At 40.0% G+C, this 576,716-nt stretch overlaps 1 protein-coding gene across 1 annotated transcript; it reads right to left on the reverse strand.

Annotated features, from left to right (window-relative positions):
• Positions 1 to 8,575: 8,575 nt before the first annotated feature.
• DPP10 (dipeptidyl peptidase like 10) lies at positions 8,576 to 295,658 on the reverse strand. Its single transcript, XM_067299348.1, has 26 exons — positions 295,519 to 295,658; positions 240,939 to 241,053; positions 233,643 to 233,738; positions 162,062 to 162,156; positions 151,166 to 151,240; positions 85,045 to 85,097; positions 84,864 to 84,945; positions 62,919 to 63,039; positions 59,043 to 59,197; positions 55,681 to 55,778; positions 47,414 to 47,537; positions 45,278 to 45,316; positions 43,856 to 43,963; positions 39,406 to 39,497; positions 37,784 to 37,831; positions 36,917 to 37,038; positions 33,023 to 33,070; positions 30,811 to 30,909; positions 30,633 to 30,702; positions 20,163 to 20,357; positions 18,683 to 18,737; positions 14,277 to 14,376; positions 13,647 to 13,705; positions 13,486 to 13,558; positions 12,051 to 12,124; positions 8,576 to 10,529 (listed from the first exon to the last, which is right to left on the reverse strand). The coding sequence occupies exons 1-26, from the start codon at positions 295,600 to 295,602 to the stop codon at positions 10,392 to 10,394; spliced, it is 2,418 nt and encodes an 805-aa protein (XP_067155449.1). The 5' UTR covers positions 295,603 to 295,658; the 3' UTR covers positions 8,576 to 10,391.
• Positions 295,659 to 576,716: the final 281,058 nt, after the last annotated feature.

Genomic DNA, 576,716 nt, shown 5'->3' on the forward strand with positions numbered 1-576,716 from the left:
GAGATCACAAGCTTCAGCGAGGACTCTAAGAAAGTGCCCTTAAATCTGTCTTTCAAATTGCTTGCTGGCTGTATTTTATCAGGGGTTTGGTATATCAGTGTCTCTGAGGTGGGCTCGCTCGCCTCCCTCGGATGCCACACTCACACCGCGGCAGTCGCAGTGAAGCCAGGACAGATACGCTGAAAAATGCCAATTGAGAGACGAAGTTAGCTTTTCAGATGGATTAAACTTTAAAAGATTTTGTTTTGTCAAAAAGCGGATGCTTATCACTTGATTTATTTTTTACATCCTCGAGTTGACTGCATTATTCATCCAGAAGCACAGTCCTAAATCGAGATGCCAGAAGAGGTTTGCTCTTCATTTTCCATCTGTCACGGACCGAAGGGGCTAGATAGGGAAGATACCCTTAATCCATCCGCTCTTCCGAGGGAAAGCGCACGGAGGGCGGCGCGGCCGCTCCGGCACCCAGCAGCGGGCGCACACGGGCGCTTGCCGGCCGGGTCTGAGGACCCTTTACGCAGCTAGAAAAGCTCTCGCAGGGCACGTCTGACGCACTTGCAGGTTACTGGTCTAACTGGTGGTGGGGGGTGGGATTCTGCAGTCCTTCCCAAGGGGATTGGCACCAAAAAAAAAATTATAAAATAAATAAGCGCGCGCTTAGGGATGCGTATGACGTCCCGCAGCAGACGCGCAAGGGGAGCAGGCGCTCACGGCGCTACGGCCGGACTCGCCGGGCACCGCGGAGGGCGCTTCGCTATCAGCACGTGCCCAGCAGCACGCGCGGCCCCGCGACGCCGCAGCACCTGCTGTTTGCAGGCAAACATATGTATCTTTGTGCAGTACAACCCCAGCTTTATAGAGACAGCAGGAACAAGCAGTTATTCTGTGCAGAATGAGACATTCACAACTCCAACACCATGACGTCGTGCAGAGAAATACCGGCCTGGGATGATGGCAGAAGCCACGAGAAGTGGAGATGCAGGATGTGGCACGGAGGAGCACAAGCATGGGGTGATACGGGATGGGCACAGGCTGGCACTGGAGACCCCACAGCTACTAACCGGGTACTTAACCATGGTCAGTTAAAGAAATGCAGACGTGGAGCTGGACCAAACTGGCTTTAGGGGTAATGAAGAGGACAAAGAAATACTATCAAACACACCCTGAGGACATCTCGCACTGTAAATTCAGATGTAACACAGAGCTGCTACCAGTGAACAAAAAGAACAGCCTCAAAGCGCATTTGCGAACACATAAAAATGACCCAAGTGGACCCAGAGCGAGGAAGGAGAAAACACCAACATCATATTCCCCTGGCGAAGGACCCCAGAGGCCGACGGCTCGCCGCGACGCCCACCCAGCGGCCGGAGGCTACCGACCTGCAGACCCTGAGGAGCAGCGCAAGGGTGACGTAACGCCACAAAAAGGGCAGGAGCTAAGAAGTCTATGTATTATGGCTCTGGTTGTATCATTACTATCACTGAAACTTTTTTCTGTGCAGAAGTATTCTTTTTTTTCTTTAATAATCAGATCTAGACCAATAATGACTCTTGAATTGCACTGTTAAGATTTCAGTTACGCTAAGTTCTTGTCTTTAGATATAAGGTGTTTATCCTCCTTGCCCATAAACAAGGTTTTGAGCATAACAGCAGTAAGGTTTCTTTGGGAGGAGGGAGGGTCTAGCTCTAATGCTATTTAGGCAGACTTTGAATGTGATAGGAAATCAATCCTTAATAGAAAAGTTATCATTTATAAGCCTGAAATGCTTCTAAAGTACACCATATTTATGGGACTTATCCACCGGAACATTTTATGCTCAGAGCACTGTATGCCATTTAAGCACGGGAACCATTTTTCCAAAATGTGCGTTTAGCTCCGAGACAATTCTGCTATCACAAGGATCGCGTGTAAAAGATGCGATTTGCCCAAGAAAAGCGCAGCGTGAGAACCAAGCACTGTCCTTCCCGTCTCCATTACAGACTCCCCTCTCCCACTCGGCAGCGCCCAGCAGGGAACGGGACACCCCGGGCGCTGCTGCGGGAACCGGCGCGGGGCGGCCAAATACCGCACTTGTGCCTGGAGCGAGATTGGGAAACGCAGCCTCGAGTCACCCTGTGGCCTCTTGTTATAAGGAAATGTCAGTTTTTCATATCCCACGGTATGGCAGAGGTGAGGGGATGTGGTTGCTCTTCTGGCTGGAGTTACATACGTATAATTCAGTAAGGTCTGGTCTTATTGAAGGATTATTAAAACAGACAGTAAGCCATCAGGCGGGTTTTTTTAAACTCATGTTAGACAGCAGGATCCAGAATAGCTGCTACCTCTCTCCATTTCCCACTTTTCTTCCATCCTAGGCACTTTCTGGTGTGCATAACAACATTAACAGTTAACTGTAAAATAGCACAGGCTGGGAAGTACTTTCTATGAGCTCCAGGTTTTAGGTCTTTGCATTTAAACAGAAATTTTGTTGCCGAATTCCCCCAGCTCAAAGATTTCTTTTTTTTTTCTTTACTGGGGGAAGCCATCTGTTCAGCAATGGCTCAGGTCAACTGCAGTTCTTTTTTACCACCCCTCAAATGGGGTTTTTGAGGTTTTGAGCATTTCAGGCACTCCACACGAAGGTTCCTCATGGAGGGCTCCCAGCTGCCCAGCCTGTTTCCCGCGTTTAAGGACTGCGCTCCTCTCCTCACCAGAGCCTTTCTTTGAGACTTTCCCAAAGAACGGGGGCTTAGATTTGTGATAGATCAGCTTGACAGTGAGATTGCTGGTCTCTCTCTATTCCTGTTTTAAAACAAGTGTTGGGAGGGGCGGGGGGAGAAAAAAAAACACTTCTTTTTTGCAGGAATGTCCTCATTTTACCTACATTTTTAGCCATGTAAAAACTTATTTAAATCAGGCTTGAAGATTTTTTGTTTCTTGGGGGTTTTGTTTTTTTCAAATTGCACTCTATTTGGAATAAAAGGAAGACTCAAAGTTTCCTTTGTAGGAAGCTTGGAAGCTTCCTTCTTCTGATCAGCTCTGTTTGCTCCTATCCTGGGTGGCTGGTCCACTACTCTTTTACTTTATATAGATTTCTTAGATATTGCGGTCCGGGGTGCATTTGTACAGTTCTGCAAGCACACCTATTGCGTTTTATATTGTTAGCATTTAACTTCTCTCTCTCTCACACACACAGAGCTCTAGTTAAACAAATCTAAAATTAGTTTCAGGCATGTGTAAAATTGTGTCATGGCTTAGAGACTAATAGAAGACACAATTATTGAAAATATGAATTAGTATTAAGGATGAGAAAAATAAGCGATCCATGCTCAGGGAAAGAGTCCTCTAGCGTTGGCCGGTTCACAGCACAGGCCAGCGCCCATCCCACCTGGTCTCCACCAGCTTCTATCACTGCTCAGCAAGGGAAGCACCCGAGGGTTTGCCTTCTCCCACCACCAAGCGCTACATAGCTAAGCGCCCACCTACTTCCCAACTACTTCAGGGTCACAAACACCCCCCAAGGCCCATTTCAGCCTCCTCTGCCCTGTCCTTTCTCCTTCTGAAGAGTAGGATTTCACCGCAGCCTGTTGGTCACTCTCCAGGACAGCCCTGAAGGCGTCGTGAGAGAAGAGCTGGGAACCAACTTTCTCCAACCCGAAATATCGCCCCAAGCCTTCCCTTGGAAGGTGTCCCTTTCTCCAAGGAGCAGGAGCAGAGACACAGGCTCTCCTCCCAAACCCGTGGCGCCCTCCCTCCTTCCCCGCTGGCTGCGGTCCCGGTGACCTGGCCAAGGAGGCCTCTCGGCGCCTGCTCTCCCACCTGGCTGTGCCCTCTTTAACTCTTTCTAACTCTTTTCTAACCCTAGCAGCACAGGAAATAAACCCCCAAATTAAGAGCAGACTCCAATATTGTCTTCTTGCCAGATGTTTCGTTGTGCAGCTAGAAAGCACTGGATGCATTTGGCACCCAGCCTCACAATTTTGATCTCTACTATAATTAATGAATATTCACTAGTACCCTGAAGGAATTAAGCATTCTCATGCTGTTCTCATTACTTGGCATTGAGACAGGGAAGGGTCTCTTCCTAATGCTGTTTACGAGCCCCGTTTCAGTTTCTTCGCTCATAGTAAATAGTGTCTCGCTCTGTTTTCCCGCTGTGGGGAGGCCTCTTGGCTTCAGTGGTTTTGGGCGAAGAACATGCAAGGATAGTCACACAGCCTTTCTCTATGGAGTGATCCTTCCTGGCAAAATCCAGCCGGAGTGCTGCTTCCAGCCCCAGCTCAGAAACAAGTTCTTGAACCCAATAATGCCAAATAAATCATAGCTACAAAATCTGGTACACTCTTTCACAATGCTCCTTTTAAGCCTGAAAGTCCCTCTTTAAATTGATTTTCCACATTGCTTTTTACTTTTGTTTGGCTTAAGTCTCCTGATTACACTGCCGAACGATCTCACTTGTTTCCTCAGTCGTGGTCCTCAGCTTTAACTTACACTTTGCATATGATGTTCTGTAAAACCTCCCTCATTTATATTGCCAGTATTCAGTGTCACTGTACTTCCAGAAGTAGATAAGCCTCTCTGGCCAAGCACACTACAATTTCCACTCCACTCCAATAAAAAAAAAAAAAAAAAATTCAACCCATTAGCCTGAAAAATGCAGCATTTAGTGTAAGTAAAAAGAACAGTGTAAGGACAGTGTAAATAGCTTTAAATGTAATGCTCTCCACTGTTTTTCAAAACAAAAGCTTTCTTTGACATAACTGCTTATGTCAAATGTGAAAGTATATTCACCAATTCCTATTTTATAATGACTATCTGAAATGTAGGATAAAAATAAGACTTAAATACTGGACTAAAAGTCTGTAAGAAACCATATATAGCTTCATCTTTCTTTTATGAAAATAACTGGATGCTGTAGCTTTCCTGCTTTAGTTGAAAGTTTATTGAATCAAGCGTTGGCTACATCTGTCTCTAAGGTTACTGTTATTTTTTGTGGTACCCACTTTTATTTTAGAGTGGAAGCTCCGAATAGAGCAACACATTGCAGTAACACGTCTCTTTTTCACCTCTCTACACTCTTCTCTCTTACCTCTCTCCTAATGGCGGTAGAAACCTTCTCAGGAATGGATCCCATGGGGTTTTCATTTGTCAAATGTATATGCCAGGATAAGGCGCATACAGGATAAGGCTCTTTGCTAAGAACTTAGAGTAAGATTACTTTAATAAAGTAACTCTTTTGAGACACAGATAGAGACAAAATACTTTGTCCATGCATATATTTCATTTCCTTTTCTTCACACTTGTGTTAGGCCATTTAAAGGTGGGGCCTGAGCTGTAATTTCTGCCAGGTGGCCTCTCAGCTGGGATGCGTTGAGTTAATCACCAAGTCCCTTGGTTAAGCTTCCTGCCCTCACCTTTGCCTAACTGGAGAAAAGCAAGAAGACTATAACACTTCAAATTTTTTTCCTCTTATTCCTTATCTAATAGTTTCTTATCTTTGCCCATCAGATTGCATTCTTGTTCCTTTTTTCCATCAAAGAGGACATCAAGAGCAGTGCCAGGTCCAAAAGGGACTCAGCAGAGCAAATTTGCTAACGGTATTCCTCAATACAGAGGACTGCCAGGGCCCTGCCTTGTGCGTAGGACAGGGCTCTCTGCGTGCTCAGGTACCTACTCCAGAGATCAGCTGCGGATCAACGTCCAAATTCTCCCAGAAGCAACACTGACAGCTGTACTTTGAGTTCACTTAAGACATAAAATATATTTTAGGAGAAAATATCTTTCTAATCACTTTCCTTAGGAGAATATTTTCCTACCAATTATAATCCCTCTGCTGGTTTTATCAACCAGAAGCAGTCTTTTTTGTATATAAAAATATAAAAATACAGAGCTGCTAGCACTTGATGGGATATTTTAATTAAAAAGAATTGTACTTATTGTTTGTGTCCTCATGGGGTATAATCATTATTAAATCAATTTTGTTGTTGTTGTTGTTGAGTGAGGCTTATGTAAAAGTCAGATATTGTATTTCTAAACTGATTATAGAGGCAAGAAGTCTAGTCCCAAGTTAAATGGAAACTTTGGACCAGACACTCAAGCAGTTTAAATTTCCTCAATTCCATTGAAACAGCTCCGCAACTTGATCTAACAGCACTGTAATTTCAAGGCATCACTTTCCTTCTGTAATATAGGCATTTACTGTAGTTACCACTGCAGTATTTTGGGCTCGTTTGGTAGAAACCACGTGGTGCTAACCCCTGGTGAACGAGCCGACGACGCTCGCCACCCACCTGCCTCCTGAGCAGCCTCTGAACTTGCACGTACGAAACACAAGACAGACAAGTTTAACAAAATCCTTTCTTTCCTTTTTAGAGCTCCAGGCGCCTTGGAAGCTGCGTCTCTCCTGAGCCGCATCCCCTGAGCTCCCAATTCCCAGAAGCACTCTTGAAACCACTCAAAGGAGGCGGCGGAGTGCTCTTAACGGTACTGAGAGAGGTTTTGCAGGAGATGCACCAGTAATCAATACCGGTGAGGGTCTTCCTTCCCCAGAGGCGACCGACTTAACAGCAGGAGCTACTTGAAGCAAACACAAAATGCCAGCGCCGCTGCACCTTGCCTATGTGCTTCTGGGCTGCAAAAAGCAGCCGGCGCTCGGTCTCGTTGGGCCAGTCTTCTCCGTGTTTCGGTTTCCTCAGTAACATCTAATAATGCAACGAAGGACACCGGGTTACACCTTGTATCCGCTGCATTTTGTTAAATGGGCCCACACTCGCCACTCCCAAGTTTCCAAGGGGAATCTTTGGCTACCGATCAAACACAAGGTCTTCTCTCTCGAAAGGCACCATTTCTCAGCTAAATGAATCTGCCTGCATACTCAAACCAAGTGCCAGAGCTGAGAGAACAGAGGTTATCATCTTCATTTTCAGCCAGGAGTAGATCTCCATATGCTGAAAACATAGGAACAACGAGCAGTCGGCTTACAGGAAATCACAGCAAGGGGTGGCAGGTGTTGATCAAACTAGGTCGTAAATAATTCTGTCCTTACTGCAAAAAAGATTTAAAAAGGGATTTAAAAACAATCACCCTTTTTTTGTACTCAACAATCTGAAAAAATTACTCTGAATTGATGTGCAGTTACTCCTAATTTTGTAATATAATTGAAATTACAATCTGACCAAGAGGTTTCATAGGTTTTGCAAGTCCTAATATCAGAAACAGGAGAGAGGAAATCAAGAAGCTATCATGCAGTAAATGGATATTCTGATTCCCTAGGTCTCCCTAAATTAGTAGGTCTAGTCTAAAAAGTGTTATATTTTAAAGACAGTTGAATCAAATAGCAATTTTTCAGACCTAAGCTATCACTATGGTGTTTAACAAAGGATAAGCTACAGAAAAATCTGTGCTTTTCATGCCATTTCTATGCAATGTGTACTAATTCTTGATCGGCACTATAGATCACATAAACTAATTAATAACTGATAGCCATTAGTTATGCATGTAGAAGCTGACAGATAACAGTACTCAGTTGTGCTGGAAGTGGAAGAAATATGTGAACTGCTTAGCAAGGGTGGGATGGCTCTGGACCTCCCCCCGCCCCAAATTGTTTAGTCTAGCTAGAATTGGAGGCTGCATCTATAATTCCTTCTGCAATATCTGAATTTAGCTGACACACAACAACTTCATTAAAACCAATTAATCTAGGTCTGATGCTCACCCTCATATACATGTTTGCATGTAAAAATACATGTATTTGTAGCAGTGTGAGAAATATTAAATATATTAAAAGCATAGCAAATTTCCACACAGAATAACCCACGTTTCAAACAACACACGCTTTTTAAACGTACCAGTCATTGCGAAAGTATTCTTACAGAAGCCATGTCCTCATGTCACCTTCACATTCAGGTACACTGATCAAAACTGGAGGTGAGATGCTGGGGTAGAAAGCGCAAGCTGGAGGGCCTGGGGGAGAGAGGAGCCGGGGACGGGCTCCGACACGAGGGGGATCCTGCAAAACACGCGCACCTGAAATAAAATGCACCTACGATCCTACTGGTGAGACGTGAGCCTTGTCGGCTTGCCTCCGCAGGGGACTAAAGGCGACATACGTGAAACGTAGCAACGGGGAGCACCCGTGAGCCGTCGCGCGGAGAAGGGGCAGCCCGTCCTGCGCAGGACCGACCTCTCCACGCGGCCTCCGCACCGGCTGGGGCTTCCTCAGACCAGGAAAAACAGCTCACGGAGTCCAGCCGGATTAGGATCTCGCTTACTGTGTTCGGTTAGGAAAACCATCGGCATTATCAGGTGAACACTTATTAAGTACTGGGGGTAATTTATAAAATCGCAATCTAGAAGTCCCAGCCAACAGAAGACCCAAAATATTGCTCCCTCAGTAAAAAGCAGGGGTTGCAGAGCCTTGTTTGAATTCTCCTCTTGCTTTTTTTTTTTTGTATGATCTCTTCCTAGTGCATACAGGCAGCCTCCAGGTTTCATACATATATACTATACTTGCACTATACATATGTACTACACATATGTACGATAAATACCACAAAGCAAAGTCACACTTTGTGGTGACAGTGGGACCCAGACAAGGTGTCATTGCACATTAAAACTGTATTAAACTAATTGAAAAATAGTTAAACATTGCTAATAAAACAAGATAAATACTAAACAGTAAAAGACAGAGACTTTTCAGTGTTCCATAAAACCACATCTTTCAGACAAATTAATTATTTGCATCATAAAAAATGCTAACGGTTAAAGAAAATATTCCAGAGGAAAATAATGAATAAAAAGCTTCAGGTGATTTTCAATTACCTTAAAAACAATTTCCATTCTTCATAAAATAGGCAGAACTTTGCATCTTATATAGTATAAGTTACCTTCCAAAAATTACTTTCTTTTTAATCTTGCAAGAAATGAGACCTTAATTGGGTAGGAAAGTATTTGGAATATATCCAGAAAGAAAAAAATTACAGCTATTCTCCTGTATGTTGCACAGCATCTGTCAAGAGCGTTCACATACCTTCAGGAAGATCCCCAGAATTAAGTGAACATTGTACTTGATTTCAGTGATCAGAGTTAATATTCTGAAGACCGAAACTGGCTGCCCTGTTTATTTCATAGTTCCAATTTCTATTGCTGTAATTCGCCTTGGCAAATAAATGGATGTATGGGGGCTCTCCTTCTGAATAAATAATCAAATTTCGCTTGTCAGGAGCTTCCTTTGCCTTGAATGAGAAGCATTTCATTTCTTTGCAATGCCGCTGAATCTAAATCCTGTTGTAGGAGACTTAACGAGCAGCCATGGAATACCAAATAAAAACTAATGGAGATGTGGCCACCTTGACGAACATCAGAACAAAATCTGAGACCAGATGGAAGGAAAGGAAGATGCTCTATACAAAATATTTCTTCATTTGAAGAGTAAAGTATTACTCAATGGCATTATACATTGTTAATAAATTTTCTTTATCTGAAACTATAATTTAATATTTATGTATCTAATTTACATGTGACAAAGTAGCATATTCTAAAATTAGAGTGTAACCAGCAAACTATTAACTACTATAAACAATACCAAAGCACAACCCAAACGTATTTTAAGGAAACAATAGATACATTTTGGATTGGGGAAAGATTTCAATTGCAGATATTGTTTTAAATACAGCTGTTAATTATGTCTTGAAAAACCTGTTCAAGCTCAGAAAGGTTTTCTGCTTAGGGAGTCTCGTGTATATACATTAAGACCAAGAGTACACTACCAAAAAATCCCCTATTGGTTACTAGTAGGTACAGTAATAATAGTAAATGCTAAAACTGAAAAAAAAATCATTTTCAATATTGATGTTATATGATGCACTGGACAATATTTCCCCTTTGAGCAGAAACTACAGAAAGTATCGTGCCCTTTATTAACTCCATGGTTTCTTATGTGTAATAGACAGCGAAAGAATTGCACTTATTGTAACATTACAGTAAAGTGTTAGATTGCAGCTCACCTTTTAAAGTATTAGTGGCCATAATACTTATGATAGGTTGTGCATTATGATGAATAAAGATGTTCATTTAAATTAAAAAACGAGCAACCACTTACAGAACCAACAGTGAGGCTTAACATAACAAACATGCACTAACCCTACACTTATGCAAAACTAAGTTCTTCCAGGAAACTGTAACCAACTGTTGACCTTCCACAAAGGTAAAGGTTTTGTCCCTTGGTAATATGTTTGGACGTTGTATTCGAATTCCAGTTTATTAGCTCATTGTCTCTAAATGTGCTGTTCCGCTGTGATATCCTTTAGCTGCCCTTGAGCTTCTGCAGACTCTGCAATCTTACAGTCACTTTTATTTAAGGTTTTATTGAGCCGCAAAGTAAATCCCCTTCAGTACTACACAAACAGGCTTCCTTATTCATCCTCTTCAGGTTCCTGTGGTAGAATTGGTGTCTCCTCCTTTAAACAAGCACTAAAAAACCCAAGGATTGTGCTGTAAAGGTGATATTTGCTTTTCTCAGAAGCAATGTTATGACCTTCATCTGGGTAGATCTAGCAGAGGCAAAAGGAAAAAAAGTAAACAGTTTTTTAAAGGCTTTTCAAAAATTTAGGGCTCTAATTTTCTTTTTCTGATCTTCAAAATGTTTTAGAAGACAACAGGATGATAACATTAGTTTTATGGCAACAAGGAGAGCTAACAGAACTCAAAGTAAAATTCATTCCCTCGGAATTCAAAACTTAAATAAAATAACCACTGCAGTGGGATCTGTAAAAGCAAAAAAAAAAATACATTCTCAGTCATTGTGCTTACAAATTTATTTAGCTGGGATTTTCAATGGTGTCTAGGCATCCAAATTCCATTAACTTCAATGTGGTTTAAATACCTCATGCTTTTAGGTACATTTCAATATCCCAGCTTCTAAGTGTTACGCAAAAAATCTTTTTATTAATATTTTTAACTACCTTCCTATCTTATCTAAAGCCCATCACCTCCCTTTCCCAGGGTGGATGAGGACGTTTTTATCTGTTAACTCAAAATTCATTGGGACTTTCACCCAAGTGAGGCTGAATGGGAATTTGCAGACTGACTGAATAAATCCGGATCACAGAGTTTAGGAGATGAGACTTGCTGTGGTTTGAGGCAAACGGATTCAGCCCCTTTCTCAAACTACGGCAATCACAAGATTGTATGAAAATTGTATAACGAGGTTGTTTCTGAGGGACCTCTCATTCCTACTTCCTCTCTTCACAGGCCAAAAGATCATCTCAGCTGAAATCACAAGGACAGCCAGAACAGCTCCTCCGCCATTCGGATTTCACGCATAATTCATAATTGAGACCTACTTCCCTGTTACCACCTCCTCCCTCATGTGATCTTACACATTTCAGCGGAAACTACAGGTTCACCTATATAGGTCAGTAAGAACAAGGTTCGTAATGTGTAACATCAGAGATATTTGGAGAAGTGAGCAGAAAACACATCGTCTAAGATATTCAAGAAACTTTAATGCAACCAGAACCCTCAACCAGCAAAATCCAGTCACTCTCCAGCTGGCCATGTTCAAGGACACCTTGTCCTCCTCTGCCCCAGCCTGGACCTCACAGCACGCTCACCCTCAGGGCGGCTTCAGACAGAGGGAACAGCGTTCCAGCATTTTAGCTATCGTTTAATGGGCTTGAAATGTTGAAAATAAGGGGAAACTAGTCTCATGTGATCCATCACCTTTCTAGATAAAAACAGACTACAATATTGATATTTCCATGTTACATGTGGACAAGCGCATGTACAAGTGGAGTGCATGTGGACAAGAAGGCATTTTATATAGTGTGGTAGGATAAACAGATGAAAAAAAGGAGACGTGAGAGAGGGGATGGAGCCCAGCAGAACAGTGACAAGATCTAGTTCTTAAAGTCCACACTAACAGGAAGTAAAATAGGATTAAACAGCATTCTAACTGCAAACCAGGGTAATGTGAGTGCACGGTGCTAGGGAGGATCCTTTTCAGGGAAGCAATAACAATATGAGATTAAATGTTGAACTACGTTTATAGAAAATACCGCAGCTGCACATACCTGCATAGTGTAATTAACTCCAGCTTTTATTAGGTGTTTAATTAGTTCTGCCGAATGCTGGAAGTGGACTTTCACTGCAAGACAATGACATTTGATATTATCACAAAAAGCCAAGTTAATATGAAATGTTTATCTGTTAAACAACTTTGACTCAGGATGTTTCTTTGTAAATACCAGATTTGCAGTTGACTAACATTTTTTCTGGTCAGAAAGGCACAGCCCAAACAAAAATGGTGACGTAGTATGAAAGAGCAGATTTTTTTGGAAAAGTGAGATGAGAGATGAAAGCACCAAGCTATGCTTTCTAGTCACTCAGTAAGGATTCCTCTTGCTACCCTTGATTTTCACAGACTGCAATAGTTTAGAGGTGTGTAAAACCGTTGCGTTTGAACATCATGACAGTTTATAATTGTGTTAAAGGAAAGCCCAGCAGATCTTCTCTTGCTTGCACAAGGTTTTTACAGCCCATGCTTCTTCAGGTAACGAACTTTGTGTAATATATCAGCAACTTAATTTTTCCCGTGGTAAAAACAGGCAACTTTATTGCTACGTTCTAGGCTTGTACAGCTAAGGCTGAAAGTGGGCTGGGCCACGTCACTAGATGTGACATTAAGCAAGGACAACAGGCAATAAGAGTCATAGTCTTGAACACATTATATTGCTCAGACACCTATCAGCATCCCAATTCCCTCGAGAGCGGAGTTCGGAGGGGTAGAAATTGCTGCTGCCTTTTACAATCAGCAAAGCCAGCGGCCCTCACGCCGGCTCGGCCGCCTAACGCAGCTGCTCTCAGCCGCTCCGGGAAGAACGGTGCACCGGACGGGACCTGCACCCCTTGGACCGCGCTTGCGATCCAAAGCACGGCTTTGACAAGGGTGGCAGGTTGGTGGGTAATTGCAATTTAAGTGCCAGACCTTATTCTATTTTTCTATTTGTCTGTGTTACACCAGCGTTAAAACTACCGGCTCTGTGAAAGGGCTCCCCATAGTTCAGCTTCCAATGCTTCGGCAGTAACTTGTAATTAATTAGCTGGGAAGTTTAACTTCCTGTTAGGTACTGTACTTCACCAACTGTACTGGTAATTTTTTCTTCAATTGCAGAAGCTCTATAAATTTAAAATACCATTAAAAATGTATGTTGTTCTATTAATAATTGATATAATACCTTTCATGAGCAAGACAGTGGTCCGCAAGATTTAAAGAAATTAGAACATACAGCACCTAAAAGGTACAAATAGCCAGCAAAGAAAGGCGCCATCAGCTTAGAGCCAGAATTGACAACTGAAACAGACAATCCAATCTCTTTGGATAGAAAACCCTACCAGAGGGATAACAAAACTAAAAATGGTCTGGCTAGGTGTGCGCCTCATCTGTCTTTGAGCAGCCGTCTATTAAAACCTCTGACGACAAATGTAATTGCATCCGTAAATACTTACTATCAGCTGTCCCGTGAACTATTAGCAAATTTGCTTCTTTTAAACCATGAAGATTGTGTAATACGCTGGATGCCTAGTAAGCAAACACACACAAAGGTGTAACTGAATTGTATTTTAAAAGCAAAACTATAACTTTAAATTACTTGTTTACACTAACTTACCTGATAGGTATTTTCCTCTTTTGAAGGAATACCCAGGTATCTTTCTGAAAAGGCCGATGCTGTGTAAGTAAAAACAAAAAATTCAGAATTCATCAAAATTAATTCTATTTAAAAGATGCTCAGGTCTGACCTACAGTCAGTAGAAGCTATTTAATCTGATCTCCTGTGTACCATAGTCCATAGTATACGCCCAGTATGTCACATACAGAGCCAAATACCCTGTGACTGAATGAGGACATGGTTGAGATCACAAGGAACTTTACCATTAACCTTAAAAGATTCACACATATCTCTGCTTACCATATCTATGAAAAATCTTGACTCAGGCTGATACACTAAAAGAGTCTAAGGGAATGAGACGCCTGATTGAATTTCAGTGCGAAATGGGAAACACAACCCTTCTGACAAAAATCGTGGTGTTAATAACAATGTATTTGTTACATGTTTTGGTGAACTGTCCCAATGCTAGCTGCCCTCACCCTTTCATTTAAAGGGGAAAATGAGATAGCGAGGTGAAAACTAGTCGATATCGCTACTTTGCCTGCCCTTAGTTAAAATGAATAGTAGCTCCATGAATAAAAGATATTTTGAAATAAGCTGTCACGCAGATGAAGGATAGGGAGAACTCACCATACAGCTTCATGTCTGTAATTGGTGCCACCACAGCTCCACATTTGAAAAGCCGTTCACTGGATTTCAGGATCATTGATGTAATGTAGCCACCGTATCCCTATCAGTAGAAACGATATCATGAGATTTTTGTTTGTTCATTTCTTTCTAATAATAATGAAGTTAAACGGCATTGTGCTAATCCGATGGTGGTATTTTATAGCATGCATATAATTTATAGTATGTATTTATATACAATTGCAACAGTTGCTTTTAAAGGAAATGTAAACATACAGTTAAGAGTGAATAAAGATATTATTTGGCCCGGCTGTGATCTTTAAAGTATGCCATTTAATAACAATGAGTGTATCTCAATTTAAGGTCCATAGTTCCATCATGGCACACTAGCCTGTAGCTAGGAAAAGATTTGAAAGTTATAGGAAAAAAAGAAAGGAACGCAAGGCTCTTGGGAATAGAGCCTAGATGGGAAGACTTGTATTCACTTTCTGATATATTTAACATCGATATTTGCTAATTACTGGGACGCACTGAGCACATTGCTGACCGGAGAGAGAGAGAGACAGAGTATGGGAATGGGGGAAAACTGTGAACTGATTGCAGTGTCCTCCCTCTGACACTTGGACCTTTGCAGATTGAATCCTACTGCTATTAATGAGTTTTTTTGCTGCAGCATTGTCCAACATCCCAGGGAGAGGTACAGATCCTTCAGCATTTTGCAGAAAAAAACCCTATGTGTAGCCACGTTCCTCAATATTATGCTAATCTCTAGATGCAATTTCTGACCACCAGGCTGCTGTTACAGCCCAGGAGAACAGAGAGCAGGAAGGAGCTGGGAGACACAGGGTGTAGAGGGTGAGCTCCCTCCTTACCCCACCGCTCCTGGCTGTCCTTATGGCTCATTTCTTCATCGTCTCCCTGGCCATGTCTACAAAACACCTCTGATTTGGGAAGGAGCAGCATGAAAGCAAGTGCTTTAATTTGAGACCACAGGTTCCCTTTGAATGACATTGACAATCCATATGTGTACACCTATTTTTGTTCCAGACCCACAGAAAATGAAATTCTGAGTTGTGGAGTCTGGGATCAATGATTTTCTCATATATTATGGGCTCTTCAAATTTCTCTATTTGCCGTCTTTGTTCTTTCTTCATCGGTGCTGGAAAATTGATTTTTGCAGGTATTTTGGGGTTTTGTGTTGTTTTGTGTTTGGCACAAACACATTTCAGCAAGAAGAAATTATCCCATGACAAGGAAAAGAAAAATGTAAAAAAAAATACAACCCATCCCCCAAAAAAATAACTATTGTGACAAATGCTCACACAGGCTTCTTGTGGACTTTTTTGTATCCTGCCTGCTCCCGTTCTTCATGTCTAAATATTTAATTGACAGTTGCCCTCTCTGGAAGAGCTGAAACACCTGAAAAACCTTTAACCTTACATAAGAAGCAAACAGGAACGTTCTTTGGAGCCAGTCTATAGTAAAATGGGCACACAAAAGGAAAAACAGAATTGGATTTGCCAAGGAGGGTGAGGAACTAAGTTGTCCCTTTCCCATGGAAATTCCAGCACAGGAGGCCAAGAAGAGCACAGAATTGTCCATGTGCAGAAGCAGATTCAGCCTAAGAAAGAATTTCTGAGTGGGCACCAAAAACTTGTATAATTCAGAGTTTAAGAGAAGAGCAACTTTCCTCTGCTTCTGGGTTCTCTATTTTTTCTTTTATTTAATATTCTGTTTGTGTCTTTCCCAGTAGCTCCACAATACAATTTTAATCCTAGAATAGATATTGCCAGGTTATTTATTATTTATTATTTATTATTTATGCCTTGTATTCATTAAGAGCTTGGTTTAGCTCTCCTGGGAATTTCTTTCCTTGTGCTTGTGCCCTTGCTTCCAGCCAAGCTTTCCAGGACAAAAACATTACACAGTGAGCCGACATTTTTAGAAGCATCTCACAGTGATGGTGGAATCAACAGTTTATATATTTCCTAATGCAAGGATCTGGGTGCCTTGCTCATAGGTCTGATTTCTGTTGTTTCATCCTAATTGCAATATTTTAAAGAAGCCATTGGCTGTGAAGTCCTCCTTTTAACTTATTTTCAAGCTCTTTTTCTACTTCCAACACAGGGGAATGCACACTAACCATAATTTGCTGTGTAACCATTCAGGAAGGCCCTTGGATCGTACATCACTTGGGCACGTACTGCTCGCAGAGATAAGCAAGACAGCACTGGCAGATTGCCTGGCACCAAGAAGTAGGTATTTTCCACGCTGTGCCCTCTAGACATTCTTGTCACTCTTGTTAGTAGTTTACATTACTGATTTTGGCAAGATTTTTATTTCTGAGTTGTTCTAAAATGCCTCCTAGAATTCACATAATCTGAAGAGCTCCATGACAGCGTGCATGAGTTCAGCTGTATGGGATCAGCATTAGGTAATAAAAAAGTCATCTTATTTTCAAGCAAATATATGTTCTGTTTCCATTAATCAGCACAATTTCATGTATAGAGAGGAAAAAAAAAGACTTTTTCTATCACACTGCTGTACATAGTAAACAGGAAATGGGTCTATAAGATTTTTAATTGACTAAAATAAGCACAGAGGCGGGAAATGCAATTACCCTAGGAAGTTTTTAAGTGGATTTTTTTCCTAATTCTAAAACCGACGTTTAAGATTTATGAATATTTGTTTGTCACTGGAAGCTGGATCTCAGGAAAGCAACGTTGAGAGGTTAACTAGTTTGGAAACAGTAAACTGAATTCAAAACAGCATTGAAGGTTACTGAGTTTCCCAGTTTTTGCTCTTTGCCACACTTCCGATTTTCATTCCTCAATCTTGCTTTCAGAAAATAAGTGTGGGAAGACCACTATCAGTAATGCTTTGTGGAAGACAAAGTTTTTGCAGGTAGCCTTCAGCAGTCATGTAAAAAGCCCTGTTAAAATGTACACCCCATGGTACTTGTGTCATCACGTCACCATTAGGAAACAAGATGCTGTCTAATCTCCTATACAAACTTGTGGAAATTTTCAAGTAGCAACGAAATGAATCTCTGAAGTCAGAAACAGATGAGTAATTTGGGGGTGTTTACAGATGGCATTGCAGAAATAACATCTTCAGTCGTTGGAGGAAAGAGGATATGGAGGAATGTATATGCTTATATGCATGGGTACTCTCCTGTGTTTTGGTAAGCAGCACTAGAACTGAATAGAAATGTGTGCTGTTATGTGGCGGATGCAATCAGCCCCATCCATCCATGCTCAGCTGAAGGCAATCCCTGTCTGGAGGCTGCCCCAAAAACCAAATACCGCTCTTGATGCTGCTGATATTCTTGCAATGACAGGTTTTTGTTTTTAGCTCAAGAAACATGGCCAGAGCTCACGTCTTTTGAGAGGAAGGTCATGCACACGTGGAAAGCTAAAAGTAGTCAGTGCTTCATTTCCACTACATTTTACAAACATTAACCAATCCTCAAAATGCTACCGCTCAGGAGGTGAATATCATTATCCTCATTGGCATTCAGGCAGACTGGCACATGAAGGTTAAGTGCCTTGCCTGAGGCCGTGCGGCAAGTTAGTAGCAGAGCCACGATGGGAAGCGAGGGGCTTCCTGGTGGCAGGCACGCTGCTCCTATCACTGGTGATCGCGGGGTTTGTCTAGGTACCCCGGTGCGGCTTGCTGCTGCTTTGTGTTGAAAGGCACAAAACGTTATTATCTGCAAGGTAACACTTAAAAAAAAAAAAAAAAAAAGGAGGAGAAGGAGGAGGATGCAAATGCTAGTTTGTAAAAGAAGCATTAATTATCCGCTGTTTCTAATTGCTGGTTTTTAATGGAAATCAGTAAAATGTGTTTTAGCTCTTTACAAAAGGTTAAACCTTTGCCTGGTTCTCTAACGCTAGAGGCAATGACATACCATGCAGTTAAGCAGCTGATAAAATAGCAAAGGAGAGATTTCTAGCAGATGGCACATGGAGGAAGTGGTTCCTGGTACTATAGGCTCATAACTCAGCACACTTGAATGGTCAATAAAGCATTTGGATATAAAACTTGCATTAGAAGGATGTTATCTATTTAACTACAGCCCAAAAGTGAAAGTGTAAGAAGCAAGCTTTTACAGAAACTAAGTCCATATTCAAAATTTCTAATGAAAACAGATCTTTCTCAGCAGACACACTTTCTCCCACAGATTCTGAAATGCAAATACTGCAGTATTAAAAAACTGATCTATCTCAAATAGCCATTTAGAGAAAAAAAATAGAAAAAATACAGAATATATAGTAAATTATGGCAAGTTTTCCCCCTCTTTTAGTAGTTGAAATTGTCTTAGAAAACTAGATAAATATATTTGCTTATGAATTTACAGTATTCTCTTGAAGAATCATGATGATACATCCTGCTATTTCTCACATTACCTTTCCAAATATACTCAGTCTCTTAGGATCAATGAACGGTTGTTTCAGTAAGGATCTGCAAGAAAAAAAAAAATGAAGTTTTCTTTTTATTTTGGTGAATCTAATATGTAAAGAAAATTATTCATACAGTAAGGAACTGTCATAATTGTGAGTGAGGTAAAAGAACAAATAGCGGCAATAAAGTATTATTTCACCCGGAAATGCAACTTGTCTAAATTGCTCATTTACACTCATTCCTCAGCTAACGGAGAGAAAAGAGACACCACGTTGGACACTCTCGGGCTGGGGAGCACCAGCTTCCCCAGCGCCTGGATCTTCCCCTGCCGAGAGAGGGAGCTGAAGCGACCGCCTTTGGCCAGCACCCTGGCTTTCAGACAGCTAGACAAATGCAACTTCTTGAGTCTAGATAATTATCTGAATGATTAATTTTCTCATCAAGGCAATTAATCAGCAGTGGTGAATTTTATATGGGAAAGATTTAATAACCCGAGGGCAAAATCCAACTGCTTTTGAACAGCCAAAACCAATTGCAGCCCCTCCTCTCAGCCAAGGGCTCTTCCCATGCAGCGCATCCAAGAAAGAGGCCAGATGTAATTTAGTCTATAACCTCTTAGTGTTTGAACACAGAGCCCAAATCGCATAACGCAGCCCATGGCTGCTTCTGATGGCCTTGCCCCAAGGGTCACTTGGAAGGGAGTGATAAAAATTGCAGCCCGTTCCTAACCGGCCTCAGTCCTAGGAGCCCTCTCGCCCACCTCTGCCATGTCAGAGACAGACCTACTCATGCCATCGTTGAGGTATCAACACCCTCCCCCCCAAAAAGAGAAAAATCTGGCTTACAGCTAGCCCTGGCCTTTCCTGGAGGAGCCCCTAGAAAAAGTCCATCCAGACCTTAACATCAGCCCATGTGAGAGCGGCCCCTTGGTAAAGAGTGCTGTCAAAGCCGCGTGTGATAAATCTACAGTGGGTGATGACTCTCTTCTGCAGCCGCTGGATTTATAGCAGTATGAGAATGATAATGCAAGTGAGAAATAAATAGGCACTTGTCCAAATTTTGCTCTCATTTACACCATTACGAGTCCATTTGCTCAGTACAATTACTCCAGAACTGTGGTGGAAGTGAGAGCAGCACCCTATCAAATAGGCCTAAAATATTGTAACACAAATGCAGTAAAATATTAAAATATTAAGGAATCTAGACCAGTATGAGCAAGCTTAGATGGCATATTTAGATTGCATATTTAGACTGAAGGACTGCTTTATCGAAGAGAAGCACCAACACACAAAGAAAGCACCTCTTCGATCTTTAATTCAGTATTTGCAATGCAAGATGATTGTTTCAAAATTTGCAGCTGCGTTAAAAATAAACATTAATGGCATTCCCTACGCAAAGAAAACATTCTGGGCAGTGTCAGTTGGAAAGGTTTATTCACCAAGGTGGAGGTGGAGCAATAGAGAAGAAAAGTTTGCACATACGTACTCTACAGCTGCTATTTGGTCCTTCACTTCCACTGATCCCAAGCACCGGTGGACTTCCTGCAGGATCTTAAGGCCTTGAAATCCACTCCCTCTGCCATCGAATCGAGCTACGATGACATTATCAGAGTTGACAAGCACTGAGTCCCAGTCAATGTGAAACTTATCTGTAACCAACTGGCTGCCTGGAGCTTCATCACTGCAAATACCAACACACCAGACACAAACGAAGACTATTGACAACATGAAGCGCTTTGCCGTTCTCCGCTATTTCATTTAATCTAGCTGGCAGGTTCAGTCGGTTATGCCACCCTGCTGAATTATTGGCATTTTCATCGATACCGTCACGTTAGCCAGTGAGGGTATCCCTACGGTAGCAGCAGACAAATTAATTTCTTTAACTTTATTAGCACTCTGTTGCAGTGTTGCCAGTGAGTAGCTGGACTAGTTGAACAGACTTTACAGAAAGAAACAGAAAACTGAAGCACACAGTGCTTATAGGCTAACGAAGCGAACAAAAGCCCCAGCGTTATCTCTGATGGCTAGCTCAGTTCTAAGAAATCTCACGCAGAATTTGTTAAGTTGCACTAAACAGACAAAAGGGAAAATTTGTTCAGTACCTGTGGGAACAAGAGAGAGTTCAGGGAGAAAGATAAGGGGGCACAAGGGAAAAGCAGCACGTGGCAGCCAGAGCACACCACCCTTTGGCACCATGAGTAACGAACTAGCTGGTGAAGGCCGGACAGCTTGTTCCAGCTGCACGTGGAGGAGGGAGCGATACAGGGGTATCACGGTCTGCCCCTGACCACAAAGGGTTGCATCCCCAAAAATAATTGCTGCTCACTGACTAACTATTGACCTGTAGTACCCCCAGCCTCGTTATCCCTGCTTACCATATTAAAAATCATGCCCTTTGCTGCATACGACATGTAAATAAGGGGGGCCTACCCCCAACAACCGCGCAAATGGCAATCTGGCCGATGAAGTACGTCTGCCGCGCTTCCACATCCCACCTTCAGCAACTACAAAACAGAGGATAGCTCACCAAAGTTTTTGGAAGGGAAGAAAACTGAACCCCTGACCTGTTCACCGGAGACTGCTGACGAGCGAGCCCCCTTCTCCCTCCCCCAAACAGGGACGCCTCATTGGTAAGACTTGCGCCTCCGACAAACGTCGGACGTTACCCGGGGAAATATATTATTATTGAAAGTGCTTAATTGTTAGGTTGAACTCATAGAAAGAAAATCTGTAGCAGCAAGAACCTGTTGTATCTGTCGCTTTAATAAAATCTTATTCTTTTTACTTTGCGAAACTGTCTCAGGGAAAGTCCTCAAACAGGGGGGCTCTGGCAGGCAAACGTAAATTATAAAGGTAAGGAAGGGCCTTCCGTCCCTCCCTTTCACGCGACAGTACCCTGACTGCGATTTATATAACGTTCTTAAGAAGGACGTCATCTCAGAAAACAAAAATAACTGCATTATTGTATCCTTGAATGGATTTTTTCAAATAGGCTACAAAGAAGACTAAAGTACACACTGGAGAAAATTATATTTTCTCCATCCGAATTCATAGCAGGAGATGGATGCAGACAGGAGTGATAAGTTTAGTTTATGACAAAAAAGAAGTTGTTTATAGCAGAAAAGGCAGAAAAGAATGGGAGAATGCAGTTTCTAGAGGAACAATAAGCATTTTCCATTGAAGGCATATATACTTTTTTTCTTCCAAAGAAAACAAAATGTCAGTTTTAAAAGGGGAGCTTGTCATTATTTTTCCCCCAAGATAAACACAGAATAAGAGAGCAGGCTACCGTGAAGTTGTACAAAATGCAAAACACTTCTATGCAGACCGCATCTGCCAGTTGAATGCAAATTAAAATGTAAAAGTGTCTGTGCTGGCTGTATGGAAATTAGATTGGACAGTGTCTGCAGGAATATCCTGTCTAAGGTGAAAGAAAGATGAAGCCAGAAATTATTATTTTGCTGAAGAAGTCTTAGTTTGAGAGAGTTACATAAACCTGTGGGAGGAAAGAGAGATAATATCATCTCCTGCAATAACTACTGCCTTTTACATACAGTAAGGTGCTGATTCAGTGTCTTTTTTTAGCTGTGGATAACAGGTCACCTTCAAGGTAATTGTGCTATTAATTAGCAAGCATGTGATGAATACATATGTTCTCGATTCAGTAGGACCTACCATACATACATAGCTGATATATCATACACTGAAATCAGGATTACTTAGTTTTAGATTCAGTGGAAATATGTTATGCTTGATTCATCATTATCTTGTGCATCAAGTTTACACTTGGCTTTATAAAAAGAAAGCCAGGGTATTTTTGTGTCTGCTTAAGCGATTCAGTTGTGATTACACTAACTGTGGAACAATGCAGAGCAATGAATTTGGAATTACTTTTTGTCAAGCGAGCTCTGTGGAAAATACCAGTCTCAGAAGTATATTATTGTTATTTTTACAACAGGAGCAGGAGCAGAACGACTCTTACTATTTGTGCTTATTGCACAGAACACGGTTTTCAGAAGCCCTCCACACTGACACAGCTACTTTCACAGAACTTTTACCACTGTTTTCAGTAACCGCAGCCTCTGTCCAGTTATATATTTAAGTTCTTCCAACTTTCACAACTAGATAATCTGTCAGAAATACCCTGGCTGTGTCTGGCTAGGTATCTTTCCAGGAGTTTACTGTTCCCCATACAAGTGAAAAAAATCACCAGTCAGCCTGCCTCCTTCCCACCCAACATAAGAACAAAACATATACAGTGTCCTCATCTGTTTTATATACGTTACATATCTAGGCACTGGGGAAAACATCTAGAAGCTTTCCTCTGCACCAGTAGGCATTTTAAACCAAAAAAAGGGGGTTTAAATGAAACAAAACCCCAGCAAGATTCTTGGTCTGTGGGAACTGGCAACAGCGTTCCTCCCGAGCTCCTCTCCAGAGGGCACAGCTGGGCTGGTTTTAGGCTCAGACTTTAAACTCCATACATCTTCCGCTCCTTCATGATGGGTTGTTTGATGTATTGCTTTTGGAAACAATTTTCCAGTGGCTAATTTATTTCAAAAATGTCCATATAAGTAGCCTCTGACAGGCATATAGAGCCATTTCCGTTGAGGCGCATGTCAAGATTCCCACTGGCATCAAAAGGTCTCTTTACTCTTCAGCCGGTAGTATAAAATGATACTGATTAGCTGAGGTGTGATTCCCTTCTCCATAGGGAGACAGCATAACTTCTATGCCCCCATTAGGCCCCACTTTTACTCTTCAGTGGGGCTTCTGCAAGGTATTAATCCTTCAGGCAAGTTTGACCACTGCCCTGAGGGCTCCATAAGAAAGCAGACTTGTTACTATAGTGCGATACTAGATGCACAGCCCAAAGTATGGTGTTCTGGGATTCCAGCTTTCTCACAGGTCTGAAGTATTTGGATCCAAGGGTTTCTGCTTTACACTCATTGCTATTTATAGGTTACTAATAATTAACTTCTGTTCAGTGTTACCTTGCTCAAAGAATTATTTCTTGACTCCGCTAATAAGCCTGGAAGAAAAACACTTATGCTGGGGTGTAATATAAATGCAGAAATCTTCTTCCCACCTGACTATGGATAGACATTAGGGAACAACAGACCAGCCAAAGCATTACAGCAAAACCATAGCCAGCCCCGAAATGGCAATGCAAAGCTACATGCTCTTTGGCATCCTCCAGGGGCTCCTTAAGAAGCAGCATCCCGGCATTCTCCATAGTCAAATAACAAGAGCAGAATGATTTAAATGAAGATGATGCCTAATAATTCCTGATTCATTTTTGTCTTCTCGTATGTGACAGCATCTGCACCTGCCCATTTTAATTTTTGTTCCTGACTTTCAAAGCTCAGACCTACCAAGCGTGTGCCTTTAGCAGTGCCTACACTTGGGTTATGAGTCCGCTGTGGCAGCGCAACTGCTGACAACTCAGGCATGCTGCTGAAGTTTGCCATCGAGGTACCATTTAAACAGACAGAAGCCATCAATAATACACCAACATCATTGACCTTAGTGGGTAATTTGTATGCTTCTTGCAGTGCAGTCACATACACCTCAGACTGTCTGGAAAAAAGGGGCAGCTCATCATAAGTTCATATTTTGCTGAAAAGAGAAGAATCTGTTTTTCTGGATTCTGTAACCAGAAGCTTTAGTTAAAGTCTCTGTTCATGACTCTAGTCGCAGCCTATGGGGGATAATATAGTTTTATCAGAGAGGCAATTGCTGTTGTACTGTGAGCACTACGCCACTGCCATGGTGCTATCATGACTGCAGCAAAATTTGCTCCAGGTTGTGCTCCACTTAAAAACTAAATGGGGAGATTTTAAAGAGGAATTTTAGAAGTTATAGGGCTGACCAAGCAGAGGGGAAACAATTTTAAAAGATACGTGGAAAATAACTGCTATCATCACTGCTTAATGTTCTGTACATTTCTATTTCTGTGAAAAAGTGAATCTCATACAGCATATGGATAGCAAATATGTGAGAAAGACTACATCTCAAAGGATAAAATCTATCTACCATATACAAAAAAATATCACTGATAAAAGTCCTCTTTTGCTTATGGTGAAACCGAATAGAAAGAAAAAAGACCATTTTGCAAAACTGGCATAATGGAAAAACTTACTTTGTTTCTCAGATTTCATGAGCATCTCTTGGTTAGCTTTCAAACACACCCACCCTTACTGGTGCAAAATCAGGGAACGTGAGTAGCCTCAAACACTGATGACACAGAACCCCAAACATTTTCCCCCTATTCATATATCCTGTTTAGACACACACACCTAAAACCAGATCATGTGTTTATAACTCCTCCCTGCAGATATAGCCAAACCAATTAAAACGCACTATCAGAAGTGGTTCCATTACCAGGGCAGAATCATGTGGTAGATAGGACTGAAGTAGAGATCATAATACAAGAAATAAAATTGTTATTCTTAAAACATCCTTCCAAACCCCTCAAGGCTGAAGACTTCGAAAATACAGTTTTGAGAACAAGAGATGCAACACTGTTCTGTGTCATCAGAAAAGGAGGAGAGGTTTTGAATCTTTTCTTGGCTTTTTCTAACAAGCCTTAGATGAACTATTTATTCACGTAGGGTCTTCTGCTATACCTCCCTATGTAAGATGTGTATTGCTGTGGGAGAAAGGGGGAGAGAGGAGGCTAAAATGGGATGGATTCTCCAAGCTTTTTGGAGACCAAACTCATGAGAAAGGGAGTGAATAGTTCCATCATTCCCCATGCACCAGGACTGCTGCCCAAAATGCAACAGCTGCAGTAAGCTTCCAGTTCGTCCCTCGTCTCGCCTGAGCTAAATGAATTCACCCTATATGGAAAACATTAGGAAGTCCAAAGAATGTGGAAACAATGTAAAAGAGTAAAAAATAAGAGAATCCCCATTGAATACTTTGATGTAACAGCAACACAAAAAGAGCTGTAAAATACTGTCATACTAGGTAGAGGAGGGAGGAATGAAGGCATTAGATGGATAACTTGCAAAATAATTAATGACCCATCTACATAACTTAGGCAGCCCAACAAAATTAAACTTTGCAGTTCTTTTATAGGGGAAGAGCTAACACAGCCAAATGCAAAGGTCTTCAGGGATGTGCTCCTTGCCAGCATATTGCATTAGAAGTAGTGCAATCCACCACGTATTTTTAAACTTCACTATGCAGCAAAGCATTGTCCCTTCACTTGCAACAGCTGCCAATTAAAATGAGTAAAGTCCTTTACAACAAATAAAAAAGATGGCTATGAATATGTAAAGTATTATCATATCACAGATCTCTGATATTTCCCAATACTTGCATTACGCCTCTCTCCATTTCTGCTATTCTATTAATGAGTTATTCCTGAGGCTGTGAAAAAACTTCACTTCCAACCCTACTGTCTTCATCTTGCTATCAGTCCTGAGAATATATTAACTGGAGGCATAAACAGGTTTGATTGCTTGTGTAAGGCCTAAATCTTTCTTCATTTCAATTATAGGTGAAGTGATTCCTGTTAATTACAAAAATCTAAGAAAACAAGTAAACAAACAGACGGACAGAAAGCTCTTGGGGTCATTTGCTGATTACTTCGGACTAATACCTGTTGGGTTGTTCCTTACAGGATCAGAACAACCTCTCTATTGATTCCGTTCTACTACATCCACTTACATATTGGACAGTTTTAAATGGTGTTAAATAATAAATGCTGACATTTAAGATACATTATCTACAAATTTTGAAGGAATGAGGTTAATTATGTTCAAGAAAAAATAAAGAATGATTATCACCTCTCATTTTATTACTCAGATTAAATGCCAGAGTCTTTACTTAATCATTTCCTGTGTGTTACTAAGGAGTGTATCTTCCAACTTTTTTAATGAGTAAGGTGAAACATAATGAGAAAATCAAGGATCTGAAATTTAAACTTTGATCCTAATTATATAGAAAAGAGATGATAATCACTCTTTCAGGCAATTACTGTACACTTCTCTAATCTATAGCTACACTGTATGTATTATATCTGAAGGAAACCGAGTGTGAAATGTATTAGTAGTTTAGTAGAACAAATGGAAGAAAGGAAAGTGTTATAATCTATTAGCATTTTATGGGCTATGCATCACAATTCTGGAAAGAAAAATAGTGCTAGACAACATGGCTGGTTCCTATGTGAGACCTGTGTATCTGTTAGATAGCCCAGGTGTACGGATGAACATAAATTTTGACATAGTGATACAGTGATCTTGTATTTAAGTGTTGCAGCATGCTTTACAACTGCTAACGGATGAGTCTTCACAAAATCCTTATGACGAAGATTACAGCTCGCATTTAAGGATATTTAGGGTCTGGTCCTGAAGCTGAGTTGGAGGAAGCTTGTGTCTACACGGAGCTGTACTGAGTTCATGCCAGGGTTTTGTGCCAGGACCAGAAGCTACCAGCACAGACTCTGCTTTAGGATTTGGAAACCTGGCTGTGTTAGGAGTTCAAATTTACGTGTAGGCATCCTTACATGAATATAGCAACTTTATTATAGCCACATGTCTTTGATATGGCCATTAGCTTTCAGCAATTTGATTTACCTGGAATTGCGTGACCATGAGAATAATACAAAATTTTCTCCCATTTACCTATTTCCAGCTTGTGTTATTGGGATTGTAACCCCATATATCCAGAGGGCATATAGGCACAACACAAAAGGACTTGCTGTTACTGAAAATTTACAGGAAAGTTATGAATCTCAACCATCAAAAGCGCTTTAGTCTGAATCAGTGAAACTGGCCATCTGGGCAAAATCCTGCAAACAGAAGCCAGATCACACAGGCAAAGGAAATCCTGGCAGCATCCATGACACGGGAAAGATAAACCTTCACCAGAGACCGGGAACTATTTGGAAGCAATCACGGTAGCGAACAACTGGTCACAGGCTGTTAGATCTCACATGCCATATTTACCCTCCAGCTCAGGAGAGAAAGCATCAGAAGTCTATATGCACTTAACTAGGCATTTATATTGGACTCCAGAGATGTAACGTATTAGGTGACTTTCATGTTTAAACTCCCGTTCTCTTTTTCTCATCTTCTTTCCTTCCCAATCACTCCCTTTCTTCTTAAGCCCTTGCCAAAGGGCAGTCCTACTGAACTGGAATGTAAAAGCCACTTCATATCTGCTAACACTTCACTATTCCAAATACGTATTTTCTCTTTTTATATATATCTGTGTGTGTGTATATGTATATATTTATATATATAAAAGTGTATATAGTCTGCATCAAAAAGTTATATAGAATTTGTGCTCTAAAAAGTTGATGCACAGTTAAGCCAACGTGATTACCAGGAACATTGGTAAGTGTTCTTTTTCAAAATTTCAAAAGCTGGAATATAATGATAATTACAGCTGAGAACATAAGGAGAAGAATAGGTACAACTGAGCAATATGAAAGGCAACCCTTGTTATCAGCCACTAATATAATTCCTGTGTAACTCTTCCAGCAGTAGGAACAAGGTGTTTCTCAGTCAGTCCCAAAAGTATCACTCTGGGACTTAGGAAAGTCAAATATCTGGGAAATGATACCACATACACAACTTATCAGCGTTTCCTGTAAAAGCTACATGTTCTTCTTGGAGCTGAATACTATTTTTCTTCTGCAAATAGTACTTCTGATAATGAAAAAACCCTAAGATGTCAATTTGGAGTTGTGGGGTCAACAAACTACCTGCATGCACACAGATTTCCAATCATACTTTCCTCAAGAACTAGAAAAAATTTAAGTCATATTACAACTTACAGGCTCAAATAATCATCCCACCAGGAAACCTCTTACAACTTCAGTGACAGTTTTCAGTCATATGTTTCATTTTGGGACATCTTTAATTCAAAAAAAGGATTACTGGTGACCTTAGCTTAAAGTTTGTAAAAACCTGTTGAAGAAATATAACTTCTTTCTCTTCTAACCTTGAGAATTCAGTATTGCAAAGATAAGGATTTGACAAAAAAGAAGCACAGTCTCTGTATTACAAATATAGATACCACAATTTGTATTTGTTAACAAAAGTATTTTTCATCCCACAGGCATGTTACAGAAAAAAAATTTATAAAACATATCCATACATAGTGACTTGGTCAAATTATTGGTTCATTAGGCGTTCCTAACTTTGGCAAGTTCAAAATTGAGACCCTGCCTCAATACCATTCTTGTTTATTTGAACTCTTGATAACTAAAACCATTTCATATCAGTATTTCCTTAGCTTTTCTTTGTCTTTGTCTTTTTTGGCCTTGGCCTGCTTCAGGTTTCTGCTTCCTTTCTTCGCTAGGTTTTACCCGAGTATATAATTTCATGTTCTACCAGGAGGATATATGGCAGAGTATGTATTTACTAGGATACTTAAAAGGAAAGTGTTACACTGCTAACACCTTAGCGTTTCCTTACCCTCAGAAAAAAGAACAAGCGCAAGCGTTCGCAACTCCCTGCAATGCTGCTGGTGTCAATTAGCAGAGTCTGTTTGTCTTTGGCATGCTTAAAAGAGCTGCTTAAAATATAAATGCGCTTCAAGAGTCAGGCTAGCAAATACTGCAAAGATAAAATAATACATGTGTCCTCTTTCTCCACAAGAAAAGAAGAATGTGTCCGTGAGCCGTTTAAAGCAGAGAGCCTCCACAGCTGCAGTTAAATACAAGTGAGTAGCCTGAGTTTTAAACGCAGGTGAACTGGGCTTTGAAATAAGCAGTTTTATGCCTCTTTGTCCCATTACCTAAGAAATGATCTGAGTTCAGTACTTCAGGATCACTCAGCAGCTCAAGCCTGTAAATTTAATCTCTCATATAGCAATAAGGACCTCTGCTGTCATTTGAAGGAGGTCTACTCCAGGTGCTACACCTCATCCAAGGTTATATTTTCAGGAATTTAGCAGTGCAGTCCTGCAGCTGTGTTTGCGAAATCCACATCGATTCCTTCCACGTGGTACTAGAAGAAGATCTAGCCAGGGCCGTAAGAGTTTGGGAACACAGAAAACACATTCTTGGTGATATTAGGCAGAACTGTGAATCCATCTACGGGATTCAGAGGGGACAACAGGAAAGCAGCATCCTAGGGAACACCAGGATAAATTCCCGAGTTGTTTGTCCCTGCTGTGGCCATTAGGAACCACCGACTTATTGGAGAGGAACAGACAACATTAGGGCCAGAAAGACTGTAGGGAGAGGCCAGCCCTTCCACTCGGGGCAGCCTCGCCAGGCTCAGGCAGAGAGCAGCCAGTGCCACCTACGAGGTGGCCACCAGCCACATTCGCAGGTGGGCTGCCGGTGCGCTCCTGACTCTGCTCCACCTTCTCTGCAGAGAAAAGTTAAAGGGAAACAACCTCTGGAAGAAACACACTTTATTTCTTTTTACTGGAATAGCATAGATTGTCTGGGAGTGCCTCCTTCCTCCCGCAGAGGTTTCCTGCAAACATCAACAGACTGTGGATCATGCCGGTAATGCTTTCAGCCACCGATGCTCAAAAAACATTTTCTTCTTGACAGTGCTCCCAAAAGCAGTTTTGCTGTGTGTGTCTTAACTGAGCCCCTCTTAGAAGCGCTACCCATTTCTATCCGCAATAAAAAAGAAAAACAGAAGCACACTTTGTGAATCAGGTTCTCTGTGGGCAGAGATCCGCACGGGGCCACAAAAGACGGCAGCATTACTTTGCAGCTACACCATGAGAAGGGCTGGTGCCTCGTGTACATAAAAGTAGAGCGAACTAGAGCTAGGTTTGACAAGCTCAGAAACCCAGGCGTGTCTACCAGAGAGCACCTAAACCAAAATCTTCCTGAGAACAACCCTTTTGATGTATCAACTCAAATCTATGAGGTAATTTTCCTGCACAGGGATTAGCTACTTTTTTTAATTACAGACTTAAATGTTTTCTACGAGGTAGTTTTTATTATTTTAAGTGATTCTACATGGATACTTACATTATTAACAGAAGGGCATACTGGTTTCGATCCGTGAAATCTTTTGGCAGTGACAACTGTAAAGGGAGTTCTTTTAAGAAAAGAGCAAAACATTAAAGGCTGGTAGTTACACAGATGAAAAATAGTAACATTTCAAGAAAGCTTTCGGTTTGTTAAAATAACATTTTGCTAAATTTACCGTAATCCTCAATGTGAAGCATTTTAATTTCTGTCCTGGAATTCTTTTTCTTTAAAACAGCTTCTTTCAACACAGCATTATCTTCTAATATATAAAACTCTGTAGAAAATAGCAAGAAAAAGCAAGTTGAAAGGTTTGGAGAATCATTGCATCAAAGAGAAAACAAGATTCCAAAAAATTTTTTAAAAAGAGACAAATGTGCAGTGATAAATCTGGTAAATGGATTCCTTCTTTACACACATTTTTATAACGCAACTGTTTTGCAATTCAAAAACTGAGCAATCAGCTTAATTCAAAACATACCTCTATTCCATCTTCTGGCTTCAACATGCTTTGTTTTTGCTAAAACACTCGCAGTGAAATTGCTGATGAACAATACAAATACTAGTATCCTTGACAAGCACTAAGAGCAGCTGGTACAGGGAAAGGCTGGTATGCTGGACAACAGCCTGAGCCTCAAGTGGGCACGCTTTCTCAGGCTGCAGGCATGAATACAAAATACAGCCTGACAGGGAGAATTGATTAGAGACACCTGGAAGAGTAAAACAGGCATTCTTCCACCAGCAGATCTGAAGAGCATGTTTTTTTTTCACCCTTTTAGTCATATACTCTCTGTCGGGATTTAGCCAGCACAGCTCTACTTGACCACTACAAGTCCTTTGCCTTCCACATTTCAACAAGGAGCAAGACTTTGCAATTTGGTTTAAAGCCTCAGACAGATTTGAGGCAGTCCTTTTGCATACGAAAAGAAGATTAATTAGTTCTTTTTCCTTTTTCTTTTTTTACCTAAATTACCAATCTTGCTTCCAAAATGTAAATTTTTTATTAAACAATATACCCTCCACTTAGGGCCAAAAGGGATAATCTAAGAAGAACGTTTGTTCTGGGCAGTCAACCAAAACGGTATAATTATAGTCTGAGGATGAAATAATTGAAGTAATCCTTAATCATTGTTCTATTAATTGAAGAGGATCATCTAATCTTGCACTGAAACATTATAGATAAATTCTCTCTCTCATTATTTGGTTTCTTGTTGTTGCAGCAAACAACCTCCCTCTATCCTGACTTTCTTTGTTTTGCTTTACGATGCTCTACATAAACTCCTTTTTAAAAGGATTCATTATGAATGGTATTTTAGATACAAATAATTAAGAACCAAAGTCTACCTTCACAGAACTGAGTAGCTCTACAGAAGTCAATGGATTTACTTTGAGCAATATGTAGCCCTTATTAAGTTGGATAAAATTCCTTCTGCTCAGTATGCTATGGTATTGAGTTTTGCAAATGCTATAAACAGTGAGAAAAAGAAAAAAGAAAAAGGAATTAACACTTGATAGCATGATATTATTACCAGTAGGCTACTGTAACATGCAAGACCAGATCTTCTGTTGTGGTTGAGCAGCGGCTGGCTCAGGACAAGACGAATGCAGATAAGCATAGCTCAGAACTTTGGGATTCTGCAAATAATTCTGGGGACAATCTACTGAACTACATCAGGACAGCCAAGGGTTGATCTAGTGTTTTAGAACAGAAAGATGTCCCCTCTCTTCTAATCCATGACTTCATGCTCTGCTGCTCAAGGATAGTATATGACACAGCACCTCACGCAGCCAGGAAATAGCAACGGATTTGGTGCCCATATAGAGAAAATAATGAGCAAAACTTGAAAGAGTAGAGGTATCAAATACCCTCTTAAAAAGGCTTTATTCATGGATTTGCCATCATTGAAAATGTCAGCGGAGTTGCTCTGATTTGAAAAATGTAAGAGCAGGACTTAGTTCATTGTATGTAGGTCAAATTTGATGATCAGTCCTCCAAGGACTGTACCTTACTTCAGGATAATTGGATTATAACTTTAAAAACATTTCTAAAAATACAGCAGGTGTAACGTAATGGCAGCATAATTTACATAGCAAGTGCAAGGGATGAAGAACAACCTGCCATCTAATTAACTCGAGTGTAAACAGAAGAGAGAAGATATGCATTTAGCATAAAACATATCTGAAAAGCCTCGGAAAGTTTCAGTCATTTGATTAACTTCTTTCCTTATCATTTACGGATAGGGATGTTGCTAAAAGGTAATTAAGAGAACTTTATATACATAAGCCATCTATTTGTTTTCATTTGCTTGTAACTGTCTTTCCCCTCCTCCATGCTCTCCAAAACAATCAAGGACCATGATAAAAAGTACCTATTAATAAGAAATACTCACTTCCAGTATTACTTGTACTGTGCACACTAACAACCGGAACCCCTGGCCCTGTTTGAGAAGAGAAAAAAATACAGGAAGTGTAGGGTTGTAAATACTCGATATTTCAACAAATAACAAAGAATGAAAACACCAGTAACTAAGTAAGGTCAGATCCTGCAAGCCCCGCATACATGCTTCATTTCAAACACTGAAGTAATTCCACTGATGTCTTTTGGGAAGGACACAGGTAAGATTACAGCACCAACAAAGTGTGAAACCCATACGGCATTTTGCCTGTTCAGCAGGCTATCTAGCCCCCTGTACCCAGAAGAAGGTTTGTTTTTATCTCCTTTTTTTAGCTACAAGTGAAGAATAAAAAACTTACAGAGGCCCTTAAAGGGCTGTCTAAACTATAGCAGTTTAACATTCCGAAACACTAACTTTAGGTTGACTGGAAAATGAATTACTAACAATATTCACTTATATTTTCTAAGGCAAAGCTTCAGAGGTGTCACAAAATTATCACGTATTTCACTCAATTACCTACTTAAGAAGCTCCTCTGGTACCTCAGCTGTGTAAGAGCAGCAGTATTGTGGTTAAATCTAGGTGTAACGTAACCTAATCTTACTTCACAGTAATGTTAGATCCTGTGTGTTCTACTGTACCACTAAGCAACTGAAAGGACCAGAAATAATTCTCCATCTTAAAAGGTTTTGTGCAAATACGCAAGAGGACATATGACAATGGGGTCACTTCACACACTCAGCATGTTCAGTAGTAGAGTTACATTACTGTTCTGCTCTGAGGACTCCCACTAGTACCAATTTGCAAGAGAAAATGCTTTTTTTCCCCCCAAATATGGAATTTGTGCACAGGAAACTTAGATTTTTTTTCTTGGTAAAACAGTTTGAATTACAGGCGAGCAGCCTGTATTGGGCTGGAAAGGCAGATGGAGGGAAGCTGAGGTCCCTGAGACCCCCAGGGCAGAGGAGGGCATGGACCCTCCTGTGAAATTCCAGCTCAGACTCCTTACACAGCCACTCGGGACAAAAAGATTCCTTCCGAGAGCAGTTCAGAGATGTAACTTAATTTAGGGGTTTTGAGTCATCCTGAGGAGGTTGCCTAGTTGTCTCTCTTCATTAATTACGGCACAAGCCTAGGGAAGCTTAAATACCTGAAGTAAATAGCATAAACGTCATTCACAGCCTCTGCTGAAGATTTTCATCAACGTCATTCTCTGCCTCAAGAGAGAATATTGACAGAAATCTTACAGGCAGATTGCCATCAAATCAAAGCTTTCTGCCTTAGCTCTTTAAGAACAGAATTTCTTCAGTGTCTCTTTCTGCCTTTTTTATCACCTCTTTTTGCTTTTTGTGCATTTCCTTTTTTCCTTTGAATTCCCATTTAGGAAAGACAGTTTTTCAGAATGTGACATTTTGCTGGGGGAAGCATTGGCATTTTCCAGGCCAGGTCTATTTACAGTCCTACAAGATGGAGTGATGAAGGCAGATTTAAAAAGGGAGATTAAAGTAGACTAAAAAGCCAGTCAAAAAGGAGGAAGACAGGCTTGTGTTAAAGGCATCGTCTTAGAACTCAGCAGAACTGAGTACGCACCTTGGACCTGCCATTGACCTGTAACTCACTAACACAAATCCACATCTTATTTCCTCCTGTATAAAACGGGGAAAACAATTACTCCCTTTCTGAAGGATCTTGTTTGAATGGAGAGGAAAAAGAAAAAGCCACAGGCAGTGTGGAAAGTAAGTAAAAGGGAAGCTTGCCAAGACGGAGAGGTTGTCAAACCTGTCCTCCTCCTACCAAGCTAGAAATTAACTCCTTGCTCAGAAGAGTCTCTGGAGACCTTCTGGAGATGGATACAACTGGTATAATGAGACAGATCTCCTGTCTGAGGGTAACTAAGGAGAAAAAGTTATCCTAATAAAGGTGCTCATGAGTAAACAGGCAGTGGAAAAACTGAACCTTGCATAGATCGGACTAGTCCAGCATCCTCCAAGGATTTTCTGGGACAACTGGTTTTCGTTACAACCCAGTCAGGCTCATTTACTGTTGGAAAACAAGTGCGCATGTACATACATGTGGCATCATCTGTCTCCTCAAGGCAGTTTACCTTGTACTCATGCAAGCACCTCCAAGCAGAAGAGGTTTAATGATGCTCTGTGGTGATGTCTCTGTCAACTTAAAGATACTGTGACAGATCCTCACCAACATGGGCATTTTGCAGTGCTGCAGCAGTACAGTGGGGCCACACTGCTGCCGTAATCGTCAACTCCAGCTGACACAAGAGAAGAGCTATGAATAACCCCAAGTTGACAACCCTATATTAATGTTAGAGGTATGAAAAAGTTTATGATGGTGTTTTATCATCTCCATCCACCACCGCCAACTTAGGCTAATCTGGCTGCAATTTAGTAAAGTGTAAATTTAATCCTGGGAGACTGCTCTACAGACTAATCAGCCTCAAACAGAGAACTGGCATCTCCAAAATCACTGCAAGTCAGGAATTTCTGAACGACTTCATGTGCAAGCTCTTATTGACATCCACATTTTTGTATCAGAGGTACAAATTAAAAAATACAAATTGAATATACTTTGCTAAAAAAGTAAGAGCTATACTTGGGGGCCCTGGCACAGTGCTGATTCAGTACAAAAAGCTCCTCCTGACTTACCAGCACTCCTTCTTGCAGCAGTCTGAGATTTCCCCCGCAGAGACCATGTCAGGCACAAGGGAGAACTGCTTAAATCACGAGGAGCTCATTACTGGTGCAGCCTTTGCTCAGATAAGGGCCTCAGGATTAGCTCCATAACTTGTGCTGCAGGTTTAACCATGTGTAAACCATGCAGTTGCTATATTTATTTTTTCTAATCGCCTAGGTATTATACGTGCACTTCCACAAAAAAGCCCTTATTTTAGCCAATACATATTCATAGTTTATTTGTTTGAATAGATTCAACTCTCAAGCAGGCAGATGTTTTCTTTGTGTGTAAAAAATGTACAGTTGCAAAAAAAAAAAAAGGAAAAATGTATGCAAACAGAATGTGCTATTCACATGTATTTCAAATGACTTGTGTTCTATTATTTTCAATCTGACGCTGGTTGGGAAAAAATACTGGGAGAATGTTGTCTCTAAAATATTGCAAGTTTCAAGGTCAGTAGGTCTAGCCATACACTTTATCATTGATTGTCTCATGCTTTTCTGAACCTGTTTTTATCATCTTATTTATTTATCAGTGTTTATTTCCTGGATGTATATTATAAAATTCTCAAGGCAGGCTGGGAATTTTCTGTTTTTACACACCAGCCTGCTTAGTGGGCACTGAGCCCAACTGCTGCCAGTTGGCTAAATGCTGTTTATGACAATTCTACTGATAAACAGGATCTGTCTATGTGGATTAAACCATACATGATTTTTGAGATATATATATGCATGTGTATGTATGCATACACATATTTGTCTAGACACACAAACAGACACAGTGTTATGGAAAGCAGGCCCTCATTTCTTTAACTAGATATGATTGCCCAAGATCAGTCCCAACACAAAATACATTGAAGTTGATTATTCCACTCACTATTGCTGTGAACCACAGTACCATCACTATAAAATTCCACATTTATTTTGCAAAGGATTTTTATCCAGGGTGAATTTAAAAGTCAATGTTCTTTACTAGGACTCAATGGCCAGGATTGGAGCAGCTTTCTGCTTTTACTTGTTTATTTAGCTTTTATGCAGAACATCTTTACTTACAGTCTTGCAATAAGCTCTGTAGAGAACTTCTGAGTAATCCACTACTGAGCTAAATGTTAGGCTCTAGCCTAATGCACTTCTTGGGAATACATTAATTCAGGAAGCACACATTCTACTAATACAATACAAGCTGTACATCTGACTTACCTTTACAGTGCAGTAAAAAATGCCTATTCATGGGGCTAAACTTTGCACTGAAGTATGTGCACTGGTCTTTCAAGAAGCTGCATGAGAGACACTGGCGATTCAATGATCCCACTGTTGATACACTGGGGGAAAAGTTCATCAGAAATATCAGGTTTCCATTGGAATAAAATACAACATGTCAGGAATTAGCTCATCAGAGAGTGGCAGAATTTGTTCCAGTGCCTAATCTTGCCAAAATATCACTGTCCTATTTTGTGTCTGATGCAAGCTTTTTTTTTTGGATGACTCAATGCACTACTGTCCTGTAAACTGGGCAATATGGATAGATGCCAAACCTGCCTAAAGCAGGACCAGGGTTCCAATAGCTAACAGTGCCCTAGAGTAACAAATATTAGTAGGGCACCATGAGAAGAAAAACTTCGCTAATCTCAGATTTTAACTTCAGATTTAAGCACTAAGGGTTTTGTAAGGAGGAGGCACTTTTCCCATGCATCTTAAATCTATGAATAGGCTCCAGAAATGAGTTGCATCTAAATATTTTCACTGGTCTTAAAAATACAGGCTTACTACAGGCTTGCATTTAGATTTGTTTTTTATACTCTTATAAAAGGCTAGTAAAGACATAAGTGGTAAAAACACTTTGTTTTGAAATGTTTTCCATTCATTTTTTAAAAATGTCAAATATCATCAACATTTTTAGTTTCAGAAAACTGCAATTCTTTCTTTCTTACAGTTACAGTGCACTCATTTTTATACAATATAAATGATTACCAGCACCCAAAGCAGCAATTAAGCTCATAGAATATCATCTTAGCATTTATAGCTTGGGATGAAGATGCTGTTAACACAGCCGTATGTACCTCTTACCTATGTAGCTGTCTTCCTCTTGGGGATTCTTCAGTGCTTAAAAAATAACTGCACCCAAAAGACAAAGAAAGTTAAACTCAGTTTGGAAAACTGCCTGACCAAGGTGGCATTTACAGCAGTGAAAAATGTCATAAATTACATTTACTGAATTAAGAATTCCCAAGTATACACAAAGATCAAATACGTATACTTAAACCTAAAGTTCAAGGCTAAAATTTAGACCTAGTGTACAGAGTAGCTACTTCAGAGGCTACATGATTTCATATTAAAACAGCGATAAACACAGTGCTTCATGGTTTCTGTTTAGCTCTTGCAATGCCTAGGAGCTCTCGACAGTGACCAGGACTCCGTCAAGCGTCGTACTGACAAATACACAACAGAAAGCTTCTCTGTCATTTCCAGAATTCGCAATATAAATCCAAGGGGTGGAACAAGGTCACAAGGAAATCATGTTGTGAAGTGCAACAGGCCTTGTGAAACATGAAAGCCTTTCTGAGCTGCAGACTGACTTTTTCTTCTATCTAGTGATAGAAACTAGCACACTAGTCAGTGTTGAACTGGCAAGATATGTGGGTGGAAAGTGGCTTAGCAGAGCTACTGCAAGAATATCACAGCAAGTCCCTGGTGGGTCCCAGATGAGATCCTCACAAAGTTTCTGCAGGAGAGGCGTAAGGAGGGTGAGGAAGTCCTCTCAGGCGGCTGAGACAAGTCTCAGTCTACAAGCTCTCTGCAGGCTGAGGAATATCCAGACGTTTTTTCATCTGCTCCTTCAAGAAGTATCAGGACAGTCTCTTCAGATACATTTCAAAACCCATGGAAGAACTGGCCAGAAAGGGCATCCCGTCGGCTCTGCTGCCAGTAACACTGGGGACAACAGGCACTGTTCCAGGCTCATAAAGGTCCTTGCTGAAATATCATTTACTTCAAAGCAAATCAGAATTCAGCACATTTATTTTTTGCTTTGTGCAGACATACGTGAAGACTAACCAAAATCCACTGATGTTAGTTGGAGCCTTCAGATAGATGTTTTGTGTCGGTTCTTTACTGCTCCAGGAGTCACCAGGTACGTGGCGCATCTCCTTCCCATTTTGGAAGCATTGCAGCTCTGGGCTGGGCTTTAAGAAGCTTTCTCTCTCGCTGAGTGATCCGGACGAAACTCAAGGGTTCTGAGATGCCTCTATATATCATCATTTGAACTTATATGTTTGAATCAGATCCCCAAACAAGGTCCAGAGAGCTCCTGCAGTTACCAAGCAAACTTGAAAGCTGAAGCCTTTGGGGTTTTATCAAGTCTAATAATTTAACAGGACTTCTTTTCTGGAATCCAGGAAAAGGCCAACGAAATGTTGTTGCTGCTGCATTTTGTGATTTCTTTTATTTAAAAAACAATTCAGTCAACTGTACACTCCTTTTGCCTCCACATAAAAATGCATGCAGTAATACACTGGCAGATAAATTGTCTTACAAATGCATTTTATGTGTTCTGAGTATAGAATTTATGGTAATGTTCAAAAATGAAAGAAATATTGTTCCTTAATTTTAGATACACTATTTCTGGTTAAATGGATTCCACATTAGTAATTCAGATATTTTTCTAAACAGACGAAGAGAATACTGCTTACATCTTTTGGGTATTTTCATCATACGCCAGGATTTTGATAACTTCCCAGTTTCCCGAGGTTAGGTGTCTCACACTGTTTTGTTCACTTTTAGCCTGGGGAGAAATGGAAAATATTTAACTTTCATCTTAGTTCTTACATTTTTCTTTGCCTAACAGGATCGTCTGCGCATGTCATTACTGATTGCAGCTTTTTAATCTTTAATGTACAACGTAATGTCTTTAAATCACAAAACCCACGTTTTGAAAGGCCTGAACTTCCAGTGTCCTTTCCCTCTCAAATACAAACTTTTCAAAGATATTAAATCATCTGTTTCCACCACAATTTTTCTTTCAATCGCTGATATGCAAACAAACAGAAGTCCTATGTTTCAAGCTAAGGATCTTGTCATCACATACATTTTGTTTCCCATAGTGCTTTTTTTTCCTTTCCTTACAGCAGTGGCATGGCAGGGAAACCTGACTGGGAGCCCTGCAATCAAAACGCTGCACCGGAACGTGTTCGCTGAGCTTTCACATCTCGTGTGTTTGCACCAAGCCAAGATTCCCGCGAGGAGGCTGCGTGGACAGAGGCCACGAGAGCACCCGCAGCAAAGGCAGGCAAATCTCTGCAAGGAATGCGCCACGCAAACTCTGCCGCAGAAGTTTAGGGGATCTAAACCCTGGTTAAGCCTCTGCTCCAAAACGCACTCTGGAGGGACCTCTCTCCCTCCAGGGGCTATAAGGAGAGTCTAGGACTCCCATTTTTGGCAACTGAACTGAACAAGTGGGGAAGTGTGAGCACCCCTTGCTCCCTCTCATAAATGTTTTCCATCCCAGTGAGAGTCTAGGAAAATAACTGCTTACAAGGGGAAGTACAAATCCTCTCCTGAGCAAGGTGCTGGTACTTTTCTCAGCCAGTGCACCAGGAACTGAATCAGGAAAGTGCAGGACTTAATGTGTATCTAACTTGAGGCAACATCAGACTCTGGCTGCAAGCTGCAGCAGTTTTCTTATCAGAAACAGACAGGTTAAAAATAATGAAACCCAAATACTGGGAAGCTCATTTGCGAGTGCTTGCTAATGCAAAACGTAAAATTTTTGCTTAGGCTGCTGAAGATTAAAACTCCAACCCTCACTGTAACATAGCATGAACAGACTTGAACGGTTTGCTGTATTAGGGCTACAACGCTTGGCTGGGCTGTCAAAATTCCTGGGTTTTCAAATTCAAGACAAACCTTTGCGAAGAAAAGAGGTGACACTTCAGCTTATATTCCAGCTTTTGCCACACTGCTGATTAGGTGGGTGAAACCGAACAGTTATAAAGGAAGGTCAGGTGGAAGATCTGATGGTGCCCTTCTGGCCTTTAAGCCCTGTGAATCAGGAACATCCGTCCACATCTAACTACAATGGGGATGGAGCTGTGGGCCTACAAAAAGGGTTGTAAATGCACGTGACTCTTTTTTTTAATCTATTTCTGAACCGTGCCCTCGTACCCTGTACACTCTGAGCTCCACATCAACAGCAGCAATGACCAGAAAGCAGAAAGTGGTAATGGGGATCTAACAGACGTGTCTGGTAATGGCAAGATCCATGAGGAAAGAGTGATCCAGTAGCCCTGTAACAGGTCTTGCAAGCACCAGCTGAAATCAGGACACTGTGCTAGACGCTGTAGGGACGTTTACTAAACTCAGTTCCCTTGTTCAGGAAGGTTCTGATATTCAGTGACATCTCAAGGAATGATTAAAATACAAATTAGTAATTTATTAGAAGTGACTATTTCCTCTCTGGAGATAGTGAAGAGCTGTGACTATTGAAAGGGATATTTAAATATTGAGATCACAGAGTCTAACAAGACGCAGCAATAAAAAGCCCAGCCAAGCGTTAATAAACATGGTTATTTTTCAAGGTTACAGCCATAATACATAATTTATGAACTTGCAGGAAGTTCTTGCCTTGATCCATTAAAGTTACTTTATAATTCTTATTTTGTGGTTGGAAAAAAGAGACTTTTTGGAGTTGCAAAACCCTAAGTAAGAATTTTCTAGACACATAGCACATGATTCAATCCCATTTTGAGATTAATTTCTTTTAAATATTTCAAAAGTTACTAAAAGCATTTGAAAACAGCAAGACACACATCTAGCTCTTAAATTCAGACACTAAATAATCTATGATAGACTTTTATCTTTTTACACAGTAAACTTCCCCCCCCAATTTAATTAGATGCTTCTGCTAACCTGCTTTGATTATATCATTGACACATGATTTTCTAAAACACAGTCCAAGAAATGCAGTCCAAGAAAGACTATCATTTGTCACTACTTGTGCTGAAGATTGACAAGTAAAGCCCAGTGATTAACTGAATCTGAAGTGAGCCATTAAAATTTACTTCCATGACACTCTGCATCCACGTAGGGTCAATATAACACTTTTAACTTTCCTGCGTTTGGAGGCACATTTTGGTTAATGAGCAGATACGTATACTGTGCACAGTAGCACGGAGAAGTACAGCCGATTTCAGCTTCCGACTTTAACGGCGCTCCATCGCGAGCGGCCGATGAGCCGGGCGCTGGCGCCTAGCCGACGGCTTTCGGCTCTGCAGGGGCTCTCCCAAGGTGTGACAACCAGCGGATGGGCCACAAGACTTTATGAGCAATGGTTAATATAATTTTTATGCCTCCATGTTTGCTTGAGAAATAATGGACAATCAGATTAATGCAGTGTGTAAAACACACCATATAAACACACCTCCTGCCCTTTATTGCTCTGTATCAGCCCCATTACCACACACCATGTCACTTATTGATGAAAAATGGTTGATACACAGGATATCACATTTCCTTTACTCCTCAGGAACAGCTATATACTTAAAGCCAAACCGGCCATTGATGGTGCCATTCAGACTTGTTTATTTGTGCCGATGGTGGTCCAAATAGCTAGAAGTCTTTTTGATTTTTGGACCTGTACATTACCCAAAGCTCTAATTCTGCCAAAGAAGGGCAGATTACTAAACTCTTAATCATAAACTTAACCTTAAAAATTATTCTGGTGGGATTAAAACACGTACTTATAATGAGGTATACATTTAACTGCCTTATTGAAGGAGTGGGTTTAATCTTTTGTTAAATATTTTCCTGAATTAGAATCCAAGTTTCCTGGACTCTTTAACACTGAAAAATGACAGAGCCTGCAGGTTTAAGGTAAATTTTATCATATATGTAACATCTTTGCTACAGGCCACTGTAGGTCAATTTTTATATCTACATTTTTATTATTTCATGTATTTTAATGATATTAATTCAGATTGGGGAAGAAGCCAAAGTAAAACTTTATAGACTAAATGGTTTTGTTTTGCTGTGGATTTCTGTGTGGTTATTATATTAATACACCTTTATCAGAGTCTCTTCTGAGTTACTGTTTTTTTAGAAAACAAAATTTAATATGTCTTTGTTCCCTTTTTTCTTCTCTGATCCTTTCTTGATATATTTACTTTAGTCACAGAGTGTCTTGTTCTTGCTTCTTCAGGTTAAAATTTCATTAAGGTTCTTTTGCTCTTGTGCTGTCTGCAGTACACTGGGAACATATTTCAGACTTAATAATGTTCATACCAGAACACTGTCATAAAGTGGGATAATAGAGTTGCTTGGTGCCAAGGCTGCTATTTTGATGTTTTGGGTACCTTGATAATCCCTCCTATGTCATATGGTTCTGCTAAAGTACCTGGATTAATGCTCTGCTGATTTAAATAGATGCCTTGAAAGTGTTCAGTTCTAGGGCATAATTTCCTTTATTAGTTCATCACAACTTCATACTGGTGACCTTCAAAGTCATAGTGCAAATTTATCTTCTTTCAGATTCTTCCTGCGAAAAAGCAATGACCCTGGGAAGCAGAAGCCACTGGAAAATGTTGCGAAGGGTAATATGAGAGCCCTAGTTTTCACAAAATCTTAATTTTGGAGTATTGCCTCCCCTTATTGTTGTGTGGAAGCCCAGAATTCTGAATATTCTGAACTGACATTTAAAATTCTGTATACACATATACAGTATATGTAAAGGACATAAAATGAGCATTCCAGTAGGTCTCTTGAATTTCCATGGCTATAAAACACTTGTTCTTTCATACAGACTGTTATTATTGATAGAAGGGTTTAACAAGAAAACATCTCTGTTTGGCTATAGAGGCACAAAGAAAACAAGAAATCTTTCAGAGTACTTCGGACGTATCTTTCATTAACAGATCTTATGTGCCACCATAGCACGGGTCTATGGTGAGAGAGACCTCTGCCTACACTGCAAGAGGTTAGAAATACATCCCTCTGCAGAGAGTGACAGTCTGGACAGGACGAATAAGCACCTCCGCGACACGAATGCAGAGACTATTTATGTGTAAGCCTTTGCTTGGGTCAGGTATCCTCAGCAAGAGTCCTAGATGACTCCTGGGATATTACAAATACCCTGAACCAAAAACTTACCTGAACAATAAACATGGCTATGTGGTGAAATTCGCCCCGGCCTCCCTGTTTCACTGGGACAGTCATGAAGAACTTACTGCCGTCCTTGGAGAAAACGGGCTCTTCATTCTACAAACAGAAGACTCTGTTAGTCTGCCACATCTTCCGATAAACTTTTAACAGAACATCAGCCTGGGGTTTTGGTCTGCTTGGTTTTGGCACTTCCCATCCTCATAAGACAAACAGAAAAGTCCGTAGACTTTAAATATATTTTGCTAAGATTAATAAAAATGTGGTTCATGTCAGTATCCACCATGGCTGAACCTTGTCCCAAAGCAAGGGCACAGCCTTTGCAAAAGCAACCCTTCCCTGGAAGGGCTGGTGGCCTCACCCCTGACACAGCTGGGACCTTCCGGGTTACACTCTTTTACCAGCATACAATTAATGAGAGAAATAAGTCCTACTACTGATGAGGACAAAAAAATGTTTCCACGGCCTTGACTCAGCAAAACATTATTAAGTACATGCTTAAGACTCATTAATTTTGATAATGTTGTATGCACAACAAGTAACAAGCACATTTAAGCGCTTTTCTGAACCATGGTCTTACCATAAATTGTAGCCTGATGTGATACCATCTCTCCAAGTCCAACCTTGCACAGAAATATTATAGGAAAACTGCTTGCTATAAAAGCACAGATTTTTAAAAATGATTTCTCATTTGCTCATTGCAAAATGAAGCCTGAAATGTATTTTAAATAGAACGTGTTTCATCCATTTACTGGATAGCTCTTCTGAACCTATGAAAATGGAACTATTTGCTAATATATTAGTTCAACATATCGTTCTGGGTATGAACTTAGTAATATTATTGCTTTGCATTCCAGTTATAGCCTATGTGACCTCTGATCTTTGTACTCCTTTGGGTTTAATTCAATGAGGTTATTTTTTAATCAGAAAAAATCAGCAGAGTATATAGGACATGCTTGGAATGGGATTTGTCTGACCTGTCTTTAACCATCTAAGAGTAAGGCAGTTAATCAGCAAGTCATCTAAGGTGCTTGCTTTACTTAACACAGAGAGATTGGAAATGAAAGAGAACATTGCCTCTGAAACCCAGACAAGAGTCTCACATCCCTGGGCTGGATCATCCTCTGCAAATGTGCATCTCCTTCCACCAGCTATACAGACAGTCAGATAAGAGAATGCCTTGTGCGTGAAGTTAAGCGACAGGATTCTCCCTACTAGAGAAATGAACTGCCATCTGAATGTTTTCACAGTCACTTTTATAACCCTCAGATGTTAAATGAATTTAGGATCCTAAAAAGTAGTCAGTTTTAAAAGTAACAGATTTTTAATAGCTTATAAAATACCATATAATTAAATAAAAACGATAACGAAGCAGCTATGCATTACATACTGGAAATAGCATTTATACCATACCTGTTTAGGAAGCCACACATCTGACTGCATCTCGTATTTCTAAAAGAGAAAAATTTAATTTTATGGAATAGCTATAGACCAAAAGTATTTCTCACATTCAGCAAAAGGTCTTTTGCTATTTTGTGTTTTTTCCTACTGTGTTATACTCTTCACATAGCTTCACTGACATTTACATTGAAATAAATGATAATTTAATTACAAAGTCAGCTGCTTTATTCTGAGTTTTTGGTAGAAAACCACAGGGGATCTAAGAATGCCTTTTTCAGTCCTTTCTGATTAGCTTTTACCTCCAGGCATCATCTGACAACTGGGCATTTTAGGTCCTTCATCAACACTGGGCAAACAGCCAGCATCTCCCAGTGCAAGACCTTTTCAAATCACAATCCCTTGTTTTAATGGGTAGTAATGTGGCATTAGTGAAGAGAAAAAAATGCAAACATATTGTTTTGTATTGGCCACAACTATATTCCACATCATGCCAAAAAACATGCACATTATTGAAAAAAAAATGTAGAGCATATGCCGACTGTTGTAAATTGTCGCAGTTGCACTGAAGTCATGAAAATTTATTAGCTATAGAAGCACTTGTACAAATATTATCTAAAAACTGAAGAATCAGTATCTACTAGAATAGTGTTCTTAAACAGTACATTTTAGAATTGAAAACACATGCAAAAAGGATAAAAAAATTAGGTATTCAGTTGAAATCCAATAGCATGATATAACATTAATTTCTCACAGTCTGGCCTTTTCTCACCAGTTCCTGAATTCAGAGCACCACCTCATGCCAGTGGATGCGGCGCAGGAACCTCCCGGGGCTACACACAGGGACCGGAGGTGTGCTTAGGACGGCAGCACTGCATCACTACCTTTTCTCACGTACCTACAAGGTCCTTCCCTGCCCTTTATTTCTGCTGGAGTGGAATTTCATAGTCCCCCTCTCTCACATGATGTCCTGGATTACAGCTCCCTGGACACCTATATTTTACCTTTGGGTGAGTCCAACTGACCTTGGAGCACATAAGGGTCTCCTTTCAGAAGTGACTGCTCACAGTGATTCCTGACTGACTGCTTTTAAAAAAAAAAGGCATAAGGCTTGCAGGAACTAGGTACGAAGTGACTGAACCAACACATTTCCATGTTTACAATCTTAATCCATAGTTTGGGGCTTATTCTCTATTTCTGAGTCAGGAAAACCGAGTGGCACTATCTGCAGCGTATCTTCTCTACTTAGGTATACCTCAATCATATAAGCAGACAAGATCAGAAAGGGTCCCAACTCTTTAACATGATTGACTTCCATAGCAGACACTGATGGGAGCCTTTTGACTCAAATACCAAACTTAGACCTGAATTAATCTCTTATCACTATTTCAACTTCCAAATTATACCTTCTATTGTGGAGCATTTGTTGGTACTGATATGAATATGTATAGATAACATTTACATTTTTAGCTAGTTCTGGGAAGACACCATGACTCAGAATGGGAAGGTGGCTAACTGTATTCAAGATGCAAGACTGACTGTGGAAATGGAGAGATGTAACACAGGAGTGTCAAAGTCGAAGTCTGGGACAAAAGATGGGATGTGGCAGGATTCAACTGGAAAAATGTATTTAAGCTTGGCTTATTCCGAAAACTTGAAATATCCTTATTGCCTGTACATTTTAATTTTTTAAAAAATAGTATTTTCTTATGTTGTCGAATCTGCTCAGGTTACCAGAATTTTACATCTTTGCCTAAAATGTAAGCTGTGAAAGACAGAAAGATCTGAAATTTAACTCTGTAGGGGGAGGGAACGGAGACTAGACAGCTGAAAATATCCAAGGGAACACAAGCTTGTCCCTGGCCTAGCTCTATCCAAAGTACATGATGCTCAGCAACTGCAGTTTCCACTGAAGTTAATGAGTGAACAAAGCTTGGTAATTCTGAAAAAGTCACTCAACGTTACTAATTGCATGAAATCACTTCATGAGATTTGGAACTTTCTCACTTCGATTTCCTCCCTGTTGACTAATTACATTTAGCTTGCAACTATGACATCTGCAAACTGATTTCCTAAAATCTTCTTATGAATAAGAAAATAAGATGCCGAAAGAAACCTTGAAAACAGTGCTTAGGATGCAGTCCGACTTACCCTGCTGCAAGCCCCAGTCGTGGCTTCACAAACCGTGAGAATGGAGATATTCTGAGGTCTGTTCAGCCATCTCACCACAGCCTTGGTGTTGCTTATCCATTTCACCATGGTGATGTAATATTCCCTGAGGTAAACATTTGCAAACACAGTGGTCAGATCATTCCTATTTCATATCAGACCATTTAAAAAATATATACTGTTGATCAAATGCTGAAGAAAAAAGTATGGATGCATTTGCATATTGTACATTGTACTGCATGAAAATATCGGTACTGAGGGATGGGGAAAATAACCCCAAACGCCCAGCATCTGTGTCCCGGATGCCGCTACTAGGAAGGCTGAATCCTAGTGTGCTGTTTTGCTGGGAAATAAGTACTCCATCAGCAACTCTTCCGCAGCCGTTTGTAAAGCAAACTTCTCCAACTGCAAAACATGCATGCTACATGAGTCACATTCAGTATTGGTGCGTGTGAGCTTCCACGGAGCACCAGACAAATCGTCCGTCCCCAACGTCGCTGCCAAGCAAGGGGGCCTCCTTCCGCACGGCCTCCGGCGGCGTGGAGCATCTGCCCCCTCCTCCCGAAACGCTGCCAGACTGTCCAGCGGCGGCAGCGCAGAGGGAGACCTGTTGCGGCTTGTCATCCCGGCTCGGCTATTTGCTTCACGCCTCTGCCCCTGGCAGCTGGCAGCAGCTTTCACAGTCCAGCTGAGCTGCATGCAACGGCGGGCAAACCTGTCTGGCAACTCAGCCCCACTTTAAAACAAGGGTCGTAGCTTGCGTTTAATTAGGCTTTTAATGTAATACCGATGGAGATCTCATCACTCTTTGACAACACATATTTAATTATACATTCAAAAGACATCTTACTAGATCAAAGAGGCTAAGCAGTGCCAACTGCAAAGTTGTGTACAGCTCTGATGCTGCACACGAAGAGACAAGGAGAAAGCAGTTCACAGCGGCCTCAGTCACGGCGGCCTCAGTCTGGGGCCACATCTGAAGCACCCGGTAGAATAACCCAGTATGCACCACCTTCACTTTAGCTCTGACAGTTGACTTTTAGTGAGATAAATACTTTCTAAATGTGGATACTAGAACAGAAACTAGAAATAGTGACTTTAGAGGTATATTCTAGGTCTACTATGTACATTTTTTGCTTAACAAGCTTTTTAACATATCAAGAAGCAAAAACACGTGCCAAAATAACACAAGATCCAACACAAGACCTGGTGACATAGCCAACAAAGCAAGGATCCAAATTGTGCAACATCAGATTTCAGGTAATGGGTCCCCTGTACTAGGATTCAAGAAACAAGGGCTGGAGAACAACTCCCTTTGCAGTCGTGCCTCAGCCCAAAAGCGCTGCTGCTGCTGTGCAGAAGCCCAAAGGTAGCCAAAAGGAAATGTTCAAAACATGTTCATCAGAGCTGCCCCCTCTGCCAGTACTTAGGCACCCACAGCAGCCACAGACCCCAGAGCCTGCATTACCCCAAATTCTGAGCCTTCGATAGAAGTCTTGATAGAACCAAACGCTGTAAAATATAGACTGAGCTTTTCCATTCAAAAAGGTCTGTAATGAGGAATGGAAGTGGGAGATTTAATCATTCAGACTCCAGGTGATATAATAATTAATAGTCCAAATCAAGCCATAACATTATCTTCCATCACTGACATAAACTGCCAGATCACTGAAGTGAAAAAGAAAGATCATTTAAAAATTCCTTTTTCTCCCCTTCCATCAACTATGCAAAAAATTTGTTCAAATTCCACTGCATTATGACTTACCAGGAGTGTAGTACAGTATACCTATGTAGTAACACGTATCCTTCTGAAATTAATTTAAAGTAAGATTATTTTGTAATTCACAATTTTGTAGTTAACCAGCTTTTTTATATATACATGCAGTGTATATACACACCCACAGTGTAGTAGTGTTGTTGTAGGTCAACAGACACAACCTAGTCAAAGTTTGTAGGAAAAAATAATAGGTTTTCTTAGACTGACTGATACAGCTGGATAAAAATAGACAAGCCTTCAGGGCAAAAACTGCTAAATCTGACGAAGGTGCTTTCAGTTTGTGCCTCCAAACTTATTTGTTTTTTTTTTGCAACTAATCTACTGTTCTAATAAAGAGAATTAACTCTTTTTCTCTCTCCCTCCAGACCCAAGTACACAAATGTACTGGAATTACTGAAGTCTCTGCATCTGTACAAACACTAAGTTTTCTCACAACATCACTGTAAAGAGGAAAGAGTATGATTGCTTTCTGGATGAAGGGCTAAAGCAAGATACTGAATAAAAATTTACACTCATTTTAGACCCCCAGTTTGAGACCCATTTACTTGGTACTCTGCGGCACTTGACATGTTCAGAGCACAACTTCCATCTTCACTCAGGAACACTTCTTCAGTCAGACTGTGGATTAACATACATCACAGCCAAAGAATAAGGAACACACAATTACTGATCACCTGTGAAATGGTTAGTTTAAACTCACTGTATTACATATGGGCTCTGCGGGAGACACGGAATCCACTTTTAGCATTCAGTTGACTTAATTATGAGATGACCTTTCTCTCTTGCTGTGGCCAGTGTCATTCAAGTTATGTCTCCCAACCCCACTCCCAACGTCCTTCTTCCTAGTCTTTGTGTAGCTGGCTCCACGTTTCTCCTTACTGATCTCGTTTCTCACATGAGGGCCACTATAAAACGTCTCAAGGGAACCATAAAACCTGCTCATCGATACCCGTCTTCTCTATCCCCACCACCTCTCCCAGGGTTCCCACCAAGCCACTGACTCCCAAGAAAACCTTACTGCACTCACTGCCTCATAGGCCTGTCTCTTTGTTTTCAGCCAGTCCCAGCTTCCTTTCTCCATCCTACCATGGTCAGATCAAGTTTTTCATCTCAGTCTTTTAAGGACCTCTTACATCTCATTTGCTCTAGGTTTTGTTCTTTCTGAATTCAAAAGTTAGGTTTCTTCTTCACTCTGTATAAGTGTATATGGAAAATACTGAAAACACAGAAAAGACATTCTCCTTCCACAGAACCCTGCAACCAGTCAATACTGAGGGAGCTTGCAAGTGACTCACTTTATTCTAAGTTGGATTAAACCAGGCAATGCATAAAAACAAGAGTTTCACAGCTTCTTCACAAGACAGAGACATACTTCTAATTCCACATTTGATTTTTAAATGGGTTGCTTGGCTTCAGATTGGCCTATGGCAATTTAATAAAGTGATCAGTACAGTGCAGGTGCTGCTTTCCCATAGGCCTGTGAACCAGGAACATGAAATGTGTGCAGCCAGCTCCATAGGTGGGGAGGTGCTGCACACTGAGGTATCACATCTTGGGGCGAGTGAGAAAAGTGTCTCCTGATGTAGCTGCTGAGAACCAAATATATCTCTCCTGAGTTTACAGCAATGAATTTTTTTTCAAAGACTTGGTGAAACCGGGACTCATTTATATGATGCTGGTAAAAGGCATATGTTTGTGATCAAAGGTGTTTATTACCCTTTGCCAAACTTAAAAGCCCCAAATTTTTATATGTACCTTTCTTATAGAAAATTTTCCTTTATTTTGATTATCTCAATTGATACACAGTTCTGTGGAGGTGTTTTAACAGTTTGCTAACTGCTGATTCATCATCATTTAAGAACATTCCGCATACCTTTTTTCACATGTGAGTTTTGGGATGCTTGTGAATGGAAAGATATATGCATACCTCACCGGACATTATTTTAAGTGCTTAACAAGGTCAAGAGAGACAAAAAGCTGAACAATGAAAAGAGAATTGCATTGCATTGCACTGGAAGCACAGTTACATTCATAATCTAAATTTTTCTTAGATTTGAAATAGATTAGCAAGAGGGTTGAAGAACAGTTTTAAATTTTAAAATAAGAAACTGCTTGAGAAAAAAAAAAAGAGTCAAATTTTGCAACTTTATACCACTTCCTATAATGGAGACATTTTACTCTAATTTAAAACTAATGAGCTGATTGTGAAACAAATATGCTTATCAGAATAGCTGGAAGACATTTAACATTTAAAGCAATGGAACAAAGAACCTTACTTTTGTTGATAGTATTAATAGATTTGGATTTGGACGAATAAATACAACAGGGGTTATCTTAAGAAGCCCAAACTACTATGTTCCACTAGTGCGCTGGCAGGTTGCCATTCGTGAAGGTAAACACCAGAAACTTGCCCCTTGCACAATGCTCTGGAATATTTATCACATCCTTAAATTATTTATATCATTGCATATTAAAAAGTGTAACACAATTTACAGCTACTAAAAGGAAGTTTCATTAACAGAGAGATAACATGCAGAACTTAATAGAAATAAAGACATGACCTGCAAGGTAACTAAGATAACCACAGTTTGTTGGTATGTTTGCATACTGACCTTATCCTATACCATGTGCATACGCACTGTTGGATGCCCTGCACACTTGCTCTGTGACTCGGAAGCAGAGGCACTGTGGTGGGGAGGATTGCAGGGAGCCCACGAGCGCAGGCTCCAGCACGAAGGGGGACGATTGCCCACAGGAGATCAGAGCAGGATGGCTGTGTCCAACTGAGCCTGGAAAAGCTCCCTGGGCACAGATTTCTCCAACCCTCTGGAGAGCGTGTTCCAGCAGTTCACTTTCCTCCCAGTGAAAATTGCTTTCCTCCCGTCCCACCTGAACTTCTCAGGTTGCAACTTGTGGCCATCGTGCCTTGTGACAGCCCCTGCCACCACCACGGAAAAGCCCTCATCTCACAGACTGCAGGCCCTGGCCACAACCACCTCAGCAGCCCCCTGACGGACTTTCATTGTCCCCCTTGAACAGGGGTCCCCACACCCTGGGGGACCTTAGGGTGCCACGGAGGGGGGCAGAGCAACCTCCCTCACCCTGCTGGCCATGCTCCTCCTGTGCAGCCCAGCATGCCGTCCCCTTGGCCGTGATGAGAGCGCACTGGTGTGTTGTGTCCTACCACAACCACACTATGCGGGAAAGTTTCAGCAAAATAAAGTTGGTGATGACATTTTTACCCTGCACTGCTTTGGCTGAATATATTACAACCATTCACTATAAGGTGTGATAGTGAATTAATCCTTCACATGAACCTTGAGAGGTAAGTACTGTTACTGCAAATTTACAGAAGATGAGAGTAACAGAAGCTTGAAAGAATAGACTAGACATAGCACATCTAAGAAAAGCCGGAAACAAAACCCTGTTTCCTTAATACCAAATCTTTTGCTTTAGGGTCCCCCCAATCTTTCCCACCTCCAGTTAGAATCAAATAAGTTTGCTATTCCAAAGAAAGCTCAGATAAACTAATGAGAAAGACTAATGAGAAAGAAACTGTAGTACAAAATCATGTTTGTCACTGAAGAAAAAAATGATCTAATTGTGCACATGGAATAGAAATATAGAGGAGAAAAACAGTAATTTCATAAAATATAACTAAATGCTTAAAGGAAGACTGTCAGTCTTCTTGCAGCATTAACAGCGCACAGTAGCTGGTAAGTTTATCCAAGGAATAAAACCTTCAGGGGTAAATCTGCAAATGTTATTGCTCTCTCTGCATCAGAATAACCTGAGCAGAACTGGGGGAATGTTTCCAAGCACCCTTATGGAGCCCCGCAAGCAGTAAGTGGAGGTGGAGCATTGCATTGACTCAAGTCCTGTGTCAAGTTCCCAGACGCCCTAAGGGTCAGAGGAGCAGTTTTCGATCCTCAGAGGTCCTGCACTGCACCCGATTTGGGCAGAGGCGAGAATCTGAATGTTTGTTTATAGGGTTATAAATAAAGCTTGGCAGAAGTCCCGTTCCCTACCCAGCTGCATGGTTTCTCTGCCTAAGAGTGGATCTCTCCCATAATACCAGTTGGCTATGACTTGTGCAACATGTATTTCCAAAACGTTTCTACCCTGAAATAGCCATAAAACTATACTGGAGAGTGGCCCATTCCAGTTAATTCTGAAAGACTCCCATTAGCTATTGACCAGGAAGTCCATAATGAATTAATTACAACAGAACTGAACAAAACCTGATTGCTAAAAGTAGCTACTACTACTTTTTTTAAAAAAGCTAATGCTTAAAAAAACCCCTCACAATCATTACAGGCACCTCCAAAGATTTCCACTCTAGAAAGGCCTGGTCAAAGATCATTCCTCCTACCTGTCTATATTTTACATGCAATTACATAGACTGGTGACCAGTGTGATGATGTTGTGATAATTCTGCAAATCCAGAGTCAGAACACAAAATTCACAGTATACTTGGCTCACATCTATTCAAGTTTTCTAAATTTTATAGCAAGGACATTATATCTTAATATGTAAAATTAAAATGAAACCAGATTTTTTCCAGGGTTAAACAGTTTTTACTCTGGCTTCTACGACACAGCAGGAAAACAGAATTTTTAAGATATGTAACTGCAAAACAAAGAGAGCAGAGAAAGGGAATATTATTTCAATTAAACTGTAGAGTATCTTTATCAAGGACTCAAAAATCAAGGGATAGCACCCCTCTAGGCTCACACAAGAAATTCCATGAATTCAGCCACTGCTAGCCTTCAGGTTCAGGATGGAAAAAAGATTTTAAGATATCAATATTCATTCATTTGATGCTACTCTTATCTGCAACCTGTTAGGGAGTAAGAATGAATCTGAAAAATCTAGAGTGAAATCATCACATTTCCAAGATGATTTTTTTTTCCTTGGGAAATGACATGTTGCTTTTTCATTTCACTTTTTCATATCTTCTGATATTTAAAGGACAATTTCAATGCCGTTTGTTTAAGAGAGTGAAGATGCTAATCTTGGTGGCAGGGAATCTCTTTTGGAGCTTATACTAGCAGTTCAATTAATGAAGGGTTAGCAAACAGCAGATTTTATTATGTTTTTCAATAGAGGCCCATCAACAGAAAGAAAATATTTCAAAAAGCACAATTCATTTAAAATCATTCCTTTCACCAACACAATCAGTACATATTGCTGCTGACATCAATAATTACAAGGCATGATTCACTACTAAATTATGCCTGCAGTAAATTAGTGTACCTCAATTTGTGTAGAAGGGAGGTAGGCCAGCTAAAAATTGGGAGCAATAGTTGTGAATCAGTGCCCACTGGTAACATCATGACTGTTTTGAGTACAATTACTGTAAAATCTTTTGAGTTTTGTAGGAACTGCAAAACTAAAAACCTATGCTCTGATTTTTTTTCAGCTAGAGGTAGCTTAATGGTTGCCAATCTTATTTACTTCTTTTTTTTCCCCCATCTAAAAATGCCAGGAAAAAAGAGATGAAGTGGAACTTCCCTGGCCCTTAGAAGGAAGCCAGATTTGGACTGTAGCAACTGTTTGATAATGTGAATTTATATTACATAACAATTTAGGACCAGAATTGAAGATCATTAGTGTGAACTGAAACCACAAAGGGAATTTAACCAAGAAGACTTTAATTATACAGACTGGAATATGCGTAAGAGAATGGAATGGAAATTTTCTCATCCTTAAAAAGAAGTTTCAAGCCCTTCACAGGAGGACAGGCAAGAGGGAGCTCAGCTCAGCTTTAGTAAGAGAGTCATTGCTTGCGGCCAGACATCCTTACGTTAGCCCCGAAGCCAAAGGGACTGTGAAATCAGCTCCTCAGCTGCGAGGCACAGGGTTTCTCATGAAAATCTCACTATCAAGCACAGATGTATCCCAGCACTTGTTACTGTCGTTGACCTGGTGGGATCACATTTCACCCTCTGCGACCTCAGTGCATTTTGTCAGCTGCGGGCAGAAACTAAACTTTCCATAATTTTTTTGATTCAAAAAGTTCGTAATATTCCTGTCTAAACTACAGGATTGAAATGTTTTCTATATTTGTAATACTCCTATGTTCTGTAATTTTATTACAGAAAGTGAAAGCAACAAGCGGGCACATAGCAAATAAATGCAAGAAGTGAATGCCATAGCAACTTCAAAATAAGGGCAGTGCTCAGACTCCTTTACCATAGCTGATGATCTTTTGTTCAATGTATTTCAGGTAAATTTGAGCTTCATAGGACATCAGAAATAAGCAAATTCCAGATCTCTGAGATTTCTGCTAAGAACATCAAACCCACAGAGCTGTATTTTATTTTTCATACGTATGTTCAGCCACAGGGACAGAGATCAAGTGCATTCTAATCAAATATAAGTGTTTTGCTGACGTATAAATGCAAAGATTAGCCTCAAAGACTATCAAGTTAATTAAACATGAGTTTCACAAAACAATGAAATTATATACCTTGATTTAAAGCTGTCAGGTGGCATCAGTTCCAGTGTATGTGCTGGTCCATACAGATTAACTACAAACAGCTTTACTGTTGGGTTTGTTTGACCTGCCTTTGAAAAAAAGGAAAACAGGAGCTTTAGAGACACTGAAACAGTGACAGCTAAATAGGTTCACTCATTAACATAATTCAGTATGCTTATAATAACGAAAAAGCTCTTACAGAAATTTTAAAAATGAATTTCATGGACATACAAATTACACCTCTAAAAATACGAAGCATTAGTGGAATGATTCTCTCACGTAGCCCTTTACGGATGACAGATTTCCCTGTGCAGAGCAAGGGACCGACGCTAGCAGGGGTTTGGTCCTGTCCAGTAAAGCCAGCCGCAAAACCAGGCAGGCCAGCTCCAAGAGAAACAAAACGCCTCTTGTTGCTAGAAGGGGAGGAAAATAGGTGTTTGATATAAATAGACTGGAAAAAGTCTGATAAATCCCAAGGATCTCTAGGAAGCTAGGACTCCTGCTTTCCTGGTAACAGGGCTCAAGCCGGGAGGGGGTTTTTGAGATGAAAGAGCAAGGGCTGGCAGTAGAAAGCTAAGGCTCTGCAGGGTGGGCAAGGAGACGCTACAAGCCCCATATTGCTGTCCCAGCCGTATCATACCCAAGCTTGTTTCCAGTGTAAATCACAGCAACGCTCTCTATATAGAGAGTCTTTGGGATATGGGGGATAAGGAGTGTGTCTTTAAAAGGGGGTTGACTTTTTCTTAGCACTGGACAATTGGAAGGAGAAGATATAATCACCGGTCCTACGGATTTAGTTATTACAAACTACAAAGTCATACATCCGACTCTGCAGGGATATTTAGAAATGGAAAATGGCTTGGTTAACAAACTCTCACAAATTGCCTTTAGAAACTGGACTTACCTCAAAATATTGATAGTGTAAATGCTGCATCCACCCATTTCTGAGTGGTGTGGGGAAAAAGACAGCATTATTTGCCTTTTTTCACTAGTGCTAAGCAAAACTTTGAAAATGGATTTGACTAAACCCCTGGAATTTATTTTTGTTTATAAACATTGTTGAACTTGCCCTTGCTCTTCCAAACGCATCCTCTGGATGAAAACAGCTGATACAAATGTAAAAAGGAGGAAGAAAACCACTGAAAGACCAGGCTGTAGGACACGAATGCAATCTCCTCATATCCTTTGAACCTTATGCTGCAGAGCGGTAACCAGGTACGCTCCCCACGATGCCTGTCGTGAGTGATTACCATCCTGCAGAGAGAAACGCTAAAGCACGTCTTCAGAGCCGGCATGGCCAGATCCATCCTAACAGCTCCACCAGAAGCCCTGGACGCCGAGCGCAGCCCCCAGCCCCGCGACCCCCAGCCCTGGTGCAGAAGGGGCACAGGTTTGCTGTGGCACGTGCCACACCATCTTTCCTACTAGAAGTCATAGACAAACTAATTCTTAATGGCATGAAAATACATATGGTGCTTTACATTTCCATGGCATGGCGCAAAAGTTAGGGGCAGTTTTGAGATGTGGTACTGGGTACTCAGAATGGGGCCAGAGCTGGAGTCTACTGTCAACTGTAGCTCTGCTCCCTTGGGCAAGACCTGACAACTACCCAAGGTAGTTCACAAACACATCTGGCTTTCAGTTTTTTTAATCATAGTTGCAATTTTCTCCCATGGTTTCATTCTATAATAAAGACCAAAACTTTTTTCATCTCTGTTGCCATACCACAAGCTTCATTACCAATTAATGATGTTTAACGGGTAGCTAAATTGGCATTAAACGGAGACATTAAATAAAGATAATGTTTTTTCATTAATGAGATTACTGAAATAGTATTGCGCATCAGTTTTGTGCTGAATTGCTAATGAATAGAATTTCTCATTTCTTGTTTACAAAGTTTATTTTTTAAAATATTCCTTATTTTTTCTTTGCTCTGCCACTAAAGGCCTTATGCCAATGAAAGTATGTAAACTACCTCTGAAAATGCTATTACTTCATTATTTCATAGTATTATTTCATAGCACATTTTACATTTATTATTGTTTCATAGGACCTATGATGGTCTCACTTTGCTCCCATTAAGAATAAAGGCTCATCTCCCGAAAGTGGCAGTAACAACAGGGTAATAATAATATTTCCTAAAGCCCCTAATGAACTTCTCTTGAAACATCAAAGGAGTACCAGGTTTAAGAACCCGCATATACTGCCAGAAAGGAAGTTAGGCACTTTTGAAATTTATATCCAAAATATCTCATTTATATAGCCTGAAACACCATTCAAGGTTTTAACCGTGAACTCAGGTTCAGTTATAAACACCGAACTTCGGTGCAGCTATATATATATTCATATTTAGCTTTGTGGCATTTCAGTACGTACGACATCTTTTGCCTCAAAGAGCCCTCTTGTCATATTTCTGCATACGTGCGTGTTACGTAGTGTTATACCCCTCCGTACTGAAAGGACGCCTTTGAGGCACGTCTGCGAGCGAGAGAGCCCGGCTAGCTGCTCACTACCAGAAATGTGGCACGGTTGCTTTGAAGCTAATGAGGTTCCACTGGTAGAGGACAAAAGAACTTACTATGTATTTTGTATAGTGCTCCACTCCTCACCTAGTTTGTATTTCGAGGTTACACAATGCATGCAAGGTCTGGATAAACTGGTAAGTTGGAAGATAATACCAGCTGTGCAGCTCAACACATAAATGATACTTTGGGAAAAAGCTAATCGGAAACTCCCCAGAAAATGATAAACGATTTCAGACATTATCCCTGTCTGGGCTGTTCTGTCGCTTTCCAACACAAATCTAAAAACCCTTATCTAAATGCTCTGAAGCTCAGGGGTGGTTTGATTTTTTTTCATTTTCATGACCAGGAAAAGATTTTACCGTGACTTTTTTTTATTGGAGCCATGTCTTTCACGTTTATTAATAACAGCATAATTTATTGAGCTGTGATTGCATTCCACCCATCTCTATAACTGCAAGGGAACACGCCCTGCAGTCTGCACACAGCGCGCACCTCCAGCGCAGCGGCGACCTCATCTCTTTTTTCCGTGCACTCCTCCAAACATTTTACTCTTCTTGCAGAAGTAGTGGATTTTATCACATCATATACCAGTGATGAAACTACTGTGAACCAGCTGCTTGCTGCTCCCTAACTAGGTAGTTTCTTTCCAGAAAAAGGTTTTAAAGTCTACCAAAAAAAAACCCAGAATAAAACATAATTCATATTTACTAAAAAGCAACATGAACAAAATCAGCCCCTGTTACTCTCTAGAAATTCTTCTCCCAAATGGTTGACTACTATCACTGAACAACGAAGGGGAGCTGGGGACTGCGCTCACACTCATCTTACCTTAGGGTAGGGATACTGCTTTCCTTTTGGGTACAGACCTCCGGTAAACCGAGGAATAACCATGTTTGGTACCAGAGAGTCATTTATTGTCAGGAATGCCAGCCTCTCTCCGTCTGGAGACCACCAGTGGGCAATGTGAGAATGAAGAAGTTCCTCTGCAAAATTAGATATATTTAGGGTCCATAAAAATACTATCACATAGTTTCCAATTTATTCAATTGGCACCGATTTGGTCTTTCTGTGCCTACTTGAAATGCGTCTGTTGTAATTTTACCGTAATTTCAAATTATCCTGGGTTGAATGTTTGAATAACAAGGCATGTCGAAAGACCAAACTTTAAAGCATCTTACTCGGACAATACTTTCACTGACGTCAATAAATCATCTAAATGCAAAGGATGATTGTAACTGCCATATGTTTAGTTCTATTGCAGGCCATTAAAAGAGTTTAATTAATTTTTAAATGATTTGCACCATTTTAATGGAAAAGAGATTTTTTTAGGATTACCAGGCCATTTTTTTCATATGAAATTTTTGTGTACCGGATTTCTCTGAGCTGTGGCAGTTGGCGATACGCAGATACTGACACTGTGATTATTTATGTAAAAGAGAAATTCCAATGATGATTACAAGAGGGTTTTCTTATGGTGTGAATGTAGAAGAGAACAATATAAATCATAATGCCCTGCACAGATTTCTAATAGAAATTGCAGGCAAGTATTTCTGTCAAGAGGCAAAAGAAAAAATGAAAGTATGGAATGAAATTAGTTGAAATATTCATTGTGAATAAATGGTCTGAACAGAGCTGCAAGAAATATTCCAAGGAAAAATGTAATCATTTTTGGAGTGAAATATTTTGGCTTTCTTTTCTCAGTCTGATGTTCAGCTTTAATTCTTAGAAAGGTTAATGTTTCTGCAATTTAACTTTTCTAGAATCAAAACAAAACATTTTATTTTGATCCAAGCTTTGTTTCATTTTCAAATGAAAGTCATTATCCAAGATGTCACACCGATGATTGTTTTCTCACATTCATTGTAGTTCATAATGGAAAGAAACAAAACAGAAACAACCACAGAAGCAGCCTCCAAACTGTGGGAACTGCAAAAAAAGTAGTTCCTGACCAATTCTAAATACCACCTGATGGGGTCTTTTGCCTTCCACTTGTGAAAGGATTTGAATTTTTCTGTTATGTTTTATATATTTACTTATTTGGTGAACATTTTGTATTCATATTTGAAGAATTTGTCTGGAAGCTAACTGAGAATGATATACTAACTGGAGCTGAGGCCTGATCTTGCATACCTAATGTAAGAGCCTACCTACAAATACTACTTAAATTGTCAATGGAGAGAGATATGGGTCTCTCCAGAATGCAAATCAGATCTTGAAAGGTTTGAAGTGGCTGAAGGGGTTGAAGTGTGTAAGGTTAGGTGTAATGAAGCTGGGGCTTATATTCAAAGTCATATATTCTGAGTCATGCTTCTGCCCACTGACTAGGTAACTAAAACCTTTTACACAGGAGAACAGCAGAGAACAAATGGTGAATACCAGATAGCAAAAAGCACACAAAGAAAAGCTATGTCCAAGTTCTTGTGTAATAAGTCTTGCTAATAAAAGAACTCACGCAAATGGGAAAAGACAACAAATGAGGTCAAAACGAGGAACAGTTCTGAATTCCCCTATATGTCTGCTAACTTAATTTGGATAACATGCAACCTGCTCCTCTTCTGATGCTATTAAAAATGTTTCAGTTTTATCTACTGAATGTAGAGGACTGCTCTGAATTAAACAATGGTTAACCAGGAAAAAGCAGTATAGACACAGACTGTGGTCTTAAAATTGTGTACAGACAGAATTCCCTTTTACCCTGACCATAAATAAATAAATAAATAAATTAATTAATTAATTAAATGGAACGGAGCCCACGGATTGCCTTCCTGAGCAATAACCTCATCCCTGGGATGCCAGGAGAGTTCTCTGAAAGACAGGAAATGCAACAGCTCTTTGGGCCAGGGATTAAAGGGCTTGAAAAAAAATGGGCAAAATCAGTTAAAGGCAGCTTTAAGACCCACATTACCAGGAATGCAGAGACAGGGAACAGGGAGAACAAACCGGGACAATAACTGGTGCAGAGGCAGAAGATGTTTGGATGAATGTCTCTGGCTTCCTTCTCAAAAAAGTAGAGGGTTATGGCCTTGTTGGAAATCAGCCAGGTATGAGACCTACATAGCCATATGTCCACACGCAAAAATCACCCGTGTGCATATGAATACAGCTCTGGGTTTTGCAGTTAATTAAACAAGTTCCGTGAAGTTACTTACATTAATTTGCAGTCATGTTAGATTTGAAGTGCATATAAAATACTATTCCATTGAGGAGATTCCTTTTGTCCTTAAGTTTTGAAATGTGCCAATACATTAAAACACTTCAAAGTATTAACAGAAACCACCAAAACCTTGGAATTAGGTATTTATCAAATACAGGCATTTATATGGCTATGAAATATAAACTATCATTCTAATTTCAGAGATCGTTTGGGGTGAGATCTTCTAAGGTGCCAAAGTGAGCTATCTTGAAAGCAATGAGGTCTGGCTGGAACATTTCTACGGGCCCCACAGAAGTTTCTTGCCATGTCGTGTAACATTCCTAAAGGCACTCTGCCCTGGAAAACTCTGCAAACAAGAAGTTAGATACTTGAGGCAGCTGAATATTTTACATTGGGCTATTTGTCTATACAACTAAAAAGTCCAAGAATAGGAAGGATAACTGATATGTTGCGTATTAACGTAAAGATTTTGTACTGAATTGGATAATCTGCTCCCATTTTGTTGATTGTTATTATGTTAAATTATTATTAATTTTATTATTACGTTAAAAGTATTTCAGGTGCAGGGAGCAACATCCTGCGCAGAAGAAGGCTTCTGAAGCCAGAGTATGACACAGAGGGAGCTGTGCTCCACTGCGTTTCGGCATTGCTTGCCAGCTACAGCAAGTTTTAAAGGAGTCTAGCCTAGATGCATTTAATCAAAGGCAGCAGCCACCACTGAGGAAAGCGTATGACACTTTCAGATCTCGAGAAACACTCAGCTGGATTCAAGCGTGTCCTTAAAGCTGAGCACAATCTTACTGCCTGCCTTGAGGGGCTGGAGTCCCTTGCGAGTCACACTAATGCACAGCAGACCAAACACCAGGGAGGGTGGAGGAGAGACATGGCTATAAAAGAGTCGGGCTTCAGGTGATCTTTGATCACCTTTTGATACGCAGCCAGCAGTAAAGAAAGAAAACGTAGCCAATTCTTCTATGCTATGATTCTTCAGCGCCATCATCTATTAGGGTGTTTTAACTGTGAAGAGTTTTATATCTGCACTGTTTTTCACACAAGCAATAAACTGAATTCTTCCTCTCCTTACACGTGCTGTAAATACCGAATAGTTGCAAAGGTATGAGTGCAGTTATTCTAGATAAGCAAAACATACAGGGCATTTAGCTCTATTTTAACAGTCCTATTTGACAGCTCTATTTGAAACGCTGGCCCCACTGATGTGAGTAGCAAAATTCTGCTGAATTCAATGCATCAAGATTTCACTACTGCAAAATTCTTTACATATTGCCTAGTGCTCATAATACAGTTGATTCAGTCTGGTTGAAAATATATTCCTCTTTCTCAGAAAATATCGTTATATGAAAACCAGCAGTCAATATAAACTATGAATAGATCCTAATGAAAGATTGCAAGGCAATCTTGCAAGAAAATGAGAGGACAAAAAGCAAAAACTACCTTAGATAGCATTTTTTGAAATGAACAGATTTCTACTGTTGGGTCTGTACAAGAACCTCTCATCTGTTTTAATGAACAGATATATTTGTCCGGCTTACCTTCATATAACCAGTCTGCAATTCCATTAAAAATAATTCCTTCTTTTCCGGAAGATGTCAGGCGCAATGAGCTACTCTTTACATCAGGCTGATAGTAGATGTTATTTTCAAAAATATAAATCTGGATAAAGTGAGAGGGGTAGAGAGAAAAAAGAACATTCTGGTAGATATAAATGCATGCTCAGCAACAAATACACAATTTCCTCAGGTTCAGAACAGTCTATAGAATAATTCATCATGAGTTTCCACTGACATTGTCTTCATATTTTCTTTTATTATCATTTTGGACAAACTAAGCAAACTTTTACTATTTGCTCCAGGCCAAATTCTGCCTTTGAAGTTGCTTCCCAATTGAAATGTGTCTGTTCACTTTAGGAAACATTATCGATTCCTCGGATTCATATAGGAGCCAAGTTTCGTAACAGTTAAATAGATTACAAAATTTTCCATTAACCCTATTTTATCCAATAAAGTAATCTGCTTTTCTAGCTGTGAAATCAGACACAACTGTGCAAGTACATGCTAAACTGATCATAAACAGAAGTTACAGTTTTACATCACGGTGTGAGAACCTACTGAAAAAGTAAAAATAAGCAGCCGACTGCCGTTCACTTCTCTCAGTTTTCTGACGCTATTTCCGACTGCGACACCCAAGTGCTCTACCTCAAGCGTGCTATAAAAACGCCCTCTACTCTACTACAGAGCAGGATCCCCGAAGGGGCTACGCGGCCGCCTTTCTCCTGCCTCCCGGCGGCGGGACCCGTGCGCTGGGGACGCCTCGGCACGCGGCTCTGCGACGGCGCTGGCTCTGCCGCTCGGGGTTAACAGGAAACGCGCAGCGGAGATACTAACCGACTAAACACAGACAGGCGCAAAAGGCAGCCCCACAGCTACTATCGTTTCCTGTAATAACGCCCTTCTTGATCGTTTCTGTGTCGGTCCTGCGTTCCCCAGTTTCATGAGGTGTCGCAGCTGGTGACCAGACTCTTATTTCAGCTACAGGCATCGCAGAGTTGGAGCCTTTTTCTAATTTAACAATAAACCAGAACAATGTCTATATATGCGCTTGCACAGCCGAACAGTGCAATCAACCTAACATCAATACTGCACACCAAAACTGATTCACACTGAGGAAAGCACAGGTAACAGCACTAGCGAAGCAAGGCACAGTTGAAATTTCTGTACCGTGATCTCATCAGTGTACACGGGGATACACACTCGCCGGGGCTGCTAACACAAAGTGAACGTATTTCCACCAAAGAGCATTTTAAAGCCGGGTCATTTATCATTCTCTCATACTTCTATGACAAATGACTTATGGGAAAATACTTACCAGAGAACTAAGTATTATTATCACTATTACTGCTGTTCTCTCCTCTACTAAATTACCATTTGAAATAGATTTCCCTATGAGTCCCCAAACTAATGGCATTTCTAGATATTTAACAGTAGCCACTTCATGATTTCTACTGCATAAAGCAATAAAGCTGAGATTTTTCATCCCATGAGCAATGCAAGGATTTTAACTGTTGCTGTGAATGAAGGGTGACGTGGGACAAAGTTATTTTTGATCGGAAATTCAAAATCCTACGGTGAGTTCAAAACCAAAGTAAAACTAATTGATCCAGGTTCAGTAATCCAAAAAGTACTGCCATTACATTTACATATTAATAAATAATACTTGATACAGTTGATAATTTATGTGAAACTGCCATATGACCCAGCATTAATGCTACGAGAAAAGAGGGATCAGAGAACACTGAAGACATCAATCTTTTGAAAAAAACACTGACAGACACTTTTGGTCAATATATGTTTCCACATTTAAAAAGTACTTTTTCTCTAAGATAGAATGAGCAAATACAAGTAATAAGGCATGGTTGTTTGCTTAACCAAGCAAAATAAAATAATTTTGTCAAGTACTTGCTATTTAAGTGAACTAAAAATATTTATATCAGACTATATTAGAGACGGTTTAAGTAGTGGAAAACACTACACTGACCATTGCTTACTAAGGAGCTGCTTCTTACAGCTGACACTCTCTCATATAAACAAATGTTTTCAGGGGGTTACAAAAAAGCCTGCTTGATGAAATGATTCTATTTTATTTAAGCTTCTTCAAGTAACAACCTCAATCTAACTCATTTTTGAAGACAAGAGGTATCATTCTTGCTTCTCTCCCTCCTTTTTAGGCAGTTTGTATTTTTCGGGGTGAAGATACCCACAGTGTCTAGTCTCTGCAATGAAAAACCGCCATTTAAAGCCATCATTGCCAGTCAAAATGCAGGATTAGGAACTACTTGTTTTATGGCTGAACCATGAAAAGATCTTTAATCCTGTTATTGCTAGTTAGCAGGCATTGCTAATTCCATTTGACACATTTCAGATAAGTAAATATCTCAGAAGAAACAGCCACGGTTGTTCTGCTGAGTGCCACCTTCCTCGGCTTCATTCACATCCGTTTTATAAAGCGTCTCTGCCGCCAGCCTCACTCACTGCTCAACCACCCTCTGAACATCCCCACAACCCTCTTACTCTACTCTGCCATCAGAAGTTTCACATTTCCTGCAGCCTTGAAAGCTACCCCAACGAACCATTTTTGTCTCGAACGCACGGACTGGAACATTTTCAAGTTCTTGAAAACCTTTCCACCCAGCGGCTCTCTCCCGCTCACGGCTTGCTGGAATTCTACGTTAAAAATGATGAATTTACATTCCCTCACAAAGCATTTTGTGAAATACAGCCATTCACGTTTCTCCACGTAACTAAACAGAATGTAAATCCACATCAGTGATTTCAGGTCGGCACGCTGGCAAGCATCAGTCTGCACCGCCTGCAGCATTTCAGAAGATCAATATCCCCATGCTCGAGGCTGTAAAAACATCTTAGAAAGATTCACCATCACAGTTAGTCATTTAATCGCATCTGTAACTTTGAATATTTGTTATATTTCAAGAGGTGCCATTTTCCGCATGCTATTTGTATTGACGGAAATGGCTATACGCATATTGCCTGCACGCGTATTTCCTGCAAAAGTGCTATCTAACTGCTGAAGTCGAGGACCGCATTCCCATCCGTTCTTGATCACGTGAAAGTGTTCATCTGCGATTATTCAGCTCCTTCACCTCTTGGAAATAAGGCCTTGAAGTTGAATTGGTGACTTCTGCCAGGGCACTGAAACAGAGAGCGGAGCTGTACCAGGCAGGATGCTATCACCATGAAGGTAGGCGTGCTGCCCTGGGACGCTCTTTGCCTTGCTCCCTGCAAATCCAAGCTGCAGATTCAGTTAAACACAAGAACTTCAGCTGACTTTGCATAGCCACAAACACCCATCTCCCATCCCTACCAGAGCAATGCATATGTTGCATTAGGGGATGTTTTCAAATTTTCCTTTCACGAAACAGACTAGATGAACATTTTTATTTTTTAGGCTGCTGCTGCTGCTTACTTCAGCATCACAATACTTACAAGCTGAATTCTTGAACTGTTTTTTTACAGTTTGGTCTTTAAAACTGAGAGAAAGAGAGAGCGAGTGACTGGGAGAGGACCCAGCCTCTTACCTTCCCTAGCACAAACACCTGAACTCTTGAATGCTGCAAGCCAGACAGCAAAAACAAAACTGGGATAAGGTTTATTAATCAAAACAAAAAATAATCCTTAGGCCACAACCTTGCAAACACATGTGCCTAAAATCCTGACTCACATAAGCAAAATTAAACATGTGTTTAAAGGTTTTCAGGGTGGGGCTTTCACATACTCCATTGCTTTGTATATCGTGTTTTGGGCAATGCCATACAAACTACAATTTTCCCTTGCTGATCTATCTCCAGTCAGATATCTGGAACGGGTAAAAGCACTTTCCTTAGTATACACTTGTGTCTAATTATTACATCAGGAGTGCTAAAATGTTGACTATAACTACTGCATCTTCCAAAATTGCTAAAGGAAGGGCTGCTAACTGTGCATCAGACAGGTATTCTCATGAATACATCAGTGGCTTTGTGCCCAAAATGCTTTCACAGCTCTTAGGCATGACGATAAGAAAATAAATTGAAAAAGGCACAAAGTGGAACCAGGCTATGCTATCTTACATGAAAATTATTATTACACTTTTTTAACCTCTTCTCTTCACCACCTACTTTCCAAGTATTTTTAAAGTATTTTAAATTCTTTTTAAGCTAAGAACCTTAGTTAATAATGCCGTAAATGGGGATAAATATCAAAACCTATGCCCTTGAAAATCATGTGACTTTTTCTTTTCTTACAGATTTGGCACAGCTACTCACATCAAGCTTAAAAACAAATAAAAAAAAAAGTGTTTCATCATTTATTTTTTAACTATTTTCCAATTAATGAAAAACATCAGTAAGAATATTTTGGATTAGTGAGAGATTAATTCTTGATAATGATCACATTTATTGCAACTGACTGATGAATTAGAGACTCTGCTGATTCTCCTGTTCCATCTATGGCACTAATCCCCCTTCCTCTTCTTCCACATCTGTCAGCCTCTAAACTATTTTTTGACGAATCTTTGTCTAGATTAATTTCTTCCAAAACACTTCTTCATTGCTTGCAACATGCTTCACAACTACACGATTTTCGTTCAGGCTGAGACACTGAGCCCAGCACCCAGGCCGAGCAGTTGGTTCCAGACGGCAGACAGCTGTGAATAGAGACACCTCCCCATGCCACAGCTGGAACAGCTAACCCCATGCCAAGAGCTGCAGTAGTCCCCTGTGCGTCTTTAATCATTTCAACCGCTATAGGTGGAGAAAAGCCATTAAATGACAGGAAAAAAAAAAAAGAAACATTCCCCTTTTTCCCCTTAGGCGCTCCATGTGAAGTCTTCTGCTTGGTGTGTCCAACACGCAGCCACCCCTCTGAGTGCAGCATGGTGTGAAGACCACAGGAGTAGCTTTTCACTCGCCGTGAGGAGCAGTTTGCTCGAAGCCGTGTGGAGGACCCGCGTGATTGCTTACCCTGCTCAGAAGCAGCGAGCGTGCGTGGCTCTGCTCTCTGCAAAGGGGGTGCAGCTTCTCTGCCAAAAGTTGCCACTGGCTGGTGAGCCCTGGCAGGCGGGACAAATCTACTCTTGGATATTTGCATGCATCCTAGAAACACATCCATACAGCAAGGCTCAGACTTGTAGTTGAAAGCAAAAGCCCAATTTTCCTCAGGTGGAAGGGAAACCAGAGCTGCAGTTCCCAGGAACCAGACATCAGTCTTGCTTGCAGAGTAAAGCTGCAAAACTGAGAGAGGCAAAATTCCCCTCAAAACTGACAATCCAGTTTTAGTCCTTTCTCTAATAAACACAAGGATAAACTTATTGTATATGAATATGATAAAGGAACTTGCCATGCAACAAGTTCTAAAAATAAATTATACAAACTTTAACCACACAGGTATATAAACATTAACCACATAGCTATAACAGATTGCCATTTTTGTTCCCCAGTACCCAAAGGGGGACCCATCCTGGGTCTGGAAGCAGCATAACTCATTCAGGACACGCTTTGCCCAAGCAGTATTGACTGAAGATGACAGTATATCCCCATGGCGCTGCTCTGTACCTCATCCATGTACTTCTTCATGCTTCTTTATGTGGGGTGCTCGGCATGATCTAAAAGTCATGAGAAGGCACAAAGATCCTACAGTCCGTAAGTTTGCACATCCCTGATATATTATTTCCACATTGCCTGAAGTGTAACAATAGCAGAAGTCACTAACAAATGAAACAGAAGAAAATTAGGTCTTCACATTTATGAAGGTTGTCTTTAGTTGTCTTCATACTTATCATAGTGGGAACTTGAACACCTATGCCATAATGGTTAATATATCAGGGACTTATTTCCCTGATTTAAAAAGTGAATCTTTCTAATCCCCCAGAGTTTGAGTATGACCAATTTGTTTGACTTCCTGATTGATACTGACACCACAAATACAGTGTGCCATCCAAAACAACAGCAATATGCAATGTAAGCTGCAAGCATCAATGGGGTTGGCAGCCACAGTTTACTCTTACATAAGTTTTAACAGATCCTGAAATTAACTTTTCAAGATGAAAAGATAACACCAAAAATCCAGTATCTTTTCTTGAAGGACATAAACAAGACTTTGTGCCTAAAAAATGTTGAATTTCTCATACACTCCTGCATAGGAAGTCTGTGAGAGGATCTTGGTCAGCTGGATTGGTCAAAGCGGTGAATCTGCCCAAACTGGAATGTGCTTGGGCTCACTTAAGGATACCTGAGAAACTCTTTTTCAACCACAGCTTTTCATGGAGTACCAACAGCCATATTCTGATATTTATTGCTACTTCAGGCTTTGGGTTACAGTATCTTCTCTGAATCTCTGTGCTACGAGTTGTATTAATAAGAAGATAAATACAATTGCACTAACATATTCTTAGTCCTAATGACTGTTCAGCACTGTCACCATGAGGATCTCTGAAGATAGCCACTCCCCAGGAACCAATCTAAAACACATTTTGGTGTAGACTTCAGCAAAGTCTGAAGTAAGGTCTGAGAACATGACATCAGGACTGGGCCTACATTTCCAAAACATTTGCTTGTATCTTTTGTACCTGAAGACATGTGAACTCTGCAGGTAATAAAGCTGGTGCATCTGTCTGGCAAGACAGAGTGGCATGGCACAGCGACCCAGGGAAGGGAGCAGACAGAACAAGAATGGTGGAGAGCAAACACAGAATTTGTGGCCAATGGCATGACCAATGGATTTGTAGTTACGTGGCTTCATTAGGACAAACACTCACTTCAAGGAAGGTGGCATGGCAACCAAAATCTAAAGCTACTGAGTAGATATAGCTGGAGAAGAAAAAACCAGACAGTATCTGTATCAATATATATTTGGTAAAAAAAAAATATATATATATATATACTGTAAAATCAGCACTGGTCTCTTCCTGTTCAGGTGAGTGCCCTAACCACAGACTGAGGAAACGTCCATATTCTTCCACAGTCTCTTCAACGAACAAATACATAACTGGTCGAACCTGAAACAATTTCAGTGCTCCAGATTAACACATGTACTGGGGTACATGCCACTCTTTCCTATTATTCACATAGCAAATAGTATGACAAGACTAAGGAGTTTCTGATTATGACCAGAAGAAGAAATCGAGGCATCTGGGAAACGTCGCTGCTTGCAGAACAGGCAGTTGCTGATGACAGCTCTAAAGACTTGGACCTAAAGCATCTTTCTGCAGCCCGTCTGCAGCTTCACTCCTGTGTGACCTTGCCAAGGATGTACAGTTCATCACTGTTTGGATGACCACAGGTGCCTTCAGACTCCAATGCATTACTTAACAGCCCTCTCAACTTCACTTTTTGCTCTTTACAGAGGGGTAATTATTTTTACTGATGCAGAATCGAACGTGGCCCTGTGCATTCCCACAGACTGTCCTGCTAACCAGCTGACTCCCCCATTACCACTGCTGATAGCTACATCGAGGCACATGATCCATGCGGCTTCATCGTTTCCGAAGCATAAGGTAGAATTCCAGCCCTTCTTCTTGTGAGTCTGCCAGCTCATTAGCTGGATAATTAATTCTTCAAAAGCTTCAAGATGTTTTTCCATCTGGGCTTGCCTCTTACCAACATTTGTTCTGTTTCCTGTCTTACCATACATTAACCGGGGCCAAATCCAACTGCCCTGAGTTAGATCAGTCAGCAAAATCTCCAGATGAAATACGTTATCTTGCTAACAACTGTTAATACAAAAGCTATTCACTAGACAGAAAAAAAAGTGAAATAAAAAAAATCACATTCAGCAAATTTTGTAATTTGGTCTTGCTCTTCAGAGATCAAACCATGACTCTGCCAATTCCCAGCACAACACGAATTCACTGTTGGCACAGCGTTGGCTACTTTGCAGCTCAAACTCATCCTGGGAAGGGAGAGAAGAACCCACAGCAGCTGTATTCCTCCCATTCCTGAGCTCATGTTGGAAGAGGTGGAGAAAAGGCAGAGCTGTGCTTCCCTTTTCCATGCGCAGCGAGACAAAGCACACAGCAACGGGTGAATGAGAAGACCTGTTTTACTATCTATGCCACAGCTGAAGGAGTTGGCTGTGTAAGCATGGTTTAAATAGCTTTAATACAGCTAGCTGAACTAGCAGTTAACTAGCAGCTAAAACAAGGATTCAAAGCTACTGCTGCAGGCTGGCCTCACACATTACTGCTACAGGGAAAAAAGAGCTTGGAGCTAAACAGCTCAATCCTTGTTTGGCAGTGCTTAAACTGCAGGACTATAAATACATATGTATGTATATATACACAGATATAAAATACAATATGTATGTATATATGCATGTATGTGTGTGTACATATACACACACACCCCTATGTATATATGATGTATATCCAAAGAATCAATGTTTCTCAAACTGTGCCTGGAGCTGACAAAAACATGCTGCTCCATACGCAAAGTTTGGAGCAAACAAGTGACCTTAAATAAACAAGTAAATAATAATAAGTGTTATCTTAAATGAAATCATTCATTTTAAAATAATTTAAAGTGATTTTTAGAATAAAAAGTGGCTTAAATTTCTATATAACTGATCAGGATGGAAAATGCGCATAGGGAATTGCTTTTGGCAAGAGACTGATTGATCATTGTTGGAGGTTTCTGAACTAGATTGGCCCATTTCTAATTGCCGTTCTGGCCATAATTATGGAAAATGCAGACATATATGCATTTCTTTTGACTTGTAAACAATATTTGAACTATCTGTTGATGCAATTACAGGAAGGAATTAAAATCACACCCTTGTATCCGCATGGAAACCATTTGGCTGTGTTTTTTCAACACTTGCTGTCAAGGTAGCAAGTTTGGTTTACATTTAAGTAGTTAACATATTCGCTGCCATTTTCTGGTTCATAGATCTGAAAAATTATACAAATTGCTCTACTTGAGAACCTTACAATTAGTTTTCAGCAATTAAAAAAATATTGCAAAGCAGCCAAAGTAACCAGACATTACCATTGCAACTAAAGACCTAGCCTGGCATCTTCTGTACCACACTGTGCAATACCCTCCAGAGCCCTGATAGACACATTTCTCCTAATAAAGCCTCTGATTAGGTTATTCGTAGTCACAGTGTATTGCCTGTTCTCCTCTTCATGTCCAGATTGAACAGACAAATGTTTTCTTACTATGATTTCACTTACTATACCCAAGGGACTTAATAGACTTAAATTGGGATCACCAGATGATTTTTATACCCACTGCACTGCAGATGATGAGTACTTCTTTCTGCCCTTTTCCCTTGGCAAAATCTCATTTAGCTGAAGCAGGCTTCCACTGAAGAACAAGGTATACTTAAGATTACGTGTTTTGTGTTTTGATGCAACAGTTCTGTAACTGCTCTTCTCTTTTTCCCCTCATGTGAAAAAAAAAAAAGCTCATGTGGGGAGGAAAATACTTTCTAAAGTCATGCAGAACTGGCCATACAGCGCCATATAGGAACAGTTGTTTCTTTTACCCAGTGAGCAGCTCCGTACTGGCTATCCAAACTTCCTGGTCCACAACAGAGCTTTTCTATGGCCCAGACACACAGGGCACAGGCTGCTGCGAGCCAGGGAAAGGGGACCTGCAAGGAGCAGACCTCCAGCAGGAGGCCAGGCTCCTTCAGGTCCGTGTCTCACTGCAGGAAGGAGCTGCTTGTCCTATGATCTGTGATGGACTGGTGTTACGATGCCATTTTACTTGCTTCCTCCTACAGGTAGAGACTCGAATAACGTTAACCTTCAGCGTAACTCGGCTGCGTGTAGTGTTGGCACAGGGGTCACTGGAGCTGCTGCTGGGCTGCGAGCGTGTTAAGGATGATGGGTAGGTGACCAGGCTGCGTGGGACAATACTGGGTGCTTCCAAGCTTGGAGTCAATTTACCCTGCCGTACATGCGAAAGTGAGAACCGTTATATACAAAACCACATTGAGGAACCTGATTTCCAGGTCAAGCTTTGCCCATGTTGAAATTTGTTTCATTAGTAGCAAGACAAAAGGTCAGTAGCTACCTTTTTTGCCAGTAACAAGCTGTACCAGAAGCTCCATGGAAACAGACTGGGACACTCGCACAGTGAGATGCAAGTGAAAAGCAAGGTGGCAAACTATTACCCAAAACACTGCTAATGCATTTCACTGGCGTGACTGATTATTCTGTTAATGCATTTCTTAGAGATCCTGCCGAGATCCCCAGAACCAAAGAGAATTACTGTATTTTGGGTAATATAAAATGCAAGGAAGTGGCATATAAAGATTTATAAGTGTGAATTTTGAATGGCGAGGGTATTTATTAATGACTTTGTCAGTTACGATTATGCAGGCTTTTTCCAAAATCCTTTTTATACATCTTACATATTTTCTGTCCAGATCACGTATGTTACAGGAGGATAATTTCACAGAAGGTTTTACGGAATTGTATTGCAAAGCAGCTTTACGTTATATCCCTTTCCCCCACATTATATCTGTTAAGTCCCTTTAGACTGTGAGCTTAGGGACTGCAGGCCACAACATCTGACACACTTTGCAATGCAGCTGCTTTGCAAGTCTCCAGTAGTGCAGAAGGGCTCTGATCTTCCCCGTGCAGAATTTTTTTTGCTGGCAAACCTATACTAGTAAAAAATTTTCAGGGCAGTTCAGCTTTGACTTGCTCCAGCTCTTACCCCACAGCTCCATGTTTACCATGAACCACTAAATTATGTGGGTATTAGGCACAGCAGGTGCAATCCTAAGGAAGCCTAAGCAAAGCGTTACTGTAGGCAATAATCTACCCTCGTATGATCTTTTATGTTTGAAAATCATCAGGTACATTGCAAAGGAGGCAGAAAACACTTAACAGTTAATAACAAAATGATAATAATTGTAAGCAATAATAACTATATTCACTCTTAAAGGTACCAATTTTCTAAAGATTGTGATTGACCTAGACAGGAATTTTCTCAGGGGAGGCTTTCAAACCTTTTGATTATGTTGTAATTAAGGCAGAGGGGAAGTAGCTGTTGATCAGTTTGAAACATGCAGCCCTCAAAACACACACATCCCAATGCTATACTCCATCTTTTTTTTTTGTCACTTACAATATGTTAATTTTATTTTTGAGGTAATCAAGTTGATGGACATAGTATGAACAACAGAACAAAACACTGAAGCACAACTTCTCCGCTCACTAGATTAATGCCACTGCATCATGGTAATAGGTTAGCACAATCATTTCTGAACAACTGCAAATAATCTACAAGACTATTATATTTAATTGCTATTTAGATCATTTCTAAATCCACTGTAAACAATAGAGAGGATACATTCATAATGCAGCTACAAGATTAGTTTCTAGTGCTGTAGAATAAACCAGGGCATGAACTGACAGAGTATCAGTGCTCCGTGGTAACTCTGATGTTTATGTTCTTGCTCTCCAATAAAAGTGAGGAATTATTGTCCTCTTTTTTTTAGATACACATTAATTATTTTGCCTTTCCAGGGATACTGGAGTATGACATTCACTAAATTCACACCCTGCCTAATCCCATGGCAACTTACTCATGAGTGCATACACTCTGCAATATATAATATAAACAAAATCACATATAACATCTGATTTTGGACTTATGCAAAAAACTACTTTATAAATCTCTTTGATTGCACCCAAGATTACAGTAACGCTGCCAGAAGCTTGCCCCCAAACTGACATTTTGGCTCTATTCCTCCTTCCCCATGGAGCTGTCTGAAGAGCTATGCTTAAACTGTGCTGGCTGCAAGACTGCTAAATGCCTTTGAGGGCTTCAACTGCTCAGCCCTTTGGTCTTTGCTCGTGTAAGTGATGTGCTATAACACGCTTATCTATAGGCAGTGTATGCTCACGAACTCAGGCTCCTTGTTCCTCGCATCTACTGATAGCTTGTCACTAATGAACCAGCATGGAAGAGCGTGGACAGAAATGTCACTCTTGCATGCCTGGGTTGCTCCTATAGACTCATAATAAAATTATAACCTACCCTTACCGTAAAGTCTTTTTAAATGATCTCTGGTATTTCGAAGGCTCATCTCACAGTGATATCAAGCCTTCAATTTTGCCCAGACTGATCAATCCATAACAGAACCTAAAATCTACCTACCAATTCCACTGCCACGTACCACTTTATGCAGACACACCATTCAATACAAGAATGGCAGTTCTTCTAAAAAACCTCATTATCTGAAGAGACTGATGGGAGAGAAAATTCTGACTAATTCGTATAATGACATTCCTGTTCGTGACAGTTCATAGACTGAGAAGAAACACTTAAAAATAACTGTGTTTGGTTTTTTTCCACACAAAATTCTTCTGTGTCTGCAAATCCACTGGCACTTGCCATGAACTGTGAACTGAACGTATGTGTAGTGTTCTGTAATATTATCTATATGACCAAATATTACCTATTATTTGCCACTGCTCAAGCCTTGCTCATTTATATAACATAAGTTTGTATGAGCATGTGAATACTACTAGTGAACTATTTATTCGATCCCTGCCACCCAAATAACAAATACTTTGATTTGCACAGGCTTCTGGTTCCCTCCTTAATGTCGCTTGCATCAACTTAGATCAGACCTTCCAACTTCAGTTTGTTTCTGCAAAAATAAGAGTTTTAAGTGCTGGCTGATTCCTGGGTCCTTCAGCCTTCTTTCCTCCTCACCAATCAATGCTACGTGTTCTCTTAAAAATCAACAGTGCACGTAACTAACAGTTTTCTTGCTTATTCTCCAGGGCTGTCCTGGCTTTGAGCTGTCAGTGAACATACACTTTCTCCAGCTACACATCCATGAGCAGTCCTCTGCATCTCACCCGCTGTCTCACACCAAGCATAAGTCACGTTTACGCAGCGCGGCAGGAGTTTCATCTGCTCTCATCCTGCAGCGCAAACACAGCGGGGAAGGCACGAGCCCATTACAGGGGATAAAAGCGTGCAAGGACATTTGTGGGTTGGTGGTGACGGAGTTAAATGGTTCCTTTGCAAGGAAGGTCTGGCTAAAACAGAGAGAAAGAACCAACAAGAGTTTTGGACATGTCCAAAGCTTGCAGTCATAATCTGCTTTTTTCTCCTCACAGCTGCCTTCCTGCTAGAGCCTCAACAGGGAGTCACGATATCATTATCCATGGCTTGTAAACTGCAAATTTTTAACAAGGACCATCTACTCCATCTTGACCCATATGCAATGGGTAAAATCCTGGCTGACTGAAGTGAAGAGCCCACAGACCTGAACTGGGCCACGATTTCATGTCCTGCTGACAGCAACCACAAAGGCACGTGTCACGGGGGGAAAGGTGGCTTAACCCCACTGAAGGGGGAAGTCACTGTCACTTTCCCCAGCCACAAGCCAGATTAGAAAATAAATGTCATCGTACAGCAAACAGAACCTCTGTATAGCAAGAACCTGAGGAACCTTGCCATGCAGCACTAATTCAAGGGTTTGTTTTTTTTTCCTGCAAAGTTTGTCATTTTACCCTTTTCACTTGCTCCTCCTGAACTCCGTAGGCTTCAGCACCATCACAGAGACTCAGTGATAGAACAGGAAAATATCTGCAAGTCTTTTACAGAAATTCTACAAAAGGTTAATGAACAAAATTTGTTTACTGTTGGCTAAAATAATCTCTGGTTTAGAGCTTGAACCGCAGAGGCATTAGTAATGTCAGTTTTTCACATTCCTGTGTTTTGAGATTTTGGCACCTTACCATATTGAATTTTTCCTTTCCTTTTGACAAGGTAGAAAGGAGGAAATAGAGAATAGAGCAGCACAGAATATCTCAGACAAAATCACATATAATCTCACAGATAAAACAGACATTTGAATAAGTCCTAAAGATACTCACCTGCTGTATCACTTGGGTTTATTTTAATCTAGGAACTGAAGTGAGACACTTTAAAATGAAATTTCAAGAGGAACACAGGCAAATGTTGCACCCCACCCTGAGGTGCATTATGCCTTTTCTTTTGATATCGAGTATCAGGTGGCTAAATGACTATGTGATCTGCGGATATGGTTAAGCCTGCAATGTTTTGGGGCAAGATTTCAGAGTAAAAATATGTATAAATATGTATAGATTCTGTTACTTAATCTTTCCCAACTTTGATTTAGCAAAAGGCTAAATCAGATTGTGATTTCTCTTCTCATTGATTATTTGCTTTTCACGGGTGGCTGTTTCTAAAGAATCATAGACTTACAGAGTATAATCTTGTTTCTGCATTACAGAAAGCAGTGCAATTTTCACACAAGAAGCACAGCAGTCCCATGAGCCATTGGACTTGCAGTTAATATTAGCTAACAGAAGGAAATGTGAATATTCAGATATGCTTTGTTGAACACATGTTGAACAACAGGATAGTCTAGATGAGAGGGGCGTATTTCTATTTTCATCGCTCCCTGTGGGCTGCTACAAGGAGAAGTCCTGTCTGCTCCCTTCAAACCTTTGCCTATGCTTGTTTGTATGTGTCTTCACATGAGCGTGTGTATATACATACACATATATCCATATGAAAAAAGTAACCTTTCTAGCACAATGATACATCACATTTCCAACAGAGCTATTGATACAAAAGTGCACTACATGCGTGCATGGTTTACATACCAATTCAAATATTAGCCGTGTGCTAGACTAGCGATAATAGAAGAAGAATTAGGGAAAACGGAGAGGAAACATCTTTTATGTCCCATCTCAATTTACTCACAATAAAGCTGCTGGGCCTTTTACTGTTCCACACAAAAAACAGTAGTGAAGGAATAATGCTTTGCTCCTATAAAACACATAATTTCTCATTATTTCTTGACATCTTCTTCCAGATGCAGCAAAGTAGCTACTCTCACTAAGGGCTAGCAATAGCTAACCTTTAATACTCAACATTTTTAAGCTACCTACAGGCAATAAAGATCATGTATTGTATTTTACAGTTGATGCAAGGACACATTTATTGCATTTCACTAAGCTGAACAAAGCGTCATTAATTGATGAAGCAACTTATTCTATGCTCAGCTCAGGCTTCCTCTCACTTATAAATGTTCCTGCTCTCTAATGGTTACCCTACCGTTCACAAACATTTATTAAATACTTCCAACTTTGATATGTAAGAATGTATTTTTCCTGTTTTCCAATGCTGCCTGCATTTTCTACAGTAAGACTCCCCATTCCCCTTTTCCAAGAAAGAGAAAACTCAAATAGAGTATCATTTTTGAAATTACAGAACATACATTTAAAACTTATCTTCTCCTCCAACTTCATGTATTTTTAAGTGAAGCGGGCACCTAAATATTAATAATTGAAAATGGATATTAATTCAGTAGAATACCTTCAGAGAAACTAAACATTTAATTTTTCGTTTGAAGAAGAGTTTGAATGATTTAGACGGAAAGGAAAAAAACATTTACATTATACAACGCTTGTTTGAGAAATCCAAGAGGATTCGTTGTAGCAGCTTCGGAGGAATCTAGTTTTACTCCAGACCTTTAGGTAGTTCTAATTCCTATGTGAAGAAAAACATTATATTGCCTGTGCTCACCAGTGACCCAGACAAAAAACAGTTCTGGTACCAAAAAATAAAAATAAAAAAAAGGAGCAGAAAGTTTTTGCTAGTATGCTAGTAAGTGGTTTCCATATCAGGATCTGACCATTTAGCACATTTCATCTTACATGAAAAAAATTATCACAATGTCCAGTCTTGCAAAATAATGCACAATCTAACTTCAACTGCTGCTCAGCTCAGAAGTTGCTGTTAAGACAGTTTTTTTTTGTGTGCCTGTTCTCTGTAGATATTCTCACTTTTCTGCTTAGATCCTCAGACTCTGACCCTGTGAGTTTCTCAGCTGAAATACAGAAATGTGGATGAAAACATTTGGAAGAGAGAATAAAAAGGTTCAGTGGCCTCCTTCATTTCTCATTGCCTTCAGACAGACTTGACTTCAGCATTTGCTAGAATTATGGTCAAATTCCTTAAAGGTTTAACTAGGCAATGCTGAACTGTACAGGTTTCCCTTACTTCGTGGAAACATCTTATGGAAGATAAAGGATCTCCAAAGTCTACTTTGAAGTACAGAAGTTGTGTAAGGAGCCCCCATTTATTTTAACTAAGCAATCATATCTGAGGTTAGCGTCACACTAAAATGTTCTTGTTTATTTCTGGTTTTCAGAATAAATTCAAGCAGACGTTTTCCTCCCAGTTTTACAGCTATTTGCCTCATTAGCATCATGATTAAAAGGAAAGATGAAATAAAGCCTTGACATTTCCATATGTGATTTTAAGTTACTCATCTAAAAATACAGCAAGTCAAAGGAGCAGAAGACTTTGAAAAATAAAAACAGCACATTAGATATATTTACTTAGGACTTACTTCATTAGCATTAATTAAACTCCTACTTGGCTGATGAACCCGGAGAGATCTTTTTTTCTTCATTTGCAAATAGAAGTGTTTTTGCCAGGAGGGGGTGCCAAGTACCCACAGTGTTAATTATGCAAAAATAAGACACATGGTGAATAACTTTCCAGAAAGTTAAGTTACCAATTTTTATAGGAGTTGTACTTTGAAACTTGATAGAGAAAACAGCAAATGAAGCTTTCAGCAACTAATGGCTGTTAAAGCATCTGTTCAGCAAGGTATGTGTCTAACATAGTTCTGCTAATTTCTCATTTACTAAAATTAGTCCTGAGCTTTTCTGGGTATTCGGCAAATAAAATACCATCAAAGAACTTGCTTGCTGCAGTATTTCTATTATGCAAACCAGTATGTGAAAGCCACACAAAAAAGCTAAAAGTTTGAAGAGAAGGCAGCTGTGAAGAAATACATCACATTAATACAACAATTTAACAAGGTCTGAAAGATATTTGCATTTTTGTGGGGCAGTAGGTGTTACTAAGCGAGGAAGGAAAAATGAACCTCCAAACAAGACAACCAGGATGAAGATGACTAAAAATAAAGCAGAGGGGCAGAGGTTCTTAAAGTGGTACACTTATTTATGGAAATAAAGGTAGGTTTTGCTCTGTTTTGTTTCCAGGTTTCTGTTTGTTTGCTTGGTTTTTTTTAGGTATTTTTAATATAAGCTGAAGTCCATTTTTGTTGGACTTTTGATTCTTTTTATAAAAGCTTCAGCTTTTAAGCTCCATTAGTTGTGAGTACCCTATTTCTTTTTTTTCTTTTTTTTTAACAAGAGGGCAATTTTATTTTTTCAAATATTTAAAATACTTTCTAAAAATTGATGAAAGCAATTGGAATCCATAATTCAGCTACAGTCAACAATTGTTCTTTGTGTATACAGGATAATAGCTAATTCTACATAACGTTGACCTCAATTACTTTTAAGCATACTAAAAGCTCATCTAACAGTCATACCATTTGATAACACTGTATTTTGTTGATGGCATCAAATTTTGACAAAGCAAGCTATCAAACTTCTACAAAATGATCTTTTTAGTATTCTGGATAGCTAAGCCATTTTCTTTATTTCTGCTATATTAAAATATGCAGTTATTTATGCACAGACATTCATGCATAAGTCAATCGATCATTATTTATGCGGATCCTTCCAAATATATAACTCAAACTACCTTCAAAGCCACTTAATATATCACAAGAATAATGAGCTCAATGTAGTAAATAACATAAAATACCTACTACAAATACAAAGGCAAAGTGACTTACGTGGATATACGTTCACAGAATAAAGCGAGAATAAAGGACATCATACAAAATAAACCACACATAGAACCCAGGCACGACAAACTTAGATTTAAACTACTTGGAACTTTTGAGAAAAAGCAATGTCAAACTGAACAGCTCCCAAACATGCTTCAATGGGAGCTACTTGAAATCATCTATCGGATGACCGATTGGAAGAGCTACCCCTGCTGCAGGAGGAGGAACGCTCCATCTTTCATAGACAACCGGACATATGCTGGAGACCAGAGGCCAGTTTTTATATTCGGGCTTCTACTGTGATCCGCCTCCACAGATCACTACAGCCGGAGAAGTCGGCTCCCTTCTCTCTGCTGCCCCGGGTCAACACAAGCCAAGTCCAGCGTGGAAGGGTGGGAACCTCCACAGCATGGAGCAATCTCTGGTGACAAAGATTGCCTTTAGAGTTCCCAGGAACTGTAAGGATTTATGGGAGTTGAAGGACGTGCCTCTAAAAGTTTAAGTTCTGTCGGCACAAACTGTTGGAGAAGATATGGCCGTAGAAGAGAGGGTTTGGGATGAGATTTGGGTATTGCAACACCAGAACCCTTTAAAACTAACATTCACCTCCTTGATAAAGCCTTCCTACCAGGTGCGGCATAGCTCTTTCTCAGACCCATGCAAAGAGGTCCCTAATCAAGGAAACAAGAAGAGGAAAAACGCCCATGAAATCAACTCGGGTATCGAGTCATGCTGGTTTATTTTCCCTGGAAATACTTACTGCTGTGGTAACAGATTTTATAAAAGTTACATAAACAGATAATCAATTGGTCTCTTTCAAAATCTTGATCAAATGTCAAACTGAACAAATATGACAAATATTTAACAAACAACAGCTCCCTAACAGACACAGAGCCAGGGGAAGGGCGTTTTGGATGTGGCACAGTTCTAACACAGTTAAAAGACAGCATTTGAAAGAATGCGACCTTGGAAACAGTTCCCCAAAATAACAGCTATGTGACATTAAAATACATTAATTCATTAGATAAAAGTTTGTTCTCCCAAATGGCAAACATTTGCAATTTCACCACCGAAATGTCATGACTCAAACAGCAGATGTTTCTCTGAGCTTTTCTCCTAGTCTTTACAAAATCCTCCGCTCTAGGTAAATAGCAAGAAACTGAAATAACTCACAACCACTGTGGTAGCTTCAACACAACGGCGTTATGACCCGGTCACCTGACAGCTGATATATACCTAATTCCGCTCCCCTGCGCTAACACTTGTGGTCTGCTGTCCCACCAGGCGACCCCAGCAGCAGACAGCTTGGCCTGATGGGCAATTTTCACAAGGGTGTAAGGTATTATTGTACGCTGACTGCACTGCAGCCATAGTCCTTCCTCTGCGCAATCAGCAGTTCCTGGCTTCATCGAAACAGCCCTGCTCAAATATTTCACTTTTTTTTTCTCTTCATCTTCTTACATTACCTCTCTGTTTGAAACCTGGACACTTCCCCCTCACCGAGGAACTCAAATTAAGATTCCTGTGTAGGCCCTATATTGTTACTTAGGTCTTCTGCAGAACTAAGGATTGGAAACATCTTAATTTACCCTATAGCTGATCCTAGTCCATGTGTTATACACACATCGTTTTGATTTAATCTAGGACTTTCTGAACGGTTATAGAGTGAAGGTAGGCTCTTTGGGGCAGTCAGACATACCTATGCCTTTTGCTTCACATTTCATGGGCTAATTTTGCTGACCTGTCATGGCTGGGTTATTGCTACTCTGCACCTGGAAGGGGGCTATTCATCTTCATTTCAGAGATCTACATATACTTTGTGTATGGGATGGCTGTAGGGTGTGTAGGTCATGAGCCCTTCTAGATGAAATTTCGGTGTGTATGTACAGTTCTTAATTTGTTTTCCACCATTTGATATCATATGTTTTTCAGTTGTAATGAATGGCTCTAGGAGGTTACTCGAGTTAATACATCACAGTCATTTTATTTAGAGTATGCATTCCACTGCTTGTGTTATTTATTATGAATTATTATTTCCATTATTATATGAAAAAGAGAGGGACTTTGGTAAACTCATCATAGCTTATCTGGCAACATGGAGCTGTAAGAGCACAACTCTGAACCCAGACATGCACTACAGATAGCTAACCACTGATGGATTGCCATGCTTTACATCTTCCACTTAATGACTTCATCCTCCTTATCCAGGCTGACTGCCGACTGCTTCCGATACTGCCTTTAATTCAAAATTTACTGATAAAGTGTCTGTTCTAATGACAAATTTTATAACTGAGAACCGTTATGGCAACGAGTCCCCAGTTACACCTGCTCTCTGCCTAGCCTCTTCTGCTGGAATTATCTATACCATCCTGCGTCGGCTAAAGAGGCAGCTGTTCCTTTGGACAGCAGCAACAGCCATTATCCACTACAGTCGTTATTCATTCATGCTCCTTCTACTTTCCTTGGCCGCTGCTGAAGCGGGAAGGTGACGTGGCAATGCATTTTTGTCACTTTAGAAACCTCCTTTTACCATAAAAAACATTATTCTTACTGACTCTCTAAGATTCTTAGGGAAGCAACCCTTAAGTATATTCTCATTGCAGGTTTACATCTATGTGATAACACCTGGTACCATTCAGAGTGCACAAAAGATTTTGTGTTTTAATGGAAGTTATTATTTCCTAATTCTGCAGACCATATGGCACCATAAAGCCCACAGTGGAGAAGATATTTTTAAAGCATGACATTAACTGTGCTGGGGACATTAACAAAGATGAGTAATGTTATCCTCACTGAAATATAAATTATGCTAACATTTTCAAATTTGGATGAGTAAGGTTGCACCTAAAAACAGTGCTTACTTTTTCACTGGGCTGAGACTCACATAGGAGTCAGCTTGTGCCTGTGTTTGAAAGTATTCATACCTATTTCCAGAATGACAATCCAGGTAAAACAGATAAAGAGTTGTTCTGATTTGTTATTTTTCTAAACCTTGTAATAGCTAGGTTTGTCTCCATCCTTAAGATACATCTCAGGAAAACAAAAAGTTATTTTCTCAGTAATCACTGCATGTACTTTTTGGCTGCACTTTAAATTACTAATCAGAGGTACAGCATAGACAATCTTCCTATAAACTGCAATTTAATTTAAAATATGTTTAGTTCTGCTCAGTTTTGCAGATGCATCACCTTTCTGTTACAGCCTACATAGGTGGCAGCATTTCATAATACTGCCTGGTAAACAACTTATATATTTGTTATCATCAATCCTGTCACTATGTTCTCGTTATAGATAAATTAATGTGGTTAATAATTAAAGTATACCATGCATGTTCCAATTACTTTTTTCTTCCTGTTTCTACTTGCTTAATGCAATACATTCCAGCCAGGAGCATTTTTTATATACCCACCATCTTGACGAATGATTTAAGCAGCAGGGTATCTTCATCCAACTTATAACCTCTCCGTGTGAACAAGTCACATCCGCAAAGATGAGATCAGGTCTGCAGGTCTTAATGAGCTTATTAGAACATTGTAACTAAGACTATCTGGATTCCTTACTTAGAGACTTGAAGCAAATTTTTGTTAAGTCTTTTTCTTGCATTCATCTACCACCAGCACAGGTCTGTTTAAAATCAGTGCTGTTCCTAGAATCAAGATTTTCTTCTTCTCATATTGAGGTTGGTCATAAAGAATGACACATGTTCATAAAAAATTGTAAAGCTTTTGGTAAAATGAAACAGATGAAACACAGCATTGTTGTTTTTATTTTGAATTTAATGCAGCATGTCTGACCTTGGCAGTAATTTTTGTACTGAAATGAAAACAACACATTTCATTGAGTGTGAATTCATCACATCCACTTTTAGATGTTAAGCTTCTTGCATGTGCTCAAGGTTTTCACTGATCCTGCAAATAAAAACTTCTCTTCACATTCAACTTTCCTTCTCTCATAGTAGCTTCCATAAAGATGGTTATTTTGAGAATCACTTGAGTGCATATTTAGATGAACATGTGATTCTTTCCATAATTGTGCAATTAAAGACTTTGCTTATTGGAATCAGACTTATAAAACATGTTTATGTGCTTTTTCTTAAGGAAAACCCCCTAAAGCCTATAACAGGACTGTACCTTTACATACCTCCCAACAGAAATATACAACAAAACTTCTCTTAAGGCTTTAGATTTGTATTTTTACTTCAGTCTGTCCGGAGTAAATACATTATTAAACTACTTGTACCACAGCATTTTTAATGACTGTGCTTACCAGTTGCTGTCCTTGGATGCCCCATGCTGCATACTGTAAAACTGAATCCTCTACTTCTGGAGGGTTTAACTCCCAAACTTCCCTTGAAAAAATGTAAAGATTTTTAATTGAACACACTGGCATCACCTTATTTATAGAACCACTGACAATCGTAATGTATTGAAAAAACAATGTGACCTACCTTGTGTGTATGTTATAAATCACATATGAAGCTGTATAAGAATAATGAAAAACCTGTGACAAAAAAAGAAAGCATGAGAATTATAAATACTGGCATCAAAGAATATCATTATTATAGTCACAGTCTTCTAATACATATGAACACTGGTATCCTTATTACTGAAATATTTCCTGTATTAATTATAAACAATAGGCTTGAATCAGGGTTTGAATGCTGTATGAAGGACATGCACAGTCCTCTATTAATCTAACCAGTCACTGAACCTGAGCAATACCTTCGCAGGAAAAGTCTCAACCAGACAAATCTGTGTTCTGGTTTAACGAAAGGATTTTTAAAAGAAAAGAAAAACACATGCATTAGGCAAACAAATTATGTTCTCTTGTATTTCTACATCAAGGTACGGTCAAAATCAAAATACAGGTTAACACAGTTATTTTTGCAATCACTTGCAATGTAGATAGATGCAGGGTCAAACGACAGTGCTCTGACCACCCTGCTATGTATAGCCCAACCGACCACGTTGCTTCAAAATCAGAATACAAAAGCCTGCTGGTTGCTGGGGCTCTGTTTGGTGTGGTTTTCCTGAAATGTGGTTTCAGTCTGATTTTGCCTGGACTTCTTGGAAATTCAAGGAAAGTTGGTTAATCTGAGATTTTTCAGAGGAAATAATCTGGGTAAAACAAAGCCATTTGTCAGTAAACCTTCCTAATTCGTGAGAAAGTTTCCAGCAACCTCTGATCTCAGAGAGCTCAGGAGAGAAAAGCAAATCTGATGTGGAGTCTTATGCTGCTGTCGTTACTGGTTGAAAATTTCTGTTGAAGTCAACTGAAATCAAAAGAACTGTCATTAAAGCACAAAATACCAAGGCCTGACATATGAGGAGCCAAAAGATCAGTGCTGTAGAAGAGTATGAGACAGCATATAATGTGATGTACCAACAACCTGAAGGACTAAAATCTTTTAAATCTAAGCATCTATTGTATGTATTTTCCCTGAAGTCAAATAGTTCGCTATATATGTATATATACACATACATATATACAAACATATATATATAGCTAATAACAGACATTTTGCTAACTTCCAGACTTGGGTGATTTATTTTAACCTAGTTCATTTCTTTAACACTACAGCTCACATTATGAAAATAGAATAATTTCATAGTATTAATTAATTTTATTATGATGTATTGAAATTACTTCATGTTCTTAGAACATAAAATGTAATTGTGACCAGGTATGACTGCACTAAGAAAAATTCTTCTTTTTAATGTAAACTACTGTCAGAAAGAAACATTAGGTGACATTTACCAGACTTTCAGTGGCTTTACATGTACGGAGTTACAGTATCTCTGCTTGGCACACGGAAGATGCATTTTTGGACAGCATCAGGCTGGTTCCAGTTAGATGAAAACAGATATTTCTGCAAAGCTGAAACCCTGATGTGGAGTATTTGTTGCAAACTCTTTAGTTTATATTATCTGTACCATGAATCTTTCAGTATCTTCTCCAAAGAGAAGAGACCAAAGAGCTCACACAGCTGTGACCTCGCTTACAAACATGAATTCAACCATCTGAATTTGCAACCATCGCACACCTGAGAGGGGCTTCAGAGGCTGTTATTTTGACTGGAGGTTATTCAGTAACAGTGATCTGAAACATCCCTCCGCTGACTCTGTTTCCATTAAAACACACACCAAGAAATTTAGCTGACACCACAAGTCCACAAAAGCCTGTGAGATTAGTAACTACTTTATGCTACAGCCGAATTTCCCTCCTATAAAATCTCCCTTGCAGACAAGAATCAGTTCCATTCTCTAAGCCTATGGTGATTAACATTGAAAGTGTTGCTTCACCGAAAAGAATCACACATATACTGATAATTATGTCCCAAATTGTTTTTTTTTTATTACAGCTTATGATAAAGTTTTTGATCATGCAAGGTATCAGCCTCTTCTGAGAAGTGCTAAGCGTGACAGAAATAGAGCCGAACTGTAATAATGTTGTGATTATCGTAGAAGGTACAAAGACACTAAGAAGAATATTCTAAGAACATTGATAACTACTTATTTTCTCTAAATAGCTATGATATACCTATCTACTATAAATATCTCTATACTATATAAATATATACTTATATACATAGTAGAGTATTTGTTTAGATACCACAATGTTTAATTTCAGTAGGGTTTGTGGGAAAAATTAATCCTGTAACAAAACAATGACCCTCAAGATAGAATTATTCAAGTATGCACTGGTAAGACAACGAGACAAACTGTTGGCTTCGAAGTTCCTGCTTTCTTTTATATATCTTATTTTGCTAGAGGTAAGAGAGGGCAGATCAAAGGGCCATAAGCAGTTAAACCATGGTGGTTTCTGCAGAGGGCACCCATTGCCCGAGGAACGTGGTGGTGCCGGCAGCTGTGAAAGGGGACCGTCCTTGTACAGCCAGGGCCAACGCAGAGCCTGCACGAACTGGTCTGCCACCCTTCCAGAAACACCAAAAAGTGTATCGCACAGCATTACCGGAGGGCTGATGGGTATTTTGAATAGAAGCATTTAAAAAGTAAATTGCTAGACAGAGTACCTTTTAACAAGAAATGCTAAAGTAATAAGTCATTTTGATAGCTTTAACAGAAAACATACTGTAACAACAGGAAGGGCACTTTATATCCCACTTAAAATTCTCCTCTTTTCTTGTAATAAAATTTCTATCTAAATGTTTATGTAAACATATTAACATCTTTCTGTTAAAAGTATTACTACCTTTGCGAGAGCTCCACAACCAGAGGACACCACCATTACAGGAGGTTGCTTTCAGACAGAATGCTGACATTTTTCTCAAAGTTATTCATGTTAGTTTTATTTTTTAAAAGGAGCACTATGAATCGATAACAAGTAAGAGGTTTCCTAATTCATCCTGCTTACAATAGCCACATACTGAAACACAACCATTATCTAAAAAAAAAAAAAAAATGTGAGGGTGTAGGGTATCTTACTTCAACCCCCTTATATAATAAGCGCAGCCTTCCTAGGACGCTCTAGCAGTTTTGTATAAAGGCTTACCTGCAGCTGAATCACTCTTTTGGGGATGTCCACCCTTCTGGTGAACCTTCAGCTTGCACAGAGCCAGGTCAGTGGCTGGGACCACAAGTGTATCCCTAATGCACTGCACCTGGCAGAACCCAGGCAGGAGCCCAGCTGAGGGCACCAAGCCTGACACTAACCGTAAGGAATATCAGTGACCCCCCAAATACCCCCCAAAATACCAGGAGCAAACCTTACCCCCTGCCACCCGGGATGCCCTCTCGGGAGAGACATATGCAGGCTCTGCCCTACAATTATCTTTTTGTGGAACTTGCACCAATCAGAACAAATCTGGCAATTTATGCTGGGGGTTTGCAAAGACACTGAGGGCTCGGACGGTCACAGATCCAGACGTGTTGTCCCCTCTCACTGCCTACCTACAGCAAAAGCTGTTTTTCTTCTTCAAGACTCAAATCTTAAGGGCCATCATTTCTTTTCTGAAATATTTTCAAACATTTCTTATATCCCATGCCTTCTAACTACGGCTGTATTCAAAGACTAAGCTAAGGTCAATCTTTTAAGCATGGGCAGTAAATTACTTTAGCTGTCAAAAAAGTGACATATACTGAAGTAGTGTGAAACTCAGGAAAAGGGAGGGAGGTTGCAGTGGAAAAAGACTAGTTTTCTAGGTATAAAGAAGAGAATCAATTAAAGAATAAAGAAACAGGAAAGGTCTCTAGGACGTAGAACAGACCTGGTGAGCAAAGCCCTCACTCTTTTTCTTTTTTAAAATATTACATACATTAGAGTCATTTCTGCACTGTCATATCCATGGAGGAAAATGAAGAAAGGAACATGCCCTGGTATTGTTCAATTATATAATACATTTTAAGGTGGGACACTGAAAGGATCACAGAATCACAGAATCACTGAGGTTGGAAGGGACCTCTGGAGATCATCTAGTCCAACCCCCCTGCTCAAGCAGGGTCACCTAGAGCACATTGCACAGGATTGAATCCAGGCGCGTTTTGAATATCTCCAGAGAAGGAGACTCCACCACCTCTCTGGGCAACCTGTTCCAGTGCTCTGTCACCCTCACAGTGAAAAAGTTTTTCCTCATGTTCAGATGGAAGTGTCTGTGTTTCAGTTTGTGCCCATTGCCTCGCGTCCTGTCGCTCGGCACCACTGAAAAGAGTCTGGTCCCATCCTCTCGACACCCTCCCTTCAGATACTTGTACACATTGATAAGATCTCCTCTCAGCCTTCTCTTCTCCAAGCTAAACAGGCCCAGCTCTCTCAGTCTTTCCTCATAAGAGAGATGCTCCAGTCCCCTAATCATCTTTGTGGCCCTTCGCTGGACTCGCTCCAGTAGCGCCACATCCCTCTTGTACTGGGGAGCCCAGAACTGGACGCAGTACTCCAGATGTGGCCTCACCAGGGCTGAGTAGAGGGGGAGAATCACCTCCCTCGACCTGCTGGCAACACTCTTTCTGATGCAGCCCAGGATACCATTGGCCTTCTTGGCCACAAGGGCACATTGCTGCCTCATGCTTAACTTGGTGTCCACCAGCACTCCCAGGTCCTTCTCAGCAGAGCTGCTTTCCAGCAGGTCAACCCCCAACCTGTACTGCTGCATGGGGTTATTCCTCCCCAGGTGCAGGACCCTGCACTTCCCTTTGTTGAATTTCATGAGGTTCCTCTCTGCCCACCTCTCCAGCCTGTCCAAGTCTCTTTGAATGGCAGCACAGCCCTCTGGGGTATCGGCCACTCCTCCCAGCTTTGTATCGTCAGCAAACTTGCTGAGGGTGCACTCTGTCCCTTCATCCAGGTCATTGATGAAGAAGTTGAACAAGACTGGACCCAGGACTGACCCCTGGGGGACACCGCTAGCTACAGGCCTCCAACTAGACTCTGTGCCACTGATCACAACTCTCTGAGCTCTGCCATTCAGCCAGTTCTCAATCCACCTCACTGTCCACTCATCTAACCCACACTTCCTGAGCTTGTCTATGAGGATGCTATCCTTACCTCCATGATTGGCACGGATGCTTGCTAGGGTTCAGGCCTTTCTGACAACTAAATAGCTTGCATGTTTCTGCTGTGCTAAGTTGGAAATTGTTCCACACACTGTTAATTTAAGAACTGTGAAAATGGCTTTTTAGATAAGATAGACGGCACACCTCCTCCTCAATATAACTTATTTAATTTTTCTTTTGTCACATAATGTAGGTAGCAACTATTCCGTATCACACATTTCTTCTGCATTCAGAGTCTTTCATCAATTTATAAACTGAAGACAGGCTTTCATGTAATGCTGCTCAACACTGAAAAAAGTTATCTGCATTTGTGTATGAAAAAAATCAAATTACAGAACTATTTTACAAAGGACACGAAAGAAAAAGGTGAAAAAAGTAGCTTCAAGACAAATTGCTCCAGTCAAAACACATTGAAATAACAATCTATTATTCAGTAACAGCCAACAATAAAATGCCCACACTTATCAATCATGATCTGAACTTTTAGATGACATATTGTTCTGGGTTTTATATATCCTTTATCTTCTGTCTTTCAAGGAACGTCTTTGTCTTTCTAAGGTTTCTAAAAATGAAATATTGTCATGGAACTCAATGCATAGCCCAGCAAGATGTAGGAAAACAAAGTGCAATATATGCTTAGCCAAATATACTCCACTAATTCTGCAATACACTCCACGAAATACTCAGTTTGCTGTCCTTCGGTGATTTGGAAAACACCCCTCGGCAGAATACTGTTTGTGCTAAAAAGCTGCCAAGAAAACCTCACTAGCAGTATTTCCACAAGATGATGAGGGCCCTCAACTCCAGGGACACTGAGAAGAGCTGAGGACGTTACAGCCCCAGGGCACGACCAACACCAAACGTTCAGGGATGTTAAACACCTTGATGCATCCTAAATCCATTCCCTGCATTATAAACCAACTATATTCTTTCATGTGTTATTTATTTTGAGTGATAATGATAGCTCCTTGCTCGCTTGGCTTTTTGCAGGGTTGTAAGCAGTGTTCTATATTTTCATTTTCAGTCACGCAGACAACCATACAAAGTGTGTAGTCACACTCTGAACGAGTCTCTGCACTTCTCAGTGCTGCTATACTCTAAATTCTCCTTTAAGATTCAAACGAGACTTCTCATGGGGCACGACAGCGCTCAGTCTGAGCAAGAGTGATAAAAATTGCATGTAAAACAGAAATATTAGCATGTGCATCACGTTCTGCATTAACAGTTTCAGTTATCCCAAAGTTTACCAGCCAAATGGGATATATTTATGATACTCAATATTCCTACTGTAGACATGTATTTATTTTTGTACTTAGTAAATAGTAAGAGGACTACTTACCCTTGGAAAGCCATTCCCTTCCCATTAACTAAAAAAATGCAGCGGAGTGTCATTAAATAATTAAAACTGCACACTATTCCAACATGTCCATCCCATTTATCTCAAAACACACACATTGACCTGGGAAGAGAGAGGCAGCTTCTCAGATTGGAAGGTCTGAAACCATACTGATCTTTATGATATCTCAAGTGAGATATTAGATCTTTTATGGGTGAATTTACATTTTTGATCGCATTGAACACAAATTCTAGGGTTTTAAGAGAAAACCAGTCTGAATAAAAATTGATTATATAATTATTCTAAGAATTAAAAAAGAATGACTAGGTTTAGTGGCAGGAAGTTTTAACTGTTGCAGTATATGCATGCCACACAAATAGTATTATTCATAAAAACAGACAGAACAAGAAGCAGCTTTTACTGCTTCATAGGCACAACAGTCAGTTATTAGGCAGTTCAAAGCTAAGAGAACCTGACCTAAAAAAGGGTTTTGTGTGCCTGAAAGCTTTTCTATTTTTTCCAGCAACACCATTTGGTCTAATAAAAGATATTGCCTCTTCCCACAGTTCTTCTCTCATTTATCTTCTCAGGCCATCATGCCTATAACAACAATGCTACTGAGAGCCAAACAGTCCTGAGCCCAGCTGAAAAAAACAACAACCTAAAACTCAAAACATTTTTTCCTAATTAGTCGTCTATGTTACAGTATTTTACAAAATCAGTGTGAACCAAGAAATCAAGGGAGAGGACCCACTGAAGCAGGGGAAAAACAGCAATATATCTTGTAAGGGCACTCACTTCTTCATTCATCCATGGCCTTTCTCGCTTTTAAGATCTTCCATAATGTATTAGTGAAAAGCTTGTGCATGTTTTCAAATTGCCTTGGTTTTTGCCGGACATTGAAAATATCGGCTATTGTACACAGCTTACAGAATAGCAACACGCATGGGATTCTCCCTTCATCCTCTTTTCTATGATTAAATTAAGCATTTCTGGAATTATGGAAAAATCTACTTATGCTCAAAATCAGGCCAAAGACTTTTCCATGGTGAAGAGATTATAAGGCCAAGATAAAAGTTAATCAATCAATCATCATTCACGGAAGGAACTACTCCCATAGAGCCACGCATGGAACCTCATCCACAATTCCAAGCTCAAACCTGTAATAAACCTTCACTAAAATCTCAAAAATTCACTTTTAAAAGAGAAACGCAAAAAAAACGTTGTTTCCTCTTTTGCCTTTGGGACAAAAGCCTCTTGGAAGAAAAAAGGGAGCCTGCAGAACATGCCACAAACTACCACCACCAAGCGAGGAGCAGAAGCCGAGCAGAGAGAAGATGAGCAGAGCATCATGACACATCAGACATAGAGGATTTTTATAGAGTGAGCCAGAAGGAATCGCTGAAACGCGGGCACTCGAGCAACACGCTGGTGACACAGTCGCACCGAGCGCACGTGGCGCAGCAGACTCAGCAGGCACAGCGAGTCCGTGGTGGCAGCTCTGGGTAAGCCTGTACCACGGATGCCCATGAGCCATCTAGCGCCACACGATTTAACCCCCGTTAACGGGACGTGCAACGAAGAGCCCCGCTGAACGTGGCTCTGCGCGAGCCAGCGGTGCCCTGGCACCAGCGACACCCCACCAGTTGAGGCTGCGATTAGTATTGCACCCGGTGCAGCGCCATACAAACTCGGACCGAAACGAGGCTGGATGCCTCTAAAACATATTCTCTTGCATGGCATAGACCTGACTTTTATTAGCTGATTTTCAACTAGCACAAAACAAGTCTGGCAAAAGTAATAACTGTCTTATGTATTATTTGCAGTAAGTCAATTCACTACAAGTATACAAATACACAAATACATATATATATACACAAATAAATACACAAATATATATTCACTACATATTCAAATTCACTCTGTATAAAAATTCATAGTCTATACAAATTATCCCAAACTACACAGAATCTATATATCTTATCTACATAAATTACGTGAGTTATTATCTAAATTATTTCTCCTTTACCTAGTCATATTTACTCTCGGTTTTGCTCTACATATGCTGGTGGATTTTAGATTTGCAGCAATGAAAATAAGAACAGACTTTGAGCAGAGTATTAATGTTATACAGAAACTCTGTATTTTGACACACGTGGGATGAACTGGAGACCACCAAATCATATGCAGTAGGACTTCATCCACTGCGATAGCCTCCCAAAAGCAAACGAGTCACAGAGGGACGACAGCTAGTTTTTGCTTTCTCCAGCCCAGATTCCAAGCAGTAACTTCCACCTATTCTTGCACTTGCAAAAAATGGATCAACAAACTCTTATTCCTCATCTCCGTTTTTATGAGCTGAAGGACGTGCGACTCTGCTGGGACTGCAGTGCAAACAGAGTGGCATCAGTAGCTGATGTGCTGAGGCAGAACTTTCACAAAACAATCAAAATGATATATTCTTTTTCTTTCCTTTATATTTCAAGATATGTGACTTCTCTGCTAGCAATACTTGTGATGTAGTTAATAAGCTGAAATTAGTAGCAGCATGACTACTGCCAAAGGCAAAGTACAGCTGATGGATGAATCCTCCATCCCTTTTGCAGTTTATCTACTAAATAAATTAATAACGTTATCAGTATCAGCACTAAAGTTGAAATCCACCTTCCTTTAAAACTGCATTTTCATTCCTTTAAATTTGTGCCACATTAGCTCGTCCAGTCTGACTCCACGCATAGGAACTGCTTTTAAAGCAGTCTAAACAATTAAATTTGGCAGAACCAAGTTTGGAGTCTAATATAATTCGTTGTTTGGGTGTGTAACAAGGGAAAAGAGAGCACTGCAGTATCAACTTCAGAGCTGCAGACACATGAAACCAATATAGGTTAACTCTTAAATTGCAAATGGAAAGCTCTAAGAAAACAGACACGGTATCAGTAAGGGACTAACTCTGCATATTATGAAAATAATATTGGTTAAAGATTGTAATTCTGTTGATTTTAGGGGATGCAAACAAATATAGTGAAACTCAGATTGTGCATTGAATATCCTAAGGCTCAGCTCCCTCCGTGCTGGACTCCAGAAAGAGTCCATGCTTCTGGTAGACAGAGGCACGGAATTTCCTTCCTTCATGAATTGTGGGTTCACACCACAATCTAGTAAATCCTTTAAGCATACCTTAATTTTAAACTGCAGTTATTGATACATTAATGCGTAGTTTATGCAGCTAAAAAGGACTGCTGTCATCATCACACCTGACCTCCTACACTTGTACCACAGTTTACAGGACTCCAAGTAGTGTGAGACACAACTAGAGATTCCCCATGGATTCTTCAATGGGTTTTAGAGCAAATCCTGGTAAACAAAGAACCAAAAACTCTGTATAATGAGATAAAAAATTTCTACACATCTTTGAATCCTATTGTTCCAACTCAAATTTTGGGGAAAAAAAAAATAGAGGTAAATTTTGCCAATACTGATGCCTACATCTCTGTATATTGTTACATAATTCCGACCTTGTTTCTTAAAGCTCTGTATCTAATTGCAAAGACTTAATCTAAACTCTCTTGATGCATTTACAGCACTGAAGTTAAAGACAAGGTTATAACTTTGCAAAGCATCGGATTTATTTGTTTCAATCAACATCAATTACTTGTCATGATTGATAACAACCATTGCATATCATTGATCATAATTTATGGTTAGTATTAACACTTTTGGATATGAAATATTGCCAGCCATAACAACGACATGCTGCCAAGCTAAAATAAATATAAAGGCGAGACATTTCTAGACATGTAATTTATCTATAAGAAAAAAGGCTGTCAAGGAAACCTAAACAAAAAAGCACCTCTAGAAAATCTGCTGGAGCTTCAACTGTTCCACATGTAATTTTTCAATAAGATTAATTATCTCAAGAAAAAGACATCTACTGTAGAATGTTAATTAATTCACAATCAATTAAACTCAGTTCATCTAACCAACAGTAATGTGTTACAAACCATAGTTGAGAATAACTGCAGAAACTTCTTTTTCTTGTGCTACTTCAAGAACTGAGATAGACCACCCTATATTTGGATATGCAACTCAATCATTTTTGAATATATAATCATTTCAGATGAGTGAATTATTCAAAAAAGAATGTACTGCATTACTACTTCTGAAACTCTCATATATCACTGGCATTTGAAATTCTATTAGTTACACTATCGTGTAAAATATGTTTCTTGAGTATTGTATGAGATGACTTACTACCAATATTATATGGATTTTTTTTCTGGCTCATTCACCTTCAACATTAAAAACCAGGTATAACTTCACTGAAATCATTGCTACCTGACTTTGGAACTGGTAAGCCTCAAGCCTCATAATGTTACCTGATCATTTTTTATACTGATACACATGTACACACACGTCATTCTCCTGTGTATATTCACTGTGATTACAACTTTGACTTTATGAATATTTCAGCATTTATAGAAACTTTTCTTTTCCTGAATTGCTTTGCAGTGAGCCTCACAATGTGCATGCACATTTTGATCTGGAGGAGGAGAAGGGGAAACAGAAGACACCAGTTCTGATGCCATAATCAGAACTTTCTCTCCATAGAAATACGAGGCTGTTGAGGTTGCTCGCTTCTGGTCAGCACAGCTGAAGATTTTTTAGCTTAGAAAAGCCCATCTCTAAATATTTCCGTACTGTCTGATGCTTTAAACATCTGAACTCTTCACAAGGTCCTTCCAGTACAACTTAACTGAGTCCCACAGATGAGAGGGATCCCTTATGATTTAGCTTGAATACCTCCACACATACTGAAAACTGTTAACTGAGACCAAAACACATTTTACATCACACACTTGAAAGCAGAGCTGCATCAAGGCTCCTTAGAGTGTTTTGTGACAGCTCAATTTAGTTTGCTCTTTGGGACACTGCAGAAGAAGAATGGAGCCAAAATTTGGTTCTCTTCTCGGTTTTTCTCAGGCAATGTTCCTCATATACTGTATTTATTCAAATGGCTTGCTAAGGAGGAAATTGGCAAATGCAGAAAAAAATACCACCTTGTTTTGAAGAGAAACACATTTACATGTGGTGATATTTACAGAAATGGGTATTAGCGGATTCAAGTGAAACAACATGGGCAAAGAAATGGGTAAAGAAATTTGTGAGAGAACATTTTCTGGGCTAAAATCCCATTCCATATAAAATGGAGTACAAAACTGAGCTGGAAATGCCCTGAAATTATGATGATGCAAAAGAAAAATCAAAGCATATACTGGGACAATTTCTGAAAAAAGGCTACAGCTTCAATCTTTTTTTCTTCTCCAGGCAATCTGATTCCTCCAGGCAGCAGCAAGAAGCAGACATCAGATGCTCCTCAGCTGCAGGCTTGCAAACGACACAGGGAGATGAAAGGACCCTACGGAGCTGGAGAAGGGAGAAGCCATGGGATAGACACACACGCCTGCAGGGATGAAGAAGTGCAATGGGCAAACAGAAAGGAAAACAGGGCTGAGGGAAGCAGACAGGTAACCCAGCAAAGAAAGCAAGATGGAAGAAGGAAGACAAACAGGCAGGGCTAAATATACCAGGAAGGAGAAGAAGAGAAATAGAAAAAAAAAACAGAACAAGTACAGAACAAAACAAAATTGAGTCACTTAAGAGGCTGAAAGGGGCAGGAGAAAAAAATAATGGATCAATGAGCAGCTCACCTGAGAATGAGAATCAAAAGCGAATGAAGAGGCAGCAGGGAGAGTGAGCAGCGTGCAGACTTGAGATGTGTGGGGATGGCGGCTCAAAAACAGGCTCTGGGGACTGATGAAGGAAACTTCTGTAAAGCAGACTGCTTTTTAGAACCTTCCCCTTTTGGAGGATAAAAGATGCAAGTGAAAAAGGGGAACATTCTTCTCAGGAGTCTGACTGTCTGACAGTTCAGGCCTTGAATACGTGAACTTCAGCAACATGGCACTGAGGAATTGCTACCTTTTTTTCGCATCATCCCTAGTTGCTGAGCATTGCTATTCCATGGGCCAAGGCAGGAATGCCCAGGGTGTTTCATGTGTGGTAAGTCTTTTTCTTTTGTTCTCTGACTCGGTTATACCAGACAAATACAGGAGGAATTTCCTAGTAAATCATTAGCACGTCTATGACGCTTCTTAATGATGCTGTACCTCTATCATGCTCTAAAAAATCTTCTGGACTTCCACTTCCCAGCCTTTCAAGAAACCTGCTATTCCCTTACTGTCATGAACTACAGTAAAAACATTGAATCAAGTAACTAGACAACATTCTTTATTACCAAAGGTGATCTACACTTCTGGTATTTATAGGCAAATTATTCCACAAGGAAGCTTAATGAAGAGTTTTCTCTACCTTACATCTCTCCTGGGACCAAGAGAGCCTCCCACAGCAATACCAAAAGACACCTTTAGTCTCTGGATGTTAGACTCTTCAGGGAAAACTTCTGTATGCTAGTAGGATTTTTTTTTTTTTTTTGCAACAGTATTTAATTTCTCATTTAGTCTTCCATAGAGTTTTTGTAAGAAAATGGCTACTTATCCGCCTTGAGTTTCAAGTATTCATCTGCGTCCCAAGAGTTTGAGCTGTGAGCAGGTTTACCAAACTACTTTTGAAAACCATCAGGTTAAATGCTCTTGTACGACAAGCAAACTCTTATGAACCACCCATGCAGCACACCTAGGACCCACAGGCACTCCAAAGCATTCTCTAGCATCCTTGCTTATACTCTTCAAATGGTTTGAGCACTGAAAGCTAGATTTCCTTCCTTCTTACACCAGCTCTGCACTGGAGCGTGAACTCCAGCATCTTCGATAAACCACACCTATGTCAAAACAGCAGAAAAACAGAATTTTGTCCATAGGAATAAGTTTCACAAGTATCATTAAGGCTAAATTTCACGTCTAGCTTTAAACTTCCTTTTTGGTCATGCCCTGTTCATCTCCCTATCTCTATGATTTCTTTGGTGCTACTCATCCTGCTAACTGGCTTATATTGTTCCCCTTCTGTTCCACTTTCTTGCCACAAAACTGAGCAAAATATCATCTCTCTGTGCAGTTTCCAACAATTGAGCTCACAGCTAGTCATCTACTCCAGCACTTCCTATTAACAATCCACGATGCTTCTTGTAGTCTACTAGGCCTACCTTCACTAATTTTCTCGTATTGTACCATATTTCTGTATTAGTCTCTGTTGTGGCTGTTTTATGATATTATAGTTCCTTTGATGGGGGTAACATGAAGTAGACTTGTAGCAAATAAAAGACTTCTTCATGATGAAGTGATTAAAAGGTCACGATAAGAGAGCTATTCATTTAGTACAAGGGACTACTTCACGGTGATCTCAAAGAAGCTATAACAAAGTGATGAATACCTCACACCAAACCCAGCTCTCCAGGAAACATCTAATCTGGCCCTATATTTGCAGACAATAAATAGAATTAAAAAGGTTAAATTTGTGCAGGTGGTTGACTGCCTTCGCTGAAACATTAATTTATTGCCTAAGACCCCAGGCTAACAACGTTTCATGCTCAAATACCCAAAAAGACTTGCTCTTACTTAAAAGGAACACAAAAATTGGATAATAAAGGGCTATATCTTAATATTTCTCTAAAAAGTGGACCCAACCATTTGATCTGGTAGGTCTGTCATACTACCAGTGTTCCTCGGGGCATGAGACTGAAGTTCGGTTTAAAGCATGATGTGCAACAAAGACAACTCTGCAAAGATGTGCTTAAAACATGTGTCTGGGACAGTTACATAAAGGTCTAGTCTTTGCAATCTACTTCAAGGTATTTCAACTCTCTCTGTGTACGTATTTTAAAAGATCTTTCATTCTATCTGTACCAAAGTAACTGCTAACTCTCGTTTTTCAGAAATTCACTTATTCAACACTCATCCTTTCAACACTGTTGAGAGATGCAAATGCCAGCAGATGTATCTGCTTTCCTGACTGACCCGTTGGCCTAGTCAGAGAAGAGAGAGTCAGCCAATTTTTCTTTGACTGAGGAGCCACGAAAACAGCAAATGCCTCTTCTGAGAAGGGTGGGAGGGGTTCCTCATGCATAACGTAGATGGGAGGTGGCTGTGCCATATAATGAGCTACAATAGGAGAACCATGAGATAGGATGATTAAAGCATTTGAAAAATACACGGACCTTTTTGTCTTTGGGCATTTGCTCTGGGATAAAGTTTTCAATGACAGGGTTATGTAATACTTCTCAAAAGCTAAAGTAGTGCCAACCATCCCCATGTATATCCACCTGCACAGTGGCTTCAATTTTAACTTTCAATGAAGGTTACCTGTCCCTGCTTCAGTGAGGGAGCAGCAAATCACAGATTCTAATCGAAAAGGAGCTAGTTAGATCCTTCACTGCTTTATTTCACTAACTGTTTCTTCTTTGGGGAGGTGACCAGTAAAGATTTTTGCATTCATTTTCATGCTTTTTCTTTGTATACTGTTCTTACCACATCTTTTGTTCTATTCTTAAAGTAATTTACTTCTTTTTTTGTTCTCGATGTTATATATTTCCCAGAGAACTATTTTCTGCTCTTGTGGTACAGTCACAGAACATAAGAGACCACTTGTTAAATTGCATCAGATATTAGCCCTTTTTAAGTAATGGCAAAACAGCTTTTTTGTCTCTTTAGTGCTCTCACCGTTAATGGTGTATACAGCAAAGGCTACAGGCAAGCCTGCTTCTTCCAGAATCTCTGAAGCAAAATCTCTTCATTGCTGCCACACATCTTCCTTCCATTACCTCCAGGTAACACAGCTTTGGTTCCCCTTGTGTTAACACAGCTGATAAAACGCAGTAGTTTGCTTCCTATTTGACACTGTGCTTTTCTGAGACATTTAAAAGGGCACTGGCAAGCGTGCCATTCATCATCTTCACCTATTGCCTTGTCAAAGCAGAGAAAGGCAACTTCAAGAATGAATTTAGCAGAATAGAAAAACTGTCTATATTTTATTCATCTATGTTCGTTGGTACTGAATATATCAAAAGTGGGGGTCACGGACATTTCAGCACAACTGATAGTACAGATGGTGTTGCTTGTATTAATATAGTTCCCCTGAGAATTAATTTTGTTTTGCTAGCAGACCTTTGTTTCCTTGTCTTTCAACATTTTATAATTTTGCTGATGGTATTTATAGAATTCTCCATCTGTCAACTCACTAGTTTCCCTATTTCCATCAAGAGACATCAGTTCCAAGTGTTTCATTAAAGTCCTGTTCTAATAATCTGTGCAAACAAGATTTACAAGGTAGCGCATCATGCTTCTGAACCGACTACATTTTGTGGTGGCTGCTAGGCTTGTCATTCCCCACTACGGGGAACAACACGGGCTTCAGGCTGCTTCGGGCACTTCTTGCCGAGATGCGTTCTCAGGTTGCTATCTCAAGTACAAAGCTGCTTCAGTGATTATACTTCAAAAATGTTTTTCCAATCATCTCTAAGGTGCAGTAAGTGTACACATAATCTTTCACATCAGCCAGCAGCTAAGTAAGTATCAATAGCACTACATATATTTTTTTCTTATGTAGGTTAAATGTTTCTGTGAACCAGTTTCACTACACCGAGTTGAAAACTCAGCTGGAGTTCTTCACTCAACACTGCTGCGTCAGAAGTCAATTCTCAAAACCTTCCACCATGCCATTGCATATTTTCTGAACTTCTATTCTGATCCCAAAATCTTTACGAGAAAGCTAGTGATTTCAGCTGAATAAAATAATAAACTTTGACAAACCAAATAGGTTTTGACTTTCTATGGTTTACTAACTAAAAAGACATAAAAGTATTTTAACAACATTGTTTTTGCTTTGCTTTTCTGGCAAGCACACTTCATTGAAAAAGCATTTACCATTGGGAAGACTGAATTTAATATGACTGTGGAGATTATATATGGAGGGACTTTCTTCTTTTGTGAGCTTGTATATCTAGTGACCAAAATATTTCTTTTGAATGCTTTACCTACCAACTTCGCACAAAAAAATGGTGATTTTTCAGATGAAATTTAAACAAACAGACATGCCTAAACTGTTTTTCATTTAAACCAGTTCCTATATAACTTTATTTACAGTCCAGACATTTTAAAACTTCAGCTACTCTGCCAGGGACTCCAATCCCATGGAAGAGAATGGAGGGTTTTGCGGGGGGGTTGGCTTTTTTTTTTTTTTTTTTCTTGTAGGGACACACTACACTGTTTTTGGTGGAACCCTGGTTCAAATTCAGAACAAGTATACAAAAGGAATGATTTACCATAGTGATTTATACAGAATATATGCCTGATCCAGAATCAACTGATGGGAAAAAAAATCTGTTGATTTCAGTGTGACCTTTGGCTCATTTGGTTTCTAAACATGTAAAGTATAAAAATTATGACATTATATGCACATATCCTGCAAAAAAACAATAAGAAAAGCAATACAGTTCAACAATTAAAGATTCTGGTGGGTTTTGCTAGGGAGAGATTAACAAGCTGAACAGCCTCTCTAACTAGAATCAAATAAATTTGTGAAACTCGACATAAACAATTCAGATTGTATTTTGAAGCAAATATTTTAGATTGAGATTTTGGCCATTCATCTGACAAAGAAAAGTTGAAAGGAAAAGATTCTTGGCAGAATAAATACTATTAAGGAAGCCAAATCCCATTTTAGGCCTTTCAAATCTATGTTTTGATAAAAATAGTTTACTGCCTGACCCTTTTACTAATTCTACCCGTGAGGTAAAGGTATGTGCAAAGAGTTCACTACAGAAAACGTATCTCTGATGAAACTCCTTTTATTAACCTCAATAAATGTTAATTGGTTCCCTAATGTTTGATTTGCATCCACAAACAAAGAGGAAATAACTTCAAATATGCACTGCTAAGAAGCTGAACACATAAGCTCATAGTAGTGCACCCTATGTCAGAAGAAACAACTAGAGATTTGGGGCTATTTGCTCAATGAAACCATAAAGAGTGATTCCTTCATGGAAATGAACTAAGTAGTCAGCAATCCACAGGGATGGGTCATAACTTGGACGGACCACTGTATGCTGGGGCTCTCACAGCAACAGCAATAGTACAGCTCATGGCCATTTTTGAGGTATCGTTCTCTATGTTTCTTCTGCATAAAATATATACTGGGAATAGGCTTCTAAATTTTCTGCAGATGGATGTATTGAGGTGTCCAGCGAAGTCAAGGAGATGTCAGTAAGCAAAGCGATGCTTACCTCTAATGTGAATCCTCACGTTCTGCAAGGTGCTTATCTGCACCTTTAGGAATTCAGCTCTGGAAACCTGACACCTCAGCCCTTGGAAACTTCAGCCCTTGCAAATCGTTACCCTTTGCCATTTCTGCACACTCTAAAGCCTTCATAATCAAAACATAAAGAAATCCAAGAGATTTTGCATTAGATATCTGATGTAACATGCTTATATTCCTCTCACATACTCAAGTGGAGCAAATTCCATAATATAACCACTTATTTGACATTTGATTCATCTTCCTTCTAATTCAATGGGCAGAATTAAATGATTAAACCTAAAGTGATTATGCACATAATGAGCAAAAACAGATCAAGCCTTTTTTTAATTTCAGTAGTGGGGTTTATAAAAACATTTAAGCACCTTTAATATGAGAAACTACTTCCTAAAATTCACATTTGTGTCCTTTTAAAAATAATAATGGGACTTTAACCAAATTAAGCTTCTTAAATTTTATAGTAAGCAATGGTAATTTTATAATCTACTGGCCAGATTCTCAGTTGCTGTATTGATTTCTAACCCTGCCTACTCTATTGAGCTATGTCCATTTTGAACATCTATATCCTCTTTTAAAATATTTAGTAGTCTTTTTTTAAACGAATGGTTTGTTTGTCAAAAGAGAGGTACAATAGGCTATGTACTCAAGGTTCGGTTTGTATCTCAATTATCAAGTCCCCTGAAAGCTTCTCAGAGACCTTCCATTACACCCATTTCTAGTCAATTTAGCAGGGTCATTATAGAATTTTTATTACTAATAATGATGCAGCAGTTAGAAGGACTCTTGCTCAGATCTCTTAAATTATATTTTACTTACAAGATCCTTAAGTTCAACATGGAATTTGAGATAAAAAAAAGAAATGGAAACATATATGACCCAGGCCTTCTGCAAAGATAAACACCCTATGTCAGGCTGACACAAGAAGCAAAGCTTTGCGCGTAGCAAGGAGAAGGGACACGATTCAGAGTAATCTGCACTCTCGGGAGAGATGAATTTTATTCTAAGTCTGGCTCTGCGGCCTGAGACTGAGCGGCCTAACCGTGTCAAGAGTCACTGCAAGTCTGGATCTTCCCTGACCAAAGTCAACAGAAACATTTCAGTGCCCTCAGTGGCACTGAGCACGGCTATCCTCACAAACACAAAAAGCAGCCATTTCACACCCCTATTTCAAGCGTGGTCCTCCACTTCCCATTAAACAAAACTGTTTTGTTCACGTCTGTGGAGTGACCCGACTACACGCCATCCCCACTCCCGCTAACATTAAACGAGCGCAGAGAGAGCTGGTTTACACACAAACACTCTGGCAGTGAGATCCTCAGAATTACTACTGGTTAAAAAGATGTTCATTGCTGCTTCTCTCTTTTAATATCAAGAATGATAATCAGCAAGAGCAGTGCACCTTACAAGCACAGCCCTACCAATGTAGTATATAGGACACACACCGTTCTCTGTAGGCTACTGCTGGTTTACACAAGGGTGTGAGATGCCTGATTAAGTGCATGTTAATTTTATGGGTTAAGAATTTATAAAGGTCTACTAAGAACTTTCTTCCTTATTAGATAAGTCTTCTCCTTTTGTTTTTTGTTCAAGTTAAGTTGGGGTACCAGTGACAGCTAAGATGTCTGTAACTAAATGACACTGCGTCCCTTCTCATAGCAGACACTTCTCTAAGTATTCAAGAAGCAGCCAGAGTTGGGCTGCTAATGATCTGCTTTGGCAGAAGAAATTTTAACTCGCTCATCATCCGTTCCAATTACTAAGTGATGGGGCTTTCTACCGAGGGAAGACTGCTTTCGTTACATACGTATTCTTCTAACAAACCTGATCTAACAGGTCTGCCACCCATGAGCCTATTACTATTTTTATCCACAAGTACCTGTATTTTTCAGTATTCCCAAGCAGACCCTTTTAAATCTCCATTTGCATTTGTGGCATAGCTCCTGATCCTATCTGAATGAATCTCTATTAGCACACCATTAGCTGTAAAGTGCAACACTGAGATTCTCCCCTCTTCCCGTTGTTGCTAATGCAGCTAGTCTGAGCAGTGCTTCTCGAGCAATTACACTTCTGTTGATTGTAGCTCTGAACTACAAAGATGAGATAAAGATACTGTAATGCTCTGTACAGTAAGACTAAATCTAGCAAGGCTATCCATTTTACTGCATACTGATATTAACACATTTACCTCTTCTATATCTTCTTGAAGATTTTTAGCCAAGTGTTTCGTTACATTCTGTAAACACATTTAAAAAACACCAAGGTTTGAGCATAGAGTGCTCTGTCCATAGCATTTTAAGAGCAAGTTACAAGTTATCATTAACTTCCCAACATTGACAGGTGATTCCCCGTCTAACCACATTAGCACACAATTAATTCTGAGTATTAAATTGCTGTGTGCAAACAGACAAAACACCATTTCTGAAACATTAATAAAAATATTCCCGGGATTTGACATTCTGTGAGACGTCGTTTCACATCTAACTTCATTTTCCTTCAGCTAAACATTTGCTAGTATAAAAAAATGAGAGTCAATTAAAATAATTTATCATAATTCACAAATACAAATACTGTATCAATACAGCAAATTACATTACTTTTCAGTAGGGCGGACACCACTCAATCTGAGAACTGTAAATAGCTACAGAATATTATTTAAATACAGTTGTCCATTTATATATGAAGACAAATATTGCTTACTTGACAGTCTTGTAAATTACTTCTTTTGGCAAGAAGATTAATTTTTTTTCATTTCTCTTGTTTACATTTTTCCAATCACAAAGCAGCTTTCTACACACTATATCAGATTTGGCCTAATACACATTTCTCTGACTTGCTGTTGCAGGAAGAGAGTCCTGTATAGTAAAGAAAGGGGAATCTCAGAACCTTCCCTGCTAACGCAGACTTGCTAATCAACAGTCTGATCATATTGAATGAAATTTAAACGTCTTCAGCAATCAGTAAGGAAGAGGGAATTTGCTAGTCTCAAAGATTGCATACTTTCTCTGTTATTGGATGATCCTCTGCATTGAAACAGGGTGAGCAGGTGACTGCGTTACTAAATAGAACAAGATTAAGTTTTCATCGATGCTTGATGAAAAAATTATAGAAAAATCAGGATGGGAACCAGCCATAGTCACACCTCACGACAGAACCAGCCAGTCCTAAAGCATTCAGAAGTTACTTGTTTAACCTGGTTAAAAAAATTCCCAAGGGTGGAGACTCTACGAGCTTTCAAAGAAATTGATTTCAGTGTTCAACTATCTTTAGAGTTAGAAAGCTTTCTCTAACCCTAAATCTCCTTGGCTACAATTTAATCTTAATACTTTTTCTGCTAGAATAACAGAACATACAGAAAAAAGTCCATTACTTTACTATTTGCAGGAACATCTTTCTTATTTGAAGCTTAGATCCCCTTGGTCTTCTCTTCCTGGGGCTAAGGAAATTTCACAAGTCCCACAGAAAACACATGCTTAAACACTAAAGCGTGATATTTCCTTTTTTTTCCCTAATCAGTGGGACATTGTTCATGTGTATCCCCATATCTTTTTCTACAATCTCACTGTCTACAGTAGTCATCGCCTATTGCGCATTTGTTTACTAGATCTATTCCCACCTAGTATGGGAGCTTGTCCTTGTAGCTACTGAATTGCATCCTGCATATTCCAACCGCCTCTCCAAAATGTTTATAAAGTTTTGAAATCTAAACTTGTTCCCCGGAATGCTGGTAACCCAGTTGGTAAAATCGGCCCATTTAAATAGATTTACTCCTCCTTCTATTATCCAAGTCATTAGGGAAAATTATTGAATTACCACTGGACTCTGGCCAGAGCCCTGTGAACCGTAACTCCATCTATTTTGATAGCAAACCATTTATTTGCAAGCTTTTGCTCTAAGCACAGAGTTCCAGTCTGCTTCTACTTACAGCAGTCCCACTTAGGCAGCACCTCCCCAGCTTCCTGGAGCGGATGCCATCTAAAACAGCAGAGAAAACTCTACTGGAACAAAGACACCACACCTACCACTTCTCATCTCCTCATCAGGATTTTTGTACAATCATAGAAATAAATTAGATTGATTTGATATGATTTGATCATCACAAATAGATGTTGGCAGTTACCTACCATCCTGTTACCTTCTAAGAACTTTGAAGCAGTTCAACTGCACTCCCAGAAAAATCAATCTTTCTCCCATTCTCCACCGCAATTCCCCAGAGCCTCCTGTTTGGTCTCTTTTTGGAGACAACCACTGCTTGTCCTTTTCAGTTTTATGGAATCTTATCTATCTTCCACATGTCTTCACAGATAACAAATAACCACAATTACATTACCTCAGCTAGTTCCTGATGGCAATTTTTATCAGGGCCAGGAGAGCAATTCTAACCTTTTTTCCCCTTATCTACACCCAAGCTCTTACCAGTTTGTTGCTGACGTTAAATGTGTTAACAACCAGATCACAGCTAACCTTGTTATTGAAGACTGGAGCAAAAAAAGGCAATAAAAACTCCAGACTTCACCACAGCCTCTGTGATGAGCTCCTCCCTTGCTCTGAGAAACAGATTGACTTTTTCCCCCTTTTTTCTCTCATTAGTGCTGAACTATTTCCTAACGGCTCCTCACCTACATCCAGGCACCACAGGGGTCCTGCATGCCCAGCCACACCATAAGAAAGCCTGAGTGAACAACATCTCCCTCCTCTCTTGTGCCGTTCCTTCCGCCGCAGGCAACCAGCCACGCAGAGGGGGCACTCCAATGTGTCCTCTGGGCTGGCCAGGGGACCACCTTTTGCACAGCAATTAAGACACAGCTTTTGCATCCCTGCCTATCTCATTTAGTGCTGTGATCTTTCTCATTTCCCCTACTTGTTCACATTATTCTATCAAACTTATCCCTGGTAAAGATTACCCCCACATAAAGATTACTGACCCTTTCTACACAAAGCTAGGCATACGGCATTTGCTTCTTTTTCAGTTCATATACTTTCTCCAGGCTTTCAGAAGGCCACGTGAGATTGAACAAAGCAGATGATACATGAAAAAAGGGAAACAGTCCATTCAGAGCAGGGTGGTAACTGTTGGAGTTAAGCACTTTAAAAGAATGCTGGGAGAAGAAGACAGGAAACCTTAACAGCTATGCACAGCTTTGCTTTCTAGCTACTGCTCCAACAAACTGCAGAGAAAAGAACAGAGGGAGAAAAAGAATCAACTATTGGTCTGTAACTACAGATCAGTCAGGCAGCTTGTGTACAAAGCAACCATGCCGCCTGCACTGCGGCTCAGCTACGCACTCCTGCATCAAGATTCAGATGCAAGTTAAATACTTAACTCCATCATGTGGTCAAGTTTTTCATTAATTTCAGCTGGAAACTTATCTGAATACAGGATGCATTTTTCCATAGCATTTAAGAGGTGGCACCCTTTGGCACAAACCTCTGGCATAGGATCCAACCTGCCAGGCCCCCAGGCTGCCGCAAGCACCAAGGTGTCCTGGCAGGGCATCTTCTCCCTGCCCCAGAGAGCAAAAGATGCACCACGGCAGAGAGAGCACGGGTTGCTAATCTAGCGATGAACACACTCACACTCCACGGCACAAGGACTCAAATGTTTGCAAATACTGTAAAATGTTGTGTTTTACAATCAGCTATGGCAAAGAGAGTGTACAGCAGGATCCTTGGCCAGAGACCGCAGGCAGAAGCAGCTCAGGCAATGATTAGTCCAGACCCAGGGAATGTGGTTCAGGTATGACACCTCCAGCTCGTTTTGAATTTACCTCTCCCCAGTTTTGGAGCCTAAGTAAAGCTTTCTGAGTCACTTAGGGGACATTTCTAAAATGCAAGTGATTCTAAACTGGACTCATAATGACATTTTTCCATGCGGATTTGCCTCCAAGACAGGCAAATTACAATACTGAATGGGAAGCCTTTCCTATTAATGAGTATCTAAAATCTTGTTTTGTCAGTCCTTACCTGAGAAGAAATTGGCCTGTTCCTGAAGAAGTATTGTTGGCACAATGAATAACATAGTGTTGTATCTTACAGTTAAACAAACACATACGCCCTCAATATGTCAATGCTTCATGCAGCTCTGGCCCTCGTGGCTCTGCTTTGGGTTTTTTTCCACTGGCTTTAAAATATGGCAACTAATGGGAGGGAAAAAAAAAGAGGCCTTTTTAATATATTCTATCTTGTATAGAATGTAATGAAGTCAGATTTAAATACATATAACCTTAGGGTTATACAGTCTTGAGTTCTTCTAAATGTGCTGTGCTCTGATAATACCTGACATTTAGTGAAACATCTCCCACAGTTATGCAATAAAGTTGACAGCATTCCAGAATTAAATCCACTAAAAGTATGAAGTTTTATATAAAGAGCAGAAAGGGAAGTGGGGAAAATGCTCTAAGAACAGGATAAAAGAAAGGACTATGGGTTTGCCTATATTTTCATTTTTTATTTTAGACCGTGACAAGAACAATTTGCATGTGATTTCAAACTAAAAGACCCCTCAATCTTAAAAAAAGTAAAATAAAGCAGATATGTTGATCTCCTTGTTCTTCATTATGAGGACCGACTCCATTTCAAATGTAGCTAAATGTTTTATAAAGGCACGGAAGTTCTTTTATGTAATAGTTGCCTGTAGCTACAGTTTGCTGGTACCTCCTCGAACATTGCTTTACATGCTTAGGACTGACAAATTTTGAACATTAATGATATTTTCATTTAACTTATTTCAGTATAGGGGCCTTCAGTCAAAACACACTGGATTTGCTTCTCCTTATTATTGAAGGCTTCAAGAAAAACAGTTCTGCCATTTCTGAGAACAGATCTAGGAAGCTCTGGCTGAAGAGGAGGAGGAGGAAGACGGCTGATATGTGTGGCCTGGCAGCAAACACCTTCTCAAAAGCACCAGCAGCAGCATTCATCCTTCAGGGATAGCTGAACTCGTGTTAGAAACCTGCACACCACCGCGAGCCTGTGCCTCTGAGCTGAACAAAATGAGATTTCAGATTCACCTGGGCTGGAGAAAGAAACTCATCCTATTTTCCACAGAGGAAAGCAGGAACTGCATTTATGAATACTCTTATTAAAGCAAGGGCAAAGTGGAGAGAGGAGGGCTCCCTACACAAATATATGCACACACTCACACCATCGTGTATCTTCTGCAGTCCTTGCCTGGACACAATCTGCCTCAAAATGGTTGGAATAATTTTACTGAGATGATTTAATTTCTGTTTACAAGTCTGCATTTTGTTTTGGGCACATCTGAAAATTATGATATAAACAGTTATAAAAAAGAAAGAAAAATGGATAAATCAAACATATATATGTATAGATATATATACATATATATATATCCACATAAATGTTCCATCTTCTCAGAGTAAAGCATTACCAATTGCAGAGAAACTGAAATTGAAGCTTCATCTTTGATGACACCATACTCATTAAACCAACAATTATATAAAACAGTCTCTGAATATTCTTATGATCTTAGGAAATCAAAGAGAAAGATGAGGAATTGCCATAGGTTACTCACAGTAATATAGAATACACCCCATTTTGCAGAAGATGAAAGGAATACGCAAAAAATACAAAATGAAAAAACATGCAAAAAACCCCACAAATGCCATTCTGTGTTTTAAAAATAACATTGTGATAAGTGTGCCTAGGATGCTTGTTTCCTTTTGCTTGTTTTCCTCCCATTGTGAACTGGAATATCTTGAATGAAATAACGAATACCTGGAAGAAGGGAATTACAGAATTTTACTATGAATTTAGGCTCCAGTGTGGTCTGGCTCTTCTCTGCAGCAGGCATGGGAAAAAGCAGTAGCATACACTCGACACATTCTATGTGTCTATATTTATATTTTTAGAGAGAGAGAGAGAGAGAGAGTGACTGACACAAAGTACAAACGAGATATACTCCGTCACATACACAAACAACTGCACATAACTTCCTAAGCAAGTCTTTGCAATAGCACACTAGGGATTAAAATGGAAACTGGGTTAAGGCTGTTTTGAGAAAAGTCTGCCTCCTGGATCTTCTGTGATCTGCCCAAACATCCTTTTCTTATTCAAGTGCATATCAACAGAGTACACATAACTGCCAATGCCAACAAGTTCATGGTAATGATTTTAGTAACCTGAGCTAGTTTTGTAATTAGGAAAATGTTAGGGAATGTGATTTTAAAATATTGGCAGTTTTTCTTCCCTTACTGTACTGCAGAGCTCATTGCGCTCACGTGCGTGACAAAAGCCCTGGCTGATTTACTTCCATTCTCCTCTTCTGTCAGAGCACAGGAAAAAAACCCAAAATTTTAAAACCACTCATTTAGTATAAATAAATAAGCTTGCCACATTGAAAACATTTTTTAAAAGCATTGCTATATTTCTATAATTCTGTATTCCAACTTTTGAATTCTTACTTTATATATCTATCATATTGGTTTTCAGTTCCTATGAAAGATAGTACAGGATTCTGGCATCGATTCATTATTTAAAATAAATTTGAAGTCGATAGAGGTGTGTAGAAATTAAAGCTATATTCATAAAATGTTCTGATTCCATTGTAAGCTCGCGCTGCATTACTATAAACTCTTTATCTGATAGAAAATGAGCCTAAAACGCTGCTATTCAAATATGGTATCACTGTTTATTTAATCTATGATAAAAGACAGCACAAGCTATTGAACAGTGAAGTATTAGTCCTAAAAGTTTTATAATATCCCATTTTCAGCCAACATTTTCTGGCTTTCATTTAATCAATTGTAAGTTCAGGTTACGGTAACCTTGTTCATATTAAACAGCACCTTAATTAACAAGTAATGCCACTTCTGTAGCCGGCATTACCAGAGGATAAATACACCGCTCAACGTGAGCACAGGACGTGTATAAGCCTTGGCCGTTTAGAGTATACGTCTTTCCTCCTAGGTGCCTTTTTTTTTTTTAATTGCCAAAATTGCCGTGCCGTTTTACAGAGCTCTGCCCTCCTGCAGCCACAGGAATTTTCACAGCATTTTCAGGGGTTGGCGTGCGACGGCGTGAGACCGTCGCTTAAGGACCAGAAGTAAAGGTAAACTGCCCAAGCTGATAATTCGCGATGCCTAGAGGCGCTGCTGAGGAGCCAGAAAACACGCTTCGTCGCGCGCCACAAGAACAACTGGAACAGGCCTCCGCTTTCCGAGCCGCAAAGGCCCGAGCAACGCCACCGAGTGCGGCGCGCTCAGGCAACCGCTGCAACGCGGCAAACGCCGCCACATCTCCGCTTTGAAAAACCCGCCGCCTCCCTCGCCCTTCCTCGCCATTCGATTAAGCTTTACCGACACCGAAACCCTCGCCGCAAACTGTTAAGAGTGAGCAGAACTTTCTAAAATCTAAATTACACCCATTTTTAAATCACTCATTAACACTCTTTCTGGTGACAGTTCAACACCTTTATTGGTTGTGGAAGAAAACTGCACTTGTAAATGTTTTAATAGCTTTATGCTCTCCGGAAAGAGAAAACCGCTGTTTTACCGGGATGTCTGACATGTACCCGAGGATCTCTGAGGTGGGCGAGGAAGGATCTCTTGGCTCCCTGAAGCCAAGTCCCCCAAACTGGGCCCCCGGAGCGCGAGGGAGCGCCTCTGCCCTCCGCGCCTTCCCTCGCCTCCCCGCCGGGCCCCGGCAGCCTTGAGCGAAACCACGGGGCTACTGAAAACGCACCCCGAGCCCCATGAACGACAGGCACCGGGACGGAAACGTCCGTCTCGCTGGAGGCTGAACCCACCAAATGGGGATTCCATTAGGGTCATTTTCTCAAAAACGCCCTTATGAAGCCTTCAGAAGAAAACCACAAGGGGAGACGCTGAAGGCAGCCTCCTCCATCACCTTCCCCACCCACACTGATGTTGTGGTTAAAACAAAAAAGCAAACCAATTCTAGCCAGACCTTTTTTGTTTTCTGGACCACCTGAAGACGGTAACGTCAGGGGCCTGCAGGCCGACGGCCTTTCGCTCCGCTAAATCGGAAGCTAGGCTGGCTCACTGGTTATATTTCTGAGATTCTTACTATCTCTTCTCGGCACCAGATGCTTTTACTTCTATCCCCTATCCTGTTATCTTTTCATTTTTTGTACTTATCTTGGTTTCTCACATGTCTAGGTTCAATTTTTTTTTTCTTTCCTTCAGTTTTTACCTCTCTTGTTTCTCTTAGCCCTTGTCCATACTCTACACAGAAAGATGTGGGGGCTTGGTGCTCCCTTCCCCTTCCCTTTCTCATTCTTCCTTCGCTTTTCTTCTCCTTCCTTTCCCTCTCCCTTCTTTAGAGAAGGTGCGACTGCTCCTCAACTGCAACCCCAGGCCTGCCGAGAGGGGAAAAAAATGACAAGAAACTTCTGAGCTCAAGGCAGCTGCCTTCTTCAGCAAGCCTTCAGCTAACGCATTTCGGACTCTGGTATTCTGGTTTGCTCTATTAAAGACGGAGCATAGCTCCACACAATTTACGCATGTAGTTTAGGCCCGTCGGTAAGACCAAATCATAGCAATTTGAGTGGGTTTAGCGCCTACAAAAAGGAGCAAATAACACTGGACTAGCTGATTATTCAAAATTTCCTGATTGGTTTTCTCTTATTTTACAAATCCTAAAATCAATAACATTTCTAACCCATAACTATTTTTATACTGAGAAAAAAAATTCTCAGCTCACTATAATTTGCTACCTGGATTACAGGGGAAAGAAGTGAGGATCAAGGCTTTTCCTTACATTTGCAATTATTATTTCCCTGATTTTCATTTTGCTCAGATTACAAGAACACTCTGAGTCACTGGGGCGTTCAGAGTTAACTGCGAGTTTCTTAGTAGCTCCCATAATCTTACTTTGACAAGGTCTGGTATACCATTTCATTTTTTTAACCTCATTTTTACTCCAGCTCTCATTCTAGTAACTTCAGAAGAGTTTCTTAGGAACTATAAGGCTCTCACAGACTGCAGAATCAAGATCTCCGACAGAAGAAAAATAGAAAAATCACTGTTTTAAAGCAGAAAGTCAATGTGGTCAAATAGCATCCATTCAATAGATTAAAATTTGTTTCATAAACTTATGTAGGCCTCTCAGGCTAATTATTAACTTAGAAATTTAAATTAAATTGATTTTTGCAATTTACAGTAGCAACTACTACCCTTTTATTATATATGCACTATTATTGAGGAAAATTCGATTAGACTGAATTATATATCTTATTTGTGCCAACAGATATAGCAAAACTTTTTTCTTTTTTTAAATAGCAGTAAATAAGCAGGTATATCATCTCCAGTTTACTGTAAGGAAAGCAAAGAAATAAAACAGCCGTCATGGAAAATTCTTTCTAGTTTTTCCTCATTCGCGAGGAAGATTCACAGTACAAAGCCTGTATTTTCTAGGGTCCTTTTCCTGTAGTTGCTTCACACAGATGTCAACACCACTCTCAAAATCAGGGTTCTTCTACACGGGAACTTCTGAGAGGTGGCCCTGACACATGCAGGAGGCAACTGCCGGCTAGAGGAGGCTACAAAGCTCAGTACAAAGTAGCCGCTTTCAGTTAGAGGTTGGTGTGAAAGCAGGTAAAGGACACTAGAGCTGGCGTTAGGTTACAAAAACATGAAGACAAGAAGCATCCAACCGAAGACCAGGTGGCTGCTGGAAATAAAAACGCATCTAATTGCTTGGTGGGCAGCGGGCCACCCTCTGTAGCTGGTGGAGGGTGGCCTGGGGTGGTTCCCACACAAAGACCTCATGTGGGTGCAGCAGCGTGCAGGCGGTGGGCTGGCCCTCTGCACCCTTCGCTCCACCACGGCCATCCCAGAAAGGACGACAGCCGGGACCTGAGCAAGTGATGCTGTTCGCAAGAAAAGACTTCTCTTAAAAATACGCTAGGCATGACCATTCCATAGTTAAAATAACGAAAGTCTTATTTAAAAAGAAAAGGCAGCATCTCTGGGAATCTCACGCCTACTTGCATGTGACCTTCTGCAAGAGAAAAGTCAAACGTGTCTGCTCAGTGCATTAAGTGGAGGAGAGACTTCAGGCTCGGACTTTGTCTGCCAAGTTGCAGGCTACACTAAATTTTATTATGAAACAGGTTTTTCCGCAAACCCTCCAAAATAGAGTTTTCATTGAAATACCGACAAAGCCATAATTATAGCAGCAACAGTAGGTGCTTCTATAATAAACCATATTTCTTCCCCTTGAAGATATTAATTTACTTTTTTGAAATGTTCATTGCTAAGATTAAGATTGGGTTTTTGAATTGTGTTCAGAGGCAATTTATGCAGGAGTAAAAATATACTCTGTCCTAAATGTACAGCACACTAATTTAAAATGATCTATTTGCCGTAATATACGTTCAATCCCCTACTGAAAAGTTCAGAAGCTTCTTCCCCTTCACATGCCGTATCATCAGGCTATTCTCATGCACTGGGAGTCCAGGCATACATTTCAGATAAATTATGAGGCTTCTATTTCAATTTCTACAGCAAAGAAGTATGAGCTACATGGCTTAGATATAGTGTAGTTACGTAAGTCAGAGTACAAGTTTCCTAAGGTGCAGATTCAAAGCATCATCATTTATCAGAGTATCAAGCAGTGCCCATGCTCTACTAAATATGTTTATTTCCAGAAATACTGACCCTTTGAAGGAAGACTAGTATTCACCCACAGGCACCAGTCTAAGAAGCTGAATAATATTGCTGAAAATCAAAATCCATTTTTTTCAGTTATCCCTTCTGTGCCTTTTATTCATTTTAGTGGTAGAAATTGGACCCCACATATTTTTTTTTTTACCTAGTGAGTCCAAAAAACTGGTATCACAGAACAGCCCTGGATGTAACGTGTGATCCTATTGCACCACATCCACATCTGTAACTGTGGGAGATGCTAGCCCCTAGTACTGAGTTAGTCCATTTCTGGATGAGAGACTTCCAAAGAAAACTACTTAAAAATGATTTTGGTTATTCAGGAGGATTTCATCTTAATACTTGGATCAATATCCCATAACAGTTTTATGAAACCCTCTGCTTTTGCAGAACCATCTTTTATATGATGCATAAAGCCTAATGCTGACTACTTCTTATTAAAAGTTATGTAATATCTCTGTTTTGTTGGAAGGAGTAGGCTAATTTCAAGTTCCTCACTCAGTGAAGAAACTATTAGGTATCTTTTTTCAATTAATGCTCATTTGAACTTTCAGTAACACTTCAGATTTTAACTCCTGAACACCAAAATACTAGGCAAAGTATCTTTGCCTGTTAAAAATCCCTTACATGTGCTAAATGTGTTTGTTCAGACACATGAGTTTGCTGGGTGGTGCGATGACCACCTGGGCATGATACGAACCACCTGCCATAAACGGCTTGCCCATGGTATCACAGAAAAGCACATGCCATTTGGAAGAGGATCATGCTGCCTCTTAAGCTGCTAATTTGTTGGTTAAAAAGCCTGACAGGGAGGCATTGGGATGTCCTAGGGGCTGGAAGGACACAGCAGGCAGCTTTTAGTAATTCATAATGACCAGCCGGATGGTCAACAAATGCACAAAACCAATACTTTAAATGCCTTCAATCTGAAATAAATTAAGAAAGCTGAGCCTACCTTATATATTGAAATCACAAATTTGTGCACCAGTCTGCTTCTCCTTGGTGCACTCCCCGGGGTGATTTTACCGAGCTCTCTGTGGTTATTTCTGATTCACATTATTTTACATAAGATGTGAATTGGGCCCATTGAGTTTGAAATCGTTGTGCTTTTATTCCTCAGATAGCTTGAGGCAGGCACAGTGAAAGGGGCAAGAATCAGCCTTACAGACAGCAGCATTCAACGTTTCAACATGTTTCAACATGTTTTAGTTAGTTAAATAAAGCTGTTCGATTGCTCATTTTGGCAGTAGTGTTGTATTCACTAAACTGAAGACAGTGTATTGCCAACAAATGGAGTTTGGAGTAAAAGCCTTATGACCTATATCTTGTCTGTCTTGGACTATGCTCTTAACACTGCATATAGGAGAAATCAAAGCAGCAGGGTCACAGCCCATACTAAGCCACTGGAAATACAGCAAAAGGAAGCACATTTTAGCATCATACCACATTTTATTAACTGACAGCAATATTTCAACATCTTTTACATGGCTTATGTCTAAATTCAAATGTGATATTACCTGCTTCTTTATTATTAATCAAACAGAAATATTCAGTTAAGTTTCCCCTTATAATTAAACTTTCACTTTGCATAATATGCCATTTATGCAGAATCTGCAGTTGCAATCATTGCTAGAGAAAAGAAATGTCAACTTCAAAGTTAATATCTCCTACAAATTAGAAATTCTGTCTTTGTACATGATGGTTATATGTCATAGAATCTTCAAATAATCTAAATTTGGCTGAACTCTCTTTCAAATTCCATCAAGTGCATATTTTTTCCCCATAACAGGTGATGATGAAACAGATCATTTGAAACATTTAAACCAAGAGACTTTAAAAATACAGAAACATACAGAAACACTGAAAAAAGTCAGGCAGAAATGCCTAAGTATATAGAGTTCATAAGGAATAATGAGAACAGAACTTGTACAAAATTGCTATTAAAACTCACAGAGGTTTATTTTTAATTCACTTTGAGTATTTCTGGGAAGTTAATTCATCTAGGTGTATTCTAACCTGCATTAGGGAAAAAAAGTGTACCTATAACCCAGGTATAATTTGTACTGTAGCAGAACATAGTTTGCTTTGTGATTTTTCCTGGATGCCTAATTTCAACCCAAAGGTCCTTGTTCCTGGGAGTCAGTATATGCTTTGTAAAGTATCATATATCTTAACAGAATCTTACAAATTAACCTGGCTTTGTCATTAATTAATTTGTTGATGCATTTGTTATTAGTAACAGGCATGAGCTATTCACATCAAACAGGTTATAGTTTTGAGTACAGGTTATAAACTCTTAACTCATATCAAAGCCAATACTGACTGCTTAACACAGGATCATTCAGAGACTGCTGTAGTAGCTCCAAGTATGATGAACTTGTAGGACTAGTTTAATGAATTATAAAACATGTGCGTAAGAAAAACTGCATGACTTCAGGATCCTGCAGACAGCCAGGTACAGCGAGGTACAACCTCCCATACGCTAGGGAAAGCAAATAAATCAATAGCCTGGCTTAACAGGATACAGTCAGGGTTGTTAGGCCAAATAAATGACTTTTCTTAACAGTGATCTAATCAGGGAGATTTTGTCTTTTTTACATTCTGCCAAGGCATTTATGCAGGTTTCTGAGCCTGATTTGTGTTCAGTTAGATAAACTTTCCATTAACTAAAGAAGCAATGAAAAAATTAACCCCTTCCAGCCACTGTGGAATAACACAACATTCTGTCACATGTCAGTGCTGCAATTTCTTTGAGGGATGTAAGAATAAACAAAGTGGTTAAATAAAAGCCACCTCCTTTGTCTGATAGTGAGTCAAATCTGCATCAAAAGTAAAATTTGCCTTCAGGGCAGAGAGGTTCCTAAAAATACCAAAGTTCAGCAGTAATGTGTTGATCACACTGACAGATGACCACAACACAGGGAAGATGCTAAAGTAAATGAAAGAATAGATAGCATAGATACCATATGAAGAAACAGCAAAATTGATTTGGCAACAGCTGGAGAAACACTTGACAACAATCAGTATAAAACAGTACTTTAAGAGACACTATGTGAAGGAGGTAGGAACACAAAAGGCTGAATTGGCATGCGCACTGAATCTATAACTATTTAACGGTCTCTCATCCTGTCTGATGATAGTATTCATGAACCCATTACAGTTAGTAATGGTACTTGCTAACGCCATAACTGAGAAATTGAAGTGCATCCTGCAAACAGCAGGAGAAGGTGAGAGGTTGGAGAGGGAGGCAAAGTGCAGACAACAGCAATGATCGGAAGCCCACAGTAGAAGATCTGGCAAACTCTTGAGGTGTAGGAATGCAACAGAAGTTAAATAAAGGAGACAGTTTGTGATTCCCCCCAAATTAAAAGAGACTAAACCTTTTTGAATTTTGATTTAACTTTTCATGAGTTTCTTTTCCTAGATTTTTTTGAGAACAGATTGAAATTTATATAAAAATGCAATTCGGCGTATCTGCTCTAGAACTGCTCAGAAATTAAATTCCCTGAAGGTGGTAAAGCAGGGGTGCTACTGCGACCCTACAGATTTGTGTCCTACGTTCCTTCGAGCCTTTCCAGGGTACAGCGGCTCAGCCTGTGCTCCCACAGCCGTCCCCTGCCGCTGGCCAGGCGGAGTGGACACGCGCTGCCAGCTGCCGTGGACTGGCAGGTGCCGACAGCCTGCGCTGTCAGCAGGTACCAATTTACTCAGCTGGCTGCTGCTCCCAGGCGTGGAAACATGGGGAAAGTTATAAGTGGTTTTCCATCAGATATTAATTTGGATGCTTTGGTGAAAATGAGAAGACAGAGAAAAGCTTGAGAAATGTTCATAACCTTGAAACTCCTCTTTTTTATTTGACTGAAACCAAGTAAGAAATTCTGAAGTTATGAGTAAGGGATGGGAGAGTAGGAGGAATGACTGACAGACAAGTCCCAGAAACACATTTATATTAGGAAATCATTCTAGAAAAATGAAATGTTGACAACTTTCATAAGCTTTTGAATTTCCCTAGGAAAAATAAAGCAGGTGAAATGATTATAAAACATTTCTTGAAAACAGTAATTGTTTTTAATAGCACTATAACAAAAAGCAAAAAAGGGGGCAGGGAAGAAGGAAGGAAACAAAGAACAGAGCAGAGTACCATAGAAATATCAAAGAAATCAACAGGAAAAAGAGGATTGAAGTTTGATGGAGTTGTATGGAATTACCAAGTCATCACATGGGAAACAAAAAGAACCAAATCCCAGAGGAATTTACAGAATATGGTAGTCCAAGTAACCAGACTCATATTCAACTTTAATCAATACAAAGAGTTAGTCACAGCTAAAATGTTGCAACCCTATCTGATGCAGGAGGTGGCATGCATCTAGGTAACATTCTTAAAAAGACACTTCCTGTTCTGTAAAGAACTTGGAGCATTTGAAATCTGTTTTAACTTTGAAACTGAAAAAAAATGAGAGTGTTCTGCAATTCTTTAGGATTATATGATATTGTTCGACTTGACATAAAAAGCAAGAAAGAACACCAAGCAGTTTCAAAGTAAAAAAACCCACCAAATTTGCATCGTTAATCTCACAATGGACAGCTAAATATCGTTTTTAGGTATTGTTAATCAATAACTGGAAATATCAGGAACCTGACTTTACCGACCTTCCGTTCTAAGTCAAACTTCTGCACTGAATCACCCCTGGAGAAGTTTCTCTTTCTCCTATGCAAACAGAGGGACACCAGAGAGGTGAATCTCCTAACTTACACATCTACAATGAATATCCTTTCAACATCTTCCTCCTTGCCTGCTCAGCTCTACTGATGAGTGCGATCTGTTCCCCTGTGCATTTTTAGCACCTGAGCCTTATGATCTGCAAAACACTTTTCCATCCTGCTGAAAACCCTCGGATCCCCACAGAAGTCACTGGAGGGTGACAGGGCAGAGGACTTCGCGACAAAGACGGGAAGGGCGAACGTTCAGATTTCCCAGGAAGGGAAGAAGCTGCAAGACTCGGGGCAGACAAATCCCCACCTTCCTCCCCAGAAGGGCCCCGCAGCAAGCACCTCCCTGCCCAGGGCACAAAGCAGGATTCAGTACTCGTACGAGGACTCAGCCTTCACTCAGGGCAGTTTATCTGAACTTCTTGAGCGTACTTAATAAAACCAAGGGCAGACTTCAATCCGATAGGATTTATAATTATTTACACTTAACCCACTTTAGATATTTTGATTTTGCTCAGTTATAAACTATGCTGTTTTAAAGTAAGTCATCCTCGCAATTTATTTATGCCAAAGACCACTGTTAATCAAAATGTAGAGTAACACCTAGTAATATTATTAATCTTATTTATTTCTTCCTTCCACTCTGCCAACATCTGCCTTTGTGTTAGTCAACACAGCTCCCTCAAGGAACCTGATGAATCGCACTAACTGAAGCTTTTCCACTTAAAAACTTATCATGCTTTAAAGTTCCTACATATTGAAGATCACACACTGTTTCTGTTGCATAGTTAAAAGAAGTGTATGCAGTACCATTTTCTTAGTTTCCAGTTCTAGCAAAATATCTCTGAAATTTTAACTCTGAGGACCTGCACAGTTGATAAGCCAACGACTTTCAAATTAAGATTTCATTTAAGATTCTCAGCTCTATAATAAGATTCCGGTAGCTTGGAAATGAAAGCAACAGCTGCCCTGTGAACAAACTTCCGATGAAAAACATCCGATGGAAAATTTTCCCCCACAATCACTAATGTTCTTTTAGTACACGGGCTCTTCTACGCAAAACTCTTATACAACTCACTGTAACATGACCCAGCTCTGCAATGTGTGGGAAACACGGATTCCCAAACATGCCAGCTTGTGCCACTAGCAGCTCCTGCGCTTGTCAGGATGTCCACGCGACAGAAGACCACAGACGTTGTTCGGCTAGAGTTTAGCAAGCCAACAGCTCTCTAACATCACTACCACACTGTGTGGAGGCTGATTTTAAACAGCAACGTTGCCTTTCAAAGAAGAATAGCTTCAGAAAATGTGAGATATGGGACCTGCTGCTCTATTGACTTCCACCTTATACAGTCATTTATAACCAACAAGCTGCCTTTAAATTGCTTTCATAAGAGACTGGAGGACTGCAGGCATACTCAAACCTGCTATATTAGCAGGTTTGTTCACTCTTCCTATTTGATATTCTTCAATTTCTCACTTGTCTCTCAGTCTTCACTCAAGAAAATTTAAACTCAGAATGATCCTAATTAATTGAGTAGACATAATGGTTTTAAAGTCTTTAGTTCGCTGTTGTATGCTATACATGAAAGGCTTGATCTATCACGACTGAAGTCAAGTCAGTGAAGACAATGGGATCATGAGCTCTTAATCACATTATTTCTTAAGAGCTTAGAAGCTAAGAAGTCAAGCACTGAAACAATCCCAGATTTCAAGGACATCATCAAAGCATGAAACTGGATGGAGTGCTAAGAAGAATAATCTTTGCTCAAGTCAAAGATATTTATGCCATCCTTTAGCCTGAAAGTCAGTGTCCAGTATCCACAGCAGATTATGTAGACACTGATTTAAAAAAGAAGTATCAGATGAATAGAGATCTTTGATGCCAAAACAGAAAAACTGCCTAGAGGACCATTAGAAGAAATATGGGACAACTGACTCACTGAAACACAGAATTGATTCTCCTGGCATCATCTTCAAGTTCACTTCCCATCACACACTGGTTTCGTTCAACTGAGAGCTTAGAAACAACTTATAACTTTAAAAGACTGTGTAGTACACTAATTATGTGGTACAATACATACAATATGTTGTGTAAGAATTTTCCCCAGTTCCATAGTCCAGGCTGTCTCCTCTCTTCAAATGTACTCAGTAAGCTAAAGTTTGGCAATGTGGAATAGTTTTTTCACGTTATGATGCACTCGTGAAACCGGAGGATACTACACATCAGAAGAGACAGTACGTACAAATAGGCTGCAAATGTCCAGGAGTTAGTTCAGACGGTAAATATGGAAAGCTTTCCTGTGTTGCTCTACTGGTGTTGATGATAATAATTGGGACTAATGGTGAAAGGAACAAAAGCTCTGCCAGCTTGAAACATTTCCCAAGTGCAAGCTATATTCACACATAAACAGCTGAAACAAATTGCACCCATCTTTTCATACACACATATTTCTTCTTTCAGCCTTCATTGATTTAGGCACATATGTGCATTCAAAGTCTTTGACTTCACTGCTAAAAGCTCATCTGCTAAACTCTCCTGTATGACATTTGAAAGTCTGCCAGTTACAGTAAGTACCAAACCCACAATGTTGCCGTGAAACAAAAACAAACCAAAAAGATTCAAGAATAACAACCCCCCAAGTGAATGTATTCATGCTATGTTGGTTTAAATATAAGAGGGAGAGGAAAAAAAAAAGCAGTCTCTGTCATCCTGTTGTATGTGCTGTCTTCTGGATGATTCAGAGAAAACTCATGCTGTTGCAGTCACATTGCTGCTGAAGGTCAGGATTAAATACAGGTCACAGATCATCAGTCTATTTCCCTTATATATCATGGTATAGGCAGACATGAATGGGCTGGATGAAAACACCCACTGAAAAAAAGTGTAAAAACTGTTTTCCACTACTGAAGACATGTTTATCGTAAATACTTGATGTTTCAGCAAGAAGTACACTGTAAAGTCACATTTCCCAATGAGCCTGTTCTTCCAGGTCTTGCCTAGCTTGCATACACCAGTGCCTCTAAAGGGCCTCTGAAGTTTTTGCTCAAAGAAAAAAAAAATAAAGCTACATTTAAACTGTGAGCTAATCAGAAGCAATTCCAGTTCAGCATTTTAGGTAATTACACTTGAAAGTCACTCCAATATTTTCTAGATTGGCTGAAAGCAGTGGTTGGCCTGGATGGAGGGAGCCAGTATTTCTCTTTGAAGTTCGGCCCCCGCATTCGCCCAGAGCCCATAGGCAGAGGGAGCGCTTTGAACGGAAAGAGGGATGGTTCTTGTAAGTCTAATTACACCCGGGTCCTGATTTTTTTTTTTTTAATGAAACCTAGGAATAACATGCTTCACTAAACATGTACCAAAATCAGAGCTACTTAGTAACTATGAAACGTGAAACGCAGTAAATGAAAAAGCAATACTATCATATTAATGTTAAGCAACATTAAAACTATGAAAACTTTCTTACAAAAGAAAAAGGGGGGGGGATTTCAGGTGTGGCTTTCCAAATCTTTATGCTCCCAAGTTAAAATGATGCAAAGTCACTGGTAAAATTAATGAATCAGGGAAATATCACAGTTAAGTCTTTAACGTCAAATATTGTATAGTTTTACTAACAGAACTTCATGGAATAAGGGTGGAGAGGGTAGAAGGGACTGTGAAGGGCAACAGCCTTTAAACTGCAGCAGCCAAAGGGATTTGACCTGCAAATTGGGGATGTCTGCACTTCCCCCGGGCAATACTGCTGATCTGAGCAGCAGGAACCAAGTTTCTCCGTACTAATTTTATTGCCTCGTCTGCAAAGCCCAGAAGCTGCGGGTTATCTGCTACTGATTCCCCTGATGTCATTCCTAAAAGTGAAAAAAAATCTACAGCCATTATCTTATGCAATGGTAATTAATCCCTGTAAGCTATAAAAATGGATGCTACTGGAACATGTGGTCTTCCTTTGGCACCCGCTATCCAGAGGTTTCTGAAGTGTATGGTTTCGAGAGGAAGAGACAACACTTTTATCTGCTTAAATTTTATGTTATTCTTGCTTTCCATTGGATTTGCAAGTGTAATATGACCACCTTGAGTGTCTCAAAACGACAACTGTCTGCCCAGCAACAAAATCACAGCAGTTAGGGGACGCATCGGAAACGTCTAAAAATTGAAGAACATAGCGTAGAGAAACATACAATTATTAACATATAAATAAAAAATCCATTCTGGTACAAATGTAAAGGTCTCTTCAGTGCCCTGCCCTGCCTAATGTCATCTGAATCCCTAATCTTCCTTGATTTGGTGCCAAAGGAATCTTTTCATTAATCTTAGTAAAGTCTGAAGCAGGACCCTTAAAAATACTGGTAACCACAAATGCTCTGCTCTTGTCCTGAGCAGCAATCAACCAAGCAACCACCCCTTCCCTCCCAAACGCAAACACGTCGAGTCAAAGTTGACTACAGAAACAAGCCGTAACTCTGTGTGGCCAGGAACGTTAGGCAAGAATCTCAGCTGAGCAGCATGGTTTCCTTGGTAAAACGAATGAGAAAGGGGACCCGACGTCTGGGTTGTTTCTTCACATTACCTCCTATCCAATTCTAGGCACACATTAGATCAGTCCTATGTTAAAAGCTTTAATGGGGCAATGTTCACCTTGCTGAAATCTATGGCATTTTGCTCAAGTAAGTTCAAGATTTCAGTAAGCATAGGCCAAAGCCCAGCTAAACCTAGTTAAGCAAAGCTCTCACCTATTCCTTTGTCTCTTCGTTTGCAGAGAATACTGAGATTAATACAGATTACATTGCTAATAGTGTGATAGTTCTCATCATATCTTAATTCTAAGGGGTTTCCCTTCCAAATCAAACTGTCTGCATTTCTTCTTTTACAGCACAATGCAAAATGTACATTTTCAAATTCAGCTTCCTGACCAGTACAAGCAAGGGAAAAATTAGGAAAACAGAGTTCATTTACATCTCTTCTGGGCAATACAGTTTTATTTGATTCTCACATACACTATATAAATGCATGCACTTTGTTTGTTTAACCACCACACCAATTAAGCTTCCTTCTACCAAGAAGGCCCAAAGAGCAACTTTCTTCTCCTCAGCTATCTTCCTCTCAAAATTACAGCTTAAAACAATCCTTAAAATATGCCTAAACTTCATGGTATCTGAAATGTGGGTTCATATTCTTGCTCACACAACCCTCTCATCCACACAGCAAATACATATCATTTCATTCAAAGCTGGCAGGCCTGCTCTTGTTCTGGGTTTGCACTCACCTCCGTCACTATTCACCTCCCTTCATAAACCACCTGCAGTGAGGTTACAACATAAAGGAGAGCTACAGGAGTCAAACATAATTTTCCACTTTTCTTCTTGTTCCTGCCTTCCCACCTTTCTGTCCACCTCATCTTTAGTCTTTTTGCAGTTCAGGAGCAATATCAGTCTTCCTCCTCATTTTCCTTCCTGGTTATCCCAGGATACGAGCATGGCCCCTTTTGACTTCTGGCTGCACTCTTGGGGTTGGTAGAAAGCCAGAGGAAGGTAGTACTTCATGGGGAGGCAAGATCCAGACCCCCAGGGGCTCTCTGCACAGCTTTCCTGGCCCCCCAAATTTGGGCAGCCTGGACCAAGGACTGCAATCTTCCAAAGATTGACAAGAGACCAAGCTACGCCTAAAGAAGACTTGGGAACTCTTCTTCTTGCAGTCAATCCGCTTCTCAGCAGGATCTTTCCTTCGTTTGAGACGACGGTTTTCATCTCCCAAAGCATCCAGGACCAAGGTGTGAATTTCTAGGCACGCTCAGAGAGGGAGAAGCATCAAAAACGGTGCTTCAACCTAGAAAGCGCTGTCTGCCATATTTGCTATTATCTTAAAGGCAGTGAAAGCACTGAAGTGTTTTGCTGGCAGTCATCGAAGTAAGGAGGAGGCTGGGTATGATCCAATATGGGCAGAAACCATGTAAGGGATTTATGCTGCAGCTTGGTACCTTTTCCTTCTTGAAATACCCCACCGTGCTCACTCCGCTCCAAACGGCTGCCAGGCAGAAGAAACCAGTAGCTGTGTGCACACAAGCCAAACTGCAAATACACAACTATTTGCCTTTTTGAATTTTACTTGTGCTGTTGTTATCTGCCTACCAAACGTTGTTATGAACAGTCAGAGAGTGTCTTTTTTCTCAACATGTCGTCACAGGTTATAAAAACCTGTTGTTCACAGATCAAAATTTAAGAGAACACATAAAATGGAGCTGTAACATTTTCTTCGAGCAAGCAGGTCCCATCTATGGACAACATTTGTCATGTCTGCCCTTGCAAACTGTTGCCCTGGGGAGAAGGAAGGGATGCTGTTTGGGGCAAAAGTCTGATGTTCACAGTTTCTGGGACAAGTTTCTGGCCAAGTCCAAAGCGATAGCTTTCACCCTTTCCCAATGCGACGGCAGTAACGGCTGTGAGCCAGCAGCACGCACGGCTCCTATCAGCGTTTCTCCACGCTGGGAAGGTGACGCATCAGCCCAGAAACCTGCCCTACGGTACAAATAGTTGGGGCAGGCCATAGCAGCTTCTCCAAAGAAACTACGGTTTCATCCCCAAACTACACATTCAGAAAACGGAGCTTTTTCGGTAGTATATGATGATGGGCTCCAACACCCTTTTGTATTGGGGCCATAAGGAAAAGTGAATTATCCCAAGGGGCCATTAAAGGCAAAGAAAAAAAGGCAAGAAAAAAAAAGACTCGTCAGCACCTGGGAAGGCACCAGGGGAACCAAGCAGGCAAGCGCGAGGAAGCGGCGGCCGGCGGGGGCGAGGAAGGCTGCTGGTCTGCTCCGCGCAGATGCCCAGCAGCGCGGAGGGCACCCCTGACGGCGGCGAGGCTTCCTCCCCTTGTTGACTACGAATCCTGCACGCTAGGAGAACATTCGCTGTTTTAGGGCAGCTGTGTGTGGGTTGGAGACACTAGTCACAACAGAAAAAAACATTTCAAGGCTGCTGCTGCTGCTTCTTTTTTTTTTTTTTTTGAAGTTTACTTAACATTTGACAAACAAAATGATTGCCATAGCAACATGCATATTCTGTTGAACAAATATCTCTGTAAATACCGCAGGCATAAGGGTATAATTAGTCTGCATTGGTTTACATTACTTCAAAAAAATAAATCAATGCATTTTATTGCATACCCTTTTCCCTCCGTTTTTTTGTGTTTATCAAACAGTTTTTTATGAACTCCATTCTCTGCACTAACTGTTTGTCTGGCATCGGGGGGAGAGGAGCAGGGCACTCGAGACAACCCTGTGCTGTGCTCCAGCAAGGCAACGACCAAAACCTGCACACCTTTATAGATGCATTACATGGCTGCAGCTCCCTTACAACAGGAACTTGTTGAAGTTTGCATACCGTATAACAAATCAGTATTTTCATTTTTTTAATCTGCCGTTAAGGAAGAAGAAATCTGAGTTATGCAGGTCTCAAAACTGCCCAACACTCACAGCTCTAATGGCTCCTGCTTCCACTTTGGTGCAGCTTAATTTTTCCAACTCTTTGCTGTCTCTAACTCCCTTCTGCTTGCCACCCTTACAGCTCCTCTTGCAGCGAGCACAACACTACTACAGAATGATTTCTAAATACATTACATCGATAAACAAAAAAAGATGTCAAAATAAAAAAGCACACCACCTCCTCACTCCTGAAAACTGAAAAGCATTTTGTGAAGCCTGGAAGCTCTTCTTGCTCCTTTGCAAATAATGGTAAAATAGGTAAAACAGTGAAGAAGATTTAAATAACAACCAAATGAACCTTGGTCACTCCTATTGCAAAGATGAGGTAGGGTTCACACGCACTTTGGAACTAACCTCTGAACCCTCCCGAGGTTCACTTGCAATTAAAATCATTTTCCTGCACAGCTATGGGGAGGTGAACTCCGAAAATGAACGTGCAGCCATAGAGAACAGCCATATTCAAAAGCAAAATACTTTCTGCATTAAAGTCTGACCATGTTCCGGATTTGCAGAGAGGAGGGAAATGGAGAAGCTTTCTTGGCGTGTTTATAAATTGGAAAATGAGAGTGACAGGTCTTGAAAGCTCTGCAGCCAGCAGAGATAGCGTGATTTCTGTTGTAATTAAAGCAAATGAAAAGGCTTTCTGGCAGGGCAGATAACCTAAAAAACAAATGCTAGATTAGAAATATATGAGCACTTCCTTTCTGGAGTGGGTAAAAACTTGAGAATTCCAGCACTTTCTTCCTAAAAATGCTGTCCATATTTCTGAAATACAATTTCATGTGAATGCATAATAAAGTTACATATCTTTGTATTAATATTTTCTGTGTAGTATTTTAGTATTCTTTGTATCTTTATATTTCTGCAGTCCAGAACTTGGATGTTGCTGATGATTCTCTTACATGTAGTGAAACAATTAAAAATTTACTGGAATGTTTTTTTGTCCTCACAACTGCTTTCTATTCAAGCTAGTGCAATTTAATCTTTTTCAATTGTTAATAAAATGGTTATTTATATCTGTCTACTATAGATATGTTTTGCTTGCAGACAGTATATCTACTTTTCAATTTAAAAATAATAAGGATTAAAAAAATGGTGTTTCACTTCAGTTATCTGACTTTGGTTATGTAAGCACAGTTGGTTTGTTTTAATAGTTCAACCAGACCCATTTGGTTTATGCAATAAAATTGAGAAGTGTTTTTAAAGACTTCTCCCTCCTGTTTTAATTTCACTTTCGAAGGGGTTGGTAAGACAAGGGTACGATTCTCAAAGTATCTTCTTTGGCTAAAAAGTAAGATATCAAGAACCTAACATATATTATTTAAGTGAAAACTGAAAGGAGACGACTGTAATAGGATGCAAGGCTAATACCAGTTGTGGGAGGCTCTGTAAGTGCAGAAACATTATGCAAACCTGAGCTTTTTACACATGCTTCCATATATTCCCATTCAGGAATAATCAGAAGATTTAAGTTTGATGCACCACTGGGAATCCTATATTTTATTTCATAAAACTACAGCCTTCAATCAACAACTCATTTACAGACTAGTATATTCTAAAAATTCCAAATAAATATAATAAGATATTTTCAGTCGTTATGCCCAATCTGACCATCTCAATCTGCAGATCACAGATCAGATTTCAGGGGATAATGTCATTTGCTAATACTCCAGAGCAGGCTTTGATTTAGGGGTTTAGGTTCTTTTCTTTTTCATTTAGAGACAAGGAAAAATAAAATTCATTATATTAAATCCAAGTTACATTTTATTTAGTGGTTTCTTTTAAAAGTGCTCTTGCTCTCATTAGGCAGACATTTAAGCTGTTAGGACAAGACGATTTCTAATTGAAAGGTTCTAACAGAGGAGAACTTCACTCTCTCTTGCCTTTGTTTTTTATTTGCAACTCTTGGCATTTCTCTTTACCTATTGCATTATTTTCTGTCTGAATAAGCATTAGCAATGCGCATCTGAATAACTGTGTTGTCTGACAGCTTTATGCATTCGGTATAGTCATAGTTAAGATCTCTGTGGATCTAATTATTGTGTTTGATATGCAGGGTAGGCAATACTGTTTGATAGCTTTGCAAAAAGTATAATGCTGAATCATTTAATTGTTATGTCTTAATCCCATATTCCTTTTGACCCAGACAATAAAACACTGTATAACTAGAGGCTTTGATCCAATGATGAAAGCTGCAATATTCCTGTTTTAGAGACAGATATATTCCCCCCTTCGCTACTTCTTGTCAAAATGGCTGGATTCCCAAAGGAGAGATTATTACGCGCAAGGACATGACAAATTATACCCTGATCAGCGCCATACAAGAAGAGTAAAGCCTACATAAAACATTTTCTTTGAGGATGCATCAGCCTAATAACTTCAATAAGAATAATAACGCCCTCCTGATGTAACTGATGAGCATGTTTCAAATACCTTGGTCTGAATCTATAATAGAGGTAAAACAAAGATAAATAAAGTCATTTTAACTACCGAAAGGCTCTTGGTAGCTTCTACTGCTTTGTACTAAAAGAAGGGCTATGAGTCCAAAAGCTGTGCTTACACATCTGTCATTTCTTCACTCCCTGATTCTCTGTGCCGGCCCTTTGTGGTCGTGGGGAAAGAGCCATCCAGAGCTGACTAAGCCACGCACCCTCAATCTCAGTCAAAATCCAATTTTCCAGTTTTGAAAGGTTTTTTATATTAGCCCTGTGCATAATGAGAGATCTTTAACTTCAGGAAAACCTAAAATAAATCAGGTCAATGATAACCCAGTGCTACCTAGATGAACTCCTTTGGCTGTAACTACAGAATAATATTTCTCTTTAAGTATAAAGGAGTTCTCAGGAAGCCTGACACTGCAAAATTGTAACGATCTTCCGCTGTGAACTTCAGTATACCATCGAATCTTCAATCAAATGCAAATTCTTGATTTACCTAGTGTATTAACTAACTTAACCTTTTTATAGAGTCATAAATAAGTGACATGCAGCTTCAGTCTTACAGAAACAACTTAGGGAACATGTTTCACAGAGAGCCAGAGAAGATCCTAACTCTCATATTCTGATGTCCTTAAATTCTTCCAACCCTCACATATGCTTATAGATGCTCCTCACTTTCGGGGACAGCAGAACGTTCAAAAGTAACACGAGCATTTTGCTTCTTCTCTAATGTGGAGCCGAGGAATATTCTGCTCTTTATGTAAGATGCTATAATAATATGCAATGAGTAAGCGGTCAGGTGTGAAGTGAAAAAAAGATGCAAAAACGGACACAAATTATGACTGTGGTTTCCTGATTCTCAGCCTATTACGTTGGCCAAAGGAGCTCCAAAATGGCTTTAAAGTGGATCACCTGTTCCAGCTATAGTTGTCTTTACCTAATCCTGCTTTCAATTATGCAAGTCTAGATTTCAGTCACCTTAAGGTTTACCAGAGTATTATGCAAATGGCTGTTTTACCTGATTTAGTATCTGCTTCACTCCATCCAAGTACCACAAAGCAGCTGCAGCAAAACCCAATGCCAATTAATTTATTAGCCTTTATTGCAGCCACTGAATCAGTGGGAGCTGGAAAATATAACGAGTAGAAGACTACACTCAAGAAAAGCAGAACAGATATGAAGAATATGTTTTAGGACTTCCTTGAAAGATTCTGCTTCCTATCTGACACTTCTCTAAACAATATAGATCATTTTTATGTGCTACGCCCATGAGAATAGGAAGAGAGTCCCAGAATAAAAATAGATCTTCGGTAAGAAAGTATTTTATCTCATAAGCTTGTCACTCATAATGATGTAGTCAACACTGCTTGATTACTTACATATATTACTGTATTTTAAGGTTTTATTATTTCTCCCAACAATTTCCATGAAGATTGTAATATAATTCCCTCTTGTGCCAACTTATTGTTATTTATTGATTTTGTAAGTAAAATCAATACAAAATTGTATTTGCTACTCCAGAGCAAGTAAACGAAAGGCAAAACAGACACGGTGCATCAGTGCATTAAGAAGCCCCTACCTGGTTAAAATTGCTGTGCCGCTACAAGTTTTAATTACCGTTTACAGAACCAGAGATGCCACATTTAATCAATAAGCAGGAAATGAAGAGGGGGAAAAAATACCCTGAACAATCCAAAGCTCTACAGCACTCTGTGATAACACTTAATGGAGCCTGCGATAATACCAAATAATATATGAGAGAGGTGTGGGGGAATTAGCCAGGAGCGCAGCGAAGGTGCGCACGGAGCGGGGTTTCAGGACAGCCCACCTGCACAGCCCGAGGGGTTAATCCCTGCCCCTTCGCAGCGCCACAGCGCCTGGCCGCGACACACGTGCTGTCCTGTACCCAGGACCACCCTTTCCCAGCTACTGAAGTTTTTACTTTACCCCAAAGCAGAGGCTGGGTACTAAGAAGAGAAAGCAGGATCTCAGAGAGAAACCAAGAGTATGCCAAAACAACGATATAACGCGCTTCTGTCACTCTGACTAGGATTATGAGCGTAAATAACTATGCATCCCAATGATTTCTCTTTGTATTCTTACAACACTTTGAAACCTCTCATTAGAAGACACTACAGAAATGCAACATTTATTAGTGACCACGGACCATGGTATTCTAGTATTTAGAATGAGAGATGGCTTCTAATTCCACTCACTTCTGTAGATCAATGTCTCTTCTTACTCAAACACAAGACCTAGATGACAGTTTTCATTCTTACGGATACGGCACTTCGCTGTCTACACTAAAGTTTGCTACTGATTCAGCTTTGATTTTAGACTTACTTAATCTGCTTAGGTATCTTTGTGCATTTTGAACCTAGTCACTGGATTCAGCTCTCCATTATATAGTCTCTTTCATCCAATGCCAAAACATGAGCAGGAGGAAAAAAATCCATAGTACAGACTTCACACTACTATTTGTTACTTTTGTCTCATTTAAGCTACTAAATCCTTTCCCTCAGGTAACATGGGCAAGTTAAAAAGAACTGGAGGATGCTTTTTCCTCTGAAATCCCCCCAAAGTGAGAGGTTCCAGTCCGTGACATTGGCAACAACAGGAATTCACTAAACAGAGGTGCCCGTTTCTTCAGATAATGTATTCCGCTACCAGATGAGTTCGCTCCCAAACATTTCTTTGTTAATTCTCTTAGCTGCTAAATGTTTCTGAGTGATAAATATTTTGCAGTTGGTGCTTAAAAAAAAAAAAAAAGGAAAGGAAAGGTAATGGATAATAGTTGAATGGTGCAGAGGTGGCCAAGAATAAACTGTGTAGGGCTGGAAATAAATGAAGGCAAGTTGGGTGGAAGCGGGAAATCATCAGGGAGAAATATATCGGAGAGTTTGGGGATCAAAGGGATCAAATGCAATTACACATGGAAATCTCCTCATACATCACCCAGTCCACCTACTTCCTAGTATAGGGTTGTTCAACTTCCATTATTGCTTTTTCCTTTGAATTATGTTCACTTTGGTCCCAAAAGTACTTACAGATCAGCTTCTCCTACTTCTTAAAATCCTACATAATAAATTTTCTTCCACTGGAACTGTTTGTTGTAAGCTGCACCCCAAATACTGAGGAATAAGATTAAAAAAGGACCTCCCCTCCAACAAATGTATCCCAGTGCTATCAGAAGCAAAACCATCACAGAGTTTCATGCACAAACTGACCCCCTCAAACCGAGTAGGTTATTGCCCCTGCTCTACTATTGGAAGACAACCCCAAAACCCTGCTCCACTGGAGGTTAAAACTTTCCCATTATTCTCTGAATTTGTAGTCTACATTTATTTTCCCCATGGCAACACTTTCCTTTAGCTTACAAAGCACTTTCCCTCATGTGGCCAGCCCTATCCTTTCCTCCCCCTTTTGCCATCATGTGGATTTGTAAAATAAACCAAGCATTTTTAGCACTTTTGATGAGCCTATGCATCAACCTCCCAGGTCCTTGTCATGGTCTTCCTCTACGCTCCTTGAGCCGAGGTGGCTAGTATTGCTCAGCGTATTCCAGAGAAGTCACGAGAAGCGCTACATATCGAATGCAAACTAATAATCAAGAGAGAGACAGACTGACACAGCTACCCCTCTCTCAGGATCTCCACTACCACCTCGGCACGCTGCTGTGCAAGGTCACGCCAACGTACCGGCGGACTGCTGGCCTATGTTGACTGATATAGTGCAGACGTGCAAAGGCTTTAGGGGAATCCCTTTTTTTCATCCTTTCTCAAGATACTTTCATTTAATTTTCTGGTAAGTCTGGACAAACAGTGATTTTTTATTTTTCTATGCTTTTTATTAAAGCAAAACCCCTTCAATATAACACTGGCATCTAATAAGCTATTCAAAAGCAATGCAAGAGGAGTGTCATTCAAGGCAACTGAGTTGTTCTTAAGTATGCAGAAAGCTCACAGGTAAAGCATTGTACTCCAATGCTGTGCCATTATGTCAATTAAGCTAAGATACCACTTTTTAACATGCAATGACACTTCCTAAATAAAAGCTTCTCAGTGAATTAATTTTTTGTCATATTTGAATTTGCACCTTACAGGGGTAGAAAAGAAAGAAAATGTTTTGTGTAAACAAATGAGGAACATGTCAGAAAGACAATTCTCAGCAAATCTACTCACATACAGCATGTTCATTCTATTTTCCTCGGATGACAACAACAAAATCATTTCCAAACTATTTAGAAACACATCAGAGATTAGTGTGCCATTTCCAAGGGGTTTCCTTTATTTCATCCCCATTTTGGTGAGAACATCTAACACCAAACAGATAAGCTTAGGCACTTCTGTTCCATATGATATGGATATGCCATTTGCACAGGACTTGCTGCTTGCCACTCTCCATGATCCTCTGCAATTTAAAGAAGTGACAGCTAAAGATCTGGTTTCGCTAAAAGCATCCACAGACAAGTCTTTCGGAGATATTAAAATATCGCTTTAACAAACCCTCTGACCAAAGGATTTTTTCCATAGTTTGACTGCATAGTTGTATGAAGTGTTTAATATAAACACTAAGTGCTATATATGTCAGCCATACTTTCATAAAATGCTTTCACTCCAGAGTAATAAAGTGGCAAGTACACAGAGATGACATTTGATATGCCATTTGTGTAGTAAACTGCATTTCAAAATTACTCAATAGCTCCTTAATCAATGTCCTGAACTGATTACCACTCATTATTCTTGATGCAATGTAAAGGAGCACATACCCATATATCACTCTCCATGACCATTACATTTTATGCTAATTTAATATACTATCATACATATCATCTCAAGGTTAAAAAGGGGAAAAAAAAAAAAGGTTTCAAACATTTCTGAAAGAGAGATTGCTCATCAACTGACTTTCATTTCCATTATTTAATATAAGTAGATGTATAGATTGATAGACATGTTAGCTACTATTGGTAATAATTATCCATTTGGAGTACTTTATCAGATATAAAAGAGTGGAAATGAGGACCAAATTTAGCTGACAGCATTTGTCATCTACTGTATTCATTTTTCACTCTGCGTATTATTTAAAACTCATTTCCATCCATGGGAACTCTTTGCAATCTCAGAATTTTTGATCAAACATCACAACGACAAGCACAGTATGGGAATGTGAATGGACTGGGCAACCCTCCTAGTTCACGCTCTGGGCACGAACAAGAGCATCTGCACCGTTCACGAGGAGATATACCCAACGGGGGTCATCCTAACACCATGGAGCCTGAGACACAACCAGCAAAACGAGCACAGAGGTTCTGGAATTGCAGGTCTTACCACGTGTTTAGGCACTTCCTAGGCACGCTCTAGTCTCCCAGGGTAGCCAAATTATAAGAAATACTAGGGAGTTTGGCTGTTCCGGATTCCTTTTTTTTTTTAATTATTTTTTTCTTGCTGGAAAATATTTACCTCTCATTTCCTAAGATTGCTGTTGTGGACTTATCTATAAAACTGTCAAATATGAGTCAAAGAATAAGGAAATTGGACACTATTTACTGTGAGAAGAGGGAAAATAATAAAGTAGATGAAATCTGGATTAAATGAGGATTTTTTGAGATCAAGAAATACAAATTATATTTGAAAAGGGAACCTAAATTAGTGAGGGACAGAAAGTAAAGGAAAATGAAGGGAGTAAGAGGGTGAATAATTATACCTGGGAGGGGATGGGATTAAGAAAGAAAAAGAAAAAAGTCTCATGCACAGTAAAGGAGGTGGAAGAAAGAGAGGCAAGAAGAGAAAGGCCGGAGAAGGGGAGCAGGAAGAAGAGAGAGAGGAACTAGATTTGTCAGGCAGTTTGGTTTTAAAACGTGCTCATTATGGAAGCATTCGCAGAAAACAGCAAGAATGTGCAATGCTCCCTGGCAAAATATAACAACAAATTATTAAGATAGATACAAATGCCTGGAAGCTTAAGACTGTCAAAGTCTATAATGAAAAAAAGAGTTAACAACGGGATTGCTGGATGCCAGGGAAGGGGGGGCGGGGGGAGAAAAATAATGTATTCCTCATTATGACTCTTTGGCTCATGTTTATGTTTCTCCCCATTTATTTGCCTGTCAAACATACAACAAGTTTTAAAATTGTATTTCTCTGGAAGGCTGCAAAAGTTACTAGAATGCTAATATGAGCAAAATCACCCAAATAGACAGCCTTTTCCTCAATATTAAAAAAAGTTCGATGTTTTTCTTCTATTTTTGGAATTCTGTATAAATAGAACATAAATTGCAATGAGCTACAATAACTTCAATGCCAAGGTCCTATTTAGGTTTTTTACTTTCTTAGCAGTGTTCACTCTATGATGATTTTAATTTCATCTGAGATACTGAAAAAGAAATTATGCCACTGCCAAAGCAGATGGCTATTGAAAAGAATACCACAGCTGAGAGTCACAGTGAAATTCTGCTGATGAGAAATACTATTAATATAAAAGTTTCCTTTCTGAACCATCAAAACTTACTCGATAGTCTGTTCCTTTGTGGAGAAGAACTGTTTTTCACATCTCCCAAGGTACTACAAACCAAACTTTCAGTGTAATCCTGATATATATCTGAACATACGCTTAATTGTATATATACTTACAATGTGTAAATCTTACCAACCATCCACTCCAAATGCTCCTGTTTTTTTTTTTTAAACAAACTGAATAACTAGACCTAATAATTACATTGCAAAGTAGCCCAAAAGGAAGGTTTCTCACAAAAGCATCCAACTGGGCTGACAATATTTTTTTTGCTTTCAAAAATATTTAATATGAAATGGATATATTGCCAATAGAAAACAGCCTTTTTGCATGATTTAAAATATAAAATAGTTAATTATACACATACATTCAGATATGAAAAATTCTTTGTAGGGCTTCTGAGAGGTATAATTTATGAACACTTTTACATCACTTGGGGATGTCTGGATGAAAGCTACTGTACAAAGTATCTCTAGGAACAGAATAACATCTGTTTTTTACATCACTGAGACTCCTGAATGCCAAGCACAGTGCATCATGGAATAATCCGTGCTTTGAGACTGAAGCATATGGAAAAATGAATGACTGCCTCCAAGTTAAAACTGATATAAGTACTCTACTATTCATACAAAAGCCTTATTTATTTTAAAAGATATGAGATCAGGGCACAGAAAATTTGACAAAAAAATAGCCATAGGTTCCCTGCTAAAATGATTGTTATGAGATTATTATAAACTTGCTAATTTAAAAATAACTACAGCTTCTCTATACTATTTCAGTAAATTCTGCAACCACTATGGTAATCTGAGCCTCCCAGGTACAGTGCCATGTTAGGAGAGTACGACAAAGGGGGAGACAGCATTTTTCAAAAAAAGAAGAAGAAAAAAGAAAAGCTCCTTAGCTTTGACCAACATACACATAGACATCATTGCCTGACAAACACAAATCTCATAAGAAAGTATAATGGCCCACACAATAAATTAAATTATTAACATGATCCAAGGTGTGAAAGAAGCCTCCCAAAAACCCATTACATTAGTACTGCTGATCTGCCCTTAACCTCAAGGACATTTTGATGAGCTAAAAACCCATTTAACACCACGTCCTTTGAGATCTTCAGTACATCGCCGCACCAAAACTTCCATTACTGCAAGCGTTGCTGAGTCAAAAAGACATCTGAGCCAAAAATAAAACAGCACAGACATCATGTGCTAGCGAGAGAGACTTACAAATTTACTTGTCAACTTGATCTTCTATGTCTTCCTGAGGACAGAAAATCAAAGGGTTAAAGGACACTGAGAAAGACAGACTCCCCTTTAGGGTGCCCAAGGACTACCAGCAGCTAAATAAACTTGCTTTCACTGCCTTAGGCAGACACTTAAACACACCACATTCGTATACGTGTCAGCACAAAGAACAGAAAGAAGGGTCTTAAAAGAAACTAAGGAGAGATGAAGTTGACAGCAACAGGAATGTGAATAAATTCTCGTCTCGGCACCCACAAGCAGCAGCTGAAGGTCACATTCAGGAAGCTTTCCTTCGGAGGAAAACATAGTTTAAAACGCCTTTCTGATAACAATGCTGCAGATGGTAATTAGAACCGCTACAAGCAGACAGTGCGCCAGGACCACGGGAATCACACCCAAAATGATACCAAAAGTAAGACGGAAGATAGCAAGACGTCAAAACTCATGGCTGTCCCTAAACAGAGAGTGCGCCACGGAAGGCAAGATGACTAATGTTCACCAAGGTGCAAGAAACCACAGACCTAAAGGCTGACTTACAGCACAGATTAGCCACTGAAAACATTGATAAATTTATCCTCTACAAGATATTGAGGAAAATCCCAGCAACACGCGGTGCCTTATTCATTGCCCACCCGGCTGTTGCTGTCACACTGCAGCCATGACTTTATTACATCTCGGTGACAGATAGACAAAGACCTGATCCAAAAGTCCATTTTGAAGTCAATGGAAAAAGTTCCACTGACTTTAATGGCCTTTTCATCAAGTTCAGAAGCAATAAGTACTTTAGGTGCCTGCTAGATAAAGGTTGCTACTTAAATACAAAGTTAATGATATTGCCTGCTCGGTGAAAGTCAAAGATCATGGAAGAAAATTAAATTCTGATGTGCTTGCACGGGTTCTCTGAAATGCGACAACCAGCTTTGGACACACACCCACACTGAACGCCCTCCAGCTCTCAGATCATTTTTGTATAGGCATTCAAGAGGGAGATGACTTCTTTATGGGACAGTATTTAAACATGCTTCTTCTTTATTGGCCCATTTGTCATTGCTGTGAGCCATCCTTACCATGTGTATTGATACTCATTTTGTCTCTGGAGTGAGTTATATTTTCCAAAATGCTTATGGAGGGTGGCAGAATATTAAGATTTCACATTATTTGGGGTTTTGGGGGGTAATATCACCTTCCCCCTCGCCCTCCCCAGCAATTTAAGTGAATGCATGATACAAAAGGGTTCACTCTCCTTAGAGACTAAAAACAATATATTGAAGAGTGTATAAAAACAGAACTGTTTGGGGGATTTATTTAGCTCATTGTGAAAGAACTCAGCTCTGGGACCATCGCAGCTAGGTGGAAACTATGTGCTAATGAGCAGCAATGCTCTACAAGAGACAAGCCCACTGAAGACAACAGCCAAAGTCATGAATATTGAGGTGGAATAGGACCATGTCTGTAAATGAGAACAACTGGGACTGCGGATCTGATTTCCAGACCAAACACACCACAGGGATTTTTTTGGACTAGTTCTGATCCAGCCCAAACCCTGACAGGGGACTGAACCCCCAGTAGAGGCTGAGGCACGAGGAGCCTCCTGGAGCACACCATCTGCTGTGGTTGCCTCTCTCAGCCCTGCCTCCCTCCCCCCTGTGCTGGGGTGATCCACCACCTCCCACCTCTTACTGTCTCAGTAAGTGGAGACAACCATGACAATCACTACAAAAAACACTGATCACGTGAAATAAAATGCTGGTGTAGGTGCCTCCACCCTTTCCCAACTTTAATGGGGAGTCCAAGAAGACCTGGGGAACGTTGCCTCCTCCAGGCTTCTCCAAGGGCAGCCTTATAATACTTATAATATTCTGTTCCTCTACCACAAATTTATGTACATCTGTCTTCAGATACTTGCTACAGTCTGATATATGAAAAACTGTGGTGTAACGGCATAATAACATTGTTTGCCTATTTGTAAACCTTTCAAGAAAAAGTAATTTTGAAAGTTAAATGTGTAAGACAGGCTAAGAAACAAAAATGTGATTAGATCATATTCAAGTTTATTCATTAAAAATAAGATATAGATGAATAGTCTGTGAAATGTTAACTTGGAAGATGAAATGAAAAAGAAAAGCATTTCAGAGGAAAAAAGGGAACTGCATTTCTTTTCTTCTTATCATTGGATGATGGGGCATATACTGTAACTGTTGTCAAACAACCGATCTCGATTGCCCCTTCTACCTTCAGGGCTTTGATCTGATGATCAGATTCAGACAGGTACAACTGAGGGAAAAAAATGTGGTCACACCAGATGCAAGCTGGCTTTATATAGCTGAATATTTTGTTAAAAAGACTGAGGCTACTACTGAGAAGAACAGCTGCATGTTAAAGCCAATATCAGAGGAATACAGCTTGGGAATTTGTTTCCACTACTGGTATTACATATGGAGTCAGCTCCAAGAAAGCAAAGCGCGAGCTGCCCCAAAAGGTAGAGATGCACAAGCAACACATTACACAGTGCCATTACTACGTGAAATACTATACAAAAAAATGAATGAGGAAGTTCACGACAGCCTTGAACAACTGCTTTGACAGAAACCACCAAAGCTGCTAGCATTTCCATATAAACATTCTTTAAAAACAGCTGAGTTTACATAGAGTATAATGCCTTCCATGTATAAAAGACTTTGCAAACAGAAAGCAAGATAGATCCTTTTAATTCAAAAAATGTTGACTCTGATCATTGGCTTTATTTGTACAGCTTATTTTACTCACAAATAATCAGAAAATAGTACTTGCACAGCTTCAGAAAAACAAATGATTGCCAAAGTAGCAAATTAGTGTTATTATTAAAGATAATGTTTCTCAATACCATAAAACTGATTTATTAGAAAATTTAGAATGTAACAGTTGTACTTGTAGTTTGTGAATTAGATTCCTCTGACCAGTATATTACAATTTGGAATTAAAAAGCAGTTGCAATTCCTCTCCACTCTTGCAATTTTTTTTTGTTTTAAGTTGCTCTTAATCTTTCCTACTTGTCTGTTTTAAGCACAATTTAATTATTATTCAATGTGCATTGCTGATACAGACAATTATGCAGAAAAACTGAACAAGCAGATATATTCTAAAATATGAAAGAGGAAAGAAGTAATTGGTTTTCAAATCTGGCCAGACTGTTTGACTACTTAATCATAATAGGAAGTAATTGTGAATCTTCACTCAGAACTTAGGTTTTTTCCTAATCTTATTTTCCTCATTTTGCAGCGTACAAACATTTCAGAACTTCTTCCAGTCAAATCTGATTGTTGAAATGAAAATTTTATCTGTTCATATATCTGGAGAACCAGAAGATGAGATCTCTCATATACACAAAGGTAGAGAAATATTTGGAGATTAAGAATCTAAATGAACATAAAAGAAAATGATGAATCATACTAATGAGAATGATTTAAAGAATATTTATGTACGATTTGGCACTTTCTGAATATGAAACTGTGGAATCCAGGCAACCTACTCCAATGTTTAATTACTTGTGATTATTTATTGTGTATTCAACCAATGAAATAATATATGCATGCAAAGTCTGGAGTTTTAATTTCAAGTTAGCATCAGCCAAAAGATATATGACAACACCGACAACACTAGAGAATTATTAATGTTTTCTTTTTGCATATGATTCTGCTTTGTCTGTATTGCTATTTAAATTATAGGTATTAGATGCATAAACAGTTCAGTCTATATTGATTTAAATATGTGTATATGTATTTAAATACACATATATTTAAATGTATACTTACATATTTAAAATGTGAAAAATAGCAGTGCTCCTCTGTGCAGAGATTTGGTTTAGTTTCTTTAAAGAAATTCAGAAAACTACCAACTGCTTACTTTTAATGTGAATTAAACGCACACTAGAACACAGCACAGTCAATATCCTGGAATAATGCCACCTCTTAAAAATAATTTGTAAAATAAAAGTTTACAGTCAAAGACAAAATATTTCAAAAGTCGAAAAACTTTGGGCTTTTAGACTGTGCTTAAGCATTCAATTTCATATATCAGATGGATTTGAAAAGATTTGTTAGCAAGTGTTTTTGCATTTAGGAAAAAAAAAAAAGTAAACTCACTATGTCATCACTAGTTTGTAAATCTAATTCATACCACTGCAGCCAAAGATGTTAATTCCCTCTGGTATAAAATTCATGACTACTAACAACATATACTAGTTTGGCTGCAAGACTAAAACTCTGAATGTGTGATCAATGACTATTTTAAGATTAAGTGACCATTTGGGATTACATTCATCAATACTAATGGTATCTTATTTAAAAGTTTAATGAGAAAGCTATAATGCATAGCACATTTTTCAGTAAGATACATTATTATTGAATTTCAGATAGAGGGTATTATGAAAAATGAAATAAATGCAAAAGAAAAGAATATTCTTTAAAATGGATTTTCTAAGTGTGTTGAACACATGATCTGGATTGTAGGTACTTTTTAACAGAGCTATTCTTTAAGTAATTCAACCATGTTTATATTCAGTACACATAGAAAGGAGTAGGTCTTTTAAGTTAAGTTAAATGAGTGATTATGGAACTTGCTAATATCTACATCATAAAGAACATACATGGCATTTTCAGCAAAGCGTTTTAACATAATGGGTCACATCCATGAAGTGATTTTGCAGCTCAGAAGCCATTTATTCACTATAGTTGAAGATTTGAGCCAGCACTTGTATTTGAGAAATCAATAAGTGTAGAAGTCGAACTAGCAATGATTCATGCTCAGGGTAAAACCTGTCAAAATTGAGAGATGCGCAAAATACTCTTTTAGTCCGTATTCTTCTGGGAGCAAGAAAGTCGATTTTTTTTCCTTGGGAGGATGGAGCAAAGAATTTTTAAAATCAGATAGGGATACCTGTTTGACTATTGCTGCTTGCGGTGAACTTCGGTAGACCTTAATCAAGCCAAATTAGTAGCTTGAAGAGCTTGAAAGCTTTAACATCATAGAGTAACAGACAAACATATGATGCTGCACTGCGGTACCTAATCACAGAACATGCAGAATGCAGCTCGGTCATAACACTTCGTGTTTAATATTTAAAACATACGCATATTTGCAATAGAGATGAATTCAAGTGGGGAGTCACCCGGTAACTTTTCTCCCCCAAAAATGGGAACGTGGCTGCACGTGTCTGTATGGTAGTCAGCGAGGAGAAAGTGCTATAATGTACACCCATACGCAACAGCCCTCGAGGCATCTCCCTGGTCTGCTTCAAAGACAGTGATACTACAAACCATCCGGTGTTATCTGCTCTGCCTAAATTTAGCTTAGCGTGATGAACTGGTCCATAACGTATATACGACCTCAAAGGCACACAAAACGTTGAAGGTCGCTGCCTGCTCAGCAAGAACAGCAGCACCCTACCGCTCTGGCATTCAGGCACCACTAAAGGCAGAAGCAAAAGGGAATAATGTTATTTTATGTGGTAAACGTGCAAAAATTCACAGTGGGAAAATTTACTGCATATACAATCATTTAATACAGTCTCCAAATGAGGACTCCTAGCAGTACTTGCCCTGTTATTTATTCAGCCTGTCCTTGATTTTTTTTAAATTTTTATTTATTTATTAATATAACCTTATTTCTCTCTTCCTCAGCAAGGCTGAATAGAGTTGCTCTCACAGATATCTATTTGGTAAAAACATCAGTAGTACCTCATCTTCCAGGAAATACATAATTACAACGTAATTGTAAAATTAGGTTTATATAGCATGCTCTTTCTAGTAAGATCATTAGTATGTACAACATCGTAGCAGGAGATAAGTGGAATCTAAAAAAAACCCACACCCCTCAAACACTGCTTTTTTGTGTATGGGCTGCGATGGACAAACTCTTCACTTACAATGGGTGTTTATCGATGCCCAGAAGAGAAACAGGGAGGATGGGACAGGGTTGGCAGCTCCACCTCAGCAGCTACGACACACATTGTATAAAATAACTTGTTCACAGATGACAGGAGCTGAAGGGAGTGAAACCGTGCAGCGTTGCCCATTTATACAGCACTAGCCCCCAGGGACTCCAGCGGCCGCGGAGCATCACGCGCCACAGCAACGCGACCACCAGAAGATCACAGCAGCATTCCGACCAAGTTTGTACATTGCTGTATCTCATGAACCCAGCCGGACACTACCCAAGTACTCCTGAAATAGCAGTACTCAGGCCTGGGACAAATGGGAGTATTACTGAAAACAAACATTTTCTGTCAATGAACATCTGGTTTGGAAAGCTGGATGTCCTGGAGTTCATGTTTTCCTGAACAACAGCAAAGCGCAAGGTTCTTCTTCTGTGACCAACAAGTTAAAATCGTGAATTCTCATTTTTCAACTCTGATGATTCTGAATGGGAAAAAAGAGCCATCTTATGCTCAGATCAGAATTGGTTTTGTTTTCTTACAGAACCCGAGGCTGAACTGCACTCCTCCAAGTAGAAACGCAACAGGACCCTGATAAGTTATTTGAATGACAGCAAAGTCTTGCCTCATGTGGTTTCCTACGAAAAGGAGAGTCTGATCTATTTTTTAACTGTTACACAAGGCTGAACCTGCGTGTACGAATACACGTCAGCTGATGAAATCAAATGCTTTTTGGAATAAAATAAAAAACCCTGCATCTCCAATGACATTATTTATCCTTTGTTCAGACAACAAAAACAGGTAGGTGAACACGTCTGCACCAATGCGCGACGTGACAACTTACATACTAGATCCAAAAAAATCAACAGAAGTATCCAAATAACAGCAGAGTTTCCCCGCTTTTTTAATTCAGAGTTTTGTAAAGAAGCAGCGGTGACAGTTCGCCCCTGTTCTGCAGGGCGTCAGGGACGGAGCACAGTCCCATTGCCCCATCACCAAAAAAGCCAAGCCGGGTTCATTTACAGTTTAAATAATGCAAAAGATCTGCAGATACTCAAGGTACAGGTATAACTCTGCTACTTCTAATGAGTAGTAAGCTGTCTAACGAACTGAACGCAAGTACTTCCAGGACTGCAATTCAGTGTGGATGAAATGAGAGAAGGCTGCATATCAGCCAAACACAAAACAGAGAGAAATGCCCATGATACGCTCGCCATATAAAAATGTTCCCTCATTTTCTCAAATTCCATGTTTCCCCTCCTTCTGTTTAGCAGGACCTGCGGTTATTACATTTTGCCATGTAATTCAGATGCAGCCCTGGATATAATACATATTTGTATGAATATTCCAGTGGGAGAATTCATGACAGCACATACTGCGACCAAATTAATTTTGCTAGACTTTCTACAAGGCATGCCATCTCCTAAGGCAAAGCTTTGTCTTCTTAAACCTGTAAAATAACATGTGCATCTGTGGAGCCATTTCAAATATGTAGAGTGATAGATAAGCACTATGCCAAGATTACTTACAGCCCAGCAATTCTAATGTAAAAAAAATTCTGATCCATCTACACGAAACTTCAACCCAAAGTAGAAGAACAGCCTTTAAAAGGGGTAAATTTGAGTTGCCCTCTTCCATGGGTCGCTTAATAGCTGACCTTTTAAAAACTTATTGCTGCTGTAATCTAGTAAAGGAATAAAATATATCACAAAAATACTTACAAGAAATAACTTAGAATTTTGGGAGTGAATCTAACTTAAAATTCCCCACTTGATTGTTTCTCACTGCCCTAAAGTTGATAAAAACTGGTCTTTTCATGTTCTTGAAATAAAGATGAACGGGAAAAGTCATGTCTGGATCAGACTTAAGATCTCCTAAATTCAGGACCATGCACCTGCATGATTTTCTTCTGGACTCATTTCAAAGTTAACAAATGAGTAAATAAAGGATCACTCTGAAGACCAGCAAAAATAGACATGCAAAACAGGTTTATCTGAAGAATCACACATTTCTGGAGAAAAAGTTAACACTGAATCTCATAATGGATCTTTACTTCATATACAGTGCTGCATAAAATGAGTTTTGCGGATCAGTGCTGGGGTAAGAAGCCTTTTTTATTATTTTGTACGGAGAGATCTTGTTGAGCAGATTTGTATTGTTTCTAAGTGTTAACAGACACGTTTCACTTCTTCACTGTTGTGTTACCAACCAGAACAGTACTCCAGAAAGTGCTCTTTAAGGTCAGATTTTCATCAGCACCGTCTAAACCACCTTGTTCAAAACACCTGTGCATGTTCTGATATTCCACTTTAATGCTGAACAGTCTCTTGATTAAAAATAAGAAATAATGCAAGGCCATTTCTTTGTCCTTTCTTTTTTTGCAGGAAAAATATCCAATAATTAATTTCACTGATCAAAAAGATTCCTGACAACTGAACTTTTAGTTTCTACATAATTGGTAGGAAGACAATCTCCTAATGCAGAACAGATGAACATAATTTAAGACTTCATTGAATTTCCCCCCCCTCATGGATTCTTTTAATCTGCAGACAAACTCCTGGAGAGCCTTTCAGTACAGTCGAGTAAGCCGCTATCGGAGGCGATCTCCAAGAGCTTGATGACTGTGGCTCCTCTCGCCGTTCACTCGCACTTTGGGGCGGACTGTGGTCACTATTCCCTATCATTAGCCTCTAAAAATAGATATCAGAGCAGCAAAGCGATGACAGGCATCAACGCACAGCAGACAAGCAGCTTCGTTCTCTTGGGGTTTCTTTACTTCACGTATCGCTTTGGACTCTCATCTTTTCTTTGATACATTAAGCTACAAATACTCAGAAACACTGCTGAAATATTTTTTTATCCACCACTCATTGACGAATTCCAAAAATGTCAAGATCCGTAACTCAGCTTTCCTCCTGCCTTTCTGAAGAGGCTTATTCTTCACCCCAATCATACCCACAAGGATTATTAAAAGTTATTTTCACAACGCTAAAGCTAAATACATTGTTCTATTAAAATCCTCTAGCCAGAAGAAATTATGGTTTGAAGTCCTAATTCAGGAAAACATTTGCGATTTTTGATGGCATAAACATACATTCTGTTGCATGCTTATGCTTCTGGACTAGAGATGACCTTTAACCTGCCTTTTTACATTAGTATATTTTTATCTATTTTGTATTAGTATATATATAGTATATTTCTGAACAAAGAGGTAAAAACACACACATAATGCAGCTTGTATTGAAAGAGGAAGATCACGCATTACTAATGGTAAAAAGAGGAAAGCAGGGAAGATTCCTGTAAGTTGGTATTCCAAAGGGATCTGAAAGAAGGGAGAAAGAAAGGGCAGTTGGTAGGACAAAACTGGAATCACAAGCAAGGGATTACTATGTCAAGGAAAAAAAAAAAAGGAGCGGGGTGCAAAGAAAAAGAGAAATAGCTCTTATTTAGTTTTTCACATGCTCTTCTGTGCCATACCATGTTTTGGCAAGAACACGCGGAGAACATGCTTGTAATGCCTGAGCAAAAAGCCTCCTGATATCCTTTCTCTAATCAAAACTATAAATCACTTTTTGGCACTTGTGAACACCACCGCCTGCAGAGCAAGAAAAAATTTAAACGGCGTTTTACCATAGCCCTTACTAAAGGCAATAGCGAAACAGCCTTCCCTCTGCAAATCCCAGCTCTGCCTCTCGAAGCATCACGTCCTCTGCTCACACCTGGACGAACTGCGGAGCAAAAGCAATATCCAAACGGTGCCGTTGCAAAGCTGCATACGATGCCCATAGCAGTTTCCCTGCTGCCGCATTCGCGCCGTCCCGGGAGCAGCCGGACGGCGGCACGTTCAGCAGGAGCGGCGGCTGCTCGGTTCCCAAAGCAGCTCCTGCTTATCGATTCGTTGCCTTGCAAAAATGAGCGGCTTTCAGTGATGCTCATCAAATTAGGGTGAGTGACAGTCAGGGAAGTCAGAACAGCACAAAATTGATCCAGGCAAGTTCTGGTAAAGTCAAAAACTCGGGGGGGGGGGGGGGGGAACAATGAAAGTGTTTCAGAAGTGTGGAGCACTGCAGCAAGTAATACCCAGAAAGTACCTCTAAAATTGCTACAGCCTTCTCTTTCTATTGTGGGGGGGGGAAAAAAACAAAATAAACCACATGCCAGAGAGCCAGAGCGCTTACACCAGTAACACTGGCTACTTTCTGTAACTTGCTATAGTAAAGACGGAGGGATTCAGTGTCCAAAAATCAATTTACACTTTCAGTTCTTTAGCAAAGGAATTTTCTTCCACATGAAGTGTATAGAGCTACACTAAAGCAGCTGCTATGCCACACAAAATGGTTTTGTTCCTTCTATTAAGCATGATTTAAATGATTCATTCAATTATTACTTTTGTATTCAAAGATGGCTTATTTTCATGCAGATTTATGTCCCGTTATGCATAGAGGACATTCTTAATTGTGCTGAAACAACTGCAAATTTAATTAAAGTTTGCCATTTCAAGCATAAAATAGATTAAAGAAAATGCTGACAACACTAAAATAAATATTCAACTATTTAATTTAACTCAACATTTATTTTTAATCCAAACATCAAAATAACCTTGTTTCCAATTACAATTTCGTGACAAAATGTCTTGAAGAAACATTTGTCTCTATTTTTCTTCAATCTGTTCAGCTGAACCACACTAGCTTATTTATAAAACTGTTGATTAATAAATCTGTTCCAGCTGTATTACTGTATGTTACAAAGAACACAGATTAATATATGTAAACATCCATTATCATTTTTAAAACCTCCAAACCTTATTATTCCGCAAGAGCAGAAAACCAATCAAATATGTTACAGTGCAATAAAACACCTAAACCCACAACAAATAAGGGAAAATAAGGGACAAACATAGCTAGTAAAGTCCAGAGATCTATGCCAATTTACATCCGGAGGTGAGACCAACTAAATCTTTTATAAAAAGTTATTTGTGGTTCCTCGCACTGGCTATTATTAAAACCTCCACATTTATCATCCGCTGCGTTGTAACAGAGGACAAAAGCAAAACCCGAGCTTGGTGAACGGCTATGTTCAAGCAGAGCGGTCTGCTGAAGACAAAAACTGGCCCGATCCTACCGAAACCAATTTGAAAATTTCTAATTTGTGGCATTTATATTTGATGGTTAAGAGCTGAGGGGAGGAGGAAGCTGGACAGGTGGATTTCCCCTTACACAGACCTAGGAAGTCAAGCTCTGGTTTGGGGGGGGGGGGGGGGGGGGAGACAAGCGAAGGCTCAAGAAGAATGAACATTACTTAACCCTTCACGATGTTAGGAAGTATCGGTTAGCAGCAAGAAAAGGGCGCTCCACGGCGCCGCGAGTCTGTGCCTGCAGGCCTTCTGAGCAAACGTCAAAGCACCTGGGCAGCCTAACAAGTATGTCAAGAATCGTAATTCGGAGGAGAAAAAAAAAAAAAAAAGGCTTTTTTACCACATATGTACCATAATAATTTTTTCCAAGTCGTGAAAGAATTACATCACGCACATTTTTTTTCTTAGAGATTTTCACTTCTACCCTAAAGAACAGATTCTTACGGCACCACTCTATATTTAATGGCACTATTGTGACTTACATCAATTGAAGATCTAGCTGACAACATCCAGTTATTAAACAATATTAGCACCATCACTGTCACTTCTAGAGGATGCCACGAGCGTAGCGTTTTTCTGGTTGACAGCTGTGAGCACAGCTGGAGCGCTCGCGAAGCGGCAGCGCAAGCCTCACCCAAAGGCAGCCAGTGCCGCCACCACAATCTGCTTGCCAAACCGTGTTTCTTCCTCATTCCAGTTTTTTCTTGTCTCTATAGCTGAGGCCAGGCCACGGCTAGCTGCAAGACGGACACGCTGCAAAGCTCACCCCTCTGAGGACCTAGCGGTAATCGGACTGTGCAGTCCGGTACCGTGCGCACCGAGGCCACGAAATGAAGCTGGAAAGGTGGTTCTCCCGCGAGGTGATGTATTCAGCGTGGGTGGAGGGCTCCTGGCACGTCAGCAGCTCAGCCTTACTGAGGGGGAAGCATTTATCCCTCATCTTACCTCATTTAGATTCTCCGTGCAAGAAAGTGATAGATACTTTCCTCCCCCGCCCCCCATTTTTCTGGATCAGCTATATACGTAATCAATAAAAAAAATTCCAAGCAAACAATCCATCCAAAATAAAAACTGCAATATTTCAAACGAGGAAATTAAATTCCTATGAGAATTATTAAACTTTTTCACAGAATAAGAAACAATAAAGAATGGAAACAGCAAGGAGCAAGTATTTTGCAGCCAGGAATCAAACTGGAATCCTCCACAACAAAAACAGGGAATTGGCTGTTGTCATTAGCTGCATTGTTTCCTTTTTATCTGTCAATATATATTGTAAAAAGAGTTTGATTCAAAATCCACTGGAATCAGTAGAAAAAAAACCTAGTGATTTGGATCTAGCTCCAAATAAATGAATCGTTTCACACCAACACCTTTAGAATATTTCAGATTAGCCTTCAGCATATATTCCAGTTTGCAGATATTATCATTACAATTACAGGTATGCAGATCAAGACAAAGATGTTACCAGGAGGCCTGAAAGGCTCCTGTGCTGACCTGCAAGTACATATTTGAATTTCTAAGAAACTCAGCATACACACACAGCTATTGTATCATCAGTTACCAACAAGAAACATTAAGTAAACTACCATACTGTAGTATAACAAAAGTAATAGTATTAATCTTTTCCCATATCTGAACACTGATTTATGATATTAAACTAACTAATAGGTATTTTTAAAGTTTACAGTTCCAAATTTTTTTAAAAAAATATTAACTTAATATTCACTTAGTCTATCAGCCTAGAACTATTCTGTAATACTGTATTGTAATATTGCACACAGTGAAGTTCATAAAGGGAGTTCATAAAATCTTTGTCAGTTTTGTGTTCAAAGATTTATTATTTTAGAAAACTGTATTACAGTATCATTGATTGAAGCTCTTTTTGACAATATAATAACCTACAAAATCTCTGTTATCTCCATGCTATGAGAAACAACACCCGGGATTACCCGGTCCAAGAGACTTTCACACTACCAAGTTTCAGACTGCTCAAGTAAACGGTAACACTTGTGTGACTTGCATCAGCCTGGATTTTCATCCAGGATAGTTCATAAACGAGAGACGCAGCTGCTTAAGACAGGAAGGACCAGTGAAAGATAGGTGGGCACCTAATCCAGCCAGAGCAGTGCAGGAATTAGGGAAGCTCTGCTACGGAAGCGGCACGACGCTCGCATGGAGCCACGTCGATCGACACCCACCGGCACTGTTGCGCTATTTCCATACGCTACTAAACACCATAATTTCATCACAAAGTTTTGTCCAGAGAAATTAAGCATTTGAATCGAAGTATATTATGTGGAACCGCAGACAAAATACACACACCAGCAAGTGCTTCTGAGTTCGCATTAAGAGGCTCCGCAGACTGCACGAAGAGTTGGCTTACCTGTTTAACATCATATGCAAGAAGAACAAATCTTAAGTCTGGTGAAACTGAGTATCTTGATGCTTTGAAGGTTACCTAAAATGAAATAACACCACAAGTGAGTTTACAATAGGGAAGGATCATTTTTTTCCAGATTTTCTTACCGTTAATTTAAGAACTTCCCATTCATAAGGTAGTTCTGATTAAGAACACCTATACAGCTTTTCCAGAAGAAGGACCAAAATAATTCTTAGTCTAATTTGCTGATATCAGTACAACCGCAACACATGAATCTGGCCTTACTTTAAAAATAAATTAAGAAGTCGATGAGTTTTTTTGTTGTGATTGCAAGCACTGTGCGCAAGGATAGCAACTATAACCAATGCACTTACAGAGCATGACGGAGGGCGCTTTGGTTGGTGTGTACTTCATGAATGATTATGAGGGAGATCCATCACTAAGTTAAGCTTAAAGATAACGTACAAGAAAAAGAATAGCTGTGCACTATGTCTCTATTGCTTTTCTTTTAAGGCCACGTATATAAACATTTTGCAAGACAGCTTGCACTAAAGAAAATCTCTCTCTTTCTTATAAGTAAAACACTTAGTGGAAAGAAAAGTGAAACATAAGGTAGCATTATAAAACTAATATTGCTTTATATCTAGCTAAGACTACATGACACCCAACTGAATTCAGGGCTGTAATTTAATCAAGGGGTAATGTTGATGTTGGAAAGAATTTAATGCATCTAATGTAAGAGGAAGATAAGAGCATGCTTCAAAGGGCATTAAAAGAAATAATTTTAAATTAATCTGGAGACATCTATTTACAGAATGAAAGGGAAAGGGAGAAGCAGGGAAAAATGTAGATAAGAATGGAAGAAGTAGGATGGGAAAACTAACAGAATCACAAGAGTACAAGATGAAAGAAAATAAGTGAATAGCTATGCAGAACTACAGTTATCCAGTATTCAAAGGCTTCCCCTGATTTTGCTTCTTATGCATTCTGTTCCATTCAGTCTAATCCCACTGCTAAACTAATGAATTCAATAGGGGCTTAAGGTACACAAACCAGAAGTTACAAGCCAATACATTCAGAGTAGCTAAGGAGTTATTCCTCCAAACAAAGAGGCTGATATTCTAACAACCTGAGAATGAACTATATTTTGACATACAGGCTAAACTCAGTTCCCTAGACAATATAATCAGAATCAAGTTAACTAAAGAAGTCAAAGGAAAAAAAAAGTTTTGACTGAAAACTGTCTTGTAAGAGCATGACACTATCCCAAGTTAGAAGAAAAATCTGCAGTCTTAAGTTAAAAACACAAAAGAAAAATGGATGGTTTCAGAATTTTTTTGTTTTTTTCTTACAAAGCATGTGGATTAGATTTCTGCTGTGTGCAAACCAGCTTTTGCAGGGTGACCACCTTTTGGCAGAGACCAACCATATGAACCACATTCCCTTTGCTTGGCAAATCAATGAAAGCATTTTCAGAGATGGAATTCCTCTGCTTTCTGACAGTTTATTAATTATTATCCTCCTACCTCAGTTTTCAGCAACGTACAACCCAGGCAGCTTTCCAAATTCATTTTCAGGGAGTGAGGTGCTTCCTATTTCCTGCATTTAGGAAGAATCTTCAGTCCCTGATTGTGCCACCACAAAAAATAATGATGCACTTAATGCAAAACACCTGAGTAGCTCAGCTGCAAAGTATTGGCAGCATTAGGCAACACCAGCAAGAGCTAGCCTCATATTCTGTATCCAAGGAGAGGCTTGTGGATTTGGGATTTAAAGTCATTTGAATCCTACTGAAGATAACCTTGTTCATTTAGTTTGCACTCACCTGCAAAATTTTGCCTGGTTCCAGCACTGTCTCAGACACATGGTGTAAGTGCAATGCCAGTAAGCTATAATCTCTTGATTGCAGGTAATGGTTTTGGCAAAATACTTTTCCTTTTGCTGGTATAATAGGATTATTCTTGCTAAGAGGACCATAAAGCTATTTCATACTTTCTAATGTTCCACTTAAGAAACAAGAGAATAAATATGAGACCAGTGGAAACCATGTGTTCATTGCCAAGGTTGACAGCTATGCTGATTTCTTTAAAACATCCTAAAACCATTATTAGCCTCTTTCTTGAGGTTGGGTTTATAATCAAGGCTGTAAGGAAATAAATGTTCAATTCTAATTGAATTTAAAGGGGATTTAAGTAACTAAAATTTTCTTAGACTTTTTTTTGACACAAGCCAAGTTTTGGCATAAACCAATTGGAATAAATTCAGGAACCGTGTATTTGTATGCACAGAAGAAACTCTTCTAGATTAAAAACAGGAGGGGGAAAAAAAAATCACCCGACTCACTCCTCCTGCCTAACATGGAAAGTACGCTCAGAATCTGTGAGCTCAGTAAAACAAAAGACAGAAAGATTTCTTTTTTTTCCCCCCAAAAAACGCTTCTAAGGTGTTTCCTCAAGCAACAAATGCCTGACTGCATGCCTGAGGAGCGAAGATCAGCTGGTGATGGGCTTAAAATAAGGTTTCAGTCCACCTCACAGCAGGCTGGCTGTGTGCCACTGAAGCCTTTGGGAGACTGTACAGCTACTGATGAGTCTAATTTCCATATGAGATATTTCTCTTTGTTTAAACTGAAGACAAGGCAAAAATACATGATATTCACTGCAGGGATAAGATATATTTATTTATTGCAATGAAGTTCATGAAGGCTTTAACCTGCGGGATATGTTCTCTTCTCAGGAGAACTCATTTTGAAGTTTAAAAGAGAATGTTGGAAAAATATCATGTTGGAAACAGTGGGAATTAAAAAACCTCAAACGTCTTGTTACGAAAAACCTGGAAAATTCTTGCTTGTTCCCCTACTGTGTCTGCAACTTTTCAAGCTTCCTGCTTTGTCTGGGGCGGTTGAGCCTTCTTCAGGAACACAAACCTTAATGCTGCCCTTACAGCTATGACTCTAGGGTTTATCTTTTCTTGAGCTGTAAGAAATGTAGCTCTGGACAAATAAGCTCTGAAACAGGCAGAAATACAGCTCGCTAATTAGGCACAGTCCCTCGCTGCAGAAGCAGGGCTAGCTTCCCTCTGCATCGCTGCCCGTAATCCCGCCTGGGGCTGCCCTGTTGCTCCGTGTGTGCCTGTGTCCCCTTCAAGTGAACAAAGAGGACAGGCGGAAGGGAAGGAAGGAGATACAGAAACTTCCTTAGATCCCTCAATTTTGTCAGTTCTATCTGGCCACATCAACACTTCAAATCCCTCTGAAACCATCATTCTTATCCTTAAAGTAGTTGCGCTTCACACTTGCATAATTAAGAGCCAAAACGTGGCTTTTTAAATACTGGTGCACTGTCTTCCCTTCTTAATTCACAAATCTGTTGTCAGTTTTACCTGTATTGCTGAATTTGACATCACTTCACTTTTCCAGTCATAAAAGCAAGCTCCTAGATCTGATTTTGCATTTCTCACCCAAACAAAATCCCCACTGACTATATAATTAGATCTAACCACATTAAACACTGCATTTCTAGGTTCCTTTGAAAGGAAAAGCCTCATGGGCTAAGGGCTTCGGTTCTTTTCCTGACAGTGATCCATGACGTGAGGATCCACGGACAAGCAATGCCTGCCAGGTTCACTATGGCTAAAGACCACAAGTGTAGGAGCCACAGGGAGGCAAAATGAGACAGTGTTTTTGAACAACCTTTTGCCCTTTAGCTTTCTAGCTTCCTTCTCTTGTCCAGATTCCAGGTATTTTTTGCTAAACTCAGTTTTGCATGGAAAGAAAAAAAAGATGAGAATAGTTTGAAACAATGTGAGAGAAAGCAAAAGAATGAGATTCTGCAGCAAAGAAATATAAGGGGAAAAAAAACCAGCAGTCAGCTTTTTCTTCCACCTTTCCATAAAGATTATTAAAATGGATACCCAAGAAGTCGGATGAACAGTATTTTCTCAAGTTTGATTTCCAAGGTCAGTATTTTCCATGGATGAATCTTGTTATTTTGGATCTTGTGTGTTTTGCTGTCAACAGAAACACCTGTTGCGATTGTGCATATGAGAATTTGAGACAATATTACACTTAACATTGCCAAATGTTAAAGGCCAGAATAAGTACCGATGCAAATAAGACAGCCCAACAAGGTTCTGCCTCAGCCTTAACCTGATTTCCATTGCCAGTAAGGGCCCTGCAGCATCAGCTCCCCTTTATCTCTTCTGTTTTCTTACACCTGGGTCCTGATGCACTAGCTCAATATTTTCACCCACTAGAAAATGTTGGCTCTGTGACATGGGTGAATTTTCCCTGCCGTTACCTTTAAATCGGTGCCTGATTTGTAGTCTTTCAAAACTATAGCATAGAGCAGACAGATGGAATTGAACTGTGAGACAGCCTAGCCCACAGCTATCAGAATGCATCCTTATCCTGTCAAACATATTTTAGTGCTTTTTTATAGTTTCAGTGGGATAGTTTAAAGTAAAATAATAAATTACATTTCAAGCCGATTAACTAGAGGAAATTGTCACTTCTAAGCGGTTTACTTAACCTACTCGCTTGGTATTTTTCTCCTTTAGTTTTACCCCTCCTTCTAGTTCAGTTTCTTAACTTTTACTTTTCTTACGTACTTATATCTTCCAAACTCTTGCTATTATCCTTCTCTAATTATTGTTTAACAGCCACTTTACACATATTTAGGCTTTTAGTACTTTTGTCATTCATCAGGGATAAAATATTTCAAGACTTGAATCCGTTTCCAGACCGTCACTTTAAACCCGTTAGGAATTCTGTCACTTAGCTAATCGCACCGCTCTCTGCATCCCCTACCTACGCCTGTATCGGAACTGCAGCTAAACGGTACCGCCGAACGCCGGCGCTCACCGGCACGCACAGGTGTTCGGCTTATTCAGCCCGACCTAGCGGACAGGCGCCGGCCAACGGCAACGCGTAAGAGGAATCAGCTGGGACGGAATTACGCCGGCCGCAGAATGACTCGGTATTTGGTATTTAAGTTTCCTTGCGCGGTGCCGCCGGCTCCCGGGGGGATTTGTCTTCCGTCACCACGGGAAGGAGAATACGGACCCCCGGGAGGTCAGGAGCGAGGGCAGTTCGGCGCGCAAGAGCCGAGGGGCAAATCCTGCAGCAGTAGAAACACGGGACCTCCGAGAAGAGCGGCAGGTTGTAATCGGGAAAGGGCACGGTAACGAGCAGGCCGAGGAAGGCGGGTTTCCTAGGTTACCTGCCCTCCCGCGCCGTCGCCCCGGCCGCCCGCAGCCCTGAGTCCGCATCCAGAAACGCCGCAGCGCTCTGGGCTGTGACGCTCAACTCCGGCCCCAGGCTCCCTCCCCGGCGTAAAAGAAGTTACGGGCTCACAGCGCGATCCAAACTAACCCGCACACGACAGAGGGGGCGTCCTGGACCGGCAGCTCTGAGAAACACAGCCCAAAATCCCGCCAGCCCCCCTGCAGGTCCCCACGCGGCCCCACGACGCTGTCCACGCGCAGGAGCAGCGATGGTGGCATACAAGGCTCAGGCAGACCCGAGAATCTCCCTGGGGTCCGGCACCAGCGCTTTTCTGGTGGAAAATAACCCCTAACCAAGAAATCACAGGATTTTCTCCCTCCCGTTTGCCCTCTTTGGCAGAGTTAGCCCTAACTATTTTCTGCACCAAGGAACGGTTTCATCAGCGGTGTTAACTAGAGAGACCCCACACAGAAGGGCCCCTCCACTGCCTTCTGCACGTGGACATCTCCTCCGCTTGGACAGAAACCAGTGGCCACCACCAAGCCACCGTGACCGCGGCCCCTCCACCCGTCAGGCTGCGCCGCCTCTGCTCGCGCCGCTGGGCTGCAACAATAAACCCTAACTCGTAAAAACCCCTCTGCCAAAAAGGTTCTCCTGAGGGGGTTATTCAACCTTTAGAGGAGCACGGGAGAGGAGATAATGTTACAATGTTCATAACAACCTATTTACAACATGTGCAGGTCATTAAAATGTCCAGTATTGCAACAATTACTAATATTTATGTGGCTATATAAGGTTGTTTAATGTATATACCATTATTCACCCTTTCATTAATCTCCTGTGCAAGGCTCTTGAAGTATAAGCATGTAAACTACTCTTGCAATTAAAGCCCCATTAATGAGCAGAGGAGGCATAATTGCACTAAGATGCCGCCACTGAGTTTCCTGTCGGAAGAGGAAGGGGGTGTGGTATGGAGCAAAAAAAAAAAAGCAAAACAAAAAAAATCAGGGAAGGAGAATTATCAGCAAGAAGGGCTGCTTATGAACAATGCTCTGTGCAACGGCAGAAAAAAATTCCCTGCCAAAAGCTCTGCTCAGACAAAAACTCTAATTCTCCGCTTTCGGCTGCGAGGCCTCCGTAGGGTTTTCACAGCTGGGCTGCCACAGCCTAATCATGATTCATGAGCCAGGACTGCTCCTGTTTGCCCACCCCCCTGACGCCATCCCCTAATTAGCAGGCGGCAAGAAGTAATCCTGCTCTCCCCACCCTCGTGTAAGAGACGGCCCACAGCAACGCGATGACGCAACGTGCTCCGCGGCATCTTCCAGGCCAGACCCTGGAAACGGGTCTGCCGCTCAACAGGATTTGTTTGCTGGTGGACCAGGGCGACCCTTGCCCCGAGCCTGGAACGAGAGCCTTCCTGGGAAGGCACGGAAATGCAGGGGGAGAGCAGGTCAGCAACTGCAGGCGTTTGGAAGAGGCCAAAGAACACGGCTGGCAGGAAGCTCTTATAAACACCTTCTTCTGGAATCTACATTCCCAAACTGAAACCAATTGTACCTGTATTGCCTGGCATTGCGTACAAATCGAAAGCCTCTCGTTCTGCGATGCTAAGTATATCCCATCATCTGGGATGGAAGGAAGGTTTAAGGAGCCACGCTAGATGCATTTCTGACCTAGGATTTTGGATCAAGTGTTTGCTGGGGTGTATGCATGACATCTGTGAATTTTTCTATACATCTACCACAGAAGTGGTGGAATTGATGGTAACAAATAATAGCTTTTACCTTTTTCATAGCTATTGCTTTTTTTAGAGGAGGAAATCAAGGCAAAATCTCTAATAGCCTCTTTCAGAGGTTACAGTTTGGACAGTGTTACAACAGAACACACGGTCCCTATACGTGTTTTGTCTCATCTCTGGATTTCCTTTTTTATTTTGTTTTGGGCTTAAACCAAGCAGGGAAGCTGAGCTAGCAGGCTGATAAGGGTCCAGATGGACAGACCTCCAAACTTCTCTCCGGCATAGCCACATCGGGTGGCTGGGCTGTGCAGGAACTGAAACCTGCTTTTAGTCACTGCCTGTTTATCTAGTAAGTGATTAGCAAAAGGCATAAAAAAAAAACTTTTTAAATACTAAAATTACTTATACAAATTTGCTCTAACATTAATTTATTTTGGAACTGTGGCGTGTAATAAAGCATTGCTCCATGCCGAATAGCTGGTTGGCATGTCACTGCCGATCATGGTGACAGGCACCTCGGCTGTGAGAGAGAACATACTGTAATCGCGTATCGAGGCAGCGTCACGAACATCAGGATGCCACACAGTGATTAATGTCTAGGGCTTTTTTGGCTCCATTCGATAAGGAAGTCGCCCAGCCTCCAGCTGTTAACATTTCTGTGCCTCTGGCTTAGAATATTAACTATTTATTAGGCAGCTTAAACAGGATGCACTACACGAATAAATTTGGAGGACAGGTATAGCTTAGAAACATGACGTTAAACCATGACCTCCAGAGATGCTAACAGATCTTCCTGGTGCTTTAAAAGCTACTGTTTTCTCTTTTATCTTTGTATTTTGTTATCCATTAGATTGCTTTGCTAATAGCTTAATTATATAAAGGCTAGATTGTTTTACTAATAGGGTGTTTACAGAAAAGGATTCCATTTGAAGAGGACAAATGGCTTAATTAGACTGAAGTGCAACAATTTCTTCCACTGTCTGAATAAATCCTAGTGAAATTGGAAAAAAAAACATTAATTCAGGAACTTTGGGCAGACATTTCTCTACAGAAGAGAAATGGTCACCTTAAAATAACGAAACACTATCTTTTCTTCTTTCCAGGTCAACTTCATGGGTTAAAACCCAGCTAATTTTAGAAAATCTTTTATATATAACACATACGTTTTTAACAGAACTACAGCCTGCTTTTTGTGCTGATACGCATACGAAAAGGGAGCCCAGTAGAAGAAAACAGAAGAAACGTACTTTGCACAAGCACGGCAGTCTCTGAGATGCAAAACACGACCAGCGATCCGCACCCAGAGGAAGACTGCTCCAGGGGACTAGTAAGGAGGAAAAAAGAAAACCACTTCTAAGCCGCTGGTTCAAATGCAGCCCAACCAGCAGCGACAAGGAGCCATCACCAGCCGCTAGTCTCTGTGCAAAGAGTTTACCATGGCAGTTTAATTTTCGATGGACAATTATCAACATTACTAAGAAAAACTCTGCCACTTCTGTTGGCAGCTTGAGCAGAGAGGCAAACAGAAGAAGGGATGTATATTCAAAAGAGACCAATAACTCGCCTCTAAAGGTGACTCTTCCATGACTAAAACCCTTTGACAGGGGAGAACGAGGGAACTTGCATTGTCACTGCCTATCTTGGATCTGTACTATATTTTTTATTAATATAAGACAGCTCTGCAGAGTCATTAAACCAGCACCATTCTAATTATGCACTAGTGATTAAGCAGATGTGACATTGAGCGGGGAAAATGTTTGATTAACGATCCAGGTGTCTAACTTTGGACAAGCACATTTAGCAGTGTGAATCTGGGGAGAATGGCGCTCCGAAGAACCGGACAGCTTCTGCTCTCAGCCGTAGAGCCTGCCCCTGCACCGCTAGGCTCTCCCGCTAGGACTGCTCGCCACCTTCTCACCAGAGACGGGCGCTCGGGCACAGCAACGTTTTCCATTGCTCCCTCCGCCAAATACGTGCCCGCAATCTTACTGAGCTTCCGCTCTCTTTGCAGCTTTTTATTCTAATTCCACGTGAACAACTGTGGTTGGAATTCACTTTATTTACCTCTAGCATGCTTAGCTTTTCGTCTGCACCATGCTACGGTACAGAGAGGAGCTCCTCAGAAAAACAACACACCTGTATCTTCGTTTTTCTCTGTTCCATACGTAATTACTAATGCTCAAACATTATCCATCTTGGATCAGTCTCCCACGCCTAACGAAGAGTAGATATCTAGTATCTCTGTCAGTCTGCGTGACTTATGGATGAATCAGTTACTTTTAAAGAAAGCCCAGAGAAGAGCAACTTTCCTTAGAGAGGATACGCTTACAGTGTGAAGCAGCCTGTCCACACTGAGCCATCGTTACTTGGCATGACTTTAGCATAATGGCCTGAATAACTTGTCATGCTGCCATTACGCTTGACGTCTCACGGGCCGAATTCTTGCAGCCAAAAGGGTATGAATTCATCTATGAGGACGCTCAAGCCTTGTCACTGAAGTCAAGTTTTATAGCCAGGAACGTCCAAATAGCTGCTCGCATCCAAGTTGCACGCTAAAGGTAACATGCAGGTCTGACACCGTTAATCCTCTGCTTAGCCACACACACTCACGTGCACACACACACACACACACACACACTCATACACACACACAAAAAGATCAGTGGGAAAAAGCTTGTGCAATACTCTGTGGTCTGCACTTCACAGAAATTCACCGCTTCACCCACTCTTCATGGGGTCTTTTGGGGGCTCAGTGAGGGGCTGCCCTGCAGCCGGGAGGGCGCAGCTCACCGAAGGGGAACCTCCCAGAAACTCCCGCAAAATACAGCTCTGCTCTCCCTTCTCCTTCCCTTCGTCTTTACACTGCATTGGGAAGTCAGCATCAAGTTCATTCCTCTGACCTTCTGCTCTCTTTCTAGTTTCCAGGAGGTAGAAGAAAAGATCACCAGGGGCTTAATGCTTTGAAATGAGGGATCTGTATCAGCAAGGGCCAGGAACAGATCAGGAACAAAATCATCCTTTTCCAAAGACCTCGGCTGAAAATGAATCCTCATTTTGGTTCTGCAGGTGCAAAAGATTTTAATAAATTGAAAATACAGGGATTAACAATAACAGCCAGAGGTCTGTATGGTGTACTTATGAGGAAAGATTGATGAGCAGCATTTATGCTACAAAACCCTGATAAATGAGAATTACAGGATAGAATATAAGAAGATTCATTGAGAAAAACAGCACTAAGCAAAACAACTGAAAACGTAGACTAAGTATTAAAACATTTCTTAGCAATTACTGCTAGTCAGTAACATATGAAAGCCACTCATGTACATACCATTTACTGGTCAAGAGAATAATCCCCAACCACCTAGTTTGCCATTAAAGCACAGAAGAACAGGTAAGCAGGAAATTAGTAGGACTAGAAGATATATTTTTATTATATACTTAATTGCTTAGTTTTTTAAAGGAAAATCTTAATACAATTTTGAACACTCTTGCCCTGTTTCCTCACTTTCTCCTCCTTTGATCTGTTGAAATGCTACAATTTTGACTAAAATAGGGAAAATCTCTCAACATTTTGAATAGTATCCCCCCATCTTATGAAATCTCTTATTATAACAGACATCAGCTAGATGCACTAGCACATATGCCAGGAGTGAGCCTCAAATGGCCTGAACTAAGCATGGACTACTGCCAACAATATATCCTCCGACATCTTGGTTATTTACAGGTAGGTTGAATAAAATGACAAATAACTTCAGCCGAAAATACTGCACTGACAGAGGAATGGATTATACTTTCCATTTATATATAATCTATTCTCGGTTATAAACATATTTTCTGTGCTATACTCTGTCTCTGCTGTTACAGGAAAAAATGTTAGCAGACTTCCACTGAGAAGTGACATATTTTAAATGAGTAAATAATATATATTACTTACAAAAGTTGTATTTTCCAATAATAATGTAGTTGTATTTGTTTCTACATTCAGTTCAATAACATGTCCATTCCTATTTTTATACACCACTTCTGTATCTGCAACAACAAAGGCATTGACAGTTAGCAAATACATTGAGTATTTAATATAACACCTGTAGAAAAAAACAGCATATTAAAGTAGCTTTATTAAAATGAGCAAAAAGGACTGAGAGAAGAATTGCACCCGTAATATCCAGTTTTGTTGGTTTACCTCATGAGCTTCAAAAATATCAGTTTATGCCCTATAGCATGTTCACCTCGCTCAAAAATAGGATCATGTTTAAATGGGAACACTTGATGTGGCGACAGCGTTCCCAATGGGATTGCCGTGAACAAAGGGACATCTTGAACCTCAGAACCATCTCGTGGGGTATCACTCTGTCGCGCTGAGACCTTAAGGTCCAAGTATCCCTACTGCGAGAAAGCGCTGTTCGCCAAGCAGAAGGCTTTTGCTGGACACCCATTTTCACATATGTCCTTAGGAACGCTTCTAACAAAACGTCAGCACTACTCTGTAGCTCTGGTAACTGTATGGATGAAGGTATGTACTAACTATATCTTAAGACAGTCTGTGTACTGTGTGGTTAGTGCTGTACCACAGCATGCCGGATAGTCAGGCAAACTGCATTATGTTAATAAAGAAGGATAAAAGCTAAATAGGTCTATTGGGGAAACATTTACAACACTGCAGGATGAATTCTGTCACATTATTTTCCTTCTACTGCTTACCTGATTCATATGTTTCCATAACAAAAAAAGAACAAAAAAAAAAATACATCAGAACTAAAGAAAAAATACAAATTATAAAATTAATTGTGGTTCTTAGGAAAAGGGCTTTCTATCTGTTTGTACCAATATCTTTACCAAGAAATACACAACAAATACATAAGCCTCGATTCAACAAAACATTTTGGTTCCAAATGTCCCACTATTTCTAGTAAGAGATTGAGCACTGATGCTTTAGTTTTATTTAAAACCAGGTTAGAGAGTTGTATTTAATCAAGTGAAACTATGTTGTTATAAAAAGCCGGAAAGCATAAGGAAAGTTCTGAATTAAGCCTAAAGGAAACACAGAAGAACTTTACTAATCCCCAGTAATATCTGAGAAATTCATTGCAGATCCCTGAATTTTATGAAGTAGCAAGCAAACAGAGAAAGGACAAAAAGGTTATGCTATTATAAAATATACTTCACTTACTCAGAAAAATGTAGTAAATTTTAATTGACTACATAGACATTCTGGATATATAGCACTAGGGAATGTCCCCTGGTATATTCTGTACAATTAATAAAGCCTCATTTCAACATTACCAAGCTATTTTAGGTCTTGGCTAGGAAGGGGGGTGGGATTGATGAGTTTGGGACAGGATTATTGGATCTGTTGTTTAGGAAGGAAAATTAGTAAGACTGTGAAGTGTGGAACTAAAAACTTACTTCTTTAAAAAAAGATGTCAACTATTCATTTTGAATAAAAAGAGAAAACACTTTCTAGAAAGTTATTTGCTTTCAGGTTACTGACTGCTACAGGACACTAAAGATTTGGCAACTTCTTTGTTTTTTGGCTTTTTTGTATGTATTTTAATGTACTTTTTTGTATGTATTTTTATGCACTGAAAATCCCCAAGGATGCTGTACCACAGTGTTAATCAGTATTATATAAAAAACAAAATTTTCTGGCCAAAGAGCTGTGTTCAATTATTAATAAACCAGCAAGTGAAAAATGATGTGTCAGTAGAGGTGCTATATTCCAGAGACATCAACAACCATCAACAACTATCTATGTTCATGCTCTCATCTTGTACAGATTCCTGCACAATATATTTTTGGACCACAGGTGAAACTACTATGCTACCCAAATCCAAACAACAATATCAGAATATAAATCCTTTTCAACAATCTACTTTTTTGGTTGTCCAACATGCCACGTGCCTTTGGCCAAGAGGACTTTGAGCATTGGCAAAGCCTACCAAGACAATTTCACCCACATGAAGACCTTTCCCTTAAATTTACTTGTAGGACCAAGAGTAAAATACCCAGTCCTAGGGTTCTTTTTGCATGAGCTATATACATGATGTGAAACAACTTTTAGAATAGCGAACAATGTGAAATGACATAAACTAAAGCCTGTGTTCTCAAGTTGGAAGAATATTTTATTCTAATGATTAGAAGAGAAAACTAAAAGTCAGACCTCTTCAAAAGGCAGACTTTACTGGACAGCAACTACATCTCTCACCGAACCCAGGCTTTCACCTGTATATTGGGTGCTGTAGTTAATTCCTGAAATGCATAAATTAAATGACTGCTTGCAAAACGCATGGAGATTCTCAGGTAAAATTTACATCAAGTTCTGAACTTAAATACATCTTCAAAAGTAATCACACTAACTTATAAAGAAGTCTCATTCCAGTCAATAGCTTGCTGTGTGATGAAGAGCTCTTCTCAGGCTGGATAATGGGTAGTTAGTTGATGGCCATTCAACATAATGATGATTTTTTTATTGATAGTTCAGATGTAAACAAGTGCCACAAACATACATTTTTGTTTCAATTTGTGTTATCTAGAGTGAATAAGTCCTTAACATTGTCCACTCACACACCAGATGGATTTATTTTATTTTATTGTCTTGGCACCTTTCTCCCAAGGATGCTCAGGGATCTCTGACACTTAACAAAGTGTTCAATTCCATTCACCAAAGCAGAGCTCCTGCTCCAAAGAAATTCTGGTCTAATTTGAAACAAGGACAACACATGAACAAGAAAACAACGAAGATGGAAAGTAAGAGTAGTATCACTTTAAAAACCTTGGCTGGGCACAAATCCCAGCACTACATGTAGGTGGTTAATTTTTAAAGAATGAGTTGGAAAAGGTAGAGATCTTTAATAACTGTGTGTTTCTGGAATTTGGATTGAAGAGCCATGTTATCCATCCTTTCTGAGGATGCCACTAAAATAAAAAGCATACAATAAAGGAGAGTGTGAGGAAGCCTCTATCAAGATTACAGACTTTCAAGTCAGCTGCCCTGGATGATGTACACAAAATAGTCTTTAAAACAACTCACTGCAAATTTCCTACTTGTAATAGTTCTCAAGTTTCTGAAAACTTGGGAAACTCCAGAGCATTGGGGGACTGTTAATATCATTCTGTGCATCTAACGAGTGAAAGATGACAGCTGAGGATCTACAAATAAGTTATCCTGACATCACTCCCAAATAAAATAGTGTTACAGTAAATCTGGGATTCTCCCTACAAAATACTGGCTAGCAATATAATTAATACCCGTCAGCATTTTATGGAACATAGATCTTGTCAAACAAAGTTTGACAGAGTTATGTTTGATAGAGCCAACTATGCTGAAACTGTATATTGGGATTTCTTGGGGGCATTTGATTTATTACCCCATGACATTGTGATTCCAGAGCTTACATTATAGAGAATTAACAGGAAACACATTAGGTGGATTAAAAACAGTATTGCTAAGAAAAAAAATGAGGAAGACAAGGTACTTCTACCAAGTGATGTCTCACCTAGCTAACTGACCATAACTGTAGATGACAGCTTGTAATTGGAAAGCAGAATGGAGAGAAAAGTTTATGGGCTTATGTAAATAAATACTATCCTATGAGCTCTCAAAGCAATATCATGGCAGAAAGGGTTGAGGCAATTCTTCAGCACAAAAGGATCACCAGTAAAAGCAGCAGGGTGATCTTGCCTCTGCTCACACCACTGGCAAGACTGCCGCTATTACAAAATGTGCAGGTCTTGGAGGCACGCTGTGAGAAGAACATGAAATGGGTAGATTAGAGTGCTAAGAAAGCCTCAGTAATACTTGGGATCGGAAGGCAAACACCACAATGCAAGGTTGGAATAGCTAAAATTATTCACGTTAAGAAAGAGAAAGTTCAAAGACATCTAGGCCACAGATATATATATATATATATACACATAGCTAAGGAGAGGCTGATGACGGCTATGGAGATTGGGGTGCATGGAAGAGTTCAGCAAAGGAGATGACAGAACCGCCAGCCCCAGGAGTCTTTTCTTTAAAGGTATGCCTTAAATCTTTGCGATGAGAATTAATTTAGGCTGAATGGGAGTAAAGATATAAAAGGTTCAGCTGAGATGGCTGCTATCATCTCTCCAGGCCTGGAATCTGTGGATTTAACTCCCTCTGTTCATTCCTCATCCCCTTCTGTGATGCATCTTTGCGAATACAGGATTGTCTGCACTATTCACAATACGACTCATGTCTGTAGCTATGTTAAGGAAATTTTAATAAAAATCTCAAACTTTGGGTTTTTTTCTTTAGTTGACTGCCTGGGGGATCGAGGGATATTTATTTTTCCTTCTGATTCATAATTCACCTCCTGTTTGTGCCTTCTACTCCACTACAAATTATGAAATACTGATCTCAGCTGCAGATGGGATACTGGGGTTGGTTAGTGCGACAGCCTCATTCAGAGAGTCCTCTTGGACGTACGCCTAGTAGGATGCTCAAAGGTACAGCATGCAAATTCCATGAGTTTCAGAATAACCATTTTTCTCCAGACACACACATGGACTAACCCTCTTCCTTCCTCCCGCTGCCTTCGTCTGCAGCGTGTGGTTCAGGTCACCCGCTGGGATGGTGCGGGAACAGCTTACCAAATCTATTCGTTCCACCGCAGGCGTTTCAGCAGCAGTGCTGTACGACATTCCTGTTCTCTGCCTACACTGCATATTTAAGGTTTTTCATCAGGGCTGCAGTATCTGGTTTAACTAAACTCACTGAGTTTGTTAGAAAACGGACTTACGAACTTAATGATTGTCCATATAAGGTAACGAACTAGATAATTCAACAGTCACTCTGGTGATAGACAGACAGACAGATAGATGAAGACATGGTAGGTTCAGAGCTGTTATTATGGATAATTATCTCCAGGAAGAATTTATTCCATCTTATTTTCAGCTTATTTCTAAGGCTGACTCTGAGGGAGACTGCCTAGGGGACGCACAGCTCCATTAGCCAAACCAGCTGCTGAACAGGATCTCTGCAACTTCTTTGACTTTCACAAAGAATGTAACAAGTAAATGAAGACGCACTTTTTTTTTTAAAAAAAACAAACTCTTCTGTGATCATCACAGTATAATAATGTCACCTGAGTCAGCAAAGTAAATATTACATCTGCTCACAGAAAGCTGTTAGCTGCAGAACAAATGATCATTTGTTTTATCATCATGAGGCTAAAATTCATACTCATACTACTACATGTTTTTAAAAGGTAACACTCTTCCTCACTTGGCCTATCCCTGCGGGAAGAATTTGGAACACAAATGTTCTACTTCTTCCTTCTACATTTGCACCAATAACATCTAGATAAATAGAAAATTCACATATAAAACACTTTCTAAAAGCTACTTGATAATCTCTTGCATTCCTGATAAATGGAGCAAACTTTGTTTTATGTAAGCAAGAACACTTTACTGTGCGCTACAAAAAGTGATATTTTTAAAATTCATATGAAACTACAAACAGGGTAAGTTTTAAAAACTGATATTAAAAAAACAGGCAATAGTAATAGTAAAGTTAGTATTACATGATGTCTGATTAAACTCTTGCAGCATTCACAATTCATAATCTATTCATCCCATTGCAGTTTTGATACTTTTTCAAATTTTCCCTCCTCAAGTAACTACAGGTTCTCTGTTTTTCTAATTTTTAATGCTATTTTTTCCCTTTTCCTTTGCAGACTCTGCTCAGATTTCCCACTACCTGTTATCAATTCATTTATACATACATATATATGCAAAATAAAAAAATACACACATACATAAATATACTCCTGGTTCTATCAGGAGATAATCCCTACTCTTTCCATAGCAGCTCTGGAATTTCTTTCCTAATCCAGCCTAAAAGACCCTGGAACTTCTCAGTCTTTCTCTTGGGTGCCTCCAGGAGCGTGGAGAAGTCTCTCAGAGTATCTTCAGCAAGAAAGCAGGGAACAGGTCTGTCGGTTCTGCAGTTCAGCCGCCCTGAGTTACGAAGGAGCTCTCAAGGCTTAGATGGTGCCTAATCCCTTCTTCTCCTAACCCATCCCCACCCCCCAAGAGGCACAGAGGGTCCAGGACTGCTAACAGCGTCCCCAAGGCTCCTGCGCTCCTCCGATTCAACGAGCGGCATCCCTTTCCCCTGAAGCACTCTTCAATTTGAGTTAGGAAAGAGAAGAGCCCAAGGGAAAGAAAACTGAAGAGAGATTCTCATTTCTGCTGGTCCTCAAGTATCGCTTAGAGGACGTTTTAAAAATACTTGTCTGAAGATCAGTGACAGGCTGCAGCCATCCTACCAGCAAAAGAAATGTTTTGGGAAGCTCCTACTTCCCCTCTCAGCACAGCTCACGCTCATAATCGCAAAAGAGCCCAGGCAAGACTGACAGCTCGGGGGCTGGTGTCAATACTGCCTTCAAGAGGAATTAATAGACCTTCACACAGGATGTGTTCGGTAACTGCGTTCATTTGAAAATGAAAGAGATCTTTAATGATATATAATGCTGCGGACAGACAGAATTTAAGCTAGTATGAAAGATGTGTAGTGAAAACTAACAACCACTGAGTCCAGTCCTTATGTTAGAAGAACAGGTTGCACAATATTATAGGCAACAGAGATAAGAAGGGCTTAAATGATTAAATCCATGTAATTTAAATATTTTGTATGCATATATCAATTACATAAATATAATGCCTCAGTGATACAAGTATTATATAAAAATATCATCGTCATAGTTCCAGGTGCCTTTAGTACAAAAGGAGCATTTCATATTAACAGTTTTACTAAGGCTATAGCTCACATTTTAGGTTCACCAATTCTAAAGGTTCTGTTCAGAAAATGTGCTGCTGGCAGAGATGCAGCTCTGCACTGTGCCTGGCCTAATACATATTCTTCCAGAAAACATCAAAGTTACCAGCAAAATATCACAAAATGCAAGGAAAGCAATGTAAAAACTTTCCATGCCTGATCAACACCTTGACCCCATCCTTGACAATTCCACAATAACTCCTTTACTCTCATTTATTGAACTGACAGGACTCTGCCATGTCCTAAATGATACAGAATTCATTTGCAACACTCATCACTCCGACTGGCCTCACCTGAAATCATATATGGCCACATTGGCTTAAATTTAAAAGGGCTTGAATTTTTTTAAATAATGTGCTATTTGGGGGAAAAAATGGACCAAATCCCACTCTGAATTACATTGCCATCTTTAAAAATGAAGCTTTGCATTGCTAGTGTAAGCATTTGGCCTAGTAATATATTGCCTTTAATGATTTAGCTTTCTGAAAGCAGGATCCTGAACGGTGCTGGGGTTTTTGATGGGTATAATCTCCGATTTCACACGTCACTGAATTTAAGCAACTCCCTCTGTAATTTAAATTACACAGACTAGGTTAAAAGGGCAAGTTCTTATATACTCCAAAGCAAACCTACTGAACTATGGCTGAACTTCCATATTCCAAACATTGAATAATTTACTAATGTCTGGAACCAGGCTCTATAATCTTTAATCCCAATGACTACATCTGTAAGGAAGGCTATGAGAATCCGTATCTAGATTGTAATCATTTTGCCAATCATGTAAATGCAAATCATGTAATTATTTGAAACAAGAGTTGTATGATGTTAGTCCATTGTACTGTTTTTAATTCTCTTTTTACCAGTGTTTCCCAAATTAACATTAATTGTTTCAACAATTTAAAAAAAAGGATTTACGTACAGACAGCAATTGCACATTATTTCACAAGGATACAATTAATATTAAGTAGGGCAACTGCTTCCTCAAAACCCAACCTTTTCCTTGTTTCATTTTACAGATGTATGCCTCTGTTGTGTCAGAAACTGGATTATGCATCACCAGAGTTTCCTGTTCCAAGGAATTCAGAACGAAAAAGCAATACAGAAGGTAACAGATAAAGCGGATATACAAAGAGCTGCAGAGATCTGCCTCAGGTCACGCAGGATATCAATAGCGTGATGAGGAACTCTAGTCTCTTGAGTTTTAGTCCAGTGCCCGACTCACTTGCATCTCAATAGTGAGCCAACTTTTTAGTACTTAGAAATTTTCTTCTTCTATTGGTTGTGTCTGTGTGTTCTGACCTGTGGATGACACAAAAAGCTTCAGGCTAATGAACAAATAAATGTAGCAATTTTTCAGAGAACTTAGAGATTCCCCGTGTGTCATAAACTGTTAGGAGACAGTTACTAACCGCAAATTTCAGCTGCAAGAACCAAGAGAAAACCAGTCATGTCCTAAATGCAAATGAACACAGGTGATGGGAAATATTTTGACATTTCTGTAGGACTCTAAGTCTGAGCTACATGACGAGATCCCAGACCAGTGGGGATATGAGATATGACTGGTCGACTAAGTATTAAGCTTTGAGGCAAAGTCCTCAGTGTTGTACTGTAAAGATCCAACAGCTTCAGTAATAAGTGGAGATTCCCAGATAAAGCGAAACATCATGAAACTGCCCTGCATGGACTCTGAGAATTTACAAAAACTTAGAAACAGTTTTGACGCGCTAAAACCACAGGAGTTGGGAGATTCCTGAATCTGAGCCTCCAAATATGCTGCTCACGCTGAATTTTAGTCAGGCTAATGTTGCGTTGCTTTCAGCAGGTTTATTCTATTGAATGTTACTATTCTACTGAATACTATTCTATTATTCTACTCCACCTGTTTTTTTTTAACCTAATGTATATCTTTCACACTGTACTTTTCCTCTAGTCTTTCATAGTTATCATAGTAACCCAGCCTTATCAGAAAACCAAAATCTGTCTAGCTTGTAAAACTACATTTCCACCATGTCTGAGATTACCTTCAATAACCTTTGCAGATGCTAATAGTGAGAAGGAGTAATGAAGTCAAAGGAGTCCCCTTCTTTGGGGAAAAAAATATATATATACTTCCTACTAAATTCACATTACTGTTAATGTAAACTTTGTTTACAAAATAAAAGTATGTTGGTATAACATGTGCTAAATTTGGATTATTTGTTAGTAAAAAGGTTTATTTCAACATAACTCCTGATGTAAATTTGTGTGGATCCATCAACTCCAATGGCAACAAGACAGTTTCAGCTTGTTAGGAGGTGGCTCAATAGTGTATTAGAATTTACTAATATTGCAATTGAACAGTTGGAAGAAAGAACTGATTTGTAAACCCGGAGCATAGACAGCTAATTCCTGGCTTTGTTTACTGGTTTCTACATAGCACCGTAAATCTTAGCAAACCAAGGCACCTCCCAAGCGGTGTGAGAGTGGAGGTAGCACCTGCACAGAGAAGTAGAGAGATGGAGAGACATCCAAGCAGTGCTGAAAACCTGGCCCACGGTATCCAAAGCAAGGAGGCTTCAGGGCAGTCTTTGGAAATTACAAAGAGTTTTAACGTGAAGAGTGTAAATGCTTATATTCCCCTTACTAAATTTCCTATTCACCGAGTTTTTGTTTGTTTAAATAAAATTCTGCTTTGCAGCACACACAAGCAGTGTCAGGGTCCATTTTTCCCTTATATTTTACATTTCTTTTTAAATAAGAACATAAGAGAAGGTTGGTACCTTGCAGTCAACACATATGTCAATCAGCCTTTGCTGTATACAATATTATTAGAACTGCAGATGGCATTTCATTAAATTGATTATAGAAAATGTCATGCTAATTAAAATAGAGAATGCTTTCTGATTTAATGAACAGGAGGTGCTAGACAAATCTTTGTCTAATTAAGTGTTTGCTAATTAAATAAAATAGTCATTTAGAAAGATATTACAGATACAGACAAAATTTCAATATGCCACGGACGTCACATTTCAGCCGAGCCACACTTCCACCGCTTCTCTAAAAGTTTAGGTTCTTGTTAGTAGCGCTTTCACGAAAGTGTTTATTCCGCACTAGTTTCAAAATGTAGCTGTGACGTGTTTAGAGAACGAACCTTTCATTGTCTAGAAGTTCCCCTATTCGGAAAACGTTGTTGTAGGCCCAGCTACCGCTGCCTGTCTCACTGGCGACAAGCCCCAACATAACTTTGCCCAAGAAAGCAGGCTAACACACATGCCAAAAATCTTCTGCTTCCCTTTCCTTCGCCCTCCCCAACATGATCGCAAACTAAACCAGACCAGGCTGGGCTCTTGCGCCTTGTCCTGCTGGCACGTTAGCTTCAGAAGGTCTGGACTGCTAACCTGTAAGTGATTAATTCTCCTATTCAGAAACAACCTGGAGTATGTTCAGCCATGCTCTATCATATGTTGTATATTTGGGAAGAAACAGGCAACTGCCACAAGCCAGGAGTGCAAGATGTTTGCACAAAGTCTCTCCTCTTACCTTCTTGAATGCCAGCACAGAGCGACCCAGCACCCTGCATTGGCCTGGAAAGCTAAAATCTCCTTCCTTTATCATGCTCTCCTCCTTCTTCTCCAATCTTGTCCCCAGACATCATTCCAAGTCATGCTCAACTCATGTTGGACTTTTAGCGGTCCCAGTTACTCTCGTGTCTCAACACATGAAAGTCTCTAACTATCCCAACAGTCACTATTCATTTCAAAAATAACAGTTTTCTTTTCTATCATGCAGTTGCACAGGATCCTGCATCATTATCAGAACCGCTGATGGGCCCATGCCAGCACTTCAGAGGGGACAGAGGAAGTGACAGCTCCAAAACTTGAACAAATCTGTTGTGGGACTGATTCATAAGAAAAAAACAATTGTGAAATATATAGTGCAGTTAAACCAAGCCTTCCACAAGACCTACTATGTAGCCTTCCACGAGACCTTGCATAGCCACCACTCACCCAAGCGCTTGTTACCAGCTCTGTACTGGAGATTAACCCAGGAGGCAAAATAGTTAGTGAGAGCTTTGCTCAACCACTTCAGGCAAAATCAGCTGGGCTAGTTAAACAGTCTTAACAACGGTCTGCATTGAAGCAGATTAGTAAATATTCCCTGCAGAGCTGTGGGAGGCAGTAAGGTGGACAGTGACCATCAGCTGCAGGTGGTGAAGTCCGTGACCAGCTCAGCTGGAGCTGGAATAACCTGACGGCATGTCTACAGCCTAAGCAAGCAGTTTCTTCTGTACATGTTGGGGAGATGTAAACACAAGGAATGGAGCTGAGTTACTTCACAAAGACACCAAAGATTTGACTAGAGAGTACGAAACGCACATAGTCACAGAGAAGGTAGCTGTACAACACTCCCAGTGACTCTACTGGGCTCAGACCAGTCACGCTGAGGAATCCAGATGCGCCGTCACCCTCGTTGTCACAGCAAAACTGAACCATCACACCCAGGTTTTTCACAGATACCTTCGTGCTCTATGTGCTGCCATCACAACACAAGCAGTTCAGTTTAGAAATTTCCAAACTCTTCCTACAGGCTTACCAATTTGCTATAACCCTCTGGGCCCAGCAACTCACCTCAGTCCCCTGAAGGCTTTGGGCCTGCCATCCATGGCACATAGCTCCAACAAAGTATTTCATCCCTGGTCTTTCTGGAGGGGGAATTTTTCCTACAGTCCTCTCTTTCTCCCCAGGTAAGCAATAAGCAGAGCATCTCTACACGGATGTGGTCGCTCAGAAGACCTCCTGAATCCAGGCTGCCCTAGCAGGGCCTGCCTCACTTTCTCCATTTCAAGAGTACATGCAGGCTAATACACGTAGAGCTCAGCTCCAGCTTTCTTAAATGGTCAGTTCACCATGTGAAAGCAAAACATTAACTTACACCATTTGAAGAGGTGTCCAATAACTAAGAAAAGTTGAAGAAAAATAGTAGTTGGGCTATAATTAATCTTCTACCAGAAGCATAAGAAGTCTCCTTCACTTTTAGAACACAGCTGGACAAAGCACTACAAAAGCAAATGAATAAATACAAAATGAAAATGCAAAGATCTAATTGTGCACTAGCAGAAATGGGAAACAGTTATCTAACCCAACCAGCAATCAGCTGATGGACTAAAGCACAAGATTTGATTATTTCTGCCATCCCTCCTCACCCTTTCCCCACTCCACTTTTTTTAATGCACAAATCTTCATCTGTATTTGTCATTACTGGGGGGAAAATGTTAGCGATACTCATTTCCCTCTACAGAGGAAAGCACTGAACGTGATTTCATGGTGTTAAAAGCTAGGATAATAGACTTGAATTTATTAGTCCGTTCCAATTTCTCTGAAACTCAATTAACAGGAAATCAGCACCATGAAAAAGAGCAGGGGAAGGGGCTGTATTCTTTTTACTGTATGTTTTTACCTGTTTGTGCCCAGGCAGATGGATAAAAGGGGGCAGATGCTGTTTGGAGGACTGTGGGGGAAATGGATGGAGGAAGTTTGCTACACCCAGCCTACCTGTCTTCCTGGAAACATTTCTGGGGAGGAATAAACAACGATCCTTGATTGCTCTCTCGAAAAGCACTGAGGAACATTCCCAAGCCTGCTTGGCAATGGAGCCAGCTGGCTCTCGCCCAAATAACATTCATGTCCCTGGCCTACGGAGAAAATTAGGGAACAAATTCTGATTCTCAGTCACACAGCCTATCCCAGCCTCTTCCCTGGAGAGACAACCAGGTATCTCAGGACAACAGCACATCTCTGACAGTCTTGGTGGTTGACCTTTCTACAGAGACCATCAGGAAGATGGCCAGGCAGGACGCGGACACACTCTGTGGGAGTAGATGGCATGGCCCAGGCTGGACTTCTTGCAGATTACAGAATAGGCAGGGCTGCACATTGGATAAGAAATGAAGATTTAAAGGTAGGAAGACTTAGGTGCTTGTATACTCCTATATAGTTACAATTCTCAAATAAAACCGAGTACTTCAGCCTGCAGCACGAACGTGACCTTCCCCTGCCACTCAAGCGCTCCCCAGAGCTCAGCGCTGTTCCCACCTCTGCAGCACTCCAGGTGCCATCGGCAGTGCGCAGACAAGCCCAACAAGTGAGAAAGTTCAAATTCAAAGGCGATGTACGTGCGACAGTAAGAGAGCAGCCCCTGGAGCGGCTGCGGGCCTGCAGCTCTCTCCCCACCCTGCTTTGTCCACGCCGATGCGTCTGAGATAGCTGGTTCAGCTGCGGCGGGCGGCCACTGCCTCCCCACGGCGCTCAGCCTGCGGGCTCGTAGCCCAAAGGATCGGCGAGGACAGGGTCGGAAGTGGCCTCAAGGCTGCCTTAACAAGCTGTAACGTAGTCCCCGACAGGCGGGCAGGAACAGCAGAACACGTCGAAGGAAAACGAAGCTATAGGATGCCCGGATTTATACTCACAGGGAGGATGGTTATTATTTACCACTCTCTAGCTAATTCCTACAGATTTCCCCGTGTGTGGAAACTGTGCTAGGTGCAGTACGGTCTCTAACGAACTTCATCTTGCAGGGTTTAAAACCAAAATAAAAGATATAGAGTACATGATTGTACAATGGGACCCCTACGCACAAAGTGAGAGTAAGGACCAGCCAGACTCAGACTATTTGCTTCAGAAAAAGCTTGTATATGGTTTTCTGGAAAATAAGTATTCATAGGCACTTGAAAGGAGAAATAAATGTATGTATACAATCAAATTAGCTTTGTCCAGATCTTACCATATGTCTTATCCAAGACTGGACTATCTGTTACCAATGTATCATAACTCTCTAATTTCACTCAATGAAACTAGAAAATATATTATGTCCCAGAATGAAAATTTATATCAATCCAATTAAATACCAATTTTCAGAATAAGATGGTGGCAAATAACATTCCAGTTAGTGCTCTAATTTCCTTAATTTTTAATGATTATTCATGTCCTCAGAATAAGTTTTCTACTGTAATGAAAACAGCAATCACCAAATTTACCACACCTGGCCTTCCTATTATAAAACTGCAACATAAAAAAAAAAAAAATACATCATTAGCAAAGCACAAGCAAACATTAGCAAATCATTAGCAGAACTCAAGCAAACTCTCCCCTGGAACCAACAGGTTTATGTCCTGAACTTTGGCCCACGGTCAATACAGGGAGACAATAATGAAAGAAAAACAGATCTCTTGAGCATCCTTTGGAGTGCATTATCAGCAATTATTATCTCCTGGTGCAAATCACCAGGAGACTATTTAATTCTGTCAAGGCTAATTTGAATGGCTCTCTACTGTTTTTCCCATTATTGAAACACCGCAGATTTCAATCTCCTTTGCAAATGGTCCAGGTTCTTCCATCACTGTCAGAACCAGATGATTTGGCTGTGGCAAGAGGGTGCAGAAAGTAACATGCAATTAAAACCGTGAGGTACCTACAGAGTCACCTATTTAATATTACCTTTACATGTATGTATCAATGGGATGGTGATGATGTATACCTTTTGAGATGGGGACTGTGAGGTGGAAAAGATTGCTAATTGTCGGCAAAAACCAATCCTCTCAATTTTTAACTGCATTGTGCATAGTTCTTGTAGCAAATATCTGCTAGTAATAGGAAAATGTTTGTGATCTTGGACATTTACTGGAAATATACTCTGAAATTTGCTTATAGAAAACAATAAGACTTATATTTTGCAGCTATTAATCCTCTGACAATGAAATTAAAATAAAAAATACAATTTTCAATAATAAATTAAAATACCGGTATGCAATATAAATGCTTCTTTCTTTAATAAATTTTCTTCGCTACGGCACTAGGTGGAAAAGATTCAATAAGCTGTTACTGCATTTTCTCTCAGCCCCTTTCACCAAGATATTTACCACGCACTTCCATTTCACTGCACTGAATCCAACAGCTTTGCTAGAGTTTAAGACATTTTTGTTTAAAAACCTGACTCTACTGAGTTAATGAAAGCTTTGTTTCCCAGTGCAGTGGACCCAGAATTGAGCAGGTGCAGCTAAATGTCACAGAATTATGTGATCGACGGGACTTGGCTTTTTATTATATGCTACCAAAGGATAAACAAAATATTCTAAGTTATTATTAAAATAAACAAAGGTAGGCAATTTTCTGTTCACAATTATTTAACTTGCGCTTTGCAAAATAGGAGGTGTCTCATTCTGATTTACGAGAAAAACATTGATTAAATGAAGATGATTAGTTCTTGAAAAATAACATGCAAGCAGAAATACATAGATCACATCAAGGCACTGTTCAGTGATTTAGCTTGTATCCTTTTGTGAACCTAAAATACTAGTCTGCACTACATTATTTCTACTGAACATTCACCTAGGCTTTGAATAGAAATCAGACACCTGAAAGTCACATGTGCCATTAAAAATTTTGCCCAGAAGTACTCAATCCTGTACATCTACGTTTAGTTTATGAAATAAAAGCACTTAGCAGAGTGCTTGCTTTCAGACGCAGTCATTATTTTCCAACACTACTGGAGTCCTCAGGAAATACCCATGCTCAGTACTTTCAAAAATTAAATGGTGGGTGTTTGGGTCTCTAATCAACACGGATATGGAAACACAGATTCGGCACTAACGTTTGCGAGCGCTGGCCGAATTTGCGTTGGCGTTCAGGCCGTGCAGGAGTCATTTTCCAGACTGGACACGTAAGTACCCAGGTCCGCTGGAGCAGGGGGACGGGAAAGGCACAGCCGGTGCCATGGAGCGGCAAAGCCCCCGTCCCCGGGACGGTGCGTGTCTTAGCGCTGCGGGTCTCGTCCCATCCCGTCCCAGCCGCCACGCTCGGCGCAAGCTCCACAGAAATCGGAAGCTGGTCTGGAGGGTGAAATGTCATCCAAAAAACCAGTCCTGTCTTCAGGACACAAGGAGAGAACCCAGTCCTGTAACTCAAACTCCTACGCAGAAGCCTTCGATGCAAGCAGCCTCCCCGCGCAGTTTGGAGACCTTCCTGTTTGCGTTTTGGAGCACTCGCCAACCTATTTTGTGTAGCTCAGACATGAAGTCTCAGTTCCAACGGGAAAGAGAAATAAGCAGTTAAGTTTCTATCCTAACATTATCGTGATGTGCTTTATTTTACTTCCCTCAAAATTACAAAGGTGACACTTCAGTTAGGGACATCTTGTGCAGCTAATCTACGCAATTAATTTAATTTAAAATCAAACGTAGCTGAACTGCAATATTACAACAAGAAAAAAAGCAAGGAAAGGTTGAACAATGGCACTCCTTTTGCAAGCTAACAACTGTTCTTTAATAGTGTGAACATCTGGTGGCAATTTGATTGCCTGTTCCCCACAAGAGGAGGAGCACGGACCTGCTGCAGGTGCAACGTCTAAGCCAAACAATAGGACTTTTCTCTATATTTTAGTCATGCATTAGCTTCAAAGAATAAATACTCAAATTTTGACTCCAAATTTATCCCACTGATTATTCCTGGGAATTACGCAAGCTAGTGACTTCAAATCAGATCATTCTGGCAATTCACCTTTGATTTTGCATTTGAATTACTTGCCCCTTTCAGATTACCATTCTTACTGACTTTATTACAGACTTCTTCAAATAGTTGCTGGCTTTCCGTAAGTCAAAGCGTAGGTGCACTGTCGTATCATCGTTTAGATACTAACTTCACTAGTAGACATATACTAGTTCAGTAACACTTTTAGACAAGTAGGAAGTAGTCATTTAAAAATTTCACACACCTTTTTTGGGGATCTCATACTTTTGCACCCAAAAGTAGAGGTGGCAGGAACACAGAGACAGAGCAAGAGAGGGACAGACAGCGGTGGCAGTAATATACTGGCGAGGGGAGAGAGACAGATAAAAACAGAAGAATAGATGGAAAGCTTTAATGAAGTAGAGGATGAAAGGTGAAGAATATTTATTATATAGCCAGTGCTCATAATCTATAATAATCAAAATAAATAGATCCAGAATAAGCATCGTTATGTCAAGGGGAAACCCTCAACAGAAACATCCTTGTTCTTCCTCCTCTAGCTCCATTACCAAAGATGTATTACTGGGCACACGAGAAGGGCTGATCCAAAAACATTAACTGAAATTAAATGAAATTTGTTTTGGTGTAACTGTTACTTTGGCAGAATTTCTGTATAATACTTCCAATGTTTTCATATCTAGATATTTTGCTTTAGAAGAACATTAAGTACTTTACTAAATGAAAGTTGTTAAAATTGTTTGTTTACTTCATTTTCAGTATTTATTAAACATTTGTTCTGATGCTGAACTTTTCAAATAGATTTTGTCCTATTATTTTTATTTCACTTGCAATTAAAAAAAAGATCTTGTACTGCTGAATTGGAACACGGTTAGAAAATGTTCCAATTTTCCCCAAACGCAAATGACTTTTAGTAGTCCTAAACCAGAACTTCATTCTCGCTTACAGGTTGAAATTGAAGTCGCTGCAGGGAAGCCACTTAGCAGTTCCATGTACTAGTACGCAAAGTGGATTTTGTCTTCCAAATTGTTGTGTATTCAAACTACGTAAATGCTGGACACTCACGACTGATGTAAATAGAATAAATTGCATTCATTATACACGGTGGATTCGGCGATTTCAAGGCCAGAAGGGCCCATTATGGTCTTCTGTCCTGAATTCTTTCAGAGCACAGATAGGATTTTAACCTGCAATTCTTGCATGAAGCCTGTAATTTCCCACTGGGCTATCCTTTCTAGAAGACACGCAGGCTGGATTTAAACACTTTAATGTGGAATCCACTCTACCTCTTGATACTATAATATGAGCTGACAAAGGAAAAAAGCAAATCCTATCACGACATCATTAACGTATTACCTAAAGACAGATCTTCCCCTATAATAATGTATTGGGGAACTATCAATAAAAGAAAACCAAATAATTTATGCAGCGTAATGTGAGATGCAATAAGTAAACACAGAGACTTAGGACCTGTTCTCATCTGTTCTGCTGGAGCACGCTGCTTCGTACCACCTCGCCCGTCCAAATCCAGTTGGTGTCAGGGAAGCAATCTGCTATTAAGGTAACAACCCAAAACTACATCCACACTCCTCCAGCATACTGTTAACAGATTTGTGGGAACTGGCCCTAAAGCGCGAGTTAAATTGCTGTTTGCTCCCACACCTCCGGTCAAGAGCTCAGCAAGCAGCTTCAAGCATCTCCCCTGCACCCACTGTAGGAAACAGCCTCCAGTATCGCCTCTTCACGCGTTACAGCTCCGATACGGACCCCGACGCTCAGGCTGCTGCCCTGGACGCAGCCGGAGCGGGTTTGGGATTCACCAGTTGCAGCAAAGGCGGATCCAGCCGAGAGGGCTGCAACCACTGGCAGCGCCCGGCTCTGCAGCCGGCTGCCAGCCCCGGGCAGCCACCGTGAGCAACAGCCAGCGGCGCCGACTGCCTGCGAGAACGGGATGCTAAAATAAAAGGGCCCTGAATTACCTTACAGCCTCCTGTCTCCCATCAAAACAGCCTGCAGGAACACTGGAGAAGCCTCCTCTACCGTTAGAGGTTAGACTGAAAGGAGCCACCGTATTTTATAGTGCATCGATCACACTGCACTTTTCAGGATGTACCTGTGCCAAAGGCATAGGTAGGCACAACGCAGAAAACCGGTTTTCGTAATCCACTGGAATTTTCTTCTATGTAAGGAAATAAAAAGGGCAGCAAATCTTGTAAACTTGCATCCATTTTCCCAACATGCTTTTTCAGTCCCAAAATTTTCAGCAGCAACGATGCTCATTTAGTGACACTACTGAGGTTGCCGGGCTAAATCTGAGCATTTGGAGATAGCTTGTTATGCCTCGGAAAATACATTTTGGACTTAGGCCACTGGAAATCACAGATAACGAAGTATCTAAAGATAGATCACTCAATTTCTATTACATAGTTAATATGTATATATAAATTTCTATGCCCTGTACAAATACACACATACACACACACACATTCCATCTGCACAGAGCACAAACATTCCTTTTTATGCAGTGGCATTTTCTCTAAGTGCGAAAAACAATAAACAGTACCAACATTATTCTTACTGTAACAACACTGATTTCCAGGTTAGATAAAAAACTGCATTGGATCAACTTTGCTTTCCTCCACAAGAAGAATCAGCGAACAGAGAAAGTTTCCTACTCTTAGGGCTTCACGGACAGAGAAAACAGCTACTCCAGTTGAGAAGAGACATCTTGTTCTACCCGGACACCTAGTTTGGGGCAAGAACCCCCCATCTTTTATCAGCGACTCTAGGAAAGACTTTTCCCTTTCCTTCCTCACCAGGACAGCAGTGGAAGGAAGCTCCCAAGCAAGAGTGCAGTGCAATACCGCACTATCAGCCTGTGCCCCTGGAGGAGGACACGCTTGGCGTGCTTGGTTTTGGGGGGAGGACAGAGGTCAGAAATGCTTTAATTCTCCCCACTTCCAAAAAAAAAAAAAAAAAAAAAAGAAAAGAAAAAAGACAAGAAAGTAACTAGCTCTTGCCAAGAGCAAGAGCAGGTTAGTTGCTCCCTGCAGCAAGGAGAGCAGCTGGGAGAAAACTGCAACTTTCAAAATATTTGAAGCTCATCGCCGACAAGGTTTGGCACAGCTGGGCTCTGGCTCTTACTGCAGGACTTGCAACGGTTCTTGCTACCTCTAGGAACAGTATTCAGCATATACACCAAATAATTCAAAGAAAAATAAATTCAATATTTTTAATAAATATACAATGATTACAGGCTTACGTATGGGAGATAAGTTTATCTGTAGCTATGAAAAAACAGGCAAAAAACTATGAACCATGCTTCTGCAATCCACCGTAGATTAAACCCTCCTCTTCTGAAATACCACAAAGCATTGGAAAGATTACAATGCAATAAATAATCTGCACTTCAGTTCTTTTCTACGTCAGCCTTTTAAGACAAAATGCCTTCAAAGTCTTTCAGCACCAAGATATTTCCAAGTTTTGGGTTTCTAAGCAGTACCTCTAATCAGTACCTGAGATTCTATTACATATATTTTTTGCTCGCAGAACAGAGGACCAATTATACACATATCCAAGGGTGGGATAAACAGCATACTATTAACATATCCTAACATAAATGTTAAAGTGATTTGGCATCTAGTATTATGCAACATTTTCTTAGAATGTTGCATTTTATCAGATAATCGACATATACCATTTTAAATTCAATAACAAAAGGTGGTCCTGCGGATGATCAACAAAATGGCAAATATCAGTTACATTGAGTAGACTCCGCATCAGGATTCCCCATGTCCTTGTAGCAGAGGTAATATTTCAGAACATTCATCCTCTTTAAACTACTGCAGTTCGGAGATGGAATTTAATAAAGCCGTTTGGGGAAATAATCACTTTTGGGGAAAAAAAAAGCATATTGCAAGCAACAGAGACGAGGAGAAGCCCGGGGCCAGGCATGAGTCTCCAGGGAGGAGCAGGTCCCGAGCCCCCACTCCCCCTGCAGAGCGCCCGTCGCTGAATACACACCATGAATTCACCTGGACTGACTGACGTATGCGTTACAGATGCTGGACAAACCAATATGTAGTTAATGAAGAACAGGTTTCCAAAAGAGCAAGAATAGTGATTTTTTTTTCCCTTTAGAAATGTTTTTCTTTTATAATTATACTTCAATGATTTTCTGTTCAAGTTAAATGAACCATTTCAATAATATGTGGCTTTAGAGGAAATGTTAAAATATTTAAAAGATTAAGATATCAGGTGGACTTTTCTGGTAAGCCGCAGCAGCAAAACACGGCGTACACCCCAGCACAGCAAAGCGCGGTACTTTCTGCACCACTTACACCATGCTCCCATTCAGAGCGTTTTGCCTGTCACAGAGGGCAACTTCAGCTATGAAAGCACTCTGCCCAGCTTTTATCCATTGAGTCAGAAAAAACCTCCATCAGCAGCCTGGGCACGGAAGTAGAGCTCTCTGCATCGTCCTTCACCCGGTGACGGCTGGCGGTGCCGTGAGCAGTGATGGAAGTGCACTCTGAGGACATCTTCGTCAGATGGCAGTAAAAATTCCGGTGGCCAGGAGGATTAAAACAAGCCATAATTTTCAGCTGGATGGCAAATAAGATGACCAATATTTCTAATTCAGTTATTATGATAGGTTTATTCATGCCCCTGTGCTATTACATTGGCAATATACTGCAATAAAGCTTGACATATGCAAACTACTTGAGCTCAGACACTCAGCTGAAGGAGGAAGGAGTCATCCCTTCCCGGGAAAGGGGCAGTACAGAGGGCTCCTTGGGTTCAGCATTTGCTTTTTATTGGAGAAATTGCTGTCAAGTCTAGAAGAAAGCAGAGACCCTGCAGTATTAAGGATCACATTTTTCAAGTTTTTCTTCTGCAGGCATTTTTGCTGTAAGAGATGCTCCTCTTTCCAAGAGCTTGAGGTTTCACCAGTGAGACAATTAAAAGGTCCGTTATTAGTCTCACCCTCGGACCCCTTCTTTTCGTTATTTGTTTGTTCTTTTTCCACGAGGTTTGGCTCTGTTTACATGAAACTTTTTCCAGCTGAAGGTTGAAAGCTAAATGGGTAGCAATAGCTGATTGAATTCAGTTACCCGAAGATATTCAAGAGCAATCCATGCAGTCAGACACCAGACTTACTGACATTGATGCCAAAAGAGGCTGATAAAGACACCTAGCTTGACCTCTTATACATCATGATATTAATAAAATAATACTACCAAAAAGCCAGAACTTCTTCTAAAAGGGCAGTAACAAGTAAAAGACATATATACGCAAATGCAGATAGTACCTACAGTAGAGTATGCTAACCAGTAGTAAAATATGGGCATGTTTCTATACCTCTGTACCTTATTAATACTATAAAGATACTAAGATTGGACTTTGTTTGGAGAGGATCATATGATCATTAAAGATGACTGTAGTACTGACATAGTAAAATTTAAATTAGTGTTTTTTAGATATTGCAATAAACAAAGAATTCGTTTAAGTTTTCAATTTCTCTCTAAAGCTTATAGTTGAAAGGAAATGAATTATAATGATACACAAAATAAAAAAGCCTACAGATATCCAAATCCAAAGTAGAATTGGTAGTTGCATCATGTTATACAGCCATAAAAAAAAAAGACGAAAAGGAGGTGCCCATACACTGAAGGACTTTAAGTACACAAAATACATTTCCAAATGTACTTCATCTTGGTGGGAATCATCTTCTAGAGGGAGCGATGGATGTAATCTGTTATTTATGTGCAGACTGCAAAAGATTTAGGGACTAAGCTGTAGAAGATAATTAGCGTTACCAGGGAGAGAACGAGAACGGACTGACTGACTCATTCACAATCTATATTAAAAAAACATGGCTTTTCACTTGCTCATACACACAGAATTGCAAAACTCTTAATTTAATTTGGTTGTAAAGCTCACCAGTGAATTTCTTAAACAAATATTTTGCCCTCACAGGAAACGATTGTAGAGTAACACTGAGACAGAGTTTTCGTCTCTTCACAGAAGACAGCGAAATCGTTTCAGTTCACCAGCTGGTGACTTCTGTAACTAATCAACACAGTGAATTAGAAGTGTTCCGGTACAATGTAACGTTCAAAGCCTGCGTTCAGGCAACATGAAGAGTTACTGCTGCTTAGGGAAGATCCACCCAGGTAATATGTGCGAGGCACTAGAGCAAAAAGTCAGTTCACTCAATTGCAAAATCAAATACATACTTAGAGGCAAACGTTTCACAGTGTCTTCATATCTGGAGGAGATAAAATGAGCTGACAAACCTTTCTTCTCTCATACTGCTATTTTTCAATAGCTGGAAAGGGTATCAGGGAAAGGTGGGCTTCTCCTAGACATCCACTGATCCTGCAGCAGATCCCAGCAAACCTTCGGCAAGGATGAAGGTGCTGGAGCCTGCATGCAGAACCGAGGACTTGGTCACAAACGCGTCACAGCGGGTGGCTGCACGAGGGCAGCGTTTGTATGGGGGCTACAAATAAATGGCGGGGGAGCAAAGCGCTCTCCCGAACCACGCAGCAGTCGCTCTGGCGCGGCGACGGTGGCAGATGCCGGGAAGGAAAGCACGGGGGAAGCCATGCTGCTAAGGCTAGAAAACGAAAACGTGTCTTTCCCGCAGAAGCAACGATACATCAATTGTGTGACTTTTATTACTGGCTTTTTGTAATCTTGCGACGACTTTAGCCTCATTATTTTCTATATGCAGCATTTTGTATAGTGCTACGTGTAATGTCTCCATTGTATTTTTTCCTCTTTTAAAGATACATACTAATCAACTTAATATGCTATATGATATCACCAGGGAGATTTCCCATTAAATAAGGCCATTTGGAGGGTTTTAATAAATGTTTTTATCACTTGGTGTCTAGTTCTTAACTGCACATTGTATTTCTTAGCACAGATCACCCCAATACTGATGTAAGCTTGCAGCACAGGCTATAATAATTAAAGTAAAAAGCTCAGGACATCGAGATTAAACTTGTCTTGAGACAGAACACTACACCCAGCTTAACCAAGTACCCTTGTCCTAAGCCAGGGCACTTCCTGAGGCACAGTCAACAAGCTCTCGGGTGACGGTCGTAGCCCAAGGCAGACAAACAAGAGCTTTAGCCTTGCAGTTCAGCTTTGGCTCTCTGAAATGCTGAGGACATTATCTGAAACCTTCTGGTGATCCACAGTATTCAGTTTTGCTCTCTGTAAACTGTAATTTGCATGATATTGTTCGTTATGCTAGCCTGCAATTTTTCTTTTTAATGGGACGGAATATCTTTTACGATATATACAGCAAATATACTGGTACCACTTCTTTCCCAGGTCTGAAAGCCAGCAAGAGCTTAGCACTGACTTTAACAGGAGCAGTACCATTACAATGTACTGTTTAAACTCCTGTCTTTATTTTTAATGATGCCCTAAAAACACAGATAGAGGAACAGACACCTGACTTGTTCCCTAGACACACACCGACGACTGAAGATTCTTACACCTCCAAATTCCATTAATATCGATTCCAAGTGTGAAGACAGAAGTCTGAAAAAGCTACACAGATGGTACAACGGTAGCAAATGCCAAGGTGGAAAGAAAACAAGGAATGTGGTACGTCACAGTTGTGCAGAGTAAAGAATCTTCACAGGTTTCCCCAAAGGATTACTCCATCCTAAAGGACAACCAAAGTTGCCTGAATGGCAGAAGCTAGAGGTACCTTGGAACTGGGTGAACCACGCTTAGAGTTTGATCATTACCAGAGTAAGTATTTTGCATACAGAAAAGCGGAAAAAAATCTTTTAAAATTAGCTTTTTAAAAACAAAGACTTCTAACAGTTTGTTTCGACTGGAGCTGGGAATGTTTTATTACCAACTATTCCTGCGGACGTAACAGGTAGAAGAGACATCCAGGGAGCACGAAATTCAGGCTCAAATACCCTCGCTGCCAACTTCAGTATACAGCTTTAATTCATGCTGTCCTAAATCCTACCAGACTGACAGATAATCTGTCTCTCTCTTAAGCTTTGGGTGGGTTGGTCCTAACTTTTCAGATTGATTAATTGATCTGAAAAGATTTAAGAGATATTTACCACAAATGTCCCGAACACTAGATTACAAGACAAAAAGTAACGACATCCCCTTTGCTACTTCATGAATTGTCCCTAAAACCATTTCTGAATCAGACCTTTACAGCTGGCGGAAATAACTAAAAGCCTCATTTACCTCGAGTAAATTTTCCACTTTGATGAAAATTCTTAAGCGCCTTGATCTTTGAGCTGATGCACAATCATTACCTTGCATATAAATGCACACGTACATCCCTCTGCCTTTCTTCAGTGCAGCCGCTGCAGCAAAATATCCGCTCATTGCACAAGCAGTTTTTCAGCTGAAAATGAGCAACCCCCGAACCAGTATCAGACAGAACAGTTGCTCCTGCGTCCGCGATGGCCAAACCAGGCTTTAACCGCACAAATACCTTGCGAAAGAAGGATGAGAACTGCCAGTATTCCTCGAATCGATCAATCCCCTCTGGAAGGAGAAGTAGGAAGGACTCCCAAGTATGCCCCAGACGTATTGGTGCTGGAGCAACCGTACTTTCCACCATAGCTTTCTCAATTTCATCCAAGAGGAACAATTAATTTATGCAGATGGCAAAAACATATATACAGTGAATTGGAAAATATAACGTACATGCTTCTCTGAAGATACACTAAACCAAAACTTAAGATGAAGAATTTTAATATTAGATCAGGATAAAAAATAGTATATTTCCCTAGGCACCATAAATACACATGGTACTGTAAATACATTTAGTATTAACATATTTCTATTAGAGGGAGTAAAATATGTGACTCTATTTCCTTGTTAAACCGGACGATTAAAACACTCTTGCTTCAGTGACATTTTCCTTAAGAAGCCTGAGGAAGACTAACTGTGTAAGCAGCAGAGAATGAAGACCAACTCTTTTCTCACTACTATCAAGGGTTCTCATGGGAGCAGAAAAAATTAAGGCAATCATCAGAAATTAAATGCTGTTTAGATTTTTTCCATTCTCTCCCTGGGACGCAGGGACTACAGGTCACTTCTTCCACTCCCCTATTCTTTCCCTTGAAAAACCAGTTTGCTTGACTTGTCCTGACACGGAGTGAAGAAATCTTGGCCACAAAGCAGAGAAAACCTACCTGGTAGAAAACTCCACCTACCTCATTAGTTAAAAATATCTTTTTAGAAGTGTAATTTCCAGCACTACAAGTCAGATGAATTTGTTTATCAAATACTATTACATCTAGTGTCAGACCTGTGCTACAAATAGATGCATTTATCTGATATCCACCAACAGATTTTGGCTGTTGAATGCCTTTCATTAAATCTATCTTTGAAAAGAGCAATCTTCCCGAGAAATCTATCTTACCACCAGAGCTTTTACAAGAAAACGCAATGTGAAGAAACACCATGTAATCATATCAACGGGATTATATATCTTCCACAGGATGAGCTGTTCTGAAATTAGACTGCCTTTAAATAGATTCAAGTGTTTTTTCCGTGTGCTTCCTTTCTGTTATCTACCATAGGTCTACAAGCAAGACAATGTCATTGTGATCTATCCTACCTCTGCCTCTCATGGAAAATAGCAGTTGTAACTCTTCTTTGATCAGGGAGAAGAGAACTCTTACTGAAAATGGAGAGGTTTTGATATTTCTAGTGTTTATCTTCTACTCCTCAAATCCAGCTGTGATTCCTTTATTTTTGCCTTGTATTTCCATGTTTCCTTTAGAAGAGTATTACAAAAGGGATGTTATTCATGTAAAAGAAACAGCATCTTATTTTGATTCATAATGGCAAGCAAACTCTATGAGATCAGATATCCTAACTGATCGGGCACATGGGCTCACATATATAAAAACAGACATTGACAGTAACTCTGCAAGACCAAGGGCCAAAGCACAGCCTTCAAGAGGGTTTACAGAGACCTCGGTGGGCGTTGATTCAGTCCCATGGGCCCTTGTTTCCATTCGCTTAGAAAGGAAAAGCCAAAGTCTTAATACCTGTTGGCACATTTCTGCACAAACAGCATCCCAGAAGGGAGCACTGATTTACGAGGAAAAGCCCTGCTGCCCCCAGTGACACCACAGCACGCAAGTGCTTGCAGTGCAGTTCCAAAGCAACTCATTATTCTTCCTTTTTTCCTTATACCAATATAACTTCCCAACTTCGAAACTGTTAAATATTTAAAAGATCCAAGTGGGTTATTAGAAGCTCACTTTTGAACTTTACCAAATCAGCAGTAGTTGATGCATCTCCAAATTTTAACTGTGTAAATATGCATACATATGATAAAAATTTTCAGGTCATATTCAGTCAGTACTTTCTTATAAGATCTTCTGACTAAGAAGTAAACATGAGAGTACTTTTTCTTTTTAAATTATAATAAAATATCAGCAGTGGTTAAGGATCAGCCTGACACATTTTTCATGTCAGTAGTTCTAGCGCCTACTATAAATAACGCTTGCGAGGTGACTGTGGCTCCAAAAGCCTAATCCGGATCCTGTATAAACGAATGGAAAGACTCCTACATGGATCAAGCCTTATTACTAAAATAAGATGTTTCAATGCATTTTCTAAGCCAGTATGTGCGTAGCCAGGACAGTTAATTTAGAAGAAAACAGAGTATCCGGAGTTCTGAAACCTGATTATCCTGAGCACGCTTGGCTCCGCACGCCGGCTTGGAACAGCCTCCGCAGCGGCTGACAAAAGACTGTTGACACAAAGAGCTCTGCACTATCACTGAAAGAGATGAGATACATTCAAGGGCCTCTTTAATAAAATCCCTATATAGGAGTAGTAACGTTATTTTAAAAATTACGCAAAGGAAGCAGAGAAGATAACGGCCTACTTGTGGGAGGTGCTGAGCTCTTAAAAGGAGCTAAAGATCATCCTGTCCTGGGGTTGAGATATTTGGCTGCCACATACTCCAGTATCTGCCCAAAAGAAGTGAATTATATGATCCAACAGGAGCTATAATATACCTCCTTCTCCTTCCCCACACCACTTTGCCTCTTTCCATACCTTCTAACCTGTCATAAAAGCAAACAGGTACACAGGGGTGAACACATTGTTATAACTTTATTCATTAGAGTCTCCTTAGAAAACAGTTTTAAATCCCCCCAGCTATTTATGAGTAGAATGAAAACAGACAGCAACACCCCAGAAGTTATAAAAGAGCATTCCCTGATCCGTGAAGACAGGAGGAAGGCTGTGTTAAATGAAGCTGCATGAATGATTCACCAGGCCGAGCGGTCCCTGTTTGCAGCAGCGCTCTCAAGCCACGTTGGTGTTTCTAGGTAAATAATTTACGCTACTTTTCTTTGTAGGGATAATGCATCCTCTCCCTCCAAAGACAGAAACCATGTCAAGATAAACAAAACAGACCAACCTTTTCAGATCTAGCTTCAATCAAACTGTATGACAATAACCACAAAGACGGACGAGTGAAGCCGGTGTCTGTGCATTCGATGCGCGGTTTCCACGAAGGTGGAATACTTCCCCGGGCAGACGGCGAGTGAGAACTGAGTGCTCAGTGCTGCCACGGGCAGTCCTGCTACCTTGCGGAAGAGCACAGAAAGACTGGAAGTGATGTTTGCGTTAAGGAACGGTCTGCCACATACACACTGCTCTGTTATCCATTGCAAGAATAAGGTTTGCAAGCACTGATGCTCTTTCCTTCTTAAAAAATGTCATTATATGCCACTTTCAGACTCGCTATGAGGAAGGCATTGATTTTACAAAGATTATTATTTAGCAGGTATTACCTTCATGCTGGAAATCTGCCTATATAATATACTGTAGTTGCATCCTACAGCATACTAGACGTGATATAGCTGTAAAAAAAAATCAGCTACCAGCTTATAGCGATTAAAACAGACAATTTCAGGACATGGAAAAGGTAAGGATTTTATGCATGGATTCTTAAGTATAATTAGCCTGCGCAGGTTTGACTATCAGCACAGCCAAGGAAGTAATCCTTTTTCTGAGTTATCTACACGATTATCTTTATCTTCCAGGGAAACAGCGGGAGACTCGAAATCTCAGCGTCTTATAGTGGGGGAGGTTTGGGGCCATCGTGCATACCAGCGATTATCCCAATCGCTGCAGTGATTTATACCCGCCTCACAAACGGGCTGGAACGTGGGGGAGAAAGGAACCACGCTGCTTCTTGCTACTTGTTTCCAGAAGAGCACAGCAGTTGGTCCCGGTGACGACTGTGGTTATGCTTCTCCCTACTAGCTTTATGTCACACAACCAAGATGCAAAGCCACTATGCAGCAGCCAGGATCACGCTTTCAGTGTGCTTGCTAACGCAGACGGCGTGTCGCTCAGACGTGCGCGAAATCCCAAACCGGGAGGGAACCCAGCTACTCGGAAGACGATTGAAATCCCGCTCATTATGATCAATGCGGATAAGTGTGCCAAGATCAATTTTAAAAAGTCAGTATTGAGCAATAAGATTAGGATTGCAGTGACCTAGTGCACGCACGGAAACAAGAAAACTTGCGGTGGGAGCTCTGGCCAAGGGTTCGTTTCATTATTGTCTGAGATACAATCAAAGCAGAGACGAAGAAAAAAGTGTATTTGGGTAATATTTATGTGCAGATGGAAATACTACCTAAACATTATTTATTCGTACTGGTAATCTTCTTAAAGTGTACTCTATTAGTCACATACTGCATTGCTGTCAGCTTTGTTTGCAGAATTAATATGTTATTGTTATACTTTATCATCACTGATGGCGATATGCTCCAATTCAGGCAGAAGCCATTGGAGACAGACCGGTACCAGCAACCAAGAGAAGAGAAGAACAGAGTTTGCAGCATTTGGAACTGGATTTAATGCTATGGTAAATTCAGTTAATGAGCAAAGACTGATTCAAGTCTCTATACAGTTATTGATTTTGCTTTTGGATTTAAAAAAATACAAGTGTAAATTTTTCTGCTTCCAAACATTTCTGTAACTGGGATGTTTAAAGCTCTAGACTTTGTCATATTTAAATATTTATTATGGTCTAAAATGATGATCTCATGCTATTAGATACTTTGATATTTAAGAACTTCTCCAATCATACTAAAAAAATCTCTCCCTCTACCAACTTAAAAATACAAAAGTAATACAAAATATAAAAACAAAGACAAAAATAAAATATAGAGTTAGATCGCGAGTGGTATAATTCACTATAATTCTGTCGTTAACTTCATTGGCACTATGCAAATTTAAATTAGCTCTGGATACGCTTTCACCTCTGCTCTTTTTATTTTAAAGATACAACCAGTAACAATTTCAGAATTACTTCGGCAGTTTGACTGTTTTTAGTCAATGAGTTTAAAGTACAAGATGTACTTTAAAGCAAGAACCTGGTGAAAAACTGCCAGTACTTTCCTTTGAAACACAGGTGACGTTACCTACGTGCTAGTAGCTGGCAGAAATACTATGCAGCATTTATACGCAGCTTTTAAATTGCAGTTTAAGCAGAGCTTTTGTTGGCTGTCTACCTAGAAGTGAATTTGGCTCTTCAGAACAGAACGTTTTCTAAGCAAGAGTATTAAACTCTCACACATGTCTCAGCTTAGTCATATTTACAGGTACTTCTCTTTGACAGTTGTTACGCTGGTTCCTTACAAGAGGTAGCAAGCCCATACAGCCCCGTCTCTCCAGTGCCCGGTGCAGCACCTCAAAGGAGGCAGAAGAACTTTGTAATACGGAAATTTCCAGTATGCAGATTTCATCCTGGTCTCTCTAAATTCAACAGTGACACCACAGCTGAGTTACAATGTTACATATTTCTTTCAATTTTAAATAACTTATTTTATTCACTGTGGGAGTCTTTGATCTCTAAAAAGATGTCCAGTCTGCTCTTTAATCAAGTTAAACATTCACGTTAGTCTGAAGAAAGATTTCCATATGCAATACAAAACCAAGGTCTATTGCAGATGGAAGTGATGTTTTCCTCTTTTTCTTTGCAATTGCTTTAGACATCTACAGTCTTCAAGAGAGTCCCACTATCCACATTGGGTTCCCAGCTCACAGACAGTGACTTTGATGTCTGGGTTAGTGGACAAGCCCAGGAGAACCAAGCTAACAGGGCAGCTCTGCAAACCCGCACAATGCAACGGTACTCTCCCCCAGCAGCATTAGGAGCACTGACATTATCTCCTAACCAAAGTTCCTGCGCGTTCACTGACACTTGAATGTACTTCTTGTTTCCTGGTTTGACTGGTGAACAGAGCCACCTCTAGACCGGCTGTTAACCATCTCAGCAGGGCTTTAACACTCCAGGATACTGAGATTGGGCCTAAGGAGAAAAACACCCTACATGGCCATTATGGGGAAGAGGGAAGAAAGAAAAAGAAAAAAAAAGTCATCCTATGAAGATGGAAGATAAAGAGCAGCAATTTAGTGGGAAAGTTTTAGTTATTTCCTCCATAAATGCCAAACTGCACCTTCAATTCCCTGAGAACATGCAAGTCCAGGGCAGATCACATAAGCATTATGCAGTTACACAGCTGGTCAAGCCATTCAGAAGCAAAGTACATTTAAGACCTAGGTCTTCCACCATGTTCAATCATCTGAACCAATCGGTCATGTTCCTCGAATGAATCGTCTACTTTCCATAGCTTGTTGAAAAGTTATCTCCCATTTTAATGTGTTCTGCACTTAATAGATAGCAAGATGTCAATCATTCTGAGACAGTTCCTTTTCTATTCTGGGAGAACGGTGTTCAGAATTATTTAGTTGTCAAAATGTGACACAATTATGGGGGAAAAAAAAGGCTTCACTTGGTGGATGATATGGATGAATAATAAAGAGTATAATCAACTTCTTCTGGGCCATCAGAATGAAACTCTGAGCCACTATTCTTCTAAATAAATATTCTCAAATTCCCAGGACCCGAAGCCAAAATTTTAATCTTGAAAAATCCAATTTACTTAGTTACTGCCTAAACATGGGAACTCCTAAATACCACGGAAATTTACTTTTTAATGTCACATTCCTCCAGGTGCTTTCAGTTCAGCGTCTGTGCACACCTCACATTAGCAGGGCTGAGCATCCTGATGCCTACCTGCATGCAAGCCCCAGTTTGGATCAACAAACTAGCTGTCCTTCTGCCAAGGTCCTCTGCGCATCTCAATCCAGGCAGTCGCGAACACACAGCAACTGAACTGGGGTCCTTCCAAATGCAGTAGCAGGAGTTTCTTTTCACAATCATTTTCACAGAAACACTTTTGATCCAGTAGCCGAGTAATGTAATACATTCACCTCTTCCTCTATATCTGTAACTAGCCTGAGGCATTTTCTCCAGCTCTCAAATGCACATGTGGTTCCTCCCTTCATTGTTTAAAATTCTGCAGTATGATTTGAAAACTGGGGACTTTTCAAAAGGAAGGAGTATTCCTATACTCATTTTGCCAATTCCGCATCCTGAGATAAAGGTCATCTCCCTACTTCTGCTCCTGGTTTAACAGTTGTAGGAGCTGTGTGACAATCATAATTTCCCCCATCCTTTTTCTTACCAGAACATCACACTGGGAACTCAAGTTACCTTGTTTACTGTGACAGCTGAACCTTTCTCAGATTCACAACTTTTTCAAATACAATTGTGTCACAACAGTGATGTTCTCCAATCTTTTCTTTCCTAGGCAGACAGCATTTTTTAGTTTGCTGTCTTAAAAGAAATACAAAAGCATCTTGCTTGTGTGCATGTAGTTCCATATTGCTGCTGTGTATGATATAGAAAGATGTAAAGAACATTTTTACTAGTGCAAGGATCTCTGCTTCGTTTGCAAATTTTAGCAGCGACATTTTACTTTGAGTTCACTAATGAACATACCAAGTAGCGTGGGACCTAAAACTCACCCATGTGGAACCTCATTAGAACCATCCTCATGACATTATAATTTCCCACTGACAACCACATTTTAAGATCTGTCAATCAGCCAGTCCTTAATCCATTTAAAATGTACTCTACTAATATTCTCTACTGCTATGCTTTTAATGTGGTAAGCAACATTAAGTGAAGTAACTTGCACGATTCTAAGCTACAGTATTTTATTGAAAAGTAGCCCCGGCCTCAAGTCTCTCATTCGCGCCTACCTCTTCTACTACAGAATACATTAGCATCCCCAAATTAGATGGAATTTAAACTTTTGAAAACAAGCCTTGGGATACCACAAGTCTTTAATGCTAACGAAGGTTTGTGTCCCATTCTCTCAGAACTAAGGACTAAGAACTGTAGGCAAAATCCTCCATCTCAAGCAAGGTTTACAAAAATGTGTGAAACAGAAAGACAGGATCGTTGCAAAAGTTCTTTGAAATGAAAAGTAACAGCATGTCGCTGAAGGGCTGCCCAGAATCAGACACCCTTGTCAGGGAGGCTGGGAAGAAACCGCTCCTGGAGGCCACAGCAGCCCTGAGCTTGAGATACCGGCCACTCAAAAACCTTCGCCACAGAGGAGGGAGATCCACTTCCCTTTGACCTCAAAAAAACGCATCTGCACCATCCTCATCAATGATTTTATGCTGGAATCGGAAGCTTATGCTTGGAATTTTGAAAATTTTTATAGGCTTAGAAATAAATTAACCATAAAATATGTCTCCAAATACATAAAGAGACAACTGGCCTCTCTGTTCTCAATTAAATATACGTTATAGCAAACGTTCCGACTGCATTGAGATTTGATTTCCACTCTTTTCAAAATGGAAAACAAACACTCACATAACCACAGGCAACTGCAACTGCATTTCTCTATGAAATTCTACACAACACTTCTGACGGGAAAAGCTGATTTCATTCCGCAGAATTCATATTTAATTTAAATTTCAACAAAACTAGTGCACACCTGTCTGCACATTTTATTCCTCCAAACCTATCATGCCTAAAGTCTTCAGAGCCAGACTAGCTAATCTTCCAAGGCAAAAGAAGTCAATCATGTATTTTAAGAGTTGTGGATTACATTTTAATTTAACAGGTACTGTTGAATTCTGTATTAGCATCTGGTTTATACGTTATATTCTGTTTATTGGCATAAGGAACATAGTACAGTAAAATTTGTAAGAGCTAATTTCATATGATGAACATTTTTTAAATCACAACAGCGTATCATTCACTGTGTTCTGTTCTGCCGTTGATACAGCACTGACAAACATATGCCCAGGGAAGGAAAAAAGACTCCACTTCTCAAAAACTTTTAATGTATTGTTCATTAAACAGGGATCAAAATATTATTTTTCCTGTATATCCCAAGATCAATGCGTTGATTTTGGCTGATAATGGTATTTTATCAAATAAAAGATACAACTTGGGGTTGTGTGGCTTTGTGAGGGGATGAAGCAGAGGCGCTTGTCATGTTGTTTTTAACCCAACGCTACTGCAGGTATTAGATGGCCGTGATAAACACAGGGCAGGCAGCTCTTTCAATTAATTCCCTGGACAAAGCTTTGCTATGCGTGTCCCCATCTAAAATATATATTATAACCAGATGTAGCACAGTGGCTTACAGGAAAGCTTTTCTTCAGAAGTAAGTTTTTAATATTGGATAGGGGGAGATCTCTTGAAACTACATAAGCTGAGTCAAGCGCCTTGCTAAAAAAATTGCCGAGCTGCAGAAGCCATGTTCATCTGGCAGGAAGACATCAAACTGACCATAATCACAATGTCCAAGATCTTCATGATTTCTACAAAGGGACAGAATGAATAAATGTACTCATGGTCATAAAACACAAAACAGAGAGGAAGGCAGAAAAAGACACAGAAGTCTTTCAGTTCAATCCCTAGAACCCAGAGGATGTAGAGAAGATATCTAAAAATGTAATCGTCCTACAAATGTGGGTGCTTTTTTTTTAAAAAAAAAACAACTTGTTGTTAAACCTGAGTTATAAGACAAAAGCAGTTCATGAAATCCAGTATAAAAGATTATAATTCCAGGGGTATAAGAGCTTTCAAACTAAGCCTGAACTTGCCATGAAGTCCCCTGCCATAATCCTCAACATGGAAAAAAAATGCAAATCTCTCTCTCTTACTAGCTTATTACTAGCTCTTCTACAGGAAAAAGAAAACAATTGAAAGCTATTTGTATACTAGCAAGTACTGCAGCCCAACAGCTGGCGAGAAGCAGTGCTGAAGATCTGACATCCACCAATAACAACTGCATCTCAGGAGTTTTACTAGAGATCTGCTCTAGAGTGGTTCCATGGATTGAATTTCCATTAGTGACTGGAGCACATCTGGATCACACCTATCAAGCAAGCTTCATCTGAAAGAAATCCCTTCCTTTTCATACACTCTTGCAACCAAACCACAATGCAAACTAAAGTATAATAAATGGCCACAGTGGGGTAACTCTCTCTGAAAGCACAAACTTGATCCAAACAAAAACCCCAAGCAGATGCACCCTAAAGATACCACCACCCCAAAAAAACTCCCACAGATCCGCAGAACTAGTAAACTGAAGATTGTCCCTGTGCTTTCACAAAGCAAGACTAATTTAGAACATGCTGCCCCATGTCCCCCATGAATCCTCCACAAGTAATCCTCATCGGGGAAACATCTGGAGTCTTCCAGCCCAACGGAAAGGTCCTTTCCAACAGCAGTTGTATTATGATCCTGAGCATTGCAAAAGGGCTGTAATGTTTCATCTAAATCAGCTCACAAATATCAACATGGTGATTCATATGAAAAGTTATGCCTCTGCTTAAGAGTTTGCAAGCCTGAGCCTTTAGTCCAAATGTTTGGAGAGGGCTGTATTAGAAAATGTCCACATATCTGTTCATAGGTGCTTTGTAATGTACAGTATATACCATTTTTCATCAGGTATAACTCCACTAAAATCAATTACAGACAGGGCTAGAACTGGGAGAAGTGAATATGAACCAGGCTGTAGAGGTCTTGCTTTGCTGTATCTTTTTTCTTATCCCTACTGGCAGGCAGAAATAATAATAATTATGCATAAGCAAAAGATTTTACTGACTTTGGAATCACACAATAACAAATGAACTTCTGACATCCAGCAATAATGTTTTAACTGCTTTCATATTATACAGCCCTGTTCACAGAGAGGTTACTAATCAGCTTTGTTTTTTGGGAAACCATTTGATTCCTAGGTAACGGCCTTTCAGTTAACAATAAGAAAAGTAAATTATTGAAGTTTTGAGATCACCCTTTAACCTTGTCACCCAAAGGAGAAAAAGCTATCATTAAATTTAAAAGCTTCCAGTTTTCAGACTCATCTTTTATTGTGGTTTTCACAACTCAACTCTTCTTGTAAAGGTGATCGCAGATCTGACTGCGACATGATGATGAAAGGAAACCGATACTGCTGTGAACTCTGTGGTCGCAACCAATGCTAATAGTTCTGGGAATTGAAATCTTTTATTACTTTTTTTAAACACTCTGAAATCTATGACAAAACAGTTCTCAGTACGAACTTTTGTACCACTAGTACTATATTTAAGCAACACTTATTCACATGCAGCTTTGCAATAAATGCAATCTGCATAAAGAGTCAAGTAATATGTATGAAGACTCAGCTCTCCATAGTCGTATCATTGCTGCAATGTGTCAGCGAGACAAGATCTACATGAAAAATAGTGAAGCCATGCTGTCTGTGCATGCAAACCAGGAACTTTATCTGAGTCTAGCTGGAATTTTTTCCCCAGTTGGACAGGAAACACAAAAGTAATACAGTCTACTTGGCATTTCTAATGTATTGCTCCGGGGGGAGAGGGGTGCACAGCTGTATTAAATAAGTAGAGTATCACATTTTTGCTGTTTCTGGTGTAGGAGTGTACACACGTACATAGGCTTAACCCTGTTTAAGTGTCATGGTAAGCCTGTGTGCTCCCATGCTTTCCTGAATTGTAGTCGGAAAGTCTAAAATAGTGCCCTTCCAAAGGCCAAAGAGTCAATTCAAGATGAGCAATCCTCCAGGGCAAAGGCATGAGTTTGGGACGCAGGAAACAACTGCTTCATTTTCTACACCACTGTAGAGGTCTTGCCTGATTGCAGATATACCACAGCCTGTTCTGACTCACTTTCTCATTTATTAGATGGGAAAAAAGTATTTTCACACCTCTCCATGGGTAAATATACTGACAGTTTTCAGGCACACCAGTAATATGGCAGTGGAGTACACATCAGAACACAAAGCCAATTAAATTGTAAAGCTGGTCTCCAGCTTGATCCCGGATTGCACAGACATGTTGAAGGATCTCCTGTATGGAGGGATGGGAGCACGAGCACGCCAAATTGCCCAGAACAGTGTCTTCTGTGCTTCTTCCAGCTCAAACAATGATGAGGATCCAATTTCCGGATTAGGCAAGAGGGTGACCCTTCTCCTGTCAATAATTCAAAACCACCAGCAGATCCATCATCCGGCGACCAATGCCTCATGCTTCTAAACCAATCGCACAGAGCAGTTTTACTCACATTCAGCTTGGTTTTGTCGCTTTTCTATTATGTTTTTTTGGTTCTTCTATTAAAATAATCAATGAGAGGAGATTTTATAAGGACTTATTTCTTGAGACAGGATTTTCAAAGTAGTTGAATATTTTCTCCTAAGTATTTTTATAATTTAACCTGTTTTTAAGGTGCCAGTTGTAAAGAAGCATTCCTCAGAGTCACTGAAATTCGCCCTCTAGGGTCTCTCAGTTGGTAAGCAAATTATTATCAACTGAGTTTAAATGAGTTTTGGTCAAAATGTGAAATTTTTTTGCATGTCTAATGCAAACTCATGGCATCTATTTTTTTTATAAGTTTTTTTTTTTTTTTTAAGTAAGCAGCTTATTACCATGCATGCAATCATTCTATGCAGTTTACACAAAATAATGTTATTTAAAAATGAGGCAGACAGATTGCAGTCATTCCAAATTGCTTCCTGCAGGAGATCACTCTAATAACCTAATAACAAATGGCCCTCCCAGCGTACAGCTAGGACCGCTGCTCTGGAGCTGCCGTTTTCCAGGGTTAAAATGCACATCGTTCAGCCACGTAGCTGTTCCACGACTGCTTTCAGAAATTTAAGATCTAAGGAAAAACAAGTAAGCCAGTAAAAAATAAAGAGCAATGTCCTTGAATTCTGATTCCTCTGTTAATCTACTTTTATTTGGTTTTGCATAGTTACGGATTCACTTGGTCTATTTTTACTTGTGCTAGTGATGTTTTCAGAGCAGATCTAACGGAAGGTGGGCAGCGTGCTGACGCACCTTGGCCAAAGCGCAGCACAAGGCCAGGAGGATGCATGAAGCAGCCCAGCGAAGCATCGGTGCTACGGCCCTCGGAGGAGCAGCTCCGGAGGGTGGCCCACGCAACCCCCCCAGAGCCGGTCACGTTTGCAAGCCCAGGTCGAACCGGAGGCAGGCGAGGAGGAACCGCACTTCGTCTCGGATGATACCTAGCTGCTCAGATACATCTGCAGACAGAAATCCAGCTGCCTATAGCTGCAATAGCCGAGAGGGCAATTCCTGTGCACGTCTGCAAACGCGCTACCCTGCCTACCTGTTGCACTGTTTCAGCAGATGCAGGATTTACAGGACAGGAAATTCCATGTTTGCTGTTTTATCTACCCAAAGAAAAAAAATTACACTTCCATTTGATTCCATTATTCTTCTTACCTCCTGTTTGAGTCTTTCTAGAAGACTCAGTCTGTTAGCTCTCTAAGCACAACCCAAAAAGCTGATGTGTGTATTTTAGCTGAACCAGGCAGGGCTCCCCTGGTATGAAATTGTGCCGGCCTTGTCAGAAGCTGACTGGCACATTCATTCATCACCTTCAAAAACACCACTTGCTTAAAGCCCCCCCCTCACCCCCGAAACCTTGAATGCTTGTGCTTTCAATAGGACACAAACAGCTGATGTACCACAGCATTAATAGTCTGATGATGCACCTAAAAGCACTAAAAGAATCTCATGTAAAGTATTTTAATAACCACAGCTCTACAAAATCAATTGGGGGGGGGGGGAAGGAAGCATTTCATCCATGGGATCATTTCAACAAATCTACTTAATTCATTAAATTTGAAATGGCTAGTAGGAGAAATGCAAGCCTACTGGTTTTAAGTATTTGACTTTCTTACCTGGATTCTAAAAACACTTTATTTGCTATTAGTGTTTAGACCTTTATGTATACAAATCACTTTGCCCTTTCCTGTCTTTTATCTCCCACTGTCCTTTCTTCTGTATGTAATGAGCTAAATTTCAAGCCATTTAGTCATTAGTCATACCTAATCTTTATAGCATTTCTTCTGATGGATGTATTCTTACAAAATGGAAGTGTTCTGTAATATTAAGAGATTTTTCAATAAAATAAGGTACTACTTGGTATACAACAAGAAAATGCTAATCATGTGAACAGCTTTTCCATTGCATTTATATAGTATAATATTTAATAATTTGGGTTCATGAATCACAGCATTTCACTAAATGATGTAAAACTCACTAATGTAATACAGAACTCGCTCATCCAGTTATCTAAAGTTATTCTCTCTTGTCAGTCTTGCATTCTAACATTTAAATTACAACAATAGAAAGTTTTCTTAAATATAACCTGGTGGGCTGTTTTGTATGGGTTTTAAATTTCTTATTGTTAGTTTAGGGTTGAGAAGCATGCTCTCCAATTTTTTTTTTTCCTATTTATCTGGGAGTTAGTCCTGAAGGTTTTAATTAGTTTAAATCTCCTGTGCTCTGGAAGAGGAATCAGCAAAGAAAACATTTCCATTTGTGGTGGTGTACCTCCCTGGATGAGCAAACACAGATAAAGAAAAATCTCTATAACCAGCATCCACTCACAGAAATAAAATCAAAAGCAACACTACCTTAGGTGACTTTCCCAGCTTCCCAGCCAGAAGCTCCACATTTTCACCCCAATCTACACAGCCGCCCAGAGGTGCCACCGCACTGGCAGGCCAAGCTCGTTCTTCTCTTAAGCCCCACCACTATCGCACCAAACAGGCACAACTCAGACAGTACAACAGACAAGAGGCAACGGGCACTAAATGAAATACAGGAAAATCCATTTAAGCAGAAGAAAACACTTCTTCACTATGAGGGTGGTTGAACACTGGAACAGGTTGCCCAGAGAGGTTGTGGAGTCTCCATCCTTGGAGATATTCAAAATCCAGTGGGACATGGTCCTGGTCAAGCCGCTCTACCTGACCCTGCTCGAGCAGGTGGGTTGGACCAGATAAATCCCAGAGGTGCCTGCCAACTCCACCTAATCTCTGATTCTGTATTTATCAGCACCCTGATTCTCTTCATTATTTCATAACTTGGGTACATCTTGCAACTACCACTGTCTTACTTTTTTTTAAAAAAAGAACAGTTAACTTTTTAGAGATTGAGTGATGAATACAAAAGGTACAACTTTGGCTATGACAAATCAGGGTAGTGCCATTAACATCAGTGGAATTACTCCAAAAACTGTAGCTGAAGGATCTGTTTTAACCTTTCTTGAGATGCATCTTTTCTAGTTTCTGCATGAGATATTTATTAGCATTTCTTTAATTAAAGTCTTGAGATATTGTAACTGTGTAGATTCAATACTATGCTTTATTTGGGAATTTGAATTCTTGTGTTGAAACCAGTGTTCTATAGCTGTAGCCATAATAGTCACAGAATATAAAAGAAATTTCCACACCAAGCAAAAGTATGTTTCATTAGACCTTCGTTATGGCTGGAAAAAGCTGACAAGCTTTAAAGGAACAAGATCTTCATCATCTTTCCGATATTTCAGCTTTAATTTTACAGGAATATGATTTTCAACTGCTTTGCTTGTAGTAGAACCACACACAAAGATACAGTAGTATAAAACGCTTCTGAATCATAAGTGCCTGCACTCAGAAAGTAATTACTGCTAGGCTGAAGAAGAATCTGAGACCAAACACCTCATCAGAGTCTTCTAAAACTCCCCAAATTTATGTACCCTTCCACTGTTCTCTCACTGCTATCAGGACCCTGGGACTTTCATACTAATAGTCAAAAAGCTGCAAAAGTATCAAAAAATTTCTTTCCTCCCCCACCATCGGATTGAGTTGCCAGTATTTATGCAGCCAACGGTATTTACAAGTCAGTGGTATTCGTGGTGGTGACCAAACACTGTCTTTCAAAGAGGAAGCACTGTTAGCATCATACACTCTAATAATTCAACTCTCCAAAATGTTCCTTCTTCAAATGAAGTGGTTATTTATTCCACACCCATTCTGTCGAGAGCAGTGCATAACTTCTTCTACCAGCTATTGCACACGGCCTTAAACAACACAAAGGGAGTCACACTGACATAGTGCTACTTCAGCTGAGACTGCACTCCTTTAAGCCTTCTTCTGTGGGGCAGAGGGAAGAAAGTTTATATTACAGAACACCAAATACAGAAAACTGTGTACCAAATGATTTCTTCTGCCATATTCTTTTGGATTTATGAACAGTCTCGGCTGTAAAACTTCTTGAACTTGAATATTGTTCATCCACTTTCAGTCTTACAATGAATACTAAAAGATTCAGAAAAGCTAACAGCATGACGTAGGAAATAGGACTCCTGAATGTTATATTCCTTTTCCCCTTTATAAGCTGGACGGCATCATCGTTGGAGTTCTGGTGGGAGAGCCAACCCTCAGGGAACTAATATGGACACAGTGCAGCAACGGATCCCAAAGGCGACTAAGACTTCTCCTATTTTGGATATCCTTTTTTTTCCCCACGGGCAATGTTAGAAATTACATTTAGTCAAAAGAAAAATTTCTGTCAAAAGCTTCCTCTTCATTTATGCAATGCTGAATAAACTTGAGAACTGGGGAATATCCTAAAAAGATCTTAAGTTCTAAATAAGTTTGCATTGGAATAATAAGCATATGCTTATTAATGAAGCAATCAATAAAACAAAATCAAGAAATAATTCTTCCCACAGCAGATCATGACTCATTGAATTCAGTATTCTACCTATGGCAGTGGCTGTGCTGGAAAAGGGAAGAAGGTAAAGGAAAAACAAAGCTCTGGCCAGTTGTCTGCTGTCCTACGTGCTGAAAACACTTTCTTACTCGTACACAGAAGATGGTATTTGATGTCCTTTTCCCTGTGTTAAACTGGAAATGTTACTGTGGTCACACAAGAGCCTCGTCGCTTAAAGTCCAGTTTTGCTATTTGACTGCAGGAGCTTTTGCAATAGCAAATCCTGCAAATCAACTGCTCCAAGGAACGTACGTCCTTTAGGCCAGGGGAGCCTGACCAAAGCGTCCTCAGCAGTGCTGCCCATCCCAAAGCATCATGCCCTTGTCTCTACCCTGCAAACGAACACGAGCACCACACTGCTTCAGTCCTTCTCAAGCGCATCCAGAGGTATCCTTTCCCTACCTGACGCACTAGGTAAGTTAAACACGGGGACACTCACTCTCCCCCACAACTATGCCACACTTCTTGCGCACTGCAACAGATCCAAATTTGTGCAGCATTTGCTGCCTCTTTCAGCTGGACAACCTGTGAGTCAAAAGATAAGTAAAACCACTTCAAAATAGCCTTTCAAAATGAATTGCTAGGTATTGATTCACCTAGAAACATAAAGAAGAAGAATAAACGTATATCTGCCTCTTAGGTGGAATATCATCACCTACACCAGAGATGCAGACACCTTCAAGAGAGCTGGTGGGGAACAGCTGGGGAGTTCCTCCTCCCCCCTCCCTCAAAGCGGCAGTTCCCACCCCATTTGTCCTTAAGCACCACCTAAAACATTTCAGCCACCCCAGTTATTTCCATCTGCAGGTCTGGATAACTTGAATCCTTCTCCTGTACTTTTTGCCTCTTTCTCCATCTCCTGCTAGTCCTCATGCACCATGGTTACAAAAGGAAAATCCACAGAAATCCTTTGAGTGCAGCAGTGCTCAGTTTTCAGAAATTTCACCCCCTACTGTAATCTAAAACCCTGGTCCACTTAAACAGTCCCATCCTGTCTGAGGCTGATGGTTTCTTTCTGCTTAGTATCTTCCTCAATATCCTCGCTTTAGTTTTGGGAAAAGGATGCTGGTAGTCTGACCGAAGCCACCCAGGAGTTATTTTGTAGACACCAGTTTATACGGATTATTTTCTTTTACAGATTTATCTTTCTTTAACCTTCTTGTGGTTCCTTCAGCAACTCCCTTTAATGACCAAGTAAACCACTAAAAAAGCAAGAAGTTTTATTCAAAGAGCTATTTTGATATGCTATTACACATAAATAAGCTATTAGGTTATTAGCAAGGACAATGTAGAAACAAGCATTACTCTAATTTGTGCAATTATTCATGAGTCCCTGTGGCCGTTCTGTGGCTCAGATTCCTTGCACACACGTCAAGTCTTTCCCAATCACTGGTTCTTGCCAAAAATGCCACTGTGCAAAGCTACATTGCCTGAGATTTCCTGCAGGATGAAGAACTTCACTGGATCCCAGCACCATTAGAGAAATACAGAGAGATCCTGATATTCACTAGTATTTGTTAAATTAATAATTTTCTAGTGATTGTTGTCAGAATCAGAAAAATATTTGCCTGTACACCAATGCACGCAGCTTGGGGAACAAACAGGAAGAACTAGAGATATCTGTGCGGTCGCAGGGCCATGATCTCATTGCCATTACGGAGACATGGTGGGATAGCTCGCATGACTGGAGTGCTGTCATGGATGGCTACGTGCTTTTTAGGAAAGACAGGCCAGGAAAGCGAGGTGGTGGAGTTGCTCTTTATGTGAGAGAGCAACTGGAATGTATTGAGCTGTGCCTAGGGGTGGATGAAGAGCGAGTCGAGAGCTTATGGGTAAGGATCAAAGGGCAGGCTAATAGAGGTGACACTGTTGTGGGTGTTTACTACAGGCCACCTGATCAGGATGAGGAAGTGGATGAGGCCTTCTACAGACAGCTGGAAGTAGCCTCACGATCCCAGGCCCTGGTTCTCATGGGGGACTTCAACCACCCCGATATCTGCTGGAAAGACAACACAGCTAGGTACAAACAGTCCTGGAGATTCCTGCAGAGCATTGGTGACAACTTCTTGACACAGGTGGTGGAGGAGCCAACAAGGAGAGGTGTGCTGCTGGACCTCGTACTAACAAACAAAGAAGGACTGGTGGAAGATGTGAAGGTTGGGGGCTGCCTTGGCTGCAGTGACCATGAGATGGTGGAGTTCAGGATCCTGCGAGGAGGCAGCAGGGCACCAAGTAGGATCGCAACCCTGGACTTCAGGAGAGCAAACTTTGTGCTCTTCAGGGACCTACTTGGAGGAATCCCATGGGTGAGGGCCCTGGAAGGAAGGAGTGTTCAAGAGAGTTGGTTAATATTCAAACATCACTTCCTCCAGGCTCAAGAGCGGTGCATCCCTATGAGTAGGAAGTCAAGCAAAGGAGGTAGGAGACCTGCATGGATGAGCAAGGAGCTCCTGGCAAAACTCAACCAGAAGAAGGAAGTCTACAGAAAGTGGAAAGGGGGACAGGCCACTTGGGATGAATATAGGAATGTTGTCAGAGTATGCAGGGATGCGACGAGGAAGGCTAAGGCCCGTTTGGAATTAAATCTGGCTAGAGATGTCAAGGACAACAAGAAGGGCTTCTTCAAATACATCAGCAGCAAGAGGAAGACTAGGGAAAATGTGGGCCCTTTGCTGAATGGGGTGGGTGCCCTGGTGACGAAGGATGCAGAGAAGGCAGAATTACTGAATGCCTTCTTTGCTTCAGTCTTTACTGGTCAGGCCAGCCCTCAGGAACCCCAGACCCTGGAGGCAAGAGAGAAAGTCTGGAGAGAGGAAGACTTTCCCTTGGTGGAGGAGGAGTGGGTTAGAGATCATTTAAGCAAACTTGACACCCACAAATCCATGGGCCCTGATGGGATGCACCCACGAGTGCTGAGGGAGCTGGCGGATGTTATTGCTAAGCCACTCTCCATCATCTTTGAAAGGTCATGGAGAACAGGAGAGGTGCCCGAGGACTGGAAGAAAGCCAATGTCACCCCAGTCTTTAAAAAGGGCAAGAAGGAGGACCCAGGGAACTACAGGCCAGTCAGCCTCACCTCCATCCCTGGAAAGGTGATGGAGCAGCTCATCCTGGAAGCCATCTCCACGCATGTGGAGGAAAAGAAGGTGATCAGGAGTAGTCAGCATGGCTTCACCAAGGGGAAATCATGCCTAACCAATCTGATAGCCTTCTATGATGGAATGACTGGCTGGGTAGATGAGGGGAGAGCAGTGGATGTTGTCTACCTAGACTTCAGCAAGGCTTTTGACACTGTCTCCCATAGCATCCTCATAGACAAGCTCAGGAAGTGTGGGTTAGATGAGTGGACAGTGAGGTGGATTGAGAACTGGCTGAATGGCAGAGCTCAGAGAGTTGTGCTCAGTGGCACAGAGTCTAGTTGGAGGCCTGTAGCTAGCGGTGTCCCCCAGGGGTCAGTCCTGGGTCCAGTCTTGTTCAACTTCTTCATCAATGACCTGGATGAAGGCACAGAGTGCACCCTCAGCAAGTTTGCTGATGATACAAAACTGGGAGGAGTGGCCGATACGCCAGAGGGCTGTGCTGCCATTCAAAGAGACTTGGACAGGCTGGAGAGGTGGGCAGAGAGGAACCTCATGAAATTCAACAAAGGGAAGTGCAGGGTCCTGCACCTGGGGAGGAATAACCCCATGCAGCAGTACAGGTTGGGGGTTGACCTGCTGGGAAGCAGCTCTGCTGAGAAGGACCTGGGAGTGCTGGTGGACACCAAGTTAAGTATGAGGCAGCAATGTGCCCTTGTGGCCAAGAAGGCCAATGGTATCCTGGGCTGCATCAGAAAGAGTGTTGCCAGCAGGTCGAGGGAGGTGATTCTCCCCCTCTACTCAGCCCTGGTGAGGCCACATCTGGAGTACTGCGTCCAGTTCTGGGCTCCCCAGTACAAGAGGGATGTGGCACTACTGGAGCAAGTCCAGCGAAGGGCCACAAAGATGATTAGGGGACTGAAGCATCTCTCTTATGAGGAAAGACTGAGAGAGCTTGGCCTGTTTAGCGTGGAGAAGAGAAGGCTGAGAGGAGATCTTATCAATGTGTACAAGTATCTGAAGGGAGGGTGTCGAGAGGATGGGGCCAGACTCTTTTCAGTGGTGCCGAGCGACAGGACGCGAGGCAATGGGCACAAACTGAAACACAGACACTTCCATCTTAACATGAGGAAAAACTTTTTCACTGTGAGGGTGACAGAGCACTGGAACAGGTTGCCCCGAGAGGTGGTGGAGTCTCCTTCTCTGGAGATATTCAAAATGCGCCTGGATGCAATCCTGTGCAATGTGCTCTAGGTGACCCTGCTTGAGCAGGGGGGTTGGACTAGATGATCTCCAGAGGTCCCTTCCAACCTCAGTGATTCTGTGATTCTGTGATTCTGTGATTTGTGATTTTTATTTTTGCCAAAATAACACATATGCAAGTCAAATTCAGGCTAGGATAACAGGACAAAAAAGAAATTTGAAATTTTTCTTAAAGGTAAACATTGTTAAGATTACAATGAATAAAATAGAACACTTCACTTGACTAAAAGAAGTTATCTTTTATACTTTTGTTCTGATAGAAAGAACTAGATTTAAAAGTTAACACTGTTTCTACTTCTGTGGTAACCAGGTACAGATGTGTTAATTTTTACTCAAGGCAAACAAAAGTTAGTAAGAAGGGAAAAACTATGTTTAAAATTGAAAAAATTGAGTATTTTCAATCACTTTCACTTTCTGTGATAAGGAAGGATTAAAAGACATATGAAAAAGGTCAGGACAGAAGGATGCTCATGAAGTATTATTTCTCTAAGTGGTAATTGGTGGAAATCCAATTACCAACAGAGCTAAAAGGAAACAACCACACAAAAAGCACTCCACAACCAATTTTTCAGAAGGGCAAATGGAATGTTATTTCAACAAAAAAATGCATTTGTATTTTTAGTATAACTTCTTTCCTATAGTTAAAGCTTTTCTTCACCTTTGACATTTAATTTCTGCGTATTTTTATGCTACAGGCGAATATTGTGTGGATCTCCATCACATCTTTATCCATATATGGATCTTTATCCATTTTCTCACTGACAGTGTAATTTTCTGTAGGGGGAAAAAACCCACCCCAAATATCACATAGTTGTGAGTTAAAACAAAAAAAGATAGGAAAACAGAAATGGGTTGACTTATAAGTGGATGAAGCTTTGATTCCAAAGGTGACCGTGGCGAAACTTTGGATGACTTCTGCAGGTTCAGTGAACATTAGGTGATATAAATTCTTTACCGATTATTAGTTGTGACATATCTACTATTCACTCAAAGTGTGTCAAAAATTGCTACTGAATTTGTCTCAGTGTTTGGTCACTAAGCACAAGAAATTATACAACAGATCAAAGAAAAACAGTTCAGGGTTTTAACCAGGACATCAGAAGTTCTGCTCTTCTTGAAAGAAATATAAACCCATATTATAAATACCATTTAAAAAAAAAATCAATAAGAGAAGTAAAAAAAACAAAACCCAAGAACTACTATCAATAACTAAATTAAATCAGGAATAAAACAACATAGCAATCAAATCAAGGTCAAACCAATGAGTTAACTCCAATATTGTATTTGAATTAAATAACCAAGTTAGTTAAACTGTGAGATTAATATGAAGATAATCAATCCTTTTTAATCCATGAAAGATCTAAGGAGGCTTTTGTCGGTTTGATTATAGGCTACAACTGAAGCCTTACAATCCAGCCTAATCAAGTCTTTAATTTAGAGCCCAATAAGTACTTTAATACCAAAATTCTTATATAAGATCTGAACAGATGCCTCAGGACCATCACTTTTTTTTTTTTGCATAGATCTCATATTTTACCTGCTTCTCCATCCAGCTATCGAGAAATTGCTGTGCAGCCTTAAAGAAAAAAATCTGATCATCTAAAGCCATAAAATATCTGTATAACAAAATGTACAAATGATAATTAACATTTAAGTATGTCAGATTTTTCAGGGCTCGAGCCCAAACAGCACAGCACACACTGAGAAGCATATCCCTTAGGCTAAGTTTCAGAGCTGTTTCAAGCTGAAGAATTCTTTTCCCCCCTAATATTTTTTTTTTATTTTACTGATACTTATATGCATACATACAAGTATGATCCCACTTTTTACCTGCATCCATTAAAAGAATGTTGCCGATAAAGGATTCAAATAGAAATAAAAAATCAGGTATGAAAAAGCGCGCAAACTGTCAGCTCTTGCAAACCAGTAGATTCCCCGGGAGCACGAGCCAGAAGCCGGGATGAGCGGGACGCGCAGCTCCGCTCGCCATCAGAAAACCTGCGGCTGTAGGGACCGATGTTCTTGTAAGGGCTCTGCTGACCCGGAGAAAGCACATCTCTGCCTTCTCCGTATCCCTAACCAGTTTTCTCAGCTCTGCCCACACAACCTGCCAGCGCCTCCTTCCCACAAACCAGGCACAAAGCCCCCCTCCGACACGTGCAGCCCGACCCGCTCGGATTTGCGAGCTCTTCTCTTCCTAGCATCAAATTGCAAAAGCTAAGGGCTTAAAAACTCTGCTGATGCACCACAGACACACCGAAGCGTTTAGGAGGGTAGCTGAAAACCTGCGTTCAGGGTGCGAGGGCTGCCTCCTGAAGTCAAATCCAGAGCCAGGAGCCCCTTTGGGAGCCGGCTTGGAGCACCCCAGACCACCGGCTGCAGGAGCCTCTTTCAGGAGGAGGAGGAAGGACAAGACTAAGGCAATTTATCTCAACACTTTAACATCAGCCTCCGAGAAGATCCCTTTCTTCTCCTGTCTACGTCGCCCTGACGCCTCGCAGTCTGTGAGCCCTAGGAACTGAAAAACCAACAAAAAACCACACGACTGTGTTGGAGCTATCTGGCACAATCTTGTCTAGGTGAAGAGATCCTGCGCTGACACACTTGTCACCAATTTCCCTCCACAAATTTACAGGAATAGCTGCCTGAAAGGAACTGGCAACCACAGCTACTCAGCATTCATCCATCGGCAGCACGAAAAATAAACGTGAACTCCTTATGACTAGGTGTCACCACTCCTCTCGCAAACAACTGATTTTCGTGGGAATGAGGCCGTCAGTCTGAGAGCCGACCTTTCCAAGTTTTACTCTGAAAATGGAACAGGTATTTAAGAGCTTTACAAAACGGGATCCGTTTTAGAACAGAAATTACATTGTAGGAAAGGACTGTGTTACCATGCACACTGTATTTCACATATATGTAATTACAGTACAATAATACTGGGAAACAGCGCTGTAATCAAACAACCCAACAAACACAAACCCTGGAAGCTTTCTCTGCTTCAGCACCATATTGTTCTTTTTTATTAAATTATATAAAAGCTTCTTACTAACCACTTTCTATTCAAGCGTGCAAGCACTTAGCTCCCCAGAATTTAGGGGAACTAGAAAAGAAAGAAGAGTCTTTCTCAGAACTGCAGTCACGGAGACTCTTCTTCTTTCAATAATTTTTACTTGAATTGTTTTCCTCTTGTTCCTCTTTCATCTCAAGAGCATTTTGTTCTGCCACTTGTCTGAAATGTGGAAACAAATAAGCCTCTCCAGATCACCTTAGATAATCACTCTCAATCCATTTAAAACCCCTCAAAGATCCCGTATTATCCATGTTTACTTGTTATTTCAGATGATCAAATGACTGGTATTAGGCTCCCTGCCCCAATCATGTGAATTTGGACCTACAAAGCAGCAGGCTGCACAGGATTTAAAGCAGACTGACACCCAGCGTGGTGGTCCAACGCCCTGCTCCTAGTCAAGCGCTCCGCCTAGGATAACCTGCGCAGCACTCGGGATCAATGAGTAATTAATTAATTGGTCTGGGCGAAATGAAAGTACTCCATCAGGGAGCACTGAAAAACACCCGCCCCAGAACATCACAGCGGGTGGTACTTGTGTCATTTGTCCGGGAAACAGAAGATCCGGGTCCAAATCCCTACAGGCAGGGCGGTTCCCTGCGACGTTTCAAGCACGTGCCCTAGCACTTCCATGCTATCACAGACGCATCGGAGGCTGCGGAAAGGTGCGGAGGACACGTTACAAAGTCCAGAACGAAAGGTTCATTGCGTATCTCCTGCCTAGCAAGGTTGCTACCCCCTGGACACACCACCATTGGACACAACTTTGACCCAAATTGAATTTGCAGTTTCCAAGGAGGGGCAAAACATTGGGCTTACACAAAGGTGATGAGGGGGAATGACTGTAGAAACTACCAATAAAACAAAAGAGGAGATGTCTGAGCGTTAATCAAAAGCTCCTGCTATTTCCTCCTGACAAATGGCTGGAGTAAAGACAGAGAAACCTTGGAAGAAATTCAGAAGTTTAAAGTTAATGACAATGAATGGAAATTATTTGCATCATCTTGGACAGAAGATGCTCAAAGATTTAGGACTGCCTGATCTTTTCTTGAATTCTGCAACATAATAATTATTTATCCAAATTATATGGTGAGAGTTATAGATCTTGACATTGCCAAAATAAAATAACGAAGCAGATGCAGTAGCAAATAGAAACATATAAAAGTTAATATAATTAAAAAGAGGAGACTGACCTTCACAAGCATACTGAATGACCTTCCCATATTTGGTAATTCAGATCTTTTAGGACTACAACCTTTAGCAAACTATATTTATGTAATCTTAATCACTGACAACATTTCACTTCTAAAAGTCAAACTCTAACAACTAATGATGGATGAAACAAGGTGATAGTCCATCATCGCCAGTATTACAGTACTTGCTCTTTTGCAATAAAGTGATATTTAAATAAAGTAAATTTAAAAAAAAATTAAACTCCTGAACAGAGCCTAGATTTCCTGAATCTCATTATTTTAACCCAGAGATATAATCTGTGAAAATTCTTCTAAATACTTGTTTCAGCTGTTTCTGAGGGTTTTGCATCCCTACTCGTCACTGCAATATTCAAGTCATATCAATATGAATTAGTCTGACAACAGCGAAAGCCCTAGCAGACTTTCAGAATTCCCTTGGCCTTTGTTCATTTGGCAGTTCGACTTTCAGCAGTTCCAATGGGACAGATTGCATTTAGTTCGCATTTTTTAAGAATAAAGGGAAAGACTTAGATGGCAGAAGTTTTTTCCCTATTAGTGCCAGATCACATATGCATTCCTGCGCAGGGGAGGTGGTTGCCCACAGACGAGCGTATCAGAGCTTGCCTCCCTTTCTTCTGTTTCCTACCCTTATCCTGATGCCCATTTCTCAACCATTTCTTCTCCTTTACTCTATACACGGTTAGAGCAAGGGTGTTTACTCTCCATCTCTAGTGGGATTCCTTCTCACGCAACCCAAAGCACAAACTTTGGCAATGACAAGTCTCTGTGATGCCACTGGGAAAGTTCAGGTGTATCGATAAAAAAACGTGTCTTTGCCAGATGCATCAGTGGCAGTGTCAAAGAGGCAGCGCTGTCTGCTTATCCTCCCAAGGGCAGTAAGAGGGCCGGCAGGGAAACACTGACAAAAGTGAGAAGAAGGGTATTTTGCATGAAAATAGTTCATCATTTCATTAAGTCGAAACAAACCTCTTCTCCCAAGGCGACTGGAGGAGCAGTTCAACAACTCAGGCAGCAAAATGAAAACACCCAGAGACAAATGCAAGGGTATTGAAGTCTCCGAAAGTTTTGTGGGACTAGTCTGTCACTTAAGGGAATGGACACCGAAAGGAAGGAGGTCTGGGCCATAAGGAAGGCAAAAATCCCAGTTCACCCCTGCCTTTGCCCCTGATTCCCAAGGTGGCTTTCCAGCAGTCACTACCTCCTCCTAATTTAAATGGGGACCATCCCAGAAGCTTTGCACTCTTCTCATGGAGCCGACCAAGCCCACATCCACAGGGATGTGCCCAAACGAAACCGGGCTCGGGGTTCTTCTTCGGGTGAAACCACAAACTTGCATCCAAACTTGATATCCTGAGAGTTCTGTCTAGACAACAGATTATATTAAGATATCAGTAATGCATTTCAACTCTCTCCTCTATTTCTTAGTAAAGTGCTAAAACACCTCCACGAACCCAGGCACAAAACACCGCCAGCACAGATAAGCCCAAGCGGGTGCGCACGGGAAAGACCTTTTAGGGAGTTTGTATATGTGGGGCGTCCTGAGCTAACTATAACTGCTGAGCAAAAGGAAAGAGAATGGGATAAACAGCATTTTCGGGGCAATACAGGATCTGACTATGACAGTCAAAACAGATAAGGGGATGGGATGTATTAAAAAAAATGTATGTTAAAATGCCATTTCATAGAGGCAAATTTTCAGTTCATTTTCTATATCTAGGACACAAAATATCCACAGAAAGCAGCAGAATACAGCTAGAAACATATTTTCCAGTTATAAAAACTTACGGACAAAATAATTCAGAAGAAAGATGATAGAATAATGCCTCAGGTACAGCACCAAACAGAGACAGTCATTCATACTGTTTTCCTTCCCCAAGACAAGCATTTGCTTGATTACATTAAAATGGAGACATAATACAGACAGAATAAAGATTTTCACAGAACATATAATGAACCTGTTGATCTTGCCATCACAGGAAATCTCAAGTTAAGTAGTCATTAGACTCAGCAAAGATTTGACAGTACAAAGTTTGATTTATGGTGAAAGCATAACCTCGCATAAAACAGCAAAAGTCCTCCCAGCTTTAATAAGGCTAGCGTATAAATAATAATAGCATCAGGATCAAAGTGGAGCAGTATTTCCCAGAAACAAGGGGGCTTACCAAATCATAGCATTCTAGTAGATCAGAACGGACCACCCATCTTTATGTTCCTGGTAAATCAAAAATAAAAATTAACCTTCACAAGCCTGGAGGGTTTTTTTGTTTTTTGGTTTTTTTTTTAAACTTGATATGCACTTTGCACACACTTTTTAAAGATCTACTTTAGACAAAGGCCCCTAATTCCCCAACGACACTGTGACCCTCTTAACCTATATACATTATATGTTATTTTTATACATATATTACATATGTGTTATACATCTTATCATGTTATACATATATTTCTTTTTAATCTAAGAAAAAGCATTTTTTCTCCAACAGCTTTTGTAGTACTAATTGTTCTGGCAAGACAGAATCATCATGCTTCAAGTGTCTAGAATTAAGGTTTTGCTAAAGGTTTCAGGAGGACTAAAACCCACTACTTGCAAGTTTGACGTATCCTGACAACAGCTAGAAACACTTTTGTAGGGCTCTGATTTATGAGTGGCTTCTAGCAAATGACTTATTAGGTAATCATCCAACTTGCAGAAGAAAGAAAAAATGCTCACCCAAAAGTCCTTCAACAATCTGTCCAGGGAGAGCCGAAATACTCATTAAAAAAATCTGCAGAGCGAGTCCCCGTCAGACACCTGTTACACCTTATGTCACGGAGGACCTGTTCTCAATAAGAGAAACCGCACTTAAACAGAAAACTCTCTAAGCAGTACTCCTTCAGGAGACCCAAGCTGGGCAACCTGTCACTTTTCTAATTTGCTATGCACAGGCTGAGGCAATTCACACGAGCAGAGTTATTTACTGGCGTTTCTCTTTGCACAGTCTAGTATTCTTCCCCCTAACCCCAACCACCTAAGTAACTATTTATCCGACTCATTAGCGCTCCTGTGCTGAAACACTTCTGACTTTCATCCAAATTTAGGCTGCAAAGCTTTTAAGACAAGGACTATTTTTGCAGGTATCTCTACAAGATGCGGCCTATTATGGGTGCTGCGACAATAAAAGTGAGTTAATAACTGTATTTTCTTCTATTCTCCATGCTTCTTAGTGTTATACATTATGCCTAAAATCATCCCGCAGGAAAGAAAGAAAATACAGGGTCTCTTGTCTTTTTTTGGAAACCCTTAGCTGTGCAGGTGCCTATTGGTTTTGATGCACCCATGCAACTGGTGTTAATAGAGTAACTACAGAGCCCAATTCAACAGACAAAATAGTCCCCTGAAGTTTAATGAGGAGATGATCCTTGCTTGTTCTCAGATCATTAGAAAACAGAGATCACATCTCCCCACTGCGGGATGGGAAAAAGGAAGATAATCAACAAAAATTTTAGTAATTTGATTTACAGACATTTCTCCTGACCTCCAGCCATGACTGATATCCTACTGTCCTGCCACAGAAATCACACTGGACTGATGGACTGCAGAATCTCAAACCTCGGCTGTGCTAGACCACATGCAACACACATGAATTTCCGAACTAAGAACTTACTGCAGCCCTAACACTTTCACCTTAGCCATTTTTAGCCATTTTATCAACTGGTTTCCTTCTGCCAGAAAACAGTATTATCTCCCCAGCAAAATAATACTTAAAGATTCCCACTGTAAAGAGTAAGGCTAAAAAACAAATAACCTCTGGGAGAATCACCCACCGTGAAACCCATCACTAATCCCATATCTCAACAGGATGCTCACCTCCGGCGTTTCTGCACTTCTCCCCGCCACATTAAATATGATGGAGCAAGGCTGTCAGCGCAGCGGTTTTCCATAGGCAGGCATGCAGCATGCCTTACTACGCTCCGAGGAAGAGGGTCGAGCTCCTCGCGAGGAGCTATACGTACAAGCTATACGGGCCAACCTCGCTCCTCTCCTTGCCCCGCTTGCACTAGCGCAGATCTGATCCTGCGGCTCCGCGCAACTAACCAGGACTTCCACCCGCGGCACTTCGGATCCATACACCCAAGCACACTGGAAAAGAGACTTTCCTGTAGAGCAAGCCTCACAAGAGGCAAAGCTGTGGCAGGAGGTTTCCGCTCAGGTCTGAGCTGCCCGCGACACCCGCCTCCGGGAAGAAAGGAGCTGCCACTCGCTTGACTTTTTCACTTCATCACGCAGCTTTGTAATTAAAAAGCGCCAATCTGACCCGGCTAGGCTCACCATCGTGCTGTTGGCAGGCAAAGGGAGATCATACGCAGGGAAGATTTTGGTCTAAGGAAATTTATTGCTACAAAAAGCAAAAAAGCATGTTTCCTGAGCAACAAAAGAAAAATAAGGATGAAGGCAGTGACTGTGATTCTGCAGGTAAAACCAGAGTAACATCTATGGAGGTGCGCTGCTATGAAACCAATGCAAGTGAGACAAAGTATATATCTATCCTCCAAACTATTAACAGAGCTGGATAAGAAAAGACAGCCCAGTTCCAAAAACTCCATCCTTTGGTTTTAAATTTGCGCATGTTCCCGTGTGGCTACACGTGTGTCCGACTGCTCTGAATCTGCGGTCCCTCACCACCGAGGGGGCAAGGCGTTTGCCTCGTATTACCTCCCCCTGGGCAGGTGACGTTTTCCGCAGAGCGGTTCCCTGGGGAATTGCTTCGCAGATTCACTGAAAGATTTAAGGCGTTTCCTGGGAGCACCGCTTACCTGGGCAGACGCAGCAGGGAGCAGGGCACAGGCAAGCGAGCGTTCGCTGTGCTGCAGCAGCTCTGCCTCACTGGTGCTTTAATGCGTGTAAAAACTTCTAGCTTTTCAGGAAGAAAGCCCCCTTCCTTGAATAACACATAAGGAATCCAGGCTCCCGTGGCTTTTATTGATTTCTACAGCTTTGGCACATTTCTTTATTTTTTAATGTCTGGCCTAATCTTCAGCATCATGTCGCTGATGAGGCAGCGCAGAGGGGCAGTAGGGCAACGTACGGAGGTGCAGGGCAGCCCTGAAACTCGTTTCTTATAGGTCATTTTAGGGATACTTTGATACCAAAACAGAATTGCAGGTCTAGATAGATCAAATTTTTTGCCTTTGACTTTTTGGAGAATTCCTTATTTAAAAATGCCATGCAACAGAAAAATTACTATGTATCAAGGCTAGATTAAGAGGTTGCTCTAATCCAGCAACATGTATTTAATCCTTAAAATGCTCCATTCAATAGAAATGTGTGTGAGTGCATCCTTTGTAAAAATATCATAATAATCAACACATTCCAAGAAACTGAAGTTAAAAATATCAGTTAATTGCTGTGTATACTTTATAAAATAACTTCCTACTTAAATGTTAATTTAAAGAAACTTAATTAAATAAAAATAATTTTCATGCAGAGTTTTAAGCATATGCAAAAATAAAGTGCATATAGAGTTTGGCACCTAAAAAACAAAACCTAACAACTTTTAACAAAAAGTCTTTCTCCATCAGGCAGTTGAGTATACCTCCTCTTTTGCATTCAATCCTGAAAAAGCAGCACAGAGAAAAACATGCTTTGCAATCTGTCCTGTAATTCAGAATACTCAGGCTTTATCAGACAAGGTTATGCAGGCCAGATCTTTCATCCTGCTTCATGAAAATCATCCAGCTCGAGTGCGCGCGTGATTAACTGCATGGCTTCAGACTGAACACCTTGACACCTCAGCATTATCGCAAAACCAAGTGGGAAAAGACCATTCAGCACAAGTTCCCATTTCAGTCCTAATTAATAGTCACCACACCGAGATACACACACAACTGTAAATGTTAGTCTAGACATACCACAAACATTTGTAGATTATTGTTGGTAATCAATTAAGTCCAATTAAAACAGACTAGCAGTCTAGGCATACCTTTAGGATTTAATATACATATTATGTAAGTTACATCAGGAGGTTTCAAAAAAATTAAGATTTACCCTTAATTGCTACCCAAGAGCTTTGGGTAAAGTCACTCTATTGCTTTGCTGAAAACTTTTTCAACCCTGGAATATATTTTTTCTGAAGGTTTGATACTGCAAGGTACTCACCACTGTAACATGCAAGAGGCGTACAGATAAATCACCATAACAAGGTTCCTGATGGACTTCATAGGCTAATCAATACCCCTAAGGGGGAGAAGCCTCCTGAGACAATTAAAACATAAGAAAGGGAGTGAAGCATCCAAGTTCACTTCCCAGGAAAAGTCTCTGAACTTAAAAATCAGAGAAGAGAGACTGGAAGAGGTATCAAGAAATAACTTGCTCCACTCCCTCAAATTCCTTCTTCCTCTGTCACTCTCCTCCCGCAACTTCTCATGACCTGCTTGGAAACAACTGCACCTAAACAACCCCTTGCCAAAATCTCTGCCTTAAGTTCCTTGCATCAGACTGGGGACAGTGGTTCTGCTCCTCATTGACAAAGCACCTGAATATCCATGGAGGAAAATGTGCTATCTCGATGATGCATATCTTTGGGGTCATTACTTCCGTGCTTCCAGAAATAAGAGACTCCTGCTCAAAGGAAGCAGGTGTGTTTGCATCGCAGCAAAGGGAGGTGCGGCAGCCTGCTGCTAGGTAGCGACTTACTAGTTCACATAAACTTCATTCCACAGAAGATTTTTTTTTTTAAATGAAAATACTCATTGTAACACCCAAGTGCTCTTTAAAGAGTAGAGATGATAGCCGCATAACAGACGCAACGAAGCACCAAACTGAGATTTACATCGTGCTCATTTCACTTAAAATACAGTCTCAGCGTACACGCACAGAAAAAGGCTGGCTTATCGCCAAGCTCACGTCTGCCAGGCCGTTTTGCAGAAGAAAAGAGGCGTCACAGTTCTGAGGACCCCGTAACCACAGCACCTGTGAAGCAATCGCCGTTTCTGACAACGTGTCAAAAACTGCTTATCTTCATTAAACATCATATCTGTACGCAAAACCAGGTATATATTTGAAAGTAAGATATCTAATATGTATAGTTAATAGATCAGCCTCAATACAAGTTAGCACACAAGCTTAGCCAATCTGTTCCCATTTTAAATAAAACCACTTTAATCCATTCTCCAGTTTTGTTAAAGTACAATAAAAGCAAGAAAATCACAAAGCTGTGTCCTAACAGTGCAATCGATATATCGTAACCAAATACCGAACCAGAAATTTGTAGTTAGGGCCCACAGCTCATCCTTCCCAACCAAACTCATGCCACCAAGACAGTCTTTTTCCATTTCACAGCTATGTTAAAATAAGACAAAATGCCATCCTTAAATTTCACAGTTTCTTGCCTTCGTCAGCTCATCACAGCTTTAATTTTATTTAAACATCCGCCTCCGTTGCGATTATATCTCTCAATTTGTTACAATACAAATTACAAAGATACGTGCCAGCTTTTACCCTTATCAGCACAGTTTTCTCACTGTGTCTTGATTAATTGCCCATTATAAGAGATAAAACAAGAAAACTTACATTTTGAGAGCGCCTTTTGTTTGCATTACGGAAGGAAATCTAAATCCCCACAGAGACTTGCTCTCCTGCCATTACGATAATTGCATGTTTCGGAAGCGAAGCCTCCCAGGGCTGCGGTGAAGGATCTGCCAGGATTTTCACCATCGACTCTCTAGGTGAGCAGCAGCCTGGCTTCAGCCTCCAGAAGGGACCGTTTCACTCTCACAAAAGTGGAGATGTGTACACAGGCACAGAAGTAAAGCTCTCGACATGCAGCAGTACATGCCCTGGGTATTAAGGAAGAGCACACAGAAAGAATCCGTATCCACAAGCGGAGTCCAAGGCGTCAGCAAAATGAAGGACGCGCGGCAGGAAAACGCAGTCCTTGCCCAACATTGGAAGAAACGAGTGGATTTTACATCGTGTATATATATATACACACACATACACACACATCGTATATATATATAAGAATACTTATACAGAAATAATAGAACTGGGTCTGTGTGGTCTACCTGCTTCCTACACGTAAAGCCGCTCTCCCGTTTTCTTTCGCTGCCTGCTGCTCTTCTGCCCTTTACACACGTATTTAAGGAGCGAAGCGCTCGACCGCGTCTCGTCTGCGGGCGCCCCGACACGGCGAGCGGCCGCCCTGCGCTCGCCCGCTCCCGCTCAGAAAACCAGGGCAGGGCGCCGGAAACGCAGCTCGCTCGCCTGCCTCCGCTTCAGCCAGATAAAACCTGCTCCGAGGTGACCCTTGGACTGACAGCTTGACTGGAACAGTTATTCAGCTGTCAGCTAAAGGGAGACAGGAAAAACCCCAAAGCCCAGACGGGCAGGAGGTGGCTTCATGTCTCGGGGAGAACGAGGCGCGAGATGGCTGCAACCATCGACATGTCACAGCGTAACTCCAGCTAAGCACGACACCGGTGTTTACAAGATTTCACGACGGCGTGTCAGTCAGCGCTAAAGCACTCACAGAAGGAGAACAGGGCAGAAATTCAGAAAAAAAACGAAACAAAACAAAAAAAACATTTAAACCCCATGGAATCTCTACCTTTAATAACATCTCACATTTCCTTTAAGGTGTTATAATTAATTGGAGTGCAGACTCTTCAAAGCGTAAATGCGTAACTCCCATTAGCACTAATGCAAGTTAGACACACTCATCAAAGGCAGAATATACTTCTATCTTTACAAAAGTAATCAGTGTGTCACAAAGCTGTATTTTTCTTAAGTTATCACTCTCATGCTATGCAAGCCGCGTACAAAGGTTTTGCATTCATTTAAATTCAAATTGTGCACTCAGAAAAGATTTTTCCTTCACGGGAAGGCCTGAATGCAGGAAATCAGTTTGCTATTATGTTAGAAAAATACATCGTAAAATGCAATAAAAATAATTACCCTTATAATTAAAGGTTGTCACTCCAAAATGCTTTTAAAATTCCCATTATTGAAATAACTTTTCACTGCTGTTCTGACGAGGATGTGATCAGACGATTTTTTTATTTAATACTCTCCTAGATAAGCAGTAAGGTTTTGTACCAAAAGCAGTTTGCTGGTGGACATCTAGGTTACCCAAACTGAACGTGCAGTTACTCGTGTATTTATTAAGATGGTGAACTGATGGCATTTGTGAAAGAAAAACTAATTCACCTTTTCTTTCTTCACTTCAGGAAGCCCTCTGACACAGCAGAAAGCAACGTCCCCTCTCCCGGGGGGGCAGAGGGGGCGCGCGGGCCGTGAGCAGCTCTCGAGGAAAGCACCAGGAGATGCTTATCCCCTTCGTCCGACACAAGTGTCTCAGTAAGGCTAACCACCCTCGAAAAGAAAAAGGAACGGGCGTTTTTCAAAAGCAAAGGATCTGGTGAGGGGCCGCCTCCTGGATCAGATCCTGTTCGGTTAAAGTGTTTGGTTAAAATTGGTAGAAGACCACTCAGAAGATGGTAATGGGAAAAACAGCATTTAGTCCTGAACGATGTACTCTGTCTTCTACTTCCGTATACAGCATAGCAAACAGTAAAAATAGATAAAACCCAGTACCTAATGGGGGGGGGGGGAAGCTTTCCACTTTTAGCTCTTTTTCAATACTCCTGATCCTCTGACCTTTGCTAAATTGTTGAAAATTTAATTTAACATTATAAAATATGCCAGAAGAACACAGTAAGACTCCCATTATAGTGACATGCATAGGCTAATCAAGGTCTTCAAAAATTGAGTTTGGAGGCCTACTTGTCTTTAACTAACAAAATTTATCATAATAGGATCTCAAGAAAGAGTTGAAAAAGAGAACAGAGTATTAAAAACAGAGGAACATTTACATAACATTCCTAAAAAAGGAATTCCTAAAAATTCCTAAAAAAAGACGACACTAACTCACGAGAACAGTCAGTCCTCGCCTCTAGGAGATCAAGATGCAATGCTACATATGAAAAAGGAAAAAAAGATAAAAATTCATAACTTACATAAATTTCATTACATGTGCAGTTACACAGAAAGCAAAGAACCAGCTTCCACCTTTGAAATATCTCACAAGAAGAGCCAATTTCCATATCTCTGCACATCTGGAACCCATCAGAAATCAACGCAAATGCTGCAGGTTATAGTATTTATTCTGCAATTGATTTCCATGAATGGAATACAGCATGATATTTTGGATAATTTATAACTTGCTCTGGAGACTTGAGTAAATTATAATCTGATTTAGAGTCTTCTTCTCTAAATTACATAGAGGTAACCAGAGAACAAAGTATTAGACATTGCACTTAAAAAAACCTCACATTATCCAAAATATGAGAAAGCTGGAGCGAACCATTTAAACCTTTTCCACAAAGCTTCCATAGAAACACTGTTTCTTATAAAAGTAAAATTAAAAAAAACTCAGAAAAGTTTTCCAATGAAAATACCTTCAGCCAACCATATTTGCCACTCTGAATCTCACGTGTGTCACTAGTACCTGAAAAGTCAGCACCATCTGACAGCTGCTCCGCGACCCTTCTAGAGGAGCTGTCTCACTCCAGACCTCAGTAACAAATATCTCTATATTTGAATCATCGTTACAGAATTAACAGAGCCGCTTCGGCAGACAAGTCTTAGCACCTAACTCCAGGGCTGAGAAGAAACAGAGAAGCAGCTGCCTTCTTGATGGCTGCTCCAGGATGGGGCCAATAACTATTACTTTTGAAGTTGTTATTACTAATTCTCATGCAATACCTCATCCTGCAATAAAGCTATTAGCTTATCTGCTTGACGTGCACTTTACTATGACTTGCAATGAAGCTCCTCACTGACTCCTGCGTTTTCACAACTGTATTTTTACAGTTTCAAGTATTTCAATTTTTACTTTTGATTTGCAATTCAGAGACCTGCAGCAAATTTAGGTTTCCCAGTAGCTTTGGCTCCACTTAAAAAAAAGAAAAAAAATCAGTATTCCAAATGCAGGAGAAAGTTTGTCAGCCATATGCTTGAAGTAGGCTGCAAGTACAGAAAACGCACTCTCCACTTCCCTTTAAAGTACTTGTAAAATAAGATGGTCTTCATCCATCAACAAGTAGGTTGTGAACTGTGGATAAAAAAAAATCTCAAAACTAAAGATTTCCTTTCTCATGAGGGGTTTTACATGAAGAAAATACCACAGAAAACATCAGAAAAAAAATGGATGAAGTTGAAGCTCTCTCAGCATGGATGACTAATATTTAAATTCAGGCAAAAACCTGATTGTTTTTCCCACTCCCATGCTTTAGTAATTTTATTTTAACAAAGTGCCCAGAATTTAATTATCTCACTAGAGAGGCTATGCGTTTGTATAGCCCTATTAATGGATCAAAATCAATCTACATTTCCTGATTTGGCAAAAAGATACATAGTTGCTATAATGATTACTAGTTGGCAAATATCTCACATAAATTGCCTGGAAACTTTGTCAGATTGGATAAACAAGCAAATATCAGTTGCCTCTGGTTCATCGCAACTACATTGTACAGACAGTATGTGAGCCACGTTCTATTTCTGCAACAGTAAATTAAAAATGTAATTAAGTCAGACCGTCAAAAATGTAACCATCTAAAGTTTATGGCAGTTTTGTTCTCATTGCACTTCGCACGTGCCCAGATAAAGACGAAATCGCAGCTGCAAGGGGCAACTCTCGGCTTCGGAGCGGGCCACGCATCCGCACCTTGCCCAAACACTTTCCCAAAAATACTAAAAAAAAAAAAACTAAAAAAAAAAAAAAGTCTTTTTGCATCACACAGAAAGAGATAACTAGCAAAACTATTCAAGTACCAACTGCATTTTCAGATGAAGAACGACCTGGGTCTGGTATCCGTCCCTGTGCGTCTGACTGTCCCTGGTAGAGGATCAGTTCGTACACTCAAGGAAGACAACGCACTGCACAGAAAGCGAGACAGACCAAGGAAACAGATGAAGGAACGGCAAATACGATTCAGCGTCACTGAATTCTGGCATTTGAACAGAAAAAAAAAAAGAAATCAAAGAATATACAACACAATGAACTAAAAGAGAGCAAAGGAAAAAGGACTACAGGTGCAATAAATGTGTGTGTGGATATAAATGCAATTTTCACGGGTCCATGCAATAAGCTCAGGATCAGTCATGGTAAGTGGGAGAAAACCCAGCAAGGGGCCACAGGAAGGGAAGGATACAGCACCTGCCTTGTGCACCGTGCACGTACGGCGTGGGGACAGGCGCAGACGAACACGCGCAGCGAAGAGGCAGTCTTGAAGATGCTTGAGTTTTTAGCTATGTTTTAACTGAAGGCATAAAGTAACTGGTAGAGACGAATAAGATCTGACACCAATATGCATTGCTTTTCCCGCTAGAGCAACTAGGAATGGCACCAGAGTCTTGGAGTAAATGGTGAAGCAGAATCTACACAGTAATTTCAGTTGCATTATTTAGCATATTGAACTAACTGAAGCTTCATATCTATATAAATCTGCATGAATACATACACCTCCGAAGTCAATGCATAAAATACAGAAAAATAAGGCGTTCTGGAGGAAATTTGTAGACCTGTTCGGCAGCACCCATTCATTCTCTGTTATCGTTCCAATACTCCCAGTCCTCCAGTCAGATTTTCCCATGTAGTAAACACATTTGTCCTAAAGCGTAGTATCCTAAGAGTAATGATATAGCACATGCACTTTATACTTGTTTACATAAAGGCCTGCATTCTTAGTCAAAAATGTAGTACCAAGAAGAGGAAAGTCTCCCTCTTTCATGGGCATTGCTATGGTAACTGGAATTGCAACCTTAAGACATAGGCTACACTCGGGGGACTTTTGCTTCAACAAAAAGGGAGAACTAAGATTTATTAAGCATCTGGTCCACTTTCCTAGGGGTTCAACATACAGAATTACTGTACTTAGCCCTTGAACATTAGGTTGCTATCTATAAAGATTGCTTGGAAAATGTAAACCATTCTGCTAACCTCTTCTGAAATACAATACATCATATGATGGATACACTGCTGCCTGTGTAAATATTTTGTAAGTAAGTATATTGATCTCTTTGTTAAATTCTTAATGCTTTGGGTTGTGGAATAAGTGTAAAATCAATGGGGGCATAAATTTTAAGAAAGATTGCAATGATTAGTTGTATTTTTGGCTAAAGGTAGCAAGAGGTAGTTTGATCTTCCACAAGGTGGAAGAGCTGATATCATATTTCCTGACTTAAGTGCCAGGTTGTGGATTCTGCCCCGTCCCCATAGATTTCACCGAGCATAGAATCAGTCTATGTCTCAGTGAATACAAATAGAAATAAGTTGTAACAAGAAATAAAGACTCTTCAGGAAAATAAATTTCAAGTACTCTGTGGAGGAACTATAACATGTCTAGTGGAAAACTGGTTGGAAAACAAATCCCCAGGGAAAACTTTTGCAGTCAATAATGGTAACAATCAAGAGAAGAGGAGAGGTACAAGACAGTGCAGAGGTCACCTCTAACACAATGTTGTATTTGTGTAGAAAGAGTATCAGCGAAGGAAGGGAGGTTTCTGAAGGTGTGTGCTAAGGAGTCATTTACAAAATGCAATGGTGACACAAGTTAATGGACCTGAATACAGAGCACTGTTTAATGCTTGTTAACTATCATTAACGCTGGCACCAGTATCGATGTAGCAGTGGGGCCTAACACCGTTGATCTGAGCAGAAATTACCCAAGATCTACTTTTAAGCAAGCAAGTCATGAGGCCCCTTAGCGACATCAATAACTTGGGAGCAGAAAGAAGAACTGTGCATGCAGCAGATGGCAATGGCATGGCTGGGAAGGAAGCTCAGTAAAAATAGCCACTAAGTAATACTATCCAAAGGCTAGACCGCATACCGTCTAGGGTAAAAAACAACTGGGAAAGACTGTATTTCACCAGTTGTAACACAATATAGAATTACAATGAGGAACACGCAAGCAATTTGTGAGCAATAGGCTCTACAATGGCTGGTCCTCAGGCAGAAAACTAGTGGATGAAGGGAACCATAATCCTCGGTCTCTCACCCCGCAGGGGAACCTTCTTCTGCCAGTTTTGCAAGCGTCCCATGGCCGCAGGGACCACAGCGCCTGAACCAGTAAGCTTCACTCCCACGGATGAGTCTCTAAGTGTGAAGCATAAAAGGGTCTCTGCATCACAAAAGAAAATATTGGTTTTATGATAAAGGTTACCGATGAAAAAGGCTATTTGTTTTATGATAAATCACTACAGAAATAAGGCAAAATCCCCAATTCCAGGAGGAGAAAAAAAAAAAAGTAAAAGGATTTTTCTCCATTCCCTTTTTAAGGTGGGAGATAAATTGACACAGCTGCAAACCAAATAATCTCATGCCTTCTTACTCACAATCCTACTTAGAACATAAAACCACTCCTTTCAGTTTCTATTTCCTGTTCACATTAACATTTTTGTAGCTTTATACACCTCATGTTATTTATCTTCTGCTTTGTACGCTTTCTGCATCTAGAGTATTTAAGGATAAATTCTTTTTATAACTAGAGACATGCAGAAAAAACTAAATCAAGGAACTACTGCACCTAAACTTCAGTCTAACACAAAAATGTTAAAAAGATCAGCATTCTCCCTAAACCCAGATGGCCGTTGCCGGCGATGCCACAACCCCTGCCCCAAGAGACCCAGAGCTGTGGTACCTCCATGTCCCCCCCGATTGACCAGTTACCCATCTACAACCAACCTGCAGAGAAGTTTTCAGCCTGAGTGCAAATAAGGGCCCAAACTACTATATTTAATTCCCTAATGAGATAATTGAATCATTCTGCTACCTTGTGCTGGTTTTAACTATTTTAGCAAGTTATGTTAATAAATTAGTGCAACGGTACCAAAAAAAACCTTCACCCTCCTATTTAGCAGTTGCTGGCAGAGGCTCCAGTCACTCTGCAGACACTCCGCCTGGCTTTTCAGATTTTCTGGGGATTTTCCAAAACTTTAAGAGCTGGCAAAAACTCTTAGTGTAATTCGCGACTGCTGGAGTTTTACGAAAGACGGGTTTTAGTTAAAAGCCTCCAAAGACTGGACACCTATCCCGGATCTTTTACGTGCTCCTCTGCGCGCAGCTTTTCCCCACCCAGGGAACCAAAGGTCCAGGCACCTCCGTGACCTTCAGCGATGAACTTCACGCTGACCCGCAGGGGCCAGAGCCATCGCTCGGCCGGGCTCCCAGCGCCAGGCTCTGCACACGCGTTCAGAGAAACAGCAAAAGCGGTACCGAGAGCTGGCAGCCGCCGCTGTGGGTATCGCTCTTCGCTTCTGCCTAGGCCCTTGCCAGAACATTAATGCATCATATCGCAGCCTGAATATCCGAATGCCCAACTCGGCTCCGACGGTACTGAGAAGGCACTTGTGCACGATGGCCACGTTCCAGCCCGGCCGCTTCTGACTCATTTCATTTAGGAAAGAAAAGGACTTCACTCTTAATAATATCCACTATAAATTACACGAGTAATACCTACATATATAGATATATAATTCAAACGGAGAGATCTGTCTGTTTATCGATCCCAGCTCAGCAGCAAGTTTCTGGAGCAGAGTCTGTGTTGCTCAGCAATCGACCCACTTCTTGCCCTTGACCCGTATCCATCGGCAGAGGACGGTGCACACGCAGCTCCGGCACGCTCCGCAGCTGCCTCACGCGCACAGGAAAAAGCATGCTTTAAAAAGTGCCAAACGGCTTAAACGAGTTTCCTGCACAGAAGCGGCATGTTGCGCTGTGCAATCACTGTGCACCACGCTTCCCAAACCACTTTCGTTTTTAACAGCTGCAATTTTAAAAGCAAATTCAACAATCCTCTTGCAAGGCTCACTTTTTATTTAACTTTTCAGGGTTGACCAGAGCCAACAGAGACCCAAGCACAGCATCGGCTCAAGCAAAGGCCACATGCTGGACTCCCTGGGAGATAAGGACGGGTGCATATGCAGAGCTAGAGCGGGGTGTTAGGGCCAAGCCACAAATGAAGGTAGGGGAAGCCACTGCCCCACTCCCTCCAGCAGGAGACCAAACAGGTGGTGAGAACCAGTAATATTTTTTCAGCCAGGTAATACCTGGCCATGCTGACTTCAATACACAGTCTACAAAACGTTGCAGCGAAGTGCCTGTTCCTCTGTAAAGCGCGAGTGTTTAATCTTTAAATAGAGAAGAGACTGTGCTGTTCAACACAGTAAACTTGCAAATAAAACGCGCAGGGGGGAAGGAGGAGACGCCAGAAAGCAGTCCTTTCCTTTCACTGTTCCCAGAGTAAGCGTCACCCTCTTCTTCCCGTGACCCGTGACTAGAAGATCCTCACGTCGGAGCTAGCAAAGATCACCGAGACGATGAATAACAGCATGCCTCTGCTGGGGCTAATACAGGCAACTCAGAAACAACAGAAAAACAAAGTCAAGGCAAGAAAACACATGAACGAGGGGGAACAAAGCCAAACACCTATTGCTTTGATACTGCTCGCAAGGCGGAGGGAAAGTATTTCTGACCTGGGATGGAATGGCCTCACTATCATTAAAGAAACATTAAAAATCCAAAGAGGAAGGTGCTGGAGAGTCTTGCCTTGAAAACACGTGTGGAAAAACCTCCCGACTGCGCTGACTATGCACCCGTGCGATCCGAGGGGACACGAACAAGGAGTCAGTGCTTTCTATCCCGCACCCTTACACCACCCAAAGATGGCAAAGATCAACTGAACAGCAAAATTGCAAGCAACCCCCACATTGGCAGAAAGAGGAAAAGCAAAGATTCAGAATTTTATTGCCATTAATAGCCAAGGTCCCTAATGGCAATAGGAGATGTAAGGACACCAGCAAAGATCTAGAGATTAGACTGCAAACCCCCTGGACCATTGCTCACAGACTAGCATACATATTTTTAAGTAACTTCTTAACAAAAATGAAAAAAAAATACACTGAAAACACTCTTAAGGATGGTTCCAGGATCCTGCTGCTGACTGCTGATGGTGGCAGATAAGCAACAAGGCATACATCAGTATGAATCTTTATGAACAACTAATATAGTGATTATAGAGTAGTTGACACTGATACAGCTAATTTAAAACTATGCAGTAATATATCACATATCCACTACTTCCATTAAATGTGCTATACCAGCACCCAGGAAACATACTCCCCAAGCAACCCACGGTCATGACCAAAGACGCAATGCCAGACCTGAAGCAGAGAACGGTCCCTATTTCAAAATAGGGAAAATCCAAGACAAAAAGCAATTTGATGGATATATAAACCTTTTAACTTTTTTTTTTTTTGGCAATGGAAAGCATAGGGGAAGTTTAACTACAGTGCTTTCTTAAGTTTAATTATTTAAACTACACCACGGTGTTGTTTTTAGACCTAAGTAAACCGAGCTGGTTTTGTTATCTAATGCGAAGCCCTTTTCAGTAGCAATGTGCTCTCAGATTAAAGCACTTTTATTATTCACTGGCAGCATTTTAAATTTTCAGTTCTTCTTAAAAAAGAAGATCAATAATGCTAAGGGAAGATGTACTCTCATTTAACATCTTCAAAACTATGCCAAGCCACTGGAATGCTTTCATGCACTCTTTCAGATAACACTGACCGAGCTGCTGGTTGCATATGCTTTCCACAGCGCCTTTTCAAGTATAGTTGAAGTGATCGGATTTATAATTGGGGGGGGAAAAAAAAAAAGTCAACCATTGAGTTGTTATTTTCAGGAAAATACTAACCATTATCTACAGAGCAGGAAAGAACCAGGAGGAGGTACAAATATGCAGGCATTTCTGGTGCTAAAAGTTTCACGGATAGTAAGAATGAGGTAAATAAGATGATAGTGGAAGGCATTTTCTTTCTCTGTCCTTTGTAATTTCTTACCAGAAGGACAGAAATCCATAAAAGAGATCTGCATATGTACATCTTAAAATTACAATGTTAACACATTTCTGCACTTTCAGAACTACAGTTCAGACTTTTTTTTTTTTTGGTAACAGCTGATTATCGCATGGGAAACAAGGTAAAGAACAGCATCCCCCATGCAGCTTTAAATGTTTGCACAACTATTAACTTTGGTGGCAAGCAAAAAATTGTGGGCTCAGTTTCAAGCAGAAAAGGAAACAGAATGTAAATACTTGGGGTTTTTTAAACCTTTTCTTAGATAAGACTAGAACCTATGAAAGCACTCTGAGTATCTACATGGGGAGGATTTCTGTAGCGGAGAGCTCCGATTTCCAAACAAGGAAGAAATAACATTGTGGCTGGAAGATAATGCTAGACAAATTTTCCATACGTCAGTATGGAAAGTATTTTTAAATGGGGGCAATTAAACATTAGATCTTACCTAAGAACACTGTGATTCATCTAGTACTTGAAATCCTTGAATCAAGATTGGACATTTTTCTGCAAAATATTCCCTAGCCACCGCAGAAACTGCTTACAGCGGGAATCACTTTTTCAATCTCTATTCCTATTCTTTCCTAGGAGGTCAAGATGATAAAACTTTCAGATGGATACAAATTATTTTGTCCCAAGAGGAATAAAATGCAGCAGTAAGTAGTTACTCATTTTCCACAAAAATCTTCCTGTGCAGAGTCCAGGAGGAACTTACCCTGCCACTATCCAAAGAAAGTGCCAAATGCTCCCCTGCAGCTCCACAATGATGAATGCTGAGTATTAAGTTATATATTTCACTCTCCACGAATATAAAGCCACCACGGCAATGTTACCATACCAGGAAACAAAATATAATCTTACCCTAAGTCTTAAAAATAAAAATAGAAGCAGAAAGCAGAGATGCTCCTTGGTAAGACTCTTCCTCTTTTTGTTTATAAGATACTGATTTAATTGACTACATTGGTTACACTGGGGATTTTCAAAGAAAATACAGAAAAAACACTATGAATAATTCTGTGTTCATCAGAAATGCTAAACCATCAGTGCAGCCTGGAAGTAGTCCCAAATTTTTCCTTAATTGCCCTCCCCAACATATTCTAATGAGGAAAAAAAATCTCTTCTTTCCTTCTTGCATATCACTTAGCGACTTAATCGCTTCTTTGGCAAATAAACGCAGGAAACACCTGCTTACTGATATTCATATTGGCCGAGAAGAACAGCACTGCAGAAAACTGGATATTAGTACAATTATAGTGGTAATAAAACACAGGGGCTATCTTTATCACATAATATTCCTAATATTATTTCCAATAGATGGAAAAGTTAACAATTGTATGATGTGACAGCTTTAAACAAGATTGCCCACGAACTCTGTTTTTCAAACGATACTAGTAAAATTATCTTCCATCATATAAGCTTAAGATGGATTTTGAGAGCCACAAAAAAACCATCAAAAGCAGGTGTTTATCAGCAAATTCCATGTTTCTTTTAAATACATCTGCAAAATGATTAGAAGAAGCTTTACCTTATCACAGACTGTAGAACAGAGTTCAAAAATACAACAAACTGCATGGTTTATGCTTTACACAGTATTTAACAGAACTTGAAGTCAATCCACAACCCCTTAGGAAGCCAGGTCATCCTCGTTTTTGAGATTATAAATGTTTCTACGCACATTCTATTAATGCCCACCAGGGCTCCTACATGAGTAATCTAACATGACTTTTGAGTAGCAAGGATATTACACACAACTTGCACATGGATCTTCTTCCAGCACGTACCTGCCTGCCTCTAGTGAACACTTTTATTGACAATATTGGGTCCCTAGTAATGTCGCTGGACAACTAGGATCAGTATTTTTCAGGCGGGGTGAAAGCAAAGGCAGTTGCTACACTGCACATTTAGCAGCTAGCAACGAATTCATCAAAAACTACTTTAGATTTTAATTAGCCGAATAGTCTTAACTGGAAAAATATTTTCTCCTAAATGCAGAAAACTTATTCTTGGCAGTCGCACAGTTCTGGTTTTACCCAGAAACTCCGAGTTTTCCAAGGGGAACCCGGTCCAGCGAAGAAGCGGAGCGCGCCTCGGGGAGGGCCTGGCGAGGACGGCAGGCAGCGGCAGGAACCGAGCCGAGCCTTCCGCCCTCGCCGCTACCCAGCCGCGCAGAGGACAAGTTAACACCTCCGCTGCTGTTATGGTCGTTACTAAGGCTCTTCACTCTTCTTTTAAAACCACCAAAACCAAATCATTTGGCTTCAGGCTTCACAGAACGTTGTGCGTCAAGTAAAAGACAAATTTTCACATTCTTTCCCTTTTGCCCCCCCCCCCAAAGCAAACACCAAGAATTATATTTTTATCTGACCCAGATCTGTTTTATTCAACTGCCAAACTAGAAGATTAATTATTTACTGTGGATTTACTTCCAGGTTCAAAGAGCTCTGGAAACAGGTGTAGGCAGAGCTACCCGGGTGCATTTGGTTCTCTGGCCTTCAGGACCCCGGTTTCCTTTGTTTCGTGAGCTCGCCGCCACCGCGCAAGAGCTGGGCAGTTCGGGAATCCTTGCATCGTTCTGAACACTGACGCTCGAGAAGAGCGACAGTACTGTATTTATTCTAGCCGACCCATAAATGAAGATGCAACAAACTAGGACCTACCAACAAACAAAATAAAAAAAAATTCTTGGAAAAAAAAGAGACTGATGATATGTTTCGCCCTTTTTATTCTCGTTCCAAATGCACGTACCCTGGTCACGCCCGTTTCATTCTGCAGAGCGTATCGCAAAGCAACAATTTTAATTAAAACATATAGCTTCCTACAAATGAAAGCCATTTCTAATGATCGCTGAATGCCAAAGTTGATTAATACAACTGAATCATTATTTCCCTTGCAAAGTTATGCTGAATTTACATACACAGCCACCAGATTGCCAGACTCCTGCCTGCCACCAAACACTCCTCAGCAATACACTGCTCTGTACAAAGCCTGTTGCCATTCCTCTGATCACGGCACTTGGCATAACACACAAAAACAGGCATCCAGCTGTAATGACACCAAGCAGATGGTCACTATTGTGCTATTTGTACGTTTCTTGCTACGAAAAAGAATGTGAACAGCCCATTCCATCAAGAGAAAAGGAGTTGAAAAAAAGTTTTTTCTACATTAAAAGTGAGCATTATTCATTGGGAATTTGCATATCACTTATAAATCTTTTAATAAAAGAGAGCTTTAAATACAATTCGTAGGCTTCAGAAAATGACTAAGAGCTGTACAAGTATACTGAAATAGTGCGAAATATTTAAGCATCCATTCCAGATGTGAGGCATCAGAACCAGCCTGCAAATCCTGAAATTCAGATATTAACAGAACTGATCTTCCTAAACTGATCTTTTTGCAAATCTATAAACACAGTCCAGTTCTTAAAAACAATTTTTCATCACTGCCTCCAACTCAGTCAGTAGCATAAACAGAAAATTTTAGTGGGTTTCTACCAGACAGAGCTTTAAAATTAGAAAACCACTTAAAAAATTAATGAAAGAGACATGATTCAGAGCTACAGAGAAAACCAGGACACTGGCCAATTTCAAAAGTCTGAAGTTTTAACCAGTTCCTTCCCATTGCCTGGATAGTGACACTCAAAATTCGACAGGCGACACTCAAAACCATTACCTACTTTCAAACTATATGAGATATTAGACACTTACCATTAATCCACTTGGCTTCCGGATTATGAACTACGAACTCTTTCCTGAAGAGATCATCCAAGGACAATCTGGTTTCTGATGAATTTGCCAGCTCATCTAAAATAAAAACAGGATTGTTTTAGAAGGTTATTAAAACAACATATTCAGCGCAGTTTGCAAAACGTTGGGATTACAGAACCAGATTACGCAGTTGAAAGGTCTTGCCAAAATCAGTACTAATACCCTGCTCTTATTTTTTTTCCCCACTAGAAGAAAAACTCTCACTTTTCTTCAATAAAGCTTTAAAGAACAGAGCGCTGGTGCCCCGCAGACCAGGCAGCCGAAGCGTTGGCCGCCTCCCATGGTGGCAGCGGAGCGGCACCGGCTCCCCGCTCCGAGAGCTCTTGTCCCCAAGCCGAGCCAGACTGCAAACCAACACAACTGTTTCCTGACAGCCACAGCACTAAGGCCACATTGATCGCCTCCGACGGAGGGACACCAGGTAAAATACTCATTTAAGTAATCATTTTACAACAAATATCACCTGTTCTATACATTAGAAAATCAAGTTTAAAAAAAAAATCTCTATATGCCATATGCACATTGTATGGTCTATGTTTGCAGTGATAAGCACAGCATAACATTTGGCATAATAATTTGGATTATTGTGCTGCTAAACATTAGCCAATATGGATCTTCAAATTCCACTCCTCTTTTGCTGCAGGTTAAATAAATAACAGATAGCGGAGATTTCAGCAGGTGAACTGCCACGCCAATGCGCGAAATGAGAGGCACTGTTAAAGCAAAAGCCACAGTTTGCTGTCAAAATACAAACTTTCCAGTGCACCTAACCTAACTGCTTTAGGTTATTTAGTGGAACAGCAGTCGCTAAAAGCTGTGTTATCCGTCACTCGCGCACTGGTAAAAGCAGGTGTCTGTTCGCGTCCCACGCAAGGAACTAGACAGACCCCCAGTCAGCTCTTTCCACCATGTTATCATCCCTAGCCAGGATTCTGGGAGGTTACAGCAGTATTTTGCTGTTCTGGGCTTCCTCCCCTCGCACCTCGCAGGCAGTCACTCAGAAGCACCTTCCCCGAGCCGAGCTTCTGCTTAGAGGCAGATTTTGTCTTTCCCGACGGCTGATATTAAATAGCTCCGCTGACGACAGACACACAGAAAAGAGCACCTTGAACCCCTGCAGCCAAGGAGCGCTCTTATCGCTTCTGTGTTTACCCAAGACGCTACCAGCACGTTTTTAACGGAACTAAAAAACAAAATAAATTGTGCTTTGTAGAGGTCGTATCCTGCAACGTGTTTCAGACGAAAACGTGACCCCTTTGCAGCGAATAAAGTCGATCACAGCGTAGCTATTGGTCTTTATTCAGGCAGGTTGCAAAATCAGAGGCTGAAAGTCTCTGGAAGCATACTGGAACCAACACCAATATGATTTTTTTGGTCCTCCTAAGCGTCAGCACTGCCTGCTCCAGGCACTTTCAGTATTAGGAAGGTGCACGCCAAGCCCCCGCTCGCGCTCCTCTGCGCCTCACGCCCGCCACCTTCCTATGGCCACGCAGGCGGCGGGCTTCAAATCGGTCTCAAAAACAAACGTCCTGATCCTTAAATAAGCTTTTTGCCATCTTCCTGCCTTCCGGGGATCAAAATAGCTGGTTCGGGCTTTGGTTTTTTCACTCTCCAAGTCCAGCACGGGCCACAATATCCCCCTTGCGGTCGTAGCGGGGCTTTAGAGAAGAGGAACATCATCTCTCTTGATTTACACCTAATCCCTCCGGCTACACCTCACGGGACCTCGTTCGCTCTCGCTCCTGCCGGACGCGGAGCTTCCACCTTCAAGGGAAGCGCGTGCTGCCCCAGAGGCTCTGCTCGGCTCCACAGACACGTTTCCTCTCCTCAGGGCACTCCTCTACTTGACAGCCCTCCGCCCGCCCGTTCTCCGCGGCCTCGCTCCACGCCGCGTCCTGCCGCCGCGTTGGCACAGCCCGCCGTGGTCCTGAGGCTGCTTGCGGCCCCCAAAGGACCCCCCTGCTCACCTCCCACCAGGCTCTGCTTCCCATCGCTACGGCCCTTCGCGTCCTGCCCCTTTGCCAACTGTCAATCCAGCTCACACAAGCTGTTATGTTGCAAAAAATCATCTTACTGAAGGCTTTTTTTTAATTAACTACTTCAGTAAAAACCCCTAGAACTGTGTATGGGAAGGCCATCAGACACCTGCTTTGCTCTCCTGTCTCACAAGTCACACACCTGCCAGGTAATCTTAATACAAGCTGTCTTTTAAAATAACTTTTTAACTTGCAGTTAACATCTCTAAGCTGAAAAAAGAGCATCTCCAAGCAACTTTACTACATGTTTGAAGAGTAATTTTTTCTAATGCTAAGCCATTACTAAAACAGAGCCTTGTTTGTAGTCTTTGACACCAGCTTTCCACTCTGTCAATACAGCATATTGCGTAGTTTTTGAGCAAAATATTCATTTGACAGCAAATCAAGTACAAAAAAGTACTAACATAGTACTTTTAGTTTGCATATAGCAAGACAAATTACATATCATGTTAGCTCTCAAAACACCATAACGGGTGAATCTTTCTTTCAGCATAAGAGCAAATTGGTATGTACTTGACAAAGTACTCTATTTTTAAAAACTGCCTTTTTCCACTTTATGTTTATTACAAAACAGTCTCTCTCTCTCTGTTTCATTTCCATTTAAAATTTTATTGCATTATTCCTTGAAGGAATCATACTTCAAATATCCTCACACTGTTTCATGGGTTTCTATATTTCAGTCTGAAGTTATATAAATTACGTATAGAAAAGGAATACAGATTACAAGAGAGAAACGAAATCAAATGTTAAAAACTAATGGCTATATTTCTTGACTGTACTTTAAATGAAGAGCTTAACAGTTCAACAACTGACGTACATTTATTCAAAATGACAAACCAGTTTGTATTTAGTAAACTAGAAGACTGCAAAAGTAGAAATTAATAGTTTCATTACTTTTCATGAGTTTATAGGGTATTATTTTTGCATAAGTAATTACATGTATTCCAAACACCTCAAAATTTACCTTCCAACTTTGCAATTAAAACTAATAATTAGGTAGCACAGTGTATGATTAACTCGAACACCTTACTTGATTTTCTCGGGGGGGGGGGGGGGGAAATCTAACAGTAGATATTGGAATAAAAGCTTGATGTTAAATGCCTGAAAAGTGGGAAAACATCACTAGTTAGCTGTGTGCAAGCTACTGGGAATTAGTATAATCTATATTATGTTTGTATGAGAAGGGAAAACACCTTGACAGAAAGTAGCCAGATTATCAAAACTGGTTTGCTGACAGTGATTACACAGAGCCTATGCAGTTTCAAACAGAAACCTCCATCTCGTTGGTAATAAATATCTACTTCAGAAAAAATCACCACTGGTTCCCTTTCTATTAATTTTAAAAGTGACTTGAGACACCGTGTGAAGGGGCGAGTCCCAGCCCTCTTCTGAGCAGAGTATTCATCCACTGGACGTAATCCAAATGGATCCTCTTCCTGGAGCTCCATTTTATTCAAAGCAATTTCACGAAAGCATTTTCTGTCAGTTTGGCTGACCTAATCGTTCCCTAAGGAATTTTTCTGCAAAGCTGTCCATTTTCTTTGCATCAAGAGAGAGCAAAACTGACTACGTTTCGCCGTAGAGTTCACATGCCACTCTGCTCAACGGCAATTACCGTAGATCAGCATGCATGGTTGAAATGCTGACATCAATTAAGGAGTCCCACATACAGCATTAAGAGTCTGCTGCACCTTTCCAAAGAGTATTTTAACCTGAAGTGAGAACTACTGCCATTCCCAAAGAGAAGAACAGGCCTAAGTGTTGTGGCCGTACCAACATGGCAAGGTTTGAACAACTCTTACGCTCTTCTGAGACCATTTTTTGTATAGATGCTTTTGCTTTCAGTTTTATTCCCAAGGTATTTTCTGCTTTTATTCTTTCTTGAATAACTTTTCCCATAATCATCTCCAGATCTTACACACAAAAAAATCACTGGATTCGTAACTAATCTCCTGGGAGGACAGACGGGCTCCTTCTCTGAAACCCCAAGTTTCCACACTCCACTCCTTTACTGCCTTCAGCAAGAGTAATCTCATTTTTTGCTATCCTCCTGCACTTCACCTGATCAATACATTCACCTAATCATGGAGAAAACTGGTGGGGACACTAGTCCACAAGCCTCCTACATCCAGCTGCAGCGCAGAGTACCCATCCGTATTCAGGGGAGACGGCTGGTTTTTTAAAGACCCTCCAGGGTTGAGAGAGCTGCTGAGCCCCAACAAGAGGGAACTGGCCTGAGAGGCCATTCAAACGCTACCACGGACACCTTCTCGGGCTGAAACAGTCTGTTCTTCCATTTCTCCATCGCTCTGCTGACAACAGTAATTTTTTTGTAAAGCTCCAGAGTATAAGCGCAGATGACAAGCAACACATAGCAGACCAAAATATTACTGCAGTTGCCACTGCTTGCTGGTATCACAACCATAACCGTGACACAAATATTTTATTTCACATTTTAACAGAAGCTAAGATATTACTAGATCAAGCTACTTCCCCTATTTCAAAACAGTTCTTAAGTAGTGTTGTATATTCAAGATACACTTCACATGCTAATAAAAAAAACCACTAAAAATAGACATCTAGAATTTTATTTAGCTTTAATATTGCTTGTATCTTTAACAGAAGCAACAGAAAAGAAAGCCTCTTTGAAGCCTTTTACATATAGCTTACACAGAAGTTTTTGTTGTAAAAGCTTGTTATCTCATACAAAAGCACTGATCCCTTTATTAGAACAGGCAAGAAAATTGTTGCTCCAAGTTCAAGAAATCAAATGGCACTGTTAAAGTGTACATGGACCTCAGAATTTCTTGCATTATAGGCAACACGATATATAAATAATTGTAAGCAAAAGTGATTACTTCTGTTGTATTTAGCATTATTAATAAACACATTTTTGTCTTCACATAACTTTCATTAAAATGCTTTATAAAGACCAGTCAAGCTCCTGAACTGCCACCATCTGTAAGTGCCAGTATCTCGCTAAAAAATAAGAGAGGCATGATGTGCAGTGCTTAAAGGAATTAATGTGAAATCTAAAAAACCCATCAGCAGAGACAGAACTAAATAGGGAAACAAACTCCTGATGCTCAAAATAGTAATATTAGAAATGAAAAGCAATGCACTCTGAACTACCCCAAGGTAACATATGACATAACTCTCACTATTGCACTGACCATCTTAATTGACATCTGCCATATTTTATGAGAAGAATTTGCAAAAAACAATACTTTTAACAACACATTTGGAGCACCCTAGCACTAAGCACCTCTCAGTAGCCGGTTTCCAAACCTATGAGATGGTCTCTGACTTTTTTCCTCTCCTTGAATACTAAACATCCCAAAGTCACCTGAGATATATTCAAGACCAAATAACTTCAGCTGCAGTGCTTAGCACCCACCAAGAAACCAACAGAGTATTAGAACATTTTCTTTCAAAAATGTATTATTTAATCAGGAAAGTGAAGAGGAAAGAGCACTGATTAGGATCAAAGTAGATATCCTACAGTGTACCCCCCAAAACCTTAGTTTGGTAAGTGTTTCCAACCTGCAAAAAACCCTAGTTTTACAGACGTAGATCACTTTTGAAAAAAAGACTCTTAATTATACCAAGCTCTTCAGTCTCCTTGGGATATCTTAGAGCATCTGAGCTGACAGAACTAGTTTTCACTTGCATGACTTGAACTGAAATGTAGCTCCCAGCTTACATAAAAGTTTTGAAGCAAGCTCTCTGGATTTTGCAGCAGCCCCAGAGATGTTGTAATTAACTGAGCTTTTTTACCATATTTAAAAAAAATAACAACAGCATTTCCCTGGCTGTTTATTCTTTTTTACACGAGTGTCTTCAAAGACTTCAATTTACGTTTTTCCATCATTAATAATGCTATATAGATATAAGAGCCAGAACTGATGCTCATTATTGTGAATTCCAGCATAATCCTTCCGAGATATCACAAGCCTTAAAAACCAAAGGAACCTCTCCTTGAAAAGAAAGACTTCTGTCTCAAAGTGCACTGGAGTGTGCCACCATTTGCCCTCACATTTGTCTTTTATTACCCCCTGGAGAAACTCCTGTACACTAACAGAGCCTAGAGCAGCACAACTTAGAACATTTTGATAAAAATAAAAACAAAGTGGATATAAGCAAACAATCATTTCTTTATCACTCCCTGGGTAGCACCATGCATATGTAGTAGATATTTCTACAGAACAGGGGAAGCAGAGAAATCCACTCTTACAGCAAACTTTCTGGTCCTTTTCCATTCATCCCCAGCACCTTCCTTCCAGGGCAGCAGCAGCCTACTACTGCACTTTCTCATGCACAGACCCACCCAGCTTCCCTTGAGGATTTTGTCCAGTGGCCAAATAACTTGGAACTATTATTTGCCTAAACAACACGTCATTTGCCGTTTGGTTTATATAAACTGGGCATTTGCATGGCAGAACATTTGCAGACCAATACTTATTATCTAGACACACCATTTAAATCAGGTACTTTTCATTATAACTTTAAATCTGACAGGAAGAAATCAAAGAGATATTCTCTTTATAGCTTGTGCAGCATTTCCTTCTCACAGGTTTCTACACACAGTTAAATGGTTGCTGCCCCAGCAATAAAATCTTCAGAAAAATCACGCAGATCAAATTAGAATAAAGAAAACATTAGGCATAATTAATTTTCTATGTGCAATTGCTTTTTTCCCATTAATTGCCCACTTTTTTTTTTTTTTTTGGTAAGTGAACTGTTAAATAGTTTCTTCTCTCTTCCTTTTTGAAGAGCAAGAAAAGAAAAGAAGCTTGCGCATGTACATATGGAAGATGCATGCTTCTGCTTCACCAAGAAGTTTCATTCTCCATATTAGACTTACATGACATACAGCCTTCTCTTAGCTCACCTCTGAATCTGAAATTATACTGGGAGACAAATGACAAAATCTGAAACTCAACTCTCACCTGCTGAGGCTAACAAGGATCGCTTGCGGCCATCTCCAGGCCAACAAAATCCTAAGGACCTACTGCTGAAGCCAAATACTTGTGCTCCACGAGGCCTCCGGTAACTCTGAATCCCTACGGGCACCAAGTTTATAGTAGCCAGAAGTTAAAAATGCTTAAGAGCAAGAGATATTGTCACATTTATATGTCATTTTAACGACTACATCATGAATCATACACCTTCAGTAAGATAAAATAAAGAAGTAGGTTACCTGGGGTTAAAAGAATGACAGACATAGTGATGAGTGAACAAACAACTAGAATCACCAGCAGCGCAATAGCAATTCCCTTCCAGTTCCTCTGCGGAGGGCTGTTACTTCCAAGTTCCTACAGGAATGGAAAAAAATAAAATAAAAGGAAAAGGCCATGTTTCATCATCATATATTTCCAGAAGTATTATTGACAGAAAAATCGCTCTGTGCATACTTATAATCACAGCATGGGAGCTGAGCACCATCCCGCCCCTCTCAGTAGTTCGCCTCGTCATCCAAAGGTGCGTCATTCTCACACCTTTTAATACAGATGCCTTTTTTTAATATACATGAAATTTTATTTCCCTAAGAGACAATCAAATGAGCTTATACAAGCTGTCCAAAATATGACTGGTGTTAAAATGTGCTGAACATAAACTTCAGGACAATATCAACTAGCAGTTTACACGATAATTACAGAAATGAAATGTAGCAATTTACTGTAATTCCACCTAAAGTGGTATGCACCATAAAGGTTTAAATACACATCCTTTTTAATGCACGCTATTAAACTTATTTGTAATAGAAAACATTTACAGAACTGCCTGAAGCTCAGAAATATTCCACACTAAACTGAACAGCTCTTCTTTCTCTATACAGTAGTTCAACTGTAAACTACTCCCCTATTACTCATAAAAAATAAACAGTAGCTTGTAACAAATGCTAAACAAATGCTTCTGTAACTACTAATACACTTAAACGGATACTCTCCGTGGTTACACGTTTAACTCCTATTAACACTAGTCAGATGGGATTTAGGTTTGTCAATAGTAGCAATGCATTGCCTCTGTTCACAGCCCAATTTTAGAGCAAAACAGCACCTAAGTACCTAACAACTGAACAGAATTACAAAAACAGTAAGAGAGCTGTTTCGTATGATCTTAACTTTCTCTCACAGGAAACAACATTTTTGCTCTCTACATCTGGCACGCGTGAGTGCTTCTCTGCCACAATTATCCATGCCTTTATCATCGCAAAATTAAATTGCTGTAACACGAGAAAACAAAAAACACGGGACTTTTCAGAAGATACAGTTTTAGCCTATTTACAAAGTCGGGTTACGTTATACAAGCGCTACGTGCCCTGCACAAGCTGCCACGAAGCCGCGGGTGAACAGGAGCTGTGGTTTCACCCGTACGTGCCCGATCCCGACAGTAAGGCTACACGAAAGCCGGCGTCCCCTCCCGCGTGCCCTATGGCCACAGTGCGTCGGCGCAGCCAGGGAACGCGGTCACCACTGCGTATGCGGGAGGGAATGGCCAAGGAAGGCGAGAGGTGACTGAGACTGCCGCCTATTCGCTCGGGGAGGTCCCGGGGGGGTTCAACTCGTAAGCACACAGCAGAGACACTGCTCCACCTTCCGCCTCTCCGCGGGCCGCGCGGACGGAAGGCCGGGGCAGCTCTGCGACAGGCCACCCTTACAAGTCTGCTTGGGCATTTTATCCCATGGGGAGGACTAAGATACAGGATGGCACCTCCAGGTGAATTGTGTAAGCTTTCAAAGACGTACTTTTCCGCATATAGATTATTTCGTTTGGGTTTTCTGAACAGTAAGTGGGTGAGAAACAACATCTTTCCAACAGCTGAGCTGCTTTGGCCATGAAACATAGGAGACCGAGGTGGCTGAGAGCTGGGGAGCAGCCAGCGATACCCACCTGAAGCTGCCCCTGAGGTCTCGCCTTCTCTTGCCTCACACACCTAAGCGCAGACTATTTTACGCTCTTCCAGGTCAAACAAGCGCCTACCATGCATTTAAAGTCTTTAAGAGAAAATAACAACATTCTTGTGTTTTCTTGACTGAGGGACGCCACTGCTACATGATACACACCCCGAACAGCATGCAGACCAGGCAGCGAGCAAGGGAAATCCCTTCATCCTGGTCTTACGCAAAAGTCCATGCCGCCTGTCTGCTCTTGCAGCCACACTGGGCCGGGCCAATTAAAAGCCCTCACATCTTTAATTCTTTTTTCTTATAGCCCCTGTCTGGTCATTTCTACCTGTAAAAGACACCCACTCTCCTTGGCTGTGTTTTCCAGAACCTGGTCCTCTCTCCCTCCTGGTCCCAGCTGTGCTTCTTCCCAGGCTTTCAGCCCCACCAGGAACACGCAGCATGCGCTCTGTCTGCCCACTTAAACCCCAAGCCACAGCTGCTCTTCACAGAGACACCTCCTTCACCTGACCGGCGTTAACCTTCCCCTCCCCACAGCTGAAGGGCAACTGGGGCTTAATGGCAAGCAGTTCCCGGCCAGCCTGGCGGCTCCTCAGCCCTTTCGCTCCTTCTGGATGCAGCAAACGGCAATTGTCCTTCTTCTCTTTTGTTACGACACAAATCTCCCCTCTGACACTGATGGAATTGCAGATCCTGAACGATGTTTAATTATAACCCATGAAGAGCAAGTATTGAGGATGGTGCAACACCAGTGGACAGCTGCTGTAGGATTAAATTCCGGCATGCCCAGCGTTCCTGGGCATTAGGAGACAGCTGTACAGGAGTAGCCTGCTTAGGCTTCACCAGCACTGCTGTAGCACCAACCAAAGCAGTCCTCAGCACCCCCACAAATCAGTTTAACCCAGGCAGACATCCCAGCCCTGCACGTTTGATGCCTTTATTTTGTTTCTAAAGTTCAGGACTGCTGTGCGTCCTAAGTAGGAGAAAAAATAAAATAGGGTAAGCAGCAACTCCTGGCACCCCGTGACCTTTCTCTACCCACTCACCCCCTGCTTCCAAGGGCTTCTGCAGACCCATTTGCTTCCCTGATTTTCTCCAGCTCTTTCTGATTCCCTCCCGCCTTGTTAAATACTAATTAGCACTGTAATTTCCTGATTGGCCATAAAGACCTGGGTCAGCCTCACAATCCCCTTTTTGTGATGCCTAGGATTGTATGGGTCAGTTCTTCTTGGACAGTCCTGACCATACTGATTAAGCCAAGGATTCCTTGTCTTTTTGTAACAATACAAAACTTTCATAGCCTGCATGCAAACTGGGATCCAACCTATTATTTTTACTTGAGTAAGAATTCTTTTGATGTTAATAATATAGTCTAAGAAACTAAGGACTTACTCTGAACAGTAGCTACGCTCAGAGCATCATGAAATCCTATTCCAAAGGACTGGCTTAAAACGACAGAGGCAAGACTTCTTCTTGATGAATGTTGTCTGTACCAAAGCCTCTAAAAATTGTACCAAGTTCTCATTATTCAGAAGGTTCTTCTCTGCAAAAATGAATATTGTTCAGTTTCTAAAAATAAAACCCTAAACACTACCACAAATTTTTACAAGGGAAAGATCAAACAGACCTGTCTAGCGCAGAACATACAAAGCTTACTGGTACCCACGGTGAGAAAGAAGGGGGCTTCTAGCTAGCTGAAAACTTTAAAGACTGGCATAAAAATGCAACTCTTGGAGTACACCCCACAAAGTTTTAAAATAGACTAAGTTGCTATGCTTCAAAAATAATGCAATGCTTGCACTGCTTTTCAGCATGGTCATAAACAAAAGGAAGTTAAATGGGTTTTTAGACCGTGTACCATTGTCAAGACAGAAGTTGTCATTCTGAGCATGACAAGGCTGGAGATATTCAAGAGGAAGCATCACGGAAAGCTGTACGATGAAAAGCTTCTGACATCATAAAGTTTCCCCATAACTTACTGCTAACTGGCACATAATAGCAATGAATGCACAGATGGAGATTTAGGGATGTAATCTTCTAAATAGGCTGTTATATTAGAGTGGTTTGAAAAAATATCAACTTTTGAAGAGGGTGTTTTATATATAATACTACTATAATGTTATTACAGATTTTACAGTCTAACTCTAATGAATCAGAAAATGGCTGCTCAAAGCATAATACAATTGCAAGTATTCTCATTATTTAAAGTACCTTTTTTCACGAACCATTTAATTGCGTTGTTGCCAAATACAATCCTTAAGCAATATATATTTCTGAATGTAATTTGTGATAGAGTCGCACGCTACTAAAACTCAGCCACAAAGATGAAAATCCATCAGAGTGCACAAAAAAAAAAAAAAAAAAAAAGTACGCCAACATTATAGGAGCTAGTGCTTTTGGCCACCTATCCCTCCCTAACGCTAAAGACCACATTTTACCATTAGTTTTAAATCACTATCATCAGTGAACATAACATATGTAACTGAGGGGAGGTTTTAGCTGAAGAGCCCAAGGATTACAAAACACAGCTGAACTTCTGCGTAGGTTTACATCCGTGAAAAAACTAAATGAACTTTACAGAATTGCTAAATATTTTAACTTCAGCTGCTCAGTCCTTGTGCAAGAGCTAGAGCCAAGCGCAGCAGGGCCAAGCGCACAGGGGGTGAGGCTGATTCCAGGGAGGCTGCCGAGGGGAAAAGGGACCGGCACCGGCCGCGGCGGGCCTGGGAGACGGGGCGCCGCAGCCAGCCTGCCGGGGGTTGGAGCAAGATAAACCTGTCCTTCATCAGTGAGAAAAAGTCATCTCAAACATTAAATCACACTGCCCCAGGAGAGAGAAAATCCGCTCTCTCCGCAGCACCAAAGGGGCGGAACATTTTTAAAAATTTACTCTCCGAGCAAGGTTTAGGCCTTGGGCTGCTGAACCGTCTAGACAGCTCCAGACAGAAGTTAATCCGGCAATCTTTCTCGCGTGGACTTGTGCCTGGCAGAGCTGTGATAGGTGCTAATTTGTTACATCAACTCGGGAAGTGATTATACGATGAAACTAGGCGCTAATTACGGGCTAAAACCACAACATCCTGCAATGAGGGCATGTACCCCGCCTGAGATAATTGAGTGGAGCCAGCGAGGCAGCGATGTTAGTTTAGATAGCCTAATATGGCCATGGCGAGGTCACACAGTTGTAAAATATATGCGTGACCTGAGGGTCACCACACACAACGCAGAGGAAGACTCCAGCCTTCATCCCCACGACCACCAGAAGGCTGAAGAAGACCCCCTAGCAACAGCCGGCGCAACCGCAGAAGTTACGGGAAGGGCCATGTATACCCGGGGCTGGAATCGCATATAAGGAGACTGCGAGGGGGGGGGATCGCGCGCGCCGTTGGTGGAGCAGGAGACTCCCCGGCCGCCCAGCGCTGTTTTGCTTACTTGTGACTTGCTCAATTATTCTATTAAATTGGAATTTATGCAACCCGGCCCGAGTGGTTGTCAATTTGTCACGTTTACCTATAACAGAGCCAACCCTGGTGCGCAGCGGCAGCGTGAAGCCGTGGACAGGCCCGGGCGAAGGCAGACGGGAGAGACGCCGGGGCGCGCAAGGAGCCCCGCCGCCGCCAGCTGCATCTCCCGCAGGATCGCTCGGCCGAGGGACGCGGCCAGAGCCAAACCTCCCGGCTCTGTGGTCGCCTCCGTTTAATTTCTGTTGCGCACATCCCCAAAGGGGAACGGCGCAACTTGCCGTCAGGCTGGTCGTATGAAAAGAGGTATTACACGGCGCTACAGAAGTTGCACAATAAGCACTTCATCAAGGTCAAGAAACAGCAGCGCGTTTTTGGCATGTTCAGTCCCAGACCGGGTTTAGACTTAGGCTGCCAATAATCTCCACTTGCAAATTCCAGCGTACTTATGTAATCACACCAAAACTTTACAATAGTAACCGGAGGAAAAGCTAAGACTAAAATCCCCAGAGGCGGGAGAGCACTGAGATGACAGGCTGAGGCTGTCAAAGCAGAACACGAGTCACTTCAACCCTGCAGCATCCCTCTAGGCTAAATCCCCCTCGCCACTGCAAAACAGGGTATTTCAGAGGAAAACGCTGGATAACTTCATCCAGAAAACAGACAAACCAAATATAAATCAAATATGTTGCATCTCCTTCTCTCTCCCTTACTGGTCTGCTTTCTAAATATATACTCCCTCTCCAAACACATTTATGGACTGATGAACTGATTCATTATAAGAATGAAAATCCTTTAAGCCCAAGCAGGATGCGGCTTTGAATTTCAGAAACTATGGCATGAAACCTCATCCAACAGCGATGAGGGTTGTTCTCTATTTTTGAATGAAATATGGAGCCTGACATAGATGTTTCATTTTGCAAATGAAAAGCTACAAAGCTACCACTGCAATGTACTACACTTCAGACAACCTGAATCTAACAGGAAGATAAACCCCAGGGTCTTATTACAATAGAAATAATAACAGGAAACTAATTTCCATTAAATTCAACTCATACAGAGATATTTTTTATCATTTGACATGCAAATGCAAATGCTTATAATTTAAGGGAGCTGTTTCCTTTTGAGTAGCATTGGGGATATAGATGTGGGAAAAAGAATCATTTAAATTTAATAGATGTATTGCTGTAAAAAAAAAAAAGAAAGCTCAAATATTTTCAGCTGAATAAACTTACACTTTTTCTTATAAACACCATAACCAGAAAAAAAATTACAGCTTCCTTCCTAAAGCTTATCGAGTTGCACAGCTTTACTGTTAATCAATGAGGATAAAAAGCCTTGAAGATATAATTTTTCTAACAAGCATGTGGGCAACTAAGGAGACAACAAACAACAGAAAACATTGCCTTAACGCACTGAATTAATAAGTCAGTCTTCTGAATTATCTTAATAGCATTTTCCTGATATCTTGGAAAACTTTTTAATGTAAATCACAACATAATGCATCTTCCTCTAGCACGGGAATAACGACGGCAGTAGGGAACTGCCGGGTGGAGGCAAGCCGCGCTGAAGGGCACCGGCAGGAGACTGGGGACTGAAGAGTGCCTCTCCCAGGCTCTTCCAGATGAGGTAGGTTAGATAAAGCACGGCATTCCCTTTGGGACAAGAAATGAAAAGTCATCTTTTGCAGATACACTAACCCTTCCCGAGAGCTGGAGTTTAGCTAAACTAAACTACCTACTCATGCGGTCATTGAGCTAAATTCCACGAACCTAACAACAGCGCTTAACAGCAAGCTGCTAAATGGCGAGATGATCTAAATATAGAAAATACGCATATATCTAAAAAATTATGAACAAGAATTTCACTAAGATTAACTATTTCTGCTGTGTTTATGGGCGCAGCTCAAAACTAAGACTGAGATTCTGCCAGTATTTCTGCAGTCTTGAGCGAACTCTTCCCCGGTTACGTGCTCAGCGGTACAAACATGCTGATGCACATTGGAGCTCACCCCCAGACTGCAGGTATTCGAAGCAGAAAACCCAGCAGCAGAGAGCCGCAGCAGTACCTGCTGGCTGCCCGGCTTTATGCCCTGGGACACTAAGGGCAGACACCGGCTCCAGGTTAGAGCAGCCAGCACTGCAGCAATGTAAGATCTCTCACTGTAGTTTCTGCCAGCATAGCATCTTCTGAAACCTTGAACGGATTGTCTTTTTTGCATGTGTTTTGCCTTTTTTTTTTTTTACATTGTTCCTATGCTGTCACCAGGACGAAGTCTCCACAGGAAGCTCTGAGAAGAATCCCAGCCTTCCCTTATTTTGGCAAGAACTTCTGGGGCAAAGCGCATTAGGCTAGGAAAAGCAAACCTGATCTGCTTTGCCAGGAGGAATGAGAACGAGTCTCACTCTGTAGCTGAGATGCAATCACGACAATAACACTTAATGACTCCTCCAGCATCTACTTCATTAAACACTACCATTTGCATTCCACAAACATGAAGAAAAAGTGATAAACATAAAAAGACAAACACATTCTTGTTGTATCTCAGGTGTTTTGAAACACCTGAGACCTAGGATACTTATAATAAAAAGAGTTCAGTCTTTCTGGAGTTCTTTTTCTAGAGTTCTTGATTTTGCAGTGTACCACATGCAGGAAAATTACCATAGCAAGCATTTCGAATTTGTGATTAAATGATTGCATCTATTCCTTCCCAGCTGTTTTTGAGTAATCCCATGGCCTAGATAGCAAGAGAGACTAAAAAACAGATCCACAAAGTGGCACATGATAGTTATCCATTTGCATAAGTACTATCATTTTCAACCCCCGTGCCCCCTTTACAATCCGCCGTGCTGTAAGAGCCTATTGCTCCAGTTCTTCTCTGAACGATGATGGTCATACAATTACTTCCCCAGTCACTATCTTTATTCATCAAAACAGCGGAGCTTTCTTCCAGAGTCACTGTGAAATGCCACCTTCACAAGAATCCATCCTTCTCCGTCAGCTTTGGGGCAATTGAAAAAGAAAGCAGCTTGTAAGCAATCACACTGCTTAGAACAGGGGTGGGGTTTGGACATGGGAACAACCTGTCTTCGTATTATTATTTCTCTGAGTTTGTCCTGGTAAGAGAAACTCCTCTTTCTTGAGCCAAACTTAAAAAAAAAAAAAAAAAAAAAAAAAAAAAATCAAAAATACCCATCGCTGTCTCAGTAGAAATAAACTAAAAGAATAAATGTGCACATGTAAATCATTTTGAGAAGTATGAATCAATTGCCCACACTGGTTATGAATTTTCTAAACCCTGCAAAACATTTTGTGCTTTTTTCAGCATGGATTATTTTTGTTCTAAGCTGTTATGTTTTTCTCCTAGAACTGCAAGTGACCATTCAGGAGCTCCATGATACTTTAGAAGAGCTATGTCCAGCACCCTTAGTTCTGATTACTCACAAAAATGACCAGAAAAATTTCTGGACACTAACGTAGAACAGCCAATATTAAGAATGCATTTCACATTTTCAATTCTCTTTGCAGTGGACCTTGTAACATTTATTCAAACCCAGTGAACTAGCTATAATACTAAACAAGGAAAAGCAAAACTTTTAAACCCTCCTACAAAAATCACTGTTCAAGGTCTAATCACAGTAGGCGAGTTTAAAATTTTGGTCATTACTTATATATACAAGAAATGCAAAAACAGGGACAAAATGAGGAACTATACGAGCACAATGAAAAACAGCATGGTACATGCACAAGTTAGAGTAACTAAGACACTGCAGTTTGTGGCCATCCACCTTTTGGGGGGCGGGGGGGAGGGGAGAGACAACACAAGAGTATTCACATTCCTGGTGTAAAAAAGCAAGAAAAAAAATTAAATATCAAGCTTCATACTGCACAATATCAAAAAAAATTGTAAAACAGTTTCCACAAGTCATGGAAGATACTGCCATAAGGAGTGTTGAGTAGTTGGGGCAGGGGGGAGTCGGATAAAATAACAATGGATGACAAAACTCATTTAAATTTGAAATAAAATCATGTCAAGACAGGGAGACAAGCTACAGCAGGCAAAGAATTTCTTTGGCTTCTGGGAGCTGAGTTGAATTTAACACATTTCTGTAAAGAGGTATAATCCCAAATAGAGTTATTGCAGCATCAAGGTCAACTTTATTGAGGCTCAATACTTTGAAGAAGTGCTCCTTTTTCATCCTGTGTCCACCGTTTTCTACGCTTTGTTTCTAACAAAGTTTTAGAAGTAGAAATATTACTACATTTCCAGCCCAGCAGAAATACTCGGAGAATTAAGGAGGATCACAATGTTCTGCCGAGATCTGAGTAAGCATCTTGAGACACTCAGCACTACTCACAAATATGAAAGCTACTTATAGCCACCTACCAGGTTTTTCCAAAGATCCTAAGCAGAACAGGTACTAAACACGGGGTTTATAAAAGACATCCATTTGCAACTGTACTCCTGCTATTTCTGCTGAAAATCTGCCCCCCAGGCAGCAGGTTGCCACGAGGAGGCACAAACCCTCCCGCTGCTCCAGGGCCCGTCCTAGCACAGGGGTGGCCACGCTGGGCTTCGTTCCACGTCTCCTCGTCAGACCGAAGCTCCAATATTCTCACTGCGCCGTGCTCCCCCCCTCAACACATAAGTCTCATCTTGAAGCTAATGAGATTTTTGTCTGAATAAGAAAAACTATCTCGGCATCTTAAAGCCAGCCTACAAGAGTACGGAGGAGCAGAACAACCGGCTCATTTCCAGCGAGCCCATGCCTCATTAGTGTCCTCAGGAAATCAACAATCCGTTTGCCATAATTTAAGAAAATTCTTATTTTACTAAAGCAAGTAACGCCATGAACAGAAGAGGAAGACAAAGCAGCCAGCACAAAGATGATTTCACTGCAGGCGACTATGATGTAAAGGAAGAAGTCTATACAAGTACTTGCACAGACATTTATGGCTAAAAAGTATTTTCTCAAATTCTTATTGATCCAAAGTTTAATGAAATGTCACAAGATAGTAACATATTTCTTCCATTCCTATTACGCTGAAGAAAAAAATCAACCAATCATGTAAAATAATATATCATTAAAAAGAGACATAGAAAAAACTGATGAACACAGGCTCTACGTGTTGCATACCTACAGACGTTTCAACAGATATATCATAGTTTTTTTGCTAGAATTTGTCCTTTTCATAACCCAGAAACTGAAATATACTTTCCTTGATTTGCTGTGAAAAACATCGCTTTTTAATGTGTTTTTATTTCTCAGTTATATTTGCAAGGTCCCATAACAGAGGACTTTTAAATCTCACATAGTCGATTTTGGCATTAATCAGTGGATCTGTCTGACAGCATAACATTACATTCCACTAAAGGTTAGAAAAACAAGAAAGGTTACTACTGCGGTATGTCACATTAAGTCAAAGTCAGGTTTATGCCACATAATTTCACAATTTGAATCAAATACAGTGTCCCTATATTTAGTGGTATAACACCGAGTTATGCACTGGAGTATAACTCTAGATTAAAACTATTACTAGACTTGAAGAACCAAAATTGCCTTCTGGAGTTTCTGCAGTTCTCATTGTTCAGGTGTTTATACACATGTTATTTTTATGCCATTTAATAGTCCCTGGAGAATGCATGGGACAAAAACATTTTTGAGATCAGTCATACATCAGGAGTTGTCAAAATACTGAATTATCTTCTAGAAGTTATTTTGCAAATTTCCCTCAATATTTTTCTATTTGTTTTCCAATACACCAGAGGTATTTTCAAATAAAACAAGTAATTTACATCCAGGTATGCCTTAATAGCCCTTTGTGTGCATGTGCATCTACATAAACACATACATATATTATTAAATATTTATATATATATGCATATATTGTTAAAGGCAATATTGCTGTAAATAGATTAAACTGTAAATAAGCCAAAGAGTGTCAGTACCAGAAAAGGGACCACTGCAGTCTATGCTTTTAGGGAGACCTAAGGTAGCAGGAAGATAGATGAGTTTCCCGAGGTCATGTGGGAATAGCAAAGCAGGGTTAACCTGGCACCTCTTTACAGGAATATTTGTGAACAAAACTGTAACACACCGAATTATTTGGCCAGTATCACCGGGCTCTGATTAAGAGTTTACCATTTACTTTTCCACAGTCCTCTTCATGATTAAGTTACTTACTTTTCAGAAAAATGGAATTTTATGTGATACAGAGGAATATTATGCTTCATCAGAAATACAAATATGTGTTTCTCCTGTGTATTGTTAGGGGAAGATGACCAGACAGATTTGCAGATTAGATACTTACAACCATGTGGTATAAGGGAAAAAAAAAAGAAAATCAAAAAAGACTAATATATATATATATTAACCTCACAGAACTAAGATGACAGTTCATTTAAAAACAATCCAAGCCCTGACAGCACTAAATGACTAAATTATATTTTTCAGACACACACACACACGCGCAGAGCCTATAGAGAGGCATTTGTAGAAAGAGCACGGGTGACCATATCTTCTCCTTACATATACTCTACTCATTTAAAAAGCAAAGGCAGCTCTAGTAGAAAAAAGAAATCATCGGGAATTTCTTGGCTGTTTTACAGGATTCATTGATTTCAACAGTACACTTCAGGATACTGAAAATCCAGCTTTTTTTTTCCCCCCTGCAAACTCTTACTTTAATGGCCAACACTACATAAAACATTTTAAAAGCCTCTTTACCCATTACGTTTCACAGGGGAATGTGAGCAACCCAATAATTCAGAAGATCTTGACTGATTTAAGGATCATATGGCTGCTTGGTAGGGAGCAGAGCACACCCGCTCCCGTGGTCCGCAGCCGGCTCCATCCCCGCCGAGGCATCGGGGCCGTCCTGCATGCCGGCACGCACCTAGCCCAGGGCCCGCCTCATTAAAGGAAATGGAGAGAAAGATTTCAGATGCTTAAAACATGATCTTTGCCTCAACTAGAGTACGTTAGGCTCTCACAGCGCTCTTCTGTGTCTGAGCTCACACCCCTGATTACACACACACAGTTTTTGGTTCCCTTTTAACGGGATTACGCTGTGGACACCCCGAGCACAACGCGCAATTGCAGTCTCCCCTAAACAGAAAGCGGACTAAGAGTCAAGATGCTCCTATTGGCTCTGTTTTCCAGATGCTGCTTTTACTGCACACCAAAGAAATGAGTAGATACAGACAGGTCTGCTCAAACAAATCTTGGACCTTCTGAGAAACAACTCAACGAACCTTTGGTCATGAAGATGGAGAATCGCTCGTGATATGACTCTTGGTGAAAGCTCCTATTGCTGCAGTCACAGGGAAGTTTCAGTCCTGTCAGGGACATCCAGAATTGAGCACACAACATGGCCAGACCCGGTATTTTGTGGAATTAGTAGAGATAAAGCAGGATGGAAAAGAAAACCAGGGGAAGGCTGAGAAACGAGCACATTATTACTCTATGTGGAGTTCCTACTTTACATCATACAGCTGTGCATTGAAATACGGTGGCACGGCCGCAAGAACAAGTAGCTGTATTGCTGCGATTAGTGGAAGGGTGCCCAAAGCCTTCAGTGGCTGTGGGTTAGGTAGCATTATTCCAAGTAGTATCAAACTGCAATGGTTGAGATATATCTTGCTGCTAATTTAACCCAAGAAGGTTATGTCCATACAGAGCACACGCACACACACACACACAAAGCAATATCCCACCCGAGTTTCACCACGTATTTTGGGGGAAAAATAAAAACATCAACAACAATGATGTTGATGAACATCTTTAGGGGTTCTATCATTTGCTTAACAAGAATTAGATAGTGTCGTGAAAGGCAATGATATTGCCAGACTTCCCATGCATGCCTTAATACTTGCACTAATAAAGGCGAGAACATCTCACCGGACATCTCATAAATTTTGGCAGAAATCCACCTAACTAGGAGTTTTGCCTCAGGGCAAGAAGCAAATGGCACTGTTAATCTTCTGCAGAGTAATGTCTTCTTCCTAGCTAATGTACCTGGGCCTCACAGCAAATAAGACAGGGATGATTTTTTAAAAAATGTACCATATCTATTTCTTTTTGGTTTCTTGCCAATTTGAGAGGTAAGAATATATAATTAGAAATTGGTTAAACAGTTCCAGAGAAAGAAGGCAAACATCTTACCAATGCAGAGGTGGGTACGTGGCTGTTGGCAGAGTTGTTGTACTAAATTGGATGAAAAGTTCAAAACAGTCTTGTCACTGAGTTTTCCAGTAATGCACTGAAGGTAATTTGCTGTCTACGGATCCAGTACTCACAACAGATATTCAACTCAAAATCTCTCCTTGGCTCTGAGCTTTAATATTACAGCCAAATAATTCCTTCAGATCTACTTCAACGACTCCCACTGAAATCTCCGGAAGTTTTAAGTGAGCATAGGAAACGACAATATTTGACTCACATGAAGGAGATGAGCTACAAGACAGAATTTTGTGGTTTTCTTTTTATTATTATCACAAATTTTACAGTACTTCTCCTTAAGCATACATAAGTTATAAAGGAAATGGATTATTGGGATACTAACACCATGAGATCCAGATTAATATATAAGAAATGCAAAATTTATTTTTTCTTCCTAAAGGCTGATACTTGTCAGGAGTTGCTTGTTTTTTATGGACACATAATCTGAATAATTTATTTAATAAGCTACAGAAGAAGATTGTTTCCAGATTCATGCCAATGTTTAGCAAAAATGGGTTCTCATAGGTGATCCTGAATGTTCATAAAATACAAACCACTTCTCAGAGAAAGAAAAAACCAAAACAAACAAACCACCCACAGAACTAAGTGTGGATGTTCTTCACATTTAAGTGGCAATGATTAACAGATGTCTTTTCAAATAAGTGGAAACCTGCCAAGAATTATTTTTAAGTTAATTCACAGTGTATCACAAGTGCTGCTGTAGTTAGTAATTGACTTCTGCAGGAGAATTTTCCTTTTCACATTTTCTGTTTATTTTACACCTGTGGGGTTTTTTTTTCCTGTTTTCCACAGCTCTCAATATCATAAGCTCCTTATTCCCTGTTGAGTAACTGCATAATTTTTTATAACCTTGCCTCCATTGTGTAAAAATTTTATTAACTTTTCTGGGAGCAGCTATACTACAACCGATGAGGTTACAACTTCAGATGTTCCTAGAGGGTCAAGATTTTGAATGGTCTCAAAATCAGCCCAAAGACATTAGATCCTTGAAGCTGACCTGACACACCAAGCAACGACGTGAACGGCTGGCAACACACCGGATCAATGATTTCTGGCTACGGCGGCCATTCAAGGAGGCAAATCCTCAAATGAGAGCGTCTGGAAGGATCCAGCCAAATCCCCTCGCCTCTCCGCTGGGTGCATACGATTGAGAACAGATCTCAGCTGTTTTTAAAGACTACTCGTCTACGACAGAATCATCCGCAAAACAACGTGTTTTAATCGTGCAATGTTCCAACGTGACGCAGCAAAAGAAATTGAGGCAATGAACCTTATAGGGAAGGTATATAGTGTTTTTAGTTCAGTATAATACTAACTACCTATTTAGGTTGCTGATGTTATTCTTAATTAAAATGTATCAAAATGGCTGCATGGAACAATTTGTTGGACTGTAGTAAGCTGGAGCAATTTTATAACAAGCATTTTTCTGACCTAGCAAAACAGTTGTGCTTGGTAATTATTCCATTATTTCCACTAGAAGAGGAGCATATATACATTGTATTATAATTATATATAGTATTAAAGAAAATAATCTGAAAGCATCCTGCACACAAGATTTTGGAACAAAATTAAACTCGGACATTTTGACTTTGCATTTTTATAACCTGAGTACTTTTACCCTGCCTAGTTATCAGAAGTATTAACACCTTACTGCAAGCAAAAAGCTAGATTGTTCTTTAAGAAATGAAAAATTGAACTGAAAAAAATACATATGAAAACATCCATGGAAATAATGGAGAGTTTTGCAAAATACAACAGCACCAGCAGTAACTGTATGTGTCAGCCTCTGAAACAAAAAAATACTAAAAATACGCGCATTAATTATCCTGGGTACCTTTACCAAAGAGGCAATCAAAAATGGCAGCTTACCCCAAAGCTGCCTATATGCAATTCAGCATCTACCATTAAACGTACCTCCCCCCCCTTAACTTCGTCCCTCTCAATGTATCTGTGTCAATAGTCAAAGCACTGCAAGACACTGCAATAAGAATGTTTTATTTTCTCTTTTCTATGCATTCCCTGGGGTTATTAGTTGCATATTTAGGCAACCCTGCACAGCGAAAGACGAAAGAAAACCTTGGCACTTTTGTCAAGTAATTTATTTTAAGACTGCACCTTCAGATATTTTAAGCAGAGCAAGCAAGAAAAGGGCATAAACTCTTAAAGAATGAGACCTTGTTCCGTAATATGCCAGGCATACAGTAATTACTGCATTAACGTGAAGGTTACAAGGAAAAGAAAAACATATTATTCAGATTGCAAGTCGAGCTATCGTTACAGGACAGAGGAGAAGCAGCAAATCAATGCTTTAACTGCTGCGGCTCCAGCAGCAAGCACCCGCAGGCGCCATGCGGCCCTTCCCTTCCCTTCCCTTCCCTTCCCTTCCCGGCCGTGCATCAAGGCTGCAAATTTTCGCTGGAGCTCCCCCGGTGCTCCAAATCGCAGGTGCGATTATTTGTGCTCCGACTGCAGCCAAGCCGCTTGGCAGGCTCCCCCGGGTAACGAGGCACGCGAAGGGAAGAAGCCACCGGCACAGCTACTTGTGTCCGAAATGCCGAGGACTGTCCCCAAAAACACCTGGCGCGCGGGCAGGGAGAGGCGACACAGCATCTCCAAAGGACTCCAGGTCTTCCAGCAAATATAAACGATAATACGGCCGCTACCATCTCACAGGAGAACATCTCCACGACCCACAACTATCCTGACACCTGTGACGCATTAGCCAGTTAACGACAACTAAATTAGGGGCAGACCGAGATATTGCCAGATACCACTAACACAGGAATGTGTATTGAAAGAAACAGTGATCACATTTTCAGTCGTATATCTGATTTTCAATAGTACGTCTTTTATAGATCACTGTCTTCTGAGATCACACCAGGCATTTTTAATACCTATTTTAGACCGATAATTGCGTGAGAGGTAAAACGCCATTAAGCACCTTCAGCTGCAGCACATTCTGTGGGACACGAAAAACCATTCACTTATATTAACTCAAGCAGAAAGACAAGCACTAGCAGCGCCCAAAACACCAGCTATACTCTTTTTCCTTCGGTTTGTTTTACGTTCTGCCAAATCACCCCACAAGAAATGCCCAAACTGAAGTACTCTATCAGCTACAACAAGGGTCTGGCGCCTGCCTCGACTGTAATATAGCCCGTAACAGAGACACTGCAAGGTCAAGAGGAAAATAAAATATTATTCAGAGACGGTATGAAAACTTTCCATTAGAGAAACAACATGTTCCTCTCAAACCGAAGAGCTGCTTGAAATGTGACTACGCAGTGCTTTCCCACTTTTTTCCTTCATTTACAGGTCTTCTCTTTCAGTTGTCAGCTCTCTATATATAGATATATTCATAGCTAGATACATACAGATATATATATTCAAACTGGGAACATGGATTTGTTACACCAAAACAATGGAAAATTGCATGGGGAAAAAAAAAAGTCTGACAAGACAAAACAGGTAAGTTCAGAAATTCAAAGATTTATAAAAGACTGACGCTTCTATCTATATGCCTAAAGCTTCATGTAAACATATTATTTAGCACAGTTATATTACAGTAATCAGAAAATCTTAGTAAGCTTAGAAACAAAAATAAGGTAAGATTATACAAATAACTTAATAGCAGGGATAGAGAGAAGTTTTCAGTAGAACAAGGACAGTAGCATTCTTGTAGTGTATTTCAGGGCATTACAAGGTTTTTGGTTGAATAATGAGTCCTTACCATTTAAGAATAAAACGAATTGGGTAAATTCAGCAGACAGTACTTTGAGCGCTTCACTTCCTAAAGAGTCTTTATGAGGGTTTTTTTTTTTTTTTTTAATTGCACTATGGAAGAAATCAGCAGGTTTGAAGGACAGAGGAAAATCACAGCCCTGGTCTCCTCAGCTGTTCACAGACGTGATGGTAAGAATGACCACCTGAGGCTGCAATTACTTCCAGCAGATCTTTAAAAATCTTGGATTCATACCATCTGCCTAGCTGCTCTACAGTATATTAGCCAAATTCAGTCTTCAGGTGTATCTACTCAAACCTTTTGAACTTAGTCACTACTTTCTGTAGCTTTCCACTCAAATTGCTGATATCCTCATTAGCATTCAACTGAACAGGAAAATCATTTTCCTTCATCTGTTTTTGAAAATGCAAGTACAAGCCGAGAATTGTTGCTGCAACAACTGCTTGAATTTTGATTCCTCTTCCCATTTAGCCCATTATTCTACACTCTTCCTCTTGTTTTTGTTAACTGTAATACTGATAAAGAGTTTAAATTATCTCCATTTCTTTAAAAGCTCTCCACTCCCTCATTTCCATCTTTGCACACTTTGCAGACACTATATAACTCTATCATTTCCCTTCCACTATTCTCATTTTCTCTACATTACAGTTTTACTATCTAGAAGTAGCCCTGTTATCTATAGTGACCATTAACAATATGAAACATAAAACTAAATCATATTGCTTTATCAAAAGTTTGTGGTAATAATTTCTAACCATTTCTAACACTTTTGATCATGCACAAGTGTTTAAGGCTTTCTTTGAAAAGTATTAAATAAGTTTTAAGTAAAAATCATATTTATGAACAATATTGTGTTATGAAGTTAATTCATGGTCAAACTGTATTTTACCAAAAAACTGTAAAAGTAATATTGGAGCATCATTTTGCTGATCTTCAAAGTTACAGTGCCTACGAGTTTGCTAAAACTGTTTCAACTGCTCCAGCAGAGAGAGGCAAAGCTGACTTTTAGCTCTTTAATTACTGAAACTGTTACCACAACTTAAAGGAGGTCCACCAGTTAGTTCACTAGTGATGTGTCTGTAATGATTATTGCATGTTAGGATTTATGAATTAATCCGAGGAATTCATATATAAGCTTGAGTATTATCTGCATTTCCACAATGATTTTAGCGTACAGTGCACAATGCAAAAAGAGTTTACAGTCCCTCCAAACACCTGGTAACCTTCCGGATTTAATGCTACAGGATTTATTAGCTCACATCAAAATGGATTTGTCAAGAATAAGTAGCGCTGCCAACCAAACAAAATCCACACAAATTACTTGCTGTTCTAGACCAAAATCGTATCTAAGTGACAATTCTTCCTACTGAGATAAAATAGTATTTTTAAATGAAGGCAGCACATTACATGCATTTGCAGAATTTTCAAAAAAATACTATGTAATACTTATACTTCACTGATAGACAATGAACATCTGAGTACCTGAAATACAGCAAAGCAAACCTGGAAGGACAGCGATACTCCGAGACCTCTATACAGCAACAAGTGGTACTTTAGAACATTAGAAAATAAAATGAATAACAATTTCTGATTATAAAAAAATAAATAATCAATAGTCAATCAGCCATCATCATTCAGCTGCCATAGGGACAAATCGGAAGTATAAAACATACCTAAATGCAAGCCATTGATTTTAAAAATGCAGTGAATTTTGATACTGCTTTTTATTGCCATTTTTCAGGTTTGGGTATGGACTCTAACATATCAATGTAACTTGAGCTTTTATAGATTTATTTTGAAATTGATTTTTCAGAGGTACAGGAAAACAGAATTATATTATTATGCCAGTTATGAGTTAGAGGAGTGTGAGAAAAATTATGCTTTTGTCTAAAAGAGGATTTAAAATTTGAGGTTTAAGAATTCAACATCCCTCCCCTCCCCTCCCCCCAAAAAGGCCCAAACCGAAGAGCTTTCACTGAAACTTCAGCATTGCTTCATTTAGGATCATCAAAGAGGAAGCAAATTCATGTTTACAGACTGTCAACTCTATTTTTTTAGTTTTGTGAAGGCTTTGCAATTATAATTTTGCATGTTTATCCTTTAATTGTATTTGCATTGCCTGTAAGGGCCCATTCGTTATGAACGGATCATGCAAAAGCAGGGACTTCAGACCTGATCTGAGTCCCCAGCAGTCTCTCAGGGTCAGGCTTCTAATGGCACCTAAATTAAGTCTTTTCAATTCAGTGGCAATGACTTAATTTACCTTAGTACAAACAGTCTCACTTAAGTCCAAACCAAGTTAAAGTACTGTGAAAAGCACTGCATTCTAACTTCTCTGTACTTCAATATTTACTCCTAGTAAATGCAAACCTACCCTACATTGCGTGGACTTCCCTTCAAAAACTCATAAAGAAAAGCAAATGTAAGTATTAGCTGAAAATAGTTTATGAACTAACTGATTTCTGTTTTCATTGTCCCAGGGCGTAACTGGAGTAAATCTTCCGCCTGGCCAAATCATTCCTTACTTCCAAAGCTTCCTGAGGAACTCATCAGCATCCGCGATTCTGCACACCTGGAAATCAGTGATTAAAATCGCAGTGCCGAAAGCTTGGCTGAGGCAGTGATGGACACTGCAACGGCAGACAACTTGCTAAGTGGGAAGCCCACCAGACCCCAAAAGCAGCCGGGGGGGGAGCCGTGTGGCCCAAAGAGATGAAGAAACATTCATTCGTCCCGAAGATGGGCTCCTAAGAAGAACAGCAGCGTACCTGAGGATTGACAAGTGCCTTCCCCCAATGGGAATCCCCAGGAAGGGATATATGGAAGTGTGGAAATACCACACTTCCATCAGAGCAAGTATATTTTGCTGTTTCAGTGAATCTCACTTAATGGACTTATAAATACTGTTTATACCTCAAAGACAAATATCTATCATAGGTTGCTGGGGGAAAAAAAAAAACCTTAAAACCACAGTTTTAAGGTATTGAAAGAAGTTTAGAAAAGGAGCATTTTTTCTTAGCAAGTGTTTTTTGAAGGAAAGAAACAATTGTATAGAGTCTAATTTTTCAGAATGATGCTTCTACTTCTTATACAAGAAAGTCCAGTGTACAGGCATCGTGCTTCTAGGCAGGGTAATTAGACTTTAGTGGAATGGTTGGAGGCACTCTGAACCTATTTGATTGGGATTTCTCTAACACCATAAAGGAAAAAGTATCGGAGTTGCTTCTTTCAATACATTTACTCTAGCAAGGCCATTTCAAGGACAAAACCTAATTATAATTTTGACATAGTTTTACCTTCAAAAGCAAACATGAAAGTAATAATATAATACGCCTCACTTCCCCTGCCTATTTTTTCTATTTTAATTTTCTAATTTTAATGAACAAAGGCACTCCAGAAGAGGATCCATTATACATAAAAATAGACTTCAGTCTTCAAATATGACCTTTTAATTAAAATATAACAGATCATTAAAAAAAAATTATTTCAACAGTTAAGAATGCCGAAAATACAATTCTCTTAAAACTCTATGAAGAGAAAAGTAACGGTCAAAGTTAAGGACACGCAGCAAAGCACATGCCGAAGCGACGCCGCAGCAGGCGCGCGGACAAGCAGCAGCAAGACGGAGCGGCGGAGGGCAGGTCACCACTGCCTTGCCCCGCGCCCCGCAGCCGAGGCCGTGCCAGCCTCCGGCCAGCGAGGAAATCTGTGTTCCCAAAATGTGCCTCCTACTCCCAGAAATTCCACTAACCTGATTTTAAAAATAAATAAATAAATAAATAAATCACAGTTCAAATGCAAAAACAAACCCAAAATAACGTTTTAATAAGGGCAACTGCAAGTGTTGGAACTCTCTGCAATGGAAATATAGCAATATACAGGTGGGTCCATAGCAAAATATCAGCCTATTTCTATTACATCACTGAACAACAACATCACTGTGCTTTACGTGCTAAAGAAAGTGCAACCAGACTGATAATATGACTGCTCTGGAACTAGAAAGAAACCTAAAGTAAATCTTCAATGTAGCCGGCACCAGTATATATAAGAGGCATGCTCCTCATTCAAGGTTTCTACTGTCTTAAATCCCAGGGACAATAAGTTTTGGGGGGTTCCTCTCTTCCAAATACACCGTTGCTGCTTGCACGTGGTATAATGAGAAACAAAAGTGAGACTCAAAGCTGCTACGAGAGCGAGTTAAACAGATGTTCAGCTAATACATAGCAGCAAGGAAGCAAATCAGCTAAGGCTCTAGCCCTAGATCTTGATTCAAAGTCAGAATTGTCCGAGTGACCTGTTCCAAAGGACAGATCAGTTTGGGATGCTGGGAAGAGCTGTTAGGTAATAAGAAACGGATCCTAGTGTGAATGGAAACAGTTCTGGAGAACAATCATGCGGGTCTGGGTTTTTTTCTTTTTCTTTTTTCTTTTTTTTTAGGAGGGTGGGTGTTGAATAACCCATCTCACACAAAGAACAACACGGCAGGATACGACAGAAAGAACAAGTGAGGGAAATGCTAGGTAACAGCTGACTACCTGGCTTGAGAGAAGACCCAGCTGGAATAGCATCAGACTTTACCCCAGCAGAAAGCCTCGAGAGCGAGAGCGCAATCGCAGGATGAGAAGCGTCGAGGGTCGTCCGCAAGTGCCCACACGGGGTGCCGGGGCCGCCGGCCAGCCGCGGGACCCGCCGGCACCCACCACCCGCGGGAAAGCTGCGGCACTGGCTGCTGGGATGACAGTTTCCTCCTAGGAATCTCCCTGGGGACATTTGTACCCTCTGCACCCTCCTGACATAAAGCAGTATTTAACAGGAACAAAATGGGGTAGCAACTGTAGAAACGGGTAATTCGTACTGCTCCTTGTCAGTCATTGAACTCCCACCATATGGAGCCAGGTGACCGGATGGGAAAGGGGAAAACTGTGCTTTTCTAGCAGAGCGTGAGGAGCACACACCGTATATCCTGAGCACTCTTGCAGAAGTTCACACACCAGCAACTCATTTTATTGATTTTCACCCAGAAATGGGGTGATTTCCATCGTCTCCACACAGACCGTTAGACCATTCTAAATCAAAACCACTGCACATACAAATCTGTTCACCAGAAAGAATGAGCCTTCATCTTCCTCATCAGTTTCTACTGGAGGAAGGTCTCTTCTTTTGCAGAAGAAGAGCCAATTTCTAATTAGAAACGCTCTTCTACAACTAAGCGAGTAAAATTATCTACCTCTTATCACATGCCAGTGCTTATCACTGGAAAGAGTGTAATAAAACTCAGCTCTCTCAAACCTTCCTCCCATTAAGAAAACTCATTTTATAAACACTTTTTTAACTTCAGTTCTACAAGAGATACAATTACTCATTTGCTACATGTCCATCATGACATATCTTTCCTGAACAGACATTTTTAGTAACCTTTTTCTCCTTTAGTTCTTATCTAAAAGATTCCTTTTTCTCGCACCGCTGATGAGAGAGATGAGATACGTAACACCCATCTTTCCATTAACAGGAGGATGGGCACGTATTACTTCCCGAGCAGCTTGCGAGGGTTAGTTTCTAGAAAACTTTCTCTCTGGGAGCTTCCCAGGCAAACAAGCACTGCATGTTTTAAAATGAAGTGTTTTTTTCAGTGGCTGCATAGTCTCTCTTCAGCCTGCCGAAGCCAAGAGTTGTATTATTAGGCAGAAGTTAACAATTCATAGGGCATTTCAAGTTTCACTGTCGCTGCCTGCTGCCTCGCTCCATCACTCAGCAGAGTTCCGCTCTCTGCACTGCCGATGCCAATGTGGATCAGAGCCAGCCTTGGGAGTATGTAAATTTGAGCTGCCAGAGAAGTAATGATTAACTAAAGATGCAAGAAGCTGATTCAAAAAATGTTTGAGGTAACATTAATTTAAAAACTGTCCCAATTAGCATTCCACACACATGCCTAAGATTTTATGTATTGCCAATATAAGGAGAAACAGAGACTTTTGAGAAAGATTATGAACAGTCCAAGTTTTCACAGTGGTCTCTCTCATTTTCCAATTGTAGAAAAAAAGCATATATGGGGGGGGGGAGGGGGGTCCGCATTTGCAAATGTTTCTTGGAATTTCCTGGAAATAATTTGCTTTCTGCAGGTTGCTATAAATCAATCCCCTATTTCAGAGTTAACAGCCACTTTTTGACAGAAAATAAAGACAAAGAGAGACAAAGCTGCAGATTAGGATTTATCCTACTTCAGAAAGCTAGGTGTTATAGCATGCATTTTCACAAGAGTATTACCCGAGTTGTTCCTTTTACAGCTCCTTAAACAACAGAGTAGGCCAGATTCTGATTTCAGTTCAAGCTCTGGAGTATCACTATCGAAATCAAAGGAGGTAATTCGGTAACCATCATTTACACTAGCAAACAAAACCTGATCTGAGGCCATTTTTTTCCTTAAGCAGAACATAGAGGTGCACTACGTATCAGGTTGAAGACAGTCACCCATAAATAAGTTTCTGAGACAAGGACTATTTCCCCTTCGGGAGCAACCCTCATACCTGTATCAAGATTTTGCAGACTGAAAACTTAACATGTTAAAGAAAGGAGGGAATGGGCCCTACTGACGGGACTGTTACAAAAGGCGTTCCTTCGCGACGAGGGCTTTGCTGATGGTGAGCCATGCTGATTACCTCAGGTGGAGAAGATGGGGATTGAATCTGAAGTTAGGACTCCATATAAATCATTATTTGAAGCTGTGCCCTTGATGATCCCTCAAAGCTGCTATTGCTTTGGTTGAGTAAGCCCTGAAACCTTCTAGGACTGAAGACTTATACTTCTATAAGCTCTTTTTATACAGTACTTGAACAAAGAAAGTTTTTGAAGCAGCCAGTTCTTTATCGACTTCTCCAAACATCTTAAAACACGCTCTTCTTCTTAAGTTCTGTGGATCTCTCAAGACAAATGAATGGCCTTTCTGGAATTTAGGCAATGGAAAATCCCTTACAATTTCTTGGATCCTTCTGAAAACTAACTTCAAAATTAACACATCCTCATTTGACAAAACAGCTGCTACTGTGTGGTAAACCTGGAGATGGATTACTAGCTTCTCATCACAAGGATGAACTGAGGAAACCAAATTTTCATTCAAAAATATAGTTCTTCGTAAATAAAGTTTGGTTAACCTTTAATGTTTCACCTGAATCCTTGTGCATTCAAACTTTGCTTAGGGCGTGAAGGCAGCTCTTAAGCCCCTTGTTAAATGCTTATAGACTGATGCTTTCCATGAATGTACCACTAGTCTGAACTACTACTGTCAGTGTTTATATTCATCACTTCCCATTAATTTTAAATGATCATCTGTCTGATATGTGACATCCTAAAGAGTTGCCTTGGCAATCACCTCAAATGGTTTCTATGGCTATTGTTTGGAGCATGAATAGTTTTCCTTCCAAGCTTTTATTCAGACAATTATTGAAGATCAGACCTTCTTCTTGATGAAACTCAGCCTGCAGACATCACACAGAGGAAGTCCTCCGATAGTGGGACACTGTCTGTCTGCACATTATGTTTTCTCTTCCTCAGTCTCTCCCTGCTCTTTCCCTATCCTTTGGTTTACTAACTTTACCATTTTTTTCCCCATGTCTTAATATACTCTTGTGGTAAACTGTTTCTGTTCTTGTCCACAGAATACTAAACCTCTCTTAAAGTACTGCCTAATCAAGTCATTTTTCCTAAGAATGTGCCATATTTACCTGACCTATTGAATATCATCTGGTTTCCTATTCAGGATTTACCTTTCTTACCTGTGTTTTATTTTTTACTGGCCATCCTATTAGTGTTTATAAATCATCATGAACATTTCCAGATCTGCCTGAATTACTGGTCATCTGCTAAGGATCCTGTAGGGCAGAGCAAACATCATTGCAGTATGGTACAAACAGAAATTCTTCATGCTGTTCTCCATGCTGCCTCACAGCACGAGCAAATGTGCACAACCAACCGGTGCCTGTTCCAGTACGACCTCCACAGGATGCTGAATATGGGAAACCAAAGCTCTGCGTTACCCCAGGCACTTCATGGGCTAAGCTAAGTGACAGAGAACGCTTCTGAACTCTTTTCCTGAGCTATATTATCTGCTTGTAATATCTGTAGTGGCTGTTTACCCTTTCACCTCATGTTTTAGTAATGTATTACTGGAAAATGCATTTTCTATGCCATCCTCGGTCTTCAGACTAACAGAGAATACGTGCGATTTCTAACCCCAGATACAGAGCTCTTTCCTTCGTGCTCCAGTGTCTCTATTGGTCTTGCTTGTTATGGAAGTCCCCGGTTCGGTCTCGAATATTCAGCCCAAATTGTACTTAGGGGTTTTAAGAAGAAGGGCAGCAAAATAAATAAATAAATAAACAAATAAATAAAGCCTAAGCCACATGCAGACAGTATTGCCCTGTTCCTTCAAAATCCAGCAGTAGAACAGAATTGTAGAATTAACAAAACTCCGTTCTAACATTATGAATAACAAACTGAAAAAAAAAAGATATAGTTTTCCCCCCTCACACTTATGTGATATACTAAATACTTCTAAATAAGTATTTAAAATGCATGTTAAATTATTGACCAAACCAAATTAATCTCTCTAGTCCATATAAATTCTTGAATGGTAGAGAACGGCTTTGCCCGCACTGCTCAAAGTTAGACTAGCAGTATCTGCACCGCTTAACACTTGATATAGGTCTCCTTTGGGCCCCATGAGGCACCTTTGTTGCCTTAAGACAAAGTTATTTATTTGTGTGCGTTTTTTCCAGTTCAAAATGCCCAAAATAAAACAAGGCCTGTGTTGCTTTAGCAAAAGACTACGTTAATAGCTTGGCCCCAAGAGTATATACAGCAAGTCCTGCAGGTCTGGCTCCCTTGTGTGTGCAAAGCCTTCTGGAATAGCACTGGAGAAATATATGGATACTGGGGAAGGGGCAGGCAGGGAAGGAAAGCTGATGCAGACTCAGGCATACTGCCTAGGATGAGCAGCCCCTGGACCAAACTAACCCCAGAAACGCACCTGAGCTTTGCCTTCAAACAAATGAGTTGGGTCAAGCCAAGAGAGAAGCCGCAGGGAACTAACGGAAAGGCGGTTTGGGTGCCTGGGGAACCCGGACCTCAGGGTGAAGTGGGGAGTAAAGCAATTTTGGAAGGTTCTCTGTGCTCAGCGTACTTGCAGTGAAAGAACACATGCTTATCAGCTATGTATCACTGCAAGCCTTACACTTCATTTTTATATATCTAGATTTATATGCATTTTTAATATCAATACTTACCTATATTGTCAGTCATATTTAAATATCTTTAAAAATCAGAATATCTAATTAGGGATGTTTGAAACATTTATAGAAAACAAAATTATATTATGTGGATATGGGGAAACAGCAGCTAAAATTAGAAAATAATGACAGATTTTTTCTTAGAAATATAACACAGTATATAATCCGTATGTCAAAGATGCAAGTACCATTTCCTGGGGCAGACGACAGGAAAGCTCATTAAAATGACTTCAATAATATGGAAGTACTGTGTGTTTTTTTTAATTTGGTACAGCATAGCAAATAATTTTATCAGTCCAGCATGACAACAGCTGGAAACTTTATGCTGTCCACATCTTGTCTTTGAGTGAGGAAATGATAGTAATAAGCAGCTTTTGTTAAGGATAAGATATTGATACAGCGATGCAAACAGCAGATACTAAATAAATGAGTATTCAGTATGAGCTCATTATACGTCCATAGCAAATCAGCTCTGCTTATCTTATTTTTGTCGCATGCTATAAAGCAAATAACAGAGTTCAACCTATTCCGGACCACCTGAGGTCAGGAAAGGGAACCTGAACAGCAGTAGTTTCCAAAAGTATTGACTATTAATTACATGATCAACAAAGTCTCAATAGTAAACTCGATCGGTTTTCAGTTACTCAGAAAGATTATTAGTAATCTGCTTTTCTTTAACCTGAAAGACTGTAAAAATCTAGTCAAATCTGGTGCAGATGTGAAATGAACCTATCAGTTCATTTAACCTATACTTATGTTAAACAGGCTTTGTGCAGTGCATCCACCGCGTTGTTTCTCAGCTGCACTAGAGATGCTCCTAAATATGAGCTTCCAAGTACAGAACCTGGTAGCAGAAAACAAATGACGACGCACCAAACAGTAAACTGGCCAAAGGCTGTGCTTTTGGCAGAAATTTCCAGTTTCGGGGGGTAATCCTCCCCGCAGCAGTTTCAGCAAGAAAATCTCTCCGAGCGCTCTGCCCCGCTCCGGCTGGCACAGGGAGGTGCAGCTGGATTCGGTGCTTGCGCCAGGGCGTTGCTGCTCCCGACCCCAGCAAAACACCCCGGCAGGGCGCCAAGCACCCTCCAGCAGCAGGAGCATCACCTGGTCATCCATCAGGTCTTCTCCCCAATACTCAGATTTTTCTCTTTCGCATATGATCTGCCAGTGGAACTTCTTCAGGGATGAAGTTCATCTGCTCATTCATCAAGCAGCTCCGGCATCCTACCACTGGAGTAATACTCCTTTTCCTTCTCCACCCTCAAGATCAAAGCTCCCTCTAAAAACTCAAGCACACATATGCAGACTGCCTGCCCTCTCTTTCTGCGAATACGCTTCTTTTTCTAGAATCGGAGCAGAAAAGGCAAATCAAGCCATTTTGTCATTAATAAGCCACTAGAAAAAAAAATGTATTTTCATTAGCAACATATCACAAAAGTTCAAAAATGAATGGATACATGCTGAATATTATACCCAGCATCTTTGCACAAAAAAGACCAGAAAGTATCTCTTCTGTTGGAAAAGTTTTCTAAGAATCTTCTTCACTCTGTCAGACTGAAATATTCCAGTAACCCAAAACAAGCCGCAGGCACCCGAAGCAGTTCTGAATGATCACATCTGTCTAGCTACATCCCCCTGGAACTCAGCACAGAAAATGGTGCAGCAAAGGTGCTGTGCATAATTACATCTCAATTAGGACTTTCAAAAGTACAAAGTATGAAAATTTGCTCAAATTATTTATTTATAATAACCTTTATTATTTACAGTTATTCCTCAGTATAAACTGAGCAACATTAAGTAAATATTATGCATAAGTACTTATATTTAATTTGTCAAAATGTCCTGAGAAGTCCCACTAAATAATATATGTGTCAAAGTCACCGAGCAGGACCTGTACAAAAAAACCTCCCAATCTGAAAGCAACAAGCTGCATTTGCCAGTTTGCAGCAAGGACAGTTTTGCCCTTCCCTACCACTGTGGATACTATGGAGATTACATATGCATTGCTAATACCAGGAAACAGAGTGAAAAGAAATACTTTAATATCTTCTAACCAGCGTAATGTTGAGCTATGCTGCATTGCACTTTGCTACTATACAAGTTGTGTATTGTGCAATAAGTCTACTTCGTGATTTTACAAAACGAAACAACCTGAGTTTTGCTTTAAAAAGAATGAGCTGGGTCACTCCAAGCGAGTAAAGAGATCCTTCAGCTAAGTGTTCAGAGTTCCCATTGGTCATAAGAAAGCACAGGTAAAATTTTTCATTTACAATTTTTTTCCACTATTATTTCACTTATAGCGATGCTTAACTTCACACAGCATTCTTGTGAGTTCCGCAATGCAAACACAGCATTGGTTAAAGGGCCAAAATAGTTATGAAAATGATCAATCTACAGCATGTTAAGTAATTTCTTTCTTAAAAATCTCATCAATAGTACTACATTTGCACAGATCCTCCTCCACCTTTTACAAAGGGGAAAAAACATCAGTTTCAATAAACCAGCATGCTGCATTATTTCTGCAAAAGGTTTTCGGGTAGTGAAGTTCTAAATTAGTATACAGCCTTACAGCACATGCCGCGTAAAGCTATAATAAAATATATTAGTGAACTATCCTGCTTCACTCACAGTAGGCCTGCTTCTGCTCCTATCCTGACAACAAAACCCAGTATACTGCAAGCGTTTCGGCCGACACAGTGTTGGGAATAGTCACCAAGTTTGCTGAGACAAAAATAAGCGCAAGCCTTCCTGGCAGCCGTTGAACAGTAAACGTCTTCCCACCGGCTGATGAAACCACCAAGAAGAGTGAGCTCTAGCAGGATAAACGCGGTCACGGCTTGCAGCGCCCTGCCAGCTTGCTGGTCGAAGAAAACACCGTTCATGAGGAAACCTAAAGCAAAACACACTGTACCACAAAGCTGTTCTTAAGTCATTGCTTATCTCCTCCAGAACAAACAAAAATAATTGTTTTTAATCCTGAAACACATCCTGTACACCCTTTACTATTAAAAACGATATTAATTTAACCACTGAATACAATGTAAAATTTATTAGCAGCTTCCAGGTAATCAGGATCAATTCAGAAAAGCACTAAAATAAATGCAAAAGCAATGGCTGTGCCATTGCCTCCTAAATAGATTCTCTATAGACACGCTACAAACTCTTGGAGGTCCACTATTTAGAGGGTGCCATTAATTCCTATGCAGCACGTTCGCCATGTTAAGCAGCCTTAATAAATAGGTCTTTGCCACAAGGCTTTGGGCAATCCTTTGATGCTCAGTCTGGCTGCACTGAGGAACTGCTCCAGGAAATGAATTTAAGATTTTTAAACAGAACACATACAGAGACGGCAGCTGTGCTAAAGGGCTTAGCAGCATCACTCATGGAAATGCTGTGTTCAAAACCATCGGTTTTCTTAGTCCCTAGAAAACAGAGATATTGGCATCAAAGCCTTTTATCAACTTGTGGCTTAACTTCCATTGTGTTCCTGCAAGAATAGCTGCATGAGATGGTTCATGCTAGGACATCTGAGAACCATTAAAAAAAAAAATCTTTAACTTTATCCGTTTCTAATTAAGCTTGGTCCATAAGAAACCCTGGCTGAGCCTTGAACAGGTGCCCATTACTGCCTATGTAATGTTGGCACTGTTTACCCTCATCGCTTCTAATCCCGCTTTGAAAAACAAAGTCTCAGCATCAGGAATTAAAGGCATTAAAAAACGAACACAGGAATGATCACAGAGGCCATTTGCTCCTTTTCAAACACTGCTTACATAGAAATAGATAAAAGAAGTTTTGCGAAGGTAACTAAGAAAGGATTTCAGAGGCAAGATACGCCCTGGTAGGGCATTGGATTGAATGCCAAAATGAACGGCATTAGCTAGGTCGCACGCCCCTGCTAACAAAAAGATAACGGTCTCTACCACCAAGACGCAGTTTTTCCAATAAACTAAGCAATATAATTCTTTAATATTCCGTAACGATGCTATTTCCCCCGGGGTTTTCTGGAGCAAACGCAGCGTGCCCACGCGGGCCCACGCGGTACTGCGGCACTGGCACCCGGGCGAGCTCTGCGGCAGCCCCGCCGAGGTTACTTCAGGCAGCATCGCTCGGAGGGTTTTCTCCGTCTTTTTTATAACTGAACAACTCAAATCCAGGACACCCTGGACAAAACAATACACAAGACATGACACATCTCTTTCCAATAGCTCATCTTACTACCCGGAGGGAGGGAGGGAAGCGGCCGCGTTTGAATTCTTCGTGTAAAAATGACAGTTTCCACCGGCTCAGAAATCACCCATCGCGCAGAACAGGTATTTCATACCTTCCCTTCCTCCCCTTGCTCCTGCAGCACTCACAGCCGCTCTCTGCTGCCTCCAAATCCTTGCCACCGCCCGCTTCGTCCCCACCGCTGCTACAGTCACCCGCGACACCAGGGGCTGTGGCCTGCCCCACTCCCACGGACCCCGTGGTGAATTATTACAGACATGCTTAGGAACCTAACTGCCTTCAGACCCACGTGTGAATGCATGAGCAATCACAGAAAAACAGCCCAGTTCACGGGGCCGGGCCCCTCCTCAGTCGCGCACGCTATGCCGCAACCTCAGCTCCCGCAGCTCGACCAGAGAGGAGGCTGATGGGCAGCGCGGGAAGCCGGGCAATCTGCACCACATCCGACAGGCCAGCGCTTGCAGCTGACTTCACCTTCACTCCTACACCCTTCGACTCCGTAAAACGCATGGGAAGAGACGATTTCGCCATCACCTTCCCTGACACAGTTGGGTTCAGTCACGCACAGAGTGTCCTGCAAGACGCAGGACGAGAAGCCAGGGACCGTGCACACTCGCAGTCCTCTGTGCTGGTGAAGGCAAAGACTAACCAGATCCACAGAGAGAAGGAGTCATCAGCAAACTTCCTGAGCTGCCTAAAATAACCGAGAGCCATTCTTTCTGCACTCAGCTTCTACCGCTTTTTTCCCCCCCGTTCCAAAGCAAGTTCACAAAGATTTCTTGGCCAAATCCTTGCTGCTTTCAAGAAACATAAGTAATTACAGGAAACCACGAGCGCCCAGAAAAGGGTTGACAAGGCAAAATCTGCTGTATGCATCTAGATATGTCTATTAGTTTTTGTAGAAGAAAACTTTCAGGCCAAAAACATATAATGACATTAAAAATAAGTTTATCATCACTTTCAGTATGATTTCAAATACTCTCTCTCTCTCTCACTAGGAAAACTTATCACTCAGCACAAATTTTAGCGTTAAGTGGGCCTCAGTAACATGTAAATTATGAGCATCACTAATTTTTGCAGGACTGCAAATGACAGCAGAATCAGGCTCCAAGTGTCTATTCTTAACTCCTGTTCAAAGCGGGTTTAGCTATGGGGCTCAGCTGTAGTATCGGAGGGTGCTCACACTTACTGCAGGCCTTCTTCTGATAGCAAATGAGAGACAGGGAGACAATTTCACTCTGGGCAAATAACTTTGTATCATGAGTATGCACAGATTTAAACATAAATCATCCACCATAGAACTTCATATTAAGGACAGACTGAATATTCAAAGTTTAATTTATTTTAAGCAATTTCTTTTTCTACTTCAGATAAATTTTCCTTAAATCCTTCTATTTTGTCCTTACTGAACCCAAATTCGTTCCTACCTTGTGGTACGCACAGTAGCAGGGGTGGGCTGGTTTCACGTGGCCTTCACAGCACGTGCCACCTTCCAGCAGTAAAAGTGCCACCCCTGCCCATGCCTCGGTCTCACGACTGCCCACGCACAGACGTGAGCACTGCTGGACCCCCAAAACCCTAATGCTAGGAGCGAGGCAGGCAACAGGGGCCTGGAAATCCGAATCTGCAGAGTTTCCATGAGACCCAGCTTCATGCCCAGCCATGCAGCTGTGAATTATTCCCCAAATATCCTAATTTTCAGTGGGATACTATCTGCATCTTAGGGCTCCTGTCTTTATGAAGACAGTTATATATAGCTCGAAGGCATGCTGGCCACCCCTGTGCTATGCTATAGCTGGTCATTAGGGAAAGAGTTATTTACTTTCAAGAAAAAAAATGATACTAGGGATACATGGAGAAGATGAAAATTTTTCCAGAGGCAAACTAAATAGAACCAAAACATAGGAAGCTTTTTTTTCCCCTCAAAAAAAAAGCCTTTTTTCCACATTTTCTTTCCAAAACAAAGACAAGATTTACAGCATTTCACTTTCTTAACACATTAATCCAGAACCAGGACAGGTGGGAAGCAGTACAAAACTGGGAACTCTTAGAAAGAGCAGTTGGTGAAACAAGAACAACTTGAGTAACAGCTTGGGTCTGAAGCTCACTTGACAACACACTGTGTCAGTTGAAACTACTCTGCAGGCTCAACTGCTCAGAAAAAGGTTTTTTAAATGTACATTTTTGCAAATATCTTCCATCAGAATCTCCTTTATCTCATATAAAGATAAAAAAAAAGCTGTTCTGGTAAAATGACTTTTGGCATGACAAGATGATATCTAGAGTTCTTTGAGATATATTTTTCAAAAAAGCCACAACAACAACAATAGAAAACTTTATAAAATCAGACAGCGTTTGATTATTATCACTCTTTATTAGAGAACACTGCTCTAAGAAAAGGGTGATACGTCTGCAAATCCTGAAAAACGGATTTCAAGCGCTTATCTAACTATACATCTAATCTTTTTCTTCTTTTGTGGGAAGGATATCAAGAGCTTGTGCCTTCAAGATGTGCTCAAACCAGGACCAAGCAATGATCAAAGCTCCATTAAAGGAAAGAAGAAATCATTCCCCAACTTCTTCCTGGTGTTGACAGCATCTGAGCTATCTTCTCTGCTAGGTTTTATCCCATGTCATCTCTGCTCAGTCACAGACCTCCACGTAGCAGAAACATTCACCCTTCCGCTATTTCTCCAAACAAATTTTCATCACCTACTTTGAGCCAGCGCCAGCAAGGCCACGATGAGAGCAAGCAAGGACAAGTGCCTCTCCAGCATGGCCAAACACAGGGAAACACAGTGTGGAGGGAAAGGAAAATTATATGCGTAACGCTTGTAAAGCCAAAAAATAACTTAATCCCAGAGTTCTACACCGGCCAGTCCAACTTACCTGCGACACTACAGGTGCTTTACCAGACTCCCTCACCTTCCCACTGCCAAGGCACGGGGCGGCTGGACTCTGCACGCAGTTATTTCACCGCAGTCTGTACAGACGGGTTTGATGGACTTCAGCCAGCCCAAGGGCGGACTTGGCTGGGAGCCTCAATGAAAAGCACACATAACAAGACGTAACAAGAATTTTCTACTAGAGGCTGATGAAAGCACTGGGGAAAAAAAACCCTGTCCTGTAGCTAGTGCTTCAAGGAGAACGATAATCCCTTCTTCTTCCCCTTCTAAAGCCAAGGAATTGCTACACTGATGATTTCAACTCTTTTCATGTGACAGCTAAAATATAAAACAAGACGGTTAACATGTAATTTTTCAACAACAGCTTGCACTATGCTGCATAAGGAACAAATTATTCCTATAAATTTCAGGAAAAAAGACCTCAGTAGCACAAAATATAATCTTTGTACCACAACATTTTACTTTGGATCTCAAAGCATATCCAGGGACTTGGACTAAGCCGCAGAGGTGTGCGTGTGCTGTATGTTCTCCACCCTCACTACAGCAAAATGTTCTCGTGAACGAGGCCAGTAAAAGACTCAAAGCAAAGTGACATTTTTACTCTTAACTAAGGCTCTTTTCCATGGAGAGGTAAATTTTTATGCTGATCCACACGTGCACTTTTCTGAACAGCTTGCTAGTTGTTTTTAAAAATACACAGTACAAAGGTCTTTAGCTTCCTTTTCTTGCTCACAATTGCAAAACATTAATCTTTTTGTCAACTGCCTTTGTATAAAGTTTACATTTTGTGACACCAGAACATACTGATACAATTCTATTTCCTCTCTCGGGAAACGGCAGCTTGAGTCTATTCCGAAATAATGGCATAATTCTAACAAGTCACTGCAATTACTCCAACTCTGTTGGGGCATAAATGAAACCCGAAGTAGATCCTACGATTTTTATTCAGCATTCTTACACCATCGCAGCAGTGGTTCAAAGGCACTGCAGACCAGCGCTACGACTGTGGTGCCTAGTTCCCCTTTGAACTGAGGTTTCTTCCGTTTGCTCTCCATTTCAAAAGGAAATGTATGGAAACATCTGAAGAAAATCCAGCTCAGGCATAGTTATTTTTTATGTCTAGGAAAAGTTTATAAAAATTGATTCTGAGAATGTATTTTTAATAGCAATCAACGACAACAAAAAAATGTTCCCGTATTTCAGATTTGACCTGCATATACTGCGGTCTGAAAATCATTTTAGCATGCTAAGATCCAGATTCATTTCACCTTCATCGTAAGCATCTAATTTAAGAGAGCAATCACCCAGGCTTTCCTCTATAATTATCAGTGAGAAACAGATGACCTGAATTGGTCTGTTGGAATACCTAAAATTTGTCATATCTTCTCTGCCGATTCAAGAACTTTGTCTAATGCCTGAAGGTCAGGTAACAAGGCAAACTTTTATATTAAAAATCAAAATTAAAATAAACTCCAAAGAACAAAAAGCAACCCAGAAACCTACAATACGGATTATTAAGTGTACTTCAAACATACAAAAGCCAGGCAACTGCTCAAGGTCCACAAAGCATTTAATGTCTATGCATTAAAATATGTTAAAAAGTAGAATCAATTTTACACTTTAATTAAGCAGATGCCCATAGTCTGTACCATTTTCTATGCATAAGAGCCCCAAAGCAAAACAATATTTCTTCCGATGCCCACAGGTTGGTAAACTCTAGGGATTAATAACAACACAGTCAGCGCGGTAGTGTTTTGTTTGAAAGTAATTTGTAGGTGAAGATTAATTTTAACAACTTGATGCTCATCTGATAAATAGCACTAGAAATATAGAACATACTTGTTTCAAAGCTGTATTTTCAAGCAATTATTTGAAAAGGCTTTGTCACAGTGGTGTAAAAATTGGTTACTGTCTGCTGGTTTGTAATCTTCTCTGCCTCTAGAGGAGTTTTCAGGTGCTCAACTACTCCAGGCTTCAGCCGAATGTTTTGAGGCTTAGCGTTTCTGAGTATCTCTCTGAGACATACTCCACTCCAGCAAAACGAGCCTGCAAAATCCCTCTGGGCCTTTCTTCTCAGATCTGCCAATAGCCAAAAACGGTGGAACTGCACCTGAGAACCTGCAACTCCAAATCGTGTCCAAATCATTACATTCCCGCCTGGCAACAAGGGGAGCGAGAAATCGCTGTGCCAGCAGTACGCTGTTGATGCCACAGTACATTGACACCACAGCCATATCCTGACTTTTTGGGTATCGATCTTGCATCATGTCTCAGTGCTGGCCACCACTGCAGGAGCCCCCCACACTGGCCAGCAACGAGGAAGCAAGGGGTAGATTACATTAGGACAACCAGTGTTTTTATTATGTAAGATTTCTAGACAGGAAAATGGGATTTGGAGCTTTAGCTTAATGTTCAGGGATTTGCTGGCTGGATTATAGCTTTTTACTCGCTCTTCCCTTGTCCCTCTCAAGACCAGTTATATTGCTGAAGAGAATAGTTATTGCTTAGAGTAAAGGATTATTTATTGTAAGCTATACTGCTTAGAGTAAAGGGTTACTACGGACCACATCCATCTTTACCAGTTCAATATCTTGCAAAAAGGAAGAAACTTCTGCAAGGCTGGCTTCTTCAAAGCCTTAGCGCGATGAATTAGAATAAGACCATTCTCTGAGCAGCAGGGCTACTTGTAGCTTCATTAATTTCTAAGAAAAATATCAATAAAATCTCCAACTGAATTTACACAGCACAGATTCCAAGACGAAGACTTAAGTAAATCTCAACAGTAACAGTAACATGTTTATGAGCACTTCTAGTGGGAAGCCTTGTGTTTTGGGGAGTAATAATAACATTTTGCATTTTCAAAGCACCTATCAACGTAGCATCTCAAACTGTTTCACAAATGTTAACTATCCAAAACGTATACTGTCCTGGGATGCAGGTATCATTATACCCAATTACACCTTGGTTTAATGTCACAAATGACTTGGTGGTCAACTCAACTGTAAGTGCCACAACATCCTCCAGGGACCTAAGTGTATTTGGAAAGGAAAAAAAAAAACTCAGGAGGAGAAGGGCAGACAACAGCCTTTATGCGTGTTAGGTTTCAGAAATCAGCGCATAAAAAAAACTAGTCTTGGTCAGCGGTAAAACAATAAAACCCAGGATGAACAACACTCTTTCAGAGGTCCCTCTGACTCTCTGAAAGTACTGATGAGGCGCATAACCTTAAAGGATGAGAGAAAGTCAGTATTACAGCTGTGAAATGGGACCGCTTGACTCACAGTCATTTTCAGAAATGATAACTGCTTTCTCTCTCAATTACTGTTTCCAGAGGCTCGCTCTCTTCGCAGCCTCTGGATTCGGCTGCTCACCCTCAGGCCCCCAAAACAGGTTTCTCGGCAATCAGAGACAGCACGACCAGGCAACAGCTGAACGCTTAGTAGGGCCCAAACAGCAGGAATTTCTCATCGGTTCAAAATACCCCTTGCGGGTGGAGGGTGCCTTGGTCCCTCTACTGTTCCCAACTTAATTTTTCGGTTCCTCAGCCACCAAGTTCTGGTGGTAGGTACAAACAGTATTTTCTTCCCTTCACAACTGACTATTCACTCTGCTTCCAGGCAAAATGAGCAAACTTAGTCAGTATATACAAATAATTATAACAGCGATTGCAGTACATTGAGTTACCACCACCTGGTATGCTAGAGATATCTATTTAAGGGAATTTGTTGCATGCAGAACATTTTTAATATTCACCAAGAATCCTTGAGCAAGAAAGGTCACCATGAAAACAAACTTAAATTTTTTGTTAAAGGTTTTCAGCTAAACCACACTGATTATCTTGCAGTTACTACTTTTCTAATACAGAAATATACTGACTCTTTTTCCACTGTTGTGATTGTTTGCAAATATTCTATTTCTGTAGTACCTTTTTTTTTAAATCTTATCTGCTGATTTTTTTTTTTCACATGAATGAAACACTTTTCGCTCCCTACTTCGCCTCTGTATGAAAAGACGGTGCCCCCATTTCAGGGAGAGCCGACCGAACTACCAGCAGGGTTGTCGTACCACAGTGACTCACCTCCCTTTCAGAAAAACTGAAGTGAAAAGTGGCACATGAAGATAATAGTATGATCTTTCATCCACCTGTTACTTATCTTAACTATTTAGATTCCAGAAAAGTGTTTTTGCTTCTCTTGATGTTAGTACAGCAGTCCGATCTTGGATAAGGATTGAAGCCCGGTCACAATATGAATGAACTTTCAGAAATGCTGAGCAACCATCTGTTTTCTCAGCATTAAACTGGAATTGTGGATGTACAAAACTTCAGAAATACAGTCTTAGGTGCCATATATTTGCAGAACGGAGCCTTCAAAAAAAATCAACGGCTGCTTTGAAGAGAAGCAATGAAAGGTCCTACAAACTTGTATGAAATCTTTCATTCCTCAGCAGGAAGGATGGGGTATTTCAGCAACTTGGACAGATCCTGAGCTGTGTGCACCTGTACCAAAGGCCGTGGTTCAGAGATCCATAAATCAGTGTGCTTTTATCAGCGAGAACAACTCACCCTCACCCAGATTAACCTCAGGGCAGCCTCCAAATTCTGCTTTTCCTCAGAAGTTTTATACTTGAGATGAACTTCTGGAGAGTCTTAAATTTCAAGCTTCACTGGTATCAGAGAACACTGCATCCAGAATGCAATGTCTTTGGGCAATATCTTAAAAGCCGACTAACTTCTGATTTTTCCCAAGTGATCTTAAATCTTCATAACAGGGAGTTGTTTTCAAATACTTCAAGGTGAGATGTAGACACCTCTGAGTCTCAGAAGAGGACTGTAACATGATCAGAAAGCAGATATATTTTCCAAATATAAAATACGGAAAACTTAATCCCTAAACGAAGGAAGGGCTCAAATGCTAATGGGTAGAGGATTTTTTGGTAGCACAAACAGTAGCAGGGACAGGAATAGCCATGAAATACGGCACACAGTAAAAAGAGGAAAAAAAAAATCAGAATACATTCTGGGGTGCTGCTGCTGGCTCATCAAGCAGGATTTGCAAGAGAGTTAATATGGAAAATACCTTCATACCATGAAAAGATTTTCCCCATCCCTAACCTCCTCTTCTTCAATGTACACTGATCAAAAAATCTTTTTGCAAGTGAGAACAAAACCATTCAAAAGCCAGAGTCTTTTACCCTGCAGAAGAATCTATTAATATCACCTGGAATTGTCCATTCCAGTGGAAAGAAAATGAGAAATGTTAGCTGTTTAAGGAACAACTATTATGTGTTTTCTATAGGACTTGCTGAAATTGATGAAGATTCCTTCAACGTCTTTCCCTCAAGATATTTCCCAGAGCTCGCTAGTTTATTTTATATAGCTTGAAATTCCAACAAATGTCCATGAATTTTTAAGGATTTACACTCTTCATACGTCTTTTCAACAATTAGGGCTCTTACTTCTAGCCTGGAATGATACATCACATATTCCAAACTTTGCATAAATTTACGTGGCAGCACTCTCTGGCGACTTTGCCTTTTGCAGAAATGATTAGGAAATGCACAATACCTACATGGATGTTGATAAAAGAGTGAAGCTGAGGAGGAATCATATCTTCTCCAAGCAATATCTGCTAAGTACGCCACAGAGGATGCCACAGAGTATGAGGATAATCATGGGCAGAGGGCAGAATGCCCTCCTATTTGTAGGATAAAGAATGAAAGTGTTTCCATGAAACATCTTAGGGAACTATTTTCGTCTGGTATGAAAACACCTCTGTTCCTCCCTGCGTCACTGTACAGCAGTGTGCATGCAAGTGTGCACTTCACACTCTCTGGCACGTGCAGCAATGAATCTTTATTTTCTGCTAGAATTCAAGGACAACTACTGACTATTCTGAAGAGCAGGTATACGTATTCAAATAACGAGATACTCAATCCAGAGAAGATAGCCAAGCAGAAAGTTTAAAGGGCTAAAAGAATTTACACGCTGAAACTCTAAAGTAACTGGGAAAAAAAAAAAAAAGGAGGAAGAAGATAGAGCGAGTTCCTATAGCCCAGAAAGCCACAGAAAGTCATGCACAGATAATTTATGTAATGTATTTTTCACATTCCTACTGTTCGGCACCATGCTGTAAAACCTGCTGTTACTACATGGTATACTGGCATGCCTATTACTTTCCAACAGGAAAATAACTACTTGACCCACTACTTGATTTTGTTGAGTTTTCTAAGCCTTATCCGGCCATTTCAAAACCACAAGCTGAAAAATTGTCCACAAATCAGATACTTGACAGAAGAAGCAGCACTCTGCACCACTTAAAGCCAGAACCTTACTGCATCAAACTCTACCACCCACATTTTAACCATGCAGTCACATAGGAAAAACTGCACTAATATAACAGATTCAATATTCCACATAATAAAGTAGGCTCAACAGTGCTCCACCAGTCACAGAAGAGACATTACCGTCTGTTTGTGAATAAACTTCCCTTTGTCGTGATTTAATCAGCCTTCATTTCTAATCTACATACATAAAAGATTAAATGCTAGAAGCTTTAATTACTTCAAAAAACACTTGCTGAATAATTTAATCTCAAAGCATGGTTTTCTCTATATCAAGAACCTCAAGAAAGTCCTTAAGGGCAAAATCCTCCCAGTAATCTATCAGCTAAATCTAATAGCCTTCATAGAAATAGTTATTTTCAATGAATAAACACTCCTTCTACAAATACTTCTAAGTACAGAATTTGTCCGCACCTTTTGTGCGGTGTCTGGAAGACAGGAACAATGTGGCAAACGTTTCCGACTTGACTTGGTCTCAAAATCAAGTTCCAGTATACCAGGAGTAAGCAGAACTGTCTTGTTGGGAGGAAAATACCTCCCCGATATAGCAACTAACTGATACGCTCAACAGAAAGAGTCCCTCCACTAGACCGAGCTGGACATTACTCATCTGCTTGGCCAAACCCGTATCTGCTAAAGCAACAAACAAGTGTTACCACATTTTCGGGCCTGCTTTAATTGAACCATCATTGTGCATATTTACAAGGAACATACATATTCAGTCTCTTGCGTTGCAGTTGCATGTGCAAGAAGCAATTTCCTCAGCATGTATATAGTAAGTGAGACCTGGTGTAATTAAAATTCTTGAGCGGTCAGAGAGAAAAAAAATAAGCAGCTTGCATAGTACTGACAACCAGATTGGAGTTCTAGAACCAGAGTTAATACCAGGTCATGGATGATACTAACCACCTGCAGCCAAAATACAGACTTCGAAATCCTTTTTATAGTCTCAGCTGCAGTGTTCAGACCCCAGAGTAAATACATATAAAGTTTTGCAAAAATGCCGCATGCAAACTTTCCCAAAAGTACCATTTCATATTTAAAACTGTATTTTTTCAGAAGTTATTCTCTTTAGATCAAATAGAAAATAGCCTATTATTATTTTGCTATTATGAGAAAGATTTACAATAGGATATAGAAAGAGAAAAAGGAACTTTCTTTCATTGTCAAGCAGCAGAAGGAAAAAAAGAAAGAGAGATGATTGGTAAGGAAGGTATTTTTTTTCCTCCTACAGGCTTGTTTGTATCAGCTATCAACAATGGTAAAAGCACTAATCATTCACAGATTCACCAAGGCATCAAAAGGGGCCACCATCATCTAGTCTCCCGCAGATTGCAAGCCATTAAATTGAATTCAGACATTTCTGTCCTGAGGCCAGTAATCTTTGCTTGGGAATATTTCTGGAAACCTTTCTTTGTTCAAATACATTGAAAGGTGGAGAGTTCAAAACTTACTTTGGCAAGGGCTAAATTTTTTCACTTAAAAAAAATGTGTTCCTTAGTTCACATTTATTTTTTTCTGGAGGTAGCTACTGGTTGTTCTTATCATTTCTGCAAGATGGGAGATCAGAACATAACCTAGACCAGGACCCGAAAGACAGTTCTTATCACATACCTGTTTCCTACCTCAACTGCTCCACATGAGGGATTGCAACTTCATCCATCACTCCTATTTGTATCCCTTGCTTCCACCGAGCTCTGACCAGCACAAGGTTTAGCCGGTGTCTGGGCTGGACTCCTGGCTTTTAACGGAAAGCCCCTGTAGTTAACTAGACAACTCGAGCCATGTCTGATAACAACCTCCAGTCATTTTCTAGTTGTCTGTACATTCATCTGAGTCTCCCAACCTGCCCTCTCCATAGGTATAGAAATAAATAATTCAACTAAAGTTCTTTGCAGTCCTATTGCCTGCATTTATCTTTTAGAGGGAAAAAAAAAAAAGTCAACCTTCACAACACAAGCAGGAGGTTTACACTGCTTTTTTAATCATGCAGAAACTCAGCCAGCACTGAGCAGAGTGAACTTTCAACTGTTTATTACTTCTATCCAGTAATTATAATCACGCTTGTATACCAAAGAATGTGCGATACAATTTATTTTCCATAAACCGATGTTAGCCAAGCTTCCCTCCACCATCAGTCGAGCTCTTCATTACCTCGCCCGGGACTTTGATGCCAGATGAACCGGCTAGTTTCTCCTGGATGAATCGCCTCCAGGGTCTCCCAGTTTGCTTGAATTTCTCTGCTACTCCAAAATACACCTGGGTTAGAATAAGCAGCCTAAACGTCACTCAGCCCTTTGGGTACTTGTGTGAAAGTTTTCTGGGTCTCTTTCTTCTTGCTGAGAGCCAGTATCTCCCTCAGTTATTAACATAGCAGAAGTTCTCCACTGTCCTCCTACGGCGAGTCCCTTATTACTGTTTCAGCAACTACATTAGCATCAAGTACCAAATACCGAATACGCTGTTAAAATATATTTCACCCAACTATACCTTCACTGTGCTGTAAAACACCGCGCCACCACAAACCTCTGCTCCACCGCAGGCGTCTCCCTCCGTAGCTATTTGCCTTGAAACCAGCAGACTCACCGCTTCCTCCAGCCCGGAAGCGCTACAAATTCCTTCAAGTGCCGGAAAGACGCACCGGTACGCAAGCACCCTTAGGACGGGGTCCTCAGCGGCTGCAGGCTGCTGAAAAACAGGCGAGCGGCTTGGACTCCGTGCTGCTTGGCCAAGTCTCGCGGGCTTCTGCCATCAGCGAAATCGGACCACGAACGTACAGCCCTCCTCTGCCGGGGCCAGGCAAACAGGGAATACTAGTTCTGCTCAAAAACACAGAGTTATTCACCAAAAAATGCCTCAAAGTTAGCCATATTAACCACTTCACAGCTAATCACTGAAAGATACGCTGGATCTTATCTTGCTTTATATTCATATTTTGCTTTAAAGCAAAAGTTAGCATTGCACTTGCCTAGCTGACATTTTAGAAAAGAATGTTTACCCACTCGGAAATAAGTTCAAAAAAACTCTCATTATTTACAGTTTAAGAGTATTTTCCCAGAGTAATGGATAGAGAATGCATAGTACAGGAAAAACAGATTAAATTAATTTTCATTCCCATCGCTGTATTTTTAATGTGGTCTTTTTCTAAGACTCAGCTTCCCAAATTTTCTCGTGGGAACTTCACGCACAGAAGCAATCTTTCCGGAAATCAGTGATAGTCTTGCATGTGGCATTGCCAGGATCTGCCGCAGGTATGGTTTTGAAAGCGGGTATTACGGCACTGTGCCGTAGTCCCTCGGCGGGGAGCACCGCCTCAGCAGCGGTACCGGGGCCTTTCCGGCAGCCGCTGCCATCACCAGATTTAATGCTGCCCAGATGTTTCGCGGCAGAACCCAGAGCCCCGGAACAAGCTGCTGATAACGCGACCGTTCTGCAACGCTTCCGGATCGCCAGTGCGCTGCTATGGCGAAGTATTTGGATAGTTCTCAAATGATTACATAAATATCGACTAGTTCAGGTTCACATCACTTCTGGCTGTGAGAGATCTGCTCTATTTTGTTGTTGGATAACACCACTTAAAAAACGACAAATATTAACTAATCTTGAATGCATTACTTTTTTTTTTTTTTTGGGGGGGGGGGGGGAGGAACATGCCCAATCCAGGCTATTCTAACATTTCAAATTTCCAGGATAACAACACACCTCAAAATCTGCAGGCACATTTGAAATTACAGCCTTCAAAACCTTAACCAAGTTGCACAAAAATTTGGCAACAAGACAAGAAGAGAACAAGTTTTTAACTTCCAGTTGCCTGATCCTCTTCGTCTTTCAGGACAGCAGTACACTTTCAAACACCTCCACGTACATACCCACCATGGAAAACCCTGTATGCCCCCTCACCACTATTAACTTTCATGCCAAAAGAGTAAACAAAAACTCGGTTACATAATGTCATATGAGCTATAAATGTATATTCAATTTTAAAACCTCCCGCAAGATTTATATGTGTTTTCTTGTCTTTGTGTCTATTTTTGCTCTCTTTTAGTTGCAGACTCTGAGCTGCTGAGTATCTCCCTAGAGAAATTGAGACTCTTCCACCACCTGCACCCCATTCAGTCCTGACAGTGTATTTCCATCTTAATTGGGGAGGCAACAAACATTGTTATGTGTGAAAGACAGCGATCAAGTATGTCTAAACATGTAAGAAAAAAAAATCCAGCGTTGCAATTAAAAAAAAAAAGTCTCAGAAGGCAATTGTGCCTTGCACAAAAACCAAAAGCAAACAAAACCAAAGCATACAATTGCTTTTAAATATACGCACTCATGATCACCTTCCATGTGTGTTTGAGCTATGCGTATACTGGCAAAGAGCGAGGAGCAGAACTGCAGAGAGAAACCCTTCGTGTTAAGGACCTCTCATGCTGTGAGATGCCAACCAAAGCTATATAACTACGGTCAGAAGATCTGGTTCAGAGGTATGCTTGTGATCCAAACTAAAATGCTGCCATGGGCTTACCCAAAAATTATTGCACTGGCAGACTGACATGTGCCTCAGACCAGAGGAACCCCGCAGGGCACGCCTGCATGCAAGTGTTCAGCCTACGTTATTTCTGGGGCAGGATTCCCTTCCGCGGAGGTGAGCACACGGGCAAACGCATTCAGCGTCTCCCCTGCACTGAAGGCAGGTCCCACGGCAGGGCAGGCGGGAGGAAAAAGCCTGACACAAAGCAATTAAGAGCAAAGCAATTAAGTTTTCAAGGCACAGTAGCTTAAAAGATACTAACAGCAGCAGGTAAGGACATCTATTTACTTAACACTTGCAACACTTTATTTTGGCAGGAACTCTTCCACCTTTTTACACGGAAAAGAAGAAGTCCCGTACTGAGGCACCATTCCATCTTGGTCAAAGAGCGGCAGCCAGTCCGCTCAGGCCGGCCGCGCCGAGCTCAGCTGAAGCGAAGCTGGCAGGGCCCTTGCCCAGCTAACAGCTTAGGGAGGTGAGTTTACCTGCTCAGCAGTGCCACGAGATTCATGCAGACGGTAACTGAGAGTTTCCTAGATGTGAATAACGCATTTAATAAAGTACAACCTGAATGAAGGAAAGGGCAAACGGGAGATTCTGAAAGCTGCTTTCGGAGCACTTTGGTTGGCTTGGTGTTTGGTTTTTAGAGAAAAAAGACAGAGCCGGGGCTGCACACCTGCTAGGCTGGGTAGCCCAGCCCCAAGGGAAGGAAATGCAGGCAGGCGGCAGCAGCCACGGAGGCAAAGAGACCTCAGGAAAACATTTCCAGTTAAGAAGCTTACTTTTTCTTAACGCACTGAATATATCCCCGTGTCGACGCGATATACAGCCCTGCACGTGCTGCTTGCTTTCAGGCAGTGTCCGTCACCTCACCGTGGGTGTTGCACCACAGGAGATGGCTACAGCAGGTTCCTGGGTTTAGCGTACAAGGACGTAAATCAAGTAACAGGATACACCCGGAGACGACACACAAGACAGCGCTGCTCGCAGAATTAGCACGCTAAGCCTTTGCTCCTTCGGCCTCCGCTTTTCTCGAGTAAGCAGGGGGCTTTTATTCAACAGCTAAATACACCAGAAGAAGAGAAGAAATCTCTCCCCAGCTCCTTGCAGGAAGATGACACCCCCACCATGAAAGCCAAAACATGCTGCTACTATCTGTTTATGTTTACAAGCGTAACTACGGCAGAGTCCAGAAATAAGAAGAAATCACATTTCCTCTGATATGTCAATATATTTTGCACTAGGATTATTCCATTTTCATTCGCTGACCAGTGCACATTTTAAACTACAAGCTTAATATACATTCATGTTATGGGAGGGGAAATTAAAGCACCAAGTTATTTTAACAGAAACTAATGTTTTAAACATTGGCTTCAAGTTTTTGGAATACCAACACTGTGAACCAGGAAATAAAACTAACTACAACTGAAAAGAAACTAAATTATTCAACTTCCATTGTTCAGCCTCATAGAAAAAGACAAAGCAACTGTCTGATCTTACCACTAACTGGAGGCAGGGACCTGTCTTCTCAGATCACGTGGGGCAGGAAATCACTTTTTAGAACTATTCACACAGGCTCTCACAGCATTATAATGTGTATTACTATGGATAAATCCCTGTCTTCCATTGCTATGGCTAAAAACAATTCTGGAAGTTGAGACAGAGGATCACGATGACGCTGCTACTTACCATGAGCATATTCTTTTCTATGCCCTCAAACCCAACCACTTCTCAGTACATAATGAAATCACTGAATTACAATGGAAGTATCAAAACACATACATTCATTATGTATTTTACTGTCCTCTGTTCTGAGATTCCCTTTATACTGTTGATGAAAGACAGCATGACACTTAAGCAAATGAGACAACAACCTCCAAATGATTAGAGCCGAGGGAAGAAGAATAAGGAGACAAAGATCACAGAGATTTTGCTCAGCTTACAAGGAGGAATATGACATTGGTAAAGAAAGGCAGAAGGGCTGCTGCAAGAAAAACGTTAGGAAAACTTTATGTATAGAAGATTAAAGGCAGGGAGCTGGGAAAAACAGTACTACACATGAGAGAATCACCTGGAGACATAAGAAAACTGAAGACAGAAAGTACTGAGGCAGCCTGGAGAACTGCTCATGCAGAATACATCATTTTACAGAATCAGATAACATGTCTAAAAAGAGAGTAGAGCGGGAGAAAAGAAAATAGCTAGGGATGAGATCCAGAGGGTCACCAACAAAAAGAGACTTTATGAATCCAGCCAGATCAGCTTTTATCCTCTGAAACACCGAGACTTTGTGCTCCTTCCTCCAGTCTTTGCTAGTTATGCCATAATGAAATCAGAAACATAGGGTCTTAATACTGCTCCTGAAGACTACAGCATCTGGCTCCTTTTCTACCCACAGTGACAGGACACAAAAAGGTACAAATCCTCTCTTCGGTACAGAATTTCATGCAGGGACCCTGCAAGAAATACAAGAATATGTATAAAACTATATATAGGTCCTTGCTCATAACGAGCGAGCAAACAACTTGCATAAATTGACAGTGGACTTCAGTCAACTTCTCAGCGTCTGGCTCACACCACCAGCACTACAACTCCGCTCTCCCACGTTTGAAAACGTGACACACCACCGAACATTTACTACCAAACACTTTGGAGAATGCCAGTGACAAAAGTTCGATAGCTGCCATTCACACAGTTTGAGTACTGCAGCTCGAGCCATCTTACCACATCCTAAAGGACTCTTCCCCCCCGGCCCAAGATAGAAGATGATTATGGTGCAAATTATATGATTAGTCCTGTAGCCATTATACATGTCAGTAATCCCACCGACTTTATTGGGAAGATTCGTGTAAATAAGGGCATTAGGAATAGGCTATGATACAGAAATATTTTCAGCCACCTCAGGGGCTCAAAGGTAATATATACACAATAAAGTTTTGAACTAAAGATGAAACCGGAGCCTTTTGCAACTAATTTCCTTGCATAGCTATCCCCTCACTTCAAAGTCTTTGACTTTGTGGGCTTGAGCAGATTTAAATTTATATTTATGCTTGACGGCATCTAATTACCCAATACAATCATCTCTGCCCTAGAACAAGCAGGCCCTTGACTAAACATGCCAGTAGGATTTTTGTTGGGCTGCTATTCACAGTGGGATATTACAGAGTAGGAATTCCTCAAAGGAGATTTCCAGCAGGAACTACCAAGAAGATATTCTTGAACCAAGCTTTTTGTTATTAAAGCCACCTAATTCTTAGAGCCATTTTGTATTTAGAACTTTGGTTTGACCATACAATTTAAATAGCTCTTCCATAAAATTTAGAACTGCAGCAAATCATTACTCCTCATTAATTGCACTTAAGCTCAAATCCTTACTCTGAAAGACTTCTCTAACATATATTAGATGCACTAGTCAGTCTCTGAATAGGACGTATGGTCAGGAGCAGAAAGAACAAGCACCTGGACTGAATGCACAGCTGTATTGGCAGCATCTGTCTGATTTTGTTTCTTGCACCCACCCAGCATTTCAAACAAGTTGAATGGTTTTCCCACCAGTGTTTGCAATTCTCTCCTTATTTCCAGAAGGACCTAATTTTTGCCCAGTTTGCTTTCTGGAAAGCTACAAAACACTTTTTTTCTCCCCTGAAGGAATGGAAATTGCATATACTGCCCCAGGCAGGCTAAAATAACCCCCCAAAAGCCTTTAAAGGATCTTCATTTTCTTTAAATTATCACATTGTTTAATACTTCCTAATTGATTTTCTTAGACAACATCCTCAAAGCCTCAGAGCGCTTTTATCTTGGTTTAGAATCGTTCCAAACTATTTACAGCATCTCTACACAAATAACACATAATCGCTTATGTGACTGTTCCCAGCAGTGTGGAGAACGATTAGGAAAGGTCTTTTAAACTTCAGCCTCAGATCTGTAGGTCATCCAATGTCCTTCCTAATGGATAAATACAGTAATTTATCATCATCAGTCACCATCAGCATTGTTCTTTTTACTATCATATATTCATGAACATTATTCGATGCAGCTGAGTGGAGCATAAAAGAAGTGTATGATTAAAGCGGAAAGGTACAGAGTTTGAGACAGCTTAGATTTCATGGCTAATGCATGGACTTGGGAAACAGCAGAGGTCTTATAAGTTAGGAAGACGGCATCAACAAATTAGAGCTACCTGCTGGCAGAATACCGGCATTCGTGGCAGCAGACGTGACTGCAGCTACTTGCCTATGTCTCCCGGTACAATATTAAAGTATACCACTGAGCAACACGAAGTAGGACCTGCTACAGCCATTTGCGCCCAAGAGATTTTTCACAGGTGAGGCACCTGCACACTTCACAGCTCTATTAATAAAAAAAAATAAAATAAAATAAAATACAACACAACTCAGATACTTGTTTGGGGATTACATTCATCCTTATTAGCACTATGAGAAGTTTGTGTTCACATTTGTAACACATGCATGTAAGTCCCTGAATGCCTTAAGAGAAAAATGCCAAGATGATGACTTCCGGACTCTAGAATATACCAAACACCAATTCAGTTTGCTTAAAGAGTTCTTGGCTCCTGTTAATTATCGGAATAGCTTACCCTAAGCAATACCTTCAGTTGGAAGACACTGGGAAGAAATGTACCAATCATGTTTTAAAATAACTAATAAAATATGTATGTTCAAATATCTGCGGCTACCATGTCACTTATGACATGACCGAAATTTACTTCAAGACAGAATGGACAGAAAAGATGTGCTGGTTCAGAGTTTTTGAATTATTGCATTAAGTTATCCCATTAATCCCACCTGCAAAGAAGTGGCAGACTAAACACTGAAAATCAGGTGCTGTATCATGTTGCACAGGAGATTCCCGCATGTTGTTTTGAATGCAAAACACGACTAACCTGAGTAAAGGCTTGGGTACTGCAAGGGGAGAGTACAGGCAGTAAGAGGACAGGCTCATTAGCACCTTATTCTAGGTGCATTGAAAGAGACTTCTTCAGTTTTGCTCCTTTAAAAGTTGCTGGGGCAGAGGGTGGAGCGAGTCTTGGAAAGTTCTTTGTCAAGTCTTTTTGCATTAGGTAAGTGAATTTCCGAAGTGAAATTCATAACTTCTGAATTTGTATAAACACACACACATGCTACACAGACACTTAAAAAAAAAAAATCTCGTATGACTGTGCTCTCTCAAGCTACCTGAGATCTTATACATGACATATAAAATGATGCTCCTCAATTAAAGTGTTTCAGTCACTAAAAATGAGATCCTACTCGCCCCTTCTCCCCAGAAATCAGATCAGGAGACTAGAAATGCAATGAAATGGAAGACAAATTTAGGTCTTTCGGGGTAATCACCACAATCAGGTATATGAACAGCCTGCCTCTAATCAGCCACAGGGGATAGAGAAAGCGAATCAAGGCGACGCAAGCTTGCCAACACTACGCACGTTCCTCGCGGTCCCCTGGAGCTCGAGTCCCGACTGCTGGTCCAAACCTCCCTTATCAATGCACTTTCACGCAAGCTTCTTGTGCTGCCAGCCACACACCCCACAGGTACCGCAAGTCTGTAATGCTTCTTTCTGGATCCAGCATGGATATAGTATGGCATATACACAGTCTAAGAAACAGAATTTAAATGTTAAAGCTAAGATTTAAACGTTAACTCTTTACAAAATATTCTGAGCATAAGATGACTTTCTTTCTCCACTTTTACTGGCTTTTTACTTGATGCTTCTGACTTTGTATTGAACCTTGCAAATCAATAGGTTTGATACATTGCCACAATATCACAAGTAAAAAATTCCACTAGCTAAGTAACAAGGAAAAATGTGAGATCACTTTGGATTACGTACTAGAACAGCACTTCCTATTTCATCTTGAGGCCAACTCTGAACACAGTCAAGCACAGAGGATGGAAAGAGTCTCTAAGACATGGAGCTGACTACCTAAGCAAACCTTTCAAGTTACTGGAACTGTTTGAAGCGGAGGATTAAGAGTTCAAGCTTCTCACTGACCCGCCGAGTTCAAAATGAGCTGGGTGGGGTGGCAGATAGACCTTTTCCCTCGATGAAACCCCACTGCGATGAATATGGCTGTAGGTAGACGCAGCCATCAACAACTGCAAAAATTGCAAGATAAGAGTCTAATTTGGGGAAAAGGAAGTAATGCAATGAAGGAAGACATTGAAACATAAACTAGTTTTCAGTCACCAAAAAAAGAAAACAAAGATTATTCTCTTTTATTCAGATGTAGTTTTAGACTATGCCTCTTGCATGGTGACTACAGAAACTGGTCCTGAGACAGCAGAAAATTCAACTCTTTACAGCCACCCCCCTATTGAAATGAACAGCAGGCAGTTCTACCTGTATGTATACTGAACATATAATTGAAATTCTAACCAAATAATAATTTCCCTATTTAGTGCAACACAATGCAACCTCATTTCACATTTGCTTACCTGTTTTTTTCAAGCAGAATAACATACTTGGTTCTAAATGGCACACAGTAAAGAAAAATTCTGGGTTTTGTATTTTAAAATCGATTTTAAAAAGTCCTTAAGTTGCAAAAATAAGAGAGGCTCAGGAGAGGATGATTATAAATTTCAAAGGTCTGTCTTCTACACACACAAAGAACAGCAAGCAGCACCAGGTGGTGTAGATCATCTGTTTTTTTGTAAACAGACTGAAGCCTCACAAAGGTAATACCTAAAGGAATTATCTTAGTTTTTCATCTGCAAAGACAGCAACATTTATCAGGCAGCGAGTCATACAGGTACATTATATTTTTCAGATTTGTTGTGCCCACTGACTACTGAATGGTTGTGCCTTTTTAAAACGATCCCAAAACATTATCGTCCAAGTCCCTGGGACAGTTCTTAAACAGTAAAAATGAAAAACACCATTTTTTATATTATCTAAGAGTAACTGAGGGAGCTACATTAACTTCTAATACAAGTTTTCAAGCAACAGAATTCTGAGCGTTTTGATAGAGCTTTCCAGAAATGAGGAGAAATACAAGTAATTTACAGCTATTTTCTTCTCTATAGATATATCATCTGAACATAAAACTGTAATTTTAGCAATAAATATGAGTCATCATTTAGCAGGGAGTTGAGAATAAATCTGGCTAATTTATCAAACCAATCACTGAAACATCAATAGCACTGTTAATGGAAGTTGTTATTAGATGCCTTGGCCCAGGGGAAGGCTGATTTAAAAATACCATCAAGGGAAGTGTTGGATATGAAGTTGTATCCAATTTATTTATAAGCTGATGGCTACGGATGCTTCAGTCAGTCGATCCAAGCTTTTATTTAAGTGGAGAGTCCCTGTATTAGCCTGCTGTAATTTGAAATTACAGCCCAGGTCCCAAGCCTATAAATTTGCTGCAAATGCATTCAGCATGCCTATTTGCAAGAGTATTTGTAAAACCGGACTTTGACTGAAAATAGCAAAAGAGAGATTTGAAAAATCCGGGTGTAATTCCTTGCTCCTTCTTAGACTTCCTGTGGGGCTCACCCCAAGCCCAACCGCTTCTGTATCAGAAAAGATTTGCTGCTCCTGCTACCCCAGGAAACCCTCTGAGCACAGACGCACCTTACTGAATTTTGGGGGTGGGGGGAGATGTTTAAAAAAAAAAAGTGCTTTTGACACTACAAGTTCATACAAGTTTGCCAAGCAAAACAAAACGTTAAGCAAAAGCACACCGACAAAGATGGATTTCTTGATGTTTTCCATGTTGTCGAGCCAGTCACAGTGCTACAGGATACACAAAACTGAAGTGAACACGGATGATCCCCTGGTTGTTTGTCCTCCCTTGCCCACCACAACGTCCGTCAGAGCTGCAGCCGGCTCAGACTATGCAACTGCAACCACAGAAAGCCACCAAAAACCTTCTAACCCTCAATATCACACTGCTGTGCTAACACAAGTCTCCAGGGCAAACCTGGCCTCAGAGCACCTGGGTGCCAGTCCTCCCTTGGGCTGAGCTGTGGTGCGCGGATCTCGGCCACCGCGTTACCCAAGACAGGCGAGCGCCTACGAGCGGGCCGCTGTATTCGTAGAGGTCCACGCCAGCGTCAGCCTGACCTTGTACGAAGCTCATGAAGGATTCGGGCCTGCGTCCTTATTAGTATCACTTAAAGCTACAAAAAGAGCTGGCATCTGTTAAGAACAGATTTCATATGTGAAGCCATTATACACTGCATAAAATGACATTCCCAGCGTCTATGACGGTAGTAAAAGTTGATACCGAACCAACTTTTATTGACTAGGAAAACCAGACTTGATCTGGAAAAATCTGATGCAAACATATGGGACTTAACATTTACACTTCATGCAAACAGGCACAATAGAGAGCAGAGTGGTGTTTCCATTCACAGCTGAGAGAGATGGAGAAATCTAGGGCACTATGATAATAATATTCCTATATTTAGGGTAAATTCCTAATCTTTAGAGTATTTTAAATGGAGAAACTACTACTGTTCTTCATTATGACCTAAAAGAGCAGTCAAACCCAGTAAATTTTGGCACACAATAATCCTGTTTTGAAAAACAATTCCAGCTACAACAAGTAAAAGCCATTCTGGCAATTCAGAATGTCTGAAACAAAATAAAGAAATAAAGATTGGTTAAGTTCAACTACTTTTTTTAATGTCTAAAAGCAGTAACCCTCTAAAGCAAAACAAGGTTACTGAAATTCATGAGCTCTGCAAACTTCAGATTGTTTAAAGCGATCTTGACTTTTCCATAAATTCTACTATTTGCATAAAATTTAAGTACTGATGGAAGTTAACCATCTTTCTTTTTTAGATAAGTCATGCAATTAATTTATTCAAGATATTATAAGGCTCCTCAAACAAACTCAAATGTAACATTTTTTTTCAATATTACATGGAAATTTGTCATAGTGCATATACTTCTCAGCAAAAAGCACACATACTTGAATCTGTTTAAATGAATAGTTTCACTGATACCATAAGGACTACCCACAAGCTTAATGGCAAGCCTGGGTGTGCATGCAGGACTGGATACTTGGATGTGGACTATTTAAAACACAACTGTGCACAGCAGCTTTTACTGTTAACATTTTCACCCCATATTGGTGCATCGGAGGAAAATTAAGCTCTGTAAATTAGTAGAGCGGACAATGAAAATATGGAATACAGCTGTCTGGGTTCTGAAAGTGCCCACTCAGAATATCAGAATTCAAAGCAGAAAAGCGTGAGCCTTGTCAACGTGCAGAAAACGCAATCTCAGAAATAACACTGGAGTCGGCCCATTTTCGGGCGCCTGCAGGCTCCGAGGCGCCGCGGGCCGCACCGCCGCGGCGCGAAGGTCAGCTCCGCTGCTCGGGCACTTGCACGCTGCTCCCGGCACCCGGCTCCCTCCCACCATTTCCAGCTCTGCAGCACCAGAAGTCACCAGCTGGTGTCACAGGTTAGTGAGCAGCGATTTCACATGGGAGCGCGCACGATCCTTCCTAATGCATTAGCGCTACCGCCCCGGAGCAACAGATACAGCAGCCTGGTAATGAAAACTTCGGCTCTGCGCTGCTGGGAAGGCAAGTTCGGCCGCTTCCTAGTTATCCACCCTTTACATTCCCTGTCGTTTCAAAAGCAACCCGAGGCGGGGGGACACGAGTCTTCCGGGCAGTCTTATTTACTAGCAGCCAGGCCCTTGGTGCCACGAGTTGGGGAAAACTGCGGGACCGCGGCCCGCACGCTTGCAGCGCGGCGGCGGCGGCGGCGCATCCCCGCGCCGGCGGAGCGCCGCAGCCCGCAGCGCCGCGCACCGCGCACCAGGTACCGCGGAGGCAGCGGCCGGCCGGCGGCCCCTCTGCCGCTGCCAACGCGGCGCCTCCCGGCGCGGCCGCGTCCCCCTCGCCACCGCTGCTGCCCGATGCGCTCTGCCCTCCCGCGAGTTGCAAACTCCTGCGGGAGCAGCGCCGCGGGCCGCACCGACCCCGCCGCCGGCGCCCCCGCAAGGCTGCTGCCCCCCGACCCCCGCCCGGCCGGGGGGGCTCCGCGGCGCTCCCGGGCCCGCCGCCCCCCGCGCTTCGGCCCGCGCGCGGCGCAACTTGGCCGGGACGGCGGCGGGGCGGGCGGCCGCCGCGGCCCCCGCGCCTCCCCGCCGCGGCTCCCACCTGGTCGGGCTGCGGCGGCGGCGGCGGCGGCGGCGGGTTCCCCCTGCCGCCCGGGTGCGCCGGCTGCTCCTTCATGGCTGTCATCGCAGGGCTCGCTCCGCTCCGCTCCGCTCCGGTCGGCTCGGCTCGGCTCGGCTCGGCCGCCCCTCACTGCCGCTGCGGCCCCGGGCACCTCTCCCCCGGCACCAGCCGCATGACACCAGCCTCCCTGGAAGTGGCGCGGCGGCGGCGAGCGGCGGCGGCGGCGGAGGAGGAGGAGGAGGAGGAGAAAGAGGAGGACGGGCGGGGGGCGCGGAGCAGCCGCCGCGGCAGCGCCGCCACCGCAGTGCTCAGGGGGCGCCGGGCCCCGCGGAGCCAGGCGGCGCCGTGGCCGCGGGCAGCGCAGCGGCGGGCAGCGCAGCGGCGGGCAGCGCAGCGCCGCGCATCCCCGCCGGCCGCCCGGCCCCGGGGCAGCCCCCGCGGGGGTCGGGCGCGCTCCCCTCCGCTCCGCCCGGGTCCGCGCGTCCCGCCGCCGCCGCCGCCGCCGCCAGCGGGCTGCGCAGCCGGCAGGTGTCACATCGGGTTTCCCTCCTCGCCCGGGAGAGACCACTCGGCGCCGGCACGGGGGCGCCGCGACGGCCGCCCCGGCCCCGGCCCCGGCCCCGGCCCCGGCCCCTCTCCTGCCTCCGCCGGCAGGGAACGCCGGGCCCGGAGAAACAGCCACCAAATAGCGGGGCGGACAACGAAAAAAGGGGGGGAAGCGCCGTGCTGGCGAGGGATCGATTTTTTCCCCTCCCGCCTGCCGGCGGAGGGGCTGCGGGGGGCTCCCCGAGGCGCCCGGCCCCCCGCGCTGCCCCTCTCGGGCCCCCGGCGGAGCGGGGCTCTGCGCCCCGGGACCGCGTACCCCAGCGGCGCCCGACCTGGGGGCTGCTCAGAGCGCAGCGCTGCAGGCCACCCGCCTCGTCTTCACGAAGGCCTTCGCCTTTCCAAGCCCGTTCCTGTAGGTGACGCGAGTAAAGCCCTCAAGTGCCTGTTCGCACTGAATTTTGAACTAGGAGGTGTCTGGGAAATCCCAGTCTGAGCTCAGTTTCCTTCTTTACTCAATTTTAAGTTGTAGCATCAGCTTTACTTTCCTGCACTACGAGACGCAGCGTATGGAGCCCTCACAGTTTCTGCCTCTGAAGCTACATGGGGTTAGAGAAAAGGAGAACTTCAAAAAAGACCTTGGGGTCACACACTATAACCATGTGTCCTAAGGCAGTATCACCAGATGGTGACAGGTATTTTTTATAAAGACCAGTAAAGGAGACTACCCCAAATTTGTTTCTAACCAGTAAGAAGAAAACACTTGAAAATGTGAAGGTAGATGGTAACTCAAGTGACAGCGACCACAAGTTCATGAGCCTCTGTACGGAAGGAGAACCTCAAACACAAAGAAATGATGGACTTCAGGTTGGTTTGGGTTTGTTTGCTAAATCAGGGGTTTCCTGATCCAGTTCACAGTAGGCCCCAACAGACTAGGACTGTCACGGTGGAGAATACAGTGTGCTCAGACAGCAATATTGCCTGAAGGGAGCAGCCTCAGCCTGTCCTAGCTAACCTGGCTCACAGAAACTGCAAGGTAGAAGGAAAGCTATCAGCAAATAGCACAGGGAGTGTTAGATTTTTTTTATATATTATTTTTTGCATGAAACTTCACAAGAAAGGTCAGTTCTGAGCAGATGGTGAGCATAATTAACAGCAATGACAAAGATGTAAGGTTTCAGTCTACAGTAGGGACAGGTTAGAAAGTGCTTAGACAAGTTAAATGTTTTCCTATCACTAGATTTGATGGACTTCCTCCTTAAAGAATTGTCTAGAACAGCTAACATCAGAGACACTAACAGTTATCTCTGAAAACTTGATGGGTGAGTTCCCAGCTGAGCAGAAAAGGCAAGGACAGCACCACACCTTTAGAAGGAGCAGGAGCTTAGGAATTACAGACCAGTCAGCATCACTGCAGCCACAAAATATATGGAGACGTTAGCTGGAGGTCATCCAGTCTAGCCTCCCCCTCAGACCAGGGCCATCGCTGACACTAGATCAGGGCAGCAGAGCCTAGAGCAGCCCAGTCTGGGAAACCTCCATGGATGGGGGGATTCCACCATCCCTTGGGATAACCCAGTGCAGTGCTGCACTAGTCTCCTAGAGAAACATTTTTCCTAGTTTCTAGTCTGGACCCTCTAAGCTGAAATATGTGGCTGCCACCCCTTATTATACAATCTGCCATTACTAGGAAGGGTTTGGTTCACTCATCTTTGAAATTCCCCTTCAAGGAGTTGTAGGCTGCCCTTAGCCTTCTCTTCACCAGCCTGAAGATACCCATGTCCCTCAACTGCTCCTCAAAGGCTGTGTGCTCTAGGCCCCTAACCATCTTGGTAGCCCTTCATTGGCTCCCCTCCAGTTTCTCAGCATGCCTCTCAAACTAGACAGCCCAAACACTAGACACAGTATTGCAGTTGTGGTCAAAACAGTACCTAGTAGAGGGGAATAGTAACTTTCGTCCAGCTGCTGGCCCCGCTCCTCCTAACATGGTCCAGTTTGCCATCCTCATGATAAGAGTACACTGTTGTTTTATATGCAACCTGATGTTCACCATAACCCCCATGGACTTTTCATGGGCACTGCTCTTCAGCCAGTCTGTATTGACGCATGGTGCAGGTGCACAGCTTTGCACTTCTCATTACTGAACTTGATGAGATTTCTTTTTGGTCCAGTTCTCAGATCTGTCAAAGTCTCTCTGAACTGAAGCCCTACAGCGTGGTGCTTCCTCTCCCCACCCCATTTATCAGCAGCAGCAAACGTGCCAGCACGGCACTCTGTCCCCTCAGCCTGATTATTGAGGAAGATGCTGAACAATGTAGGCCCCAGTATCAACTCCTGGGATTCTCTGCCTGCTACTGGCCACCAACCAGATGTCAAGCCATTGACTACTACGTCCTCCTCCCATGTCCTCCTCCTTGCCTTTCAAAAATCTGTGCGCAATATCAGCCTTTCTCCGGTCATCAGGAACCTCCCACAGTAAACACTGGCCTCACAGTCCCATCCACCAGCTCTGATGGGGAAATCCAGTCCAGTTGCATGAACACATCCAGTTTCCCTAAGCAGCCTCTAAGCTATTGCTTACTCACATCTGGCTTTTCCAAACCATGCTGGTACACAAGCCTGCTTTGCTTGTAAAAAAGGCATTGAGTATTTCTACCTTTCTGCATCATCCATCACTACATTAACTTCCCCACCAATCAACACGCCCACATTTTCTCTGGAAGTCCCAGGAAAAGTTCTAGAAAAAAATAATCAAGTAAACTTTGCAAGCACCTAGAAGAAAACTAGATGACGACTAATAGTCACCATTAATTTGTCAAGAACAGATCATGTCAAACAAATCTAATTTCTTTAATAGGGTAACAGGCCTTGTGGATAGGAGAGCAGTAAATATCATCTATCTTGATTTAGAAAGGTTTCCAACAGTGTCTTACATGACAGTTTCATGAGGCAGAGAGAAACATGATCTAAATAAAACTAAAAAATATCTACAAAACTGACTCCACTGAGTAGTTTCCAGTGGTTCCCTGCCAGAACACACAGCAAGGGGGTCTCATGATGGTCAGGCCTGGTGTGGTTTGTCAGTGTTTCCATGAGCACCAGGAATACAGGGTATGTTCATCATATTTGTAGACAGTATGAAGCTGGGGAAGATGCGAAATATGTTGGAGGACATGATCGGAGCTTTAAATGATCTTGGAGAAATGATCTTAAACGTTCATGTGCAGTTCAGTAAGGACATATGCAAGGCACTATACATGGATGGAGAACAACTGATCAGACAGTTTTCCAGAAGAGGATCCGGGTATTGTAGAGGATCTCAAAACTGAACCTAAGGCAGTGTCATGCTATTGTGAAAATGACACCGTGCTGTGATAAATGAGTAGCACTACAACCATCAAGATGCATGAAGAAATCCTGCCCATGTCAGTACTGGTAAGGCAGCATACAAAATACAGGGGACAATGTGAGTTAACGTGCTTCAAGACAGATACCTAACAAGGATAATCAGAGGTCTCGCAAACACACTCTCTGAAGAGAAACTGAAAATCATTGGGTTTACTTAGCCTAAAGGAGAAAAAACTGAGGGCAGATATGGATACGAGGTTCAAATGCTCCAAAAGGGTACAACAAAAGGATGGAAATCATCTTTAGTGTGCATGCTAGATAGGATAAATAGTGGCAAGTTTAAAAAGCAGCAAAGCAGATTCAGGTTAAACATCAGAAAAAATATATATATATATTTCCCAAAGTAAAGAAAGCAAAGAAGTGGACTGGATTGCCTCAGAGGTTTTGGGACCTCCATCCCTGGAGGCTAGATAAACATCTCTCAGGGGTGATATGAGTGTAGTTGGTGCTGCCTAGGATAGAAGGACAGTCTAAATTAAGTAACTGAATCCTTTTTTAGCTGACTTTACAACTCCCTTTCAATATGGCACGGAGGTCGAAGCACCACTCACTGCATGAGACCCAGCTGCAAGGGCCTGTGGTGACGACATATATCGCTCACCCCAGGTTTCAATCTGAACAGTTGTTTTCTTTCAGCTCAGGAATCAGTCATTCCTGCACTTAGCTTCACACCATCTCTGCCCTTATTCACCTTACCATTTCATATCACTATTTTCTCTCTTACAATTCATTATTTTTCTAGCTTCTCTACCCCTGCTCCTGTCACCCCTGCCCCCTTGCTTTCTTGCCCTTTACTGCTGTTTCTTTTAGTATAAAAATTGTGCTATGCAAAGAAAAAAAAGGGGAACCAAGAAGACATGTTTTGCACACCAATATGTATTGCTTTGGTTTATCTTTTATAGAGCATCCTTTACTATCAATCCTTCATTTGTGTTGGCTGTGTTCTTTTGGACTCACTATCTTATTTTTCTGAGCAAAGCACAACATGCAGTGACACAGATTTTACCTGTGGCCTCTAGGTGCTACAGTAATACAAATAATAAGTCTTAAAATCAGACCTATTCTGATTCATTCTGTTTATGGCACAGTTCTATTGTTACTACACAGTTCTATTGTTACTAGAATAATTACTGAACCTCTATCAGAGCTGAAGAATTCTAATAATTTAGGGTTTGAATGGGCATGTTTCAAATAAAAATTACTTTCAGATTGTTTTTGATGAGCTCCATTGTGTTGGGAGTTTCACTATTAATCAAGAACTAAAAAGACATTAACAGTCAGTTTTAGCTGAAGCTTGATGGTTCACAATATGTTCATTGTCATGTTTTCTCACTCTAATGAATTAAAATATGCAGCACAAGTTTTATTAAAGGTCATACATGGTGGTCGTTGGGTATTCATAAGTCAATTAGAATTATTTGAATCCTGAGTATTTTGGGAGTAGGAGTTTTGGGACTGGTTCTCTACACACGGAGTCTCATCTAAAGTTCCTTAAAATCAATACCAAAACTCTATGAATAGCACTGGATTGTCCCTTTGATCATTATTTTTGACTGCTGGTTCATTGGTTCATAGTATTGATGCTTTGGGAATATGAAATGAACTCACCAATTATCAGTAGTGTCCACATCAACTTTTATTTGTTGTCTCCTTTGTAAATTGCTGTTCAAAAGTCATTTGACTGGGTTGTTTAAAAGAAGAGTTGTTTTATAGTCAGTAATAGGACACATCTCTGAAACTGGAGCCTGGTACTGCAACTGATGCCATATGGGTAAAAGCCATTAAGGTGCACAATATTTATGGTAGTTTCTTTTACCATTTTCACCAGAACACCTCAGTATCATTAGGGAAAGCATTTACGTGTCTTCTAAAGGCCTGGGTAAAATAGCTGCAGAAAAAAATGGAAATTTGCTCTTATAAGTTCTTTACCAGACAGTACACTAATTCATCTATCTTTCACCTGAAATGTTATGTTTCAGAACGCTTGTAATTTCCCTCATGTTCTTTATCACAGACAACGTCTGGGTGCAGGACTCAAATAGCTACATTATTTTACGTTCCACATAAACCGAGTATCAAATCCATCAGGGCACTATTAGATAGTTGCAAATTATATCACATTGGGACTTAACAACGTAGAAGTTTTGTTGGTAGAGCAGACTAATACATAGTGCCTATTTTGGAGAGCCAGCTAGCAAGCCAGGAACCTGGCAAGGGAGTGAAAAGGCCATGCGTACGTTCAAAAAGAGTATAGCGGAGGCAGCTCCAATGAAGGAAGTTCTCCCTTTTTTCTCTTAAGAAACCCTGTAGTCTGCACTGTTTACTCCTCTCTCTTCTGGCCAGCTACCAGTTCGGGCTCGAGTACAGTTACCAGGATCGCCTGTACGTGTCAAACACTGCACGGTGAGTTTGCGCCCCCAGGTAATCACGCCGGTGCCCTTGGGAGGTGGCCTGGGAGGTGCAGTATCTGAGCCCAAGTAAGTAAAGGTGCAAAATCTACTGTTGAACAAAGTCCTGGTTATCAGCTAATTTAACTGCAGAACTGCCTTGTGTCAGATGCCCTTGTGTCACACGCATGCTGTACCTGTATAGATCACCGTAAAAACACACAGTCACTACTAAAGCAACAACCATCTTGTCCCTTCCTCTATGAGTGAGTTTATTTTTTTTAAGTCTGCTGCTGCTCCAATGGCGGCATTTCCAAGGACAAAACTGGAATAGGTACAGTTTTGTTTTCTATATATTTTAGATGGCCTTCATCACTAAGTAATTAATATCTGTACAGCTCAGGGAAGATACAAGTACTACATGATCGCTAATTATAAGCATTCACATGTAAATAAGAGGCCTATTAAATCTTTAACATTCATCTGACCTGCTCCTACAACAGCTTCTGCTTTTTTTTGCAATGAAGTCAAGTGATTGAGATGAAAAGATTCTCAGTCGAGTCTGGCCAAGACTTCAGCTTTATGTCTCATTTGCTAAAAACATTACCACTCAACATTTTACGACCCGAGAAAAAGTCTTCAGTCATATTATACCAGCCCATATGCAGCCCAGTCCTGAGGAGTTTATGAAATCTGTAAGGTCATGGCTTGAGAGTTTATCTGGGGCTTTTATAAATCAGGTCTTATGAACATACGCTGATTATGGATTTCTGATTCCTGTAAAACTACAGCAACTGGGCTACGAAAATCTTTGAAGTTATAAAGCTGATTTTAAAAATCAAATCAACGTGACCAAAAAAACAAGAAGAAAAGTTAAAGATTGTTCTTCACTGGTGTTCTAAGTAGATCTGTGGGCTTACAAAAGCTAAAAATACTTGTTCAGAGCAGAGCCACTGTGAGGCACATAGACCTGAAAAACAGACAGAACGTGTTTTTGTGCAAGGTGCTTTATAAATGATGGTTTTAAATGACAGAATATTTGAACTTTGCTGCTTAAGAAACTCTCTGAGAGAGGGAAAATTCCAGTCACCTTCTGCACTCACAAACACATTATATTCTAATATTTGTTTCACTGAAAAGCTGTTTTCTCTGTGAATAGATTGTGCTCATATTTTTCTCTTCTTGTCTTGTTTTAGAAAAACAACCAATGCAAACACTGAGTTAATAGAAATAAATGCAAATATATTCTAGCAGTAAAGTTGCAGGACTTATTAAAATACACATGCAAATATTTCAGCTAAAGTAAACAGAACAAAGCTGTATTTCCGAAAATACCTTTCATTAACCAATAAAATGCACGACCAGTGTTTGAAGGAACAGTCCATTACAAAAGCACGCAGGAATCACAGTTTCAGATCTACAACATCCACTTCTGCTGACTAAAACAATGTATAGATTCATAAATCACCTTCCAACAGTTTCCACGAGAAACAGAGATGCACAACCATGCGATATGTCAGATACCACAGCCCGAGGCTGGGGCTCAGGTAGCCGGTGCAGTCACCAGCTGTCACTCTCGGTGTCCTAAGGTATCCGGGCCATCCGCAGAGCCCTGGCAGAGGGTCCTGCAGGACCTTCCTCCCCCGCCTCTTTGCGAGCAATAGCCACAAGCCAGCGTCTTTACTGCTGCTCAGAGAAATTTCATACGTTCATAGAAAAGGGTTTGAATTGCTAAAGTTCTGGCCAGGAAAGCGCAAACAGATTGTTGTTGAAAGCAAGTTTTAAAAAACAGATGTATCTCTATGAATTTTTTAAGTAATTCTAATGTCTTGCAGCTTGCTTGATGGTATTTATGAAACATTGCTTCTTACGAATGTAGCAAGGAACAAATTTGCAAAACCTAACTACGAAGTGAAATTGAAATAATGGGTATATGTTGACAAAAGCATTGGAGAGTTCAACGGGAACACATGCCCTGCTTCCTGAAAGACTCATTCAGGAGGACAATCCAGCCTGGGATTCACTCTTTTAGTTTTTTGCTGTTTTATTTCCCTCCAGTAAAAATTCTCATCCAAACACCTTCAGAATCTGAACAACTGTAAATCCATTCCAGATAGCTGGGGTTTGAGCAGAAAAGGAGTGAGTGATACACATATCCCCACTGGACACAACGGGAAACGGCAAGCTAGGACTGGGACACCAGCAGCCGATTTCTGCCATGCATTGGAAGCAACTGCTTCCCGGAGGCAACGGTGGTGAACGTCTGGCAGCCTTTTTTCCTCTAATTCTGCCTCTCTCCGTTTGCCCAGACAAGAGCTCCCTATTACTACCAGGAGGCGATCTTGCCTGCTTCAGAAGTCTCTATGAAGTAACTCCATAGGAATTTATTAGTGGATTTGAAATCCTCATTGTAGCTCACCGCAAAAACCCTGATCTGTATTTCACAGGCAGTTCACTAATATAAAGCATCACTATTTGTGATCGTCACTACAGTTATCCCTACTCAAGAAAAGAGTCAAACAAGTTACGAAGTATGCAGGGAAGAGGCAAAACCAGATCTTGTATTTTGAAACATGTGTTTTCTACTCCCTAGCCATTACACCACGTCTCTAATATGGCAACGTTACTGCAGGAACCCTTCACGCACGAAGATCAGTTATAACAGAGTTCATGTACACTACTTTTTTTTTGCTTTTTAATTGTTAAGAAAAACACCTGAAAATGATAGAATTTTTTTTAAATGCTTAGTATTTCATTGCTGAAAAGGTATTTACCCACTCATAAGTAAAAGTAGTTTTAAATGGCATTATTTCTTCAACTCGACCAACCAAAATGTTTATGCAGCTACAGACAGGCAACAGTGAAGTGTCTGATCACATTTTTACATGGAAGAGAAAAAACAGTACAATTTATATGCTCAGAAGGTTAAGAATTGCCCTTTACACTAACAACGTTTTAAGATTCAAATCTTTAAAATTCTCTTGCAGCATATTTGTAGCAAAATATACGAAGCTAGAAATATAAATATACTGCATTCATGTATTGACAAATCTGTCAGCTTTGTATAGATTACATCAGGTTAACTTTGGTCAACAGAGGACTGAAACCTGTTGGTCTGGGAACTCAAATATCTCCCATTGGAACAGCTGTCAATCAGAAGCACGTCTAGTAAAATCAAAGCGATTACTCTGTCACTTCATGGTGTACAACCACGAGGAGTGACGAGAGTGATTTTTTCTTGTTGGTAGTTGTCATACAGCACCTCTTCAAAGAACTTCATACGGCATGCGTGGCTCCAGAAACATGAAGTGGTTCATTGAGGATCTCCTTGCAACAACCAATAGTTGATAAAGAAAAAAGAGTTCAGATTAAGATTCAAACACATTTCATGACCTAAACCACAGTTTACAGAATTGAAACCGGCATTCACAAATCTAGGATCTACTTGTGCTACTCATGGAAGACTTGTCAGATTCGCACAGACATTTAAGCCCAAGGGATGCAGCTAGGCAGTAAATGGGATATTAAAAAGAACCTCAATAGATTAGGCACTTAATTTATTACTAAAAAATAGCCAGACTGAACATTTAACTCAATTATGCAGTTTTGAAAATGTTGCCCTTATACATTAAATAAACCAGTAGGGCTGGACTAGGCATCCCAAATTTCATTCCATAATATTTTCTTTTGGAGGAGGGGGAGGAGAGGAGAAGGAGAGGAGTTAAGAATCAGAATAGAATCAGCATAAGGTGTCATAATCTACAATAGAACGAAATTTGGAAAAAAAATCTAAACTAAATGTTTTAATTGCATTGAAACACTTTCTCATCACTGAAGCAAAATGATGCATTTTGAATATTATGTTAATTCTATTTCATTGTCATATTGCATAGAAATAGTATGTTAATTTTAATGAAGTGCAAGTCATAATTAATTGAAGCCAGAAACTTAAACAGAACATTTCAGTACCAATACAAATTGTTCTCTTCCCCCTTTCTAAAATTTCATAAAAATCAGCGTAATCCCACACACCATTTGGTTAGACTTCATTCCTGAAGGACACTTGTGCTGTGAAATATTTTCCATCCAGCTATAATTTACTCAGCAACTAAACTGACAAAAGTTATGATGCTAACAATGAATAAAAATCAATTTTCTATTGAAAACTGTATATTCCTTTGAAACAGTGATATGATTACGTGCACTTACTTTACATTGGAAATTATAAAAAGCATCTAACACTGCATAAGTTGTTTTAAAAGAACTAACTCTGTCTGACCACCATAATTTTAAGATGCTTTAAAATATTGGTAGGGGAAAAGAGGGGAACACTGGGGCCTGTTCTCCATTCAATACCCTTAAGTGTGATTAGCAGTCATTGAATAGAGTAGGCCTTATACTCGTGAAAGTCTTATTCCTACATCTAAGGGAAGCTGAAAAGACTTTGTATAAAATTATACCACTGAGATTTTTTCCATCACATTACTACAATATGAAATGGAGCTGTCACCAAACTATATGATAAAAGCCTATTCATCCATAACATACATTATATTATGAAAGGTATCAAACATTTGTATAACAATATGTACATATATTATCCAAGATTTTTATAATACCTTTTTTCCCACAGGATCTGAAAATGTTTTACAAACTGATATACAAATTGCTATGCAGAAAGCTATTCATCGACCATGCAAACACAACTACAGCCCAAGGCAAAACACAGCAACTATATAATACACACGACAAACTTTACTAAACGAAGAAAGTCTTCTCCAGTCAAGACCACGAGGAAGACGGTAAGTAAACAGGATATAACAACATGGGATTTAGGAAGAACCTTGCTTTCAGAATCTTGATTCTTGGACAGAATACAAGGACGTCTCCTGAACACTGGCAATCATAATATTAAGTCAAATAAGTGTATTCTTAAAAATATTAGGCTTAGTATTAAGTATACATAATAGTAAATGTTAAGAATTAATAAGAATGCTATCCGAACGCAGCAGTGCAATGAATCCAGCCTCATACTGGAGAACTGCTTTAGAAGGAAGCATGTTATTGCCTCCTGACAGAATAGGAAACGGACCACATTTGGGGACCGAAGCAAGTAAAATCAAGAGGATGACTGAAAGTCTAACGCTAAGGGCTTGGATAAGCTATCCATGCTAATTTATCCAACCATAATTTCACATGGTTATCCAGCACAACTTTCTAATATATATGTCTTGCAAATTCTAAGGCTAATTTATGGTATGTCTTCATACACATTTCACAGTATTGGTGTTACATTAAAAAAAGTTCCATCCAGGAAAGTGTATCTACAAGACCTAGGAAGGAATAAATGAATATAGCAATTTATTTAGCAATACAATTTCTTTAGGCATTGAAATTTATGCAACCTATGTTTGCAAAATAAGAAACACGGTGGCCCAGACTGAGCACCCTGGCATTTGGAATGCAAATGCCTGAACTCTCTGTTTGGTCTTAGTTCCAATTATGGTGCTCAGACATTTTCTTTGAATAACATCCTGTGATTTTTCAGTGTTTTGAGCTTAGCAGTCATTCCACCACTTCTGCTCAATAAAGAAGATGGCAGAGATACTTAAGAGTGCTTACAGAAGTCAGACAGAGTGTGATTTGAGGCAGAAGGGAGCTCCTTCTCTTTCAGTATAATTATCAAGAATCTCTAATTAGAAGCAAGCTGTGTAAGAAAAAATGCAGACAGTAGGAAAGTTAATATTGTTGGAGATTTAGAAGGACACATTAAGAAGAAATGTTACAGAAACTTTGGGACTATTTTTAACCTTGAGAATTGAGCACAAACCTCAAATTTAAAAACTGTGTTGACATTGGCCTCTCAGGAGGCTTGCAGAGGACCACATATTGGCACAAGGGTACTTCGGTTCTAAATAACTATCTAAAACCAGTCCTAGCATCATTACTCATCGGGGAGCTACATTCAGAATACCTCTTGAGGATTTCAACAGGCTATCGGGCAAGAGAAGCAGACAGATAAAGAATTGCTGATGGCTCTAACCCTGGAGATTCCTGTAGGTTTGAGAAAAAACTGCTATTAAGGAGAGGAGCTATCCTTCACATCCCTCCCCTAAGCTAAGGTGATACAATGAAAAAATCACACAGATGAGCAAAAAAAAGTTGGTATTATGAAAGTCTGAAACTCTCAGGATGGCTGTTTGGTTGGGAAATTGGCACAGAAGTAAAGGAGAGAAAATAATGGAGCCGCCAATTAAGTATCGAAGATAGTGACGTGCGAGTGCCGGCAGAATGAGAAATAGCAGCAGGAAGCTGAAGTTTTAGTACTCAGTCAACAACATAAACAGCACTATAGCATTAATGGGATGCGTCGCAGAATTGGGATTTTGCTATAAAAGGGTAATAAATTGTTCAAGAAGAGCAAGAACAGAGAAAAAGGAGGCTTTGCCTCTGTATCAATATCATGAATCCTTGCTCTGAAGACTGCAGTTCAACAAGTTAAAAGGAATTACTTTCTTCTTGAATGACTCTGGGTAAAGATAAAAGGAACCAAGAGTAAGGGTCATTGTAAGGAGTCGTTCTTACTTATCTAACCTTGAAAAACAAGCACAAACCTTAGTCTTCACAAATATCCTGAGATTCATGTCTTTGTATGGAAAGGAGTAACACATAGAAACATCTTAGGGAAGGACCAGGCAGCAAGGAGGATTTTTATTACATAAATGTCTGATGGAAAAGCAATGCAGGTGGACAAAGATGATGCATCAACTTTCTGAATGTTTTGGGGATGCCGTTTTATTTTCAAAAAAAGGAGAAGCCACAAGGGAAATTGAGGGAATGTGGAAAAACTGGTTAAGAATCTAAAGTTGGAAAGTTATTTAGATGATTAGGAAAAAAGGAAGAGGAAAAGATACAAAGGATAAAAGACTTTAGCAAAAGCACACATCAAAAGAAGAGAAAAGGAATAAGGCAGATGTTTCTAATGTCTTATTTACACAAAAAAGTTAAGACCAGATACTTAGATATGTACTAATTATGAAGGCCTGAATATGAAAAAAAATAATAAAAGAGGTAAATAATTAGATAAATTAAGTCTATTCAAATCAACAAATCAATCTCACTCAAAAATATTTCAAGTATTAGACATCTCTGAACCATTTAAGAGAACTCTGAGCTTCAAAAGGACGGGATAATACTGGAGGACCGGAGAGTAGCAAGAATTGTGCTTGCCTTTAACAAGGAAGAAAAGGAGAAAATACACACAAGCAGTTTTATTTTTAGTTCTCAGAAAAACATATAAACAAATAAGTTTACAGAAAATAAGGTGATTAAAGGAACAGCCATCATTAATTTATCCAGACCAGATAGTATCTAACGATTCTACTTTTCTTCTTTAATAGGCTAACTGTGGGCAATCAGGAAAAAGCACTGTAAGACTTCAGACATAGTATCACGTGATTTTCTCGTAATAAAACTAAGGAAATGAGTCCTAGATGAAATTGTTTTACAGCTGGTTGACAAACTACATGAAACATTATTTCTTAGTAGTTAATTGCCAAAAGGGGAAGTATTTTCAATTAGGACCTTTCATGGAGTTGTGTGCAAGTCCATTATGATTCAGTGTTTCATTACGATTTATTAGAGAATATTCTTATAAACGATTACAGGTACAAAACTGAGACTTTGGGACATGTGGAAAGGTGGTTTACACACAATGTTGAGGATGGGATCAGAATTTAATACAGTCTTAATAAACTGGAGAGATGATCCAAAAACAACAATGTGAAATTCAGTCAAAACATGTAAAGTGCTACACTTGGCAAGCTCAGGTGCACAAAAGCAGTAAGAGGATGAACTGCAGTCTAAAAGTAACAACAAGAAAGAGCTCCATGTTGCAGTGAGCAAGGAGCTAAGTGCGACTCAGCCTTGCAGTGCTGTTCCCCAAAAAAGCACGTTTTATTCCCAAGACAGGTGCAGAGCAGAGTTCATATATATGGCAGCAAAGACTTGTTTGATCTGTTCAAGTTTGAGTGAGAGATCTGACGGGGTTCTGTGGCTCATTTTGGTCACTGCACTAAGGAAAACATGAAGAAGGGGAGCAACAAGACAAGTAGTTAAGGAAGCCTGAGATCTGAGGAGCAGTTAAGGAAATTGGATTTGTACGATCTAGAGAAAACAAAAGGAGATTTCATTTGCCTAGATTTCATAAATCTTCCAGTATGTGAAAGGGTGTTATAAAGACAGTGGACACCTGTTTTGAAAGGTCAGTTATTGGAAAAGACAAGCATTTTCAGTACAAGGACCATCCACCAGAAATGTGTTTCCAATGAGAAGGGCCAACCTAGCAAAGGAGGTTATGGAGTTTCTCTCATTACCAACTTGATCTCAGCTGGCCAGGTATTGTCAGATGGGTTTACATGCACTTGAGGAATGGACAAGAGGATTTTGAGGAGGTCTTTCAAATCCTACATTTCCATGATTCCTGGTGTCCCCTTCCTTCCCACACTCCCCACTCTCCCTGAAACAGAAGTTTTTCATTAACAGCTAGAGATGGTTTTCATGGTTTCAGGCCAGACATGCAGCAAGGCTTCTCTCGCAGAAAACCTGTATCCAATCATCAGCAATTTAGTCCTGCTTAGCAGAGAAGGCCAATGCTTACTGCTGGACATGTGCATCACCCTCCGAGAGCACTGCTGCTACACTTGCACCGGGCGAAGCACGAGGGAGCCCTCAGCGAGGACAGAAGCACAGCACCCATGCCTTGCTCCACGTTCCTCAGCTCACTGCGTCATGGGTGTATGGGCTCCTAAATTAACTTTTCAGCCATCCTTAGCTTACAGTATAAATAAATCCAATGACACTTTACCACATACCTGAAATTAAGCACATGCTTAAGTGCTTAGCTCAACAGCAATATACTTTAAGGACATACTTTAAAACTCTGCAAACTGTGTCTTTATAGCTTTCCAAAGTCATTATGATGGTGACATGGGTCTAAGTTATTACCACGCGGGAATGTAATTGCCTGCTGTAAGAACCTGGAAAGCAAAGAAGTATGAAAAAGAATACTGGTAATCTTCATTTAGTATGTTCATGGTTTTTTTTCAGGGCAAACTGATGACAACAATAGTCTTCTGAGTAGTCCTTTTGTTAGGAAGCTATTTTCTGAAATCAGTTGCCACGCAAATTTTATGTTCAATAATATTCACCTTATATCCAGGTGACAGCAGGCCATAGCATCCCCACATACATGAATTTAAGAACAAGCTCTGCACCAGATCAAAGTAAGCAGCTTTACCAAACAAACTGAAAGATGATTTTAACATAGATGGGAAAGTGGGGGCTCTCTAAATATGTGAGGGCTTAAAACGTAAAAAAAAATTAGCTGCCTTATAGCTACCAAACATGACTGGTCTCATAATGACTTTTTTTGGGGAAAAAAATCTATAAAAATCTATAAGCTTTTCATCTTTCTTTTTCTGGCACTCACTTTCACTCCTACTAAACATATCCTTATTTTGACCTTTGGGTTCCAACACTGACAGTTACTTCAGTGCAGTCAATATTTATCTGTCTGATCAAAAGAGCTTCCACAAAAGTCAATATCTATGTTTTCTTATATGGCAGCAAGCAAAAGAAACTGCAGAATTGCAATTTTCTATATTACCTGTCAGGGGGCACAGTCTTTTTTTTTAATTGCATATTTTATGGTACGCTTAACTGTACTTAATTACTTCATGTAAAATGAAATCTTTACAAGGGTATTCCATATCGCATCTTTCAGCTTGACTTTATTTAAAGAATGAGATGTTTTAGCATCTTCCTAATCTTGGAGCACAGCCTTCCACGTGCTTAAACACAAAGATTTAAACACCATTTCTCAGACAATCTGTCATTGTGGGACTTTCACAGAAAAAAGGTAGGAAGAAACAAGGACAGCAAACTCTCCCAAAAACAGAGCATCAGAAAATTATTAGTAATTCTCAGCATTTATAGTCACTGTTAAAAGAGGCATTATCAGTGACAAGTCATTGAGAAGAAGAACGGCATAGCCACGAAGACGACCAAGTAATTTGCAAAAGTACAGTAGGTCATCACAGTGATGCCCAGATAGGTTTAAGTGATAGAAATTCTGTGTATGCTCATGCATTATACACTCTAAAACAACATTTAACCACTGGGGTCAGGTCATAATTTGACATATTTTTTAAAATGTATTAATGACATTCAGAGATCAAAAATAAGTGTTTAACGATACATCCAAAATGTGACTTCTCCCCCCTAAGGACTTGTCTTTGTTTATTGCTTCTTGCCCTTTAATTAAAAACAAAAACATGGCTCTAATTGAAGAAAACAAAAGTAACCATCCAGTGCTTCATTAAAAAGTAAGAGCTTGAATGCGCATTTTGTAAGGTGGTTAATGAAACAGTTTCACTAAGGCTTACATTATCTTATTTAGTAGCCACAGCCAATGTTCTATAACATTTACCCCCTAATATGAGCAAGAAAATTTTGAATATGTTGACATTCAGGAGTAATTTTTTTCCTCATGTCTGCTCTAGACAAAGTTCACCCAAGTTAAAGCCCTTTACAGACTCTTGGATTTATTTAGAGTAACTCGGTTAGCTCCGCTCTCAGTACAACTTGGGGAGCAGCATGTAAATATTCAAGCACTGGCACCTGAACAGCCTGAATCCCACCAGCAACAGGGTTTTTGCTGCATCAGGGCTGATCCGAGTCTCCAACCGCAGAATTGGGTACCTTATTTCAACAGAAATTGTACGGCTATGAATCTTAATTGACTGAAACTATTCAGATTAAAGGAGCCTCTAGCTCTCCACAGCTTTGGTTTAGCGATTCAGTATTTCAGGGTACATGACTGAAGTGCTAACTTATAGCGCTTAATCCGAAACCTGAAGTACGTGTCAAAAGTGCAATACATAGATTGTTTAAGTAAGAAAATAAGACTATAGGCTCCCTCTTCGAGTGAAACTCAGCAGTCATTAACTATGGAAGACTGAACTGGCTTCACGCCCTCTCGAAATGTCGGCATCTCTGGGACTCCAAAAGCATTGCACAGCACTAACGTACTGTTACTCGTCTGAAACTACTGTATGACTATTATTACCAATCGTCTCTTTGTGCCAGACTTTTGACTTTTCCCCCTAAATAAGGACAGAACGGGTAGTATAAAATGTGATGATTTCCCAGCATGAGGAAAATCATTAATTGCTTACTTACAGTGATAAAAGGGGACTTATTGCAGGACAGGATTTAGCTGACAGCCATTTCAAACCCAGATTGGTTCGAAGCGATAACAGAAGTACTTTGGTTATAAAGGAATTGCCAGCATGGCTGAAGAGTCGCTAAGTCATAACATTTTTGCAGAGCAGCTGAGGGCAGTATGGGTTTTACAAACAGTCCCCCTGGAAACCTGAAAAGAACTGTGTGTAGTTCAAGTTCTTGAAAAAAAATGAAGAATGAACTCTGAAGCTGTTTTGTCTTCTTAATCTTCACATACGAATTTCTATCCTTCATAACAAAAGGAGAAAAAAGAGGGGAGAAAGCCTTCTGAATCCCCACCCTTTTCTCCCCAGAAGAAGAGCAGTAACATTTCAAGCCCTTCTTAAGAGCTTGCCAACTAGAGCAGTAATCGAATTAGAAAATGCAGCTGCACATCTCAGAGGCAACTGCTCAACTTTTGTCCTGTGCCTAACGTGCCTAAGTTGTCTGCTAGGTTTGCCTCAGTGGCATTGAAAGTAGCCCACTTCTGCTAAAACTTAACCATTTCTCATTTCTGGAAAAAAGAAACAAACTGTGCTTCTCTTCAACCTGTATTTCCAGCGTATTCATTCTGCAGTACTGCAAATGCTGAATATTGAGCCTACCTTGCCACTGTTGTATATTTTTTGCAATCGTTTACATCCCTGTAAACCAAACAAAATATATGTTTATGCTAATGCACTCACCGTGCTAATTACAAAAGACGAAAAACAAAGATAATCAAGCCCACAATGTATGAGCATCGTTCTTTCTAAATTTGCTCTTTTAACCCCTAACTTTATTTTATCCTTAAAATTATTATTTCCTTGCAGAGAACATCATTTCCAAATTGAAAAGGGAGAAGGAAAGAGGAGGGAGCCATTCTCTGGGCAGCATGTCAAAAAGGTCGATCTTTTTTGTATTTGCAGATACAGGACTGATTAATGCAGCTCAAACTTTAGGAAAGCAAGCCTGCCTTGGAGGAACTAGTATACACCCCCAGAAAAATAGCAATTCCTAACACAGAATGCAGCTAAGAATTTGGATACACAACATACTGCAGAATGTACACTGTAGCATGAGTCTTAAAGCATTAGACCTATATAAAAGAAAAGCGCAAAGATTAGAAAATGCAGATTTACCCCTGGTATCAGTTTCTTGCTCTGCCTTCAACTTGCCTTTTCCGAGACAAGCCTCAGCTACCGAAGCTGAAACCATCTAAGCAGACAACGCTACTGAGGTTGTCTCTCTCTCCACTCTGGGAGTACTTCTAAATTTACTTTCCTATGTATTCTTTAACAATAAAACTCCTTCCAAGTTGCAACTATAGTGTTGAAAATAATGTTTACCCTCTAAAAAGAAAATCTTCTGTGTATTGCAGTGAGTGCCAATAGCATCTTGTAATAACAATAACCATCACCTAGTAAATAATCACTTAAATGAGACAGAACTAAGCAGACAATGGGTTAAAAACTTCCAGTTTTCATCATCCAAATAAAAAGAAAAAAGAAAGAAAAAAAAGCTACTGAGTCATAAAAGATCATGAACTTCCTGTAGATACACAGAGCCCATTAGCTGTAAACACCTAATAGCTTTGGACATTCGAGGTCCTTACTTTCCAAGGAGGAATCAGGAAACAAAGCCACACGCACCCTCACTCCCATCCACCAACCTGTGTTCCACAATATAGTAAAGAATTTCACTGCATTTTTAGAGAAACTGAAAATATTCTAGAATAAGAAGTGGATTCAGAAGCTGTTCTGAAGGACTGACGTTAAGAGCAAGTACTTATCTCTATGCTAATTCAATGCTTGCCATGTTATTAGAGAACTTTCTAAAGAAAAATATGTTGAACACTTGCTAATACTATTAGGCAAGACTTAAAAATTTTTATTATACTGCAATAACTCTCACATTTTAGCATTTTAGAATGAATTTAGTTAATCTACTTCATTTTTTCTCTTTTACATTAATAACCTAGGCCACATTTTTTCATACCTTTTACACTCCTTTTATGTATTTTTTCGCAGCTTAAAAGCCTTCAAGAAACTCATGCACCTCTTGCCTTCAGCATGGAGCTTTGCAGGCGTAGGTGTTTGCAGCAAGCAGTAACATTCACGCTAGCATTTTATCCGAGGCAAACCGGGGCAGCTGGAGCAAGCGGGTGTTGTTGTATTTACCTGCTTAGCTATTCAACAGTGTCAAGTCTCAGGTTTAATGGGCTCCCAAGCCCGCTCGGTGGCTTTCTCTCCAGGCCAGATGCAGCCGCCCGGCACCGCGGCTCCCTGCGGCCGGCGCGCGGGTACCGAGGCAGAGAAAAGCTGTCGTATGGAGCTGCCGGACAGCGTGCGCCTTCTCATGGGCCCGCGGCCTCGCGCTTGCCCTCCCGTGCTGCCTGCGCTGACGGGGGGGTGGGTTGTAGCCGCCAGCACGCTGAGCCTCCGGCATTACGTAGGAAACGGCAGCAGTCGGAAGCAACACTCGCAAACGGAGCCCCGAACCGGCGCTGCTCCCTGCAGATGCCTTATGCTCCATAGCACAGTCTGGGGTTTCTTCAAGTCCCTGGGTTTTGGCTTGACCACCTGATTTGACCAATAATTACATGGAATCAGTCCCTAAAATCATAGTAGCAGAGGGACTGACCCCTCCAAGAGTGCATACGGCCTACGTGAACACATAAACCTATAAAACCCTCAGCAGAGGTATCTCGAGTAGAACCAACGAAAAATATGAGCGAGTCCGAGTCACTCATTACAACAGGACATTACAACACCATGCAATCCGAAACAAGAATGACAACGCCAAAATACTTAATTTGAAAGCTATTCTAGCGTCTTAAGAGAAAACTGAATAAACAGGCTTTTGACATGCGGATGAAGTGAGTACTATGTATCGCAACACTTAAATAAACCTGCCAAACAATCACAAGGTTCTAATATCGCTGTATGAAGAAATGCCCTGAGGGATATATAAAGCGTGCAGTATTTTTTCCTTGTTTTTAATGAAAACAGCACTCTCTCTGTGGACTTCATTATGGACAGAGATGTGTTATACACCAGGCCCCAACACAGTGTTGTTTTCAACCCTGCTTTCAACTCTGGGGGAAAAAAAGGTTAACATTCTCACATTTCCATTCAAACTCTCAAGAGACTGGGGGGAAAAAAAGAGAAAACACAGAGAAATTGAAAGACAGAATACTAGATAAAACAGTGTATCTGGTGAGCCATTATTTCATATCAAAATACTGACAATAATGGACTTCTGGATCAGTAAAACCTACTGCAGGAGACCAGCCTGTAACTGCCACTGTTGTCAAAAACATTCGTCTGCAGCCAAAATAAAGAATATTATATTTATTGATAGTGACACTCTAAACAGCTGCCAAGTGCTCACAACACGAGAAGAAGAAGTTGTATTCAGTTTTCTTGCTCCAAGCCCAGAACATATATCATGTATGATTTATATGATATATATATCTCATATAGATGTATGTACATTTTCCTTTTATGAAGAAAAATATTCTCATCCATGAGACTAAACATAGAGGTACATTCCAAAGTTTTACAGCAATGGGCAAAAATCATCATTAACAGAACTACTGATACCAGGAATAATTTCTGAGTATTTTTTAGACTGAGGGGAAAAAAAATCAGAGAACATTACATTTCTTCAGACACAACCAAAACTATCTGTAGCGCCTGTGCTCTATCGCCTTTTCAATGAAATGGCACATTCCTGCATAAGAACCATCACAGATGGCAAAATCCATTGCCCTCAGAAGAAACCCCAGGGGACCATACCAAATCCTCAAAGTCCCACAGAAAAGGCCCACACCTTCCATGCTGCAGATCTGTGAATGATGCAACAAGACTATTCAACAAGCAGTTTTGTTAAAACCAGCGGTGGCATCCAAAGGGACGTCACACCCTGAAACTGTGCAGAAAGGCCTGAGATGCCAAATCCAGATGTTCAGCTGTACAGAGCATTTCCTGCCTCCCTCTCTCCTTATTTCTCTCTCGGATGAAAGAGCACAAGTTGTCCATCTAACATTCCCTTATGCGCATCTCTTTTTTTGGGGGGAGGGGGGGTGGAAGGGTTTTCAAAACCAAGGTGGTAATACATATTATAACACAGAAATTCAGAAGTAACCTTCTAAACAACAGGGTAACATGAGATAATAGAGATGTGCAAAAGAGCCCATTAATGTTATCTCCATCTACCATGCTGATAAAATCCTTCAGTCATATTTGCTGTGATGAGTTTGAAAATTATCACCAAAAGTTCTTTTAGTTTTTTAATTAAATTTTCCCCATGCATTTCTTCCTAGAAACTGGATACGATATGTTACTAGTTTTTTGCATTGGACAAATAGAAAAAGGTTACTGACTGATAGATTTCTCTCTCAAAAAAAATTTTTTTTAAACAACTGTCAAAAAGCAGTTTTACTACCATGTTTTAAAATAAGAACTATAACTAGATTCTGTAAATGAAAAGACCGAAACAGAATGAGCAGAAAGTCAAATAAAATGCTTTGTCTTTAGCAGTATTTTTTCCTTAACTGAAATAGATCACTACATTTGAAAGGATTCATTTACACTTTCCTTCAGGATTCTTACTGAAAAGGACATGTTTGTACTGAAATGATTCAGTTTTGACAAAACTGCATCTTCCGATTAAAACCTGTTATTTTGGAAATACTTCAATCCATCATCAATAGTTCAAAATGAAGAACAGCTTCTACTTCATCATCTTCTAAATGTTCTGTCTGCTTACTGAGTTAGAGCACTACTTCATGGAGCAAAGTTAATCCCAGGCATATTTCACAGTAGTAACAAGGAGGAATTAATTTATGATGCCTTTTATATGTCAGTAGCACATCGGTATTTCCAGTTGTTCTAGCAGCTTAGTGATCATTAATAAACATTGAAAATATGCCATTAATTAATCCTGAACATCTTCCATTAGTATGTATTTTTTATTCTCTGATTTAAAATAAAATGTGCTAAAGCATTACATTTGTCAAAAGCAAATACCTATTTAAATGAATTTGCAAAGTTATTTAGTATCTCTTATTATTAGGAACTCATTAAGGAAACTCTTCAAAGTTTAAAACTCCTTTTATATTTAATTGCATCTTTCATCATTAATTACCTCTGCAGACAGACATAATTTTTTAAATCTTAATTTTCTTATTTAAGTTTGAAATGGAGTTTGTTGCCCAATAAATTTTATTTTAATGAAAATGCAAAGCCCATGTATTGAACCTTTTAACAGAAACCTACAGCTCAAGCAAATAAAATTGTATTTATCTACCATATCATAATATGAGGATGAAAAAGTTCACTTTGACACTGAAATGTAGAGTTCCATGGAAACACTTTCATTAAAATTTATTATTTATCACTTTCATAACATAAGCTAAGAGATGAAGACTTTTTCCTTACAACCCCCCTGCTATAAAGTAAGGTCCCAAATTTTCTAAAATGCACATCAAATCCTTTCTAAAAAAAGGATTTCCCCTATGCCTAAAAGATCTCAGAGCCAATCATGCCGATCAAGGCACTGCATTTTTCTTCTGTCTTACATGTAGGACTGTATATGCTTGGCGTAGGCAATCTGTTGCTGTTCTTTGTCTCTGCAACCCTCAGAACAAGGGCGTCCTGCTCCAGGACCGAATCTCCTGTTTGCTATGGGATTACAGCATCATGACGCTGATGAAGAGGTTTTTTGGAATACTGCATTAAACATTCAGCAAACTTCACATGAAACTACAAAGACATTTTATTTTAGGGGAACTGCTAACCTTGTCAGTGAAATAAGAAAAGAAGTTCTTGTTTTATTTGTCTAATCAGAAAAAAAAAAGTCTACGTCTAAACACGTAAAGGTTTAAGTCGATAGCACCTCATTTTATACATCTTAGCTTCTGTGAGATAATTGCTCCTTTTCAGGTTCAGCATGCATGAAGATTTATACGATGCACTATCTAAAGGTAAAAACACTGGCATTCTGTGTCTCCTACATTGAAATAAACACATCTTCTGGCTTAAATTATATCCGCTGTGTTTTCACAGACACATTGCTATTGAAGAAAAATGATCCTCAAGTTATTAGGTCTTGGAAGGGTGAAAACTGACTGGTCTGACTGAGTGGCAAAACAAGCTCATGAAATCTTTGTTTATGAATATTTAACTCATTTGGGAATGGATATTTTAAACCACATTGTGGAACTCTTTCTGAGACATCTAGCAATATTGTGTTCAAGCCAGTGACTCAAGAAACAAACAAAAATTAATGTTTTTTAACCGATGACATTTACCATTGACACTTCTTACCAAAAACACTCACAAGAACCTACCCCGTTTCATTTTCCTTTCCTTTCTTACCTCCAACTTTTCAAGTTTATATTATTCGAATAGACTTACCTGATACTTGACTATTTTCTGTTCTTTTACTTCCAGAACTATGTTATTTTTCTAGTATGGCTTATTTAGGAAGTTCAGGGAGGCTTATGTATAACAGATGTGAAAATATTAGAAGTTAGATGATTATATAGCCTTATTTTCTTTTAAAAAAGGCAAATCTTATTTATGACAGAGATCATTCTGGCTATTAAAGTTAGCCATATGATTGAAAAGGTCGGATGTATGATGTTTAACTCAAAGGAACCATGAGATGGAGAAGGAGGAGGCAGAGCTGCCTGTGTCATTTCTAGAGAAGGAGAGGAACAGGCAGCCAGTTGTATATATTCCACTGCTTTCTAGTCTTTGAAACTTCTGGTTATGGTTCGGGTTAAAGACTTAACTACTTGCATTATGTAACACCAGGGAAGGAAAATGAAACACCATATTTCTGCAAAACCTGGGCAATGCTGAGTACTAGGCAGGCCCTGCTCTGTATGTATGGTTATCACATGCCTACTTAGGTGGCATAAAATGACATAACATTCAAGGCTGCATATTTGCACTTTGGGGATTTTTTTTATTATTCCTATTCTTAACAAATTCTAGCAGCACTTTCAGTATTCCTACTAGAGTTTAACCTGAGAAGACAGTAGGATGAATTTGGAATAATAAAGATATCCTTCACTAAATATTCCTCTGCCTGTTGCCTTTTTTTTTTTTCAATAATGAAGTTGCATATTAGCCCTTCTATCCCTTTTCATTTATAGATACAAAAATCTTCTGCCCAATTTGTACCAAAACATTTTGGAAGGACAACTTCTCCAAGCCAGGCAATCATACAGCTAACACTTCAGATTTGACAGGAATTAGTCTGAAGACAGACACAGACACTTTCTTTAGATAATAACTTACAAAACTGTTCAGGGTTAGATAAAAATATGATAAACACAGAAAACCCTTCAAGATTATTTCTGCAACAGATTTATTCCTTATTCTCTGCAAAAGGCTCCAGGGGTGATAAGAAAAATGGAGGAGACTATGAACATCTTTGCTCAGTCATAAGTCTTCTCTTCCTGCTAGTAGTACCTCTAAGAATTTTTTCTGTTAATACTTTATCAAAATGTTTCTTGGACAATTGCATATATTTTTGGCACGTCTGCTATTTCCAGATTTTTTTTGTAACATCAGAGCTCAGCTATCTCAAGCTTACTAGTTTTTAACGGAAGTAGTAAATGGTTCATTGAGAATTATAAAAATCTTTGATTTTTTTAAATTGTTAAATCCCTGTTGCTCTTGAAGACCTTGCAGCTCTTGAGCCAAACCTTATCACTCCCTGTTCTCTTATTTACACCATATACCTGAGGACGCACAGAAGGGAGTCTGTCACCTATGCACTCATTCCTTCTCCAGTACTTAGATGCCTTTTAAGTAGGTGTTTTTATGACTCTCATGTTGTTTCTTCCCTGACCTCACTTTCCAAAACAGGAAGACCGCTTATTAAAAGCTTCCAAATTGCCGATTTACCTGCCTCTGATAGACAGCCTTACCTATATCACTTGTTTCACTTATCTGCAGGCATTAAACTCCACCGTTCCCAGCTGCTGCAGCAGTGCTTCGTCCTGGAGAAGGAAACAATCCCTTTTGAAGACTAGCAGTGACTGGGACCTGCCCTGACTAACAAAAAGCATTTCCTCTGAGGTGGCATCTCACAATTAAACAGTGCTCATTTCTGAAGATCTGTCTTGCTTCATTAAGGATTACTAAGAGATTAACATTTAATCCATTCCAGTATATAAATGATGAGGGCGTGGATAAAATGTTGAATCTTGTTCCTCTGGGTACAATTCACTTCAGCACTTGGGGAGAATAAATTGCTGGTAAAAGAGAAAGGTTAATGTTGCACCTGTTTGCTTATTTGCCTTTTTGTTTTTCTGAATCAGATTTGTCCCAGTAAGGAGTCTGTGTACAACTACAAACTCCTCAAAGGTTCCCTGTCTTTCTCACACAGCAGCGTTCATGATGATTTGGGATTTTCAGATCTTTTTGATTTTACGTGGGAACATATCCTACACTCAACGTAACTAATAATTTGACAATTTAAAACCATCTTTCCTTATCTTTAAATTGAGTTTTAACATGATATGTTAGGCATTTGGAAATGTTGTGTCTGATATTCTTTGCTTTATGAAAGTAAAAAGAAGCACTGAAGTAATGCTTATGCCCTCGATTCCCCCTTTTCAAAATGAGATTTTAAGAGAAGAATAATATGAGTTTGAATTCTTCCTGATGGTCTTGTTCAGCCTTTGGGCACGCAGAGATAATACTTCAAAGAAAAGAGACAATGGTAATGACTTAGTTTGCCGAGGAATCTTAATGTTATTTGAAAGCATGGGCATTTCTAAATACGCTCTAATCATGACTCTGTGCTCACATTCAGGGTTTCCATAGTTATGCTCTGCTTTAAAACTCCCTTCCCCAGAAATTGTCTCCATCCTTTCCTTCCTACCTATTCTCTTTCTTCAAATAACCCACAGTGATAGATTAATCAACCCCCAAATGGCTGTGATAAGATTAAACCCCAACAGGTGCTAAATAAACATCTACCCTATTCACATAGAAAGCGAATTGCACTTGGAGCCTTTATAGGATTTCAGACGTTAGTTTTGAGGCAGGTAGCACAAGAACCAGCAATTGCAAAGACCTGCTAGCACTGCTTACTGGGTATCATGAGGCCTAAACACAAACCTAGGAGCTCCAGGCGCCTGCACAAACGGCATTTAAGCGTGTACCAGCGTATCCTCATTACTGATATCCTGCTGAAGAGGTTAAAACATCAGCAGCAGCCTACTAGCAGCGCTGCAGCCGCACTGCCACTGGCTGTGCAGGTACCCTCTGGGCTGCTGGGCACGGGGAGCGCTCTCGGCACTTCCGCAGCCTCAGCTCTTCCCGTGAGGAATAAAGCGGCACTGGATTCCCCTCGCTGTGTAGCAATAATACACACAGCAACCCCAGGGAGCCTTCACCAGCTTCTTTCTTTTCTCCGGTATCTTCTGTCACCAAGATCTTCTGTGCACTCACCTTGCACTTACTATCCTTCACTCTATTTAAAAAATACGTAAAAACATGCATTTGAATTTCACCAGCTTCTAATGAAGATAGCTTGAAGTTTCTTTCAGTTCTTTCACGTTGTCACTGTCCTGTGGTTCATTTTTGCCGACTTCTTATTTAGGGTAATTAGTTAATCTCCAGATTACTTTTTTGGTATCTGTGGATTCTTTTTAAGATTCATTTTTATTACTTCCCAGTACATTTTCTAAAGTGTTTTGTACATATTCGGTTTACCTTCATTTTCTTGGTATTTCTCCCTTATGTCTTCACTCCCTCAACCAAGATTTTTTAGCTGCTTATCTTTCTTCTCTGTGTCTGGAGTATTCTCATGTCTGCCCGGAGTCTGGCCATTTAATTTCAAATACATCTGGAGTTCGTTCTCCCCTTGTTCAAAATCTTCCTTGCACAATACAGATATCAGAAGCTGAAGGAGTATCCAGCGGGAATCTCTGTTCAATAGCTGCTTCCTGCCCTCCTGCAAGTATCTGTCATTTCTCCCGGCTTTCTGCTCCTTTGGACAGGAAGGCCTTGGAAAAATTGCAGCTTGTTCCTTCAGTAGAGGCTCTAGATATTGTCTGAAATTTTTCTGCTGATAATGATAAAATTTTACAATCCAATCTCTAGGTCTGTCATGAAGCTCGGGGGGAGGAAGGTATAGGTTTCCATACGATTTCACCTCTCCAGAAAACTCGCATTTGACAACCTTTCAATTACAGCTTCCAGCCTTCTTTTCAAGCAACTCGGGCACAGCGTTTTTTCTATTGCGGTTTTTCTTCCCTCTGTTTTCTGTAAAATGCCTTTCCCTCTTTCCACATTAGCAGTGCCACATCCTTCTGCAGCTTTCTCTCTCTGCTTCTTCCACGGTCGTTTCTAACCTATTGGCTCCAACCTCCAATTTGATAACTCTAGTAAACAATAACTTAGTATATTTATGCTAATTGTTAGAAATAATTTATAGCTGTAAGAATTTCCAAATATTTGATCTTCCCTCCAGAGAAAAAAGACTAGTGAAAGATTTTATTTTGGATAAATTCAGTCATGACTGAAGTCATTATTTTTGAATTCACCCCAAATAGTTCAGCTTAAGTCAGTTCAACTAAGTATTGAAATATATTTTCAAGAAATGATCAGATGGTTAAACCATACCTGGAGTCAGCTGCTCTATCAAGAATTACTTACTTTATGTCCTTCCTTACTTAGGACAATGTCAACTGAAAATTACAATAAGGCATTTATTTCCCATGTTATTAGAATTAAAACTAAAAAAAAAAAAACTATAGTCCATCTATGATTTCATAATTCAAGATGTACATTTCTCTGCATTTCTTTCAGCTCAATTACATTAATAGTTTTTTTTTCCAAATATATATATTTTTATATAGACACACCTTTCAATTAGTGTAACGTTTGTCCAGCCACATTACTTCCTACTGACAGGCGCATTTGGGAAATCGCTTAGATATGCATGTATTTTGCAAAATAGCACTCTGCTGGGCACCCACCAAAGCTCCAGGATATTCTGGGAAATGGCAGAGAAGGGTTTTGTTGTTGTTTTTTTGTTTTTAATAAAGACAGATCTCTTGGGAAATCTTTGTACAGCTTCGCTGTTTGAAATGTGCTTGTGCAGCCAAAGGCTCTTAAACGCAGAAACACGAGAATCTTTAAGAACAAGAACAGCAAGAATCTTTAAGCCCAGAATAAGAATATTCACAATTCAATTTCTTGTTGTGTAGGGTTTGTTTTGCATTTTTATTACAATAATTCTCTTTTCCTAAGTCCGAGCCACCAGTGGGTATTACTGCTCCGTTTCTCACCAGAAACGGGTTTCAGCCACAACCTTTCCTTACGGGCTCATTTCCTGAACACTGGCAACCCATCCAAAACTCAAACTCAAAGGCAGGCATGCAGCTAGCAGGGAATTGCCCTCAACTGATATCAAAATACTTTGGATACCAACACTTCAGATACATATTTTACTTACTTACTTAGTCTATAGCATTCACATTTAAGAAGATTTTTAGTATCCTTTAATGCTGTTTTAATACATATGCTGGTTACCTAGATCAGGAAACTCAGGAGAAAGGAGAGATGATCAGCAGCAACCTGGGAAGGGAAGGGAAGGGAAGGGAAGGGAAGGGAAGGGAAGGGAAGGGAAGGGAAGGGAAGGGAAGGGAAGGGAAGGGAAGGGAAGGGAAGGGAAGGGAAGGGAAGGGAAGGGAAGGGAAGCTCCCTTTGAATTTTAGGAGCAGAGCAGCTATGCCTGCTCCTCTCCCTTACTGTAACCCCCTAATAGCACCCTCCCAATTTCCTGGCGTCTGCCAGGAACCACAACTATCTCTCCACTTCCCAAGGTCTAACTGTTGCATGCAAATGTACTGAAAAATAATGGAAAAATAATTTATGCATTAAACCTAATGCCAGATTCCTTTCTTCTGCATAATTTGCTGAGTAAGGCAATTACATAATTTCCATTATCTGATATAAATAACATCCAGTAATAAAAATGATGGGTTTCTCAATTTTGGACAGAAATATGAGGGGACATTTGAAAGATGCAGTCAAAAGAATTCTGAACAGAACATCTTTATACAAATATGCCATTTCAGCTGCTGTATTTCAATGGAGAAGGAATATTTTCCCTGTTCAAGTGTAGACAAGGTGTAGGAGTAGAAGGAAAGAGACCTTTCAAATGAGAACAATGTCAATGAGTCACTGCCATCATAAGAGGTACAGTAAATCCTACTCCTTTTCAAAAACTTCAGGAAAGAATTGGGGTGTTCTGACTGCGTCTATCTGCTTGCAGGATCCCGACAAAGATGAGCAATGGTGGGAAAGGAAAGATCGATGGACTATCAGGGTATTTTCAAACCACTACCCTTGTACTGCTCACAATACTTACAATATTCTTTACCAGGTGCTCTTCCTATTTATTTTGCCAGTGCTAGCTAATAAACTGCAGTCATCTTCTCAAATGACTATCTAGCAAGAGGGAGAGCAGTAAAAGCCTGCAGAGACACTGACAGATTCTGACTGAACAGATGGAAAAATGGTAACATTTTTAACGGAGTTGAATCGAAGCTCTAGTAAATCTGAAATTTCAGGTGAAATGTTGGCATCATTTTCTGAGGTCCCTTTTCTCCTACATCAACAGCCCAATCAGCTGTGCTGAACGGGCAACGAATCCCACACCGGGAAGCACCCAGCCCCTGCACCACTTCAGTGTTTATTTTGAATTGATCTCACCAGAGCACTCGGCCCCTGACCTGGTCCAAATTCATCCTCTACCTTGCAATTTCTTATGCTTGCTACTAATATATATAAACTGTGTATAGACAGTAATTCAGCTTTGGATAGCATCTTATGTTTTTCTCTGAGACTTTCCGAAGTTTTTTCTAGCTGAAAGACACCAACATCCTTTATATTTTAGACACATATATTAGGAATCCTAAATTCTCCCACAGCAAGTGGGAATTTGCCACAAAAATAATAACGGGTGGTGCAAAGGCCAAGTCCTACGAATCATGCAAACGCACTAGCGGATCATAAAAGCAGACGAAGAACAAATTCTCTCTCTCACACATGGGCAGTATATAAGAAAAATAATATGATTCAAGAAATAAATTGTTTTAAATAATAAAATACTGAAATATACAGTAAACCATGAACATGGTTGTGCCTAAGCCACTGTATTAAAATATGTGATTATAACTCCAATTTTACTCAGTTTTACTGTCCTTTGTAGCATAGTATTTGAGACACAGATTACAGCAAGGTGTTAGCAGAGAAAAGCTTCTATCTTGCAGTGATATAGAAACAGCACATTACTATTTTAAAGTGCTTCTTGAACAAAACAGAGTGTTAATTGAACGTTAAATTTCTGGCTTTGGCACTTGGAGGTTTTGACAGGATTGGAATGAATGGTAGCCCACTGGGAAGCAGGAAAATAATAGCTATCATAACGCTGCTAAGTGCACTGCAGACTGCTGATTCAAGGACATATGCAGCAGTCAGGTGAATTTAGAGCCACTATATTCACATCTGTACGCAGCAGGAATCACGCAATGGAGCAGGGAATGTCTCTATGAATAAAATATAGGTTGTTTCTTAAAGAAAGGGATCTGCCTGTGCTACAGTCTGAAAAACCTGGTGAATGGCCACAGCCTAAGTTCTGCACTGCTTTCCTCATTTGCTTTTCTTTAAATTATTTGGCTCTTGCTCAATTTATACATCATGCAGATCAGGGACATTGCTTCAAAGTATGTTGCCTGCGTGAACTGTAGCTGGAACTGCAGGATCACCGAATTTACAGAAACCTATTTCCAAGCAACAGCACCCCTCTTGGAAACATGCGGGCGAAAAACATCTTAACAACACGCTCCAGGCCAAACTCACATGCAGATTTCCAGCGCTCCGTAACTTCGCTGAATCCAGTCACATCCTTCCATACTACACTCTCCCAGTAATTCACCTCCCGCACGTGCGCTAGTGTTTGCACGGCGGAGTTCTGCTTCCTGTGCGAGGAGCAGGCTGACGGCAGGACTTTGCTCCGGAGCCTCTGCGCGCTCGGGGACACGCGCAAGGCAACGCACGCGTTCAGACTGGCTTTCGGAAGCGCGGCTGAGTTGCTGAAGGCGGCTGCGCACGGCAAGGCTCCGAGGATGTCCGTACAGCAAACATAGCAGCAGCAAGGTCTCGCACAGGTAGTTACGTAGCAGGCACGGGTACAAAAGCAGTGCCAGATCATCTGCTGCCACGCAGCAAGGATGCACAGGGCACTCAGCCGTACATACTGAGCAGGGTTTTTACTGCTGCTAGCTAGGCTGAGGAAGCACGGGGAAACTAGCACGTGCCAGCATGGCAGCTCTGCTCGGGGATGTACGCGTGCCGTCGGTGTAGCATCCGCCTCCAGAAGTGGTATTCCAGACCTCTTCTATGACATTATTTTAGCAGTTTTGCTCCTTTACTAATCGAGAGATTACAGAAATTATGACAAAAATTCAGTGATATAGATGAGTTCAGACGTGTTACTCTGGGATCAATGACAAGGTTGCAGGGGGAAAAAAAGCTACAGCAAGATAAAGATATAAAAGACAAAACAGCAAAATGTACAAACCTAAGGTAGCGTGACGCGCCGCTGGAGGGGCATCGGGGATTCTGTCGGGTTCCGGGGTTGGTTGCACCGAGCTCCAGAGATCGTCATTTGTCAAGCGTGAGAATTTATTAGAGCTAAGCGGTTATAACAAAGCTAACGGTATAGCGAAGCTAGGAATAGAACTGAAAACATATGTATGTATCAGAGCTCTACAGTTCAATCACAGGCGCATGGTTTGGCGACCGCTCTCGCCCCTTATGGGCCACCCTTCTGGTCTAATTTTCCCGGGTTTCTCCTCACCACGCTGTAGACATCAGGGGCGTCCCCGCTGACGGGTGGGTCCTCAGGTCTGCAGGCCAGCTGACCGTGGGTCCAAGTCCACACCAAACGCATGTGGCTTATTCCCTTTTATACCCCGTCAGAACAACGCCAGCCCGTGCACATCAGCAGGTGACCAGCGCTCAGCCCGCAGCCCTGCTCCGTGGTTGGGGAACGCTCCACAGCGCGGAGACATCCATGGTGTGGGTCTGTGGTGTCACTTCTCCTTTCTCTGGACTTGTCAGTCATGGGGTGGGTGGAGGGTGCACCTCCGGGCTGCAGCAACCCCACAGCATGGTGGCACCGGCCGTGATGCACCCGGGGTTTGTTAACTCTTGGGGAGCGCCCCAGAGCAAACCCCTCTTCCATGGGCTGCGCCATCCCGAGCCCCACGCTTGCCTGTGCGGTGCCTGTCAGCTAGCCTGCCAGAAGGAGACCGTTTTAGACTGGCCAGATACAAAAAGCACCTAACGAATTTTCCTAACAAGGAAAACGGCGAATTTCAGTTTTCAGAACTTCAGTAATTCACTTGATACGTTAAAGGTGAAAGAGATTTGCAGAAAGACTACGAGATGGACAAGGAACTGTCTGAAGAAGAGCTCACAAGAAGAGACGGCACAGATGGGGAAACTGGCAGCTGGAGGAAGGTCACTGGGAGAATTAGGACACAGCTTTTATTTTCATGAACTACTTTAGCACCCAGAGCAGGAGTCCTAATGGAGTTTGCTGCTGATACAAATTCTGAAATGCCGTTCATACGTAAGCAAATGGGGGTATCACAGAAGACGAATGGCATGACTTTAAAAACGGGAGTAAGGGGTACTCAGTAGAATTTAAGATCATACATTTGGGGACTAGAAAGAATATCAGTTACAAACTGGGCATCCTAAAGTTAGAAACCGCATAGGAGGCAAAGGATCAAAATGCAGCTGTCAGCTGTGGAAGAAGCAGGAAAAAGGAAAAAGCGATAAATGCATGTGTGGGCAGAGAGACACTGCCAAGGAGATACGGCAAGTACTAAAGAGCATTGTACAAGGCACTAGTCCTTGTCTTGAAGGCTCTGAACAATTCTCTTTGCCTGTATTAAAATGTAATGAAGAATTAAAACCTGAAGAGAAGCAGAGAGGCATCATTATCCAGGGAAAGGCTCCAATCAATTCACCAGAAAGGGCTAAAACAACCTAGCTTGTTTAGCCTAACTAAACAAGGACTAGGAGGAGGTAAAACTGCTCTCAGAAAACACTTCAGGGACGTACCAGGAAGAGAAAAGACATTTTTTAAGTTAAAGGACAATACTGGCACAGGAACAAATGGGTATAAATTGCCTTGACTACATTCAGGCAGGACATTAGAGAAAGATTTTGAACAGTTAGAAGAGAGAGATTCTGTAAAAGCCTCGCAGGGGAGTAGTGGGGGGGTGAGGGGGGGACTTTGAAGGTGGGACTTGCTCTGTTTCTGAAGAGGATTATATGCCGTATTTGCAAGCCACAGCAGAGGGCTGCTTTTGATGACCCAGAAGCTCCTGGAATTCGGTCTCCCCTGTAACTGTATTTGAAACCAGGACTTACATTTCATCTTTAAGCTGGAAGCTTTTAAACAGTGTCTGCTCAGCCTTAAGAAAATACATGCCTGATTCTCTTCCAGCCCACGCTATGAAGCCAAAGCCATATCAATTTTCAGGTAAAGAGAACGGGACACCACTTATTTTCACTACTGAAAAATACTATTGCAAGATACCCTTAAACTCACTGAAACCAAACAAATGAAAGATGCCCATGCTAGGCCTTCCTCATGCCAATCTACAGGTACATTAAGTCTCAGAAATATTTGTACTATTAACATGATAAATGTGAATAGACAACACAATTTTAGAAGTTATGAACCAATCCTATCAAGTATTCTTATTTATTATTTGAAGTATTTTATGTAGTTTAACATGACATTAAAAAACCTACTTCCACCTTGCAGAAGAACATTGGAAATAAGGACTAATAGTTTCCTGTTAGACTGTACATTGATCAAAGACAAGAATGTAATCTAGCTCTTTATTTTCACTGAAAAATGCTAAACCATAGTACTGGAGCTAATGTTTCCTTATGCCGATTAAAGAGCAGAAAACATTTACCAAAAATGAATATTTGCATAACCAATGAACATATAATAATAAGCAGTAAGACATGTAATGTCAAATTTACATGAGGTATTATCTTTTATAAACAGCTAATGTCTCTCTCATTATCCCCTTTATGAGTCTGTTGTTGAGGGCTTTTTTTTTTTTTTTTTTTTAAGAGCCTCATAATTTTCATTTGATAGGTGATAAAAATGACAACCTGTTTTGGATATTATCTTAAAATGTTAATCACATGTCTACAGTTCACACTGCGTATGATATAAATCCACACTGAGCATTTCTACACACTACAGTAAGGAGCCTTCCATTTCGAAGCACTCATTGTATCAACATTATTTACTAACAAAAAATTTGATCTGAAATTGTAAGGATGAATTGATGCCACTAAACTTACTCAATCCGTAAAGACTGCATCTGAGCTGTAGGGTGACTTTTGGATACCCACCAGCAGTCAGGAGGACAAGCAGGTGTCTAACTGTGCATTGTCTTTACCTATATACCACAATGAATCATCGAAAACCACTGTGAAAAGGTTAGCATTTAATGAGAGCTTCTGGTATTTGTTATTTGCTACTCACATTTGTTTCAGAATAATTCGTCTGTGATTAGAATAATTTGCCTGTGATTAACAGCAATTAACTTTATACTCTGGTTAGTTTTTCCTGTATGGGAATGAGCGTCATTACTTGAATTCTCAGGCTTACATTTACTGGAGTTTTGTAATCTCATCTGATTTGGTGAATAGAAACTGGCAGTTTTCACATCATAGTTTTGCAGCTTTACAGTGAGCAGTCCATTTTTCTTTCTCTATTTGAAAACTGAGCAAGATAGTTGCTCACATTCATAAACCATGAGTGAACAGAGAGGGCTCTATTCTGTCCACACTCACCGGGTTCAGGCTGGTATAACTTGGCACTAATACAGTAACTTCTAATTTACCCTTTTGTACTGGAAGTAGGATACCAAGTTCTGGGATTTTTCTCAGCTGAAGCTGGATGAAGTATGCACAAAGCAGTTTGCAGATAATGAATGGTTTCAGCAGTCAGCCTTAATTATTGCCTGGAAGACTGAATTGAGCTCACCCCAGTTGCTTACTATATTTCAGATATTTCCTGTAGAAGTTCAGATGATGCCTGTACTCACTTAAGCTTGTTTATTTATATATGGTAATCTAAGCAGCTGCTAAAAGCGTGCATTAAGCTTATGCACGTTCACAGTAACAAGTTGTAATAAAAGACTATGTATCCTAGAACCTGTGTATTACTGTTAACTTTGAACTGATTTAAAGCTAAAACAATGCCCTCTTTGTAAGAATCCCACTTCTGTTCTTCCACTAGTTACACATTGATATAATTAAAAAACAATTTCAGTACAGTCTTTCCTGGAATAACTATGAGACTGCAGATTCAAGGCTACGATGCAGAAAAAGAACATGCAAAATTCAAAAGATTGAAGCATTTTTAGGCTTTGCAACTCATTCCCCAATCTCACGGACTCAACAAGCCAAGTCTGCCATTCTACCAGCAATCTATCAGATTTAGGATATTTGGAAAGGCCACTGCTCATATGCAAATAGACTCAACACTGTGAGTTTACCCCATCTATCACATCCTGAACACTTCAGATGGGTAGCACTTGTGCAGTCCAACAGCACAGTGCACATGGCACAAGTTCAGAGCTTCCCGGACACGGTGGTTATTGCTGATGAACGTTTACAAGGAGGCATTTGCATCACTTTGTGCCTCAGTTTTACCATTTATAAAACACAGATTAATACTCACTTTGTGTGAACTACTATTTTGAGGCTAGTGCTGATGCTTCATTTACATTTTACCTCCGAACTGACTATAAAACTTTCTTCCTGATTGAACCACATAAATAGCCACACACGCATAATTTTAATAAGTGGTTATTTCTAATAACTATTTGAAACCTGCAATTCAGTAAATTAGTTGTATCCCTTAATTTTCAAGCTCCAGTTGAACAGTTACCAAGGAGAAACTGATACTGCTCTTTCAAGCTGATTTTGCCCCAGGTTTCTATTTCAGTCATTTTACCTCACTGTTGTTGCCTGAGGTGCATAGATCATTCAGGTACCAAATCATTGTATCAGAGACCAAAATGCGTGTTATGAAGCTAGGAAGCCCTCAAGGATAGAACAAAGGTTAAATGACTGCTTTTGTTAGGCTGGTGGCTTTGACACCCCTAGGATCTTCCCGTCAACTCTGACGGCGGATGACGCAACTGTTTCATGACCTAGCTTACCTACTGCCAGTAGGAAGCAAGCACCAAAATTTCATGCAGCTTCAGATGAAGTTTAAGTTAGAAGGATAGACAGAAGCCAAATTTCAGTAGCAGCAGAAGGGAAGGAGGAATAACTCCACATACCCGTCAGCTGAACCCTTCTAATTTCTGAGCCCAAATCTGGGAGTTAGAGTAGAGCCAAGTTTTGTAAGCAGCTGTGACCGCAGCTCCAGGAGTAATCCTTTCTCTGTAGGAGAAATGCTTGTTTTTCCCCCAGATTGTCTCCCCTTCCCAGAGCAAGCTAGGACATGGTTCAGTAGACAAGGAGGATAAAAACCAAACTTTTGCAATTTGGTAGCTAGCACAGGTATTTCTTGTACACAGAGGCCAGCTGGAGTTGGGGGCAACTTAAAGGAAGACTTGACTAAAGCTGTAAGTACGGAGGCATTTGACATCTGGTACAGAAGGAGGAGGGACACCTTTTCACCACCTCGCTCCCCCACGCACACCCCTGTGATCCCTTCCCGAGCTCTTCCATAAGAGATGCTGCATACATCCTTGCCTCTAACACGAAGGGGGGACACTGCAACGGAAACAGGTTGGACTGCAGACAAAAGCGGCAGATGTACAACAGCGATGAAAGGCAGATTGGTCAGGAAGAGACTGCTGAGTCAGGCTGCACAATTTATTGTCGAATAATGTTCCTAGGTAAAATGATAAACTTGCAGCCTAATTCAGCCACACCTCACACAACTTCACATGAGGTGATATAGTCACACGACTAAGCTAATCATTTTAGTGTTCTGTTTGGGATTTTACACACTCAGTTTCTATTAAGAAGTTCTTAAAGGTATTTTTTAACTACAGAGATGAGAGGAAAAACCTAAATCAGCAAGACAATGCAATGACATCGCTGCTGAGTACACAATAACCTGCTGTCAATCCTTGCAGCATGTGCAAAACAGAAGAGGGTTTTTACAGCTTGTCACCATCTACTGACAGGCAGGCAAGCGACTGGTAACCATCAAAAGAAGAGTCCTTCCTCGGATCTAACTTCTCTCAGGCAAACTCTGCAAGACGACAGTCTGCAGTTAGCTCACAACTAGAACACGCGTTCTCTCCCAGCAGGAAAATTGCTCTCCCTTCCCAGCAACAACCAAAAGAGCTAGATTTTCTCCTTTTTTCTGTTCTTTCCAAGCCTGACATGTAAGGCAGGGACACCTGGGCAGTTTGACATAGTTAAGATTTGCACAGCTCATTCCTCAGAGATTTTTACCCACAATTGTTACTAGGAAGTCGGCACTTCGCTGCCATTTGTATTACTAGAAACATCCCACTAGCAGGGTCAGTATTTGTTACTAGTTAGGCTCCGTATTTGAGAATTGTTCCTGAAGTGGTGACAGAAATTTTGGACACATCATCTCTCTTCACTCCCAAATTTTTATTCCAGTAATAGCCAAGTGGTACGTGAAACGCAAAGATGGGTGTGCGCGTATGAGATGTTTGTCTCAGTTTGGAGCACACGTTTGAATTGCTGGGAAACAGTGAGTGAAAACACTGGAGCACCTAGCCACAGTCCTCAGGTAGCAAAATGAGGCAGATTGAAAGTGAGGGCTTCAGACACATTTAATGAGTGAATGTCGATGCTTCCAGACCTACAGGCCAGATGGTCCTATTTCTACAAAGCCCAAGGATGGAAGAAAGTAAAAACCTCCAGGTGTCTACTGTACATTTCAATCTGTGATAATATTCAAGAAATGACAAGTCTGATAAATTAAAACCCCAGGAGGCAAAGCCCAAAACAAAGAGAATTTACAGGGAAGATAAAATTTATGCAGTGACTTATGGAAACAAAACAGCAATTAAAGCTGCTTCCTACAAAAGAACTGTTGTAATTTATTTAATCTAAAGTATTTTAGTTTTTCTTTTATTGTTAAGCCAGAAAAAAATGTTATTTGTTAGCCTTCACCACTACTAAGTTCTCTTTCTCCTTTGGACTTACACCACCTGGCTTCTCTGTTTCAACTGCTAATGTCTGTTATGTTGCATGCTAATACATTATTTACACTTCACACAAATATTATGTATAGCCTTGCTGCTACTATAAGTCTCATGCAGATGGATCCTTTGCTTCTGCAGAGCTCGACTGAAATAGAAAAGGGACACTGCACGCATGCCAGGCTGACTTCGAAAAAACCTGTTGTGGAATGATCTTGGATCATAAAGTTGGGTGAAATGTAATTTGGCTGTGTAACATTTTAAGCGCTATTTTAGACTGGTATGATGCTCTGATTTCAGTTTAGCTGAACCAGTTTTCATCAGGAATGGTTTTACATTGGTGGGTTTTTTTAAATTTACAAGAAAAAAAGGCTATTGCTTTCTTGATTGACGATGATGTTGCTTGAGCTACAACATATCTTGTTCCAAATAATGTAAGTAAGGTGCTCCGAAAGCAAGAGATTTATTTTCTCAACCAGGAAGGGAAACACACTACTGAACTTATTAAAAATACCCATGTGGGTAATCTTATTCCAATTTCATTGCTTTCAGTAGAACAAGGTTTTACAGCATATCACTTTTGTACCATGCAATCTTTAGTAAAAATTCCAAGTTCTCAGAGAACAGAAGGTTCTTTATTTTTTCAATTTAGCTGTATTTCAATATACTGAAACACTTTATCACCAGGAAGCGTAGGTATTATCATACAAATATTTCCCAAAGGCATGAATTCTGCAACGGACAGCATCCAGGTAAGACATCTGGAACAGAAGACCCACTGAATTTGTTCAATGCTATTGCAAAATCGAGGTGAGGTGGAAAAAAAAGTCTTACTGCTCACTCAGCGGATGTGAACGCAGAAGACTTGCAACAGGCAAGACACGAATCTAAAAGTTGCTAGTCACCAGTAAGTCACCAATACTATCAGGGAGGAAGAAGAATTTTTTGACAAAAGAGACAAACACTGAAAGGGGCAGAAGGGGGGGGGTGCAGATTACAGTACGCAGGACCTTGTTTCAAGGAATGATCTCCAAAGGAAAGCAACGGGATTTTTTGTGTACCCGGTGGTATAAAAGCACCATGAAAAAACGGGAAAACAGATTTGATGGTTTCAGGAGACAACAGCCAAAGGAAACAGATCGGATTACGAGAGACATCCTCAAACTGCTCCATAGGATTGGGTGAGCTAGTAACGTCCCTAATGCTTGGGGTTTTGTTGGAGGATTTTTTTCCCCCTTTTTAGCAATACTAACTTGTACTGGATGCATTCTCCAGCCCTGCCATCACTTTGCACACACAAATAACAAACTGTACCTGGACCCTGCTGAGACCAGCCGGGGAAGGGTCACCAGCAGCGCAGGTCTGCGCTGCTGGTGACCCTTCCCCGGCTGGTCTCAGCAGGGTCCAGATAAAATTGCTGGAGACAGTGAAGTGGCTTCCGGTACCTGCACCACCCGCAGCAGGGAGCCCTTCGCTCCGGACCGGGTTCGGGACAGAAGGCACGGCCAAGCGGGCTCCCAGCGCCCTGATTCGCCCTCACCAGCACACTCAGCTCGCAGGTGGCTGGCAGGCAGGGACCCACAGCGCCTGCCCGGATGCCCACCTCTCCTTCCTCTGCTTCGGGCAGGACATGGCAGCAGAGGAAGACAGAGCCATTCAAATATTAGTTTTGCTTTATTTTATGCCTGGTGTCATTTTCCTGTGACCTTCTCCCCACTGCTCTTTGTCATCTCGCTGCAGGTAAAGGAAGGTCCCATAACAATTACCTAGGGTGGGGAAGACACACAAAAGGAAAGAATCACATGGAAAGAAAAAAAAAACTGATGGATTTCCTAGTTTATCGATCAAAAAAATCCAGCACCGAGAAGTTGAGCATACTCTCACTGCCTGTTCTTGGGAATTAGGAAGTTTACATATTCTATCAGGAGGCGAGTTATAAAAGTAGCATCTATTTATTGTATAATGAACTTCAGTGAAGGTAGCTGTCACTGCAGAGAGGTCTTATATCAAAAGCAACCTTGTAAATTGGGACTCTCATAGTAAAGGCACAGTATATCATTTCCATAGCTGTCACTAGTAGTGAGCAGATGCTCTCCCACAGGTTTTAAGTCTTCCTTCTTCTGCTGACTGGAGGCATGCGTTGCATTTAGCAATTAGCCCTGATCCCAATATCTGTAGGTCCACAAATACAATCACTCTCACTTACTTCCCCTCTAGACCTATAAAGTCTCGGATTAGGGACACAAAGGAAGAAGCTGCCCTCTCCCAGAGTTTATCTCTATAGGAGATGCAGTTATTATACCACTTTCATTGCTCCTGTTCTCCCACAGTGCTGCCCTAGAGACACCATTTGATTAGCTTTGGGTCTTACTAGCAGTTGTTGTTGCCATTTTTTCCTTTTTATGACTCTTTTTGCTTTTATACATTGTTTTCCGCTGGCATTCCTCCTTTCCAGAGCACAAATTCTCCCTTCTAGGTGGTGCTTTGATGCTGCCACTGAATGTGCTGGCAGCTGCTTCCACTGAGAACGGTATCAGTGATCATAACGATAGTCCCCTTAAATTCATCCATCAGTCCACACTGGAATGATTATAGCAGGTTTAATGTCACATGCAGGGAGTGTCTCACTCATATCAAATCACCAGACAGGGAACAGTTAAACCCAAGCATTGCTCAAACAAAAGCATTCCTTCTTAATTTTTGTCTGTCTTCCGTTTATCTATCTTCATCAGGAAAATGAAGAGCCGCAGAAAAAGTCTCACAACAGGCAAAAGATTAGGGGACATAGCATTTTATCACTATCACTTTGTTTTCCTGTTAAAAAAAAAATCCATTTTTCAGAGGAACATAGCAGTCACAAGTGACAAAAAATCCTTAAATTCATCCCACTTATTTTAGAGGGAAAAAGTTATTTAAGAATACGGATGTTTTGAATTTCAGAATAGGACTTCTGAGATCAGGATATGATGTCAGTAAAACTCAGTATTGGCACTGATTTTTTATCACCTTATTTCTGAGCTTCCAAAGCTTAAAAATAGATGCTAAAACCAGTATCTAGTTAAATAAACAGCAAAAAAAGATTTGTTTGGTTAGAGGAAATTATTAAAGGGAAATTATTAAAAGGAAATTATTAGCTTCAGTTGTAAATCCATGAAAGAGTTGATGGGGGGAAAAAAAAAAACACAGCTCACAAGTAGAAAATGCTGATTCAGGACACACATCTGACCTTCAGCATGATCAGCTATGTGCACCTCATTCCTGCCTAATCTCTCCTTAAAGATCTCCAATGAGGAATACACACAGCCTCTGCAGGCCATCTCTTCCCTTGCTTCATCATCCTCATCGTTAGAAGGTTCTTCCTCACACCTACACGGTCACAGCTTCACACAGTGCTGCATAACGATACCATCAGCCCCATAACCACATAAACAACGCGAGAATAATCCGGAGGAACACATGCAATCCCTGCGATGTTCCTAAGCTACTTCGCAAACAGCAACTGAAAGAAAAGGCTGTGCATAAGGAGAAAACCATGACTATGACTTTATTTCCCCCACGGTAACACCAAGCTGCAAATCAGCCCACCGAAACTGGTGTTATCTGGCCTGAGGACTGCCAGACTGTGATATCCTGTGTTCAAAGTCAAACCCAGGAAAAAGCCCAATAATAGGGCAACAGGAGCTATCTTTGCCGCCATCTCAGCTGCAGTAGAGGATCTGGGTCACTGTGATTTTGTTACTCACGCAGAACTAGCAGGATGATTTAGAGGATGAGAAAAAAAGACACAGAAATGTCTTTGAGCTGCAAGAAATCTGACCAAGGCTCTACCCTGGAAAAACGTGCAAAAGAAACAAAAAATAGCGTACTGCTGCACATCTTAACTCAGATCACAAATGATCTTTAACTTGGTCACATCATCCCAGAACCTGCTTACTCATTTCAGAAAATCCCAAAGCACTTTGATGCTGCCTAACAGAATATGAAGACTCTATCCAAGAAATGCCAAGAAGCTGAACAGTACGGAAATTGCAAAGCTTCGTGGGCAAACTTGCACAGTTCAATTGGATTAAACATATTTCACATGAATGCTAATAGCTCTTTGTGAAGGTGTGGGGGGGTAATTCTTAAAGACATTTAAACATCTGTCTATGTAATAAAAATGAAAATTTAAGAAAAGCTAAAGGATCGATGCATCCAGGGAAGAAACATAACTTAAAGCGACTTCGCCCCAAAACACACAGTCACTAGCGCTGGGATGTTTTCAAATTCCCAACTTCTGTGAAATGCTATTATTGTTATTGGTAGTGGCTTGACCTAAACCTTAATTTAGCATGACTTTTTTCCAAATCCAGTCACAACCCTGAACCTGCTTGTGGAGGCAGTTATAAAGCCTTACTTTCTTATCAGCAGTGGCAGCATTCTGAAGATTTTTTCACATGTTGGACTTTGTGGGGTAGAAAATCTGGTAATTAAGTAATTCTTATGTCTTGACAGACATATTCACTGTTAAAGCCATTAGTGTATTTATAAAAATCTGGGCCTCATTTTGCTTGAAGTCAAGATATAAAATCATAAAAGCCATTGATTTTTGAGAACCACAAGCCATTTCACACTAAATGTGTTAACAATATCTTACATCCGTATTCTTGAAAAGTTGTTACTTTTCAAGGTAGATAAATAGTTTAGATGCGTAGAATCAAATTCTTATTCCCTTATTTATGCTGAAAAACACTTCATTTTACAGTTTACCTCGCAATCACCAAGTTAGTTAGCTCTCTGCCTCCCCAAAACTAAATGTAAACAAAAAAAATCCATAAAAGGGTTTTTATCTCTTTAGGTCTTCCTTATTTCAAGGTCCCCAAAAAATGAAAACTGAAGGATGGTATGTGTTTTGAAGAGATTATGCAGACTATAGATTTTCCACTGTCATTAATGCTTACATAGCACATCTTCTTCTCCTCTAGGTATAGACCAGTAAGATATAGAACTTCTGTACTGGCAATCCCTAATGAGCCGAAGCATCTGTTTGAGAACCTTGTAAACAAGCCTCTCAAATGCTTTCTAAAATCTCAGTTTTCACTAAAATACTGCTACTAATAAAATTTTTAAAAGTGAGAGCTCTGCTATGTTTGTTCTGAAAACCTTCCAGTCATGAGGAGTAAACCTCCATAGATTTATCTACTTGCATTTGCTGAAAATCTGAAACTACAGCTGATGTGACATTTCAGTAGCAGCTATCTGGGATATCACTGATGGTTGTTCAAACATCATCATCATTGGCTATTCCATTACACATCAAAGCATAAAATAAACCTCAGCAAGTTCTTCCTTAAACCATTAATCTAATAGTCTGGTCACAGCACAATCAAAGGGATACAATACAGTACAAACGACCTGCAATCCTTACCCCAAAGAAGTATTCTAAACCAGAAAGAAGGGAGGCATGTGAGAGCTTTCAGGAGTTCCCCAAGGGCTTCTGCAAGCGCATATATACAACAGCCTGATGTGGTCCCTTAGTTTGATCTGATATTAACCAACGAAAGGCAGAGTATAGCTTTGAATGTACATCACCTGTGTTCTGATTGCTCATCCTGCAGTTGAGTCAGGTAAGGAAAAAGTCTTTGGGAGTCCCAAGTAGCACAGGGAACTACTGACTAGAAAAAAAGATAATGGTCACAGCTGCTCAAAGAAGTTTTCACAGATCACAGCATCTACTGAATAGCTAGAATAGATTACTCAGACCCATCATGTCTAAACATCAGCTAATAACTGACCGTAATGCAGAAGATCCTTGCAGTTTTTGTGCAGATCCATTTGTTATTCCAACTTTGCCTGTTTGAAGAGAATGAGTTCTGAAGCATGGGGCATAGAAGTCCTCAGCCAGGGCAACCTTCATGTTGCATATGAGCTGAAGAAACTAAATACTTAGCATATAACAACACATTTTATCAGTAGAACTTCAACACGTTTGATGAAGGTATATACATATCATCAGACAGTCAGAACTTAAGCTACTTGCTACGAACAGAACAAACCAGAGATAATATCCTGAACTAAATATGTCTCCAGTCACAGTGGGAATAGAGAGGAAGGGGCTTGCAATCCCTGAACAGTGAATTATTGGGCTATATGGTAATAAACCTAGCACTTAGTTGTAAAAGGAGCTGTAAATGGAACCACAAGACCTTGATTTATATCCTAGATAGATCCTGGTTTGAGATCCAGATTAATCCTTTAATAAAGATGCTATCTATCATGGAAAAAGACCTGTCTTTGTTGTTTATTTGCCTATCATGAACAAAGAGCGTTAATTATGTTGTTTCAAATAGACTAGTTCTTCCCTAATACTTACAGTCTGCCACACTGCAGTATGTCTTAGTTAGGAATACGTTATATTTCCAATTGAAACCGACTTACCAAATTGAAAACATAATTTTTTGTCATTCTAAGCCACATATTGTATTCCTGTTTACATTGCTATGAAAATGGCAATGGAAAAAAAAAATCGAACACCGTACCTATTTTTACTATAAAAAATAAAGTTGTATATTCTCTCAATTATCAGTAAAATGAACAGCACTGGAGATGAAATGAAGCTAAGGATGAGTTTCAAAAATGTCAAAATGTCAGTAACTGTTCTAAAAACATTTCTGCATAAAAAGGTGTAATTGTCATAACACCAGGTATTCTGGCCAGCTTTCTATCACCTTGAGGAGAAATGTCATCAGGACAGAGTTCTTACACAGTCCTATCTGACATTTATTTTGGTTATAGGTCCTCTTCTAGGACAGATCCAAACCTGAACAAACTTTCTTCAAGAGAAAAGGATTTGTCTGATCACAGCCAAGATGGAGGATAAATGATACTTGTTTGGTCCCAGCTGACATATGCTGCTAATTTCAACTTTAATCACACTACATGGCAATGCTACAAAATAAAAATTTCCCTACACCCAACGCTTTCAAGCAAAAACGAGCAGTTGTAACAAAGTCTCCAGGTATTCACCTACTCTAAACTCAGATACAACTTTAAAACAATTTCAGTTTGATCATTATTGCCCACTTATACAATTCATTTAAATCTACTATCATCATGAAATGGAAACCTATGAAAAAGTGTGTTCAGAATCAATGACAATTAATTTTACCTAAAGTTTTAATATCAAACTTGTATATCCATTTGGTTTTGGGGGGGGGGGGGGACATGCACTAGCTGCTATGCTGCCATCCAGAAATGGAAGATTCTGATCCTAAAACCAGATATTTCTAGCTTGAAATGTAGACTAAGTTTACTGCAAAAGCATAACCTTATTTTTTTAAATGAATACTTTATTTTAATTCGCTGTTTTGTTCCAGCAATTAAGTATCAGTACAATTTGTTGAATTAAATAGCAGTCGGGAGCCTAATTATATATCATTACCCCAAGCTCCCACTGAGCCTTACCCAAGCATTGCTGAAACCAATGAGAGTATTCCATAGATTTCAGTAAGTTTTGCATGAGATCCATAATCATTTCCTTCCAACCAATAAAATTTGGGCATTTTCTCGGTATCCTTTTGCAGGATTCCTTATTTCCTTCCCCTGTGGTGGCTACCATCTCCAAAAAAAAGATAATTTATTTTGCAATTGAAAACAAACAGGCAGTTATTTTTGCAATACTTCTATATCCTTTAATCCAAATTCTGACAATTACCTATATAACATGGCTATTTTATTCTTGTATTGGAGTTACAGGAACCTTAAGGGCTGCTAACTTTATCTGATGTCTTTGGATTAGAAATACTGGAAAGATGTCAAAAATGAGGATTCTTGCAATTCTTGGGTTTAGAGAGTTGGATTTCAAATTTTTGCTTCCATTCCATCTGCAATGCAGGCACTCAGTCTTATTAAAAAACAAACATCAAAATCTAAACCTTCATAAGTCTCAGCAGCTCAGCTTTGGCTTAAAATAGTGTTTTGGACAAATGTTCAGATAAGTTTTCTTTTTACTATTTCATCTTGTAATCCTGAGAGTTACATTTCTTTATCACTGTATTGCTAGTTTCATCTAAAAAGTTTTATTCCTATTCCTGCCGGGTTGTCAAGATTAGGTCCTAATTTACTTTTTTATTCTTTTGGCTTCAAATCTACAGCACATCTTTGTGCCCCCTCCCTCCCCCCCCCTTTTTTTGGTAAGCCAAGAAAGCAATACATAGAAGTTTCAGTAAATCCTTCATAGAAAGTTAATTATACTTTTGGTTTACTCTTTAAAAGACAGAAAAACAGTGTTTTTTCTGAATATATTGGAATATCCATTATAATTCGATTGTCTACTCGTATCAGAAGCATTTCCATTCCTTTAAGAGCTTCTGTCTTCCTCTGAAGAAAATTCCAGTCAGTGGCCATGTAGTCCTGATTGAAACATGCACCAGTTTGACCTTTTAATTTCGTTTTCATTTACTTTAGAGATAACAGAAGACTAATGTTAATGTTTTGTTGCTGGGACACCTGTACGTTGTCAAATCTCCTTTAATACATGGTGGTAAAAAATGCCTATCTCATGCTCAACCTATACTCACACTATCCAAAATGTTTTTTCTCCTGATTTACATGATTAACTTATTTAATGAGGCAGAAAGAAGGTCTCATCCATTGTAGTTAGTCACAAGCAATGCAGTACTGAATAAACAGTAACAGCACATTAATCTCTCTGACTTTTCATTATTATCCACTAACAGGAATACATTTGTACCTGCTTTCATGGTTAAATGCATTTGCTGTTTTCTGGTTTTAAGAACGAAAGAAAAAAGCAACCTCAAAATTATGATACGGTATATTAAGAAATGCATTTCAAATATTGAAGTAAATGCATTAGAGCCCGAGAGGTGCAGTTTATGCCCAGCCGTCTGCTAGAGGTCATGCAGACAGCTGACACCATTAGCCAAGTTTCGGGAAGGCTGGTTTATCAAATCACTCTCACGCAGGGGGGTCTGAGAGCTTCATCGCTCTCCCTAGTCTCCTTTGAGGGGGGAGTGAAATAACCAGAGATGAATAAAAGACCCTGGCCTTCTAAGTACAGGACAGCCAAGTCCATGGTCCTTTTAAATACACAAATTTGTGGGTTTGTTCTGCTGCCTTCCCCTATCATTTTCCCTCCAAAGAGGTAAAAATAAATAAATAAATAAATAAAGTAGGCATTTGGTGCTTCATTTTATCTGTGATGTTAACGGAGATGCACAACAGCGCCTGAACCGGGCAGGACGCACCACCTGGTTGGGGGCTGCGGTATCGCTGGCAACACCTTTGGGTCAGTGTGACCTGGCCTGTGACACCACGGTGCTCCTGTTCACCAAAAACCTCCGTAGCATTCACAGGCTAGTGATGATTACACACAGCTAGCGTAAACATGCTTGTACTTGCCTTGTTGAGCGTTCATAGCCATCAGGGTGAAACCTCCTGGAAACGTGCACACGAATACCCTCACCCGACTTCCGCAAAAGCGGAAGCGCAAGCACCGTGGCGTGCTGACAGCTGAGCCCAACCCCGCACCTCACACGGCGCCCTCGCGGTGTCAAGCGTGACGCGAAGACTGACGAGAAAAGACGCGTCAAGCCACAAGCATGCAGGCAAAGAGATCAGGGCATGACCAAAAGTCAGGGCTGCGTAAGCCACTTGCTTCGGTGACCAGGTCCTTCCCCTGAACTGGAAAACTTTGCTTCCCACTGCACAGTACGTTTGCCAGAGTACAACAGCTGTTGTAATCGCACCCCCGAGAAAGGGGAAGACGCCCCAAACCACGACCGAAGCTCTTCAGCCGCCGCCGAGGCTGCGTGCCCCTCGAGCGTGGCGCGCGACGGCGGGCCGAGGCCGGTCTGCAGCCAGCCCCGTGGCCCCACGGCTCCCGGCAGCGCGGCCTCAAAGCAGCAGCAGCGCAGCAGCCTGCCGGAGCAGCAGCAGCGAGGAGCTTCAGAAAGGTGTTTGTGCGCGTCCCTCAGAGCGCCCTTTGCCAGCTGATAAAATCGTCTCTGTAAATCCTTTTCCACAGCGCTTCCGCGCCTCTGCCATTTGGGAAAAAAGTAACACAATCAAGATATTAGAAATGCAAGAAACCTTTCCAGTCACCTGCTACAGCCTCAGGCTAATTCAGAACATTTTCCAGTGTTTTATCCTACCTAATTTTCATGTTTTTTAAACACACCAGAATTCTGGATCAGAAATTATGTTGAAATAGTAATACATAACATATAATTATATTTTTATCTTTGGATTTGTAGTTTTGTTCTTTCAGAAGATATGATTATCATTAGTAATAAGTTTGTGTTATTCATTATACAAATAGCCTTGTATCTTAGGAATGCAATTTTACTTCAATCTAACCTTGCGTGTACAAAAAGGGAAAAAGGCCTCCGTTGGCCAGTAACATTTTGAAGGTGCTGACAACTCTACGAGATCAGAATCTCTCAACACGAGGGTATTTTTTACACTGTTTTTTTCTAATAAAACCACAGACAAACTCTGAAGGAAGGATTATGAAAATAAAGGAGGAAAATGAGCAAAAACAGTTTCCTGTCCATTTTTATCCTTGTGGAGGGATGCAAAAAATCTGGCTGGGGAGTCCAGATGTTGCACTAGCCGGCACAGCCAGGGACGCTATATGTTCAGATCCAAAGGAGCAGGATCACAACCTTCCTAATCCTAATTGTTTTAGGCAAATAGATAAGTAGCAATTAACAGGAAATAGCAATTTATAAATGTAGAAAACTGATAAGAAAAACTGAAGACACAGGGAAAGATCCAGGCATGACAATGCAGAGAAGGGCTGGGATTTGTTTTTGTTTTCTAAATGCATTTGAATGAAAAAATATTGCAATAATTTAAGTTATTATGAGGCAGGATGGTAACACTGTTAATAGTACCACAGAAAAGGAACAAGAGTTCAATAATTATTTCTCATCTATATTTGGAGAGAAGATGAGCACACCTCTCACTTCACTAGTAATGAAAGTTCATAGCAGACAACATCTACCTGGGATCACTTGCAAGCCACTATTACTCACGATTCCCAGGTTAATAAATCTTGGGGCTTCACACAGACTCCAGAAAACTGGAAAGTTGTGTAGTTGTAGTAAGAGCTCCGTAAAATACCTGGCCTAAGCATGTAGGAAAGCCCCAAAGACAAAGAGCTGGCTGGCTATTTGATAAACCCAAAAAGAAGTTAGCTGCCAGGAATCGTCCTTGAGGGAGGGGGGACTCGAAAAGGGCTTCTACAAGGGAAAACAGTAGACAGTCCTAACCAAGATATTCTTAAACGGTTTGGAAATAAAACATAAAATCAGCGCTGATAAAATCTGCCGATGACACAACAAATGACCAGATGATAGAAGCCAAGGCCAGGGCAGTCGTAAGAGCAAACACAGATTGCTTGCTAAGTCGGGAGCGTTCAAGCAAGACGCATCTTAACGCAGCCATATGCGCAGTTGTGCCATGTACAGCGACCACACTCACAAAATAAGAGACTCTGCCCCGAGTGGGAGAGGGGCTGTACTGCATTAACGAGTTAACTGAGCTGCCATCACGATAGCGTGGTTTAAAAGTGGTGATTCCTAAATATTCGGGAATAGGGAGCTATTTTTGATCTTGGTGAAACCAGATACAGCTGTCTACTATTTTTCATTAAAAATACTGAGAATGCTGAAAGAACTATAAATTATACCCAGGGCAAGAAAGAAAATGTCTTACAGTTGAAGGCAGAGGTTTTAAGCTTATCAAAAAGATGACGAAGATGACTTGACTAGAAGGTGCATGTACTGCTGAAGAAGAAGAAATGTTGGTATTAAAAGACTGATAATCCAGTTGCGAAGCCAGAGTAATAACCAATCCCTGGAAGCTAAGCCAGGCAAACTGAAACGATGCAGACATGTTAGAAGTGAGAGATGAGCCAGCTGAGCAAACTGAGAGAAAGACCAATTCTTTGTCAATAAATTTTGGACTGTCCATTATTCTAGGAGCTTTCTCTCTCTGACCACAAATTCCATTCTGCAGCCAGGAAATGGCATTGATAAATTTTTATTTTCCAGTGGAAGCTCTTTACTCAGAAAGTTCCTAACCAGCATTAATCAATTCAGGGATTGTGTTATTTCTGAATTTCCCCAAAATTAAACAGAGGACTGTTTATAATAAAAAATAATGCACATATTAAAACATTCAAAAACATATACAAAATATATGCCACATACCCTAGAGACTCAGAAGATAACAATGAACCAGCATTACCTGCTTACAGACCTGCTCTTTTTCTTCAAGATATACAACACTCACCTCCGTCCTGAACTTCTAAATTCCTTCTCTACGGCTGACTTGAGGAAAGGGTTTTTCATGAAATGAACAAACCAAAAAACCATGCACGCTGCGCAATAACCCTGACTACACTAGATAACAATAAATCTAAATTAACCTTAACTTCGTAGAATTCCAACAGCATCACATATTAATTCCTGGTTTGGAAGAGCTTTACCTGTCACTTTATGTAACTCACATATTCCTGCTCAACCATTCAAAGCAGAACTGCTTTCCACCTCTAATATTCCATCATATTTGGACAGTGGTAGAGAGAAAAGAGATTTCATATACCACAGTTTTTCAATATTTTTGCAGTATTCATAGAAGAGACTAGAGTGAGAAAAAAAATGAATGGAATAATTTTCCATAAGAGAATGCAGTTTCATCTAAATCAAAAACATTTTACAGTGAAAAGGCAGAAGATGAATAATTTTGATCTTATCAGCTGAAGAAGGTAAAAAGGTTTCATTTCAACTATCATTCTGAATAATTTCATTTTAATTCTTATTCTGTTTATATTTACATATAAACAGAATAAACACAAATGAAATGAGTTAACACACAAAAATCAAAGGAACTTAACCCCCAAAACACTTCACAGTAGATTTTCTCTCTAAAGAAATTTCAGGACAACATTATTTCTTAGCAAAACATTCTTTCTGCAACTTCTCTAGATGCAGAAAAAATACATAAGGTAATATTTGAAAAAAATATATATAGTACAGATCATGTTTATAGCACAGATATGAATGGATATATCCTCCTATACATATCTGCCATTCTGTCTATGCTAGTCTGAGCAGGTGATGCCACTACCCTGATCTTAAAGGCCTTTATTAATAAAGACCTCTCTTCATGACCAGACCAGATAAACAATTATAAACAATCATAGGAGTGATGTGCAAGTGTTTAAATGTAGTTGTCCCCTTTGTCACTCCCGTAGTAACGTTCCCTCTCACCTGGCACAGCAAACAATCCCCTACAGCAAGGATATACCGGGTGAAGTGCAACGCACATCTACACTACCAGGTTAGACACTTCCCCTAAATCATTCGTTTCTTAGAAACCTGGAAAAATTATTTATGGACAGAAATGCAATACTAGAAAGAATTTTCCAAAGCTGATCTATGGTTAGACCATGTGTAACTGTAAGGTCTAGCAGAATTTCAGTACAGGGATCCTCATCTCAGCTTTTGTTGTATTTATAAAAAGGTAATAACTAATGCCGGGGTTGTGGTGTCAACACTTCACTGTTAGTTCCTGGGACATGAAATTTCACTGGGAAATTTTGGTAATTGTGTACCATTACTTTTTTAGAGAAATCTCTGACAGTTACAGGAGCAAAACAGCCTATAGAAAATAATGTAATTTAACAAACACAAACTAGTATTGCACTAATACCAACTATTTAATGCTACAGCACACAAATTCAGTGAAAATAAAGCACTGCACATGTTCTCTGTTGCGCTCCAATATTCCATTTTGCTCCAATACACAAGGATAAGGGAAAGTTTTTTTCAATTGAGGAGTTATTTTGAGACAAAGTAGAAACAGGAGAGAAACATAAAGTGTAATGTAGCAAGGTACAATCAATAGAAATAAGCATGAACAGCAAATATTCCGAAAAACTGGAGGTGAAGCTGAAAATAGAACAGTCACAAATTCTGTTCCTATAGACTGCAGTATCCACAGAGCAGCCTCGCTCTTGGGTTGATAAAAGCAGTGTTTATGCAAACTTGAGGACAGTGCAGCCTGCCTAATTGCTGTATCAGCCTGTAGCGTTCTCCACCTAGCTGGGAAAGATTTTATCATGTTGCTCATGCTTGTGATAAACACCTTATTTGCTCCTTATATCTTGTACAAAACTGAGATATTACGGATAGAATCAGAGCTATAGCCTTGTGTTGGATAAATACGTAAATATATATACATACTTACTTTTATATATTTTTTATATATGTGTGTGTGTATGTATGTATATACACGCACACAATTATACTGTAGAACTTTACACCAATTGTGTCATTTTTATACTCAAAACTGTATACATTTAGCAGAATCAAGCTAAACATGATTTACTGTTTAAAAGGTCAATTAATATTTTAGCAGTGAAAGAACATGTTTTGATGGAACAATGACAGGTGATTACAGCCTGCCTCAAACCACCTGTGATATTCAAAATAAATTAAATACCTCTTATTAAAAGCAAACCCATTTCAACACACGTTAGTTGTCATTTTCTCACCGTTAGCCTACCACCTTACAGAACTCTCCTGCAAAGACTGACCGCTGTAGTCCCTGGAAAAAAGGACAATTACTGAAGAGATTAACCTCCACACACACACACACACACACACACACACACACACACACAATAAAACAGCACCCCAAGTTTGTAACATGGATTCACACCTCCCGAAAGCTGTTTGATTGCTGCTCTCTGTCAGAGGTCTTGCTCCTCCTCACAAGGGTGCAGATTTTCTGTCTGGTCTCTGCTTTTGATGGCTTACAGACATTACTGTCAAGAGGTTTGTCCTGAAGAAGGCTCACTGAATAACATAGGCGTTTGAATGTATACGCTAGCTAGAATAGCTTATAAATCCACCACAACTATAGCAATAAACCGACAGTTAAGATATACTCCATTTACTTCTCCAGCAATAAACAATAGGAACTATAATCCATACAATGAATCTTTCGGGTAATGTGGTTTTTTTCGGGGCTGTCAGTAACACTGAAGTATCAAGGTTTAACCAACTATATTACGTTGGACAGGTATGACATTTCCATAACTTCTTGAAAGCACAGAGCAACATAACTATGGAAAGAATAAAATCCGAATCCCCTGCCGGCCCTAGGCTTGGCCTGTTGAACGCAGAGGGGTCTGCAGGAGCTGCGACATGGAACAGAGCATGCTTCGTGTTCATGTTTTGTCACCGGTGTCTATTTGAAAAGCAAAACTGCCAGAGGATACTCAAATTTGATGGCCCTTTGTATGATGTTGCGGCATATATATGAACACAGAGACTGTACGGCCAAACAGAGCTGTTACCTTCCATAGTCCACATATTCTCTACAGCTGGAACTAACATACTCTATCAACTCCTGAAAGCCTTCTCCAGGAAAGTAGCACTGAAAACCACAGAACTTTGTCCAAATACTCCAAAGTACATCACAGGTTAATACCTGGCTATGAAATGCCTTAACGCTAAATGGAAATCCAGCTATCAGTTAAATCTAATTCACCCCAGGCTTATTCTTTCATTAGAAGAGTTGTCAAGTAACAACTGCACTACCAATGAACAGCGGTAACACTTAGTAACGCGGACAGTGACCAGACTTGGCTGATCCCACACTCCATATCGTGTACTTCTGATGCTCAAAGTCTTTGCCATAATCACCTTTCTTCAAGAACTATTTGCCAATACTTTTAGATCTTTTAAAAGGGCTCAGCTGGCAACCTACTCAGTTCTAAATGAAAAGGTGAGGAAAGAGGGCTTGAAACACATGGAAATGTTATTCAGAACCAAGCAAGCTGTTGTTGTCCAAATTACTCTAGAGAATGGTTGGAGTTTTTCTGTTATTCAAACTTACCAAGCCCCTCTCCACCTCCAACTGCTACAGGGAAAGGTTTTTTTCACCTTTATCTTGACAAGCACAGACTGGGGACTTTAAGTTGCTGTTGTCACTAAGAATGTGAGAAATTGCATCGTCTTTACTGCTGTATACTGTAGAGTATTAATTTAGGCCTAATGAAGCCATTTGATGTTATAATACTGCAGTCTACGGAACAACTCCCTAAGGAGTGCAAGATTATGTTTGCACTGGCATTTGACTTCATGATTTTATTCTTTCTTCCTTTCCCTGAGTCTGAACTGTTTAAGGCAATTTTCCCTGTAAATAGCTCATCTGCTTGCAGGCAATAGGAAATGCTGAAGTTCCAGATTTGCATTGTTTCCCATTAATTGGGTCTTTCGGCTGAGCTACATTCACACTTTATTTTTGTTGGTCCATAGAGATAGTAAATGAGAGGCTTATTTTTTCTAAATGTCTTAATTTCAGCTGAACTTCAGGAGCTATTTGAAGGAACTGGCCCAAAGGTTTATTGAGCTCTTTGGGACACGTCTCTGTCCTCACCACATCCTCACGGACTATCGTTTGCGTTTCGCAGAAAGCAGTAAAGCAAGCAGTCACTGCATGAGGAGACAAAACAAGGAATCCGCCTTCCAGAATTACAGTGGTTTTCTACTATCAGCAAATAAGGGTTGTAATACCTTTCCTCAGGTCTCTCAAGGTCAACTTATTTATCGTCTCTACATGGTAACATATATACAGGAAGAAGAAAATCACAAAATGTCTCTATTGCTTTCCTCTGTAAAAGAAGGACTATTTTGAAAAAGCCTTCTATGGAAAGCTTTTCTCCTGAGGCTCCATAGAAATAGCATTTCCTCTGCAACGCGCTCATGCTCCCAAAATTTTGGCTTTACTCCACTTGCACTGCCAGGGAATGTTTTAGTTGCTCCTGCACCACGACCCACTCGAAGCAGCAGCACACGGCATAAGCAGGCTCCTGTAGGACGTTACTGATTTTCTTTCCTGATCCTAGTGGGATACCGGAGAGCTGATCAACATTGCACTGTTCATATATTCCTCCCATTTTTATCTCTATTTCTCTGAAGACACTGAAGATCGGTCACACACGAGAGAAACGCACCTCCTTTTTCTCACAGGTACTTCTGCGTGCCATGCCAGAGGGTCCCCGCTGCTGCAGAGCCTGAGACATCAGGCACGGGCGTCCTTGCTGAAGTTACAGCTACTGCTCAGGCATTTTTACATTTCACACTTAATTACAATGTTCCATTGCCTGTTAGAGACCAAGAACTGCCCAGTAAGGAACTACTACTTTTACCTATTCATAATAGCTGCCCCATGGCAGCTCAACACACTCAACAGTGTTTCACCTACCTGGTATTTTGGAATAAATGTCTCACACTTGAAACAAAAATGAATTCCTAAAAATACCCAAAGACTACCAAGCAAGCGCAACAAAACTTTCTGACACTTACTGGAAGTGTAACGCTCCACGCCTTTGCAATTATTCTAGTGTTCAAGTAAAGCACAAGAATTGTACAGGAAAATCAAAATTCATGCCAGCACTGCATTAGATACAGACTACCCAGACATGATACAGTTATTATGTGCAACCATTTCAATTACAAAGACTGCTAAACCATGTAATTTGACAGCCACTTCATACGGTATCTCTTTAGTTGATCTGACAATAAGGATCAGGGCTTGCAGATTAAGGGTCAACTCCCCAATCGCCTGTGAGTGCTAGCATTTATTTAAAAATCTATTTTCCCATTTTAATTGTGGTTGCATTGTGTCCACATGCTCAATCTGAGTTGCTTTCGATGACAAGCATCATAACCCAAACATGCTGTTTGAAAAAGAGTTGAGTTACTGAAAATATACACTATCTGCAATGTGTTTTCAGGCCTGTATTTATGTTCCCTACAACACCTGATCATCTTTTTATGTTTCAACATGCTGTATATTACTTAAGAAGTAATGAATATTATGACAGCAAAAGCGTTCTCATAAGAATTGCTTACTCTTTGGAATTTTAAGATTATTCAGCAGCCTGGTTAGCATTAGTTTTTGTAAATTAATTTTGAAACCTGGTAATAACAGTCAAGGTGCACAGCAGAAGAGCTTTCATGATGTGACACCTAACCATAACACAGCCTGAAATATCAAGCGTATAAAACCTGTGTCAGAGATCCCAACAAATGTGTCTAATCAAATGAGTCCAAAGGGGAAAAAAGAATCACTCAGTAGGCTTAATTTAATATTACTCAAATTTAAAAAATCCATATTTTTCTTTTTTGTCATAGTTCCCCATATATTTGTTGCTTTGAGAAGTATGGAGTATCTCCCTGGACCACTGGAAGTAATAACTAGACAGTAGCAGTTTGAAATACCAGCCATGTATTGTCCATGGAAATCCCATTCCCAACAGGAGATCATACAAAGCAACATTTTATTTTCCAAAATGCTTTCTTCAAGAGACTTCTATTACAATATTTTCAGCAGAAAACTTTCATTTAATCAGTGCCTCAACATTGGAGATTTTTCTCCATATATTTAATGGAAAAATACAGCCGTTCATAATTGTTATAACTAAGGCCACATTTACCAAGCAATACCATATTCTTGGCATAAATCAAATTGTTGTAGCTATAAAACACCTTCTCACCTCTCAACCACCAAGATACAGTATTAGTCTTTCTCCACTGACCTCCTTGGACCCCTCTGATTACACTAGTACAACTAAAGGGAGAAGCAATGCATTTTTATTCCATTTTAATTTTGCTGATTTTACAAAATAGTAAGAAAGCACTTACCAGATGACTTATTATGTGGATAAAATATAAAGATGCAAATTAAATAAGCTGCTATCATGTTTGTACAATTATGAGCATCAAATGCTTTCTGCATGAGTAACCGATGAGAATTTAAACCTCAATTTAGTGAAATAAATAGTTGGATCCTAGAACAAACAATGAAGATAATGCAATAGGTTCATCCTCTGTTCGAGTTTTACCCAAAGAAAACATGGGACAGGGATAGAAGCAGATTTCATGCCTGCTCCTTTTCTATCATTACTTGAAAGCTCTGTTAGGTGCCCAGAGACCCTCAACCAAATAATTGAAGAACTTACTATTTGGATTTGCCAAGTACTGATAATTTACTGCAAGCTGCGCAAGCATTCCTCATTCACTGGAAGTAGAACGTGCAGCATCATGTCAACTCAGCCTAGTGACCATAATTACAGTAACAAGTGGTGCAAGGAAGCACTTTTCTGGGCTCATTCTTCTGTTTCTCTCTAAAACGGACCTCTTTGCGGAGAGTCCTCACTGTTCCAGCTTTGCTAGGCCTGCCTTTCTCCTCCCTGTCTATTCCTCCTCTCCTCTATCTCAACAAACCTTTAATGCCTTATTGCTGTCTCCCACCTCACGTGTAGTCTATTCTAACTTCTTCAGAGCTCATTTTATTGATACTTCTCCCCTCCTCATTCTCTTGGCAACTTTATTCACCCCCGCTGTTTTAGTTACAACGCTATCCTAATGTCAAGCACTCACAAGTCAAGCAGCCTTTTCCAGCATGTCAAAACCTCAACATTTTATTTCTCCTTTCCTAAAAGCTTCTTCGCTTGCTCCTTCATCACAACTGGAAATTACACTGTTTTTCCTGCTGTTCAGACTTACAACCTCAGCTTTCTTTCTGATATTTGGCTCACCCCTCTGATGCCCACATGCCTCCCCTCCCTAGGTATATTCACTGCAGAGCACACACAGCGTGTACCTCCATGCTGCAGCTTCAAGGCACAGGGTGACAGGGTCCATTTTTCCCAAATGAGCACTGGTGAGAAGGATTCAGCTGTTTTCACCTGTTTTCCCCAGCTACCAAGCGGCTGTACAAGCTGGAGTCCTAGGAGGCACTTCCATTTGTTTTTTGCCTTCCCCAGCTGAAAGCACCCTGCTCCTATTTCTGGCCACTTACACCTCTAAGGAACTGGAAAATCTTCTCATTGCCACTGCCATAAAAGAACTCAATTTAGTACTACACATGCTGCCTCCAAACTCAACCCTAGGCACTGCCCAGAATCAAAGCATCTAGGTGCTGGCAGCTATTCTTTGACACTGAGCATTTGGCTGTTATTACCGTCAGTGAAGGGACAGCTGGTAGGTACCCTTTTCTGCCTTGTCCCGGAGACGGCATCAGTTATTGCTACTGCTGGGAGAAGAGAGGGACTGGAACAACTGTTTTGTGCCAGCTTTCACTAGCTATAAATACGGACCCAAATATTTCATGGGACTTTCATGGGGTTCAGAGAGCATGAAGGGCCGCATTCTTTGGCAGGTTGGTTAATAGCATCTAAGTCAAGTTAAGGATCTCCGATTCAGTGATTTTCACTTGTATTCAACTGATCTTTTCAGCAAAGGATAACGAGATCTCCTTTCAGCTCAGGTCTCCTGTTTGGCTAAGGAAGCTACATGTAGTAGCTTGTTGCTATGCAAATAACCGTGCCAGTAAAGATGCTGTGATGGCTACGGGTTTGTTCTCCCTTTATTGAACTGACATTCACATTTCAAATTTTCGAGCTACAAATTGCTTACTTGGTAAATTATTTGTCCAAGGTGTCACCATTTCAAAAAAAAAAAAAAAAACCAACCAAATAACCCCAATACTCACTAAAATTTTGCTTGCAGTTATTATTCCTATTAGTATTAACTTTTCAAATTACTTTTAAAATTAGAATAGGGTCCATTGTGTTCCATTGTTTCAAAATTAGCATGCTTTCCTAAAATACTACTTCTCTCTTAAATGCTGACAACTTGCTCTTGGGACACATGAGGCAATACAGTTTGGCCAATATAATATATAACTGTTAAAACCAGCCTTTTCAATTTAGGGAAGTAATTTGAAACTTATTCTTTCAGTGTTAGACCTATTTATAAAACCCTTTAAGTGAAAGTTGGAAGAATATAAGCTAATATTAAGCGGTATCTTTTCTCCTTTGCTTAACATCTCAACTAATATTGCACCTGACTACGCACCTCCAAGTCTGTTTAATTTTCTTAAAGAAAGGACAGCTAGAAATATTGCTACTCCCTCATTACATATAAAACTCTAGAAAATGATATTACATATGAGCGATCCAGTTTCTCTAATACTTACACTCCTCATGTAACAGCTACATGCAGACCACTAACTGGTACGGTACAGGTGTTCATTTCTTACTAAATAGCATCCTGAAGTCATTGCTTAAAACACAGATACAGTAAATATATGGTGGAATATTATTTTTCAGTCTCACCCTGACCGCCTATCTTATACTCACTGAACCTGATACAGTTTGTGCAGTGAAGAGCAGAACACCTCCCATCAGCCTGTTTTCACCTCTGCTTGCCGTGAACACCATTAGGTGTTTAATGGAGCTTGCTTTCCATGGAAGGAAAGCAGGCAGTGAGCAGTTAATGAGACTGAGCGCTGCATAATTTACTTGGAAATGGTCACTTCTGTACGTTTGGGAATAAGTGCGTAAAGATTTTAACGCGCAAAGGTTATATGCCGAAAGCACAAATGGCTGTCTGTGTACAAACCCCGTTCTTCCTTACCATTTGTTGATCCCACTTGTTGCAAGATGATGTTACAACTGAGCTCTGGTGCAAATTACCAAAGACACCGACAGGAGTGCACAAAACGTCAGGAGTTTGCCTTGCGCTGGCAAGTTCTAGCTGTATGTAGATACACTGCTACTCTGAAAGGACGCTGTCATAACACCCGTTCACAGAGATGTTGCTTCGTTTCTACATACAGTGCATCACCAGTAGCCTTATGACACAGCAACCAGCTACTTAGCAGCTAGAGAAAAGCACCAGCTTGGCGACTTCTGCGCAGTCTTCCATACAAAAACAGCTCTCTGCTGGCAGCTCCCCAGGAAGGCCAAGGATTCAGCAAGAAAAGTGAAAGTTTCTTTCAACAGTTACAGATGGCCACACTAGTGAGGGACGAGGATCGCTGCAAATGCGTGGAAACTCGCCGCTCCGTCACGTGGGGGGACAAATACTGTGTAGAGAAGTTCCCATTTTACAAGGCATGAAAATACTTAAATATAAAAAGACAGTTTTAACATTTGCATTCCTCCTAAAGAATAGTCTTTTTTTGTACTGCATTTCATGTTTTCTAAAATGTAGCCCAGCTGAGCAAAATATTTTCAAATCAAAAAGATTAAAGGAACCAAGTATCTTCACAAAAATGTTTCTACTGAACTATTTTCACTAGACAAAAAAATCCATATTGTACAGATAATAAATGTTATATTCGCAGCCTCTCCTGTCTCCCTGTTATTCCTTGGGAAGGGGTTAGGACAGAAGGGAAAGGCAGCAGAAGTAAAAAAGCAATCTTAGAAACAATTCCCAAACCATATATTCAAGTAAAAACAAAAATTTAATTTTAAACAATATTCTGAAAATCCCAGAAAAAAACAACATTTGCATAGAGCACGAACAGGGGAGACTAGGTCTGAACAATTAATTGAAACATCATCAGCATCTTTTTATAAAGACATACAAGATATATTTTTGCTAATTAAAATATTTGAATTTTCAGATAACCTCACTTCATCTGGTCTAATAATAATCTAATAAAGGTCTTCATGGTTCAGTTCAAAAGGTAATGGTGAATAACCTAATACAAAATGCTTGTATTTAAATTAAGGTCTCTTAGAAGGGATCAGTTTTCTTCCAGTGATTACTGCCTAACTGAAGCCCAACACTATCTGAATAGTCTCACTAATTTCAATAAATCAAGACGTAGATGAATGATTAAGTGTAGTCATCTGCACTATCACAGAGGAGAAAACAAGATGCGCTTTCAAAAGCTAGCTGTTTTGTCAGATGACGATCACGATGAATTGTATCGTTTCCACGGTACCTGGACTCCCCAGTCAAGGACTAAGATCCCATACAGCCAGGCCCCCGTAATCCCAAAGCAGACAGATCCTTTGTACTGTACCTACTCTCCGTGGGCTGTATTTCTAAAGTATACGTTGCCTCTGAAGGTTATAGTAAAATAAACTTATGATATTTTATTTTCCTGCCGCAGTTAAACATATTTCCAAATTACTCCATCACAGGTGGCTACGCTGAGGCAATGCAGTAGCACTGATGTTTATACCCGCAGAGGAATCTACAGCTGACTCCTTCAGGTGAGGATACACGTTGTCAAGTGATCTAAAGCACAAGGATTGAAGAAACAAGAAGATAAATAGTAAATGTCAGCATAACCCATGTATGGTGCGATTTTCTAAATATCCTTATTACTTCTGGATGTTTTAGTGTCTTTCTAATACCAACCAAATTCTTAATCTCCTCACAAACTGGCTAATATTAAAAAATGAATATTACCTGCATAGCTACATCTTTTTACCTTCGCATTTGCATTTTAGAAGAGTAACTAATTTAACTCTCTGAAAAAACACAGAAAAAATAAAATAAGACCTCAAGTGTCTGCCAAACTTAGCTGGGTACTGCTCAGCATGAGATGTTCACATTTATATTCATCTGTGCAAATGGAAGGTGTAATACTGGGACACAGTGGCTGTTCATTCCAGATAATTATATTTTGGTATTGCAATGAAGCAAACAGATTCTCTACACTGTGCAGAATTTCTTACAGCTAAAGATACTGCATTTTACTGCTGCTAGTAGACAGCATAGTCTAGGGGCTAGAAAACTTCTCTGCACTGTGCAGAACTGCCTTTGAGCTTTCCTTAGTGCTGCTTCCTACATATGAAATGATCATCTTGAAGTGATCCATAATGCTGACCTTCACATTGTCTATCAAGAACTAGTTTTTCTTTCAGGACTCACTGTTCTGATTCCTACAAAAAAATATATATATATATATAGCCCAGGTGGCAGCTATATTGAAGATGGAGGGTTCAATGTTCTGGGGGTATTTTCTTCATCTTTGTGGTCTTTCACTTTTGAGATACTCCATTACAGAAGTTCTGTCTGTCTTCTCAATGTTTTCTGTAGAAGGCTTTTGGTCTAATTTTAATGATGAAGAAAAGACAAAGTATATCAAATGTAAAGACTTGAAAAACAAGCCCAGGCCCTACATATGCTGCAGTGATTAGGAAGTAATCACAAACAAAAGAAAATCAGATTTTCATTTAACCTTCTCCAAGCTTGAAAACACAGGCTCCTATGAATTTTTGTTTAAAAACAGAACAGAATAAAATCATTCCTAAATGTGCTCTGAAGAATATACTAACTTTTGCTTCATTTCATTACTGAAAAACATTACCGATTTTGTTCATTACCAGAAGTCTCAATTTTGAGTTGCATCTTGAGGGCATTTTACAAGATTTGCCTATAAATGCAGTACAGTAATTACTTTTTTGAAGTGCACTGGAAAAAGGAAATGAAGTCAGCAGGTTTATGATCTCAGAGCTTTTTGATTTAATTACAAGTCATCAAAAAGCAGCCCCCGCCATTCAGTTGCTGAACGTGCCCAAATAGAGACCTTAAACCAGAAGCTATGAGCTCCAGGCTTTGCAGCTGGCTCAGGTGCAATATATAGCAAAATACAAGGTTTCACCTGTGCTGCAAAGCGCAGAGCAAACATGACAATAACATGAAGATCATTTGAAAAAATTAAACAGTGAGCCTAATATGATTAAAGGTTGAACTTAATAGAAGTAAAGCACACACATTTATACAATATTCCCTTCATGAATGTGTTGCGTATGAAATCTTTTCTTGATTTATGGCATTAGAAGCTTTCTAAGTCACCCGTTTTAATGCACACACTCAGTCACAGCTGAATCACTCACTAATGTACTGGATTCCCTGATGAGCTGGCCAATTTAATACCCAGGCTGATGCCAGAATCTGAACACAATGAGAGCCCCTTCATTGACATTCTGGCGTGATATCTAATAACAATTAGATTTCTTTTCCTTGGTATTGTATAGTGCTATTGTCATTCCAACAACAGATGCTTTTCTTATAAACCACTGAATTTACTCAAATTTAAATGTCACGCGGACCAAGTGAATGCACAGTCCATGAACCTGCACTAGGGAAAACGAGCACACATCTGTCTCATTATAATATATTGTATTTCCATTTCATTTACTTTCAATTCTTAGCATAGTTTGAAGCAATTTTTCAATTTCCAAACCAAGCAGCATCTTTGAAAAAGTTAGGTGATTTTTTTCCTTGCTATGCCAAAAAATATATTGTTCATTCGTTTATTTTTATGGTGTCACATGAGATTCCAGCACAATACTGCTCTCACAAATACATTGTTTAACCAGATAGCAAAACAACACAAGAAACCACTATGCAAAAGTTACTGATGCAGAAATTGTATAGACAGGTTTCCTACTGAACACCAGTGCATAAATCTAGGCATCACGTACATAAATGAGCATAAATTTTATACAATACATAATTACATGAATGGGATTTCACAGGTGAAAGCAAGAACACAGACAGACTCTGGAATCTACAATTGTAAGGGCTGTAGTGCTGGAGTTTTACAGATATTTAGTTAGGTAGATAATGTCTCAAGGAGTTTCTAAAGTAGCTGAGTATTTAGGGAATTAGGTCATTAGATGTTTTCTGATACATCTCATTAATTGCACCTTTAGGTACCTCAGTACATTAAAAGTCTTGTTACTGAATTCAATATCTGCAAATGAAAGTAATGACTTGTAGGTGGATACCAAGCTTGCAGACCAGTCTGCAACAAATAATTTAATGTAAGCATTATTAAATTTTAAGAGCATGCTCAACGATTGGTTTGTCTGATAGTCTTAAAAACACACAGGAAAAAAAAACCCAACAGCGAATTCTGAGGAATTCTAAAATTAGCTGATGCAGTGTGAAGGGCGACTCCGTTCCTCCTGAAACGTAAGGCAATCTGACAGTTGTTGTGGTTTTACCATTATTTCAATATGACGGCCATGCTTTTGCATATTCAGAAACTACAAAATTTTCAGACTGAAGACACCTGTTTCATCAAAGGTTAATCTGTTTATTCCCAGCCTTTCAATATTTTCTTTATTGTTCAGAATTTTAAAGGAACATTTTATTGTCAAGTTCCTTGGCAGCAGTCCATGTGAGTTGGGAGTGTAGTTAGAATATGAATGAGAAAATTAATTAGTTGGTGACAGTTTGGAATATTAGTTTTCAGCTGCCACTTTTTATTAAGTCTCTCTCTTCCTGGATGTGTGTGAAGTGACTGACAGCCTACTTCAGAAATACGTAGCATGTTCAAAAAAATTTCACACCTTAGAACGGTTTATTCTATCTCACTCTTTGGGGGAAAAAAACAAAATACTATATTGTATGTAAGCTGAATGAGCAAACTGCACTGATACACGAGTTTATCTGTCCTCTGGTCTGCCAGATTTCATGAGGAATCCCAAGTCTCACACACTATGAAGAATTTTTGAGACCACAAGAGAAAAAATTTCCTGTTTTTGCCAAAAGGTCAGTTGCTGTATAGCATTACTGCCCAAACGTTGGCCTACAGATGTACCTGGTATCCCTCCGGGACTGCTAAACCCCAGCGGCTCTTGATATGAAAGGGAGCTAGAGGAAGAAACCATGATGGAAGAACAGATGGCAGAAGAAATTGATGGGAAGGAACAGGCAACACTGAAGGCTGGGCAGGAAACCATGGCAAGGGAATGCAGGAGTAATTCCATATCTTAGTAGGAATCCATGGTTGGTAGGGACCTTTAAATCATAAAAATGAAGCTTTATGCCCACGGCTAGGATGGACTGTCATTTGGGGGGGGGACGTTTATAATGTTTACATTAAAAGTGGAGTTTATTACCTTAGGAATGAGAGTTTTATAAAAAAGGAAAATATTAATAGCTTTGAAGAACATTTTTAATGGAGATATGTTCTGTTAAAAAAGCAAATTTAATAGAATTACTAGAACCCTGGACAAGATTAACATTTTAACCTTGTGGAACTTAACACAAGTCAATACAAGGTTAATATGATACTGTAATGGCCTTCTCATCACTGTGCTTTAGCTTATTATTATTTTTTATTATTGAACCTTGGCAGTTTAATTTATCTCATTTATATTCCCTTGACATACAACAAAATCAACTTTCAGATCTTGACAGAACATTTGTAGCTCTACAATGTTGCTGCACAAATGTGAACATGCAGATCTTATTAAAATGTCACTGTTTCTGAGATGGCTTTAGTGCAAATGTTTTTATTTAGATGAAAACTGATTGTCACAGCAGTAACAGCTCTTGTTCTGTAAAATTTCTCTTTAGTCCAGCCTGTTTTAGAAGTCTACAGCTGTCAAACCTTGTCTCTTTCTCTCTGATCCCTCAAAACAGACGCACTTTGTTTGCTCTTATAATACAACATGTCTCTGTCCTTTAGCTGATTAGTGCATCAATGAGAACATAACAAGATATTCAGTGTTTCCAAAGGTTTGCACATCAAAGAGAACTTTAAGCAGCTTTGTGAAATGAATTTGATTTATTAAAACCTCAGAACTATAAAAGCATGGAGCTGGAGGAGGTTGTCGACGCCTTGGATCTTGCCTAATTAGCGTATGCAAGTGTTCCAGCTATGCATCTTTGTCTACAAAATTCTTGTGCTTTACGCACGTCAGAACTCTACCATTCTAGCTCTTCTAAATAATTTCTACCACCTTATTTCAGAACCAATTCTTAAAATATACACAGAAATTTAAAAAAAATCATACAATTAAAGGAAACAAATCTTTGCAAAAACTCTCCGCATCTATAAAGAACGTTAAGTGAACAGGCACAGCAACGGCCCTTTACCACACCAATCTCCGCACCGTGGCTGTGCAGCGTACAGCCCTGCCATGCTCATACCAGGGAGTCTCCTTGGAAAGTTTTTGTTTAGGATAGTCACCGGCTTGGCTGGACATTCTTGGTGAACACCGAAACTCCATACGCCTTTTCAAAAGTACTTAAAATATTGCTCCTATAGTGCTTAAAGAGTATTTGAATTGCCATAGCTAGATTTACACTAGGAGAGCGGTATTCCTGCTTAATCCTGACAAGCTCTCAGACTGGCATTTTGTTTTAGCTTACAGAACTATGAGACCTGATTCTGAACCTTTATTACTATTTAGAGTCAAGAATACCTAGTACTGAAATCAGAATTCAGCTATGATAAAACCTGAGATCAGAATCAGCCTGAATGATATAGCAAAAGATGATTTTTAAAAAACAGTTCCAAATTTCATTTTCATTTAGTAGACATTTCACCTGTATAAATCCCTTGACATTAAAGACTAAGCTTTAAAGACTAACAATTACTCTTTAAAATATTATCCATTCATCTGCAGTATTGAAAAAAATATATTTTTCCTTCATAAAAACACATACAGCAGGTATTCTAAATATTCACTATAATGAAACAGTGAATTGTAGTCTATTAGGTATAGACAATATTGGATTGAAATAATGCATATAACAGCTATGACAGCTTGTCAAGTGCATGTGGAAAGCTTGCAGCTTCACAGCTGTCAGGAGCGTCAAAGGAAATATTTTTCCCATTTTAAACAAATCTTACAAAATGTGCGTGACAAAAATGAATTTTAATCACTAAACACTTTGGAAAATTTTTCAGCACTATGCAATTACATGCTTTGCCTAAAACATGCCGATCAGCCTTTCCTTACATGGCAAGTCATATTGTACGCCCAACTGAAAAGCTCAAAAGGGCAGAAAGCAGTTTTGTCCCCCAGAACCGCGATTCCTTACAGATACCATATTAGATCACTGAAGTGACTTAGGTGCCTGTGTTTAGGTTGGTGTATAGAAGGGTATATGCAAACCGTGTTCAGAAATATACATACAGATGCCTATGGATATTCTCTTCTTGTAGGATTGCTGTGGGATCTAGCAGTAGCCCCTGGAGAGACCCCTCTGCTATTCCTGAAGCTGGAGGACGCTGGTGCTTACAGTGCTGTTTTTTTCTGTGATCTCCATCCATCCTGTCTGCCTTTGCGGGGATAAATAACATCAGACAAGAGGGGGGAAAAAAAAAGAAAAAGCAGAAGTCTTTCCTATAAAGGACCTAGAAGTCATTTCCAAGGGGTCTTGATATTGTCTGCTGCAAGACAGGCGGGATCTGTCGGCAAACTGTACTGAGTGCTCCCAACAGGGGAGGTCCCAGGACACCAGGCTCCGGGCCTCAGAGCTGCCCGTAACTGGGAGGTCTGGTAAACTTCCAGATCTCCTGGTTTCTTCAGAAGATTTGCCCCATTCAGTTTCGGGAATTAAAGGGAAGACGTTGGCAGCTGCACACATTCACAAATTCCCTATTGCTCAAAGAGGGGATGGGGATGTGGGCAAAAGCAGAGCCCCGTCAGCAGAGCTCCCTCCACTGCTAGCGGCCAACGTTCGCTTTGTGCACACGCAGACGTGTGAGATGGTTGGCAATGTAGAAAGAAGGGAGACGTACTGATGCTGTTCCTGCTAGCTAGATTTCTTTATTCAGACTGCACGTGCACATGCTCATGAGTGTAAAAATCAGTCTAACATGTCTTAGGTTATTTATCTTATTCATATACTTTGGAAGCAAATATACTGGAATTGCCACAGTCTCCTGCTGTCACTGGATCTAAGCTAGCTGGGCTTGATATTGCTATGAGAGGATCTATACAAACAGTCAAGAAAATATTAGGACAGCAGGCAAGCAGTAAAATCAAAAGAACAGAAAAAAATGAGATGAGAAAACATGTGCAAATATCTACACACAACAACAGCATCTTCAGTAACGGCTGCTCAACCCCTAATCTCACTATATACTAAAAGTATGACAGATACTCATGGACTCTTCTATGAAAACAAGGAGAATTTTCTATTCAAAATAACCAGAAATAATAAAATGTGTATCTACATATGTATCAATATGTAAGAAAATTTATTATATAAATTAAATATAGTAACAGTCAGACATTTTAAGTTGGTCCTCAGACAGGATCCCCTCAAATCACACTGGCACAGTTTCAACCATGCAGCCGAATGACAGACCTGTAGCCTACTAAATGTACACTCCGAGTTCACTGTAGGGAACAGAGGGCGTATGTTAAAAGGTCAACAGTGTTAATTCTCTGTAAATAACTTTTGCTCAAGCATAACTCCTTAACCAATTCACATTTCATAATAGTCACCTTTGCTTCCTAAAATTCTTGTCCCACTTTTAAGGTGAAATAAAAATATTACCTCTGAAGGTTATCTAGTCTAGGCCCCTTCTCCAAGCAGGTCTAGTTAGATCAGACTGCTCAGGACTTGTCCGACTAGTCAACATAACCACAGGAGGAAAAAAACCAACAACACCTAATATAAACTTAGGTTTATGCATCTGGACTCTGCATGTCTAAAATCATACTTTAGACAGCTACTTCTCCATGTCAAAGGACACAGTAAGGCATTCTCTAAGCGATGCCAAAGCCTCAGTTAAAGTGAACAAAGTCTTTAAATAAAAAATGCCATCTGCATGGGATTTACCTTCTTTTGCAGAAAGGGTATTTTGAAACTTTAAAAGAATGACCACGTTCCTTTAAGGTTTTTCTCTCTTCCTTATCTATATTCTGCTGCAACACAGCACTGACCTAACAGGTCAAAGGACTAACAGTATTCGCTAAAGCAGTAATTCAACTTTAAATCAACTGCGAGGGAGTGTATGGGAACACTGCCTCTCTACTCCTGCTGGAGGAAAATGTGACCTCTGCGAAACTCTGATTTACACTGGATTGACATGTGTTTAACCATTTTAGTATTAAATCTGTTATATATTCTAATTGTCCCTGTTCCTTCACAACTTAACTGTCTGGTTAGAAAAACTATAACTGCAAACTCTGCATTCTGATTCATGAGTCATGAACATCACAAGAAGATACTGAGTGACCTTTCCTGTTCTTTTCTTGCAAGACTTCCTGTAATCAGCATCACAAATATTTTGGCAGAGTTTGTTTATTGAATCTGCACTGGAGCAAAATCTATTTTGGAATGCTGTTTTCTTCCTATTTTGATTCTTCTAGAGGAAGCACAGTAGTGTTATTGGAGTCTAGACTCTAATAGCTGTGTGCCATGATTCAAACAGTATGCAGTCGTCTAACCCAAGTTAGTCCATCTATTCAGATTGGGGCAAGGACTGAAAAATAAAAAATAGAATTAGAGTTTTGGAATGTACAAATAGTGGAAAAAATTAATAAAACTCAGAAACCAAAATCTAGAAGACAAATAATTAAAGACTTGTTATGTAAAGTAAGTTAATGCAGAGCTGCAGGATTTTCCCAGATCTTTTCCCAGGCCATTGCGAAGAGCTGCAATGCTGTTAAAAAAGGTAGGATGGAGATGAAAATGATGACGCAGAATAGATGAAAAGCATCACATCTCCACTTATCCTGCTTTTCAGATGGTACCATGGCTAACGGAGAAAGGAAGCCCTCAAAGGATCCTCTTTAGGGTGTTAAACACATGCTGCTAAGTGATATTGCTTTAGGTTTCATATAAATTTCCCAAATAGCACCAAAGCACACAACAGCTGAAGTTCTCTGCAACTAAGGCTGAGCTGGTCCATTCATTGCTGGGGAGTTTCAGTAGCTCTGGACACAATCCCTCCGATGTTGTTACTTAGCGTACTGCATAGCAGCCATCACGAGTAACCCAGGGATGTCAAAGGCAAAAAGGCATGTCTTGAGACTAGAAACAAGTAACTGACTCCATAAACTCAGATTAAATCTAGACACTGGATCTGGGATCTGCAGAGGAAAATGGCAGTACTTGGGCCACCAAGAGCTGCCCTCTTGTCCCCTAGCAATAGGTAGTGCCAGAGAACATTATCAGTACTGAAACCACAAACACATTCCTTAACCAGAGGAAACCATCAAGAAGGCAACAAGAAGAGGTCAGAGCAACTCTTCACCAGCCTCTGGGAGGGCACCCACTCCTTCACTAGCCTTCCAGATAGACCTCCCTCATGGACCTCACAGAAGATTGCAGCAGAACTAAGCTCTCTACACTTAAACCATAGCATCTGTGAGAAGGCAAAACCCTTCTAGAGCTGATGACCTAGTACCAAGTTTTTACTAACACTGGCTCATTCTATATATCATTTTATGACCTTAAACACTGTAAAGAAGAAGTAATTCAATCAGACACTAGAAACAAAGTGTTTGTCTGAATCTTTTAGTTGTGGCAGGTAGAAGTAGGAGGAACAGGATTTACAGGAAAGCTGGTCAGTATATTAATAGAAATAAATAACATGAAAGTCACAGCAGATGAGATTTGATTTAGAAAATACTTTAATTATAGGAAGAGGCTACAGTATATAGCAGCAAGCAGCACAGGACTGAGACAGCTGCTCTCTACACAGTTTTTCTGATAGTCCTTGGAAGTCATCATTACAGTTGGTTTTCGGAATGGAGAAATAGTGCCGTACTTAAACCTAACAAACGTTTCCCGAGAGATGAGATATGGAAATGACTATCCTAACTGACCTCCCTAGAAACTAGAAAAATGGCCACCTAGGATAATTGTAATAGATTTTGATCTCAGGGAAGTCAAGATAAATCTGAGGCTACTGAGGATACAGTGGATATATACTTCAGTAAACAAAATCAGAATGTGACCTGTGTCTTTTAAAAAACAAGTCAAGTGGAACTGAATGGAAACCTCATGAAGTTTTATTTTAAGCGGTCTCTTAAGAGACCCCATGCCGTTTCTGGCGATTACAGAATTTTGCAGTATTTACAATAGCCACAGAGCCATGACCAAACAATGGTCGTGTAAATCACCTGAGCACACACAAATACACTAATTTAAATATTTAAGAGGCAGAAGTCAGCCATGTACTAGAGTTTTTCATGGTACATTAGAAGATTTATAAACAAAATCTGTTGGTATTCTTCTGTACACGAAAGGTTGATTTAGGGGAGACCTGAAGAATTAATAATCAAATATGGTAATGCATATTAACTACAAAAAATCTGCTATAGAAGATAAAGAGACTGGTAAGACAGATTGGTTAAAATAAAAACAGACCCAAGTGCTGCTTTTTTTTTTAAAGGAAGGAGGTCATCCATGCAAAATTCTATTTGTGCATTCATCCAGAGCATGTAATCTTTATTCATTTATTTTGTATTACAAGAAGATAATATCTGAGGGTCTGTTTCCATCACTAGCAAATACGTGAATGAACTGGCTTTTTGCCTCAACTGATATTTTCTGAATGAATAAGAACATTGGCTCTAAGCAAGACACATTGCAGCAGCAGCATGCTGCACAAGACTCTTCTGTCTGCCGTTCTATGCCAGCCGAAAGAATAGGTTTCCCTATTTTGCTACCCCTTTTCTTTTCTCATGGATCTATTGTGCTTGCAAAAGCTTGGCAATGGTAAAGACAGTTGTGTGCTGGATAGGAACAATTGTGACTGTCACCATCGTTTGGGTGAGTAAGGTGTAAGGGGAAGAAGCAGCACTGCAGGGCTCCCTCTCCCTCTCTCCTTGCCGCCGCAGAGCCCATTCTCAGCCTTGCTCTTGGCTACCCAACCTCTCCTCCCGTGGTGGAATACGTCATTTCGCCACTGCCTAGCAGGAAATCTCTTAACAACGGATAAGACAATAATAGGTCAGGACTGTAGAAAACATCTTTGTTTCAGGAGCTGAAGTGAGAGGAGAATACAGAACTCTGGAAAGTATGCCCAAGTTTACCTCTTCTTTCTTTCAAAGACGGCACAGTTCCCAGACAAGAAGGGTCATTATCAAATTCATTAACAATGCTGGCAGCCCTCAACAGACCTGCAGAGTTAATCACCCTCTCCAGTTCAGTATCTGATGTCAACTCCTCAGAGCTTAGGGAAACTTGTTACAGGAATGAGAAGGCTGCACTCATACAGTTTTTACTGCCCAGACTGAACAAGTGCTTTGAATAAAAAGGAACTTCAACCATCACTCATCTTAAGATAGCTTCTCTCTCAAATGCTGGCTACACTAGTATTGATGATTTTTTGCAAAGACGACATAATGTACATTTCTGGCAAAGGTTCTAAGTAAAGGTGCTCCGTCTCCCAACCTGAATTCGTGATCAGCTCAGCATCACACTGTTATAAACAACATTTCAGAAAAACAGTACAACCCTATAACAACTATATCCTAGTGAGGTTTCAGCTGTTGATGAAGAAGAAGAGTATTTCTCTTTAAGAGGGTTTCGGGATTATCTGAGAGAGCAGATATGACAGCTTTCACTACTTGCCTCCAGGTTTTGCCCTGTCTGGTAGAGAGAAAGGACAGGCAGCAAGTCAGCAGTCTCCCTTGTCCATCTTATGTCCTGACATGGAACAACTCCCTCTGCTCTAGGATCCTGGTGTCATTAGACATGGGATTGCGGTGAGGAAAGACAAGTAGCTACCTGGGAAATGCAGGCAGCATAGTGAGTAACGCGACCAAACTATGGAGCCTCTGCCCAGACTGGTGGAAGGAAGGAGGAAGAAGGTCAAAGAAGAAGGACAGGATATACTACAGAGTCATAAGTATGGAATCCCCTTGGGGGAAAATAGTGAAATTATGTCAGTTTGCAGAAACACAAATTAAAACACTTATCAACAGAAAGGAAACGTTAAAGTTCACAGAAACTGATTCCGAGTCCTTAACGTTATTGGAATATCAACTTCACAAGTATCAAATGGGAGAGGTTTTCAGTTACTTTGTGTACTGAATACAAACCAAAGTCTAGAGATTAAATGTCAACAAACAAAGGCAAAGCATTAATCTATTGTGCCATATTACCTCACTCCCAAATCACTAACAAGCCACTATCTATCTTATCTCCGCTTCACTTATTGACAATCTCCATTTGTTTCTTCAAGAAAAGGGACATCGTCAATCCATTCAGGACTCTCCACACACCGCATCCTAAGCGTAAAGAAATACTTTGCCATAAATGGGAGCAAAGGGGTTGACTTTGATTGCATGCTATAGGCAGACTGTGCATTGCTCTAACACAAAAGTACTTAGAAAAAAAGTACAAAAAGCATTACTTTGTGTCCTTTGTACACATCTCTCATGTATATATCTCTCAAACATACACAGTAAGCTCCTCTTCCTTAGAGAAACGCAGGAACTGTTCCTTTTTCATACCTCTAGAGAAGAGAACCAAGTCCTAAATCACTTTTTCAGTCTACTCCAACACAGAGAACTGTTCACATTAGGTGTTAGGAGAAGTAGGCTTGACTGACAAGAGCTTTGGGTAAAATTATGCAACCTCTCAGACAGCTCTCCTGACCACATTGCTGCTTATCACAAAATCTTATTCAATGGTACTTGCCTTTTGTGGAGAATGGGCTTTCAAGCAGACCGCAGTGTCATACAGAACTAAAGAGCTGTATTTAAGAGCTCCTCAAGAAGTCAAATTCTCCAGAGGAACCCAGTACCAACATCAGATTCCTCATGGGGAATCAAGAGATACTGTTCTTTAAAATCACAACATTTTAGAAGAGACACCTTTCCATTTATTCATTTCACACTTCTACCTCATGTTTTGTAAAAAGGCTTAGCGACAACTAAGATATCTGCTCTCACAGACAGAAGGTCATAAAATAAACAATCTCAATAAAACTTTAATTTCTCCAAATTAAGCTTTGCTTTAATGTGTGACATGCAACACAATAAGCACATACAACAGGACAGCAGAAAGGTTTTGTTTGCAAGAGCTTGCAAGGTACCTGCACACAGATTATTTGCAGGTGACCTGCAATAAAATAAATAAAAAATAAATAAATAAAAATAAAAATGTTCTGAGAATTCTGCTCTCTTAAGAGGCCACTGTCACCACAAGAGGCAAGAGGTTCTTGAATAGGAAACATTAGTTAATAAAAGTTAAAGAAAAGAGTTAGATGTTGTGGTCATGGTGATGCTTATACTGTAACCGTTAGATTTGGAAGACAAACCTGCCTGTAGAGTAAAGGATGTCTTTGTTGCTTTACAATACCAGCAGACTCAGGCACACAGAGCTCCAACAATACACCTTCAGTTTGTATTCAAAATGATTTCTAAGTAATTGAAAGATTCAAAACCCTTTTTTTAATTGAAAGCTAAGATTTCTTAATGCATTTGCGTAATGTAAGTGGACTCTTCAGCAAATATCAAGGTCAAAACCAAAACAAAAGTACACAAGATTTCAGGTGCAGGTCACTGCCAGAGAAGGATAACAGACCTGATGGACCGTTAGTCTATTCCAGTATGACTGTACTCGGAGTCAGCGGGGAAGAAGTAGGTAGTAAAAGAAGCAGATTATAGATTAGAAAGGAAAGAGAGAAAATGATTTAGGGAAATCAGTGAAAAGGAGTAGCTTCTCAGTGAGCTTCCCACTAACATTTTATCTCAACATCCACGGCAGAAAAGAAACACTTACGCCTTGCCAGATTAACTACTCTGCAAACAAATATATTGCAAGCTGGGATGAAGAGAAGTAAAATCAATGCTATAAACGTGTCAGTGCTAGTATTGGCGCATATTTCTACTGTTTACAGTATGTAACTGGCACTTGAGCGAAGTGAATAGTTACTACTTCAATAATAAATGTTAAGGTCACTGTAGCAACAGAGAAGACTTTTGTGATTTTTTTTTATGACAAAGTGTGAAAAAGCATGAGACTAAACCAAAACTGGACAGTTTGGCCCAAATTCTGCTCTACCTACCTACACTCTTATCAAGTCTAATTTTTGTATTGCATTTATTGCTATAACTAGAACTACAGGGTTACTGAATTTAAAAAGAAAAGTCATAGACTGGGATGGCAGAAAGTTGACTAACAGTAAAGTTTAGATTAAAGCACTATTCACAACAGAATAATTGGATAAAATCAGAAGCTCACTGTTAAATCTGAGGATGTATAACATTCCCAATGCTGAAGAAACTACATAAAGTATTTGCATTAGCAATACAGTATTCACTCTGTAATGCATGTCTGTACCTTCTAATACAAATGTCCTATAATTAGTTAAAATAATAAAGTTGAAGTGACAAATCCTATGCATATATCAGAGACTGTATAAAACAAACAGATAAAAGTGCCTTTACAGGGAAACATTTCAGGATTGTTCGTGTGTGTGACAGACATCTACAACAGTTTACATTCATGGAGAAGGGATGGCCTGTGTTGATAAGCACAAACTCAGAATGATATGAGCCTTAGCTTAGTCCTTAATGCTAAACTCTCTGTAAATGTGAAAGCTGGGCTCTGGAGATAGCAGACAAATGTCATGTTTGAACAAATGACATTGGGAAAAACTAACTGAAGGTCCCAGAAAAAGAATTACAGTGAGGGAGCAAGACTACAAGGGTAGTTACCTCCCAGATAACATCTATGCTTTAGTGAGGACAAGATGGAGGAACACAGATTGGAGACATCTCTATATTGCTCAAATCACAGAGAGGAAACCATTTTTAATGGTTAAAGAGGCAACAGGCATATTTAGGTCACCTAGGCCATCCTCTATTACTTCAGGAATTGAACTACACCATATGACAATGTCCCAGTAGTTTGTAGCTTAGTTTTAACTCACTGGGAGCTGGCAGTATGCAAGAGGGCGATACTATTATTCATTTCACTGGCTTACGTGGAATAATTATCAGCATAGCCAATAAGAGCTGTATTAGCCAAGAGGGCAAAAGACTTCTGTAGAGTATGGCCAGTACGTTTTAATGCCTAATGGGATCTGGTAGCTCAAATCACATTTAGTTGTACTTAAACAGTTTATTCCTCACACTTATATTTTCCTACATTATTCCAGGCTTTATTTTCTTGTATGCAATATTTTATTGTTTAACATAGTACCTTACTAGGTAAAAGACTCATCTATTACTGAAAGTTAGTCCTACTTTTTTTCATTTAACTAAATTAAAGCCGCTTAAACCCTTCCCAATGTTAGAAAGAGAATTGACAAAAAAATAACAGCAGGGCTTATTTCCTGCTGAAGCCTACCACTGCTATGCTGATCATCATCACTGTCATCTTCACATGCAAATACATACATTTCAGTCTTTCAGTTTACTTACCATTAACAAGGTTCTCATTACTTCAGAATCAATGTTTTCTATATTTTCTGTGCAATTTAACCACAACGCTAATTGCAACTGTTAATCTCATCTTTCTTCATCTATTAAATGAGTCTGCTTCCTTCTGAGCAATGTTTGATTTTCAATACTAGTGTAAACATACTAGAAAGTCATAGATATACACATGTACAAATATATGCATATATATGTACGTAAATACATGTATATATATGCATATACACATATATATGCACACACACACAAACCATTCATCTATCTTCCCATGCGGTATATTTGTTAAAATTCTCAGTTAGATTTTAATTCGCATGTTTTGGGATTTTGCTGTTTCTGACCTTTCCTTTTCAAGTCTTAATTGAGGTCCTGCTTAATTTTGTTTAATCCTTTCCTTTCTGTTACCAACAGATGAATTCCAAGGGACCATTATAAAATGTTTTGTGGATAAAGCCTAAAAAAATCACACAGGTTAAACTCAAGCAAACCTGGGCTTGCTCTGGAAACGGACAACAGCCAAAACACCTTTTATCTACAAATGTTTTCCAGTAACCACTGGAAGTTCAAATCAGGCCTAGTAGCCATCGTATCTTGACACTTCCTTAAAAAATAATTCTGGGAAACACCACAGATCCTGCACAGTCTTGGAAAGCCCAGCTTTAAGGAAAGGAAAGGAATCTGGAACATGAAACCATGCATGCTGATACCCAAAATATGGCACCTATTAGAACAATTAGCGCTGTGTGTGAGACTTCTTGCAGAGGCACAGACGAGCACGCGCAGCGGTGCCTTCTCTTCCTCTCCTCCAGCCGACCGCGGGAGCGCAGCACAACTCTAGCCGCCCTGCAGGAAACCCAGCAAGTGCGGCAGAGCTGCGCAGGGACATACGGCAACACTTGAAGAGAGAACTTGAAAAGAAGCAAGAATATCTGAAGAGAGATATTCAGCTATACTCAGCACAGGTGTTCTGGAGTAAATGAGGTCTCAACTTTTTTATTTATTTATTTTTTATTTTTTTAAGAGAAGACGCACTATGTGCAGATTCCAAGTCCTGGTCCAAAAGAAAGGTTTTTCCATTATCTCTTACACCTGTGAAAAGCATTTTCCTTTATAGCATATAGTAACTCTTCTAGAGAGCTGAAGTACATCTGCAATCTAATATAGCCTCATTTATTACTACACATTTATTATTACACAATCCCCATATCGGGTAATCTGTTTGGGGTGCCTACCTGAAAAATCTGCTTGTAAAGATTTCTTATATTTCATTGCTTTACAGAGTTCTGTAATATCTATTTTAACCTAGAACACAAGACTATTTTGCTATTATTAACAACTGAGTAGTGAGCATACAGTATGATTTATGAAATCTCTACAATGTCAAAGGCTGGGTTTTGTTGTTAACCCCACTCTCCTCACCTTCTTCCCACTCCACCCGTTTAATTTGGCTCCTTTAAATATCTATAATAGAAATGGAACAGCAGCCATCACAAGAGATCGATTTTTAAGGACCAAAGCACATAAATCTTTATAGCAGCTCTAAATATCACCACACCAAGCACCCTTAAATTTACACAGTAGAAAAGCTGCAAACATTTCCTTAGTAACAAGTATGAATGTCACAAGTTTGGTTTTCCATTTGCTATCAACATTGTTAAATATTAAGTAGACTAAAACCTTGGAACCGCAACCCGGAGAAGACTAAGATCCCCGAGGGAAAACAGCAGTGAAATGGAGTGCCGTAGGAAATTTGTGCGTTTTCCGGCTGGAAGACCATCAGGTCTTCAGGCTGCACAATCAGCTACTAATAATGTAACATCACATCAAAGTGTGGTGAAACTGCAAACCCAAAAGCAAGAACATTGTAATTGCTTTCTGCTAGACAAGGTTACAACCAGGACATGCCACCGTGCTGTGTTCTAAAGGCAAATTCCAAAAATGACTGAACTCCAAAGTAAAGCATGGTCAATCTCAAAGCTAATAAATCAAAGCTGTAGTTTTCACTTGCATAGCTGATTTACAGAAATGAGTACAGCTACACTAATCAAGATGATCTTTGGCAGCAATAAATATGATTTAGAAAGCATTACTCCTCACACTCACATTCCCAGTATTGTACCTTGGTTTGAGTTGCTTCAGATGACTGAAGTGACAGCAAAAGCCTAACTTGGAACAACACCAGGAAAACGATTTAGTTTGAAAACCACTGCAAATTTTCTGAACTACTTTTTATAAAGGTGTATTTAGTATATATTTATTCAGGCTTTAAAAAGATAGTACTGCTACTTCCAGCTCTTTCATTTAGTGATTCTAACAGAAAATAAGACAAATTCACTGTTTTTCTCCCTTTCAAGCAGTTTATAGAATTTCACCCCAGTAATTTAAGGTTAAACTCTACCTCGAGGAAAAAATAAATCACTGAAACAGTGTAACAATATACAGAAACCACACTACTCTGTACGATGCATTACGTATAAACGAGCTCCTGTTGTGGTGCCATTCCCACTTCACTTCCCGGCTTTCTCAGCACAGACTTCAGTAACAGAGCGAACACAAGAGCCACAGCCAAAATGCTGCTGTTTTTCAGATGCTTCCTGTTTCCAAAAAAACCTTTGTAACTATATACAGTATGGTATATACCATTACAGCAGCATTAAAACTGTTATAACTTAAGCCAGGAGGCAGGTCCAGAATGAAACATGGTTTAAACCAGTTTTCTGTCACCATCAGTTTTAGTATTAGGTATCTTTTAACTACAACTATGTAACCCAGGGCTTGGTAGTGGAGGACAGGGTGGGGATTAGCTTTACCTTCCTTCTTCTGCATCTCTTGGATCCTTTAGGTATGAAAATTAAAGGAGTAGTACTCATCTCCCATTTTCTTCTTTCTCTTAGCAACACTACAGCATTTGTAAGTTTAAAATTATATTCTAACTTCAATAGAAAAAATGCTGCTTCTGGGTTAGTTAAAGAAATGGGAAAGCCAGTAAAAAAAAAAAAAAAAAAAAAAAAGGTACGGGAGAGGGAAAAATGAAATGCTCCCTTAGCCTTTTCCATTCTCTGAGCCAAACCAAGCTGTTCACCATCACCATATCTCCCCAACGTCCACAGTTAGGGTCCAGAACATGCCGGGCACTCCTCTCCTGGGAGAGGCTGTGTCATTCCTCCAGCCCCATGCCGGTGACCACAGTCACCTCTGCCTTATGTTTCTCAACCTGAAGTGTTGTGTCATTCTTGTTCCTTGCCATAGAGTGCACCACAAACGTGTAATATCCTGGAGCAGCATATTGCTTTTCCTGAACTGGCAAAACCTCGAATCCCTCTGAAGTTTGCCTAATGGACAAAAATGGATTTTTACAGCTGGGGCTATAACTGAGTCTCTGGCTCATCTTCTCTAATTAACATAATGGAAAGGTAGACTTTGTCACATGTTTAATCAACTGCTCCTCAGCCAACTGCAGAGCCTATCAGACCAACAGGAATGGTGTTCTTAGAACGTGTCCTTCCAGCACCCAGGGTTTTTTTAAATGAGGGGAATGTGAACAACATTGTCTGAAGTGATGCAAGGAGATCCCAAGAAGATAAATTACTATGAAAGCATTTACTGTGTTCTCAAAGACAACAAAACTTCATACGGATCATGCTCTGTTACACTCATGATGAAACTCTTACTAAGAAAAACAAACAAACTATATATGTACATCAGTGTATCTCAAACCTGACACTTTGACTTGCAAGAAAGAGTCTTCAGAGCTCTTGCACAGTGGGGTTTTCCATTTATAAGTAATCAGGATTAATTTCAAATACAGTTCAGAACCAAGGAGATATTGTTAGTCTTTATTAGTAGTAGTAGTCTGAGTTTTTGCTTAACCACCAAGTATTCATAAACTTCCATTTCTAACTCTTTGTGCCTGAAGAAAATTATTCCCTATTCATATTTTTTTAAGTTTTATTTACCGCAGTTAGGAAGTAGAAATAACACTAAGGGATGTGAGTGATCAACAATACCTAACAAACAGAGCAACATCAGCCTACTGCACATCAACTATTTTCATTTTATCTCAAGGACTTTTGGATAAGGATCCTGGAGAACATTAAAGCAAACATTTTCTTACCAGCCTGTATTTTCAAATATATTTAATGAAGAAGAATTAGATATATAAAATGTATACAGAATACATAAAGAAAAACTTGGTTAAATCCAGACAAGATCCAAAATTAGCATAGAGAGTTATTGCTTCTTCTCCTAGGTGAGAGCACATAGTGCCAGGAAACTGCAAATGTTGCAGAGGAGGAAGTTTAGCTGAGGCTGAGGGTGGGATGTGAGAAACAAGACTAGGAAGTCATGTTGCAGTTGGGCAGCATGACGGTTGTGATGTTCTCTGCGGCTCTTCTGCTAATGATACGCTACATAATACACTTTGACCTTCCGGTGTTGGGTTACGTGTTCAATGCCATCTGTTAACTCACACACCACTCACCCTGCGGTGGGGAAGGCTGAAGTGCCTACGCCAGTCGCCCGCCACAACACAGCGAGGAGGCAGTTCCTTACTAGCCGGGAGGCAGGCTGCTCCCAAGGGAGCCGCGCTTAGGTGCCCCAGTGCCTTTGGCAAGTCTCCTTCTGTCTACTGGGTACAACAGGCTACGTGGGGAAGCAGAGCAAAAAGCCTCCTATCATGGACCTTCTACTGTAGGGAAGGGTTTTGCAGGAGTTCAGCGTTGGCATCTAATAATAATAATAAATTCTAAAGGAATAAAAGAAAAAGATGGAATCTACATTTGTTTTTAAATGTATAAACTGTAGCTAAATTATTGAAAGCAGGAGACTGCATTTCTGTTTTCTTTGCACTGAATGTTTCTAGAGAAACTCCCCTGAGCAAAAATACATAAAAATATATATTTTAAATCCATGGGACTACATTCCTTGAGGAAACAATTCATCAATAACAAACAATAAAACAGCAGCATTTACTGCTTTAATAATAAATTACCATTTGCTTTGTTTTGCTTTGCTTCCAAGATGCTTATTTTCTGTTAAGGCACATTTGCATTAATCTTATCCAGCATTCCATTGTTTTTATTTCGCAGTTAGCTAAACCTCTCTTGCACTTCACAGTGTTACTGAAATTATATATGACAGTGCTGATACAGCTATTCACTTGCATGTTCAAGCCTGCATCATTAATGAATATTTCTCAAGCTGCTTTAAAGCTTTGGTTATGAAAATAGAATGAAAACGTGATTACTGTCACAGTAATACTGCCAGATTTCTTAATGAGACAATATTCTTTATTTTGTCTCAGACAAAATTTTACAAATAATACAAAAACATGACTAACACTTAAATTAGGCTTTGCTGTACTACAATATAGATCAAATTTATGCAAATGTGTCTTTTTCCTCATTCTTCACAAAAAAGCTCTCTTTTGATATTGTCATTGGTTTAATCTTCTTGTTGATCCAGATGACAAAATAAGTAAAAAATAAACAGATACTAATGATGCACTGAGTTGATGTGGTAGAGTTTTCCTCTCTCCATCCCTAATCTTCTCCTCATGCTTTCCTCCCTTGTCTCCCCTACCCTCCCTCCAGAAAATTAGCCAGATCTTCCTGCAGCATCTTTTCTGTAAGCAGATATAAACTCAAACTGAAACACTGGATCTGAACATCCATGAAATCTTGGCAAGTTTGGAGTAGGATTTGAATTTGTATTTAATTACATCAAATATGTTACCAAAAAGAGACATTAGTTTTTCCAGAAAGACTGAGATTGCCATAGCAAGCGGGGCACAATTCAGGACCGAGGGGCACCATCAGAAATCCAGATGTAGAATTATTTGCATCCACCTTCACCATGCCACGTTTAAGTTATAATCCTAGATCTATTTCATGAGTGCTAAATTCTCTCACAATGTTCTTTTAAATGATACCATGATATTCCAGAGATTCAAACGGCTCCTTAAATCTCCCTTCTTAAAAGATGGAGAAAGAAAAACATACTGGGCCCCAAACCCTTATCTACCCACCCTTCTGAATTCTATATATGTCAGAAAATCCTTAGAAATTCAGTATAGGTTAACATTGTGACTGTCAGGTATTTTATTTTGTATCACCTGTACATATGACGTTTTTCAGGGAAAAAAGGAGATGTGGCTCCACATTTATGTGTGGGTATGCATACATATATATCGAAAAGGTCATTTGCTTTCAAGGATTATCTTGCAGAAAATACCCTGAAATACAATGCATGTCCAAACGTGTCATGTTTCTTACCGTGTTAATCAGAGAGGCTTTGTCCTCCAAACATTTTAACTGATTCATTTTCATTTAATTTTTTTCAATTTTACTTGAATTTTCTGAGAAGACAGAAAACAAACTGCATGCATTAATGTTCCTTCACAACACAGTAAGTGCAAAATGCCTGAGAAGAAATGAAGGAGGTAAAGAAAAATAGGTTCCAGCCTGGCCAGCCATGTGTCACCTCACTAAGCTGCTCCTGAAGGACCACTGCAGCACTGGCAAAAGTACGTGGGCCTAACAAAAATATGCAGGCTTTATTTTAGTTATGCTATTAATAGCCACACAATTTTTATAATGAAAAGCTGTTTACTCAATCTAATAAAAATATTGTAATATACTGACAATTGTTTAAATGCATTTATTTCTGCATAGGGTATTTGTAGCAATAACTATCAATTGCTAAATTAAGCTCTTTGATCCTACCAACAAGGCAGCTACCAGTTTGTGCGAGTTCACCTATCCATGCTCAGCAGTCTTCAAAAAGCAGGACTTGGGCTTTGCTTTAAAATAAGCAAAGAGGTGACAACAGACGCTCCTTCCGCAGCCTCCCTGTGTTCAGCTTACTCACTGGCACGGAAAGACCAAAGAACTCAAGATCATGGCTCCCATTCCTCAGCAGAGTAGTACTGATCAGTAATGTACGCTACTTCCACTTTCAACTAATAATTATCCAGATGAAGCTAGTGAGTGCCTTAATCACTGGGATAGGAATATCTCACTTGTTACCAACAGTAATCAGTTTCAGGAAAGGACTGACGGATCCTACCACAGTGTTCAAGGCACAGTTCTAAGAGGTCATCTGAATTCTGATTAATTTTTGTGGGTACAGCTATTTTTCAGGCTGACAAGTTACTTGTCACACGGCAGTACTGTGGAATATCTGCTACATTCTTTCCACTTGTTTGCAATACGTAAGTTGGAGAAGTTCAGTAATAAATTCCGCTGTCATGGTTTGGTGCTGTTTTGCTTGGAAGGGGATGCGGGAAGATGGAAGACAAGGTGAGAGATGACAAGGACATTAGCAGAGTGGCCTAATAATGCAAGCTAAAATTACAGGTTAAAATTCTACCTGGGCTTGGGGCTGTGTCCCAGGATATGCTTTCTGGAGATTCTGTGTTTGAAGCTTGTAAGGGCAGGGATATCAGATTTAGAAACACTCCCTAAAATATTTCATTTTATGAATAGGAAGCTGCCTTTTATTTTCTCTTTAATACTTCACCCTTTAGAAGTAGCATAGTAATCACAATGCTCCTGCTTTTTCTTTCACCCACTTGCTATACTGTGGTTTCATTCTCCTCCTGACTTGCCAAGTGTTTACACATGTGTACTTCCCATAACTCATGGTTTTTCTTCTTCGGTTTTATGAATCACTGTATCATATTTCAACAAGCATGGAGAGAATTCAACTGGGTAATCTGCCTGAGTTTCAACGAAAAGTTGATCCTAATGATAGAGCTCAAATTTCTGTTATTTACATTCCTCAGACAATTTACAAACAAATCACTCATGAAATTAAAGTAAAATTATTTTCTAAGGCTATGGCAGATTTATGATAGGATATGTGAAGGATGGACATTCAAAGCTCCTGTATTTCTGTTTAAATTAATACAATTTCTTCCGTTAACCTCAGAAATCAAATCAGAGTTCACACAGTTTTCAGGTGATGAGGTAATCATGACTACGTGGTCACTTGCAGGTACTTCTCCTTCATAACGATGATGAGAACAAGCATTATCAACCCTTGTATTCAACCAGACCACCTGAGTTACAGCCCAAGAGTACAATCAGTAACTGCTGATGACTGAGGCAACATGGACACCATCTGTACACGTATCAGGATAAATCACCGTCACCTTCACCTCTGCCTCAAAATGATACCAACATACTTTAAGGCAGATATCACTACGGTGGAAAAGTTCAGTTTATTACATCACATTGAAAGAATGAGGAAAAGACCAAAACCAAAAATAACAGCCAAAGAGCTATGGTCAAAAGCATGGCATCCTATAAACTTCACTCAATATTTAAGAAAAATTCTCATTCTCTTTCTCAAAATGTTTGATATTAAGTTCCGATTATTAAACTTCTTGACAGTGACTGGAGGCAGATGGCTTATTACATTAATTGCTATCATCTCGCTGTTACCTTGTGCTCCTTACATCTGTTGGTTTTATCCACCTATTGTCTCATCCTAAACATAGACTGTAAGCCATTTGGTGAAGAACATATGTTTTTCTGATGCGTACAGACAGTAGCTAGAAGAGTAAGGTCATGTTTTCTAAATGGCCTTCAGGTATCACTACAATACAAATAGTAATAAAATCTAGGGGGAAAAAAAAGGAATCTGACCAATTATGGGAACAAGCTCAAAGGAAGAAAGATTTTCATGGACAGAAAGGCTGCTGTTGCAGCTGGTGTCAGCAATCTTAGGAAACTGAGGGACAGAATGTTAGCTGGGACATTCCAAATGAACACTGAACTATAAACCAAGTGGTAATAAACAAAGCTATTTGTCAGCTGACCCCCCTTGGATGTTGTTAACAGGCAAACAGCATGCCCATAGCCTGTGGCAACCTGCAGACTCCCAGTGATAAAACCATGACAGTTAACAGATGAATCCTTTCTGAATTCTATTAAATAAATTAATAATCTCAGCAACATCATTACAGCAAAACATCCATCTTCTGCAACAGCTGTTCCCCCATTGCTTGTTGCATTTATTTTCTGTGCTCTTGCTCTGCCTCATGCAGTATAACTTACTCACAAAGAATGAATTTCAGTAAATCTATGGTAAACCTATCCAAATAGATTATCTGCATTTTTGATGCATTCCCATCAGTTTGTGCAAAACACAAGCTTTTGTTTTAACAGAAAAATATTTCTAGCTGTTCCGTCTTTAAAGTATGCAACAATAAAAGTTGGTACTGCCTAGTGAGAAACAAACACAAACCCTAAAAAAATATGATGTTTCATCTAAAACCTTTTCTGAATTGCTCAATTCAGCAACCAAGGTATAAAGCAAATCTAAACTGTTCTTGTTCTTTGACTGACTACCTAATGCTAAATGAGATTTGCTGAAAGTTAAAATAAGCCTTAAAATGTTATCTACTGCTATCAAGTTGCTCCTGAGTTTGTTCCAGAGTTACAATCTGTACCTCTGCAACCAGAAAAGAAAAATGTTCATAGCATTCTTGGGAGGGTTTCCAGGGGAACACAGACCTAGGATAAGCAACTAACAGCTTAGCAAAAGAAACGATAAATGAAAATTTTCATTCTGCATGTTAAGCGCAATGATTATTTCTCCAAGCTGCCACTCCTGTCTGAATGCGCAGATCCATAGTACATTACTGTCTGCGATACCTGAACAACCAGTATCTAATTCTGGCTCTGTCTCGTAAGACAGTAATACCCTTCTCAGGAAGTTTTTGTTTTGCTTTACCTGTTACACACTCTTTGTAAAACTGCCTGGAGCCTTTAATTAAGCATTTACGCTCTTCTATCTAAGATTAAATGATCATTCATACAAAACTTTACTCTCCTTTGAATCATTAAAAGAACACATTATTTTCTCGTGACACCTCATCTGCTGTACACAACCCAGAAAATACTCTGCAGAAAAAGTTTCTCAAAGGGAATGAAAGTACACACACCACAGGTACTGTTTTTTCTAAGAGCTCTGGCAATCTCTTTTGAGACCTGTAGTATACGAAAATATTTAGGATTAAATAAACATACTTAGCATCAGATAGTCCCCTCAAATTTATCTCCTGTATGGAAAATAATGTTTCTCTCACATGTATTTAATCTTGCAAATTAATGAAGAAGAATGACCAGTGAGTTCACTTGCTCTGTTAGTTCTTCTACTGTTTTTCAATTGCTGTAGCACCAATACTTTTCACTTGTTCTTTTAGATTCCATTTTTTGTTGAAAGTCTTTCCTAATGGCATAAATTGTGGGGCCTTTCCATCTTTGATCAGTCAAAAGCTCTTGCATGGTTCAGCTTTCCTCTTAAACACTGACAGTACATGCATTCACCAGATACTTCATTCCTATGTAATGGAGTGTTTGCCTCATATTTTTGCAACAGAATTTGCATGTAATTCTCTCTTTTCCTAAACTGGCCAGAGTGTCCTTCAGAACTTACTTTTGTCAGAAACAAAATTATTTTAAGACTAACTTCCTTTAAGTGCTATACATAGTTTACACTTATGTGGCACTACATAGGCCTCAAGATTTACAGAAAGTTCCAGCTAGGGCAGATTTTTGTTCAACTGTTCTTTTAATCAATTAATTTCTTTAACCACTTTCTACTCTAACACAAAATTTAGTGTTCGCTCAGCAGTTAAATTACCTAAAAAGAATGATTCTCTGTACTGCAGACATCATCTCAGTGGTACACTTATAATAGCACTAATCATTGTGGAAGAAGCATCTCAGAGCTTTGCAGCTCTGGGAGAACTTCAGCAGCTGTATCAAAATGAGAACCTAAATGCAGGAAAAAAAACATGTATTCTAGGTCTGGTTCTGCTACTTATTCACTGTGTGTGATCAAATTTAATTCCCCTCTGTAGGGTGTGTGTGTGCAAAGTGAGGATAATGGTTCTTATCCATCAGCCACAGAACATTTTGAAGATTATGGCTGACAAAGTACTCGGCCAGGAATCTGCAGTAAGACTAATTTAAATTCACATTTAAAAAGTAACCCTTTACATGTCCTTGAAAATCAGACAATACCACTGGTACATCACTATTTTATTTACAGTCTCATTATGTTATTCGGGCATCTCACACAGAAGGAAAAAAGGGTGGAAATGTTGTTTTGTGAAAAATGGAATTTTGTATAGGCAGACACTTCTACAAAATGTATTCCAGAAAGCCAAAAAAATGCAGGGTTAGTATGCTACACCTATCTCTCTTCAGTGATGGTCACTGCTCAGGCTTTCTTCCTGTGAATGCATGTCATCAGAGGTCTTGTATTATAGTATTTGGCATATAATGGACAACTACCAGCAAACATTTTTTCTCTGAGCATCCTACACTATGTTTAACAAATTTCCCACTCAATAACTAAATCACAGAACTAAAAGAAGAGATAAAATTTACTATGCCTAATTATTTTTAAGTGAGATACTATGCCTACGTAAGCACATTCTCATTAAAGAGCTTCAATGATCGTACAACTGGAAAAATAAATTTTAAGTAGTGCATGGCATTGTGAAAATACAGGTAAGCTTGGTCAGTTCCCACCTGCTTTAATTTATATTTATCAGAGTATCTATTTTTATTTCTGTAAGATGATGTTTGTCATACACAAGGAAGGATTCCCAAGGGCTTATTTTTCCTCTATTTGGTGATCCAATGTGACATTGGCTGTCAAGAGGACTTCTTGACAAAGCAAGTCTTATCATATTTAAATACCGAGCCCAACCCTCCTTCCATTAATTCTGAAATGCTCCTTATCCACCCTTTTTGGCTTCCTACCAACATCTGCTGTGGCATAGGAATTCAATTAGAAAAAAAATCAATAGTTTATTCCTCCAATTCTCCATACCTTTATTACTACGAAATCATCAGAAACAGACATCAAGTCAGTCTAATGCAAAACCTGTGACAGGCCTAAGTGGAACCTAAATACACATTACACAAACACAGAGGGAGGATTTTAGTAAATTGTTGTTTAGCAATAAAGAATTTCAAGGCAACATACATGAAAAGGAGGATATTTGGCCCTCAAATCATATAAATATTTCATTATCACATTGAAGTTTCACCAAAAGGACACTCAGACCACATTCTGAATGACAAACTCTTAAGAATTGAGACAGGCTTTTAAAAACTAAGGAATTCTTCCTGAAAAAGACCATTGGCTGGAAAAATACTGCTAAGAAACCTAGCTTAGAGGTGTATTTTTAACAAAAAAATAACCAGGCAATTGTTTAAGAAAGGTAGTCACACACCTAAAGTGGGACTTAGATGAAATGTAAGGACCTAAAAACAAAATTACATGGCTAAAAAGTCGGTTTCTACCTCACACAAATTTCATGGTACTTTAAGTTTTTTTAGCTAAAACATACTTACATCTCCCTTTAGGCTGTACCACCAAGTGAAAAAGATACCGTGTGCCACAGTGCCCAAGCAGGAGCATGGGGGAAGAAGGTTACTCTGTTGCCTGGGAAGGTCTTTGCAGGTCCTGCTTCCAGAACACTTCCATATTTCATTTAATGATGGTTCAATGTTCATTATATATAAAATATAAAAAAAAAGGGTTGGGAAGCTCCTTTTATGAGTAAGAGGTAGCTGCCTGCACTTTGTCTTCTTTCTCCAGCCCCATTTAAAAGCAAGGACAAAGTCCTGTTTAGTTCTTTAGCGTGGGTATGTTCAGGAGGGAGTTTAGGATATGAATCACTACCAGCCAGTTGGCTGCACGCCGAGCTGGTGGCTTTGAGCCCTCTTCTGCGTACCTGATAATGGAGTTTTCCTTCAGGAGCCGTCAGACTTTTCTTCAGAGGCAGAGCAGGTTTCAGTGGCCCTTTGCTCTCTGCCTCTCCCATGTTTGTGCCCCCCATCACTTCACTTAGAGGTATGTATACGGCTTTGCATATAGCCACATGATGAACATGGTCAGGAGCTGATGCATTAAATGTGAGCAGGAGAGAGGCAGGATCAAACAGCATCAACAGGGCTGCTTAAACCAGCACAACATTTGAAAGTAATGTTCCAGCTGCAGCCTAACTCTTCCCAACTCTCTTCAAGATGTGCTTAGAGAGACAAACTGCTTAACACAGGGTCATGTAACCACTTGAGATGCCAAGGACCTCGAAGGGAGGCATTCAGGCTCAAGTCCTTCCTGGATCTCTCCCAGAATATTTTATATTGGAAGATAAAATTTAATTAAGTTTCATAGGTTACAACCATTTCCTCGCTGTTGTTGTCTGTCATAATGGTTTAGAAATGCATAATCAAGTCTCTTTTTCCCTTTCATCCACACATTTGTTATTAGATCATTGCCCTTGAGAGCTCAGCTGCAGACACTAATTTTTTTGTACTTTTAAGTGAATATTGAAACATTTATTCTGAGCAAAAAACAGGCATATGTATGGCACAAAAAAGAAAATCACACAAATATGTATCTATGGAAACAGAAGACATTGTGTAATTGTGCAGGTGCCCAGCAAAAACCAGACTGGGGAGTAAGAGGACCAGGAGCCATAAACCAGTCTTCACCTCAGAGTGCTTGGTTACCACTGTGTCAGGTCTCACAAGATAACCAGCACAGAGTAAACTTTGTTAATTCCAATTATGCATATCCGCATATATATTTCTGACTGGTGTGGTGTTTGTGAAAGGACTATGAGACTTTGCACAGGAGGAGAGTTCTATATTCACCCACTGGGAAGGAGCACTGCCCCTTATAACGAATCATCAGTTTTATGTGGGCTCAGCAGATCATGGATTATCTGTGGGCGGGTGACAGCATTCAGGCTCTGTCCAAGGCTGAAGATCTTCCTGCTTGGGATCACAGATACTGAACAACTGGGTAAGGAAGGGGAAAATTTTGAATGATCTCCCAGAAGTAGCCTCAGATTATGAAGGGAAACAGGCCAATGGAGACCTGACCCCATTTTATGAAGCTGTAAGGTTGGGCTGGAACCAGAAGCCTCGACTACAGATGCTGCAAAGCTGGGTAGTAAAAACCCATGCTGTATCACTGGGTGGGGACATTGTCCCCTTCCCTCTTCTGGCAGCTAACCCGCTCCTCCAAATATTAGTGTGTTACCTCCCCACTGAAGAACTGGATTCCTGTAAAAACTTAGAGGAAAGAAATCAGCTAAAATTTGCCTGTGACACACCAGCGCAGAGCATCCTGAGAGCTAGTCTGAGTACTCTTCAGTTCCTCTTTCCATGTTAAACCTCCCAGCTGAACTCCGTACTGCACGTCCATACAACTGCCATGAATCCAGCGTCTCACAAATGGGGCCAGGAGGGTGTACTAAGGAGATTTTTGTAAGCCTGAAGCATCTGAACTATTGGTTCCATGAAACAAGGTGGCAAGATTTCAAAATACAAATAGTCAGGTTTTCAGCTAAACCATTTTTCACTTACACGATCTTTTGTTTCACTGAGTGAAAATGTTTTTCAGTCAAAGCTAGTAACACTTAATACCAGGCAGAAAATTATCTGTTTTGTCTGTAAAAGGCTGCTAATACTAAAAACAAAGGTATATGTTTTTTTTAAATGGTCTGTGTATTTGTAAAGATACAAATCATAAACCACAGAAATATTACATAAATCTGCATATTGATCATTTAGTATTTTAAACAGAGATACAAACTCCTCTTTCAGAGACGCTTTCTTAAATACCCAAGCAAGCATGCAAAGTACACAGATTATTTATTCTCTTATCAATACTCTGAGAACATATTTTGTATAATTAAAAACTGAATACATAACTAATTATACTCAATTAAAAACCCTCTGTAAGTAAATAAATGTCCAGCACTTTAACAGATTTATTTCCCTCTCTTACCCCGTATAGAAATTGGGGTCTATTACTCTATTTTCCAACTGAAAAATATTTCATCAAATTTTGACAGTGGCAACTTTAACGAGTATGAAAAAACAGAAATGTCAGGTTTCACCAAGTGGATACTTAACACTCATATAATGAAAATGACTTCTTAATCTCTTACCATAACCCATTTCCCACCACTACCCGCACCAGCAATATTTACACTGTAAAGTAACTGATACTAAAAGGATTTCAAAAGTGATTCTGCAACTATGAAAGCATTAAGTACTGTAACATTACTATGAGCTGAAGAAGTGGTATTATTCCTGGTTTATAGACTGAGAAGCTAGCTGAGGACTGAAGCCCATCAATCAGCATGTCTGCATGGTTCACTGAAGACTGCTGTAGAGACCTCCAGGCTCCTGTTGACCTAAGCCGTGATGTACACGCAGCATAGCACAGCACAACACTGCGCAAGACACCAGTTTGGGACGGGAATCAGTAGAGCTCCACACCATGATGGTGGGGCAATACTGTGATGACAGCAAGTACCTCATAACTCTCACTTCCACTGTGGACTCTCACTTCATCGTAACTCTCACTTTCATCACACTGCAGCAAAATATAAAACTGCTATTTCCAACCTATCTGGATCACTGAGAGACTGCAATTCTGATGGCAATGACAACATTTTGTTAGGCCATTTAATCATCAGCTCAACCATGGAATGTTTTCTTAGAAGATGGGGACATTTTTCCATGGATTTAACTCTGATAACAAAGCTAATACATTATCTCAAGATAACAACCTATTCTGGGAGCCAAAATAGCTGCATATATTCTATATGCAATCCTATACAAAGGCAGATAGCCCTGTTCTACATATAGCTCCGTAACAGCCTTGGGCAGCAGATACAATCTACAAAGCTTCCCTACAGCTCCATTTTCTGAGCCACACTACAGAACACCTCTTCGAGTGGTACACAGACAGCATGGCCTGCATGAGTCCACCATTCACACCTCCCCTCTTACATGACATACCCTTATGGCAAGGCATGCTAACAAGGAAGAGGAGGATAGGTAGTGTAGTTTTCTTTAAACAGACTCCTTGTTGTTCCTCCACTGCAAAATTCTTACCTAGCCCAGCATAGCCCCTTTACAGGATGTGATACACAGGATCCAGAACAAGGTCACCAGTTCTCCAGAGACAAGGACTCTGCAGAAATAGCTATATTTATTCAGAAGCAAAGGTTTAAAGGTGTCCCCTGAAGTTTAGGAATGCTTCTAGAACAGAGCATAGTTTCTTAAAGTGTGTTATGTCAGTCCTCCTCAATTCAACTAGTTTTCACTCCCTGTGATGTTTGTCCACCTTTTTAAAAAAAGATAAATGGGAGTGACACAAAGGAATTTATATAATTCAGAATTGGTCAGTACTCACTAGAGAGAATTGAAAATATCCATATAAAAACTCAGGAAATAACAGTTTTACTACTGAAAGTATTAGTGGAAGTAACTAGAGCAGTCATTAGTAAATCACAGATGCCAATTGAGGACTAAAGCAAACTTTTCATGAAATACAGTTGTCTTGCTCTTACACACACAGAGAGTTCTCCTCTTTCTTTTTCTCGGCTACCTTCTTTACCATAATCTTCAAGTTAGGTTTTTCTAACATCATTTACATACTCCTCTCCTTCTTTATAAGTCTTTTGGTATTATTTTTCTATAAAGTTTCTATTCATCAAAAAATATTCCCTGCTGTTCAGTCTTACTGTCCTTTGGTATTGTCTGCCATTGCTTTTTCTTCTCTTCGTACCCAAATCATGCTTTTATTCCCCCTTTCCCTTCCTCGTCCCAAGCTGTCATCTCTGCTTCCACCTCACAGGCCCTCAACCTGTTCTACCATTCCATTCTCCCGTCTCTTCACATCAGTGTGTGCCTGAATATCTTGCAACAGGAGTCTTGGTCACCCCCCACATGCAGCGGATAGCATTACAAATAATAAGTGGATGATGGAGTGAACTGCAAGTATTGTCCTTCAAATACATATGAACTGACAGCCCTTCTAAAGATCTAGTACAACCTTTTATTTGGGGGCAGGAGAGTGGGCTTCTACTGTTTGAGACTTTAAAAGCAGCACTGGTTACACAGGTTTGTTGAGCCATGACTCTAGCACGGAACAAAACAAAGATGAATCAAGAGGACCTTACATAACCTGGGAGCATGTCATTCCTTTTGGTCTGTTCCTCTGCTCCCTGCTGGAAAGTCTCCGCTGCGCATGGAACAGAGAACAGAAGATGGCCTTATTCATCAAGAGCTCCGGGAACAAAAGTTAAAAAATGGTGCACGCTAGTAATCCTGCCCTTTGCTTCAGAGAGTTTGCTCTCACCTGGTGCATAACTGCTCAAAAGGCAGTTTCTGCCAACTCTCCCCACGTTATTATTGTAATATGCTACAAAGTTTCCTGAAGTCCTTTCAATTCAATGGTCTTTGGACCCAGCTTCTCATTCTGAAGAGATGAAAGTGGAAGAGCAAACCATTCAGCTCAGAAAGTGAGGTCTAAGTGGCCTAAACAGCAGGAGTTAATTAAATTCAAGATACATCCAACCCAATTTGAAGTTCCATGCTGAATGACCTGTCCTGGTGATCAGGTCATACCATGCAAGAGCCAGCCATTCAGACTAGAGTAGGAAACAGGAAAGAAACCTGACGGCAATCTAACATAGCATCCAAAGCATTTACTCAAGAGACACTTTCTAATCCATAAGGTATAGTGCTAAAATGAAAGAGACCAGGGGTGATCACTGATTGCTACCTTTTTTATATCAATGGGGCTCACTGTTAGCAAACTTACATGTAGTTACACTCAGGAAGGGGATTACTATTCAGCAGTGTATGAAGGTAAAGTATTCAACTCAGTTTCATGTACCAGGCAAAGCATGTCCCCAGCTATGCTACTGTCACGCTACAGCTAGTGCTCAGGTGTCTGAATCAGGCATGAGATTGATGGCTAATCCAGACTGAACTGTAGTGGCCCTGGAGCAGTTAGAAGCCCAGGGTACTCTCACAACCTGCTTCCATGTACCCCTTTGCTGATTTAGGCAGCCTAAACTCAGAAGGAGCTTCAAACTGCTCATAAATCTCATCTTTCCTTGTGGCAGGTGATTTCAGGGCTCTTGTGGATCCATAAGGATAGGCCTTGTGGACTCTTCTGTCCAGTATCATCCACATGACATCACCACAAGGCTGAGATGGGTTATACCAGAGGTCGCCCACACTGCAGATAAACATGCTCTTGGGCCAGCTTTGAAGTACTGGCTTTTTGTTGTGGAGCCCTGAGGACTCTGTTAAGCAGAAAGACTAGATGGATAGCAAACTTGGCTTTGGGTCTGACTTCAGAACAATTCCTGCACTACAGGTTAGATCTGGCCCTTGCTTCCAAGGTTTCATTCCTTTTGCATCAGATAAATCTAAGATGGAAGTGCCTTATGCAATATTTCCAGTTACTTACTTTTAAAACCCCTGATTTTTGGTGTCAGCTGGTCAAGAATCCCAGAATTTAAAAAAATCCATTCAAAGTTTCACACTGTCATGGTCTTCAAGAAGTTTGAAACATGATCCCTAAAGTCCCTATCAGAAATTTTTCTTGTTATTCCAAGCTCAACGAAATTATAGCTGAATGCCTGGAGTTACCAGGACTCTGTACACTGCAGGGTACAAAGGCAGACAGGCTGACGTCCTCCTCTTGAGAGCCCTTCTCAGACAATTTGCCTCCTGACTCCACAGCTGCACAACTTTTCTAGACACACACCAGTACTTCCAAGGACGTACAGGAAATAATCTAGTTCCTAACGAGAGCAGCTGCTCCTCTGAAGAATATAGTATGGAGTGTCCAGTTGTGTTGTCTCCCATGCAGAAATCAGGTTGCTCAAAAATTTAATATCCATCACTCCAAACCGTGCACAGACAGGCACTAATATTTTCTTTACTCTTGTAATAAGACAACACAGAAAATAAAGGAGACAGACTAAGCCACTGCCCACGTTCATTTGGAAATAAGTGATGTTACCCACCTTTTATTGAACGCATTATTGAAACCTTCTGCACTGCCAGTTCAGCATATCGGACTCCCTAATGCTCAGTAACTCCAGAATATTTGACTGTGAGTGAAACTGTACTTAAATTTTTGGAACAGACTGTCTGAAAAAGATGAGATTAATACAAGCAGTGAATTATCCCTAACCTCTTGCAAATGCCCAGAGCCGTATTCCAAAGGGTAAAACATACTAATTGCATTGCCAAACCCCTTTGCAGCACTAATCCTCTGCAGAGACAACATGACTGCCCGTGAACATCGATTCCTTTTCCATTGTGAGACCTTCATTTAGGACCACATTTCCAACAGTCTGCAACCTAATTTTCTCTTTAGTACCTGCAATATTGCACAGGCATTCAACCACAGCTGTAAATTCTGTTGCCCTTTGTGCTTGCAGAGCTAACATCTGTTTTGTGTGTCTCCAATTTACTGCAGCCACAAAGTTTTAGGCATGATATTAGAAGCAAGGTTGAGGCCCTTGGAAGTAAACACTGTTCAGTCGGGCTTTTATAAACTTCATTAATTTAACATCTTTTGTGCAAGTCATGCAATAAAACGACGATTTCTGTCATGCTCTAATCCATAGCAGATGGGATGCACCTATTAATAATTACAGGTACAACCCTTTTTTTTCCTTCCACTGTTTAAGAAATTTGTCCAACTATGATGCAAAATATAGGTATTTCAGACTTAGTGACACATGCACCCCCTATAGCTACAGAACTCTGTCAGAAGCTACGTGCCTCTCAGCTACTGCTTAAACTTTAGTGCCATTAATTCTGGCAACATCCAAATTTGTAATAACCTTGCAGCTTAAATGTTTTTCCTCACTGCGCTTCAGTAAGGAATAAATTTCTTGAACTTTTTTTGAAAATAGTGAGAAAATGTACAGCTTTGAGTATGAAAAGTTAGTATGCTTTCTTCTAAGTCTTAAACCATTGCTTTCTCCTAACAAAATCCGCGTCCAGAAAAGACATGGAATTAAAATACTCAGATAGAATCCCTATCTGAGGAATATATATGCATTTTCTGATCAGAAACAGAAAAGGTTATTGGTCCTTATGATCACAGCTGACAAAAACTAAGTCGCATACAAAACAGTAATTCTGATCTAGATAATGCCACTGAATAATTTTGGATCCTGTATTATTTCTGATATGCATGCACCAAAAGCTGTTTCCCTAAATAATCACAAAATAACAGGACAGACTTTTTTCTTTTTAAAAAAAAAAAAGATGTTTAAGAACTTAACAAAGTTTTACAGATCAGGAAAAAAAAGTCTCTCTGGAAAAAGGCTATTAGATTCTTTCCAGTTGTGTTGGACAGGTGTCCAACCCATAAAGGCTACTTGCAAGCCAAGTATAAAAATAGCTCAGCCTTTATTTCTTTGGGAAAATATTGAAGAGTCACCCTTTACAGAATTAACTACCTCTTTAAATCAAAGATATGATTTCTTTTCTTCTCTAATTTCTTGTTCTTATGTTCTTTCTCCTCTTGTTTTAATCCACATGTAAAAAAAAAGCATTTTTTCAGTGACACACCATGATGCAGTTATCAAAAACTTTTAAGGTAAAATTCAGACTTTTCTGTGAATCTTATGTTATTTGTTAACTTATGGCTGCTGATAAATACACTTTTGGGCTTATTTTGATCAGACTTGCATAGCAATCTGCTTCTTTTTTTCACTCGGATGGAAAAGTAATAAATGCCATGAATGTGATATACCATTTATCCCTTAGGCAATTCCAGCAGTTCTACTGGGTAATTACACAAAGCAATCTACATCTTCTCAGCTGCAGTCAATGAAGAACTGTTGAGTAAAGTCTTCGAAACACAAAGGTGTTACTATGGGTTTCTGTGGCTTTGACCCTCTACCCAGAAGAGAATACAGATGCGCCAGAACACACGCATTGGAGTCAGGTACCACTCAGTCATAAACGTGAAAAGGTTTGGATTCCTCTCCCAACCATTTAAAACACTTGGAGCTCCAAAAGTCAACCTTCAGATGTGTGAGTGATGTTACGAAGTCTCCTGCATACTTGCAAAGTCTTACTGCTTTCAGTGGGCCTAGCTCCATGATAAAGGCCTTGGGCCAAAAATCTGGTAAATTCGAAGTAAAAACCCCTGACATTAACATAGTGTGGACATGTGCATGTAGCCATAGTTCAACACTCAATTTTAAAATAAGACTTCAACATTTTCCAGGTGAATGTATTAAATAAATTGGGAGAGGGAAGGAAAAGGAAGGGAGAGGAATAAAATGTAAGAAACCTTTTCTGAAACTCAAAATGGGTTACGCTTAACTGTGGAGTAAAGGTATGCACAGAACTGAACTTTATACTACTTGATCTGCTTCTACCGCAGAGGAAAATGTTACAGTCTCTGCTAGGACTGAGATGTAACCACTTTTTTCTTTTCTTTTTTTTTTTTTTGTGTGGGGGGGGTAAATTTGCTTCACAGATTCTGTACAAGTTGCCCTGGAACACTAGGTCTCTATTGGGTAATCTACTGTTCGTGTAAGAGATAAAAACACCAAGATTGCAAAGGAAAATAACTGAAAATGAAGTATGACACTCGCTGTACCTTTCAGAATGCCTTTTTTTAATGTTTCTTTATAGTATCTGATCCCTTTTCAGACCCAATAATTTGTAATAAATTACTTTAATCACAGTAACATTAACAACATGCCTAGGGCAGATAGGTAGCTACACATATCTAATGGCCTAATTCGTGTGGCAACTGATTGCAGAGAAGAGGAGGAATTTCATCAGCTCAGATTCTAATCAAAGAAAAGGTCAAGTTTCCTGTAGCTGGGAGTCAATTGTAGGAATGATTAAGGGCGCATACACCTGTTTGGCAGCCTCTTCCACCCTAGCCCATCGCTGCCCTCCCCAGCCTGGCTTCGCTCCTTCTCATCTAAGGGAATCAGGTGCCTGCCAGCAATTAGCCTTAATGAGCCAGCAGTACTCTTCTGAGAAAGATGTTGACAAGCTTAATTGCAGAAAGCAACTGTAGGGGCTCTGTCTTTCTGAGATAGAGCTGTAACCCCTGATTTGCCAGGTAGCCTGCAAGGCTCATGCACTGTACAAGTGCACCTCTGGAAAGTAAAATAGGCGAGGGTCCCAAATTTAGACAAACTTCCTGGCAACTCAGGACTCGCACCTGCACAATGGTACGTATCCTCCATGCATCTTTGTTCACTTTTTGAGTAGTGATGGCTGTTCCAAGTTTTGACTCACTTGCCCTCCAGTTAACACAGTAAAGTTTCCAGTGAAACACACACATTTCATTTTTGTCGATGAAATATTTAGATACTCTGTGATGTAGGTACATTAATTACACTGTAGTTACTCTGATTACAATATGGTTCTAATTTCAATGCCTGTAATTACCACCACTTCATAGAGCTAGAAGCTTAATTTAATGCCTGAATTACTTTTAATTACCTCTTAAGTTCCTTACTTCCATATCTGATACATGCACTTACTGCAAAATTCCACTATCAGAAGATTAACTTAATTACCTTATTTTCAACTGAACTTTCTATTCTTGGGCAATTCCTAGTGATCTGTGTGCTTATATCCTTAATTAGTCTCTAGTACTCTTATACATTTCTATGTTGGGAATGCACTACTTTAATTGCCTTCTCCTTTCTGTGTCCAGGAATTGCATAAAATTTCCAAGCTTCCTGGAGTTACATGTTAATGAATAGTTCCAGCTTTGCTACTGTCCATCTTGGGACTTCCCAGCTCCCCAACTCTTGGGCTGCTTGACTTAGACTCTGAGTTCCCTACAAAGCTGACAAAATCCTGAGGCTGCTCTTTTGGTTTAGCATGCCTCTTGGCTCACCAATCCACCTGCTGGTCTGCTTAAGAGCTGGTTTGCTCACTGAAAATAAATGGATTATAAAATTAACTTCACTTCCTCTAAGCAGTGTTTTGATCTGTGATTCATAGAAATAATTGCACGGAAATGCAAAATTTCTCACAGGACGGAAGTTCTGGTTCCTGTACAGTCCTGTGTTTGATTCAGTCTTCTCTCAAACTAGCAGGAGGACACGGATTTAGTTTTACACATGGTACATTACATAATACAGCCTGACCAAAGACCATCAGCAAAATGCATCCAGAAATTTCCTGATTTTTTCATATTTCCCGAGTTCCGTAAAGAGCATAGTATAGTTAAGAAACCATAGTCTCATACAAATAGTTCCACTGGGAGATGGTGAGTGATGCTGTGCAGTTTTCTTGTAACTTTATAAATGCCATTCATATTCATTCGTTTTCATTATACCAGTGTGAAGCTATTGTGCCACATAATTGTTCAAGTAAGTCACATGAAAAACTGATTTACTCCCAGCTCTAAATATTTATCAGAGATCAGGGGCTAAATCCACGTCTAACACATTTTATTTCACTTGAGCGGACCTGAACGCACTCACTCCAGAGCTGAATTAGCTTAAAAACTAACAGGGTCACTAATGAGTACTAAATGAAAGTCCCTGCTACGCCTCCAATACAACAGACAGTAATCTTGCATTGCTCCAGTGATGGCTATCCCAACACTTATTGTACCAACTTGCATAATAATCATGTCATCCAGTCAGTAGAAGTTTTGAGCAGATAACAGAATAATTAGATTTGAAACCCACTCATTGTTATCTTGCTGAATAGGAAAAGGACTATTATATCATTTTGGACATGACACAAAATAATTTGCAGCAGTTAATTTACTACAGGTTAAAATACTTCAGGAACCCTTGAATAATTAGAAACATTAGCTCATATTCAGTGCAATTAAATACTTTTTGTTCGTGGGGTTTGGATTTACCTTGCAGTTTCTGAAGGTGGAATCTGACATCGAATGACTAAACTAGATTTTAAAATGTTCCAAGTCCTTCATGGTGAGGGGTACAATGCATTATTACTGTCTATATTATAGGAGATTCCTGTTTCTGATCAGACCCTAGAATCAACCATAAAATATACGATTATTTTTATATAGTGATTAAAATGGCAATTAACATAGCCAGGAAATAACAATAGTGCATTTTTTTCTAGCAGATTTTCTGAGATGTACACATTTAAAAATAAATGTCTAAATTCTGGAGATTGATTGGTGCATCTAACCTCTTGTCAGTCAGCTGTTAGAAAACTAAGATGATACTTATTAGCCATTTTCTGTGCATGTCTAGCTAACAACTTCTACTCCCAAGCAATAAAGTCTCACCCCAAAAATAGGTTTTCTATATGAGTAGTTCCATTTACACATGAACAGTGATACATGAACAGTGTTATCAAAGTCAAGTTAAGCACTGTTTTAGAACTGCATTTTAGTGAAAACTACTGATAACAGATATGATAATGTGTAATAATAAGACGAAATCACACGTTACAAACCATTACTAAACCAAATGAGCTGGGCTTCTTCAGGTAGAGAACACCGGCAATTCTTTCCCTTCAAAAAATCTCTTAAATCCTGTGAGACAATAATATGCAGGCAATAATGGAAAATCTCAGAGAAAAGCAACATTCTCAATCCATTTGTTTCCTTTTCCATTTGATGCCCAGCATTACATGAGCATAGTGAAGAAATGTGTCTGACAACCAGTTTTGCTCCGTTATTCAAATCCCCTGCATACAGCACTCCTGATAAGTTAAGGATCTAAAATTGTACCAGTGTTAATGTACAAGTTAATTGAAGGTCCTATACAAATCCGTATACACTATTGAAGATTGATTACAAAAGCCATATGAAAGGTGCTCTAAGCCAATGCTCTTTTACTCTGTCAATTAGTTTCTTGATGAGATTCCACAAAGAAAGAAAGAAATTAAGTACAGGGACAAATGGCATTGAAAAAAATTCAAATGACATAACTTAACTAAGCACAAATGCTCCTTTCCACAGTGCATATTCTCGCTTTCTCTATATATATCTGTGCATATACAGACATAGCGACAAATCCCTTGTGACCCTTCACCAACCCTCCACATTTCATTTGTTTCACATTCAACACCTCTTGCATTTCATTCTGCCGCTGCTGCCAAAGCAAACACAGAGGGATGATGCTACAGGACACCAAGTGCTAGAACTTTGTGTTCTGTTTGTTTTTTGATATGTAGATTTTTAGACTGTTGATATTAAGAGTTACCTAGTGCTACAAATCTATTGCATACAAACAATGCATTTTCCACATGCTAGATGTATTCTGTGAAATCAGAAACTTAGGGTTTTATAGGATTTGTTTTTTTAAAGCAGTTTTTTTCAGGGGGAGGAGGAGCCAAACATTTTTATTTTGTGGAAACTTTATGTGAGTATCAATAAATGATGCAAGAAGGTTCAAAGGGGGGGGGGGGCAAAGAACAAATTCCCTGACTGCCTTTTTTAGTTTAATCTTAACCCCCTAGCCAGCAGCTTGCATAGCTCATAATCACACACACTGAAGGTGGACTCCACATTTAAGGTGAGAAAGTACTTGAGAAATAGTTACAAAATTCACCAGCCAGAATTTGCCTGATGTTTATTTGAAATGTTTAGGAATGTCAGTTTGCTTGGTTGCACAAATAATAGTTTATGTACTTGTTCAAATATAGTTTAAGTGACTGTAAATTAATGTGGGATAGCTATAAACATTGGTGGCCTCTCTTTACTGCAGAGTGCTTCCTCACAGGAAAAATAGGTGTATGACTACAACTGGTCAAAGTTATATCCTGGATTCAGCTCTTAGGAGCTTAAACCACTGAATGGATTTTGTTTATTTATTTATTTATTTAGGAAATGATGAAGGTGGAAGATGGATGTGGCACCAGACATAAGGCTTCTTTATTACAAATCCAGCCTGTGCCAGTCTAAAAGAAATACTGACCTTTGCTCGAAGTTCCTGGGCCCCATTGTAAATAAATGATAACAGCAGGAATAGAAAAGGGACAGATTTGTAAAGGCATTTAATCGTCCAGGTATTCATGGAAGCAAATTTCAAGCGTCAGCCTCTCCACCAATTCTCACCTTTCTGTTTTTATTAGCAGTAGCTAGGGAGGCAAGAGAAACACCAGGACAAGGGGAATATACATATATACACACGCGCGCACGCACACAATATACACAAATACACACTTTGCTCAGCAGTACAGAATCTGATAATTCCTTCTTCTATTTGTTCAGTCTGAAATACAGACAAATAAATATCAACAATCCTTGCTGGCACCTATATCAAGTTTTAACTGTGAATTAAATTTCAAATATATTTACATAGCTGCTTCAGATCATCTTTTGTGGGGCTTTTTCCTGGATATAAGCTTCAGAGCCTACTGAAAAATAATCAGCGTGGGACTCAAACACACATAGGATTAGGCCAAAAAAAAAAAAATCACAAAGCTATGTATCCCACATTATCTCCAGGCATTTCACTAACTTAACAGAGAGCATTAAACAAACAGTATTAATGGAAAAGCTACTATTTGCAGGAGTACAGTTATCATGAAAACATTTCCCTCATTTTTAATGTAGTATGGTGCTTTTAATTAAGTCTGAATCTTTAACTATATTCTGCAAATCCTTTTACTTACGCAGTCTATGATATTTTAAATTAGATATGATTTTTTTTTTTAGTTAACTACTTTCTGCAAATCCCATTTATATCCAAATTTAAACTCAGGAAATGAATAAAGATACTGAATCAAAATGATGTATTTTGTTTGATGCTACCTTGCCATCCAACATTTTCTGGAGAATTCATGCAAATTTTTAAATCTCTAGACAAGACAAGCAAATATTTGAGATATTCTTGTACAAACAAATAGATGTTTTTTCAATCCACCTAATAAAAATAAACTGAGAAAGGAAATCTTATACTGTTGTTGTATATAATACACCACCGCATGAATAACACACCACTGCATGAATTGACTGCAAAAATTTGTAACCTAAGATTCAGGCACCCCTGCTTGTTTAAAGGCCTTTTTTTCACCCTTTCACATGGTGAGTAGTTCATTGACTATAGCTCCTCCAAATAACTTCAGACATGCTTTATCGATGTTAATAAGCATTCTGAAGTATCAGGCTACCTACGTCTATTCAGGCATGTGTCAGTTTTCAGAATGAAATCTCCCCTTCGCAAGTGAATGCGTTTCGTTTGTAGGTGAGCCCCGTTGAAATAAACTGTATTTAAGTCTCCAAGATCACACTGCTGTTTCTTATAATGTTTGGACGAATGTTCATCTGAAAACAATTAAACAGGAAAACGAGGGTGTTTCTAGTTTTAGCGTAGAATCTACTTCACTAACAGCCTGACCGAATCCAGTCCTGACCTTACAATGTTCCAACAGGTATATGTAAAATAGAATACCATATATAGGCTATGTTTGATTAAGGCTGATTTTAAAATGTTTCCTTACTTTACAGAATAATTAAAAGGAAATTTTTTCATTTGGATTTTTTCATTCAAAATTTCTATTCTCCACATTAGATTTTGAAGCAAAACCAGTTGACCATTTGCATTTTGTTCCGATCGTAATCAACTATCTTTTGTTTCATCAAAAGGTGATGTGAAAAATAAAAATGTTATAATTTCACATTAAAAAAATCACCTGTGAAAAATGACATTTTTTCCAAAGCATGTTTTTAAAGGGGAAAATACTTTGTTTTATACATTTAAGTAAGTTATCATGTTTCTTTAAACACATGACCAAATGTACTTGATTGTCCCTCTCTAGTCTGCTGTCAGCAACTATTTCAATTTGCTACTTTTTAAACTACTACCTAAGATTTTCTTAACTCAGTGACAGATGGAGTTATGTTTTTGACACTAGTAGTGTCAGAATTCATGATATCAATTTAAAATACAGCATACTGATGGACACGGTTTATTTTCAATAACCATCAGATAGTATTTAAAGTATCGATCTTTGACACTTTCAGCCACCGTAGATGACCTGGGTGGGAAATACATATTACACAGGATTTAATGTAAATGACTGAATATTCCTTTTCCCCCATATGTCAACTGTTTTCTTGCAACTACAAGAGCCTGTACCTCCATGGGCTCAACGTCTCTTAATGCTCATGTCTATATAGAGAAATACAGGCTTTTTCAGATATGCGTTTTCAGCTGCCATTCCACATTTCTTATTTGACAGACCCCAACAGGATCTGTGTGCTAAGCTCACAAAGTAATTACAGGTTGGCAAATATCATGTTTTTGTGATTGAAAGAGTATGTTCAAGTGCTGGTTTATCCAATTATTTCTACAGCCATCTTAGGCGTAATATTTTATTTCTAAAACACATCAAATTGTGTGGTTTGCTCTCCCAGTACACTCAGACATATGCTAATACACCAATCTTTTCCATCTCTGTCTCTCAGTTGATGAGATGGCTTACATGATATATTTATTGAGCTAAAGAATCTTGTATTAGATAATTTAACATAATGAAGCCTGGTTGCATGCTAGTTTATCATTAGGGTTACACCATGCCAATGATGTATTACACTGCAAAAAATTCAGATGGTTCAAGGTAATGATGCATTTCGCTGATACATCAGACAATTCAGAGTAATGATGTATTTCATTGATGTATGATCGGAAGAACATTGTATCGGTGATATATTACCTTTAATACATTATTGTAATGACACGTCCTTAATGATATTCTAAACATTAATGTCAGCACACCATCAATTGAGAGGTTTAGAATGTAAATATCTACATCTGAAATCAAGCCAGAGAAAGCAATTTTAAAGATGTAGCTATCTCCTTAAATATCTTAGTATCTTTGAAGAGAAAACACAGCAGAGAAATTTTGCATTTAATTCCTATAGCTTGCTGTATATTGCAAGGAATGAGTAATTCTCATACCTAACAATTAGAGAGCGTGGTGTCAACATGCATTACTTAAAAGAAAACAGGGTTTTTTTTTTGCCAGTTTCCTTTTTTAAAGTGCATGCTTTAAGTATCTTATAGTACACCCACTACTATGCTATTCCACCTCTAGAGGTCTAATAGCAGCCTTTCACAGATCTTTAGGCTGCTCATCTGCTGGTGAACTTCATCTTGCAGTTCCTTCATCCCAAGAACATGGAAGACGATCATGCTGTACAACCAAAAGTTATGGGAGACAACAACTAGAATATAAACAAAGAACTACTTGGAATTGGGAGATGAGTTCTCCTCAGTTGAAGGAATACTAGATTCCCAGAGCAGGAAAATGGCTTAAGAAATTAATATTCAAATAATCATTTTCAAATTCAACCTTATTCCTTCATTAGAAGGATGACTGGTAAGAGGCCTAACAGCGCCTCAGCAAGTCTATAGCAGCAGCAGCCTTGGAAACGTTCATGTACAAAATGCTGTCTTAAGGCATGGATGCATGAGGCTTAGTGTCCTGCACTGCGAGTACAAAAGGGGTCCGTAACTAGCATTCAGAAGGTCCAACACCAGATGTATCATATCTACAGCACCTGCCCTGGAGAGCCTCCATCACAGGCAGAGCAAGTCCAGCCTCCTTGGGTACAGGCTACAAAATCCTGTGTGTTGTCCTCTGACAGTTGAGCATGGAGCTCCACACACAGAATGGTCAGCTGCAGAGACTGCACAGACCTCAAAATAGAGAAAAGGGTCAACAGGGCAAAAAGAGGGAGAAATAAAGATCAGATGAGAATGAAGGGATTAATAGGCTGATTATCTGGCAGAGAAAGCAAAAAAAGTTCTCAGAAGTGGCAGTAAAACAATGTCCTGTGAAATGCATCTGAATTTCAGGGGAATTTCAGCCTTAACTAATATAGTGTGGGATGGGAAAAAAATCAATTGCTTATATAGTGTAAATTAAAAATCTGGGTAACAACAAAACAGAATTAGATATTCTCACCGATTAAAAGAAATTTGATATAAATGGCCTTATAGAAACCTGCCAGGATAATTTATTGCTTCAACTGTTAACTTGTTCAGATAAGCAGAAAGGGGGGGAATAACACTCTCCATTGAAGATCCCATGCTTTATTGATAATTCAGAAACCAGGGGACAATGAAAACATATGAACTAGACCACTAGCCCTTACATCTCATGTCGGGCTCTCTCTGGTGCTTAAATCTAAACAGAGATCATTTCCAATGTTTGGAAAGAACATTTTGTTATGGACAACTTCAGTATGCAACATGCACAGAAATTCTCACGCATCCAGTAATAAAATGGCATATTTTTCTGAAAATTATACAGGGCAAAATTTTAAAACCAAGGATACCACAGTTAACACAGTGTAAATGGCCTTCAATGTTGTTCGAATTTCTGGAAATAAATACTTTACCCAGGAAAAAGTGATCTTAGATTAAATCCAATGTAAGCAACCACTGGACATTCTAGACAGAATAATCATCCCAGCCGAGGAAAATTACAAGCAAATTGAAGTGAAAGAAGAAAATTAGACAGTGAAATACTCTCTGAAATTGAGATAGAAAGAGATTATTAGATGGTCCCAAATCACAACTTCATGAATAAGAAAAAGGCGAAGTGAGAATATCACTAAGAACTTTCCTGAAGCAATTCATAAGAAATGGGGGAAAATACACTTAGAAAATACAGGAAAGACAAAAGTAGAAGGAATCACTGCAAGAGTTAATAAAGTTTTTGACAATTCTAGGCAGAAGAGGAGCCTTAATATTTAGACAAATTATTCTATGAAAATAATATATTCTCAATAATGATTCAGAGCAGATAAATTTATTCCATAATTATTTCCAGTCTATCTTTGGTAAGATGTATGACAATGCACAAATAGCGTAAATATATTGTATCAAGTAGGGTAAATATTTTAAAATAAGCTGATCTAGATAACTTGAACACAAGACTCCCTAAGTTCTTTTTTACTGATTTCTTTTTTTTTCTTTTCCTCTCTGTCCCTCCCCCTTCTTTTAGGTAAATTGGACTAAAACATTGAGAAGATTACAGATTACTGAATTTCAAGTAAATATTCAAAAAGTCAAAAGGAATGGCTTCATAACTACAGCCAAGTGAATTTTATTGCAGTTCCATTCAAAATTATGGAAAACTTGATATTAGATTGACTTTTATTAAAATTACAGAATGATGAACACAGTACAAGCAAACATGGTTTTTACAGCAAACAGATCGTAGAGAGCAAAGCTTATAGCCTGACAGACAATAAACCTTACTAGTTGAAAAGGGTAATCCCATAGATGTAATAATCTTAGGCTTTCTAACTCTGCAGTTAGCTCCACACTGTAAAAAAACCACATCTGCTAATCTTATAAAAAAGACTGAGAGATGATTAGTACATATTTACCAGCAAAGAAGAAAATACATTGCAACACTGAAGCCTTCCCACTCAGCATCAGTTTTTCTCGAAGAGCCCAAAGAATGACATTGCTAACACTATACCCCAGGATCTGCTTACAGCTGGTTATTGTATCTGGGACGATCCCACAGATTTACCACTCAATCTGTAGCCAAAGGCCTCAACTGCTGTGTCAACAAACTCCAACAGCTACTAAACAGATTCAGGGCTATTTCTTTATTAGCAAAACAGAACAGTATTAAAGAGAACCAGTGATAACAAGGTACAGTCAGATAAATTCATCTCAGAAACGGAACACACATTTTTAAAAGCAAAACAGCAAGCAACAAAGAAAACTGTCCTTGTTGTCTCTGAATCTAAACTGGATGTCTTTGGAGAAGATACGTGTTAGGAGGGGAGACAAAACAAAAACAAAAAAACCAACAAGATACTCACTTAAAACAGGGGGAAATGTTAACAGTATGTAACATACTGGCAATCAGGTGAGATGATCCAATAAGACAGCTTGGACTTGATCACTACATATCTATAAGTGCTCATATCTTACTGAGGTCAATATGAGTTTTGAAATCATCTGAAAGGCAGCATTAAGCTTCTTTGTTCCAAGTTAAAAACAGTGTCCCAAGACTAGCTGTAGAAAGAACAAAGAAAAGACCTGGAGGAGAACAAGAACAATAAATGGGGTTGGAGGACCTGTTTGGGAAAATACTGGAAAACTGATATTAAATTGGAGAGACAACGTAAGAGTAAGAACTGGAGCAAGTGAAATCTTCAGATGCATAGAGAAAAAGCAAGGGTCAAACAAACAAGCTTTCTGAACTGATGGCAAATGCCAGGATTGAAAATTCCCATGCAGGGGCAGCAGGTGAGAAGGTAGCATGCCTTTATATTCTCTTCATGTCCTAGTGGAACTCATACACACCTTTCACCGCATAGTTAATGAAAGTGAAATGCCAACTTTCATGTCTTTGTACAATAAACTCCACCCCACCAACCCAGGCCATGATCTCATGTGAAGTAAGGTCTGGGCCAACTGTCCTGAAGTCCTTCAATGACAAGCACAGAACAAGGGGGACCCACAGTTACTAGTATTCTCTTCAAATGTATCTCTATTTGCTGCAGTACATGCTTTTCCAGTTTTTCTCTGACGCCCTTCCTCCTTAATTTCTTCATCTTTTCTCTGTTATTCCTTCTGTTTCACATTCTATTATCTTCGTAATTGTCATATACAACCAGATCCAAACGCCCCATTTAAGTCAATGAAACCTCCAGCACTTACAAAGTCAGATACATAATTGCATCCCTCCTTGTTCATTACACTCTCTGTATCAACTTTCTTTCTCTGAACTGCTGAGGAAAACTATAAACTTTTCAAACTGACCATTTTGTTTATCTGAAAGAAATTCAGTTTTCTAAGTCATGAAATGACTTTCTCAGAGGAAATTAAAACTGCAATGCACCACATGTCTGCAGAACTAAGTAAATAACTCATGGGGAGAGATTCTGAGTTTCTGTAAGCACGTGCATCGAAGGAAGTCAGGCCAGGTCACTCCACTGGAAGTACCAGCGGATGGTGAAAACCATACTCAGCAAACACCCTGCCTCTTTACAGCCGAGGGGAGTATCAGACAACCCCATCTTTCAAAAGGACCTATAGGACTAAGGAGCATTTGAAAACTTGTGCAATCGCGGGCCAAGTGACAGAGGAGCTGAAGAATAACTGTACTATAGGAAGGAGAGCTTCTTCAAAAAGGACATAAGAGTCCTTTAGGAAACAAGTAAAAGCCACTAAGCCCAAAGTTCAATTCCTTCTTAGTATTACCCTGCACTATGAACACTTGTAATTATTTCCTAAATGGCTCCCCTGTTTTTGTCTGCAATCTACCTGGCTGGAGGAGCACATTTGTAACTTTTTAAAATATAATCTCCATAAATGTCTTATTATCCTATTATCTGTTTTAGATTGACAACACTAATTTGTAAAGCCATTACCTGTAACATTTAAGATTTCATATAATTAACTGAACTCTCTTAAAGTAACTACATTTTTCCAGCCGAATACACACCTTTTCTTTGTCATCTTTAAAATCTGGAATCAACATAATTACTACTCTTTCCATTTTTCAATTACTACACGATATTTTTATAATCTGTTGATATATTCTAAAGTGGACCGCTACCAGAGACAGCTAATCCCACAATTAAACCTATATTCTTCCCTATAAATTGCATGTTCTAGAATTATGCTTGCTCTGTTTAAGTAGCTTTCCTTTTGTGAGATTTTAAAAGAAATTTCCTGTTCTTTTATAGTGAATTTGATTTCTTTTTCCAAATTGCTTGTTTTCCAAAGAATGGTCTGAGAGAGTAAGAGATTTACAATGATTTCACATGGTTTATAGAATGCTTACTACATTTAGAATAACATACAGGTCCTGAATATCACTTATTATAGGAAGAATATATGGAAATAGAGTCTAGAACTGAAAAAAGTACATGCATGCTTTGCTTTACACACTATTAGAGGTGGTTGAAAAAGTTAAATTAGACTGTGGTATCTTCTAAAACATTGATACACATCAGTTTTTGCATGTTTTGTAGTTTTAACAAGATGCCAGTAGTGATAAGGCCAGAAGGCAAAATCAGTGTCTACATAATACTATTTTTGAACTATGAAATTGCTTTACTACTTGAGGGCAGCTTCTGAATAAATGAACTGTCCTTTTCTCTGACTCATTTTGCAGGTATACATATCTAAATATAAATAAATAGTGACAAATGCTTAAATATAAATATATGGTTTATATATTTATTAATTTTCAGTACACACACACAGACATATATATAATATTTTATATGCAAGCATCCACCACTACTTATTTACTACAAAGGAAGTAATTCCATTGGCTCCTGATTGCAGGGTCTACTTAAGGCTAGACTGGACCAATGGCAGGGTATGGAAGGACACAGCTGCATTTGTGAGAAACCTCATTAATTACAATTGCTCTGCAAATTTCAGGACACAACTCTAGACTGCAACCTAATTAATGCAAGAAGCTCCTCTTTATAGAGTAATTTTAAACATAGAAAGCCAGAGAAAGTAAAAGGTTGCTAAGATAAAACTTTTTATTGTCCTCATGGTCTCTGATATTACTTTATTTTCTTACACTGGGGTTATGTCCCTGTTTGACTGATCTCATGGTATGTGAATAATTTTTCTATACTGAACAACATTAGACATTCTATATAAAACTACAGGGAGTATTAATTTATTGCAGTTAAGCATGAAATGCTAACTGTGGCTCGATTTTCTCTTATTTTTTCCTGTGACTTAGCAGAAGCGATGTATGCAATCTATGCAACCATGTAGAACTTATTTAATCAGCTTTAATTGACTGACTTAGGTACAATTGCTGCATCTTTGGAAATCTCTGCACGCTCCACAACTCCTCAGCACACTAAGCTTTTGGGATATGTATTCAGCATTATATAGGGCAATAGCCATGGACACCCAAGATTTCACAGTTGTCACACCACAGCCACTTGGATTTCCACAGACGTATCAAGGACTGTACATAAATCTTCTTCTAAAAATGCTAGCTTTAACCACTTGAAATAAAGAGAATATCCATGAGAAAAGCTGGCAACCATCACCAAATCAAGCAGTTCCAATTCACTGCAGGAAAAGCAACAAAGTAAATATCCATGGAGCGCCTGCATTAAAACTCCTGACCTAGACTGAATCCTCCAGAGTCATGTGGCTTGTCATAAATCTGCGCTGGGTAATTAAAAAATGTTTAATACAGATATAAAGATGTGACATTTTGGATGAAAATGGCTATATACTCCTCCATTTTCTAATTCATTTCTATTCTTTCCTTGACTTTATTCCGCACAAAGTATCAGTAAAGGCTTCTAGGAAGTGGAATAGGAGGATACTTCTCAATCATCCTCCAAACCCAGCTCCTGCTGCAGCAACTGGGAGCAGGCATGGCGTAACCCTACCAGGTTAAGAGCACACGTGCCATACAAGCGACTTTGGGACCTTTCTGGTCCGCTTTTCTATTCCTTTACGCTGTCAAGGCAACTTAAAGGTAGTGCAGGGTTATGTAACTACAGTGCAGCCCTTTAGGGGACGATGGGCTCAAGTTCCTAAAAGGTCTAAGTTCTGGGCTTCCCGATTATCTCCTGGATCTTTCCGCCTCCTAAGAACCAACAGAAAATTTCTGAAACAATCAAAATTATCGTATCACTACAAATATACAAAAACATGTTTAACTACAGCTGTTTTTCAAGGAATAGTATCACTAGGTCCTCAAGGACTGACATTCAAGCTACTATTTAAGTACAAACAAAGGCTTGGTTGTATTACTTCCACCAAGCAGGCACATCTCTACTTCAGCAAAATTTAGCAGAAGTCCACAAATTAGTTCTTTGATGTTTATATTCCCATCTTTTTTCACCAATAGTGCTACAAACAGCAGCACTGTGAAAACCTGTATCAAAGCAAATTCTTTCTTAACTAACATTTGCAAGCAACGTATTAAATGCTCTGAAACTCATGAGAACATCTGGTCCCAGAAATGTCAGGAACAGGTTTCTGTTTTTTCAGGTTTCTCTGCTTTGGATTTCTACTATTGGAGAAAAAAGTACCTAAGAATTTAAATTTAAAAATCTGCCCTTTAAACAGGTAAAAATAATAGGCCTAAACGAGCCATCCGATTGCTCTTGGAGCCTCTGCCTTTCCCCAGAGTCTCTGTTTTAACCTGAGCCATGGAGCTACAAGAATGTACCAAGAGGAAATGAGGCTTTGACATGCTTCAACAAATCCTTCAAGCCTTACAGCAGTATGTGAAAGTCTAAGACCACAAAGCAAGAAGCTAGTGTAACTCAGGACACTTCACAAACTGTAGCTTGATACAAGAAGTGATGTGTTGGTGCACATTGCACCATTATGCTCCTTCTGTACAGTTTTGTTCTATACTGCTTCTTCATACAGCAAATATTTTGTGCGAGGGAGCACGTATGGTATTTTTTAGTAAGAACTTTTAACTTGAGAAAATAATGAAAAAAAAAAAAAAGTAAATCCTTGGGTATTTGGCTTGTGCAAAGTAGGCACAAAAGTATTCACGTGTATACCAAAAGCCTATAACCATTTGAAAATCCTTGTTACAGAAGCACAACTCTTCTGCAGAGGTGATTATTGCACCCCTCACTTTATAATCAGAATAATGAATTTACCAAGAGACTGAACAGTTTAAGTTCACATAGCAAGCCAGTAACCAAACTGGGCAGAATATCCAGGAGGGCTGATTTTACCTTCTTTGAACTACTGTTAGACCACTCCCACCAAATGCTGCTAATTTAAGCAATAAGTTAAAATAGTAAAAATAAAAACAGCTGCTTAGAGAAACATTAAAAATTCATGCTCAGTTGTGCACCAAAGACATGTAAGATCCATTATTCCAACAGAGAGGTCCAGCACATAATCATGGCAAATACACATTCACATTATGCATGGCATCGCACACCTTTTTCAGTGCTGATCCCTAACCAAAGCGCATTAAAAACAGAAAAGAAAGAACACATATTTAATTTGGGATATTAATTACATAAATACCTCACTAGATTCTAATGTAGCTTAGAAATTATCTAGCCTCCATTCTGAGTTTTACCTATCAAATTTTATTCAGTAGCTGGTATCAGACTTTCCTTTGAAACACACCCTGTGGCAAGGAGGAGTACAGACAGATGTCATGAGCTTATACATCCACAGAAGAACACCGCTACTGATCCCGCCACATCATGACTTTGGACAAAGACTTGAGCAGAGCATCAAGAAAAGATTTCACTGCCCTTCTCGCCTAGCAAGTTGGGCAGGGAACACATGGTCCTATGCAAATGATAGTCTACATTTCCTGAAATTACAAACACTTCATTTTTAGACTTACACTGTGGGAGGAAAAGACAGAATTTTTCCTATGTAACTCCACAAGCTAGTAAGGGATTATCCCAGATAGCATGGATCACTTTCCTTACCCCATCAGACTACTTAATAGCAGACATGCTACACTCTCTTACAACTAAAAGGATTGTCAAATGGAACTAAAGCAAATGTAAGAAGAAAACAAAAAACTTTAAACTCAATTCCCAGCACTCAAATAGAATTTCAGTTTTACTTTCAAAACTGTTTTTGGTCTTCATTCTCTGTGGAGGAAAAAGGATGAGCAGGGAGGCACTGCGGGGCGGAACATGGGAAGGTCGTAACGGGCGGAGCACTGCTGCCAGAAAAGAAGGCGGGGCTTTACAGCATTATAAAAGAGCAGGACGTGCTTCATTAAAGGCCATTTTGCCACTCCTCATATTGGTGTCTGTGTGGTGATGGTCCGGGGTCTGGGGGAAGGCCCCGTGCCTCCTCGGTAAGAACGAGAACGGTAACAATTCTCAGACAAAAACAAGTCAAGGCCTTTTAGCAGAGTCAGCTAGAGTTAAGTGGCAAATAAGAAAGCATTTGAATAATTCAGATTATAAGCAGGGTGATGCAGTTAGGTTGTATTAACGTTCTACAGATAGAGTGCATTGCCACTGACGTTACAGAGCCTGAATTTCATTTACACAGGAAAGAACTCCATTTCATCCATACAAGTTCTTATCTTCTCATGGTTTATTTGACTTACTTTTTAACTACTTTTGTTGAACTGCATAAGCTAATGGCGATACTGGCCCATTCAGTTAGGCATTCTACAGAGATGCGAATGCTTCTTTCCAGAAGGTGAAAGCCTGACAGATGAGGTCAGACTTTGGTCTGGCTAAGATCATCCCCAAACCTTTTCAAAGCCAGACACTGCACCCAGATCTCCTAATGCCGGGACAATGCCTTAAGAAGATGAGCACGCTCCCCAATAATTCATCCTTCTTTTGGGAATAGCTTTTCAAAAAGGCCAAAGTAACTTGACAATTAATCCTGGCTAGAAGCTGGAGATTGTGCCTTTGCAAATGGTCCTCCTTGTTATCAGTGCAAATACATAAAAGTGGTGTAATTAGAGCTGCAACTAGGAGATTATTTTATTTTAGCTATTTTTACATTTCTTTTGATAGAAAAGGGGTGAAAGATTAGCAACCAGTACTGCCATCCAGACCAGAAATGATGAGTCATCAGATATAGATACAAAAGCATTGATTTTTTTCCACAAAAATTACCAGATGGTAAATTCATTCCAAAATCTCCAAAATTCACCACAGATCAGGCAATAATATTGGTCCTATAAACTTCTATACAAGCAAACTGAAATATTTGCTATGGGTCTGTACCCAGAGCAGGAACATCACAATGCATTAGATGACTTGGCAAATGCACCACATTTTAAACTTTTTTTTTTTTTTTAACATGCTCAGGATAACTTACTTCCAAGATTCTTATAGGAAAAGAGAGGTTTTCAATAACTACTAACTGCTGGGGGCTTTTTCCATTATAGCTTCCACTTAAGCTATGCTACCTTCCTTTCAGTTGGAATTGCAGCAGATGAAACAATAAAAGCTATGTCTCTGGTTATGATAAAGTTATTACTTAAAAAAACACAAACTCTATCTTTTAAGTCTGAACAGAATGCATCTAATCGTGGATAGCTAAGTAATCCAGGAGAGACAGAAAGGCACCCTGTTCTCTTCAACATCAGCTACCTTTTGTTGGAGTTCCCTTCCTTCCCTCCAGATTTTAATGGGGTTAGTTTCATTGCAGGGAGAATGAAAAATATGGAATCATAAAAAATTAAGATAGCAGATAAACAGCAATACAATAGAGAAATATAAGAGTTCTATACTTAACGCCATGCAGAAAGACTTTTTAGGGCTCTGAGGTGAAATCTTTTCATGGAAAATCTGACAGGATGGGAGGGCAGGGGAGTGTTTTTGAGAGCAAGCATCCATTCACTTTGCATAGAAGATTTTCAGATTTTGACCAGAAATTTTTGTCCATTGGGAACCCCCCCCCCCCCAAAAATTATATTGGATGTTGGATAACGAGCTTTTATGAAAACTTTCTTCAAAGAGAATTTAAAAAAATTCCAACATTTTTCAATTGTCTTTTAGTATTGCACAACTTTACATACTTTTTTTTAACCGAAGATTAGAACTCAATTCCTACTGAAATCAATGACAACTGAACACACTCATCAATTCTAGAGGAAAAGAAACACTGTTAGCAAATCTCCAATGACAGATAAGGTTCATCTAATGAGATAACCTGCTATCAAGAGTTCCTCCCAAGTCTGTTGGTTTAGCTATAGCTAAATCCCGAACAAATCCTCTTACCTGAGATAATTTGGGCAAATGAAAGAAAAGACATTTCTATAGGTTTTTGTCCTCCCGATTTTTAGGAAGAGGATACTCAGTAAAGGTTCAGCTATGGAGCAACTATTTTAGTCCATTAGATATTCTAAAAGGAAAAATCTAAACCTACTGAAAGAATCGCACGTTCTGTGTGAAGACAAACTGACTTTCGCACTGCCCCATAATGATACAGCAAAAGCACTGCAATACCTACACAAGCCAGTAACACGTATCTCAACCTATCAGTGCATCTATGCCATTGAATAGCACATAAAAAATAAAATGATGAGACTGGTTGGTGAACTTGGAAAGCAAATCAGCAATCTAGGTAACACTGAGAAAAGTGTAATTTCATAATACAAACTGACAACTTGTCCACACTTGAAATATAGACCCGAACACTCAAAAAGAAATACATTCTTCTATAAACTTAATAAACTTAATGCTCCATTTGTAAAGACTCCAAATCAATTAACATTTCCAAAGATCCTGGTACGAGCTGTAGACACTGCGTGCAGCAGCCACCCTGAACCGGCAGGATGTTGACAGAGCTGGCTGCCAGCCTGCAGCGACCGCAGCCCCACAGACCAAGCTCTGCCTGCCTTTCCAGCCACAGCACTAACTCAGCCTCTCCTCTCTAGCCAGTCACCGAATTTTTGGAGAATGTGTGGGAACCGAATTGTCATCAGAACCACACCTCTGTCAAATTTGTCTGGAATTAGCCAACAGGTTTAAATGCTTTGGAAGTATGGGACAAAGAGTGCAACCACATATATCTTATTTCCTTAGGAAAACAAGCTAGGGGTATTGCAGAAACTGAGGAGTTTTAGAGATAACTAATAAAATCTGTTGCAGGAATAAAAGCCTTCAGAAGCATGAAGAGATATCAGACTAGATAAATTGTTTAAGAAATGAAACCTAGTAGTATACAGGCTTACTTCAAATCTACGCTTGAAGGTGTTGAGATTCCTACATTGGTTCAAGATCCTAAGCCTGTCCAGTATCTTCCCAAACACATAATTACAATCTCTCGGTGCAAACAGGACAGACAGTATAGCGGGGCTGATTCTCTCCCTGGTATTAAACTGCAATCAGGTATGTTGGTGTTACTGGCAGATAAAAAATGGGAGACCTAGAATCTCTTTCTGGGAAACGGTGACTATTACACTAACAGAGTGCCATTAGCTGAAGGGTTTGAGGAGGAAGGAGAAGGAAGGGGTTGAAGTAGGAAGAGGTTTTATCTTCTCTTAATGACCTCTCATTTTCATTTGAAAGGCAAAATCATTCAGTTTCTAATGATGTGGCATACAGTAGCATCTGGATTTATATTCTTAAAGTGAGAAAACAGACAAAAACACCATCAGTGTGCAAGGATTATGGTCAGTGGAAAGAAGAAAGTTCATATGATCTAATTAAAATTATGAAAAAATATAAAATTGATCCATTTAAACTTTTCAAACTTTCATAAACTACCAAATCCAGAGGTTCTAAGTGCAAATAGGAAATAGATTACCACGAACAATTATTAAAGCATAAGAAAACAATGATTTTAAACAAGAAAGGCATCTAAAATGAGTTTCTCACATAGCTGCATTCTTGAAAAGTTAAAGGATTCTGGAGAGGAAATGAGCAATGAGAAGTAAAGCAATCAACACAGCACAGTCAAAAAAGGCCTAGCGCCTTTCTCTTATTAAAGTTTTTTTTATATGATATGAATTAAACAACATTCTGAAAAACTTATCAAGATATACCACCAGCCCAGTTTTAGAGTTTTCTCTGATAAATTATTTGAAATGTTATTTAGTATTTTAGTGACTTTGTATTCCTCCGTAACTTAATTTCCTCCTCAGTTAAACAGCATTCTGATTTTGTTCTTTGACGAAATCTTGGGCCCTCACATTGTTGGAAAAAGCATATATACAAAATAACTAATACTCTATTTCTTGTATCTTCCAGAGTATTACCCCTTAATTTTCAAAATTATAAAATGCATTTAAATAACAGCACTCCTGTTTGTCAGGAACATGGTGCCTACAATTAAAACTAAGTAGGAAAGGAATTTCATGAAAATATGAAATGCTCTACAAAAGAATACAGTTTTTTCACATTAGGTGCCTATAACACCAGTCTCAAAATAATTATAAATCAGGGCATGTTGTAAGTATGAAAATGCAAAAAACAGGTTTACAATTGATTTTATAAGTTTGAAATACTGGAATACTGTATATATGACCAAGAACGGTGTCTGCATCTGGGTTTGCTACCTATCGTATAGCTAATAAACGCACTATAAATAGCTCCTTGTGAGGAAAGTGAAGAAAATGTTATGGGAAAAAAAGATTGAAATTCAGTATTGTAGATCTTTGCAATAAATTAGGGTGGTAGCTTTCAGCAGCTAATGTCTTGCACCCACTGCAGGTCATAATATCAGTAACAATGATTTACAAGAATACAATTTTCTAATTGAATATTATCTGTCTCTCTCTTCTCAATCCTATAACCTAATTAAATAGCTTATCATTACTCATTACAAGAACACTAAAAACACACCAGTTTCTTGTTTGTGAAGGCTGAATAATCTGGAGAGGAACAGGAAACTCAGAAGAAACAAAACCTACAGTATTGCCAATTCAAGGCATCATAAAACAGGCTTCAAAGGATCTTGAGAATGACTTAAAAATTTTTAAGATTTAAAAACCCGAACTTGTAATTCTTTGACTTTTAAATTGTATAAACCTGAGATTCATTCATTTTGAAGCCTCCATGTACAACCAAAGAGTAATTTCAGAAAAGCACAAAATGCTGTAAAACTCACGATATCCCCAAAGCGGTCATCACAAATTTCAGCTAAGACAACATCCCAAAGGAACTCTTTTGCCTGCTAGTGCTATTTTTGTGTCATCACTATTAGGGCATGCAATATGTAATATCTTCATGTTTCTCTCCAACATATTTCTGCCATTGCATGAACCCACTTTACATATGTTCCTGTTGGACACTATAGCCCAAATCTATTGGTCTGAGACGACACATAGAAAATAGCGCACACATAATTGATACCATCCTCAATATACACAGGTAATGTAATACTCATGGTGGAAAAACGGAATTCCTCACTACAACCAGCTTTGAAAACATTCTAGACTTCTGTCATCTTCTAAACACTGCCAGATCAATATTTTGCTTCCCTCTTGTTGTCACAAAAATGTGACTGCTATGGCTTTATATGGCAACTGTGTAAAATTGAAATGAGCTTTTTAAGAATCCTCCGATGGAAGTGACTTGCAGTTACTATTATTCTGACTTGGAGTCACAACACTGACCCAATGAGTATCGGTTCCTGTAAGTAAGATGTTCCTGATCCTTCTCCTCTGTTCCCCAGATAAGAAAATACCTGAAGTCTGACCAAACAATTCAGAAAAATTCAAGTGATTCCTAATTAAAGATGGGCAAAAATCAAAGTCAAGTGCATTTAGCTATTGCACTGACAAAGACATGCCTTTGATAAGCTGTATAACATGAAATCTGTTAGCACTGTAACAAGGAGTGGTACTGGCAATAACGATAAAAATTTGGTAATTCAGGTATTTTTCTTATGCTTTAAGGGCCAGTGGTAAGTAAGGAAAGGTTAAAAAGATCAGAGTAAAATAACTAAACTTGTGTATTTCTGTAAAGCTTCAAATAGGAGTAGAGGCTTAAACACAATTTTCTAAGGTCTTTGAATGGGAAATGAAAAGATTAGGAAGTACAGAGGTCTATAAGAAACTGATTCTGAAATGTTAGTAGTTGAAATACAAGGACAGACATATTTCTCTTGTCCAAATCAATTTAAAAGTTTACTAAAATAAATACTATTTCCTTTTACTGCTGAAAGTTCAATGTAATAATACATATTAGCAATTTTATAAAACCCTCTGTAAGTGCATAAGTGCACTTTCTAGTAGACTGCTAGCTCTATTAAAAGAACCTTTTTTTTTTAAATTGCATTTTCCTTTAATCTTAAATCAAGGAAATCTTTTACATCTACTTAGAACACACAATTCTTACCAAAACGAAATCACTGCACATATTCAAGACTGTAAGTGCTTCCTACTAAGAGGTATTTGCACCAAAACTACTTAAGTAGGGGGGGAAAAAAAGAAACAACAACAACAAAAGGGGTTGTGTCACAAATGTTTTGAGTTGGCTCCCAAAAACAAGCAAGAAAAACCCAATACACATGCACACAAAAATTGTTTAAATGTTCCTTTAGCCTTCATGGTAAATCAGAGATATTCATTCTGCCATTGCTTGTGCAATTTGACTGGCACAATAAAATGATTTTGCAAGTGAAAACAGCTTTCTGTTTTACAAAATGGAAAGTTGCCTCATCAAAATGAGGAGAGAGAACTGAAGGTCAGAACTGTGATTCATCTTCCTAAGGCAGAGTCACATCGAAGAGACCTTGAAAAAGTCAAGTAGTTACTTACGGGCATTTGAAAGAGAGAGAAAAAAGAAAAATCATATAAATGAAAATTGTCTGAAAATAAGCCCCAATTGTCTGTCTGTTCTTGGAGCTATTGTGCCTTCTGCAATGTATCACTAAGATGGGTGATTATAGCAAATTATTGTAAAAGACAATCTTCTAGGGAAGTTTTGAGAGAGACATTGATTGGTTAGTAAGTGTACAAAAGATGAGGAAAAGACAGAAAATGAATAACAATAAAGAGAAGGAATACATAAAAAAAAGAAAAAACTGAAGACAAAGAAAGAAGCTCCTAAAGTTTCTTTTGTTTAACATTGATCCTAAGAAGTGAATGAAGCTGCAACACACCCTTTCTACCCCAGAAATACATTTCAGGTTTTGTTTCTAGCTACAGGGCAAAAAATAGTCTCTCCTCTCCTCTGATCCGGTTCCTGCAACAGTAGTGCTGAATGTAACTTCCAGTCAAATCTACGGAAAGAGTCCCATTGACTGCAGGGAAAGTGCTTGTGCATCGATCAGGTAGGCCATCTCTTCTTCAAACCTTCTGTGTCTAAGCATCAACCTCCACGAAAACAAAAGATGTAGATATGCAACAGAAATTATTATCCACATTCAGGAGTGCAGAGACACTGAAGAGTAACTGAAGGATGGTTAGTTCTCACAACGCTGCACCACAGTGTCTACCCTGTACGGCACATTTGGAGTGGACCTAGGGCTTTCCTGCTCTGCAGGCAAACCCTCTTCCCCCTCCTCACCCATTTTTACGGTGGCAATACAGAGGATTCTTGGAGAGTGCTGGGGGGGGAAAAAAATAAATAAAAGAAATGTGGTAGACAGCTGTAAGGTTTGGGCGTTGTTGGCCTGGAGGGGCGGCGAGTTTTAGTTGGAGAATCTAGGTGGTAAGGGCAGTGGAGTTTCAGAGGCTAAAACTTGCAGAGTTTTCCCTAGGGGATTCCTCCCCATCTCTTGTCCCAGCACGTCCCTCATTCTTCTCCCCAACACTTCTGGGGGTAAGGAAATTTCTCCCTTGCTATTTCCATTTGAACCAGACCACCACACTCTTCTGTAGCAATAATGTCTAATCTAAAAATAACTGTCTAGATAAAAATTATTTTTTGATATGAAAATTTACTTCTCCCTCTATCTTTTAATGATAGGTTTACGCTTCCACACTCAAGGATTGTCCTCAACACTAAATTGAACAGAAAAATAAACAGCATTTTACTTCTCATCGTTCCCCCTTCTCAGCAGGGAATTTCATTGTTAGGGTTCGGCAGTGTTTGATTACCTGTATTTGGGACTGGATGCAATCAGGCTCCCCGGGGATCCTCCACAAGGCATTGATTGGTACACACACAGGCTTCACAAAACCCTCTGAAAGAGCTGGGTTTTTCCTCCGAAGCTTGACTGGGACAGGGGCCGGGGCAATAGCATTCGCTGAATTGCAGGACCACAGGAACTTCTATTTGTGCACACACACACCCTGAGAAGCAGGGGGAAGGCTTTTTGTTACGTTTTCTTCTTCTGCCAGTTTGGCAAATAGTTTGAAAAACAGGGTTCTCCCAAAGTCAAGCATATCCTAGCCAGTGGCATAGCTGAGTTCGGCTGACTGCAGATCCCCTTCATCCTTAAGTACCGGGAAATGTCAAAAGGACTCCTCTGAAAAGGACCTTGCCTGCACTGTCTAATGCACATCAGTAGGTAGCGTCGTTTCAATGGTATGTGCTGTAAAAATGGAGGATGCAGCCCATGGACAGAGTACCAGAGGCTTGCCCATAAAGCATGTGATTCAAATTTGAAATACTATCTGAAACAGGGACGCACGCACCCACCAATTTTAGTGGCGCACTGACTCTGCACCCAGCTGCAGCACCCCTGAGCCAACCCCGAAGACTGTCCGGCACACACTGTACGTTCTCCTACATCCCACCACGCGGGATGGAAAAGGAGACCTGGAGCTCTGCCGTAGCGCTGGCTCCTATACCACCTATCAGCTTCCTTTGCACATTACTGAACAGCAAGGCAGGCCATGGTTTATAGGTGCTCTGATCTAGAGGCATGACTGTCAGCCTAAGAGCAAAGAGCACGTCAGTTCTTTTACAGCACTAACATACGTGGACAATACCAACTTGTTAACCTTTGTCACTGCTTCCTGTCTGCAAAAGGAGTACCAACAAAACACTTGTCGAAAAGTAGCTGAAAATCTTTTATTTTTTGCTAGGAAGATTAAGGGTGGAGAGTTATTCAATTGTAAGTATTCTCCTGCATTTACATTCATTTATGGAACTTACCCTTTCGTTTTTACTGGCCTCATCTCTTCCTCTCAAATCCCTCTTTGCATATCATGTTCTGATTTCTTAATGCGTGACTTTGTCATGGTCTTTATACCACAGAATCCTCACTGAAACTTAACTGGAGGTCATGCAGCACATGCAAGTTTCATTACAGCTAGAAAACCATGGTCAATAGGAACTGATCCCTTAAAACAGAATGAATTAGAAACCAGAGCTATACTTTCCAACTCTCCTTAAAAGTGTATTTCTTGCAATTTTTGTAATTTACTTTTCAGTGATTAAAAATTAACCTCAGTAAGCTAACCAGGTATACATTATTTAAATTTTATGTATATTTAGTTTGCAAAATTTTCAAAACAGCAATTGCCTTTTTACAAAAATACGTATAGTACTTAGCACAATAGGGCCAGCATCACCTGGTAAAGCTTTAATAGAATTTTTGATATTATAGTTCATGTTTAAACATATTCTATTTTATACTATAGCATAGACATCAACTTTTATAGAATTAGCTACAGAAAGGCTACCAGTTTGTGTAATGCACATGACAGGACAGACCACTATATGCACAATATATTTTAACACTATTGTGTCCCAAATGTATTGTAATAGATCGGCTCTCCAATAAAGGCTTCCAAAGTGTTTTCACACACAAATCTAAATAAATTTTGACTAGATTAATAGTATATGTCTTATGTCTCAAAGACCCACCCTCAAGAGAGACTCTATGTCCTCTGTTGCACATGAGAATATTGCACTCGAGGGCCTCCAAAATAAGATAGGAAAGATGTAAAGCACAAGGGGAAGAAAATGCAAAGAGGTCAAGAGACTTTTCTAAAGTCACTCAACAGTGGAACCGAAAAGGAAATGTTTCCCTCTACTGTGAATATTGTTGGTGTTGACGCTTAAAAACATTTGCTGTTTCAAGGCAGGCTGAAAAGTCAGAAATACTTCCCTGAATTTTGAAATAGCTTCGCTTAATTTCCATAGAACATACATACGTAATTTTTAATTATGAGTTAATTTAAAATTAAAAGTCATTTCAGACTTTTTATGTGATGAAAGCACAGTATGGTTTGACGACTTTGATTCTGAGAGTCAACTGCATTAATAAGATAAGTATGTGTAGCAATGCTGGCTGACTTCTGGAGAAATAGGCATTTGGAAAAATGCTGGCATGTGTATAACTAGAGATACCACATATATAATCACATAGGATTAAAAGCTTTATTTTATTTTTCTGTCTGCCTGTCAATGCAAATAACCTTCTGCCAACAGCAATGTCTTTGGACCTCTACAATATCCTTCTCATTCTTCTTATCAGTGGTAGAAGAGAAACTGGCTCTTCATATGACATGGTCTAAAGTGCAACTCCCTGAAAGTTCTGGTGCCCATTAGATGTAGCTGGCAAGCACACAGAGAAAGACACAGCTTTTTCCCTCTCACAATCAGGGTCTCTCCTGGCTATCTATCTGTTTGTGTAATAATGGCCCTAGTTTTAAACTCCAGCTTATGTCCCATTAATCACCGTCTAAGATCAAATAGTTCCTTATTCTAAATTCTACTTCAGAATATCTCCCAGTTAGAAACCTTTTCCCTCTTATTTACCCATATCTTATTGCTTTAATTCATTCATCACACAAAGTCTTAATATGACCACTGTCTATAATTTATACCATATACCATGGCGTAATGCTTAACCCTTCAGAACACTCACATCCAATTTTTGCCCCTTACTCACAAACGGATTCTTATTCAGAATGGCATACCAAAACATGATTAAAAGTTAAACATGTTTACTGAATCCAAGAAAAATCAAGAACAACTTTGTGATCATTCCACTGACCTGGTTTTACAAGTTGATGCAGTGATACAAGTGCATATTATCAAATGCAGAAGAGCAGAACAAACATTTGGTCCACTTGATAACATATACCTTAAGATAAAATGTAACAGCTCAGCAACTGTTAGCAAGAGTAGTATCAACAGTGAACTTAACATTTTTATTTGGTCTCCTGGATAACTTACCATGATGCACTTGAAACAAAGAATATGATCAACTTAGTAACAGTGTACACGTGTATTCAAGTGAACATTGATACAGTAAATGAACTAGGGGACAGTAAATTGAAGAAGAAAAGATCCAAGAAGGAACTTTCCACCAATACAAACATTATCTTGGAGTACTATGTACTTATGAAAAGATCTCAGTAAAACATGACATAATAAATATTCTAAGCCAATATAGCTTCACATACCAGTGTTGCCCAAAACAAATCATCCTCAGAGATATCAGAATTACAGCTACCATCATGGACATAATCTTTCTGATTCTTCCTGCTTGGTGCAGCATAAATTTAAGTTCATAAAAATTTTAGCCATACGTTTCTCGGGCTCATTCAATAAATAGTTTACTGTTTTTCAGTTGATCACGCTTCAGTGTACATTGTATTGCATTGCTGTCTCCACTTTTCAAAACTAGTTTCTCCTTAGCTGTAACTAACTCCTTTCCAAACCCTGTTTCACAGAATTCTGTCATTTTAATGTCTATTCATTCAAAGCGTACAGTAAGAGTTCAGGAACCTTTTTCTGTACAGTAAAACTGGAGGAAGTTGAACAAAATGAGTATACTGCCCCATTAGAAATGCTGCAGCTTGTAACATGTGCCAGCGAATAAGCATTTGTAAAGCAGAGTAACATGAAAGTTCACACTGGCAACAGAAACTGAAATAAAATCAATTCACTTTCATGATGAACCTTCAAATGAAAACAGTGCAAAATAGTGTAAAATCAAATCAGTCGTCCTACAGTTTTAATACTTAAATCTCATATTCAGCCACAGATGCTGTTTTGATAACATTGTATCCCTTTGAAATGCAATGTCTGGTACTATCTCCCATTCATCATACCTTTTGCTATTATTACGGCATTGAAAAAGACCGCAAGATTGCTATCTCCAGATCATAAGCAGAATGGGGTGAAAATTATTTCTTTTTCCACATTATCATCTTTGTCATAGCACAGATTAATTCTGTATTATTTGGAAACATCATATTGCTATGCTACTTTACAAAATGTTACCTGTGCAACGCTACTTTGAGTTTTCAGTATTCTGGTACACTTCATTCCTTCAAAGCTCTCTCTTTGTAATGCATTCCTTGATAAGACTACTTCCCTTTTAGATACCAATTAATGAATATGAAGTTTGAGTAACAACCATGTAAAGCAACGAAAAGGCTGACAGTTGATGTCAAAATGAGGGTGGAGTGTATTATGAATGTCTGCCTAGTCTACACATTCCCTGCGGCATAATAAAGCAGTTAAAAAAAAAGACAGCAAGGGAATGGCTACTCAATCAAATTACAGCATGTAGAAAAGGTCAAAGCAGTAGAGCACAATGATATAATTCACAAATTATACACGACATTAAAATTCTGATATGACATTCTTTGGGAAAAAAAAGATTTTAACAAGGACAGAAAATGGCAGGACATTAATCTATTCCCCTGGCAACATTTGTACCCAAACTGGAAAATGTACAACTGCAACCATTGTGAAGTCTTTGCCAAGACTAGTTACATGGCTTAATTTTGGATACTACTTACTGAATCTCTGTCAACAAGTTCTGCTCATATTTAACAGAACTGGGAGAGGGGAGGAAGTTAAATCACACAAGTTATATTTCTAAGGATACGCACAATTTCTTCATATCACAGCCTCCTGTTTTGATAAGCAATTGTGTGTCTAGTGTAACTGTGAACAGAGATACAGATTTAAAATATACATAGTAGACATGTAAACAAGCACACTAAAGTACATAAAAAATTATGTTAAATTACTGTTATTTATATTGCTGTAGGACTCAAATTCTCCAGTTAAATTTAAGTGTCCTTTTTATTAGCTACAGAACCATAAAGGAAGATAAGGTCACCTTCACCCCAAGACTTTACGGATCTAATGTAAACATGACATGACAAGTGAGCGGAGCAGATGGCAGCAACAACTGTAAAGACAATATAAATGCTAGGTCCCAAATGCTAGGGAGGAACCTGATCGATATTAGACAGAAATCAGCAGGAAGATTCCCATTACTTCAGCAGACTTCATATCAAGCCTCTGATGACTCTAATTATTTTTGTTTCATTTATGTATTTTTATTTTTGTAACTCAAACAAATATCAACTACACCAAACCGTGGCTCAACCTAGCCATCACCATTCAGCACATTTTGCATGTGTGACAAGAGAAAAATGTTTTGAGAAACAACTAGAGAGAAAAGAAGTACTGGCTGCAGTCCAGCGTGGAACAAGACCTGAGAAGACATTTGCAGGAGCAGCACATATTGAAAGTAGACTCTGACAGAGGCAAACATGGGAAATATTTTGCTAAGATGTTGTTCAAAGGTTAAAACAGAAGAAAGCAGTGAGTTTTAATAGCAAATTTACCTGAAGCTACTTTGATTTTTAAATACAGCTATAATTCTCACAATAGTTACGTGGGAATTCCCAAAGTCCAACTTTTCATTAACATTAAACCATGTACCTTCATCTTTGACAAAGCAGCAGCATTAAAGCTGGTTATGAAATTTTAAGTCAGAAAGGACATCAGCTACAGAGGGGCTCCTTTCTTCTACTAGTGTGACATTCTTAATACAAATGTATATTTTATATCCCATTTTCTTTGGTGATAAAGGGTCAGTTTGTACATATAGAAAGTACACTTTTCAGGTGCTTTGAGTTCATGCCCTTACATCATGAAAACTTCACTTTGGGGGGAAAAAAAAAGTCAGGAATGTAACCATAAAGAATATTGTCTTTGATGATGTAACTTGCCAGCTTTATTATTTCTTTCATATCTGTAAAGCAGGAGAAATGGTTTAACTGTGTGTTTTGCAGCCACATCTCATGGAGGTCAGATTTCTTGTGCTAAACTTTCCACTTAGCCCACGGCTGAGATTTATTTGCCTTTACTTCTTGTCTTTTTTTTTTTTATATATATATACTTCAGAGCCAAATGAGTCCGCATCATAGCTCAAATCTTTAGGCTACCAGCTTCAAAGATACACTCTGCTAAACACTGAACCGTGACTTAGCCTTTACAAGGACATACTGTTGTAAAATCAGTAAAATTTTATTTCCAGGCTAAATATTTAAAGATACTATTTTCCCCACAATTTTTAAACATTTAAAACCTGTTTGCTCATATGAAACATTCAAGAGAGACTGGGAACCTTAGAACAACTTTTATTACAAAAGCATCTAATCAGAATAATTTATTCTACTCTTCTAGCTTGTGTCCCTAGTTATTAACAGTATTAGCTGCATAACATACTCCAGTAACTCAGCTCAGAGTACCGAAGAACTGAATTAGTGAATAGTCTAATCTAACCACTAACTGTTTAAATACAAAGTTACAGAGTCATGGGAAGATTTAGGTGGGAAGGGATCTGTGGAGGTTACCTAGCCCCAACCTCCTTCTCAAAGCAGGGCTAACTTCCGAGTTAGAAGAGGTTGCTCAGCACCTGAATGAAATACGCATAAATAGTACCCAGGACTTCCTTTTCGGGTAAGTGTTAGGCTACAGTCTTACACTCCCTGTTACATTCTCTCTGGCCCTAAGACTCTTCTGTGGTTTTTTAGATGGTAAGTCAACCTCAAAAGGTACCTTATCTAGTTAAATATGCTGGTCAGAGTCTGCTTCCTGTTTAGCAAAACACAGGCTGGAACTTGATTGGTATTTCTACTGGCAATCATGATACATATTATTAATATTGATAAAAATGTTGTAACAGCTCTCATCATTATAAAACCCATTCTAAAATCAGCCCACCAAATTTAAAAGCCAACAGATTCATCAAATCATGCATGTACATTCAGGCAGGCAGCAGTAAGAACATGACCTGGAAAAGCAGTTTTTACTTCAAAGCAGCTATATTTCTCCAGATGATCATCAATAAACTCAGAAATAAACATGAGCCTCTGTGATATATTTTCCCAAATCCTCATAAGACAGTCATGTTAGTTAAAAACTCACACTTATGAAACAACGCCTCACAAAACAAGAATTTTGACGTATATTTAAATAGAAAAAAACTTTATTGAGCTATTAAGCTTTAATCCAACAGACATTCAAATGAATGAGCATCAGTTTACACCAGGTGTTTATATTCTTTTTATTTCTGCAGCTCCCCAGGGAGTCTCGTTCCATGCTTCACAAGATCTGAAAAAAGGGGCTCTGGCTCACTCAGACCTCGGCCTGTAAAACGTTGACACAAACTCTTCTCAGTGCTGAAGCACCACTGAAATGGATATGCAGAGATCACACACCTTTGTACACTTGTTATTTAAGGCACCTAATAAAGCTATAAATGTTCTTACTGGCCAAATCTCATAGTTAGAATCAGAGTGTTCACACACTCCCAGTTGTTTACTCTTAGTCTGTTATTTGCAATGGACGACATTAAAGCTTCCTTCGTTCACACCTGCCACCATTCCTTACATTTTGAAGCCAGCCTTATTCTGGAATAACCTAACTGTCACAATATATACTTCCTTCTTTCCAGAAAAATAGAAGGAAAGGATAGTACTTAGAGCTTTGGTGTAAAATACATGAAGCTATTAAAGTCAAAAGATTTACACCAGGGATAAATTACCCTGGTGATATTTTACAATTTGATGTCATTACAACACAAGGTTTTGGCTTGTCTCTCTGACACACAGCACAATGTTCTTCAGAGAGGTAAACTGTTCATTACAAAATGTTTCAGATGGGACTGTCTTTACTGTCTTTTTCCATTCCATTTTAAATCTGTTTGGTATGCATGTCTTCAGGGAAAGACCTCTGTATTTGCAGTGCCTTGAATTCAAAGATATTGCCACCTTCTTCATTTAAGAAGTATTGAAAACATGTAGTTTATTACTGGGAAATTTGTGAGCTGGCATGTGTCATATTTCCTAACCAATATGCTATGCAAAAAGCAGCACATAGCATTTGGTGTCTTACTACTAAAAGAAGAGTTCTCAATGACCTTGCACAGAAGAACAGAAATACACTTCTAGCATTAACTAAGCCAAAGCTTCCGGGAAGCGTGAGGTGGCATAATTTCTTTTCCACCACTGGTATTGATGTGGGCACTGCTGCAGTGAAGGGTAAGAAGAGAAAGGCTAGGACTTGAGAACAAAAAGAATAAACGATGAGGAAAATTACAAGGACACTGCATTATTTAAAATTATATCACCAAATAGCTGTGGATAATTGCATAGCATTCTATCCAAATGGTTGATTATGATCAATTAATTCTTGAGAAGCCATAGTACAACTAAAAATCATAATACTAAATTTACTTGCCTCCAGAGATGAAACAGTGTCAGAAAGAAATAAGCAGGGGCTATACTATGGATTTTACTTTCTTTTAGCATTTTATATATAAGAAATCACCATACAGAGAAAAGCTAGCTTTTAGATGATTGTTTTCTACAGAAACAAGTACTAAATCTTTTGCCTAATTCTACTAATCCAAACACATATAAAAACATAGTCTAATTTAGGGTGACCAACACAAAGCAACGTCCAAGGTACTTTACATTTTACAAAGCTTCTGAAGTATCAGTTCATATTACCCACCATCCTAATATGCTTTAAATAGATCAGTTCCTTACCAGTGAGATCCACCTATTTCTGGGATGAAACATAGCAGTTGTTCGAGGATATATCAATATCATGCCATAGTGTTGGAGCCACAGGCCCAGTGCTATTGCATTTCAAATGAACTGGGAATCCCAGCTCCATTGATGAGTGACAGACACATGGTATTAACTGAGCATTAGCACCCACAGCTGATACTGAGAACGGGAACAGAGACAGGGAGCACTACTCTCAAGACCCTCTTCCTTTCCTGGCTTAAAGGATCCCTCATGTTGGATGTCACTCAAGGTTGACATCAGAGATGACAGATTTCAGGGCTCAGACCAGGAGGCTATGGCCTGTGTTTTAACAGATTGCATAGTAAGCAAACACATACATATGGAGAGGGAGAGCACTTGAATTCAATATTCAGACGCAGGTTCTAACACAAATGCACCTCCATGCTAGGTATCAGTTAGGAATAGCAGTGAAGGATACTAGATCAAATGGACACTTGCGGAAAGCCACGAAGTGATCCTTGATGAAAATAAGCACCAAGTTTTATGCCTATGCCAACAGAGAGCACCACTGAAATAGAGGCTAGGACAAGAATGGTCCCAGGACAAGAACTGAGGTTCAGTATAAATTGAAGGAGAATGCCGTTTACTTGAACTGCAACAATTCAAACACACACACTGTGCGGTATCTCAACACATCCAGTGAGACATTTAGACTACACCTGGCCTGGAAAAGTTACCAAGATAGCAGCTCGCGGAGACACAACTTTTAAGCTGGAGATTTACAGAGACTGACAATGATGGCACAGAGCAACCAAAACTAGTATTAGGCACTGGCCTCGAAGAGGTTTCCTGACTTTCATTTAGGGTGAAAGAAAATCTAATAGTAAAACTAACACATTTTAATTCTGCCTAGTCAACTTGTCATTTAACAGGGCTGCAGGAGACACCCCTGTCCTGAATGGGATCTGGCTGGACCACACTCTGCCCAGAACAGATGATGTTAACATAGTCTGAGCACTAAGACAGATAAAAGTTTCACTAAGTGTCCTCTATTACTACCTTCTGTAATCTGGTCTATAACTAAGCTCTGTGCAAAAAATGGGATGATCAGCAAGTCTTAGGTCTGTTCAAAATGTTTCATGTTTTTGACTATTCAGTTGATCTTTATTCATGTTTTTAACCAGCATATAAATCACAGAATCGCTGAGGCTGGAAGGGACCTCTGGAGATCATCTAGTCCAACCCCCCTGCTCAAGCAGGGTCACCTAGAGCATGTTGCACGGGATTGCGTCCAGGCGGGTTTGGAATATCTCCAGAGAAGGAGACTCCACAACCTCTCTGGGCAACCTGTTCTAGTGCTCTGTCACCCTCACAGTAAAGAAGTTTTTCCTCATATTCAGATGGAATTGTCTGTGTTTCAGTTTGTGCCCATTGCCTCGCGTCCTGTCTCTGGGCACCACTGAGAAGAGTCTGGCTCCATCTTCTCTACACCCTCCCTTTAGATATCTGTATACATTGATAAGATCCCCTCTCAGTCTTCTCTTCTCCAGGCTAAACAGGCCCAGCTCTCTCAGTCTTTCCTCATAAGAGAGATGTTCCAGTCCCCTAATCATCTTCGTAGCCCTTCGCTGGACTTGCTCCAGTAGTGCCACATCCCTCTTGTACTGGGGAGCCCAGAACTGGACACAGTACTCCAGAGGTGGCCTCAGCAGGGCTGAGTAGAGGGGGAGAATCACCTCCCTCGACCTGCTGGCAACACTCTTCCTGATGCACCCCAGGAGACCATTGGCCTTCTTGGCCACAAGGGCACATTGCTGCCTCATGGTTAACTTGGTGTCCACCAGCACTCCCAGGTCCTTCTCCACAGAGCTGCTTTCCAGCAGGTCAACCCCCAACCTGTACTGGTGCATGGGGTTATTCCTCCCCAGGTGCAGGACCCTGCACTTGCCTTTGTTGAACTTCATGAGGTTCCTCTCTGCCCACCTCTCCAGCCTGTCCAGGTCTCTCTGAATGGCAGCACAGCCCTCTGGTGTATCAGCCGCTCCTCCCAGCTTTGTATCGTCAGCAAACTTGCTGAGGGTGCACTCTGTCCCTTCATGCAGGTCATTGATGAAGAAGTTGAACAAGACTGGACCCAGTACTGATCCCTGGGGGACACCGCTAGCTACAGGCCTCCAACTAGACTCTGCGCCGCTGATCACAACTCTCTGAGCTCTGCCGTTCAGCCAGTTCTCAATCCACCTCACTGCCCACTCATCTAGCCCGCACTTCCTGAGCTTGCCTATGAGGATGTTATGGGAGACAGTGTCAAAAGCCTTGCTGAAGTCAAGGGAGACAACATCCACTGCTCTTCCCTCATCTACCCAGCCAGTCATTCCATCAGAGAAGGCTATCAGATTGGTTAAGCATGATTTCCCCTTGGTGAAGCCATGCTGACTACTCCTGACCACCTTCTTTTCCTCCACGTGCTTGGAGATGGCCTCCAGGATGAGCTGCTCCATCACCTTTCCAGGGATGCAGGTGAGGCTGACTGGCCTGTAGTTCCCTGGGTCCTCCTTCTTGCCCTTTTTGAAGACTGGGGTGACATTGGCTTTCTTCCAGTCTTCAGGCACCTCTCCTGTCCTCCATGACCTTTCAAAGATGATGGAGAGTGGCTTAGCAATGACATCCGCCAGCTCCCTCAGCACTCATGGGTGCATCCCATCAGGGCTAGTAATGATAGTAATAGTCATTAATAAAGCAAATTTGATAATAGCCTATAATTATCTGGATTAAATAATACTTGGTTGCACAGATTTCCATTGAAAAATCATGGCTGTCATTCTGGAAAAGAGTCTAAGTATTCATATGATGCCAGGTATAAGAATGTGTACTTAAATATTATGCCACGCATGCCTAAAAGCTCAATCTTTTGGACTCTGGCTCAGTTACATCAGCAGAAAGACTCAACACTGAATCAGGCACTGAATCCTAAAAATCAATGACTGAACAGTCTTTTTATCATTTCTAGAGTTTTATCATCACCTAGTTCCCTATGTTTAATACACCTTGCTACAAAGTGCCTCAGAGCTGACACTCGGAGCCAGTCATGCTCCACCTTGTTCTGCACAGCCTTTTCCCATTTGGCCATGTGGTGACTCTTTCTAATTTACCCCAAGACATACAGAGTTCTAAAGAAAGTCATTTCATTATCAAATGCAATATAATAATTATTGACAACAGAACTGAAGGGAGAAAAACAATCACATTTATAGCTTATTTTTCCTGATGAACATGTTAATAAAAATGCATTACCTAATTAAGCAAGTGCAAGAGGAAAATTCAGCTATATATGCTATATACATTAGAAGTAACAATCTTCTTTTCTATACTATTGTGCCTTCAATTTGTAAAAGCTGAGCAATCAAAAAGTCCTTGCATCAGCTTTAATTGCTCAGACATCCAGTGTATAAGTGCTTACGTAGTAATTCTTTTGCTACACATTTTAAAAGTGTCAGTTTCCTCATTTTTTAAAGTACTTAACATAGACCTCACATAATCTTCTTAAGTCATTATCAACATCGTATTGTTTTGGGTTTTTTTTAAACATTTAAATGTTCTTTTATAGCATATATCTACATACTTGTAAAAGAGCTCTGCTTTTATACCACTAAATCTTCTTTTTTTTTTCTTTAACTTGTATCAGTCAAACATGTTAGGAGGAGGGATGGGTTCTGTGAAATCAGCAAATACAGTCTAGAAAAGTTGGATACATTTCCTAATGCACAAAAAATGTGTCTTTTTTAATATGGTGAATTTTGAAGTATCAGAAAAGTAAACTTTTTAACATTTTCCAAAATTATGACCTTCTGAACACAACATTAAAGTCTTTGCCACAGAAGGTTAAATGTGACCATACAAATACAACATTTTTATAATCATATCAGCTAAACTGATTTTAGGTCACAGAATCCTCTTTTTGGTGCATCGATGATTTTTACTATGATGACAATGATATAACCTGAGTTATTAGAAAAACCCATTTCCCAGTTATTGTATTGAAAGTCAGTAATTACTTTTTCAATAAAGAAAGTGAAAACTATTAGGATGGCAAAAGAGAAACAAATTAGCTTTATACCCTGCACTCAATTAAACTATCATATCAAGAAAGCAATGAATTAAGGTAATTTGAGGAAAAGATTGTGTTTTTACATAACAAAGTCTTTAAACTATTTTTTTCTAAATCTGTTAAAATCCAACATAAGAGCAGTATAACTATACTAACAGCTCCTAAGACCCAATGTAAAAATAGACTTAATAATTACAAGTAAAGTATGTGTATTTGTAAACCTAAATGTTTAATACTATGCCTACAAAGAAAGTTCAGCATGTGGCTGTGGCATAGGGAGTACACAGGGATTCAGCAGGGATGTTCTGCTGAGCTACCCTCATCCATTTTAAACTCATGTAAATAGGGGTAGCACAAATAGAGTTACATTTCCACCATTTAAAGACCTGGAAAAAACATGCCACTGAAGTTTCCCAAAATCTTTTATGAACTTCTTGTAACAAGGCTAAACTACTGTTTATATGATTGAATTTCAGCCATTTTGCATGTACCAAACACTGTTTCCAAGATTTTCTTTTTTTTCTTAAATAAGTTCAGTCAGAACTGTTTATGACATCTTTTTGCACACCTGAAAATTCAACTACTCAGCATTCACTGCTTTTTAACGGTTTTTCTCTGATCTGTGTGTGAATTAATCATTTTGAATCAAGCATGTTTCTGTTCCATGGCGCATACTTCCATAGTTGTTCACGGAAAATATTTGTCCATCTCAAATTTTACCTCTATAACCTCAAAAAACAATGCAAGTGAGGAATATGAAGTCTCAACTATGGAATTGTTCTATTAATAACACCACTAAAATACAATAGTTAAAAACTTTAGGCTAATTACAAGCTCTGGGAACCAGGAGACCTTTCCATGTCTGCATCTGATCTTCTCTTGCATCCCAGCTCCATATCAAAACATCTGGGTGAACACTGTTACCCTTTTACCCATGTGCCCTGATTTTCGACAGCGTGGTGGAGCTAAATACACGGATCTGAAAGTCATGACGGCCATCCCTACGCAGGTACTCACTGAGGGGCTGCAACGACAGGGAACGCTGTGCAATTTGTCCAGCAGTCCAAACACTCTCAGTCACCTTTGGTTCCCTTCTCATTCTGTGAAGAATGATAGGTAAGTAGGGGGAGCCTATTCTTGTTCAAGTCTTTCTTATCTACGTTGAACAAGTGCTTATCTCTCTCTGTTAATCATAGACAGGCTAGGGTGTCTAGACTCTTAACTTCAGTATCTCACATGTAAGCGCCTGCAGTAAGTTGAAACGAAACAGGTCTTGAAAGAACTTTAAAGATGACAGAAAATTTAATTCCTTCACCATCCCTCTCCATAAAGCTCTTGTTCATGATTCACTTAAGTTCTATGCTGAAGAAGTTTTATTCGTAATTTTTATTTTCCAAATTTTTACGTTGCTCTACAGATCACACTATGAACAAGATTTAAAGAAAATAAAATACTCTATCAAGTGACAACATGCAGCAACATGAATTTAGCCAACACTCACCAAATTTAAAAACACTGGAAGAAAACTGATTGGTTGTGATCCTCAAACAAGAGGTCAAGATAACAGAAAGACGGCTGTTAGGGTATAAACTGTGATCTTCATAAATTTAAACCAGAGAATTCTGTCTTTTCTGATTCACAGAACATCATATGTTCTAACCTGATAACCAGTGCAAGAAGGAAGTCAAAATTGTAACTATGTTTAGCTATTAATGTTGAACACAGCTACAAAACAGGTAAGCAAAATACACACTGGGATTCTAGTATTTGAACTTCTGCATGTAGCAACTTTATTCTACTCAAAAGCATGTGAGTTCACAGTTTGGGTGGACCTTATTTAATTTTGTTGTTCAGCTTCATCTGGCATAGCACCGCATTGAAATTACCGAGTTAGTAATTCTGACGGCATTTTCTCCTCAGCTGTGTTAGGTAACAGAACATTTCACACACTGGTACAGTATGGATAGCATGACATTTAATGTATTAAATACCACTTCTTTTAGTGAAACTGAAGTAAGAATTTCTTGTCTCTACTTCCCCATGGAATGTGGGAAAAATTAATTCTAAGCTTCAGAATATCTGAGGTTAGTGTAATTCACGTAATCAAACCAGCCTTCGAGCTTCTTAACGGAAGGGCAAGGCAGGATGACTTTTTAGGCTAAAATTCTGTAACTGATTGCACAAGGCAAATAAAAAGCTCATCTTTATTTTCAGTAGGGGAATGATGATGAAGATAGAGAACATTTCCATTATGAAGCTGATTTAATTTCCTTTTTCCATTGGTTATCAAGTAGTGGTTTATTTTAGCTTCTGGCCTCTAATGCAGTTTCATATCATGAAATGTCCACCTACCAAAGCATGAAGTCCGGAAGAACAACATGTCTCCCGGATCAGAGTTGTAGGATTTTACCCTTGCATCTTCAATGAAATACCATTCTGACCATTTTATCAGAACTTTTTCTCATAAGTCCAGGCATTAGTTTCTTATCACACAACTTTTCTTTTACTTAAAAAATAAGAAAGATTTCTATGAGTTAGAGATCAGAATCAGGCTAAATCTATTTGAAGATTTTTTTTTTTCCATAATAAGCCCCAGTTATTTGCTTTGGCATTTGAGATTACTAAATGGGTGGTCAGTGATCCCATCCATGATTGCTTAATTTAGTCCAAAATTTATTGTGCTTTAAAGTAACAAGTAAAATACGTAACATTGTGCTTTAGAAACATTTTTTAAATTTGCTATTTAGTATTAAAATAAAACCTCAGCATCTCAAAATTCTCCAGAGAAAAATCTTATCAAAATGCTTTTGAAAGTTTAGCTGAAACCCTCCTTCACAGGCACCCTTTTTTCCTTCCCTCAGAATAAAATCTGACCACAATTAATTTCATTTCATAGCATTCCAATTTTTACTTTAGACTCTCTACTGTGCCCTGTATGTCAGTGTGAAAACAATAGCCAAGTACAACCACGTATGATTAGCAAGCATGCACTAAACCAGGCTCCTGGCTTTCTTTGGCCACTAAATTATAAAGCCAGCATTTAACTACTTAGGAAAGGAGCTTGCAGTAATAATGTTCTAAAATGGCCACTAATGACAAATGCAGGAATTCATTGTTCTCCCTAAACCAAGGATTTTCAAAGGTTCTGGCCAACACTGATGACGGAGAAGGCAACATCCCACACCTTTGTGGCCAGATTACCACCACAAACCTTAATTCCCCACAGCATTTCTTCATCAATAACCTTGGAGGATTACTTTTCCTTTGCTAAGCTTTCAGTGCTAATATCTTCTCTGGAAATTGGTACTGGACTAGTCAGCTGCTAGAATTGTATCACTACCCTTTACCAGCTATGCTTTCCCAGACAACAAAGTCTACTAGTCTTCGATTATCAAACTTCATAGATGTTAAATTCTGGGGAATTTTCCTTCAAGTTTTTAAGAAATAAAACATAACCTAGAGAGGTTTAACACAGACATGGATAATAACTACTTATCTCATTACCTCACCTTTAATAATATGTATCATTACTGTATACATACATGGCACATTTCAGGTTGAAAACATGAAGCCTCAATGTAAAATGAAGACTTTACTCTCCTAGGAAAGCACAGGAGTTGCATCTCTTTGATGCTACAATCAGAATCAAACATTACATGATATATCAAACACGCAGGAGGTAAGGAGACATTCTGGCCAAGAACACTGTGTTCAAAAACAACAAAGTATAAGAGATACTTTCTTCTCCATTAATACTCAACATATTAAAGAAATCTTTCTTGGAAGAATAAACCCCACTAGTGAAGGAGCAGTGTATTCGGAATTCTGAAAAGTAGAAATACCTCTATGTATTGTATTCCTATCCATTTCTAAAGAAATATCACTGTTAGTAGGAGACATATTATCTCCTTATTTCTTTGATTATTGTGCTTATAGCACACTCTAGCAATTTTGCCAGCCTTTCTTGATTTACTGCGTATTTTGCTGAAGTATTAACACTGTACCTACTAAAGCAGATCTTGAAAATCCAGTGTTGAAGCTTCTCAGAAATTCAGCATAAGCTTGTATTAAAAAGAAAATCCAGCAACAGCTCTGAAATATTATACTATACAGCAAAATCTCTGCACTTATTTGATATAGATAAGCCAACTAAATATTTACTGTTCTTGGCTTCCTGTTTATTACTAAAACCTAATACAATGAGACAAGGTTTTAAGATGCTGCATTTTATTCACTGTAATAAAATGACTTTACCCAGAAAATATCAAATACACTTTAAGTTGTAAATCAGTCTTTTTTTTTTTTTCCTGACTACCATTTTTTACTATAAACCAGTAATTTTATTGATTGCAGTTATAATTGTGCTGAAGTACTCTGGCAGAAAAGGAATATTTAAAGATTTGTAATACTATTATAGGACAGGTGACAAGTTCATTCATTTCCCACAATACGAATAGAAATATTCCTATTATGCCTCAAAAACCCTGTGATACGGAGAATGCTAACAGAGATCCCTGCTCTGTAGTGTTTGACATGGTGCATGCCAGGGCTATTTTATTCCAGATTTGATCATGAGTACAGGATTTTTACCCAGACCTGTTTAAGACTATCTTCCTTCAGCTTCTTCCCCTTGCACATGCAAAGGAACTGAAAAGCGGACAAGTAGAAAGTTAGTATCTTTAGTGAAGGTAAATGTCCATACTACAAGACAGGATGGAATCAGTTGTGTTAGTGCCTACTAGTTGTTTGCTGTTACCCTGCCAAACACCCAGATCTTTTCAGGTCTCATTCTGAAAATGTAGGCAACTGAGATGAAAGGCAGCTGAGAGCTCAGTGCTGCAACTTTGAACAAACCTCCATGGGGATCTAGCCTTGATATGCAGCGCCTACTGAAGTAGTAAATAAATAATCTATATTTAAATCTAAAAATAGGTGAATCTGTTTAATAACTAAGAATTTTAAGTAGTTCATGAGACCAGTGAAAGACTGAGGGTCAAATCCTTTATGATACATACAACACTGAAAAGACAGCAATCAATCAAAAGAATACATTCAGCAATAGCGTTGCTACAACATTCTGTTAAAGCAAGGAGGGGGTTGTTACTTTTCAGGGATAAAACTGAAATGAACTCAGACTTTTTCGTTTATTTCATAGGCACAGAGGTATAGGTGAAATCACAATGTAATATAATGGTATTTCACTTATTGAATCAGCACTTAAAATTTAAAGCTTGTCTTGTGATACAGAATGAAGCTACAAATTGTCCGTCTTCTTTATCAAGTCACCTGTTATAATGATGATGGGCTATCCTGAGAGGATTCTTGCAAGTCAATTTGAAAGCAACAGCAGAGAACCTGATGAGCAAAACAATGAGCTGTAGTCAGACATCCTTCTCTGCCATGGAAATCCCCAGAGACAAGTCTCCACCTACATGTCAAAAGCGCCTGAATTACACCTCAATATAGCATAAATCAAATGGGCCACTATATCGCAAGCGTTCATATTTATTTCATATGTTATCATCGTCTTAACTGACAAGACAGCCAAAGGTATTACAAATTCCCAGTCATCAGTTTGTTTACATTCATTTCATATACAGTTGATCTTTTTATGAAAGTTTAATAGTTCAGTAATCCTCACTGCTTTTCTAGTAATGCTTCTTCCAAAATTTTCTAAGCAGAGAGAGCTAGAGAGTGACATTTGCTAACCACAATCGTAGTGTATTTAGCAAGCATTTGGGCAAAAATGCACATTATACTCTTATCTGGTATATCTGAAATGCTATAAAAAAACTTTTCTCTGCAATCATGTATTTTAATTTTATATTGCAACTGTGGCTATAGTGCTACAGGCAATCATGACATGAGGCTGAGGAACAGGAAAGGTTTTCTACTCTTTCATGCAGTAGTGCAATGAAATGCTGACTGATGTTTTGAGGATAATGCCTCTACAGTACAACAGAAACACTGAAAAATAGATTTTTCCTGGGGGAATCTGCACAAAATCTATATACTTCCTCCAAAAATTCCTTTAATTCCCTCCAGGATTGTATTCATGAAAACACACATTTTATACAGTCTTCTGCAGTGAAAAACATGAGATACATAGATGTTGTAGAAAAATGTACATTTTTTCAACCAGTTTCAATACAAGTCTACACTACAAACGTTTATGTACATATTGCTGAAAGCCTTAGCTATGTACGTACATTCTGGGCCATTTGCTGAATTAGTGGGATACCATCCTCGCTAAACATCATACTGAATATGGAAGGACAGAGTCCTACTGGAAAAAGAAGTATTTTTAGCAACTACTTTCACTATAATAAAGCATTCCAGTGAGGCAGCTATATCTTATGTGTGCGTTAAAAATCCACATTCTGTTTCAAAACATAATAATCTTCCCAAGTTCCTGTGTCTTTCTGCTGATGGTTTTCACTGAAACACTAGCTAAATGCATGTCGTGCATCATAAATATTCACAATAGCCTTTTCTCAACTGCAGTAGGTGACTAGAGCCATAACTGTTCAATCACCAACACCAACATGAGTAAATTTTCATTTTGATGTAATACTTATACATTAGCTATTACAGATATATTACTTATTTTTAGTTAAATTACAGGCTCACTTGCTCTGTAGCAAGTCTGCTTATATAGACTCAACATTATATAGTATGTGCTAATTCACAAATTATATCTTGCTACACATGGTCCTACAGGTACACTAGCTATATTAGGTATTATAAAATAAATCCATTTTAAAGCAGCACATCCTTTTCATAGAACCTCTCTGGAGCCTGGGAAAAAAAAAAAAAAGAAAAAAAAGAATCACGTAGGTTTTCAGAGAATTTAAGAGCTAGATATAAAAGAAAATATATCATAGTAGAAGCAGTGCTGTACACTGTGTTAATAATGCATTTGTACTGCACTGTACTTTCTATCTGTGCACATATTTGAAAACTTCCAGAAACGTCAGGAAACTGAACTCTACCACAGTAGCCAAAGACTGCACAAAGAAAATGTAATTCTTCCATGTATAAGTTAAATTCCAAGGCTATGCAGAGTTGATATTAGTGTGTCGCAAACTTAATAAACACAAAAGTTAAATTTTGTTCTCTCAGGACTATTGCTTCCACCCTGACTCTGGATGGATTCTGCAGTTGTAGCTGAGAATATTTCTGACCTCTACCTTAAGAGACTTCTTTACAGAGAAGCAAAAGACTCAGTTCATCCAGAACTAAGGAAAAAGTAACAATACTTTGATTCCCTCTATGTTACTCCAGTTTTTCCAAAACACTAGAAGCAAGTTTTAAACCATGTAGAAGCTAATGAGGTCAGCTGAGTTTGTGAAGTTCTTCTACCCAGACACCAGCACATCACTCCTGCCTTCAGGAGGACAAGGAGGATCCAGGGAACGACAGGCCAGCCAGCCTCACCTCAGTGCCTGGGAAGGTGATGGAGTAACTAATCCTGCATGCTACTGCCAAGCTTATGAAGGATGAGAAGGTGATTGGGAGCAGTCAGCATGGATTTCTAAAGGCGCTTGTGTATGTGTGCGTATGTGTGCGTATAGATAGATATATTAAAAAAATACATATATTGTATATATGTGTGTATATACATGTATGTGTGTGTGTACAAAAATATATATATACACTATATATATATATTTATCAAAAACTAGAAAAATACATTTGCATACAGGTTCTAAACAGCATTATAGAACTAAGGTTAAACTGGCATTTAGCCCCCTCCCCTTTTACTTATCAAATATTTATTTTAAAAATATTTCAGATAGCAAGAAAAACAGGGTAGGCACTAATCCTTCGTTAATTACTACCAGCATTTCCTCCCGCTGCAAGCTGTTTATAAGCAACATGAATTGTATGACCGATGTAAAATGAGCTCTGTGGAATACTGTCAACTGCAACAAATGGCTTGGGTTTTGCAGTTAGCAAGACCACGTGTAATAAAAACATGCATTCAAGAACATAGCACCAAGTTTAACTGCAAACAAAGCAAACAACAGTTTCTTAGGCATCAGCTCCTTTGGGACTCTCCATTTAAAATAAGTTCCAAAATGCACAAATAGATTTTGTCCCATTCAACTTAAATATGATATAGTGTAACACTAAATAGCTCACCTTCTTTCTCATCATGCACCTTTGGGTGAAATGTGGTGAATTAGTGATTTATTCATAAAACAAGCATCTTACTGCCCAGGACCAAATGGCCATCAGGTAGCTGGAATACCAGGGCTTCTCAGAAATCAATTTTAAAACTTGCTGCTTCACAACAGACTAACATAATAGCAAAAAAGCCACTGTGTTCACATACAGTAATGCAGCCTTTTTTTAACTGGAATTTAGCAAAAAGTTTTCTTAATGAGAGATGAGTTATCTGACAAGTCAGGGAAGAAGAAAGGGGAATTAATTAGACCTGATTTGCTGGTGAAAATGACCAAAGGGATTTTCCTCAATCTTTACCTCCAACAATTATTCACACACCTGGGATTAAGACTGAGCACTAAGTTGCAGCCCAACTAGCATTTCTCTATCAAACCTATGATCTTATATACCACTGCCCATTACCACAGAGGCTAAACATCTTCCATTAAGCTCCATAGCACTAGCAAAGTCCTGTTCATGAACTGCAAGGAGTCTTCTTATCAGGATGACACGATTTGAATATAGTAACTTACAAAAGAACTGTCATTCTAATTTAAGCAGCAGAGAGAAACAACATGACACCTAATCTGGAATACAGTTACTGTTGTGCAACTCCATCAAATTGAAGACAATTATTTTAGTTTATTCCATTCTAGTAGAGCAGGATCTGGTTAATTTATTACAGATGATGTTAGAAGTGTTTGGAGGCACTGAGGCTGTGTGTGATACTAAGATGAAAAATGAAATGTGCATGTGCTATCCAAAACACAATTTCAAATTGAATTTACCATACAATGGCAGATATCTATTATTTCAAACAATTTAAGGCACACTTACCATTCAAGACCTAGAATGCTAGCCTCCACTGAGTTAGTTTGTCACTGCAAACAAATACGACTAATCACTGTCAAGGCCATATAATAATACAAGAATTCAGGAAATTGCTTGAAATTCTCTCACTTAACCTGGAAATAAACATATAAACATTCTAGAGCTGTTTATTATTTCCTAGTTAATATACACAATTTAAATAGATACATTACCAACAGAATGTGGATAATGATTTAAGCTTTAAAATAGATACCCACTTAATTTTATGTTTTTGTTAAGGTAGCCAAGTTAGGAGAGAGAAATAGAGAGAGATACCTCAGAAAGACAATTCAGAATCCAGGCTCACTCATTGCTCCTCTGGTCATACCTACCATCTAAATTGCCCTGCAGAGAGTATACTATGTCCTGAGAGTTACAAGATTCCTAAATTGAGACTGCTGGTGAACAGATGTAAGTAGGCTGGTTTGGGGCCAGAGTAACTAAGTTGTTTCCTAGGCACATAGACTGGATAAATCAGCTTTTGTATTTCTAATGTAGAAAAAAACTGGCTGCTGTGTAATTCACTATTTTTCACCTAGTATGATTAATTACTGAATTGAGGCATCAAAAGTCAAGTGCTGAGCATGTGTTTCAGTCCCCATTATTTCAAAGCTAAATAAAAGACATAATATTGAGTCCAGAGATGCATATACAGATACCTGTAAGTTGACATGGTTATATGGTTCTCAGTAGTGAAACTAGATCAAAGATTTTGCATTATATTCTATTGTGCAGCATTCACATACCCACAAAAGCGGACTGCATACTATATGAAGAAATCCAACCTGTTACAAATGGTAATACTGCAAGTGTATTGTTTGTGTTTCGGGATTTCCCTCCCCGTCTTTAAGTAGTGAAAATAAGGATCCATACTTTCCAACAGAAAAAGACACGCAACTACAGAGTAAACAGGCTAAACAGACTGAACAGTAAACTTAAAGTTTGAAAAGCGCATATTTAAGAACTCGATAGAGAGTGAAAACCAAAAAAATCAAACAGTAAAATATTTCAAGCACTACAGTGATGATACTGTAGAAATATGAATCTTTTTAAGTTAAATGAAGTATCATTCAAAATTTATGTTTTCACTCTGAAAATACTTAATGAGGCAGCTTACCTCTGAGAAAATAAATAGCATTCAGGAAAACAGCCTGCATAAACTGCAGGCCTTTGCCTCTCACATAAAGAAACCAATCAGGAACACGCTTAGCAAACAGTCAAAATGCTTCTCTCCTTCAATTATACAGCAAAGCTTGTTTTGCAGGGCCAATTTTAGAATGAAATGTAAGCAGGCAGGTGCTGCAATGATTACTGCAAACACTATTTTGTTCTGGTAAATACCTAAATTATACATACCCTTCCTAAATCAAGGTAGTGTTACTGGTATTAGAACTCCTGTTATTTCACTATGAAAAAAAGACCAAATCCTCACATACAAGGAATACTCAACAGGTAGCCTTTTAAAATGAGTAATCACCTTATATTAGTTAAAAAATTATTTGTGATAAGAGAGTTCACAGTTCATTACTACCATATATTGTAAGACTGCCTGATTTTTATTCCCCTCCCCATTTTTCTTAAGCTAACTCAATTTTTTTGTGTTCTACTTGCCTCCAATTATAATGGTAAACATACACAAAAATTCTAAAATCTACTTATTTCTTAGGCACAGTGCTAACTCAGTATTGACTCTTCCAATGCCAGGTCACTTATTTCTTTAATATAGTGCTAACTAGATTGAGGTGTTTGGGTAGTTACACGGGGAGTCAACTATTCTTACATGAGGGTACTACTTGCTCGAGATAAATGATCTTTATTCACTCTAGGATTATCTCTGTTATTATGTAAGTATATGCTTGATTAGGCGACCATACGGCAATCTATCATCAGCCCCAAACCCATGGATGACAACGTTAAGTAAAGGTGCCTAAACAGTGTTACTTTGCTCTTGGTCTCAGAGTAGACAGTCACCTTTTGTCCTGGAGGAATGTCTCAAATCAATGATGTGTTTTGCTGTGTGGCAAAAGCTGGGATACTCAGGGCTGTTTTCAATCTGGTCAGTATTGACCTGTACTTCACCTTGATACAGCTTTTTGAGAATATAACTGGATTTCATAAGCTGTGCACAGTACATTTTATAGATTCCTGGCAGGCCTTTGATTCAGGGTATTGAACAACTTAAGGCATCTGATCAGGTGTCGTCTTGACAGAAGAGCTTTAAAATGGGCTGGAGAGCTCCATTTGAGGTGGTAGTGTGGTGGGCTACTGCTACAGTCCCGTCTCTTCTATTTGCACACACATGAGCAGACAAATAGAAAGGTTAATAGGCAGGTTAACATTTCAGGCACAATTAAAACCAGCGTAAGCCCTTCTCCATAAATATTAAGCAGCCTACAGCTCCAGAGCATAACCAGCTCACATTAACCAGCCTCCAAATCTAGATTATGAAAATATCTGTATGATTACTGGATGTAATGTAGGCACGTAGCAATTGCTCAAACAGGTGACACCATAAGCTATGTCTACACTAATAAATAAAAAAGGTTCTTGTCAGCAAACAAACACTGGATCTCTGATCATCCAACACTGCTTAATTCTTAGCTTGTTCTGACAGATTCATCGTTCTCTCTCCACAACAAATCTGCTATAAAAGGGCCTAGCCCTAAACAGTATGGATATGGCCAGTCCATGCCACTTAACTTCAGGGATCAGCCCTCAATCCTCTTTCACTTTCCAGCATAAATATAGCAAAAGAGAGCAGAAGAGAACTGTTAAAAGAGTGGGTCCTTGCATAAAGACTGCCAACATTATGTTTGAGTCCCATCAGCGTCTGTTCTGGATGATATGACACCAAACCAAGCACAACCTGCAGCTCTACATATCATTTATTCCACATTACTAAAACTGGGCTATTCAGGAAGGATGAAGAACTGAATCGAGATATTTTTGTTTCTGACTCTGTCAATTCAGTTCCAGTAAAATTAAGGTAAGCAGTGAAGCTACTGATTAATTCGTGAAATGATCACAGCCCATATTGGTTCTTGTTCAGTTTTGATGACTTAGTTTTAGAAATATTCAGCTAAATACATTTTCACTAAGGGATAGCACTTCAGTGTCCTACTGCATCCCACTGCATTGTTGCTACAAGGTTTGGTGAAAAATTAATTTTGTTACTGATGACGTGGAGTCAGCTCATTCTAAGACTCTCTCATAAAAGTTCAGCTACGTTGCATTCAATTTGTGAGAATCTCTGTGCCTTTTTACTATGATCTTGACATTGTTATGGGCTGCTGTGGGTTAGCTTCAGAGCTAAATCTCAAATCTCTCATTTATGATGGGATTAAAACATTTTAATAATTAAACGAATTGAAAACATGATTAATGAATTTTGTAGATGTTAGACAATTCTACTTCATGCTGGATTTGCTCCACTAATCACATAGATACAGGCAGCTAACATAATACTCACCTTGAGACCATATATTTAAAGTAATGCCAACAATATGGAGAAATTAAGAGTTAAAAAAAAAAAAAAAAAGCAAACATGTTTCTTGGGTTTTCAAATCAGGTCGGTCTATAAACAGTAAAAAACACTACTTCTCCATCCAGAATAAGTTATAGCATCACTGTCATATTACTTTTAATCATCATCATCATATTACTACTGTTCTTAACTAGACATTTACCTCAAAGCACTTTAGAAGTGTGGTGCTTGGCTGGACATTTTACCTTCTATTTGAGAGTTCCTGTTACTCTCTCCTCCCTGTTCACTTTGCTATTCTCAAACTGGTTGTCTTACATTAAGTATAAATTTCCTGGATTTCTGAAGCTCTTGAGAAGGCCTGTCCTCTGTGTTTAATTAAGAAATTAAACTGTGTAAACTGTGATAGGAAGAAAGCTCCTCTAATGGATTAATTGGTTAGAAGTCATGTACAAAGTGTTGGAGTAACATATATAAATTATTAGAACTGTAAAAAAAAAAAAAAAAAGAATATTGTGAGAACGAGCACAACTGAGCAACAAAATGGTAGAAGAAAATTATAGAAGAAGTGTTGAACTTTGTAAAACAGTTCACATAAAAATACCACTAACAGTACAGTCATGATGATTCCTAATCCCTTACCACTCAGGAGAAATAAAGTCATTTTGGATTGTTCTCAAAATATCAGCTTGATTCTCAGTTGCAGTCCAGTCAGGTCCTTTCCAATTACTTCAGCTGGTCTAGTAAAATGTATTATATCTCACTATAAGCCTCATCCCACTTTTTTTTTTTTTTTGGGGGGGGGGACAAAACAATCCCCCCCATCACTATGCCATTAGATAAATCCATTGTGTTCTGACCTCCTGAACGTGACAGTTACAGTAATCACCTCCCCAAAATAGTAACAGTGAACAAGACAGACAGCAAAAATGATGACGTCTACAAAATGACTTTCACACAACCAGATGTTAAAATAAAGACTTTGGCTTGAAGGTGACACAATGTAGTGGGAGGAGACCAGAAATTAATTCTCATAACACAAAAATAAAAGCCACCAAATGAAACAATCAAGCAAAGTTTAAGCAAAAGGAAGATTTAAAAAAAAAAATCACAATGCACGATTAAATTTTCTGTGCCAAAAATGTAAAATATTTATAAAAACCAACTGGACAAATTCATTGCCCATTCTGGGCTATTAGAACTTTGGCCCAAAGCACAACCTCCCTCTCAAGAAGTTCCTGAACTGCATGGTCAGAAGCCTGGAGGATGTCCTGAGGGACTTGCTCTATGCATATGTTCTTTCTCCAAGTATCTGCTACTGGATATGAGTATAATGAATGTTTGCTTGACTCTGAGAGGATGTTCTCATGCTTTTATGTGCTTCTGCACAACTCTACAATGTCATTCTCTTTGTTCCATCTTACCAAAACATGTACAACCCTACAACCCACTGTGTTGAATCTTACAGAAAACAAAGAAGCTTTTTTTTAAAGCTTTTAATATTTTCTTATATTGCGCCCATTGCAGTACTTTAATGGTGTATTACTAGTTCTTAAAAAAAATCGTCTATACATATATTCTGGAAAATAATGTATAACTAGGCATACCTCTCACTAAATGCCCTAGCTCTAATAGAACTAGTAAGTTAATATGAAATGCTGTCCACAGTATGTAAAATTAGGGTTGTTAATTGAACCACAAACATAATTTGAAAGAGCATTTTAAATTACTCTTTACAAGTAAAAAGTAAAAATATTCTGATGTACATTAAAGTAAATGTAAGCAAAGATGATAGCAATGTAATCCTCTACTGTACATTTTTTTCAAACTCTTTCCGTTCTTTGATTGTTGACTGGGTATGTGAATCAATAGGCCAAATTCTAAGATCATCATTCAGGAAGAAATGAAGACTTCCAATGTTGGCCAAATGATTTAATAACCCAATAATCCTATTAGTAAAATCTGTTTGAGTATTTCGACTTACAAACTATCATTGGAGAGGTGAAATAATTTTGTAGGTACTACCTTGGCTTACGTGCCGCAAAGTGTATCAAACAGCAGCAGTCCAAAAGTATCTGCTGGTATAACCAAAGCTTTTCTAATTAGGGAATATTTACCTCCATTACAGGTGAGATATGAATTTCAGGCACAGAGTCTAATTCCTAACAAAACACAGTTAATAGACTACGTACTTTCTTTGCTCAAAGTCAGCTTGAGAACAAGCATTATACAGTCACAGTAATTCAAATTCTGGACTAATCTTTACATATGCCAGCCAACTTCTTCCCTGCCAGAGTCCCAAAAAATTCACAACTTCTCAGTCAGAGAAACTTTGCATTTTCTATTAATCAGAAACACGTTCAAGGCAGAAGAATGGGAGGGGAGAGCCCAAAGAACTATGTTCTGTTGCAGATTAAAGAATAGGCATTTTTAAGCTTCTCTTGGAAGGAAAAGAACATTTCTAAGTAACTGAAATATCTTTTGTTTTACCTTAAGATGAACAATTATATCTCAGAGACTAAGCTCCAATGCTTGTGGCATGACAACAAAAAGCCTGAAAGCCCATATTTATGACCTTGGAACAGTCTGACTCTAAAGGTAGTTGACCAAACCAGCTGCTGAGTTGGGAAAAAAAAGCAGAGAGGTAAAGCAGGCCAGTGTTCCAGTTCACAAAAGAGGATGGGATGATCATCCAACCGCAGGTTTATTAGTCTGCCTTCCGTAGCATAGAGAGTTTAGAAAACATTTTAAAGGAATGAGCAACTTAAGACAAGAAAGTAAAGAAAAAACGAATTAAAAGCCAATGTGGATTTAGCAAATGTAGATTTGCCAGATTAACTTATCTTCTCTGAAAGATAACTGACTTGTTTGATAAAATGTGTACAGTAGATACAATCCTCTCTGGATTTCAGGAAAGTATTTTATAAGGCATCACCTGGGAAATACTGGTTGAAGTACAGAGTATAGTAATTAGTACAGAATTTATAGCGGTACACATACAAGGACAGATAGAGCGCTCCTCTGCCTGTACTCCAAGCTGTTCAGCAGCAAGCCAGCTCTGGATTAGGTGCTTCATTCTGGCACTATACAGGTTGGTATTCTGAAAACGCAACCATTAAGCTATTTTTCCCTGGTTTTCCTGTGAGCTGTGCTGGACTTACTGATTGATATATAGATAGATATAAAAATAGATCTAGATACGCACAGTATCCATGCAGCTAAGTGACAACACCATTTCAACAGGAAAACAGGAGAAAAAATGAACTAGTTTCAAGGTGATATGTTTGTTTCTGACAGCTGAAGACAGAATCTAAATCTAAGGTCCCCAGTTCCAGTTCTTCTAGTCCTGTGAAGTTAAGAACAAAGTTGAGCAATATTATTTACCCCAGCACTTGAAGTAGATTTTTATGAGGAAGACACTGGAGGCTTTTTATGCCTCCAATGCTCCTGCAGAGCTGCTACCCACCAGTCTGCAATGAAAGGTGGCTACCTTTGCAGGCAAACAGTGAAGTCAAATTTCTCAAGTTTATCTGGGAGATAGCGAGGGATGATACAAAAAGACAAGAGGGAAGATATTTTGGGAAGTTACCTTACAGCAAGAAGAAGAAATGTGCCTTAGAGGAAAGACTGGTGTGGACTCTCTAAAAAAGTTATGCAGGCTAATGATATGTGGAGGTGAGAAAGAGTATAACAATGTAGAGAGGAGACATAGGGGGTAGCGAAACTAGGAAAGAAGCACAGAATTAATACAGAGTTCAGTTACGAGCAAAACAGGAAAAGAAAGAAAAACAGAAAAAAAGAAAGCTCATTCTTAGTAAAGGGGGAAAAGCAGCACAATAATTTTGAATTCCAAAACACAGTGTGAAATATGGATAGAAATGAGCAAGAAAATGGTTAGCAAATAGGCTTTGTGCTGTACAGATATGTAATAGGGCTTTGGACAGATTCCCGTGTAAGGGTCAGCTATAAGTACATGTCTTCAAAATGATGGATTGACAGTAGCTATCTCTAAGACTATTAGTCATTATGTAGATATATGCTCCTTAATACAGTAATGTTAGTTCCTGGAACAGCAAAAATTCCACAATTAACAGATAATTACATGGGTAAGAAGAGAAAACCATGGAAAAGTTCTTACACTAGTGTTAAGTTGGAGGAAACTTGAACTGAAATTCAGTGACAAGACACATATGCAAAACAGGTGAATGAAGCCCTACTAATACATAATAGCAGAAATGAAGAAAGACTAAATACAATTAGAAAAATTATTATACATTTGCAAACATTGGAAAAAGCATTAACAACCACCCCTCATAACTGCAGCTGACTGGAAACGTGTTTTATATTGTTCCTCTAAAGCAGGTCTTAAAAGCTAGGGTCATAGATTTGACATATATTTGACATATAAGGGCATGGATTATATCTTGAAATGTTACAGAGCCTTGTATGTATGGGGGGGGGGGAACTCAGTAGTCCCTCCCCAATTTTCAAGACTAAGTCAGTACAAAATGTGTTGAAATCTACTGCAGAGTAACAAGACGTAGTTAGTGTAACATTACTGCCTGAAGCAACATTTTAAAATGCTAGGCTCCTAAACATCTCTAATTGGTTTGATAGAAGTGTTACTTTTTTTTTTTTTAATGGATGGGAGCATGCGTGAGAGTAAATCTGAAACCTGTAAAACTTTATTGGCTTGATTTTTTATTTTTATGGAGCTAAACCTCCTTTCAAGGTTTCCATTCTTTGAGTGCAGCAAGCATGTATTTTTGACAGCAAGTGCATTGTAACAAGACACAGTCTGGTGCTCTTATAGTTGCACATAACAGTGCATAAAATGGACCATGCAAAGCTGGAGCTTGACAAAGTCCATGAAAAAGAAGAGACCAAAAGGGTTAAGAGATGGCCACGAAGTCTTAGAGATAATGTGCCTGGTAGTACCACAGTGAAGAGACAACACATTCCAGTGACTGGAGCAGAAGAAAGCTGACAGAAAGAAGAACAAGCAAGTGGAACTGGCACGTACAGAAAGGAGCGAGTGGGAAGCATGTAGAAGAGAGATAGTAGCAGAGGAATATAGAAAAAAGTATGACCCAATTATTAAGAAAAGCCTGTAATCTAGTCAGAAAAAGAAGACTAAAAACCAAGAAAAATTGCAACCATGAAGAAACTGTAATAGAGAAAAGATTCCTACAAAGGTATTGATTACTGCAGACTGCATCATTTTCTACACCAGGAAACACTGGGAATAAAAGTAGATGAGGGAGTAGTGTCAGTTCCCTATTACTCAATTTATCATAGTCTCAAACTGTCCTACTGTTATAGGTACAACTGTGCAGAAATGACACAAAAAATGGAGCTCCTTTCTCCATCACATCCAAACTCCGTACAGCCTGCATGGGGAAAAAATACAAGTACACAAGCAAGCTGCCAGATTTGGAAAATCCTCTCTCTTCGGGACTGATCCAGAAATTCTAGCAGTCCAAGGAGGCCCAAATCATCTGCTGGAAAAAGAATATAAATGTGATGGCCACACACACTAGGACTTGAATTGAGGATGCTTTAAAATAAGAAGGTCTCTGGCATTGCTGTGTAACACAAATGCAGAGAAAAGCATTAGCAGCCATTTATAGACTGTGAAACTACTGTGTAGGAAATATGAAGTAAAAAGGGATGCAGGAAACAGAGAAATGTGAGGAGCTCCTAGAACAACTGAACTGCAAAGCAATATTTTGATAAGCAAGCAAGCTTCTGGCTGTTCCTCGGGTACATTAATCCAACTGAGGCGTCAAACAGAAGCAACATCATTAAAGGTGGAATTAAGCTATGCATTCAGTGTGCAGGCATCCACCTTTGTACTGAGCTCCTCACCTATCAGAAGAGCCTGGAGCTCAGAGATCAGCTGAAATGTACAGTAATGGTATTTATGGCCATATCTGAGACAGTGTTCATCTCCCTGATTGCAGTGTCTTTCTCTTCAGCACAGTCTTTTTCCCATCATTTTTCACTGTTAGATCAGAATCTGCTTCTTCATCCCTACAGCTACACGTACTTAGAAATACATGCATTTTACTATTATGTATGCATGATGCTTAGCAGAATAAAAGAAAGGACAGTATCTCCCTTCATTTAAAAGCTGGTTTTCATTACATAACTCTACCAAATTCTGAGAAACGCTTTGAAAAGCATTCACCATATATACAACTGTGTACAGCTTTTTGATTGGGGACATTCTGAGGTTTGACCTGAAGAAGCGAGTTTGATTTAGGATTCATATGCAACACTATAAACACAGATAAAGTTCTTGAATATACTTCTGCCTTTTTAAATTCATCACTGATTTACACCAGCGTGAGCTCAACACACTGTTTCTTACGTGTTAAAATCTCCTCCAGTTCATACTACCAAGATACAGGGCCATGGAGACTCTGAACAGGGAAATATAGCTGTTATTCAGACTGCCAAAAGCTTCCCAATAGCTCTTCCTGAATTGGGCACTCCACCATTGTCTGATGAATAAAAGCAAAATTTCCTATTTCAGCTCAACCAGTATATTTTTAGAAGGGTAGTCCTGGCTCTCACCTTAGAAGAACATTATTTTCTGTTCTGATTCTAGGGGACTTCCTGAAGCATATTTTGCAAGGAAATGTCCTCTATATATATAATAATGGAAAAGACATGGTATTGACCTAACAAGCAAGGTGAGGTTGGTACAGTCAACTGATTTTAATGGGGCTAATGCCTTAGAATTAAATGCAATTTATACTGTCACACTACTGACACTTCATGCATCAGCATCCATCAAGCCAAATTTCATTTAAAGAGTCCAAAGTTAACACTATTTTATGTCTTTGCTTGATAAAAACACAAATACAAAGAAGTGACAGTTTATTATCAACTTTTTTTTTCTGCTTTTTAAGAAATCCTACTTTAAAAGTTAAATATTTCCATGGATTGAGAATAAGAAGCTTAAGACTCTGAAACAAGGTTAGGTAGCAACTATGAGCTCTGTAACTAGCAAGAGTGCAAGTACATATTTGGCATTTTACAGAACCTTCAGGCTTAGTTTGATTAGTTATTAAAATTATGGTTGGCCTACAGGGAGACTCACAATAATTGGTATAGGTCATAGATAATCAAAAGTGTCTCTCCCAGTGGGATGAAACCTATTAAAATCAGATATTTAAATCTCTTCACACTTACATATTCCACTCACGTGCAAAATTACTTGTCCCAAATCTTAGTCTCCAAGGAAGACTGCAGACATTTTTCATTGTTCTTTATTTGGTGCTAATTAACATTTTCAAGAGGTTTGAGACAGACTAAACTCAGTATACCCCAAAGAAATAATTCTTTCTAGATGCCACATCTTTGTTTCATCTTGTTGAAAGAATCAACTTTAAAGCTCTGAATGTTTAGATTACTTTAACTGACATCTCAAAGGCTAGTATCTAAAAAAGAATATTAAATACAGCCCATTATTTCTATTGTGAAGATGTGAATTTAAAATGAATGTTAATCAGACCAGTTTTAATTACTGAATGAAACGCCTAGCTTTGCTATTGAGACTGCTATTGCAGTTTTCCCATATTAATATTTGTTATGACATAATTGTTATGACATAAAAAATTTGAATTAAATCAAGAATTATTTTGGCTAGCAAAGTCAAACAAATGAGAACACAAGTAGACGTATACTAAGCAGCAGCACATGAAAAGTAACTGGTTAATATATATTATGTCATGATCTTTATTAGCACAAATTTGAAACGTTACTGTAAGTGCCTGATAAAATCCTTTCAAAGTCAATGCATATTTATCACAGACTTCAGAAGACACAGGGCTGAATACTTGGAATTGTGTACATGTCTGAGTTTCTCAAAGGTAGGATATTTAAGGGTAATTTTATTTTTATTCTCATCTAAAATTAGAAGTAATCAGATCTTTGGTATACTTCACAGACAAAAAAAATCCAGCAACAGGTGACAGTGTTTCACAAAATTCTTTGTTCTTTAAGTTAATGTAAAATGGACCCTTAACATGTGACTTAAAAGAGTATAGATTTACCACTCAGATTATTCTATTTGTTGGCGTCTGATTTAGAAATAGAAAGTTAAACTTCTCTTTTCCACTAGCCACAATTCAACAAGACAATAGAAAGGAGTTCTGAATAATAGCTGCTATTCCTGCAAACATATAGCCTTTGATAGCTGGTATAAAGTTAAAGTTCTAGCTTTAATGCTTTAGCTTTCTGGCACCATTTTAGTTCCAGATGTCAACGTGTCTGCCGTTCTTGCCACTGATAATGTCGCTCTAATCCTAGATGTGATAAAAACCCCTGAGAGTAATTATATAGTCTTTTTGCAACTCCTTCACAATTCATGTTGCCATTCAGTCATTGGGAATGCTTTGCTTTGATTCTCTTTCCTCACAGAGTAGAAACAATTTCTTTCCTGTAGTCCATATTATTTATCCACTAAATGAAAGTGTGTGAAGGGGGAGAAGGAGGAAGGAAGGTGGAAACCATGGTTACTTGCCAATCAAGTCAATATGTTACAACAGGTTTTACTCACCTTGGCAACATCTCTGCACATACAATGCAGTCGCACTATTATTCCTAATAGTTGCACTATTATTCATTGATTGAAATCCATTCGTCATTTTCATATTCATGAAAATGCAATGAGAAGGGTGTTAGATCTTTAAAGATTGCACTCAATCAAGGCTGAATGTGAATTCAGTGCACGTACAGAAAGGATATGTGAGAAAGTATTCAGAAATATTTATGAGCTATTACTAGCGATACAATTTTTATCTACCTTTAGTGGGATATTGTAGAATTAAGCATTTCAGTTATCAGAGTGTTCTTTTATGTATCAATATAAGCTTTGTTTTAGACTGTAAAACAACTGGATTCATCTCTACGACAAGAAAGAGAAAGTCTCCTCATCAGGTCAGGTCAGCAAAATGACTGTTCCAAAGGTATTTGGCATTAACACAGATCAAGCAGGGCCTGATTTGGCTAACTGTATAAATGGAGTCCTCACTCCCCACCATGACACCTATTATTAAGAAAATGTGTTGCCATGACTATCCTCATTGGTTTTTAAGAAAAAATCAATGCTGATGTAAGCAAGGTCTGGGGTGAGATCATAATACTGCTACTGTGTTGCCAAAGCACCAGTTAGTCTATAGATCAATCTATCCATTTGCCATTCCTACTTTATGTCTCAAAAAACAAAGACTGAAGGTAAAAGAACGAGCAGAGGGAAAGGAGAGCATGCAGTCAGACACCGGTTTGGACCTGCAAGAGCTCAGGACCACAAGGTGGAGAGCAGGAAACTTGAAAGATCTTTATTTGGAAAAGGTGCACATTTAAAGATGTTCTTTTGTATGATATATTCCCCTCCCCCCCTTTTTTTTTGTCTTGTCTTCATTTTGTCATGCCCTCCTTTTCAGCAGGGGGTTGGGGGAGAGGGGAGAAACATCTTCACTCATCTCCTGTGTCACTTCCTACCTCCAACTTTCAACCTGTCTTCCACTCTGACCACAATTGTCCGTTCTTTCCCACACTCACCTTCATTTATTGATCCTCTCTGTTGACAGCTTGCTCTCATGCAAGGCTCAGTCTTGACAGAGAAGAAAGAACTAAATCAATGCACTTAACTTTCTGTACCAAAATTCACTTCAGATACACACTGAACTGTGGACTGAAAGAACATGAGGAACCCTCTAAGAGGATCTCCACAGAATGGTGGACAGTTGTGAAATCAGACCAGAAAAGAAGAAACAGAAGCACGCTTAGGATATACTTTCTACTCAGGCAAGTTCTTTAATTTGTATTCAAGTGTTAAGAGTGCCCCAATACTTCAGTGAAAATATTTTTTCAGTATTTTGTTTACTGGTTTGTAACTTAGTTGGAGAAACATTAGTTAATGATTATGTTAGAAGTCCACATATTAAGTTCGCATTAAGATTAGTTTAGTAGAAGAGTATTTTTAGTGGTAGGAAAAGATGCCCAGTATTACTACTCAGCAGGAATATCTGACATTGCCTGCCATCACCTGAGGAGGTCACCAAGCAAGGCAATGCTTAAACAGAACCACATTTGTCACGATCAAAAATGAGATTGAAATTGAAGAGATTCCAGGAAACCAGACTTCTGTGTAACATTTGCCATGATTTTCTCAACAATGTTCTCTAAGAAACAAGGCAGTATTTGACATTACTGTCAGCATCAAGTAATATTTTTGTTAGAAACTAACAGCTGTTAATTCCAAGGAATCTGTAACTCAATTTCTACAAAAAGCCATTAAAAATCTTACCCATCAATAGCTCAGTAACACTGTCACATACTTTAACTACCTACAAAGGCAAAGGCTTTATATTACCAGTCAGAAACCCCCTAATAGCACTAAACTATTGTAGCTGAAACTCAGTGGAAAATATTCCTTGCTTCTGTCAGACAAACTCTGCTTCCAGTGAGCAGTCAACCTCTCCCAAACCTGAGCAGGCCTTCCTGTGAAGTATGGAGGAAATTCCTCATTTCCTGAAAGCTCTGACACAGCTTCTAACAAGAAGATACATTTTTGTAAATGCCTGGGGCTTGAAAGGATAGAAGATTCTATTCACCTCCTTAGTAGAGAGCATTATGGATGGATGAATCACAGAATCACAAAATAGTTGTGAAGAGGTCAGAAGGCACCTCTGAAGACCATCTGGTCAAACACTTCCTCTCAAGTAAGGCCAGCTAGAGCAGATTGCCCAGGGCCATGTCCAGACAAGCTTTGAACATCTCCAAGGATGGAGACTCTACAACCTCTCTGGGTAACCTGTTCCAATGTTCAACCGCTCTCACAGTAAAAAAGTTCTCTTATGTTTGAATGGAATTTCCTGTATTTCAATTTATACCCACTGTCTCTTCTCTGTTCACTGGATACCACCAAGAAAAGTCTGGCTCTATCTCCTTTATTCCCACCCTTCAGATACTTATAAGCATTGGTAAGACCCTTCTAAGTCATCTCTTCTCCAGAATAAACAGTCCCAGCTCTCTCACGCTCTCCTCCTATGATGGACACTCCAGCATCTTAATAATCTTTTTGGCCCTTCACTGGACTTGTTCCAGTACCTGCACGTCCTTCTTGTACTGGGGAGCCCAGAACTGGACCAAGCACTCCAGGTGTGGCCTCACCAGTGCTGAGCAGAGGGGAAGGATCATCTTCCTTGACCTGATGGCAATGTTCTTCCTAATGCAGCCCAGGATGCCGTTGGCCTTTTTTGTCATCATGGTGCATTGCTGGCCCATATTCAATTTGTTGTCCACCAAGACCCCCAGGTCCTTCCCTGCAAAGCTGCTCTTCAGCTGGTCCATCCCCAGACTGCACAGAAACTTGGAGTCTTGGAGTTATTCCTCCCCCAGTGGAGGAATGGACCATTCATAGGGATGGACCATTCTTGAGCTTGGAGGAGTTGATCCTTGAAAAATCAACTAGCTCTCCTGGACCCCTCTTCTCTCCAGAACTGTATCCCATGGGATTTTCCCAAGTAGATTCCTGAACAGGCCAAAGTCTGCTCTCCTGAAGTCTAGGATTGTGAACCTCCTCTGCCTTGCTGCCTCCTCTCAGGATCTTGAGCTCCACCATCTCACAGTCACTACAGCCAAGGCTGACTCCGATGTTCACACCCCTGACCAGTTCTACCTCGTTTGTAAGAATCAGATGCAGCAGAGCACCTCCTCTTGTTGATTCATATAGCACCCGTGTCAGAAGTTATCATCAACACACTCCAGAAAACTCCTAGATTGCTTGCTCCCTGCTGTTTTGCCCCTGCAGCAGACAGAAGGGTGGTTAAAATACTCCATGGGCCTGTGAACAGAAGGCTTCTTCCAGTTGTCGGAAGAAGGCTTCATCTACCTTTTGTTCCTGATCAGGTGTTCTGTAGCAGACGACTACCACAATATCACCTACATCATTCTGCCACCTAAGTCTAACCTGTAATTTCTCAGCTGGCTCATCATCTGTCCCAAGGCAGAGCTCCATGCATTGCCACTGCTCTCTCACATAAAGGGAAACTCCGCCTCCTCACCTTCTTGGCCTGTCCTTCATAAACAGCCTGTATCCATCCATTGCAGCAATTCTTGTGAAAGAAAGCCTATGGTCAAATAAAACAATTAAGTGTAACAAGTACTACAGAACTCCCATGGATATTACCTATGCAAAGAAAAAAAAAAAGGATAGTGCAAGTGAAATACAACTAACCAGCACACAGAGACTGTGAAATGTTAAGAGAGATCACAGAAGAAACATCTTTAAAGACACAAATAATGATTCTTTTGAAATAACTTGTCAGAGAATCCCAAGAATTGAAGCAATTCTTGATTTAGACATAAGCATTATGCAAAACACGGTTCAAAATCTAATCACTGAAATACCACTCTGATACTGATCACATAGTATTTAAATTCAACATCCTTGAAATGAAAAGCCTGAAAAAATCTACTAGAGAAAGGTTTCATTTCAAAAGGACGTAGTATGTAACAGTGTCAAAATTCATGAATAGCAAATTACAAGTAGCCAAAGGACTAAAATATTGTGAGCTGTACAAAACACCCTTTCAGAGACACACAGTAAACGAACTACTTTAACAGCTATGACTTTAAAAGCCTTTTTCCTACTTTATCTACCCCTACCCTAAGCTGGAAAGGATGAACAGCAGAGCAGTAGAGAACAGCAGAAGCAAAAGACATGCTTCAAGATGTGGAGGTCATGTTCACACTATTGTAGAAGAACCTGGGCTATTCAATCACACCCATAAGTACTTAGGAAAGAGGATGAATAGAGAGGTGACAGTATCTGCTGATAATACAAAGTTATTCAGGGTCGTAGGAACTATAATGACTACAACAAATTGCAAAAGGATTTCGTAATATTGAGAGACTGGGTAACACAGAGCCAAATGAAATTCAGCATTGGCAAATATAAAACATTAAGTGGAGAAAGGAGTAACCATACTAACATACCCACATAGTATTGGGCGTTAGGCTAGCTCATACTGCTCAAGAAAGGTATCTTGACTTTATTGCAGATCGTTCTCTGAAACATCAGCACATCATTCAGAAGTCAGCAAGATGACAACCAGAACGCAAGGAATTCTTAGTAAAGGAATAGAGAGCAGAATAAAAATATCATTATTCAACTACATAAAATTCATGTTGTTACATGTACTATTCAGGATGCATGAGTTCTGATTGTCCCCCTCAGAAATGACGTGATAAAAGGGAAAAGCAACAAGGATCAGAGGTATATAATGACTTCAATATGAGGAGAGTTTAAATAGAGCAAGACTTCTCAGCCGGGAAAAAAAAAAGATGACTGAGAAAAGATGAATAGCACAGACAAAGTGAATAGGGAATGACTAGTCACCACTTTTCATAAAACAAGAACTGATGGACGCCAAACGAATTTTTCCAGTAGCAGGTTTAGAACAAAAGGAAGATAGTTTCACACATATGTAAATACATTATTGGACTGACTGCCACAGCCAAAAATAAAGATGGATTCAAAAACTGATTACACAAATTCAAAGGTTATTAACAGAATGAGCCAGATGCAACCTCCAGTTTAGGAAGCTTTGGAACAGAAGCCAGACAGAAGCTGTGGGATATTGGGGGTTTTGACTGCTATTTTTTCTGATGTTCATTTTTAACCTTTGAACTAGCCTTTACTAAATTCCATGATGCAGTTTCAATTATGGTCCCAATGATAGCTGAATCAGCACAACTGGAAGAGCCATAAGCTTCACTACTGGAATGGAAATAAGAGTGCAAAGGGCTTAATCCATGAGTTTTAAGACTTGCGATAGCAGTGTGAGCCTTGCCAGCTGACTTAAGCCAACCCAAGCCTGCCTCCAAAAAGGAAGGTCCCATCCTTGTCTCCATTTCCTACCCTTAAAAAATAAAATAAATAAAAGGATCAATTTTCAGTTGGATCCGTTCCATGATCTGGATCGCTATGCAGCTGCACACGTGCCAGTGCACAGTGGAGGTGACTGAGTGCAAACAGGCCTGGTGCAGGGGAAATCAGAATGACTTTGTCTGTTGGTTGCTGTATGTTTTGACTGGTGCACACTGCTCATTAAAATGCTTCCTCAGTGTGTTATCCTCCTGCTCAGTGACAGAAAGGTGTATTTTGTACAGACTATTATTCAATAAAGTTAGTTTTTAATGGGATAATGTGTATTTTTCTTTAAAAAGCCGAGGTTGTTCATGATCTTAAGGATAAAGTTAATTATTGTCAGCATTATGAGTAATTAGAGATCAACATATTTTGTCCCTACACAGAGTCACAATAACTTTGAACTTCTGCCTTTCAGCAGTTTCTTTTCTACAGATGCAAAAACCTGCACAGCTTCATTTATTCATTAGCTCCACATTATATGCTACTGTACTGTATTTATTGTTAAATTACATTTTCACTAATAAAACATAACTCCACTTTCTTAGAAATTTGCTTCCATTGACTTCATAAAAGGAGTGGGTTTTTTTACCCCCTTTGGGGCATTTCAAAGTATTTGAATTGTGATTTGCCTCCAAAATAAATTTCAGGTATCAGATGCACACTGAAGGAAGCCAAAAATAATTCCCAATGCACAGATCACACATGGATACTTTGAACACAGAAGAGCTTCCCTTTTCATTATCTTAGAGAATGAGTTCAAGTACGTATTTCTGACATAGGAAAAAAGAAGAGTCACACACTCCGTAAAATTAAATGACTATACATAAAGCAGTATGGTTTTGCTTCTAAGAAGAAGAGATTATTGTTTTATGTAGCACCTGTTAAAAGCTAGTATCCTAATGTTTTAACCTTTCAAGAGACACGAATGATAAATTTGGGTAAGGACAAAATCGGACACCTGTTCTAGAAAGTCTTTCAAAGTCTTGATATTAACATCATCAATAAATACACGAGGCAGCTTTCAGTGCTTTTAAATAGAAAATTATAAATTATTTACTAGGCATACCAAATAGTCAATAAAACTTGCAATTTAAATAGGATGATTGTATATAGTTCTAATAAACTAGAATAGTTATCTGCTTTGGCAAACTTACAAAATGGCTTATTTCATTTTCTAGGATTTTCTCCCCAATTTCCAGTTCAGCAAGCACTACTGCCATCTCCTGATATTCAGCTGTATATATCAAAATGCATCTTCAGATTTTGTTGCAAGTGTTGTTAAAGCTCTCCGGAACTTAACATTCAATGACTCAGCCATTTACTGTGTTAGCTTTCGAAATCAATTTTTCTAGCATGTCCATTTTATTTCTTTAACTGTAAAATATTTCCGTACTTCATAAAGTATTTTCTTATCATATCCTATTTCTCATATCTTTGACACTGATGTTATCTGAATGACATAATAGGTTTTATCTTCACATGAAGTCATTTTAGCACTGAAACAACTTGTCCAGGGTCTATTTGAAACATAACACATTTGGTATTGAAAAAGACCAGTGAAGTTTCTCATCTAGAGATGAGGAAGCAACAGTATTCCTTATCCTCCAAAGCTTAAAAAAAAAAAAAAAAAAAAAAAATCCATTTTGCATCAAAACAAACATAAAACTTCCCAATTTTTCAAACCAAAAAGGGGCATACCCAGAATAAGCAATATCCTGTTGGTTACAGCTAGTATCTCAAAGAACACAAGAGCTCCCCCAAGCAGTACTCCTGATCACAGATTTGAAGTCCCAAAGCACTGTCTGTTTTTCAGTTTCTCCTCCAGCTTGCCAAATAAATTACATACATAGGAAGGTAGAGAGTGGAAAGAGAAACATAAGAGACTCTTTCGTGATTGGGAATGAGGCAAATGTGGGTAACCAGGATTCAGGTCATTGCTTCAACAAAAATAGAGTTTCACTAAGTGGGACAGCTCCTGTAGGAGAGTTTTATTAGGCTCTATATATCCTACACAAATGACCTATCAGCTTATTGGCTAATACAGGTGAATCTCCCATTTTAATCAGAAACACCAGCCAAGACCCAAAAACCTTTCTTGACAAAGGTTCACTAGGACTTTCCAACATAAAATTTCTGTTAACAGACTGGTATATTTCAAGAAGCATCTAACTGTGCTATTTCCAACCAGTCCCCATAGTACAGACATAAGTTTGAACAGAGAAAAGGTAAAAATGAATACTGAGCTACTGAGACACAGCCCAAAGTACCCATTGTGGACAAAATCACACCACTGTGCCACAGCTCTGCACCCTCACTGACAGACAACCAGTTAAGTACATTAAAGGACGGACTCCGTCCCATGACCCTTTGGGGAAGAGGGAAGGATGAGAGAAATCTAATGAAGGGAAGAGCTCATCAACAGTAAGAAACCTAGATCCCAGTGGAAGACAACCTCATATACCATTCTCTTGCCTTGCACAGATCTCATTGCTCTGTTCCAAAGATTCAGTCACATAACTAGTCCTGCAGTTCTCAACACCACTCCTCATCCAATTTAAGAATATGGTTAAATGTTTACCAGATCAGATTATAGTTCTCAGTCCTCTTCAGTGTCACATCTCTATGGACTCCTATGTATTAGCCAAGCACCAACACTTCATCTATTTCCCAAACCAAACATGATTTTAATAAATAAATTATAAGATCTGTTTCTGCTATAGCAATTTTACACTAGCATAAATTCACTGAAATCTGCAGTGACTCTGATGTGTAAATGTGAATTAGACTTGCAAAACTGTTTTATCATTTAGCTCATTACATTGTCGGTATGGCACACTTATCCCAACACTAGTTGCATCTATTTCAAGGTTTTTCAGTGGCATCACTGTTCCCGATTTTTTTTTTCCAAATTACCATTATATTTAAAAGAAACAGACACTTCAAAACAGCCATGCAGTTTCTGCAAGGTAGTACAGGATGGTGTTACTGCTCTGATATCACTACTTAACCACTTTATCCTGCTTTGGTTGTCACCCCCCAAAACTCTTATTTATCTATATCAACTCTAAACTAAGTGAGGATCTTGGAGTTTTAACTAGAAGCGATACCCAGAATATTTCTGGAGTACTGGTTTGGTGGGATAGCAAGGCTTTTAAATAGAGTCTCTCTCTGGAGTAAGATCTTACTCATGCAATGTAAATGTGCCATCTCCCCAGACAAATTGTATTGTGTAACAGTACATATATACGTGTATTATGTAATAATACATATGTACATATATAGTAGTCTGGCCTCTAATTGCATAAGGCCATTTCTCAGACTATCTCAGACTTTTTTTTTTAAGATTTCCTGCCTACATCAGTTACTTCACAAGATACTATGCTTTTAGCAAATTAAATAGTAAATAACATTGATCACAGCATATATGTAAATTAGTGACAAAAGTCTATTTAGATACACGATGCATCACGGTCCATGAGCTGGAGAATTACAACACTGAAACCTCATTTTTGCTCAGTATCTCCAGCCTGATTTTTGGCACAAAACCATATTTTTCTACCTTAGCGCTGGCTGATATCCACGTTGAGGTTTTTCTATTAGCACTGCCTATTTCCCCTAACATTTCAGAGGGCTGCATTCAATTTCCTTTCAGGGAATTTGAGCAGAAAGGCGGATTGGCTCTGCGTTCTTCTTAAATTTTGAAGCTAGTTTCAGCTAGCTATTTCATCATTATCTTTTTTTTCTTCCTTGAATTGCACTGCTGCACTTTTCCTATCCTCCTCCACGACTAAATTGTTTCATTTCCTTCCACACCCTTTTAATTGGCAACCGTATTCATCATCTCAAAGGATTCTAATCTAAGACATGTCATCCTGAAAGTAAAAGAGTCCTTAGCTTTATGTGTTAGAAACCACCTTGGTTTTGTGTAGTAGGGAAACAAACAAAACCAGGAAAATGTATTTAGCCCAAGTTTCTATCCGATGCTGAAAGTCCAAATATAATTTTTTTTCCTAAGGTGGAAATTTACTCACAGTTAACCAAGTAGAAAAACAAACATCAGCATGAGGTTTCCTGTTGCAATGCTCCCTAGTACCTAATCCTGAATAGTTTTATCCCAAACAGGGAAGCCCATTCCCCTTGTGTCCTGGCTGGAACTGACAAAGATTTACTAGTCAAAACAGATCAGCAATGCTTAGTCTTATACAAGCAATAACAATCCATACAGGCGATCAAAGGTAGGCTCAGCCCATCCCTTCATGGCCTGAGTACACTACAGTGGCACTGTCTCCTAGACAGGTGAAGCATAACTATCTCCCTTGTCACCCTGTAGTTCATTAAATAAAAGCTCCAGAAGCAGCTAGGGTTAGCCCTATTTGCCAGATGGAGGACTGTTACTATGTGAAATTTTTGGAGCTGGCACAAATGCCAGAAAGACGTCGTAGGGAGTTCAGCTATGGAAAATTAGCACTGATAGTGGTGTAATTTCATTGCCATCTCCTAAATGCAATGTATTAGTAGACTGTAAATATACGCAGGCAAATAAAAGCTAACAGTCTTTCATAATGGTTGCAGGATGCATATTAAATAGCTGTGGGATCAATACTGTATGTATTTCTGTGGTGTTAAAAGGTGTTAATTTAGGACAAGTCCCTGCCTAAAGCACATGTAATCTTAAAAGAGAACACTGAAACAAAGAAATGTAGATATAATGCATTCATAAGTCTTTTTTTTTAAATTAACTTTTTGTCCAATCCAAGACAATTACCTAATTCCTTTTAAAACACTAATTTATCAACCTCTATTAACATGTCTATCACTTTCGAGGTACAGATTTCACAGAAGCATGTGCATGTAAGAAGGAGGACTCTTCCTTCTCAGCCAGCTGGTAATTAAAGCTGCTACTTCCAGTGCTTAGTCAAAATCCTGTGTGCCTACAACTAGCAAAATCAATGTTTCCACCACGATTATGGAACCACCTAGATCTAAACTACAGTAAGAAACACATGCATCTGTATGATAGCAACCAGAAGCTTTAATGAAAAAAGAACAAAGTACAAATATATAGCAAGATACAGTGTCTGGTCTGTTACTCTTCAAATCTCAAGTTTCTTTCTTCCAATCAATGTGGGGTGAGGGACAGAGAAGAGAAGCTCTTACATCCGTGTGTAATGCACTGATTTCTTCAGAGTTCTGCACAGGCACCACATGTTATGATGCTGCAGGATTTATTTACGGCTTTTGTTTAAAAAGAATTAAGAACTCCTAGTGAGTTAAGCCATTTCCCATTGTATTCATCCAGTATCTGTGTGTTATCAGTAATAAGATGGATTGTGAACGGGACAGCAAAACTGTCATATACATACACTTGCTTAAGTAGTTCATTTAGGGAAGAAGTATACAGTTTTCCCCATTGAATTCAGAGTCTTTCTCTTTGCTAAAATTAGGAAAAGGACTCATTAATATTGAATTCCTCCTTCTTAACCTGATTTAATGCTAATCCTTTTACAAACACAATTATTAAATGCATTTACTTCTTTAAATGGTAACTTCCTAATTTATATCCTATCTTTCATTCTCTACAAAAAATGCTGTCGAGTGTTACTTATACCAGAGTGAATTCAATTATTTGGTATTATTCACAAGCATACTTCTTTTCTTTCCAGCCATTAGATTTATTCGTGTGGTTAATTAGTCAATCAATAGTTTTTCATAATTTAGATGGGCTCTTATAATCACTGTTACAAAATGCAACAGATATCTTCCTTCTAACAAAGAATAAAAGACTTATAGCCACGCAGCTTTCTTAGCTATCAAGCATCTGTTATGTGATTCTCAGGGGCTTAGATATTTAGTGGATTGTAGAAACGTTGTAACATTAAACATACAATTTCAAAATCCAGTAAGACTTTTGCAAGTAAGTTTTCTCTCTCTTCAGAGACATTACTGTTATCAGAAGTAAAGGATTAGTGATAATGACAGTCGTGTTCATTTTTAGTGGTATTTCCGCCTAATTGCTTTGTTCTCTCTTTAAATGACATTTACATGATAGGAATTTAATTTAATTTCAATGTTTGACAACCAAGCACAAAGGCATTGAGCCCATACCTAGTAAATTCTTTGCTCAGTAACAGGGTTTTTTTCTTTTGTATATGACCTGGACTGATAACTGCACATTCAGGAAATCATTCATTTGACTTTTCCAGGATGTATTACATGGTCAAATATGTGTACCATGTGTTTGCAAATAAAACTGGATAAAAGTACAATACATAATTTGATCTTTTCAAAAAGAAAGAGGCAAACATTCAAATGTATCTAATTGCTTAACTCAAAGCTCACTACAATCAGTGAAAGGAATCCCACAGGTTTTATTATGCTTTTGACCAGGCTCTTGAAACAGAGACTGCCTATTCCTTGATAAATTAAACCCCAAGCCCACATCATCATTTCACACACACACCCCAAAGTAAAAAGATTTGATGACTACAACTTGTTTTCTAGATAATATTTTGAAATAGTTTCCAAATGATCTGAACACATTCCCTGTGGTCCTCTGCATAGGTGTGATCTGTGCTCTAGAGTAAGCCTTGCAAACCACAAATACTAGCAATCCTGCCTTTAGTAGAGTCATTGCTGTTCTAGCACATTTGCCAAATTATTTCACTGCCATTAACCCCATTCTCTGCCTGGGTGTTGGGTTTTTTCCCCCCCTCCTACGACAAAATCACAATGTCGCCCTAAGACACCATGCAATGACCAAATTTTTTTTTCTGTAAGAGTTTTTGTGAACCTGGTGTCTTCATCAGCTTTGCCCGAGAACTGCTACAAACTGCCCTAAGAGCTCCAAAACAGGTTTGACAGTCTGAGAATTAGTCCACCCATTTTAAGACAGTACAGGGTTGGGGGTGCGGGCATTAGAGGTTGCCCTATCCTGCTTCTGCCTTTTCAGCTTCATAGCTACAAACCAACAGTGCCATCCACTGTTCCTCACAAAAATCTTACTCAAGGGATTTTCCCCACTGTTTACCTTAAATAAAAGAAAATATGGTATTTTAGAGTCTCAGTGCTTGCAAACAGTGTAATCCTACTACAGGCAAGAATTTAACACTTAAAAAAAAAAAAGACAAACTATAATTGTGGTGGTTTGCATGGAGGATAATCAAAAATCCTAACTGAGCTCTACAGAAAACATTATGAGCAATTCAGATTTTTCTCCTATGACTATAGCCTTTTATTTAAATATACTGGATATAATTGATTAAACAAAGGGCTGTTTCACATCCAAATCACAATTGGGGCAAATTCTCATTGTACTAAATTGCTGTTGGCACAATGAATTCTGGAACTGATGTTTCCCTCGGAGCGGTGAAGCTGCCTGGTCTAAGCAGGGAAGCTGGATACACTATTTAGACTATGCTCAGAAAAGGTGCTACAAATAGTACAAAGTTGTGCTGTTTTTTAATCATTTCCTTTTCTCTATGAAACTGAATTGAGATATACTGCTAGATGTACAGTTCTAAGGATAATTCCTACTGATCAGTGAGGGAACCAGCTTGGAGGGGGACATCAGAAACCAGCTCTTCACAGTGAAATCTGAAAATGAGACTAGCAGAAAATATTCCTAGCATAGGCAGAGAAAGTAACAAGTCAGTCAGTAATAGATAAGATGTAAGAAAGATACGTAACATTTTCAGTATAAAACCAGCACATTTTCACTTTGTTTGAGGGATTCTGGCAAATGGAACATTTCAAGTAGATTTCTGGAAGTACAGATGCAGGGAAATGCATCTGCTAAGTTTCCTTTCTCAAAATGAACACAGTTATTATTTGAATTGTGATCATATAAAAGCCATGATTATAGACTTAGCAACTAATGCAATGCAGCCTACACACTCCAGACCAAAACATACAGACATATACAATCTCAGCGTAAATGAGGAGACTACAATCGGATATATACAAATAGATGAGAATGTAATAACCATTTCATCATTACTTTTTCTAGAAGTTGCATCTTTAGTGGACATTGGAAGAAAAGTGTTGTATAAAAGTAGAAATTATGATCTGTATAGCTCTAATTCACGCAAAAAAAAAGTTCATGTGTCCTTTTAGCCTGTAAATGTCACAGATTTCAACAGCCCTATTTAAGGACATAAAATACCTAAGTAATTTGCTATATCACTGTGTTGGAACAACGTAATGTGTGTTCACATGACATTCAACCTTCCTTTTCTACGATGAAGTCTCTTACTAGTATTGCGATATTTCTAAATTATTTCCTGCAGTATAAAATTCAAAATTTTTTTGATTTTCAAATACAAGTTGCTATGTCTGTAAAATTTGGTATCTATTTAGATACCCAAAGGGTAGTAAAGGACAATGTATTCTACAACTGTATTGAAGTATCTTCCCTTCTTACCGCACATGGAAGTGGACTTATTTTTAAAGGCAAAGAAAAGATGTTATCTATACAGTTTTCTTTTTTTCTCTCGTATTCTCCCTACAATTAAGCATCTATTTCTGACTCACCCAGATTATGCATCAGCAGGAGTTCTCTTCCTGAAGCAGAAGTAAAATATGCAGGATTTTCTGCTGAAGAATGGAAATATTTCTATGGAATGTACATAGTTTACTCCTTATGTATCAGGACATCAAAGCCTTAATCTTTCATACTCCATATAGCTATACAAGTACTTTTTGTTAAGGTTAAAATGTTCCATACTTTTGTTACAATACTACACAACATGCTTGTGAAGAATAATTGCTTGACCTTCTGTAGTTTTCCAGTAATTACTCCTTTTTCACTGAAACGTAACTCTAATCAGTAAATCAATGCTTGTGGTATCTATTGACTTTAAATAAACTTAACATTTTCTAGTACAGATGTAAATTGATATGTTCTCAAAGAATACTGAAGCATCATCTTTCAAAGCAAATTCAGACCTTTTTTAAAATTGGAAAGATAATATGCTAACCTTTTAAATGTACTTTTAAATTGGAGTAGTAGTCAAATCACTTGAAGTATATCTGGATGCCCCTTTCTTGAAAAGAGCCTGGTTGTAAGTTTGGGAGATAATTCTGCTATGGTCTCCTTGGCCAGAGAGCCATCCAAGTTTTCAAAGAAGCTGTCTTGTAATCTCTATTTCACTCCTTAAGAAGGATAAAAGTTTTCTGATGCTATTCCAGGATCCAGGGCCACATGCTCAGAGCATGTATGATAAAATAAGCAGTGAATGAACATGTTTGTTTGTTTTTTAGCACCATAAGTAAATTTCAATTTTAAGGCAAAGGATTCAGGAGAAAAAAACCTCTCAAAAAAAATAAATATTTTGATTGACCTACACAATTTTTTCCTGATATGACAAGAAAACAAAACAACAGTATTTGCACACTTCCAGGAAAGATAAAGGTGACCAACAGCATCTGTAAAGTAACTACATATATAAGTTGACTGAACACAAAGGAGCCCTGCCAAGATTCTGTAAGGACAACCAAAAGAAGTAGGCTGCACCAGCTAAGGCTTTCAAAGACGTGTGTATCACATACCATCTTCAGGAAATTCAAACAAGACAAACCCACTTCAGCAGGTTCTCTTAACTAATCCAAAAAGCATGCATGGACATAATCAACTATCAAGTTTTCACAATCAACTGTTCAGGAAAAGTAAGGTAACTTAAATAAAGCATGCATTATTGCAAAGTCATACTCAGTTCAATACGAGGTTCACAAAAACACTGCACAGACAATCCAACTGTACATACAAATCTAAACAGTAGTAAACAAACTAGAAAATTAATATGTGCAGAAATACTGTAAAAAACACATAGCTAAAGTAGCATAACCCACAGCACACCAAATAACGTGCAACAAATATCATAATTCAGTTCGCGAAATTAAGATTAATGAAGTTACTGTGGTGCTAACTTAATAACTTCTCAAATACACTGTGATGAGGACTCCAAAAAATCATGTGCATCATCATGTACATGGCTACATTACCATACAACACTGATAATAAAAATCAGTCTTGGGCAGTTCCCCCACCCCCCAAGATTTCAATTCCCTGGTACAATTATGGAACTTGAAATGTAATTCTCTTTAGAACTGCAAAGGAATTAGACCAGAGAAACCCTGTTAAGAATAAAGAATGATAAAAAGAAACAGCTTCAAAGACTTCTCTTATATCGCTGTTGCCTCATGTCATGTTATATTCTAAGCCTGAGTTGTGTTAATGTCTGTGAAGGAACAATGAGAAAAATCAGAAACGAAAGAAATCTCTATGTCACTTAGCATTTCAAATTCTCTCAGCCACACAAAAACATTTGCTGTTTTCCTTATCACAATTTAAAATTCTATGTAGGGATGTGTCTTTGAAATGCAATAGTTACTTGCTGGGATGTTGACAGAATCATCACTAATTATCATTTAAGTGAACACTGGAAGAAGGCAGAGAGAAAACCTAAAGCCGCTACTCCGATGTCACACAGAGAGTAACCGAAGTTTTCATCTACATAACTGTTGTGAAAATTACATCTTATCTCGAGCATTTCACATGAACAAAAATGCTAAGCTGAGAACAGGTCCTGAAAAGACACAGGGGAGGGAGAAAAAAAAAGTTCAACCCTACACAGCTGTAGCTAAATAAACGGTCTAGACAGACCTGCTCCCGCAGCAGAGCGGCTCACAGCACAGCCCGCCAGAGGTGCGTGCGAGGACAGCTCTGTCCTGTGTCTGCCCACGCTGCTCATGGCCGCTCCAAAAGTGCCTCTCCAACTCAGTTTGAGCCATAAAATAAAATACAAAGCAAGCAGTCTGTAAGCTGAACAAGCTATTATCAAAATTCATGGATATTTATGATTACCTCAAATTAACTGCCCAACAAAGCCTTGTTATACAGGGAAAAAATATGCATTTTCCTTTCCATCCCTTATGCATGTACCCAGTCGTTGCGTGTGACGGATCAGCTCAGCGAGGTAGAGGCTGTCGCTCAGTACCTTCCCAGCTGGTGACCTGAAACGCAGGTCCAGCCCTGCAGGCCAGGGTTTGAGCTCGACCGGACCGAACCAGGAGGAGAGACCTCAAGTCTGAAATGCCTTTTTTGGGCCACAAATTTCAGAGGTATTTATCCGATTTACTCCCTTGCTCGGGGATCGCTGCCCCCATCCGCAGAAGCATCAGACCTCCGCGGAGGTGAGGCGAGGCGAGGCGCAGCGCGGCGGAGGAGCCAGGCCGGGGGGGCAGCAGGGGCCGCCAGAGCTGCCCGCCCGCGAGAGGCTGCGCCAGGCCGGCTGGAACCAGCTGTGACCAGCCAGAACCGGCTGTGACCGGCCCAGGGCAGTTGGCGCCCTCCTCACAGGCAGGGCGGCCCCGTCACCCAGATCCTGCGTTTCGACCCTCCTGCGTCTTTGGGTTATTGGGGCTTTTTATCCGAGAAGCGGCAAACGCCCTCGCCACGAATGGATCAGATTTAACGTGACTGACTGCAGATAGCCTGCGTAGCCCCATGATCATCCTCAGTGCGTTGCCTACCCTTCCTTAACGTTCAGTCAGGTTTATAAAGAAAGATACAATACTTTATGGCAAGCCTTACTTATCTTTTCAGCACGGACCAAACAGAGCATTTGAGTTCATCTTATCAGCTTCATATAAGTTACATTTAAAATAGGTAAATAAAGGAAGAAACTATAGGTGAGAGCTGGCTGCTGCATAAAATGGTCTAGAGTTTTCTTTGAAATTTATTCTGTTTAAAGGTCATCATATAAGCCACCTTTTTTACTAGGCTGCATATAACCCCCCCCCCCCCCCCCCAATTACTTCAAACTTTAAGAATCATCCAGCTTCAAAAAAATGCAGCCAGGTCTGTTTTTAAATAAGTTAGATTGCTAATGATCAGTACAAGGAAAAGTATTTTAACTGCCACAACCATCCTCTGTCCTTTCAAAAGTGCCTTAATCCTACTTCCACGGAGAGCACCATGTATGTGCGAGCTGCAGGTTTTCTTCGCATGCTGCAAACCCCACCAAAGGGAGGATCGATCTGTCCCTCTCCCTCCAAAGGGCTGCACCTGGTGCAGTCACCTCTTAAAGGAATATAAACTAGGAACAAATAAATAAAACAAACACTCTCCCTCATTTGAGGCTCTAAAAGGTGTTATGGGATTCCCGAGGTTTCAGTTCCTTCCGCTCCATCTCAATGTCTCCAGCTACCTGAATTCCAAGAAAGAGGTGAAAGCAAGCAAAAATATGAACAACAGAAGCCATTTCAAAGGACTTATTTAATAGGCAAATAGTTCTCATTTGTCACTGGGAAGGTGTCTGCATATTCCTATGTTAGTTTAGCAGGAAAGGATGGTGGGACAGCAAAGACAAGAGAGCACTTTTTCTCAAATTAGGATCCACTTGAGGTGCCAAATCCAAGGAATAATAACCAAAATGTAAAAATATTACTATACATCTAGGCTGCCATTCTACATGCATTTTCTTAAATAAGGTAATAGCAACATGATGTTCTTAGTTTAATCAGAAAATGACATAATTAACTGACTTTTGTGATTTCTAGAAATAAAACCTCTCTACAGTTATCTGTAACAATACTTTCACCGCCTGGGTAAGGAAAAAAAAATAAAGATTTGTGGTATGCAAAAAGTTTGGTCTCATCAATATATTAGGCAGACTTTACACACTTGATCCTAATTTACTTGAATAACTATATGGTCAAGGGAAGAACAGTAAATTGATAGTTGGATTAATATGAGATAAACTAAAACAATTAGGTAGAAGGTTCAGATGAAGCTGTTAGACTACCCTGACTTTAATGAAAACCATACATGGAGATTCAGGTGCTAATTCTTGTAACTCACACTCCTTACCAAAGAGATAGCAATTTTGAAAGCTATCTGGATAGATTAAGGTAAACACTAACATTGGCCTCTAGATTCTGGCGGCCATTTCACAAATTTTCACATCAGAATTGAGGGCTCAGTTTGCACTGAGTTGGTTGATAAAATTAGATAAACCCTCAGAAACTGAAGCTAGGACTTGAGCAACAATATGATTTGTTATTAACACACAAACAATATACAGATAGAAAAAAAAATTCAAGAAGCAATTTGTACATTTTAGAAATTAGAAAAACCTTAAATGAACTGAATCAGCATTGTATGTGGAACAATCTTGTTTGTCCTTAAAAGTCTTTTTCATTTAGCAGAAATATACGTGTGGATTTTCTTCTAGCATTAAATAGAATATTTTGCCTTTAAAGTCCTGTTGTCTGTACCATAAGGTGAAGCAAACTAAGATTGGGGTAGTAGATTTGTCTTTCCTGATTGAGTATTTCCAGATTTAGGGAATGAAAGATGTCCCTGGCTGCAAGTGTTTGCCACCATCCTAAGCTGTTTCTATACAGGAGCAATTAATATTAGCTTTGTTCTGTCCTCCTACATCTTGTTTATTACTCTCTGAATCAGCAGAAAGGGAGAAAAAACATCAAGCACATCCCAATTCCACTTCATCAGTAAAGCTTCAAAAACTAACTTCTACTGTACTTGAAGAAAAAACATGCTGCAGTTGGAAGCAAGTAAGTTTATGTCTGGCCATCGCCTAAGAACTGAAATTTGTCTCCATGACTAACGATTTCAGTAACCATTGATGCCTCTCAGACAGAAGTCTTATGTTTGATTGTATTCTTAAAAAGTCTGTGCTGTGCCAGTAAATGGAATTAGATCTGTATGAAAGAAGTCATCTTAAAATCCCATACTGTTTTATTCAAAATTAGGAAGTACTTAAGTAAAATCCATTTGTGAGCTTCTCCTGTCTCTTAGTTTTAGGTAGCTCACCTCCAATTTTAACAGCTGTTTCTGAGAAAGGATCTTGAAAACAGAAAGAATGGCATAAACGGACATTCAGATAGTCTCGGTCTGAATATGATAACTGAGTAGTTTGAGCAGTTCATCTATCTGAAGTTAAAGATTTCCAGTTCTGATAAAAGAGAGTTCTGGAAAACAAGAGAAAGGAACTGGAAAGATTAGACTGACACTGACACAAATGCTGTCATGCTGCATGTCAAGATGGAGATTTGCTTTCTCTTACATCCTTCCTCTGTTAAAGTTATTTTTAAGAAGGATTTTACTTCTTGTGGGAGCTGTAATATAGTGAAAATTACCGAAGAAAGAGAATGGTGGTGTTTGCATGACTGCCTGGTGGAGTAGGTCTCTGGTCACTGTGTTATACACAGAGGTGGGATAAAAGTGAGAAGGATCCTGAGACACTCGTGAGAATAAGACAACGGTGCAGAGAAGATGCCAGTACCACGTCAAAAAGATGGAAAGGAAATGGATTACAATTTTTTGCTTTATTGACCTATGATACCTCAATAATTCAAAGTGTCACTATCTGAAGGTACCATCTAAAAATACATCAAAGAAAGGATTTGTCTCAACAACAAGACGTGGAAAAACTTAAGCAGCCAGAGCGGCACATATGCACTTACAGGACTTTGTGCTTCCTTTTCACCTTGAATGTCTTTGACTTTTGAGGGAAAGCTAGCAATTGGTAGGGATTGGTCCAGTATTGTCAGGGCAATTCTATCCGTGGGAGAAAAACAGAAGATACTTGGAGAACATATTATTCACTAGAATTTAGCAGACAAAGCAGGAAATTCCAAATAAGACAAACTTCAAATAAACTAAAATTTTGTACAATAAGCCTCAGATTTTTAATTTATTAAATACATTCCATGGAGTCAGGAAAATGAATAAATAGGATGTGACAGAAGCCTATGTGATATGTAATGGAATTAAAATATTTATCTTCAAAATAATCATATCTTGTAGATTAACGCCCTGCCATGTGGCTAGAAGGGACCTCCAGAGGTCATCTAGTCCAATTCCCGCACTCAAAGCAGGGCCAACCCGATCAGGTGGCTCCGGGCCTTATCCGGTTGAGTTCTGAACATCCGCAAGAGGTTTCACAACCACCCTCTGAATCCTTTTTGCAATGTTTGACCACCCTCATTGCGAAAAGCAGAATTCCCCATCTTGCAATCTGTGTCCAGTGTTTCTAGCCCTATCACTGTGCAGATCAGTTAGAGGAGAAAAGCTTTCTTTCCAGTAATTTCTTGTTTGGTTTTGCATTGTTACTACTTAAGTTTGCTTCTCGTGACTGCACTTCCAATTTTATAAACATAATTCCTTGAAGTATTGCAGTAATTAACTTTGGCCAAAGTGCAGCTGTGCGAGTCCTGAAGTGTCTCTACCTTGGGATAATCCTGCCACTGTTTTTAAATAGCTTTGATTTAGTCTTTTACTATCCAGATCATTTTTATTAATCCTGCTCCAGTACCATTACCATCCTTTTTTTCCAATCAGAAAAATCTTAAAGTGAGAAAAACTGCATTTAAATTCTCAGCATTTTGGAATTGCAGGAAAGGCAACAGGTATACACGTATAGTGAAAGCAGGCCAAAACAGAAATTATGAAAAACATAGTAGTGCCCAAAGCATCAAATGAAACAGCATTCCAAGCATGAATATGCTCCGACTGGAATGCAGTGTTCATCATTCAGCTCAGTTTATTTAGGGATAAGCATAGGACAGACAGAACACCACCAAGTATAAAGATTTCCTACTGCATCTGAATGTGAAAATGTTGCAAAGGATTAGCTGTATAATGCGTTATCACCGACATTCTCTGTCATTCAAGTTCCTACAGACAGTCCAGGTCAGTCTGAAAATGGGCTTTCCAGCTTGTGCCAAATGCCAGTTAAGGACCTTCACTATAATCAAAGAAATGAATGGGTTAAGCCCCAACTACATGAAAGAGACTGATTTGTTCTGTGAAGTGCTGAGGCAATTGCACTTCCCTGTAATAAAAGTAGGACCTGGGAGCTGAAGGGATAGGGGAAAAAGAGTCTTCCTCTGTCAGAGTTACAGTTATAAAGGGTGATTTTGGCTTTGGAGTGTATTTCTAAGGGAGATTATGCAAATCTAGAGACTGAGTATCCATGTAAAATCTTTCTCTTTCAAAAATCCATCTTACTATAACAAAGACATTTATCAGCTTATTTTATCTCCATTTACCTAAGCACATCTTCTCTCTTTAATAAATCAAGCAGCAACAACCAACTCTGATACTGCTTTCAACTACAAAAGGAGAATAGCCAGAAAATCCATGGACTTCACTAGAAACTTGCCATTGATAATGATTTTATACAAAGATTTAATTCAAATACAATGGTGAAAGCCTGGCAACAGATAAATAGTTTACTCTCCATGATTAGATGTTGAACAATTATTTAGCCACATGTCAAAGAAACAGTCCATATTCTGACTCTAATTGTTCTTTGAAAACACAAAAATTTGCCTGTCAAAACAGTCATTCCTTTCCTAACTGGCAAAGGTTGCAATATGCATTCCACTGCAAAGCTTATGCTCCTGTGCAACTTACTTCACCTTCTTCATACGCTGCCATAATCAAGTATATGACCTGGGTCCATATGCCCTTCCAACATGGAACTTGGACATCCTGATGACTGCAGTCTTATAAGTACTATAAATGGGGAAAGAATGATTAAAAAAAGCAAGTAAACAAAAAGATCTTTCTAATAGAAGTTTTCATGTGGAATGCCACAATTCTTCAGACTAATTATTCAGTCATGACATTTTGACCATACAAGTTAATGTAATAAGATCAAAGGTGCCTGTAGAGTTTTCTCTGTTGTTGATAAATGGTAATTTCCTCAAAATGCCTCTGAGTCTGAATTCCAAAAGTTACTTAACATGAATCTCAATTGTAGAGGAAAAGTCATTGGCACAGTTGCATATTCCACACTGGGACTGCAGTAGTGGAGTTGAAGGGATGGAGGAGGTGCAATGCACAAAAGCTCAGCACCACACGAGTCCTCAGCTCAGCCCGAAGGGCTTCTGCTGGACCCTATGATGGTACTGTGCTTCTCTTCAATGTGCTATTGTTTCCATGGCGAAATCTGTCACATGAGTTGACATTGTTGGAGAGAGAAGGTTTGAAAGGGACAAGTTAGGCTCAGTGTCCTAACTGCTTCACCTTTCAGATGTTGCCTTCTCCCAGTACTGTAATTACCAATGGCCATAAATCTGGACACGATGTTGTTCTAACACTGTGTGCTGGATAAAATACTGCCAGCTCTCTTAAGCGTATGTATCTGTAGGACTCACACAATGTAACAAGAGGTGAAATACAGTTAGATTTCTGTGGCTCAGTTCTTACATATGTAGCACATTAGTTCTGACTTCTTGTAACCCTTTAGAATTACTATAACCATCCCTTAAAAGGCAGACATTTCTTGAAAATAGCTTCTTGTTAATAGCACAGTGCAAAGAAGATTACATATTGGAAAGCTTTATGTTCAAAATTAAAATAAGCAATTATCTCAATGACCACTCTGAATTTCCTTGTCATCATCAGCTATTACATACACAAGCTGAACACAAAGTTCTCTTTGTTCTTTCTTTGTCTTCTAACTTTTTCCATCTCACCTGAAAGTACCTATGCTCAGCTGAAAGGTTGGACTAACTTCATTATAGAAACAGTAAACTGTAATTGAGGTTTCAGGTGAACACTTTTACTCTGCTTCAGTGCAAAGCCAGCCATGCTAGCCTGAATGAGCAATAATGGCTCATGTAACTTTGCATTGTGTAAGATGAAATTGTACTATATCTGAACCACAACTATTTGTTCCAATTCTATAAGAATTAACCTCTTCCCACCATGAAAGAAAAAAGAATGAAAAGGAAATTATTCTTGTATGAGATGCCTAAAATATGTCACCTAGAACATGTATAATGCTTGACATGCTGAAAGTTAGAGCTTCAGTTACATATCCTTATATGAGAAAGTGTGGCAAAATATTAGCTTCCACAAAGTCAATATTCAGGTATACAGGTGGTAACAACATTACAGTCTGTTGATATAATTTAAAGTGGTAATTTAAATATGCAGCTATTAGTATATCATATTCTCATTATTCTTTCCTGTTTTCATTCCAGTATTCAGTCAATCTTTGTTTTCATGTAACAGAATCTACCATTAGTAAATGCCTGCTCACCTAACAGATGTGAGAAAGCTATAATGAGGTCCGAACAATAATTTTTTAAAAAGGTAAACAGGCAAACAAAGAAGAAAAAAACAAGAGAAATCATTTAACTGTCAGCTTAGTTTTCATCAGAACATTTAAAAGAATGGTAGCTCACAAACCAACAGTTCTAATGACTGTCTAACAGTAACAGGCTACCAAGACACTGCCATGCACTACCTGCAGCTCATGATACTGTAAATTTGCAGCTGATACATTTAGATTAGCATGGGGATGCTGGGTGAGATTTTTAAACTGTAAGTGGTGTTCAACAGCATCTTATTTCACCTTTATATAAATAGATATATAAAAATATCTAACTTTTTATATTAAAAAAACCTTTACCCTGGGATAAGAGTTTGAATCAGAAGGGAAGGATCAGACACAATGTACATAAGAAAGTAAAAATGGATGTGAACAAATATATCCAAAAGGAAAACCATAATACGGAAAGCAAACAATGAAAAATATAAGGCCAAGTCACCACTGAAGGCAATAGCACTGAAACTGGCTAACCCAAGATCATTAAAAGCAACACTGAAATTAGCTCTAAACCCAAATGTGGCACGCTAGCTTTAGCACGATATCCAGCAGGAACAGCAGGATTCCTTCCCCTGTCCATGAAAGGAAAATTGACCGACTGTCCTGCCTGATGCCGCTTTGCAGACATGTTCTATACAATTTTAAAGAGTATGGCAATAATTTTAGGAAATTCATACCAATAGCAGTAGTATACCCTTATATTTAGATAATGCAAAGTCTCCAAATGGATTTTACCATCACGAGATTGGTAAGTAATGGCAATTATCTGAAAGAGTATCTAGGTTGGGAAAATTGAGCAAACACTAAATAACAATGTCATCAAAATGTTTCAATTTAACCACTACAAAAGGCCAGTTTAGTTGTCCTCTAGTATACCTTAAAAAATAATCACATATCCACAAGCATTCTGACAAATATATTGATCACTAAGCAGACTAGGTAACAAAGGCTGAAGTAGTGGTGATTTAAGATCAACTTGTCTTTATTTTGGGTTACAATACTCTTAAATAGTCTGATCTGTTATCCTCTACCGCCCTCTAAACACCCTCTGTGTTTCCTGCATGTTTCACTGAATCTCACTAAGTATCCTGTTAAACTGTAGCATCTAAAAGGAATTTACATCTCAGAAAACAGTACTGTTGTCCAGTAATTCCATATTATCAGTTAAATCAAAGTACCTAAGACACTTTGTAACAGCTGAGGATCTAACTGGAGCAACAGCAGTCCTTAACTGAAGAAACAACTCCTGCTGGGAGGCTGACCTACAATATATAGATAATTTATTCTTTACTTCTCATTTGTAGCAAGAAATCCTGGTCTGCAAGATCTTCACATTTGGAGAACATTAGTAAATGATTAATTGACATAACATGCATGCTGCATGCTACAGAAATGCAGAAGGAGTGTTATAGCTGGTGATAAGGCACACCAGTCACAGTTATAAACAACCTACTAATTATTTAGACCCAACAATGGTTATACTAGTTTAAATAGGAACAACATCCCGGGGCAATTTTTTTTTTTTTTTTTTTTACTTACAGTTTAATTAGAACCTCCATAAAAAAGTTACACCGCAAGTAATACAAACCTTTCCAATATTTTCTTTGTAGAAATTCAGCTTCTACACTCGGTATATTAGAGTGGCAGAAATGATGGTTAGCAAAGAGTTAATCACCTTTCAGTAGTTGCTAGGTAACATACTCTGCCATCAGTATGTTCCTATCCCAGAGTGTTCAACCAGTGAAAGTCTACCAAGAATCACTATTGCTTCATCTCATATTTCATTACTTGAATGTGTGTCCCTCTCCTCTCCACTCATCCCCCCAGTTATCCAGAGTTAATGCTGAATGAGTGCCATTCTAGAGTAAAGCAGACCTCATCTTCTTGATTTAATCTTCATTAAAACCCTGTTGGTTTTTTTCCTTTCCCGTATCCTGAGCCCCAGCCCTGACTGATTAGCCTCACTGTGGTGCCAGTGGTGCTGATAGCTCATGGGAGTAAGAATGACGGGGTTGGTCCCAAAAAGTACAAGAGAGAGAACCTCTGGCTGCAGCTGGCAGAGCTTTGTTCTCCTTGTGCACTGCCAGAGTCTTAATTCCCACCTATTGTCCTCAACTAGCTTATGACCTAGAGAAACCACATTTCAATTGTATACTTCTGAGTTTATTGTTTTTTGTGAAATCACTCTCAATCCCATTTAAGAAGAATTTTTATAAAGAAAAAACATGAGTGTTATCGCACACCAGAATGAACTCAAAGCACAGAAAGCCAATGTCATTTCAACAAAAGCTGAATGGGTGTATTAAATAGCTATTTCTGAATTCTATTACAGAGAAAAGCGAACAACCTGCTACTCGTCTTTGTCGCTAGGTGAGTTTTCCACACCAAAAATTCAGCTGCTGTATTTCATAGCTCTTCTGTTAGAGTGACTTTCAGCTCTTTAACAAAGGGCCTGTAAAAGACCTGGGAAGCTATGGAAGACCTTAATGTGAGGTCTCCCGTGGTAGACTAAATGTCACTCATGGTATCTTCATCTGCTCCAAGCTAATGTATTTTAAAATATACTGATTCCAAAATCAAAAGCTTTGAATCTCTTGAATTTGAATTGCAGGTGCTGCAGAGATAATCACATATAGGACAAATTCAGTGTTCTGACACATGCAGTACATTAACATATACTGTAGAAGACATTGCCAGTTTGCTAGGATATAGAAAATCTGTGGACCATACAAAAGTAAAACCAAAGTAAAACCCACCAAATTATTTCTGTGCTATAACACACACTCTGTTGGAATTAAGTTCTATAACGTGTTTTTGTTAGCACAAAGCTCTACAGAAAATCCATTAGCAAGAAAAAAATACTAGAGAGAATAGGGGCATACCACTATGGACATCCCATTAACTTCTAAAGGATTCAGCTGGTTCTTAATTTGCAAAAGAAAAAGAAACATAAGATACAGGCTGGTCATGGAAGGTAACAATAAAAGGAGAGTCCTTATTTTTAGTTTTGGGTGAACTTCCTTAATTCCCTATAACTAGATGCTTCCAATAATTTTGTTTAAATTAAATACTGACAGTTTAATTACAAGTCTTTAAACAATAGCCAATTCTTTAAAAGTCATAGTAGTAACCAGTAGACTGGTTAAATAGATGATATTTTAATTCATTCAGGAAAAACTAAAAATCTTAGCAAAACAGATTAATTTTTTTTAAGAGTCTGATTAAGAAACAAACACCACTGTCTTTCATCACTTCACATTTCCAATGACAAGTCATTGGACCTTACTGCTTTAAACACTATCTTTATTGTTAGTAGGTGCTGATTGAAGGGGATACTTCCCCACATTCTAATTAAACCATTTTTTAATTCCTACTCTGAGGACATAAAAGCTTGAGAAACAAAATGATTACTGACTGGTGCAGAAGTTCAATCGATATAGCCTGATTCATTTGTCATGTTGTTTTATAATCCAGATAGAATACTCATTACATATTACAGGGCAAATAAAACAGCCAGTATGTTACTGTCAGGCTACAAGTGCAGCAGCACTAATTACTGCTACTCTTGTCTGGGAAAGGGTTTGTTATTTTTCTACCTATCTTTGGAATACGTGAAGTTTATCATATACCAATGTGAGCTATGGTTTCTTCACCTAAGATTGTCTTCATAGTGCTGGGTGGGTTGGGTTTTTTTTGTTAATGTTAGTCCAAGGTTGGCTTTAGGCATAAGCAAAGCAGGCAGTTGCCTAGGACTGCAGATTGCTGAGGGCAGAAAAATGAGCACAGCACAGCTGCCTGCTTTCTCTGTGCCAGAGCCCAGAAGCCAAGCTGAAGGCTGCTCCTTCTGGGGCTTGGGATAGCATGGAAGCACAGTGTTTTTCAATATGTGGGGCACAAGAGGGGCAGGTCTGAATTTCCTGTTCTCTCCACCCTCCCCCTCCTCATTGCCATTTTCTCCCCCTTCCCGCAGCAACCTTGCTCTCAGCTCTCCAGCTCAGAACAGCAAAATCCAGCATCTCCAGCACTGCTGAGGAGCTGAGAGCAAGTTCTAGGTAAGCCTACACCCCAGATTGTTGAAAACAGGGTATAGTTCAGATATACCTGAATTCCACAGTAATACAGACAGGTTATATGTGGGGAAACATATTACCCAGGGACTGTTGTGCTAAATTTAAGAGAACATTGCAAAGTGCTGCAAGATCCTCAGAGAAGAGAGTAGTTTTTTTTAAAAAAAAAAAAAAAAAAAAAAAAAAAAAAAAAAGCGGGGGCCTGTTTTCAAGTAAGGAGACGTGTCTCTTGCATGCCCACTTTGCTCTAGCTGCTGCACACTGGGGCCGTACTCGGCAGGGACGGAGGGGAGCAGGCACCTTGCCTGACCAAACCGCAGCTGTCTTGAAGTAAGGCTGGAGCAGGCAGGCTGGAAAAGGCAGCGCCAGCAGGGAACCTAATTAACATTAGGTCTCAAATAGTAGTTCTTATAAGATACTGCAAGTCAAAAGCAAAGCTCCTAATATGTACTGTACCTTGGAAAATGTCCTTTTTAATTTCATGTGCTGCTCTGCAATGATCTCTTCAATGATTGTCATTTTGACTCTCTCAGTGGAAATACTGATACTAGTCCTAATGCCAAAACATAAATGAAGATGATGAAGAGCAATTAGATGCAAGTTCGAGATGACCTGCAAAAAGGGGTATAGTTTTGAGTTACACAGTGGTTATTTTATCTATAATTTTTTTCAGAATTGTGCTGTATTCTTTTAGGTATTGTAAAAACAGATAATGATAGTCATTGCCCTAAAATGTTTGCAACCCAGGGAAACAATAAACAGGAAGGTGGATAGCAGGACACAGCATATAAGCAAAGGAGTTTAGCTCAATTATTTTTTCTGTTAGTATTATTATTATATTAGAAAAGAACATCGTACTCAGGTTGAAAATCTCATTTTAATGAGTTCTGCAGAAATAAGTAAAACTGACAAAGGCACATATCTTGTTAACATTCCAACTATTATAGTTATTTTTCCCAAAGGAAAAGGCAAATAATGAAATTCAGTTTAGTTTTTATGGATAGTTGCTATATGTAGGTTTCACATACATTTTAAAATATGTATGTGTGTACATGTATGCATACATGCATATATATTCAAATTACAATAACTACTTGCCAGCACAATCATTATTAGTTACCTAATTTCTTATAGATGTCAAATGTAAAAGTCCCTAGGGAACCTAAACAGGTTAAATAATCTCCTTCTGAGTCTGACGTGCAACATTGCCTGTAACATGCCATTCCATTTTAGAGCTCACGTATTCAGAAAGTTATTGGCAAACTGAAAATGCAGTGAATACTAATAAAAATTCTACAGTAGCCAGTTTAAGAGGCAGATTAACTAATTGAATCCTGTCATCCATATTCTCATGAGTCGTACTTTACTCTCCAAGCAGTTTCCGTGCTTTCAGTTGCTCAGAGACAGGTATTGTTTCTCAGAACCTGCTGATCGCTCCCCTTTGAAAGTTGCGCTGTCTGGAGGATTCTCACTTCAGCCTTCCAGAAACTGAAGTATACCTATTTTGAAAATTCTAGACAGATATAATAGTTCTTGAAGCTTATGTTTGAATTTTTAGAATATTTTTATCCTCATAGGCGATCTTTATTGTCAAATCTCAGTATGTGCAAAATTTCCATCCTAAAAGGATAAAATTATAAACCAGGTATCTAAAATGGAAAATGGAGCAAGACCTTTATTTACACCTATACTGGAGAACAAAAATATACGAGCATGATAAGCCAATAAATCACGTGCAAGAAGAAAACCACCACGAGCACCAGACAACTTAATGGTCAGGGTAACAAAAGAGATATTAGAGGCTGTGGAAAGGGGATAGGTATTTATATCACATATGTATCACAAACCAATTGTAAAAAGGAGAGAAAATAAGCACTGGAAAGTTACAAGGTCAGCTGACAGGCTGCAATATATCATCCAAACTGCAGAGGCACAATAAAACGGATAACACAAGGCAACTTTTTGGCTATATACCCATTCCCATTGCAATACAACCTTGCAACCAGATGGCAAAGTACTCATGGAACAGGATGACATTAAGAAGAGATGTTGCTATAGATGTCACAGGAGTTTCTGAATACAGGAATCCATGCGAGACTAGTTGAGGGTTTTTTATTATTTCTTGATTTATCAGTTGAGAAGGCACTAATTACTGCTCAGCTTATCCACAGACGTTCATGCATCTGCTATGTATTTAGATTCCCTGAACTAGTCCCCACTACAAGCAACTAGTTAAAATATGTACACTTTAGGACCATAAACTGTTCCATTTAAATCAACAGGACTGCTCACCTAATATTATGCACATTCTTAATGGCTTCTCTGGATCAGGACTTACTGTAGAAAATAAATGTTAAGTGATTACCACATATCAGCACTAGGGTTGGCCAAGAAACAAGAATTCTGTTTCACACACAAATGCAGAGCTTTTGTCATTCATTTTCATTCTGAATTTGGAAGAGACAGATTTAGATTGTTTTTACCAAAATGCCAGAAAAAGGAGATTAGAGACTGACCAGAGGAATTACTCTAGAAAAGTACTCTTCACAGAATCACAGAATCGCTGAGGTTGGAAGGGACCTCTGGAGATCATCTAGTCCAACCCCCCTGCTCAAGCAGGGTCACCTAGAGCATATTGCACAGGATCACGTTCAGGCGCATTTTGAATATCTCTAGAGAAGCAGACTCCACAACCTCTCTGGGCAACCTGTTTCAGTGCTCTGTCACCCTCACAGTGAAAAAGTTTTTCCTCATGTTCAGATGGAAGTGTCTGTGTTTCAGTTTGTGCCCATTGCCTCGCGTCCTGTCACTGGGCACCACTGAAAAGAGTCTGGCTCCATCCTCTTGACACCCTCCCTTCAGATACTTGTACACATTGATAAGATCTCCTCTCAGCCTTCTCTTCTCCAGGCAGAACAGGCCCAGCTCTCTCAGTCTTTCCTCATAAGAGAGATGCTCCAGTCCCCTAATCATCTTTGTAGCCCTTTGCTAGACTTGCTCCAGTAGTGCCACATCCCTCTTGTATTGGGGAGCCCAGAACTGGACACAGTACTCTAGATGTGGCCTCACCAGGGCTGAGTAGAGGGGGAGAATCACCTCCCTCGACCTGCTGGCAACACTCTTCCTGATGCACCCCAGGATACCATTGGCCTTCTTGGCCACAAGGGCACATTGCTGCCTCATGCTTAACTTGGTGTCCACCAGCACTCCCAGGTCCTTCTCCGCAGAGCTGCTTTCCAGCAGGTCAACCCCCATCCTGTCCTGGTGAATGGGGTTATTCCTCCCTAGGTGCAGGACCCTGCACTTGCCTTTGTTGAACTTCATGAGGTTCCTCTCCACCCACCTCTCCAGCCTGGCCAGGTCTCTCTTTCCAGGCTATGCAACATGGAGTGCGGAAAGGAAGTCCCTACGCTGCTGAGAAAGAAGACTTGAGCCTTGACCTCCCTGCTGCAGTGGAGCACAACTACCCCCTGCCCCATCTCAGGCCCAAAGTGTGGTGGAGCACAACTACCCCCACACCCCTCCTTGTCTCAGGCCCCAGCTGACCACAAATAACTGACAGTGCCCAGGGCTGACCAGGAGGAACCAGGCAATGCTGGTTGCAACTGGTGAGGCCAGAAACAGGCATGAAATCCGCAAAAAAAAAAGGTACATCTCCACACCAAATACTGTATGACCACAAGTCAAACTCCGTGTCCGTAAATAGCGCTGCAGCCTAGAGCCCATTGAGCTCTCCTGCACAGCAGCAGGCTGCATGACGGTGAATATCCCCTCGAGTTGGGACGCCTCTCAGGGTTACTCTCTGGGAGTTAAGAGCCTCTGACAAGAAACTGAGGCTCGGGCAGTAACAAAGGTGCAGTAAGATTCGCTTGCTATGACTATGCAGCGTAGCCATCTTCAGTAAATCTGTTTGCAGTAAACCCAGAATTAATAATACCAACAAGCAGACAGACTACATGGGGGGGTTATGTGTAGTAGGTCTTTGTTTCTCTCATGTGTTTTAATAAAATATTTTATTAATGGGGGGGAGAGAAAGATACTGGAACTGACATATTTCTCAAACAGTTTCAGGTTTTAAAAAATATCATTCCTTTCTCTTTGTTGACCAACTGTAATCAGCTAGCACTTAGTTATTTTGTGCAACTATTATGCACAGTACACTTGATAGTTAACAGGAAAGATAGGGGTCAAATTCAACTCTGAGAAGTTAATTCATACTAATACATAACATAAATCACTTGTATCATATGTGGTACACACTTAACCAGCTCATATTTCCCTTGTCTGCCAGTTATTCTTCCAGTAATGTTTAAAGAAATGCAGTTATATTAAGAACAATAAATAAAAATATAAACACGCAGCTGATAAGAATGTATTTTTATTGATTCTCCTATGTAATTTAAAGCAAATCTCGATTTTTATGTACCACAGTTTCTGCTGGGAGATAAAGATAAATTTTCAGCTAGTGTTCAGCTATATGCTACTACTAACTGTAAAAAGATATTAAATTACAACACTGAGCAGATGAAGTAACTTACTTTCATGCAAAGCCAATTGCCATCTTCCTGGGATATACCTGGAGATTAGCCAAAAGAGTCCATAGAAATGTAGGCAATTCCTAAATGCCTGATATTACCCAATACAATTCATAAAAAAAAAATCCAGAAACCTCTAAACTCTGGTGTTTACTTAATTCTGAACATAAACTTTTCTTAAATTATGGTTTTGGGAGCAGAAAGCAAAAAAATGAAAAGGCTAGGGTGTTCTCATAGCGTATCAGGTGAAGGAGTCACCAAAACTGTGATATTCCTTGATCTGGTGACATCCTTCTTCAAAACCTCCATGAGGCTCTGAGCCAAAAAGAAGCCATGAGCATAGGATACTGCAAAGCTGAAGGTTATTTGGACTCTTCTAGATTCTCCCTACTGAAAAAGCAACCCAATAAAAAAACTCAGTATGTGAAGCCAGGATAAGTTATTGAAGAGGGAACGTGCTCTATTTATGCTATTTCTACCTTCAGTTTCTAAATACTCCCTGGAGGAGAGTTCCAAGGGCTGCTATTCATCACAGAGACCCCAGCAGCATGGCTCTTTCACAAGGAATATTTACAGCTGCAGTAATCCATAGACTACATTAAGAAACTCTAATCTGATAATGATTAGCTTCCTTTTTTCTCTGGATGTCCATGGCTAGATGCCACTTCCACACCCATTTTAATCATTGTTTCTGTCTGCAAAAGGCCCTGCACTGTGTTGCTTATGTTTCACTATGCCATTCTACTTGGCACTGCTAGACTGCACAGCAGAAGGTCACTACTAAATCAACATAAATTTCAACTTGTTTCATAAAGGTTTTCCTGATGTCAGTCAAGAGCTAGCTCTTGAATTCAGGATTTTTCATGACAATCAGCACTGTTCTTCAAAGTTCAGAATAATACGTTTGGTACAGTGGCACATTCCTTCCTTGCAAAACCTGTCTCAAACAACCCTCTACTTTTACTCAGTGTTTGCTTTAGATCCTTCTCTAGGTTTGAGTTACAAGATTAGTTGCTAATGTAAACTACCTATAAAAGCATATGATTTTAAAGCAATAAAAAAAATCCCAGCTCTACACTACTCAACTAATCTCATTCCAAGAGAGACTGAGCAGAACAGCTGACAAATAAGAATGCTTCTTTTTACTGATAATCCTGATTAAAAATCCATTGTGTTCTTATTGAAGTGGTACAACTTTCTTAGAAAAGCACACACCATTTGCTTGTGAATTTAGTGTTTGACTAAATTTGGGGGCCTGGCATTGCAAGTGACTCAGAGCTGTCTAAGGTACATTTGTTAGTGCAGACCTGCCCGCTTTTGCAGGGATTGTCAGTTCAAGTGATTCTTTGGGGGTTCTCAGTCCCTCTGAAGAACCTAAAACCTAGTGGACACGGCAGGAGAAGGATTGAGCCAACAGTCCCTTCTTGCAGTGCACTTGGACATAATTAATGGATTTGCTATCATTAAACAAAAGGATCATGTTTGCATGCAGTAGATTAGAAGAGGTAAAATTCAGACTGAAAGGCTGAATTAATAATTATCATATTTTTTCCACTAGATTTAATACACTTCTCATTCCTGTGAAGATATTTAAAGGAACTTCTCAGGAAAAGGAATACTAGCACACGTAATGTGATTGAAAGCAGATATGAAAAATATGAGGTATCCAGGGAAGTGTTACATACATAAAATCAGAACTTGACATTTTAAATTAGAATGCATTATCTTTTTCAATAAAATTATGAAATAAAATCTCTGTAATATGAATTGGTATCATTCCTGTTACTCATAAGTAATAACCACTTTATATATTTCAGAGAATAAATGCATTCAAAAAAAATCAGCTTTATGTGCAGATTTAGGAACATTTTTTCTGTACTTCTCAAATTAAATGTTACGAATAGATCAAGTGTACTATGTATGACAATTCTGTCACTGAAGGTTGCTACTGCACCTCCTTTATGTACCTGCATTTAACAGAAGTTGTTCATTTCATTTTAAGAGTCATGGCTATATAATCCAGATTTTTGCATATAGAAGTGTTTTCAAACTATGAAGCTTAATTTTACTTAATATTCGACTATTTGATGGACTAGACATCTGAAAGTCAAACACCAATCCATGTACCTCTTATGATCCCATCCATGTTTAAAAAGTACTACAGGTTGGTTATTAGCACCAAATTAGAAAAGAGGAACCTTCTGTTACCATTCAACAAGGACCAATTTGATTGAACAGAACTCATCATTTCAACTCACTTTACTCTGAAAATCCAACTAAGCATTCTGATGTTCATTTTATTATGATGCTTTGATTCAAACACTCATGGAGAAAATAGATGGAGGAGTGCCATTCAAAACAAAGTAACAGTATACAGAGACTGTATAGATAATATTATTTGTCATACAGCAATTTCAATTTGTATTTTTCCCGATTATGCTGAATCAACCTCTTTCCACCAGTACACTTAAGACTAACATCTATTCATACTATGATCATGATAAAGAGAGTGTCCACTTATATCTGAAAACCAATGGTAAAAATTATTTATATTTTCATGCACAAAATGTGACAGTAAAACACACTGCAGGTTAAATATTCAGTGCTATGCATCTGTCATGCAACTGTCAACAAGTAGGTAGGTACAAATGTTGATGATTAATGTTCTTGCGCAAACATTCACGGATGCAGCATGTATTTACAGAATGTACTAAACATGAATCATCACTCACCTAAATTAGTATTATAAATAAAATCACAAATGATACAGTTTTAATACACAATAGACTTAAGCCCTTTCTGACTGCAGGAGAATGAATCCTATCACAGAATTGCAAAAGACAGACATTTTGCTTTGGCGGTATGTTATTAAGCCACATATGAATTACAGATTATCCAGATTTTTTTTTTTTTGGGTAAGAACTTTCCCACTGAATTCTAGGAATTAGATTAGGCCACATCTGAAAAAATTTTTGCAAAGATAATGTTGATTCTTTTCCTGAGTCCAGCTTCAGCAGCCTGGTCTTGCAGCTCTTGTTAAAAGTTGTTGAAAAGAGCAAGAACAGTACGCAGACAAGAAGTGCAGAGTCAGTCCTTTAAGATGTGTTAGAGTAATCGCATCTGCTTTTTCTGGACACCTTGCTGCATATCAGGTATTACATTATTTTAATGTTGAACTTGGAAAAAAAAAGTCTGAGGATGGACATCTATTAATGACTTCCATTTCAATTAAGCAAGCAAACAACAAACAACCCCCCCAAATCTATAAATTGTCCACAGGTCTTCCTTCTAGAATTTTGGTAAAAAGAAAAAGATTGTGCCCATGTTTTCTAAACTAGTTCTTTCTTTCTCATAACTTTCCTTAAATTAAATTCATTGGAAAGCCTGCAAGTTTTTGATACAACTCTCATTCTGAAGAATGGTACCTTCAGAACCACAAGGGAGCGATAACAGAACTATAGAAGGTGATGCACGGTGCAGTTTCCTTTGTCCCGTTTTGCTACAAATTCAGATACATTCATTAGTTTTCTGATGATTGCTTTGTAAGTGTTTCAAAACAGAAACAAAATGTAGAACATCAGCATGATTTTATATTTCTCATGCAGATTAGTCATTAAAAATAATTAAGAACTAATTGTATTTTTTGCCTCATTTAGAACAGTGTTGATAATAGGTATTATATGATGTATGTATTTAAGTACAGTTAAGGGACAGTAGGATTGTTTCACTCCCATGTTCTAGATTACAGAGCCCCTTGGCGTATGTGTGTTTGCTGAAGACTGGAAAGTGTTACTTGTCTGAATGAGGCTGAAAAATACCTTTTTTTCCATTTTCATTAAGTGATTCAAAAAGCAAGCAAATGAAGTCTCAGTTATTTCAGTGCCATTCTAATGGAAGTACAGATTGCTACATCTTATGAGAACGTTAATTAGAGCCAACTATAGCTTAACTGACCTGCCTGTAAATGAGTTAAAATGCAATCATTCTTTCTCAAATTGTTTTTTTTCTTGTATGCATGTCTCTTATTAGAGAAATTCATTTTCATAGATCTACATCTAGTTATGACTCCTAGGCTACATCAGACAAAGACCAGAACAGAAAGGTTGTTTAAACCCACTCGGTCCACAAAAATCACTATACAAACACCCTCTCAAATATGCAACTCCCCTAGTTTCAGAACTAGGATCTTCTCTTTCCTATGGTATGTCTATGCAGGAGATTAAAGGCTAGTGTGGAAATACCAGTACCAACTAGGCATCATTAATAGCAAAGTTCTATTATCTTGGAGTACACAGGCTTATTTACTCTCTCAAAATAAATCTGAAAATGAGTTCTGAAACATGTTGTCTTCCAAACAAGATTTTAATTGTAACTACTACAAAATAATGTACTATTACATTAACACTGGAAATGTGTATTTTCCTTTACAAGTGACAACTTTATTACACTCATGTAATTGAGTGTCTGTAAGTTCTAAAGTAATATATTCAAATAAACCTAACATTCCTCCCTCTTTTGTCCATAATTCACAAAAAGCAGCATTTTATGCATCATAAAAGGGGAGAAAGTTGAAAGCAAAGAGAAGCAAGAACTTTTTCTTTCTTATACAAGAACTCCTGAAGGTTTATTTATAAGTTCTAAAGCCTTAATGTATTATTACTTAAGGTGGAACTATTATTACTTGATTATGCATCAGAAAGTTATAATTTGATTTGTTCATTGCTGTGAATAGTGGGTTTTGGTGACTGAAGGAAGAGTTTTAAGACTGAAAATTAAACCAGATATTTTGTAGAATTTACACATACACAAAAACTCTGGAGCATGAAGGTTTCCTTGTTAAAATAATCATAAGAAGGTATCAATAACACGACAGTCTGCGATGCTCATCTGTTGTTCTGACAAGAAAAGCAGAATGGTGACTCTTAAGTCAGTGTCCACATTTCTGTAGATAAAACATTTGGTACTGAGAATCCAGCATCCACAATATATGCATTTAAAGGGCCTATTTTGGACTGCTCTGTAGCCGTGAATGAGTGTCCTATAGCTGTTGGAAGCATAAGCTCCACTCCTGGAGAACATCTTTTGATTTAATTTTACCTGAAAGGAAGCCAGTTCATGAGCTCAAAGTCACTTCATGATGGTAAGTGGGGACAACTGGGTGCCATGCTTCAAAACTAAAGACTAACACACTGATGTAGACACCCTAGGTCAGCTCAGGGAAGCAGGTTGAGGCCGAATAAGGAGCTTGTATTACCTCTCCAAAAATAACATAGCAGTGAACTATTCTCCTCCAAGTATTCCTAAATTACTTGCCAACTCCTGTTACATTATGACGTTTTATAGAGGTCACATGAAACACAGGAGGTATGATATTGCCATACAGGATAAACACAACTAAAAGCAAACAGTAAGGACTAACTTATCAGGCCTAACTGCCTTTTTTTGTAACATTTATGGGTTATTGTTAAGCATCTGTATTCTACAGACTTACGTATTGGTTTCAGGTCTTTTCCAGTGCCTGTCTTTTCAGGGTTAGGGGTTAACTTAAAAGGAGGAGTGAAACCAAAACCATGAGAGTTTTTGAGACCAGAAGTGTTACATTACTAGGTGTTATTACAGAGCTAGTATGTGTATTCACTGTACCTTACAGCATATCAAAAGAGTGCAAGAGGTACCACTTTTAAACGTCATTTCTGACCTTTTTTTTTTTTTTTTAAATCAGCTGCTTGTATTCTTCAGATACTGTTGTGGGTTGATTCTACCAATAATTGCTTCTGACTTGGACAGACAGCATCACTTCTGATCAGTTCTAGTTCTGACATGTTCTGATTTAGAAAAAAATTTGAAAGATTAAATTACTGCCAAAATGGAAATTGTGTTCAGTCTAGATTAAGAAGAAATTACTTAAAAATAGATGTGTTGTCAAAATACTCTGGTATATATTAGAAGAATTAAACAGAAGAATAGATACAAGAGAAGGAAGTTATCATGAGCTTAGAAGAGAGTACAAATATACTTGAATTTGAAAGAGTGAAAGAATACCTGTGTTCAAGGAACTAAAACTGCTTCTTTTTTATCTAAAAATGTACTGCTATAGTTCTGCTTTTGGTCTTTACCTGCTTTGAGAGATCTGCATAAAAAACTTCAGGTATGCAAAATACAAATAGTGTTACAGGTGATCAGCAATATTAATTGTAGTCACAGAAATAAAAATCACAAAACTGATTTTTTTGAGATACAGTGCCAACAGTTTAATTAGGGCTTGATTCCACTGTTAAAATATATGAGATCCTAATGCACTTCAGAGTCTTAACTGATGTCTAAAGATGCAGATAGGAAGAAATAATAATAACGATAATTATATCTGCTTCAGTGACTTTGCTAGATTAAGGAGGGCTTGAGCTCAATGCTTAAGAAGCGCTCAAGATTCCAGACAGATGTTATACAGCCCTTGGTATAAGCTGTAACACTGTTTTAGTATTGCAGTTACCTGTACTTGAAAGATTAACTCTAACTACGGTATACCTGTATATGCTGTAATAATGCCTCTGACTGCAATAGAAAGTACTCTTAAATGGGAAAAAATAGAATAGTAAATGCATTGCACTTGAAACACTTTGTACTTTGCCTTATCCATTTAAGTAGGGTGATGAGTCAGATGTTTTAGAGACAGACTACTCAAAACAGTAAGGGAAGTCCCATTATTTTCTGTTTTCATTTCAGTTACTGATCCCAGTAACTTAAGATGAAACATTATAAGGAAAAAGAAGGGAAGAGAGCAAGTGGGAGAAAAGCATCATCTGTGACACAAATCTTTGCATATTTCACTGAAAAGCAGATGAATCAAGGATCTTAATCTACTTCTGCTGAAACATGGAGAAGCTTTGCCATTTATTTTAAGAGCTCAGTCAGCATCAGGTTTCACTTTTCCTGAATTGTCATTAAACTGTTGACTTGCTTAGTTTGTTTTCTGCTAATACCCAAATTTCTGCCATATTGCTACCTAGCAAGTTCTCCACCTTTTTGTGCATTTAATTTCACCTTTCTGGATACAATATTATACAACTGCACTTACTGTGTTTCTCACCTTTTTGATTTTGGACTGTCTCCCTATTCTATTAAGTTTATTTTATATTCTGTCTGGTTTCTCAGGAGATTCTCTCAACTAAGTGAATTCAGTTCAAATACCACCTACAAATGTAATAACTACATTTGCTATTTTGCCACCCAGCTTGTAATGAAAATACTGAATAGGGCTGGATCCAGAAATCCCTAGAGGACCAAAACTTCTCAATTGACAGCAAATATTGTTAGAGTGGTTCTTCATCCTCTTGTGAGCTCACCTTACAGTGATTTCATCTAGATTAGATCTGCCCAGTCAACTAATGAAATTGCCATATAGGACAGTGTCAAAGCTTTACTGAAGTCAATATATATATTACATTACTGCTTCCACCTTAACCACAAGCCACAAAGGAAATTATATTGGTTTGATATGCTTTCTTCTTGATACATCTCTGTTACTTTTTTACCATTATTCCCTATCTGTTTACAGGTTGATAGTTTCATAATTACTCTCAAAACTTTCTAGAGATTGAATTTAGGAGCTAATGTGGATACAATTTCCTGAGTTTTTTGTTCTCCATTTCAGATGAATATTGTTTGCCTTTTTTGAATCCTCAGAGACTTCCTTTATCTGCCAATTGTTTTTAAATATAATCTCTAGATAGTAAGATAATAGTTAATGATTCCAAAATTTATGCTTTCTTCTTAAATTCTTCAGAGTATATAATCAAGAACTGTTGATTTGAAAGCCTTTCTTTTATCTAAGTATATTTTAACTTCTTTTCCTGCTCACACCTATGTTTTCTTACCCTTTTCAGAATTAGATTATATAATTCTGCACTCAAGATTACCCTCTTTCCGTGTAAAGGCACCTGGTTTTGCATCATCTCTTACTGCAGCTCTCCCAGTTCCTGATGTAAAATTTGTTATTTTAACACTGGACTGAAAGCTATAAATCAGATAACCATCTGAGTGTGTAATGATCTAGCTATCCTTTCTGTAGAATCTGAATCATTAAAAAGATATTACAGACAGAGCTGATAGGATTGCCTGCTTAGGTGCTTCCTATTATAAAGCCGTGTTTTCAATTGCTTACAACTTTGCCAAAGTAACTGAGCTGAAATGTATGCATTATGTCTGCTTCGAGTTGTTTATCATCTCAGTCACAAATAATTCAGCTGTTTCCCAGAACAGGACTAAAAAGAAATGAATTGTGTTGTTCATTGCTTTGAAAACTTTTAATATCCCTATGCTCGGCGAGGGAATTTGACATTTAGCAGAAAGCAGTTGTCTATCAAGGATTTACCTATTGCTGCTCCTAGGAAATGCCATCGATTCACGGAGCATGACAGTGCGAGGGGAGGGAGAAGGGCAGCCGCGTGAGGCAGAGGTGGCCACATCTCCTGCTGAAGGAGCTGTCAGTCCTTCTCATGCTGCATGGGGCACGGGAGACTGATCAGAGTGGGACATGCGCCCAGCCACAGCCCTTGGCTGTCGTAGCCCCTCTCCTGAGCCCACACCTGAGCTGCCAGCACACATCAGCAGCCCAAACTCCTGCAGAAATATTATAATCAGCAGGGAAGATACAGCGCATAAAGAGACAAGGGCACCTGCCTTAACTTCCTTGGGTTAGCCAGTGCTTGCAGTGGCCTCAGATTAAAAACCCTTGACAAAAATTTCAGTTTGCAGAATTGCAGATGGCTCTCATTTGGGTTGGGTCCCCAAACACTTCTCCTAGAGCAGGTCTGACCAGCACAGAGGCCAGCTGGCTTGCCCGCTGTTAGTGGCCCTGGGCTGATGCTGGCTCCCCACGGTCTGGGCAGAAAGAGCAGCAAACTGGTGCTGAGCTCTCACAGCCACTTTAACCAGAGGGCTAGCGCATAAAAGCCAGAGGCACCACAACATCAGTTCTGCTACCCTAGACACTAACAAATAAACCAGAGATCTGGTTTACATTTCAGTAAATGCCTTACGTGTCCAAAAAGACAAAGCCAAAAAGCTTGATGAGATTCACATGTAAGCACGTTTTATAGCCATATCCTCATTCTAACCACCCCTGTTCCTTCTTTACAGCACATTATTGGAAATAAAGCAGCATATCTGCAAGGAACTGAAGACTCCCTTCCCCTCAGTGCAGAAGCCAAGGCTCAGTGCTTATTTGCAGTGGTGCAATTGCATCAGATCCCCTGACAGATTCGGTACAGCACAACAACATGCTACTCCCTGCTATGAAGCAGGAAAGTACTTGCAGAATCTAGACATGATGCAGTATTCATCGTAAATTTACCTGAGATGTCTTGGTATTTGGCATCCTCCCTAGATATTTGTCACGTAACATGATTTCACACATTTGTAAGCTAATTCAGAGACTGAACACAAAATGCAGCATTAGGGAACATTACACATATTGTAACGCTCCCAAAAGGTATTTAGATTGGCAGAAAGATGACGGCGTTAACACTTTTAATGTTAAACATAATAATTTTCAGGTAAGCTTTATTATTGTGAGTTTTCCATGCAATTTCTTTTCTTAAACAGACCACTTAAAAAGTAATAGACAAATATTCTAGTCTAACAAAGTTCATGCTAAAGAAAAAAACACAAAATTATTTTTCAGACCTTGACTCTTAGATATCACCTGTGGGGATAGACTAGAAACCTATGAGGTAATTTCTTTAACCCTACTAATCTTTATCTAATTCATGCTGTTAGTCATATGCCTCTGGCTACTGAAGTTTAACAAGCTTCTCTGCATCAACAGAATTATGTCTTGTTCTCTGCAGAATCAGATATAATGAAGTTGCTCATTAAAAATAATGAGCTGCTTTAGTAATGAGCCCTGATCTACAGCTTCAGTCTGTGGAATATCTTCTTTTCAATTGAAACATAATTAGATTCAATTGAGGTCCCCAAGTTGAGATATTAAAGGTAACCGCAAAAATCATACTTAATTATGAAAACTGAATACACCAGGATCAAGCTTTCAAAGACTCCCATCTAGTATATATAGTATTGAAATATTGGTAAATATTAGTTAAACTAATAACGCCAGAACTATTGAGTAATAATAGTCCTTGATTGGTTATGAAACTAGTGCTACAAAACTCGAGCCATTACGTTTACACTCAATTGCCTGAGGACAATTGTTTACATATTTAAAGCTAATAGCTTGCAATTCAGCAGTGTTAAGCTCAAACAATTTCAGTTGACACCAGTAGGAAGTGAGGAAGTCCGACACTGATGTGCATATAGTTAAAAATAACTTTGGTGCCAAGTACACAGTTAAAAATATTCCAGCCACAGCATGAAAACCAAAGATCCATATATATGTGTCACAGCACAGAGGCTTTATCAAAAGCTAACGTTAACCAGGCCTCTATCAGTATCTGGAGCAGCTCAATCATATTATGCAGTCAGCAAAAAATACTAACACACCTCTGAGAGGCTCCAAACTGCTGCTCATCACTGTGCGCATTGTAAAAATCAAAATGAGTTTTTGTGAATGACACTGAATACATAATATTTAAGAGCAGTTAGCTCTTAAAACAAATAGCTTGGCCCATCAAGTTACAACTCCTGTTTTCTGGGTGTCTCTCCACTGCCATCCCATTTAGCAGAGTCTCTAAACAAGAGTCTTTCCCTTCACTTTTGTTGCTATTCTATTCACACAAGCAACCAACCATTGCACGATATCAAAACAACGCTACAAAAACTTCTGTGCTTTTCTTCTTTTACTCCTCAATATCTTCTCTGCAAAATATCAGGGCTAAACATGGCCATAAAATGCCTTACTATGGCCCGTGAACCCAACTGTAAATGTTTGTTTTAATTCACATGTAAGATATTGAATTAGCACTCCCAGAGATAAAAAGCCTCTATCAAGGAAAACTGATCAGAATAGATTACCTCTAAAGTCCAAGTTTCTCTGCTGGGATAGTCAACAAAGCTGCAAATTAGTGTCAAGTATATTGATAAGTTTGCTATGAAGACATCTATCCATTTTGGAAGACACAGATTGAGGCTATTTTCATACTCAGAAATGCTCCGGAGGACTGGAAATGGATGCAGCTATGACAAGGATGGGAAAACTGTTGTTAAACCACATTGCACAAAGTGCATTCAGCATCAAAAAGTGCTAATGAGCAGATGTCAAAGCACCTCCCAGTATATTGGGAAGAACCCACCACTTAAGATGTATACTGGTTATTAAAATGTACAAGATTTTTTTTTTTTAATCTACAATTCTTAGCATCTAGCATTTGTGACTTAAGCCCTGCTCTGCCAAGACGCTAAACAAGAGATCCATGTCCACCAGGAAGCTCTCAGCACAGCTAGGGGTTTACTGTGGAAGCGCTAGTCCTGGCTATTGTTAACACACCCGTGTCACACGACACAAAGCATGCTGCACACTTCTTTTCAATACCTTGCAAAAGCTTTCTCCAATTACTAATCTTATGGATTACCCAGTTATGAAGACCCAGCTGGGGCTTTCAAGAGAAGCAGGAGAGATTGTCATCCCTACGTGGCTTTGCAGAAGTCATTCAGGAGCTGTCTCAACCATGGGACCTGGAAGCTCTCCTCAGATTCCAGGTCCAGGCATGTGCCCTGAGCACATCGTGGCTCCATCTCTCTGCTCCAGGTTGAAAAAAAGGACAGCAATCTCAGGTTTACCAGCCACAAGGTAGCCATGACATGCTCCCAAGATGTCCCTGACCTAGATGATCCAAAAATTAGACATAATTCTAGTTACTCTATACTGTAATCTCATTTTAAGATAACCCTGTCCTACTACGCAAACTAATGTCATGAAACTCTCCCAAACCAGCAAGTAGTTTTACAATGATGATTTCTCAGTGCTGAATAAGAAGGAAGAGATTTGATATTGTGGGGCAATTAAATAATCTTTTTTCTAGCATTTATGAGAAATTGAAAAAGTTGTTCTGCTTTCAAGGATATTGGTCATTCTTATACTCCCCAGTGCCCACATAATACAGAAGGGTTTACATAGCAATAAACACAGTAGCAAAGCCATGAAAGCTGGAACAGCTGCTTAAGACCATTTCAATAATTTATTATTTTTTCTTCTCTCAGTTTGTGGATTGTCTTGCAAACTTTCTAAACCTTGTAATACTCTTTGCGTATGAGCATGAAAAAATGAGCAGGTGTTCTAGCTAATGTACTTTGTTTGGACAATTTGTACACTTAATTTAAAATAAAAGTACTTTCAGAAATAAGAGATTAAAGCCACTGACAAACACAGCTGAACATCTATTTTGTAGCAATGGAAGCAGAGATGAATTATTAATTATTGTTATATAAGCTGCACAAAGATAGCAAAACACCTACACAACTTGATGCTGTTGGCAAAAATACAAGTGCCCCTACATACTTCTGCACATTTTGAAAGGATGTTTTTACTTTTTGTGCAGTGGGTTTTAATTATGACCTACAAAATCAGTAATAGAAATTGCAATTTTATCCCTTTTTAATCTTCATTTTTCATTCCTCTGCTTTTTAATCATTTGCTTCATTGACCACTTACTTGGTTAATTTTACTGAATTATTATATTGAGCTACAGAATATTATACCTTTATCTGTGAGCTTAGAAAGGTAGCTCATTACAGAACTTTAATAACTAAAATAGATTTTTGCTTTAGCCAGGAAACCTTATAAAAATGTTCTACAACATTTACCATGGACTGGGTGGTAGAGCTTACTTTTTTTGGAGGAGGAAGAAATTGAAATATGTGATTTTTTTAATAAAAAACAGTGTATTGTTGCTATCACATACATATTCATTACAGTTTAGAAAGAAATCCACCCCCCCTCAGATTTAAAACTTTTAGATACATAAGAGTGTCAATGTGCTCAGATTTTAATGTTTTGGGACATCTCCTTTACTTTTATATCTGGCTGTGCCTGGCCTTAGCTACAGCCCTGAGTACATAAAGTTTATATATATTCACTCAAAGCAGTTGCAAAGAGAGATTACAAGGTGAACATTGACACTGGACAGCAGGAACATCAGCAGGAACCAGGGAAATAGCTGCGCAGAGCAGACACAGGCAAAGTGGAGATGCAGTAAGAAGCAGAGAGAGACAGTTGGGGGGCAAAAAGGGAAGAGCACAGATAAAGGGACCTACAAACATTGCAATAAGGAAAAAACTTTGGGCAGCTGAGGGAAAAGAAAGATCTAGGGAAAAGGCACAGATCAAGTGAAAGACCTTGGAAGAAGATAAAGGCTGACAACCAGAAAGAGAGAATTCTTTTGCCCATTGCAAGGAAGTAAATCAGAGCTTAGGACTGTGGAAGCAGAAAACAACTGCTCATGCTATAAGCAGTAAAGAAAAATGGGGATTTAAAGGAAAAGACCAACAAGGAAAAAAATAAAGAAAAGGTGGAAGCATCTTAAAGAACCTCATCTCTGCAATAATGGAGCAACCCCCATTGGGTTCCCAATTGTAGAGTGATGGAGAGGAGCAACATTTGGGAGGGGAAGAGCACATAGAAGGAAATAAGAGATCCAGCAATGCTTAAAGAGCTGTAAAATGTGCAAAGTTCTCTTCCCCCAGCCCTCTTCCCTTAACAGTACTGACAATACTTGGCAACAGAACAAAGTACAGAAGGGTTTCCATCAAGATGTTCACATTGTGGAGATTGTTGTGGAAGTGGAGTGCACATGATCATGAACTAGAGATTTATGTTTACAGCCAAGTGAAAACACATTCACACACTCACCCTCTTCACCATTCTCACAAATTAATTCCAAAGCTCCCATTACCATTTTCATTTCTCCTGTGGCAACCTGAACCAAGAATACAACCAGTGCAATGATAACCTGCCAAGACCTGCCAGACTTGCTCAGAAATAACTTCAAAAGTTTAACTCCTTCCTTGGAAGAAGCCATCTGCCACCTCAAAATTGCCTGGTTCTCACAAGGGTTAACTAGACCTTTATAAGGTAACCTGGAGGAACTTAGCTCATTTCTAAATTTACCACAGTTGAGTATTACTGGTTATCCTCAATTCATAAACTGAAATTCATGTTTTATCCATTGAGGAGGTCAGAGTTTTACAATGTTCAAAAATTTTTATACAGCCATAAGGTTTTACTGTTACAAATACATGAAAGTAACAATAAGAAAATACAGATGCCCCAGAATAACCATAACCTGAGACACCTGTATATCATGACATAAGCTTTAAAATGACATATACATATGCCATGCATGGTAGATAGCTGTAATGAAAAATTTCATAAAACATGAGATTAAAATCACTGTTACAGTATGTATTAGCAATATTAAATATTCCAAGCATTATTGTTAAAAAATTATATATGATAGTTCTCAGATAAAACATACTTTATTCTTAAAGGCCACTAGTTGGAGTGTTGCATGCATTGTTTCCTTATCCAGAGAGGAGCAAGCGAGCTATAATTGTGGGGGTCTTGTTTTTTAAATGGCGCTTCTCCTTTTGGCAGACGAACTCCCCATGTATTGGAAAACAAAGTACTAAAACTTCAGACTGTCTTTAAAGAAAAAAGAATAAAAGGGAGTATTTACAAGACGTAATAGAGCAAGATGCGAAGATCCCAGCCGTAGTTCAAACTGTTACATCACAACCATGCAGCTCAATGCAGTACCGCGTAGTTATTAGCTCAGGACCTGAAGGCAATGTAACCACGTCTGCTGAGTCCTACACTTCAGGTAATTAACCTGCCTCCCAGCAGGATTTATCAGCTCAGTCACAGCTTCACTCGGACCGATTTCCGCTCCAAAGCGGGGTTGGGAGCTAGCTCAGAAACCTACGCGTTGCGCTCCAAAGCGCAGCATGGACAAGCCCAAAGTTTGGCAGATTTTCAAGAGCAGCCCTGGGCCGTTTCCACTCCCATCGACTTCAGTGAAAGCAGATTTAAGGCAAGGCAGAATACTGCTAGACTTCTGACCCCAAAACTTTAGGCCAAGGAAACAAGTTTCAAATAAAAGCCAACTACCATGACCAAGAAATAAAGTCTGCATTTCATGGGAGCCAGAACTTGCTCATAGATTAAAATACAAATTCTGAGTTTTATCAATATTGTATCACAACTACACTTTCTATACATAAACAAATGTGAAAACCTCATTGATCTGGCAAAATCAGTGCGAAAACACTAGTTTCCTGGTAACCTGGTGACGGAATAACCAACTCAATCCTCAGAACGCAGGAATATTAGAATTTAGTTAGGTGACAAAATCTTGAGGATGAGAAGAGTCTCCTTTTTCTGTGTTTGAACACTGAAAACACAGCAAGTCCCCACTCTCACGCGGTACTAATCTAACAACCTTGTTAATAAATAGCCATCTGAGGAAGGGCCATATGGGATTATCCCTGAAGCAAATTCAGATTGGTCTGTGCCAGTTCTATTAAGATTTTTTTTATTGTATGTGGGTATCTTTACCTAAAGCACTGCATTAGTAGTGGGATCCTCTTATCTATCCAGATTTAGAGCTATTAGAGCAGTGACAAAGTAGGTTTTAAAGGTGTCACTAGCACAAGAGCACAGGAGATAAAAGCACTCAAAATCCTGAAGGTTCAAATACGTGTCCTGACACGAGCTATTGACACCAGCTATTTCAGCGGATGGCTATATGATTGCGAGCAGTGATACAGAAACTAGAGGAAAAAAATATTTGGATCTTTTGAATGGGTTAGCAATTCACTTTCTTTTAAATAGCTCCGCTCATTTGTCTGAGAGTTTATTGCTACAGTGTACAGATCACTGCAACCATTCTATAAATATATCCTGTTAATCAATTGCTTGGCAAATATGACAGTGTTTTCAGAAAGGTTGCTGTCTAACAGTGAAATTCTCCTGTCTTCACTGCAGTTTCTCACTAAATACAGACGGGGAAGCTTTGCACTGAATAACAGAGACAGAACTTGGAAATCCAAAGGATATAGACGCACCAAAGAGGAGCAAAATCCAGCAGCTCCATTCACCTGCAAGGAGAACGCTGTGCTGTACGCTGGGAGCATACTCCAGCCCAAAGGCATTCCCATAGCAATATATCAATTTTCAGTTATTTATTTGAAAATAAGAGAAAATAGAGGCTACATAGTCCATCCTCTGCTGTCATGCCTGTGTCATTCCTAGCAGTCCCTAATGACAGAGGCTATGCAACCTACTCATGTAATCTACTCGCTACTACTAGCCTCAGTGTTGACGGAAAATTGTTTGGAGCATCAAATCTAGTTCTCCCTTGCTCAAATTTAATCTCATTACCTTCTGTCCTATCCAGTTTGTGGTTTGCTGCTCTCCTCCCAGCAGCTGTTTTAAGTTTTAGGCCTAGAAATATGTCTTGCTTCACTTCTCCCTGCCCTCCCACTCCCTTCTTTTTTGTAAAAAAGAGCAATTCTTTCATAGTTTCAAGACTTCTAAACTTCACATTGGCCTCATCTGAACCCTCTGTTTCCCTGTACCTTTCAGGGCCTCTTACCACAGCTGAATACAGCAAGAATTCTTCACGCAGCTTAGGCAGTGCAGGCCAACTTCTCATATATGGCATTAGGTAACATCCCACAGAGAATTTGGAACTGAATAGCGATTTAAAAGTTTGTCCTCTAAGACAAAAGTTCAAATGTATTCTCAACCAATGATAGTGAGATGTTATCAGCTAAGGAGATTCTGGTTTCTGTCCCGTGAGTTAACACAGATTCATATTACAAAGATGTACCCCATACTGCTGCCAGTTTGCACCTTCCGTTATTTTCAAGAGACTAATAAGTGTCAGACCTCAAACACACACAGAGATTCAGCATTTTAAAATGTGGCATGTTTGGGGAAGCAGATAGAGATGTTTATCTGTCAAAGCACTTAAAAACCTTAGGACTTCAGTGGAACTGCTCATATGCTTAAAGATAGGCATGCGTATAAATATTTTGTCAGAAGGATGCCAGGAGGAGTACCAAGGAGCACAGCTCATTTCCACGTCTGTTACATCGTGCTGTGCTTCAGTCAAAAGTCTCATAATTCTGGGAAGTCATCAGCATTCTTTAAATATTCATTTTAAAAAGCATACTGACATAGCATCTGTACTGTACAAATAGGTTATTAGATGGCTTAAAAATACCAACTAAATTACAGTACTTCCAGGGATAGACTTCACAACAGGCATGGTGTGACCAGTTACCAACACTGATAACTATACAGTACTAATTTATCCAGGTACTAGAACTATTATAGGTCTTACCGGTCTTTGGGAAAAAAAATTGTGGAATTTTGCCTATAGAATATGATTCTTCACACTTACTCAATTATAGGAGTATTAAAATAACAATATTCATATATAAATAGCATGTCTCACTGTGCATCAAAATCAATAATTCCACTGATAAAATCAGACCTAGTTTTCATTCATGTCATATTCTTATAGCAATATCCATTTAGGACATCTTTTATGTTGACCAGAAATCCAGAAGCGCTCTACTAGATTTTTCCTCCAATTAAATTAGTATTACATGAATGCAACAGGTGTATTATTAGGCAATACTATTAAAAGAATTTTAAACCAATTAAGAAAAAAACAAAAAAGAAAACCTACAAGCCCTGCATATTCTGACTTTCTGTGTATACACCTTAAGGGGGGGGGGGCCTTCGTAACACATAACTCACCCTGTATAGTCTTACCAGTATAATCCTACTATTCATGAAAAAGGTGGAAACGTAGAAGCATAGAAAAGCACTTTGTGCAAAGGTACAGCGATCAAAAATAACTTTAGCAAAACTACAACTCACCCAGTTTGACATTAGGTAAGTACAAGTAGGACCCAGTTGTTGACCACCCCCTGCCATTACCCTCATGTAGGCATGAGGCTGTAGAACCTACCAGGCTTTTCACATTTCCATAACGCATGTAACCCATTCAGATCTGATTCTCTTTCTAAGTAATAATGGCAAGATAATAAGAACGTTCTTTGCTGTCTAGCTGCAAGTTTATTTCTGAAAGCTTAATTTTCCAGTGCTATATTTCCCAATTTTTTTTTAAACTCATCCAATGCATTTTTCTAATTGAGCAAATTCAATTAGATTCTGATTGCTGCCAGTTTATTAAGCCTTTTCACTGCTGAATTAAAGAACATATTCCTTTGAGATACTAATATAAAAGCAGACCTGCACTCCAACAGCTGTTCTTTGAAGTAAGACCACAAGCTAATAAGATCGGGACAAAGCACTCATCATAATGTGTAAATAAATTGACAGTGCCATCGAGTTGGCACTGAGGGTGGTAATATGGTGAACCTAAGAGGTGTTTTTCAGTAACTTTTACTACAATTAGAGCAATACAGTCAGTGACCATTCTCAAAATAGAAGGATGCAACAGCCACAATTACAGAGCAAATATTCCCTACTGAATTAGGAAGCTAATTGCCTATGGTTTCTTCCCGTAGTCACTGGAGAGAAATGGGCTCTTTTAGATGGGGACTTGCTACACATCTCTGTATATTAAATACACAGGAAAGCTGAGTGCCTAGGTTCCAAATTTACTGAGGCATTCCAACTAACTTGAAATTAGGGGAGATGAATCCAGGCTGCAGCGTGCCCGTGGATACACCCTAAGTCAAGTGTTGCTTAAAAAAATAAAAACAAAAACTCCACTATTTTTCAGGGATTTTAATTCCTTCATAGTCTCATATTACATTCACAATCTGAGAGTTACTCTCAGAGGCTTTGCATACCTCTGCAATAGCTTAGCTAGTTCTTGAACCTGAAAATACTTTACTTTCTGTCTATATGAGAGAGTCCCTACCTCTCTTAACTTCAGTCATTTGGCTGAGCTCTGTTCTTTGAGATGAGTGGGTGAGCACTAGCAACTGCTGGTGCTCAGCAATGACTTCTAGACCTAAAAGAGACTATAGCCCTGGCCAGGAGTCTCCCAGTTTGTTCATGTGAAATTCAGCTGGATAAACAGACATGCTGCCTCATTTTCTACCCCTAAATTTAGGGGCCAGTAAGATAAGCGAGCTAAACTTCCTGAAAATACTGCAAATTTCACATCAATTTAATCTATGATTTCCAATAACAGTGCAAGCTACTTGCTTATTTTTCATTTTGAAGCATTAATATTAATTTCTTTGCATCTTAAAGCAACTCTCACTGGACCCGCACTCGGATCAGGGCTGTGACTGCAGAGCTTCTCCATGGGTTGGGGCTGAGGGCTCGGAGCCCGGCCAGCGTGCCGGGCAGCACCCTGCCTCATGCAGCCCAGCCTGGCGCCAAGGCAGGGGGAAGTTCCTTCTGCTGCCTCGGCACCCGTGTTCCCATCCCCTGTTGTTCCTCAGCATGATCCTTAGGCCAAAGCATATTGGGTTTTTTTTGTTTTTTTTTTTAAATAGTGCTCAGCAATGAAATGACTCCTCATTCAAAACTTAATCAAACTGTAACCAAAATAAACAAGGCAAAGTATTTCTTGCTAGATCTGTCGGCAAGAAAAATAAAGCTGAAGCAATATGGTTTTTTCCCTTGTCAGAAAACAGGAGTAATAAAGCGATATCTTCCTGATCTTGCCCCTGGGGCTTCAAATTGCCTATCTCACAAGGGAAATAGCAAAAGATGGTTTGAGACATAAAATGAATTATACATTTGCAATGGATACATTTTACCAGTCTAACAAAACCTAGAGATATCTTCAAGAATCACCTCTTATGTTAATTATTCCGTATCTGCTAGCTGTTCATAGATGGACAGAGGTCTCTCATTCTGAGAAATCTTCTACTATGCTATCCCCTCGCCCCTACTTTATCGCTTTCCAGTTTGACATGCTGTAGAAAGTTGTCCAAAGCCACTAACATTATCCGCAGCTCCTGGCCTTGTTAACCAGTACTAGCCCTTGCAACTCCGACCTTCTGACAGGAGACAAGAAAAAGACATTTCCCCAGTAGCACGTTTGCTCATGTTACAGTAAAAATACAAGTTCGAGTATTGTTGTAGCCTGAACTAAAGAATTTAAGTAAAAAACATTGATAACATATTAGAAGCAACATCATTACCTTGGTATTAATAACTACAAACTATGATATACCTGTTTATTATTTTAATGCATCACTTTCATGTAAAGTGAATTTTAAAGAAACTAAACCAAAACATATGCATGACCTATTCAACAACCTTAGAACAAGAATGCATACTGAGTGTGATTAAAGAGAAGCAATTAGGAAGCCACACCTGGAAAACATGCTCAGGAAACTATATCTTGGGGGCAATTAAAGAAAAACATTAGGAAGCTGCATCTGGAAAGCATTATCAGGAAACTATCTTAATTGAGAAAAGTAAGAGCCTCCTATTAGGAAATGAATCAACCAAACAGGGTCACCTAACTCAAATGCCTAGAGAACAGCACAAAGCTTCTGGTGCCATCCATAGCAACAGCTTAGGCAGATTTAGGCTGTGAGCAAAAACCCTCCTTGTCATGTGGACACCACTGCTTCAGACTCTGAAATGGAGAGCTGAGCACTCTGGTATCCTGTAATGCTAGATGTTTTAGCATTATCTTATCATCACTGAAGGGAAATACGCTACCACTGCCTGGTTGTGGTCTGCTCTCTCGCCCTCCTGGCTTGGTGGCAATTTGGATGCAACAGTATTGGCGTGGGGAAGAAGGAATGAGGCAGAAGCTGGTTCCCTTGATGGGCAAGGCTCCTGATGAAGAGAAAAGGCTGCTAAAACTAGGGTTTCTGGAGTCACTGAAGCCTACGTTTACCATTTTTTGCAATTCTTTTGCTTTGCTCCAGCAGCAACTATTTTTGTGAGCATGTCTGCCTACAAGGAACGTAGGAACTGCTTTTCCCTCTGCGATTTGATGAACTGAATATTCTGAAAAATAGTCAATGGCACTTCCCAGGAGAGAGAGGAAATCCTCATTTACAAGAGTTTCTAGGCAAACTCCAGAAGTGCTGAACTTTCCATACCTATCTTTGAAATGACTAAAAAAAGTACAAATAGTCAAAATTCTTGGCTGCTCCAATATGACTAGAATATATATATAATCTCACAGAGAAGTTCCCAGAAGTTCCCATGACTTTAAAACATTAAAAGTCTATTCCGTAATGAATATGCTTACGGCACTCACTGAAGGATAAAATCCACTAGCCTTTACTTCTTTCTGGGAAGGCTTACTTGAATAGTTTTCCCCAAACTGTTTATACTACTTTTATTACATAACAAATTAGTTATGTTGTGTTTAATTTTGTCATATGCAGCTTCATTTCTTCCTCTCCTAAATATAGCTGTTCTACTAAAACCATTATTTTTGTTGTTTGAAAGTCTAAAAGACTTCTGCCCTTGTCTTATTCACATGAAGAAAGGGGCCTTCAATATAGCATATCAAATCTAAATTTAAGACACGCATCTACTTCATGCTTTTCACTTTGCTATTTGCATATACTAGGCACATCTATGGCCTCCTAGAGCTGAAACACAGACCAGACAAACTGACCTTTCAACATCACTCAGGGTAGAGGGTTGAACCCAGACTACCAGGCATCATTTTAACCTTTAGACCATATTTCATTTCCTATCTGTTATAGTTACTAGAAGTGACCGATGCACGTTCAGACATCGGCAAACACCAGGACTTGTGTTAAACCCCATCAATTCAAAGACTCTTCTCATGATCCACCCACTAGCACGGCCTGAAATATGGAAGATGTGAATTTTTAGAATTCGCTGGTATTTCGTTTCCAGCTTGGGCACTGCACATGTAGCAGCTCACATTTGGAACAGAAACAAGCTTTCTTCAGGTGCCAGAGTCGGTCACTCTCACAGTGCTGCAACCAGGGACGTACACCCAGATATTAGTCCTCGGGTTCGTCTCTCTGCCCGACTAACACATCATTCCTGTACACCCGACTGAACCACAGCGCGCAAAGAAGGGTGACAATAAAGCCGAGAAGGGAAGAAGTATCAGTCATTTACCCAGAGACCCTGCTGCGTTAAGTGCTTGCCAAATGCAGAAGAGGCAGATGGTCTTTTTCCCCAAGAGTTTAAGCCCTGGGTGAAGCATAGCATGGCTGGAGAAGGCATCGCAGTGCAGAACAAGTGCAGGAGAAGGATCTGTATCTGCAGTCGATCAGAAACGCTACTCTCCTGTTCTTGCTCCCGTTAATTTTCACCATTATCTCAGCACCAGCTCAACACTGAGCTCTTCGCACCAGTCTGCCGTAACACTATGTAAGCAAGGAGAGCTTCCACCATGCTGTTTTTCTGGCATAAAAGCTATTCAATAAATACGAGATGCACATCAGGTAAAAAAAAAAAAAAAAGCTTTGCTAAAAAAAGGTATAATTTGGTTCATTTTCCCCACTAAGTGGTAATAAGCCAATGGATTAATGTGAATGGGCTTAAAAACTAAGTGCATCCCATGTGTCTCAGATTGGTAGTCCAAGCTATAAATAAAAGGGAAAGTTATTTGTAGAAAAGTATACAGAAGCTGTGAAGTTATTACTTACCAAAGTAATAATTTCAGAAAAAAATCTTTGTATTACTTTTTGATCTGCTTCTACTTTGCTGCATGTTTTAGCAGAAACTATTTCTGAAAAATATCTTTATGAGGCAAGATTAATACTTCTACTGTGCACTGGTATTCGTTTACTTTCAGAATTATCATTTTAACACTTTAAAGTATTTAACAAACATTTACTACATGCATGCTTAAATGTGTCTTTATATATTTAAGTAGTTTCCTTGTCTGTTGTGTGAAAATACATTGCTGCCTAAAAGCTGTAAGAAAGGAGTTTGGGTTAAAACAGTCTGTTGTAACCAAAGGACTGGTTTGGTTGTAATCTGGAATTACATCAGTGTTGCAAATGAGAGCAGAGACTGACTCGTTAAGTGATTTTAATTTCAATTTTTGAGAAATACTTATAAATTCATCCAGACTGACCCTATTTAACTAGTAACTGACAGCAGTTCTCCATCTCTCTGAGAGGACATTACAATAGGAGAAATAATGGAAATCACATTCTGTGAGAAAAAAAGTGATGGCATAAGCTTTTTTTTTTTTTGTCGAGGTCAAATAGCTAACTTAATTCCTCCCAGAAAGATTCTTACTATTCTAATCCAGTTTTCTACTTCTAAGGACATAGAGCTGCTTATACAGTGTAGTGTAAGAGTATATAATCCTAAATTGAAACATTTTACATTTACAATTATTTGGTTTACTGTAAAAAAATGCTTGGTAAAATAAATTCCTAAGTCCATGGCCTAATTTTTAGAATAGGTTAATTTTAAGAAATGGAATTTCTCTTTCACCCTGCCATGGTGCTGACTATGCTGATACTGTAAAGTAGAGCAGGTAAACTGTCCTGCGGAAGGAGCAGAAGGAACAACATTGGCAATGCGTTGGAGCAGACCAGACCACAATAGAAAGCAGAAATACTGAGAGTTACAGAAGACCGGAGAGAAAGAAAATAGCGATCACAGACTAAGTGGATGCCATCACTTCACCATCAAAACATACCTGCTTTATCAGGCATTAATAACTCAGACTAAAGTACAAGAGAGAATGATGATTCAGTCTCGACAGAGATGGACTGGATAACAAGTCCTCTCCATTTCTAATTTCTATTAATTTATGATACAGGAAAGTTTCTTGCAATTGATATTATGGGTATGCATCAGTCACCAGAAAAATCAGCTTCTAAAAGAATGAGTCCTCCACCTGTCTCTTGCAGATAACCCAGGTGTTTATAAGCAAAACTAATTTTATTATGTTCCACTATCAGAAGAAATACAATGAGGAAAGACAACAGCATCTGTTTGGGCAGTATGGCCAGGACTGCCGGTTTCCGGAGGCGCCAGCACATAAGGTGGCGATGCCATTTGCTGCAATTTCGCAGTATTTGAATTCCCAGGTACCTGCTCCCAACCAACTCCAAGGAGAGGGCTTTGGACTTGGATCTGGATTGTCTCAGCCTCCCTCCTCCTGATTTTTGGCAACAGGACACAACCATTCTTGCACCACATCTTTGATGAGTGCAGACTACCCCAAGAGCATTACTAAGGAACTGATGTTTTCTCAATGTCAACAGTGGTAAACTCATAAATGGAAAGTTTGATCAAGAAATACATCATTCTGACACATTAAGCCTGTATGAACATGGTTTAAAAATGAAAAATGTGGCAAATCAGCTAGGGTCCTCTTGAAGACCATGTTGTCTCACTCATGCTCATTCATCCACAGTACAGAGACTTCCACCTTAATACCCAGTTGTAACTTAATAATCTATTTATTGTTACTTATGTTTTGGAAACATTATTAATCTAGAGAAATAAGTGCATTAGAGTAGTTTTCATATCCATATTTTAATGAGTCTATTTCTCATTTTATATTTTCATTGAAAAGAAGCTTCAGTCTACTTTTTGCTAAATTACATTTTAGAAAAGAAGTATTATTGAAAAAAGAGAGAGCCTTTGATCTTTCCTCAAATTTACTCAAAATTGTCTTTTGGGTTTCATTTTCTTATAATGCACTGCAAAAGAACAGAACCACCCGAAGCCATAAAGGTGGGTTATAAAGGGGTCAGAAGATCATCTTAGTGTCATGAGTCTTTTATTTCCTCTTACTGTTGCTAACCCAGACACACACAAGCAAATAACTCATTTCTCCAAAATCCCTTCAAGCCTTTCACATAGTTTTGTGAGACCATTTGCTGTGCTAAATATCAGAAATTAGGCTGTTCTACACTTTAGAACAAAGAAGAATTCAAGATTTGCTTTTGACACAATCACTAATTTTATAGTATTACATTTGAGCTTTTAGATGAGGAGTTAAACTAAGAACATTAATGCTCAGAGCATCCATAATTAAATTAACAGCTAACTGAATACATCTCTTTCCTTTTCCCTTGGAAAAAAAAAAGCTACTGTTCAAATTAGCTGCATAGAAGTGAGCTGTGCACCTCTCCCCTTAGGAGTCTCCTTTCCTCCCTGAGCCACCTCTGTCACAGGTGTTTCCTTCCAGCTCTGCCTCTGCTTCCAGCTGGTGTCCAGCAGCTGTCCTCCTGCCTGTGCTCCCTTCCCTACACTACCCTCCTGTTTAAGAGCTTACTTTGGAAGAGGCCATATAAAAGATTTGGGGAGTTGCAATAGACACCTACAGGCTGCACCCAGAATAAACACTAACTGCTTGCAATTTGGTGATGAAATCTAGAACTGGCTTTATAAGGTTGGATGCAGAAAGCATCCTTCAAGAGCTACAGACACCACTTCTCTCCTGCTGCGGCGAGGACCCGACACGCAACCACAGCGCAGCTCAGCCTCCTGCTTTTCCCTTGGGGCTCCCAAACGCGATATGAGCCATCCTAGAAGAGCGCAGCTGCAAGCCTCCCTCCCTGATCCTGCGCACCGCAACGCCGCACATCAAGGCGGCACGTGCACGAGACCACGCGCATACGGGAAGCGCCTTCAAAACCAGTTATTGTTTGCATTGCAATAGATCAGCTCAGAAAGAAGCAAGCTTAAAGGCATAAAAGCAACCCGCGCAGGCCTTGCCCGACGTTTGACAACCCTCCCACACCCGCATGCAGACGCTCCTTCCCCAGGGAGCAGGCTGCAACAGCGGCTCAGTAACATAGGTGGGAAGATGTCAGGCTGGAGGTATGTTTTTGAGGCTGCACAGCAGTAGTTTAAATGACCAAGTGTCTGGCAACACAGCCCAATAGCGAGCACAGCCTGCTGAGCGGCATCCAGCCTTTGAGGTTTAATTTTGTCGTTCCTTGCTGCCGGAGGAACGCTGCCTCCGGGCTGTGAGGCCCTTCAACACCGCACGGAGTCAGCGGAGGAGAAAAGTTCTCACGCTTATGTTGAGAAAAACTAACAAAATAAGGTACCAGAAGCATGTTTCAATCATACATAGAAGCCCGCAGCATCTCAGCAACGCAGCCAGAGGCTGGAGGAGGCGCTGACAGCTCACCAGCACTCCTCCTGCTCCCAGTTAACATCAGACCGGTCAGCCTAACCGCTCGCTGTGCGAGCTTTGTCACAGCCTCAGCTGCACGTGTAACGAAAGTAAACCTGCACTGAAAAATAACCTCTGGATTCAAATAAAACATGAAGCTACATATTTTACTCTCTCCAAGCACTTTGGCCAAGACGCCTCCCAAGTAAGATAAAAGGAAACCTTAAAATTGAGAACTTGACTATTACAGGCTCTTTCACTTCCCCCCCCCCACCTCCTCCATCACATTTGACTAACTCCCCCTTGTCTAAGCTGTACACAACATTGCTGAAAAGCAAGCACAAGCTGTTCCTTTCAGCTGGCTAATGAAACAGTAGAAACTGGCATTTCCCACAGTTTAGTTTATACTTATTGGCTCCCCTTTGCCTTCTTTTTTCAGCTGAAACATTGGTTACCAGCTTAAAATGAGGTGCTAATGAATTGCAAATCTGCACAAGCAGCACCATTACACTGCGCTCTGAACTCCCATCCCTCCCCAAACCTGCAGACTGGCCTTAATGTTCAAGTGTCTCAGTGCAACTAATTAAATTACAAATTTGCTGGTGGAAAAGCAGGTGTATTGCATTTCAGTATTCTTGCTTCTAAACAGCTTTGAAGTGTCTGGGCCACACATCAGTGTTGAATTTGAATGTGCTAAGTTAGGTCACACAACAAAAGAGAGATTTTCAGTTCACTGAAGTTAGCATTTGAGGTATTTAGACTGAGACGTAGGCCTGGGCATAAGGTACAGAAAACACAGCCTTCCATGCACGAAGATCTTCTCAAACAAGCAAGCAGACTGTAAAGCTGCACTTCTTAGTATTAAATTATGCCTGCACTCCCTTTCCTCCTCTCCCCATCCTGCTTTAATGCTCCACTTCCCTATCAGCTTCAGCCCCGTCTTCCCCACCTGTGTGCTGACTATCTCAGGACCCACCTCCCCACATGCAAAGCGTTCATGCTCCTGATGCCGTGCACCAGCGTGCGAGGGCCAAGACAGTCTGGGTGCTAAACAGGAGCAATAATTCATCTTGCCCTGCAGCAGCAGCCTGCCCAATAAAGGTGCCGAGTGCAAGTACACTGGAAAGGCAGCCAGAAGACCTGGCCTCCCTTCGCGAACGATGAATTCCTCCTAGAGCACGGCATGCAGCGACATACAAGGTCGCAACTATATTCTTGAGTGGCTAGTAGTTCAAGTCAGAAAATGTAAAATAAGGATCCTCTGGGAAAAATAAGCCTTTAAAGATGCCTGAAGCTGGAGAAGTAAAAATGCAAGTCATCAAATCAGTGGGCACTTGTGAGAACTTTGCTTAATCTAAGCTTACACAGTCTAGCTGTTTCTTAACTATAATATTTTAATGATGAATAGGATAACTCCAGTACAAGAATAGAGATTAGTACTCTCACATACATTACACAGATGCGTGTGTGTGTATATATACACACACAGACACATTTCAAGTATCCTTCTCAACATGTTCAAGAGACCCACTCAAAATAGATTGATATGAGATTTACTCTAATGCTGCTCTCATTTAGCTTTCAAGCTATTTGAAACGCACGGTAACATTCACAATACGTCAAGCTTCCAGGGGTTGCCAAAACTGAAATACATTCTTTAATTTACTCTGAAACGCAATGTTTTCTATATTGTTTGAGCAATTCCTGTTTTATGGAATAATGATTAATTTGGGCCGGCTTGTTACTATTGGAATTTACGCAGAATTGAGATGTTTAGCCTGGCCCTTGGAGTTGCATAGGCTGTTTGTACACCCTAGTGGAGAAAGGTGGCCAGTGCAGTCTTCTGCAGAAAGCCTACCAAATAAGGTGTTGTGTTAGTAAGCGAAAATTCAAAGTATGGTACGGGCCGTAGAACGGAGTGAAACATCCACTGAGGCAGAGCTGCAACATCAGACCAGTAATTCCCAAGCTGTAGTGGGCTGGTTTAGATGAAGCGAGGCCCAAAGACTGTAGAGATCCAAAAATGCTCGACTGGAGAAAGCAGCATCTAAGGCTACAGAGATAGCGATTACTTTGCATTTGAAAACGTGCATAATGGTCATCCTTTAAACCCCCTGTTTTTTCTAACAGCCCCTACGGTGCCTGCAGAAAATTTGATGATCCTCAGCCAGCAGCAAGCACGGTATGATTTCTGATCGCATTGCCAGGATAGTCATTTCTCTACTTGGTTCATCATCTCAGTCTGTTGCCCCATTTCCTCAAAACCTGCTGAACATGAAAACAATGTATATTTACGTGAGCAAAATAATCTACCAGTATCTTCCCTGAAAACAAACAGAAGTTGTACATAGTTGAATTCCTGTAAAAGTATGAATTAACTGGAATTCCAGTTAATATTTAGTCACTCAGTATTTTCATTCAAACCAAGTTACAGAACATTTGTTGTTAATTACAGAAAAATACTAGAATATCTTCAAATTGAAAAAATTCTCTTTTCTATACTTCTCCATCAAAATACACATCACAATAACAAGCTGTGACAGGGCAATTTTCCTGAGCTCTTAAATCACTGTATAGAGAAAATAAAAGTAGTCATGTTTTTCTTGCTTTCATGTAATTAGTTTTTAAAATTTAAGAACCCATTCCCATCCCAATATGAGTTTTAATCTTATGGTAGTATTAACAAATATAGGAAATGCTTCATATTTAGTTTACTCAAACTGAAGTTTAATCAAATGCTTGTATTAAAAGACACTTATTCCATCATAATTTTAGTTGGATTTTTTTAATCTCATGTTAATCTTATATTCTTCAACATTATCTGCAGTGCTAAATCTGACACCTAAGACCTCCCATCCCATTTTCAATATGTACTACCACCTTTTGCACCTGGATATTTGCAAGTAGCCTTTTTCATTTACTCTATAACCTGAACAATCACTGGACAATAAACCAGCATATAAGTTCATATTTTGCCACACAGAAGATATTGAAAGTTTGTCTTTACATATGCATTTCAAAAATAATTAAATAAGAAGTCTGAGGACTAAAATTTCTCAACGCCTGCAACTTCCTCTGGAAGAGACCTACGGGCTGATGGCGCCTGCAACGTCCGTTGGTCATTTTGTCCTTTGTTCCTCCCTCCCACAGCTTTGGGACCTACGTGAATCTCAACCAAATTTGAGATGTTTCCCTCTCTTTTATGGGAAGGCTCCTGTTGAGCAAAAGGCTGCAGCTTGGGTTTACTCCTCAGGAAGACCAGGAGATCTGCACACAAACTCCATCCTTCGCATGCATAAAATTTTCACTGAGGTCAGCAAAACTTCTGTGTGTATGAACAAATCTGATTTTTCTAATATTTCTAAATATCAGTTAAGAAAATATTTTTCAAACAACTCTTGCTTACAAACCAAAAATAAATACTTATCACCAACTCATCTCTTTCTCTGCTTATACTTATACAAGCTCCACAGAATGGGTGCTCCTCTACGGAAGTAGAGTATTGTCAGGGACAGATGATCTGCTAGATTTTTCTATATTCAAGCCTTAAAAGAAAAAAAGGCAAATAGGAAAGAAGATTTTTCCTCAGGTGATGTTCTTATAACAAGGCTCAAAAGAAAAAATAAGATTAAAAAGTGATTTTTTTATTCTACTGGATTTTACTGTAGCTATGCTTTAAAAGAACAGGGAGACAAACTGAGAAGATATAAATGTTTATTTTTAAGGTGAAATAAAATCTAGCTGTAGCTTAAAATGAAGATCTATGGGGAAGTGATTAGATAATGCAGAAGACATTGCCGTTCCCCAAAACTCAATCAGTGGGGCTCAACGCAGAGCTTCTTGGTCCTCACAAATTGATATATGGATACACTCCCCAAGTGATTTTTACAGTACAGTAGCCATTCTTTTGAAATGTTATCTTATATGACTTAAAGTAATATTTTTTGTTCAATGTGAATATTTTATCTATTCTTTGTAATAGTTCCTAACATAGGAAATGTGAACATCAACTCTCATAAGCTTTGGCACAATTCTGCAAAAGAAAAGAACTTTTGCCTGAAACATTGCAAAAAAGCTCCTTATAATTCTTATAAGATTTATAATAAGTAGTAAATTCATAGAACTGCTATCTGGTCTGCTATTTCTCTTGCTTTCAATGCAATATAATAATCAATCGACCTTACAACTCAAGTAAAATTAGAAAGGAACTAATAATTAGAATCATGAACCTGAAAAGACCGAAAGTATAGATGACTATTTTCTGTTTTAAAACTAGCTTTAGACAAAACTTGATACATATATTTTTTTCCTTCCTCATAAAGATTTCCTGAAGTATTTAGTACTTAGGAATGTTCCCTGTTGAAGATGACAGAAATTTTGCTTTTTGATAGCAACAGAGGCGGCTGTTCTTGAGACTTGGATTCATTAGGAACAATCACCTTAAGGTTGTCTTCGGCTTTATCTGAATATAACTTTATCTCTTATCCTACTTCTGTTCACCGTCAACTCCGTGCACGTGCTATTATTAGATTTGCTAACTGCATACGGCTAGCTATACTAATAAGATTAAAATTTCTCCTAAAAAGTCGCTTGCTCAAAATTGCTTTGCTATCCAAACACTCAAAAGCCTGATAAACATGAACAAACATGCAACGGCTGAGCTCCATTTCGGGATTGCAGATTGAGTCCCAGTGTTTCTGCTCGCTCTCTTTGTGGCAAGCTTCCCCACCACAGGTTCCCAAAATCTGAAAAAGCAGTATGCGTGTGCTTTTCCAAACACCATCTGCCCATTCTGGATCAAACACCACTAAGAGTCACATTGGAGCTACTTCCGAGTGCTGGGTACACAGTGCATCTCCAACCTTTGGGGCCCTTCCTGCAACAGCACAGCGCTGGAAGCCAATATTTTTCTAGAGCTGGGTATATTTTCCAAATGGATAACCCTTTCCTGCTAGATAGGAACTAAACCCAGCTTTTTTTTTGCCTTTTTTTTAAATAATCAGGCTTTCGTAATGTTTTGCATACTGTTGTATTTATTTGCCATCGGGATTTCTCTCACAACTTCATTTAGACAGGTGCTTTTTCAAAGCCACCCTATCCTTCAAAACTCAAACAGTTGCCCTCCCTCTGTTGGCCTTGCTCCACCGTAATATGTCGAAAATAGAGATCCATTTTTCTTGCCAGACAGGGTGGATGGTTATCTGAAGTGAAAAGTTTCATTTCCCGCATCTTTCATTGAAACTATCGCCTGATAATTATACTGAATAGAAAGTAACCATTCATCAAATCCATAATATATCAATTTATCATGGTGGTTCTCTCCTTCATGTGAAGCAGGAAGACCAAAATGAATCAGTCAAACCTAACTCCATCACATCAGAAAGTTTAAAAAAAAAGAATTAAATGGATAAAATGCATTTTCCTCATATGGCAGAATGATTGAGGCCCTATAAATGTTAAACTACCTTCTGTCATTATAGGAGATTATTTTAATCTCATATCCTGACAATTCAAGCCAGTGTAAATTTACTGGCAATTTAAAATTATTAAATGTTATCCGACTCTTAAGCGCAGGTAACAAATAAGATTTTTCATTCCCATGCTCCCATAAGCAATTTTGTTAAAGTAACATTTAAAAGGAAAAAACTGCATTTCACAAACAAATTTATCTAAATGGCCGCTGTTAGCTGCAAATATACATGAATACATTTGCTTTAATAATATCTGTAGCCTTCAGCATCTCAATGTAAAAGTCATCATAAAAAAAATGAGTTACTGGGATTTGTCATTTCTGGTTGGCCTAACATAACTTGATTCATACAATCATACATTAGACCAGCTTAAAAAAAATTAAAATGCATTTCTTGTTTCTCGATTCACTGCTGTTCCCCGTTGGAACGATGTCTGCAGAGCATTTACCATCACGTACAACAGGTGCCTACACAGGGCGTGCACAGTAACCATGCCATTTCTGACCAGGACACAGGCTTTTCTGACTTACGCCTTTCCCCCCTGCTTATTTTCTATCGCAGGACTAAGCAAACACAACCACAAAAGCTCAATTTTCTCCATTGAAAAAGAGATACAAGCCTGAGATCTTACAACTGTTTGGACTATATAGAGGTCTATAACCCCAAATACTGCCCCCACTGGGCATTTACAGCAAACTGAGGAAACAATAGCAAGATTTACTTATTTATGAATTGCATTTAATTTATAAGCACACAGAACTGTTTTAGTTATTTAGTCAAATGTTGATCACCCAAGCTGGTGGTTGGGGGGGGGTTATTTATTTTTTATTGAGCTTTTGCCAAAGCAGAAGAGAGCACCCCCTTCCCCTGGCACCCATCACTGGTGCCAAACAGAGAGGCGCAACTTTTCTGCATGGAGGATGCCAACACCTGAACCTACCTGAAAGACACTAGGTGAGAAATTCCTGATTTCCTGACATTAATCCTTTCAATATGGACATGCTGCTTCCCATGGCTTCCCCCCACTTCCTTCAGAGGAGGCACTTCTGACCTGTTAGGACCTGAAATACCATGTGCACACGGGGAAAATACAGTATGCAGAATTTCTGCCCAAACTCCTATTACTGAGATATAAGGGGGGGAGGAAGGGAGAGAGAGAGACAGAAAGAGTTTAAGAAAGTAGAAATAACCGTAAGAACTGCATTAACAGTGCTTGTGTTAGAACATCATCCAGAAACTTGATGTCAAATTCCTTCACTTCCAGTGCTTTGTTGCTTGGCTCTAATCCCTCAGAGTAATAAGGCAAATGCTCAGAGATGCTCATTTCTTGGAGAATTAAAAATTAATAACAAAAATTCAGCAATCATTTTAATTTTTGCCCAAGGCCTTTTTAGTCATTTTATATGATAAGCATTCAATAAATCATTAGAAAAATATATTTTTATAGTGGCACATCTTGTAAAAGCAATGATTACACAGATAAATAATACAGTTCACAATATCAATCCTTTTTCTAATAAAGGAGAGATTGTGGCACAGTAAATATTTGCTGCAATAAAACTTTAAATTAATTTTCCAGCTACATCTATATGGAATATAGATGCACACACTTGAGCACACACATCAATTTTGGTTGTATACATCAGCAAGCAATTACTCAACTGAGTAGATCCACCGATTACTTAGATTTAAGTAAAGGCATTCACCAAGCAATGAAACTAAAACAAGGGGGGTATTTTTCCATACCCCATATTTTCTTTTTCACCTAAGTCCTCCTCCATGGTCTTTCAGTCACCACTTATCTTTCATATTTGCTACACTTTAAGCAATTTCCACCCCCATGGGCCTCCACCCTGGTGTCCCTTAAAGGCAAGGCAGGTGTTCTGCTGCTCTTACACCAAGATTTTTGGCATCTCCATGGCATGTGCCATCCCACCACATGCTGCTGCCCTGCAGGAGGAGAGCGCAGTGATTTATTTCAGCTCCTTTAATTATAGGAACTCTTTTCAAAGGAGCACAAAGAGCTCTTGCTTCAACGTTTTAAGACCCTGTTAAAATTTTGTCTCTTCAACACCGGTGAAAGTCCTGCTCTTGTAGAAAGGCTTGTTTGGGATTTGTGCAAAGGGAGGACAGGAGACCTATTACTCCAACATGCTTTTGGCATCCCAGAAACATAACCAGAAGCATCTTTGAACATCAGGGCCTCGTTTAACAATGCCCTGAGCTGAGCCAACTCAAAAGCTCCTCACTAATGGACATTTTAAGCAGCAGCTTCTTATGAAGAAGTAAAGTATGTTTCTGCTTGTCAGGATTGCTTTGAAGCACTAAAATAAGCTTTTGCCATCAAGGGGGAGACAGCTGCAAGATCCGCGCACTGAGATGTCTTTGCCAGTTGAGGAATTCAGAATGCAACAAAAATAAAAGCAGATAGCACTACCTGAAGACTTGTCCAGCAATCCTTAAAGCAAAATAATCACTCTTCATTACATACTTATTATATCTGATCACTTACTTGAGCCAAAAGTCATCATCAGTGTATAAGCAAGAGCAGCTGGGGAAGTCTCCCTTTACTTCAGAACAATACATCAGTGGGTTTTTCTTTTTTCCTCTCCATACTCAGTGAAAAAGCATACACTTTCAGTCCAAAATGGCTTATTTTAAGCTAAGCAAGATGCCTAGAAGGAACAGTCTTCAAAAAAGCAAAGTCTTCAAAAAAGTTAGTTGGGAAGGAGTAGCTTGCATCTCCCTGACCACTTGCATCTACAAGACTAAAAGCAATCTGTAACTCTTCACTGGTGTGAATTTATTTTGAAATAAATCTTTCAAAATATAAAAGTAGAACATATAGGCACCTCAGTATTATAGTTGCACACAGCACATGGAAAAAATAGTTGAGCTTTTTGGATGCATTACTTAGTGCCAGTAACGCCACGAGGAACACAAGATACACAGCTCCTCTATTTGCCTCTTAGCTGTATGAATGTAACATGAAGCAAGCACTCTAAAAAGGCAAATCCATTCTGAGCCCAAATGCAAATCTCTTTTTGGACCCAGGGAGCAAAACTATTAGCATCTATCCTGCAATATACTCCTGCTCTGGAGAGAAAAAACAGTACACACAAGGAAGAACATAGATATCTAACATAGACATGCCATAGGGTACGTCATGTATCACCATATGAAAACTATCACTGCTGCTCATTACACAAGCCGTTTTTACAGCCCTGTGACTCAAACGATGAAGCTGCATTACATGGGGGAGCATCAGCAGACGGTTGCTGGGTCAGAGCCAAAGTCCTGCTGAAGACATGGCAGGATCCCACCATCCTAAAGGAGTCCTCCAATACATCTTCAGGACCACAAGGAACAGCATGCAGGTGCCCAGATTAACAGCAGATGGGCTGGTTCTGAAGATACAAGTGTATTGGCTCAATAATCCGCAAAGTAAGAGTTATTTCACGAAAGAACGTGCCATTTCTACAGGAATTTTTATTGGCCAGAGACAATGCTTTTATACACGTTTTTAGTTTGCATTCGTGGTTGTCAGGGACAGTTAAAAACCTGAAGTTACTGGTGCTTTGGCACTCTAGAGTAAGTGTCATAAATCAAAAAATATGCTCAAGTGAAAGATATACACTTTTACAGCTCATGGAGTTTCAAGTCCAAAGGATTTTGCTTACGGTACAGTTTTCATTTGCTTAGACCAGAGAAGTTTGGGAGGCTATTGCATGGGTTAGATGCTTTTGTTTGGAAATTGATGCTCTGAGCGCTCAAGGTGCAGAGCTGCGCTGCCTTTAAATGAAAAAAAATTCTTAAGTTATGGCAACTTGAAGTCAAGCAAATGACATTGATTTCAAGGGACATTTGAGCAGATATTCTGCCTAGCCTCAAAGTGCTCTGCGTTTATTCAGATAAGCCCTCTTAAAGCTGAATGAAGCACAGGTTCAAGTGAGTTACTGTCCTGGAGCTTAAATAGTCACAAAACTCAAGAGCGTGTCTTTGGGGCCTTAGGCATTCAAATCGCGGGAAGCTTTACATCTTTGCAGGATGCTTCCTGTCTCCTAAACTTTACTGTACCAAAAATCCATTGCAACTTTCTCAAGTAGAGCACTGGGCTGCTTCAAACTTTTTTCTGAGATACAGAGCACTAATGCAGGAAAATTTCATATTAATTTTATGTTCTCCAGAATGTTCTGTATCAAACCTTCTACAAATTGTTTTGACAGCTTATTCTTTTTATCCTTCAGTAATTTGATTTATAGATCTCTTTTCCCTTTGGCAGTTTTTTCATATCTATATATGCTAGAGTGAAAACAAAACTGCTTAAAAATACACGACCTCTGTAGCTGCATGCATGTTTAATTCGCAAACGTTCAAAGGTAGACTTTAAACTGATGGAATTTCTCAGTCATTTCCCTATTAATTATTTTAATATTCCACCCAAAGTATTACCTTTCTCAGTCCATGTGAACAAATGTGTTTTGTTGATATCGGATTTTGTGCCTTAATTTCTTCTTCCCTCAATGTGTAAAGGTAATTTTGAGCAATCTATGTGGGGTCTTTTTCTTTTTGGGGTGGGGGGAGGTGTTTTTGTTAAAAAAAACAAAAACCAGCATCTGTCTTACTGAAGCTTGCAGAATTACAACTGTAAGGATTTAATACAAATTGGAAAATTCGCAAACACTAATGATTCATGACTTAAGGTGGTCTCTGGGGGATGGGAACTGTTTTCCATAGACAAGTTTACATTTCACATGACATGATTCTTTGCATCTTCCTGTTGAGATAAATGTAACTCACTACAGTCACAGGCAGAATAAGGGATTACCACTGCTATAATAGAGGTCAGATACAACTCCTATGCAAAACATTTTCCAAAGCGTGTATTTAGTTTTCAAAAACGTTGCATTGCATAGTCTCCAAACTGTGATGTTGCGACCTAACGATAGCAGTTCAATGATATATTAGAAGCCTTTTTTAGTATTGTGACAGTGAACGTCACAGAAACCTTTTTTCCTGGCCTGCCATAGAGCATAGCAGTATTAAGTGAACCTGCCATTTTCTCCTTAAACAGAACCAAATTGAAAAGTTTTTGTGTTGCTGTAATACCAACCCAAGCCAATGCCACCACAGGGGTGAAAGGTTGCACCTGGATGCAATGCACCATTGGAAGCAGATTTTCCTGCGGGCCAAGATGATTCTGTTCTAATCTAGAAAATAGTAACATAATTGCAGCCAAAGTTTACTTTTCATTTGGGAACTATACAGTCATGAAAATATTTTGTACAAAATATAATTAGGTGTTATTGTGCAAGTCAAGCCATTCAGGGAATAATTTAGCAAAACCCACAGATTTTATTTTAGCCTTATTATTACTTATTGCATTGCTTAATTAGCCATGAGGTATCAAGTCTAATATCAGTTCACAGTTTTCCACCTCCTAACTGTTCTTCACAGCTAGAAAAATACTTGCCAATGCATTTTTATTTAACACACGCACACACAAAAAAAATCAACTGCAAATACTGTAACTGTAATCTGGCTGTCCGATATTAACTAATGAGACTACCACTCTACCACTTAAACATCTTGTTTTCTGGAATAGAAGGATGCCTCCTAGATTTCAATAAGTCTCATACAACTTTATCCTTGTAAATATTTATATCATATATTAAATGAAATTGGAAATAGAATTTTCTTCAGCAATATGGACTTAATTATCATGATAAAGATGCAGCATGTAACCAAATCATTCACTTACAAATTCAGTAGCTATTGGCAGACAGTACAGAAATTTTGTAAGTTCAATAAAAGAGGCAAACATATTCTAAACAGACAATGAATCAAATTCATTGTGGAATATATCAAGACAGAGTTTGTCCTATTGTTGGAGGTCATACACGTGTAATATACATTTCAATGTATTATATTTGCAGCAACTAATTTCATATGCCTTTTACATATGAACAAGGTTTACTATACCTAATAGAATGCATGCCATAATTGATCAGAATACAAAAAAGTATGGAAATCAAAATAATTGCTGTGTAGGGAAGTTGTGAGATTTAATTCATCTTCCATTACGCTGAAAAAGAATTTCCATTTGAATCTAAGCTCCAATTCACAATGCATAAACTATGGCTATTTATTAGAGTGTTGTGTCATTTGTCACTTTTATAGAATTCACCACATTTTCCAGGCTATAAAATGACTTAAAATTATGCAGCAGTGATGTATGTTATCATTATTTCTCATCGCCAATGTTTGGATTGTATTCGGCAGCACAAAAACAGGGCTGATTTATAAACTGAATAAAGAACAACATCCTTCAGCTACGCATATCTATCGAAGCTTCATTTACTTCACGATTTTAAATATTACATTCAAAACAAATATTTGATCAAATTAAATTCACAACATCCCATCGCACTGGATTGGTACAAGTGACTGTAGAGAATACTGAAAGAGCAAAACCTCCCAGCAGACATGGAAACAGAAACGCTGCTGCTGGGATGGGCAACCAAATCCATCTACAAACAGCTTCTCATTCAGAAGGTAGCAGTAGCCAACATTAAAAACCTGTATAATTTAACAGGTTCAGAATCTATCAGTTTCTAAAGAAAAGTAACAAATTTCTTAAGAAAACTATCCTTTAGTAGTAAATCTACTGTTCAGTCACTTTAAGGAAAGCCTGGATATTTCTTCATTTCTGCAAACCTGCTTTGATGGGTTTAGTAATCTCAAATTTGTGAACCTGGTTTCACTTCATTAACCAAGAGGGTCACCTTTATGGTGGAAGTCCTTTGGATTGTCATAAGGATGAAATCAATGAGGCTCTAGAGAAATAATCTTAAAGCCAATGGAAAAGAGTTCTCATGAGAAAATGTATGTTACCAGGAAGAGTTCAACAGAGAGTTATAGGCCTATTATAAATTTCTATGTGATGCAATTACAATCCCATAGAAAGGTTATCATAATCTTTTTAATAGCACCATTTTTCCTCCATAAATGTCTTAACAAAAATGGACCTAAATTCCTACTTATATTCACTGGCCTCAGGGCAAGTTGATATTGCTGGATTTAGGGTAATTTTCTGGGGTTTTTGGTGGCAATGCAGCAAGTTTCTTCTATGAACTCCAAATCGCACCTCAGTGCCTACTAAGCACTTGGTGATGCTCAGAATTGGGATCCGTGTACCTTCAGGCATCCACAAATGAGAGCATGGATCAGTGTGACCATTTTAAACCCCATTTTCCTTCAGAACAGGCTGTTTATTTTTATCTGAAATAGTGCCATGCACATCAAATAGCAGGACAACCGTAAATAAGATTATCTCTAGCTAAAGCTCAGAAAAGAACCATTTTGAGACAGCCAAAAATAATTGGACTGCTTTTAAATGCCACTAAACTCCTTTACAGAATTATCAGTTTGAGAAAGGAAGAAGAAAGGAGACCTGCACAGATGGAGGGGATCAGCCCTGCAATAACAGGTGCTCCGTGGTGGTGCACACTGGCTCCCCGAGGCAGGAGGAGACTGAATTCCCCTGGAGAAGTCACACACTAGTTAGACTTTCCAGCCCGATTTTCTTGGAAAGAAAGTGTTCAGGCGAGTTCAGAAAGGTGAGGTGTAATTCATGGCTATAAAGGCTGCTCTCATAATTAACTTCCACAAGGACTAAATGCATATCATTAAATATTACCTATCTCTTCATACAGGTGCTTGCTAAATTCATTTTTGTACACCAAGGCAAAAGGCAATTCAAATTAATTTCAGCACATTAAAGCCCATTTCTCAACCTCGTTGTTTGTTCAAGACTTCCATTTAATGACCATGCCCTCGTTTTGCCTTCTGCTTCCTTGTTTTCATGCTGGTTTTCAGAGATTAAGGGTGTCTGCAGTAGGTTTCCAGAGTGGCGCCTGCTTGTTCCCGATAGCACCAGAGGGGAAGAGGGCAAAAAGGCAAAGATGGGAAAAAGGCAAGTGTGGGCCACATGGAAGACACCCGCACACAGGGACATCACCAGCACGGTGACAAGGGATACTGGGAACATTAGGGAGGGACTATGAGAATAAGGTGGGGAAAATAATTAGGAAGATAAAATGAGGAAATTTAGACAGAAGTAGAAGAAAAGGAGGAGATAATAAAGCAAGGATGGCCAAAAGAACAAGCAGAAACAAGCAGCAGCACCATCAGCCCTCCTGGAAGGATCACACAGGGTCACATCAGCATGAAACCAAGGGACAAAACCAGCACCTTCACATCTGGGGTGCTGTACTGCAGTCAGCCCCAGGATGCAATGCAATTATCTCAGCATTTCATTATCTTGGTTAAGATCCCTTAAGATCTCATCATAAATTGAGGAGGAGAAAGAAAAAAAGTATATATTTTCCTCATTTTCAGTATTTCTCATAGCAATAAACTTTGGCCATTCTCCACAAATTCAGGTATGTCACTGGGTAGACAGGAAGATGCTACAGAAATCCACAGTCCAAAGAAGATTTATATGAATCTTCACAATCAGGAAGGCTATTTTGTGACTTCTAGTCACTAGAAACCTGTCACTCTCCTCTGCTACATCTCCCCAAGCACATAGTGCTGATAACACCAAGAGATTTTAGCTCCAGTCAAGGATATAATTTCCATATGAAAGATTTTATCCAGGAGTGATCTGCGACAACTACAGAAAGAAATCAAGTAACTGGCTTAAGAGGCAATCCCCCCTTCCCCCCCCCCAAAAAAAAAAACCCAACAAAACCACCCCAAAACTGTGTTGAGGGGAAGTCATCCTCTGTCCCATTGAAGACAAAAAAGCATCTGAAAGTGGGTCAAGGTAAAAGATGCCACTCTGAAAATGCAATGAGGGCTGTGCAGTAAAAATTCAAACTTGTGAAGAATCTAGGCAGCAGATAAAATACATCAAACAATAGCCAGACAAGTTCAATTTACAACTGGAAGTCCAATTAAAAGGATGCGATGAGACATGGTGAAAAGCATATGTGAGGACAGCTGACAGATGGCAAGTTATAACCAGCAGGAGCAAGCAGTACATAGCAAGTGACAAGACAAAACACAAACAAAACTGAAAAACTTCGCAAAACAGCTAGGAAACTCTGAGGTTTGCTTCATAGACTTTGGTGATGGACACAGAGCCCAATTTGTTGCCACTGAAGTTAAGTACAAATCTTCTCCCTTTAACATCTAGAGCTGAAGATCCAACACACTCCCAAAGGCTACTGCGCCATAGTCTACCTTCACATTAAACACACCAGGAAGGTTGGGATTAGTTGTGATCATTCCCAGCCAATTAGTAAAGGTCCTGCCTCTCTGACCCAGAGCTTGACCCAAAGTCCAATAATCCAAGTGGAAAGCTGCCACATGATGGCAACAGCCATCGTATCAAGTGCCAAAGGCAACACTACGTTTTCATTTTTGCAATTATAAAGCCCATTGCTGTTGCACATTGAAATATTTTTTACTGTCACAATTAGACAGAGCTGCAAGTTTTCAGACTGATTCTCATGATTCACCTGTGCCCCCAAAAGGAAAAGGGGGGGGGTCACTGGAATTTGCCCCTTACTACCTCACCTTCGGTTAGGCCAAAAAACATTCTCCTATCTGAGCCAAGACGTCTATATCACCTTCTAAACCTATGTCACCTTCCACATCAGCCTTCTAAAATTACTCTGCTAAGCCCTGGAAAAGCTAATCTTTACTCTAAAAATATGATTGTGCAAGGTAAGTAACAGAGTAGCTGTTTTCCACACCAAATAAGAACAAATAATCCCATACAGCATATGCCAAAATTGTTTAGAGCATTTTGTGAGGCAACACGATAAATCTGCTAAAGAAATGCAAACAGCTGGGTGTTTGTTTTTAGTCAGTAATACTAATGAAAAAACTCCCCCCTCCCCAAAAAAAAAAAAAGCTATGTGAAATGTTTGGGGATTTTTCCCCTTGCGAGGTTTCTTTTGTTATAAGGCCTGACAAGAACTACTCAGAGGTCTAGGAAATCCCACAAGCCGTGGAATGAAGATGTGACAGCAACCATCCCTTCCATTTGCTTTTTTACCACCAGGTAGTTCAGTCAGTTTATGACCAAGCCACTGTCACAGAATAGAAAATATACACATTTTTTTTCCACCTTAAAACAGTAACTTCTGTATGCTTTTTTGCCTGCACTGACAGTTACTTCTTCATAATTTAACTGACATGAGTCAAGCAGAGGGAAAAAAAATAGCTATCCGGAAGCTGAAATAAGGATTTGACCTGAAGAATACACAAGAGAGGCAAACTAAGAGTCAGATGAAGAATCCTAAGAAGAAAGTGGACATGTGCTTCTCTTCCCTTGCAGATGCAAGAGCAGCCCCAAGGCCAAGGGGTGTTTTGGAGCTGAAGTGCCCCTGCACAGAAGTTTAATTAATGGGCCCTGTCCAGCACCTCTCACCAAAACACAGCAAGCTATTTCTGCACAAGACAACCATCCTGTTGCCCATATTGGCTGCCACACTGAGAAAATCAGCAGTGCATTCCCAAGAGGAAAATAGCTGTCTTTTCTTCCATCCTTTTAAGAGAAGCAGATAAGAGACACAGCTGAGCTGCCATAGTAATTCTGGGAACATACAGTAAGAGAAATGTCTATTAGCTGGAGTAGCAGGCGCTTCCCATCCCCAGAGCCTCATACACTCCAGACACGGAAGGCCTTACTTTTCAGATAGGGACTTTCTACACATAATTGAGTGTGTGCTCTGAAAGTCATTATAGACCTGGTGACCACCATCTCAGCCACCTGGAGCAATTGAAATCACGACTACAGAAGTCAACAACAAACATCTGCCATGCCAGCTGTCCCACATAAGTAACTGCTGTATCACAAAGCAGGCCTTTCCGCTGAAGATCGCAGTTAACGATGGCAAGAGAAAAGTCTCATTTCACTCCCTTATGCATATCTTCTTGCTTTAGGCAACTTAGAAGACACTATAAAATTCAACTCAAATTGCAGCCTTCATCCAAACAGGAGGCAAAAGTAGATGATGTCACGTGCCATATTTTATAATAAAAACCTGTCTTGAATTCCCAAACGAGAAGAACAATGAAGTTTTGTATTTATACTCATGAAAGTAACATTAGATACAAAAACCACAAGCAAAGTGGAAGAAATGCTGGTTTGTTATCTAGAGGGATTTGCGTTGATTGCTTTTAGAGTTGAGAAAAATCTAAGTTTCATGCAGCAAAATATACTCTCCATAACCTAGTACTCTCACCTGAGTTGCAGTCAGGACTTCTTAAGACCTTCAGCAGACAGGAAAATCGAATTACACCTTACTACCACCAGGAGGGGCAGTGAGTTTTAGTCTGTATTTTCTTACTTTCTTCATTTCAGAAGTAGCCTGTCTTAGTAAGACTATGTCCAGAAAACATATTGCTTTGGAACAAAATACGTTATTCCAATTCATGAAAAACGGTTATAATATTTAATCATTTACCAAATTCCTAATTTCTATTAACATAAAGCTATGGACATGACCCACAGTGGGAGGGGATGTTTTTAAGCTATTTCAAGCTGAAACATGACTTCAGTTCAACATGACAGGGGTACCCACAAAATTACTACCTATTTAAGCTGGATTTTATTTATCATATCCCATAACACTATACTTGCTTTCAGTCAGTTAACTATTTTCATGGGAAGAGGGAGAAATTTTCCTATTAAGAAAGAATACATGGATAGTCTATTAATTTGAGAATGGAAGGTGAATAACTAATTGATTAAAAAAAAAAAGAAGGTTTTTTTCCTTTAATTGCAATTCCACAACTGTTGGCCATAAATAGATTTGAATTCAACGGCAGCAATTGGTAGTTTGCTGCTATAAATTGACTTTAATCATGTTTTATCCACTTGGAAACCAAATCATTGCTTGATAAAGTCAAGTGACTTAGTGCTTCTTTTTGCAGGTTGCAGCTCCTTCAATATTAATCCTTTCATGTGATTAAATCCTTTCCACAGTGTGATATTGAGAAGGAAAAAGATTTTAATAACAAAAATATTTGCATATGGAAGAATTTTAATAAAAAAGTTATTAAAATTTTAATAAAAATTAGAGTGCCCTCTGGAATTCATCTCATTTTGAGGAAGCTCCATTTTTACAAGTGGGAGTTACAGATATTAAGGAAATGCAATTTTTTTTTCTTTTTAATTGCATTATCTTTGCATTAGATCAGTAAGCCAGAGCCCGACAAGCTACCCTGGCTGTACGAAGGCTGGCCAAGGGGACAGACCCAGCCACCACCTGCCCAGTCACCCAGGGCAAGAGCTTTGCCTGAAGTAAAACAACCATTAACCAGCCCTGATGCAATATCCATAACCGCTTTTTAGCCCTTACCCACCAGAAGACAAGGTCCCAGACTTGTCCCCATCCAAAGCAAAGGCTACATTGGGGGAAAGGCTTGCAAAGGTCAAACTTTGCAACACACAGGTAAAAAATAGCATCCCAACCCTAAGTGATCTAATTCATGAGTGTAAAATACAGCTGTTATATTTTTACCACTCTATCAAATATTGACATCTAAAAAAGCCACAGAAAAATGAAACTTAGCTTTTATCCATAAACCTAAGTATCAGTGCATAATCCCATTCCAATCTACTCAACCACTAATCGAATAAGTACACTAGGCATTTAGACATAACGGCTCCAAAAACGCTTTGATAAATGCCGTTAAGAAAATAGATGGCTTAGCACTGAAATAACCTAAACATGATTTCATTTTTGTGTGGTACAGTAGCTGAATTTTTAAGAAACTTGATAGCTAAGTATTGTGTTTATAATATTTCAGGATAAGATATTACAAGTGATCTTAGAAAGAGAAAGACCAAACCACCAATACAAAACTGAAAAGCTTAAGAAGTCAACAGAAGAAGTGATCAATGGTTAATAGGGCATCAGTTGGGGGCCTCCCTGTATAGTATAGGGCAAGTCATGTAGGAGTCTCCTAGGCTTGCGTTTTCAAATATTTATCTGCCTGAATATAGAGACAGATAGACTGTCATCCACCCACATTTTTCAGCAGTGTCCAGATGAGCCAAGTACTTAACTTCCATTGCAGTCAGCGGGAATTAGACACTTAATGTATTTGGATGCTTTAGAAAATCACATTAGGCACTTTACACATTTAGGTGCCTAAAACTTTTAGAATATGGCCTTTGTAAGTGCCTCAGTCCTCTATTTGTAAAGTGAGGATAATTGTGTTTGCCTAACTCATAGGGGAATTGGAAAGAGCAGCAAAGATGGTGAGGTGCTTGGATATTATGGCAATGGTATATAAACACCATAGAGGAAGAGTAGACTGAGGGCAAAAAAAAGAGAGTAGATGTTGGGATGCCATCAATAATACAACACAGTGGTTATACAAGCACCAGTGAGACAGACAGAACAGTCTGGGAGGCAAATACGCAGGTATTAAACAGCTTATTCAGAACAGAGAATCCTATTTATTCATAAAAAAAAGTGGAGAGAAAAATCCACCCTGAAAAGGTAGGATACTGCACCAAGGAGGTCACCTCCTATTGCTTTTCATGAAAATATATAGAAGATAGAGATAATATTTCAGCATCCTTCACATTGTGTCAAATCTACTGTGAATCCCTCTTCATGCTCTCCCTCATCTTTTCTATGGATTTGAGCTTCTTGTCTTTTGCTTCAGGACCTGTATAACTTTTCCAGTCTAAAAGCACCCTCCACATTCCTCTAACACTGAGGATTGTTAGACACCCTCCCCCCTTCTCTCATAAAACCTAGAAGTAAGGAGGGGGGAAAAAAAAAGTATAAACTGAGAGACTTGAATCTAAATACCACGAAAATTATCCTAGATAGAGGATAAGTTTAGTCCCAAAGGAAGCAGATATGGCTCCACTGAAAGTTTCACATAAGTACTGAATTTAGTCCATTTACTGGTACCCTACAAGGTGTGTGTGGGGTGGGAAATCTATTGAGAGAAGTGGAGAGTCGCATCCCCGGACAGGTTCAGCCTGGGACTGTGGAGGAAGCTGGAGGAAACTAGTAATAAACATATAATAGCAAAATGCCTATCTAGTCAGGAGAAGGACTAGAGGAGTTAAGAGGCCGTTTCCATTTCTAGATTCTGTAATTGTCATGATAAATATGTCCAAAGCCTTACCTCACCACAACAGATCAAGTAAAATATCTGAGAGATCAAAGTAACTGATACACTTAATTGTCCAATACTATCTTAAGTGCAAAAATCAATCCAATCAGTAATTCGCAAAAAAAATCAATTCTGCATACCTTAGACAAAGCAGATAGCCAATATTCAATAATTGTTACACAGCTGCTATAAATGTACAATAAAGAAAAATGACCTTGAGTGCCATCAGATATGCTGCCCACACTTGCCAAAGCCCATCTATTGCACAGCAGTGAAGCCTCAACATGATTTTTTTTTTTTTTAAGTGGAAGTTGCATAAAGGCTATAATACTATTGCCAGGTCCTCCCTAGGTAGCACTTAGCATGGCTGCCAGCCAGGGGCTGCAGATCCTAGAGCTGCTGAGCAGAAGATATTCTGCTTGCTAGCTCAGGTGAGCACAGAGCCATCACCATGCAGCAACCCAACTTGACTCCTCACACCATGCCCAAAACCAGTGTCCCACATGCTTCCAGGAACCAGGTGAAACATCTCAGCACAAATATGAACCTGCCACAAACGTTACTCCTGAACCTAGTGCTCTCTGCCCTTTGCCTCGGAGATGTCACTGCTATCATGTGCACCCAGCATGGGTGCTATGTGCACCTGATGCCCTGCCAGGCCACCAGTGCCACCCACGGGCACCCACAGCATATATACGCTTCTGCCTAAAACTGTCCATCTCTATACTTCCAAAACATGAGGAGTCTGCAACATTTGTGCCAGCTGGCAGTCCTCTTGGTAGGCCTGAGGTGACTTCACTAGTAAAGGAAAGCTCACACATGGTGCCTTTGCTACTGAGGAACAGCTCTGGCTAAGAAAAGGACAAAGCTGAAACATGATATAAACTCATGCAGACAGCTACTGGAGGGATGAGGGTGGTCCAGGTATTGATGGTGGTAATCTTGCAGATAAGCTATCCATAATGCTCTCTGGACTGCTCTGGAGTATGCTTCTTAGGGATACAGGCTGGACCTAGGCAACACAAATGGTCCTATCACACATGACCCTTTAGTAAATTTAGCTTGAGGTTGGCATCATGGATATTCATACATGACAGCAAAGATGAGCCATTTTGATTCAGAGGAAACTAGGAACAGAGAGAAAGTCTCTGTACTGGCTGCCTGGATTTTAATTCCAGTTGTGTCTACTTTTATTTAAGATAGTGCATTTATGTGTTCATTGAATTCCTCTGCGCAAATGGTGAGGACTGAGTAGATACAGTAGAGTTCTGGCTTTAATCCCTGCTTGCTGGCCACAATGTCCAAGTTGAAGCAGGACAGTCATAGTTTACTCCAGCTATTGAACTGAACCCACACCACCCAGTTTTGCACTTGAATAATTTCAAAATTTCCATTTGATGTCTGAAATTATTACAGTAACATCCACATTTAGATGTGGTCTAGACTTTTTTCTTCTGTGTCTTTAAAGATCTTGTTAGAAACTTAAGAAAGCTGACTTATCTCCACCCCCCACCCCCTGCCAAAGGAAATTCTCCACTGTGATAAATCAATGTTGGGATGCTTTAGTGAAACACATTTTCCCCCATGGTGTTCACTTTACTAGCTGAAACATGCTGTTTTTTTCCCCATTTGGTTTCTTTTACTCCTATGATTTCTTCCCAGAGACAAACATCTGTGTTGATCTTTTCTCTCTTCTCCTGCTAACAGCATTATATGAAAGGCAAGAAAAAATATCACAAATAAATGCTATTACTAGAACTGTGTGAAAAATAGCATTTCAGTTCAATGAAAAAAATTAATTTCAGGTCATCCCAGACTGAACAAGGCCTCCTGGGCCAGCAGGTTTATTCCTCTAAAGCTTCTTAGTTTTGCATCTTCAGCAAATTTCATAAGTACGCTCATAATATTTATGTAAAGGCCATTAATGAATACATTAACAAGTCTGAAGCATAACCATTCAGATTTCTTTCTGACATCTCCGTTACCAGCTGGTTTAGTTCAGCGCACTGGCTTGCCACACAGCTGGAAGAACATCAGTGGCGGTACAAGAGGACAACGGGTGGCTTTCCAGACCTATGCCATATAAGTAGCACTATATAACTGCAACTTCACTGACATACCTATTTCATTATCTTTTTCCATCAAGTGTGAGCTAGAACAAGCCTATTCCCTGTTGTCAGCGGTACTACACGGAACATAATCACTTTCATAACAAGTTCTGGCTAAAAGTAGCTTGAGTAGTACAGAAAACATCTAACCAACTTTTTACTCGTTCTTTGTTAGTACAACATTTTATCTCCAGTCTAAGTTTATTCAAGATCAGTTTATACCCGTTTGTTCTTTTGCAACAGTATCTTTTAGGTTAAATTATTTTCCTCTTTCTCTGATGTTTATCATCCTACTTTAAGATGCAAATTAGTATTTCTTCAGACTAAACACGCCACACATTCTTGCCCCTTTCATATGGATAGCTCTGCCCATCCCTTAATATCCTATCACACTTTGTATCTTTCCTAGCTGGAGGTGTGTTTTTATTTTATTATTTGTTTTTAAAGAGTGATCAGAATTTTTGCCAATATTATTGAAGATGGCCCATCACTGCTTGAAAACAGCACTTAGCTCTACTAGAAATGTCTTACCTGAGGGATCCTGGGATCACATTTGCCTTCCCCCCCCCCCCCCCACACAGTAACATCACAACAGCAACCAGTTATCCTGCGACTATAAGTAAATCTATGCACACCTCGTTAATCATTTCCAGCCAATAGATTTGAGAGTCACAAATCACTTCTTTCATCCCCTTGCGATTTGCCAGAAGTGTTTTGGCCTTTGACATTCGTGTCTATGGCTATATATATATGCATCTCACCAGCCCCTTGCAGAGCTAGATAAAGCTGTAACAACTGGCTCTTGAAGGACGGTGCAAGGTATACACACCAGTCCCAGGGACCTCCCACACTCCTGACATCTGATAGCACGTCAGAAGACGACCATGGCTCTGGGAGGTGCCTCAGTGTCTTCACGGGAGCAGAAGGCCCAAAGCGCAGGACAGGTTTTCACACTGACAGCATCCATTGCCAGAAGAGACTGAAGAATGAATAATCTAATCTATTTTATTCTATTCAAGTTAAGAGTAAAACACAGATTGCTGGGTAAGGGGGGGGGGAGGAAGAGAGGTTAGTTAAACCACAGCTATGATCTGCTTTGATTTTTCAGCAATACATCCTTGTTTATATACATGAAGTGATTGGGGACTGCAACATTAAAGTGAAACTTCAAAGCTTTCCTCAGGATTCCTTTATTTCCTTGAGCTCTTATAGGAACTTCCTGATCCTGCGGGAAAAAACACATATTCAGCTAATATGGAAACAAGCTGCTGATCGAGGTTGATCATACAGCACGCAGAACTCTGCTTCTCCCGTTCTTTCCCCCTCCCTGTCTCATAGGGAAACACAAGGGGAGAGTTTGTGCTGTTCACCCCATCAGGTATAGACAGATACCTTAGTTAAAAGAGCTCACGAATCAGAAAAGCCAGGCAACAAAAAGTTGTCCTTAGAAAAATTATTACAAAAGACTTCATAATCACAAATCCTGCTTTAAAAACTTAATAGAAAACAACTAGAAGAATAAAAAGGCCAAACTGTACCTACTGTACATCAAAAGCCTGTATTGCACAGCAAAACTAGCTCCCAATCCATACCTACAATTTTTCCTATTAGCCCTTGCAGGCCCTAGCCTCCCATTTTGTACTATTGAATTTCATTTCATTTCTACCACTATGATTATCAAGGTCATCCAATTCTTTCTGTAGGGTATCTCAATCCTTATTGACGATGCCTCTTAGCTTTGCATCCTCAGCAAATTTTTATAAGCACACTCATAATTTGTGCCAAGCTCTTTAATGACTGTATTAAATAGGATCGATCCCAAGACCAATATATGGGAAGCTCTATTAAAAAACAAAAAACAACCCCCCCCCCCCCACACACACACACACAACTGTTGCCATGTCCCCATAACCAGCTACCATCAGCCCCATAACCTCCATCCCTAGCTGATGGTTCCCGAGGTCTCCTGCACTGCCCCAGCATTGGGGTATTTCAGTCCCATTAGTTTTTGATGGCTCAGTTCACTGATCCAGCTCACTCTGCACATATAAGAGGATCAGTGCCAGCTACAATGCTAGTTACAGTCTGACTTCAGTTAGTTCTTCCATTAATTGTGAGCTCAGTTCATATAGGAATTAAACTTGTTTTCCATCAACAAGTCAAAACAAAAATATTATCCTAAAAACAAACCTCAGTGTTTCTCTCCCCCCACCCCCCCAAAAGCATTTAATTACATTTTTCAACTTTTTAAAATTTTGTTAAAGCTTTTCTCCAATCAAAATCATTAGTTGGATTCATCTTAAAGTAAGGAACACTTCAGGAATCCAAACCAAACAAAAAAAGAAATCCATTCAATTGTTTTCAAATACATTCACTGAGCCCATTCTTTGTAATTATCACAAGTCTAGATAAGATATATACATACGTGGTATGTTAGCACAAATCTTATTACAGAACTATACTGATTCCTACTACAGAGCAGAGCTTTGGCCCTCCTTGGCAACACCAACCAGAGGGAACTTGTTCTCTTTAACTTCAGGCAGAAGAGCCACAGACAGCTTTACCCCTTACCCAGGTTCGCAGAGGGCCCGGTTAAAGAGCTGCGCCTACTCCAGAAGCACAGACATCTGTGCCTGCTAAACAGGCGCCTCCTCAGCACTGGGGTCTGGTTTCCCGTCCTTTAGGTTAGGAGTGAAAATGATGCACTGAAGGTGGATGGCGCATAAGCTTGGAACCTTGCAGATGGAGCATATTTAAGCAAGTCAGCAAAACAAAGGTCCTAGCTTTAAGAGATAAGGCATCTTGATTTGACTTAATAGGACTTTAAACTAAAAAAACTATTTGATGTTTAGAAGACAGCCTAGACCAGAAAAAGAATATTAAAAAGTTTCTAATTCAGAGGCTGCCTCCCAATTTCCAAAGGGGCATAGACTTGCAGGCAGCTACATCACTTAGCCCCTATTGATGTTTTTAGTCAAGATCTTTATATTTTGAGACAAATTAAATTTCATTCTGAATTACCCATAGGTTACAGTAAGACTATCATTGCATTACAGGTTAAAACAAAGTCTGTTAAGAAGGAACAATACCAAAACAGAAGCTCTCAGCTTCCAAACTAGAGCAAGTTTTAGAGTTTTCAGTAGATCTAATGTTCAGTTCTGTTGTTAGATGTTAGCTGACCTAAAAAAAATCCACAGCGAAAAGCCAAGCATCCCATCTATTCAGCAGCATGATAATCTTGCTTGATTTTTCAACGCTTTTTTTTCCTGAGCTGAAAGACGCAAGATCATAAGTATCTTCATTATCTTCCTCACCATAGGCTTTCATAAGATGCAATGGGAAAAATCCAGTTATCCATTAAATCTTAATTACACCAATATCAGAGATACATATTTGGCTCATCTACCAGACTCCATATACCCCTATCACTGCACTTCTTAAATAACATCCATCCTTCATAAGCTACAGTCACAGAGTTCTAACCACATATACAAGACATTATTTGCCTAGCTGCATTTTAACTAGTTATCTCTATCCCTTTGTCAGTACAGTATCAAAAGACAAGAAAGACCAACCAAACAAGCCCTAGAAATCAAAATTATAATCTCTTTCCAGCTTGTCTTGCATTACAGTAGCATGCATCTCAAGCAGGTCCACACTCAAGATGTCATACAAGCAGCCAGAAAAGAAAACCTGAACAAGAAACACTAGATTCTCCAGGCTGCAGTTTGTGGAGTATTTTACTTGAATATTTGAATAATAAACACAAGCTCCACTTTCCCAAAGTTATTCTGCAAGTCCAGAAAAAGTCAGAATCTGGTCCTACACTCAGCACAACAAATCAGGTACCTTCACTCATACCAGCTAAACTACATCAGAAAATAATCTAATACAAAATCCAGCCCAGGTCCTACATATTTTTGTTCTGTACCTTAGATGATCACAAGCAAGCAGGTCAAACCCAGCCAGCAGCAAGTACCAGGACATAACCAAGAAGGCTTCTGCTTCAGGAGCAGTGATGATATAACCTGCCTGAGGAGCCAATTTGTGTAATTATTACCAGCTGCACAGTCACAACTGACGGAAGTGAAGACAATATTAGCAAAACTGCCTTCGGAGGGAAATGCTGCCCTCGGTGCCCGGAGAGGGCCGGTGAGCAGAGGAGCACCATGCAGCTTCTGCCTAGCCCGGGAGGAGCTGCTCGTTAGCAACAGGAGCTAATTAAACTGATAACATGGAGCAAGGCTGTTAGCAATTTTCAGATGGGCTTTCCCTGATTAGGCACAGACACTGGAAGGAGATACCAACTAGTAAAGTATGGTGCAAACATCTGAATATTGCAGATGACAGCAGTCAGAAGTCAGCCATTATTTTTATGGGCTTCCTAACAGAATATAAGATAAATGTTTGCTGTGCGTGAAGAGAGCACATAGGTTATTCTCTGTGGATCAAAAGTATCTTTTAGTGACTTCTTAGCCTGCCATTTGACAAATTAATATATTTTTCAAAACACAATGAAGTCCCCTCAACCTTGGGTAATAATTTAGCCTGTCCATATACATGGATGAAAGATTTAAGTAAAATATTAACAGTGGGCCAAATGTTATAGTCACACCACTGACTCTTCAGCCCCTGGTTTTATTTTTATCATGTGCCACGCATGGATTTGAATGAAAAGTTGTGGCTGTCAGATTCTTTTTAACTGTTTAAAGCAAAGCATGTGCTCTGCATCCAGAACTAACTGCAGTAAACTGACCAAATTTAGCATGCCGGTTTTGGCAGTCTGAGGCTAATTGTTTTGACCTGAACCTGTCATATTTATTCCCAGTATAGCATAAAAGGGTGATGTTATTTTTTCACCTTTTAGAGCACTCTTGTGCAAGTTTATCAGGGCATCGCTCTAAATTTCTAGGTAGAAATTACTTAGGCGTTTACAAAGTAATTTAGTGAAAAGAAACTATTTCATATTCAATTACACAGTACAAAGAAAAAGGTTTTAAATTTAGACTGACACTAAATTCTTCTTTAAATTTCCAGAACTAAATAATTTTATTTATTTATTGAGAAAACATTACATGGAGGTACTAGCTACAATGTGATATGATGCATTAAAATATTTTAACAGCTCTAAACCTATTTGTACAATTTCCATAATTTTGTCAACAGAAAAAAATGTTTTTTATTAGAAAAAAGCGACTTGCCTTTTTCAATCTACATGAAAGCAAATAGCAAACATATATATACAGCAGTAGTCCCTTGTTGCCATAGTCACCGGACTACTAACTTGCCCTTACAAACTTATTCCGCAGAAATAAAATAGTTATTCTCTCCCCCTTGAGCTGCTTTGATGTGTGTTCAAAGGCGGGTGAGCAAGTGGTAAGACTATTAAGTGGTCTTCCCTGCTCGGTTTTTTTTTCCCCAGTGGATTGAACTACAGAGGCGTCCGCAGCAAAGCAGACGCTGTCCTGTACGGGGATGAAGAGATGCTCCAGCCAACAGAGCAAGAGCTCATCGTCCCACGCGCGAGTCCCCAACCTAACACATGTCAATCATTTCAGGGAGTCAGGAGACACCCCAAATACACGAAAAATAATCAGGCGGCAAAGGCAGAGCAGCATAGCTGCCATTACAGATTTACACACTGCCACACAAGGGCAAAAACTGCCTGCGGAGAAGCCCACTGAAGCAATTGCCGTCCTGCTGGGACTCAGGCAGGCCCTCTTGCTCTCCTCAAAAAATGTTAAGCGTATTAATTTCCCGGCTGGTGCTTCCCCTGAAGCTGTTGGGCAGAGAGGAGCTGCCACCGGGCCAGCGAGGTCCCGTGCGTCCCCCAGCGCTCGTGTGCCGCCAGCCACGTCAGCCAGGAGACCACCGACAGCTACCAGCCTGCGGTCACCAGACAGGCCTTCGCATAGACCATGTTGGCATCGCTAGAAAGTAAATTCCCATGGCAGTTTTTGAAAAGAAATATATATTTCTATTTATTTTTGGCTGAATACAACAGAGTGGTCAGTGACGGGCAAAACCGAAGGGCGGCAGCATTAGGGGAGGGACAGGGAAGTACCTCGGCACCACTGCGGAAAGCAGAGGGCCGGCAGGCCCCCAAACGCTGCCTCCGAGCGCTCTCCGTGCCCGCGGCGAGCACCTCCGCTGCGCTGCTCTTCGCCTTCATTCACCCACAGTGGAGAAACACAGCAATTACAGCAAGCTGTAATAAACTCTCCTCGTGCTTTTTAAAAGGATTTGCGTTTCTGCCTAATAGATAATAACTCTTTGTGTCACATAATGATAAAATAAGTCAGGGAGTTATCATAAGGAAGTAGGGGAAGTGAATTATACAGTATTTCATTTTTTTGTCTCCCTCTCTGATTTAAAGTCTTTTATAAGACTTCCTGACTTAAGTCTCTTTCTATTCATTACAAATATCTACTTTTCTTTTACCGGTATCTCACTAAATCAAAATCTTCACAGCGTTTGTGAGTGGGAAATGGTCATTTACCAACTGAAGGCTAGTGGATGTTCTAAATATGAAATGAATAGATCAGATAAATTATACTAAAATGTCCGTGTTTGATCGCAGAATCTGTCTCAACCTGAGAGTGGTAAGATAACCTGCTGGCATGCTCGGCTTTTTGCATCAAACACTTGCCGTCAGACCCCCCAATACTGTAAGCAACTTTAAGGAGCTGCCATGAAAAAACAGGCCAAAATTAGCATTTGCAATCTCTGCAGGGAGGAAAAAATGATATATATTAAGAGAGGGAGAAAAGCAAATCCACGACTCTGCCTTTTCGCATTATGATGGCTTTAAATCAAATCAAAACCCAGAAAGGCCTATTCTAATGTAATTTTTCCAGAACAGGTGAATTCATGAGAATTTCATCCTGGAAACTGTAATTCAACCCAGAGGTAATTGCCTGACTTTTACTTGACTCATTAACCCAATTCCTCAAACAAAATTCAGACAGAGAGCCTGAGACTATGTCTACCACCCTCCTCTCTGCCATTGCACGACTCACCATTTCATTCTGTCCTGATAATTGTGCTTTTTAAAGTAAATTCAATTCGCATCCCCTAATGTGCATTGCAAAACACAGAGGAAGATTTGATACCATAGTATCTAATATCACTAAATATGTTTAAAATGTTGGAGAACAGGGCTAGTAGTTTTGTACATAAAGACTATTGTCATTATTTTAGTCTCCTTTGCCTTGCCAGAGTGACCTTTTCAAGCAAGTATGAATTAGTTTTCTGGAGGTCTATTTAATTGCACTCTTGCCCTTGTTTGCCCACCCTGCTTTTGCCCTGATTTACACCAAGAAGAGTAGAGTTAGTCCCATCTTTTAGCTTTTTTCTCCCACTTGCTGAATCCTATTTCTGTTTCAGGAGGAGTAAAAAATGAGTTTATCTGCACGTAGGGAAGATGGAAACGGTATACAAAGACCTTTGTGATTTACTGTGATGACTAAATTCTATGTACAAAAAAAAAAGGATTGTGGCCAATGAATGCTTCCAAAATACGGGAAGGTTTTGTTTGTCTGTTTTTTGAATAATCAAGCTCCATCAGAGTGAACAGGTAAGGATGATTGTAGTTCAATAACTTGTTAGACAAATCCAAAATTGCTGGGTTACTAATCATATCTTTTAAATGTTATGCATATTTAAAAACTTTGCAACCAGTTTACTGTTAAATTTTGTAAACATGTTCTGTGGTGCATTTGGGAAAACAAAGCTCTGATTTGAGCAAATTGCTTTTTTTTTTTTCAGATTATTTCTTACTTGTATCACTTTCCTTTCAAATGAAAATTCGTTTGCCTAAAAGGGGACAGAACCATCTCCGCAATTTCTCTTCCAGGGTGTGTAAACCATCCATCATGCGGCATTTGCAGCTGCTGCTTTTCAGCAGGGAAATACCACCTTTTTTCAGGCAAGTGCAGTAAATATTGCCAGCTTGTCTTCTGGATATTTCCATTATGGAAGAGAAAAGGAGCATTTAAACCATAGGCAGCGCTTACTGGCAACCCGGGGAAATGAAATCCTTGCAAGGTCATCGCGAAAAGCTCCCGCCGTGCCGGAGATTTAACAAGGCAGGAGACCCGAGAGGGCTCTCGGGCAGGCGCAGGACGGTTGCCTTTTTTAGCTCGACAGCATTTCTAGGAAATCCATATTCCAGGCTTGTTTTGTGGCAAGGCTTTATGTGTCTGCACACTGTAAATTGGCAAACTCAAGTGCTTTTGGATACTATCTGTGTACTGAATCGTTATAATTTTAAGAGGTCTAGGACGTGCTAAAGGAGACAATTTTTTCCTATCCTGAACCTGGACAGAAAGTTTTAAAAATAACAACAAAGAAGATGCAGGATACACAAGTGTTTCTCTTCAATATTTTGTAAATGTTTTGACTTCAACCTATTTTTGAAATGTATTAACCTCTAAATTGAATTATGAGAGGATATTAATCTTCATTTTTTTCTCCAAAATTGCTGAAATAAAATATTCTCACAATTTCAAATCTTTTTTTTTTTATATATATATTTTATGAGCCAGGTGACACACAGAAATTGAACCTTCCCCATTTTGGCAAATCAGTATTTTTCAACGAAAAAGGTTTGTAGCAAATGTTTTCCCTGATTCTCGGAAGCATCAAATGCCATAAATTTTAGTGGGATATTCAGGCATTTAAAAGCAGGTAAAATTATGTTATCAGCTGTTCAATCATATTCTTGGAAAGAATCTGCCACTTAAGAAAAAAATGGCTTGAGAAGACATAAAAAAACTCTCCAAGTTTTATCTTATTCTCTCCCGCGGCCTTTGTCATATCACCTAGGATAAAATATGCTCTGACAGAAGAGGCAAAACAGGCACTGACTCCACTTGAATCCTAGATGGACAAAGGTGTAAATGGCAGCGTCCTTCATGTCTTTAGATCGGTAGTGGGACGTGTCAGAGACTGACTAACGTGTTTAGCCACACGTCTTCCCCCATCAAATGCCGGATCACGAAAACCTCCTGCCAGATATGAAAAGCTAACTAATAAACTAAATTTCCTCATCCATATAGCAAGCAAGCTATTCATCTCAAAAAGATGCTATAATTCAAAGAAACTGAATTACTGCCTTAGCATCCTTGGAAGCTTACCTCCTTGGTGGGATTTTCAAAAGCACATCAGTGATTTAAACACATCCCACTGATTTTCAATAGGATGTAAATCGCATTCATGATTTTTAAAACTCCACACAAGTAATTGTTTTGACAACTGTCTCTCTGCACTATGGAAAAGCCAGTTTTTAAAAATATATCCTTAGGCTTAATGCATCATTTTAAACCAGAATTGTAGAATTTCACACTTGTTAGCAATAAACATTTACACCCAACTTACTCTCCCAGAATTTCATCCTCTTCATTTCCTTTTATTTGAAATGACAGACAGAAGAAATCTAAAAATATGGTGGGAATAAATTGTCAGATCTACTCCTTTTATCTTTTTAAGGGAGAAAATAAATGTTAGTACAGAGCAGATTAAAAGGAACGAAGAAGCTGTGAAGACAGCTCCGTGACAGACGCTTGAAGACACGCTCACACGAAGGTAGCACCACGGTAAGGCAAGGTACCCTGCCGTTACGCCAGCAAACACTGCTGCAGAGACTGATCCCGAGCTGCTCAACACCCCAAACCGTGGGAGGACCCGTTGGGATCTCCTTGACGCGGTGGTTAATTAACAACCTTTCAAGCTTGATGGCCACATCCCAGAGGGAACATAGCGTGGCTGGGACAGACAACTGGAGGGGAGAAAAAGCGAAAGTTTATTTTCACATTTTTGAGAAGGATCGTTTCCAAATTATTCTGCAGGGAAGATGGTGCGAAGAAGGGGCTGTCCACACCACGAGGCTGCGCTAGGAGGTGGTGACATGACTTCTACCCAGCTCTGTTACGCTGCCTTTCCCGTCGCTCTCAGAAGACATGGAGGGCTGATCCGCGGACCTGCACGTCCGTTTTGGCATAGACACCCACCCTCACTTAGCTCATCCTACCAGGCAAAAGCATTTGGGGCCAAATGCACAGCTCAGCCCCGCTTTGAGGAGCAGGCAAGATTCCTCTTGGGTCAAAGTTGGGCAGCGTGATTGCGGTGGTTACCAAGGCCTGGGGATTTTGAAGGCAAAACTATTTCAAAATTAAAATAAATGTCTCCATCCTATCACAGCATCTAAAGAAACTGAGACAGACAGTGCCAGCCCATGCAAGCTATAGTTAAGTCCTTTCTCCAAAGCATCTCCCAAGTAGTAAGTCTTTCATCTCATCCTGTTCCCGAGATCACTATATGCTGACAGGAGTGTTTTGGAGTGATCTTAAAGTGCTTTTAAAGGATAACATGTGGAAATAAATAATTCAAAATTTTCTTGAGTGTTTCTTTAGTGTCTCATCCTATGTAGAGAGAGTGCTTTTATGGAGTGCTCACCTGCAGAATGAGTTGTGCTCTCTGCTAAGTGTTTTGCCCAAATGTCTTTTGAATGGTGGTCCTCTAACACAAAGGTATTAGGTTTTTATAGCCTGCGTGTGGTCACATTCCTGCTAGACAGGGGGTATTTGTTCAAAATAACACACACATTTACAGGCATTGTTTCTAGCAAAACCACACATGCTTTATATATATATATATTATATGGGGTTTTAATAAACTGTATAAAAACAGGAATAGCATGAATATATGAATAGTATGAATATATATGTATAGTATGAATAGTATGAATATATATGATATATATGAATATATATTCACATATATATTCATATATCAATATATATTCATATATATATTCATATATATATATGAATATATATTCATAGTATATTCATAGGAAATAACAAATTTTGGAGAATTTTTGAAACAATCAGACAAAGTTTATTAATGACAAAACAGAGGATAACAGAATTAACTTTAAGAAGAACATAACTTAACAGCTGGAATCATATCCCAACAAGTAATGCCAACAAAGTGTGTTTAACTGGTCATAAATGATGAAAATTAGTTATAAAAAATACAATATGTTATTGAGTGAATATATTTTCTGATTTTCCCTCATTGCTAACAGATGATTGACATCAAACGAAATGTACATTTCTTCCTGAAAGTGCTAGATTTTCTGCTGCCAATTTTCAGTTAAAATATTCGTTTAACACCTGCATGTATGCTTGTGATCATAAAGTAAGAGAAAGCCACAGTTAGCACATTCTGTGGTGTTTTTCTGACATTTTCTGCAAAAAATGCTTGTGGCTAAAGATTTCAGTAGCTACTATATGGTTTATCATCCCTTAAAGTTTCATAGGCCTGCGGTCCTAAAAAAAATAATGTTTTAAACCTCTTTTTCTCTTTTTTCTTCATAGCACAGTCTAGGGTCCCAGCCCTTAGGAGGGAACTCTGGCTCCCGGCCTGAAAATTAAAGCTTTCCTGATGCGTTCGTGTGTCTTGGAGGACACGGGGTGCCGTCAGCTGAGCTGAAACTCAACCTCTTGCCTCAGGGACGGTGAGCGGTCTCATCTGAGCTGAAACGGAGCGCGGGCTTTAGGAAGCACATTACCTCTCTCTCTCAGCTAGCAGCCCGCTCCGGTTCCTTGCCCGGCTGCCGCCGCCTGCGCCCGCGCTCCTTCTCCGCACCGGGCCTAAGAAGCGTTCCCACCTCCCAGGACATCCTTGCTCTTGAAATGAAGCGCAGACGTCGGCTACATACAGGAGACCGGACTAGACGAGCCTCCCGGCACAAACTTTATGACGCTGTAAAAGGACAGTTCAGAATAATGCGAATATTTGGTTTTGAAAAGGTGGACGGGAGATAAAAAGTAAAGAATGCTGCCGCGAAGTTAAGTCAGGCGGTTTTATTCATCCCTTCTCAGAATACGAAAACAGATCAGAGAGGCAGCAAATTAGTCTCTCGGCACCGTTAATGCCAATCTGTCCCAGCCAGGGCAGGACAGGTTGTCTGGAAAAGGCCTTGTAACACCCAGAGATTGGCTTTCCTCCTGCGGGGGAAAGCTGACATCCCTTCTCCAGAGGTTTCGGGTGATTTTAGTTGAATATGCTAAGGTTATCTTCTCGCCGCCTTGTAAGCTGCAGCCAGCTGCAACCTGCGTCGCCTCCCTCGCTGTGCAGTGCTGCTCCCGTCAGCCCACGGCACGTTCCCCCTATTCAGCCTCCTTACATTCCACGGATACATGGAGCAAGTGCAGCCCAGTGATAAGATGAGCGGTTGGAGTCTGTTAAATGTATCTTGAAAACAACTTTTAACCGAGCTAATGAACTTCCAGTTCCACCTAGATTTACAATTTACATACGCAAAAAAAACCCTCATTTAACTATATGTTAGAGCACAGAGATTTATATTCCCTTTCCCCGGAGATTCTGGCATAATATCAGAGCAAAGTAAAAGACTAAAAATGGAAAATTATGTTGTACCACATTGTTCCTGCACTGTAGCACGAAAGCAATGAAAATGTCAATTCCTGCAGAAAAAGTTATTTCATATTTGTGGGTGGTAAGGTCACTCTCTGCCTTATTGATAATAAGTTGCACTTTTTGCTTCCACCTGAACTTATGCGCAGAACCGATTTATAACAGGCTGCAGTGCCAGATTGCCAGCTGACCCTTGCAGAAATACCTGATCCGCCCCGGAGGTTTGGCACCGATTCTCCCACTTCAGCTCCCTCCCTGAGGCTCCCAGACCACAGTTTTCATGCTCTCCTGCTTCTTCTGCTGTTGCTGCCGACACTATCGAAAAGGCGCGGTGCCAGCCAGCTTTTTCAGGTTCTGGTTTTGGAAAATGCGGGACTAATTTCTATACCAGAGCGAGCTATTTATACAGAGAGTAACCACGTTGCATACGGATAATTGTGGTTAGCTCCCATGAGACAGTAGTTTCTGGCGACACACAATTTTTAAAGGACTCCCCATAGGTATTACATGTAGGACTGCTTGTCCGAGGGCTTCGCTCTTGCCTGCCCTGGGAGAGCGCAGGAGGTGAGGAACTGGCTCGACTGGGGTAAACTGGGAGCCCAGAGAGACAGGCCAGTTTGAGGAGCCGTCATGCAACTGCTGTGTGGGGCAAGCAGCCCCCGGCACCCTCCTGGGCCAGCCCAGAGCTGCCAAACGCCCACCTCAGACCTGCAGGGTCTCTCACAGGGACTCACGAAGCACACCCAGACAGGCGCATTGCGCACAAAATATGGTTTGAGTCCCCTAAAATGAAGTTGTAGATGGTTCTTCTTCAAAACTGAGGAAAAACAGGTGGCAGAGGTCTGGCTTGACCTCAGGAGATTCTACTCTCTGGGTGGCAAACGAGCAGGTCCTCCCACAAGCTCTAACAGGATGGCGAAAGTTCACGTAAAACTCGTTTTTTTTTTCTAATATACTCCATTAGCTAGCTGTAGGTCTCCCCTCACTCTGTGCATAAATTTGATTTCTCAGTCTTCTGAAGCACCTCAGGAAGCCTAGGTTTCCCTCTTGAAGCAAGTCCTTCAAAGGAAGACACCAAAAACACCCTTCATATTTTACATATCAGTTTCTTGGAGTTTTTGAGCAAGCCCATCCATCATTGTTTCTCCATTTTGCCTGGAAGGTGCAATAGGAGTGTGGAGTATAACATCACTTTTGAGCAGAATAAAGAATATCTGGATATTTAATCGTGTTATTCTATAATTATGTTAAGTTTATTTGCATTTCAAGGCTAAGCCCCTCTATTTTAAGGAAAATTAAATATAATTTCTAAGGGTTGCATCAAGGGTATTTCTTTAAGCAATTTATAGACTCCAGATAAGCACTTCTTTCTTTCTTGAAATGCTTAACTAAGAGGAAGAATTATACTAGTCACTTAACTCAGTGCTGTTCTTTATCTGGCTCCTACTATTGTGTTAGATCAATACCGAATGCCACAAGACAAAAGGAAGATAATCAGATTATTATTTTGCATTAGTTGCCCTGCATGATAATGCCATTCAACTGTGTTCAGGAAAATCCTTTTTTGCTTTTATGCATTAAGACCGCACACTTAAATTAGTACTGTCTCCCTAGCCAGACAGCTCCCTATCAACATCTAGAAAGCTAAGTTTGAAGGACAAATTGTTCTTTAAAACTTTGCCCTGCGGTAATGTACTAGAAACTTGACAATAGTTAAGCTACTTCTATTTGGAGACCGTGTCTTTGCTTCCTTACAAACGCTTCCCTCTAACTCTGTCTGCATGATATCCCTGGAGTAAACCAGGTGCTTAAACATACATCTCTAGGGTCATTTTAGACAGTCTGGGGGCTTGTGCTTGGCCTCCAGCTGATGCTCCAGAAGGACATGCCTCTTCGGTAGGTACGGTGTCATATGATGTGCCATCCTACATGGATATTTCAGATACCCAAGCCTATCCTAAATGACGCTAGATACCTATGTTTAGGCAGCTCAGCCCTACCCCTCTGGTCTTTGATCGCAAGCTCTTCAGGAGCAGGGACCATCTTTTCTTTATTTTTTTAATGTCTATTTTAATTTTTTTTAATATTTAAAAAAAAAGATTTCTTTATTTTTTTAATGCTTGTACAGTGGAGTCCTGTACCTACCCTCAATGGTGTGTATATGTGCTGCTACAATAAGGCAGGCTAACAGATGAGTCCTATTTCTATTAGACTGCCGTCAATATGAAACTACTGCTGTGTTACAAGTGTATTTATACACTGCACATCAGTACTGCTTAAACTCACCTGAGTCAAGAGACAGCCAGGCTCCATGAGGGCTTTGGAGAGGAAGGGGCAGAGAAGAAAATATGAAGTGCTCGGTAGTAGTTTGGGCCTTACCATCAATCCACTTCACAAATCACTCACCTCTCTGTGTTTTTATTCTATTTGCTGGGTTTTGCTGTTTAAAATGTGGATCCAGTTCGGAGGACCCTTATGGACAGAATCAAATATTGACTTGGGCTTCCTCACACTCATATAGTAGAAAAAATAATAGCAACCTGAAAAGATTAATATCCCAGGGGTTTTCCCTTCTAACACAAAATAAATGAGTTTGAGGAAACTCCTGAAAAAGCTCAAATTTTCTTGTGATTTCCCAGAAAGTCATAAATCGGCTGGTTCAAAACTGGGCCCAAGCTCATTGACAGTTAAAAGAACTTCTAGAAAGTTTACAGTGAACTAAATTTCAGGCTCCGTTATGAAACCACGTTTTTAAAAAAGCTTGAATAAGAATCCACAGAGCCTTGAGTTCATTGTATATCAGATTGAATTAAAGTATCTCAGTAATTAAAGACATGAAAGTTGTAATCACTAATGACAGCCTTCCACAGAGCAGCGTGTGGGGAGAGAACGAGCAAGCCTCCTCGATTCTCCGGGAGCAGACCGTTTGGGGACAAAAGACACAGTTTGGTGACCTGGATGCTAATGCCACCAAGAATTCCTCGTGGAAAGCTAATGTACTATTTGCATGTATGCCGGTGTTAGGGGGATTTGGGCGGCTGCGGTTTCTGTCTGTCTCCAGCTCATCCTCTTTGCCTGTCTGTGCTACTCATGCATAAGCAGATAGTCCAGAACACAGTTTTGCAGCATTTGTGTTAAGGCTGTAAATGCAGTCACACTTCTAATTAATAGCTTATTAAAGATTATGCATATGTTATTATTAATCAGCTCAAGAAATGTGCCTCCAATTCCCCCCATCCTGGACAGCTACACAGTAGCAATGCGGCCCCAAAATGAGTCCAGTACAGCCGTGGCTGTATTAGCTGCTTCTTTACAAATCCTGTCACTTTTGAAAATTTTTGCTTCTTCTGATGGAATATTCCAACCATTTGCATTTCACTGCACTAACACAGTGCTAGGCAGCTTAGGCAATTCCTTCTTTTCTAAAACTAACTTAGATCTATACGTGAATTTTCTTATCACAGAAGGGCAAATTCCAGATCAAAGCACAGGTGCTCTTTTTTTTCCCCCTCTCATTTTTCTTAGACTTTTCATATTTCTCAAAGAAACCAATTAATTTACTGTACATTAATTCAACCAAGGCTCTTAAATTGGCACCCAGTAAGCCACATTCAGCCCACAAAATATAGTTAGGTGCCTGCTGACAATCTCGGTGGCACATTCCCTGCATCCTGTTCTGCGCGCATCACTGGGGAGGTAAGCAAATGAATTTTGGGATGATAGGGCTGACATCACCTGAGAGCAGCACGCTGACAGGCTGCCACCCCTGAGCATTAGAAACGCGATGGGCAAAACACACAGGGATAAATCACGGCTGCACAGTGGGACGTGGAGGTTGGCCAGAGCTGATACAGCTGGAGTGAGACCTGGCAACCGCTCCTAGCGTAAATCCAGTTTGACCATCTCGAGCAGCCAGCTAAAAGGGAAAAACTTAGACCCAAGTCATCCCACACTGATTTCAGCTCCTCAGTGGAAACTGGAAATTACGACAGTTTAATAAGAGGAACTGTAAGTGCTGTTCCTAGTTTTTGAATTCTCCAGTCTCCAACAAGAAACTAACCAAAAATATCTTCAGGGCTGCCATGGGATCAACCAAAAGAAAACATCATTTTTATCTCCATGAAGAATCCTCAGAGAGGCTCCCAGGAGGTTGCTGTGCCTGTGAACGGTGCCGTAAGGCAGCAAGATGCTTTTCAGAAGTTAGATTCATAAAACTCTGATCATCCCACACTGGAAGGAAACAGGCAGACCTTTAACACTTTGCAATGCCCTACAATTTCCTGCTATTTTGATTTAATTTTTATTCCTTAATGTCAAAACTAGCTGCTTTGCACACTGCGTACTAGCTGGTTTTACCATCATTTTCAGTAAAATGAACTTTAATAAGACTGCTTGTCTTCTTTTTAGAAGGTACCTGGCATTTTCAAAGCTTCAAAGAGGTTTTTGCCTGCAATACCCTTCTGGTCCTCATCCTCAAAGGCTTGTTTGTAAGCCTTCTGCTGCTCACCTGTTTAATCCTACAAACTGTAACAAATGAGGGGAATGGCAAGAGAATGAATATTTATTTGTTTATTCATAAAATATCTCAACATCCCCCATTGCTTTAGGTGAGGGGGACAGGCTGTCATGTTTGGTTCTGTAATCTCTTGAGGCTCCTTATTCCTTATAGAGGAAGAAGTGTAAAATTCACGGCACTTTAATCTCTAAATCTTTAAAAACGAAAAGTTTACAGCATATCCTTTTTTTAAAGTCTTATTAGGATAATCCACACTCAGAACAATTGCTGTTTTTTCTCCCCTAGGATTTTCTTTGCATGCCTATATTTAGATCGCATTTTATGCTTCTCCCAGGTCTGCAGACAAGCATAAGTTTCTGAAGTCCCATTACTCTGAACCTTAGTGGTGAGCTGCAAGGAGAAGGACGCCAAAGTGGCATTGCTACTGCAGAGAAAGCTGCTGTGAATCTCCCTGAGCAGACTAAAATTGGAGAGGGCAATGCTGGCCCCGTCGGCTGCATCGCACAAGGTGCTTCACGCTCAAGGTGAATTCTATTGCACTTAACTCCCATTCGCAAGCATGTCTGCTAACAACTTATTTGCAGAATTATTCTCCTTTGTTGTTTTTTTCCAAGAATGGGTTAAATTATTCTTACATGTGAGCTGGAGCAATGTGGCTTTATGACTGACTTTATGCAGGAAATTTTAATCCGATGGACCAGTAGTTTAACATCTAAAAGAGCATATAATGAAGAAGAATCATTCCCGCTGTTTATACCATTCTGAAATAATAACATTTTCTAATGCTTTCACTTGGTTAACCAGTATCAGCAGTTACTCATCATCTTCTTCACTCCACAGCCTGAATATACAATCTTACATCCATTATCTGCATGTGAAAGTTGACCTCAGCATATTGTTGTGCAAAATATGAGTGCTTCCACTTAAAGATCTATTTCCATTTTAGAGAAAAATAAAGTCTTATGGTTCAATACAAAACAGACAAGTATGCTAAAATACCTATCATTAACATCTATCTTAAACTTTTTTTTCCATTAAATATCTTTAAATCTAGACAAGCTGGGAAGGAAATACTGCTTAGTCTTCGAACTCTCAGGCCCGAGATGAGCCAAACCAATGTTTTTTCTGTTAAATATTTCAGAATGACATGTATGACAGAACCCTGTGGAATAAGACTTGCTCATACAGAATGTAAAAGCTTGCATCATTTTTAAAAATTTTTATGTTTTTTTGGCATATACCCTGTCAGGAGAAGGAAGTCATGCCATGTGCGGACTCGCTGACTGTTTCATCATGTTAGCTATGCCGTTTTGCACCACAGCCGACAACCCACAATCTACAAAGGTTTTTCTATCCACAGAGAAGATGGTCTTGCTGTAAAATGCTAAAGCTCCTTTTAAAAATGAAGCAATGTGTATCAAATAAGTATATTTTTATATTGTTAAATTATAGGGAATGTTACATTGTAAAAAAATTATAAAAGGAAGGAGGAAAGAAAGAAAGAAAGAAAGAGAGAGAAAGAGAAAGAGAGAAAGAAAGAAAGAAAGAGAAAGAAGGAAAGAAGGAAAGAAAGAAGTCTATTACCACGTAATAGAGAATTCTCATAGCAATTTCTACTGTATGAACTCCTGAGCCGAAGGAAGAGTTTTCATTTCTGAAGATTTATATTTAGCAACAACAAAAAACCCAAACAGTGAGACACAGCTCTACACCAGCTTTGATATGACCTCAGTTTTTCAAGCTAATTTAGCCTTCTGTAAGACTATGTCTAGCATTTGCATTGCATAATATTTAAATAACACGAAACATCAAGGAAATGTCTTCTGTGTCTCAAAGAAACATCTGATATAGAAACTTTATTTTGCTTATGAACTGGCAAACCTAATTAAAGGGCTTAGGATGTTACAGTGACAGATTTGGACACTAACACATATCTAAGAAACAGTCTGGCTTCAAAGTACAACACAGACGCTTCCATTTAGAAATATTTAACTGAAGTATTAATACAAAAAAAGGGAAAAACTCCTTCGTTTTGTTCCCAAAGGAACTTCTTTGGAACAAAACAGCTCACTAAAACTTCTTAATTCTCACAGATATGGGGGGGGGGGGAGGCTTTAATATAAATTTAATAGAAATATCTGTTTTACAAAGGTTTCTGGAAATTTCTGCTTTAGCAACAGAGAGATGACATTGGAGTCCAGTGACCTATCCCCCCCCAGAGCCTGTGGCTGCTCCTTGAGCCCTGACACACAGCTGCCCCAGCCTTCACGCTGGCTGTCTCCAGCCGGGCAGGAGATGTCCTCGGGGTTGGGGCTCCAGAGGCCAGGTCCCAGAGAGACATCTGCATGACCTGCTTTGCCTGGAGGTTGTACCCACCCTTTAAGGGGCTGAAGCTCTTGAATGCTCATGGGCAATTGCCTGGTCTCCTTAGATAGCTTGCAACCTGTCCCTCCAGAAGACCGACCTGGCTGCCCTACCTGCACGTGTCTGCAAAAGCAAGATCTGCTCTCTTCACCCCCCCTCTACCGGGCCTCCGTTTGCATCGTCACACATAACTGTAGCAAAAGGCCTGGCGTTGTTTTAACCAGCGAAACTATTAATCAAAATGACTGCTACAGTATTGCATGTCTGTTAGGCAACTAATTACTCAAGTGTTAGTGGATTGGAAAGCTGAAGTGAATCTCACAGTGATTAAAAAAAATTTATAAGCTGGGATTCAAACTGATGCAAGTATTGGCAGGCTACTAGTCTGAATGGTCTAATGGCCACCTACTCAAAAGTGATTTAAGAGCAGAAGCTCAGTGGGAGCTGCCTATCATCACACTCTATCATAAAGTCACCCATTATTTTGTATTACTTTAAAGTGATGAAACAGTCAAGATATTCTTTCTCCCGTAAAGGCGACCACCTCAAGCTTGATCTCAGTGTAATCGTTGTTGTGCAATCACAATCTGCAAATGCAGATTTAAAATCAGATACTGCTGGGTACAAACCCAGTAGCAGAAGCGTTCAAGCTCCAGAAGCCGACAGAGCTGCCAGGCATCGGCCGAGCCGTGGCCAAGCTCACCAGAGCCCAAGGTCGCTCTGCACCATCTCCCTTCCCAGCGTCGCCTCGTTAGGCTGCTGCGGAGCCAAAAGGCACTGCAAAGCAGCTGCACTGCAGCTCGGAGTTTGAAACCAGAGTAAAATTCATGCATACTTGAATTTCTGTTCAAAACATAAGCTTCGTCTGCACATATGCCCAGCATAACTCTTATTACTCTAATTACTAGTACTTATTTATCAATTATACACAGCATCTGCAGCAAATTTCCACAATTACTCTAGCTTTACTGTTTGATTCCATCCATATTTCATCAGCGTGCTACTAAGGCATACATTATACACTCTATATTCCACCAGTGTATTCGCTATTCTGCAGAGAACGGATGTATCCAATAACTGCCCTAGAGTCAGTCTCAAGAAAGTTGTGAGTATTATCAAATTTCCTAATAAGATCATCTAATACAGTTACATTCAACAACACCAGCTTTCATTTGATCAGGCAACTTCGATCATATCTTGCCTTCAGGGAAAGATGGGGTGAAATCTTTGTAAGTCGCCACTAAATATAAAGCTACATTATTAAGAAACATAACTCAAACTCTTTCAGCAGAGACCTCGCCAGATAGATTTCCCAGCTTGGTAGCATTTCTCACCGAAAGACAAACATGTCAATCAAATAGGGTTGGACAGCGAAGATTTTCATTAAATGTCTTGATTATTTTTTTAATCCTCTGTTCTTCACACAGCAGTGAAGATCATAACTAAAACAACAGTTTATTATTTTGATAATGCAAAGATAATTAAAAATTATTCATACTAATAATATTTTATACTGAGTACATTTCCTCCAAATTTAAGAACATTTTATATAGTCAGGAAAGGTGAATGTAAATAATATAAATTCTGGATGAAACATTAAAAAAAAACCCAGTTCTTTGAATACAGAACTGCCACAGTAATTTTTTTTGCTCATCTCTCAGGAAAGTAGGCATAAATGCTAAACATTATTCAAGGGAATACCATTTTTGAAAAATGCAAGCCATAAAAAGTAGCGAGGGGAATAAAGTGTAATAATCTGAACTACAAAATCTTTTGGATTTCCACATAGCACCATTATTAATGAAGACCAGAAATAAATTCAAATGGGAAATTAGAAGAAAGTGGTAATTTTAAAGTAGAATGCAATAAGTTTATAAGCAATCTCAGTAAAGTAGTACGTGAAAAGCATGCGATCGCAAAGGGCATTCAGTCTGACTTCTCCCATCCGCAAATATTGCACTTCCCTTGTTCCCTCAGCAGGACCGAACGCTCTTGCTGACAACAGCTGCCTTACTTAAATAACATAATTGTACTTTAATATGAAAATGCAAAACCTACCTATACAATCAATCTATTCTCTTAAAATTAATGGGATTTTTGCCGCTGGTTTTAAAAATGAACAGGACCGGGGTCTCCAGAACTGATCGTGTAAAGATATGTAACACTCGTTCACTAGGTTACTTTGTTCAGGCAATTTTTGCTGTGAGCAAAGAAACTATAAGCCAGACGTGCAGCCTAAGAGGACAAAGCGGTATTTTGTCGGCTAATACACACAACAGATAACTAGAGCCAGCCAGCAATTATGCTAAGATTAAAAAGCTCACGACCCTTATGAGACACCCGGTAGGTCTCTGCTGACCGGGGAGCCGTCACTCGGGGTGGGCAAGGATAGGTCTCTGCTGCTCCCTGAAATGGGGTGATTTCCGTCATTTTGCTGAGTTTCCACCTTTCGAGTCTCTGAGGTTTTTTTTTCCTTAGGGTTTTATAAACTTTTCTATCTGTACTTTTCCTATTATTTTTTCTCTTCCTATTACCATCTCTACAACTACACTTTTGTGTTTTCCCTTATCTTGCATGAGTGTAGCTTGCGGATTGTCCCTAAACACCAATTTTCTCAGAAAAAAACGCGACCAGGCCAAAGAGCCGTGCTGCGCCAAACTGTACCGCAGAGCCGAACCCCCGGGCTGCAGGTTACTGATGCATTTCAGTAACTTGATTTGGCTGTTTTCCTTTTGATTTAATTACAAAGCTAAGCTGTGCCTGCACATAGCCACAAAGGTATTTTCAAGTTTAGCAACTAACTTTTTATTCTACTACATTTTATTGTTACTTTTTTTGTCTTCTCCTCTGTTTTCTCTTGAATGACAAAGTATAAATTATGACAATCTGCTAGAGTTAATGAGCAAAAAAACTGTGATGTATTACTGTACTTCATCTGGGCATTGAAATGAGACAGGAATCCACAAAGTCTAGTGATTTTTAACACCAATTCCCTGCAGCCGCCTGCAAACCATTTACGTTCCTCTTGCCTTGATGCCCCACTGTAAAATGGAATTAATAGTTCTAAATTGTTCATCATGCTGACAAGTGGCAAGAACTTGTTGATTTCTTAATGCGTTTTTTTGAAAATGTAAATTGTCACCTATACAAGATGCTAAATATCACAGATCTGACTCAGGAAACTACATTGAAGAAACCCCCTGAAAAGCAGCTTTGATTAAATAATGACTGTGGGGTTAGATCTATTATTAAAAAGATAAAAACAGTCTATTCTCTAGCTTTCCGAGCCATCAATATTCTCCAAAGATCATAATGAATAAATTAGTTACATAAAATAGCATTGAATTTAGAAGAATTGTTGCTATCTTCTTTCTCTTGGAAGCTTCATTTTTTTTTTTAAGCATTGTTCTGAGCAAACACTGACAAACAGAAATTTTGTATTTACAAGCAGGCCCATAGTTTTGCTGCACGTAGTTACATTATTACATCTCCTTTCCTCCCCCTTTCTTTTGGAAGTTTCATCACCTCAGCTCTTCACCACTACCTTTTGATCTAGACGAGAGCTCTCCGCTGGAAGTAGGATGAAAAATACAACAGGAAGGGAAAAAGTTAGCACAGAGCCACACACGATCCCACAGGACATCAAGCTTCTTCAGCCCCTTCCAGGCTGCCTTGGTTAGCGAGGAGGAGATGTTATTGAGGACATCGCTGCCGCCGCTAGCACATCTAATTATCACCTTTTTCTGTTCCATGAAGTAAGTAAGCCTTTATTTTACAACGTGGCTCTACCTTAGTCACATCTTGAAAAACCTCCGCTCTCCCTCCTGCTGATGGCACTCAGCCCCCGGCTGGCAGCCAGCGCTGGCTGCCTGGTCGTCTGCCTCCACAAACACCTTTTGGCATAAAACCACATATCTGACATCTTCTGCCTTAGTGGTAGAGGGTGATTAGTCCCAGTCTGGATACTTTCTAGAAACACAAAAGCTTAGAGATGATGATAAAAAAATGCCGTTTGGGCAGTATTCAGAACCTGCCAGAGAAGCAACCCTATGTCAGCTTGGGTTCACTAGTAAAACAGACTCACCTAGGAGCTCTGATTTCCTTCGCCGTTATGCATTAAGAGGGCTTATAACTGATTAATGATGTGTACAGTTTCAACGTTTTGCTTTTACTGAACATTTTCATATCGCAATGCACAGAAATCTTTCCATTATAACTCTTTAAAGGCAGAAATACGTTGTACCCATGTTATATTGATTGTCATCTGCTCTGAATTACTCCACGTCAGTGGGGATATTCATTACTGTTCAACAGCATCAACTTTATTTTAGACAGATGGCCAAGAGAACCTACACATCACAGAAGAAATTGCCATCCAGCCTTTTTCCTTTATATATTTACATTCTGCATCTATCTTTTTACTCTTTAAATATGCAACTTTTCTGAGATATTTCCTCTAAGACGTCTTATTGTTTGTTTACGGTAATTTGGCTACTTTATCAACCACTTAGATGATATATTTACTCAGCTACTTCATCTGTAACATGTTTTCTTTTATGTCTATTAATCTACGTTGGACTTGCTACAGCAGAATTGCAGCTATTTAATAATTTAAGTTTTGACATTACAAGACTTTGTCAGTCTGTATTCCAAGTAGTAATATTCTGGGGAACTCTGACAATATCACATGCGGCTCCACATAGTCTATACCAGTAGGCATTCACCTTCTTATTTTAAAAAGTTAAAATATAAATGCAAATTGTGTCAGTGCACATGATCACATGGGTCATCATTAGAAGCAGTTTTAAATAGAAGCCAAAATTTGTGCGAACCTGTAATGCTAGTAATTTTACTCCTCTAAATTGAGGTATCATTAAAGTCTGATCTGCAAGGTTTCAGATATATAGTCTGCTCTCTCCACAGTAACAATATAGAGGAAACAGTGGGAAACCATGAGCATACCACACTGCTCTTCCAAAAATAACTGAGCTGACCAAGAAGAACACTTGAGAATTATTAGTTTTTTTAAAAATACTGTACCATAAAAAGAAGATGCTGTCCAAAAACTACCGTATCAGTTACAGGCACATTTCCAAAGTCTTGCAATGCATTTTTTCTGCAGTGTGTGCAGTATTCATCAAATGCGAGTATATAGTACTTTTTAGATTACAATTTAACAATGAAACATACAAATCTTGAGTCTCAAATGTTTTTTTCATTCAAACTCATTCTTTTTTGTTTCTATGACATGTAATCCATGCCAGTCCTATTTTGTAGGGCTTTGTACATGCAGTACTTAGAGGATGACACATGCAGAAGAAAACATAAATTTTGATAAGTCTTACTCAACCTGAGAAATAGTTTTTGAAAATCCTGAGTGATAATTTTTTTCTATAACAGAATTGGGTGTGAAATGATTTTAAACTTCAGATCTGGAGATATTTTTATTTGTACTCATATAAAAATGTGTTTCAGAAGGGAAGGGAACGGATCAGTTGAAGCCTAAAAGCTGTTTCAAATATTCCATGCAAAAAAATGCAGCTACGCTCTACAAAAACAGTTTGAAGTACAGAAATCTTCTCAGGCGTGGTGACCCAAATTCTCCCTTGGCCTAGCTCTTTTGCAGTATCAGCAGAGTTGCTTCAGCAAACAATTTGAGGCATAACACTCATTCCGAATACTTTTCTCGGGACTGTAAACACATCTATTTTGCGCAGCTCCAGCCTCGGTACAGAAGGCCAGGTGGAGAACTGGAGATCTCACTTTCAAAGCCATCACATGAAATAGAGAAGGGCTCTCCTGATCCTTGCTGCATCCCTCCAGCCCTCCCTTCGCCGGGGCTCCACTCGGCTCGGCACTTCAAACGCACAAAGAGCGCAAGCCCGTGTCACTGAAGCTCACTCAAAATTTGACTTTTGCGGCTCAGGATCAGCACAGTGACCATGGAGAATTTTTGGTCAACTGGTGTGACAAGAAACAACTGACAAATCAAAAATTCCCATAGAAAGACCGGGAAAAAAAAACAGTTTAGTTATAATTCATGAAACACGTAGCTTCCGCATCATACCCACCAAATCATTGACTGTGAATTTAGCACTGGATGTTGAAAATTACAGGTCCAAGCTGTCCACTAATAACCAAGGGACTTAAAATCAATGTCTTTAGAATGAAACAGTGCTCAGTGTCATACTTCTAATTATGCTAGTAATGTTATGCAGAACTACAAAATATTGCCAAATAGCTTATATCTTAAAATGGCATCAGCTGTTTGATGGGATTTCTTCAATAAATATGATCTCACTAGGGATGTAGACAGTCTCTCCAGAGACTTCTATAAATCACTGAGGAGAAATAAACATCCAGAGAGTTTTGGAAATGTTTAGAGAGAAGCGAATACTGTAAAAATAGAAAAACACCAATATTTCCTTAATTATTCTATGGATTTGTTTTCACTGAGCTTTTGTTTGCCCTCTTCAAACATTCCCATAATCAAGTTTCAGAGACATTAATGTTCCCAGAAAACACATTACAGCTGTTGAATTTTAAAGCTGAAATTTTTCAAACTCCAGACTAAATCTATTAAAAAAATGTACTCATAGATTTAAACTGAGATTTTACTGAAGGCAACTGTGGGGAATTCACACAGTTCAGAAACTATCACAGGGAAAGAAAGTAAATGGGAGGATGCACTGAGTCTTAAACAGCCAAATCCTTGGTTATGTTGACTTGCAAAAGCCAGGTACCTCTTTCTGAAAAATTAAAGTTGAAAATATTTCTCCTGTGGGCACAGTCCTATCATCTCCAGACTGGAAGCAAAAATCAAGCTCAGTTTAACAGGTGCACTATCAAAACAAATCATTTGGAGAAGAGTATGATATTCCACCAACAAACATGTCTCTTCTGAGGTCACAGGAGTCACTTTGAGGGATTCACTTGTTTTCCTCTTCTTGTTATAACTGGTTTGGTGTTTTCCTACCACTTGTCATCCTTTCTCCTCTTCCTCCCATTCTCCTTAACACTACAGCCACACCAGCCCACCGGGGCCAGTCTCTTCTCCAGCTGGAGACCCAAACAAACCCTTGCACTTCAAAAAAAATTAAAGCACAGCACCAGCTCTTAAATACACCTGCTGCTGAATCAGGTGCATCCGCGAGTGGAGACGGTCCCCTTTTCTACCAAATAGGTCACACTGTCGAATCTCACAGGCACCTTGCTACTGGCATAAGGTGTAAAGCCATAAAGGGATGTTCACAGACACCCTCCGTGGCCAGGAAGACATTGTATAGTCAAGGAACACACAATCCATGTAAGCAACAAATTGCACTCAGTCTTCTCTTCCTAAAAAAATACAGCATCTGCCATCTGGATTTAATGACTGATGTAGCCACAAGCCTCTAGAAATGCCACCGCCATCCTGGAGGACACGGCAGGGACAACAACATCCAGGAAGCTTGTAAGCCACCCACACACTGGTATTTTATTTTCCCTTCCCAGGTACCACCCATTGCAAGATATAAACCTTGCTGGTCATGAAACTAAACCATGTGAACTGAACTAACTGGGGACCCACTGGAAAAGTCTACGAAAAACTAACTTGAGGCAAACAAATCCTATCCTGAAAGCACAGCCTGAGCAGGAACAGAGCGACACCACGACTGTCACCGTCGACCCCTTCCAGTCGGCACAGTAACTGGAGCTGGACATGATCTCATTTTATGTCACGGTCATTCGTGTGCTCACGCAACCTACAGATATGAAAGAAATTCAGAGCCACAAACCACTTGCGCTATTGTACAGGGGTCATTTTTTGCACCCCACCTCTATGCTGCTTCCAGAAGAAACACGGCATTTCTGCTGCAGTTCGAAGTCTTCCTCACCCAGGGCAGCGAGACCCGAAAGGCCAGATCTTTTTTAAGAGAGCACCTTTCCTAATTGCCAGTTATTCGCTGCCAGGCTGGAGGCTGAGCTCCTGCGGCGAGGTGCCGCTGCGCGTGGGAGGCCTCCGCTCCCCCGCACCTCGCTTCCTGCGGGCAACGGCTGCTCGCCTCGCAGCAGCGCTGGGTCTGCCCGGCCTTCGGCTGCTCTGCTTCCGTTCGGAAAGTCAGCAGAAAGTTTCCTGCTGCCTCCAAAAGAGACACAGCAGAAACGGTCTGTCTTCATTCCCCAGAAAAGCTCAGCAAAAATAAGCAGAAAGAGAATCTCTCCCTGGATGAACGCTGTTGCCATCAGACGTAATCGAGCTTGCGATCCTCCCCCGATTTCCAATTCTCCCGTTTTGAGTTCCACCATTAGACTCTGTGTCTTGTACAAAAAAGGGTCAGCTAAGGAATTATTGACATGTGTATAAATTACAGCTGAAAAACCTTCAGTCAATCGCTTCAGAGCTGCTAAGATGCTGTAATGGGTTTGGATTAGCAGCAGAGGGGAAGAAAGGAGCCTTACAAGCACCAGAAACTAATACATCCCCCGAGGGGCAAAGGCAGAAACGTAGCAGCCTCCTTCCGACCTCGGACAGGAGCAAGGTTAAAAGATATAGATTTGGTAAACAGTTATTCTGCCTCCCAGAGAGTGAGACATGCTGGAATCGTGATTTGGGGAAAACGTGAGTGACGGGCAAGGCTCCAAAGCTGGGTGGACTTGAACCTTCCAGCGTTCAGGAGCTGAGGTGGAAATCTCAAATGTGCCCAAACTTAGACAATAGGCAAGCAGGTTAAGGAAAAACAAAAACCAAAAAACACGTCTCCTCGTCTCCCTAGATTTATCCCCAAACCTAAAGTAAGCCCAAAGTCTTCGTTCCTGCAGCTGCAACGTCGGAACCAGCCTTGGCGCAGATTTTTGGACTCGAGGTTTTGGGGGCTGATAAGTGATGAACGCAGAGTAACTGCATTTTGGAGAGAGGGAGTCCAAACTTCCTGCTGTGATCTAAGGACCAGTGGTTAGATTGATTTTCTTAATCCCTTTTTATTTATTTCTTATTTTTACTAATTGGGAAACTGAGGCACGTATAAGCAAAGCAAGGTGTGCTGGAAAGGAACCAGGTCCCAAGCCTTATTTTATTCTTCAGATATCACTGTCTCTGCATGGAAGAAACAGAGGAAAACAGAGGCAGGCTTTGACTATCAGTTATCACACGCAAGGAATTATAAAAGCTATTTTTTAAAATGATGCTCATGTCTGCAGGTCATCACTGCAGCAAATATGAAGAAAAATGTTTGTGGCATTAATCCCACACTGGCAGACAGATGCAGCTTTCAAGTTGAGTAAGTGTCTAATGCTCTAAAGGGAAGGAAAAAAAGATTTCTTTTAGATAAATTGCTTAATTGGGAAGTCAGGAATTTTCCTGCCTAAGCAATTGATTTTACAAAAGAAAAAAAAAGTTTATTTCAAAACGTAAACCTGCTATTTATCTCCAATACCCAGGGAGAACTAGGCAGAGACGCTTGCTTTATACTGCTGAAACCACAACTTTTAAAACTTAAATAAGGCTGATAAATCAATAGTATTTAAACAAAGTTTCTTCACGCCTCGGTTGTCACTGTACTGCAGAGCAAAGCCAGCGCGGGACACCCCGACCTGCCAGACTGAACGACGGGGCCAGGGAAAGGCTGCTTCCCTGCATGGGCACCAAAACACCCAGCCCTGGGAGCAAAATGTTTTGGAGACCGGCTTGCCTTAAGCTTAATACAGTTCAGTGTAGCAAGTCTCGCAGCTTGGAAAATCTCAGACCAAAGCTTAAGGTAAATTCCCCTGCCCGGGCAAAGCCCTGCAAGTTCAGCAGGATATTATATGGAGCATTTACTGCCTCCACACTGTCATCACAAAATGTTTACATCTCACTTATAGAAGGGGCAAGCAAACGCCTTCCCTGCCCACCGCACCTGCAGATGAGAACCGCCGCTCTGCAACCGCAGACCCCTGTCGCCAGCCAGGTTTTTCCCCTCCGGATCAAACACTGCGACCGATCAGGAGTCACCAACAGCAGTCCAGTCTAGCCTTTGAAGCGAAAGTCCATCTTTTTTAATTATATGAATTTTAAAGCAAATTTGGTACTAAGTGCTGTCATGTGGCAGCTCTTTAGTTCTCAAGCTCTAGGAAAAAAAAAAACAACTTAAATGCTGCCCTTTAATATAATAGCATCAATTTGCCCATGCTTAGCAACCCATTAAGCGTCCCTGAAGTTAGCTACTGTAAATCACAGGAGCTCGCACACTGGTTAAGCAAATAGTTTTAAAGTGGGTTTTTCCGCAATTGTGTTAACATAAGGATTCTTAGAAATTGGTGAGCAGAAATGTCACTGGATGACTGTATCTGACAACTTTTAAATGCAAATGTTTCTCAGGCTTTACAAGAAATAATAGGCTTACTGCTATTATTGGAATATTCGCTTTTATAAGCTACAGCAATTAAAACATTACATAGTAAGTTTAAAACAACTTACAATTTTGAAGAGATTCGGGATTTAGCACCTTGCCTTCAATTACTGCACAGGCAGCCAAATTCCAGCAAAGACTGCCAAAATGTTTTTAAAGGGGGGAAAAAAAGTTGTGCAATTATTGCCATAACTTTTCCAACAAACTCATGTTTTCAACTCTCTTTTTGTCACTATTGCTGCTCCTATGCTACTGCAGAAATCAAGGGGCCTAGCTGTGACTAGCACTGTGTTCGTGTTTTTCTAGGTTTCTTCCCCCTGTTGCCTGACTGTTCCAGAACTTCATCTTCCGATATTTGGAAACTTCCTTCTAATCTGCAGCCTAAACGTGCTTAGAGCCAAAAGACATGTTTGTTCTAATAAAAATCTTACAAATTAGAAGGCAATCTGCCACCTTCCTCCCAGAGGAGATGGAGGAAGCCACTCGTGCAATGAAACGTTTTCCCTTCCATCTACTCACAGCCCAGTCTGGAGACGCCGGGTGCTGCCGCGGTCAGGTGAGGGCCATTTGCTCGCACCAAGTACATGGGGATGGCGACACAACCTGCCCGCCAGGGCTACACAACCTGATTTAAGCAGCTCTTCAACTGCTCCAGTATTTAACCTTCCTCCCTATATGACACAGAAAGCAAGCATCTCCCCTCTCAGATTTTGCCTTGCTACAGTATGCCAAATTCCTGTAGATTCACCCCAGGAGAGTCACATCTTCTTTCCTTTCCATCAACGTTTCTATCTGCTCCTTACAATCTCTCTCCACCTTGATCTCCATTACCCTGCTACCAGCACAGATTTAGGACTCACGTACACTCTCTCTGTTTGCCTTTCTGATTTTAACCCCTAGCTTTCTCTCTTCCTCTCTTTGCAGTCTCCTGTATGTCCGTGGTGCCTGCAGCCTGCATTGCTGCCCATCTGACACCTCAACCTCACGTCTTCTGCAGCAATCCCACCTGTCTACACCCCACGCTCCACTCTCCCCCTCACCAAACACGCCAATCACTCGACATTCACACACTGTGTTCCTTCTCTGACCATCCTTCTCAGCAGCACCATTAAGCACCCTTCACACTATTATTCATCGTTTCTGTGATTGCCAGCAATGAAAAGGTCACATTTATCCTCAGCTTTCTCCTTTCTCATTCTCATATCCTCATTCTCCCCTTTCTTCTCTTCTCCAGGTCTGATTCTTGCCAACCAACTTGATTTTACTGCTTCCTTGCCTCTGCTCTTGAACACAGGAACATCTGTGGTGGATCCCCACCGTTCTGCTGTGCTGCCTTAAATGAATAACTCTACTTCAGCTTAGCTGGATTCTATCGTTACAATCTTCACTGCTTTTGTTTCACTCAGATCTTTCCTTTCTCCAGTTTCCACTTCCTTTCCTGAGATCCTGCTGACTTCTTTCAAAGGAGAAAATAATAAAATGTATAGTGAACTCTCTGGTCACCTTTCTACAACTTTCTCTTCTGCCTCAGGTGTAAATGTACTCCTCTAAACCCTTCACTTTACCCAGCCGGTCTCTTTATCTTCCTTGTTCCCACTGCCATATTCTCCCTTTTTTCACTCCTTAACTTCTTAGAGACCTTCATAACACAAGCGTGTTCCCTTTAAAATAATCTACCATTGATACTCCTTCGGCTTCTTCTCCATCTGCCTTTCACCATGCATCTCGCTGAACAGATTGCTCCCGGTCACTGTCTGACTCCCTCCTCCCTTTTCCAGTAGCCCCCTGCAACAGCACTCTTTCTGAAGTCTCCACTGACCTTCCTGAGGTGTTTTAGCTTTATATGAGTGCAATCAAGAAAGAAATACAGTCCTAGAAGTCTGGCTTGCCATAAGTGAACTGCATTCTAGGTATGTAGATATACGGAATTTACTCTATGATTCACAAAATTTACAGCAACCTTGCTACTGGTTAACAAGAAAGTTTGGGTGGCTTGCAAGAACTGTTCTTCACCCGTAATGAAGCACAGGGTTACGTGGTAGTAACAGTATAATGTAAAAATTACAAAGAGGTAGAAGTTGATAAAAAAGTAAAAGATGGTAAAAGTTTGATAAAAACTGTTTACCTGGCCAGTAGCAAGTCTACCTAAGCTTATTGGCCAATGTGGATAAGAAAAGATTACAAAATAAATATATATTTAAACTAGATAAAACAAGGTGCCAAAAGTCTGTTTACTGTGGGCAGACCTTTGGTGCTTTCACCAGCATGAAGTTCCTGGGTGCTCTGCTACCTGACCTCTAGGGAGCTGTGCTGGGACAGCACCAAGTATCACCTCCAACACCTATCAATGGAAGAAAGTTCTCTGCCTCCCAGTTTCTCATTAAGGCTGTGAGTTTCTACAACAATTTTAGTGTGACTGGCCAGAAACAAATCTAGTAATGTAATTTAATCTAACAGCCAATATCTCTAGTAACGTCCCCTTAGCTGGAGCTAAGATACAATACTCCATCCTAATCTTTTCTGACTTGCCAGCTGCCTCTGACGGTCAGTCACACTCTTTGAAATCCCTTTTTCCCTTGAGTCCGATGCCTCTGCTCTCTCCTGCCATCCTGCCAAGCTGCTAATCGCCCCCATGGCGTGTCCTTCAGACGATGGTCTCTACTCCTTCTCCACCTTCTGTAAAACTTCCATGGGGCTCGCCCTTCTGTTCCTCTTCCCTCTGTACCCTCGCCCTGGGTGATGCCACTCACAAACCCGAATTCAAAGGCCATCTCTGTGCTGTGGAGTCACAATTTTTTTTCAGTTCCAGTCTCCCTCTTTCCAAACTAAAATTTCAGCCAGTTTCTGTGACGTGTCCTCAGGGAAGAGGTCAGCAGCCCCAGACCAGCATCGTTGACACAAAGCTTTAAACCTCCTTCAGCCCTAGTCCACCCCCCTTAAGGACCCACGGTCACGCAGCTCCCTGCCTGCTGCTGGCACTCCTGAATGGGGGACGAGGTGCCTCTCACAGCGTGAGACGTTCACAACATGAGCTTGTGCTCCCTGTGCGATCAGAGAAATGACAATTCACTCGGACTATTTCATATGCTGACTTTAAGATGAAACGGCTCATGCCCGGGTCTGCAGCCGTTGCATTAACTTCATCTCTTAGGACTATACAGAGAGCCCTAATAATACTCAAGCAGGTGAACTGGATTCTAGGTGCTGCCCTTCGTTAGGTACCGTGGGTCAGTGCATGTTGTGAATCATTCTTAACTCTCCTCATTCTCTGTGTAACGAACCTGTATGTCTACTTCTGTCTCCTTGAAACAAAAAGCCCTGGAGGCATTCTGCTAGGATCAGGTGCCTCATTTTTAGGAATTGTAAAGGATAATCTGTAAGTACCTAAGATGCCTCTTTCATCCTGGCACACAGTGCCAGTAACACTGGGTGCTGTCAACACACATGAGGAGTCAAAGTCACTGACCCAAAAAACTACCAAATGATTAACACAGCACAGTCACTAACCTGGAGGTTGCATAATTCAACATGTATAAAACTCTTGGAGGACCTCAGATAAAATTGTTAAACTTGAATGGTTCTAATTAATTTCTAAAACAATTTTTAGTTGGTGGATCATATGCAAGTCTTACCATACCATGTTTCAGGATGAAATAAGAAACAAAATAAGTGCAAAATTCTCTTTAAATGTGTTTAGTAAAACAGTTTTGGATTAAAGGTTGAGAAAGATTAAATTCCTCATGATGCGGTATCCTTTCAGGAAAGTGTTATCTAACATTCACAGACCCATATATTTAGTGGCTTCAGAGAGAAACAAACTTAATGCCATATTTCTTAAAGTAATGAGTTATGGTAGGAAAATTCTTATATGATTACAACCCAGGAAAGTACTAACCTATTATTTAATATAATGTATCAAAATGTTCATACATATTTGTGTATATTAGCTTTAAAGTGACTGCCTTTTCTAAATTCTTAGCACTAGCATTAAATGGAAAGTTATAGATTGCAAATGTATTAGAATATGCTGGTGTAAGTGTTTGTTTGTGTCTGTATCTAGATACATAAAATCTATAGCACAGAAGCAGTATATATACTTAAACATATGGAACTATCAAACATTTTAGGTTTTTGCTGATTGCTCTGCAAGCTTTTATGAAAAGAGCATGAAATTAGGAATGGAAGGTTTTGAAAGCACATTAACAATTTGTATGCGCAGGGAACCGCCAACAAAAGTAACCCGCTGGCAAGCTAACGGCAGGCAGCGAAACCGCATTCCCCTATCAGGAACCACTCTCACCATTCCCATTTTTGCTGAAGAGTTTGCTGGGCAACTGCAGCTCGAATACACTGTGGACTACGAGTCACAGCCGTGCTGACACGGTGCTGTTCTTTACCAAGATTTAATAGCATATCTTCCTCTTTTTGTCCCTTTTTTTCCTTTTTTTACTAGTACTACATTTTAATGATTTGTTTTTCTTCCAACAAGTACCAGTCAAAAGTCATCTAAAACAAAACTGATCCTGATATTACCTTTGACATAGAGCAACTGCTTTTAATAGATTGGGAGGGGAAAATATAAGTATTTCAAATGTTTGTTTCATTCCTTTAGCTTTTTATTGGAAACCGGGCTTCTTCCCAATATGTTGAAGGGAGCTTTTTAAAAGGAAAAGGCACTGTTACTTCTGTGGCAGCACAGCTTGTTGACGGGGAGACTAAAACAATCCAGGAAAGTAAAACGGGGAAATAAGTGGAAGATTTAAAGGCTGCAGTTAATTCTTCAAATTTTCTAGAGATCTGCAGTACCTGACCATAGTAGGAAGCCTGCTGTCCGCACACACACGTGTGTATTAACACAGCTGTAGTTTTGCTCCACAAAATACAAATGAAACACTCCAGCAACTCCACTCAACCTCCTTCAAACTTGGTCAAAACCAATGTGCTAGAATGGTGGAAAAGCAATTGCAGATGATGAGGATGCAAAAGAGCCCAAAACGCTTTCAGGGAAGACCGTCTGAGGCATTTCTATCACGCTCCAAGCCATCTCTTTGACTAGCCCTATAATCACTTATCATCCCCTAATTGCTCACTACGCTCCTTCAGGTTGATTCTGAGGAATAAGATAAACACAGCGACACTGTACATCTGCTTAGCATTTGCAAAAATAAAAGTATTTTCTTTCTTCTAAGCCTCCGTTTGGAGGCGGCCGCTTCCAGGAGCAGGCCAGTGCCCGGCCGCCCCCGTGAGCCGCTCGCCTCCTCCACGCGCCCGGCACCCCTGCGCGGTGCCCCAGCAGGGACCGCGGCTCCTCACGGGCAACGCACGTGCGTGTCCACATGGCGTGGAAATGCTCCAATCACCTAATGCCTTAAACACTGAGGAAAAAAATAGCATGCAAACCTATCCGTTTTAAATGCATCGCATTTTTCTTTTTGCACCGTTCTGCCGCCATAGGCTGCCTTCCTAATAATGACCTAACCCTGTGTTACTTGTGACTGTGTTGGATATTATCCTGGACACTTCACAACTGAACCTTCACTCGGATTATCTGTCAGTGACTTGGTTTTGATGGAGTTCAGAAATGCTGTTCTCATGTCAAGGGATTTTTTTTTTCCCCAAATAGCTGATAGATTTGAACTATTCCCGTACATGCACAAAGTCTGCTCTGTGCACGGTCTCTAGGCATTTAAATGCATAATTACCTGTAGTTTAAACCTGCAAAACATTACCAAGCAGCCTTTATTACTAGGAACAGCTCCACGTTAGTATCTCTTTCTTTGGGAGGAGCTGCACGTTGCAGGGGTAGGCATATGTTTGCTGCTAAGGCGCAGTTTTGGTGTAAAAGTCTTAGTTGCTGCCTACACACTTGTAAGTCCATAGGGAATACAGAGAAACCCCTTTAAATATGTGCTCCTCAACTGCAGGTAAGAAAACTACTAGTAAACCACTGTTCCTCAGTTAGTGAGTGTTAAAACACTACTACAATAAAAGTCAAATGTAAAAATTCCTGATGCTTTCCCCAGATATTAGTGAAATCTGTTGTAGAATTTGTGTTAGACAACAACATCTGCACTCGCCCTTTAGAGTTTACAATCTAAAAGCTAATAAATAAATAAAAATGAAGGGATGACAGGGAAGAAGAAAGAGTAGAGTAAAAGGGTATAACATACATATTATATTACACAGTAATTATGTGCTTCTGAAATGCCAATTAGTAACCCTGTCCATGATCCAGCTCACAGTCAGATCAATATTGGGTTGATAAAGACAGAGTCATGATCTGGTGGAGAATGCTTTATTATTAAAGAATGTGGAAAACCACAGAAATATTAGCTTAACTCCTTCCTTTTTCTTTTAAGTGCAAGTTGTAGTCCCGACTGTGTAAACAGCAAGGCATTAGTGTGTTTCTGTTTTGCAGTATCTGTAATTTCTGCACGGATTTTTTGGTTTCAAAGAATTTATAATGGCCAGCCAAGATAATAATTCTTTTCTTTTTCTGTTTTTTTTTCTTTTTTCCTCCAAAAAGGCAAACAATGCCTTAACAGACCTCTTCTCTGTGGCACAAAAAAAAAAAAAAAAAAAAAAAAAAAAAAAATTTGGCTATTAGTACAACATAAAAGTGCATAACAGCAGAGTGATTCTCCTAGAAGATCTAATTTACTTGCAGTGTTGACAAGATGAGTCAAGAGTGTAAAGAATAAAAACAGGTTCATTGCCCTGGGGGGCTTCTGAAGTCAAGGTTGTAAAGATACGGAAATAAGGCAGGTATTTAGCATTCACAGATAGACCCTAAAAGTTTTTGTTACAGATCTCAGAGTGAAAGATCATTATTCACAGTACTGCTAGCAAGGTGGTGAGGTCTGCAACCCCTTCAGAACAGCTGGAAAAAGGCTTAGAGCTAACAGGCTTTATGAGGAGGTTCTGCATTTTATCCAGGGGGTCTGGTAACTTTGGGCTTTTTTCCCCGCAGAATTAAACTTGCTGTGTCAGCATGTTTCTGCGTCACTGAAGCTACTTTGGGCGACGTGCTCAGGGCTGAGGGCTCCTGCGTGCAGATGCAGCACCTTCTCCCAATGAGGAAGGTGCCGAGGAGGGGTGAGATGCCCCCATGTACAAGCATTGGCCTCCCTAAAGCAGCAAAGCGACTGCGGATAGGAATCACAGCTCCTGGGCTCGTATTTACAGCAAGTTTCCAGCTGACGAAGTCATACTGGTCACTTGGCCGGCACCTCCGCTTTGACCTGCAACGTCACCAGCGATTAGCTCCCGAACATCCCACGAAATTACAGTCCAACGCCACCGCTTCCTCGGCCTGGGAAACGCTTTGCTCATCGTTCCCGCAGGGATCCGTCCTTCTGTCAAGCACTTTCCCTCCATCGCTCCTTTTGCTCATTTCTGTTAAGAGACTGTTAGACTGTAAAGAACAAGTAATTCAGTATTTTGGGGACTGTCCACGGTCCATTGCAAGGGTGAGGACAACAGGCCCCTCACGACGTCTATTCAGAGCAGGAATAGTGTCAATGATAAAGTTTGCAAGATACGATTTACTGGACAAGTGGATAATTCCACTTTTTGTTACGTGGTTTATGCTACATTTCAGAGCAGTGAATAGCTGATCCAAAAAACTCTGTGAAGTAATGTTATATTAAGCATAACACATAGGAGCTGAGGTGTAGTTAGTCTGTGTATTGGAGAGGAATGTAAAAAAACAACAAAAAAAGAAGAAAGACTGGCTTACATAGATATCCTTCCAGCAGGTGTAAAGTTTTTCTGTAACTTTGTTTTTTGGCATTTTCTTAATTGCTGGAATTAACAATGTTTCTTGGCAAGATAGGGTTAATATGCAACTTATATTTGTCTGGTCACTAGTGGCGTATTTTAGAAATAATTTTCAATATTAGTTCCCTATTACCATAGGGCAATTACTATCTGTCTAGTGTCATATATACTTTGTAATGGAATATCCATCTGCTTAGCATGGAAGCACTTGAAACTATTTATAAAGCACTTTTTACACCTGACACATTAAATTAAGAGCAGAAAAATGAGACAGTTTTCTAATGGCAGCAGTATTACTATGTTGGATGTATAATGGACCCATGTCTAGAAGGCTCTGAATCATGTTCTCTCTTTTTGAAGACTATTGACTTGTCTGGCTCTTTTTTTTTAATGGTATATTGACATTTTTTGTTCTTGTTGTTTTGGCTTAGAAGTCCGGTCAAATTTAATAAATGTTGCTGTCAGTGAAAAATTAGCATCGGCTGTACCAGCTATAACGGAGGAATACCTCACTGAGCAAGTACCACACTGCACTCTGTTCCCCGGTATTTTCTGAGATAGACCTGCAGAGGATGAAATGGTTTTATGGGATTTAATATTATATATGCTGACTCTTTGAAGGGGACCAGGGCAACTGTAATTCATCACTTCCCGTGACCTTGCACATCTAAGCATGAAATAACTGGCCGTTTATGGTCGGATGGATATCGTTATCCATGCCACAACCGGTCGTTAGAGCCACAGGTCAGTCCCCATCTCATCCCCCGGCACAGCGACACTGTGCATTGCGGACGGTACGCTGGGAATTGTAATGCAGCCTATATAAAAATGACAGTTTTAATAGAAGATTTATACCTTTTATCCCCTCCTGCCTCAGCTCTAAGTCATGATTTTTATTTCCAGCAGTTAACTGCATAAAACCTAATTGACAATTTGCTCGCGTGGTGTGCGGTTCACCTATTCCTTTTGAAAACACAAACATGCAGAAAACAACCCCTCCAACTTCTTCTTTTAAAGGAGAGGCGGCCCAGCGGCTCCCCTTGCCGCTCGCGGGTCGGTGGGAGCCCAGCACGGCGCCTCTCTGCAGCACGTCCAACAGCAGCACGCTGGAGTGAACTTTTCAGCTCTAACGTTATTTTGTGAAACAAAGTAACTGGTGTAAAATTTCTTTCTGTTGCCTTTTCAGAGCTAAGAATGGATAATCAAATAGAGGGACACTGATGGCGTTATTACGTTATCTCAGGAAAAAGCACTTACTTCTACAGAGATACTTCTTAGTGAACACAGATGTGTTTAGGGATTACATTTGATCGTTACAGACACCGGCACCTCAGCCAGAAGGCAGCTGTTGATCCAAGCAAAGGCAGGGTTTTGCCGGAGGCCGGGGGAAAAGGCAAGGCAGGAGGGAGCGGGCTAGTTCCCACGCCGCCACGCGAGCTGCCCCGCGCGCTTCCCGCACGTGAGAACACCGCAAGCGAAAACGCCGCCGCCGCCGCCGCCTCGTTTTTTTAAGCCGCTCTGGCTGGACAACGGTCATTAATCGCCGAATCGCAAACTGCAAACCAGCGCACCGCAACCGCTGAACTGCGACCCGCCGCCCGCGCCCGCCGCGGGGAACTTCCCCCGCGCAGCGCCGCGCGCCTGCCCCGCCGCGCAGCGACGCGCGCAGCTCGCGCCTACCTTGGCGGCGGCGGGCGGCTGGCACGGGACGTGGTGGTGGGACACGGTCGCCGTCTGGTTCATGTTTCCGCCGCCCGCGGGGCGCTGCCGGGCCGGCGCGGTGCGGCCGCGGCTCCGGGCGGCTCCGCGCGGCTCCGCAGCCCGCGGCGCTGCCGCCCCCTGCGCTGCGCTGCGCTGCGCTGCGCTCCTCTGCGCTCCTCTGCGCTCCGCCCTCACCGCCGGCCCCGCCTCGCAGCGCGGCTGCAGCGAAACTTCACCCGCGGCGCTTTCTGCCCTTTCTTTTTTTTTTTTCACCCTTTTCTGTTTGTTTTCAGAGTGCCCCCCCCCCACGCACCGCTGCCTCACGCGCAGCTTTACGCACTGCCGCTGCTGCAGCGGGGACACGCACGGGGCGAGCGCGCACATCCCTGACTCGCGCGGCTCCCTCCGTGCGGCCCTCGACGGGGAACGGGGAGCACAACTGCCCCCCGGTTCTCCACGGAGCCGGCGAGAGGCAGCCGCGGCGGGGCTGCGGCTAAATAACTTCTCTGTGGGTTTTGTTTGTGGCACGGCTAAGCGGGGCTTGCCAGGAGCAGGCAAAGGGCCGTTCCCACGGGGCTGACCCGGAGCTGGTACCCGGTACGGAGGGCTCGGGGGGGAACTTGGCAAGTTTTGTGAGCAGGCTGCGATCAGCCCAGGCTGATATGAGCAAGCAAGATGTAATATTTATATAGATATATACACACACATATGTATGTATACACACACACATGTATATACATATACATAGTGATATCTTAAATACTATCTTGGAGACACCTCCCAGTAAAATAAAACACAGTTTGCTACACGGCAAGGCATTCCTGGGGTATCTCTGAGGGGTACATGAAACCACTGTGTGGGCAGGTGTAGTAGGTTCAGGAGGGAGCAAAGAAGAAAAAGGACAGGCTGCAGCCAGCAACCATGGCACAAATCTTGCAGAGAAATCGCTGATTAGGAGTCTCTTCCTGCATGAGTTTCCAGCTTCAGACATCTTCAAAGCATCTGCTCTTTCCAGAGGGAGGCTGCTGAGCGCTACTGGATACCGTACCAAAAGCTACGCTCCCAGCACAGGAAGTTATTGCTCAAAAATAAAATGGTTTTTAAAAATTCAGGCCCTAGGTTCTCATTCTCTGATTCTCTCCCTCTCTATCTCTTTTTTTTAAAGAAGTTCAGGAAACTGTAAAAACCGTGTGTCTAAAATGTAGGGATGCAACTCTGCAAAGAAAACAGGGAAGTTTTGTTAAAGACTTCAAGTTGTGGTTTCAATGGCACAAGGAGGCACATGGTCTCAGGGACATATGTCAGACATGTCTCACAAGGGACATACGGCATTCACCTCTTCCACGCACCTGCCAGGAAGCACACGCGTGAGGGTGTAATGGCAAGAGTTTGGGGTAAGCCTCGCATTGCAGGGGAAGGACAGACAAACAGAAGAGAAAAGGCTGAGAGCTCGCTCTGCTGCACAAATCAATACAGTCAAATATCCATCAATACCCCAAAGTCAAAATCCATGTTACACATCTTAACCGAGACTCAAAGCCAGACACTGCTGCAAGCAGAGGGCAAAAGAGATTTAACTGGTAAGGAAAAGGCTTGGCTAGACCAGACTCTGTGCAAAAAAGCTGCTGAGGAGCCCCAGCGCAGGAACGAGCCCCGGATACAAACTGCCCGCGAGCCTAGCGTCCTCCGGCAACACAGCTAAACGCTGCCGGACTCCTGAAGAGAAAGGAGGAAAACGTGTGGGAAAATGCCGCCTCCAATGGGATCCCCACCTGGATGCCCCAGGTGCCCGCGTGGGGCACTCATCCCCCACAGGGCCAGTGCCGGGGCTTCCCACCGTGGGGCTCACGCACGTTAGCCTCCTTCACCTCATCGGATTTATTGGATTTTGAGCGATAAAAAACACATTTAGCAAGCATATCAGGGGCTCAGCAGTGCTCTTTCACCTCCCTCCCTCCCTCCCGCCCAGGCGGGATGGAAACTTAATGGATCCAGATGGAAAAAAAAACTCGCAGAAAAATGAGACTTATGATTCGGCTCAAAGGTTCTCAATTTGGTATTGAGGGGGCGGAGGAGGGAGGACTGGACCAACCTGCTATTTGGAAAAAGGTTAACAGTCTGACTTTGCCCCTACTGGCACTCGTACCCGGATGTTCATCTGAACAGAAATGCCCGTTCGCGGGTGCCTTGGCGTTATCAGGCACCAGGAGCAGAAGCAAGCAGAGGCGTCCTGCAGGATTCAAAGACACACATTTCCTTCTTTATCTTGAAATATGTTTGTGTTTAACAGCCCCAGATGGGAACTACTTTAAGCCAAAAGAATGAACTACCGCTATTTTTGGTTGGACGAGGTATCTGTGGATTTTTACAAGCTCCTGTGAGAACTTTGTGTAAAGTTTTTATGCTCGATTTTATGCTCGGCAGAGGCTGACCTTCTACGCAAGCCATCAAAAACACCTTTAAGCTAACACATAAAACTCTTCCTTTTAATAACAAAAAGAAAGCAGCCTGGGCCAAAAGCTGCCAAAGACAGAGATAAGATCAATAATTTCCTGGCGTTGTTTTTTAAATGAACTTCTACAAATTTTAATTTATCTATTCCTGGAAAGCATACATTTTGCTGGTTAACCTCCTGCTCTTACTAGATGTAACCTAATTACAGTATGAACCTAACAAGGGTGATCGGGGGTAGTAACGACTCTGTGAGTGCCTCCTTGATCATCACAAAATATCTCAGGAACAATTAGGATCAGTAGAGGGGGACTCTGCAAAAGGCTGATGGAAACCCCCTAGAGCACGGCTCCGCCGCTTCCTTCCCGGGAATGTCATTCCCCAACACCCGTCGGCTTCCCCTCCGCAGCCGTTCGTCCCCTGTCGTGTGCAATCCTCTCTGGTGCCCGGCTGCTCAGCGAAACGCGACTCTTAACGCTGCACCGCGGGTGCCGGCTGCTAACGCGAGGATCCGTGTCAGCCCAGCGAGGAGGTTTTCAAACACCTCAGTGCCTTTAGGGTGCAATTAAGCAGCAGCGAGATTACCAAAGGATGTCGGAGAATATTAAAGCCGTGAGCAGCTGCCTCTGTTGCATATTGCAGGAGCGCAGGTGGTACCTGCTCGCGTCGGAGCCGCCCGTCGGCACGCCGGACGAGCCTCCTTCCTGACATATTTAAAATGATTAAGCAATCGATACGATCAGCCAGGCAAAGCGATCTAATTCTCCAGCAAGCTGAAAGGAGAAGCAGATCCCTGCGGTGCCAGCAGCTCCGAGGGCCCCGCTGCCCAGGCGCAGCCAGCGGCGGCAGGCACCGGCCCCGCCATCGGAGGCGGCACTCCCGGCAGCCCCGATCCCTATCCAGGTCCTGCAGCGACCTGCCGTTAGCAACCCCGATACGGCTCCCTGGCCGCCCATTTCCCTGCCTTTTGCCTTCTTTCTAAGCCTTGTGTTCTTTCTTAACCAAAAAAACCCAAAGCCCCCAAACACTTTATTTTTGAAGTCAGATTTCCTGAATTAAATTGTGTAATTGCTGTCCTAAGAAATAAAAAACGAAACGTGTATTGGTGGCTACTTCATGAAAACATGTTTTCCACAGCTATCTGCTTTCTTGTGTTCGCATGCACATACGGTTACCGCTGCTCCGCACACTCAGGGCCTGATTTGGGGCTCGCACACGTTGGCGGCTGTCGGCACGAGCAGGTTCACCTTCTGCCTCACACCGGATCCTCAGCGGCTTACAGCCCCCTCTGCTTATGGACCAAGACATTTTCATGCCGCAAGGGAGGCCGACGCTGGACCACCTTTCTAAGGATTTGTATGCAGAACAGGCTGGTTTTGTGCCAACATGAGGCTCGAGTGAAACGGTGACGCGGCCCGTCCTCTCTTGCAGGAGGCTCCGCAGCAATTCTCCATTTCTCTCCCGCTGCCCCCAACAACTATCAACAAAAAGGCCAACAGGACCAGGAGACGTTCCCGATTTTTACACAAGCCAACATCCATAGAGGTATGCAGGGGAACCTGCTATGATGACTTTCTGTTCTTAGTGACTACTACATTTATTTTAATAGAAAATACTCAGGTGAAATGTTTGTACCCCTTTTTAGGAATGAAAGGTATACTAAAATACTCTGATACACATACAAATATTCCTTTAATTAATTCTCTGCAAAGATGAAGGTGGATAGTGTTAAATTACAGCCAGAAGATGAAGAAATCCTCCATGTTACAATAATAATGAGCTGTTCTGACTGGGTTTTGCCTGCAAACACATGGTGGCATGAAAATGTGATCAGCAACACCTACAGATCAGTGACTCAGTACAGGGAGCGCGCCGAGAGGACTGATGGAAAGGAAAAACAGACTGGAAACAACTGTGCTGTTATCAGGGAACAGAAGCAAGCACTTTTCGAGGAAGAAAGCTGTAAACAGATTCAAGAGGAAAAGATCTGTGCATGAACAAACTGACTGGAGATGTGCGTTGCCTGCAAAAACCAACATAGAAAGTGGGTGCCTTGATGAAGACCATTTAGCAGCATGGCCCTTAGCAGGTCTCTTAAGGGCTGCTGAATGAATCTGGATGAATCGCCAAGCAGCGAGGGAAGAGGAGAGTATCTAGAGGGTCCCATTAAATCTGGTTTGTGTACGTCTATAGACATACACAAAGTTACCAGACTTCAACAGTGAATGAGAAAAGAGCAACTTTTGGTCCTTCTCATTTTCAGACAAGGCTTCAGAGTAACAGCCTATATTATTTAAGAATACAAAAAGAAAATGATGGCCAAACCATATTAATTTGCCCTAGCATGCTGGTGCGCAAAAAAACCCACAAAAATGTTAGGTCTTGATTGCATGTTGACATTGTGGTCATTCCTTAAAGTCAGAGATCAAAGCTGCACACTGCTCAGTGTGAATGTGCCAGTCACACACCATGTACAAACTAGCTGGAAAATATTGAAAAAGGGTAAGAGAAAGAAAAAAAATTAGACGGACAGATACACGTATTTTTACACATGAGGAACTTCAGCAAAGTACAAATTCTTTTGCTTTGATCTCGCATGAAGCCCACAGTAAACCCCAGGGGCACTAAGCTCCATCCTACTGTTTTAGCAAAGAATTTTCTCATTCATTTAGCCTTATATCTGTGGGAGCCGTTGCATTATAAAAAGAAGAAGATAAACCTGAATGATCCGAGAAGTTGATTTAATTTCATGCATAACTATTACTCACACTGCTAACAGGTTTCAATGTATCTGCCACCAGGGAATTATGAAGTGAGTAATATTTTTGCACACCTGAAGACATACAGGAACGCCTAGCTAGCAAACTCCTTGGTTTTGAGTGCAGCAACGCTCATGTGCTCATTGCACAGCGCTCAGGAGCTGTCACGAAATACTGGAGACGTACCAGAAGTCGTGTAACCATCTTTCTGTACAAATTTATGCTTCCTTAAGCATGAAAAACTTGCTTGTGGTGGAGAACACTGAAACCCATGCAGCACACTTAGTCTGGAAGAACATGATTTTTGCATCTTGTTCCCCTCTGGTCTCCTGGGGACACTCTCGCTGGCTGAAGATAGGCCTGAGCCTCAGATTTCTGCGTTGAGGCCCATATCCAAAATCCACAGTCCAGAGGTGCTTCATTAAAGACCCCAGATCAGGACACCAGTTTGAATGAAATGTTAAGCAAGACCAAAGATATTCTGTCTAGGCAGGATCTGCTCCCTTATTTTCGGTATACGTAACAAACCGCTCAGAAGCAGCCCCCCCTTTTAAAGACCAGACCCCAACCGGTGGTTAAACTTCTGAAACTTTATAAGCAAGGACGATTTGCACCCTGAGAGCCAGTCCAGCTTTCCAAGTGTGAACGCCCCTCGTAGACAGCCCTGCAAACTTGTCGAGGCTTTGCCGAGCTTAGCACAACAGAAAAACGTGATCTGAACAAACTGTTAGTCCCCTCAGCGGGAAGAGGTTACCCCGCAATTCTTTTTGCATCTGGCTTGAACGAGCAGGTTATCACAAGCTAGCAAAATTAATTCTGAGTCATTGGGTTTGGTTGAGAAATTTTACCCTGAGCTGTTCATATCTTGCTGTAGCAACCTAAAATCAGCTGGCAGTAAAGCTGGGGAAA

This window comes from Apteryx mantelli, chromosome 6, assembly GCF_036417845.1.
Source record: "Apteryx mantelli isolate bAptMan1 chromosome 6, bAptMan1.hap1, whole genome shotgun sequence".
NCBI lineage: Eukaryota > Metazoa > Chordata > Aves > Apterygiformes > Apterygidae > Apteryx > Apteryx mantelli.

What these genes read in the sequence shown, in the direction of transcription:
- DPP10 (XM_067299348.1), bottom strand. Translation starts at nt 295,602, where the DNA reads ATGACAGCCATGAAGGAGCAGCCGGCGCACCCGGGCGGCAGGGGGAAC. An exon ending in CGACTGGGGCTTGCAGCAGG is followed by an intron (nt 45,317 to 47,413) that starts GTAAGTCGGACT and finishes TTTCTCTTTTAG; the next exon opens with AAATACGAGATGCAGTCAGA. An exon ending in TACAGACATGAAGCTGTATG is followed by an intron (nt 13,706 to 14,276) that starts GTGAGTTCTCCC and finishes TTACTTACACAG; the next exon opens with CATCGGCCTTTTCAGAAAGA.